Raw genomic sequence first — 502721 nt, 5'->3', positions numbered from 1 at the left:
AACGGGCACGCTGTTTCTGTATCGGCGATTGATTCTTTGCATCATGGTCATGGAAGCAACGTTTGTCCAATGTTTGTCAATTATTCAGTGATTCCAAATAGCTACTTCTATCTCTGTGATGGGCAGATATTTGTTTTTATTTAACCTTACAGACAACTAAATACATTTTATCCAACAAATCTTTAAACCTAACACTTTGATATAGGATCATATAGTCACTAATTTGCAGTTCATACATAGGTATGTTTGCTAATTAGGCATTTATTCAGTGTGTGAATAAGAAAAAGCTGATACATTGTCAATAATACCTAATAACTTAGCTATGAATATAAAATTAGCATATACAATGTGATTCCTACTAAAGAGTTAGCAATTGCTACCTTTATTTTCAGTGGTGGGAGATGTAGAGGGTAAAGCAAAGGAAGTACATTTGAAAGTAACATTGAAGAGACATGAACTTTGGGGTGTGGTCACTGGTTCGTCAGTTTGTCCTAATGCACTGCAACACTAAGTGACTTCCATCTTCCATTCTATATTTTCCAAATAGTTTGATTCTAGAAAACGTTATATTAAATACGATTAGCATTAAAACATTACTCAAACTAGTGTTTAGCAATGTTGTCTACACTAGTGATAACTAAGGTCCTTTGGCCAGTAAGACCAAACTCAACCCAGCAGCGCCCAATGATACATGTCTATTTTACAATCTTTGTCAATACTATTTAACGACATGAAAACGTGTTAAAAATGCTACTCGATATGACGAGTCGTAATACGTCCGTGCAGTTTATGCTATTCCATCACCCTCCCCAATCTCATAAAACTGAAGGAGATCTCGAGCTAGCAGACATAACTTCTATGACCTGAACCATGCTCCTCAGGCCCCCACGGGTCTAGTGAGGCCAACCGATAGTGCATCATCTGCTCTTTTGCTAACACCAGATCTGAGCACCAGGCCCCCGTCCCCCAGCTTCAGCTCTATAGAAGTAGCTCCAGCCTCAGCTCTATAGAAGTAGCTCCAGCCTTAGCTCTATAGAAGTAGCTTTAGCCTCAGCTTAATAGAAGTAGCTCCAGCCTCAGCTCTATAGAAGTAGCTCCAGCCTCAGCTCTATAGAAGTAGCTCCAGCCTTAGCTCTATAGAAGTAGCTCCAGCCTCAGCTTAATAGAAGTAGCTCCAGCCTCAGCTCTATAGAAGTAGCTCTAGCCTCAGCTCTATAGAAGTAGCTCCACCTTCAGCTTAATAGAAGTAGCTCCAGCCTCAGCTCTATAGAAGTAGCTCCAGCCTCAGCTCTATAGATGTAGCTCCAGCCTCAGCTTAATAGAAGTAGCTCCAGCCTCAGCTCTATAGAAGTAGCTCCAGCCTCAGCTTAATAGAAGTAGCTCCAGCCTCAACTCTATTGACGTAGCTCCAGCCTCAGCTCTATAGAAGTAGCTCCAGCCTCAGCTCTATAGAAGTAGCTCCAGCCTCAGCTCTATAGAAGTAGCTCCAGCCTCAGCTCTATAGAAGTAGCTCCAGCCTCAGCTTAATAGAAGTAGCTCCAGCCTCAACTCTATTGACGTAGCTCCAGCCTCAGCTCTATAGAAGTAGCTCCAGCCTTAGCTCTATAGAAGTAGCTCCAGCCTCAGTTTAATAGAAGTAGCTCCAGCCTCAGCTCTATAGATGTAGCTCCAGCCTTAGCTCTATTGACGTAGCTCCAGCCTCGGCTCTATAGAAGTAGCTCCAGCCTCAGCTCTATATAAGTAGCTCCAGCCTTAGCTCTATAGAAGTAGCTCCAGCCTCAGCTTAATAGAAGTAGCTCCAGCCTCAGCTCTATAGATGTAGCTCCAGCCTTAGCTCTATAGAAGTAGCTCCACCTTCAGCTTAATAGCAAGTAGCTCCAGCCTCAGCTCTATAGAAGTAGCTCTAGTCTCAGCTCTATAGAAGTAGCTCCAGCCTCAGCTCTATAAAAGTAGCTCCAGCCTCAGCTCTATAGATGTAGCTCCATCCTCAGCTTAATAGAAGTAGCTCCAGCCTCAGCTCTATAGAAGTAGCTACAGCCTCAGCTCTATAGAAGTAGCTACAGCCTCAGCTCTATAGAAGTAGCTCCAGCCTTAGCTCTATAGAAGTAGCTCCAGCCACAGCTCTGTAAAAGTAGCTCTCAGCCCCATGAGCTATATTCCTATCCACTGCCTCTTCATCCCACCCCAATAGCCTCATCCCTAGTCCTAGCCCCAAACCCAGCTCCAACCTGTGTCATCCCAGCACAACCCGGGTGGAGCTGAGGGGAAGGAAGGAGGGAAGAGGGGTAACGGAGGGGAATAGACTGAGACACTGAGGTTTTACAGCAGATTCCTCAGGTTTGGGGTTGAATTCAGTGGAGGGTGGATGGAACCTCCACTAGCGAATGCTAGGCTGGTTGATCTAATGCACGCTGGGGGACACTAAAACTATCTTCCCCTGGTGGTGTCTTCCCTATTTTTGGAGGGTCACATACAGACATGCCTGTTTTATATTACTCCATTGGGCCTCCAATGGGCCCGCAACGTCTCCCAGAAGTTAATTTGTTGTCTCTCTGTCTAGCCAAAGGGAGAGCGGGTGGAGGGAAGAGGGAACACAATGAACTTGGCAGAAGAAGGGCAAGGGTCTGAATTCAAGACAGTGTGGAATTCTCTGTCTGTGTCTGAAGTCAGCCTGGCTAGCTGACCTTTAGCCAGTTTTTTTCCAGACTCCTCTCTCTTTCTCTAAGTAGGAAGGAAAAGGTTAACCCTTTCTGAAGCACATAGTTCATAAATGTTTCATACTGTTTTAACTTCGCTGTACAAGGGTCAATATTTTAGAAGCAATATTCTATAAGATGTGCTGGTACTCAAGCATTAGAACATTTGAGGTGCCAGTAATCAGTACCAGTGTGCACCAGCTAATTTCAAACTCTGGATAGATGTATCATGTATGTGCTTGTCTGTATGTTTCTGAGTACAAAATGTATTTAAGAGAACAAGGAAAGCTGAGAGGTGTGCTGCAATCTGTATTAAATGTCTTCAACCGTTTATAAATACCACCACAGCAGGAAACCAGGGACAACAGCCAGCCTGTTAAATGGCTGTCACACACACACACACACACACACACACACACACACACACACACACACACACACACACACACACACACACACACACACACACACACACACACACACACACACACACACACACACACACACACACACACACACACACACACACACACACACACACACACACACACACACACACACACTGGAATCAAGACGAAGGTGCAAGTGATCCTACACAATCCTGCTCTTTACTGGGGACATCTCACCTCCAGAAAACGCTGCACTGACAGACAGTTCCACAGCCCTGGTCTCGGATCAGCTTTCCCTTCCCGATCCCTAACCTTACTCATTAGGATTAAACAAACACAACTGACCCCAGATCAGCACTCAGGGGCTACAATGTCCATTTACACAAAACTGACCCTGGCCCGAGCCAACCCGGGGAGTGTGCCATGTATTTGCCACAGGGGAGTTTGACCGGGCAGACACCGAACAGAACTGCCAGAACTTCTGGCGGTGTGGAAAGGCTTCTCACCTCACCTTAGGCCTTGTCATTCTAAGGTCGACATGACAGCGAACCACAGACCCACTGGCTGCTGTGTTCAGCCCCACACCGGTCGCTCTACGCTACACAACAGCTGTTTACATTTCACTTTTAGCACAGAGCTGTCATCAACCTTTTGAGGGACACCATTATAAAATTAGATATTTAAAGTAAGTGGCGGGGGAGGGGGGTGGCTGAAGTCAAGTGGAAGACGGAGGACAGGGGTTCACTATTAGGTGACATAGTCTGGTGTTCTCCGGTGTACAGTGCTGTGCCTTTTGTGAACCCACTGTGGCTCGTTATAGGTGTCCTGTTTCAACTCTGACCTCGGGGAAGCAGGTTGGTTTGTTGGTCAATAGTCACTGTCTTTAGAATGGTATGGTGGTGGAGACAGACGGTTATGTGGTTATGACTCTGGTAAGCTCGCTGGATCAGCCACAGGCATTAAACCTGTTAACGTTCTGACATGACTAGTCTCTTGTAAATTTGGTTCTGGGTGTCCAGATGATGCCATGACAGGCCCGTCCAAACCACCCAATGAAATATGATGAAACTAGACAAGTCTATTGTTACTATGAGTTAGTGGTGGAGCAGGTTGCAGGGAAGTTATAAACAATTTGCAGTGGGGTTTTATAAATGGATATAAACAGTATATGTGGTCTTTTATGGCCATTGAAAAGGCATGTAGTTGTTCATCAAAGCATCTGGAGAAAACCTCCATGTTCATAGGCTGGTTATCAGTGTTTTGTGTGTTATGAATTGGGGAAAATCAGGGTTTGGGTCAATTCGAATTTAAGGCAGTCAGTTCTGGAAGTGATTTGAATAAAACATTTAGAAATTGAAAAGCTTAAAAAATAAATAGCTTTGACGTTTCATTTATTTATTCAGAAGTCATTGAAAAAAATGTCATTTTTTTTAGAATGGAAGAAGAGTTTATATTCAAAATGCTATATCCACCAATTTTTCACATTTCAGTTTTTTTCATCAGAAATGATTGCTTATGGATACCTTCATACTGTACTGTATGTGTGTAAAATATGTTCTCAGACGTTTATTTAAAATATTTTAGATGTGTATTAAAATGTGTTTTTCCGATAAATGCTATATATCTGTTTTTTAGCTGGAATGGAATGGTTCGCATCCTGTATATTTGACTGTGATATGTGGTTGTCTCACCTAGCTTTCTTAAAATGAATGCACTCACTGTAAGTCGTTCTGGCTGAGAGCATCGGCTAAAACCTAGCAGGACTACTTATTTCTCTGAGAGTGAGGCGGATATAACATTTAGTAAAATGATTTGTCTCTCTGAAATGAAACCATCAAGAGATAGATTTGAAACAAATACATGTCTGTCATTGAACAACCCCATGCCTTGATTAGACAGTGAAAAGTCACACAAATCTCTTTAGGAATTTCTTTAAACAATAAAAGCTCATTTACCAACATTTCTGAAAATAGATATATAGTGTTTTGGAATTAAACTATTTTCAGTTTACTCCCTTCAATTTGAATTGACCCCACCATGGGAAAAATCTAATATTTACCACAAGAGGGGGAAAAGAGGATTTAAAATCCCTATTTTCTGGACTCTGATTATTCTGGACTATATATTATTCATCCAGTCATTAATGACAAGATGAGTACAGTGCAGAGTGCAGAAAATAGAAAACATTAGCTTAAATTCTGTTGACAAAAGCTGATGTACAAATTAGCTCAACCAACCTGTACCCCCACACACTGACTCGGTACCGGTACCCCCTGTATATAGCCTCCACACTGACTCGGTACCGGTACCCCCTGTATATAGCCTCGTTACTGTATTTTATTGTGTTACTTTTTATTATTTTTTACTTCGGTTTATTTGGTAAATATTTTCTTAACTCTTCTTGAACTGCACTGTTGGTTAAGGGCATGTGAGTAAGCATTTCACGGAAAGGTCTACACATGTGACAAATACAGTTTGATTTGATTTGTTATCAGCAGGCCCAAAATCCCCACGTCATTTTGTCTGTTAGACCTCTACAGAGAACTGTACTCTTCCTAAAACCCTTAACATGTCTGCCAAGAAACAGCCAAAAGTGATCATTCTAAAAGTCAGTTTAGTGTTAAGCCACTGGGCCTTAACTTGCCAATAAGTTCCAAACCTGTATGAAAACCATGCAGTTCAATGCATTGCAAATTCCACAGACCAGAGTGGAGCTATCAACACATAAAATGTCAAAGGACTCTTTCTTTGTGAATAGACTCTAGCACATCTGTGATTTAAATCGACTTATATCTATCTACCAGAAACCAGAATCAAATCATGCCTATCGCTCTCTGTAATATTTCTTTAGTATCTTTTTCTACTTGCTGGAGCATCCAAGAAGAGCAAAGTATAGGGAAAGAAAACGGTATGCTGAAATACGTTGCTTATTCAACCGTGCCAAATTTGTATCAGTAACTCACACTTTTTCAGAGACAGGAGGAACAATAGGGTCGTTAGAAAAGCAAAGCTCATATCGGGGCACATATCCTAACATACTAATTACCTGGCACACAGTTGAATCTGTTTATTATGCATGAAATAATCTAATGTGATGACTGCAATAATGATGCGCACACAGATAATAAGATAAAAGAGTGGTAACCAATTATGGACAGGAGTCACAAATGTCTTTGTAGTGGAGAAAAGCTCAGTGATAGACTAGGTTGAAAATGAGTACTGTCTCTACATACTACTCTACATAATATACTGCCAAGCTTGAATTAACATCTATAAAATGTCTGTACGACAATACATTTAGACATTTTATTACAATTCATGTTCTTTATTTACTGCCATAAAGCAACCCTGGTAAGATTAGGTTAGTCACGTAATTTAAAGACAATGGTAAATGTCTAAATGTTTTACTATATGGAAAGTGTCCATTCTATTGTGTTGATAGTTGGATAATTGGAAAATAGGAACTAGGGCCATTGTTTTAAGACACATAGTCTGAGTAAAATACATAGGTGTTCTCTCAATCGCTTGGTACAATGGGTATAAGGAAGACAGGGGAACTCTAACATGGACAAGAAAACTACGACCATTCTTTTGTCGCCAACTGTTCTGTGTGCAGATTCCTTTAGAGTTTGTGTCTGTTATGATAATATTTCCCAGAGCCGCTGCATCCACTTTATGCATCTGCCATCTTCTTGTTTACATTCTGACTTGAAAGTCGACAACTTGATGCCTTGGGTCCAATAAAACGTAACACATGTGAAAGAACATAAAATAAGGATTGGCGTGTGTGGTGTGGAACAGCCAGTGGGAAGTAAGATGAATGTTGAGTCATAAAAATGCAACCACTTCTTAAATCAGAACTGGCATTAGCCTAAAAAGTCTTACAAACACACAGCTTTCATTCACGTGGTGTGTGTGCCATTAAAAATCAAGGCATAAGAGTAGACACATTCATACACAGTCGTTTCATTTATGTTTCACTGTTTTAAAGGTTTAGACTTCATATTAACTCCCTTTTTTCAAGTCTGAATGAAATTCCTGGACACAAAGGTCAATGGGATATCCATAAACATGTCACTGAGCATTTCCTGTTGAGGAGTTAAAACCTGTAACCTGTAGTCGTCCTTAGATTGCACAGATCTCAGATCAGCTTACCCTACCCAAAACCTTAATCATTAGAGGTTAGGGATGCAAAACGGACCTTAGTTCAGTGTCTCGGGCCTACTCTATACTATTTCTAAGAAACCTTGTCCTTGCTCACAAACCACCCTGGCCCCCTTGGGCTCTAGCCCTCCAGCAATACAGGAGCATGCTCTCTTGTAGGGAGGCTAAAGTAACACAGGCTAGGGCTAAACATGATCTGCTTGCAAAGGAACTGAAAGAGCAGTGAGCTATTCAGACATTTCTAACCTATCCTGCAGGGCAACCGGCCACAACTTTACATTCTCACATTAACTGTGAGTGATGTCACAACAAGTCTACTTCCCTTCTCTATACAAGAATGAGAATGTGCAGAGGAATTGTGCAAGCATACTCTGTGACTGAGCAAGGGAAGCAGCTGTTGAAATTCCAAACAAAATCTAAAAACTTGAACGAGGAAAACAGCAAAACAATCCAGTCTAACTGACTAAAAGCGAAGTGCAAAGGGACTGATTCTCAACGCAATCCTGTAGCTTTGACATTAACGTCAGTGTTTTTCTTACCCACTTATTGTTTTCTCAAACACCCTCACTGAGTGCCAGAGTGCCAGACTCATAATTTTCTGAAACTAATGGGGTGAGAACAAGAGAGGGGAAAGCAATGATTGAATGATCTGAATATGGCAGACATGGCCTTCTGTGCACTTTGCGAGTTGACGTTTTCTCAATTTTGGTTTCAATAAAAGTTGTCAAAGACCATTAAAGTAACTTGAGGAAGCATGTGTATGAATCGCCCACAGTTATCTGAGGCTCATCAATTAGGAAGGAGATTATTTTCTTAATTAACTTCTCTATTTAAGGATTAGGGAACAGAATGGGAAAACGTCCACAAACTTTACTTTGAACAAAAGTGTATTTCAGATTCTTAAAGTTTGGACAACGTGAAATAAGTACAGTATCAACTATCAAGTACATCTTAACATGTGGACAAGCTGAATGTAAAAAATGCTCACTTCCATCCCCAAAATAGACTGAAGAGGTATCTTTAGAGGGACCTATGTTTTTCAAAGACCTACATTGCCTAGAACCCCTAAATCATCTAATATGTCAAAGCCGAGAGAAGCTGGGAGCTTTACAGTCTCCCTACGGCCAAAATGCATCAATGCACTATATTGCGGAGATGAAACGGTACTCCTTAAAGTATTTTGGAGAGTAAAAGTCTAGTAAAACATAAGACATAACATTACCAGGGAGAAATAAAATGCACTCCCACTAGTCAATGTCAGCATAAAATCATGGTGCTTTTTACAAGGAATTGGACCACATTGAGGAAGTCATTTGTAGTTAATAAGTGAAATTTCCACTAAAACGCAATACAATAAATTATTCTGTCATTGCCGCTTAAGCGATGCTTTCAGTCCTTTGATCCACTGCTTCTGCTATAACAAAGCCCATCAGGAAAATGTCCTTGATTTCCTATGTCAGACGTTGCATCTGGCTTTTGATAATAAACCTCTATGGACATCATAGGGAGAACAAAAACAAGATGTACAGATGGATTTGCAGGGAAGGAAACTCAATTATAGACTAATGTTAAAAAGCCATGAGGTGAGAGTACAGAGGGAAAATATTGTCCTCCAAACCAGAGATGTCCTGTAATACAATACAATGAGAAATACACAGGAAGTATACAGTAAGGCAGAACGGGCTGAGTGATGTCATTCCAGCAAATTGTGAGAGATGGCACTTCTTAGGACAAAATGGCACTTAGGAGATTGCATCCATTCAATGGACCTGTGTACTGTGTACTAAGTACAGTCTACTACTGTCTAGTGCCAATCATCAACATAAGGAAATGGCCAACCAGATTCCATTAAGACAACTGTAGGCACATGGTTACCACCAAGGAGTAGTACTCTCTCCACGCCCTCTGTGTCTCGGCCAATGCTTTGTAACACAGCCAGTCAAAATGTCTAGGAAACTCGAGAATGACATTTCACACCTCAAAACTAATTGTGGGAATATGAATGGTAGCTCTAGCTGTAGTTTTAACCTACGTTCCAAGAGTCTCCCACTAAGGGTGTATGTTTTTTAACCAACTGTTATCATATTGCTGCCCATTCATGTAAAGTGAGGGAAAGAAGTATTTGATCCCCTGCTGAGTTTGTACGTTTGCCCACTGACAAAGAAATTATCAGTCTATAATTTTAATGGTAGGTTTATTTGAACAGTGAGAGACAGAATAACAACAAAAATGCATGTCAAAAACACATGTCAAAAATGTTATTAATTGATTTGTATTTTAATGAGGGAAATAAGTATTTGACTCACTCTCAATCAGAAAGATTTCTGGCTCCCAGGTGTCTTTTATACAGGTAATGAGCTGAGATTAGGAGCACACTCTAAAAGGGAGTGCTCCTGATCTCAGCTTGTTACCTGTATAAAAGACACCTGTCCACAGAAGCAATCAATCAATCAGATTCCAAACTCTCCACCATGGCCAAGACCAAAGAGCTCTCCAAGGAAGTCAGCGACAAGATTGTAGACCTACACAAGGCTGGAATGGGCTACAAGACCATCGCCAAGCAGCTTGGTGAGAAGGTGACAACAGTTGGTGCGATTATTCGCAAATGGAAGAAACACAAAAGACTTGTCAATCTCCCTCGGCCTGAGGCTCCATGCAAGATCTCACCTCGTGGAGTTACAATGATCATGAGAGCGGTGAGGAATCAGCCCAGAACTACACGGGAGGATCTTGTCAATGATCTCAAGGCAGCTGGGACCATAGTCACCAAGAAAACAATTGGTAACACGCTACGCCGTGAAGAACTGAAAACCTGCAGCGCCCGCAAGGTCCCCCTGCTCAAGAAAGCACATATACATGCCCGTCTGAAGTTTGCCAATGAACATCTGAATGATTCAGAGGACAACTGGGTGGAAGTGTTGTGGTCAGATGAGACCAAAATTGAGCTTTTTGGCATCAACTCAACTCGCTGTGTTTGGAGGAGGAATGCTGCCTATGACCCCAAGAACACCATCCCCACCGGCAGGGTAGCCTAGTGGTTAGAGCGTTGGACTAGTAACCGGAAGGTTGCAAGTTCAAACCCCCGAGCTGACAATGTACAAATCAGTCATTCTGCCCCTGAACAGGCAGTTAACCCACTGTTCCTAGGCTGTCATTGAAAATAAGAATTTGTTCTTAACTGACTTGCCTAGTTAAATAAAGGTAAAAATGTAATAAAAAACATGGTGGAAACATTATGCTTTATAGGTGTTTTTCTGCTAAGGGGACAGGACAACTTCACTGCATCAAAGGGACGATGGACGGGGCCATGTACCGTCAAATCTTGGGTGAGAACCTCCTTCCCTCAGCCAGGGTATTGAAAATTGGTCGTGGATGGGTATTCCAGCATGACAATGACCCAAAACACACGGCCAAGGCAAGTAGAAGAAAAGTCTGACCTCTGTGATTGCCAACAAGGGTTTTGCCACCAAGTACTAAATCATGTATTGCAGAGGGGTCAAATACTTATTTCCCTCATTAAAATGCAAATCAATTTATAACATTTTTGACATGGGTTTTTCTGGATTTTTTTTGTTGTTATTCTGTCTCTCACTGTTCAAATAAACCTACCATTAAAGTTATAGACTGATAATTTCTTTATCAGTGGGCAAACATACAAAACCAGCAGGGGATCAAATATTTTTTTTCCCTCACTGTATGTATTTTTGGAGAAGGGAGTTCACAAATATGTGGCATCCATAACGGTTGGTGTGATTTTCTCTGCTTTGATCTGCTGTTGAATCAAAATCAAATATTTCTAACCTCACCCTGCTCAGCTGTTACCAGGGCTCTTGAATATAATACATTCAGGATTTACTGGCAGGCTTCATATTTCTCTCTGTGAGGCTGTATTAACTTATTAGGATTATCTGCATTCCACCAGAGATAAAAAGCAAAAGCACAAAGAGGTTTGCAGTCTTGTTAAAGGTCTTTAAATGCAGAATTAATAATAAGCTGCTGCTAATTTGATTTAGCTTTTGATCCTTGAATAATCATTTTTACAGTAAAAAAACAACTTGATTTTGGTGTGAATAATAATCATCATCATCACCATCATATTGTAAAGAAGTTTAAATGTACTTTCAATAAACGTTATTGTCATTATTGCCAATAAATAGCTGTATTCACAGCTTGACTATGATCTATCACACTATAATTACATCCACTTCAACAAAACACAATTAAAAACATCAGCCTTTTGTTTAGTGAGTTTTGCTTAGTTTCAGGAATGTCTCCCTGCTGTTACTTCATTTCCTCATTCTAAAAAAGGGCAATACGATCAAAGTGTTGATGCTAAAATCATTAGCAAATGACTAAATATTTTATTCAATGCTATGACATGCTGTGCTCTTTCATAGTTATAGACTCATATCCAGATCTCCAACCATGAGGGTTGTTTGGACAACCTCTACAGAAGCATAAAGATCTTGCCTAGTATACTTGGTGATTTTATGATTTTGGAAAGCATATTGTTAAAGTAATAGGAACTAAATCCATTCACTTCTGTTGGTTGCTATTCAAAGGTAGTGGCTTTGGAAAAATCCTTGAAAACATCTCAGAGAGTTCTAATGCATTTTCATGACCCTATCTATTTTCAGTCCTTCTGCAGACTGAGCAAGCAGCAGCGAAGGATCAGCCAATTGCACATGACACAAACAACATGGCAGATCGTTAAATACATCCACTGCTCCTCCAGAGCATAAATCAAGCAAATTTGTTTCCTCTCCATGTCGCTCCCCGGTGACGGACTTAGAGTTAGAGCGATGCCAACGCAGCAGTAGTGGAATAATGGGGCGAGGGATAAGGTATAAAAGCATCCAGGGTCGTCCTTACACTGAGCCCTCCGATGGTTGAAGCAGGCCTCGTCCTTCCTCAAGAGAGCAATAGGGATCAAGCAAGCTTAGTGGACCTGGCCGGTGAGGGCCCCTGATGTGGGGGCCACAACATGCATCCCAATCATCTCGAGGTCTGCTGGTGTGCTGCACTATGGAGGCCTGTACAGCAGAGAAAAAGGCCCAAATGTTCCCAGGGATAGAACAAGACTTTGGTGCACTCCAACGCGATACACCCAGCAGACTAAGGCCTCATGAATGATTTCAAACAAAACAACTTTCTCTCTCTCTCCCACCATCTGACTGCTAAGACGAAGATTAAGAAATGGGGAATTAGTTAGAATGACACCTGAAAAACCTTGATGGTTTTCTCAGAGAAAATTATGTATTTGTTACTTTGGCACAGTGAAGGAGGTGGTATTAGGGGCTAAGGCAAGGAAATAGCAGGCATTTGTACATCGCTTAAATTTTCTCAATTGCTTTATGGCAACACATAAATGCACAAATTGGTTTATAACATATGCTTTTCTCGCTCTGCTTATTTCCTTCATTTATGCGACTGAATTACTTTATTAGTGATTATCCCCAAAAAGCTGCAGGAGAGCACAGCATTGCACGTAATAATGTAATTGACCCATAAACTGGGGAATGGGAATATGCAAATAATGTCTGGGTGTTTTGTATCTGCAGTTTTGCCCCTGGGCTGCTTGTCCCATGACACAAATCAGCAATTAGGATCCCAGCAGGGTTTTGGAGCATCTAAATTGTCAATACCCCGATCTACCAACATTTGGAATCATATGGGGTACACAACAACATGGCACAAGCACTAAGTGTGAGTAGTTTGTGACAAAATGAAGATTGTGTGTGTGTGTGTGTGTGTGTGTGTGTGTGTGTGTGTGTGTGTGTGTGTGTGTGTGTGTGTGTGTGTGTGTGTGTGTGTGTGTGTGTGTGTGTGTGTGTGTGTGTGTGTGTGTGTGTGTGTGTGTGTGTGTGTGTGTGTGTGTGTGTGTGTGTGTGTGTGTGTGTGTGTGTGTGTGTTATTTGACTCTCTTATTTTCCACAACTAACTTTTGAATTATTTGCTTGGATCATGAGTCTGATATTTATTTTACAGACACAAAAGTTACATGAATTCTTTCACTCATATTCTTCTGTCAACACAAATAAAGACACATTAAGAAAATGCATTGTTTATGTTCATAGTCAAAGTTCAAACAAATCTGGTCCATTGAAGTGTTTACGACTGTCCCATATGTGGTAGATACCTAAGGGGACTATATGCCTGAGTCACTAGCTTTTGTTATGTGACTTGTGAATACATTGCCGCAGCAATTTTATTACCATTGCTTGCTTAGTAATGTGAGTACAACATGCAAAGACATCAGATGTTGTATTTATAAAGGGATAAGGGTCACTGTGCACAATACTGACCCTGCATCATGTTCAACACTATGCCACAAGAACTTTCAGCCTTCTTAAAAGTTGATTGAACAGGGCCCTTTAGTTGAATGAGGCCTAAAGATTAGCTTTCAATATTACATGTTTTACATATTATGTTTCTTTACAGTAGTTTTACACGTTTCATGTTTACAATTACTTCATGTACATGGCTTTTTTTGCAATTTCCAAATAAGATGCAGATTCTGATTTTGCTCTAAATATGATCTACTTTGAATTATGCTCTCTGAATATAACTATCATCCGAATCTGAGAGGTTGTATGGAATACTCCTTCAAAGGGAGTTTATATCATCATTTTGGTGGTAATACCTTGTATGTATATATCAGTTTAGTTTAAATATAAATAAACAAAAGTGAGTTAATATCAGATGCTGGGTTATACCCAATAATGCCTCAACTACTGCGACTAAATAAAACCATAATGGAAGACCAAACATTGCAAATGGGCACATAATGAATGCATGAATTGTGAATCAGAACTCACTATAATGTTCGACAAATTTGAAGCTTAGAGGGAGAAAGACAAAATAGCTCAATTCTTTATAATCTATGAGTGGCAATAAATTGTGAATACATGACGGCAGTCAATTCCAAATTATGTGACATTTTGAGAGTGTTCATGTCAAATGCCCAGCCCACTAAAAGCCCAGTCCTGGAATAGACAAGTAATCCAAAATAGAAAGTATATATAGCGACTAGGCATTGAGTCGTGCCACACAAAGAGCGCTAATGTTCAGTCTGGAGAGGTCTTGCAAGGTATGCCCCAGAAATGAAAAGCAAACATTGTAGTCACTGAGTTGATGACAGCCACAAGCCATTCACTTATAATGATAGAAAGATAGAAATACAGTAGCTAAGAAAGTGTCAAACTGAATTTATTTTGATACATGGATTAAAGTCATCCGACTTGTTGACTAGGGCAATTAAAAATCTATAACAATATTTTACATGATGCTATTTCAGATTAACTCAAACTAAAACACTGACTATAATGCATAAAAATAGGGCAGTGGGTTGGATTGCTTTGTTGGAGCGCCAAGTGCCAAGACTTCAAATGATCTAATCCAAACCACATAGCGAGCGCTACAATCAAATCTTTAAAACTCTTTGCCATGCTCAGGCTATTGCAAGATTTGACTGACAAGCCATAACCTACGTAAAATTTGTAGTTTAGACACATTGGCAATGATTAGGCTACAATGACTAGCATAACGCATAACCCATGTGCCATAAACGCAAAATAATGCGCCTCAATTGCCTATACGTGAATAGATTATTAATGTAGCCCATGTGTCACTTATAAACAATTTTGTTGACTTTCATACTCTTATATTTATGTTACATACATTAGCAGTTATTTACAGTTAATTTGGGGTAGTTTATTGATGCCAAACGGGACTATTTGTAGCCTAAAATTAGTCCTATACTATTACTTATTTTACCAGCCAGGTCTGACTGCAAAACGTGTTTTTTTCCATAGAGAAAATGATATATTTCTTCCACCTATAGCCCGTCTATAACAATAAACTTATGAAAATGATCAGATCGAATACAATGAAGTTTAAAGATAATCATCCAGCTGAAAATGTATGAAAATGATAGACGACTCGATTCTAAATATAAATAAAATCCATATCCAATAAATAGGTCTATCATGTAGGCTATGCCAGTCAAAACATATATGCAAATACAATTCATATATATACATGCATATTCATTCATTAATAAATAATTATTCAATGAGCATGAATCCACCGTCGGAAAGCACGTTCAGGTGCAGTGTCTAAAAATGTCTAGTACAGTCTTCGATTATTCTCTCTTCTCCATATCCCTTGAAAACTAAAGTGTCCACGCAAAACGCAAACGCCTAATGCCATTATCTGAAACATATACATAGGCTATTTTATTAATCCAAACGCTGCATCAAGCAAAAATCCTCGTCTTTCCATCCAGTACAAAAATGTATCACCCTTCTCTGTTCTCTCTTTCCGCTCCTCTTCCCTCCCTTTCGCACATGCACTCTCTCCCTCCTCCCCTCTCTCCCTGTCTATCTTGTTCTCTTCCCCTCGCTCTCTCTCTCTCTCTCTCTCTCTCTCTCTCTCTCTCTCTCTCTCTCTCTCTCTCTCTCTCTCTCTCTCTCACTTCCTCCCTCTCTCTCTCACTTCCTCCCTCTCGCTCTCTCTCTCTTTCCCTAGCATGGCCATGTCTGTATGAATAATGTGCTGCCTTTTGTAATGACGCTGGAGTGTTAGCCTGCTCCATGCTCTGACATTGAAAATGAATGACAGCTTACCTGAATGCCAATCTTCATCAGACTGACACTAGGCTGACAACACAGCCTATACTCCCCTGCACAAGCAGTGACGTGTACCATGTAAGACCCCTCCCACCCCCAACCCACCACCACCCCCGCCTCCTCGTAGCCCCCTCCCATCACCTCCACTGGTCTCCCACAACACAAACCCCGGCCCTGCGCATCTCCATATATTCAAACCGCGGAGTCTGCTGGCCCCCTGTCGGCGCAAATTAAAAATTACATATTGACGGTGAGACAAGCAAGTGATGGGCTACATTAATTGGAAACATTGTAGCAGACATCCTAGTATGAGGATGGATACATTGCATAACTTCACAATGATGACACACCAGTGAAAAAAAAGAGCTAGGCTATAGGTCTGGGTCTGCGCTATTCATTATTCATAATGATATATTATTCAATATTACAGTGGCAATAGGCTACAAATAAAATTTTGACCATCATTTCGAAGATGTATCATGTTCAGTACGTGTACTTTAGTCCCCTCCTTTATTCCCTGTTCACCCACGACTGTGTGGCCAAACACGACTCCAACACCATCATTAAGTTTGCTGACGACACAACACAACAGCCTGATCACCGACAACGATGAGAGGGTCTATAAGGAGGTCAGAGAACTGGCAGTGTGGTGCCAGGACAACAACCTCTCCCTCAATGTGAGCAAGACAAAGGAGCTGATGGTGGACTACAGGAAAAGGCGGCCGAACAGGCCCGCATTTACATCAACAGGGCTGTAGTGGAGCGGGTCGAGACTTTCAAGTTCCTCGGTGTCCACATCACCAACAAACTATCATGGTCCAAACATCCCAAGACAGTCGTGAAGAGGGCACGAGAATACCTTTTCCTCATCAGGCGACTGAAACGATTTGGCATCGAGAGCATCTTGACCGGTTGCATCACCGCATTGCATGGCAACTGCTCCGCATCTGACCGTCAGGAGCTACAGAGGATAGTGCGTACAGCCCAGTACATCACTAGGGCCAAGCTTCCTGCCTTCCAGGACCTATGTAATAGGCGGTGTCAGAGGAAAATCCATAAAATTGTCAGAGACTCCAGTCACCCAAGTTATAGACTGTTTTCTCTGCTACTGCACGGCAAGTGGTACCGGAGCGCAAAGTCTAGGACCAAAAGTCTTCTCAACAGCTTCTACCTCCAAGCCATTAGACTGCTGAACAATTAATAAAAATCGCCACTGGACAATTTACATTGACCCCCCTCTTGTACACATTTTTACATTTACATTTAAGTCATTTACCAGACGCTCTTATCCAGAGCGACTTACAAATTGGTGCATTCACCTTATGACATCCACTGCTGCTACTCACTGTTTGTTTGTTACCTATGCATAGTCACTTCGTCCCCACCTGCATGTACATTCCCTCACGAGCCTGTACAAATGCACACTGGCTCGGTACCCGTGCCCCCTGTTTATATGCTCGTTATTGTTGTTATTATTGTGTTCCTTTAATTAATTACTTTTTATTTTAGCCTACTTGGTAATAAAATATATATTCTTCTTGAACTGCACAGTTGGTTCAGGGCTTGTAAGTAAGCATTTCACGTAAAGTGTACACTTGTTGTATTCGGCGCATGTGCCAAATAAAGTTAGATTTGATTTAGTATACCAATTTAAGATTTTGTCATAGCCTGACCTTGGTGTCAATGCTCATGAAATTGGAGTCCGGATATTGTCTGAAAAGCATTTTGCGGCAGCCTGTGATTGAAATGACCCATGTTGAATCATCAACATAAACATCACCACATTAGTTATGGTTATACTATTGTAAAAATAAAAAATAAAAAGCATCCGAAGTTAAAGCCTAGGTACTTCATGGCAAATAAACACAAGCGAGCCTACCCAATTTCAGATGCAACTTCAGCTAGGACTAGAATACACTACACTTCCCAACATTCTATTCGGTATTTAGTAACAACCACTCTGTATGGCTCTTTGCCCTAGTGGTCTATCCTATGAAATTGAAGGTTATTTGTAACCAAGAGAGCCAGGTGGTTACGTTAGTTGCTCAACAGTTCGCATACAAGCGGTTGGTAGGCGACAGTTGGAATGTTTGCGTTCGCACGCCATTATCATGAGCAGTGATTAAATTATTTGGGAAGGAAGTTCGTTAGTAACAGTACGCACGCACAAGTTAGCCGTTTAGCTAGCTAACAAACTATTTTAAAAAAAAAATCAAATTTGACTGTCAACAGCGAGTGCAAAATGCCAGTTCAAACGATGCAATTGGCATTATACGATGCAACTCGTTTTGTAGAAACACAATTTCACGCAAATAGCTTTGCTTGATCAACAGCACTAGCTAACTAACATAGTTAGCTAGCTCATTTGAATATCCTCAAGGCCAACGTGAGTAGTTGGCTAGCTAACGCGTTAGTCTAGCCCTTTGATTTAGTGAAGAATGGCTGGTACGGCATTGGGCGTGGGAACTGTTTTTTTCTTCCCATTGCTCTTATCTGGATGGTAGTTTTCGTGCTGGGGATGATCCTCTTGAGAGCTACTGGACCAACTAAGTAAGTTGTGAATACATACACACATGCAGGCCTAACTTAGCTAGATACCTAAACACATTTTAGTATTTTGAACACATTATCTTGTGCTGATATGATACCAGTGACACAACTTTCTCATTTGCATTACCCTGAATAGCCTACTTCTACCTCTGCCAAGAGGTCTGGACTTTAATGTCGATTGCCAACCTGGTCTTTTTGTTATTTTATTATGATCCCCATTAGCTGTTGCAAAAGCAGCAGCGGCTACTCTTCCTGGGGTCCACATGAAACATGACATAATACAGAACATTAATAGACAATAGCAGCTCAAGGATAGAACTACATACTTAAAACAAAAAGACAAACTATAGTATTTGTATTATTCTGTACTCTCCATTTAGTATATGTGTCGTATGGTACACTACATAACCAAAAGTATGTAGACATCTACTCGTCGACTCATTCAAAAATTATAGGCATTAATAGAGTTGGTCCCCCTTTGCTGTTATAACGGCCCGTAATCTTCTGTGAAGGCTTTTCCACTTGTTATTGGAACGTTGCTTCGGGGACTTGCTTCCATTCAGCCACGAGCATTAGTGAGGTTGGGCAATGATTTTGGGCGATTAGACCTGGCTCGCAGTCAGCGTTCCAATTCATCCCAAAGGTGTTCAACGGGGTCGAGGTCAGGGCTCTGTGCAGTCAAGTTCTTCCACACTGAACTCGACAAGTCATTTCTGTATGGACCTCGCTTTGTGCACGGGGGCATTGTCATGCTGAAACAGGAAAGGGCCTTCCCCAAACTGTTGCCACAAAGTTAGAAGCACAGAATGGTCAAGAATGCCATTGTATGCTGTAGCTTTAAGATTTCCCTTTACTGAAACTAAGGGCTTATCCTGAACCATGAAAGACAGGCCCAGACCATTATTTCTCCTCCAGCAAACTTTACAGTTACATTGTAGCAGCTAGTGTTCTCCTGGCATCCGCCAAACCCAGATTCATCCGTTGGACTGCCAGATGGTGATGTGTGATTCATCACTGCAGAGAACGCATTTCAACTGCTCCAAAGTCCAATGGCGGTGCGCTTTACACCACTCCAGCTGATGCTTGATGTTGAGTGTGGTGATCTTAGACTTGTGTGATGCTGTTCGGCCATAGAAGCCCATTTCATGAAGCTCTCGACAAATAATTATTGTGCTGACGTATCTTCCAGAGGCAGGTTGGAACTCGGTTGTGAGTCTTGCAACCGAGGACAGGCAATTTTTTTTTTTTTACTCACTTCAGCACTCGGCGGTCACGTTCTATGAGCTTGTGTGGCCTACCACTTCGTGGTTGAGCCATTGTTGCTCCTAGATGTTTCCACTTCATAATAACAACACTTACAGTTGAGCGGGGAATCTCTAGTAATTCAGAAATGTAAAGAACTGACTTGTTGGAAAGGTGGCATCCTATGAAGTTGAAAGTCACTGAGCTCTTCACCAAGGGTTAGCTAACATGCTAAGTAGTTGCAAATTAGCTAAAAAGTTGTAAGTAGTCAGTTTATACATTTCTGAAGTTATGATGAGATTTGAACTCGCAACCTTTGGGTTGCTAGATGTTTGTGTTCTATGCCCAACCCGACAAACGACCCTACTTTAATTTTTGCATTAAGTAACCATCTGTTTTATGTAACAATACCAAACATAACATATCATACTAATTTGAGTGTCCCGGACTAAACTATGTTACATCTAGTCTATGAGACCAGGCTGTCATGTCACAGGTGGTGTTGTGGCATGTCCTGTAATCATAGGGTCATAGTTGAATGCCCCACTGGCTCTTCCACCTCAATCCCTTGGCCTACACTTTTGAGGATTATCCTGTACACATTTATAATTTATTTGAGATGATTTTAAATAGTTAGGCCCTACATCCTTAGTGTCATTTGACTTTAGACTAACTGTCATTTCCACTGATACCAGCTAGGCTACATGTTTTTCACTACTGCTGAAATGTTTCTGTCATGATTTTACTGAGAAAATGAATCGTTTCACTAAGGCTGCCTTTAGACAGCCAGACGAATTCTGATTTTTTTTCTACAACTAATTTATTTGACCAATCCATGCGATTTTTATTTTTTTCCTTTCACATCAGATATTTTTCTTTGCTGATCTGATTGGTCAAAACACCAATTAGTGAAAACTATGATCAAAATTGGGCTGCCTGTCTAAAGAAAGCATGAAAATGAGTGAAAAGGGGTTAGTTTACTGGATACAGATTTGATTGGGTTGATTGAAGTGCCCTTGGCCAAATTTGCATTAGTCCTACAGAACACCCAATCAAGTGATGACTAGGAAAATGATTTAATGAAGAATAAAACATTTTCCCTTTGTACTGTTTACAGTACAACTCACATTATGGTGCGAATACCACATCTAAGACTATCAATTAGTCAGTTTGAGAAGGTTTGAATCCTAAGCAACCTGCCTACATGTTGTTTGAAGTACAATAGACTAACATAGCTACTGTAGTAGATCAAAGCTGTGTGCTGGAATACCTTGGTAGAGAATTGGCCACTGACCAATCTCTATTTCACACTTAGTTTTTGTGTTTCATTTAAATTATATTTCTGGATTGTTTTTGTTGACTAACAGCTTAGGGGTCATCCCTGTCTTCCTGCTGGCCCTCATTTCCACTCTTATCCTGGTGTTCTTCCCCTGTAGCTCAGAGACCCTGTCACCATTCAAAGATTTTGAGGTAAGCTACACTACTGTAATCACACACACACACACACACACACACACACACACACACACACACACACACACACACACACACACACACACACACACACACACACACACACACACACACACACACACACACACACACACTTGAAAGTGAACTGCAGCTGGCTATCTCAATAGTTGCCTTGTCAGAGCAGAAAGTTGTTGTTGTCACACTTGGGCTTCAAAGGCTCTCTTCAGAAGTGTGAGCCACTGGTGTCATGTGTTTTCTAATATTGATACTCAAGTTGAACAGGGTACTAACAGCAGCATCAAAAATTCTCTTGGTCACACAGCACTTTACTGTGCACTGGCTGAACGTCACTCAGGATTACACATACACTGTTATGTTGAAATTGTAGTGTTGAGGGCTACCCTGAAAAAATAAAAGTGAATAAAAAACATTTTATATTTATGTCTGCTAAATCACTGCAGTGCGGTGTTGGCTGATTTTTAATGGAGTATGAAGATCTATTGAATTTGAATAGAGTAGTTGAGCTCATCAAATGATTCCCCTGAACAACACGGAGGGTTTTGTCCCAAACAAGTAATCTGCAACATTTTTTAAATAATCGTGGCTTTTGTTTTGTGGTCCATGTATGTAGGCCTAGCAGAGTGGCCTGATGGCCCTGGCTGCAGAGCTGCATTCAGAACATGGCAGTGTGTTTGTCGTAAAGACCTGGTCTGATTTATCTCTCCCCAACAGCAGCACAAACAGACTGCAGTGCTTTCCTCCTGCACCGCCTGCCAAATAATGCAGCCAGATCCGCCAAGCTGCCACCCCACAGAGGGCACCGCCAGCCTGGCCAGTTTGTGTTAGGTTTGTGTTTGGGGAAAACCAGAACTACAGGGAGACATGAACTGCGTCTCAAATGACACCCTTTTCTCTATTTGGTGCAGTACTGCACTAAATAGGGGATATGGTGCCATTTGGGATGCATTCCTAGTGCTGTAGGCCTAGTGTCCTGTTAGTTTAGGCCAATGGGCAAGATCACCTCACACATGGACCTGAGGAATCAGATTCAGGCAATCTATTTTTAACTGCATGCATTCATAATTTTATTTCTTTAAATGTTTAATTCACCTTTATTTAACCAGGTAGGCAAGTTGAGAACAAGTTCTCATTTACAATTGTGACCTGGCCAAGATAAAGCAAAGCAGTTCGACACATACAACGACACAGAGTTACATAATCATGTGAATACATTCAGGATTTGCTGTTCTGCCATGATACTTTTTAAGGTTTTCTATGTTCCCACATCGAAGTGTTAATGTAGTTAAGTTTATGTAGTGAAATATTAATTGACTTGTGGATGAGTTTCAAGTCTTTGGAATGTGTAAAAAAAAAATATATATATATATATTTTATTGATTTACTGGTAGGGGAAATCATTTCTAGGCCATACTGAAATAAAAAATAAACAAGCCTAGCTAAGATCGCTTTAATTCTGCTGCCTATTGCACATTGTAAATAGTTGTCTCAATGGTCTACAACTGGAGTACTAGCTATCATTCCATCAAAATTAATGCCAGTAGGTCTATTGAAATACGGGGGTATAACAGGCAACTTGTCTGTTATACCTGTCTTAGAAGAGGCTCATCCAGATATTCCTTACCACAGAGATCCTGTTAAATTACATTCTATGTTTTTGTGACTTACCTCCTAATAACTAGCTATTGTGTGTGTGCTAAAATAATAATATGCACCGTTTAAAAAGCTAACAAAATGGCCACATGGATGGTCTGCATTGACCCTCTATACACACTCACTCTATGCACATTCTACACACTCACACTCTCACTTAATTCGCTCACACACACAACGTGCACACACATTGATACTGTACACCGGTGGAAGCTGCTGAGGGAAGGATGGCTCATAATAATGGCTGGAATGGAGCGAATAACATCAAACACATGGAAACCATGTATTTGATACCATTCTGCTCCAGCCACTACCACGAGCCCGTCCTCCCCAATTAAGTTGCAACCAACCTCCTGTGCTGTACACACACACTCAATCATCATATATGCGGCTGCTCGTCTATCATAAATCCTAGTCACCTTACCCCTATACATGTCTACCTCTTGTTAATCCAGTGCCTTAGGGGTAAGGTGACTAGGATATATGATAAACAGACTAGAAGCAGTATATATGATGATTGAGAGTGTGTGTACAGCACAGGAGGTTGGTGGCACCTTAATTGGGGAGGACGGGCTCGTGGTAATGGCCGGAGCGGAATAGGTGGAATTGTATCACATACATCAAACACATGGTTTCCGCTTGTACGTGACAGAGAGTGTGTGTGTGAACACGAGTGTAAGAAACAGCTAACCTCTCTCTGTTAAACAAAAGCAAAATAACACAGTGCCAATTAGGTTCTGCCCTAGACAGGGCCCCAGTACCGAGCAGTCCGATGCCACATTAATAAAACATGGCCCCCAGCTCTGGGCTCTGCTCGCTGGCTAATTGGCAAATAAGAAAGTGAGATGCATTAAATGAGAGAACACTGCATTCGCCAGAGACGATGCCCCCCCCCCCCCTTGCCTCACACTAAGGCCCTAATAAGTATCCTATGTTTTGAGGAATATTGGTCTTAATGTATTCAAAACCATTTTTTTTGTCATGAATCATTTGTGTTTTTGCTCTCATCAAGTTTCAACATGCCAAAATGATTTTTAGTTGAAAAGACATTTCAAGTGGATGATGCAACATGTGATCATATTGCAGACAGAGTGATTATTAGCTTTAAGGAAAGCCTTGAATGACTCGCATCGCTATTATCAAGTCTCTTGCACTATCATGTCAATTTCCTGAATGAGGCCATGTTTGCTTGAGTACAATATAATAACTACGAAGTCAAGTCAGACACTGATACGTTTACCGAAGTCTATGTTAAAAGCCCAATGCAGTTGTTTTTATCTCAATCAAATCCTTTCTGGGTAACAATTAGTGCTAACTTAGCAAGAGCAATTTCTCAAGTATGAATTTTACTAGGACAGTCTGAGTGGGGAGGGGAAAACTAGCTGTTTAATGGCAGAGGGGTTTGGACCGCTGTTTGTTATTGGTCTAACTAATTGACCTCCTGATGATGTCGAGGCAGGCCAAAACTCTATCCCACCAAAACAAGCTGACATTTCAGGCAGTCTTTTCAAACACCTCTTACACTAAAAGGGCATTATCATAATTTTCACATGTTCACAATTTTATTGCACACTTATAGTGTGCGCCTATATAACACACATAGGGAAATCACGTTTTTGACTGCACTGGGCCTTTAACATTTGGCTTATAATGAAATGTAAGGGGTAACCTGCCTTGCCTTGCCTTCCATTTTCTCCCTCCAGAACTGATTGCAGTGGCTCACTTGTGACATCTGTTGGAAGAAAGAGGAATTACACCGACCATTTAAACACAAGATACCCACTTATCAAACATACAGAAACCATCTATCCTAAACTAACCCACTTATCAAACATACAGAAACCATCTATCCTAAACTAACCCACTTATCAAACATACAGAAACCATCTATCCTAAACTAACCCACTTATCAAACATACAGAAACCATCTATCCTAAACTAACCCACTTATCATTAGTTTGTACTGATGATAACTGTCTGAACATCTCTTTCCTCCTGCAGACCGTAGACACTTTCTTCATCAGCCGATACGTCCTGCTGTCGGTGGCCAGCGTAGGCTTCTTGGTTGCTCTGTTCGGCCTGCTGCCCCTCCATTTCCTGGAAGCTGTCTATGCCAAGCCCTTGAACACACTAGAGCTGAGTGGCCAGGCCAAGTTGGCATGCTAGACTGGTGGCCAGGGCCCAATGTGCAGCGCTGGAGATGAGAAGAGACCAACTAAGAGGGGCCCTAGTGAAATCGAGCGCAGGACAGGTTGGCAACCGAGCCCAAAAACAGACAGGGCCAATGTTTTCCCCGTGATCGACTGTTTGTTGTTGGGGGTGAATTTTGGGCCAACTGAAATTAAAGAGGCTACTATGTTCTTTGGTATAGGCCACTGTAAACATAAACAATGTGTTTTGTGTTTATGGATAGCAATTAGGCTACTTTGAATTGTGGTGGTGGAGTAGCACTTATATGCATAGCGCTTAATATAATGCATTTATCTCTATTGCCTGATTTAGAAGTTCAGAGGATAAGACTGATAACTGTATGTATATTTTTGACATTCACTTTTTTTTCTCCACTTGTATTTATAAAATGGTTGTATTGTGATTTTTAGGAGAACTTTATTAAACATTTCAATATTGTTAATCTTGCCTACTGAAATCTTTCCTGCTACTCGAAGTGTTTGAAATATAGAACTACGTCATCATACTAATTCTTTCACACAAAATCGCCAGGCATCAAAATGCCGCTAAAGAACTGAGGCCTAGTCCTGTATTAGACCCTGTAATGAATATGCATAGCGCTTGTTGTCTACATTGTTCAGATGCAGCCGGGTGGCATTTTGATTGAATCTGGCTAACTAAGTAAGATCTCTTCTGTGATTACACTTCTCATAACTGTCTGATTCCTGAAGTTTCTCAAGTCAGTTGAGCTAATTGAATGAAGAGAGAACCGTCAGTAGCAATGCTGTGATATACTGTGATGTGAAGTAGTAGCCCTCTCACGTAGTTTAAATGGCGTGAGTGTGTTCATTAACTCCGGATGCATTCTGTGTTCTCTCACATTTGCCAGCATTTAAACCAGATTGCATCTGCACTCGACTACATTGAAATGTTAATTTTTCGACTGACTGATGCCTTCCTTCTTTGAAAGACTGTCTCATACTCCCAAAGAATACAACAAAGCAGGAAAGCACACATTCTGGGGGGGTTTCCTCAAACAATGTGTGCTACTGTTTTGAAGTTATATAATTTCGGTCTCAGATAAAACTGCATGCAATGCATTGTACAACTTGCACTCCTTATCTTCACTAATCCTAAAAGGAGATGTCATACTCTGTCTGGACATGTAAGGGAGGCCAGTTTTGTAGAAGATCCTTGAAATTCAAGAAAAACTACAATAAATGGCCAAAATAGTGGATTCGGCTATTTCAGCGACACCCGTTGATGACGGGTGTGTAAAATCAAGCACACGGCCATGCAATCTCCACAGACAAATATTGGCAGTAGAATGGCTTTACTGAACAACTCGGTGACTTTCAACGTGGCACCTTCATAGGATGCCACCTTTCCAACAGGTCAGTTCATCAAATTTTGGGCTTGCTAGAGCTGCCCAGCTCAACTGTAAGTGCTGTTATTGTGAAGTGGAAACGTCCTGGAGCAACAATGGCTCAACCACGAAGTGGTAGGTCACAGATCGGGACTGCCGTATGGCTAAGTGTGGTAAAATCACCTGTCCTTGGTTGCAACGCTCACTACTGAGTTCCAGACTTCCTCTGGAACATATTTCAGCACAAGAATTGTTTGTTGGGAGCTTCATGAAATTAGTTTTCACTTGACTGGCCTGCACAGAGCCCTGACCTCAACTCCATCGAACACCTTTGGAATGAATTGGAACGCAGTCTACGAGCCAGGCCTAATCGTCCAACATCAGTGCCTGACTTCACTAATGCTCTTGTTGCTCTATGGAAGCAAGTCCCTGCAGCAATGTTCCAACATCTAGTGAAAAGCCTTACCAGAAGAGTGTGCAGGCTGTTATAGCAGCAAAGAGGGCACCAGAACTTGATGATTAATTAATTATTTGAATCATTTAGGGCAAAACCAAAACGTTCACCTCTTGGGGTTCTGAGGATCGAGTTTGGTAAACCATGCAGTAGGGTTACACCAGGGGTCTATTATTGCTAACATAACACAATGAAACAAACATGCTTCCTTTGCCCTTTAGGGTATAGCTAGTAACCCACAGATGTAAGGATGCCAGCTCTCCTGTTGTCATTGATCATTTGTTTATCATACCGTACTGTTGCACATTGACATTATTATAGCACTGCTAATGATTCCACATAATATGAAGCTTTTTGCAATGTAGGGGCTCAATTACAAGTGCTCAGCCCCCCTTTTGGAACCTTGCAGCCCCCCATTTAAAGTGTGAAGCCCGACGAGACGTGCAGTGAAATTCCAACCAGGATGATGAAAGTGAATCTAATGAATCAAAACCAATCCTATTAGTTCCGGCCCATGTTTCCCCACACAGGCTTTTTTTTTTTTACATGGTCAGGCCCATCTACTACGAACGGTCCCTCTCACACAGGCTGGGAAACGGGTGCTCGTTGAGCCTGGCCTGGGATGGATCTGAGGCCAACCCAAGGGGGGGGCTCCTTGCCTGTACTTGAGTGTGTGATTTCGACAAAACATGATCTTAGCCATAGAGGGGTAGAAGAACGGGTAACACTTTACTTGACACCCAGCGACATAACACGTTATGACACGGTCATAACCATGTCATATGTCATAACAGCTGTCATAATATGGTCATGACACATATATTTAGACCTGTTGTGACATATCTATATTGCATTATTTTAAGGCAGGTTATCACACCTACAAGGCAAAACATTCCATTCCACCACAGCCTACTTGTCAACAGTATGTTGATGTTATATAACATTTTCTTAAATGGACAGTATTCAATTATCATTGTTATTGCGCACACATTGATGTCAGACATGCACCTACCACCTCTGTTTCTGATGACTGAGTTGAATGCAGGAGCAAATATCAGGAGGAGGGAATGTACGTGTAAGGCTTATCTGGTTTATATGATTATGATGGTCATAATGCTTCTTGACAGTGTATTTTTACAAGTTATTTAAAATATAATGGTGAAAAATAAGTGACTGTAAAGAATTCCTTCCAGCATCAACAATGGACTTTTACATTTTTTTATTGAACCTTTATTTAACTAGGACTTTCAAACGAAAGCAGGGAAAAAAATAAATTTGATAAAATGTGGGTTTTGGCACTCTCTAGGTGTCATAACCAGACATAAAATAACCAAATATGTCACAACAGGTGTAAATATAAGGGTCATGACAGGTTATGACAAGTTAAGCTGTTATGACACTTATGACCGTGTCATAACGTGTTATGACGCTGGGTGTCAAGTAAAGTGTTACCGAAGAATGTTATAGAGAGGTAGAATGTTTTGAAGCATAGTGACACTTGTTGTGTAGGATTTACCTCTTAGTGTAGTCAACAAATGTGGCATACGCGATGAAATGTAATCAGAGACTCATTTATTTTCAGATGTGTGGGACTTGTCGTGGAAATGGTCCTTTTTGAAAGGTTTTTCCTGCAACAGCAGTTGGTATTTCAAGGTCGCGATGCAGCAGATGCCACTGATTACCACCATATCTTTCAGATGCCTCAGGCTCTAAATCTGACAGTTACAAGGCCTGTGCAAAATGCCAAGCCCAAACTTCTTTGCTCCAGCCGATCCCAGTGCATTTCCATGCTTTACCTTTTAAAAAACATAACTCTTTCTCACTCTTTCTTTTTGCTTTATCCCTCCTTCATTTTCAATTTTGTTTACAAATTCCGAATAGGGAGTGGGAAAATGGGCAGAACAAAGTGTCTGGGGGTTTGAGGTTCATTTGGATCCTCGATCCAGAGCCTTTGTGTAGCAGCCAGCTGGACATACAAAGAGATGGGGAGACTGGAGAGAGAGAAAAAAAGAGGGAGAGAGATGTGGGGGCAAAGAGGTGTGTGCAAAGCTCAGGATGTGGGAGTGGGTGCTTGGTTTTGAAGCAGGGGAGGGTGCTCCTCCTCACTAGATCCTCATTGAGATCCACTCAAGCAGAACTCCTGCCTTTCACACCCCCACTCTCTTCCTTGTGCGATATGGCCAGTTTCACCAAGCCTTTCTGCTCTCACTCAAGCTAACCCTGAAGACCCTCTATCAGTACTCCAATATCCTGACCCAAGGTTAGAGCATCCCATCCATGCTGTTTCATAGGAGACAAGAGCCCATTGTTTAGCAGTGGCAGTATTGACGATAGATCTTAGATCCACTCAGCTAGCAAGTTTTCAGCAGGCCTCCATTGCTAATTTGTTATAGGTTTCAAAACGTAAGACATTTTTTGACGAGGGCTTATACAGGGGAACGTCAAAAAATGTGTGAGCTGCTTCTTTAATCTTTAATTTGAACTAGGACTCCCTGCCCAACGAGTGGAACTGTGGGAACATCCGAACCTCCAGTGAGTCCTCTCACTACCCTGGCTTGACTGGCTGCTTCATCAGAGCTGGGAAATGTGTGGGGGGTAGAAATTAGCTTGATGCCGGGTTGCCCCGGTAACAGCTGATGTATTTTTGGGGCCGAGGAGTGTGGATTTTCTCACTGCCGCCCTGGTCTCGCTCCATTACCCCCTTTGTGCGAGGCCAGAGGGTGCTGTCAGTGCCCCACACACCCGGAGACAAATCTCGAGTCCCAGGACCAGGCGTCGCCTCTGCCTCTTACTCCTTTCTCAGGAGGGGATTACCCCAAAGCCGCTCCTCCCGGGGGGAAGATGAAGGCCCAATTTAGAGGTCAGAGTGCTCTCCAATTGCCCACTGGCAGCTAGGACCCGACGCCCCATCGCGGGCGAAGCGTGGCTCTTTGGGCGTCCCTGTGGGGGAAAGATGTCCGAACATGGGCCACTTCCCGGGGAAGGGGCTACAGTGTCAGGCTTTAGAAAGATTGTGGTCAAAATTATGGAGATAGAGATGGGTTGTCTGTAGTGGGTGGTCACTGGACCCCAAAAAATATCTGATACATAGGATAAAATGTTTGCGTGGTGGTCTGTTTTTAGTTGTGTCCTGTGACAGGGAGGACTGTCACAGGACACACCTGTTGGTCTTGCTCTTTGTATCAATCAGAGTCAAAGAGTGATTTTAATTTAAATAGTATCACATGCTCAATGAATGTGTTGAAGAAATGGCTAATGATGAACGAGGTGTTTGTACTATTGACTTGGCATAGAAATGCTCCTGAAATAGAATAGTGATAGCTCATTCAACTCAATAATATGACTTTGGAGCTGAATTCACACTAGGGAGATGTTGTAGCCAACCAGATATTAAAATCTAATTTGATTTTACCCGGTAAGTTGACTGAGAACACATTCACATTTACAGCAATGACCTGGGGAATAGTTACAGATGGGAGGAAGGAGACAATTGGAAGCTGGGGATGATTAGGTGGCCACGATGATTGGGAATTTAGATAAGACACCAGGGTTAACACCCCTACTCGTATGATGTGCCATGGGATCTTTAGTGACCACAGAGAGTGAGGACACCCGTTTCAAAATCCCATCTAAAAGATCAAATCAAATCAAATCAAATTTATTTATATAGCCCTTCGTACATCAGCTGATATCTCAAAGTGCTGTACAGAAACCCAGCCTAAAACCCCAAACAGCAAACAATGCAGGTGTAAAAGCACGGTGGCTAGGAAAAACTCCCTAGAAAGGCCAAAACCTAGGAAGAAACCTAGAGAGGAACCGGGCTATGTGGGGTGGCCAGTCCTCTTCTGGCTGTGCCGGGTAGAGATTATAACAGAAAATGACCAAGATGTTCAAATGTTCATAAATGACCAGCATGGTCAAATAATAATAAGGCAGAACAGTTGAAACTGGAGCAGCAGCACAGTCAGGTGGACTGGGGACAGCAAGGAGCCATCATGTCAGGTAGTCCTGGGGCACGGTCCTAGGGCTCAGGTCCTCCGAGAGAGAGAAAGAAAGAGAGAATTAGAGAGAGCATATGTGGGGTGGCCAGTCCTCTTCTGGCTGTGCCGGGTGGAGATTATAACAGAAAATGACCAAGATGTTCAAATGTTCATAAATGACCAGCATGGTCAAATAATAATAAGGCAGAACAGTTGAAACTGGAGCAGCAGCACAGTCAGGTGGACTGGGGACAGCAAGGAGTCATCATGTCAGGTAGTCCTGGGGCATGGTTCTAGGGCTCAGGTCCTCCGAGAGAGAGAAAGAAGGAGAGAAGGAGAGAATTAGAGAACGCACACTTAGATTTACACAGGACACCGAATAGGACAGGAGAAGTACTCCAGATAAACAAACTGACCCTAGCCCCCCGACACATAAACTACTGCAGCATAAATACTGGAGGCTGAGACAGGAGGGGTCAGGAGACACTGTGGCCCCATCCGAGGACACCCCGGACAGGGCCAAACAGGAAGGATATAACCCCACCCACTTTGCCAAAGCACAGCCCCCACACCACTAGAGGGAAATCTTCAACCACCAACTTACCATCCTGAGACAAGGCCGAGTATAGCCCACAAAGATCTCCGACACGGTACAACCCAAGGGGGGAAACCCAGACAGGCCGACCACAACAGTGAATCAACCCACCCAGGTGACGCACCCCCCCCAGGGACGGCACGAGAGAGCCCCAGCAAGCCAGTGACTCAGCCCCCGTAACAGGGTTAGAGGCAGAGAATCCCAGTGGAAAAAGGGGAACCGGCCAGGCAGAGACAGCAAGGGCGGTTCGTTGCTCCAGAGCCTTTCCGTTCACCTTCCCACTCCTGGGCCAGACTACACTCAATCATATGACCCACTGAAGAGATGAGTCTTCAGTAAAGACTTAAAGGTTGAGACCGAGTTTGCGTCTCTGACATGGGTAGGCAGACCGTTCCATAAAAATGGAGCTCTATAGGAGAAAGCCCTGCCTCCAGCTGTTTGCTTAGAAATTCTAGGGACAATTAGGAGGCCTGCGTCTTGTGACCGTAGCGTACGTATAGGTATGTACGGCAGGACCAAATCAGAGAGGTAGGTAGGAGCAAGCCCATGTAATGCTTTGTAGGTTAGCAGTAAAACCTTGAAATCAGCCCTTGCTTTGACAGGAAGCCAGTGTAGAGAGGCTAGCACTGGAGTAATATGATCAAATTTTTTGGTTCTAGTCAGGATTCTAGCAGCCGTATTTAGCACTAACTGAAGTTTATTTAGTGCTTTATCCGGGTAGCCGGAAAATAGAGCATTGCAGTAGTCTAACCTAGAAGTGACAAAAGCATGGATTAATTTTTCTGCATCATTTTTGGACAGAAAGTTTCTGATTTTTGCAATGTTACGTAGATGGAAAAAAGCTGTCCTCGAAATGGTCTTGATATGTTCTTCAAAAGAGAGATCAGGGTCCAGAGTAACGCCGAGGTCCTTCACAGTTTTATTTGAGACGACTGTACAACCATTAAGATTAATTGTCAGATTCAACAGAAGATCTCTTTGTTTCTTGGGACCTAGAACAAGCATCTCTGTTTTGTCCGAGTTTAATAGTAGAAAGTTTGCAGCCATCCACTTCCTTATGTCTGAAACACATGCTTCTAGCGAGGGCAATTTTGGTGCTTCACCATGTTTCATTGAAATGTACAGCTGTGTGTCATCCGCATAGCAGTGAAAGTTTACATTATGTTTTCGAATAACATCCCCAAGAGGTAAAATATATAGTGAAAACAATAGTGGTCCTAAAACAGAACCTTGAGGAACACCGAAATGTACAGTTGATTTGTCAGAGGACAAACCATTCACAGAGACAAACTGATATCTTTCCGACAGATAAGACCTAAACCAGGCCAGAACATGTCCGTGTAGACCAATTTGGGTTTCCAATCTCTCCAAAAGAATGTGGTGATCGATGGTATCAAAAGCAGCCCTAAGGTCTAGGAGCACGAGGACAGATGCAGAGCCTCGGTCCGATGCCATCAAAATGTCATTTACCACCTTCACAAGTGCCGTCTCAGTGCTATGATGGGGTCTAAAACCAGACTGAAGCATTTCGTATACATTGTTTGTCTTCAGGAAGGCAGTGAGTTGCTGCGCAACAGCCTTCTCTAAAATCTTTGAGAGGAATGGAAGATTCGATATAGGCCGATAGTTTTTTATATTTTCTGGGTCAAGGTTTGGCTTTTTCAAGAGAGGCTTTATTACTGCCACTTTTAGTGAGTTTGGTACACATCCAGTGGATAGAGAGCCGTTTATTATGTTCAACATAGGAGGGCCAAGCACAGGAAGCAGCTCTTTCAGTAGTTTAGTTGGAATAGGGTCCAGTATACAGCTTGAAGGTTTAGAGGCCATGATTATTTTCATCATTGTGTCAAGAGATATAGTACTAAAACACTTGAGCGTCTCTCTTGATCCTAGGTCCTGGCAGAGTTGTGCAGACTCAGGACAACTGAGGTTTGGAGGAATACGCAGGTTTAAAGAGGAGTCCGTAATTTGCTTTCTAATAATCATAATCTTTTCCTCAAAGAAGTTCATGAATTTATCACTGCTAAAGTGCAAGTCATCCTCTCTTGGGGAATGCTGCTTTTTAGTTAGCTTTGCCACAGTATCAAAAAGGAAAAAAAGGAGATGACACTCTACACAGGGCAATGTCCCTAATCACTGCCCTGGGGCATTGGGATATTATTTTTTGAGTTCCTCCAACACCACTTCCAGCAGCATCTGGTCTCCTATCCAGCTAGCTATGTGTTCTAATGTGTACTGCTCACTGCTGGAAGAGATGCATACAGCAGAAGAGACCAGTCATAGTGACTTTTAGTTCATCAAAGTCAAGTCTGTCATTGTCCATTAGCAGTTACAGGGCACAAAGTGAAAAACAGTCGAGGTTGTTGGGTTAAACCCAAGATCAGGTCTGATGTGTTAGCCCAGCACGGTACCTCTGTTACCTATTTCCCCCCAAGGCCTCTCTAGTATCCAACCAGCTAGACTGAATAGTGAAACATCGGACTAGAATGTTTCGACAAGGTCGTTGTAAAAAACTTTTGTCTGATTGTGATTGCTGAGCCAAGATGATGTATGAGGGCTCATACTGTGTGTGCAGGCAGCTACAAATTTGCCTGGCTAGTTGCGCTAGTGGGGGGTGGCAATGGGGGTTTGAGTTGCCTTGTTAAAGGAAGACCGAGAGGCGAAAAAAAACAACCTTTGTGGTCCTTTTTCCCTTTTACGTATTCCTCATCAAAGGGAACTGGCTGTCTTGCAGCCAGATAATTGATACATGAGCTCCGAAAATGTAAATTGTCACCAGTGAAAATGAATTATCTCCACCTCAACAAATGAAAATGCTGCAGGCTTGATGTCTAGTTTTTTTAAATCTTGCATTTGACTTTTCGTGGCATATTGTAATATTCCTTGTCGGAAAAGCTTGAATATCCTCCAACAAAGGCTTTCCCTTTCTTGGCATTAATGCATTTAGAGTTATCAGAGAGGGTCAGACTTGTTTGGAAACACTCCCTCTCCAGTATTCGGTCTAAAACACTATGGGCAAGAAAGGGGGGCACACAGTAACAGATACCGCCTGCCTACTTCAGTGAGTCACCCTTGAAGAAATAATCTCAGAACACAAACCAATGGGTGTGGGGAAGCAATGCATATCAAATTCCTTTGATGGAGTGGAGAAAGTGGTATTGTCTGGTATTGTGCTGGACGTGATCAGTCAGCTGGTAGACACTTTATTAATGGAACTGATCTACACTGAACAAAAATATAAACGACATGTTAAATGTTGGTGCCATGTTTCATGAGATGAAATAAATGTTGTGCACAAATGTGTTTATATCCCTGTTAGTGAGCATTCCTCCTTTGCCAAGATAATCCATCCACCTGACAGGTGTGGCATATCAAGAAGTGAATTAAACAGCATGATCAGGTGCACCTTGTGCTGTGGACAATAAAAAGTCAATCTAAAATGTGCAGTTTTATCACACACCACAATGCCACCAATGTCTCAAGTTTTGCGAGAGTGTGCAATTGGCATGCAGACTGCAGGAATGTTCACAAGAGCCGTTGCCAGAGAATTGAATGTTAATTTCTCTACCATAAGCCGCCTCCAACAACGTTTTAGAGAATGTGGCAGTACGTCCAAACAACCTCACAACTGCAGACCATGTGTATGGCATTGTGTGGGTGAGGGGTTTGCTGATGTCAACGTTGTGAACAGAGTGCCCCATGGTGGCGACGGGGTTATGGTATGGGCAGGCATACGCTACGGACAACGAACACAATTGCATTTTATCGATGGCAATTTGAATGCACAGAAATACAGTGCTGAGAACCTGAGGCCCATTGTCGTGCCATTCATCTGCCACCATCACTTCATGCTTCAGCATGATAATACACGGCCCAATATCGCAAGGATCTGTACGCAATTCCTGGAAGCTGAAAATGTCTCAGCTCTTCCATTGGCCTGCATACTCACGAGACATGGCACCCATTGAGCATGTTTGGCATGATCCGGATTGACGTGTATGACGGCGTGTTCAGTTCCACAGGCCACAATCATCAGCCTGGACAACTCCATGAGAATGAGATGTGTCACGCTGCATGAGGCAAATGGTGGTCCCACCAGATACTGACTGGTTTTCTGATCCACGGCCCTACCTTTTTCTAAGGTATCTGTGACAAACAGATGTATATCTGTATTCCCAGTCATGTGAAATTCATAGATAAGGGCCTAATGAATTTATTTAAATTGACTGATTTCTTTATATGAACTGTAACTCAGTAAAATCTTTGAAATAGTTATATGTTGCGTATGTTTTTGTTCAGTATAGCTTAGGTGAAACAGGCTTCTCTGTATCTCCCCACTCCCTGCCCAAACTCGTTTCCCCTCTTCCTCCCCCTCCAGGCCTTGTTTTCGGTCTCCCCGCTCCGTGCAGAACGAATGGCACAGATGTTGTTGGAGAAGACAGGACCCATTTGGTCCCCTTCCGTGCCCTCCTCTCCCAGCATGGGGCCTGAAACTTGTTTTTCAATCATTGTTTCCCCCCCAACTTCTTTTACCCCCCAAAGAAAAAAGAAGCACAGAGAAAGAGGAGGGTGAGAGTGAGAGAGCAAGGAGAGAGGCAAAAAAGAAAGAGGGAGGGAGGGAAGGGCATCACAAAGCTGGGGTGGAAGGAATATAAAGAAAAAACATTCTTTATAACAATCTCCAATAATTTAACGCAGGGAGGTCCAAGAGTTGTCAGGGGAGAGACTAGTTGAGTTGTGCCTGTTTGGGCTTAAAGTCTATCATGGTAAGGCATGGTGCCTTAGGCTAGGAGCTTCAGTGTAGCGCTGTGTCATCCAGATAGGGAAGACACGGAGGCTAGAAGATGCAAGTTGGCAGGTGGCTGCTCTGGGTGACCTGGCTCTATATCTGGGCGGAAGGGTCACGCCAGTGTCAATGCCAATGCACCTGTATACCTGAGCCGGGACTGGCCGAGGGGTCAAAGACACCGGTCAAGGTGCATGTCCGTCATCGATTGGAACACCGGCAGCATCGGCCACACAGGGACAAGTCACACCGGAGAAAAGGTAAGCACCCCCCTTCCTTCCCCCTGACCTACCTCAGACATCTTTTGAGGGAAACCTGTACCATAGCAAAGAATGATTGATGAGTTCATTGGAGTTGTGGAGTGCTGATGCTAATAGCCTAGACAGTTCTCCATGTTCTCCATGTGCAGGATAGAAGTTGTGGAGTTAGGCTACATAATTAATTAATAATGCAATTTGGTGTCTTAATTTATAATGCATTACTGATTAAGTAATATATTTGATATTTTATAATCTATTTACTAATTATATAACAGTACAGAAAGACATCAAGTTTGCATACAAAGTCAAATTAATGTTGGTCAATATGCATACATATTTTCTATCCAATTACTAATGAAAATGTAAATACATATGAAAAATGATCAGTTATATATGAATTATTTAAGGTTGTCATTTGCATGTTTGGTGTATTATTTAATCGTAGCCTGATACCGCTATGCCTGCGCCAAGCTGTTATGAGAAACATTGCACTCAGCATGTGTCCCAGATGCGTGACATCTTTAAGATGGAAAACACTGAGAAATGTATTGGACGATTGATGGAAAACCAGTATGAGATGACTTGGATCAGATTCACCGGCGTTGACTCTTGTTGCTGTATTTGCATCAATATTGTTGAAAACCTCAAACTGCAGCCAAAAAGTTTGGAATGTCGTTCTTCTTTCAACTTGTTTTAAGGAACAATTGTTGCTCAAACAGATGACTTGGAATCTCTTCATGTTTAGAAATGAATCTACTCACGTGTTATTAGCAGCAGCGTGAAAATAAACATTTATTTATGTTTGTGTAACAAAATATATTGATTTACAAAATATTTTTATTAACAATTTCTTAACACATCTGTTTAGCATTCAATACACTTAGTTTAACATGTAATTAACAATGAGCTTAAAGATCAATGTACTTCAAACATTTCTTGACTTACTCAAAATGTTTAACCTGACACAACTCAAATCTGGACCCCCTACAAAATCAACTGTAACTGTACTCTGCTATGGTAGTGCAACGGGTTTCCACAAAGGTTTTGAGTAATAACAGCACATTGGGATTTACAGTGTACCTTTGATGAAACAATAATATATCCTCAATCAAATTACTTTTTGTGATCATTGACCTGATTTTCAGTGTATAACTATAAAAATGATGTAGCACTGGATTGCTTCTGTTTTAAGATACATTTGTGTAGTGGTCCTTCAAAAGAGATTGCAAGTCAGTGGGGGCTCCTCAGAGGAGGGAGGGGAGGACCAACAACTCAGAGAATTTCAGAAAAATAGTGAAACATTAAAGTTATCCTTTTTAGATAAAACTATAGTAAATATATTCACATGTCACCAAATAATTGATTAAAACACACTGTGTTGCAATGAAGGTCTACTGAAGCCTCAACAGCACTGGGTAGGGTAGCACCATTGTGTATCAGGAGAACAGCTAGTTTCCGTCCTCCTTTGGTTACGTTGACTTCAATACAAAACCTAGGGGTCTCATGGTTCTCATCCCCTTCCATAGACTTACACAGTAATTATGACAGCTTCCGGAGGATGTCCTCCAAACATATCAGAGCTCTTGCAGCATGAACTGACATGTTGTCCACCCAATCAAAGGATCAGAGAAATAATCTAGTACTGAAAGCATAAGCTACAACTATCTAGCACTGCAGTGCATAAAATGTAGTGAGTAGTTGACTCAAACAGAGAGAAAGACAATAGTTGAACCATTTAGAACAAATTCATTTCTTTAAAAATTAAGGAGAAGCAAGAAAGAGAGGGAGTTAGAGCTAGCTATATTTTGTTGTATTCTTTTCACGTTTCACTAGCTGGCTATGGCTACCCAACACTGGAACTCTTCCAAGTCAAGGTAAGCTTTTGGTTTTATTAATTTATTGCCACCAGGGCCTGCCGGTGTAACTGCTAAGCTGCTTGTTGAATGTACACTGTACTGCATGATTGTAGCGGGTTTACTAACGCGTTATTTTAGTAGCTAGGTTGACTATGACGTTACTAACGTTGTTTTTTTAAACATTTTTATTTCACCTTTATTTAACCAGGTAGGCTAGTTGAGAACAAGTTCTCATTTGCAACTGCGACCTGGCCAAGATAAAGCATAGCAGTGTGAACAGACAACACAGAGTTACACATGGAATAAACAATTAACAAGTCAATAACACAGTAGAAAAAAATGGGCAGTCTATATACAATGTGTGCAAAACGCATGAGGAGGTAGGCGAATAATACAGTTTTGCAGATTAACACTGGAGTGATAAATGATCAGATGGTCATGTACAGGTAGAGATATTGGTGTGCAAAAGAGCAGAAAAATAAATAAATAAAAACAGTATAAAAAACAGTATGGGAATGAGGTAGGTGAAAATGGGTGGGCTATTTTCCTATAGACTATGTACAGCTGCAGCGATCGGTTAGCTGCTCGGATAGCTGATGTTTGAAGTTGGTGAGGGAGATAAAAGTCTCCAACTTCAGCGATTTTTGCAATTTGTTCCAGTCACAGGCAGCAGAGTACTGGAACGAAAGGCGGCCAAATGATGTGTTGGCTTTAGGGATGATCAGTGAGATACACCTGCTGGAGCGCGTGCTACGGATGGGTGTTGCCATCGTGACCAGTGAACTGAGATAAGGCGGAGCTTTACCTAGCATGGACTTGTAGATGACCTGGAGCCAGTGGGTCTGGCGACGAATATGTAGTGAGGGCCAGCCGACTAGAGCATACAAGTCACAGTGGTGGGTGGTATAAGGTGCTTTAGTGACAAAACGGATGGCACTGTGATAGACTGCATCCAGTTTGCTGAGTAGAGTGTTGGAAGCCATTTTGTAGATGACATCGCCGAAGTCGAGGATCGGTAGGATAGTCAGTTTTACTAGGGTAAGCTTGGCAGCGTGAGTGAAGGAGGCTTTGTTGCGGAATAGAAAGCCGACTCTTGATTTGATTTTCGATTGGAGATGTTTGATGTGGGTCTGGAAGGAGAGTTTGCAGTCTAGCCAGACACCTAGGTACTTATAGATGTCCACATATTCAAGGTCGGAACCATCCAGGGTGGTGATGCTAGTCGGGCATGCGGGTGCAGGCAGCGATCGGTTGAAAAGCATGCATTTGGTTTTACTCGCGTTTAAGAGCAGTTGGAGGCCACGGAAGGGGTGCTGTATGGCATTGAAGCTCGTTTGGAGGTTAGATAGCACAGTGTCCAATGACGGGCCGAAAGTATATAGAATGGTGTCGTCTGCGTAGAGGTGGATCAGGGAATCGCCCGCAGCAAGAGCAACATCATTGATATACACAGAGAAAAGAGTCGGCCCGAGAATTGAACCCTGTGGCACCCCCATAGAGACTGCCAGAGGACCGGACAGCATGCCCTCCGATTTGACACACTGAACTCTGTCTGCAAAGTAATTGGTGAACCAGGCAAGGCAGTCATCCGAAAAACCGAGGCTGTTGAGTCTGCCGATAAGAATATGGTGATTGACAGAGTCGAAAGCCTTGGCGAGGTCGATGAAGACGGCTGCACAGTACTGTCTTTTATCGATGGCTGTTATGATATCGTTTAGTACCTTGAGTGTGGCTGAGGTGCACCCGTGACCGGCTCGGAAACCAGATTGCACAGCGGAGAAGGTACGGTGGGATTCGAGATGGTCAGTGACCTGTTTGTTGACTTGGCTTTCGAAGACCTTAGATAGGCAGGGCAGGATGGATATAGGTCTGTAACAGTTTGGGTCCAGGGTGTCTCCCCCTTTGAAGAGGGGGATGACTGCGGCAGCTTTCCAATCCTTGGGGATCTCAGACGATATGAAAGAGAGGTTGAACAGGCTGGTAATAGGGGTTGCCACAATGGCGGCAGATAGTTTCAGAAATAGCGGGTCCAGATTGTCAAGCCCAGCTGATTTGTACGGGTCCAGGTTTTGCAGCTCTTTCAGAACATCTGCTATCTGGATTTGGGTAAAGGAGAACCTGGAGAGGCTTGGGTGAGGAGCTACGGGGGGGGCGGAGCTGTTGGTCGAGGTTGGAGTAGCCAGGCGGAAGGCATGGCCAGCCGTTGAGAAGTGCTTATTGAAGTTTTCGATAATCATGGATTTATCGGTGGAGACCGTGTTTCCTAGCCTCAGTGCAGTGGGCAGCTGGGAGGAGGTGCTCTTGTTCTCCATGGACTTCACAGTGTCCCAGAACTTTGGAGTTGGAGCTACAGGATGCAAACTTCTGCCTGAAGAAGCTGTATGGTGACAACGATGTCTAGCGGCTATGATGTGAAGGTTTGGCTTGGAAAGGTTTTTTCGTCTGGTCAAAGAGAGCTGATGTGTTGTCACTGAAGAGTGCATAGATGCGGATAGGAATTATACAACGAGCCAAATGTTCATGCTGTTTGTATGTGGCTACTATGAAAGTGACCTGTCTTTACCGTGTGATCAGGGGTGTATTCATTCCGCCGATTCTGTTGAAAAACATTTCTTAAATTAAATGAAACTGGGAAAAACGTACATGGATTTGTCCAATAGAAACTCTTGTTTGCAACGGTTGGACTAATGATACACCCTAGATCAGCTAGACGCAGGCAAAAGTGTGCAAGGCAGTATTGAATGTGTCACTGTCTGTCACCTTGATTTCTCCAATTCTTCTTTCAATCTGTGCATCTACATTGTAAACTTTTATTCAAAGGCTAGGTTGGAGCAACGTCATGAGTATAGGGAAATGTTAGTGTCATGTAGTAGCCTAAACCTATTGATGTTACATTTGAGCTCTGTGAATGGAATATGAATGACAGTCATCCAATATGCTGTAATATAAATAAGGCCATGCTCATGAAAAAATGATCATCCTCATCTTAAAAGGCACCTGTTGCAAGTATATATATTTCTAGCTTGCTTGAAATAAAATAAAAAAACACTTCAAAAGCTTTTAGCATTAAGTCCCTCTTTTTAAACACATTAGTTTTCTCATTCCATTCATCTCTCTCACCCATTCCAACACCTCCTTGACCTTTGAGACTTCATAAAATTAAAAGAGGTCAATTTTAAAGCCATCCCTCAGCACATCTTTAACCCACCACCATTTTCATGCATTGTGTTTAGGGCTAGCCATCTTCCTTCAGCCTCTCCAAACCTTTTGTTCATGGCTGAAATCTGGCCAATGCCACGGCCATCTGGCCAATGCCACAGCCATCTAGCCCGAGTTCTTGGATCAATATAAGCGTCCATCACCTCGACTGGGCCTTTCTCGACCGACACAATGGCAGGTTCACTAAACAACACTTTATCTATGTGGTATTTGGGAGGGAATTAACTACCAGTGGCAGTTTCCCCCTTTTAACTCTCTTTTCTCCCTCCGAGAGCCCTGTTTGCACAGGGGATCTTGGGTAATTGGGATAAGTAACTATTAGCTCCTGAAGTTGTTTTTCTTTTCTCTTCACAGCTATGCTCTAGCAGGACCTCCTTGTTGTTTCTGCTGTAATGTATCACTTGGTGATGACATCTGAGTGGATTTGTAGCAGGATGGAAAAAAGAGAGATCCATTTTGTCTCAATTAAAACTCTAAATACTAAAATAACATTTGAATGCATATGCTATTCTTTAGAGCTACTCTGTGTGAATCTGTAGGCTAGAGCAAGTCAAACCTCTCCATAAGTAATTTAAATTCAGTTGAAAAATAAGGCTGTCGATATTAGCAGATATTATTGTGATTGCATCTCTCTACAAAACAACTTGCATTTCCAATTCCTTGTTGTGCAACATCTTTTCGGTTTAGATGAAATAATGTGATGATAAACCATGAGATATGACATGATTGCAAGAACTGCAAAATCTCTTCAGTTCATTAGAGATGAGATCATATCATTTACATCTATTGTTAAGAAACATGGGAGCCTCCACATTTCCTGCCTCACCATGTAGGGTTGACAGAACTGCTGCTACAAATAAGAAACCGTGGAAGAAAACATGGAAATTGAAGACCAGTCCACATGGCTGTTTGTATTATAAGCTTCTAAGAATGCTGGAAACCAAACATACAGGCAACCAATATAGCTTATGAATGATCAATATTGCTGTAGGGTACCAGAATTTATAACCCTGAAATTGGCACTTCAAATAAGGGAACATGTAAATAAATGTAAACGAATAAGGTAGGCTTTAAAGTGCCCCAGAAGCAAATTATCTTATTATTGCGTTTCAGGAAACAATTTATGTTCAAAGAGGACCACAATATATCCTGTTTAGCCTATGTATGCAGTGGCAGTCCTTTTTATTTCTTGCCATTTATGTTTGTAATGCTTAGCAGGTGTTAAAACGGTGGCAAAAGCCCCTCGTGCGATTAAAGTCATTTCCAGCAAGGGAGTTAACGTGGGAGTGTCGCTTTTTTAAAGCGGTGACTTGTTGCGGCTTCGCCTACCTCAATTCTGTCCGTATCATAGTCACGAGGGACTATTCCTAATTGCGTTGGCGCTTTGTTGGATCTAGATAAAGCGGTCGTCATTGTGTGACGGAATGGCAAACGAAACAAACATTGAAATATCTGAACAATTTTATTCAATCTTGATATGAAATTTCTCAAATTGAAATTTGGTTCGTGCGTAAAAGTTGAAAGGAAACGAACGTCCTCAAGTTAAATAATATGCACCAGATAGGTCAACGATGCACTAAGAATTTGTTTACATGCTGTGTTTTGGTGACCTAACATTTAAAATGACGGAACAGGTGTTTACAAGACTGTTGGTATTTTTCGCAACTCTTGGCATTCTTGCAGGTAAGGCTTTTATTTTGATATGATATATGTAATGTAGGCCTATCTATGGTAAACATCGATTGTATGCCATATCTGATAATGCATTTAGTGTTAATTTAATTATCATTATTGCTATCAATGAAATAAATAAAGTTTGTAATACCGTAGTTGTAGCCTATATTTGCTAGGTTATTGTTGCCTGGTTTGTGAGCTATTGAATGAATTGAACTCATTCTCAACAGAAGTTTCTCTCTCAACAAAATAACTTTATCTCAACAACAGTTTACAAACAGAGACTCCAGTGGTATCAGAGCCCCCATTTGTTTATTGACAGGCGTAGCTTTTTAAAGCCAGACTTTAGGCTTAACTGTATGATCAATAGTTAATATAGTTATCTCCTGTTACTGATTTCTTTTTTAATCCCCTCCTTTTTTCAACAAGAGAGGAACAAATGTATTTTTACATTTAATTGTCCTACTTTTCAATGGCACTTTGTTGTTTAGTAAATAATCAACACTTGATCTAACCTACAGCACCTGCCTAGTCAGCCCATCTGTGTGACACACTATTGTTATTCCAATCAATATGGAAGTGACAATTTAGGAAAGATTTATTAGACTAATCTAGAGATTTTGAAAATAATAAACATGTAAAAATATAATATTCGATTTCAAAAAATAGTTGTAGGATTTTGAGATGTTTCTTCCTCACGAAATAGCTCTGTCCGAAAGAATATAGACTTTACATGGCAAGCCACAGACAAGATTATCTTATCCTATGATCAGGAGTAGGCCTATGGCTAGCCTAGTGTTGCAAATTACATCTGAAAACCTATGAAAAAGATCTTGACAGTCTTTGAAAGCATGTCATCTCATGCATGATGAAAGCATCCATCAGATAGCTGTTCTAGTTGCAATATTTTAATATAAAAATCAACACAGGCACATATAGCCCATCGCAGCTCAATGGCCAAAGTTTGTGATTTTTATCCAATAGTACATATCTGCAATTAAGCCTTAGAATCAATAGGGTATCATCCTCCCAAGTCCCTCCCATTGGCCCATGTGATTGACATGTTTTGACATTGCCATTCAATAAGGGCATTGTTGACAGGCCAGTAATAGCATGGGTACACTGCCACTGCTCAGCGCACAGGTGACGGATTTCCCTTTGAGCCCTCTTGATTTTGTTTGTGTGAATGCGCTTTTGTTGCATCATTTAATGGGGGAGGGGGGCGGCCTTTCGACTGGTTTAGCTTAGCCGGAGTCTCTGCTTGTTTGTGTTGGGTGTTCTTACTTAAGTGTGTGAGCTGACCCTGGACTAGGGGCACCCTCTGGGTGTGGTGTCTCTGTACTGTAAAAGTTCACTATTACTGACTCTTGCTCCACTTTGAGTTTGTTCATCTCTTCATCTACCATTAGCCTCTGAGTCATACTGTACCACAATGTAGTCTCCATCACAGTAAAACTCATTTTTGAAGGTGGGAGTTGCTTATGGTATGAAAAGCATTGGGGAGCCTCCCAATGGAGGCTCTTGTTGTATCTAGCCTTCAAAACTGACCCAAGATCGGGAGCGCTAGTGCTCATGCGTATGGAGTAGAAGCGTTCCTTCAAATCTCCTCTCCACTTATTTTAAAATCTTTAATTGTTACCATTTTAGTTTCAAGTTTGCAAAAAAAATATATACACATTGTTTAGTATGTTTCCCAGGCACTAACTAGCAGCAAAAAAAGTTAAATATTGTGACGAAAACCAACAGAACAGCTAACACAAAATCTACACAGGCCCAACAAGCAGCAGCTAGCTCCATTTGAGTACTGAAGGTGACAACTCTCCAAATACCCAGCAACAAGATTCAATGTGTCAACAAATGAAAGAGGCTGTAATAAATCTATCAACGATCATTTTGACAGGCTCGAAACAAAGTTTGAGTCTCTAAAGACAGCACAGGCCGAACTGAAGAGCCGCATGGACACAGCCAATTAGGAATTGTCTGACCATGACACCCGGATCGGAGGCCTGGAAACCACCTGCACACATCTTAGAAAGAACAACAAGGCGCTCCAAGCCAAGGTTCTCAATTTAGAAGGCAGCAGTTGCAGGCTGAACATCAAACTTGTGGGGATTTTGGAGGAAGAAGAACAAGGTTAACCCACAGAATTCATGTCCTAGCTCATTCCTAAGCTGCTGGGTGACGACAACTTCCCAAAGCCTCTCATCATTGACCGTGCACACTGGTCTCTACAGGCGAATCCCTCACCCGGTGCCAAGCCACGCACCATAATTGCAAGGGTACATCGCTTTCAGGAAAAGGAGCTCATTCTACGACTTGGACGACAACGAGCTATGGAATACAAAGGCCAAAAGGTTCTCATCTTCCCCGACTAAACCCTGGAGGCTCTAATCTATGGATTTCACATGACCTAGGAATTGGTTATGACACTGAACTGCAGTCAGATCAAAATCCTGAGGTTCCCTCAGACGGTTTCTGTTAGTTTGTGCAGAAATTCCTCGTTTGTGAACCCACAGTTTCATCAGCTGTCCGGTTTGCTGGTCTCTGACGATCCCGCAAGTGAAGCCAGATGTGGAGGTCCCGGGCTTGCGTGGTTACACTTGGTCTGCGGTTATGAGTCCAGTTGGAAATATTTCCAAATTCTCTAAAACAACATTGGAGGCAGCTTATGGTAGATAAATTAACATTAATTTCTCTGCCAACAGGTCTGGTGGATATTCCTGCAGTCAGCATGCCAGTTACACACTTACTCAACTTGAGACATCTGTGGCATTTAGTTGTATGTCAAAACTGCACATTTTAGAGTGGCCTTTTATTTTCCCCAGCACAAGGTGCACCTGTATAATGGTCATGCTGTTTAATCCGCTTCTTAATATGCCACACCTATCAGGTCGATGGATTATCTTGGCAATGGAAAAATGCTCACTAATGCTCATTGCATTTATATTTTTGTTCAGTGTACATGTGGGTAGGGGTAAAAGTAAGGCAGGCAGTTTGGATGCGGGAGGGGTTCACCGACACAGCTGATATAGGGAGAAGGGGGGAGAAAGATGAAGTGAGGGAGGGAGACTGTTATTGACAAAATAAGGTTGTTAAACACAGTGTTCAACAGGAATCTCTGTGTGTCAGTGTCCCCACCTGGGGTCCACAGTGTCCACACTAAGTGGCTACAGAGTACTTTATACTGAAAAACGGACACACACACTCACATCAGTGGCGGTCGGTGCCATTTAAGATTAGGGAGGACAATTGTTATTGTTATGAACATGGCCTTATTTCTATTACAGCATATTGGATGACTGTCATTCATATTCCATTCACCCAGCTCAACGTAACATCAATAGGTTTAGGCTTCTACATGACACTCATTTTCCCTATACCTATCATGAGGTTGCTACAACCTAGCCTATGAATGAAAGTTTAAAACGTAGGTGCACAGGTCGAGAGAAATTTGAGTAATCAAGGTGACGGTCATTGACACATTCAATACTGCCTTGCACAATCTTGCCTGTATCTAGCTGATCTAGGCTGTAATCATTCGTCAGTTGCAAACAAGAGTTTCTATTGGACAAATTCAGGTATGTTTATATTTTTATTTTATTTAACCGTTATTTTACTAGGCAAGTCAGTTAAGAACAAATGATCATTTACAATGACGGCCTACCAAAAGGAAAAAGGCCTCCTGCGGGGATGGGGGCCTGGAATTAAAAATTAATACAATCCAAATATAGGACAAAACACACATCACAACAAGAGAGACAAGACTCCACTCCATAAAGAGAGACCGAAGAAGACAACATAGCAAGGCAGCAACACATGACAACACAGCATGGTAGCAACATAACAACAACAACATGGTAGCAACAAAACATCATAGCAGCACAAAATATGGTACAAACATTATTGGGAACAGACAACAGCACAAAGGGCAATAAGGTAGATACAACAATACATAACACAAAGCAGCCACAACTGTTTTTTATTTTTTATTTCACCTTTATTTAACCAGGTAGGCTAGTTGAGAACAAGTTCTCATTTGCAACTGCGACCTGGCCATGATAAAGCATAGCAGTGTGAACAGACAACACAGAGTTACACATGGAATAAACAATTAACAAGTCAATAACACAGTAGAAAAAATGGGCAGTCTATATACAATGTGTGCAAAAGGCATGAGGAGGTAGGCGAATAATACAGTTTTGCAGATTAACACTGTCAGTGAGAGTGTCCATGATTGAGTCTTTGAGATTGAGATAAAACTGTCCAGTTTGAGTGTTTGTTGCAGCTCATTCCAGTCACTAGCTGCTGAAAAGAGGGAGTGACCCAGGGATGTGTGTGCTTTGGGGACCTTTAACAGAATGTGACTGGCAGAACGGGTGTTGTATGTGGAGGATGAGGGCTGCAGTAGATATCTCAGATAGGAGTGATGCCTAAGAGGGTTTTATAAATGCGCATCAACCAGTGGGTCTTGCGACAGGTATACAGAGATGACCAGTTAACAGAGGAGTATAGAGTGCAGTGATGTGTCCTATAAGGAGCATTGGGGGTAAATCTGATGGCCAAATGGTTAAGAACATCTAGCTGCTCGAGACCACCCTTACCTGCCGATCTATAAATTATGTCTCCGTAATCTAGCATGGGTAGGATGGTCATCTGAATCAGGGTTAGTTTGGCAGCTAGGATGAAAGAGGAGCGATTACGATAGAGGAAACCAAGTCTAGATTCAACTTTAGCCTGCAGCTTTGATATGTGCTGAGAGAAGAACAGTGCACCGTCGAGCCATACTCCCAAGTACTTGTATGAGGTGACTACCTCAAGCTCTAAACCCTCAGAGGTAGTAATAATACCTGTGGAAATAGGGACATTCTTCTTACCAAGCCACATTACCTTTGTTTTGGAGGTGTTCAGAACAAGGTTAAGGGTAGAGAAAGCTTGTTGGACACTAAGACAGCTTTGTTGTATATCATTTAACACAAAATCCAGGGAGGGGCCAGTTGAGTGTAAGACTGTATCATCTGCATATAAATGGATGAGAGCTTCCTACTGCCTGAGCTATGTTGTTGATGTAAATTGAGAAGAGTGTGGGGCCTAGGATCGAGCCTTGGGGTACTCCCTTGGGTACAGGCAGTGGCTGAGATGGCAGATTTTCTGACTTAATACACTGCACACCCCTCAGAGACACCAATACTCCTTAGCCGGCCCACAATAATGGGATGGTCTACCGTATCAAAAGCTTTGGCCAAGTCAATAAAAAAGCAGCACAATATTGCTTAGAATCAAGGGCAATGGTGACCTCATTGAGGACCTTTAAGGTTGCAGTGACACATCCCTAACCTGAGTGGAAACCAGATTGCATATCCGAGATAATACTATAGACATCAAGAAAGCCAGTCAGTTGATTATTGACAAGTTTTTCCAACACTTTTGATAAACAGGGCAAAATAGAAATAGGCCTATAACATTTAGAATCAGCTGGAACTCCCCCTTTAAATAAAGGACAAACTGTGGCTGCCTTCCAAGCAATGGGAACCTCCCCAGAAAGGAGATACAGGCTTGGTGATGATAGGGGCAGCAAACTTAAAGAAGAAAGGGTCTAAACCATCTGACCCAGATGTTTTTTGGGGTTCAAGTTTAAGGAGCTCCTTTAGCACTTCGGACTCAGTCACTGCCTGCAGGGAGAAACTTTGTAGCGGGGCAGGTGAAAACTAGGGAGAAGCATCGGGGATAGTCGCATTAGAAAGGGTGGGAGATGAGGAAATGTTGGATGGGCAAGGAGGGATGGCTGAGTCAAATAGGAATCCTGACTCAATGAAGTGGTGATTAAAGAGCTTAGTCATGTGCTTCTTGTCAGTAACAACCACATCATCAACATTAAGGGACATGAGCAGCTGTGACACGGGGAGGCTTTATTATCCAGGTCTTTAACCGTTTTACATAACTTCTTGGGGTTACAGAGAGAGAACTGCTCCTTAAAGTAATTAACTTTGGCCTTCTGGATAGCCTGAGTGCACTTATTTCTCAATTGCCTGAATGATAGCCAGTCAACCTGAGTATGCGTGTGCTGAGCCTTTCTCCAAATGTAATTCTTAAGGTGGAGTAACTCGGCAAGATCACGGTCGAACCAGGGGCTGAACCAGTTTTGAATTCACATTTTCCTTATGGGGGTGTGTTTGTTAGCAATACCACTGAAAATATAAAAAAGAAGGTCCAAGCATCATCGACAGAGCTGATCAAACTGATTCTATACCATTTTACAGAGGCCAGTTCATGAAGGAAGGCTTGCTCATTAAAGTTTTTTTAGCAAGCGTCTATGACAAATCAGGACAGGTCCTTTCACTGAGCAGCCATTGCGAACACATACTGTAAAGCAGTGATCACTAAGGTCATTACAGAAAACACCAGACTGATACCTATCAGGATTATTTGTGAGGATAACTTCGAGGAGACTAGCCTTTTTTTGGGGTGTTTGGAGTCATACCTTGTGGGATTGGTAATAATGTGAGAACTATTTAGGGAGTCCCATTGCTTTAGGACTTGGTCAGATGGTTTAAGCATGTCCAGGTTTAAGTCACCTAGCAGGACAAATTCAGACTTAGTGTAAGGGGTCAGGAGAGAGCTTAGGGAAGGTAAGGTATGAGCTGGTTCTGATGGAGGATGATAAGCACCCAGCAACAGTCAACAAAGAGCTATTTGAAAGTTTAATGATTAAAACCAGCAAATCAAATTATTTGGAGACAAACTTGGTGGAGACAACTGAGCACTGAAGGGGATCCTTGGTAAAGATTGCCACTCCCCCACCTTTGGATGATCTGTTTTCCAGAAAGGTTAACATCAGTATTCAAAACACTCTTCCTTAAAATCTCTTGAAGCTAGGGGGCACTATTTTTATTTTTGGAAAAATAACGCTCTCAAAGTAAACAGCCTATTTCTCAGGACCAGATGTTAGATTATGCATATAATTGACTGCTTAGGATAGAAAACACTCTAATGTTTCCAAAACTGTAAAAAATATTGTCTGTGAGTATAACAGAACTGATATTGCAGGCGAAAGCCTGAGAAAAATCCAATCAGGAAGTGACTCTTATTTTGAAACCCCTGTCTTTCTATGCATCCCTATTGCCCATTGAAAGGGATATCAACCAGATTCCTTTGTCTGTGGCTTCCCTAAGGTGTCTACAGCCTTTAGATGTAGTTTCAGGCCTTTATTTTGAAGAATGAGCGTAAACGTCCACATTGCATAAGTGGTCAGTTGTTGGCTCTGTGTGATTTTTGCGCAAAACAGAGAGGTAGCTATTTTTCCTCCCGGTCCTAGTGAAAAGCCAACTGACCCGGTTGATATATTATCGAATAGATATTTGAAAAACACCTTGAGGATTGATGATAGAAAACGTTTGCCATGTTTCTGTCGATATTATGGACATAATTAGGAATTTTTGTCTGTTGTCGTGACCGCTATTTCTGGGCATAATGCATCAAACTAACGGAGGTATTTGGATTTTAAAAATATCTTTATGAAACAAAAGGAACATTTGCTGTCTAACTGGGAGTCTCGTGAGTGAAAACATCCGAAGATCACCAAAGGTAAACTATTAATTTGATTGCTTTTCAAAAATACGTTTGACATGTTTCCTCGATCATTACGGATACTATTTGGAATTTTCGTCTGCGATGTTGTGACCGCTTGAGCCTGTTGATTTCTGAACATACCTCCATTTGTTTGGTGTGTTATTTTGGATATAAAAATAATCTTTATGGAACAAAAGGAACATTTATTGTGTAACTGGGAGTCTTGTGAGTGCAAATATCTGAAGATCATCAAATGGAAGTGATTTAATTTAATGCTTTTGGTCACAAAAGTCAGAATCTACTTGGCTGCTAGCTGTTTGTAATATTTTGCTGCCTGAGAGAGATGTGCTCACATAAACGCTTGGATAGCTTTCGCCGAAAAGCTTTATTGAAATCTGACATGCTAGGTGGATTAACAACAAGCTTAGCAGTGTTTTGCTATATTGCACTTGTGATTTCATGAAAATTAAATATTTTTAGTGAATTAATTTTAAATTTGGCCCTCTGCAATTCAGCGGTGGTGGATGAAAATGATCCCCCTAACGGGATGGGTGCATCAAGAAGTTTTAACACTGCTGCACCTGCAGAGTGGTTGTTGTCATATAATAACCAGATATTGTTATCCCATTTATTTTTCCAAAAAGCTAGATCGAAGGAACAAGCATGAGTCTCTTATAGAAAGTAAAAGTCTGCATCAAACTGTTTGCAATACAGGAAAATAGCCTTATGTTTAAGTAAATAACGAATAGCCCCGACATGAATTGATCAAAGAGATAAAGACATAAACTTCAACCAACAACCTTGTTATGCTAATATAAGCTTTTCCTAAGTATAAGTATCTCAAAAGGATTTCCATCCCATTATTAACGTCCAACAAAAAACAAACACATACTGGTCATACAGTTACCAAAGTATTCTTACTCCCACAAGGGGGAGACACTGTACATATTTTACAATAGGTAGATATTCACCCATAGTCAGTGTTTAGTTTACCAGTTCTCAGATCAGCCTTTTCTCATTCAAGTGTTTGTGTACATTTTGTATAATAAACGGGTGTTTGTGTAGGCTAAACCAGCTAGCTGCAGTCGCTAGCTAATTAAGTGAAAATGAATGTGAAAAAAATATGGCTAGCTCTCTCTATTGCTCTCTCGCTTTTTCGCTTAATTTTTGGAGAAATGAATTTGTTCAAAACTGTTAAACTATTGTCTTTCTCTTTGTGGCAAACATTTTATGCACTGCAGTACTAGCTAGCTGTACCTTATGCTTTCAGTGCTTGGTTAATTCTCTGATCTTTTGATTGGGTGTCCCCTGTGGCTCAGTTGGTAGAGCAAGGTACTTGCAATGCCAGGGTTGTGGGTTTGATTCCCACAGGGGACCAGAAAGAAAATGTATGTACTCACTATTGTAAGGTGTTCTGGATAAGAGCATCTGCTAAATAACTAAAATGGAAGGAGCCACAGCCCACACAGTTATACACCTGAGCCTTCTTACTGCAGAACACAATCAATTCATCAGATTGATGCAGGTATGGGTTGTAGGGCGTCTTAGTGTTCTACATTTTTTCAATATTGGTAACTCGTAAAATAGCCTGTTTTGAACTGTATGCTAACCTGAGAAGTAGAAATCAAAAGGAGGGAAACTGGGAATTGCTAAGTAAATGGAAGAATACTCTTATTGCAATGTGTGTTGCTCTTAAAAGAGCCTTTGGTTGTGCAATGTGTAGTCTATCGCAAAAGATGTTGCCTGGGAAACGGCACCCTCCTCGTAGAAGTAGGAGGTGACGGTCTCCCGCACAGGGATTGCCTCCCGTGCTGCGTTGTAGGCCCCCATCCTTTGCATCATCCTGCAGAGTAGCAGACATCTCCTCTCGCACACAGCACTGAGTCCTCGTGGCCATCCTCATGAAGTTACAGGATGCAGGACACTTGTAGCCTTCACACGCCTCTGCATTAGTAGGGTGGACCCCGATGACTCGTTGGTACCTCCGCCACTGGGACGCAAGAATGCCGAAGGTGCACTCGACTGTCAGCCTGGCTCGGGAAAGGCGGTAGTTGAAGACCATGTTCCTCCTGAAAAGGAGCCTCATCTCCCATGAAGACATGGGGCTGGGGTCCCGGGTGATCTGCTCCTAGAATCAGGCTGTCTTCGGGAAGGTCCAGGGTGCCATCTGAGGCCCTGCTGACCATGGAGGAATTCATGCCTGTCCCTCGGTTGGGAAATATCTCTCATTACAAATGATAACATTGGATAGATAGATAGATGCATGTGCGTGCATGTGACAACAGAAGGATCATATCAAGGATGGCATCGCAAATTAATACATAAATATCACTTGAAGCTTGATGGTGAGTTTGAATCAGATGTGTGGTGCTATGGCAAAAACTAAAATGTGCACCTCTTTGGGTCTCCAGGACCAGGTTTGAGAACCACTGCTCTTGGGACATTCATTGGGACCTCTTCATCCGCAGACAGGTTTTCACAGCTCTCTGTATCTGAGGATAGAAAACATCACAAAAAAACATGCTTCAGTATACTGAAATTAGAAAGCACTGAATATTATTTTGCTATTATCTCTGTCCTCAGTTTTTCTCTCGAAGGACTGAAACTACACAAAAGTACCTGCCCTATCCAGAGTAGCCTACCCTTCTTTGACAGCTTGAGCTGCTAATCCTTTCACCCTCTTCCATTGCTGTTAGCTAACTAGCTAGCTACCTACCTACAAATATATTTGGAGTGTGGGTTTTACATTTATTTAAAAGATAGCTACCTAACTTCATATTAGCTAGCTATCTGGTGATTTATTTAATTCACATAGCTAGCTAGCTATACAGTATGTAAAGGTGGCTAGATAGCTAGCTATGTTAGCAGGAACCAAAAATCTCAAATTTGTAGTCATCAGACCAAAGGACAGATTTCCACTGGTCTAATCAAATCAAATGAAATGTTATTTGTCACATGCACTGATTACAACAGGTTACTTGGTCATCACATCTTGCGTACAATCTGTAGCAACATTGGCCAAATAGTATTCTATTGAAGTGAAAAAAAGGCAAGTTTTACATGTCTTAAGATTTTATGGCACATTTGGTCCATGTTGCTACTTTCATATTTCAAATCACTTTAAAACATGTATTAAGAAAAAAAAAGAAAGTTACATGTATTGCAAATGTTTATCAGCACAGCATTATGACAGCATTTTCTAAACTGCAGAGGGGGTTCTTGCTATTATTTTGTAGACCTTACAGTGAAATGCTAACTTACAAGCCCTTAACCAACAATGAATGCAGTTTTAAGAAAAATACCTAAAAAAGAATCATGTTTATTGCTCCTGTTTTTTGGCCCAATCAAGTTTTTTCTTCTTATTGGTGTCCTTTAGTAGTGGTTTCTTTGCAGCAATTCGACCATGAAGGTTTGATTCAAGCAGTCTCCTCTGAACAGTTGATGTTGAGATGTATCTGTTACTTGAACTCTGTGAAGTGTTTATTTGGGCTGCTATTTCTGAGGCTGGTAACTCTAATGAACGTATCCTCTGCAGCAGAGGTAACTCTGGGTCTTCCTTTCCTGTGGTGGTCCTCATGAGAGCCAGTTTCATTGGGCTGACTCTTCTCTGTATATATCAATGATGTCGCTCTTGCTGCAGGTGATTCTTTGATCCACCTCTTTGCAGATGACACCGTTCTTTATACATCTGGCCTGTCTTTGGACACGGTGATAACAAACCTCCAAACGAGCTTCAATGCCATACAACACTCCTTCCGTGGCCTCCATCTGCTCTTAAATGCTATTAAAACTAAATGCATGCTCTTCAACCGATCACTGCCTGCACCAGCATCACTACTCTGGACGGTTCTGACTTAGAATATGCGGACAACTATAAATACCTAGGTGTCTGGCTAGACTGTAAACTCTCCTTCCAGACACATATTAAGGATATTCAATCCAAAATAAAATCTAAAATCAGCTACCTATTTCGCAACAAAGCCTCATTCACTCATGCTGCCAAACATACCCTTGTAAAACGGACTATCCTACCGATCCTTGACTTTGGCGATGCCATTTACAAAATAGCCTCCAACACTCTGCTCAGCAAATTGAATGCAGTCTATCACAGTGCCATCCATTTTGTCAACAAAGCCCCATATACTACCCACCACTGCGACCTGTATGCTCTCGATGGCTGGTCATCGCTACATATTCGTCGCCAGACCCACTGGCTAAAGGTCATCTATAAGTCTTTGCTAGGCAAAGCTCTGCCTTAACTCAGCTCATTGGTCACCATAATAACACCCACCCATAGCACGCACTCCAGCAGGTATATTTCTCTGGTCATCCCCAAACCTAACACCTCCTTTGGACGCCTTTTCTTCCAGTTCTCTGCTGCCAATGACTGGAACGGATTGCAAAAATCACTGAAGTTGGAGAATTATATCTCCCTCACTAACTGTCAGAGCAGCTTACCGAACGCTGTACATAGCCCATCTGCAAAAATAAACATCCAACCAACCACCTACTTCATCCCCAAATTTGTGTTTGTTTTTCTGCTCTTTTGCACACCAGTATTTCTACTTGCACATCCTCATCTGCACAACTATCACTCCAATGTTAATTGCTAAATTGTAATTACTTCACCACTATGGACTATGAATTGCCTTACCTCCTTACTTCATTTGCACACACTGTACACATGTTTTTATATTGTGTTATTGACTGTACATTTGTTTATCCCATGTGTAACTCTGTGTTGTTGATTTTGTCTCACTGCTTTGCTATATCTTGGTTTGCTCGCAGTTGTAAATGAGAACTTGTTCTCAACTGGCCTAGCTGGTTAAGGTGAGAAGAAAATAAATCTGATTTCTGATTTGTTTAACACTTTTTTGGTTACTACATGATTCCATATGTGTTTTTTCATAGTTTTGATGTCTTTACTATTATTCTACAAACTACAAAATAGTAAAAATAAAGAAAAACCATGAAATGAGTAGGTGTCCAAACTGAGTAGGTGTCCATACTTTGACTGGTATTGTATGTCACCAGTAGGCCAAGTAATTGTACCGTTAATACCTGTCACTTGGTTACATTGATTTCTGTTAATGCATGTATCATTTAATATCATTTAATAATTTACTGTTCTCATTCTTAGAGGTGAAACATAGTTTGCAGAATTCAAAACCTGCTACACTTGTGAGAAACCAGTAGTTTTTTTTTCATAACCATCATTTATGAGTTTTCTAAATTTTGCAATTGTCTTTTGTTTGGCCTGAGCAATGAGCATGTCTCTGTCTGGTTTCTCTGTCCTGATAATGTTCAGGCAACGTGCACGTCTGAGCATGCATCGAAGTACCTGGACTGCTGCAAGCAAAGCAAATTTAGGAAAGTGCTCACTCTACAAATGTCTTGTTAACAAACGATAGTTTTGGCAAGTCGATTAGGACATCTACTTTGTGCATGACACAAGTAATTGTTCCAACAATTATCACAATTCCAGTGGGTCAGAAGTGTAAATACACTAAGTTGACTGTGCCTTAAAAACATCTTGGAAAATTCCAGAAAATTATGTCATGGCTTTAAAAGCTTCTGACAGGCTAATTTACATCATTTGAGTCAATTGGAGGTGTACATGTGGATATATTTCAAGGCCTACCTTCAAACTCAGTGCCTCTTTACTTGACATCATGGGAAAATCAAAAGAAATCAGCCAAGACCCCAGAAAACAATTGTAGACCTCCACAAGTCTTGTTCATCCTTGGGAGCAATTTCCAAACGCCTGAAGGGAGCACGTTCATCTGTACAAACAATAGTACGGAAGTATAAACACCATGGGACCACGCAGGAAGGAGATGCGTTCTGTCTCCTAGAGATGAACGTACTTTGGTGCGAAAAGTGCAAGTCAATCCCAGAACAACAGCAAAGGACCTTGTGAAGATGCTAGAGGAAATCGTACAAAAGTATCTATATCCATAGTAAAATGAGACCTATATCGACATAACCTGAAAAGCCGCTCTGCAAGGAAGAAGCCACTGCTCCAAAGCTGCCATAAAAAAGCCAGACTACGGTTTGCAACTACACATGGGGATAAAGATTGTACTTTTTGGAGAAATGTCCTATGGTCCAATGAAACAAAAATAGAACTGTTTGACCATAATGACCATCGTTATGTTTGGAGGAAAAATGGGGACGCTTGCAAGCTGAAGAACACCATCCCAACCGTGAAGCACAGGGGTGGCAGCGTCATGTTGTGGGGGTGCTTTGCTGCAGGATGGTCTGGTGCACTTCACAAAATAGATGGCATCATGAGGTAGGAAATTATGTGTGTGAAGCTCCAGTTCAATTGCTTGTATTCAGAGTCTTTCTTATTACATAAATAAGTACTAAGTGTTAAGACACTACAATGGCGACGAGGATGATTACCTGCAGTGTGCATCACGAATACAGATGGAGTTCATAGGAAGAGAGGAAGATTTTGACCCTGTAGCACAACAGCTAGCAAGCAGTGAAGACGAGGGGAGAGCTGACGAGAACGAGGCGGCAGATCAAAGACCCGTGGAGCCGGAGGTAAAGAGAATGGCTAGCATCGGGAAAATAGATGTGTTTGATGACACGCAAGAAAACTGGGCAACTTACTTTGAACGACTGGAACAGTACTTCATTGCAAACGACATTGCTGATAACAAAAGAGTACCAGCGTTGTTGAGTTTAATTGGCCCAAAAACATACAGTTTGCTAAGAGATCTGACTGCCCCTCTGAAGCCCTCGAATAAAACATTCACAGAGATTGTGGAGATATTGCAAAATCACCTATCACCTAAACCACTCCTCATCGCGGAACGTTTTCGTTTCCACAAGAGAGATCAGAATGAGGGGGAGGGTGTTAGTACATATGTAGCAGTGTTGAAGAAACTGTCTGAACATTGCCAGTTGGGAGAGAACCTAAATGACACATTAAGGGATAGATTTGTTTGTGGACTGAAACATGAACACGTTCAAAAACGTTTGCTCACAGAATCAGAGCTCACGTTTGCAAAGGCTGTTGAAATTGCTGTGGCTATGGAAATCGCGACCAAAGATGCATTTGAGTTGCAAAGTAAAAGAAGTACTAACCTGTCACAAATTTCCCTGCACAAGTTTTCACGCAGTCCACAGCGCCCCGTGTAGCCGAAAAATGCAACAGGTGTGACAGAGATGGTCACAGAGCAGAGGACTGCCGTTTCAAAGACGAAATTTGTCACAAATGCAGTAGAAGGGGGCACATTCAAAGAGCATGCAAAGCAACATTCAGTCACAACAGGAAAACTGAGACAATTAAAGGGTCTGTGAATGCACTAGCAGATAACAGTGGCAGTGATTCAGATGAACGATTAATTGGTACAATGGAGTTAAACACAGTGACTTCTCACAGCAGTAGCATAATATGGGTGACACCAGATATCGAAGGCAAACCCCTCAAAATGGAGCTGGACACAGGATCTGCAGTGTCTATAATTTCCACTACTGTCTACAATGAGCACTTTAAGGCTATCAAGCTGAAGAACACAAATGTGTTGCTGAAGACATACTCAGGAGAGAGATTGAGCCCAATGGGGGCGTTGCAGGTCAGAGTGCATTATGGGGGGCAAACACATCAGTTACAGCTGTATGTGGTGCCTGGAACTGGCCCCCCATTATTTGGCAGGGAATGGCTTTCAAAAATAAAGCTGAATTGGTGTGACTTGAAAATGCTCCACACGTTCCAGTCCAAAGAGAAAGGCACAGACCAAACACTGGAACACTTGCGGAAGAAATACAACACAGTTTTCAGTGATCAGATGGGAACAGTAAAAGGTTTCACAGCAAAACTTGTACTAAGAGATGACGCAACCCCAAAATTCTGCAAAGCCAGATCTGTTCCATACTCCCTGAGACCAAAGTTGGAAGCGGAAATCGATCGCTTGCAGGATACAGGGATCCTGACGAAAGTGGACAGAAGCGAATGGGCCACACCCATAGTTCCTATTGTGAAGAAAGACGGGTCTGTTAGAATGTGTGGGGACTTCAAGGTAACTGTGAATCCAATGTTGCATGTGGACCAATACCCCCTACCACGTCTGGATGACATCTTTGCTGCACTAGCTGGTGGGAAACACTTCAGTAAAATCAATCTGAAACAGGCTTACCTGCAGCTACCGGTTGAAGAGAGTTCCAAACAGTACCTGACAATAAACACACACAAAGGTCTATACAGGTATAACCGCCTGGTTTTTGGTATTGCATCAGCCCCAGCCATTTGGCAACGAACTATTGACCAGATTTTGCAAGGAATCCCAAGAACCCAGTGTATCCTGGATGACATGATCATAACAGGACGCACCGACAAAGAGCACCTGGCTAACCTGGAAGAGGTCCTGAAAAGACTGAAAGAGTATGGTCTACAGACAAACTTAAAGAAGTGTGAGTTCTTCAAAGACAATATTGTCTTCTGTGGACATGAGATTGACTGTAATGGATTGCACAAAACACAGGACAAAATCGAGGCAGTGGTACAGGCACCACAACCACAAAATATCACAGAAGTGAGATCTTTCACGGGACTGATCAATTACTACAGAAGATTCCTCCCAAACCTTTCAGCAGTCCTCCAGCCTCTAAATCAGCTCCTGGAAAAGAATAGGACATGGCGGTGGACAGAGCAGTGTGAAAATGCATTTCTTGAGGCAAAACGGCTCATAAAATCTGAACACGTCCTGATGCATTACTACCCTGAAATGCCAGTGAAGTTGGCTTGTGATGCGTCCCCTTATGGATTAGGGGCAGTCCTTTCACACACACTGAAAGATGGGTCAGAGAGGCCATTTGCATTTGCGTCACGAACATTGAATGATACAGAGAAAAACTACTCACAAATCGACAAAGAAGCACTGGCACTAGTGTGGGGCGTCAAGAAATTCCACCCATACCTATATGGCAAGCGTTTCACACTGGTTACAGATCAGTTGCTTTCCATTTTCAGTCCAAAGAAAGGCATTCCGGCAATGACAGCAGCCAGGTTACAGCGATATGCCCTGTTCCTTGCCAGTCATATGTATGACATTGAGTTTAAGCCGTCATCCCTCCACACAAATGCAGATGGATTATCCAGACTGCCGTGTACAAGAGAAAGACAAAGGCGTGTGGATGCAGTGGACATGTTCCATACCGCTCAGCTTGAGGCACTACCGGTCACAAGCACAGTTATCAAACAGGAGACAAGGAAAGATGTGACCTTGTCAAAAGTGTACACCTACACCATGTCAGGATGGCCAGCTACTGGCAGAAAGGAGCTGACTCCGTATTTCCAGCGGAGAAACGAAATTACAACGTACCAGGGATGTTTGATGTGGGGAATGAGAGTCATGATACCCCAGAAATGCCAACATCTAGTCTTGCAGCAACTACATGAATGTCATGTTGGAATTGTCAAAATGAAGCTGCTCGCAAGGAGCCACTTCTGGTGGCCTGGTCTGGACCAACAGATAGAAAATATGGCAAAGAACTGTAGTGGATGTTTGGAAACCCTTCACATGCCTGCTCCTGTCCCAGTCCACCCATGGGAATGGCCCGCAGAGCCATGGCAGAGAATTCATGTGGACTACGCTGGTCCCTTTGAAAAGCGTGTTTCTGGTTATAGTTGATGCCCATTCCAAATGGCCAGCGGTGTTTTGCACTGACTCCTCCACCTCAGCTCAGACGATAGAGTGTCTCAGAACAACGTTTGCACGCTTCGGTTTGCCGCTGCAGCTGGTAAGTGACAAAGCGCAAGTTTTTGTAAGTGACGAGTTTACAAGATTCATGTCAGTAAATGGAATCAAACACTCAACCTCAGCTCCGTACCACCCTGCCACCAATGGGCTGGCAGAATGCTTTGTGAAAACCCTAAAGCAAGGACTCTGTGCAGCAAAATGAGACGAAGGGACTTTGCAAACAAAACTGGCCAAGTTCCTGGCCTCCTACCGAAACACCCCACATGCCACGACAAATGAAAGCCCAGCCGCACTGATGTTCGGGAGGCCTCTCCGCACACAGCTGGACATCATGAAGCCAAACAGGCGTAATGAAGTGCTGAACAAACAAGCCAAGATGGCTGGGAGCGCCAAGGTGGCCGGGAGCGGAAGTGATGGTGCGAGGACAGGAAGTGATGGTGCGAGACTACAGAAGAGGGAAATGGACAAGAGGGACCATACACACACAAATGGGACCCAGAACTTACCAGGTTCAAGTGAGCCCAGACATAATGTGGCGGCGTCACATTAACCAAATGCATTCCACGGAAAACAGCACAACAATCGAGAGAGAACAGGCACAGAGAGCTCCTGAGAGTGACACACAGGGAACTGTAGAGGACGGGGGGGCAGTAAAGAGACCCCAGGCTGAAAGAAGGGAACGTGTTGATGAAGGTGCTGCTATAGCAGACGCTATAATTGAACAAGCACACACTGAGAATGTTCAGGAGCCTCCAGACAATCTGAGGCGCTACCCAGAACGAAGGCACCGTCCACCAGACAGACTAGACTTATAAACAAACAAACAAAAACTAACTGTTCAAGTTCAAATTAAAAGATGCAAAATAACTACAACAAGTTCTGGGAAATGTTTCAGTTGTGGTTTGGTAAAAGTAACTCTGATTGTATAAGAGAAGGAATGTTATGTTCTGTTAATTACTGATGTCGCCTTTAAGGTTGGAGCGCCCTTGGTCATGTGCAGCATTGTTCTATGTTATTCTGGTACTAACTAGTTTGAGTAAATGTGAAGCTCCAGTTCAATTGCTTGTATTCAGAGTCTTTCTTATTACATAAATAAGTACTAAGTGTTAAGACACTACAATGTGGATCTATTGAAGCAATCCCGTACATACGACTAATACAACTTGAACTTGAAAGAACCTGCATTTACAGCAGGATATTTTCTACTGGTTTTATTTGTTAGCTTTAGGCCTATCTATTTGACTTTGTTATAGTCCTACTGCTTCTCATGGGAAACAACTATGACTTAATTGTCTTGGATCCCATTCGATGCGAAATGAAATGCATTGTAATAGTAATAAACTATTTTCAGATCTTCTGTGAATTAACAGACGCAATAGCCTACTTTGACAGAACCTGAATTTCTCCATCTTTCCTCCGTCCACTGTTCTTGTTCCCTCCAGGTTCCAGACTGAGGACGGATGTGGTGGAGGTGCGCCCGCGGATTGTCCACCACCCCTCAGATGTGGTGGTCAAGGTAGGCAGCCCCGCCACCCTCTCCTGCCGCGCCGACGGCACACCCGAGCCCTCCATTGAGTGGCTCCGCAATGGCCAGCCCCTGGAGATGGACAAGCTGGACAGCCAATCGCGGCCCATCGTCCTATCGGAGGGCAGCCTTTTTTTCCTCAGCGTCGTGCCAGGGAGGCGGAGTCAGTCACATGAGGGCGTGTATGCCTGCATGGCAAGGAACAGCGCTGGCAAGGCTACCAGCCGCAACGCCTCCCTCTATATCGCAGGTAAGACTGTGGGGATGTCTTTCAAATTAGATGGACATGCGTATCTTGTTATAAATTCCAAGATGCCATGCAGAAATAATTGCACAGTAGGATGGAGAGGTACCATGTTTATAAAGAGGTCCCACTGTTATAGATCATGTGAGTGAAGAGACTATGTATCAGTCTCAGCAGTGGGCAGACTAACTAATAAACCACTCAAGGGCTTGATTGGCTGACTCAGGTGTGCTCATACTGATATGGAACCAAAGCCACACACAGCTGCCTTCTAAGCATTTAAAAACACTATGCCAGATGCATATGAAAATCTGGCCTTAGAATACATTCTGTTGTCTTGGTTGGATGGCCCTCTGTAGCTCCTACATCCTGTCCCATTAACTTCTCTCCCTCCATGCTGATCTTAAATGTGATATCAAGCTGATATATTATCCTTCAGGTCCACAGAAAGCCCGCAGTAACCACAGACCCCTGCTCCAGAGAGAAAGCGAGAGACATTGAGATTGTCCGTGTGATTGCCGAGTAGAATTATTATTATATATATATTTTTTTCAACATTTATTTAACTAGGCAAGTCAGTTAAGAACAAATTCTTATTTACAATGATGGCCGACCAAAAGCCCAAAGGTCTCCTGAAGGGACCGGGGCTGGGATTTAAAAATATATATATTTATATGTATATATGTATAGGTCAAAACACACATCACGACAAGAGACAACACAACTCTACATAAAGAGAGAGCCAAGACAACAACACAGCATGGCAGCAACACATGACAACACAGCATGGTAACAATATGGTAGCAGCACAAAACATGGTATAAACATTATTGGGCACAGACAACCGCACAAAGGACAAGAAGGTAGAGACAACAATACATCACGCAAAGCAGCCACAACTGTCAGTAAGAGTGGCCATGATTGTCTTTGTCTTTGAATGAAGAGATTGAGATAAAACTGTCCAGTTTGAGTGTTTGTTGCAGCTCGTTCCAGTCGCTAGCTGCAGCAAACTGAAATTAAAGGGGGTCCAAAATCAATGTTTACCACATTCCCGGGACAAACACTGCTAATTTACCCCTAACCCCCAGCCTCTGTTTGCACACAAAATAGGGTCACCCACAGAGCACTGAATTCCTGAGCTGACTGGTATAATTAGTGGCTGATTGACTTGTTGGGGGGACTTCCCTGGAGCAGTACGTGGTGGAGGCATGGAGCCATTGGCACTTTACTTTCGATTGAGTTATAGAAGCAGATCGATTGTATTATAGTTTGCGTTTAACCTTTTATTTATCGAGGTTAGTCTCAATAAGATAATTGTGCAATTGTGACCTTTTGTAAGTAATAGTTGAACTGGTTCGGTTAGAAGCCTCTACAGTCATGAACCATGCAGCACTGTTAATTCAAGAGTTGTGCTAAGTTCTCTATCCTAGATAGACAATTATTGAGTTCAAGAATACCCGTAATACATGTTAAAGAAGTCCAGCCTTGGATGAAGAGTGGAGATATTCCAGTAGTAGTTTATGGCACTAGACCATTGTAACCATACATGTGACCAAGTAGACGCCAAATACTTTTTGTCTCATGATTCCATGTGGTGTCATAACATAGGTATTGCATTAGGACATCAGTGAAGATTTAAACAGACATCCTAAACATGTGGTAATGTGCAAGGGGAAAATACCATTGTCTCTGTCCTTTTGGATATAATGGAAGGGAGCTCCTTAGAACCTTCAACTGAAATGGTTCACAGTGACTCTTAACAATTGAGTAAACATGACAAGTCTCTGCAAAGACGTCAGGCTTGTCTGTCATGTACTTGTGTTAATATCAATGTAGACGGGTCACATTTGCTCTATGAATTGTTTGGGACCTCTGGGGTCCCAACAATGAGGTTGTTGATGGGGCAACACTGGACAAAAGCACTGTGTATTCCGTGTATAAAATATATGGATATTTAGAGCTGTGCCATGTGGTCCAAAACGTATAGTGTGATATGGTGTGGTAATGGTACTGTGAAATAAGATAAATCATTAGATTAGTTTATTATAAGCCATGCAAATTTTCGGTGGTCAAAAGTCAAGTCAAGCAGACAGTGGTGCGTGTGGTGCTGGGCACATGTTTCCCAGGCAATGTTTATTAACTACAGGCTTGTAGACTGACTTTGACTTTGTTATCCAATGTAATGTTATGGCCTTGTGCACCAGCTAGTCTCAAACCCACTGTTTATGAATGGACGACCTCTGTGTGTTCTTTCAGCTCTGCGTGAGGACTTCCGGGTGCAGCCCTGTGACGTGGAGGTGGCTGTGGGGGAGGTGGCGGTGATGAACTGCAGCCCGCCGGTAGGCCACCCTGAGCCCAATGCCACCTGGAGAAAAGACGGGGTCCCCATCAACAACACCAATCCGCACTACACTGTGAGACCTCCTTTATAACATAGTTACATGCTTTGTAGGGCTTTCTTTCTATGCTTCTTGAAATTAGAAATTGACAATGGGACAGTTGTCAGTGTGCATTTCTGTGCAGTAAATGTATTTTCAAGACGCTATGGTTTTTCCATAATATGGAACAGATGTTCTATATTATTGTAATTCATTTTTTGAACTAATTTCCAGAGGTGGCAGGAGCTGAAATGCATACTGTTTTGAATACTTATTTCTCGAATCGAATCGGTGGTAACACGGTATTGCCAACAGAGGGCACTGTTGTACAACATTTTGATTAAAACCACTGGCTGCTTCATACATTTTCCTCCATTATTAATAAAGAGGACATGTCACCTTGGATGAAGAACTATCCCCCACAAAATCCTTGTTTATTTGTAACTGTATGTGCATGATCCCCATGTGATCTATAGGAACTGAATGGGAAGTTGATAATCGCCCCAGCCCAGAAAAATGACTCTGGCGTGTACATCTGTGTGGCCTCCAACACTGTGGGAGTAAGAGAGAGCAGGGCCGCCCGCCTGTCTGTCCTAGGTAAGATTAACCCTGACTCCATGTACAGGACCATTTTAGCAATCACCTTTTTTACCATACTGAGCCAAGCTGTACTTTGCTGGCATGGTTATGCATCCACCATAGTTGCTGGAAATGAAAGTCCACACAGTACAGTTTGGGTCGGCACATCAGTGTGAAAAAGGTATGTCAGTGTTTGCTATTGATATAAGGGATAGCATGGAATTGAATGCTTAGAGATATGATATGAATAACCATCATTTGTGTATTTGCCCATGATTTCTCCATTCCCAGCCAAGCCAGTGTTGGTGCTGAAGCCTCAGGATGTGTCGGTGGGGACAGGAGAGTCTGCCCAGTTCTACTGCAAGGCTAGAGGAGACCCCATGCCAGCTGTGGAGTGGAGCCGAGTGCAGGGCCCTCTGCCCAACGGCAGGTCTGATTCTTGATTCAACAAAAAAAACTTTATTGTCCATTAAATCTACACTAGAAACTGTTCTTGACATGAGATTTACAACATGTGGTTTGTATGCATGACTGTAAGTGGCTTTGGATAAATGCGTCTGCTAAATGGCTTATATTATTATATACAGGAGGTCAAAAAGTATTTGGATGGTGACAATATATATATATTATTTTGGCTCTGTACTCCAGCACTTTGGATTTGAATTGATACAATGACTATGAGGTTAAAGTGCAGACTGTCAGCTTTAATTTGAGGGTGAACCGTTTAGAAATTACAGCACTTTTTGTACATAGTCACCCCCGTTTTAAGGAACCAAAATTATTTATACAAATTCACTTGTGTATTAAAGTAGACAAATGTCTTGGGGGTGTAATCTTTTTCTGTCTCTTTGAGCTACTCTTCTGCACAGTCAGTACATGTGTCATAACATGCATTATTAGTATGCAATAATATTAATAATAATAACGAATTCTTTGATTTCTAATCATTTCATACAGTTTCTAAAGTGAATGTTGTGTTGGTTGCTGTGTCATCTCTGGAGGTATCTTGTGAATCCTGACCAGAGCCTCCAGATCCACTACGTGACACCACAGGATTCTGGGAGGTACACCTGCACAGCTGTCAACGATGTGGGGGTGGTCACCGCCAGCGCACAGCTTGTGGTGGAGGGTAAGAGTACTTAGCTTGAGCCTTCACCACTACATTTATGTGTTGTGTATTTGTTGAATGTGTAATGTACCATGTTTATTTTGCATACAGCAGTACTGTTTGTCTAAGACAGTTTCCCCTTGAGGGAAATTAAAGTTGATCCTATCCTATTTCCTTACAGCTAGAATAGAATGCATTTCTTTCTCCCAGGGGAATACAGAAAACTCTACTGGAATGCTAAACAAGGACCATATTATTCACAATATTTGCAGGATGTAACACAAACAAAAACGTTACTTTGTATGATGTTTGTGAGATGGTGAAGGAAATGAGTGTGGTTCAAAGTAAACCGTTTTTAGGAGCACTTATGGGACTTTTTGTTACATGGAGTTTAGTTTGTGTCAATTTCAGTGCCAGTAGGGAATTTCAATTTATGAATAGAAAAGTGTACAACATTATTTTCTATGAAGATTTTTCTCGCTCCTTCACAGGAGCTGCAAGCACCAGACAGAGGGACCTTCACAGAGAGTTGTCGGACCTGCGCATAGCTCTGGAGAATGTGACGGTGCTGACTCCAAACTCCAACATGTCCCAAGTGCAGTGGAAGGTACAGACATCAGACACGTCACATGGAGGTTCATGTATTTCTATGAAAACTGTTTTCACATAACAGATGACTGCATCAAGACGTTGAGAGTGTATCCCCCAGCTAACACTTCAATAGTGAACTCCTAATATAAGGAATTTACCTTTGTGCTAAACTAAGATTCAGGCCTGACATTTTTGTTTGTTTAGAACAATATTTTCATGTCACAAACCACATTTCCATCCTGTTTTTTTTTGCGAGTAAAGGCAAACCGTTTGTAAAAGGAAAAAAATGATGACAGCTGTGATGGAAACAGGGAGTTTCGGTACAATTTTATAAATGACGACAGATCATTTGTTCGTTTGACATGGTGGGATCTTTTTGTGCCTCTAAAATCAGTTATGCGAGAAATGGAAATGTCTTCATGAGCAAATATTAATATACACAAAATCGTCTATGTCATTACGCACTGATTTATATCCGCAACAAGTCCGTTTGGTGGAAACACCACTGGTGGCAAAATGCACATATTTTCTTTATGCGCATTTTAGACTATTCACATGAAAATCTGTCGGCAATTGGATGGAAATCTAGCTACAGATAACATTCAAAGAATTCAAAACTGCCATAATTTTCCGTAATTTTTGTAATTATCAAGTAATCAATGGCAATCTATGTTAACATTGGCAATTTATACCTGAATACATTTTGTAAAATGTATTCATATTTAGTATTCATATTGTATATCTGTGTCCATATTATCCATGAGTTTCAAGTGGATATACCATATGGCTTGCCTGGTTAAATAAAGGTTAATTAAAAAATGCTTTTACATTTAAATGGTTAAAGAGGAAATAGCTTCATTAATGAAAAAATAATATAATCAACAATGGCATTGTTTTCAATTAACTCTGCAACTCCTCTAACTATTTACTTTCTTCACAACTGCCACCAGTTTGGCTGCAAAAGATTTACAACAAAAGACATATTGACATAGTAAAATAAATAAAGTTGTGTAATTTTTAAAATATATATATTTCATGCTGAAACTCACATATTAAACTCCAATGGAATTCACAAAGTCTATGGTTTATATTTAGGCTAATGTTTTACAGCTTTGCCAGTGTATTTGTTATTTTTTTAAATAATCGTATTTGATTATCTTATGTATTCGACATGTGATAAGGCCACACAGAAGGCTATAGATAACAAGACGCCTGTGATAATCTAAAGTTACCAAAATGGCCACTAGATGTCGTGTGATAAAATTCTCCCCAAACCTGAAAGTTACCAAAGTTCTGGTAGTTTACTGGTAAAATTCAAATGTTACCAGTAATATACCCTCCCATTGCAACCCTGGTTTCTACACTCAAAAGCGCAAATCTCATTAATGCTTGATAACTGTCTTTCCTTTTTCTCCTGTTTCTTTCAGCTCCAGTCTTTCCCAACCCAGCCTCAATACCTGGATGGTTTCGAGGTCCTCTGTCGCTCTCTCTTGCCCGCGAGTTCGGACTGGGCTGCTAAGAGAGTGCCACTTCCCAACTTTCAAACACTGGTCGGCCCGCTCAAGAGGGGCTACAAGTATGACTTCAAAGTGCGTCCCTACGGCAGCAGCTTGTATGGCCGGGAGAGCAACACCAGGCACCTGCGTGTACCTGAAACGGGTAAGGAAGGGTTCAAAAAAGTTAGCAGACTGTTATCAACTGTAAACCAAAAAGTATGAAAATATACTGTAGGTGTGTCTTTGGATACTGTGGCTCAGGAGTAGTCTGACTTTATTGAATAAAGGTGGTGCTTTGCACGAATCTGTACTATGAAGATGAAAAAAACTGATTTGAATCAAGATGGGTCATATGTGTGTTTTTTACACATGTATTGTTATTTTCATGACACTCCATCTTCCTGCAGTGCCTAGCGCCCCACCTCAGGCCGTCTCCATAACAAGGTCCCCTGAACACAATGACACGGTCTATGTGACCTGGGAGCCTCCACCCCACAAAGCTCACAACGGCATCATCCAGGGATACCAGGTAAGAATAAGATGGCTACCTACACCTTATTGTATCTATGCCTGAAAAATCTAGCACCTAGCATTCTTGTATGCTCCACAATGTGTTTTATGACATCTTTGAGAGCATGCAAGAAATTGCAAGGTGAGTTTATTTTCTCTATATGCCTGACATTATGCTGTGTGTTGAAAAAAATCCTATTTTTCAATAACATTGTACTGTGTTTACCATATTAAATTCACAATTTAATTACACATTGTATTGATAGGGGTCCTCTGCAACCCTGGTGTGCAAGCTTTTGTTCAAGTGCAAAATAACTGATTCAACTAAGCAGTCCTGATAGAAGACCATGATAAGATTAATCAAAGTTGTGGGCTGGAACAAAAGCATGCTTTCCCTGACCAGAGTTTCATAGTATCCCTGCTGTGGAAGCTGTTACCTGAGTGCACGCACGCACGCACGCACGCACGCACGCACGCACGCACGCACACACACACACACACACACACACACACACACACACACACACACACACACACACACACACACACACACACACACACACACACACACACACACAAAGTTCTCTGTAATGCTTCCTTGGTTCCCTCTTTGAGCTGTGTGTGTGCGTTTGTCCTGTCCAGTTGTGGTGTGTGCAGTTGGAGGAGCAGCAGTACTTGAACTGGACAGTGGACAGTGGGACCCACAGTCTGGAAATAAACCCTCTGTACCCAGACAAAGAGTACTGGGTCCAGGTGGCAGCAGTCAACGGAGCTGGCGTCGGGGTGCAGAGTGACCCCCATAGACTGGTCATAGGTCAGTGACAACACGCCACAGATATCTGTATGGTCAACCAAACACCACAGGGTTACGAAACCTTACATAAAACATGACTACAATAAGTAGTTTTGTGCAATTTGCAGTCCAGTTCATTGAAAGCATCAATGTGGGTTGGAAGGTTTGAAGATGAATGAAACAGATGTGTATAACACTGTATGTGTTAGTGTCAGTAGTGAAAAAACAACCCAATTGTCATACTTGAGTAAAAGTAAAGATACATTTATAGAGATTACTCAAGTGAAAGTCACCCAGCAAAATACTACTTGAGTAAAAATCTAAAAGTATTTGGTTTTAAATATACTTAAGTATTAAATGTCAATGTAATTGATCAAATATACTTAAGTATCAAAAGTAAATGTATAAATCATTTCACAATTAAGTAAACCAGACGGCACGATTTTCTTGTTTTTTAAATTTCCGGATAACCAGGGGCACACTCCTCCACTCAGACATAATTTGCAAACAAAGCATTTGTGTTTAGTCCAACAGATCAGAGGTAGTAGGGAGGACCAGGGATGTTCTCTTGAGAAGTGCATGAATTGGACCATTTTCCTGTCCTGCTAATCATTCGAAATGTAAAGAGTACTTTTGTGTTTCAGGGAAAATGTATGGAGTAAAAAGTACAGTATTTTTTTCAGGAATGTAGTGAAGTAAAAGTTGTCAAAATATAAATACCCCCGAAAACGATTTATTTTTACTTAAGTACTTTATACGACTAGTTAGTGTTTATATAGATAAAGTAGGCACAATTCTGATATTTTGCCTAATTATTGACAAAAGATCTGATCTGATTGGTTAAAACACAACTACATGTAAAAAATATCATAATTAGACTGCTTGTGTAAATGCAGCCTTTGCTGTACAGTGCCGTGAAAAAGTATTTGCATATGGCAGTGTGTGTGTGTGTATATATATATATATATACTGCTCAAAAAAATAAAGGGAACACTTAAACAACACAATGTAACTCCAAGTCAATCACACTTCTGTGAAATCAAACTGTCCACTTAGGAAGCAACACTGATTGACAATAAATTGCACATGCTGTTGTGCAAATGGAATAGACAACAGGTGGAAATTATAGGCAATTAGCAAGACACTCCCAATAAAGGAGTGGTTCTGCAGGTGGGAACCACAGACCACTTCTCAGTTCCTATGCTTCCTGGCTCATGTTTTGGTCACTTTTGAATGCTGGCGGTGCTTTCACTCTAGTGGTAGCATGAGACGGAGTCTACAACCCACACAAGTGGCTCAGGTAGTGCAATTCATCCAGGATGGCACATCAATGCGAGGTGTGGCAAGAAGGTTTGCTGTGTCTGTCAGCGTAGTGTCTAGAGCATGGAGGCGCTACCAGGAGACAGGCGAATACATCAGGAGACGTGGAGGAGGCCGTAGGAGGGCAACAACCCAGCAGCAGGACAGCTACCTCCGCCTTTGTGCAAGGAGGAGCAGGAGGAGCACTGCCAGAGCCCTGCAAAATGACCTCCAGCAGGCCACAAATGTACATGTGTCTGCTCAAACGGTCAGAAACAGACTCCATGAGGGTGGTATGAGGGCCCGACGTCCACAGGTGAGGGTTCTGCTTACAGCCCAACGCCGTGCAGGACGTTTTTCATTTGCCAGAGAACACCAAGATTGGCAAATTCGCCACTGGCGCCCTGTGCTCTTCACAGATGAAAGCAGGTTCACACTGAGCACAAGTGACAGTCTGGAGACGCCGTGGAGAACGTTCTGCTGCCTGCAACATCCTCCAGAATGACCCATTTTGACGGTGGGTCAGTCATGGTGTGGGGTGGCATTTCTTTGGGGGGCCGCACAGCCCTCCATGTGCTCGCCAGAGGTAGCCTGACTGCCATTAGGTACCGAGATGAGATCCTCAGACCCCTTGTGAGACCATATGCTGGTGCGGTTGGCCCTGGGTTCCTCCTAATGCAAGACCATGCTAGACCTCATGTGGCTGGAATGTGCCAGCAGTTCCTGCAAGAGGAAGGCGTTGATGCAATGGACTGGCCCGCCCGTTCCCCAGAGCTGAATCCAATTGAGCACATCTGAGACATCATGTCTCGCTCCATTCACCAAAGCCACGTTGCACCACAGACTGTCCAGGAGTTGGTGGATGCTTTAGTCCAGGTCTGGGAGGAGATCCCTCAGGAGACCATCCGCCACTTCATCAGGAGCATGCCCAGGCGTTGTAGGGAGGTCATACAGGCACGTGGAGGCCACACACACTACTGAGCCTCATTTTGACTTGTTTTAAGGACATTACATCAAAGTTGGATCAGCCTGTAGTGTGGTTATCCACTTTATTTTGAGTGTGACTCCAAATCCAGACCTCCATGGGTTGATAAATTTGATTTCCATTGTTAATTTTTGTGTGATTTTGTTGTCAGCACATTCAACTATGTAAGGAAAAAAAGTATTTAATAAGAATATTTCATTAATTCAGATCTAGGATGTGTTATTTTAGTGTTCCCTTAATTTTTTTGAGCAATATATATATATATATTATATGTGTGTGTGTGTGTGTGTGTGTGTGTGTGTGTGTGTGTGTGTGTGTGTGTGTGTGTGTGTGTGTGTGTGTGTGTGTGTGTGTGTGTGTATGTATGTATATATATACACACACACACTGCCATTCAAAAGTTTGGGGTCACTTAGAAATGTCCTTCTTTTTGAAAGAAAATCACATTTTTTGTCCATTAAAATAACATAAAATTGATCAGAAATATTGTAGACATTGTTAATGTTGTAAATGACTAGTGTAGCTGGAAACAGTAGATAAAAAAAAATGAATATCTACATAGGCATACAGAGGCCCATTATCAGCAACCATCACTCCTGTGTTCCAATGGCACATTGTGTTAGCTAATCCAAGTTTATAATTTTAAAAGGCTAACTGATCATTAGAAAACCCTTTTGCAATTATGTTAGCACAGCTGAAAACTGTTATCCTGTTTAAAGAAGCAATAAAACTATCCTTCTTTAGACTAGTTGAGTATCTGGAGCATCAGAATTTGTGGGTTCGATTACAGGCTCAAAATGGCCAGAAACAAAGAACTTTCTTCTGAAACTCGTCAGTCTATTCTTGTTCTGAGAAATGAAAGCTATTCCAAGCGAGAAATTGGCTATTCCAAGCCAAGAAACTGAAGATCTCGTACAACGCTGTGTACCTTCACAGAACAGTGCAAACTGGCTCTAACCAGAATAGAAAGAGGAGTGGGAAGCCCCGGTGCATAACTGAGCAAGAGGAAAAGTACATTAGTGTCTAGTTTGAGAAACAGATGCCTCACAAATCCTCAACTGGCAGCTTCATTAAATAGTACCCGCAAAACACCAGTCTCAACTTTAACAGTGAAGAGGCGACTCCGGGATGCTGTCCGGGAAGTTCCTCGGTCCAGTGTCTGTGTTCTTTTGCCCATCTTAATCTTTTATTTTTATTGGCCAGTCTGAGATATGGCTTTTTCTTTGCAAAAGAACATAGAGGCGGGGTCCTTCTTGGCTGTGATTGGCAATGCTGGAATAAGAAGAGGACCACTATCTGTTTAACCTCAATGACCTTAAATTCAGATTCATCTGTTGGACTGGCAGATGGTGAAGTGTGATTCATTACTTTAGAGAATGCATTTACACTGCTCCCGAATCCAATGGCAGCGAGCTTTACATGACTCCAGCCGATGCTTAGCATCGCACATGTGGAACTTAGGCTGGTGTGCGTTGCTTTCAGAGGCAGTTTGGAAATCGGTAGCGAGTGTTGCAAACCGAGGACTGACAATTCTACATGCTAAACACTTCAGCACTCGGCGGTCCCATTCTGTGAGCTTGTGTGGCCTACCACTTCGCTGCTTCCCCGTTGTTGCTCCTAAATGTTTCCACTTCACAATAACAGCACTGAAATAGCCAAATCCACTAGTGTGTCTGTGTGTGTCTGTGTGTGTCTGTGTGTGTCTGTGTGTGTCTGTGTGTGTCTGTGTCTGTGTGTGTCTGTGTGTGTCTGTGTGTTTCTGTGTGTGTGTGCGCCCACATTGCCAATCATGTGTGTGATTGTGTTTACCTCTTTCATATTCTCTGTCTTATTTGATTTCGGTCTGTCTCTTTTCCTCTCTCTGTGTTTTAATTATTTTATTTATGTCTTGTTTTTCTTTCCCTTCCCTCCCTATTACAGACTCCCGGAGGTCCGGGGCCCCCCAGTCAGACAGCCCCAGTAGGGACCTGATTCGGGTCCTTTCTGTGCTGAGGAACCCTGTGTTCATCGGAAGCGTTGGCGCCCTCCTGTGTTGCATCCTAATGGTGACGGCCTTCTGCCTGTACCGCCGCCACACACGACCCGGCGACCACCTGGGACGAGGCCACGGCAAGGCTAACGGTCTGTCTGGGCTAGAAGTGGGGGCTAGCTTATGTGTTGTATTTTAGCAACAGCTTAGCAAGGTTATCTTAGCATGGATATGTCATGTTATGCTCGTCAACTAAAACAAGAGAGGTTGTAGCTACAGTGGGGAGAACAAGTATTTGATACACTGCCGATTTTGCAGTTTTTCCTACTTACAAAGCATGTAGAGGTCTGTCATTTTTTATTATAGGTACACTTCAACTGTGAGAGACGGAATCTAAAACAAAAATCCAGAAAATCACATTGTATGATTTTCAAGTAATTAATTTGCATTTTATTGCATGACATAAGTATTTGATCACCTACCAACCAGTAAGAATTCCGGCTCTCACAGACCTGTTAGTTTTTCTTTAAGAATCCCTCCTGTTCTCCACTCATTACCTGTATTAACTGCACCTGTTTGAACAGACTCCAACCTTTCCACAATGGCCAAGACCAGACCGCTGTGTAAGGACATCAGGGATAAAATTGTAGACCTGCACAAGGCTAGGATGGGCTACAGGACAATAGGCAAGCAGCTTGGTGAGAAGGCAACAACTGTTGGCACAATTATTTGAAAATGGAAGAAGTACAAGATGACGGTCAATCACCCTCGGTCTGGGGCTCCATGCAAGATCTCACCTCGTGGTCATCAATGATCATGAGGAAGGTGAGAGATCAGCCCAGAACTACACGGCAGGACATTGTCAATGACCTGAAGAGAGCTGGGACCACAGTCTCAAAGAAAACCATTAGTAACACACTACACCATCATGGATTAAAATCCTGCAGCGCACGCAAGGTCCCCCTGCTCAAGCCAGCGCATGTCCGTATTTTCCAGCGACAGCCCCGAAGCGTGAAGGATCTGGAAGAGGTCTGTATGGAGGAGTGGGCCAAAATCCCAGCTGTAGTGTGTGCAAACCTGATCAAGAACTACAGGGAAACGTATGATCTCTGTAATAGCAAACAAAGGTTTTTGTTCCAAATATTAAGTTCTGCTTTTCTGATGTATCAAATACTTATGTCATGCAATAAATGCAAATGAATTACTTAAAAAATCATACAATGTGATTTTCTGGATTTCTTTTGTGTACCTATGATAAAAATTACAGACCTCTACATGCTTTGTAAGTAGGAAACACTGCTGATTTTTCAGGTTATTAAATACTTGTTTTCCCAACTGTATATGATGTATAACTAGAGGTTTTACACCACAAGGTTGTATAGTAGCAGGCATGCTTTTACTTACTTTGGTTGGTTTTTACGTTTGACTTTCTCATCATTCAAAGAAAATGCTATGTGAGAATTTATATTAAGGACACTTTAGCATCTATATCGTTGTAGTGATGCTATAATGATCTGGAAGCGTGTGCTTCTACATATGTATTGCTTGCTGTTTGGGGTTTTAGGCTGGGTTTCTGTATAGCACTTTATGACACCAGCTGATGTGAAAAGGGCTTTATAAATATGATTGATAGTGTTGAATGACAGGATTACCATTAACATCTCCAATGTTCCTATATAAACTGTGATACCTCATTGTGAAATAAACCAAGTGACTGTTACTCTGGGTTCTGCAGGTTTGTACAGGTTGGGAAGTGAGGACCTAATCATCAAACACCGGTAGGTGGAAGACCGTGTCGCTCATTGAAAAGGATTTCACTACTTTTTTGTTTTGTAATGTTTATAATATGATCTGATCCACTGTATGTGCCTCCTAGGTTTGCCATTTTAACCATACGCAATACATGGGATTGACTGCTTTACTGACTGATTGATTGATAGTCCTGTGTCTCTGCAGAATGGCAGCCCCAGACTCGCCATGGATCTCGGGTGCGTGGAGACCGGCCCAGAGTGGCAAGAAGTACCAGGGCATGTGGGCTCAGAGCCAGGAGAACCCCGGCTTCAGGAAGACCAGTGAGTTTTGCTCTACAGCTTGTCTAGAATCAGTTCATCCTACCACAGTTCTTAATGTAAGCATTATGAGATGGATAAAAAGACTGGCCAGTTGATGTTGATGATACAACTCGGTACTCAGTTAGTTTGCCCTGTGTGCTAAAAGAGTAGGCTTTTAACATATACAGTGCCTTGCGAAAGTATTCGGCCCCCTTGAACTTTGCGACCTTTTGCCAAATTTCAGGCTTCAAACATAAAGATATAAAACTATTTTTTTGTGAAGAATCAACAAGTGGGACACAATCATTAAGTGGAACGACATTTATTGGATATTTCATACTTTTTTAACAAATCAAAAACGGAAAAATTGGGCGTGCAAAATTATTCAGCCCCCTTAAGTTAATTCTTTGTAGCGCCACCTTTTGCTGCGATTACAGCTGTAAGTCGCTTGGGGTATGTCCCTGTCAGTTTTGCACATCGAGAGACTGAAATTTTTTCCCATTCCTCCTTGCAAAACAGCTCGAGCTCAGTGAGGTTGGATGGGGAGCATTTGAACAGCAGTTTTCAGTTCTTTCCACAGATTCTCGATTGGATTCAGGTCTGGACTTTGACTTGGCCATTCTAACACCTGGATATGTTTATTTTTGAACCATTCAATTGTAGATTTTGCTTTATGTTTTGGATCATTGTCTTGTTGGAAGACAAATCTCTGTCACAGTCTCAGGTCTTTTGCAGACTCCATCAGGTTCCATTCTTCCAGAATGGTCCTGTATTTGGCTCCATCCATCTTCCCATCAATTTTAACCATCTTCCCTGTCCCTGCTGAAGAAAAGCAGGCCCAAACCATGATGCTGCCACCACCATGTTTGACAGTGGGGATAGTGTGTTCAGGATGTTGCTTTTACGCCAAACATAACGTTTTGCATTGTTGCCAAAAAGTTCAATTTTGGTTTCATCTGACCAGAGCACCTTCTTCCACATGTTTGGTGTGTCTCCCAGGTGGCTTGTGGCAAACTTTAAACGACACTTTTTATGGATATCTTTAAGAAATGGCTTTCTTCTTGCCACTTCTTGCCACTTGCCATAAAGGCCAGATTTGTGCAATATACGACTGATTGTTGTCCTATGGACAGAGTGTCCCACCTCAGCTGTAGATCTCTGCAGTTCATCCAGAGTGATCGTGGGCCTCTTGGCTGCATCTCTGATCAGTCTTCTCCTTGTATGAGCTGAAAGTTTAGAAGGACGGCCAGTTCTTGGTCGATTTGCAGTGGTCTGATACTCCTTCCATTTCAATATTATCGCTTGCACAGTGCTCCTTAGGATGTTTAAAGCTTGGGAAATCTTTTTGTATCCAAATCCGGCTTTAAACTTCTTCACAACAGTATCTCGGACCTGCCTGGTGTGTTCCTTGTTCTTCATGAAGCACTCTGGGCTTTTAACGGACCTCTGAGACTATCACAGTGCAGGTGCATTTATACGGAGACTTGATTACACACAGGTGGATTGTATTTATCATCATTAGTCATTTAAGTCAACATTGGATCATTCAGAGATCCTCACTGAACTTCTGGAGAGAGTTTGCTGCACTGAAAGTAAAGGGGCTGAATAATTTTGCACGCCCAATTTTTCAGTTTTTGATTTGTTAAAAAAGTTTGAAATATCCAATAAATGTCGTTCCACTTCATGATTGTGTCCCACTTGTTGTTGATTCTTCACAAAAATATACAGTTTTATATCTTTATGTTTGAAGCCTGAAATGGGGCAAAAGGTCGCAAAGTTCAAGGGGGCCGAATACTTTCGCAAGGCACTGTATTTTTAGGTCTGAGGCTATTCATCTGCTACCTCTACTATTCATTATGGAAGCTCAGTGAACCACCTCTGCTATCTAAACAATACACTTGATCCATTCTGCCTCAGAATTTCTCCAATCTTAGATCGATAACTCAAAAATAATTCCAGCCACACAAGTGTATGCACAGCATTTAAAATCCACACAAGTGGATGCACAGCATTTAAGATCATTGAGGATAACAGATAGTGGTCCTCTTCTTATTCCATAATTGCCAATCACAGCCAAGAAGGACCCCGGCTCCCTGGACTCGGCTGTCCCCATCGTGCCCGACAGCTGCGGTGTCTATGGGACGTTCTACGTGGACCTGACGGGAAACGGCCTCAAGACCTTTAACAGCCCCACCCGATGCCCCAAGAGGCCCCACTGCCACACCAACTCCTCCTCCTCACACTACTCCCAGTACGGCACAGAGACGGTGCGTACCGCTGTCAAGACCATGCTGGTCAAGGATGGACAGGCCCTGCCCCCAGCCCAGCCCAAGATGGGCGTGCTCAAGGAGTCATGGGAGAAGAATTATAAACGAGGTGATAGTCAATGCGGCCTTCTTAAATGGTTTTGATGTCCTTGCTCTTGGTTAACATCAATCTGTAATTACTTTTGAATCACAGACTTTGTCTCCTCCCTCAGAGCTCCATGCAGAGAACAGCGCACCCTTGGTGTCATCGAGGAGCCAGGCGCTGGCTGTGAGGGGAGTGCCTTACAAACAGAGGCTCAGCCATCTCCCATCAGGTACTGTACTGTACTGTCATCTTACACCACTCATACCCTAAAGGCTTTTAATGCTCAGGGACAATTGGAACCAGTGTTTTCACTGAACCCCCGTTATGTACGTTTTTGTTTATCCCAGCACTAGCAAACCTGATTCAACTAATCAAGGGCTTGGGAATTAGCTGCTTATCTTAAATCAGGTGTGTTAGTGCAGGGCTAGAACAAATATGTGCACCCCCCAAGGTTCCCCCAGGAATGGATGGTACAGAACCACTGGCCTTGACAGTGTTGTTGTTTTGTTGACCTTGGATCCTGTGTGTATTCTTCCTCCAGGTGGGCGCTCCGAGTGCGTCAAGCCCCTGGCGTCGTCCCGCTTCCTGCACCACTCAGCCTCACTGCACTTGGTGGACATGCTCCCCACCCCACCCCCACTGCCCATGGACGACACCACTGACACACACAGCCTCACCTCAGAGGAAGGGTGAGGAACACACACGCATGCATGTACACACAAACATAACCACACCCACGCACACAGACCCACACAGACACCCACACATCCAAACAGAGACACACAGACATTGGCAAGACTCCCCAATCCTGCTCCCCCTCTCTCTGTGCCACTGTTCATGATGTTGACTAACGCTTACCACACACTTACCACTTACCACACATGACTCATGAGAGAATACTCATCAAACTGAGCTCAATAAATGTACCATCTGTTACATCTTTCATTGGCTGTAGCATTATATTAATAACTCCCCTGTAGTGTGTTGATGATTGGTGCTCTCAGAGACATACTTCTGAACAATAACCAAGAGTCAAAGGGTTCTTCCTTATGGACCTTGTATTTAGCCCCTTGAATCAATAAGACCAGTCATCTACACTACATCTGAGCACATATGAGCATCTATGAGCCGTGTGTTTCTCACGCTCTGCCACAGGGCTCCCTTGTTTACTTCCTTTTAACCTCTTCCTGACACCAATCTATCACAGTTTCTCCCATTCCCCACTCTCTAATGATCCACTGCGCTCCGCTTCCCTCCGTTTCCTCTGCCATTATAGTCAAACCGGATGGCCTGAACTGGTTTCATGTCTCCCGCTGTGGGAAATGATTGTACTTCCTCCCTGTTCTTAACCTCGATGACAGGGCCCTGACATGGCTCATAGAACAGCAACCAACATGCGCCAATTTACATGACCATGAATGACATGTACCCACAGTTTTAACAAAGAAAAAGTTTAAATTCAAGTTTTAGTACGACTATAATTCTCTTGCAAGGAATAGTACTATTATCACAAAATAAATGGGAATTTCTTAACTACAGACGCGGCCAAAAGTTTTGAGAATGACACAAATATTAATTTTCATAAAGTCTGCTGCCTCAGTGTCTTTAGATATTTTTGTCAGATGATACTATGGAATACTGAAGTATAATTACAAGCATTTCATAAGTGTCAAAGGCTTTTATTGACAATTACATGAAGTTGATGCAAAGAGTCAATATTTGCAGTGTTCTTTTTCAAGACCTCTGCAATCCGCCCTGGCATGCTGTCAATTAACTTCTGGGCCACATCCTGACTGATGGCAGCCCATTCTTTTAGAATCAATGCTTGGAGTTTGTCAGAATTTGTAGGTTTTTGTTTGTCCACCTGCCTCTTGAGAATTGACCACAAGTTCTCAATGGGATTAAGGTCTGGGGAGTTTCCTGGCCATGCACCAAAATGTCAATATTTTGTTCCCAAAGCCACTGAGTTATCACTTTTGCCTTATGGCAAGGTACTCCATCATGCTGAAAAAGGCATTGTTGCTCTCGGAGGATGTGTCTTTGCTGCCCTTCTTGATACCAGGCCATCCTCAAAGTCTTCACCTCCCTGTGCATGCAGATGCACTCACACCTGCTTGCTGCCATTCCTGAGCAAGCTCTGTACTGGTGGTTCCCTGATCCCGCAGCTGAATCAACTTTAGGAGATGGTCCTGGCGCTTGCTGAACTTGGGCGCCCTGAAGCCTTCTTCACAACAATTGAACCACTCTCCCTGAAGTTCTTGATGATCTGATAAATGGTTGATTTAGGTACAATCTTACTGGCAGCAATATCCTTGCCCGTGAATCCCTTTTTGTGCAAAGCAATGATGACTGCACGTGTTTCCTTACAGGTAACCATGGTTGACAGAGCAAGTACAAAAATTCAATAATAAGAGGGACTTAATAAGAGGGACTTGGCAATTAATTGCAATTCATCTGATTACTCTTCATAACACTCTGGAGTATATGCAAATTGCAATCATACAAACTGAGGCAGCAGACTTAGTGAAAATGTATATTTGTGTCATTCTCAACTTTTGGCCACGACTGCACAGTACATTTAGGCAACTAAACACAAAGTATAAATACCTGCATGATTTTCTCATACACTAGGGTTTAATCTTTTGCTTATACCTAATATAAATAATTGCTCATATCTGTGATTTAGCCATTTTGTTCATTAATGTATGATTCACAAGTTGATTATTGAAGAATATAACTTATAAATGTCTCATGAATTTAGTCTGAATTATTGGAAATTACCTTCTGAGCTTTATTTGTCACACCTAGGTCCAGCAGGTCCACTAAACTGATGGTGGATGACGGGTCTCACCAGTCTGTGTGTGCTGCGTCCGGTCTCCGTGGCCCCCCATCCAACCCTACGGGCTTACCCTCCTACAGCCGCCTGTCCACTGCCTCTTACTGCCTATCATTAGACCAGGAGCAGGACACGACAATGACATCACAGGAAGTCACCCAGTACCTGGAGCTCAGCCCCAATGCCGAAAGGCGCAGGTAGTTTTGCCATGGAAACCAAGGGGTGGCAAATAGAGGAGGGTGAGAGGGTTACTGTCAGAGTCATTGAGGGGCTGTGCTTTGACGCTATCTATTCTACTACATCGATTGATAAGGGCATTTAAAGACAACAAATTATTGTCAGTAATATTCAATATTTGAATAGCCAGTCTCTATTAGTAAAATAGCGTTGGATATTACAATAATGTTGTTATTTTAGTACAGTATTGCTTTACCGGAATCAGTAGTTTTACTTCATTCACCTCTCATCTTACCTCACATCCTGTTTCCAGCACAATGCCGGAGAATCCTCCTTCCTCCTCCCTGTCCCGCCCTTTCTCCCCCAGTCCCACTTTGGGCTACATCTGTGGGCTCCTCCCCTCCGACCAACTGGAGGACAGGTTGACTGACGACCAGGTGTCCCAGCCAATGGGCTCTCGACGGGCCCGGCTCCAGAGCACACCCTTGTCGCTCTGCAGTGAATGGGAAGGCTCGCTGTGGAATGGCTGTGGGTCGGTGTCAGAGGGCAACATGGCTAACAGTGCCCGCACCAGCTTCATCAGCTCGTCGGACGGCTCATTCATGAACGATTCCAACTTTGCCGGCGTGCTGGCCACTGTGGCCGCAGAGTCCATGAGTGTAGCCTCTTTCTCAGGCAAGACTACTAGAGAAAATGTACTCACACATTAATTATATTTCATACTTTAACAGGTTACTTGAGATTGAGCTGTCTTGTCACTAACTACCACTAGGTGGTGAACTCTTACCATACTGTACGATCCTAAAATGGTGCCTTGGAGTCAGATTTACAACAGATTCCTCTTTTACGTCTAGCCTCTATAGTTTGGTCATGATATACTTATGTAAGAAGATTTTTTTTGGTGGATGCTACATCAGGGTTATGTTTATTCATTAATTGAAAATTGTCTATAGTATTTAACAATGACTTTACAACTCATAAATGGAATTGTAGTTTATTCCCCCGGGTAAAGGAATTGAAAAGCAATTGACCACACGATCAGGTGTCACCAGTTTTCCTTTGTGCAGCTTATCGGCAGGCTCTGTTTCCACTGGGGATGTAGCCTAGACTAGAGTTAAGCAGTGGTCATGTATTCTGGGAGGACTACATGTGGGAAATGTCAGTACTTGTGTGGCAACTGAAACTGACCTATGGGACAGATCGATGTGATTTAGGTGAGAGTGTATCTCACAGACACACACAGTGGAGACTGTGCGTGTGCGTGTGCGTGTGCGTGTGTGCGCGCACGCACGTGTAGGGGGTAAACTCAGGATTCAGGGGTGGCAACTACTTAGGAGCTCTCAGCAAATTGAAAGCGCTGTGATCTTTCTCAGACTGTCATTTAATTAATCACTCTGTCCTTTCTCCCAAATGTGTATACGGCAGATTCAACTTTATTCCATTTGCCCCAATTGTTATTTTTAATACAGGAGTGTTGCCACAGTGAAAAAGAGTCCTGATTGTGCACTGTGCATTATACAAATTGGATTGCTAAGTGTGTGTGTCACCTTTCTGTTATCATATCTATTTTATCATGATGTCTGTTGTCATGTAATATCTCTCTGTATCATGGTATCAGTTGTCATATAGAGTACAGTCAAGTTTGGACACAACTATTCATTCAAGGTTTTTTCTTTATTTGTACTATTTTCTACATTGTAGAATAATAGTGAAGACATCAAAACTATGAAATAACACATATGGAATCATGTGGTAACCAAAAAAGTGTTAAACAAATATAAAGATTTTTCAAAGTAGCCACCCTTTGCCATTACAACCTTGCAGACTTTTGGCATTCTCTCAACCAGCTTCATGATGTAGTCTCCTGGAATGCATTCAATTAACAGATATGCCTTGTTAAAAGTTATTTTGTGGAATTTCTTTCTTTCTTAATGTGTTTCAGCATATCAGTTGTGTTGTGACAAGGTAGGGGTGGTATACAGAAGATAGCCCTATTTGGTAAAAAACCAAGTCCATATTATGGCAAGAACTGCTCAAATAAGCAAAGAGAAACAATAGTCCATCATTACTTTAAGCCATGAAGGTCAGTCAATAGTGAAAATGTCAAGAACTTTGAAAGATTCTTCAAGTGCAGTCGCAAAAACCATCAAGCACTATGATGAAACTGGCTCTCATGAGGACAGCCACAGGAAAGGAAGACTCAGAGTTACCTCTGCTGAAGTTCATTAGAGTTACCAGCCTCAGAAATTGCAGCCCAAATAAATGCTTCACACAGTTCAAGTAACAGACACATCTCAACATCAACTGTTCAGAGGAAACTGCGTGAATAAGTTCTTCATGGTCGAATTGCTGCAAAGATCCCACCACTAAAGGACACCAATAAGAAGAAGACACTTGTTTGGGCCAAGAAACACAAGACTAGTAGATTTTTTTTGTTTCCAACCACTGTCTTTGTGAGATACATAGTAGGTGAACGGATGATATCCACATGTGTGGTTCCCATCGTGAAGCATGGCGGAGGAAGTGTGATGGTGTGGGGGTGCTTTGCTGGTGACACTGTCAGTGATTTATTTAGAGTTCAAGGCACACTTAACCAGCATGGCTACCACAGTATTCTGCAGCGATACACCATCCCGTCTGGTTTGCGCTTAGTGGGACTATCATTTGTTTTTCAGCAGGACAATGACCCAAAACACACCTCCAGGCTGTGTAAGGGCTATTTGACCAAGAATGAGGGTGATGGAGGGCTGCATCAGACGACCTGGCCTCCACAATCACCTGACCTCAACTCAAATGAGATGGTTTGGGATAAGTTGGACCACCGAGTAAAGGAAAAGCAGCCAACAAGTTCTCATGATATGTGGGAACTCCTTCAAGATTGTTGGAAAAGCATTCCTCATGAAGCTGCTTGAGAGAATGCCAAGAGTGTGCGAAGCTGTCATCGAGGCAAAGGGTGGCTACTTTGAAGAATCTCAACTATAACATTTAATTTATTGAACACTTTTTTTGGTTACTACATGATTCCTTATGTGTTATTTCATAGTTTTCATGTCTTCACTATTTTTCTACAAAATAGTGAAAATAAAGAAAACCCTGGAATGAGTAGGTGTGTCCAAACTATCAGTTTTCATATCTGTCTTTATCATGGTATCAGTTGTCATGTATCTCTTTATCATGTTATCATATATTTATTTGTATTATGGTATCATATATATCTCTCCACATGGTGTCTGCTGGTGCGTCATGGTATCATGCATCTGTGTGTGTGATAACTCTAGTTTGGTTCTCCTCTCCAGACTTCTCTCCCCCGGCGTCACCCCTCAGTGCCCTGTTCCCTCCGGCTCCAGATGAAGGAGCGGAGTGTTTCGGGGAGCTGGATCCCATGCCCGTTTGGGACTGGAGTACAACCTGGGTGGAGGAGATGGAGGCGCAGTACCGCGCCCAGTACACCTCCCAGGCATATGCACCCCCCGCCTGCAACACCTGGGGGCATTGTCGTGCTGACCGTCACTGTGAGGACCGCCGAGCCACCGGAGGGGGTAGGGTTTGAGGACGAGGACGAGGGGGTGGGTCAAGGACAACCTCACAGCGATGATTGGATTGATGATACGTTTTTTGTGAAGTCCATTTCAATGCCAAGACATGCATTTAATTTACTCATGATTTGTAAAGTACTCATAGAAAATCAGGAGAAAAACAAAAGTAATTTTATGTTTCATCCATGAATTAGGAAGTGGCCTTTGTTTTCCTGTGAGTGGTTTACAACAAGTCATGAGTAGAAGATATAATTGGGAATGAAATGAAGTTGACCATTCAACCTCTCCCATCCAGACCACTATTGGTTACCTGAACTATGTTTCCCACAATACCTCAGGGCAGTCTCTCCCATGAAAATAGAATTCCTAGAATAGGCATCTTCTATTTCTATGGATCCTCCTCCAATTTGTGTTCTCCATTTGTCCTAACCTGGGATGGTCTTTCCAAGAGTTTAACCGCAGCCAGCCCCAAAAACAACTTTAAAAAAGTTTGGAGTGTTATGATTTTAGTGGCACTATTACTGTAATGTAGTGCATTTAGTTTCTTCCAGAATCTTCCATGGGCCGTGATCTTGCTGGTTAAAAAAGACTGAACTGAAAGCACAATGATGGGCGTAGCATTCAGTCTGGTTTAACCAGGCTATGATCCTACCATATTAGAGTGTATTGAAAACAACACGAGAGAATTTATACAGAACATTCACTGATCATTCATTTGCAATAGAATGTAAATATACGCGACTGATTTTATTTAATGAACCATGAACACTGTGACTTTCCAACCCATTTCTGCCTCTTCTTTTTATCATCCTTTGTTCACAAAAGACGGTCTAAAATTGTATCATGTTTTTCATTATTATTAAATGTGCTTTTGTCTCTATTGGTTTTATAATGAGTTGTTACACTAGAATTTGGACGATGTAGTTGTTCTGTTTCAGATTTAGTTTAATTTCTCTTCCCTTTGACTTCAAGCTAAACATTAAGGGCTGAGTCATGACTTCAGATGTGTGTGCAATTCTCCCTTTGACTTCAAGCTAAACATTAAGGGCTGAGTCATGACTTCAGATGTGTGTGCAATTCTCCCTTTGACTTCAAGCTAAACATTAAGGGCTGAGTCATGACTTCAGATGTGTGTGCAATTCTCCCTTTGACTTCAAGCTAAAGATTAAGGGCTGAGTCATGACTGCAGATGTGTGTGCAATTCTCCCTTTGACTTCAAGCTAAACATTAAGGGCTGAGTCATGACTTCAGATTCTCCCTTTGACATTAATACATGACTACATGACAAACACACTCCCATGTCAGGAGTTAGGATTTATCCCTATGTACTTGTGTACCTAAATGAAATGTGTATACATTTAGCAATAAGTAGAATGTTTTTCTCATGATGTATCTTCTGTAAGAATAGGTTCAGTAGGACTGGACTAATGTGTATTATTGGAGAGGAGGAATAATTATTCATTTGATATAAATGTTTATGCATGACTTAATAATACTATTTGAAGCATAACTAACTAAGTGTCTTCTACTGTGGCCTTATTGAGAATAAAAACGTATACATTTCAGTCTGATAACTTCTTTTTAGTAATTCATACTTAATCCAGGAAGTCTTTCTCAAGTAGCAGTGGATATTAGTGTTTCATCCTTGCCTTTCTAAATTTGCCAGTTTTTTGGTAAGACAACCACAAGTTGGCTTAAGCAAAAACAGACCAGCCAACCAAGACAAATGAATTATATTTTGAGACTACCAATCGCATTCAAATATTTTGATACCAACTGGTATCCAACTCCAAATTACATCCAGTTCAATCCTAATGTGACACTAAACCTTTAAATAAAATGTAATATTCAGTGGCATTTTACAAAGGATTCTGTCCTTGTAATGTAGAGGATCAGCAGTGATCAACAGGAGGGTGATATAATCATTTAAAAAATATGATTAAAACGAAAGGAAAAGCTCATTTGTCAATGTCTAACATTTTGGCCTATCTGGTCTCAGATCACTGCTGATCGCTCTGTATTGCCTCTCCTCACATTTGGTTAAGTGTGTGTGTGTGTGTGTTACGCTTTGGTCAATAGCTTCTTTGGCAAGGAAAGAGTTTGCTGCTTTAGTCTGTATTGAGTTGTTACTTAGTGTTAATCCCCATTTCCCACAACCACAAACAAACAAATGACATTACACAACAGTGTCTTCATCTTTCCTCGTATGTGTAGGCTACACATCCAGAGGGATTAGCCTTCATATCACCGTGCTCACTACCCCACGGCCATATGCTCAGCACAAAAAGCTACCAGTCCCCACTCCACCCACACACACACACAAGCGTATGCACACACTTAATTCATGCACATTTGCACACACACACACACACTCTTCCTCCCCCTACACACAAACACATGGTGCCGCTGGGTTAGGTCTGTGCCAAAATGGCAGCTTTTTATAGCCTGTAGGTAATCCATTGGCCCGGACAGAGAACACAGAAACTGTGCTCCAATGTCTGCCGCAAAGCAGACCTGGGTTCAAATATAATGTGTAATCTTTTAAATACTTTGAGTGTTTGCTTTAGCCTGCCTCGAGTGTCAAATGTGCGAGATGTATACATTTGGGAGTATTCTTTTGATTCCATTTCGCCATGCTTGCTCAAACACAGCTGCAGTATTCAGCCCAGGTCTGCTTTGATGCTTGTTTTGTACTTTTTATCTCACGTTCTGTCTGTTTTTATTTACATATCAATTTGTATGTCATAACTGCCATTTCACCAGAGGGATTAGGCATTTTTGGAGAAAATTTATATTTTGCCATCTGTGTTTGGTCACTGCTTTCTCTAGAGAGTATAACTTTGAATGAGAGAGAATCCAATGCTTCCTCGTGTATTTGGACTTGGATGTCCAGTTCAATTTGACTGGATCGTTGGACAATAATACTCAGTGGCTCTGCTTGTACAGAATTTATGACAAGTCATTTTCTTACATCCCACCTCTCTGGGCAGAGAATGCTGCGTATTAACTGAATATCATTTCTGTGTGTGTTTTTGTGGGATTCCTTGCTTTCAAAGCACACCCACAACCATCTGGGCAGAGGGAAAATTGCAATTAAAAGTTGTACATTGAACTGTGACAAATGTATTTACAGTTGCGTGTTAAAGTGACAATGATTTAACTAACTGGAAATCAATGTGGCACACATGGGCAATCCATATCCGCTCTGCATGTCTGTCAATACTATGGAACCAGCTCACCTCCATCACACAAACCCACATTCAGTTGAAGTCGGAAGTTTACCTACAGGTTAACCAAATACATGTAAACTCAGTTTTTCACAATTTCTGACATTTAATCACAGTAACAATTCCATTTCTTAGGTCAGTTAAGATCACCACTTTATTTTAAGAATGTGAAATGTCTGAATAATAGTAGAGAATTATTTATTTCAGCATTTATTTCTTTCATCACATTCCCAGTGGGTCAGAAGTTTACATTCACTCAATTAGTATTTGGAAGCATTGCCTTTAAATTGTTTAACTTAGGTCAAACGTTTCGGGTAGCCTTCCACAAGCTTCCCATAATAAATTGGGTGAATTTTGGCCCATGCCTCTTGACAGAGCTGGTGTAACTGAGTCAGGTTTGTAGGCCTCCTTGCTCACACACGCTTTTTCAGTTCTGCACACAAATTTTCAATGGGATTGAGGTCAGGGCTGTGTGATGGCCACTCCAATACCTTGACTTTGTTATACTTAAGCCATTTTGTCACAACTAATGCTTGGGATCATTGTCCCATTTTCCCATGGGAAGACCCATTTGCGACCAAGCTTTAACTTTCTGACTGATGTCTTGATGTTGCTTCAATATATCCACATAATTTTCCTTCCGCACAATGCCATCTATTTTGTGAAGTGCACCAGTCCCTGCTGCTGCAAAGCACCCCAACAACATGATGCTGCCAACCCCGTGCTTCACGGTTGGGACGGTGTTCTTCAGCTTGCAAGCCTCACCCTTTTTGCTCCAAACATAATGATTGTCATTATGGCCAAACAGTTCTATTTTTGTATCATCCGACCAGAGAACAATTCTCCAAAAAGTACAATCTTTGTTCCCGTGTGCAGTTGCAAACCGTATTCTGGCTTTAAAATGGCAGTATTGAAGCAATGACTTCTTCCTTGCTGAGCAGCCTTTCAGGGTTATGTCGATATAGGACTTGTTTTACTGTGGATATAGATACTTTTGTACCTGTTTCCTCCAGCATCTTCACAAGGTCCTTTGCTGTTGTTCTGGGATTGATTTGCACTTTTCGTACCAAAGTACGTTAATCTCTAGGAGACAGAACATATCTCCTTCCTGAGGGGTATGACAGCTGCGTAGTCCCATGGTGTTTATACTTGCATACTATTGTTTGTACAGATGAACGTGGTACCTTCAGACATTTGGAAATTGCTCCCAAGGATCAACCAGACTTGTGGAGGTCTACAATTTGTTTTCTGAGGTATTGGCTGATTTCTTTTGACTTTCCCATGATCTCAAGCAAAGAGGCACTGCGTTTGAAGGTAGGCCTTGAAATACATCCACAGGTGCACCTCCAATTGACTCAAATTATGTCAATTAGCCTATCAGAAGCTTCTAAAGCCATGACATAATTTTCGGGAATTTTCTAAGCTGTTTAAAGGGACAGTCAACTTAGTGTATGTTCACATCTGACCCACTGGAATTGTGATATAGTGAATTATAAGTGAAATAATTTGTCTCTAAACAATTGTTGTAAAAATTAATTGTGTTATGCACAAGTAGATGTCCTAACCGACTTGCCAGAACTATAGTTTGTAAACAAGAAATTTGTGGAGTGGTTGAAACACTTAGGTTGGAGTCATTAAAACTTGTTTATGTTATTTTCCAATTTCCGTCAACTGTAAATGTTTTTCATTTGACCTTCATTTAACTTGGCAAGCCAGTTAAGAACAAATTCTTCTTTTCAATCACAGCCTAGGAACAGTGGGTTAACTTCCTTGTTCAGGTACAGAACGACAGATTTTTACCTTGTCATCTTGGGGATTTGATCTTGCAACCTTTCGGTTACTAGTCCAACGCTCTAATCACTAGGCTACCTGCTGCCCCCAACACTCAGTGCTGTGTGGTGGTGTCATATTGGGGTGTTTGGTTGGCCCTGGTTGGTGGTGTTTCCTGTGCATTGTGTGATCAGAGTCTATGGTGAATTGGTCAGACCCCATGGGAGCCTGCCTTCTGTGACCCAGATCTGGTCTGGACCAGATTAGACAGAAGGGTCCCTCCAGCTTCCTCTCGTCTCTTCTCCTTTCTCCACTCTTCTCTTGAAACATGACATATATTATTATTATTATATATTATACTAACTCAACCAACTAATGTTCAATCCCCAAAAATTTACATTCATACATAAATATTATTTTCTTCTGCTCACATTTCCTCTTGACTGCATACGGCTTTATTTGTTACCCATTTTGCATACAGACGCCTGCCTAAAAGTCAAAAGCATCCATTTCTTCTCTGCATTGCAATTAACATGGAAATTGGAATGTGACATGTTGGATGGGACAGGGTTATAATGACCCACCCAATCCCCAACTCCTCATCCTTCCATCTTGCTCTTTCTTTCTCAGGCTATTCTCTCATTCTCTAGTGGGCGTTTCTGGCTTGACACTGGCCTAATGAATGAGCTGGATGATTAATGGCAACAGGGGAGAAATGGGGGGGGTTGATGGCGGGAAAGGGGCCTTCCAGGATGCCATGAAGGTGGGAGATAAGTGGGGGTGAGGTTTGAGGGCGAGTCCTAGAGGCTCTTCCCTGTCTACAGTGCGTTGAGAGGACCTGTGAGCTAGTCTGTCAGCGATAGCTCAGTATATTTTGTTCTCAAGAGTCGATTCAGCGTTTAGGGATACATAAAGGTAGAAGTGCTTTATAGCAGTCGTACATCATTGTTTAGGGTAGTCTCTGTCGAGCTGAGCTATAATAGGTATATGAGTTGGTCTGAATATGTTAATTCGGAGACCTGTGTGTCTCCTGTCTTTGTCTGTGTTCCTTGTGACCTGACTTGCATAGTAGTGCATCCCAATTAACTACACAGAGAGCAGTCCCATTCCCACTCCCATTTGAATTACTCCTTGATCCAGCTCCTTGATCTGCAACATGCCTTGTTTTTCCAGGGCACAACAGTAGGCTACAGTACAGTACAAAGACAACACATCGTGCCCTTTTTCAGTTCACTGCTGGGGCACAATGAGAGTACTCCCAGGACACTATCTGTTGTGTGTGTCTGTGTGTGTGTGGAACCTCATGGTTGTGTGTGATGTCTCAGGTGGGCAGAGGAGAGGGTGCGTGTTATTTATTGCTCTGGGTTAATGCCCCTCACACTGGGAATTGCATTCTTCTACATGCAGATCCAACCAGGTGGAATGTACTGTGAATAGTCAGAGGCCTCAGGAAGAAAACATGACTTCAGCTAAGCTTTTACATTTTCATTTAACTTGGAAAGAAGTGGTGGTGGGGGGGGGGGAGTTCGTACACAGTAAACTTATTTCAAGACATTCTTATGAAACATGACTTGTAAAGTCCAAAAACGTTCCCAATTATTGTTCAACAAATGTATTTTATTGTATTATTACAAAACAACAAGACTACCAAAAAGTTAGTTGACAGAACAGATTATTTTGGTTCTTTTAACAGAATATGCAAGTCGTCGCACAATCGCAGCAACAGTCCATCAAAAGTGATGGTTACAATCTTTTCACAACGTTGTCGGTCTGTCGGTTCACAACTAGCTTCCTCTGTAAAAATAAATAAATAAAACAAAACTTTGAAAATAATATTCTCATTGGACCACGGGCGATAGGTATCCAGAGAAGATAGGCAGAGTCGTCCTGAGTGGACGAAGACCCCTGCAGGTTCATCTGTCCGGCCGGCTGCCTGACATGAACACACTTTGTGCTTCATATTTGTTGTTTCTCCACCACAACAAGAGTGCAATAGTCTTTATGCTTTCCGAACGGTATACAGTTCTACAAAATGACGTTGGCACATTCAAGACATTACCTTTTTATACATGTGTTTTTCCTTATAAATACAATATACTTTTTCTTTCCCTTTATCCAGAGTCCACGTAAAAACAGTACAGCAATGGCTATTTGCAAATGAATATGGGCCGAGCCCGAGAGTCATAAATAATCATAATAATATAAAACAATTTATGAAAATCTGTTCTTATTCCATTGTTCTTCAGAAAGTGATCTTCATTTATTTCTGTTTGCTTTGATCGAAGAAAGAAAATGGGAGGCATCAAAGGAACGTCGAATGACAAAGGTGTTTTGTTTTCTGCGAGTCTTCCGGTATCCACTTATCTCATTTCCTGCAACAGACAGACAGATGTGTCAAAATAGGAATAAAAGGGGGGAAACGCAGAAATGATTATCTGCACATAACATTAAGGAGCTCTCACAAAGCATGTCTCATAAATCAAAATGGTAGTCTACATCGCTAGTTTTGAATATAACAACATGTATTTATTTGTCCATTTATTTTCAAAACAGAACCCATAACCAGATACAAAACTAAATGACAGGACCTTAAAAACCCCAAGGAGGTGGCTTTTAAGCAGACATGGAAAAAGTACCCAACTGTCATACTTGAGTGAAAGTAAAGATTCTTTAATATAAAAAATAATATTTGGTTTTAAATATACTTAAGTATCAAAAGTAAATGTAATTGCTAAAATATACTTAAGTATCAAAAGTAAAAGTATGAATCATTTCAAATTCCTTATAATAAGCAAACCAGACACCACGATTATCTTATTTTAATTTACAGATAGGCAGGTACACAGTCAGTCATAATTTACAAACGAAGCATGTGGTGTTTTGTGAGTCTGCCAGATCAGAGGCAGTAATTTGACCAGGGATGTTCTCTTGATAAGTGTGTAAATTGGATAATTTTCCTGTCCCATTAAGTGTTTAAAAAAAGAGTACTTTTGGGAGTCAGAGAAAATGTAGCACAAATGTTCTTTAAAATGTTGTAAAGTAAAAGCAAAAGTTGTAAAAAATATAAATGATAAAATAAAGTACAGATACCCTGAAAAGCAGCTTAGGTAGTATGTTAAAGTATTTTTATTTAAGTACTTTACACAGCTGCTTTTAAGCATCCACTTTTGGGAGAAAAGTGACCCACATTTTTACTAATAACCATCATAAAATGTTTCTAAACCAGGGCAAAACCCCTATTCAGCTCTATCTATCTCACTGTAACCCAAACTCTAGTCTACCGCCCTATGGGAGCAGCTCTGGTTCGTCCTTCATGGATTACTTGACTCTGTAATCACCCGAGGGATTGGCCGTTAATCGAGGAAGTCAAGATCTGAGGGAGTCACACAGAAAGTGTCCCCCACTGGAGGGATAAAGAACAACTCCCTCCCCAATCACACAGATACCCTATTCAACCGATCTGTCCAAGTGGAAACATAAGGCTCAGCACAATGACAGAAAGAGGGGTAACCCGCAATGGGCTCCTCAGTCACCCCTCTATTAACCACTGAACTCCAGTAGACATTGTAGCTCCCAATAACTAGAACCAATCATGGTCCCCTTGTATTACCACTATTCCTAAACTAAATGCCAGAGAGAAGAAAAAAACAACAGATATTGTGGCTCCCAAAAACCAGAACCCTTGTCTCACCTCGTTGCGTTTCCTGCCTGAGCCGGGACCCCCTCGTGACCCCGTGGAGCCCCTCGACGAGGAGCTTCCTGTAGTGGAGCAGTTACTGGACATCTGACACCCCCGCCCCGCCAGGTAGCTGGGCTTGCTGTACGGGATCAGGTCCTCATCTGTGGAGGAGATGGGATTGGAGGAAAGGGGAGAATTGGGGTCAGGGATTTCCATATTGGGAATGGAGAGTGAGACAAATGGCTATTCTACTGATGAAAGAGGATCTTGAAGGAAAGAGGAAGTGATAAGAGTTTTAATGGATGGATTTGTGAAATTAAATGTATTCATATGTTATTGTGTGTGTGTGTGAGAACGGGTTTATGAGCATAATTGATTTATGTATTATTATTTGTGTGAATTAGTATTTTCTGGGTGAAAGAGTGACTGTTTGGGAGTCAGTGCTAATAGGCAACTGCAAAGGCTCTGGCTGTGTTTGTGTGTGTGTTGTGAATATGAGACTGTGCATGTGTGTGAGTTTGCACACCACACTTCAGTATCTGCACCACTCACCATCTCGGCGTCTCTGTCCTGATCCCTTCCTGGAAGGGGTGCTCCTTTCTCCCTCTCTGTCCAGGGATGCTTGGCCACAGTCTACAGCCCTTGCTGGGCACCGCACTGCTCCATTCTCTGGAGGTGGCTCTGGTGGAGGAGGGAGGTCTTGAGGAGAAGACACATGAACAACAGGTAAGGGTTGGACTGCACTGGAAGACCAGTAAATATATAAACCTATAGGCAATAATGTAGGCTTTACGCACACAGAGACATGCTCATGCCCAACATATATTCATTGATTGTTTGTTCACTCACACACACACGCACATCTGTGCATGCGTGTGTGTGAACAAACAAATCAAGGAATATACAGTATGCTCACACACACACACTCACCTCCTTGGTTAAGCACCTCTCTTCTGTAAGCTCCGCTTTTGGAAGTCTTCTTTTTCACTCGAGACTTCAGGCCGGGGGGGAGTGTGTGTGTTGTCAGCTGGGGAGGACTGAGCTCTCACTGTAGGTCAGCCAGAAAGACAGAAAACATTACTAGAAGGTAATTGGACATTGGTCCTTTGAAGCACTATACATGGATAAATAACAACATTGCAATGCTTTATGTAATTTCAGCTGATTGTTTAGGTGTTACGAATAACATTAATTACATACTGGATATAAATGTAATACATTTGCTGTGTGTGTACATGCATGTGCGTGCACTTCTGACTTGAATGTATGTGTTTATGCACATCCGTATGTGGTGCATTCACTCGTGTGTGTTTGCACAGAGCGGTAAGCATCACTGACCAGGTGTGCTGGAGCTGACATTGTCGACACTCAGTGCTGCCCCTTGGCTGAGGTCACTGCGGTGGGCCAAGCTGTTGCGGAGCGGTGTGCCCACCTCAGAGCCCTCACCGTGTTGCTGGGCTGAGAGGTTGGGGTTGGACTGCGTGAGGGGCGGGCTGGGCGCCCGGGGCACTGGGATAGGACCGCAAGGTAACCTACTGTATAACGGCAAAGAAAGAGTGGGTGGTTAGCAATAGCAATGACATACTTCTGATATTTTACGACGATGAAAGTGTTACACAATTGAATTATTGTTTTGTTTATTTGAGTGGGGATTTTACTGCTCATATCATGAGCATTGTGTTATCTGCTGTTAATGACATTGGGTAATTACCTTACCAAAGCAATGATTATACCTATGTTATTACCATCTTATTAATGTGAACAGGAGATATTCACTGCCATCCCCATTAGTATCAGTCGAGGCTGCTGAGTGGAGCATGGCTCATAATACTGGCTGGTATGGAGCAAATGGAATGGCATCAAACCATGTGTTTGTACATAAATTATGTGACTTTTAGAATTTGACTGTTTTTGTCATACCATGCTAGCTGCTGCCCATCAAGGTGGTGAAGGCGTGCTGTGTTGTGGGGTGGATGGCGGCTCTCCTCTCTGGGCGACGGCGTGAGGGTGGCGGTGGACTGGTGACTATAGGAGGTGGCGGGGGACGAGGCGTCACCCCTGAGGGGAGGGGCGGGACCTGCCTCGCAGCCCTCGATCAGATAGGTTCTTTCCGGAAGGGGCGGGCACCACTCTTCCTCATCAGACCTGCGATTAAATGTAATTATTCCATAGGTTCACTTTAGACAGAGGAGGATGACGTGGACCTTAGAGAAAATGATTAATGGTCAGTTTTTACATTTTCCTTATTAATGGTCATGATTGGGTAGGATAAACTGTTCTTAGATCTGTGTCTGAGGGCAATTTCAATCTGGACCATTATAAAACAGTCACGATGGAGGCTCCAATAAGATCCTATTCAATTATTAATTATTCTAATTCCTAATTCTATGGGTGGCCCTCCCTCTCTAATGCCTACAGTATTTGTCTGCACCGTATTGATTTCCACTGCTCTACAGCATTATTAGACAGTCTTCCCTGTGGGCAACACTATACCTGCTACAAGTCTGCTGAGGGCCATGTCTGATCAAGAGACTTCACCTGGGTGAAAAGAATCACATTCCATGTCCTTGTATGCCCAAGGCATTTCCATTAAACTGAACTGGCTTCTTCACAACATGGGAAATGTTTTTCAGCTATGTTTTTCATACGTGTGCATGGAATCAGTTTTTATACATTTGTGTTTGGCAGAGAAGTATGTGTGTGCGCGTGTGTGAGTGCCAAGTGCGTTCATGTGTGTGTACATCATGGAGGAAATGGCCGAGGCCAGGGAGTAAGCTAGTTAATGTCATAATGCCAGGCCAACGTTCCTCTCAGCTAGCCACAGGGGCTAACTCATAGGTTAACGCTGTTATCGTAGGTTCATCACCAATCTCTGCTAACTGCTAACGGCTAACCACAGGGAAGGTGGTGCATGAGAAGGCTGCTGAATGATTACTTTGTTCTGGTGACCAGGAGAAAAGAACATGAGAAGGGGAACGGGCTAACGTAGGCTAATGTCATTAGCTAACGGGGTCAATGTGTAAGAGGGTTGGGACTTGGGAATGGTGGCTAAATTTCTAACTGCCTGCTAGATTCTTGGATAGCGCCAATGTAATCTAGCTGTCTAGAAATGCTTAGAGGTAGAAGTTTCTAAGCCTCATGGCTGCTTTAGTTATAATAATAATAATATTATATGCCATTTAGCAGACGCTTTTATCCAAAGCGACTTACAGTCATGTGTGCATACATTCTACGTATGGGTGGTCCCGGGGATCGAACCCACTACCCTGGCGTTACAAGCGCCATGCTCTACCAACTGAGCTACAGTTGAGCTGCTAACCTATTCTAGAGGAGTGAGTGGCATTTAGGAGCGATAAGTGAATGGTTCCCTTTGCCAGAATGTTATGAATACTGACTTGCTGGCCTTGACAATACTGTGTTATATGAAGTGTGTGTGTGCATGCATGTGTGACTATGTGTGTAGGCGAATGCGTGTGTATCCATTTTGCAGTGTGACAGTAATGTGGTTCAGCGGGGACCTGGAATAAAAGGTCATTGAGGTCCAGAGCTAGCAACGGGTTAACAGAGAGAGACTGTCCTGTCAGACAGAAAGGCAACGTAAGGCTAACGTCATTAACCTCCATACAAAGCCCTGGCCCACCACTATGTGTCAGTGGGTGCCTGAGAGTGCAAGGACATGGGCCAAGAGAAACACAGTGTGAGCGAGTCAAAGGTCCATAGGACAGTATACAGACCTATTAAAGATTGTGAACAGAGGTTACATGAGAGAGCTACCATACCTCAATCAGTCTGACCTCAAAGTTAGCAAGAAGATGGTGTAACTGATGTGTAAGTGTATGTTTCGTTGGTGTGTGTTATGCCAGACATCGTAAGAGTGTGCGTGTGCACATGTGTTCACGCTTATGTGTAGTCATGTGTGTCTGTGTGCTTACCCTAGCTCCATGTCCTCATGGTCATCCATGGGCATATCCTCTACCACACACTGCTCCAGCTCCCCAGATGAGGGGGGCGGGGGGAGGGCTTCAGTCCATTTTAGAGAGGGGGTCTTCACCGCCTTCCCCATGGACTTCTGTTTGGGTTTACCTAGACATAGACACACAAAGAGCTGGTTTAGTGCTGTTCAATGGAGGTCCTAAGGTCTCTAAATTCATTTTAATATTCTTGAAAAGGGTATTTTTCACAAACCACAAAATGGAAACATAACTGGAGATCCCTTGTCATTTTTGGAGACATGAATCAGTGTTACACAGTAGGTTAGCTACCGCTACCCCTCTTGTTGCTAGCTAGTAGGTACCATAATACAGTTTCATGGCTCCAAAAATGTCAAGGTGCCTCCAGTTATTATGTTTACATTTTGTGAATGTTGCTTTGGGATCTTGGTGCCCCACCCTGAACCATTTACCAATGGAAACACTGTCTTAAACACTGTCTTACCGCAGTCCGTCCTGCAGCGCTCGGGCTGGGCGTACTGGGAAGAGGGTCCAGCGGGCTGGGTGATCCAGTGGCTGCCATCTTGCTCTGTGGGGCTGTGAGAGCCCTGGAGCGCCTGGTTGGTGAAAGGCATGATGGGAGTGCTGGCGTAGGGCGTGGTGGAGGAGTAGGGGCTGTTGAAGCTACGCAGGTCCTCGGCGTTGGGGTCGATGGTGCTGTAGATAGGACCTTCATTGGAGCTGCCCGTGCTGTACTTCTCCGTCTGGTTCAAGTAGTTAGAGATGCCCGCTTCTGGTGGTGAGAGCGGTCAGAAGAAGTGAGAAGTCAGATTCAGGTGACAGGTGGTAACTTATGTGGTAACTGACTTATGGTAATGAGAATTCATTTGTTATTCGACTGCAGAGTTAGTATTGTTATGTGAGTTAAGCGATTCTTGTATTACCCAAAACAGTTACCATGACATACAATGTATTCAGAGAGAATTCAGACACCTTGACTTTTTCAACATTTTGTTATGTTACAGCCTTATTCTAAAATGGATTCAAATGTGTTTTTCCCCTCATCAATCTACACACAATACAAAGCAAAGCCAGACGGAAGCCACTCCTCTGGTTTTGAGAAATAAAAAACTTAAATATCACATTTACATAAGAATTCATACCCTTTACTCAGTACTTTGTTGAAGCACCTTTGGCAACGATTACAGCCTTGACTCTTCTTGAGTATGATGCTATAAGCTTGGCACACCTGTATTTGGGGAGTTTCCCCAATTCTTCTCTGCATATCCTCTTAAATTCTGTCAGGTTGGATGGGGAGCATTGCTGCAAGGCTATTTTTTCAGGTCTCTCCAGAGATGTTCGATCCGGTTCAAGTCCGGGCTCTGGCATGGGCCACTGAAGGACAATCAGAAACTTGGCCCAAAGCCACTTCTGCATTGTCTTGGCTGTGTGCTTAGGGTTGTCGCCCTGTTGGAAGGCGAACCTTCGCCCCAGTCTGAGGTCCTGAGCACTCTGGAGCATGTTTTCAACAAGAATCTTTTAAGTACACTCCGTTCATCTTTCCCTCGATCCTGACTAGTCTCCCAGTCCCTGCCGCTGAAAAACACCCCCACAGTATGATGCTGCCACCACCATGCTTCACCATAGGGATGATGCCAGGAGGTTTCCTCCAGATGTGACACTTGGCATTCAGGCCAAAGAGTTCAATCTTGATTTCATCAGACCATCATCAGTCTGAGAGTCCTTTAGGTGCCTTTTGGTAAACTCCAAGCGGGCTGTCCTGTGCCTTTTACTGAGGAGTGGCTTCCGTCTGGCCACTCTACCATAAAGGCCTGAATGGTGGAGTGCTGCAGAGATGGTTGTCTTTCTGGAAAGTTCTCTCATCTCCAGAGAGGAACTCTAGACCTCTGTCAGAGTGACCATCGGGGACCTGACCAAGGCCCTTCTCCCAGAATGCTCAGTTTGGCTGTGTGGCCAGCTCTAGGGAGAGTCTTGGTGGTTCCAAACTTCTTCCATTTAAGAACGATGGAGGCCACTGTGTTCTTGGGGACATTCAATGCTGAAAACAAAATGCTACTCTTCCCCAGATCTGTGCCTCGACACAATCCTGTCTCGGAGCTCTACAGACAATTCCTTTTACCTCATGGCTTGGTTTTTGCTCCGACATGCACTGTCAACTGTGTATATAGACAGGTGTGTGCCTTTCTAAATCATTTTCAATCAATAGAATTTACCACAAGTGGACTCCAATCAAGTTGTAGAGGATAAAATGATTTAATCCATGTTAGAATAAGGCTGTAACATAACAAAATGTGGAAAAAGGGAAGGGGTCTGTTTCCGAATGACCTGTATACAGGATACAGTAGTTAGTTAAGCACAAGAAAATATAAAAGTATAACAATTCGACCTGTTTGGTTTTGCAGAAGATATTCAGACCTGCCAACCCTGTCCATCATTTTACCAGACGCACGCAGGAAATTGAAGAATCAACTCACGCGTGTAGCACGCTCGTTTGTTTGGAATACTTTCTTTCTTGACAGCATTCCATTTACACATATGGTAAAAGTCACTAACAATATATTTTACTAGGCAAGTCACTTAAGAACAAATTCTTGTTCAGGGGCAGAATGACAGATTTTTAACTTGTCAGCTGGGGGATCAATCCAGCAACCTTTCGGTTACTGGTCCAACACTCTAATCACTAGGTTACCTGCCACCCCATCTAATTTGAACGAACACACAAAGGGCCTTTATTCTTCTTTTTTATTTGATCAAACAAACAATAATAAGTTATTTATTTACGTACAAAACAAACATCTTTTTTTAACTCATAAGAATAACAAATGTCTGAAGCAGTGCATCAGTGTCAAATAAACACGGTATCCATAATAAAAACAAAAAAGCTATGATAGGAAACAGTGGGTGAGAACAAATCTTCTGGAGACCTTCAAATGTTCAGGAAATCATTTCCTAGACAGCTTTACCTGGTAGCTAGCAGATTTAGCCTTACGCAGCAGGGCATCAGGGTAGACTTCTCTGTGGCAAACAGTTCCTCTGGCAATCATTGAAACCTTCTTGGTAACGAGGGCACTCAGCATGTCTGTACTGAGGGAGGCTGTACTAGGTTTTGTTCTTGGAAACAAGACTGAAAATTCGTTTGAATATGACCAATATCCCCAGCATCACAGCCAAAAGGTTGCCCCCCCTAATCATTGTGCTGATTTCTCTTCAGGCCTGATTCTTGAGTATGTTGACCAGACTCTGCTCAAATGTTGTTGACTGATAGAGTCTAAACTCATCTTCCAACAGATGAACAGTGGCTCCCTCAGGAATAATGCAGGGAAAGCTTGCCATGACAAAGTTGAGGGATGAGAACTTGGCAGTCAGCCTGTTGGCAATGTCAGCGACCACTGCATGCTGGAGGAGCACATCTCCAAATGGAAATTTCAGCAACATGTAGTCTACTGCAGAAGAAAATAAGTTTCTGACATCTGCATAGATCTTCAGATCCAGCTTGCCTTGGCTTCCTATGTAGTTGCGGGTGTCCTGGCCAATGGACAGCTCCTCCTCATATGAAGCTGGTTTTGTCTCGCCAGGTAGAGTGTAGGCTTGACTCCACTACTCGTTTCTGCCATCATGGTAGTGACAGTGTCTGGCTTGCAGTAGGACATTAGTTTCTGCAGTTGCATCTCTAAAGTTGACAGTAAAATGTGAATGCACTGCACCTCTCGTTGTAGAATCAGATTTCCGGCATCAAAAATTGGTATGGCTTGGTCATGTAGTGTTTTTAAATCCTTGAGGTTCTTTGGGCCCATTTTAAACTAGATAGATAACTATGAGGTTCAGAGATATATTTGTGTATACTCTGTAAAAAGTGTGCATGGATTTTTGATACCGGATCTGTGAGACATTTTAGGACTTTCTCAATTTTTGTAAGATCTTTTGTTCCTTCTTTTTCCTTCTTTTCGGTCTTGTGTTTTGCCCCGATGTCCCTTTGCTTGAACAGATACTGAGTCAAGTTGAAGGTTTTGTCAGTAGGTCCACATTTGATGGAGGATGGTGTGACTTTGCTTCAAGAGGAGCCAGGTGAGGGCTTATCTATAATATTTTTCTTAGCACATGCCCCCAAGTTTAGTCTCTATAGTAGAGGAACGCTTGTCGCCGTATTGGCTTTTTAGACACGGTTCCTAATCAACACCAAAAGCAAAATCATTTTGGAAAACATTAAAACAAAAACAAATGATTGCATCGACACAGACTGCCAACTGGCTACACAAAGCTTAAGTAGGCTTCCGCAAAGGGAATCTGAACGCTGTACGCCAAGAAAAGTCTGCTGTTTCAGACTATATAAGGGTGTAAGATTTTCAAAATGAATAAAATCTCAAATCTAGGCCAAAGCCATTTTAGAAGCATTGCCTCTATAGCTAATACAGTCATCCATTCTTCATCAGGCAGTCTTCTATACTCCCGACTCCATTTAATGGCAAGATGTTTATATTTATTTTTGATTGTACTTTTGTAATGCTTTTTGTGGCGTGGATCATAATTACAGTTACAGTTAGGGGTGAAACGGTCCATGTATTTGTATTGAACAGTTCGGTACAGGGGTGCACGGTTCGGTACGTACTGCGAACCGAACAATACATTAATCATATATTATAGCTAGGAAAATATATGTATATATATTTCATTGTAAAAATAATATTATTGCATAAACCAATGAAGTATAAATTAGCGTGGGAAAAATATTCACATAGTAATAAAGTTGCTGATAGTTGTCTGCAGCTCATTAGTTATTTCACTCCAGCGGGAACAGAGCTGAGACCGTCGTAGCAGCAATTATCTTATGAAGGAATTAGCAGTTAGCTAAATGCAAAGGAGCAACATGGCAAGCATTGGCAAGCCAGAACTAGAAAACGCCCCAGTATCATTCAGGTCTGCCGTCTGGGAACATTTCAGTTTCCCTGTAAACTATAACGGGGATTGCCAACGAATGGTGGATAAACTTCTACAACATGTAGGCTCTGTTCATTGCTGATAGCCTGTTAGAGTGGTGGATATAACATCTACAACATGTAGGCTCTGTTCATTACTGATAGGTTGGATATAACATCTACAACATCTAGGCTCTGTTCATTGCTGATAGCCTGTTAGAGTGGTGGATATAACATCTACAACATCTAGGCTCTGTTCATTACTGATAGCCTGTTAGAGTGGTGGATATAACATCTACAACATGTAGGCTCTGTTCATTACTGATAGCCTGTTAGAGTGGTGGATATAACATCTACAACATGTAGGCTCTGTTCATTACTGATAGCCTGTTAGAGTGGTGGATATAACATCTACAACATGTAGGCTCTGTTCATTACTGATAGCCTGTTAGAGTGGTGATATAACATCTATATAGCATTAGACAACATCTAGGCTCTGTTCATTACTGATAGCCTGTTAGAGTGGTGGATATAACATCTACAACATCTAGGCTCTGTTCATTACCTGATAGCCTGTTAGAGTGGTGGATATAACATCTACAACATGTAGGCTCTGTTCATTACTGATAGCCTGTTAGAGTGGTGGATATAACATCTACAACATAGCCTATTAGGCTACAACATGTAGGCTCTGTTCATTACTGATAGCCTGATATAACATCTACAACATGTAGGCTCTGTTCATGATAGCCTGTTAGAGTGGTGGATATAACATCTACAACATAGCCTGTTAGAGTGGTGGATATAACATCTACAACATGTGGATATAGGCTCTGTTCATTACTGATAGCCTGTTAGAGTGGTGGATATAACATCTACAACATGTAGGCTCTGTTCATTACTGATAGCCTGTTAGAGTGGTGGATATAACATCTACAACATGTAGGCTCTGTTCATTGCTGATAGCCTGTTAGAGTGGTGGATATAACATCTACAACAAGGCATGATAGGCTCTGTTCATTACATGATAGCCTGTTAGAGTGGTGGATATAACATCTATAACATGTAGGCTCTGTTCACTGATAGCCTGTTAGAGTGGTGGATATAACATCTACAACATGTCTGTTCATTACTGATAGCCTGTTAGAGTGGTGGATATAACATCTACAACATGTAGGCTCTGTTCATTGCTGATAGCCTGTTAGAGTGGTGGATATAACATCTACAACATGTAGGCTCTGTTCATTACTGATAGCCTGTTAGAGTGGTGGATATAACATCTACAACATGTAGGCTCTGTTCATTGCTGATAGCCTGTTATGTAGGCTCTGAGTGGTGGAGTGGTGGATATAACATCTACAACATGTAGGCTCTGTTCATTACTGATAGCCTATTAGAGTGGTGGATATAACATCTACAACATCTAGGCTCTGTTCATTGCTGATAGCCTGTTAGAGTGGTGGATATAACATCTACAACATGTAGGCTCTGTTCATTTATTAGCTGGATATAACATCTACAACATGTAGGCTCTGTTCATTGCTGATAGCCTGTTGAGTGGTGGATATAACATCTACAACATGTAGGCTCTGTTCATTGCTGATAGCCTGTTAGAGTGGTGGATATAACATCTACAACATGTAGGCTCTGTTCATTACTGATAGCCTGTTAGAGTGGTGGATATAACATCTACAACATGTAGGCTCTGTTCATTACTGATAGCCTATTAGAGTGGTGGATATAACATCTACAACATGTAGGCTCTGTTCATTACTGATAGCATATTAGAGTGGTGGATATAACATCTAGCCTGATAGTTAGAGTGGTGATATAACATCTACAACATGTAGGCTCTGTTCATATAGCCTGTTAGAGTGGTGGATATCATCTACAACATCTAGGCTCTGTTCATTGCTGATAGCCTGTTAGAGTGGTGGATATAACATCTACAACATGTAGGCTCTGTTCATTGCTGATAGCCTGTTAGAGTGGTGGATATAACATCTACAACATGTAGGCTGTTCTGTGATCTGTTAGAGTGGTGGATATAACATCTGATAGGCTCTGTTCATTACTGATAGCTTATTAGAGTGGTGGATATATTACTGATCATATTAGAGTGGTGGATATAACATCTACAACATGTAGGCTCTGTTCATTGCTGATAGCCTGTTAGAGTGGTGGATATAACATCTACAACATCTAGGCTCTGTTCATTGCTGATAGCCTGTTAGGAGTGGTGGATTAACATCTACAACATCTAGGCTCTGTTATTGCTGATAGCCTGTTAGAGTGGTGGATATAACATCTACAACATGTAGGCTCTGTTCATTGCTGATAGCCTGTTAGAGTGGTGGATATACAACATCTGTTCACAACAGTGGTGGATATAACATCTACAACATGTAGGCTCTGTTCATTGCTGATAGCCTGTTAGAGTGGTGGATATACAACATCTACAACAGTGGTGGATATAACATCTACAACATGGCTCTGTTCATTACTGATAGCCTGTTAGAGTGGTGGATATAACATCTACAACATGTAGGCTCTGTTCATTACTGATAGCCTGTTAGAGTGGTGGATATAACATCTACAACATGTAGGCTCTGTTCATTACTGATAGCCTGTTAGAGTGGTGGATATAACATCTACAACATGTAGGCTCTGTTCATTGCTGATAGCCTGTTAGAGTGGTGGATATAACATCTACAACATGTAGGCTCTGTTCATTGCTGATAGCCTGTTAGAGTGGTGGATATAACATCTACAACATGTAGGCTCTGTTCATTACTGATAGCATATTAGAGTGGTGGATATAACATCTACAACATGTAGGCTCTGTTCATTGCTGATAGCCTGTTAGAGTGGTGGATATAACATCTACAACATCTAGGCTCTGTTCATTGCTGATAGCCTGTTAGAGTGGTGGATATAACATCTACAACATGTAGGCTCTGTTCATTGCTGATAGCCTGTTAGAGTGGTGGATATAACATCTACAACATGTAGGCTCTGTTCATTGCTGATAGCCTGTTAGAGTGGTGGATATAACATCTACAACATGTAGGCTCTGTTCATTACTGATAGCTTATTAGAGTGGTGGATAGGCTCTGTTCATTGCTGATAGCCTGTTAGCGTGGTGGATATAACATCTACCCATGTAGGCTCTGTTCATTGCTGATAGCCTGTTAGAGTGGTGGCATCTACAACATGTAGGCTCTGTTCATTACTGATAGCTTATTAGAGTGGTGGATATAACATCTACAACATGTAGGCTCTGTTCATTGCTGATAGCCTGGCAAGTGGTTCATCCCACAGAAATCATCAACGGAGCGAAGGCAAAATTCATAGCGGCAGATATGAGACCCTTCTCTGTGGTATAGAATGCAGGGTTCAGAAACATGTTTAAAGTGGTCGAGCCGCGCTTCACTCTTCCTTCCTGTACACATCTTGCCCAGACATTAATGCCTGCCTTATTCAAACCCCAAAAACTACTTGAGAGCAAGTTGTCAGGAATGAGGTCTGTTGCTCTAACAACAGACAGTTGGACATCTAGAGCTACCATACTGTAACGGCTCATTTCATTACGGCAGAATGGGAGATAAAAAGCCATCTCCTTCAAACACGTCCCCTTGAGAGTCACGTAGTTGCCGTGTAGAAGTTGGAGGGAGATAACGTCACGATTCCTGTGAACACTGACAATGCTAGAAATATTGTAAATGCCGTTGCACTAACTGGATTGGAGCCACAGATAGGATGTTTTGCTCACGTTATTCATCTAGCATCTCAAAAAGCAATGTCAGTGAATCCAATCTCTTGCCTCCTAGTAAAGATCAGGACGGTGGCATCCCTCTTTCATAAAAGCACAACTGCTGCACATGTTTAAGACAAATCAGAAGATGCTGGAGCTGCCAAACCACAAATTAATCCAAGATGTCCCTACTAGATGGAATTCAAGCCATGACATGGTTGAGAGACACCTTGAGCAGAAAGTTACTGTGCATTCTACACTGACTGATCAAGCTGTGAGGAAGAATGTGAAAGATATTGTGACTGTCTGAAAATAACATGAGACTAGCAGAGGAAGTTATCAAAGTGTGCAAACCTCTCAATACAGTCGCAACACTGATCTGCACTGAAAGCCTTCCATCAGTTTCCATGGTCCTATGTAAACAATGATCCTGAAATCAATGGTGGCATCTGATGAAAATGAACCCGCAGTAAGGGATGTCAAGACTGCTATCAGAGTTAACCTGGAGCCTAGATATGCTGACTCTGGTCCAAGAGTTCTTACACAAGAGCACCGCTTCGGACCCCGGTTCAAGTCCCTGCTGTACCTGGATGCTGCTGCTCGTCTGAGAGTCTACAATGAACTCACAGCAGAGATTGTGACCAATATACAACAGGTATTGTAATTATTTTGTTCATGTGACATTTATTATTTTATTAATTAGTGATTTAACAATTCATTATAAGGTAATAATTGTAATGGTCATAATAGTGTCTGATATATATTTCTAACAACAAATCATATTTTTAAAGCCACTTCAGAGATAGTATTTTCATCTAATTTAATTCTGCAGGGTCAAGCCACAGATACCACAGGAGCTAACCCCTCTCCAGAGACGGCAGGTGACAGGGGTTCTCCTCCAGAAAAGAAGTCTGCCATGACTGAGTTTTTTGGAGAGTTGTTCACAACCCAGAAGCAGGGACCCAAGTCAAAGGTCAAGGTCATAGAGGAGGAGGTGACCTCATACAGGGAAGTGGACTGAAGACCAAAGAGTTAATATACCCTCATGTTGCCATGTTAGCAAGGCACTACCTGGCTCTGCCTGGGACTTCTGTCCCTAGCAAGAGGGTATTCTTTCTTTCACTAGCAAATGCGAGTGAACTGCTGTTAGAGTTACTCAGTGGATTTATTTTTTATTAAAATGTAAAAACAAAAAACAAAAAATCAGACCCTATTAATTTCTGCATACTTTTAACCCGGAACTCATACCTGCGTACATGAACAGAGAATTGCGTAGTTGGTACGCAAAATGTGTGCATGTTGGCAGCCCCGTAGTATACCATTCATGTTTATACAAAACAAAATGGCCATTGTGAGCAGAATCATGCCATGTCTCATACCATTGTAGTATCTCTCTGCCGTGTCATGTTTGGAGGTGCAACATTTGACAGCCTCCTTGCCACTGTGGACCAGGTTGGTGGTGGGCCAAGAGTCTGCCAGCCATGGGTAGTTGCCCATGTTGCCACCCAGCATGCCAGGCCTAAAACACAATTAATCAAATCAAATCAATTTTTATTTGTCACATGCGCCGAATACAACAGGTGTAGTAGACCTTACAGTGAAACGCTTACAATGCAGTTTTAAGAAAAATACCTACAAGAAATAAGAAATTAAGGTACCAAATAATTAAAGAGCAGCAGTAAAATAACAATAGTGAGGCTATACACAGGGGGTACCGGTACAGAGTCAATGTGCGGGGTTAGACAAGTTAGACAAGGTAATTGAGGTAATATGTACATGTAGGTAGTCACACACTATGATCATATCTGATGTCAATCCACAACTTTGTTCTCATCACATTACAAAATAATGACTAATATAAGAATGTGAAAATCAACTTGAAATGACATAAACAGGGATCCTTACCTTCCACTAAGTCCAGATGTCTCTCCATGTGGAAAGCCAACTGCAGAAAAAATGTAATGTGTGAATGGCAAGGTAAAATACAGTAAGGTTTCCACAGTGCAGTATGGTACAGTTCGCTGTAATATATTGGCAACCCTAAAGCAGGAATCAGCATTTAAAAAAAATAAAGCACATTCATATTCTGTTTCAATAAAAAGCTGAGAGATGGGGCTGGAGAAATGTAACCACTCAAATTTATAGACAAAGCTATGGATGCAAGGACTGACCGTCCATGATATCAAAATTATAGTTCTAACCATGTTTTCAGGCTGTATAGTCTTTGTTTACATTTGCTTTGTTCCAAACATTTGAGTAAAGCAACCTTATATTTTGGGTTCTGATGAGGTATGACAGTTGAACAAAGCTCGCGAGGCATTTACTGTATATGTTATATTCGTCAAGAATCAATGGGTACATATCATTAAGTTATAAGCCCGAAAATGGATGTAGCAACTGCAGATGGCCCCTTTAATGCATTGAAAGACTATTTTGGTGTTCACGCAAGGATATGTTTGATTTACAACTGCACAAAGTAAAACATCTAAACTGAAATGTAGATTTAAAAAAAAAAGTATTACGAATTCAGAAGAATTCAAATGAATTTGGTTGGAGGCAGGTGATTCTCGTTTACTATGTCACTTTGGGTAAGTTTCAGGTGCCTACAGGGTAAAAATAGTCATTCAACCAGTTTTGAAAAGAGAAAACAGAAGTTTCTACTCTATTGCACTCCATTGTAAAGCGCAAGTTTGCAATTATATTAGAATGCAATAAGTAAATATTTTGTTAGGTAACTTATAGTAGCCTAATAGTAGCCTTTTGTAAAGTGCAGTGGAATACTTGATATGGTAAGGTGGGTTACAACATACTTCTTTGATATTGTGGTAAAGTAACATTTGGTGGTGTGTAAAGATTGCATCATATAAAGTGTAAAGTACCAGCAGGCGTGTAGTTGAACGATGCAGTGTAGTGACTAAGCTCCTTCCTCTTCTTGCGGCGGCAGTAGATCCACACGCTGAAACCCATGAGGATGACCCAGCAGGCCCCGCCGATCCCAGCGATGAATGCCGGCTGCTTCACCACATCAGTAATCTGCTCGGCCAGGCTCACGCTGCTCTCATCACCCTCCGCGCCCCCTCCGGTACCAGGCACTGACGGTGCCTCCACTGGCAGCTCTGAAGGAGAGCGGCAAGTAGTTAGTGGAGGGATATTTAACTTTTACCTGTTAAGTATTATAACCAACCTCGAATCCCTTAGCCGAATAGGTGAACAATCTGTCAATATGCCCTTGAGCAAGGAACTTAATCCTAATTGCTCCTGTAAATCGCTCTAGATAAGAGCGTCTGCTAAATGACCAAACATTTAAATGTAATAAAAGAAATGCTGAGTAATAATTTCAGTAATTTTAGCTACCCCCACTATGTCCTTGATATCGCAGAACTGAAATGTCTAATTCTGCTAGCTTGTGGTTCTGGGGGGACTCACTGATGAGGACGGACACAGGCTGGCTGTGGATGCCCACTCTGGCGCTGGTCACCGCTGCCACCTCCACCTGGTACAGGATGCCTGGCAGCAGCCCCTTGAGTACGGTGGAGAGGACAGTGCCATCTACGGTGGTGTTGATGTGGTAGCGGGTCTGGGTGTCATTGCCTACACACCACACCTGTTGATGGTTGGAGGACGGTGAGTTGGTGTGAGATGGAAGAGGTCAAATTTGCAGTGTCCAAATTAGAATGCAGGTTGCCGTTTTTTCCGTCATGAATCTTGTTCTGAAGGCAGCTCTGCACAGCCACAAAGTCATAAAATCTGATTTTAAACCTAACCTAACACTAACCTTAACCACACTGCTAACCCTAACACCTAATCCTAACCTTAAATGAAGATTTAAAAAAATGAATTTGAGTTTTTATATATTTTTTTACAATATAGCCAATTTTGACATTGTAGCTGGCCTATCAAAGAAGAAATCACTCAGTTCTGCCTCCAGGACAAGACTCATGACAGTAAACGTCAACATGCCTTTAGGACTGCCTGTTGTCTCTGAGGAAGTCATTATATAGACACAATTTATTTTACAGTCCTGTTTGAGCTGGTGTTTACATTATATTTTGTTATTTAGAAAATAACTTATTTGGTAACTGGGTACTTTCTGATACTTGCTTCAAATAATTCAAAACAATTCATAGCTACTCCTTTGTTTCCCATTACTTGTTTTAATGAATCCCAAATAAACTATGTCGTAATTATGTAACTATTATTATGTAATTTCCATTTTGTTTATACGAAAATTCCAAAAAACGTGCATGCCATTTTCTCTGTCAGCATACCTTGTACTCCTGGATAATTCCATTCTGCATGTCGGCGGGAGGAGGCTCCCAGGACACACTAATACTGGAGCTGTTGCTCAGCTTCACTGTAACCACGTTGACTGCTCTGGGAGGGGCGCTCGGGACTGCAGGAGAAGAGATACGAGCAAGGTGTGAAAAAAAACTACTGATATGAAAAAATGAAATAGGGGCATTTGGCAAAATAGCGAAAATATGATTTGAGAATGATGAAAATGGCCGACTCCATCAAATGCCATCAAATGGTTATTGAACTATAAACAGTGCTTCGTCTTCATAACAGGATGTAAAGGTCACACAGGTGTTGGGAATTGCAATCCAATTGCTTCGACTGTGATGTGACTCCTAGAGGCTCCTGAACAGCTAGCTATTTTCAAAAAGACAGAGTCCTCAAAATGTTTCAAGACAAGTACTAAAAGGTTTTATTTAAAAACCACTTCTAGAATGTATTTTGTATTTCACCCTTATTTTGCTGGGTGAATTGACTGAGGGCACATTTCCTTTGACAGCAACGTCTGAGTATGACCAATCAATCACCACTTTAAAAGCCTTTATTTCAACCTGGAAGTCCCATTGAGAAAAACCTATTTTAAAACCCTTGTTACCCACCATTCCCTCCATTATGGACATAGGCGATCTCAAGTGTACCATGTCCATATTAGGAGAGCCTCGGTCTCAAAAGGGCTTGCGTCAGTCTCATTGTGAGTATCACAAGCTTCAAGCCATTCTTACCCTCCGCTGCTGTTCTGATCAGCAGCAGCCGACTGTCCTTGCCCTGGAACTCATCGAAGTAGGGCCGGATCTTGATCTCATACTCTGTGCCTGTGAGCAGGTTGGCGACCACGGCCAGGCGCTCTGACGGGGCCTTGATATCCTGCAGCTGCCAGGTGCCACCGCTGGGCCGGTAGAGGAGCCGGTAGCCCTGGATGTACTGGGACTGACGGTCTACCTGGGGAGGGACAGAAGAAAGGGGTGGAAAGAGAGAAAAAAAGAGACATTTATGAATTACAGTTTTACTGCCCTTGGAAATGGATATACAGTAATATGGATATACAGTAATATACAGGCTTCTCGTTATGGCGCACACCTGTCACCGTCGTTACGCTCACCTGCAGGTCATCAGACTCACCTAGACTCATCACTTCCCTGATTACCTTCCTATATATGTCACTCCCTTTGGTTCCTTCCCCAGGCGTCATTGTTTCTGTTTCAGTTTCCTGTCTGTGCTGTTTGTGTTTCTTGTTTTGTATTATGTTCCGTTAATTTTTTTTAAACACTCACTACCTAAACTTTCTTCCCGACTCTCAGCGCACATCGTTACAGATGGTATTTCTCCTGTGAAAGAATATGTAAAAACTCAGGTCAGGGTACTCACCATCCATGATACTTGAACACTGGAGGCAGTGAGTGTGACAGGCTCCTGAAGATGAACACCCACCTCTCCCAACTCTCTCTGGACCTGCCTGTGGTCCACTCCCTGACCTGTAGGACTCCCATCTGCAAACACAACATTAACAAACATCAGACAGACAACAACAGTAAAACTATAGTAGATGCTTACTGTAGCTCATATACACTTGATTGAAATAATCTAAATCGTTTTTATGAAGCCTTCAAACCGCCATGCTTTTATGATGAAATGCTTCAAAATTTGAGAAAAAAAGTTTACTTTCAAACTTTTCACTCTCTCTCTACACTAACACCCACCTTGTAATGCTTACATTTTTTTCAATTGTCTTTCATAGTAAATGTCCAGTAAAGCTGTTATATCCCCTCCCAGGTACTGACCTTGTGTGCGGACGGGCTCAGAGATGGGGCTGGGGTCACTCAGCCCGTAGGCGTTGACCGCTCGGACGATGAACAGGTAGATGGTGTTGGGAAAGAGACCGCTGACAGTGTGTTTCTCCAACTTTACCAGGTCAGCCACCGTTTGCCACGTACTGCCTGCTGATTGGCTAGAGTAAGAGACCACAGACAATGATGTCGTGTCATTTCCACTTATGTTAGTAGAGTTACTGTGCAAGGCAAGCCTTCCTTATACCCTGTAGTGACAACGATGTCATTCCTCTAAAGTGATAAACTATTATTCTATTATTCTAGTCTTCATTCTGATTACAATAACAATAATGCCAGCTGTGTTTCTGTCAAGTCTTATGTTTTTTTTTGTCCTTTTAAAATTGCTTGTTTTGATGAAAATGTGTGAGATCACTTGCATAATGATACTATTTCGCTCTGTGATGAATCTTGTGAACAACGCATCTGTTGAAGGTAGAGGGAAACATGTTGAGCTTCTTTGGCTTTGACGGTCCCGCATTTTCCTCTCCTGACTCTTCTTATTTAGATGAAATGTCACCTCCTATTATTTAGTGGCATGGTCACATGACAACCTCCTCCACTTTTTTTTTTTCTCATTTCTCTCCATTCGTTCACTTTTTATTTTCTTCATCTTGCCAGAGACAGCAGCAGACTAGTGACTTTACAGCTAACCTGCGCAATTAGGCGACAGAGATATAAAAGCTGTGCGAGCCATGAATATTCCTCTAGCAGACCACCCAATACTGGTAGTGATAAATCTAAGGTCACTTTGAGGGAGGAGAGGCTGAAGCGTGGGACGCACACACACACACACAGGAAAACACAGATACACACGTAAACATACACTCTTTCCCAATAAACATGCATGTCCTTTAGAATGGTATATCTGCCATTCTTCATACAGTAACAATGTGTCAGGATTCCATCTCCCCATTGTCACACACACACTCATCCCCACTTCTCTCTCCCTGGACACTCCCACCCCCACAGCCCCCAGCACAATTTTGCCCACTTGGCACGGTGCTAACTACTGCCCAGGGGGCAAGGTGAGAGAAGAGGGATGAGGGGGCTAGTGAGTCAGGTTGGGAGGGGGCAAAATTCCTCTCAGCGTACAATAGCCCAAGGACTTGTCTGTCTGTGCCATCCGCATTTAAATTCATTAACATTTTAGATTACCCCACTAATTTCCATGAAGGTGCGCTAAATTGATCACGGTGTGTTTATGTGTGTGTCATTACAAACCACTTGATGGTTTTTGCAACTGCATTCAAGGAAACTTTAAAAGTTCTTGAAATATTCCGAAATGACTGACCTTCATGCCTTAAAGTAATGATGGACTGTTGTTTCTCTTTGCTTTTTTGAGCTGTTCTTGCCATAATATGGACTTGGTCTTTTACCAAATAGGGCTATCTTCTGTATACCAATGCTATCTTGTTACAACACAACTGATTGCCTCAAATGCAATAAGAAGGAAATAAATTCTACAACTTAACTTTTTACAAGGCTCACCTGTTAATTGAAATGCATTCCTTCCAGGTGACTACCTCATGAAGCTGGTTGAGAGAATGCCAAGAGTATGCAAAGCTGTCATCAAGGCAAACGGTGGCTACTTTGAAGAATCTCAAATATAAAATATATTTTGATTTGTTTAACACTTTCTTAGTTACTTCATGATTCCATATGTGTTATTTCATAGTTTTGATGTCTTGACTACTATTCTACAATGTAGAAAATAGTCCAAATAAAGAAAAACCCTTGAATGAGTAGGTGTGTCCAAAATTTTGACTGGTACTGTATATATTTATTTTATTTTTGCCTTTATTTAACTAGGCATGTCAGTTAAGAACAAATTATTATTTTCAATGATGGCCTAGGAACAGTGGGTTAACTGCCTTGTTCAGGGGGAGAACGACAGATTTTTACCTTGTCAGCTCGGGGATTAAGTCCAATGCTCTAACCACTAGGCTACCTGCCGCATGCACATGCACATACACTGACATTGCTCGTCCTAATATTTGAAATGATATATATCCAGTATTAATTATTTCTTAATTCCTTTATTTTACTTTTAGATTGTTGTGAATTGTTAGATATTACTGAACTGTTGGAGTTAGGAACACAAGCATTTCGCTACATCCGCTGTCACACCCTGACCTCTGAGAGCCTTTTTATTTCTCTATTTGGTTCGGTCGGGGTGTGATTTGGGTGTGCATTCTAGTTTTTCTATTTCTTTGTTGGCCGGGTAGGGTTCCCAATCAGAGGCAGCTGTCTATTGTTGTCTCTGATTGGGGATCATACTTAGGCAGCCCTTTTTCACAGCTTAGATAGTGGGATCTTGTTTTTGCATTGTTGCTGTCGAGCGCTGCAGAACTTTATGTTCCGTTTTGTATTTTGTTGTTTTGTCGGAGTTCAGTTTCAAAAATCATGAACACTTTCCACGCTGTGCTTTGGTCTCATTCATCTAACGACGGACGTAAAACCCGCAATAACATCTGCTAAATATGTGTTTGCGACCAATAAAATGTGATTTGATTTTGATTTGTTTGATGTGGAATAAAAGCAAAGTGGGGGCAGCTGGGAGATTTGGGGAGTGGCTTAGCATGGGCCAGCTGCCAACCTAGCTAGGGTTGATTAGAATGTGAAAGGTGTCAGAGTCTGTGTGTCTGCAGGGAGGGGGGTGGGGGTGTGAGCCCTCCTGCCTGTCTTGCCCGGCGAACACGGCTCATGTGCTTACACACCATTAAGAAACGATGAGGGATGGCTGCACACAGCAACCTCTGGCTAGAGAGAGGGCAGTGGGCTGGAGGATAGAACATGTGTGTTCGGGAAAGTGTGTCTTCAGATGATTCGTGTTACTTCTAAGAAAAAACTTTTTTCAAATCTGTCTTTCTGTCTGTTCTACAGAATGTACCACAAGGTTGAGCCCTACAGAACACAGCCCAGGTCTATCTTCTACTGTCGACTCCACCCACCTGAAGGCCTCAATGATGTAGGAGGTGACGGCAGCCCCCCCCTCATGGGCGTTGGGCTGCCAGGTGAGGGTGACACTGTTGCGGGTCACGTCGGTCACCACAGGTTTCTGGGGAGGTCCCGGTAGCTGGAAGGGTTCTGATGCCTGGGGCACAGACGAACCTCCACTCTCTGAAAATCACAATCAAATCAAACTTTATTTAAAATGCATTTAAAAAGAGACAATAGAGACAGAGGATGAGAGGGTAGCTGGATGGTAGTGAATATCCTATATTTAGTAGTACCATTCTCAATATAACTGTTGTTGGAAGCCTTTTTGTGGTCTAAAGAGTTACGAATAAATAATTCATGCAATAAGGTCAATTCCATTTAAATTCTGTAATTATGAATTGAAAAGCAACATTATTGTCAATAAGGAGTTGAAATGGAACCGACACCCCAGCCCTGATCACAGTAACTGACTGACGGACTGGCTGAATAACAGTTTAGTTGTGAATTATCAGAGTTTCTGTTTGGTTGGTTTACGATGCATTAGTAGGCACTAAATACCATCTTATCAATTTTCATCAAACATTAGCATTTCATAACAGCGATAAGACACTACTTATTCCAACTCATCATCCCTCTGCTTCGCCATGGGCCAAGCAACGCCCCTAGGTGTGATTTCAACCACAATATCACAAGACCTCTGCCTTATTTCTTGATTCAATGATCTTATATGGGCATGACTGTCACGGATCTTTCTGGAACACACCTGGCCCCTATTCCCACTGATTGTATTTGTATATATTTGCCCTTTGGTTTCCATTTGGGGGTTGATTATTGTTCCAATGTCAGTTGGTGCGTGTGAGTACCTGTGCTGTGTGTTTTGGGCTTTCGTGCCCTTGTGGATTGCGCAGATGATTACAGGTCTCGTCCCATGTGGGAATCATTGTGCGCATGTTTTATTTATTCAAGGTACTCCTAGTTTTTTTGTTTGGGTTTCTACCCTATGTTTCTGTTACATGTTTGTTTGGTCTTCGTCCCCATGCCTTTACATGGCACGCCGGAATTTGTGCTTAATTTTTTTTTTATATTACGCATTCCTGCGTCTGTCTCCCAAATCATTGTTACCTATGTGAGAGAATAATCGACCATTATGGGAGACAGCGGGAATGGCCCATCCGACAATGCTGCGACTGGTCCATCTGGCATTGCTGCAACTTTGGCAGCTACAACTGGCCCGTCCGACGATGCTGCAACTAGTTTGTCCGGCGCCACTGCTACTGGTCCGTCCAATGCCGCCGCAACTTTGGCAGCAGCAACTGGCCCATCCGACGCAACTTCAGCAGCTGCATCGGGTCCTGATCGACCTGCAATGCATTCCTGTGATTGTCCTCGAGGCTGGTGTCGTTGCTCTGCTGTCACGGATCCCCCCATGCCTTTACACGGCACGCAGTAATTTGTGCTTAATAATAAAAACTATTACGCATTCCTGCGTCTGTCTCCCGATCCTTCATGCCAATGTGACAATGACATGGCAGAGGCAATCTAAAACTGTAGGGAGGAGTTTATTACAGTAGATTTACCATTCACTGTGTCCGTGTGCATGTGTGTGTGTGCGCGCGTGTCTACGTGTGTGGGCATTTACCTTTAACAGTGAGTACACCGCTCCACATCGTTTCTCCGCTGGAGCTGGAAGCCACGCAGGTATAGGCCCCAGAATCGGTTTCCTGGCAACAAGAGAGAGGGCCTAGTTAACATCGGTGTATATGCACAGAAGCACAATGCCTTTGCCTTTTCACATTCAGGTGTTCTGGAGCAAATCTTTCCAGATAAGTCAACATGAACATCTACCTCGAATCTATGGGCTATCTGTAGTCTCCAAAGACTGTTAACTATGTATAACAATTCTGTGTATCTCCCCAAAGATACCCATATATTTTATTGCTCTGATCTAATAAGTACTATTCTCATAATGGTTAATGGGGAACTATTCTATTTACAGTATGGTCTATTGGAACATAGTTGTTGGATATGTACATGTGCACTCATATGGTCCCATGAACATTAATAAAGAGTAACATTACGCTTTGCTGTCAATGAAGTCTCACATGTAGCTGTAACACTGGTAGCTAGTCCCTTAATAGAGAAACCACAGTTCCTCAAAAAGGGTTTGGAGCATATGTGCTGTTATTTTAGTTTTCTTTACTATAGCACCTCTGGGCCTGTGCACATAAAGCGTCTCGGGTTAGAGTTTCTGATCTAGGATCAGGTCCCCACTGTCCATGTAATTGTATTCATTAAGATCTAAAAGGCAAAACTGATAATAGATCAGCATTCCTACTATGAAAGACTTTATAAATATGGGCCCTGATCCTTTGGTACCAATGTGAGAGTTTTAAGGGGCAATCTGCCATTGCTAGATACATTTTTGGACTTATAAATGTATTATATCTACCAATTGATTTTTAAAGAACACTAACTTATAAATGCCTCATAAGCTTAGTTCAACTGTTGTACCCCAAAGTTTAAAAGAGGTTAAAGGACTGTTCACATTATGTAGACAATGGTATTGTGCTGGGCATAATGAACATGACATTGAAAAGAGGTGGAATATGTAACCAGAGCGGTCTGCTAACTTCTGCGGCTCATACAGCACTTCATATTTCTGTGGCTCTGACTGTGCTGCATACTGAGCACTCAACAGTAAGCAGCAATACGGGCTGATGATCCATGGCCATGCTTCTAGCAAGGGAAACGGTGTGTGTGTGTGTGTGTGTGTGTGTGTGTGTGTGTGTGTGTGTGTGTGTGTGTGTGTGTGTGTGTGTGTGTGTGTGTGTGTGTGTGTGTGTGTGTGTGTGTGTGTGTGTGTGTGTGTGTGTGTGTGTGTGTGTGTGTGTGTGTGTGTGTGTGAGAGAGACTAAGTGTAGGTCATTAAAAATTCATTGGGAAGCTCAGAGCTAGACAGGGGCTAGAAATTGCTCACAACAGTGGAAGATGTAGAGACTTTAATTTGCAGACAAGGATCTAATGATGGTGACAGCTCACGGCCACCCGCTTGCAGGTTAGTGGGCTACACAATCACACAAACACAGATTTCAAACTAACAACTTGGTTTTCAGACCTTTTGGTTAATTTAAAACCACTATTATTCAAAACAAAGCGAATTAATTATGCAAAGCACACTACAAAAACACAAAGCGAGACAACACAATGCAATCAATATAATGCAATGTGGTTGGTGCTTGGATGCCAATCCACTAGTGTGTGTGTGTGTGTGTGTGTGTGTGTGTGTGTGTGTGTGTGTGTGTGTGTGTGTGTGTGTGTGTGTGTGTGGCTGGCCAGTTGCAGTGGCGATGGCATTACACAAGTCTAAGTGCCCTGTCTAAAAGCCCCAAGAGAGACAGGAGAGGTGACTCCAAGTCGAACAGTACATCACTCTTCCTTCTCTCTTCCTATAGGCCGGCTGACCCTGAACGGACCTGTATGGCAGCCAAGGATGTGGCTGTCTGTGGCGGCAGGTCCATGTTGGTGACTGGTGATTGGAGGAGAGGAGTGGGAAGGGGTAAATGGACGGGCATCTAACTATTAATCATGGTTGGCAGCTTTGGGTGCTGCCCTAAACAGATAGTTAAAAATGCATGAAGGAGGCAAGAGTTTTTTATTTTCTCCACATCCTCGATGTTCTGATATCATCTCAAGTGCACTCTTTATCTATATTGTAGCATCTTCCTTGACTTCTTCTGTTTCTCTCTCATCTCAATATCCTGTCTTTCTTTCTCATCTAGTTTCTTTCCATCCCCCTCGTTCTTGCTCTGGTCCCGGGGTAATGGGCATCTCTTCAGTCACAGAGAGGAACAAACTGACCATCTGTCGGGTCCCCTGCCCTCTCTTCTCCACCCCACCCTCCTCTCTCACCTCTCCTACTCAACTTCCTGTGCCCCACTCTGCTTTAGTTAAAAGATGAGCGCCCTGATAAAAGGGAAGGAGAGCAAATTAAAAACAAACAGGGACAGTGTCCAAGTTTCAAAAAGATAGAATTGGATGTGAGATGTGAGAAATTCTCTAATACAGTCATTAGGGAAGTACCAAAGAGTGTTTTCTACATATTGAGTGCATGAAAAATGTTTTGGTTGTCACACCTTGGTTATAGTGTTTTGTGTTTCGTTATATATTTGGTCAGGCCAGGGTGTGACATGGGTTTATATGTTGTGTTTCGTATTGGGGTTTTGTAGGCATTGGGATTGCGGCTGAGTAGGGGTGTAGCTTAGGTTGGCTGACTGAGGCGGTTCTCAATCAGAGTCAGGTGATTCTCATTGTCTCTGATTGGGAACCATATTTAGGTAGCCGGGGATTCGCTGTGTATTTCGTGGGTGATTGTTCCTGTCTCTGTGTAGTGTTCACCAGATAAGCTGTAATTAGGTTTCACGTTCCGTTTGTTGTTTTGTATTTATTAAGTTATTTCATGTATCGCGATTCATTCATTAAAGAACATGAGTAACAACCACGCTGCATTTCGGTCCGACTCTCTTTCGACAAACGAAGAACGACGTTACATTGGTACATTGAGATGCTTGACTTAATCTTTTTTCTCTCTTGGTCTCTCCTTCTTGGCCTCTCTCAAAACCCCTACAAGGATTTAATTAAAGTCATGGCGATCGTTAATCACTCTGGGCCCAACAATTAATTAATTAACGCGTCAGCTGGTCCCGAAGCTCGCCACACACACACACAACCTGCGGGTTGCAGGTGCAGCCCGCAACCCCAGAGAGCTCTTGGTAGAATGTATATCATTATCCATGCATATACTACCACTAAAGATTGCACTCGTTCATTACCTTGGCGAGTATGCATCACCGCCAAGCTTTATGACGCCACAGAAACTCGACCACCAATCACTAAATCACTGACTCACCCATAAACCATAAAAAAGCCACTCTGCCAGTACTCCAATATTAATATCTGCCTCTCAATTAGATTGCATTAGATTGCTGAGTTGTGTTTTAGAATGGATGGCTACTATGACCTGTATGACGCTCAATGAGTAAATATCAATATATCAAATGGACAGGTTGCTTTGCCGTGGCATCTCAACACTGCTATGCCTATTGCTGTGACTGGCAGTGAGTCATAATAGTACAATGAATGAATTTAAGCTAAATACCATTAAGGCTGGGAAGTTGATTGGATTGCATTGGAAACAGCACTCAGTTGTGACTGCATGCGGTTGCTTAGTATCACCTAGGAGAATTAGCTCAGAAGATTGGCCATGATGAGACTTGGAGTGCATTGAGAGGAAATGTGAAGCGTTTAATTTCATTTACTAATATCCAGGGAGTGATGGCATTTACGAAGGAGGATGGAAAGAGAATCAATGGGAACATTCTTGCAGCGTTCATGAGCATTATTGGGAACATTCTTTCTATGTTCATAAGAATTATTGGGAACGTTCTATTTAAGTTATTTCCAGGTACCTGCAGGTTTGTGATCTGGAACATTCCGTTCTCCATAAGGCTGACACGCTCATCTCCCAGGATCCTCTGGCCATCCTTCTCCCATTGAATGCTGGGCAGAGGGTTGCCCATCACGTGGCACTGTAAATGGGCCGTGGAGCCCGGCTCCAGCGTTTGATTGGCCGGTCCTTGGCGGATGATGGGTGGGACTCGGTCGGAGGATGCTGTGTGGGGGAGGAAAGGAGAGAGAGATACGTTACGAGAGAAGGTAGTTGAGTGTGTTCTCTTGGAGGACCATCCTCCACCAACCAGCTACAGAATACAAACACATTGCTATATATTCATGAGATAGCTGTTTTAGAGATCATAGAAAAACTAATATACATAAATGAATCGTTATAGTTCATTAACGTAACAGTTATGGCATGTTACGTTAATGTATCCTAAACATTTGCAGCATGGAGAAACCTTGAAGCCGCCAGTCACTTAGCCTTGTTAAAATACTCCAATCCGGTGGCCTCCCGAGTGGCGCAGCGGTCTAAGGCACTGCATCGCGTCACTTTGGTGCATCACTTCGATCCCAGGCTGTGTCACAGCCGGCCATACCCATGAGGGCGCACAATTGTCAGTGTTAGGGGAGGGTTTGGCTGGCTGGGATTTCCTTGTTCCATTGCACTCTAGCGACTCCTTGTGGTGGGCCGGGCGCCTGTAAGGTTACTTCGGTCGTCAGCTGGTCTGTGATTTTTAAACTTTTTTTATTATTATTTTATTTTATTGAATATCCAAAACATACAATATACTGTTTCCAAAATAACCGTTTTTTTTACTACAATAATTTTGCAGTTGAACTGCAGTTACAGTGCAGTATAACTGCAGGACCCGCTAACGGTGAATGATGAACTGGAAACTTGAAAGAGTCATGGTTCTATGAGCCTCTCGTTCACATGTCGTTCACCATAGGGGGCTTATTGGAGCTGTCATTGTGACTGAGACTTGTAAATGTGTGATTAAACAATGTACATTTGATAATTGCTAGGCAAACAAATATGAGGTCTAATTGTGGCTGCAACCGGACTAGATTGTGAACGACTCTTGGCGGAATGCATTGCTTGACTGCTGTGAGGCTGATAAGTAGCCTGATGACTCACACTAGCTAATGGTAATAACTAACCCTGCTTTTATAGTTAAAATGCCGAAAAGCGGTTGGGTTCCGTTTTGTTTGAACAATGGTAGGAGAAAACCACCAAATCAAGTTTCCTCAACTGGCCAAGGACCAGGTTAGACATAGTTTCAGGCTATATGCCGCAATGATGATGTAAATCTGTGGGTTCCGGTTACTCGATACATTTGTGTGTTCAAATCACTTTATTCACAGTAAGTCGATGATTGGCTGAGATAATGAGTGGGCTGGACATGCAGAGAGATGAGTTCGGATTGGTCTGCCATGTAGCACGCTTCTGTGTTTTTGAACTGGTCAGTATGTGTAGGTAATCCTGTCTAACCTGGCTAATTTTTGTATATATATCGTGTAATAGAACTGCATACGTGTTGTTGCTCTCCACTTTCTGGAGGACCGAGTTTTGAAATCAGTGGAATTAGAGTATGATAGTTAAGGAGCCCAGTCTCCGTATTACATCTTCAAATTAAGGGCAACCATGGCATCCGTGACAGAGGGAGAAGCGTCCATCCATGTATACGGGTAAGATAGTCTGGCTAGCTACATTTTCAGATATTACACGTTTCTAAATTTGTCAGAAAGTTGTTTTCATATCAAGTTAGTGTACTGTTAGCTCACTAGCTATTGTTACTTGGCTAGCTCGCTAGCTAACATTACAATAACAATAACCGTCAAATTTAAGAACGCTCAACACCCGTTGAATATGGCCGTTGTCAGTAAACGTTGGCAAAAAAAGCGTAATTAAATTGTTGCCAGCAGCACAGTTGCAATCACCAACGCTCTGGATAACATAAAAACAGCCTAACCAGCTCTGCTAGGGCGAGTAAAATGGTCAGAGTGAGCTGTTCTCTCATTTGTATCTGGAAATAGTTAGAAAGCTAGCCAACGTTGGCCAGTTAGCTTGGATGCTTGACTGCTGTTGTTAGGTCAACTAGCTAACATTACATGTATGATCTGTGTTGTAATATTATTCATTTCTCAGAGCCATTTAATTTGCTAGTTATAGCCTAATGTTAGCTAACTGACATTGAGACTGTTGGTTAGCTACCTGCAGATTCATGCAAAGTAGTAATGTCATAAATTGGGATTATGGTTCATTGTTTAGCTAGCTAGCTAGCTACATGTCTTAGCGAAAGATTCCACTATGCAGGTAACCATTACAATAGAATGTTAATGATGTCATTGTGACAACTGTTGATAGATATAGCTGGTAAATTTGCTCTGGCTTTTTACTCCGATTTCAGAGCACTCTCGTCTGAGTGTGCAGAATAACTGATGAATTTACGAACGCTCCACACCCGTTGAATATGGCCGGTGTCAGTAAACGTGTGCAAAAACCGTAAATTGTTGCCAGCAGTCACCAGCGCTCTGGATAACATAAAAACAGCCTAATCAGCTCTACCAGGGCAAAGAATATGGTCAGAGTGAGCTGTTCTCTCATTTGTGTCTGGAAGTAGCTAGCAAGCTAGCCAACGTTAGCCAGTTAGCCTGGGTGCTTGACTGCTGTTGTTAGGACAGAACGCTCGGATTAAAGAGATGGTTGGGGTTAAATCTTAAGAGGGCGTGAACGATGCTGAATGGGTGTAGACAAAGAGGAGCTCTCCAATAGGTGTACCAAAACATTCAAAGGCCATTTTCTCAAAAGTGAGGTTTTCCAAGCAGAATTACTTTCCCATTGTTCCTCAACTGTAGTGTGTGATATACCATTTTCTAGCTCTGAGTCGCTACATTTATTCAATGTGAAAAACACCATTTCAAATGTTGCTACATAAGACCGAATCGAGGCGATCGGTTACATTTACAAAAAAATCTTCATATTGCTTTCTCCCATTAGACAGCAATGTTATGGCTTAACATGCCAAAGTAGCACTGAATAGACCTGGAAAACTATTTTTGTGTCGAGCGGCGTGAGGGAGGCGGAGGACCATGAATAAGTCATTGACGAGTCATTTACTTTGGCATTTACCATTCCTCCTCCAATGCATCTAAAAGTCCTAATGGTAAAACCAAGGACGTTGGACTGTTGGGATTGTGTACAGTACATGCTGAAATTGGGTTTGAGATATTGGACTCCATTCCAAGAGGCCAATGGGATACTTTTATGAAATAACATATTGGAAAGGAAACATAATAATTCACAACATACCACCAGGATTGTGGACACAATTCCTGCATTTGCCACATCACATATTATTTATTTTATTTATTTATTTAACCTTTATTTAACTAGGCAAGTCAGTTAAGAACAAATTATAGGAGGGTTTTATAAATAAGCATCAATCAGTGGGTCTTGTGACGGGTATACAGAGATGACCAGTTCACAGACGAGTTGGTACTGGTGTGGCATTGGTACTATGTGGCTTTTTTTGTGTGCTAAATAGCCGTATGGCGTAAGTGGATATATGTCAATCTACCTTCATAGAGGCTGAAATATGGGAAGGAGGAGCGGAGTGTTTGTGTGCATGATTGTTTATATGTGTGGGCCTGTGCCTGAATAGTGAACAGTGTCCACAGATGAACAGTATAATTATCGTTTTAATTGCATTGGCACTCTCTGCATTGACTCTTATTGAGTAATATAGAACACAAGTAGTACAGTATGCAGTTTACATCAATAGTGTACGCCTTGCCCCTTGGCACTAAATCCCATCCCTCCATAGACTGTCCATCCTGTAGTGAGGCACAGGCCCTGGCTATAGGCTCACTAAACCACCATTGCCCTGCAAACAGAAGCAAGCCAATGGACATGTATGTGTCTGTCTATGCCAACTCTGTACGTCTGTGTGTACACCATCACGTAAATTACTGTGTGTGTGCTGACATCTTACAGAACAACATACAGTTTCAACGTCACCTAAGTACCACTGTACCTCACTTTCAGTGTGTAGTCTATTGACATGAAGTCTGCTCAATGACATTTAGTCATATATCATTTTTAAAAGTTTTTTAAATTGTGTGTTTTGATTGTACCCCAGCCAATGTCGCCAAAACAAATCATTAATACAAAATGTACCTCAAAATGTATAACAAAACTACAGACTTATTGTATCATCATGAGACAAATGTCTTTCTACGGGACCCAGAAATACATTTTTTATGCTGAAGCCATAGCTAGTGATATTGTTGGTTTATGAACTCAAACACCATGGCTGAACTATGACAAGGGGAAAATGTGAAAAAAATATTTACCATTGAGCTGTAAGCATAATGTACATTTAGGTTGTTGTCTGTATGCTAAGCTACGATATTCTAGCTAAGGTACAGTGCTTTGAGGCAAACACGGAGCACAAATGCATCTAAACAACAGTTTATCCCCTTCCCTATTTGGCACGGCAGGACGATGGGAGCATGTGTTCCCGGCGAAGTTCATTTGCATAGCGCCATTCTGACTTGTGCTTTTTGACTACGTCTCGTGTTACCTCCTGCTGTTTGTTCATTTGGGGGACTGTGGGGGGGCGACAATGTTTTATGTTTGATGGCTTTGAAGAATCTTTAATTGATTTGGGTTTAAACAATTGTGAAGGAAGTGATGGAGGGGGGGGGGGTACTGGGGGTCTAGTCCATTGGCTAAAACAGCAGTCCATGACATATATCAGCATAAAAAATTATAATTAGGTAGTCGGAAATAGACTAATCCCAAATGGCACCCTTTTCCCTTTATAGTGCACTACATTTGACCTAGGGCTCTGCTCAAATGTAGTGCACTATAAAACAATTACAGTGCCATTTTGGATGCATCCAAAGTGTTAGATGGTAATGGGATATGAATGTGGGTTTGTACGAGGAAGGGCCTGGGTTGGGTTTAGGATATTGGTTATTGGCTGTGTGTGTGATAGTTGGATCGGGCCTGTGTCTCCTGACCCCTCCTGTCCCAGCCTCCAGTATTTATGCTGCAGTATTTTATGTGTCGGGGGGCTAGGGTCAGTTCGTTATAATTGGAATACTTCTCCTGTCCTATTCGGTGTCCTGTGTGAATTTAAAGTGTGCTCTCTCTAATTCTCTCTTTCTTTCTCTCTTTCTTTCTCTCGGAGGACCTGAGCCCTAGGACCATGCCTCAGGACTACCTGACATGATGACTCCTTGCTGTCCCCAGTCCACCTGGCCGTGCTGCTGCTCCAGTTTCAACAGTTCTGCCTTATTATTATTGGACCATGCTGGTAATTTATGAACATTTGAACATCTTGGCCATGTTCTGTTATAATCTCCACCCGGCACAGCCAGAAGAGGACTGGCCACCCCACATAGCCTGGTTCCTCTCTAGGTTTCTTCCTAGGTTTTGGCCTTTCTAGAGAGTTTTTCCTAGCCACCATGCTTCTACACCTGCATTGCTTGCTGTTTTGGGTTTTAGGCTGGGTTTCTGTACAGCACTTTGAGATGTCAGCTGATGTACGAAGGGCTATATAAATTAATTTGATTTGATTTGATAACCCCCTAGGGATCACTAACTCCAGGGAAACTCACGCTAGGTTTCTATCCTTACAGATTAGCTTTCATACACACACAAACTGGCACACACTCACTCACACAGGAATGCACAAGCACACACACACCAGTGGAGGCTGGTGGGAGGAGCTATAGGAGGATGGGCTAATTGTAATGGCTGGAATGGAATAAATGTAATGGTATCAAACACAAACATGTGGAAACCACGTTTGACTCGGTTCCATTAATTCCATTCCAGCCATTACAAGGAGCCCTCCAATAGCTCCTCCCATCAGCTCCTCCCATCTCTGACAACAAATACATATTGACATGTAATAATAAAGGATTTTTCATGCTGGGAAACTCATATTAAACACCAAAGGTATTCACTAAATTGATGGTTTATAATTAGGATAATGCTTTTTTTAGTTTATTTTAAAATCATCTTATTTAATTATTTTATATATTTTACATTGATAAGGCCACACAGAGGGCCAGAGCTAATTACAGACACCTGTAATAATCTAAAGTACCCAAAAGGGCCACTAGATGTCTTGTGATAGATTATAGAAAATCCTTGAAATATACCAAAATTTTGGCAGTTTACTGGTAAACTTAGAAAGTTTGCAAACCTATATCTCCCTTTGCAACCATATACAGTATCTGACATGTTGCATGTTAATATGCCCTGATTTTGTCAAATTTGTCCTGAAAATGCTCTGACGAGGGAAAACATTTTTTTGGCTTGGTTGAACCATACAATGCTGTAAATGTGCAGTGATTGGTTGAAATTGTGAGCCCTCTTTTTGTACTGTGGTGATGCGTCAGTTTTATGTGATAATATTGATATGATTTGCCAACTATGGTCTCTTGGCCCTCCCATCCCTACGGGAGGGCACCTCCCACTCGGCCCAGTCAAAGCTCTTCTCTGTCCTGGGACCCCAATGGAATCAGCTTCCCTCTGAAGCTAGGACAGCAGAGTCCCTGCCCATCTTCCAAAAAACACAACCCTAGCTCTTCAAAGAGTATCTTAAATAATCTCACAGTACCCACTCCTAACACTTGCACTTGACTCCCCGCCACTAGCACTGACTTTGCTGATAGCTACTTTGAGGAAAATTGTACTTACTATGACTGAGACATTTGGTTGTCCCACCTAGCTATCTTAAGATGAATGCACTTACTGAAAGTTGCCCTGGATAAGAGTTTCTGCTAAATTACAAAAATATAAAATGTAAATGTAATGATTTGACTGCTTTATGCGGAAATAGTGCATTGATTGGTAAAATTTGCAAGGCCTTGCATAATATGCATGGATTTGTTGATTTGACCAAAAAACATGCGATTGCGGAATCCTGGATGGACTGATATACAATAAGCTCCAAAAGTAGTGGGACAGTGACAAATGTTTTGTTATTTTGGCTCTGTACTCCAGCGCTTTGGATTTGAAATTATACAATAACAATAAGGTTATAGTGCGGACTGTCCGCTTTAATTTGAGGGTATTTTCATTCATATCGGGTGAACCGTTTAGAAATTACAGCACTTTTTGTACATAGTCCCCCCTATATTAATGGACCAAAGGTATTGGAACAAACTCACTTATGTGTATTAAAATAGTAGAAAGTTTATTATTTGGTCCAATATTCCTAACACGCAATGATTATATCAAGCTTGTGACTCTACAAACTTGTTGGATGCATTTGCTTTTTGTTTAAGGATGTGTTTCAGATTATTTTGTACCCAATAGATATGTATGGAAAGTTATCCATTGTGTCATTTTGAGGACACTTTTATGGTGAAAAATAATATAATGTGTTTTTAAACATGTCTATAGTAATACATGCTAACCTCTCACCATTACTATAACAGGGGAGGTTAGAATTTTTTATAAAGGGTAGGATATTTGTGCGTCTGTCACGGCTGTTGAAGGAAGTGGAGCAAGGTGCAGAGTGGTGAGCGTAAATGTTATTTTATTATAAAAAATAAAGCCAACAAAACAACAAATGAGAAAACAACCGTGGCAGAACTTCCCACCACCACAAACTGACCAAGCAGCGTGTTCAGGAGGACTGGACATGGGAGGACATCCTAAATGGCAAGGGATCCTGGACATGGGAGGACATCCTAAATGGCAAGGGATCCTGGACATGGGAGGAGATCCTGGCGGGAAATGATCGCCTGCCGTGGGAGCAGCTAGAAGCAGAGAGGAAGGCGGAGGCAGTGAGAAAGAGGGCCCAGGATTACACAGGGTCACAGCTGGCACTAAAGACCGGGAGGCCACTCCCCAAATGTTTTTTTGGGGGGGCACACGAGGAGATTGGCTGAGTCAGGTTGGAGACGTGAACCAACTCCTCGTGCTTACCGTGGCGAACATCGTACTGGTCAGGCACTGTGTTATGCGGTGGAGCGCACGGTGTCTCCAGTACTCATTCTTAACCCGGTGCGCTACATTCCAGCTCCCTGCATCTGCTGGGCTAGGGTGAGCATCCAGCCAGAATGGGTTGTGCCAGCACTGCGCTCAAGACCGCCAGTGCGCCTCCACAGCCCAGTGTATCCGGTGCCTCTGCCAAGAACTAAGCCTCCTGTATGTCTCCCCAGCCTGGTGAGTCATTTGCCTGCTCCCAGAGCCAGGCCTCCTGTGTGTCTCTCCACTCCAGTGATCCATGGCAAGAAGCCTCCAGTGATGATCCATGTCAAGAAGCCTCCATTGATGATCCATGGCTCGAAGCCTCCAGTGATGATCCATGGCACGAAGCCTCCAGTGATGATCCATGGCACGAAGCCTCCAGTGATGATCCATGGCAAGAAGCCTCCAGTGATGAACCATGGCACGACGCCTCCAGTGATGATCCATGGCAAGAAGCCTCCAGTGATGATCCATGGCACGAAGCCTCCAGTGATGATCCATGGCGCGAAGCCTCCAGTGATGATCCATGGCAAGAAGCCTCCAGTGATGATCCATGGCCCGAAGCCTCCAGTGATGATCCATGGCACGAAGCCTCCAGTGATGATCCATGGCAAGAAGCTTCCAGTGATGATCCATGGCACGAAGCCTCCAGTGATGATCCATGGCACGAAGCCTCCAGTGATGATCCATGGCAAGAAGCCTCCAGTGATGATCCATGGCAAGAAGCCTCCAGTGATGATCCATGGCACAAAGCCTCCAGTGATGATCCATGGCAAGAAGCCTCCAGTGATGATCCATGGCACGAAGCCTCCAGGGATGATCCATAGCACGAAGCCTCCAGTGATGATCCATGGCAAGAAGCCTCCAGTGATGATCCATGGCACGAAGCCCTGACCTGAGAGATCCTTTTTATGTCTCTCTTTGGTTTGGTTGGGGTGTGATTTGGGGTGGGTAAATGCTATGTTCTATTATTTGTATTTCTATGTTTTGGCCGGTTAGGGTTCTCAATCAGGGACAGCTGTCTATCGTTGTCTCTGATTGAGAACCATACTTAGGTAGCCCTTTTCCCACCTGTCTTTGTGGGAAGTTGACTTTGTTTATGGCACATAGCCTTTTGCTTCACGGTTGGTTTTGTAGTGTTTCTTGTTTTGTGTCTTTTCTAAATAAAATAATATGTACGCTCACCACGCTGCACCTTGGTCCAGTTCTTTCAACGGCCGTGACAGCGTCTGTAACTTTCTCACTCATCATTATTCCTTGATTCATTAAGGATTCATGGTAGCATCCACATCTGCACTTTTACCTCATAGTCATTGTATCATTTCAAATCTAAAGTGCTGGAGTACTGTACAGACCCCCCCCACACACCCTTCCGGACCCGATAGGCATACATTTTTTAATTATAGAGACCTGTTCTGAATGGACCCGAGGACAACTAGACCCTTTCCGTATAGACCTGGTTGGATCCAGACCCGGTCCGAGTGAGGAAAGCAACAGAAAGGAACATTTTTCAGCTACTTTATTGACCAGAGCTGATAAAACTCGAGAGGAGGGAGAGATGTGCCGTTCTAGAAGGCAGGGGAGAAGGGCCATACTGTGAGCGAGTGGCATGGGGAGGAGGGTGGGAGAGAAGCAGCAACTAACCAACTCGACTTGCTGCCATAGTTGCCAAAGTTTTTTATCATCAAAAATGATTATGCAGTACATGTCTTGACTGCTTCAAACCAGGAGAAGCTAGTTAAGCTAGCTAAAGTTAGCTAGCTAGGCTAACTGAGGCTGCAGTGCATGCACTTTCTCATCCTACTGTTAGAAACAACAACAACTCCATTCAGAATATTAAGTAGCAGCCTGACTCCCATTTTGGCTATTGGTCATTGTAGACTATCCTTTTCCTTTAACTTTTAATTCTGTCATTTTAATTCCATCTTCCATTGATTAGATACAGTATCTCCTAACTTTTGCCACACATGGAGTGAGGCTCTATTTCTGTAGCCGATTGCCACTGATTATTTACAGTGCCTTTGGAAAGTATTCAGACCCTTTGACTTCCACCTGTGATATGATTTGGAAAGGCACACACCTATCTATATAGGTCCCACAGTTGACAGTGCATGTCAGAGCATAAACCAAGCCATGAGGTCGAAGGAATTGTCCGAAGAGCTCCGAGACAGGATTATGTCGAGGCACAGATCTGGAGAAGGGTACCAAATAAATTCTGCAGCATTGAAGGTCCCCAGGAACACAGTGGCCTCCATCATTCTTAAATGGAAGAAGTTTGGAACCACCAAGACTCTTACTAGAGCTGGCCGCTCAGCCAAACCGAGCAATCGGGGGCTAAGGGCTTGGTCAGGGAGGTGACTAAGAACCCGATGGTCACTCTGACAGAGCTCTAGAGTTCCTCTGTGGAGATGGAAGGAATCCCTGCATCACTCCACCAAAACCTGTCTCAGAGCGCTCAGAACTTCAGACTGGGGTGAAGGTTCCCCTTCCAACAGGACAATGACCCTAAGCATACAGCCAAGACAATGCAGGAGTGGCATCGGGACAAGTCTCTGATTGTCCTTGAGCAGCCCAGCCAGAGCCTGGTCTTGAACCCAATCGAACATCTCTGGAGAGACCTGAAAATAGCTGTGCAGCAACGCTCCCCATCCAACCTGAGAGAGCTTGAGAGGATCTGCAGAGAAGAATGGGAGAAACTTCCCAAATACAGGTGTGCAAAACTTGTAGCATCATACCCAAAAAGACTCAATTATGTAATCGCTGCCAAAGGTGCTTCAACAAAGTACTGAGTAAAGGGTCTGAGTACTTGTGTACATGTGAAATATCGGTTTTAAATTAGCAAAAAATTTCAAAAAAACTGTTTTTGCTTTGTCATTATAGGGTTAGGGTTAGGGCTAGAATATGGCTATGACAAAATGTGGAAAATTCAAGGCATCAGAATACTTCCCGAAGGAAGTCTATGATTGGCCAACAACAAGCTACACACGCCACGCTCTTCTCTCTTGAAAAGCAAGAGCAGCTGCATAAATTATAAAATGTCTCACTCTGTCTCTACTGCAGTAATCGCATTCAGACCTGTACATTCCAGGCAAGTCAGTTAAAATCACACATACCCGAGACAATCATATCAGATCCAACTGAGACCCGTGACATTATTTAGAGACTTTTATTTAACCTTTATTTAACTAGTCAAGTCAGTTAAGAACATATTCTTAACTGGAACTGTGGGTTAACTGCCTTGTTCAGGGGCAGAATGACAGATTTTTACCTTGTCAGCTCTGGGATTCAATCCAGCAACTTTTGGTTATTGGCCCAACGCTTTAACCACTAGGCTACTTGCCACCCCACGGGAATATGTGGATTCGGACCCACTTGTGTCCCAGATCAGGTCTTGGGTATATGTGGATCTGTGAAGCCCTCTAGAGTTTGTGTTCCTCCCACAGACACTCACCACTCTCGACCTCCAGCAGGGCCTTGGTGAGGATGCTCCCAGCTACAGAGATAGCCTGACAGATGTAGTATCCCGAGTCCTCACTGTGGACGTCTGTGATGGTCAGCTCCCCGCTCAGAGACACAGAGAACCGTCCTGACTGGGCAGCTTCCTGGATGGGGAACAGCAGGATCTGGGGGGGCAGGAAATGACACAACACACTGTCACATAACAAGTAGGCTGAAACCAGTCAGCACAGGGGGACAAAACTTTACATCAACTGTTGTCACACAATAGGTAAAGCATATCACAACACCACATTATTATGAATGTAATTTGGTTGTCAATTAACCACCCTGATAGAAATTGGCTGTGTAAAACTGACTAGTATTTTGCGAGTGGATTTTTGAAAGTGTAAAGCAGTGGATACACTTAAGATAATTCAGCCACATGAGAGAGAGAGAGAGAGAGAGAGAGAGAGAGAGAGAGAGAGAGAGAGAGAGAGAGAGAGAGAGAGAGAGAGAGAGAGAGAGAGAGAGAGAGAGAGAGAGAGAGAGAGAGAGAGAGAGAGAGAGAGAGAGAGAGAGAGAGAGAGAATGCCTGTGTGTGCATGCATGGCTGTTCGCTAAATGCATGCAGTGTATGTATGTGTGTGTGGTGTTCGTCACCTCTAATGTGTATATTTTGGGGGGTTGCAGGGGTGCGGTGCTCTTTGACTCTGTCCTCTAAGAGGCTTAAAGCTGGTTGGTGGACAGCTCATGGCTAGAGGTAAAAGATGAAGGGATAATCATGTGTGCGTGAGAGGCAGAGAAAGAGTGAAAAAGGGAGAGGGCCACAGTCGCGCTTAGTGATAGAGAGAGGGAGGACACAGGCACAGAGGGATTGAGGGAGGGATAGAGGGAGAAAATGGGCACAGAGGGACAGTGGGAGGGAAAAATAGAGGGAAAGGGCAAAGAAGGAAAAAGAGAGGGCCACAGGGGCACAGAGGGAGGGAAAGAGGGAGGAGAGGGGCGTAGAGGGATAGAGGGAGGTATAGTGGGAATAGTTAGTTAAACCAAAGAGAAGCCCTCTGTTGTGCTATTTAGAGCCAGGCAGTTTGGTGTTATCTAACAGCCATGGCAGGGCTACAAATGGGTTCTCTCTCTCTCTGCACCTCCTACTCTCACATACAATCCTTTGCTCTCTACATCAACTTCTCATTCCTCTCCCCTCTTTTACATTAGCATCTATCCATTTCTATCTTCCCTTTTCGGTTTCTACCTCTCCCTCTACCCACTATACCAACCACTCTCTCCCTCTATCCACCTTCTCTTCATGTCTCTCTCTCCATCACCCCCCCCCTCCTTCTGTCCCTGAGAGTGGTGCTACAGGCTCCCACGCACACACTCCCATCAAGCCTTACAGCATGTTGCCGCAGACTGTGATGCATCACAGAGTTCTCTGTATTCTCACAGTGACTCGCAGACACATACACACACTTATTTTCTATCTTGCTTAAAGAGCCTGTGTACTCCTGGTGAGATCTGCTCTAAAATGAGAAGTATATTGCACATTTACACCATAGACTAACACCAGGGTTCACCTCCCACTGCCTCAAAATGTGTGTGTGCACTTGAGCGCATGTGCGTGTGAGGACAAATTACTAAAGAGGGAGCCAGAGATCGATATAACCTAACCAGAAGAAAAAAATCTGTTTCCGATCCTCCTCCTGCTGCCCGCTGCTGCTGGACTTTGCAGATTCTGCCTTTAAACTCCTGAAGTTCCAGTAATAGGCTACACCAATGGTCGGCATCCTTTTCCATTTGGAGTGCCAAGTTATCGTACCATTTCTACTGATCTGCATGACAGTTATGATTTTCATATGCACGGTTTCATTTTATTTATAAAAAGGTCTTCCTATCTCAAAGTCAATGTCATGTGGTTAATCAAAACTATCTAGATGAAAATTATACAAATCTAAAAGTAATTTCTATTGCCATTGCCAATGGGTAAAAATCGCTTACATAAAGCCAATAAATATAAACATTGCAGCCCACAGGTAGAAAATACCCTGATAAAAATAAAAATACTATAAACCACATTGGCTATGCATGGCCTGTCTGTAAGTAACTTGAAACATTGTATCAACCATTAACTTGGTCAGCCAGAAGCTGGTGCTAACAAACTTGCAACATTGTATCAAATATTCTGGGCCCTCAGAGTTTCCTGTGCCAATGAGCGACGTTGAGGATCTATTGACAATCTCAATGGATGTGAAAAAATACTGTTTACTTACTGTTTGAGTCAAAGAAAAATGAGTTTGAGAATCTCCACAGTGATGGCGAGTTAAGACAATGAGAAATGGTATCAGATCCCCAAGTGGGCACATTTATAAGCCTACATTTCCGAGCAGGCCAGGTAGCCTAGGCCTAGTTCTATACGTAATTAAGTGTGTGTCCTTACTCAAGATTGACAGGAGCTCTCCAAACAAAAGACAATGAATAAATTGACAACTTGTAAATAGAATGAAATAAACACGTGTAGCCTAGGTTGTTCACTCTACAAACAATGTGTCCACTACTACATTGACAACAGTAAGACTGTAATGCATTCAATATATTATTATTATTAATGGAAAATACCGTAACCAAACAAATGTAGATTAGAAGTTATTGGAATTAAAGGTAAATGTACTGCTGGTGATACTGGTGTTGTAAAGGGCTTATTACAGTTGTATTCCAGCCACTAGGGAGTACTCAGGTGAATCCCATGGGAAATAAAGCAAAACAGTTTATGTTAACTGGGGGAGAGGAATAAAAAACTTTTTTTTTTAAATAAATGCTGTTACATCGTGTTGACATGATCAAGTAAACAGTACCTTTCGCGCTGGAGTTTACATTATAAGCACATAGAAAGCTAGCCAACAGCTAGCCGACAGCTAGCCGACAGCTAGCCAACAGCTAGCCAACGTCTACCGAATAGGACTCAACAACCCGGTCGCATTCACAGGTAGTATCACATTTTCATTTCATTTCATTACAGTACAACGGTTTGATTTGTTTGATCGTAGCTAGCTACATAGCTAGCTACATAGCTGTCTTTGTATCAAAGATAATTGTGTAGTCTAGAGCGATTTTCTAGGTTAGCTAGCCAGCTATTGTTGTTCTTTTAACGCAACGTAACGTAAACAACACTGCTAGCTAGCCAGCTAGCCCCCGAATAGCAGCACTGCAGAAACTATTACACTCAACGGAACGACTTGATTAGTGTAGTGTCAACAACGCAGCCACTGCCAGCTAGCCTACAAAGTCAACAACGCAGCCACTGCCAGCTAGCCTACTTCAGCAGTACTGTATCATTTTAATCATTTTAGTCAATAAGATTCTTGCTACGTAAGCTTAACTTTCTGAACATTCGAGACGTGTAGTCCACTTGTCATTCCAATCTCCTTTGCATTAGCGTAGCCTCTTCTGTAGCCTGTCAACTATGTGTCTGTCTATCCCTGTTCTCTCCTCTCTGCACAGACCATACAAACGCTCCCACACCGCGTGGCCGCGGCCACCCTAATCTGGTGGTCCCAGCGCGCACGACCCACGTGGAGTTCCAGGTCTCCGGTAGCCTCTGGAACTGCCGATCTGCGGCCAACAAGGCAGAGTTCATCTCAGCCTATGCCTCCCTCCAGTCCCTCGACTTCTTGGCACTGACGGAAACATGGATCACCACAGACAACACTGCTACTCCTACTGCTCTCTCTTCGTCCGCCCACGTGTTCTCGCACACCCCGAGAGCTTCTGGTCAGCGGGGTGGTGGCACCGGGATCCTCATCTCTCCCAAGTGGTCATTCTCTCTTTCTCCCCTTACCCATCTGTCTATCGCCTCCTTTGAATTCCATGCTGTCACAGTTACCAGCCCTTTCAAGCTTAACATCCTTATCATTTATCGCCCTCCAGGTTCCCTCGGAGAGTTCATCAATGAGCTTGATGCCTTGATAAGCTCCTTTCCTGAGGACGGCTCACCTCTCACAGTGCTGGGCGACTTTAACCTCCCCACGTCTACCTTTGACTCATTCCTCTCTGCCTCCTTCTTTCCACTCCTCTCCTCTTTTGACCTCACCCTCTCACCTTCCCCCTACTCACAAGGCAGGCAATACGCTCGACCTCATCTTTACTAGATGCTGTTCTTCCACTAACCTCATTGCAACTCCCCTCCAAGTCTCCGACCACTACCTTGTATCCTTTTCCCTCTCGCTCTCATCCAACACCTCCCACACTGCCCCTACTCGGATGGTATCGTGCCGTCCCAACCTTCGCTCTCTCTCCCCCGCTACTCTCTCCTCTTCCATCCTATCATCTCTTCCCTCTGCTCAAACCTTCTCCAACCTATCTCCTGATTCTGCCTCCTCAACCCTCCTCTCCTCCCTTTCTGCATCCTTTGACTCTCTATGTCCCCTATCCTCCAGGCCGGCTCGGTCCTCCCCTCCCGCCCCGTGGCTCGACGACTCATTGCGAGCTCACAGAACTGGGCTCCGGGCAGCCGAGCGGAAATGGAGGAAAACTCGCCTCCCTGCGGACCTGGCATCCTTTCACTCCCTCCTCTCTACATTTTCCTCCTCTGTCTCTGCTGCTAAAGCCATTTTCTACCACTCTAAATTCCAAGCATCTGCCTCTAACCCTAGGAAGCTCTTTGCCACCTTCTCCTCCCTCCTGAATCCTCCCCCCCTCCTCCCTCTCTGCAGATGACTTCGTCAACCATTTTGAAAAGAAGGTCGACGACATCCGATCCTCGTTTGCTAAGTCAAACGGCACCGCTAGTTCTGCTCACACTGCCCTACCCTGTGCTCTGACCTCTTTCTCCCCTCTCTCTCCAGATGAAATCTCGCGTCTTGTGATGGCCGGCCGCCCAACAACCTGCCCGCTTGACCCTATCCCCTCCTCTCTTCTCCAGACCATTTCCGGAGACCTTCTCCCTTACCTCACCTCGCTCATCAACTCATCCCTGACCGCTGGCTACGTCCCTTCCGTCTTCAAGAGAGCGAGAGTTGCACCCCTTCTGAAAAAACCTACACTCAATCCCTCCGATGTCAACAACTACAGACCATTATCCCTTCTTTCTTTTCTCTCCAAAACTCTTGAACGTGCCGTCCTTGGCCAGCTCTCCCGCTATCTCTCTCTGAATGACCTTCTTGATCCAAATCAGTCAGGTTTCAAGACTAGTCATTCAACAGAGACTGCTCTTCTCTGTATCACGGAGGCGCTCCGCACTGCTAAAGCTAACTCTCTCTCCTCTGCTCTCATCCTTCTAGACCTATCGGCTGCCTTCGATACTGTGAACCATCAGATCCTCCTCTCCACCCTCTCCGAGTTGGGCATCTCCGGCGCGGCCCACGCTTGGATTGCATCCTACCTGACAGGTCGCTCCTACCAGGTGGCGTGGCGAGAATCTGTCTCCTCACCACGCGCTCTCACCACTGGTGTCCCCCAGGGCTCTGTTCTAGGCCCTCTCCTATTCTCGCTATACACCAAGTCACTTGGCTCTGTCATAACCTCACATGGTCTCTCCTATCATTGCTATGCAGACGACACACAATTAATCTTCTCCTTTCCCCCTTCTGATGACCAGGTGGCGAATCGCATCTCTGCATGTCTGGCAGACATATCAGTGTGGATGACGGATCACCACCTCAAGCTGAACCTCAGCAAGACGGAGCTGCTCTTCCTCCCGGGGAAGGACTGCCCGTTCCATGATCTCGCCATCACGGTTGACAACTCCATTGTGTCCTCCTCCCAGAGCGCTAAGAACCTTGGCGTGATCCTGGACAACACCCTGTCGTTCTCAACTAACATCAAGGCGGTGGCCCGTTCCTGTAGGTTCATGCTCTACAACATCCACAGAGTACGACCCTGCCTCACACAGCAAGCGGCGCAGGTCCTAATCCAGGCACTTGTCATCTCCCGTCTGGATTACTGCAACTCGCTGTTGGCTGGGCTCCCTGCCTGTGCCATTAAACCCCTACAACTCATCCAGAACGCCGCAGCCCGTCTGGTGTTCAACCTTCCCAAGTTCTCTCATGTCACCCCGCTCCTCCGCTCTCTCCACTGGCTTCCAGTTGAAGCTCGCATCCGCTACAAGACCATGGTGCTTGCCTACGGAGCTGTGAGGGGGACGGCACCTCAGTACCTCCAGGCTCTGATCAGGCCCTACACCCAAACAAGGGCACTGCGTTCATCCACATCTGGCCTGCTCACCTCCCTACCACTGAGGAAGTACAGTTCCCGCTCAGGCCAGTCAAAACTGTTCGCTGCTCTGGCCCCCCAATGGTGGAACAAACTCCCTCACGACGCCAGGACAGCGGAGTCAATCACCATCTTCCGGAGACACCTGAAACCCCACCTCTTTAAGGAATACCTAGGATAGGATAAGTAATCCTTCTCACCCCCCCTTTAAGATTTAGATGCACTATTGTAAAGTGACTGTTCTACTGGATGTCATAAGGTGAATGCACCAATTTGTAAGTCGCTCTGGATAAGAGTGTCTGCTAAATGACTTAAATGTAATGTAAATGTAAATGAAAGGATAACACATGTTACTTTCTATGAGCTTATAATATACACTACCGTTCAAAAGTTTGGGCTCACTTAGACATTTCCTTGTTTTTGAAAGAAAAGCACATTTGGTCAACATTCAATTGATTAGAAATACCGTGTAGACATTGTTAATGTTGTAAATGACTATTGTAGCTGGAAACGGGCTGATTTTTCATGGAATATCTACATAGGCGTACAGAGGCCCATTATCAGCAACCATCACTCCTGTGTTCCAATGGCATGTTGTGTTAGTTAATCCAAGTTTATCATTTTAAAAGGCTAATTGATCATTAGAAAACCCTTTTGAAATTATGTTAGCACAGCTGAAAACTGTTGTTCTGATTAAAGAAGCAATAAAACAGGCCTTCTTTAGACTAATAGAGTATCTGGAGAATCAGCATTTGTAGGTTCGATTACAGGCTCAAAATGGCCAAAAACAAAGCACTTTCTTCTGAAACTCGTCAGTCTATTCTTGTTCTGAGAAATGAACGCTATTCCATGTGCGCAATTGCCAAGAAACTGAAGATCTGGTACAATGCCGTGTACTACTCCCTTCACAGAACAGAGCAAACGGGCTCTAACCAGAATAGAAAGAGGAGTGGGAGGCCCTAGTGCACAACTGATTAGGAGGACAAGTACATTAGAGTGTCTAGTTTGAGAAACAGACACCTCACAATGTCATGTATTGTCATATATTGTCATGTCTTGTCCCTGTGCTTTCTCTTCTATTCGTTTCCCCCTGCTGGTCTTATTAGGTTTCTTTCCCTCTCTCTCTCTATCATTCCGTTCCTGCTCCCAGCTGTTCCTCATTCTCCTAACGACCTCGTTTACTCTCTCACACCTGTCCCCTATGATGCCCTCTGATTAGGTCTCTATTTCTCTCTCGGTTTCTGCCTCTGTCCTTGTCGGATTCTTGTTTGCTGTTTGCTGTGTTCTTGTTCCGTCCTGTCGTGTTTTGCCTTATCATCAGATGCTGTGTGTGAGCAGGTGTCTTTGTCCGCTACGGCCCGCGCCTACCCGAAGGGATCTGCAGTCTGTTGCCGCTTATCCTGCAATTCCCCTCAACAACTAGAGGATTTCTGTTTTCCCCGTTTTGGACATTTCCTGTAAAGGATTGAGGATTATGTTATCTCTGTTCGGACTTTAATAAACTCAGTTTCTGTTAAGTCGCTTTTGGGTCCTCACTCACCTGCATAACACACAAGTCCTCAACTGGCAGCTTCATTAAATAGTACCCGCAAAACATCAGTCTCAACGTCAGTGAACAGTGAAGAAGCGACTATGGGATACTGGCCTTCTAGGCAGAGTTCCTCTGTCCAATGCCTGTGTTCTTTTGCCCATCTTAATCTTTCTTTTTTTACTTTTTCTTTGCAACTGCCTAGAAGGCCAGCCTTCCGGAATCGTCTCTTCACTGTTGACGTTGAGACTGGTGTTTTGTGGGTACTATTTACAAATTTAATAATGTCTACACTGTATTTCTGATCAATTTGATGTTATTTTAATGGACAATTTTACTTATTTTTATTTTAAAAACAAGGACATTTTAAGTGACCCCAAACTTTTGAATGGTAGTGTAAACTCCAATTCTTTAATTGGTCACCAATGTTGTATTGTACTGTTAGTTGACTAACTGTAGCCCGTCTGATGCTCTGCACAATTCATGTCAGCCTCCTCTGTCCTCTTTCATCAATGACCCATTTTCGACCAATGGCCTGCCATTGACATGGCAGCCATTTTGTGCCAGAACCACACTGACTGAACATCAGTTTCCACAGTGAAGTGGTCATATTGGTGTATACAGAACAACTGTGTTGACCTGATACAGTATTCTATGGTGGGTGCCTTACCTGGCTGCCTTCTTTCTGCCAGAACACGGCAGGTGGAGGGTTGCCCTTGGTTCCACAGAGGAAGTTTACTGTGCGACCCTGGGCTGTGATCTGGTCCCGGGGCCGAACCACAATCTGAGGGGGCACTGCAGAGAGAGGGAAGAGTATGTTAGGACATCCAGAATATGTTCATGCTGTGTTTCTTTGTGTGTGCACGTGTGTGTGTGCATGCCTGTGTTTGGTGTGCACTTGCTATCCTGTCTTCTTGTGAGTGTGTCTGCAAGCGGTGTGTGTGTCCACCAAGCTGTCACCATTGACACTGTGCATGTGTGGAATGCTTAGAGGCCCACCAGAGCACGTTGTGCTCACACACACACACACCTCTGTTTAGAGTGAATAAAATACAGACCACAACTTTGACAACTCTACCAATCTAGCACTTACATAATTTAGGGTTCTTTGGCTTTCTACATGCTCAGTGGTGCATATAGAGGAGCCCACCCTCCCTCTCTATCCTACCCAGTCATGTACACCTTAAACTGGGGCACACATCTGGAGATTTGGAGGTCACTTCTTGATCTAGAACCTTGTATTCAGATGTCTTTGAAGGAGGAAAATAATACAATGGGGGTGAGGAGAATGAGACTTCATCCTCATAATCTCTCTCTCTCACACACACACACACACACACACACACACACACACACACACACACACACACACACACACACACACACACACACACACACACACACACACACACACACACACACACACACACACACACACACACACACCTTCTTGATTGCTATTGATCACACAACCAGCTATTGTCTATTATTGCAGAGGGACTGATTGTGTAATGATGTCACCTTCATCCTCATAATCTCTCACACACACACACACACACACACACACACACACACACACACACACACACACACACACACACACACACACACACACACACACACACACACACACACACACACACACACACACACACACACACACACACACACACACACACACACACACAGCTTCTTGATTGCTATTGATCACACAACCAGCTATTTATTGTCTATTATTGCAGAGGGACTGATTGTGTAATGATGTCACCTTTGGCCTTGCAGTGCCTAATTGATTTCTCATCTCTCTGGCTGATCCACCTCTCTTATTTCACTCTCAATTAGAGCGCAGACAGAGATGAAGGCCAGGGGGTAAAGAGAAGGAGGGGTAGAGAGGAATATGGGTAGAGAGAAGGAGAGGGGGTAGAGCGAGTGAGTTGCAGTGAGAGGCAGAAAGAGAGAAAGGAAAAGAGAGTTAGAGACAGGTCCTGACAGAGCACATTAATAGTGCCTTTGGGTTGCATCCTATTTATCTCCTCTTTCATTTCCTTTCAATTCATCAAACCAATAGTGGAGCCAGACCCCAGCAATCATTATCGACCCACCTAGAGCAGTTAGTCTAACAGAAAAGCTACCACCTTCAGCTAACTGCCCTGTGAGTATTTTCACATTGGAGGTGTGTTTATTTCAGGATGGTTGCTCTATTTCTGAAGTGTGTCGGCATGTCAACAACCGGATAAATCACCCGCAAAATAGACCCCGGGTAGAGGTCGCTGAGTGTCGTGTTCAGGGGTCAAATGAGGCTCCACATGCTGACCCCAAAGGTCAACAAGTTAAAATCTGAAACACATCCCCTACTGTCTGTCATTTGAGCTAGGGGCTGTGGGGCAGAAGAGCTAGCTAGCTAGCAAACTAAATTAACACCAGAGAACAACAATCTATGTATCCCTCTTTTCTGTCTACGTAGCTATCTCTGGAGCATGCGCTCCTATTGATTAAATCCCATTGTCACGGTTGATGAAAGCACTGAAGTAGCGCAGAAATGCAGCGTAATAACCACATCTTATGCTACCTCACCCTAGGCTTGTGCGCACACACACAAAGACAACACACTTGTATGTGGCGGCAGCGTAGCCTAGTGGTTAGAGTGTTGTACTAGTAACCGAAAGGTTGCAAGATCCAATCCCCGAGCTGACAAGATACAAATCTGTCGTTCTGCCCCTGAACAAGGCAGTTAACCCAGTGTTCCTAGACCGTCATTGAAAATAATAATTTGTTCTTAACGGACTTGCCTAGTTAATAAATAAAATAAAAAATATATATATCGACAACAATACCAACAAAACAAATCCAGTCCACACTAGACAAGGGGTTTGATTAAGACAACTTGACTAAGCACAAACCCAGCTAGTTGTAGTGTTTTTTTTTAACTGGGTCTTTTTCCCCGCCAAAGCTCCATCTTGAGAATAACAATGGCGATGCTTGATTTGAAGAGACATTCACTCACACATCGCCTATGGCTACAATAAATAATTAGCCATAAAGGGCACAGCGCTACCGCACTGAGCTTCAGAGGCAGGAAAAATTGAGAAGATTTAATGTTCTCACATGGGATAGCACATTGGGGAACACACTGTAATGGTGGATCTAAAATATACATAACACCAGAATTGACAAAACGTATAAGATGTGTCATAAGGAAGAAATAAGAAATGCCTTCCGCCGACTACACGTTTTAAGAAACTAATGCTTACATTAGTTTCTTCATACAATGTGATTTTCTGGAGAAAAAAAATCTCATTTTGTCTGTCATAGTTGAAGTGTACCTATGATGAAAATTACAGGCCTCTCTCATATTTTTAAGAGGGAGAACTTGCACAATTGGTGGCTGACTAAATACTTTTTTGCCCCACTGTATGTAAGAATGCTGTTCATTGACTACAGCTCAGCCTTCAACACCATAGTGAAGCTCATCATTATGTTCGGGGCAGTAGGGCTGAACCCCGCCCTGTGCAACTGGGTCCTGGACCTAGGCCGGGCCGCCCCGAGGTAGTGAAGGTAGAAAAAAATCCAATCACACATATACAGTTACTGGCATAATGCTCTAACCACTGGGCTACCTGCCGCCCCTATCTACTCTGTTTAGAGTACATGTACAGTTGAAGTCGGAAGTTAACATACACCTTAGCCAACTACATTTGAACTCAGTTTTTCCACAATTCCTGACATTTAATCCTAGAAAAATTCTCTGTCTTAGGCCAGTTATGATCACCACTTTATTTTAAGAATGTGAAATGTCAGAATAATAGTAGAGAGAATTATTTCTTTCAGCATTTATTTCTTTCATCACATTCCCAGTGGGTCAGAAGATTACATACACTCTCTTAGTATTTGGTAGCATTGCCTTTAAATTGTTTAACTTGGGTCAAATGTTTCGGGTAGCCTTCCACAAATTTCCCACAATAAGTTGGGTGAATTTTATCCCATTCCTCCTGACAGAGCTCGTGTAACTGAGTCAGGTTTGTAAGCCTCCTTGCTCGCACACGCTTTTTCAGTTCTGCACACACATTTTTTATAGGATTGAGGTTAGGGCTTTGTGATGGCCACTCCAATACCTTGGCATTCGTGTCTTTAAGCCGTTTTGCCACAACTTTGGAAGTATGCTTGGGGTCATTGTCCATTTGGAAGACCAATTTGCGACCAAACTTTAACTTCCTGACTGATGTCTTGAGATGTTGCTTCAATATATCCACAAAACTTCCCTCCTCATGATGCAATCTATTTTGTAAAGTGCACAAGTCCCTCCTGCAGCAACGCACCCCAACAACATGATGCTGCCACCCCTGTGCTTCACGGTTGGGATGGTGTTCTTCTGCTTGCAAGCCTTCCCCTTTTTCCTCCAAAGATAACGATGGTCATTATGACCAAACAGTTATATTTTTGTTTCATCAGACCGAGGACATTTCTCCAAAAACTACGATCTTTCTCCCCATGTGCAGTTGCAAACCGTAGTCTGGCTTTTTTATGGCCGTTTTGGAGCAGTGGCTTCTTCCTTGCTGAGTGGCCTTTCAGGTTATGTCAATATAGGACTCGTTTTACTATGGATATAGATACTTTTGTACCAGTTTCCTCCAGCATCTTCACAAGGTTCTTTGCTGTTGTTAGGGAATTTATTTGCACTTTTCGCACCAAAGTATGTTCATCTCTAGGAGACAGAACGCGTCTCCTTCCTGAGGGGTATGACGGCTGCGTGGTCCCATGGTGTTAATATTTGCATACTATTGTTTGTACAGATGAACGTTGTACCGTCAGGCGTTTGGAAATTGCTCCCAAGGATGAACCAGACTTGTGGAGGTCTACAATTTATTTTCTGAGGTCTTGGTCTTGGATTTTCCCATGATGTCAAGCAAAGAGGCACTGAGTTTGAAGGTAGGCCTTGAAATACATCCACAGGTACACCTCCAATTGACTCAAATTCTGTCAATTAGCCTGTCAGAAGCTTCTAAAGCCATGCTGTTTAATGGGACAGTCAACTTAGTGTATGTAAACTTCTGTCCAACTGGAATTGAGATACAGTGAATTATAAGTGAAATAATCTGTCTGTTAACAATTGTTGGAAAAAATATTTGTTTCATGCAAAAAGTAGATATCCCTAACCGACTTGCCAAAACTATAGTTTGTTAAAAATACATTTGTGGAGTGGTTGAAATACTAGTTTTAATGACTCTAACCTAAGTGTATGTAAACTTCCGACTTCAATATACTGTATATACAGTGTCTTGCGAAAGTATTCGGCCCCCTTGAACTTTGCGACCTTTTGCCACATTTCAGGCTTCAAACATAAAGATATAAAATTGTATTTTTTTTGTGAAGAATCAACAACAAGTGGGACACAATCATGAAGTGGAACAACATTTATTGGATATTTCAAACTTTTTTAACAAATCAAAAACTGAAAAATTGGGCGTGCAAAATTATTCAGCCCCTTTACTTTCAGTGCAGCAAACTCTCTCCAGAAGTTCAGTGAGGATCTCTGAATGATCCAATGTTGACCTAAATGACTAATGATGATAAATACAATCCACCTGTGTGTAATTAAGTCTCCGTATCAATGCACCTGCACTGTGATAGTCTCAGAGGTCCGTTAAAAGCGCAGAGGGCATCATGAAGAACAAGGAACACACCAGGCAGGTCCGAGATACTGTTGTGAAGAAGTTTAAAGCCGGATTTGGATACAAAAAGATTTCCCAAGCTTTAAACATCCCAAGGAGCACTGTGCAAGCGATAATATTGAAATGGAAGGAGTATCAGACCACTGCAAATCTACCAAGACCTGGCCGTCCCTCTAAACTTTCAGCTCATACAAGGAGAAGACTGATCAGAGACGCAGCCAAGAGGCCCATGATCACTCTGGATGAACTGCAGAGATCTACAGCTGAGGTGGGAGACTGTCCATAGGACAACAATCAGTTGTATATTGCACAAATCTGGCCTTTATGGAAGAGTGGCAAGAAGAAAGCCATTTCTTGAAGATATCCATAAAAAGTGTAGTTTAAAGTTTGCCACAAGCCATGGGGAGACACACCAAACATGTGGAAGAAGGTGCTCTGGTCAGATGAAACCAAAATGTAACTTTTTGGCAACAATATTAAAACGTTATTGACACGTTCTGACCTTTATTTCCTGTGTTTTGTATTTAGTTAGTATGGTCAGAGCGTGAGTTGGGTGGGCAGTCTATGTTTGTTTTTCTAGGTTTTGGGAATTTCTATGTTTCGGCCTAGTATGGTTCTCAATCAGAGGCAGGTGTCATTAGTTGTCTCTGATTGAGAATCATACTTAGGTAGCCTGGGTTTCACTGTGTGTTTGTGGGTGATTGTTCCTATCTCTGTGATTGCACCAGATAGGACTGTTTTGAGTTTTCACATTTATTGTTTTTTTGTAGTCAGTTGTTCATGTGTACCTTAACGTAGTAAAAAGAACCATGGACACTTACCACGCCGCGTATTGGTCCTCTGATCCGTTTCGCCTCTCCTCTTCAGAAGAAGAGGAGGAAATTCATTACAGTTATGTTTGGCATAAAAGCAACACAGCTCATCACCCTGAACACACCATCCCCACTGTCAAACATGGTGGTGGCAGCATCATGGTTTGGGCCTGCTTTTCTTCAGCAGGGACAGGGAAGATGGTTAAAATTGATGGGTTGATGGATGGAGCCAAATACAGGACCATTCTGGAAGAAAACCTGATGGAGTCTGCAAAAGACCTGAGACTGGGACGGAGATTTGTATTCCAACAAGACATTGATCTAAAATATAAAGCAAAATCTACAATGGAATGGTTAAAAAATAAACATATCCAGGTGTTAGAATGGCCAAGTCAAAATCCAGACCTGAATCCAATCGAGAATCTGTGGAAAGAACTGAATACTGCTGTTCACAAATGCTCTCCATCCAACCTCACTGAGCTCGAGCTGTTTTGCAAGGAGGAATGGGAAACAATTTCAGTCTCTCGATGTGCAAAATTGATAGAGACATACCCCAAGCGACTTACAGCTGTAATCACAGCAAAAGGTGGCACTACAAAGTATTAACTTAAGGGGGCTGAATCATTTTGCACGCCCAATTTTTCAGTTTTTGATGTTTGTTGTGTCCCACTTGTTGTTGATTCTTCACAAAAAAAATACAATTTTATATCTTTATGTTTGAAGCCTGAAATGTGGCAAAAGGTTGCAAAGTTCAAGGGGGCCGAATACTTTCGCAAGGCACTGTATACTCCAGACTCCAACATTGCTCATCCTAATATTGATATATTTCTGAAAATCCATTCTTTACCTTTTATCTTATAATTTTATATTTAAAATTCTTAAAAGTAGCCACCCTTTGCCTTGATGATAGCTTTGCACCCTTGGCATTCTCTCAGCCAGCTTCATGAGGAATGCTTTTCCAAAGGTCTTGAAGGAGTTCCCACATTTGCTGAGCACTTGTTGGCTGCTTTTCCTTCACTCTGCGGTCCAACTCATCCCGGACCATCTCAGTTGGGTTGAGGTCGGGTGATTGTGGAGGCCAGGTCATCTGATACAGCACTCCATCACTCTCCTTGGTCAAATAGCCCTTTACGCAGCCTGGAGGTGTGTTTTGGGTCATTGTCCTGTTGAAAATCAAATGATAGTTCCACTAAGTGCAAACCAGATGCAATGGCGTATCACTGCGGAATGCTGTGGTAGCCAAGCTGGTTAAGTGTGCCTTTAATTCTAAATAAATCACAGACAGTGTCACCAGCAATACACCATCAAACTTCCTCCTCCATACTTCCTGGTGGAAACTACACATGCAGAGATCATCTGTTCACCTACTCTGCGTCTCACAAAGACAAGGTGGTTGGAACAAAAAATGTCTAATTTGGACTCAGGACAGATTTCCACCAGTCTAATGTTCATTGTTCTTGATTCTTTCTTATTGGTGTCCTTTAGTAGTAGCTTCTTTGCAGCAATTCGACCATGAAGGCTTGATTCATGCAGTCTCCTCTGAACAGTTGATGTTGAGATGTGTCTGTTACTTGAACTTTGTGAAGTATTTATTTGGGATGCAATCTGGGCTGCAGTTAACCAGTTATGCATTAGGGGGCGCTATTACATTTTTTGGATGAAAAACGTTCCCGTTTTAAACAAGATATTTTGTCACGAAAAGATGCTTGACTATGCATATAATTGACAGCTTTGGAAAGACAACACTCTGACGTTTCCAAATCTGCGAGGAAATTATCTGTGAGTGCCACAGAACTGATGCTACAGGCGAAACCAAGATGAAATTTCAAACAGGAAATGCCCCAGATTTTGGAGGCGCTTTGTTCCAATGTCTCCTTATATGGCTTTGAATACGCAAGGAATGGGCCTACACTTTCTGTCGTTTCCCCAAGGCGTCTGCAGCATTGTGACGTATTTGTAGGCATATTATTGGAAGATTGACCATAAGAGACTACATTTACCAGGTGTCCGCTCGGTGTCCTCCGTCGAAACTATTGCGTAATCTCCAGGTCCGTGCATGTTTCCATTTTGAAGAGAGGAGAAACTAAACTGCCACGAGTGACTTATCATCGAATAGATATGTGAAAAACACCTTGAGGATTGATTCTAAACAACGTTTGCCATGTTTCTGTCGATATTATGGAGTTAATTTGGAAAAAAGTTCATGTTTTAATGACTGAATTTTCGTTTTTTTCTCAGCCAAACGTGATGGACAAAACGGAGAGATTTCTCCTACACAAATAATCTTTTTGGAAAAACTGAACATTAGCTATCTAACTGAGAGTCTCTTTATTGAAAACATCCCAAGTTCTTCAAAGGTAAATGATTTTATTTTAATGCTTTTCTTGTTTTTGTGAAAATGTTGCCTGCTAAATGCTAAGCTTAATGCTATGCTAGCTATCAATACTCTTACACAAATGCTTGTTTTGCTATGGTTGAAAAGCATATTTTGAAAATCTGAGATAAGTGTTGTTAACAAAAGTCTAAGCTTGAGAGCCAATATATTCATTTCATTTGCGATTTTCATGAATAGTTAACGTTGCGTTATGGTAATGAGCTTGAGGCTATAATTACACTCCCGGATACGTTTTTTTTTCTTAGCCAAACGTGATGAACAAAACGGAGCGATTTCTCCTACACAAATAATATTTTTGGAAAAACTGAACATTTGCTATCTAACTGCGAGTCTCCTCATTGAAAACATCCAATACATTTATTTCATTTAATTTGCGATTTTCATGAATAGTTAACGTTGCGTTATGCTAATGAGCTTGAGGCTATACTTAAGATCCCGATTACGGGATTGCTCGTCGCAACAGGTTAACTCTAATGTACTTATCCTCTGCAGCAGAGATACCTCTGGATCTTTCTTTCCTGTGGCGGTCCTAATGAGAGCCAGTGTCATCAGAGCGCTTGATGGTTTTTGCGACTACACTTGAAGAAATTTAAAAGTTCTTGAAATGTTCCGCATTGACTGACCATGTTCTAAAGTAATGATGGACTGTCGTTTCTCTTTGCTTATTTGAGCTGTTCTTTCCATAATATGGATTTGGTCTTTTACCAAATAGGGCTATCTTCTGTATACCAACCCTTCCTTCACAACACAACTGATTGGCTAAAATGCATTAAAAAGGAAAGAAATGGTTGAGAGAATGCTAAGAGTTAGCAAAGGTGTCATCAAGTCAAAGGGTGGCTACTTTGAAGAATTTCAAATATAAAATACATTTTTATTTGTTTAACACTTTTTTGGTTACTACATGATTTCATATGTGTTATGTCATAGCTTTGATGTCTTCACTATTATTCTACAATGTAGCAAATAGTCAAAATAAAGAAATACCCTTGAATGAGTAGGTGTTTCCAAACTTTTGACTGGTACGGTATGTATTCCTTCAGGGTTTCTTGGCTTTGTTGTTCCTCCTCTTCCTGATGGCATCTTTCACCTCCTGCAGGCTAGGTGGTTCTCCCATGTATTTATCCTTTGTTGGTCGCTGAGGGACGTGATCATTGACCTCTATCTCAACTGTTGTACTTCTGTTGAGGAGCTCCTCAAAGTGTCTGGATTTCTTCAGTGTCTGCCAGCTGCTGGATCTCCAGGGCCTTTTCTGTCCATCATTTGTTTTTTAGTTCCTTCACCTGGTGTTAGACAACTGCCTTCGCTCTGGCATGAGCTTCTCTTGTGGCCCTGCAGTTGATATCGTTCTGCCAGGCACAGAAGTTTCTCAATGAGCTGTTCAATTTCAGAGTCATTCTCATCAAACCAGTCCTTCTGCTTTTTGGTCTTATAGCCGAGGGTGTCCTTGCGTTAAGGATGGTGGACTTGAGCATGCTCCAGAGTGTTCTGCACTTAGAACAGTCTGCAGGTGTTGTCATTTGCTGGCATCACCCAGACTTTTGATGTCAAACCTTGGCCGATTCATCTTTTTCTGCACCCTCCTTTTCCGCATTAGTCAGATGGACATAGTGGAGCGAATTAGACAATAGTCTGTCGAGCAGTCATCTGCGCTTGTCATTGCTCTTGTGATGTTCATACACAAACTCAAATAGACAAATGCAAACAAGCTATCTTACACACACACACATACACACAAGAACAGTCAGTTCTCCTTCTCAAGCTGTCTTACATATGCACACACACAGACACACAGACACAGTAACAAAGCACAGCCGTGTCCTCGGAGAGAGCCTCCTCAGGGGAAGAGAGTGACAGGCAGCTGTCACAGTCACACAGTGACGCAGACAGACAACAGACACATACACATGCGCTGGAGTAGACCCACTTGTAATTAAAAACGCACCCAAACGCTGTTAATATATTTCCCAAAAGAAAACAATTGAAACAGATGTTTATACGAAAACCCTTGCATGTTGAAGTCCACAACATGTTTTATCCACATTTTATTTGGAAGATGAAAGTGGACTTATCATTGCATACTGATGTTTTGCTTTTACATTTATAAAAATGTTTTTTTTTAATTATGTTAATAGATGCTGATAGAACAGACCAAATCGCTACTGGTCCATCCGCCCACTCACTCACTCACTCACTCACTCACTCACTCACTCACTCACTCACTCACTCACTCACTCACTCACTCACTCACTCACTCACTCACTCACTCACTCACTCACTCACTCACCGGCATATTTATCCCTCTATTGTCATGCTAATACACAGGGCAGTTTAGGAAATAGCACATTGAGATTATGTCATGATTTTATTCGTGCTGCGGGCATGATAAAAAAAATATCATTTGAGATTGTTTGTCTATCCCAGATAGGGCCCCTATAACTGAACTCACCTGTATCATTTCAACAAGTAAACTGAGGTAATATGCAAGTAGCTGATTTACTCCGCTGCAACTCCCCTACAGACTTGGGAGCGGGGAGGTCGAGACAATCCATCCTCCAAAACACCACCCTGCCAAGCCGCACTGCTCGCTTAATCCAGAAGCACCAATGTGTCGGAGGAGACACCGTCCAGCTGGCAAACGAGGTCAGCTGCAGGCACCCAGCCCACCACAAGGAGTCGCTGGAGAGCGATGGAAATCCCAGCTGGCCAACTCCTCCCCAAACCCAGATGACGCTGGGCCAATTGTGCGCCGCCTCATGGGTCTACCGGTCACGTCCGGCTGTGGGATCGAGCCCGGGTCTGTAGTGACGCCTCAAACAGTACAATGCCTTAGACGGTTGCGCCACTCGGGATGCCCCCCAATGACCAACCTTGGCTGAGATGGAAGAACAACAGAAGGAAAACAGTCTCTACAGCACTTCACCAATTAGGGCTTTATTGGAGAGTGGCCAGAAAAAAGCCACTCCTGAGAAAAAGGTGCATGAAACACTCCTGGAGTTTGCAAAAGATTCTGATGGGACAAATATGTAACCCTTTGGCCTGAATGCTAAGTGCTATGCCTGGAGAAAACCATGCACAGTTCATCACCCGTCTAACACCATCCCTAGCGTGAAGCATGGCGGTGGCCTCATCATGTTATGGGGATGTTTTTCAGTGGCAGGGACTGGGAGACTGGTAAGGATAGAGGTAACAATGAATGGAGCAAAAACAGGCTAATCTTTGATAGCCTGCTTCAGAGTGCAAACTACCTTTGACTCGGGTGGAGATTTACGTTCCAATAGGACAATAACCCCAAGCTTACAGCCAAAGCAATGCTGGAATGCCTTCAGAACAAGAATGTGAAAGTCGTGGCTCAATGTCAGCAATCCAATCAGCTTCGAGTTCATCTACAAAATGGTCTGTACTATAGATAGTCTGCACTATAAATACAGCAACAGCCATTGACACCTCAACCATAAACATTAAAATGCCAAAAAATGCAATTGGATCAAACTGGTCCATGATATTGATGCACGTAAAGCTAGCCTTTTCTGTACACCTACAACAACATACAGTACATATGGTATTGTCAGAGTATGATTTGACAGGTCTGCCAGGGGGACTTAATGAATATTGACTTTTCCCCCAATCATACAGTAGAAAAGCAAACGAGGGGTTTAACTGGCTCAAATTAAGATCCTACATCTGTATGACAACCACATGGAATCAGATAATTCCTTGCCCTCCTCCCGACACGCACGCACACGCACACGCACACGCACACACACACACACACACACACACACACACACACACAAGATGAAATGGTGTACTTACTGAATGGACCCACTGGAATGGAGAGATGGAGAAAAATTGAGCAGTGAGAAAAAACAAAGAGATGAATGAAAATGAGATGGGTTGAGTTGAGACTTGATTTAATGGGCAGTGCAGTCCAGTGAACCAAGATTTAGTGTATCATCATTAGATTATGCTTTATGTAGTATGGCTCAGGTTGGAGGGTTGTAGTAAGGTTCCGGTTGGAGTCAATTTAGTCAATTCAGGAAGTGATAAATAAATAAATGCCATTTTAAAATTTCGAACAGAATTTCTATTCATCTTCTGAATTGAGTGAATTTAAATTAAATTGAACTCAACCGCTGCTATGGCTAGGTATTACGGTTTGATGGCTATACTTTAAAAAATAACACACACACACACACACACACTAGCATACCCCATTAATATTGCAGCTGCACTCTCCAAACTAAATAATGTTGCCATAATTCACACAGAACAATCTCCATGCAATTCCATGCCATAAACTCCTATTGGTACGTGTGTGTGCACCTGTGTCTTTACTTGTGTGGGTGTATGCGCACACGCATGTGTGTGTGTGGAGGGTTCCAAAAGTAAATTGTCAAAAAGTGCAGGAGACCTATGTCATTACTGATAGAGTCAAATACTGCTGAAATTGAAATTGCCTGTCAGCTTTACATAAGAAACTGTGTGTCACTCATGCCCATATTCATGTGTGTTGTGCCTGGTCTTACCATGGACCTGCAGGCTGCCCGATGCCTCTGCCTTGCCCACGCTATTCTCAGACACACAGGTGTAGGTGCCCTCGTCCTCAGCCCGAACCTGGGTCAGACGCAGGCTGTGGTCACTGCGGATATCTGACCTGCAACAACAGACCAGGGTGATTATATAGAATGATATCCTACTGTACATGATGTCTGGTGACTCTCTCTCTCTCTCTCTCTCTCTTCACCTGCCACGGGGCAGCTCTCCTTCCTCTCTCCTCCAGCGGATGGTGGGGGCGGGGTCTCCATGGGCCTCACACAGGAAGTCCACCGTGTCATCAGCCAACACCACCTGGTTCACAGGACGCTTAACGAACATGGGTCGCTCTGACAGACCGAGAGTTAGAGAGTGATATGGTCAGAGAGAAAACAACGTACAGTGAGAGAGATAGAGAGGAAAAGAAAAGGAGGACAAGATTGGAGAGTGACAGAAGTTGGGAAAATATGATAAATACACAGTAGAAAATAGAGAGGACCAGAGAAAACACAGAACCAGCAAAGCAAGGTCATCTGAATGTAAACTCCACTCACCAAACACCACTAGTTCTGCTGGGTCGCTGTCCCTTTCCCCCACCATATTGGTGCCCACACACACAAACATGCCTGCGTCGCTCTTCCTTGTGTTCGAAATCATCAGCTTGCCTCCTCGAATCTAAGAGAGAGAGAGAGAGAGAGAGAGAGAGAGACTAAATAATTAAGTCCCCTTAAAAGACACAGCAGGGTGGAAGGAAGCATGGTGATGTGCTTGTCATGTCCCCAAGCCTATTCACTCTATCATGTTGTTTATTAAGCAACCAACACATTTAGGCATCTGTGTCTGTTCATCTCTCTTTCTCCATACCCCTAGCATCAAATTGTCACTATCTCTTTCTGTTTCTGTCCCTCTCTCTTTCTCCAACCTCACCCCACTCCACTCTCTCTCTGTCTCTCTCCCATCCCCCCTCTGACTATTCCTCTTATTCATGTGGTTGTATTTGACATTGCGAGAACCTCCACATAGACAGATGTGGAATACATATACCCAAAGCCTTCTATACAGATAAGTGACTGTAGTTTGTGTTATGTGTGTAGTGTATCTGAGTGCTTTAGGCCTCAGAGAGAGCAGAGAGGTGGTCTATTGTACTGGTGGGTTCAGTTTTTGGTCATTACACCTTCAAATAGATTCAATTAAATGTGTTTTTTGTCCGTCCGTCTGTCTATCTGCATATACAGTACCAGTCAAAAGTTTGGACACACCTACTCATTCAAGGGGTTTTCTTTACTTTGACTATTTTCTACATTGTAGAATAATAGTGAAGACATAAAACTATGAAATAACACATATGGAATCAACCAAAAAAGTGTTAAACAAATCAAAATATATTTTATATTTGAGATTCTTCAGTGGCCACCCTTTGCTAAATATTGGCATTCTCTCAACCAGCTTCATGAGGTAGTCACCTGGAATGCAAGTTAATTTGTGGAATTTCATTTGTTTTTAATGCGTTTGAGCCAATCAGTTGTGTTGTGACAAGGCAGAGGTGGTATACAGAAGATAGCCCTATTTGATAAAAAACCAAGTCCATATTATGGCAAGAACAGCTCATTACTTTAAGACATCAAGGTCAGTCAATGCAGAAAATTTCAACCATGATGATGAAACTGGCTCTCATGAGGACCGCCACAGGAAGGGAAGACCCAGAGTTACCTCTGCTGCAGACGGTATGTTCATTAGAGTTACCAGCCTCAGAAATTGCAGCCCAAATAAATTCTTCACAGAGTTCAAGTAGACATCTCAACATCAACTGTTCAGAGGACACTACATGAATCAAGCCTTCATGGTTGAATTGCTGCAAAGAAACCACTACTAAAGCACAACAATAAGAAGAAGATGCTTGATTGGGCCAAAAAAACAGTTTGAGCAAAGAAACACGAGCAATGAACATTACACTGGTGGAAATCTGTCCTTTGGTCTGATGAGTCCAAATGCGCGATTTTTGGTTCCAACCGCCGTGTTTTTGTGAGACGCAGAGTAGGTGAACGGATGATCTCCACATATGTGGTTCCCACTGAAGCATGGAGGAGGTGGTGTGGGGGTGCTTTGCTGGTGACACTCTTGGTGATTTATTTAGAATTCAAGGGACACTTAACCAGCATGGCTTCCACAGAATTCTGCAGCGGACAATGACCCAACACACATCCAGGCTGTGTAAGGGCTATTTGACCAAGAAGGAGAGTGATGGAGTTCGGTATCAGATCACCTGGCCTCCACAATCACCCGACTTCAACCCAATTGAGATGGTTCGGGATGAGTTGGACTGCAGAGTGAAGGAAAAGCAGTCAACAAGTGCTTAGCATATGTGGGAACTCATTCAAGACTTTTGGAAAAGCATTTCAGGTCATTTCAGGTGAAGCTGGTTGAGAGAATGCCAGGAGTGTGCAAAGCTGTCATCAAGGCAAAGGGTGGCTACTTTGAAGAATCTAAAATCTAAAATATATTTTTTTTATTTAACACTTTTTTGTTACTACATGATGCCATATGTGACATTTCATAGTTTTGGTGTCTTCACTATTATTCTGCATTGTAGAAAATAGTCAAAATAAAGAAAAATCCAATAAGTAGGTGTGTCCAAACTTTTGAGTGGTACTGCAGGTATAGATAGACAAATATGCAGGCCTGCAGGTCTTTTTTGGATAGCCACAACAATACAATTATTGAAGGATGCAACAGAGGCATATTTCTATTGACAGACAGAAAGGACTCACGGTGATTCTCTCGTCGTGGTCGTTGACCTTCATGTTGTTCCTCTTCCAAGAGATGGTGGGCTCCGGGTGGCCCCGCGGGGGGATGCACTCCATGACAGCTGGCTCCCCTGCCGCCACCACAACGTCACTGGGTGTCTGCCTGAAGTCATCCCTCAGGACTGGAGGTAAGAGAGAGGGAGGTGAAGGGGGGTTATTATACAGCAATGATTCCTCAATATCATTTGCTAGGTCATTTTACACATGTATTTCTTGCCAAAAAAGCACTATCACAGATGGAATTGAATAGAGAGGGGGAGATACAGAGCACTACGCCTACTGCCCAATTCCAAATCAACCCCTAACCCCCTAAGCATTTTGTTGATGTAATATGATTTGATAGGTAATAGCCTGTTCCTCTGTAAGGGAGAGATAGATGCCGTGGAAGTCCACATCAAAATTCTAAAGTAAGGGTAGTCTAGCACATCTTTCACTGTGCAGGGTAGCTTATAATGTAGGCTAAGTTTAATTTGTAAGTAGGAACTGTATACCACAAAGTTTTGTGCTGCCTCCACTATCAAGTCTCAAGTCTAAATAAGAGATGTATGCAAAACAGATGAAATTCAGAAAGCAAGAGCAACTCTCAATGTGTGATTTAATGTTATAACCCAAAGCCCTTCAATACTGGGATAATGAAATGACTGTGTTTGCTTGCGCGTGCGTGTGCGTCTGGTTCCTCCCTATGGTCTTCATTGACACAGTGTGCGTGTGTTCTTGCGTGTGTTCGTGTGTGTGTTATTGCGGCTCCTTTCTGGCACAAAGTGGATTAATTCTTCAATCAGACGAACACACACACACACACACACGATATAGACATGCTGTACATAAGACAGATATACAAACACTTGAAAATACTAAAGAGACATACACTAAAACACATAGTTGCGCACAGAACATGAGACAAAAGCCTACTGATATACGATCATGCACAAACACACTTACACTCTCACCCCCCTCTTTATTTCACTCTCTCTGCCACTCTGCAATTGGTGCCTGGATATGGCCTTACGTTTATGAGCAGAAGGGCTTTGTGATATTGCTTTGCACTCGATTCAATATACTGCAGTGCTTAATTTGAGCTGGAACTCCTGTTTTGGACTCCTGTACCTCTTGTGGCATGAAAAATAATTAACTTTTTTCAATGTAAAAATTATTATAAAAGAGATCAAAGTTCATTCTAGTTGCCTTTTCAATAATGATCCTGTCCCCACAAAAAAATATTGTTATGTGAAAAAAAAATTTGGGCCAGGGTCCAATATTCTAAGAGCTGATTCGGTTTGAGCCAGGCTCGGATTTATGGTCTGCTCAACATTGTAATTTACTGTATGTTCGAGATCAACGCAAGGCTGTGGCTGTGTGAGAAGTGCACCAGTATCTCTCACATAACTAGAATGAATTCAACTTGTATGAGCTCTCTGCTCTGATAGACATGAGCCTGCAACTGTCATCTATCCAGTGTTGCACTTCATCATTCATTTCATTATAGAATCATAGCCGCGCAGCACCCCTGATCAATTGAAATACATTTGCCTGAATAATAGAATTCCTGCTGTCTGTTAATGAAATCGTTCAGAATAGCCTACTACATCATGTGAAGGCCTATAACTTAGCCCCAGAGGATCATTTGCTTATTTAAAAAAAATAGCCCAGCTGTTGATGGTAGCCCAATAATAAGGAATAGGCTACAGCCGGGAACGTGTGGCAAATCTGTCAGTGAAAGAATATAATGTAGACAACACAGGCCATTCTCCAAATTTCAAATACAATCAAGGGAAAACACAGGTTGGAAAGCAAATGGCTCCTGCTGAAAAGCAGAGACTCTTTACTGTAGGCTACCAAAATATTTGATCAACTTCCAAATATTGTTTTACAAAAGAAAGAGAGATACTTTGGCACGAGCACATTTGCCATTATCAGTTAGTGTGCTGCGCATCATTGGGCGAGTCAAAGAAACTGGAAAGCATTTTTAGGACTATAATTTCCTCCTCACATTGTAGCCTACAATATATGTCTCCACACACCTAGGCCTATGCTATTGATGGATTCAAGACGAGGTCGTTTTCATTGAGCTCAGATTTTCAGTTTGTCAATGTCAAAGCCTGTCATTTTAATAATTTGTGATGTATTAAAAAAGTCTCCAGTCATGTAAAATGACAGAATTGCATGTAATGCATTTATAAAAGACCCTAGGTTAATAGAATGTTCCCAATGTGTGCAACTTCTTTTAATGGCCTCTGTTCTACTGCTCTATGTCACTACACAAATGTGATGCTGTGCATGCAATGCTTTATTGTGAAGGGGATTTTCTTCCGGTACCTTAGAACTCCCCAGGTCACCCCCCTCTCCTGCTCACTTTTTGTTCCGGAACCTCCCGATTTACAAATTAAGCACTGATCTACTGTAATACCAGACTGCTGTTAAACTGAATGGAGTCAGTTGGAAAATGGCAGTAGCTTGTATCATTGCGTGAGAAATAACTATGAGAATAGTGGAGTTGGTATTTGAGAGGGATCACTGTCCAACCCCAGGATCCTATCCTCAAATAACGGCCCATATTTGTACCCTCCCAAAATTCCCTTTCACATCAGCTTCTGTCCCACGGTTAGCCAATGGGAAACTTGTGAAAATGTTGGGTGTCTTCGGCTTCTAAAATTACTCAACTTTCTACACAAAATCGGCCACTCATCTTTGAAGTTTAGAGTGAATTGAGATTCGGACATCAATGATGGTGGATGATTTATTGATGTGTGAGAGTGTTATGGGGGTGGATGTGTTGCATATATTATGATGACCTGATTAGTAATATCCATGCTTGGACGTTCTCACTACATTCTCAATGAACATTCTTTCATGAGTATGGAAAGTGTGAAACTCTCAAATCTTCCAGTCAAATGTTAAGAGGAAAGATTTCCCTCAAAGGTTTTCCTCCAAAAAAAGGAAGTCCTTAACCTATATTAATTGCAACAGCACTGATTCACTATATTGTCTATTATTCAGATATTCCAATGAAAAGCTTTGTCACACTCCAAAAAGCACCACTATCCCATAACTGGGCATTAGGGGCTGAATTACAGTGCTAATGTCCTCACAATGTCAACCGAGCAGGGTGGTTCTGAGCTTAGTCTATCTGGTTAATGACAACTCACTCCTATAATGAAGGTTGAGAAAAGCCAACAAAACCTGAGGACATTACCATAACCATCCTTTATGGAACTTATGAAGGCACTTCCTATCTCTGTCAATGGCTAACATCCATTATGAGGACACCTTATCTCTACTGATGGGTTACGTTCCTTATGAGGACTCACTCTCCCTATCTCTGTCAATGGGGCCCCCTCATCCCGCTTATGTTTGTAATCATTTCTCCAAATGTCAAGATAGCGTGGCGTTCAGTGTGTGTGTGTGTGTGTGTGTGTGTGTGTCTGTGTCTCCATACATCAGCCTGTTTAGTTTATAAGCAAGGTCATGCCAGATCGAAGTGTCTGATTGAGAAAGAATTTTTATTTCCTTCAACAGTAGCAGTATCACGGAGATACAGTATATGCTGGAAGATATGTTTTTTGGGATGAATGAACAGTAAATGAACTGTTGAGATTGATGTTAAAACGCTCCACATCTCAGTTTCCTTGAGGATAGTAAATTGTAGTGCCTTTGTTATGAGTATATCATTGCTATTTCTAAGCCCTTGCCTAGGGCATGTGTGTGCTTACTTGCCCGTATGGTATATGTTAGATCCCATACTACCACCCCTTTCCCTAGACTCCAATCATTGGAGTGGACCACACAGCCTTTGGGACCCACACTCTCCCATCGGCACATCAACTGAGGGCCTGAAACACACACACACACACACACACACACACACACACACACACACACACACACACACACACACACACACACACACACACACACACACACACACACACACACACACACACACACACACACACACACACACACACACACACACACACACACACACACACACACACACCTTGACCTTATATAAACCTCATTCAAACCTTACCCCAACCACCATTAATCAAGAACAAAACAGTGTACTACCAAAATCACTCAGGGACCTGTCCAGTCATGGCATGTGGATTCAGGGAACCGATTTAGCTTGCTACATCATGGGTCCGGATTGGAGTGCCACAAGGTTAAGGAAAGCTTGTGTTGACCTGTCACACCCGATGCAAGGGGCCCTTGATCCTAGTTCCCTGGATCCCTCTCCTCACTTGCCTCTGCTTCATTGGATGCATCACAAATGGTACCCTATTGCCTATTTAGTGCACTACATTTGATAGGGGCCCATAGAGATCTGAACAAAAGTAGTACACTATATAAGGAATAGGGTGCCCTTTGGGACCCAGCCACTGACTGGCCAGCATCTTTGAGAAAAGGGGCTCCACAGAAACTTGATTAGGCGCTGGCAATTACCCATAAAGCCCTTGGGGGACCAGATTAAGCAGGTGAACCTTGACCCGCCAGTGCTGATGCCCCTCGGGGGAAGCTCCTCAAAAAAGCCAGGCATAATCCCTACCACCAGGCCTGCATGGTCCACTTCAAATAAGAGGGGGAGACACACACACACACACACAGAAACTAAATACACACACACACACACACACACACACACACACACACACACACACACACACACACACACACACACACACACACACACACACACACACACACACACACACACACACACACACACACACACACACACACACACACACACACACACACACACACACACAGATATTTTTTATTTACATACACACACACATAAACACACACAGATCCACACGAACACATCTCATGAGACAGGTAGACCCTAATGAAGGCAACCCTATTCCATCTATCAGCTACCATAAATCAATTTCTCATCTCAGAAGACTTTTCTGTTTTTAAGTGAGCTCTTTTACAGAGTCAACAATCACGCAGCACGTCTGTTTGAGTTAGCTGTCAATGCGCGTCTCTCATCCAACGTAGCTGTTTGTCTACACCAATGACAAATATACTAGTCACACAAAATGACAAATAGCAAGTCTAAGCTTACCACTCTGTCATCTACATGCAAACATGTCCATTACATTGAATCTAACAAAAATAATAAGCCACGCATATAAACATAATCAACAATATCAGCTGTGTATTTACGGAATCAAACTTTTCCCCAGTGACCAGCGAATTACTCTTGCAATGTCATGCTTCTAATATGTCCCCACTACAACAACACTTTTCAATGTCAGGACCTCACTAATATATATGTGCATCGTTTGTGCTCCTGATTTGAAGTAAACGCTTGAGGCAGGCAGGTGGCTCACTTTTAATTAAAAGTCCACTTTATTGTCATCATCAAATGCTCATCAAACGTTCATCACATTCATCAGATGTTCAGGAAGAGGCTAGTGTGTGTTCTTTCCACCTGACAAGTGTCAGTAATTTACAGCAGCTCTATTCATGAATACATTTTCATATAGATGACAGAGAGTTAGAGAGAAAGAGAGACAGAGAATGACAGATAATCTCAGACTGGTAAAAAGAGAGCGAGAAAAGGAGAGAGATGAAGAGGGAGAGGGAAGAGAAGTGAACGGGAAAGATAGGGACAGAGTAAGGGGGAGGGAAGAGAGAAAGAGACGTAGGTCTCCATTTCAGGCTCTATTGTGTGGGGGTTTGCGGCGGTCATCTGTCAATCTTGCATCTCAAGCTGATGTGAGGCAATCTGTCGCACACACGTGTGCACACACGCACAGGTCATCTACGCCTCCACACACTAATCGCTGCGTTTTATCAACCTCAAACATTGATCTGATTTTGAACCAACAAAACATAACACACACATTTACAAGCCCCCCAGACGCCTGTGAAATGATTCCAAACAGAGATTCAAATTCTAATACGTTATACGACTGTGGATTTACCTAAAGTAAAACAGTCTTAGGGGCCAAGCAGAGTTTCATCAGCTCCTGAAGTTGAAGAGGTGCTGTTGCGCCTTCTTCACCACACTGTCTGTGTGGATGAACCATTTCCAATTATCAATGAGGTGCCCGCCGAGGAACTAAAAGCTTTTCACCCTCTCCACTGCGACCCTGTCGATGTTGATGGGGTCGTGCTTTCTCTGGAAGTCCACGATCAGCTCCTTCATTTTGTTGACGTTGATGGAGAGGTTATTTTCCTGGTACCACTTCCAGGGCCCTCACCTCCTCCCTGTAGGATGTCTTGTCATTGTTGGTCTCACCTCCTCCCTGTAGGATGTCTCGTCATTGTTGGTCTCACCTCCTCCCTGTAGGATGTCTCGTCATTGTTGGTCTCACCTCCTCCCTGTAGGATGTCTTGTCATTGTTGGTCTCACCTCCTCCCTGTAGGATGTCTCGTCATTGTTGGTCCCACCTCCTCCCTGTAGGATGTCTCGTCATTGTTGGTCTCACCTCCTCCCTGTAGGATGTCTCGTCATTGTTGGTCTCACCTCCTCCCTGTAGGATGTCTCGTCATTGTTGGTCTCACCTCGTCCCTGTAGGATGTCTTGTCATTGTTGGTCTCACCTCCTCCCTGTAGGATGTCTCGTCATTGTTGGTCTCACCTCCTCCCTGTAGGATGTCTCGTCATTGTTGGTCTCACCTCCTCCCTGTAGGATGTCTCGTCATTGTTGGTCTCACCTCCTCCCTGTAGGATGTCTTGTCATTGTTGGTCTCACCTCGTCCCTGTAGGATGTCTTGTCATTGTTGGTCTCACCTCCTCCCTGTAGGATGTCTTGTCATTGTTGGTCTCACCTCGTCCCTGTAGGATGTCTTGTCATTGTTGGTCTCACCTCCTCCCTGTAGGATGTCTCGTCATTGTTGGTCTCACCTCCTCCCTGTAGGATGTCTCGTCATTGTTGGTCTCACCTCCTCCCTGTAGGATGTCTCGTCATTGTTGGTCCCACCTCCTCCCTGTAGGATGTCTCGTCATTGTTGGTCCCACCTCGTCCCTGTAGGATGTCTCGTCATTGTTGGTCTCACCTCCTCCCTGTAGGATGTCTCGTCATTGTTGGTCTCACCTCCTCCCTGTAGGATGTCTCGTCATTGTTGGTCCCACCTCCTCCCTGTAGGATGTCTCGTCATTGTTGGTCCCACCTCCTCCCTGTAGGATGTCTCGTCATTGTTGGTCTCACCTCCTCCCTGTAGGATGTCTCGTCATTGTTGGTCTCACCTCCTCCCTGTAGGATGTCTCGTCATTGTTGGTCTCACCTCCTCCCTGTAGGATGTCTCGTCATTGTTGGTCTCACCTCCTCCCTGTAGGATGTCTCGTCATTGTTGGTCCCACCTCCTCCCTGTAGGATGTCTCGTCATTGTTGGTCTCACCTCCTCCCTGTAGGATGTCTCGTCATTGTTGGTAATCAGGCCTACCACTGTTGTGTCATCAGCAAACTTGATGACTTGAGTTGTAGACATGTATGGCCACACAGTCATTGGCCTCCGCCCCGAACCCAACCCTGAACTTAGGTCACTGTTACTAGCCAGCTACCACCCAATACTCTACCCTGCACCTTAGTGACTGCTGCCCTATGTACAGTGCCTTCAGAATGTATTCACACCTCTTGATGTTTTCCACATTCTGTTGTGTAATATTTTGCCAATGAGCAAAAACATTATTTAAGGAAAATAAAGCACAAATATATCTTGATTAGATGAGTATTCAACCCCCTGAGTCAACATATTTTACAATCACCTTTGGCAGCGATTACAGCTGTAATTTTTTGGGGGGTGGTAAGTCTCTAAAAGCTTTGCACACATGGACCTTGACATTTTCCCATTAAGCTCTGTCAAGTTGTTTATTGATCAGTGCTAGACAGACATTTTCAAGTCTTGCCAGAGACTTCGAAGACGATTTACGTCAAAACTTTAACTATGACATTCAGGAACATTCAACGTCATCTTGGTAAGCAACTCCAGTGTATCTTTGGCCTTGTGTTTTAGGCAATTGTGCTGCTCACAGGTGCATTTGTCTCTCAGTGTCTGTTGGAAAGCAGACTGAACCAAGTTTTCCTCTAGGATTTTGCCTGTGCCTAGCTTTATTCCGTTTATTTTCATTTTAAAAACTCTGTAGTCCTTGACGATGACAAGCATAGCCATAACATGATGCAGCCACCACCATGCTTGAAAACATCCGTTACATGGGCAGGATTTAAACAAACCCAACCTTCATTTACATTGTGATGCAGTCACAAACACAAGTCTAACAAAACTCAGTTTAGCACGAGATTGATTTTATGACCAAAATGATCTTATTTGACAGTAGAATAAATGTGTCTGACTCAAAATCGATGCCACATAGGTTGTTTTCTACAGAAGTTGTTTTTAGGGTCAGTTGCTCTTTAAAGTTATTGTAAACTGACTCGACCAGGTCAACTCCACTGTAAAGAAAAATGCAGGTGTCTGCACAACACAACTCCAAATGTAACACATGTGAATGTATAACTTACTACTCAGCCTGAACTGTCCCTACTTGCTCCAGCAAATAGGTAGCTTTTTGTGTGGAGCCAACTGGTAAGATGCTTCAGGAGGGCGGTCACGTGTGCTAGCAAGGCAGAGGTCCCGAGTTTGCGCCAGGTATGGGAGAAATTGGGAGGAAAAGGTCCTCACAAAGCAAGCAGCGTGATGTCCTTTACACAAACATGACAGATAAGAAGCTACACTATACAGTATATAGAAAAGTTACACTATATATAGAAAAGTATGTGGACACCCCTTCAAATGAGCGGATTCGGCTACTTCAGCCACACCTGTTTCTGACAGGTGTATAAAATTGAGCAGACAGCCATGCAATCTCCATAGACAAACATTGGCAGTAGAATGGCCTTACTGAAGAGTGCAGTGACTTTCAAGTGGGCACCGTCATAGGATGCCACCTTTCCAACAAGTCATTGGTCAAGTTTCTGTCCTGCTAGAGCTGCCCTGGTCAACTGCAGGTGCTGTATTGTGAAGTGGAAATGTTTAGGAGCACCAATGGCTCCACCGCAAAGTGGCAGGACAGAAACTAACAGAACGGGACAGCAGAGTGCTGAAGAGCGTAGCATGTAAAAATCATCTGTCCTCGGTTAAAACACTCACTACAGAGTTCCAAACTGCCTTTGGAAGTAACTTCAATACATTATATGTTCGTATGGAGCTTTATGAAATGGGATTCCATGGCCAATCAGCCGCACACAAGCCTAAAATCACCATGTGCCATGCCAAGCATGGCTGGAGTGGTGTAAAGCTCGCCGCCATTGGACTCTGGAGCAGTGGAAACGTTCTCTGGAGTGATGAACCATGCTTCAACATCTGGCAGTCCGATGGACCAATCTGGGTTTAGCGGATGCCAGGAGAACACTACCTGCCAACTGTAAAGTTTGGTAGAGGAGGAGTATTGGTCTGCGGCTGTTTTTTTATGGTTCGGGATAGGCCCCTTAGTTCCAGTGAAGGGAAATCTTAATGCTACAGCATACAATGACATTGTATATGATTCTGTGCTTTGTGGCAACAGTTTGGAGAAGGCCCTCGTGCACAAAGCGAGGTCCATACAGAAATGGTTTTGTCGAGATCGGTGTGGCCTGCACAGATCCCTGACCACAACACCATCGAACACCTTTGGGATGAATTGGAACGCAGACTGCGAGCCAGGCCTAATTGCCCAACATCAGCGCCCAATCTAACTAATGCTCACGTGACTGAAAGGAAGCAAGTCCTCGCAGCAATGTTCCAATACCTAGTGGAAAGCTTTCCCAGAAGAGTGGAGGCTGTTATAGCAGCTAAGGGGGGACCAACTCCATATTAATGTCCATGATTTCGACGAGCAGGTGTCCACATACTTTAATAAAACTGAAAGCATACCTTGACTTGGAAGAGTTCCAATGTTAGATAGCCTTAGCCAACTAGCTAACATAAATAGCATTCCTCTCTGTTTGAGTCAGGTTGTTGATTAAGCTAAATTAGCTAAATCAAACACCTTTGGGATTACAGGCAACATCCGTACTGAGCTAAAGGGTAGAGCTGCCGCTTTCAAGGAGCGGGACTTTAAAACGGAAGCTTATAAGAAATCCCTCTATGCCCTCCTACGAACCATCAAACAGGCAAAGCTTCAATACAGGACTAAGATCGAATCTTACTGCACCGGCTCCGACGCTTGTCGGATGTGGCAGGGCTTGCAAACTAAAAAATGTATTAAGTTATAAGACCTTTATGATTCATTTTGTCAGTGAATGTTAGGTTTTTAGATTACATAACACTTGAGGAAACATTACTTATTACGTATTTTCTATGTTTTGTTCACCAACAGTCTAACCACAAAGCTGGCAATTCTTTCCCCTCTCTTTCTGGCTGCCCTCAACCCTTCCGTTCAAAGTTCAAGTTTGTTTATTTGTCATTATACACATGATTTGCATGGAGTACACAGTGCAATTAAATGCTTACTTGCAGGTTAACCTCTTGACAATGCAGCAACAATAAGAACGGTATGTAGCTAAATAAATAAAAACAGTAATATAAAAGCTTAATTCAGTAATTTCACCAATTTAATAATGAGCAGTTCATTTATTTATATATAAATATTTTTTAATACAAATTGTTACATAGTCTATATGGAAATAACAAACATAAACCAAGTATGGAATAGCTTAGAAGACTGTCAGTTCTACCACCTCAACATTGCTAATTTTAAATAGGGTTAAATATAATGTTGTTAAGTTCAGCTTCAGTCCACAGGGGGGCACTGTGTCACTTGGCTGTGCTTCAGTCAGAAAAACATTCTCTTATCTCTAAAGTCCCGTTTGTCGTAACGATGAGACCAAGGCGCAGCGTGATTTGAATATATTCTTCTTTATTTACGAAGAACACTAAAACAAAATGACCGTGCCGCTAATAATAACGAGTGCTGACATGCAACTACACAGAAAATAACCCACAAAACCAAAATGGAAAATGGCAACCTAAATAGGATCCCCAATCAGAGACAACGATAAACAGCTGTCTCTCATTGGGAACCAATTCAGGCCACCATAGACCTACATTTACCTAGACAATACCTAAACCCCATAGATATACAAAAAACCCTAGACAGGACAAACACACATACCACCCTCGTCACACCCTGACCTAACCAAAATAATAAAGAAAACAAAGATAACTAAGGTCAGGGCGTGACACCCATTTAGTCAACTGGTCGATTGTTTAGTCGATAGGCTGTTGGTCGACTGAGATTTCTTTAGTCGAGCAGTAGCCCCCCCCAAAAAATATATTTATATTGTGGTGTACACGACACAGTCTGATTCGCGTTGAGTGGACTGATCAATTCTGTAGGCCGTAGGGATGGCACAGTCCATCAGTATAAGACGTGATACTGAACTTGTATATGGTGGTATTACATAAACAATAGTGCAAAACTAAACTAATACAAATTATATTATTTAATAACAAATGCACTTTCTCCCTCTTTCGATAGTGGCTGCTGTCCACGGTTCTAAAACACATCAGCGCGCTGTTGAATTGGCACCTTTTCCTAGACCATGTTGATATGTGCACATTAGGAATGTTAACCAGCTGTTGAGAGCAAAGCACTAGCAGAATGAGGAGATGAGAAAACAGCTCTTGCCTTATTGTCTAAGAAAAGTGAGGAGAAAGGAAACCCAAACTTAATTAGGTCTATAATCAATAGCCTAACTGTTAAATGTCCCTGGCTTTATAAATCATCGGTATATTTACAGAAATAAGACAGATCCTGCCTCTGTTGCCAGTTTGTAGTTGTATTTGCATTTATTATGGATCCCCAATTGTGACCCAATTCAGGAAACTAGGCGTATGTCGCAAGTCACCACTTCACAGGAGAGCCGTATGAACGTAAAAAAATATTTTTTTTACAAAATGCATTTCTTTTGGCAGAAATGCCTTCTCGACCATGTGAACCTTCATGTTTCTTAATAACAAATTTGTATGCCATCTGTAAATATGAATACAATTGTTAATTAAGCCACAGAGAAGACAGCAACCTTCCCACTAGCCATGATTGGCTGAGATGAGTGGGCTGGACATGCCGAGAGAGGAGTTCGGATTGGTCTGCCATTTTGAAGGCATCTGTCTATTTGAGCTCGTCAGTCTGTTGGTAATCCTATCGAATGTGGCTTTAAAAATTGTTTTATTGTGTAGTGGAGCTGCATAATTGTTGCTCTCCATTTTCTGGAGGATCAAGTTTTGAAATCAGTGGAATTAGAGTATGATAGCTAAAGTCTCTGAATTACATCTTCAAACTAAGGGCAACTGTGGTATGGCATTCCTGACAGGGAGATACGTCCATGATGCATGTTGATGTATGCAGGTGAGATAGTCTAGCGTTAGCTAGCTACTGTACATTTTTATATATTACACATTTCACATTTTGACAGAAAGTGGTTTCATTTCAAGCTAAAGTGCACTCTTAGCTAGCTAGCTAACGTTAGCTGGCTGGCTCCCTCGCTGATATTATTTATTTGCCAGAGCCGTTTGCTTTTCTAGTTAGTCTAATGTTAACTAGCTAACATTGGACCTGGTTGGTTATCTCCCAGCACTGTGGCATTGTTGCCACTTTGTTCATTGTTGTTTAACTAGCTAATGTTAGCTGGCTGTGTACAACACCCGTTGAATATGGCCGGTGTCAGTAAATATCTGCAAAAAAATGTACCCTCAGGCCCCTACCCTACTCTACTACCACATATCCTCAACACAAAATCCATGCATACATGTTTTGTATGCATGTTTTCTAAATCTAATTTTACTTCTTGCATGATTTACTTAATGTGGAATAGAGTTCCATGTAGTCATGGCTATATGTATTACTGTGTGCCTCCATAGTCTGTTCTGGACTTGGAGACTGTGAAGAGGCCTCTGGTGGCATGTCTTGCGGGGTATGCATGGGTGTCCGAGCTGTGTGCCAGTAGTTCAAACAGCCAGCTTGGTGCAATGAACATGTGATGAAGTCAATCTCTCCTCCACTTTGAGCCAGGAGAGATTGACATATATTTTCAATCTTAGCTCTCTGTGTACATCCAAGGGCCAGCCGTGCTGCCCTGTTCTGAGCCAATTGCAATATTCATAAGTCCCTCTTTGTGGCACCTAACCATAAGACAGAACAGTAGTCCAGGTGCGACAAACCTAGGGCCTGTAGGACCTGCCTTGTTGATCGTGCTGTTAAGAATGCAGAACAGCTCTTTATTATGGACAGACTTCTCCCCATCCTAGCTACTGTTGTATCAATTTTTTGGACAACGACAGTTTCAATCCAGGGTTACTCCAAGCAGTTTAGTCTCCTCAACTTGCTCAATTACCTGTCACGATCGTCATAGTGAGGAGACCAAAGCACAGCGTAATGTGAATACATATTTTTAGTGAAAGATGAAAAAACACGAAGTACACCAAACAAACAAAATAATAAGACAAACGTGACCGCTATCAAAACTGAGTGCAAACATGCAACATCACATAGACAATAACCCACGAAATATCCAAAGAAGATGGCTGCCTAAATATGGTTCCCAAATCAGAGACAACGATAAACAGCTGCCTCTAATTGAGAACCAATCTAGGCAACCATAGACATACATAAACACCTAGATGGAGACAACACCATAAACCTACAAAACCCCTAGACAGTCCAAAAACACAAACATCACCCATGTCACACCCTGACCTAACCAAAATATATAAAGAAAACAAAGAATACTCAGGTTAGGGCGTGACAGTACCCCCCCACAAAGGTGCGGACTCCAGCCGCAAAACCTAATCTAAAGGGGAGGGTCCTGGTCGGCCTCTTTCACGGCAGCGGCTCGGGTGCGGGACATGGACCCCGCTCTACCTCAGTCTTGGCCCACTTAGGTGGCGCCTCAAGAGCGGGCACCCTCGCAGCAGGATCTGGACTGAAGATCATCGTAAAGAGCACCACTGGACAGGAGGGAGACTCTGGCGGCTCCAGACAGGAGGGTGACTCCGGCATCGCCGGCATGACAGGCGGCTCTGGCAGGTCCTGGCTGGGTGACGGCTCTGGCAGGTCCTGGCTGGGTGACGGCTCTGGCAGGTCCTGGCTGGGTGACGGCTCTGGCAGGTCCTGGCTGGGTGACGGCTCTGGCAGGTCCTGGCTGGTTGACGGCTCTGGCGGGTCCTGGCTGGGTGACGGCTCTGGCGGGTCCTGGCTGGCTGACGGCTCTGCCGGGTCCTGGCTGGCTGACGGCTCTGGCAGGTCCTGGCTGGCTGACGGCTCTGGCGGCTCCTGGCTGGCTGACGGCTCTGGCGGCTCCTGGCTGGCTGACGGCTCTGGCGGCTCCTGGCAGGCTGACGGCTCTGGCGGGTCCTGGCAGGCTGACGGCTCTGGCGGGTCCTGGCTGGTCCCTCTCTCTCTCCGGTAAGCCTGGGAAGTTGGCGCAGGTCTCCTACCTGGCTTCACCACACTCCCCGTGTGCCCCTTCCCAATAAATTTTTGTGGCTGCCTCTCGGGCTTCCAGCTTTCGCTGTCTCCAGCTCTGCTTTGGGGCGGCGATATTCCCCTGGCTGTGCCCAGGGTCCTTCGCTGTCCAGAATCTCCTCCCAAGTCCATGAGTCCTTTGCCGCTCCGCTCCTGCTGCTGGCCGTTACCACACTGCTTGGTCCATTGTTGGTGGGTTATTCTGTCACGATTGTTGTAGTGAGGAGACCAAAGCGCAGCGTGAAATGAATACATATTTTTAATGAAAGACGAAAAAACACGAAGTACACTAAACAAACAAACAAAATAACAAGACGAACATGACCGCTATCAAAACTGAGTTCAAACATGCAACATCGAGGGGGCGCTAGAGCGCGTGCTATGGAGTAGACGTGCTTTGCTAGAGCTCCGCTCCATTTTGAAACAAATTAGTATATATCTTAACCTCTCACGACTTCAAACAAATATGACAAAGGGAAAAGGCGACAAAAAAGGGAGCGCTAAACAAGATCATTTGAATGAGATAGACAACGAACCAATTTCAATGTCGCCAACCCACGAGGAGTTAGCTGAAGAGGCTAGCTTCCAAGAGATCCCCACAGAGCCTACGCAAAGTGACATACTGGCTGCCATAAATTCGCTAAGCAAGAAGGTGGACACAAGGCTGGCTGATATCTCAAAGAGTATTGGGACTTTGGCCGAAACTGTGAAAGCAACTCAGAGAAGGGTCCATGAGGTTGAGCAGACGACAGTCGATCACGAGGCCAGGCTACAGGACATAGAGAAACAGTGCGCAACATTCAAAAATGACAACAAAACCCTGAAAGCCCGACTGGAAATGCTCGAGTTGCATTCAAGACGCCAGAACATTCGAATATGTGGGATCCAGGAGGACACTGAGAAAGGGACACCCACTGAGTTTGTCTCAGAGCTGATAGAGGCATTGCTGGGGAGTGAACACTTCAAAACGGCCATCCTGATCGACCGGCACACAGATCTCAGGCAACCAAGGCCATTCATTGTACGGCTGCACTATCCCCAGACCAGGGATCTCATCCTCAAGCTGGCTAGTCAAAAGTTCCCCCTTAACTTCAACGGAGCCAGGGTGGCTTTCTACCCAGATCTTACCTTGGAGGTGAGGAACCAATGGAAAGAGTATGATGAGGTACGCAACAAATGCAGGGCGGCCAACATCCGATATGGATTCCTCTTCCCAGTCCGGTTTAAGGTGACAGTCGAAGGATCAACACGTACGATTGACAACCCAAAAGAGGCCGAACTGTTCTTGACAAGCAAGTTACCTGGCTGAGGATACAGAACGGCTGTGTCAGTCGGCTAAATGACCAAATACAGGCCAGGAATGTGTTTGGATTTCCGGCCAATGTCTTTTCGATTAGAAGATCAGAAATTGGGACTTATATGATAGGTGAGATGTTGTGGCTAATATAGCATTGTTTAGCACATCATGTTTTAGCGCCACTCACCCCCTAACGGGAGAGTTAAGTGTTAAGTGTTATCTAATATTATCGTATATGCGGAGCATCTATAGACGAGTTAGTTCAAGCTGTATGTCTAGACACCCTAAGGTTTGTGTGTTAGCCAAGGAGTGCTTCGTTTGGGGAAGTCACTCAGTAAAGGGACGGGAGGGGGGATGGGTTCTGTGCTTTATGTTCACGTTTATTATTAGTACAGATGGCATGACAAGCTCCCGCATGGCGGGACGTTTTTCTTCTGAGTTTTGTATGACAGCAACAATTTGCTCTAAAATAAGAAATGCCACATAGTAACAGAGCACAGAGTAGACCAGGTGGAATAAAGATAGTCAGCTGGAACTGTAATGGCTTAGGGCATGTGGTGAAACGAACTAAGGTTTTTTTCTCATCTTAAATCACTGGGTGCTGACATAGTGCTTCTTCAAGAAACTCATATTAAACGCTCCGCTCAGGCCAAGCTACGAATCGTCTGGATCGGTCAGATATACCAGTCTAACGTTGATGCAAAAGCGAGAAGGGTAGCAATCCTGATAATGAAAAACATTCCTTTTGTTTACTCATCCTCGATTTCAGATCCTAATGGTCGGTATATTTTTGTGGCTGGTACACTGAATTCGAAACCAGTAACCTTAGTCAATTTATATGGACCCAACTTCGATGATCCATTATTTTTTCTTAGGGTATTTAAGGACATACCAAATATCTCAGATACAAGTGTTATTGTTGGAGGGGACTTTAACTGTACGTTAGATCCTCTTTTAGATCAACAGTTATCAAGGTCACTTCAACAATCAAATGCCAGTGTCTGTCTAAATACATTGATGACAAACCTTAACATTGTCGATATCTGGAGACTGACGCACCCAACAGACAGGGATTATTCTTTCTTTTCATCAGTTCATAAATCATATTCCAGAATTGACTATTTTTTGTTGGACTCCAAACTAATTTCAGCAGCTGAGTCGGTTACCTATCACCCTATTCTAATTACGGACTACTCTCCTCTGTCCATGGTGCTGAAACTCGACAATATGTCGACAGGTTGGCGACCGTGGCGCTTAGACACATACCTGCTGAAAGATGAGGCTTTGTGTCAGTATTTGAAGGAGCAGATTGCCTTTTTCCTCAGAACTAAAGACACGGGGGATGTTGACGACTCCACTCTTTGGGAATCTCTAAAGGCTGTGATTAGAGGTTACATTATTTCTTATACATCAGAGAGGAAGAAACATGCCAATACTAGGCTGAGAGAAATTGAAAGAGAGTTAGGGGAACAGGAAAACGTTTTTAGGACGAATTCCTCGTATACAGTCCTTGAGAAGATCACCAAGTTAAAATATGAATTCAATAGCGGAGTCAATCGCCACCTTCCGGAGACACCTGAAACCCCACCTCTTTAAGGAATACCTAGGATAGGATAAGTATCCCCCCCCCCCTTTAAGATTTAGATGCACTATTGTAAAGTGACTGTTCCACTGGATGTCATAAGGTGAATGCACCAATTTGTAAGTCGCTCTGGATAAGAGCGTCTGCTAAATGACTTAAATGTAAATGTAAAAAATGTAATACCATCCTTTCGAAACGGGTGGGCTCTTTACTTGCTAGAACGCAACAAAGTTATTTTGAACTGGGTGACAAACCACAAATTATTAGCAAGACAGCTAAGGCAGGTACAGGCATCTAGAGCTTTCCACAAAATAAAAGACAAGAATGTTAAAATAGTCACAGATCCGCAGGATATTAATAAATGCTTTGCACAGTTTTACTCAGAGCTATACCAATCAAAATGCGATGCTACTGATCCACAAACTATGGAACGCTTTCTCACTGAATGTGAACTTCCTAAACTAGACAGGGGGGCAGCTTCTGCACTCAGTGCAGGGATAACTTTAGAGGAAATTAACGCAGCGATAGCACAATTTCCAAACAGCAAGGCCCCTGGGCCCGATGGATATGTAATAGAATTCTATAAGAAGTACTGTGCCAGTCTATCTACACTTATGTTGCGAATGTTTAAACACTCCAAAGAAAATGCCAAACTCCCTCAAACACTGTATGGCATTTCCTTAACATATCCACTGTATACATTGACAGCCCGATTTGCCTGAATCATGCTTTCCACCACGCATTGGATGATGTGGTATTTTCACAGTGGAGGGAGAAGGGGCTCACAACAATTGGTAATCTATACATAGATGGTCAGTTAGCTTCATTTCAACAATTACAGGGAAAGTTCAACATGCCAACAACACATTTTTTCAGATACCTCCAAATCAGGTATTTCGTAAGGACACATATCCCACAGTATGGCATGAAGCCAAATAGTCCTACATTAGATAGCTTGATCCTTGTCAAACCCCATTCAAAAGGGTCGGTCTCTAGACTGTATGATGTGCTACAGGCCCACATAGAGGTATCCACAGACACCATTAAAAGGGCTTGGGAACAAGAACTTGGGTCAGAAATCTCTGATGAGGACTGGGTAGAAGCTTTCAGGAATATAAACCACAGTTCAGTGAATGCCAGACACAACCTTGTACAGTTTAAGGTGATACACAGGTTACATTACTCAAAAGTGAAACTGCATAAAATATTCCTGGACACCTCATCACTGTGTGTGAGGTGCAAGCAGGATGAGGGGATGTTGACCCACTTATTCTGGACATGTCCTAAGTTGCATGTTTACTGGGCTCTCATTTTTGATTACTTATCTAGAGCCTTTGATAGAGTTCTAGCCCCACAGCCATTGACCGCTCTGTTTGGTACAGTTGATGGGAATAACCATGAAGGGAAATCTGTCTCTCTTTGTACTCTATTAGCCAAAAGGCTCATATTGCAATTTTGGAAATTGGAGACTGTACCTACCTTTGAAATGTGGTTATGGGATTTAGGGAATGTAATACATATGGAAAAGATTCAATACAATACCTCCAATAGAAGTTCAATGTTTTACAAAATACGGCAGCCGATACTGGATAAATGGTCTAGTCCCACTTCATAACTGGGTTGACGATCTGCTGCTACTCTGTGTTGTACTCCACTCAATATTTATTTTTGGCTTAACTACACTGCTTGTAATGACTATATGCTGTCTTCTTATACATGCACCACCTAATAGGATTTTGTTTTATTTTGTGTATTTGTGAGTTAAGTTTTGTTTTGTCCTCTAAATTGGCCATCCCATTCAACAGTACAATGAATGTCATTGTTAGTATTGCTGTCTTTTTTATTTGATTTTTTATTGTAAAATAATAAACATATTATAAAATTTAAAAAACATACAACATCACATAGACAATGACCCACGAAATACCCAAATAAGATGGCTGCCTAAATATGGTTCCCAATCAGAGACAACGATATACAGCTGCCTCTAATTGAGAACCAATCTAAGTAACCATAGACATACATAAACACCTAGATGGTAAACAACCCCATAAACCTAGACAGTACAAAAACACATACATCACCCATGTCACACACTTACCTAACCAAAATATATAAAGAAAACCAAAAATACTCAGGTCAGGGCATGACATTACTGCATTATTCATTAAGTTTTAGTTGAGGTTTAGGATTTAGTGAATGATCTGTCCCAAATACAATGCTTTTAGCTTTTGAAATATTTAGGACTAACTTATTCCTTGCCACCCATTCTGAAACTAACTGCAGCTGTTTGTTAAGTGTTGCAGTCATTTCAGTCTGTCACGCCCTGGCCATAGAGAGGCTTTTATTCTCTATTTTGGTTAGGCCAGGGTGTGACTTGGGTGGGCATTCTAGTTTCTTTATTCCTATGTTTTCTGTTTCTATGTTTTGGCTGGGTATGGTTCTCAATCAGGGACAGCTGTCTATGGTTGTCTCTGATTGGGAATCATACTTAGGTAGCCTGTTTTTTTTTCACCTTAGTTGTGGGTAGTTGACTTTGTTGGTGGCCTGTATAGCCCTAGTAAGCATCATGGTCGTCGTGGTGGTTGTTTCTGTTGGCAAAATTCTTAATAAAAAGAAATGTACGCTCACCACGTTGCACCTTGGTCCGGTCATTTCATTTCCCTGACGAAGTTCGTGACACAGTTGCTGTGGTAGCTGACGTGTATAGTGTTGAGTCATCCGCATACATAGACACTCTAGCTTTACTCAAAGCCAGTGGCATGTTGTTAGTAAAGATAAAAATTGTAAGGGGACAGCTACCCTGGGGATTTCCTAATTCTACCGGGATTTTGTTGGAGAGGCTTCCATTAAATAACACCCCCTGTGTCCTGTTAGACAGGTAACTCTTTATCCATAATATAGCAGAGGGTGTAAAGGTATGACACATGTTTTCCAGCAACAGACTATGATCGATAATGTCAAAATCCGCCCTGAACAAAATAATCACCCACATCTTTTTATCATCAATTCCTCTCAGCCAATCATCTGTCATTTGTGTGCTGTGCTTGTAGAATGTCCTTCTCTATAAGTGTGCTGAAAGTCTGTTGTCAATTAGTTTACTGTAAAATAGCATTATATCTGGTCAAACACAATTTTTCCAAACGTTTACAAAGGGTTGGTTACAGGCTGATTGGTCGGCTATTTGAGCCAGTAAAGGGGGCTTTACGTATCCTTAGGTAGGGGAATAACTTTAGCTTCCCTCCAGGCCAGAGGGCACACACTTTCTAGTAGGCTTAAATTGAAGATATGGCAAACAATATCATCCGCTATTATCCTCAGTAATTTTACATCCAAGTCATCAGACCCCGGTGGCTTGTCATTGTTGATGGACAACAATCATTTTTTTCACCTTTCCCAAACTTACTTTACGGAATTCAAAATTACAATGCTTATCTTTCATAATTTGGTCAGACATACTTGGAGGTGTAGTGTCAGTGTTTTTTGCAGGCATATCATGCCTAAGTTAGCTTATCTTGCCAATGAAAGTTGACAATATCAGTAGGTTTGGTGATGAATGAGCCATCTGATTCAATGAACGATGGACAGGACATTTCCTTTTTGCCCAAAATTAAATTTAAGGTGCTCCATTTGTCAAAGGCAGGGCTGCAAAATATTTTGCTTGTCCATTCCCAGCGTTCCTCTCCAGGGTGCTGTTGGAAAGATGCATTTCTGCAGTGCTCCACCAACATTCAGTCCCCAAAAAATATCTAACATAAATCATGTAACAGATATAGGATATTGTAGAAAGAGTATGTGACCTTTTATGATGCCTACAGGCTGGAGATAAAATGGATGACAATGTAATGAGATGGACACTTTTTACATCATGCCGGTTTCTCCGATCAAATAGCCCAACCCAAATGCCACTCAATCAAATAAAAAAGGAGCTGTCATGTTAGAAAAGCAACATATCCTTCAAACAGGACAGGTCAAAGTAAGATGGACAATCACAACTGCTATCCAGGAGTTTCAACCCATTGTCATGATCAGTGGTTTCAACCCTTGCGATAAAGATTGCAGTCAGAATGCAGTATAACTGCAGTATAACTCCAGTTAGGGTGCTATATAACTGCAGTATCCTGAAAATACTTCATCCAAAATAACATTGTTTTTTTCACAGGAGTAATTTATCAGTGTAACTGCAGTTAAAGTGCAATACAACTACAGTACATTGCAGTTATTCCGCAATTACTGCATCCAAATAAAGGCCTGTCCGGAACTGCACCAAAAAAAAGACATCTGAAAGGTGCTGGCATCGGTCAACTGCAGTTACTGCACCTTTACTGCATCTTTTTTCTTAAGGAAAGTTTGTATCCTACCATTTTTTCACAAGCTGATCATATAGAGCGAAAAAGTTAATACTTCTGGATTTCCCACTGTGTAAACACATACTCTCGCAATAGCTCCTGATAAAGTTGGGTAACTGATATTCAGAGCATAAATAGCCAAACTGATTAGTCACAGGAATCAGGGCTAATAAAGACAATGCAATGGCCTGTTTTACAAATGGTGGGCCTACCACATACTGTACAGGGGCATTCATAAAATCCCATTGCAGGCGCACATGGTAGGCTACACCCTAGTAAGCACGAGCTAATGTCTTTTGGACGTGTTTTTTGGTCCTGTCCTGGCGTAGTTTTTTGGTGTTTTACAAATGGTAGGCCTACCACATAGATGGGCTTTCATAAAATTAAATTTAAGGCAACACTGTAGGCTACACCTCAGTAAGCATGGACCGACGCCAAAGCCTTTTAGATGTCTTTTTTTGGTGCAGATCCGGACTTGATTTCCACATCCACGGACATTGGTTTTTGGTCCGATCCGGACTGGACCAGCCTTAATCTGGTAAAAACATTTGGTAAAAACATAAATGTCTATATATGACTTCTTTCCAACTTTTATTCAGAACACAAAATGAGCCCGATTTCAACATCCAGAAAATACGTATTTTTCAACGTCCGGAAAATATGCATGTTCAGTGTCCTGGAAAATATATATATTAAACATACGGAAAATACCTTTTCACCTTTCATTCAGAACCTAAATTGAACCGAACTTAAATGTCTGGAAAATACGTATTTTAGACGTCTTTCCAATGTAATTTTACTTACTGGGACTATTCTAGTTTTGCTGGGGGCAGCATTTTTGGTCTCGTCTATGGCAGCAGAACGGCAAAGAGCGACCCTGACTATAGGTCAAGCCCTATTGTGTCCTATTCAGACGGGATCAGTTTTACATCTGTCATTTTTGTCCCGTCCAAACATGCCATTTCAGTAATTTTTTAAATGGCAGGAGTGTAACAATTTCAACCAGAATAACCTACTGTTTTTTGGCAAACTGCAAAGTCATCTGATAATACTAGTCCCGTGCGAATCGACATCCTGTTTTAAGAGAAATGTCTGAGTTTGACAGGTGTTGCTCTCGGTTTGCGTATAAAAACAATAACTCATTCGAGAAATTTAACTAATTTAACTAAGTGCTGTGAATAAGCTATATATGAACGCCTACATGTAGCCTATCAACTATCACAGTGAATGCTTTTGTTTACAGTACCAGTGAAGAGTTTGGACACACCTACTCATTCAAGGGGTTTTCTTTATTTTGACTATTTTCTACATTGTAGAGTAATAGTGAAGACATGAAAACTATGAAATAACACATATGGAATCATGTAGTAACCAAAAAGTGTCAAACAAATCATATTTGAGATTCTTCACAGCTTTGCACAATCTTGGCATTCTCTCAACCAGCTTCATGGGGTAGTCACCTGGAATGCATTTCAATTAACAGATGTACCTTGTTAAAAGTTAATTTGTGGAATTTCTCTCCTTAATGCGAGCCAATCAGATGTGTTGTGACAAGGTAGGGGTGGTCTACAGAAGATAGCCCTATTTGGTAAAAGACTAAGTCCATATTATGGAAGAACAGCTCAAATAAGCAAAGGGAAATGACTGTCCATCAATACTTTAAGACATGAAGGTCAGTCAATCCAGAAAATGTCAAGAACATTGAAAAGTTTCTTCAAGTGCAGTCGTAAATCAAATTAAATTGTATTTGTCACATGCGCCAAATGCAACAGGTGTAGACCTTACAGTGAAATGCTTACTTACAAGCCCTTAACAAACAATGTAGTTTTAAGAAAATACCTTTAAAAAAGTAAGAGATAAGAATAACAAATAATTAAAGAGCAGGAGTAAATAACAATAGCGGGGCTATATACAGGGGGTACCGGTACAGAGTCAACGTGGGGGCTATATACAGGGGTACCGGTACAGAGTCAATGTGGGGGCTATATACAGGGGTACCGGTACAGAGTCAATGTGGGGGCTATATACAGGGGGTACCGGTACAGAGTCAATGTGGGGGCTATATACAGGGGGTACCGGTACAGAGTCAATGTGGGGGCTATATACAGGGGGTACCGGTACAGAGTCAATGTGGGGGCTATATACAGGGGGTACCGGTACAGAGTCAATGTGGGGGCTATATACAGGGGGTACCGGTACAGAGTCAATGTGGGGGCTATATACAGGGGTACCGGTACAGAGTCAATGTGGAGGCTATATACAGGGGTACCGGTACAGAGTCAATGTGGAGGCTATATACAGGGGGTACCGGTACAGAGTCAATGTGGGGGCTATATACAGGGGGTACCGGTACAGAGTCAATGTGGGGGCTATATACAGGGGGTACCGGTACAGAGTCAATGTGGGAGCTATATACAGGGGGTACCGGTACAGAGTCAATGTGGAGGCTATATACAGGGGGTACCGGTACAGAGTCAATGTGCGGGGGCACCGGTGTTGAGATAATAGAGGTAATATGTACCTGTGGGTAGAATTATTAAAGGGACTATGCATAGATAATAACAACAGAGAGTAGCAACTTGGCGCTCCGGAACCGCTTGCCGTGCAGTAGCAGAGAGAACAGTCTATGACTAGGGTGGCACATGCATCTGCCTATTATTCACTCAGGCTTACAGGCTTACATAGTGGCTTACATAGTGCACTAGTTGACAAAACGAGTCCAAGTTAAGTCACGAGTCATAGATGGTCAAGTCGAGTCGCAAGTGTTTTTTCTTTTTGCCAAGTGAAGTCTCAAGTTGCACAATTTGCATCCAAGACACATGATTTGAGTCCACATCTCTGTAAAGCATGACATATGGTCATAGATGCTTTGTAACACATTTATGTAGTGCTTATGAAGGCATTATGAAGCCTTTATGAAGCCTTTATAAGCTGAACATAATTTAAAGCAGGACCATTATCGTTCTGGTCCCTAAGTCGAGCAGGGAATTTCAAACACAGATTCAATCACAATGACCACAGAGGTTTCCCAATGCCTCAGAAGAGCACTTATTGGTAGATGGTAAAAACAGACATTGCATATCTCTTTGAGCATGGTGTAGTTATTAATTACACATTGGATGGTGTATCAATACACCCAGTCACTACAAACATACAGGCGTCCTTCCTAACTCAGTTGCCAGAGAGGAAGGAAACTGCTTAGGGATTTCACCATGAGGTTTTAAAACAGTTACATAGTTAAATGGCTGTGATAGGAGAAAACTGAGGATCGATCAACAACGTTGTAGTTACTCCTAAATAACAGAGTGAAAAGAAGGAAGCTTGTACGGAATAAAAAATATGGTGGTGGTGGCTGCATCATGTTATGGGTTTGCTTGTCATCAGCAAGGACTAGGGATATTTTCTAGGATAAAAGAGAAACAGAAAAGTGCATGTAAAATCATAGAGGAAAACCTGGTTCAGTTCGCTTTCCAACAGACACTGGGAGACAAATATACCTTTCATCAGGGCAATAACCGAATATACACAAGGCCACATATACACTGGAGTTGCTTACCAAGGTGACATTGAATGTTCCTAAGTGGCGTAGTTACAGTTTTGACTTAAATTTGCATGAAAATCTATGACAAGACTTGAAAATGGCTGTCTAGCAATGACCAACCACCAATATAACAGAGCTTGAATAATTGTATTAATAATAAGGGTAAAATATTGTACAATCCAGATGTGCAAAGCTTTTAGACTTACCCCCAAAAGACTCACAGCTGTAATCACTTCCAACGGTGATTCTAACATGTATTGACTCAGAGGTGTGAATACTTATGTAAATAGAATTTAATTTGAATTTATTCATAGCTGAATATGAATGTGTGCTGTATTGATGGCGTGTGTTTGACATTCAATGAAAGTGGCCAGTGCCTATGATGATAAGGTCAATGTATGCAATCTATGCCTCATCTCCTGTGTGTTGTATTAAGTAGGACTAGCCCCCCCTTATGGTTTTGCATATCCGTTTTCTGTATGAGGAAGTTGTACAGTCGTGGCCAAAAGTTTTGCCAAATATTAATTTCCACAAAGTTTGCTGCTTCAGTGTCTTCAGATATTTTTGTAGAATGTTACTATGGAATACTGAAGTATTATTACAAGCATTTCATAAGTGTCAAAGGCTTTATTTGACAATTACATGAAGTTGATGCAAAGAGTCAATATTTGCAGTGTTGACCTTTTCTTTTTCAAGACCTCTGCAATCCACCCTGGCATGCCGTCAATTTACTTCTGGGCCACATCCTGACTGATGTCAGCCCATTCTCGCATAATCAATGCTTGGAGTTTGTCAGAATTTGTGGGTTTTTGTTTGTCCACCCGCCACTTGATGATTGAACACAAGTCCTCAATGGGATTAAGGTCTGGGGAGTTTCCTGGCCATGGACCCAAAATATCGATGTTTTGTTCCCCGAGCCACTTAGTTATCATTTTTGCCTTATGGCAAGGTGCTCCATCATGCTGGAAAAGGCATTGTTCGTCACCAAGCTGTTCCTGGATGGTTGGGAGAAGTTGCTCTCGGAGGATGTGTTGGTACCATTCTTTATTCATGGCTGTGTTCTTAGGCAAAATTGTGAGTGACCCTTGGCTGAGACGCAACCCCACACATGAATGGTCTCAGGATGCTTTACTGTTGGCATGACACAGGACTGATGGTAGCACTCACCTTGTCTTCTCCGGACAAGCTTTTTTCCGGATGCCCAAACAATCGGAAAGGGGATTCATCAGAGAAAATGACTTTACCCCAAGTCCTCAGAAGTCCAATCCCTGTACGTTTTACAGAATATCAGTCTGTCCCTGATGTTTTTCCTGGAGAGAAGTGGCTTCTTTGCTGCCCTTCTTGACACCAGGCCATTCTCCAAAAGTCTTTGCCTCAATATGCGTGCAGATGCACTCACACCTGCCTGCTGCCATTCCTGAGCAAGCTCTGTACTGGTGGTGCCCCGATCCCGCAGCTGAATCAACTTTAGGAGACGGTCCTGGCGCTGGCTGGACTTTCTTGGGCGCCCTAAAGCCTTCTTCACCACAATTGAACCGCTCTCCTTGAAGTTCTTGATGATCTGATAAATGGTTGATTTAGGTGCAATCTTACTGGCAGCAATATCCTTGCCTGTGAAGCCCTTTTTGTGCAAAGCAATGATGACAGCACGTGTTTTCTTGCTGGTAACCATGGTAGACAGAGGAAGAAGAATGATTCCAAGCACCACCCTTCTTTGAAGCTTTCAGTCTGTTATTCGACCTCTATCAGCATGACAGAGTGATCTCCAGCCTTATCCTCGTCAACACGGGAGAATCACTGACATGATGTCAGCTGGTCCTTTTGTGGCAGGGCTGAAATGCAGTGGACATATTTTTGGGTGATTCAGTTAATTTGAATGGCAAAGAGGGACTTTTCAATTAATTGCAAATTCATCTGATCACTCTTCATAACATTCTGGAGTATATGCAAATTGCCATCATACAAACTGAGGCAGCAGAATTTGTGAAAATGAATATTTGTGTCATTCTCAAAAATTTTGGCCATGACTGTATATTTATTTTGCATTGGACACCAGATGTATAGGCAGATGTATAGGGGGTGGGGGATTGAGTGTCTTGGTGGGTCCCCAAATTGGTGATCAATAAAAGTTAATTTTTGGCAGAGGGAAGGGGAGGTAGTGGGATGGAGGAGGTATGCCTTTGGGGCCTCTCCATGGGGGCCCCATACTTTCCCCAGGATAAGACTAGGATAAGAAAATTGTAGTTTGGCCTATAAATTCTCGCTTAAAACACAAACACACATGTGGCCACACATACACACATTGTGTGACATTGACAAAAACACACACGCATGTGTGTTAGAATGTGTACCTGAGGGGCAGATGATCTCTAGTTACCCCTCATACTCATAATGTAGAGGGTATTAGTGTTGGGACTCAGACAGACAGCACTGTCTGTCCTACTGCTGGAACCACAGCTGTCATGGAGGGTGTGTGTGTTGTGTTTGGTGTTGGGGGGGTTGGTGGCATGAGCTGGACGGGTGGTTTAAGGGGAGGTTTGTGTGTGAGTGTGTGTGTACGAAGAGAGGAGGGAGTTGTTTGGTGCTTAGAGACACCTGCGGCCAGGACATCTGTCCCACCCAGAGCCCCCTCACACACACACCCACCCCTCCCTCTACGCTCTCTCCTTGACGTTTCATCATCTCCAAACTCCCGATAGGGATCAAAGAAAGGCCCACTCTGGATAATGAGACTGGTTGATGGTGGTAGGGAAGACTGAGACTGGTATGGTGAGGCAACCACTGACGGACCCAGACAGATATTGCCTTGGGGATGATAGGGAAATGAGAAGGGGGGAGCAGGGGAGGTTGAGGGGAGGAGGGTACAGTCCAGGAGGGTTCCACCCCCCCAGCCATATGACCCTGATGGTGTGTTTTCTCCTCTCCTTTCTCCCCTTCCCTCATTTCTCCTAATTTTCTCCCCCTCTTTTGTTTATGATGCGTGTTTGTCCTTGTCGCACCATTCATTTAGAAGCCGTCTCCCCTGGTTAGGCCCGTCACCTGAGTCCTGTTAACACACAACAGCTGGGGGTTCCTCCCCTTCGCCTCACAGACCCCCATCCCTAGGCCAACCTCTCTGGCCTTTGGGCGACTGATGGGTGAAAGGCAGCTGGCCCCACCGTGGTGGTGAGAGGGCATTAAACATTATTTCCTTTTTGACAAAGAAAATGCATAGGACTCTCCAGGTTGATTGGAGTTCTGATACACCACCATGTATTATAATACTGCTTTTTAAGCATTCTTCCTTTTTTCTTTGTTGCGTTGCATTAAATGTATTTTTTTATGAAACAATAAAACAAACAATGTTTGCATGTCTGCTAAAGTAGTGGGTCAGTTTGGGCAACTATATGAGGTAATATTGTTTACAAATAAGGTTTCACTTCCATTTTCCAACTCTACCCAGGGATGCATGACAGAAAACATACACTTATTTAAAGCTTCTCAAAACTCATCATCTTCGGTCGAAGCACCTCATAAAAACTCATAGCACGACTCATAACAACGCAATGTAGAAATACTGTAACGTTCGTAATTCAACCTTATATGACATACAAATCTCAGACAGCCATGAAAATAGTTGGGGGAGGCCAGCATAGACGGGGAGGGACAGATAGACGAGGTGAGCTGTCAAGGTGCAACATTTCAGGCCTTTTTAAGTGGTCATAAATGGCCATGCCTGGCCCTCCTCAGCAGCCTTTCACAGACAGAAGTGCCAGGGTACAAATTGGAGTAATAAATGAGTGTGTGACAACCGTACTACTAAATGTGGAGGGTGACTGTGACCTGCAGGGCCTCATATGAGAGCGAGCGAAACCTTGCCTGTGTGTGTTCATATTTGTACATGTATAGGTGTGTGTATACAGTGGGGAGAACAAGTATTTGATACACTGCCGATTTTGCAGGTTTTCCTACTTACAAAGCATGTAGAGGTCTGTAATTTTGATCAGAGGTACACTTCAACTGTGAGAGACAGAATCTAAAACAAAAATCCAGAAAATCACATTGTATGATTTTTAAGTAATTCATTTGCATTTTATTGCATGACATACATGTACGTATTTGATCACCTACCAACCAGTAATAATTCCAGCTCTCACAGACCTGTTAGTTTTTATTTAAGAAGCCCACCTGTTCTCCACTCATTACCTGTATTAACTGCACCTGTTTGAACTCGTTACCTGTATAAAAGACACCTGTCCACACACTCAATCAAACAGACTCCAACCTCTCCACAATGGCCAAGACCAGAGAGCTGTGTACGGGATAAAATTGTAGACCTGCGCAAGGCTGGGATGGGCTACAGGACAATAGGCAAGCATCTTGGTGAGAAGGCAACAACTGTTGGCGCAATTATTAGAAAATGGAAGAAGTTCAAGTTGACGGTCAATCACCCTTGGTCTGGGGCTCCATGCAAGATCTCACCTCGTGGGGCATCAATGATCATGAGGAAGGTGAGGGATCAGCCGAGAACTACACGGCAGGACCTGGTCAATGACCTGAAGAGAGCTGGGAACACAGTCTCAAAGAAAACCATTAGTAAAACATTACGCCGTCATGGATTAAAATCCTGCAGCGCACGCAAGGTCCCCCCCTGCTCAAGCAAGCGCATGTCCAGGCCCGTCTGAAGTTTGCCAATGACCATCTGGATGATCCAGAGGAGGAATGGGAGAAGGTCATGTGGTCTGATGAGACAAAGAGCTTTTTGGTCTAAACTCCACTCGCCGTGTTTGGAGGAAGAAGAAGGATGAGTACAACCCCAAGAACACCATCCCAACCGTGAAGCATGGAGTTGGAAACATCATTCTTTGGGGATGCTTTTCTGCAAAGTGGACAGGACGACTGCGCCGTATTGAGGGGAGGATGGATGGAGCCATGTATCGCGAGATCTTGCCCAACAACCTCCTTCCCTCAGTAAGAGCATTGAAGATAGGTCGTTGCTGGGTCTTCCAGCATGACAACGACCCACAACACACAGCCAAGGCAACTAAGGAGTGGCTCAGTAAGAAGCATCTCAAGGTCCTGGAGTGGCCTAGCCAGTCTCCAGACCTGAACCCAATAGAACATCTTTGGAGGGAGCTGAAAGTCCGTATTGCCCAGCGACAGCCCTGAAACCTGAAGGATCAGGAGAAGGTCTGTATGGAGGAGTGGGCCAAAATCCCTGCTGCAGTGTGTGCAAACCTGGTCAAGAACTTCAGGAAACGTATGATCTCTGTAATTGCAAACAAAGGTTTCTGTACCAAATATTAAGTTCTGCTTTTCTGATGTATCAAATACTTATGTCATGCAATATAATGCAAATTAATTACTTAAATATCATACAATGTGATTTTCTGGATTTTTGTTTTAGATGACTTCTCTCACAGTTGAAGTGTACCCATGATAAGAATTACAGACCTCTACATGCTTTATAAGTAGGAAAACCTGCAAAATCGGCAGTGTATCAAATACTTGTTCTCCCCGCTGTATGTGTAGCCTACAGTATATGTGTGTGGGGAAGGCCAGTAAACTCCTTTGTAACAGTGAGTTGGAGGAAGGGAGGTTAGTTTATGTGGTAGTTGGCTTGGTCCTCACCCTCTCCTCCATGCACCTCCGCCCCCCAAAGGTCTGCCCCATGTCTCAGGCCTACTGGGCCAGTTTGATTGAAACACAGAGATATTTCAAGTCAAGAGGGGCGTTATTAAAATACTGGACAGCTGGAATGTTCTGACACCAGTCCGACCCACTACTTCTAACCATCACACTATCACACTCCCCTCTGCCTTTTCAAGCTTTCTTTTCCCCTCTCCCCTTCTCCTTAGCCCTCTTCCCACAAAAGCATCACTGGTCTCTTTCAGCCTTGGGAAGCAGCCTGTGGACACACACACACACACCTCATTGGGGTGTAAATCCTTCCAATCCCCCATACCATGGGAAGTGTTCACCTAGTGTCTCGCTTCATGGCCCATTCCCATCTCCTATAACGGTGGTCCTGCTCTGGCTGTGCTCATCCGAGCAGGGGCAAGAGGTTAATCCCCCCCACACACCTTTCCTGTATGTGTCTTTTTTTGGGGGGGGGGGTGCCTGTGTGCATATGTATGTATTTGGGCTACAGTCCCCCAGGCAGCTAGGCTTAGCTGAGCACCATAATTTAAGGAGAGTACGATAGGGAAACATGTCTGCTGCCAGCCAAGAAGCCCTCTCCAACATCTCTGCCGTCACACTGGAGCATTCTGACTGAAGCCAGTTTTGAAGCCATGTTCCAAATGGGCCCTAATAAAAAGTAGTGCACTATAAAGGAAAAAGGGTGCCATTTGGGATGCATACTATGTCTCTGTCTGAGAATGTGAAAACAGCACCAACGGAGGGCTAGATGTTACCTAAATAACTAATAGGTCCAAGAAAAGTATCTTAACTTATATAATATATTTTCTTTCCACAATGAATAACAATGAACACACTTTGTTTCATAACAGCTCCTTATGAGTGACTATGTTATATAAAGGCCAGCAAAGAGTGGAAAATGAATACAATTCCTAACGTGCAGCCTACAGTATATGTGTGTAGAGAAAGCCAGTAAACTCCTTCATAACAGTGAGTTGGAGGGAGGAAGGGGAGGGTCGTTTATACAGGGGCTGGCTTGGCCTCCACCCTCTTTTGCGTGCATCTCCACCCCACCCCAACAGTCATAGTGGGCCAGTTTGATTGAAACACAGCCAATACCACTTGATGTTTGCGAGCGGTGTATACACCCCTTCGCCACTGGAATAAAGGTCTGACCCAAAACAACTGAATGGTGAAAACAAAGAGAGGAAGCATGGTGAGAGGGAGGAGGGACAAGAAGAACGAGGGGACTGGGCAGTATTGATGGCAGGGCTGACGGGGGGAGAGTCCTGCCATTCTCCCAAATTCCCCCCCACTGACCCTCTCTATTCTGTCTACTGTACGCCAGCCATCTGGAGAAACTGTTATGTCCCCATACTATCACAATGAGATGAGAATGGAAGATTAGAATGGGTAGTTCTGGTTCCACCTCCCCCAACCCCTCTCTTTAAGGTACCGTATCTCAGTACGATAATGAAGATCTCTGAATACTAAGCGAAGTCTGATGAATAATTGAAAATTAGGTTTCAAAAGGTGCTTAAGAGTTAGATTCCCAACTGATCTCTTGAAGAGTGTTTTATGGCTTTCTAAAAAAACGACCAACCATCCAATCAACCAACCATCACAGCCTGGGGATAGATATGGTGTAAAATAGGTATAGGGGGGCTAGGGTTCAGCCGGTGTGATGTTTAGTTTGAGAATGCAGCCCGGAGGCATTGTCGTTCCACACAAACAAGGAGTTGATGAGTGGTCAAACATAAAATTATCTCAGCCTTTTCTCTAAAAGCTGTATGACAATAAAATGACCATAAAATGGACAATAACAAAACATAAAAAGCTTAATTGAACAAAGATTGAATTATGCAGCAGCATTGCAAAAAAACAAAATGGTAGATATAGTATCTAGTATCCTGAAGAGAAATATTATATTTTGCACCTCGAAAGCTTTATTGGTGCCCACCTTACAATGTGGGACAGCTTGCCAAATCCCATACGCCTCTTTATCCACCTTCCCTCAGGAGCCAATGCGGGGTTAGTTCTGAACATAGTGGAAATGACTCATGCACACACAACAGCAGAGAGACATGACTGAAATGCAGAAATCTGGACTGGGACTGGGCAATGAGCAAGAGCGAGAGTTGTATTGGGTGCACACATCGGTGATAAAAACCAGGCCCGTTTTCAATCTGTTTATTGGTGCTCATTTCCAGGTCCATGTCCCTTGGACATGTAGGACAGATTTTTACTTGTCCAAAAGCTCAAATCACTATGATTATGTCTTTGGCTGCTGGACAATAAAATAATGTTGATTTGAAAACCAATAGAACATGAGAAGAATTCTGGTTTCAATGGCCTATTAAGTGTTTATATGGTCATATATAGGCTAGGCTACTTTGAAACAAGGTAAGACATGCTTTATAAAATGTCCAGGTTTTAAACAATTACGTTTATGGTTAAATAGTTTCAAAATACTGACCGCCTCCGCTCAGATTCAAAGTGGGTGATGTGCGGTGCGCTACAGGCACGGCCCTTCACTCTCCGGTCTTGTGACCAGTTGATCTGGGTGAACGTTGCCTCAGTAGGCTATGTCAACAGAATCAAGTCTTTAGATGCTAATTATCAATTTGTCAAACATGACTGGCGTTTTGCCTATATTTATGAAATTAAAAGTCTCATTTAAGTTTGGCTACATTTTCTGGCGTCTCTCTCATGTCAGGATCGGTCTGGACATGAGGCTGTAGACAATATGCATATCATCTACACTTTGACACGTGTTTTTTAAATTGATGTACATGGAAAAATATATATATATTTTTAAGCACTTTTCTCCCCAATTTCGTGACATCTAATTGGTAGTTACGATCTTGTCTCATCGCTGCAACTCCCCAACAGTCTTGCTTGCTCTGAAACATGACCTGCGCTGTTTCTTGACACACTGCTTGACACACTGCTCGCTATACCAACATCACCAACATCCAATTCTGATCGGAATAGTCCTTAATTGTTTGATATTGTGATTTGTCCGATTTTGTAAAAATTGTCAATTCGGACAGCTTATTAAATCTATATTCTTCTTGTCTGACATTTTTTTTTACTTGTCTTGGACAAGAGGAGAAAAGTCGGGAGATTTAGAATAGATGCTTACTCAAACACGGCAAGGCCGGAGACAATGCCAGGCACCACATTGTGCTAGCATCTACTGGCATGCGCCAACTATTACACTGTTGGTTCCTTCTCACTTTTGTGCTATTGCTGTAATCGAGGTACATGTCATGTTATCAGCTCTTTATATTGGATAGAGATAGGATAGGAGGCCAATTGAATAGGAGGCGGTTTGTGTGTGTTCGGTGTCAGCAATCTCCACAGAGAACACACACATACACGCCTCGGTCACTTCTGTCTCATTCCTGCTGGGGACGGTGAGTTTGACAGGGTACGATTGCATGTGTCCTCACTGGCCCCCTGGCGGTCAGTCAGTTTGGCAATGTCAACTTTCCTGATTTTTGTGCATTGTGTGGTTGTTGTCGGTTGCTGACACTTCTGTGTCATCTCGGAGACGGTCAAGACTGTGTGTTTAAGCGGACAAGTGTCCAACTGTGTCTGTCCATTCATGACGTAGGGGCAGTGTGGGAGCTCCCGATGAACAATTGGTCCAGGAACAGATGGTGAGGTTTTTTTTTTACTGACTTTCTGCAAACCGCGGTGCCCAGTGCTCTGTCAAATATCTTGAGTGTCGTTTATCCAGTGCCCATTCATGTGCCCTGCTCATGAAAACTCCTAAACAACTCCCTCAAGCATGGCAGATAAAGGAGGGTGTGGAGTTCAAATGCACCCATTTTCCCCACGTCAACAAACTCCAAAGAAAATGGATCTGAGATTAAATCCATTTAGATCCAGTCGAATGACTTAAGCTCTTCTCTGACCTTTCCAACTCTGAAGCGGTGGTCATCTTAAGGTGAATTTCAGCTTAGAGAGTTTAAACGGTCATTTACCATTTGTGGTGGGTTAAAAACAGAGTCAATTAAGCGAAAACTTGACTTTGAATCAGCCTCTCGTCTGGCAGGCAGAAGGCTCCAGGGGAAGAGGACGATGCAACAAAATGAACGGAATAATAAAGCAGCCGTTGGTAGAACCTAAAAACAGCAATATATTCACAGAGCCTGACCACACAGGAGTCACCTTGGGGACAAGAATGGGAGTTTATCTATTTTTGAACCGCATCTTATTCCCGAACAACATGCTTTTGAAATATATCCGAACTCATTTTAGGAAGTCTGTGATCACAGTATAACAAGGTTACAGGACTCCAATTAGCACTCCTACTATTGCATAACAGTTTGGGAACTAACAGAATCTGACAGACGGTGGAGGTCAGTGGGAGGGTCTGGTGGATTTGACAGTGTGGCGGTGTAGCCGACGGTGCTAGTGATCTGTAGCCATTATGTAGTGTGATTAGTCACAACGGTCGGAGCGGGCTTTTATTGTTCTCCACGATGGTCTGCGTGGTTCTGCCATAACCCAGGGCACACAATGGCCCTGCAGATGCCCCACTGCTCATTAGCATGAGAGAGAGAGAGAGAGAGAGAGAGAGAGAGAGAGAGAGAGAGAGAGAGAGAGAGAGAGAGAGAGAGAGAGAGAGAGAGAGAGAGAGAGAGAGAGAGAGAGAGAGAGAGAGAGAGAGAGAGAGAGAGAGAGAGAGAGAGAGAGAGAGAGAGAGAGAGAAGGTCTTGGTCTCGTTAGCCCCTAACTGGTCTAATTAATTCATGATCCTATGAGGAGGTCAGATTTAGCCGTTGGGGCCGGCTCGATGACCACCAGAGGGAAGGGGGACAAGAGTGGCCAGCCAGAGTCCCAGCCTCACCTTGGGCCATCTGACCCCTCCTTTTTTGTTTAGCCCCCTTGGTCCTGTCCTCTGCCCCGTCCTCAGCCTGCACAAGCCTGGCCGCCAACCCACTGATCTCATTAGTGAAGCCTGGACACACAGGAGGGCTCAGAGAGAGTCCAACTCTGAGACAGGTCAACTCAGAGAGATCAACTCAGAGAGGTCAACTCAGAGAGGTCAACTCAGGTCAACTCAGAGATCAACTCAGAGACTGACCAACTCAGAGACTGACCAACTCAGAGACTGACCAACTCAGAGAGAGATCAACTCAGAGAGATCAACTCAGAGAGATCAACTCAGAGACTGACCAACTCAGAGACTGACCAACTCAGAGACTGACCAACTCAGAGACTGACCAACTCAGAGACTGACCAACTCAGAGACTTGAGGTTGAGGTTGGAAAAAGCTCAGTCAGGAGTGTGAAGCAGTTATGGAGAAACGTACCCCATATTGGCCCTGACCAGGGTTAATAACAAAGGGAAACCATCCTGGAGCTGCCTGAGGAGAGCGTGCCCTGTAGCAGCTTGGCCATTTCAAAATGGAGGGAGGCAACTCAGACACCCTTTTCTGCCAAGTCCTTCCTCCCAGTTCCTAATCCCCTAAAACCTCAATATTTTTTCTGGAGGATGGGTGGGGGTGTGTGTTTGTGTGCTTCAGCTGCTTCTCAGACACTGCCATCCTGGATTAGGACGGGTGATAAAGTTGGCCCTGCTCCTGCCACACACATACAAACACAGACACTCACACAAACATAAAAAACAGAGACACACACACACACCGAACCACACACACACCAGATAGAGGAGAGAGGACAGTGTCGTCAGATCCTGCCCTCACCTGTGGAATCCCAGAATTCCCCCGGCAGCTTCCATCCTGCCCCCACCAGTTCCCCTGGAAACCACAGCTGACCTCCACATGACCTTCAGGCTCTTTTTTGGACCCCCTCTCTCCCAAGTTACCCCAGGCAATCCTATTTGAAATGTATCTCAGGGACTGACCCTGTCCCCCTCTGGTACACCTCCATGCCTCGTCTCCTCAAACATATTCATGAACCATAAAAGCAGCGGTAGAGACAGAGACAGGGTCATAAAACCTTCAGAGCAATATAAAACCCCAAACAATGGACTGGCGACCTGGGGAAAGGCAGTCTGAATTTCAAACAGCTTCTTTTCAGTTGGGTCTATTGTACAGCGATGGCTATTACGTTGCATTTTTAGCCGTAAAATGTGATATGGTCTTTGATGTGGATGCCATCCACGGAACACACACACAGGCGAACACATTCAACACAGACACACTAATGTACTATATATACAATGACACATACACACACACACACTCACAGTATGAACAGTGCCTGTCTGGTCTCTAGACCACCGCTCATCTGTGCTGCTCAGTGCCTCTCCGCTGGTAGCAGATGGAGCAACTAGAGGTTAAACCCCCTGAACCTGTGAGTGAGCCGTCCCACCGAGCAATCTGGCTCCTACCCCCAGCTCACTAACTAGCAAAGAGCCATTGAAAGGCTACTGCCATGCCTGCCCCATACCCGCGCCACACCGATGCCATGCTGTGCCCCTGGCATGGGCAAAGCGGCACAGAGGGTCATCATCATGCAGGCACCATTGGCACACACCCACTGATGGAGATGAGCAGTTCCTCTCTAGGCGACCCCAGCCATGAGCCAGCCCTGAGGCCAATGATCCAAAAGTCAGATGTGTGCGCACACACACTCATATAACCATGAGGTTGCAGACTGAGAGAAAAAGGAAACATAGGATCCTTATCTTCTGGGGAGAGGAGATGGGAGGTATGAGCAGAGCGACTGATCCACAATGGGCAGTGTGTGGGGGTGTGTGTTGTAGTAAGGGATGTGTGTGTTGGTGAGGGGATCCACAATGGGCAGTGTGTGGGGGTGTGTTTCTCAGTCGAAAGCCAGCTGCAGTGTGCATTGGTCTCAGAGATACTAGCTTCAGAGACCAGCGGAGACACTGAGCTCCAGAGACTAGGTCAGGATGCCAGTACCTCAGGGCCATTGGATTAGGAGTGACTCAGTGAAGCAAGAGAGAAACCTGTATAGCACTTACTTAGTGAAACCAGACCAGCATCAAATAGAGACGAGAGAAGTTGAGAGCCATCTGTGGCTCAGTCAACCACTTTCCATTGCAACTCTTCCTTAGACCATACAGTGTAAATGAGAATGTCTTCTCAATCAACTTACCCTGGTAAAAGAAGGGTATGTCTTCTGTAAAACCAGCACCAGTCTTAGAGCTAACATAAGCAGCCCGCCTCAAAAATACCATCATGGCATATAAGGCTGAAAATACTAGTCAGACAAATCATAATTCCAACAAAAAACATTTCCACTACACATTGCCTTATTCCTCAGCTCCCAAAGTGTCCTGTGTTCTGCAGCCTACTCCATTTCCCCTAGCTCAAACGATTACCTCCTCGGGCTTTACTGCTGAAAGTACACCCTTCTGAACGGCCAAGAACACAACTCCAATCTGCTTGCTCACAGCTAATCCCATAAAACATGTAGCTATTTGAGGCATCGGGATATGAGAGCAAGACAAAGTAAAAAGATAATCCTTGGAGCTATGCTCTCAGTTCAGGTGACCGACGTAAGCCTTAATGACCCCGCCAAAGAACAAGCATTGGACTAATTTATGTTAGTGTTTCCGTGGAAGCAGTCAGGGTGAAATTAGGCTTGAAGATTAGGTTATAGGGCTGGAGCCTTCCAAAACAGGACGCAGGACCTGAGGTGTTGTAAGAGGGTCTAGAGTTTCATCGACTCTTCTCTTCAGCTGTTTCTTATTACTGCATCGGGAGGTGAGTTTCATGTTATGGGGGGTTTGAGCAAAGGGCAGAAGAATTTAGAAATTCCTGAGATGTTTGCAAGTTTTAAGGTGAGCAATATTGGCTCCAATATACACTCCACAAAAGGATGGATGAAAGCGTTGGACATTCACTGCTACCTTAGTAAAAACAGTTTATGTGTTTCAGGGCTAATTTAAGGGGGGACAGTTAGTCATGGGGTAAAGACAGCCTTCACAAGAATTAGGCTCTAATAGATATGTGTATGTTGCTATCAATACTGTATACAACCAACTGCTTACATCATCCTATAACAGATTCTGAGGAATTGGGTAACTGTAGCCTCACAGGCAACAATACATACGAAGAAACCATCCTCAACTCATATCAGGAAAAATGTAATAAAAGTACTGAAGTACGTAATAAAAGTGCTTAAGTACTGAAATACTCAAATGACCCGTGTTGTTGTAGAACGGAATTACATAATGAAATCCTAATGCAATAGCGCATTGGCTTATCTAATAGTGAAATCAAATTGGCCCGTCCACATTTCATTACAGCAGAACAGATATCAGCAGTGTCCTATTGTGAAAAGTTGCTAGGTGCCAACTTCCATTGCTTTCCATTCTTACAGGGTTTTCTATAGTGGGTGCGTGTGTGTGAGATGATTTCGGGGGCTAACACCTGGAAACAGGAACCATTGGCTGTTCTTGCTACACTTTCCCTTTCCAATGGCACTTATTCGCTTGAGCTGTCACTTATTCGCAATAATGAACCCAGTCCAGGAAGATTGCCTCTATTTTCTATCAGTGCTATACAGTGCTATTCTCCAGCCATCTCCTCCATCTTGGCTGACACCAAGAGCCAAAATGGCAGACAAAAGCAAAGGCACTTACTTGCCACCTCCAGCGATGCATTGCGACTGACGGCCTCGCCTAGGTAGTTGCGTGCCACGCACACATAGACCCCCTCGTCAGGCTTGCTCCGTCGACCGTGGACAATACGCAGGAAGAAGAGGGAGCCGCTGGGCAGCAGCATACGGTGGGAGCGCGGGTCTTCCCTGTCTGTCTCCACTCGTTCGCCATCTTTGTACCACTCCACCATGGGGCTGGGACGCCCCTCGGCCTTGCAGTTGAGGGTGGCTGGTTCGCCCTTGGACACGATCAGGTCAGAGGGGTGCTCCACAATCCGCGGGGGGGCATCCTCTAACCTGGGCCGGGATCCTGGAACAGAGAGAGAGGGGGTAACGGGTTAAAAGTGTATAGTGTTGTGTGACTTGTTGTCAGTAAGTAGGAAAAAGCAGGAGAGAGAGTGAAGAGGGTGAATACTCTTCTATGTTGTGAATATGCACTAACTTTCTGGAGGGGAGAGGGGATAGGGCTCCTTGAGTATGCACTAACTTTCTGGAGGGAGAGGGATAGGGGATAGTACTAACTTTCTGGAGGGGAGAGGGATAGGGCTCCTTGAGTATGCACTAACTTTCTGGAGGGGGGAGAGGGGATAGGGCTCCTTGAGTATGTACTAACTTTCTGGAGGGAGAGGGATAGGGCTCCTTGAGTATGTACTAACTTTCTGGAGGGAGAGGGATAGAGTATGATAGGGATAGGGCTCCTTGAGTATGCACTAACTTTCTGGAGGGGAGAGGGGATAGGGCTCCTTGAGTATGTACTAACTTTCTGGAGGGGAGAGGGATAGGGCTCCTTGAGTATGTACTAACTTTCTGGAGGGGAGAGGGATAGGGCTCCTTGAGTATGCACTAACTTTCTGGGGGGAGGGGATAGGGCTCCTTGAGTATGTACTAACTTTCTGGAGGGGAGAGGGATAGGGCTCCTTGAGTATGTACTAACTTTCTGGAGGGGAGAGGGATAGGGCTCCTTGAGTATGTACTAACTTTCTGGGGGAGAGGGGATAGGGCTCCTTGAGTATGCACTAACTTTCTGGGGGAGAGGGGATAGCACTAACTTTCTAGAGGAGATAGGGCTCCTTGAGTATGTACTAACTTTCTGGAGGGGAGAGGGGATAGGGCTCCTTGAGTATGTACTAACTTTCTGGAGGGGAGAGGGATAGGGTTCCTTGAGTATGTACTAACTTTCTGGAGGGGAGAGGGATAGGGCTCCTTGAGTATGCACTAACTTTCTGGAGGGGAGAGAAGATAGGGTTCCTTGAGTAAGCACTAACTTTCTAGAGGGGATAGGGCTCCTTGAGTATGCACTAACTTTCTGGAGGGGAGAGGGGATAGGGCTCCTTGAGTATGCACTAACTTTCTGGAGGGGAGAGGGGATAGTATGACTAACTTTCTGGGGAGGGGATAAGTATGCACTAACTTTCTAGAGGGGATAGGGCTCCTTGAGTATGCACTAACTTTCTGGGGGGAGGGATAGGGTGATCCTTAAGTATGCACTAACTTTCTAGAGGGGATAGGGCTCCTTGAGTATGCACTAACTTTCTGGAGGGGAGAGGGGATAGGGCTCCTTGAGTATGCACTAACCTTCTGGAGGGGAGAGGGGATAGTGATCCTTAAGTATGCACTAACTTTCTGGAGGGGAGAGGGGATAGGGCTTCTTGAGTATGTACTAACTTTCTGGAGGGGAGAGGGATAGGGCTCCTTGAGTAAGCACTAACTTTCTGGAGTGGAGAGAGGATAGTGATCCTTAAGTATGTACTAACTTTCTAGAGGGGATAGGGCTCCTTAATTAAGCACTAACTTTCTGGAGGGGAGAGGGGATAGTGATCCTTAAGTATGTACTAACTTTCTAGAGGGGATAGGGCTCCTTAAGTAAGCACTAACTTTCTGGAGGGGAGAGGGGATAGTGATCCTTAAGTATGTACTAACTTTCTAGAGGGGATAGGGCTCCTTAAAGTAAGCACTAACTTTCTGGAGGGGAGAGGGGATAGTGATCCTTAAGTATGTACTAACTTTCTAGAGGGGATAGGGCTCCTTGAGTATGCACTAACCTTCTGGAGGGGAGAGGGGATAGTGATCCTTAAGTATGCACTAACTTTCTGGAGGGGAGAGGGAATAGGGCTCCTTGATTATGCACTAATGTCCTGGAGGAGAGAGGGGATAGGGGATAGGGCTCCTTGAGTATGCACTAACTTCCTGGAGGGGAGAGGGGATAGAGCTCCTTGACTATGCACTAACTTTCTCTAGGGGAGAGGGGATAGGCCTCCTTGAGTATGCACTAACTTTCTGGAGGGGAGAGAAGATAGGGCTCCTTGAGTAAGCACTAACTTTCTAGAGGGGATAGGGCTCCTTGAGTATTTACTAACTTTCTACAGGGGATAGGGCTCCTTGAGTATGCACTAACCTTCTGGAGGGGAGAGGGGATAGTGATCCTTAAGTATGCACTAACTTTCTAGAGGGGATAGGGCTCCTTGAGTATGCACTAACCTTCTGGAGGGGAGAGTGATCCTTAAGTATGTACTAACTTTCTAGAGGGGATAGGGCTCCTTGAGTATGCACTAACCTTCTGGAGGGGAGAGGGGATAGTGATCCTTAAGTATGCACTAACTTTCTGGAGGGGAGAGGGAATAGGGCTCCTTGATTATGCACTAATGTCCTGGAGAGGGGATAGGGCTCCTTGAGTATGCACTAACTTTCTGTAGGGGAGAGGGGATAGGCCTCCTTGAGTATGCACTAACTTTCTGGAGGGGAGAGGGGATAGGGCTCCTTGAGTAAGCACTAACTTTCTAGAGGGGATAGGGCTCTTTGAGTATGCACTAATGTCCTGGAGAGGGGATAGGGCTCCTTGAGTATGCACTAACTTTCTGTAGGGGAGAGGGGATAGGCCTCCTTGAGTATGCACTAACTTTTTGGAGGGGACAGAAGATAGGGCTCCTTGAGTAAGCACTAACTTTCTAGAGGGGATAGGGCTCCTTGAGTATGCACTAACCTTCTGGAGGGGAGAGGGGATAGTGATCCTTAAGTATGCACTAACTTTCTGGAGGGGAGAGGGGATAGGACTCCTTGAGTATGTACTAACTTTCTGGAGGGGAGAGGGATAGGGCTCCTTGAGTAAGCACTAACTTTCTGGAGGGGAGAGGGGATAGTGATCCTTAAGTATGCACTAACTTTCTAGAGGGGAGAGGGATAGGGCTCCTTGAGTATGCACTAACCTTCTGGAGGGGAGAGGGGATAGTGATCCTTAAGTATGCACTAACTTTCTGGAGGGGAGAGGGAATAGGGCTCCTTGATTATGCACTAATGTCCTGGAGGGGAGAGGGGATAGGGCTCCTTGAGTATGCACTAACCTTCTGGAGGGGAGAGGGGATAGTGATCCTTAAGTATGCACTAACTTTCTGGAGGGGAGAGGGAATAGGGCTCCTTGATTATGCACTAATGTCCTGGAGGGGAGAGGGGATAGGGCTCCTTGAGTATGCACTAACTTTCTGGAGGGGAGAGGGGATAGGGCTCCTTCAGTATGCACACACCTACAGGAGAGGATGGAAGAGGGTTGCAAACAACAGAATAAACAAGTCAACATAAACATTCAATTCTGGCTCAAACAAATGTCAACAACATTTGGAAAAAAAAACACAAAAAAAACATAGGTCCTGAGGAAACTGGACATGTCGAGTTATTGTTCTCGTGATACTATTCCGTAATCATATCAACTTGATGGCTGAGAAATTACATGCCCTATATTTAGAATTTACCGCCAAGGGTTTTTGAGAGAGAGAGAGAGAGAGAGAGAGAGAGAGAGAGAGAGAGAGAGAGAGAGAGAGAGAGAGAGAGAGAGAGAGAGACTCCAGCAGGTTTTGATGCTGTAGTGCTTAGAAATGGCTTCCTTGTCATTCCCCCAAGTTTTAATAACATTGTGTTGATGGGACAATTATGGATGAATAGCAACAGGAGCAGAAACACTAGCACGAGAGTGTTTCTTTTTTATTTTTAGTGTTTTTCTCACGGTATTTGTCAGAATAATTACGGAGATGCATCCCGATGCCGATTTTTGATGAAGCCCCAAGTTTTTTGAGCCGAGTTGACTTGTCAGCAAACCAAGATGGAGGAGGAGGCTCTCAAGACCTCTCCGCAGAGCTAGGTGTGAGAATGTAGGCTCAAATTATGTCTGATAACAACTGATAAGAGGGCGGCTTCGTATCCACTGGACGAATGCCTTTCCCTCCACGGTCGAATCCTCCAGGGTTATAGGATTAACAAGTCAAAGGTAGATAGATGGCTTTTAGTTGATGGAGGAGATACATGATGATTGTGTTGAGTGATGGACCCTCGCTCAAACCTATTACTTTCTTATGGAAGCAATGTGTGGAATCTTGATGTAAAGGAAATGGTGGTAGATGGAATTTCAAATCATATGTTAAACAGCAAATGTGATAGCTTGACCTTATTTAGTGGCTAATATCTTAGAGTATCATGCATCGTTATCATAGAGAATGATAGGCCTTTCTAAGCAAATCCTTGAACTGGTTGCTAAATCATAACTTGAATACTGTCTCTTGAAGAGCACAAATAACCTGTATTCCAGCAGAGCTTGGTCTACTCATGCCTATAACCAAGTATAACACAGAATCTGACGGTCTACTAAACAATAAACTACTCTCCATTTGTTTGTGGAGAGTAGTTGTCTTCCCTCTAGGGCAGACTATGCAGAAGAACAGTATAGGACCAACTGATACTCAGCTAATAGCTTTTAGGGTGTAGAAAAGCTGGACAGATTTACGTTGAGGGGGTTGGGGGGAAGGTTGTCGGGAAACCCAGCATGACCGGGCTTTAAGAGCTCCTTCATAAATATTACAGGCCGGGCCTGTCAGAGCAGCCCATGTGGGAACGTTAAGCAAAGGTTTTTAAAGGGGAAGGGACTGTGGTCTGAGACTGAGCTAATGTTATGTGGGCATTTTTAAAGCAACCAAGCACCTAACAGGAAATGGAGCAAAATGTTATGCAAAGGTTTTTAAAGGAGAAGAATACATTATTTTGCTCAACTTGAAATTAGCTAAATATTAGGCAAATGTGATACAACCTGGATTCGAACCAGGGTGTCTGTAGTGCTTTAGTCCACTGAACCACTTAAGAAACCTTTTCCAACAGAATCGGAATCAGAATGAACACACACCTGATCACCCGCACACACAGTTCACTTTCATAGCAGCCACATACAAACAGCATCATCACATTGCTCGTTGTATAATTCCTTCTTGCATCTACGCGTCCTCCTCCTCTCACCTCTTCCCTTTGCTTGTGGACTTCAGTGCAGTCTGTGACCAGGTGAAAAAACCTCTCCAAACCTTCCTAAGTAGCCTTCCCTTGTGCAATCCGGAACTAATCATAGGGCAGGAGCCTATCTTTTGTTTCTGTAGCGTGAGGCAGCTTGACATAGAAATACACACCCTGGACAGGACGCTAGTCTATCGCAGGGTCTTACCCCCAATCTATCTCCTAAATGTTGAGTGCCAAGCAGAGACACATCAGGTCCCATCTTTACAGGCTTCCAATCTCAGAGTGGATACTCTAACTGCTGAGGCCACTGAGTTGGTAACCCAAACCTTCATACCATAACCACGAACCGCTACACACAGCCTACATTGTTGTTACCATCATAGTGAACATAGCTACACCATATATAGTATATATACACCCCTTTGGCTAATTCAGCTACACTCGTTGCTGACAGGTGTATAAAATGGAGCACACTTCCATGCTATCTCCATAGACAAACATTGGCAGTAGAATGAAGAGCTCAGTGACTTTCAACGTGGCACCGTCATAAGATGCCACCTTTCCAACAAGTTAGTTAGTCAAACTTCTGCCCTGCTAAAGCTGCCCCAGTCAACTGTAAGTGCTGTTTTTGTGAGGTGGAAATGTGCTGAAGTGTGTAGCACGTAAAGATTGTCTGTCTCGAGTACAAAACTCACTACCAAGTTCCAAACTGCCTCTGGAAACTTCAGCACAATAACTGTTCTTCGGGAGCTTCATGAAATGGGTTTCCATGGCCAAGCAGCCGCACACAAGCCTAAGATCACCATGCGCAATACCAATCGTTGGCTTGAGTGGTGTAAAGCTCACCTCCATTGGCAGTGGAAATGTGTTTTCTGGAGTGATGAATCACCCTTCACCATCTGGCAGTCCGACGGATGAATCTGGGTTTGACAACTACCTGCCTCAATGCATAGTGCCAACTGTAATGTTTGGTGGAGGAGGAATAGTGGTATTGGGCTGTTGTTCATGGTTCGGGCGAGGCCCCTTAGTTCCAGTGAAGGGAAATCTTAAAACTACAGCATACAATGACATTCTACATGATTATGTGCTTCCAACTTTGTGGCAACAGTTTGGGGAATGTCTTTTCCTGTTTCAGCATGACAATGCCCGTATACAAAGCGAGATCCATACAGATATCATTAGTCGAGATGGGTGTGAAAAAACTTGACTGGCCTACACAGAGCCCTGACCTCAACCCCATCGAACACCTTTGGAATGATTTGGAACACCAACTGCAAGCCAGCCCTAATTGCACAACGTCAGCGCCCGACCTAACTAATGCTCATGTGGCTGAAAGGAAGCAAGTCCTCGCAGCAATGTTCCAACACCTAATGGAAAGCTTTCCCAGAAGAGTGGAGGCTGTTATAGCAGCTAAGGGGGGACCAACTCCATATTAATGTCCATGATTTCGACGAGCAGGTGTCCACATACTTTAATAAAACTGAAAGCATACCTTGACTTGGAAGAGTTCCAATGTTGGATAGCCTTAGCCAACTAGCTATCATAAATAGCATTCCTCTGTTTGAGTCAGGTTGTTGATTAAGCTAAATTAGCTACAGTGAGGGGAAAAAAGTATTTGATCCCCTGCTGATTTTGTACATTTTCCCACTGACAAAGAAATAATCAGTCTATAATTGTAATGGTAGATTTATTTGAACAGTGAGAGACAGAATAAAAACAAAAAAATCCAGAAAAACGCATGTCAAAAAATGTTATAAATTGATTAGCATTTTTATGAGGGAACTAAGTATTTGACCCCCTCTCAATCAGAAAGATTTCTGGCTCCCAGGTGTCTTTTATACAGGTAATGAGCTGAGATTAGGAGCACACTCTTAAAGGAGCACATCTCAAGACATCAGTCAGGAAGTTAAAGCTTGGTCGCAAATGGTTCTTCCAAATGGACAATGACCCCAAGCATACTTCCAAAGTTGTGGCAAAATGGCTTAAGGACAACAAAGTCAAGGTATTGGAGTGGCCATCACAAAGCCCTGACCTCAATCCTATAGACATTTTGTGGGCAGAACTGAAAAAGTGTGTGCAAGCAAGGAGGCCTACAAACCTGACTCAGTTACAGCTCTGTCAGGAGGAATGGGTCAAAATTGACCCAAATTATTGTAGGAAGGTTGTGGAAGGCTACCCAAAACTTTTTACCCAAGTTAAACAATTTAAAGGCAATGCTACCAAATACTAATTGAGTGTATGTAAACCTCTGACCCACTGGGAATGTGATGAAAGAAAGAAAAGCTGAAATAAATAATTCGCTCTACTATTATTATGACATTTCACATTCTTAAAGTAAAGTGGTGATCCTAACTGACCTAAAACAGGGAATTTTTACTTGGATTAAATGTCAGGATTTGGGAAAAACTGAGTTTAAAATGCATTTGGCTAAGGTGTATGTAAACTTCTAACTTCAACTGTAGATAGGAAGGACTGTGTGTGTAAAAAAGCCAGTTCAAATTCTGACCCTACCCATGTAAACAGGGTTGGATAGTATCTAGATAGTGTTTGTGTGGCTGAACGTTATGCTGGCATTGTATTTGTGTAGTAGTGCTGTAATTGACTGTTAATTAGCATAAACATGTTTAGCATCTCCAGGCCTCTTCACATACAAGTTGATGATGCTCTCCTTTGGAATATCTCCATTTAAAAAGTCTACTAAATCACTAACTAAAAAAAATTACACCATCACAATGAATCCATCATTTATTTTAGGCAGGTATAAAGAGACCTTACGAGAAATACACTTTTCTGGGATCTTTAATTTCAGCTCATGAAACATGGGACCAAGACTATACATGTTGCGTTATATTTTAGTTCAGTATATATTACAGTATATATTATTTGATTTTATAGTAAGAAAAACAATTTAACATTGCTGAATAAAACAGAAAGGATATTTTTCACATTCCAGAGTGAGTGCGCATGTGATGTGGCTATGTTGACCATAAAAGTGATAAGTTGAAATAGGTCCTATACACTAGATTTAGAGTTATCTGGCAACCTTAGTTTTGAATGATACGAATCTTAGAATGTCAAAAAAATCTAAACATACAGTGCATTCAAAAAGTACTCAGACCCCTTGACTTTATCCACATTTAGTTACGTTACAACCTTACTCAACATTTTATTTTTAATTGTCCTCATCAATCTACACACAATACCCCATAATGGAAAAAGAAAAAACTAGTTTTTAGAAATGTTTGACAATTTATTAAAAATAATAAACTGAAATATACGTTTACATAAGTAATGAGACCCTTTTGCCAGTACACACCTGTATTTGGGGTGTTTCTGCCATTCTTCTCAGTAGATCCTCTCAAGCTCTGTGAGGTCAGATAGGGAGAGTCGCTGCACAGCTATTTTCAGGTCTCTCCAGAGATGTTCAATCGGGTTCAAGTCTAGGCTCTGGCTGGACCACTCAAGGACATTCAGAGACGTGTCCCAATTGTCTTGGCTGTGTGTTTAAGGTTGTTGTCCTGTTGGAAGGTGAACCTTCGCCCCAGTCTGAGGTCCTGAGCGCTCTGGTGAAAATGTTCATCAAGGATTTCTCTGTACTTTGCTCCATTCATCTTTCCCTTGATCCTGAATAGTCTTCCAGTCCCTGCCGCTGACAAACATCACCACAGCATGATGCTGCCACCACCATGCTTCACTGTAGGCATGGTGCCAGATTTCCTCCAGACGTGGCACTTGGCATTCATGCCAAAGAGTTTAATCAGATCAGAGAATCTTGTTTCTCATGGTCTGGTAGTCCTTTAGGTGCCTTTTGGCAAACTCCAAGCAGGCTGTCATGCGCCTTTTATTTAGGAGTGGCTTCCATCTGGCCACTCTACCACGAAGGCCTAATTGATGTAGTGCTGCAGAGATGGTTGTTCTTCTGGAAGGTTCTCCCATCTCCCCAGAGGAACTCTGGAGCTCTGTCAGAGTGACCATCAGGTTCTTGGTCACCTCCCTGATCAAGGCCAGCTCTAGGAAGAGTCTTGTGGTTACAAACTTCTTCCATTTACGAACAATGGAGGCCACTGTGTTAATGGGGACCTTCAATGTTGCAGCGTTTTTCTTGGTACCCTTCCACAGATCTGTGCCTCGACACAATCCTGTCTGAGAGCTCTACGGACAATTCCTTCAACCTCATGTCTTGGTTTTTGCTCTGACATGCACTGTCAACTGTGGGACCTTATATAGACAGGTGTGTACCTTTCCAAATCATGTCCAATCAATTGAATTTACCATGGGTGGACTCCAATCAAGTTGTAGAAACATCTCAAGGATGATCAATGGAAAGGGGTGGAAACTGAATGCCTTCAACTGAAATGTGTCTTCTGCATTTTTCCCAACCACTCTAAATCAGAGAAGTGCTGGGCGCTGCCTTAATCAACATCCATGTGTTCGGCGCCCGGGGAATAGTGGGTTAACTGCCTTCCTCAGGGGCAGAACATATTTTTACCTTGTCAGCTCGGGGATTCGAACCAGCAACATTTCGGTTAACCCAATGCTCTAACCACTAGTCTACCTGCCGCCAACGGGATGCACCTGATCTCAATTTTGAGTCTCATAGCAAAGGGTCTAAATACTTCCGTAAATAAGGTTTCTATAAACCTGTTTTTGCTTTATGGGGTATTGTGTGTAGATTGATGAGAATACAAATAAAAAATGTAATCCAATTTCAAATACGTCTGTAATGTAACAAAATATGGAAAAGGGGTCTGAATACTTTCCGAATGCACTGTATACAGTATGGGCTGCATGATGTGACTATAGGCTGAGATTATTTGAAAAAGTTGCAAATAAATCTTGCGCTCTGTTCCTTGCCTCAGGCTGCACACTCTGTTCTCTCATCAAGTGATCATATTTCCACCAATCAGACTATCCTCAATTTAATCTTGTCTTTACTAATATGTAACATTTATTTTGATTTAGAATGGCCCATTATCAAATGGGTGTAACGGCCATCGTCGGTGGAAGAAGGTGAGGACCAAGGTGCAGCGTGGTAAGGGTTCATGATTTTTAATATAATCAAAACTGAACACTAAACAAAATAACAACTAGGAAGAACGAACAAACGAAACAATCCTGTCTAGTGAATACACACAAAAACAGAAAATAAACACCCACGAAACACAGGCAAAAAAAAGCTACCTAAGTATGATTCTCAATCAGAGACAACTAACGACACCTGCCTCTGATTGAGAACCATACCAGGCCAAACTCAAAAACCAACCTAGAAAAACAGACTGCCCACCCCAACTCACGCCCTGACCATACTAAAACGAAGACAAAACAAATGAACTAAGGTCAGAACATGACAATGGGCAGGAAAAGGGTCAAGGGAAAAAGGCATGTCATTCGTATGTACTTTCTTTATTTGGATTGTTTCTGGATTATATGTGTATCGTTTTTTAATGATTATTATTGCAAGGTATTACTGCACTGTTGGAGATAGAAACACAAGCATTTTGCTGCACCTGCAATAACATCTGCAAATCTGTGTACGCGACCAATAAACTTGATCATAATTTGAATATTTCACCCCATGAAACAACCACTGTTTGAGGAACATGCAGCCTCTCTCTGCGCGGCAGGTGATATTCCATCCAAACTCTGTATGACATGGGCTCGCCAAACCTATTCCTGCAGCTAACTGTGCTTAATTTGGGAAACCAAGTGAAATCTGTTCAGGAACATCAAAAGTAACATGTTGTCACAACACATTAAACATATTTCATTAAACTGTTGACAGCCCCTCTCTCAAGAAAGGAATGAGAGGAGAGAGAAGAGAAGCGAAGGAAACACACAGTGGTGAGATATTCTGTAGCTAACGGTAATATGACAGCCTATTCATTATGAAAATATAAAAAGGCCCTATTACTAGGCTATTCAAAATCAAGTACAAACTCACTATAATGATAGGCTAACTCTGTGAGCCGCCTTGCACAATCAATGAACCAACAGCATCACCTAGGCTTATACATTCTCCCCCAGACTCAAGGAAAGAAAGTTTGGAGCGTAGCACAAGGTAACAGTCCATCCCGTATGCCTAATAATACAGTCCACACTCAAAGGCTACTACTAGAATTTGTTACATTTTTGATTATATACGAGTTGTGTACCAAAGACATCTTAAATCAGTTGTTTGTTTGTTTTTCTGCCATGCATTATATGCTGTAGGCCACATATGTCAGAGTCAAGGCCCGCGGGCCACATCCGGCCCGCGAGAAGGTTTTTTACGGCCCCTGGGATGATCTTGATTTATTATTAGAACCGGCCCGCAGACCGCAGCAAGCCGGCAGCCCGCAGATCTTTTACACGCACCAATACTACATTTCCCACAATGCAATGGTGACGCACCGAGCAGTAGGCTGCTTCATTTCAATATTTATTGGCACAGCAGTTGTCAGCATCACAGTAAAATTAACTTTCAGATACCCATCAAAAATGGCAAAACGGAAGGTGGACACTGAGAACCGGGGGTTTCAAACAAGGTGGGAGTCGGAGTATTTGTTCACGGAGGTAGCTGGAAAACCTGTGTGTCTTCTGTGTGGAGAAAGTGTGGCGGTACTGAAAGAGTATAATCTGAGACGACATTATGAAACGAAACACGCGGACAAAAACAAGAATATGGACATGGAACAAAGGCTACAAAAGGCAGAGGAATTAAAACGAGGCCTCAAATCTCGACAGGCTCTGTTCAAAAAAGCCAAATCACAAGGCCAGGCTGCTGTCAAGGCCAGTTTTATTTTGGCAGAAGAGATCGCTAAATCAGCCCGGCCATTTACGGAGGGGGATTTCATCAAAAACTGCATGATTAAAGTTTGTGACGAAGTTTGCCCAGAAAAAAGGCAACTCTTTTTAAATGTGAGTCTGAGCAGAAACACCATTGCCGAGAGAGTAGACCAGTTGTCCATCAATCTAAAAGAGCAGCTTGTGAAAAAGGGAAAAGATTTCATTGCATATTCCTTGGCTGTGGATGAGAGCACCGACATTTCTGACATTGCCCAGTTGTCAATTTTCATCCGCGGAGTGGACTCCAGCCTAAGCGTGACAGAGGAGTTTTTGGCTTTACGTCCTATGCATGGCACAACTACGGGGCATGATTTGTATGAAGAGGTGTCAAGATGTGTAAATGAGATGGAGCTGCCTTGGGAAAAACTCGTGGGTTTGACAACCGACGGAGCACCTGCGATGTGTGGACACAGGAGCGGACTGGTGGCAAAGATACGGGAAAAGATGCAAGAGGAAAACGCGACAGGTGAGCTGACAGCTTATCATTGTATCATACACCAGGAAGCGTTGTGCGGTAAAGCCTTGAAAATGGAGCATGTAATGAGCATCATCACGCGCACAGTTAACTTTATCAGAGCCAAAGGTTTGAATCACCGCCAGTTCAAGGCATTTCTGACGGAGTTAGAAACGGAGCATGGTGATTTGCCTTATCACACAGAGGTGCGATGGCTAAGCCAGGGAAAGGTGCTTCAAAGATGTTTCGAGCTTCGTGAGGAGATTTGTCTGTTCTTGGACAGCAAAGGGAAAGACACAACACAACTCCGAGACGAAATGTTTCTGTGTGAAATGGCTTTTCTGTGTGACATTACGAGTCATCTGAATGCAATGAACTTGCAGCTGCAGGGTCGGGATCGTGTCATCTCTGATATGTACAGTACAGTGAAGGCATTTAAAACCAAACTGACTCTGTGGGAGACGCAGATGCGGAAAGAAAATTTGAGCCACTTTCCCAGCTGCCAGACCATGAAAGAGAAGCTCTCTACCAGTGCGTTCCCGAGCGCACAGTTGGCTGATAAAATAGGTATGCTTGCCGCTGACTTTCGACGCCGATTTGCTGACTTTGAAGCACAAAAAAGCAGGTTGGAACTGCTCGGTAACCCATTTGCTGTTGACGTGGAAAGCTCACCACCAAACCTCCAAATGGAGTTGATTGACCTCCAATGCAATGATGCACTGAGGGCAAAATATGCGGCAGTGGGTGCTGCGGAGTTCGCCCGTTTCCTCCCCGACACAATGCCCCAGCTGCGCATCCAGGCTGCTCAAACGTTGTCTATGTTTGGCAGCACATACCTGTGTGAACAACTGTTTTCTTTGATGAACTTGAACAAAACATCACACAGAAGTCGACTTACTGCTGAACACCTCCACTCAATTCTGAGGATTTCCTCAGCTCAGAGCCTTACCCCGAACATTGATGAACTTGTGGAAAAGATGGGACACCACCAAGTATCACCCTCAACCTCAAACAAGTGAACATTACTGTGCAATCACATATTTAGAGTTTTTACTCAGTTCAAGTTTAAAAGTTAAAGTTTAATATTTGTTTTCACTGCATGTTACTTCTCCTTAAACAAAGTGTTGTTTTTGATTAATAGATTTTTGCACTTTATTTTATTGTATTTCAATCCAATTATATTTTTAAAATATTTCAGTTGAGTGGATGATAGAAAATTGCTATTATTGTTTTTTTCTTTGAAGTAAATTTAGCCCACTTTTGCTAAAATAGAAAATAAAGGCTACTGATGGTGCCTTGAATACCGGTTTCTTTCATTTAATGTTCATGTTATGGGGATTTTTATATAAAGGAAATTTGTCTTTTGTGTCTGTTGAAAATTAAAGATTACTGACAGAGCCATAAGAAAATATTGCTTTATTTATCTGATCATATTGGAATATATTTGTTAGGTTTTCAGTAGGTTCAATTAGGTTCACTAGACTATATGCGTCATTTAAAAAAATTTCAATGAACATTCGAACAGTCCGGCCCTCGGCTTGTAGCTAAATTTTTTATTTGGCCCTCCGTCCATTTGACTTTGACACCCCTGCTGTAGGCTATTAGGCTATGTATTGATAACAACACAATCATTATTTCACTTCTGTTTTGGGGGAGCTTGGGCTCATATAGTCCTATGCTTATTCCACTCAGTTTTAACCTGGTGTTGAACTTCTTTCTTCAAATTGATCATCACAGTGAGGTGAGTTTTAAAAGCATGATTCTGTTTTGATGATAAGTGTTTGATGTGATTTTTGATCGCATTTGCATTGATGTCAGAGTGGTTAGAGGGACATTAGAGTGCTTAGTACCAGGCCATTAGCAACGTCATTAGCAAGTTGCGTACTACCAACGCATGTCCAGAGTGTATAAGAGGATATTACGGTGACTCAACTGTCACATTGAATTTGACTGCGGTCATGACTCATGACTGCTGGTGTGGCGTAATACGGTCACCACTACAGCCCTAGTCCAAAGGCAGAAAGATGTGCAATGGTTTGGGTTTCCTTAACTAACCTGAGGAGCATTTGAAGTGCAATGTAGGCTACTGCAAAGTGGGCTATGTGTATCGTTTTTTAAAAACTTTTATTTTAAAACATACAAATAGCCTCATGAGAAGAACATGCTATACAATATTGTCATACCCACTAAGACTCCACAGCAAGCTATCGTGACTGATTAACAGCAAAGGATGAGAGTAAATTTGAGTATTACATGTTCGTCAGGTAAGCCTCAAAATGACAGGGACAAATGCTAAACTAATAAACTGATGCACGATCAGCATCAGCACGAAACATTAGGACTGTGTCAATGTTATTAGAGTGAATAGGCATAAATGCACAGTCACAAGAAAAAAAGACTTTATTCCAAATCTTAGACAGACCTTTCTTAGCTGGAGAGTAGATCTAAGTCTAAGTCTAAGTCTAAGTGAGTGAGAGTGAGAGTTAGAGAGAATTTTCCCATCACTACAACAATGTATATAGACATAATACGACATTTGAAATGTCTTTATTCTTTTGGAACTTGTGTGAGTGTAATATTTACTTGTAACTTTTTATTGTTTATTTCACTTTTGTTTATCCATTTCACATCCATTTCATGTTTCCCATGCCAATAAAGTGAATTGAGAGAGAGAGAAAGAAACACAATGGCCTTAGTACGGGAACATAGTCTTGTTCAGACTTCAAATATCATTCTATACTGGAGAATGAAAAACTGCTGTGGCTGTGCGTTTTTCTCTTCTTCAAGTTAGCGAGTGGATTGGTTTGACCTTGTCATCTGAAAAAAGAGACAGTACCAGCATCCATAGTGGATTCCGTCTCCATGCCATCTCCCCCCACTATTTATTTCACAATGTCTATCCTGGTGGGCTTTTACCCGCTAAGCAGATTGATCAACTTCTCTGGGGAAGTTAACTCAATCTGCACGTCACCCAACTCCCACAAATCACTTAAGTACTAACTTGACTGACATTCTGATGAAAGACGGGGCCGATGGGGACAAATAATTTGCACAGGGCTAACATTGTTCAAGATTTAAAAGAGACACTAGCAATTTAGCGCAACTTCTCACAAATGGAACGAAGATCATATTAAACCTTTTCTTTGTGTTTTCTAGTAGTCAAAATATAACTAAATAATGGATAAACACTATTTTTACCACACAAATTCACCACATCAACTAACATGTGGTCCCTGGAGGCATTTGGCAATTCTATCTTGGTTTGACCTGGGAAAAAAGTTCAATTTCAAATCTTCATTTCAACAGGCTCAACCCCCCTAAGACATTAGAGGTCAATTGAATAATTGTCTTCTTCATTCAAGCACATGAGAAAGCCTTGAGGTCAACACTCACCAACGTACAGAAGACTAATTGATACAGCTAGCTTGCTAAACATCCCCCCACACAACTAGCTAGCTTGCTAGCTTGCACCCCCCCCCCCCCACATACTTCCAAAGTACTCTCATGGCAGTTATGACACGAGGTAAAGTATGTGAGAAGACCCTGCTTTCATCTCCCTGCGGGGCAAACCTGAGCATAAAACACTGATGACATCTTAGCTGAGTCGGAGTCAGACATTTTGACACCGTGAAAAATCTCTTTAATTTCCACCTGAGGAACTTGAGATTTAATCAGGCATGGGCTGCCTATCAGAACATAGCACCTCAAATCCTTATCACACTGTGAGTCTAAAAAGAGAAGATTAATCCATGCACTAGCTTACCATTTGAAATCACAGCTAAGTCAACCCCCTGCTTCAACTCAGCCCCGCTTCCCCGCAACTCTCTCAAATAAAACTTCTGACTTCAAGTCTCCATGGCTGGAAGGAGCCATTCACATTGTAATTCCAGTACAGTGGCTACTATAGAAGTGACCGCCATATGAGAGTTTAAAGGGGGTTATCAACCAGAGGTATTAGGACAAGAGGAGAGGCATGAGGGGAAAGAGAAAGAGAAAACCACCAACATTCTTATTCCTCCCTCATCTGCAATTCTTTTTACCAGACTGCCCTCCCCTCCCTCTACACTGAAGTGTGTTGTTTTACAGCAGCCCTCCTCCACCTCCTCCTCTTCTCTTTCGCCAAAGCCTGGGAATTTATTTGCAAATGGGCAATCCTTTCCCTATGTTAAATTGGGAGAGGGAAGGGGCGGAGAGTGGGTGCTTTCTCTCCAACCACCTACTCTTTGACCCGGGGTACAACAAAAAGTGGTCTTCAAAATTGAGCTTCTGTTGGTTGTGAGTGACTAAATAAGCCAGGGTCAACTCTGGAAAGGAAATTGCTCTGGTGTTTCCTTCTCCCTTCTCGCTCTTGGGGCTAGAGGGATCATGACCGGAAGCTCTCTCTCTGTCTTTGAGAGGGGACTTCTCAAGGCATCTGCATGCTTCCCATCCGAAACAGTTCCAAACAGTTTGTGCATATTATTATCAACAAAATTGTGAAGTTATGTTTGTTTTGGTCTTCAGCAAGGGTTGTTCGTGCACACATTTTTTCGAGGCAAGCCGAAGTCGGTAGCCGAAGTATACTCCCCTTTGTTGGTCATTGGTCAACAGTAGGGTTTCTTCAATGATGTGTTTGTTTTCATTCAACGATAGACAACTCAGTTTTCATGCCAAAATTTGCACTTGAGAAATACTGCACCAAACATCTTACTTAGATGTAAAATTGTGTGACTAAGATCTCTTCAGGAAAAATTAACTGAGATTTCTTGAGTTATCCTAGATTACTTCTGACTATTTTGAGGAAGTGTACACCTTGATTCGGTCTTAATATAATAATAATAATATATGTAGAACATTTTGAAAAAGTGTTTTTTACATTGGATAAAAGCAGAGACACAAAATGGCATATCATACACTGCATTTGAGGAACACATTTTGAGAAAATGGACCCATTCGTTCACACCCTCTTAAGCTTTACCCCCCACCCATCTCTTTAAGGGTTGATCTGAGCTTTCTGTCCTAACAACAGCAGTCAAGTACCAAAGCTAACTGGCCAATGTTGGATAGCTTGCTATCTACTTCCAGACACAAATGAGAGAACAGATCAATTCACATTTTACTCACACTAGCAGAGCTGGTTAGGCTGTTTTTATGTTATCCAGCGCGTTGTTGACTGCAACTGTGCTGCTGGCAACAATTTACAGGGCGAATTTACTAGCTACGTCTATCAACAGCTGTCCCAGTGACATTCTATTGAAATGGTTACTTGCATAGTGGAGTCTTTCGTCAAGACATAGGTAAACAATGATCCATAACCTGCATGAATCTGCAGGTAGCTAACCAACCAGGTTCAATATTAGCTAGCTAACATTAGGCTATAACTAGCCAAGAAAATGGCTCTGAGATACGAATAATAAGATCATACACGTAATGTTAGCTAATGAGCTAACAGTACACTTGAAATGAAAACAACTTTCTGTCAAAATTAGAAATGTGTAATATCTGAAAATGTAGCTAGCAAGACTAGTTTACCGTATGCATAATTTGACCTCACGTCTTGCTGACAGTGCATATTGGTGGTTGGGGTATTTATTTTATTTTGTCATTATAAAAAATAAGCTGTTACCATGTTCTAACATATGCTTTCTGTTTCAAAGTTGTACCAAATGCACTCCATGGATACAATTGATTGAACACTTGAACTTATATATTTTTTGTTTTGTTTTTGTTTTTACATATAGCCTACAGTAACATAAACTAAGGCAAATACTATTGTGTTATTTGAACAACATAAAAAATCGTATTCTAAACATGACCAAATTATATTTTTTTGCGATAGCAAATATTACATGTATTAATTACATTGTTAGAATGTTGCAGTAAGAAGGACTGCTCACTAGCTTGAATTGGGGTCCCTCGAGGCTCAGCGGTTCTAGTATTAAGGAGAAAACACATTGCACCTAATGACGGTCTACCGTTCATCTGCTGTTCGTTCACAGCGACATGTAGAATCGGTTTGTACTTGGTTTGCAAATTACCTGCACTCTGTTCAGAGGTGCTAAGTACTCTCGGCCGGCAAACACTACCAGCATGTCCGTACCTTTAGAAGCCTCAAATGCAGAGAGCTTGCCTACGAATCGGAGTGGGTAAGTGATATTGAACAGCAAGAATATGATTGTAGGCATACATTTAAGATGTACAATATACCACAACCCCATCCATGAATTAAACTCATCATCCTTTTTTTAGGGCTTTATTGGTTCAAGTTTTTCAAGAAACAGCAACATCTATCATGTTGGACACCAGAGGCCACATCCTTGGCAAGGGTCACTGCCTAAAAGCCAAAAATGTTATTGTGATTGTGTTTGTGAAATAAACACAATTCAGTACAGAAATCAGTAGAAGTATAACATGTTACCCCAAGGGGGCTCAACTTACCCTATCCTTATTCTCAATTTACCCCATACCTGGGGTAAGTTGTGGGACCACTTTGTTTTCAGTAATGTTTACATGAATTCTGATTATATCCTGAAATATACGTAGACAGCTTTGTTAGAAATAATACTATATTTTCCTTGAAGTAGTGATGCTGAATGTTAAAAAGAAATGGGTCAACATGCCCCACTCTCCCCTACTAACACTGTCAATTGTACATGAGAGAGGGAAAGGAGGAGGAGGATGGGGAGAATAGAGAGTGGAATCATAAGCGAGATATTGATGCTTCATGTGCTGAGTTTTCCAGGGGTTGTCAATTTGCATGAAGGCTACAGCGATGCACAAGCCACCCTCAAGTTTTACCTCTGCTTAACTCTTTCTACATTTGATCCCACTGAAAACTAATTCAGAGAGATGCTAACAAGTATTTTCTTATTTCTTTATAATCATTAACCAAACAACAGCGACATCTGGAAAACAACTTTGCAACCGATCACGTTTCACCAAGGGTGGTCGGTTTCAGAATACAGGCAGTAATTTTACTTAGCGTAGAGGCAGGGGTGTAAAAGGCAGATCACTAATAAATTGTCAGTGAGTGCAACAGTGGAGCCCCTGCTTAGCTGTATCATATCACTGGGGCGTGTGAGACTGTATCCCAGAATGATTCCTGGTTTGGGGGTTCCACTGAGGCCAGCCCACCACCACAGCTGGGGGAGATAGCAGCAGTTTACACACAGTGGCACAGTCTCAGCATTCTTCTGGATTAGAGACCCCACCGGAACTGAAGACACAGACATACACGTGTCTGACCCACAGACCCCACATATCACCACAGAAGAGGAAAGGGGCCCAAAGTGAACTTGGTGGATATTATCAAGGCATATGTTGAATGGTGTAGTAGGGGGATATCAAATGTCTGGCTGCAGAGCCTGTTCCTGCTATCCGTAGCAGATGAAGTCAGGCTAACATCCCTATGCTCAGTCAGAGGCCTCTCTTTGTGCATTTGGCGCTTAACGCCTGCCTGAACAACAAAAGAAAATGTAACAAGGCAAAGTATGCAACATAGCTAGTTTTAAACTCATGAGATGTACTCCTTAGAGTTTCTTATAAACTGGCAATACTGCTTTACAAAACAAAGGCAATACAAGGCACTAGGGATGTGTCCTAGTGATAAGGGATGGACACAACAGGAAATGGAGCAAACAACCAGCGGAGGAATTCTATGTGGAGAAAGATCTTCCCTTCTAGTCTGTACCTACTTCTCACTACCTCTCCCATATTGACATTCCTATTTGAGACGACAGGAATATTCAGTGGAAATCTGACAGGAACTTATCCTAATGACAGATGCCAAAGTCAAGAAATCGATGACAGCAGCTGACAAATTATCCCCTACACTGACAGGAAACCAGTCACCTTGAGAAACAGAGGACGGTAAATTATGAATCATCAAACGATTGCCTGAGCCTTTCGAAGTGCTCAAGTCTGCAATATCTGGCACCTGAGAAATACCAAATGGTCTCCCTGCCAATTTGTAGAATTCTGCCAGCTGCTTCGGGTGACAATTAGACTTTGGGAGGGCGCACACTTTTACTACGCATATCATTTTGGTTGTTGACAGTCAATTTGAAAATTTAGCTGCACTTTTGTGGAACCACTACCTGAGCTGCTTCAAAGCTGCGTGACAGGCAGACAAGTCCGTCAATGAATAGACACTTTTTCGCAAGTAAATTGTCTCATCTAATGAAAACCAAATCTCTGTTGTCAGACTTCAGAGGATGGCTAAGGGGGAAGAGAGAAACAGAAGCTTGATAACTTCACTCCATCTCCAATCCTCTTTACCACATGCCATATATGTATTGTTTATTTGTAACATTTTCATCTGACCTTCACCAGAATGCTGAGCAATTATAACTGTCCACTGAATACTATGCTGTTAATGGAAATGGAACTAAGATAAAGCTACTACCAGTACAACATACAGACTACTGTTCTTGGCAAGTAAGACTAGCTAGGAGTCTATTCCCTAATAATAGTAGTAGTAGTAGTAGTAGTAGTAATAGAGTGACAGGAGATAGAAAGTATGAGTTTAGTTAAATGACAAAGTCAACAGTGGAGGTGAGGAAGTGTGTCTGTGCTCAAAGTCATTAGACTGAGATCTCTTGATGGGAGTGTACACATGGCAGTGGGCCAATGCTTTGCACTTTTGAAGTGTCATTCAGAGGGGTCTAAGTTGGCAACTAGTTTACTTAGCGGGGAACTATCCAAATACAACACCATATAAGAAGGCCATGATTAGGTTGTATGTATTTGCACCAAAGAAAACAAATGTAAGACAAAACAGAACAGATTAAAAAAAAATTTTTAAACAGTCTGCAGGTGAGGTTGAAACCCAAAAGGGCTTATATTTATTTATTTATTTTTCACAATTTATTTAATAATATCCTCTTGGAACTCTAGGGGCAGTATTGTCATTTTTGGAGAAAAAAAACGTTCCCGTTTTAAAAGGGATATTTTGTCAGGAAAAGATGCATATAATTGACAGCTGTCGATAGAAAACACTCTAACGTTTCAAAAACTGTAAAGATATTGTCTGTGAGTATAAGAGAACTGATGTTGCAAGCGAAAGCCTGAGAAAAATCCAATCCGGAGGTGCCCCAGGTTTTGAAAGCACTGCGTTCCAATGACGCCCTATATGGCTGTGAATGTACCATCAATGAGCTTACGCTTTCTACGTATTCCCCAAGGTGTCTACAGCACTGTGACGTCGTTTTATGCATTTCTGTTGAAGAATAGCCGTATGGGGGCACATTGCGTAAGTGGTCACATGGTGGCTCCGAGAGAGATTCTCGCGTAAAGTACAGAGGTAGCCATTATTCCAATCGGTCCTAGAGAAAAAAGGAATTGTCCCGACGGATATATTACCGAATGGATATTAGAAAAACACATTGAGGATGGATTCTAAACAACGTTTGCCATGTTTCTGTCGATATTATTGAGCTAATTTGGAATATTTTTTGGCGTTGTGGTGACCGCAATTTCCGGGAGGTTTCTCATCCAAAGCATATTTTGAAAATCTGAGATGACAGGGTGATTAACAAAAGGCTAAGCTGTGTTCCAATATATTTCACTTGTGATTTTCATGAATAGGAAGATTTTCTAGGAAGATTTATGTCCGTTGCGTTATGCTAATTAGTGTCAGATGATGATAACGGTCCCGTTCACGGGCTGAGGGTCACTACAGGTTAAGGCATATTGAGCAAGGCTAGAGGCTGTACAGTGAAATAAGACAACAATCACTAACCAGGACAGTAATGGACAAGGCATATTGATATTAGGGAGAGGCATGCGTAGCCGAGTGATCATAGGGGTCCAGTGAGTGGTTGGGCTGGTTGGAGACACGGCGATTCAGACAGCTAGCAGACCGGGGCTAGCAAGCTACTTATTTTCCACCATAATTTGAAAATAAATTCATTAAAAATCCTACAATGTGATTTTCTGGATTTTTTTTCTCATTTTGTCTGTCATAGTTGAAGTGTACCTATGATGAAAATTATAGGCCTCACTCATCTTTTTAAGTGGGAGAACTTGCACAATTGGTGGCAGACTAAATACTTTTTTGCCCCACTGTACATGGGACATGACAAGACGAAGGACAAAGACGTCTGACTGCTACGCCATCTTGGAATAATAATATGAAAACTATGACACGAAAACCAATATACAAATATACTGTAAGTTTTAAAAAAGTTTGTTCAAACTACTTTTGTAATACAACTTTAGGTATTTATAAACGTTAATAATCGATCAAATTGTAGACGGGTCTTTCTGTGTTCAATACAGGAATGAAAACAAACCAGCGCCACTTTTCACGTCTTGCGCAACTCACTAAAGTGTACCCAGTTCCTAGTTGGCCTACTTCTTCATTGCACAAAGGAATAACCTCAACCAAATTCCAAAGACTGGTGACATCCAGTGGAAGCGGTAGGAACAGAAAACAGGTCCCTAAGAAATATCCCTTGGCAATGACAAGCCAGGGAACAGAGAGAGGCAAAAAAAATCTGAATAGTTAGTCCTCTGGGTTTTGCCTGCTACATAAATTCTGTTATACTACAGACATGATTCAAACCGTTTTAGATACTTCAGAGTGTTTTCAATCCAAATCTACGAATAATATGCATATCTTATATTCTTGGCATGAGTAGCAGGAAGTTGAAATTGGGCATGCTATTTATCCAAAAGTGAAAATTCTGCCCCCTAGCCCCAAGAGGTTAAATATTCCCCAGAACAGTTGAGCCAGTCACATATTTGTTTATAAATAGCACAACCGGAGAAAGCGGGAGCAGGTGAGTCCAGCTGTGTATTGACAGTGGTCGCGGTTTATATTGAAAGTCAACCATGCTTTTTTCCTTCAATAGAGTTATCAGAGACGTGCAAATACAGTTGAAGTTGGAAGTTTAAATACACCTTAGTCAAATACAGTTTTTCACAATTCCTGACATCCTAGTAAAAATTCCCTTTCTTAGGTTAGTTAGGATCACCACTTTATTTTAACAATGTGAAATGTCCAAATAATAGTAGAGAGAAAGATTTATTTCAGCTTTTATTTCTTTCATCACATTCCCAGTGGGTCAGAAGTTTACATACACTCAATTAGTATTTGGCAGCATTGCCTTTAAATTGTTTAACTTGGGTCAAATGTTTTGGGTAGGCTTCCACAAGCTTCCCACAATAAGTTGAGTGAATTTTGACCCATTCCTCCTGGCAGAGCTGGTGTAACTGAGTCAGGTTTGTAGGCCTCCGTGCTTACACATTAATTTTCAGTTCTGCCCACAAATGTTCTATAGGATTGAGGTCAGGGCTTTGTGATGGCCACTCCAATACCTTGACTTTGTGGTCCTTCAGCTATTTTAACCACAACTTTGGAAGTATGCTTGGGGTCATTGTCCATTTGGAAGATCCATTTGCGACCAAGCTTTAACTTCCTGACTTGAGATGTTGCTTCAATATATCCATGCTTTACAGTTGGGTTGGTGTTCTTTGGCTTGCAAGCCTTCCCCTTTTTCCTCCAAACATAACGATGGTCATTACTGCCAAACAGTTCTATTTTTGTTTCATCAGACCAGAGGACATTTCTCAAAAAAGTATGATCTTTATCCCCATGTGCAGTTGCAAACGGTAATCTGGCATTTTTATGGCAATTTTGGAGCAGTGGCTTCTTCCTTGCTGAGCGGCCTTTCAGGTTATGTCGATATAGGACTCATTTTACTATGGATAAAGATACTTTTGTACCGGTTTCGTCCAGCATCTTCACAAGGTCCTTTGCTGTTGTTCTGGGATTGATTTGCACTTTTCACACAAACGTACATTCATCTCTAGGAGACAGAACGTGTCTCCTTCCTGAGCGGTTTGACGACTGTGTGGTCCCATGGTGTTTAAACTTGCGTACTATTGTTTGTACAGATGAACGTGGTACCTTCAGGCGTTTGGAAATTGCTCCCAAGGATGAACCAGAATTGTGGAGGTCTACAATATTTCTTTTGATTTTCCCATGATGTCAAGCAGAGGCACTGAGTTAATCAATTGGCCTGTCAGAAGCTTCTAAAGCCATGACATAATTTTCTGGAATTTTCCAAGTTGTTTAAAGGCACAGTCAACTTAGTGTATGTACACTTCTGGCCCACTGGAATTGTGATACAGTGAATTATAAGTGAAATAATCTGTCTGTAAACATATGTTGGAAAAATGACTTGGGTCATGCACAAAGGAGATGTCCTAACTGACTTGCCAAAACTATAGTTTGTTAACAAGAAATGTGTGGAGTGGTTGAAAAACGAGTTCCAATGACTCCAACCTAAGTGTATGTAAACTTCCGACTTCAACTGTAGCTAGCAGCCTCTATGGACATTTGCTCATACTTGCGCTACTTTTGTTAGCATTCTGATAATAGATGCCCAATGGTCTTTTTTGTGTTTTCTGGCGCCCTTATGTACTAAGTAGGTAATACCGTAAATTCCAGGGTGAGACGGACAGTATGACGATATGAAAATCTGAATGCCGAAAACATGTGTTTTTATATGTGTGTGTGCGCATGTTGTGTGTGAGTGTAAGAGTTAGGTTACATGGAGGAGACTACTGGGTTGTTTGGTTCATCAGGCCCTAGTCTACGCTTGAAGTTATTGAGGGATGATCATGTTTTGGCAATATGAAGGTAGGAATTCCAGAGTATAGATCCTCTGTATCTGATAGAGAATTGACTATGTGAGGTGTGGCAGTGGGAAGATTAGGAATAACAAAGGTCCAATGATTTAACCCTGTGGAACTCCACAGGATATCTTAGTAGATGGTAGATGCACTGGTAGATGCAGGACCATTTGCGTATACAAATTGTTCTCAATCATAAACATAATTACGTAGCCATTTATATGTATAATCATAATAATAATGCAATTTAAGCAAGTAATATTTCATGATCAACAATGTCGAACACTTTGGATGCATCGAGAAAGGTCTATTTACAAGTTGTAAAAGAGCCATATCAGTGTAGTTTTTTTTACAAACACCAGTTTCTTAAAAACATGGTAGTACAGATATTAGTCAGTCATTTGTAAAAGATCTTGGATCCCCAGATGTATAGTGAGGTTAACTTTGTCATTTTTTTTCATCTTGAGAAACGATATCAGTTTGCATTGATTTGGTGAAGATATTCTGTACTTTAATCGAGGAAGACACTGAATTCACCAAAGAGGTACCAGTCTCATCATGACCTGCCTCTTTAAATGATCAATTACCTCCATCACCTCCATTACAATAGGTGGATCAAACTGAAGCAGAAGGGAAATGTCCCTTAACGTGATCACAGGGATTTCCATATATTCTTCTGATTTTCTTTGTCAGAGTGGAACCCACATTCACAAAGTTATTCAATTCACGAGATAACATCAGGATGATATCGGGCTGAAGTGGTGGACAACACAACCCCACACACACAAACACATAAGACTGATAAATAGCTTATAGAATGGCTACACGGACTATCTGAGTTCACCCTTGTATTTTATTTTTGCACTTTGTCTTTGCACACTCAGAAGGCTCTACACACTTATGCATGCTGACACTCCAGCACACACATAACATGCACACACATTTATACTGACTCTACACACAGTCACATACAATCATCATTCACGTTACTGGTACGCTGTTTATCATATATCCTAATGCCTAGTCACCTTATCCCAAAACATATCTACCTCTATCACTCCAGTATCCCTACACATTGTAAATATGGTATTGGAAATGGCTTCTTACTTCTCGTGTTCTTCTTATTTCTATTTATTGTGTGTTTTTGTTCTACCTTATGTTATTGTTAGTGCTACATTGATATTGATTACCACATTGTTGGGTTTGGAGCTTGCAAGAAAGGAATTTTACTGTACTTGTGCAAGTGACATTAAAACTTGAAACACACCAAGAGTATTGATTGAATTTGAAAACACACAATGCCACATAAAATTGGCATACATACACTCATGGACAAACACATACAGAGCAAACACACAGTGCATTCAGACACATCTACACCAAACAAACTGTCTTCCATTTGACTACCCTAGACATGCTGCCTCTTTGCGTGACAGACAGACAGACAGACAAGACAGACAGACAGACAGGGGGACCTTGTGAGGTCTGGGCAGGGCAATGGGGGGGGGGTCTGTGTGAACAGGATGCCTGAGAGGAGCAGGATAGCTCCTCTACTATGTTCCAGTGCCCACACTGTCTTCATCAACATAGCGCCGCGCAGCCACACGTCACTCCCCCTGTGTCACATATGCTCACACACACACACACACACACACACACACACACACACACACACACACACACACACACACACACACACACACACACACACACACACACACACACACACACACACTTATAAAAGGGCATTTTCAAAACACTTGGTGTTACATGCCAGTGCATTAAGGATGTGGCAACAAGGGCACAGAGAAGTCAACTCCTATGGGGAAAAATTGCATTGGTTATGGGCATATGGTATAGGTTAGGGGTTATAGGTGTAGGTTTAGTGTTTCAAAATTCCAGTAAAATTCCCTGGTTTTCCAGAAATAGATGAATGTGTATTCACAAACACATAACAGAAGGATCGCAGATATTGCTTTAATGTTGGATTAACACAGCAATAGCAGGGAAAACATCCTATTTACTTTGCCATTTCATGCAAAGAAAACTATTAATTTGTAGTTCAATCATTTCAACCGGTATCTATGAAATTGAAAACACTTTGAGAGCCTCCGCAGACAAAACGTGGAGGGGTGAGACTTCCAGAGTTTGAAATGTCTTCTTCCTCAGCCCACATCACGCTGTTCTGCATATAACTAACTACACAGTCCTCAAGTAGCAGAAGTTTAACGGAATATGCAGAAAATGTTGTTGACAGCTTGTGTTGACAGTGACAGGATAAAAATACATTCTATTAATTATATTCCTATGCCGACAGCAACAGGACATAGAAATACAATGCATAGAATATATTTTATGGTAAAACTGGAAAAAAAACACAGAGAAACACAAAGCCGTAACAGTCATACATTGTCACTTTTGCTCTCTTTTTTTCCCTCTCTTTCTCTGTTCATTTTAGTGCGTGACCAGCGCTAGGGGTCAGCGTCCACGCAACGTTTTATCAACGTCTATACAACCACTGGACAACTGGAACTAATGCCCCCGGCCATTAAGCCGTCTGCGACTTGGGGCCCAGGGGCCCGTCAGATTTATGCCACGCTGGTATTGTTGAGGGCCCTGTGGCCCCTTTTCACTTCGGACGGCCGCGCTGGAACTCTTCAAAGTCTGGAGAGAGGTGTTGTCAGCAGTCACTGTTAAAAAAATGTCCCCTGTGCTTTGGTTTGTTTCTTTTGATGACCGGATGAACTGGATACCTCAGCCCTATCTGGCAGTGGCAAACAGGTTAGGGTGCCTCTTTTTAGCCCTCGGAATAAGAATGTGTCCGACCTTCAAATTACTTTGTGCCTCTTCATGGGTATTTTAGTGTGCAATAAGGAGGCTATATGCAAGGGGTCCCGGTACCAAGGCAATGGGTTGGGGTACAGATTAGTCAAGGTAATTGAGGTAATATGTGCAGTACATGTAGGTAGGGATAAAGTGACTATGAATAGATAATTAACAGCGAGTAGCAGCAGCGTAAAGAAAAGCAGGGTCATTGCAAATAATCCAGGTAGCCATTTGATGAACTGTTCAGCAGTCTAATGGCTTGGGGGTAGAAGCTGTAAAGGAGCCTTTTGGACTTGAAGCTCCGGTACCACTTGCCGTGCGGGATCAGAGAGAACAGTCTATGACTAGGGTGGCTGGAGACAATTTTTGGGGCCTTCCTCTGACACTGCCTGGTATAGACGTCCTGGATGGAAGGAAGCTTGGCCCCAGTGATGACCTGGGCCGTACGCACTACCTTCTCGCACTACCCTGTGTGTGTGTGTGTGTGTGTGTGTGTGTGTGTGTGTGTGTGTGTGTGTGTGTGTGTGTGTGTGTGTGTGTGTGTGTGTGTGTGTGTGTGTGTGTGTGTGTGTGTGTGTGTGTGTGTTATCTGAGAGGCAACAGAGAGCAAGGGCGCCATTCACCGCAAAATCTAACGGGGCACAAAGTATGTGAGGATGGCTGGGGGGCGGTCCTAGTTGGAGAATGTTGCATTTTTCAAACACCTGAAACAGCTTTTCTTTTTCCTGCAATCTACAGCCTTAATCATTATACTTATTTCTATGTAAGAAAAAGAAGGGAAAAAATGTGTATTTGTCTGCATATCTAAGCATACATCTTGAGCTGTCTGTTTACTCCTGACTTGGGTAAAAGATTGAAACGATTGCAAGTTTTATTCAGTACATTTAGTCATGTCTTGCTTTTCTAAAGTCTACCAACCTTGCCAGCAGGCATGCCAGCTAAGATGCCAGCTAGTTATGAGGTTGGGAGATTGAGAACCCATCTGGGCTAGCTAAAGCTAACTTAATAAAATTGCTAAGTGGCTAGTACTATTACAGAGAAACAACAAAAGAAAAAAGAAAATATAATATTAATAATCTGAGGGGCACGTGCCCTGCCCTATGGGCATGACGCCTCTGACAGAGAGGGTTCTGACTGTGTCTTACCTAACATTCTCCCTCTGTCTTCTCTCTGCCTGTTTGTCTGTCTGTCTCTCTGGTGTGTCTCGCTGTCTGTACATTTTTTTTAGATCTTATCAAAGTGACGATTTTAGATCAGAACCGAGATGATTAAGGTGTCTGGTGTCCTCACTTGGGGATGCAGCTCTCTGTCTACTGTATGTTTTATGGGCTGGTGGCAGTCAGACGTCTTAGACAGTGTTTACAACAGACAAACAAGAAAAGCCTGGTCTATGGTAGCCTAGTGAGGGATCCCTGTTACCCATCAAACGTCTCCATTATTCACGTCACTGTTTAGAAAATTACTCACTGAGTAATGGTGATGACAGAGAGATGCATAGCTTAGCTAGTGGTTTCTATTGTAGCTGCACGCACTTTAGACCAATAACATAAGCCATTCTCCACCCAGGCCTGTTCTGGGATGTGTGTACTGTAATTACGTCAAAGGTTTCATCCTGGCATTTTGGCCTCATTAAAGGCCTGTTTGGGGACAGTCGTGAGAAAACTGACAGCTGTTCTGAGGCCATTTTCCAGTGACTTTAAAAGGAGCTGAGCAAACATGGCCCTCTCCCATTCGGTCATTCAGGAGACTGAAAACAGGGTGGACAAACTAGCAACTGGGTTGATTGAACATCACCTTACTGACAAACTGAAGCCAGACCTTGAAACTCAACCCTGGCCCCCATTTAAGGCTCTTATCAGGTGTGAAAAGGTAATGGGCGATAGCAGGATGGACCTTTACCGCAGGAATGGTTGGTGGAGACTTTTTGTTGAAAGGTGATATGTACAGTGGAAAACAGCTTGCATCTTAACATGGACACATAGGATAAAATTTATATTTGGACTTAGAGAGGAAAATCTGGTGGAAAATGACATTGATTCGATTTGAGGTTATGGGAACATTGAATTAGGAAGATTTGACAAAGCTGTGAACGAGTGTGCATTCAATGTAGCCTTGTGGCCGCATTGGAGCATCTAGAGTCATTGAAGGAGTGCTTTCGCAGATGCTGTCACGGTCTGGGTTCATAGCCTATGTTTACAGCCTCGTAAAAGCCAGCTCAGCAGTATAGGGCAGGGTCCCAGACACCATGCTGCCGGAAAATGACAAAATCCCAGTAATTCCTGTTAAATTGGCACCAGCATACGACCGGAAATCCTCCCTGTGGCCATAGGACATGCAATGGGGATAGCAAGTTATGGTAACTTAGTTGTATTAATCAACAGGCTGAGTTCCCTTGAGAACAATCCACCTTCTGTTACAAAACTCAGTGAAACTTTGAATAAGAAATTATACTGTGATTGGGACACACTGTTACTATCTGTATTACTTACAACTGCAACATTCAGCTGTTCGAATTCTGGCCCTATCTCCTCTCATTAGTTATTCAAGAAGACACAGTCACAGCAGAGGTCAACATGTTGCCAAGGTCCCCATGCCATCCATTTTTCCTCTCTTAAACTCGTTTGCATAATTTAAGTGGTGTCGAACCCAGTGGCATCACTGAATAGTTATTTCTGTGATTGCTCAAGCATTGTCAAGGTGGCCTCAGAGACCTAAACATTTTTCCCCTCACGGATATCTTTTCCTCATTTAAAAAGGTACACTGATATATTTTCTTCATTTATAGGTACAGCCAGTAGTCTGCGTTTAGCTGAGAAACGGATGCGCATCAAAGGACATTGTTTATAATGTCTTAATCAACTTTCTCAATTGTCAATGTTTTGAGCAAAATACATCAATTTGTCATATTATCTTCGTATTCAAGATCACTACATAATATTGTTTTACTTGGCCTATACCGAGAGGAGTGTAAGTGAATGCGCGTCTGTCACAGAAGGCTTGCGCGCAAAAATAAACCCCACATTTCATTTAATTGGTTAATGGACCGAGAGTGTCACCAAAAACAAATGCGTCACAATGGATAACAAATTTATAGTCAAACACATTGAGCATAACATATAAGAAATAGTAGAATTGTATCATGCATTGAACTTACCAAAAACCAAACCAATAAGCACAATAAAAACCAATAGGGTATCCAACGTGAGGCGAAACTCCATTACCCTCTGGTGTATGATAAAGTTGTCTTCAAAGGTATCCCACCAAAAATCTAAATTATCCAAATGTGGGTATGGTCGGTCAAGTCTACAGAAGTGGCATCCGACAACTTTGGAAAGTCAGCCCCACATTTTCGGACAATTTCCACCACCTAACCACTCGCAGCATTACAACTGATTAAAAAAACCTACATAATACATTCTGAAGAATTCGTTCCTTTCGGCTTCTACTTATATCATGTATTCCTCTGATAATGTCCTGCAACAGGCGCGGAAGGATGGCAAAATTACGCGTTTGGATATGGTCGGCGCTATTTTCTTAGTTCTCTGCCACTGTCACCGTATTGTTGATGGGAATTTTTCACAACTCCGTCCCTCTGTATTGAGAGTCAACTTCCTCATCAAAAAGGTATTCTTCTGATAGAGTATGTGCAGCTTAATTCTTGATAGAGACTTTCATCCTTTCTCTGTGTCTCCCATTTCCTCCTCACTCTTGAATGAACAGAAGTCCTGTTTTCTGCAAAACGCTCTCGTGGCTAAAGCCCACCCCCTAGCTCCTGTGTATAGTAGTCGAAACAGTGAACACTTAAAGAGACAGTGAATAAATATTTTTTGTATAACTTTTTTTTAGAACTGACCAAAATTACACACAAATTGTACACACCATGTTGCGCATTTCGAGACTGTAGGTATAATTACGCCAATGCCTTTACTTCAATCTACATTTATATAAAAATGTTTCAATAAATAGACCAACTAGTTGTATAAGACAATTCAGTGTATACAAATCAATCAGGTATGGGAAATAAAAACCTTAAAACTTTTTAATTTTACCTTTATTTAACCAGGCAAGTCAGTTAAGAACACATTCTTATTTTCAATGACGGCCTGGGAACAGTGGGTTTAACTGCCTGTTCAGGGGCAGAACGACAGATTTGTACCTTGTCAGCTCGGGGGTTTGAACTCGCAACCTTGCGGTTCCTAATCCGACGCTCTATCCACTAGGCTACATTGCCAGCCGACAAACTTTTTCATGACCCAACCAGACTTGAAAGCAAGTCTAAGAAGCTGTATATCTGTTCTATGTGCACTATTTCTATGCTTCCCGGTCTACATTTGACTTTCTTTTACTTTCAGTTTTGTATACCAGCTTCAAACAGCTAAAAATACAGCGATTTAGATGGTGCAATGATTCTCTACACAATGACTGCTTGTTTTGTCACATAAACTGAAATCAGATGAACTATTAACATTTTAGCAACCAAGAAATGGCAGAGTTATTTCTGCATATTGCACCTTTAAAATATGGTCTACAGATCAGTAGAGTGTACTGGTCTCAACTAATTTCACGAAAATAGATCAGCTCGTGTCAGGATAATATTTTCACTTGAAATTTTATGAATGTCATATATCGGTCAAACAATTTGTGTTAATTAATAAGGTTGTAGGGAGATTTTGTATTGCCAGTTAGAGTGTTCAAATAAGATGCTTTCAGAATGCTAGGCCTATAATCATAGTTTTCTATCTATATGGGGTATGTTGATTGAAAATATTCCCATGAAAATTCATACATTATTCAACATGTGCATTTCATTTAGCCTGCCATAACATACACCTTGAGATACTGGCATCAATCACTTGATCATGGAATGAATTCAAATGTAAACGTATCATATGCCTTATATGAAAAGACACACACCAGGCTTCACAATCACATTGAGTAGGCATTAGGCCGATGTGATGTTATTTACACAGAGCAGGGAATAAAATAGACCATTCTAGAATCTTAACAAACCCCACCGTGCTGAGAAAATGTCACTATACCTATCTGAACGAGGGCTGTGTCTTGACTTGATGGAATGCGAAAGGCAATATTACATGTGCTTGAACAGGGGGAAACTGCAGAGTATAAGACTCAACAGAGCAGGACATAGTAGGACCCATCAAGTGCCGCAGTGGGCAATAATACAGAGTGATTTGATAGAGTGCCGCTTGGCCAAATAAATATGACTTATTGCAAAATACCCAAGTAAACGCGGTGCTTGACATTCATAGAAATGCTTCTGGAGATGGCATTTACTGATCTGCCTGTGCATAGGTTCTGCGATGTTATCAGGATTCCTTGCTATTCTGGTGTAGGCCACCATTGTAGATTTCTCAAAAAAAGTGTTTCTGTTGTAAATTCCTAACTTACAAATCCATGCATTCAAACACAATCTAAACAATCTAACAACATTTAGCTTGAAATGCATCCTTCACATAAAGCACAACAAAACCAAGGAAAGCAACCCTAACTTTGAATACCCTTGATATCGCCCTCATGTTTCATGCATGTGCATGTTTAACTTAATTGCAAAAACTGATTCATTGAGCTCCAGTGCGTAATTGAATAAAACATGATGATGCAGTCCCTAAATACATTTCAGCTCATCTGTGACGGATGCCGCTAGTTTGGGGCCCCCATCAAACATTTGGCCAAGCTGTCAGCGAAATAGTGCAGTCAATGAATTTAGATGAATTATCCGGCATTAGATGTCGTATTATGGCTGACAGCTTATCAACATGGTTGGATGCTGTGTCTCGGCCCTAGAGGTACTTCAGTTTTTAGCGGGTGATCTTTCTATTGCTGTGCCTCTGCTTCATTTGTCACGCCTTGCTGTTTGAAGTAAATGATCATTGTGGATTACAAATGCTAAAACGGATGAGCATGACCTTTTTACAATATTTGACGAGACGCCTTTGGGGGTTCTCTCTCTCTCCCCTCCTTTCTTTTCGCCATTAGCATCCTTTTTACGGAAATTCTCCTAACATTTTACGGAAATTCTCCTAACCTTTTGCGGAAATTCTCCTAACCTTTTATGGAAATTCTCCTAACCTTTGTCGTTAGTTCTCCTAACCACCAATTCTCCCAGTAATTCTCTCTTGTTGGTAACAGAGAAAGACGCAACAGAGTTAGACGAATAATACTATACATTCTCCAAGATGAATGATACGTTACGTCATCCAATTCGTATGATATTGTCCAACCACTATTCCATTCATAATGTATCCTAACCTAACATATATGTCATAAATACCAAATCCTACAAATTGCCCTGAGATCTGGTTGAAAGTTCATTCTAGTCTTGAAAGTGTAAACTGGAAAAGATCTTCTCAGAATATTGTCAACTGTGATCAGAATGCAAATAGCTTAACTAACGTTAATTACTTTGCGCAACACGGTTAGCCATACATAATGATTGCTGGAAAGACAGACATCGTCAACAAGAACTTGGAGCCGTATACATGAACCATCCATACAACCCCCAGGACATCACACAACACACATGACCATCACATGGCCCGGCTCAGAAGTGACAATATGGCTAATATGGCTAATTAATCCAATGACTGTGGACAGGGTTTCAACATGTGCCCGTGTATCATGATTTATTGCCCCAGATCAACCACTCACCATTAAAGCTGACAGCTCCAATTGGACTTTGGCCAAGCAAGTCTTTCGAGGCATATAGCCCCTTGGTTGTGGCACGCCAAAGCAAGATCACATGCTATGTGGAATGTGGAAAATAGTTGTTTTGCATGACACAGCAATAATACAGAATTATTCAAATTATTGAAGTTCTGTTGCACAATCTATTTCATCTTCATTTAAGCTGTGTCTTTTTAGCTTGCAAATGTTCACCCTTTCACAAAGTGTCAAGACTTCCGCCGAAGTCGCTCCTCTCCTTGTTCGGGCAGGGTTCGGTGATGACGTCACCGGCTTTCTAGCCATCGCCGCTCCGTTTTTCATATATTCATTTTCCTTGTCTTGTTTCCATACACACCTGGTTTTCATTTCCCCAATCAATCTACTTGTATTTAACCCTCTGTTTCTCATCATTTTTTGTGTGTAATTGTTTCATGTTATTGTGGTGTCTTATTACGCGCTTTACTTTTGTTATGTTCCGTGTTTTGAGCGCATTTGATTTATGTAATGCTCTCGTTTTGGAACTAAAATAAAAGTGTGCCTGTTTACCTCACGCTACTCTCCTGCACCTGCCTTCGCCTCTTATACACCCGTTGACACAATGGGCCTCATTGTTGTATATACTGCATATCTGCCTCTGTCAAGCCTTGCCATTTCATTATTTTTTCACTACTATCCAACAACTCAAGTGTCCACACATATTGCAGAGAAATCAAACTGTGATTGCCATGGAGACTGATCAAAAACGCTGCCTCTGAATAGTACTTGACTGCATTTCACAAACTGCTCTAAACGTTTGCTGGAAATTCTGTTAAGGCCATTGAGTTAAGTATATTATATGCAAATGTCATGAGCCACTCTTCAGTGTTTCATTTTCCAAATGACCTGCCATTTTATTTATGTGTTTACTACATGACTCTGCAAGGGTAACATGTATAAAACAAATGTTTTGTTTACACCATCGCTTCATGCTAGCTACCTGTCATATATTGAAAACTGGAAGCTTTTGCATGTGAGGGGATTCTTCCAGCTGTTTTTATAGCACCAAAAAACTGTTCATTGATTTTATGTTACTTCTGGGAAAAGGTATGTCCAAATGCTACTGCTACTGCATAAATACTACAATACAAGTTTTAATTGAGCCTACATTGGTGTGGTTTAGGACAAAAGCACACATACACTTAATAACCTGTATTTTAGGTGGTAACTGTTCAACATTTCTGAGGTAAAGTTAGCATCTCTTTGTGAAGTGTAGTTATTTTTGAACTGTGGTTCCTCAGAGAGAACACAGTGCCTTTAAGGTACAGATCCCTGGTCGGAAGTCGACACTCGCCCAGCTGTTGCCTTGATTTATCCATTCTTCCTCACAAACACACATTTTATTGTGTGAGTGAGTTGTCGCTTTATGACTCTTATTTTAAAGTATCTTTAAACTACTGGCATTCCAGATCATAATGGGAAGTCTATTATGTGGTTCTTTTAGCCACCGCACTACTCTAAATGGCTTGGAAACACAAAATTGCAAGTGCATTAAGATAACGTCATCAACATATAGTAAGTACATCAAGCCTCTACTGTATGTTGCCATTAACCAATCCCAGTCATTTTTCTTAAGTGCATTATCTGATTGACCGGACATTGTAAAAGACGAAAATAACTCACAAAGCGTATTGTTTTGTAAGTCACATATTTCCATGTAATTTATGGAAATTTCTTGAAATGAATCCCGTGAAAATCTCTTACTCTCTGTTTCTCACTATTCCATCTCTAATAATCAAGCCCATATCTGTCAGCACCTGTTAATGGAGCCGCTGGCCCTTTAAGGGGCTCCTCGGATTCTATTATAGATTAATTGATTAAGAGGGTGGTGCTGGAAAATGACAATATATCTCTTCATTGATCTGCCTTTCAATTAGATTGGCTGCTACCCAACCACCCTAAGGGAGGGAGAGAAAAGGAGAGGTAGAGAATAAGAAAGCAATGGATGCTGTTCTGGGTACGACCAATTTCCTGTTTCTCTTGATTTGGTCTCTCTGTCTCTCTCTCTCTTTCTCTCTCTCTCCTTCTCTCGCTCTCTTTTTCAGCCTTTTTTGTGAGGCGGCAATGTTAATTGTTGGGCTGTGAAGCGAGAACATCCCTCTGTCCTCCCATGCTCTCTGTGAATAGGAAGGAAATTGGTGTATAGAAAAGGTGCTGAGACCCCAGCCTTCTGTTTGACACCCAAATGATGATATGGCAGACGACCTGAGAGCCAAAGGCGACATTAACTCTTTGTCTTTCAATGGGATCCAATGGGATTTAACCATTAAAAGGGCAGAAATTAAACTGGTTTCAACCGCTAATTGTATAATGAAGGATTCATTTTGGCATGCAAACACAGCGTTGGTTAATTTGTGATTGTACATGACTGAGCAGACTATTCAAGATGTGCATATCCCTCAGAAAGTATTTGAGGGTTACAGGAAGTACATGTGTTGTTGATTATATTGAGGTTGACGTCAGTGATGGTCAAGCCTGAATGTCAATCTATCTCAAGATGGACGCCTTGCCTGGTTCCACAGTCACAGAGGGTAATAGGACCAAAGCAAGCGCCTGCATGCTCAGTAATTTGGCCCCAGACTGTGTGCAGGTCCTAGGCTCTAATGACGCGCTCCACATCCCTTCTTTCCCTCCTTCAACTTCTGCTGGCCAAATTGGAGCTCCCATCATTTTGTTTCCCTGGTGATTAAATGACTCTTCCAATTCCCACAGTCTGTGCCTGGGCTCCGAAAGGCGAGATGACAGCAATTATAGCCCCACACTATCCTAACAGTGATGGGGGAAAGTTTCTCCCACAAAGCTGCCTATGTTTTGTCTGACTGCTACACTGAGGCCCTGACTTGATTTTGATTATCTCCTAGTGTTAACAGGCTGCCCTGGTTTCCTAGGCTTCTGATTATGGGATGTCGGATGCGATTCGGGCACAGCCATTCAAGATGGTTGGCCCTTTCAAGACCTTTAACGGGGCTATAGGCTATAGGAAAGCATGCTGGTGCTCAACGTAGCCTTTTTTTAAAAGCAGTGATATGGAGTATTCTTCTATATCTAACCCACTCTGTCACCACAACACATATGTAATGTGTACATGTAGCACTAATGTCAATGTTCCATAATATTATGTATATATGAGTATCACTAAAGAATAACATACAACACCTATTTATCTAATGTCTGCACCTAATACTAGTATTTCCAATCATTTATACAGCAATGCTTCCTATGGATAACTTTGAGTAAAAGTACATCTCTGACCATTTTCAGGTCCAGGTCAAGCAGTATGAAATATGCAAACAGAGGCTGCAAATGGCACCCTATTCCCTACATACTGTAGTGCACTACTTTTGACCAGAGCGCTAATAGCCCTGATCAAAAGTAGTGCACTAAATAGGGAACAGAGTGCAATTTGGGACGTAGACAGTCAGGAAGAGGCTGAAATCGGAGTGGAAATTACATATAGCCATGACTCATCCCCACACACTGGTGTTCATCACAATCACTTGGCGAGTAATTATCTGCACGTGGATCTGGCAATTGAATGTTTTGGGCTCTGATTGTTGGAAGCGAGCAACCGAGGCTGCATTCTCCCACATTTAATTTAGCCCCTTTCATTTCTTAACGCACTGCAGAAAGAGAGCTAATGTTGGTTATTCCGGTTATTACTTCAGCCACGCTCAATAATGCAAATTGTCCATTGATATTTCTTATGAAAATCTACCATAAACAAAAACAAGTTATGCTTGGGAATTTTGTGAAAGAATAATGAGTGTTTTCGTGAATTCATTCATCGAGTTTGCCAGGAGAATTTGAAAGGTTATTGAAAACAGTATATAGAAACCAAACTATTGCACTCTCAGTAGTAAACCACTGCAAAGCTGTTCTCTGCATGATTCTTAGATACTGCTTGTATAAAAGTGTTTCTTAAATGAATCAGGCACATAACCCTGGCCTTTGTGATTAAGCATTCAATTAAAACTTACCCAGTTTTTTTCCTTTCAATACAAAAAAAAGGCAATAGGAGTTAATGAGTGCTTTTATCAACTGGAATAGCTGTTAATTTATCTCCAATTTCCTCTAAACTTTTGTCATTTAAACACTTCCAAAAAGATGGCAAGGTTAATGATTAATGATAGGCTATACAGTATAGCCATTGATTCTGGAAGAATTCACATTGTGAAATGCCTTATGAACTTAGTTCAACTGTTGTACCCTGTCAAAATCCAAAATATAAGCTGGTTTTATTCCATGGTTTGTAAATAATGTCATTGTGAACCAACACTGTATAACTTCAAATCATGTTTGAAACTATAATTTTGGTCTCATGGGTGGAAAGTTCTTGCATCCATAACTCTACATACAGTATCTATGCATCTAAAAGCGGGTACATTTCTACAGCACCATCCCTCAGCTGTTTACCAAAACAAGTGGATGGGAGCCTTGCTTTGTCCAATCTCAGATGGTCCCTTTAAAGTGTCTTTCTTTTGGCATTGGCTTTAATACTGGCAATTTCAAACCATAGTTTGAAACCGTTGCTTTCGCAATACATTGCTTTTGTAAATTACCCTTATGGAGGCTATGGTGAACACAGTGATGGTTCTATCAGGCTATTCATGAATGTTGAGATTGTCAAATCTTTAACAGGACACTGAAAAGGGTGGGTTCGGCACAAACAGGGAAATCCCTTTCATTCAAGGTTTATGTATTGAATTGAATATCATTTCTAGCCAACTATTCTACTATATTCTTCAAAGGTATCTCAGTGCATTCCCTCTACTTGAATGTCAGGTGTAGGAATGTGGCAAGTCTTCAGAAAGCAACACTACAATTTCTCCTCCTTACCTCTTTTTGAGGCTGTCAACATTCCCCTTCAACTGCTCAGGGGGAAAATGTGAGATGATGAGTGAGATGATGGGTGAGCGAGTTCCGGGGTGGAGGACAAAACATAGCAAAAGCTTGTTTAGTGGTGTGTGAGACCATCATAGAGACGGTAAACAATGTCACAGAGAGAGAGCGAGAGCAAAGTAAGCTACTACTAAGTCAAACTGCCATGGCAGAATGGATTAATAACGTGAGAGGAGAGGTTAGGCTATATACAGTGCCTTCGGAAAGTATTCAGACCCCTTGACTTTTTTCACATTTTGTTACGTTACAGATTTATTCTAAAATGTATTAAATTGTTATTTTTCCTCTCATCAACCTACACACAATACCCTATAGTCATAAAGCAAGAACAGGTTTTTTAGAATTTTTGCTAATTTATGTTTAAAACAAACTTAAATATCACATTTACATAAGTTTTCAGACCCTTTACTCAGTACTTTGTTGAACACCTTTGGCAGCGATTACAGGATCGAGATTTCTTGGGTATGACGCTGGAAACGTGGCACACCTGTATTTGGGGAGTTTCTTCCATTCTTCTCTGCAGATCCTCTCAAGCTCTGTAAGGTTGGATGGGGAGCATTGCTGCACAGCTATTTTCAGGTCTCTCCAGAGATGTTCGATCGGGTTCAAGTTCAGGCTCTGGCTGGGCAACTCAAGGACATTCAGAGACTTGTCCCGAAGCCACTACTGCATTGTCTTGTATGCTTAGGGTCATTTTCCTGTTGGAAGGTGATACTTCTCCACAGTCTGAGGTCCTGAGCACTCTGGTGCAGGTTTTCATCAAGGATCTCTCTATGCTTGGCTCTGTTCATCTTTCCCTTGATCCTGACTAGCCTCCCAGTTCCTGCTGCTGAAAAACATCCCACAGCATGATGCTGCCACCACCATGCTTCACCGCAGGGATGGTGCCAGGTTTCCTCCAGACGTCAGTCTTTAGGTGTGTGTGTTCAATCTTTGTTTCATTAGACCAGAGAGTTGTGATGTGCCTTTTGGCAAACTCTGGCCACTCTATGATAAAGGGCTGATTGGTGGAGTGCTGTAGAGATGGTTGTCCTTCTGGAAGGTTCTCCCATCTCAACAAAGGAACAATAGAGCTCTGTCAGAGTGACCATGAGGTTATTGGTCAGCTACCTGATCAAGGCCCTTCCCCCCTGATTGGTCAGTTTGGCCGGGCGGCCAGCTCTAGGAAGAGTCTTGTGGTTCCAAACGTCACTGTGTTTTTGGGGACCTTTACTGCTGCAGAACAGTTTTGGTACCCTTCCACAGATCTGTGCCTCGACACAATCCTGTCTCGGAGTTCTACGGACAATTCCTTCGACCTCATGGCTTTGTTTTTGCTCCGACATGCACTTTCAACTGTGGGACCTTATATAGACAGGTGTGTGACAGGTGTGTGAAACATTTCAAAGATGGTCAATGGAAACAGGATGCACCTGAGCTTAATTTTGAGTCTCATAGCGAAGGGTCTGAATAATTATGTAAATAAGATATTTCTGTTTTGAAGTTTTAATATATTTGCAATAATTTCTAAAAACCTGTTTCCGCTTTGCAAATGTTTTATTTTCTATGCAGATTGCTGAGGATTTTAATGAAATCCATTTTAGAATAAGGCTGTAATGTAACAAAATGTGGAAAAAGTCAAGAGGTCTGAATACTTTCCAAAGGCACTGTATATATACTGTACCAGTCCAACAGGGTTTTAGGATAACAGCGTACCAGGGGACACCTCGGTACGGTTGAGCCAATTATGTTGCAGGCTGGTGTTTTTACACACACACACACACACACACACACACACACACACACACACACACACACACACACACACACACACACACACACACACACACACACACACACACACACACACACACACACACACACACACACACACACACACACACACACACACACACACACACACATGCAGTAGTCTTGTGTGTAACTGCTAATTGTGCATGGAGGGTATGACAATCCCTTAGCGAGGGACAGGGAGAGTCCAATAAGTCACACATGCACACACACAGAAGAATAGCAAAGCATTCCTCATCACTGTTTCACCTCACATATCACCTCTCGTATACATTTTTCTGTCATTGTACTGCAGGAGAGTGAGGGGCCTTTATTCCTGTGAATACAAGGATGTTGGTGGGTGGGGGTAGGTACAGTAAGGGGTTGCTATGAAATGGCACATAGTCAGAAAGTCCCTGCAAATAACTTTGTGTTTCCTCTGCAACAGGGGGAAATGAAAAAGATCACCTGTTCATTAGCCTTTCTCCCCAAATTTTTGTGCTAGTGTTGTCATAGCTAAACCTACCCCCAGCTGAGACTGTCAGGCCTGTGTGCGTGCACATGTATGTATCCCTTTCTCTCTCCCTCTTAATCATTGTCCTTTCCTGCCTTTGTCTCCCACACTCCCCATGTCCTTGCCCCTGTCCTTTTAATCATTACATCAGGTCTTGGTCTGGTTCCCACTTTAATGTCGCTTTGCCTTTCTTTTCCCCTCGGCTCGGGTTTGTCCCTGATTTACAATGGCCCCAGTGGCCTATGGGGAGGAATGGAAACGAGGGGGGGAGATGGGGGAAGTATTTATGATACCTTCAGCTCAGCCAGGGATGTGTGGTGCCCGAGGGAACAGTCTTGGCTTGGGAGACAGAGGGAAAGTCTCTCCCTGGAGGGAACCCAAGGCAGAGTTAGCGGATAGCGGTTAGCGCGTCGCGGCTTCGGCTGCTCAGGAGACAATGGCCCCTGCCTATCACTCTGAGGGAGTCAGCTGGGTTGAACCTAGGGTGAATGGGTCTATCATGAGAAAGCACACAAGGTCTTTCAGGACTTTCAACTGAATAATGGCTACATTCTGGGCTGGGGGCATGAGGGTTGGCCCACTGAGCATGACAATGAGCGTTGCTAGCTTGTCTGACACAGTTCCTCAGGGATGCGTCAAATGTTGGGTATTGTTGTTCTGTGGTGTTGTTGTGATATATACCACTAATGGTTCCTCAAAGCAGGATGTCTGTACTCCTGATTGAGTTAGAGGATAGAGGGATTAACTTCTGATCAAACATGATGTGAGAAATAAATGCTTGTTAAAAAATTTGCGCCATCTGTTGAGTTGAATGAATGGTCAACAGGGTGGATAATGGGATATATATCAAAAACAAACACCAGACATATTTACAATATTATGATAGAGCAACTGCGAGTAAAAAAATGTATATGTTAGTAAGTTTGGATATGTACCTAGCAAAGGTCTAACAGGTAATAGGGTATTGGAGTTGTAACCCAGACAGACTGTCAGTGGCTGCAACACTAACTGGCCCCCACACCTGTTTTGCTGTGTTTTAGAGCAGGTGTACAACCTTGAGGTCAAAGGTCAGCGTCTATCAGACCAGAGTTCATAGAGCTCAATCGCTAGGGAGTAGTTGTGTGGAGTACTGGGCAAATCCAGTGGGGCCCAGAACAGAACCCTGTGGAACACCAATGGCCTTGTCATAGATGTAAATGAACTTTTCAGCTGCCCTGTTCTATCAACTGTTGTGCAGACCACCCCATCAACTCCCCCCTAAACTCCAGAATTGTTGCGGTCATTTCATCATTATGAGAATGTGCACATAGGGGAATTTTGCTCAAGTGATGAAGGTCATGGAATGAACCACTAGACATGGGTTATGTTTTCTGGAGAGCCTGACCTGCATTGACAAATGAGGGACACACTGTGTATTTTATTTCAATCAATTATTCTCATTGACAAGACACAATTAAATGGTCAAAATCTGTTTGAACAAATCTGCTAAAGATAAATCTGCTAAAGATATAGTAAGCATCTGTGTGTGCATCTGATCTGATATGTAGATATGTACATATGACTAGGAATAAAGTGACTAGGCAACAGGATAGATAATAAACAGTAGCAGTAGCGTATGTGATGAGTCCAAAAAGTTAGTGCAAAAAGGGTCATTGCAGATAGTTAAATAGTTAACCAAATAGCTAACCAGACCTACTATTTAGCAATCTTATGGCTTGGGGGTAAAAGCTGTTCAGGGTGCTGTTGGTTCCAGACTTGCATCAGTAGCACTTGCCTTATGGTAGCAGAGAGAACAGTCAATGACTTGGGTGGCTGGAGTCTTTGACAGTTTTTAGGGCCTTCCTCTGACACGGCCTGGTATAGAGGTCCTGGATGGCAAGGAGCTCGGCCCCTGTGATGTACTGGGCCGTACGCACTATCCTCTGTTGTGCCTTGCGGTCGGATGCCAAGCAGTTACCATACCAAGTGGTGATGCAGCCAGTCAATGGTGTAGCTGTAGAACTTCTTAAGGGTCTGAGGGCCTTTTGTCCAAATCTTTTCAGCCTCCTGAGGGGGAAAAGGCATTGTCGTGCCCTCTTCACGACTGTGTTGATGTATGTGGACCATGATTGATCTTTAGTGATGTGGACACTAAGGAACATGAAGCTGTCGACCCAATCCACTACAGCCCGGTCAATGTGAATGGGGGCGTGCTTGGCCCTCTGTGTCCTGTAGTCCACGATCAGCTCCTTTGTCTTGCTGACGTTGAGGGAGAGAGGTTATTGTCCTGGTACCACACTGCCAGGTTTCTGACCTCCTCCCTATAGGCCTCCACACAAGGAAAAGCGTCAAATCCCATGTTCCCTCCTCATGTCCTGGGCCAAAAGTCAGCTCTGCACTTTGGTAGAGAGCTACTTCGGTCCTGAATCTTTAATTACTGCTAATAAATCATAAATCAGCATGTTAAACATCTTGGTCTTGCAGTCCAGTCCACAAGGCAATTAAAAGTGTTTTGATGACACAGCAATATTCATCTCAGCCTAGGCTTGTACATGGTTTCCCTATGAACTCTGATTGTTTATTAATGCTGATGAATTCACCTTCATTGTAAAAAACAAAAATTAAGGAATGAATCGAGAGATATTTTAATTTCGAACCATGTGATGTTTTAATACTAAGTAACTAAGTAATCAACTAAGTAATCAAGTAATACTAAGTAACTAAGTAATCAAACCACAATGAGCCCAAAAATAACCATACCCAGTCCACATCTAACATTAATAAGTAAACATAAAGTAAGTAACATAAATAAAAAATTATACCAGTTCCATTTATGGACCTAAAAATTGACAGCTGCGCCATAACGGTTGTAAAATAGTTGGGAAGAGTTTTTCGATGTGCCGATTCCATGGCACATGGTTTATGAACGGATACAGAAAACAACACCTGATTCAAAACTTAGTTTTTCAATTAGAATGTTATGGGGGATAAAATCATCCCAGCTCTGCAGATTTTGCTGTGAAGAGGCAGAATCATTAGATATTTTGGTACTGCCATACGTAGATTTTTTGGTTGAAGGTTCAGGAATGGCTGAAAAATCACAACATTTACCTTAAACTAACCTCAAATAGCACTGCTAGGTGATTTGAAAAGCAATAGTCAAGTAGAAACTATACTGAACAAAAATATGAACACAACATGTAAAGTGTTGGTCCCATGTTTTATGAGCTGAAATAAAAGATCCCAGAATTGTTCCATCAGCACAAAAAGCTTATTTCTCTCAAATTTTGCCATGATAATCCTGACAGGTGTGGCACATCAAGAAGCCGATTAAATAGCATGATCATTACACAGGTGAACCTTGTGCTGGGGACAATAAAAGGCCACTCTAAAATGTGCAGTTTTTCCACACAGCACAATGCCACAGATGCCTCAAGTCCCTCAGACCGTGCAATTAGCTTGCTGACTGCAGGAATGTCCACCAGAGCTGTTCTGCGGAGAATTGAATGTTAATTTCTCTACTATAATCCATTTTAGAGAAGTACGTCCAACCGGCCTCACAAGCACAGACCACGTGTAATCATGCCAGCCCAGGACCCCCACATCCGTCTTTTTCCCCTGCGGGATCATCTGAAACCAGCCACCCAGAAGCTGATGAAACTATGGGTTTGCACAACCAAATAATTTCTGCACAAACTGTCAGAAACCGTCTCAGGGAAGCTCATCTGCGTGTTCGTTGTCCTCACCAGTCATGACCTGACTGCAGTTTGGCGTCGTCACCAACTCCAGTGGGCAAATACTCCCCTTCGATGGCCACAGGAGTTTTTTGAGCAGAAATAAGATGACTTTTGACTAGTAAGACATGTATAAAAGCAACAGATACCAAGAGGGCAGCATTTTCACTTTGGATGAATTGCGTGCCCATAGTGAACTGCCTCCTACTCTGCCCCAGATGCTAATATATGCATATTATTATTACTATTGGATAGAAAACACTCTGAAGTTTCTAAAACTGTTTGAATTATGTCTGTATAACAGAACTCATAGGGCAGGCAAACTTCCAAACAGGAAGTGGAAATTCTGGGGCTGGTTGATTTTCAACTCATTGCCTATTCACATCCAAATAAGATATGGATCTGTTCGCACTTCCTACGCCTTCCACTAGATGTCAACAGTCAGTAGAACGTGGAATGAAGCCTCTAGTTTGATGTGGGACCGGATGGCAGCTATTTGAGTGACTGGTCTGGCAGAATGCCAGTTCCTGGTTACACACCGTACTTATTATACCGCCTTGCGTTCCATTACTCTAGACAAAAATGAATGCTCCGGTTAGAACGTTATTGGATATATATGATAATAACATCCTGAAGATTGATTCTCTACTTAGTTTGACCAGTTTATTCAACCTGGAATATAACTTTTTTAAGTTTTCGTCCGAGTTCGCCTGGACCGGCGCCAGCTTTTGGACATGTGAGCTAAACGTGCTAGCAAAAGTAGCTAATTGGACACTAGTAATGGACATTATCGAACAAAACAACGATTTATTGTGGAACTAGGATTCCTTGCACTGCATTCTGATGAAAGATCATCAAAGGTAAGGGAATATTTATGACGTAATTTCGTATTTCTGTTGACTCCAACATGGTGGAGAAATATATTTACGTCTGAGCGCCGTCTCAGATTATTGCATGGTATGCTTTTTTCGTAAAGTTTAAAAAAAATCTGAAACAGTGGTTGCATTAAGAACCAGTGTATCTTTAATTATATGTAAAACATGTATCTTTCGTCAAAGTTTATGATGACTATTTCTGTTATCTGACGTAGCTCTCTGTAATTACTCCGGATATATTGGAGGCATTTCTGAACATGGAGCCAATGTAAACCGAGATTTGTGGATATAAATATGCATTTTATCAAACAAAACATAAATGTATTGTGTAACATGATGTCATATGAGTATCATCTGATGAAGATTATCAAAGGTTAGTGATTCATTTTATCTCTAATTCACCTTTTGTGACTCTATCTTTGGCTGGGAAACATGGCTGTGTGTTTTTTTGGATTTGGTGGTGATCTAACATAAATATACTGTATGTTGTGTTTTCTATGTATAACATTTTAAAAATTGGACACGATGGGTAGATTAACAAGATGTTTATTTATCATTTGCTTTATTGGACTTGTTAATGTGTGAAAGTAAAATATTTCAAAAAAATATTTTTGAATTTCCCGCGCTGCCGTTTCAGCGGAATGTTGGGGGGGGGGGTTTCCGTTACCGGAATCTGTGTCCTAGACAGGTTAATTAATAGGAACAAGCTAGAAGCGTCTTATATGGTGAGCTACCGAGTGGCGAGGACAGGCAAGCCCCACACTATTGTGGAGGACTTAATTATTCCTGCTGCCCCAGATATGGCTGGGACAATGCTGGGGGAAAAGGCCAAAATAACTATACAGACAATGTCTTCATCAAACAACATTGTTTCACGACGCATCAGTGACATGGCAGGAGATGTTTTGAAATAATTACTGCTTCGCATACCTGCCAGTGAATTCCATGCGTTATAGCTGGATCAGTCAACAGACATGGTGGGCCTGGCACAGCTCCTGGTATATGTCCATTACGTTTATGGGGGGTCAATTAAAAAAGACATCCTCTTCTGCAAACCACTGGAAACCAGGACAACGGGAGAGGATATTTTTAAACTACTGGACAGCTTTTTGATATAAAATGGACTTTGGCAGTCAAGATGTGTTGGTATCTGTACTGATGGTGCAAAAGCCACGACAGGGAGATATAGTGGAGTGGTAACACATGTGCAAGCAGTTTCTCCCGACGCCACTTGGGTACACTGCAGCATCCACCGAGAGTCTCTTACTGCCAAGGGAATGCCTGACAGCTTGAATTACATTTTGGACACAACTGTACAGTGAAAATGGTTCACTTTGTTGGAGCAAGGCCCCTGAACTAGGGTATATTTTCTGCATTATGCAATGATATGGTCAATGACCATGTAACGCTTTGGTTATCAAGGGGCAAAGTATTGACACGTTGTTTTTAATTGAGAGACGAGATTAACCTTTTCTTTAATGACAATAATTTTCTGACCGCTTGCATGATGATGAGTTTCCCACACGACTGGCCTATCTGGGTGATGTTTTTTCTCGCCTGAATGAACTGAATCTAGGACTACAGGGACTCTCTGCAACTACACTGCTCAAAAAAATAAAGGGAACACTTAAACAACACAATGTAACTCCAAGTCAATCACACTTCTGTGAAATCAAACTGTCCAATTAGGAATCAACACTGATTGACAATACATTTCACATACTGTTGTGCAAATGGAATAGACACCAGATGGAAATTATAGGCAATTAGCAAGACACCCACAATAAAGGAGTGGTTCTGCAGGTGGTGACCACAGACCACTTCTCAGTTCCTATGCTTCCTGGCTGATGTTTTCATCACTTTTGAATGCTGGCAGTGCTTTCACTCTAGTGGTAGCATGAGACAGAGTCTACAACCCACACAAGTGGCTCAGGTAGTGCAGCTCATCCAGGATGGCACATCAATGCGAGCTGTGGCAAGAAGGTTTGCTGTGTCTGTCAGCGTAGTGTCCAGAGCATGGAGGCACTACCAAGAGACAGGCCAGTACATCAGGAGACGTGGAGGAGGCCGTAGGAGGGAAACAACCCAGCATCAGTACCGCTACCTCCGCCTTTGTGCAAGGAGGAGCAGGAGGAGCACTGCCAGAGCCCTGCAAATATGTGCATGTGTCTGCTCAAACGGTCAGAAACAGACTCCAGAAACAGACTCCATGAGGGTGGTATGAGGGTGGGGACGTCCACAGAGAACACCAAGATTGGCAAATTTGCCACTGGCGCCCTGTGCTCTTCACAGATTAAAGCAGGTTCACACTGAGCACGTGCCAGACGTGACAGAGTCTGGAGAAGCCGTGGAGAACGTTCTGCTGCCTGCAACATCCTCCAGCATGACCGGTTTGGCGGTGGGTCAGTCATGGTGTGGGGTGGCATTTATTTCGGGGGCCGCACAGTCCTCCATGTGCTTGCCAGAGGTAGCCTGACTGCCATTAGGTACCGAGATGAGATCCTCAGACCCCTTGTGAGACCATATGCTGGTGCGGTTGGCCCTGGGTTCCTCCTAATGCAAGACAATGCTAGACCTCATGTGGCTGGAGTGTGTCAGCAGTTCCTGCAAGAGGAAGGCATTGATGCTATGGACTGGCCTGCCCGTTCCCCAGACCTGAATCCAATTGAGCACATCTGGGACATCATGTCTCGCTCCATTGCACCACAGACTGTCCAGGAGTTGGCGGATGCTTTAGTCCAGGTCTGGAAGGAGATCCCTCAGGAGACCATCCGACACCTCATCAGGAGCATGCCCAGGCGTTGTAGGGAGGTCATGCAGGCACGTGGAGGCCATACACACTACTGAGCCTCATTTTGACTTGTTTTAAGGACATTACATCAAAGTTGGATCAGCCTATAGTGTGGTTTTCCACATTAATTTTGAGTGTGATTCCAAATCCAGACCTCCATGGGTTGATAAATTTGATTTCCATTGATCATTTTTGTGTGATTTTGTTGTCAGCACATTCAACTATGTAAAGAAAAAAGAATTTAACAATATTTCATTCATTCAGATCTAGGATGTGTTATTTTAGTGTTCCCTTTATTTTTTTGAGCAGTGTATATATATATATATATATATATATATAATAAAATGTGAAAAAAAGTCAAGGGGTCTGAATACTTTCTCAATGCACTGTGTGTGTATATATATATATATATATATATATATATATATATATATATATATATATATATATATATATATATATATATATATATATATACACATATATATACTAAGTAATCCGCTTCTCCTGGTTGGAAGCAGTCAAGACAGGAACTAAGTTATCCGCTTCTCCTGGTTTGATGCAGTTAAGACGGGTACTGCATAATCATATTTGATGATAAATAACCTAGATTTGGCAGCTATGGCAGCAAGTCGGCTTTGTTAGTTGCTGTCTCTCCCTCTCTCCTCCCCATGTCTCTCCCTCCTCTCGCACTTTATCAGCTCTGGTTAATGTTGCTTTCCTCACTCGGATCGGACCAGGTCCGGATCCAACCAGGTCTATACAGAAAGGGTCTAGTTGTCCTCGGTTCCATATTATAGACAGGCGTGTGCCTTTCCAAATAGTGTCCAATCAACTGAATTTATGACAGGTGGACTCCAATCAAGTTGTAGAAACATCTCAAGGATGATCAATGGAAACCTGATCTCAATTTCGAGTCTCATAGTAACTGGTCTGAGTACTTGAGTAAATAAGATATTTCTGTTTTTTATTTGTAATACATTTGAAACAATTCTAAAAACGTGTTTTTCGCTTTTTCATTGTGGGGTATTGTGTGTCGTTTGATGAGGTGAAAAAAGTACTTAATCCATTTTAGAATAAATCTGTAACATAATGAAAAAGTGGAAAAAGTCAAGGGGTTTGAATACTTTCCGAATGCATTGTATATACCTTTAACCGTTGTTCTACACCCTGCCCAGCAACTTCACTCCCACTTGTCTCCTGTTCCACCTTCCAACCCTCAGTTTACCTCAGCCCATTCCACCTATCTTTGCTGGCCACCCTCTTCAGATTTCTATCAACGATCAAATAAAATAAATTACAATTTTATTTGTCACATGTGCCGTGAAATGCTTACTTACAAGCTCTTAACCAACAATGCAGTTTTAAGAAAATACCAAAAAAAGTAAGAGATAAGAATAACAAGTAATTAAAGAGCAGCAGTAAATAACAATAGCGGGGCTATATAGAGGGGGTACCGGTGTCGAGGTAATTGAGGTAATATGTACATGTACAGTGGGTATTTGATACACTGCCGATTTTGCAGGTTTTCCTACTTCCAAAGCATCAAGAGGTCTCAAATGTTGTATCATAGGTACACTTCAACTGTGAGAGACGGAATCTAAAACAAAAATCCAGAAAATCACATTGTATGATTTTTAAGTAATTCATTTGCATTTTATTGCATGACATAAGTATATTGATCACCTACGAACCAGTAAGAATTCTGGCTCTCACAGACCTGTTAGTTTTTCTTTAACAAGCCCTCCTGTTCTCCACTCATTACCTGTATTAACTGCACCTGTTTGAACTCGTTACCTGTTGGGTCATCTCCTCTTCACGACTGGGTTGGTGTGCTTGGACCATGTTAGTTTGTTGGTGATGTGGAAACCAAGGAACTTGAAGCTCCCAACCTGCTCCACTACAGCCCTGTCTATGAGAATGGGGACGTGCTCGGTCCTCCTTTTCCTGTAGTACACTATCATCGCCTTTGTCTTGATCACATTGAGGGAGAGGTTGTTGTCCTTGCACCACAAGGTCAGGTCTCTGACCTCCTCCCTATACGCTGTCTCGTCTTTATCAATGATCAGGACTACCACTGTTGTGTCATTGGCAAACTTAATGATGGTGTTGGAGTCGTGCCTGGCCGTGCAGTCATGAGTGAACAGGGAGTATACATCTCATTGAGTGCGGTTTTAGTGCCAGCATCGGTCTGTGGTGGTATGTAGACAGCTCCGAAAAATACAGATGATATCTCTCTAGGTAGATAATGATGCTGTGATGTTTACCATACAATTTGAATCTATCTAATTTAATAGAACCCACAGATTGAGAGTTGAAGATAAGTACTTTTACTAAGAGTATTAGTATATTAGTAATTGACTGACCAGGTCTCTCCAAATCTCCCAACAATGCTATTTCTAGGGCAATACCAGAACTTTTAAACAAAGGATGAGCATTTCTTAGTAATCTACCTGAGAACCATAATGGTAATAATTTATTTGACTGGTAAATCTCTTGATCAACTGGTTAAATCAAGTTGGCATAAGCCTATTCACAATACAGGTGAATTCATATTCAATAGGACTATGTGCATGCATTGAGTTATTGAGCTCCTTTTGTCTGATTTCAGTGGTCTATGGAGCGACAGATGACAAAGAATCTGGTTCCCTTTCATTTGGGAACATGTTCGGACTACTGATTAACAACATTTTCATAGGAGTAGGCTTTTGTCTTCTATCATAAAAATGTGTGCTGTCTCTTTAAGAGAAAATACACCACTTGTATGTCATATAGCCAGACAGTTTGGCTCAGCAGTTCAGCTCGGCAAGGGAAAGACAAGTAATTTAGCTTAATCAGTGAAATATATATATATATATATATAAATAATAATAAAAAATATATATATATATTATTATTATTTTTTTTTTTTTTTTTTGTGACAATTACCTTTGAAATTAGCCACTTTTGCTTTTAGGTTTGGGGGCCCGACCGCTTATGTGTATGTCGTTTATGCCTGGAACCAGAACTGCACTCAACAGTTTACTGGGTATCAGTCAGCACAACACTACCTCGTGAAGAGGCAGCTGGGTGTGGGTCAACATTGATGGAGAGAAACCTGACAACAAAAAAGCGAAAGTTAGCAGGGCGGGGGGAAAGTGAGAAATGAACAAGAGAGAGGGAAAAATATTTAAAATGCCAGGGCTTGGGGAAGCACAAAACCTAATCACCCCATCACCAAGCGAGAAACAGACAGCCACATCTTTGAATAAGTCATGAGTTTAGTTCAACCTTGGCGGCAAGGACAAGTTGTGTGGGTGCGGATGTATTCAAACGAACAACTTGCACAATCTCATCTTATCTGACGGTCCTTGTGAAAAGAGAGGTGCATCTTGAGAGGTGTGAATGTAAGCTAAACACATGGCATGTTTTTACCTGAAAGGTATTGTGGGAGTTTGAATGGCTGGGATAGTGGAGGGCAGTGGGGGCCTAGATAACAGAGGATGTTCCTCGAATTGCTACCCAGTAGAATTCTCAGTGGGTCACGATCAAGCATTATATGGCATTCAATACCTGGAAATACATCAGGAAAATTTCAGCAAATGTGAGCTTTGTGACACATATATTGGAGGACAGGGAACATTGTGTAAAGTAAATATGAATATTGTTCTTAAGTTTCAATTTGATGGCAACAGCCCAGCTCATAGGTACTATGTCCTTGAAGGCCACAAAAAAAAAGAAAACAGACATACTGTATGTTCTCAATGCTTGTGTATACTAGCTACTATACAAATACAAAGTTATTTCTCAGGAAACTGTGGTCTGCACTGTGGTCTGCACTGCTTCTATGCTGTCTGCTAGAACAAAATAAATGGCCTGTAGTGCAGAAGGACATAGCGGTTAGGTCGGGGTACTAGGAGGTCTTGAAGACAGCGTCTTGGGGGATTTGCTATGTTCGTCAGTGCAGGTCAGTGAGTGGTTGAGATGTTCAGCTGTCTGGCCTGTGTGTCTCCAGACTTCCCCTCATGTTGTCCCTCTTAAAGCCTTAGTCCACTTACACAGACAGGGCCCTGGGAGCCAGCTGTCCACTGCCCATCAATGACCCACATGTTTACACTTGGCTACACATCAGTCAAACAGATACACTAAACACACACACACACACACGCACGCACGCACGCACGCACGCACGCACACACACACACACACACACACACACACACACACACACACACACACACACACACACACACAAGTTTCAAGTTTTATTAGTCTTATGTATTGGATATGCATGGCACACATCCACGTCCAATAAAATGTTTACTTGCAGGTTCCGTCTCGACAATGTAACAACAATAAAAAAGAATAACAAAAATACAAATACGAACATAAAGGAATTGGCAATGGCAATAGCCATAAAAAAGCAAAGTCGAGCAGGAGCCGGAACACATTGCTTCTCTGCTTGTGTGTCATCTGTCCCTGGTCTGGTCAGTCATCAGTGCTTCCTCATTGAAACCTCGCCAAAAGAAGAACAAATGCTAGGTCTTTTACCCACAGCTAAAGTGACCATGTTAGGTACTGACAGCTCTCCCTTTGAGTCCTATGGCCTATGGTTAGAATGGATTAAATACAGTAAACTCAAGCATTTGTTAGCCAGATATACTTCCATTATGTGACAAAAGTATAGAATCTCCATAGTTCAAACCATTCTGGATCATTAGAATTGCACTATGTGAGAACATATTGAGTTGGGTTTCAATGACTGTACAGTTCTTTTAATAACAATTTTGTTGCTGAGTAGACTTTAGAATACCAAAAACAGAATTCTAGTGTCTTTCAAACAGCCCCAGAACCTGTCTGCTCTTTCATGCCAGTTGAACTCTGACATAGACAAGACAATTGAACACAGCCGGGCAGCTAGCCCTAAAATGACCACAGAGTCTGTTTGAGGTCAATTGAACATTGAGTTGGGATGAAGTGACTCTAATGCGTCACCCTAAGGGACATCTGCCTTAGGAACTCGGAACCAATATTGAGTTCAGTACCGGCCTCTTCACTCAAGAGAAGGACTGCACTGTCATATCGAATCACATTGATCTGTTCATCGCTAACGGCTAGCTCCTCTAACTCCATTGAGTCTCACTAGCTTCCGGCTTCTTCTCAGAATATAACATCACAAATACATGCTGGCATCTGGCTCGTTTGTTCAACACACTTCACAGAGTTTCTTCTTCACCGGACAGAATACATCCCAGCTATGAAATTAGCCAGTTTCTGTTTTGGATGGTGAAAAGCGAGGGGCTGGTGAGTTGTCTAGTCATAAACAAAGGTCTTTCGGTTGTCTCCAGAGCAAGTTCTATTGGAGGGGTGGGGAGAGAAGAAATGGAGGAGAGGTGCTGATTGGAGGGCCGGAACTGTCTGACAGGCTTCCAGATGGAAAATTGCTTGTCCATCTGCACGAGCTTAACTCTTAGCGTAGCCACCGGTTGACCTGCAAACAGTGGGGGGTTGGGTCTCAGTTACCATTAGTTGGCACTAATGCTAAACCCCCCAACAGTCAGGGATTTGATGACCGTGAAAGGGTTGGTGTGTGCCAACCGTTTAGAGGAGTGACAGCAATGACAAGGGTCGACATCTGTCTGGGCATCAGTAACTAAGCTAATGCGAACAATAGCTGTTATCTCTGCTCGCCAGTCTGGCTTTAGCGCTATGCTAGCTACAACACACTGAGCCCCTATCAAGAGGTTAGAGCCAGAGGAGGGAATTAATAGATATACCTAAGAGGGATTTATTCAACACTGATCCAGGGGAAAGTAATTAAAGGAAATTATTTTAACAGATAGAACATTGCTTCCAGCAAAGAAGTGTTGTTTGCCTCACTGTTGGGGTGCTGGCTCTGGGAGTTGATTGTCAATATTGATCTCAGAAAGATATGATGATGTGAGTGACTGAACTTAGTTGCTCTCATATTTTCATGTTCTTACACTACTGGTCAAACATTTGCCTGCTCGCCTCCCTACCACTGAGGAAGTACAGCTCCCGCTCAGCCCAGTCAAAACTGTTCGCTGCGCTGGCCCCCCCAATGGTGGAACAAACTCCCTCACGACGCCAGGACAGCGGAGTCAATCACCACCTTCCGGAGACACCTGAAACCCCACCTCTTTAAGGAATACCTAGGATAGGATAAGTAATCCCTCTCACCCCCCCTTTAAGATTTAGATGCACTATTGTAAAGTGACTGTTCCACTGGATGTCATAAGGTGAATGCACCAATTTGTAAGTCGCTCTGGATAAGAGCGTCTGCTAAATGACTTAAATGTAAATGTAAATGTACATTTTAGAACACCTACTCATTCAAAGGTTTTTCTTATTTTCACTATTTTCTACATTGTAGAATAATAGTGAAGACATCAAAACTATGAAATAACACATATGGAATCATGTAGTAACCAAAAAAGTGTTAAAGAAATCAAAATATATTTTACATTTTAGATTCTACAAATTGCCACCCTTTGCCTTGATGACAGCTTTGCACACTCTTGGCATTCTCTCAACCAGCTGCATGAGGTAGTCACCTGGAATGCATTTCAATTAAAAGGTTAACATTTGTGGAATTTCTTTCCTTCTTAATGTGTTTGAGCCAATCAGTTGTTGTCACGTGTGCTCCCTCTCCGACCTCTAGGTCACCAGGCTGCTCGTTAGGGTACACACCTGTCACCAGTGTTACGCGCATAATGACACTCACCTGGACTCCATCACCTCCTTGATTACCTGCCCTTTATATGTCACAGCCAACAAGTGATCAGCATATGTGGGAACTCCTTCAAGACTGTTGGAAAAGCACTGCAGGTGAAGCTGGTTGAGAGAATTCCAAGAGTTTGCAAAGCTGTCATTAAGGCAAAGAGTGGCTATTTGAAGAATCTCAAATATAAATATTTCTTTAACTTCTTTGGGATAAGGGGCAGCATTTTCACTTTTGGGTGAAAAGCGTACCCAGAGTAAACTACCTCCTACTCAGTCCCAGATGCTAATATATGCATATTATTAGTAGATTTGGATGGAAAACACTCTAAGTTTCTCAAACTGTTTGAATGATATCTGTGAGTATAACAGAACTCATATGGCAGGCAAAAACCTGAGAAAAATCCATCCAGGAAGTGGGAAATCTGAGGTTTGTAGTTTTGCAAAGCTTGGCCTATTGAATACACAGTGTCTATTGGGTCAAATTGCACTTACTCGGGCAGAGTGCCACAAACTCTGACACATGAGAGGTAGCTCTCGTTCCATGGCTTTTCTACAGACAATGGATTTCTCTGGTTGGAACATTACTGAACATTTATGATAAAAACATCCTAAAGATTGACTCTATAAAACATTTGATATGTTTCTACGATCAGTAATCTAACTTTTTGGAATTTTCTTCCGACCTTTCCGCTGGAAGTTGCATGCGCGTTTCAATTTGTTTACCAAACACCCTAACAAAAGGAGGTATATGGACATAGATTATGAACTTTATCGAAAAAATCAAACATTTATTGTGGAACTGGGATTCCTGGGAGTGCATTCTGATGAAGATCATCAAAGGTAAGTGAATATTTATAATACTATTTCTGACTAATGTTGACTGTGCAACATGACAGATATTTATTTTGGCTGGTTCTGGCTCTGAGCCCAGCACTCAGATTATTGCATGGTATGTTTTTTCCGTAAAGTTTTATTGAAATCTGACACAGCGGTTGCATTAAGGAGAAGTATATCTAAAGTTCCATGCATAACAGTTGTATTGTTATCAACATTTATAATGAGTATTTCTGTAAATTGATGTGGCTCCATGAAAAATCACTGCATATTTTGGAAGCAAAACATTACTGAACATAACACGCCAATGTAAAATGAGATTTTTGTATATAAATATGCACTCTATCAAACAAAACATACATGTGTTGTGTAACATGAAGTCCTATGAGTGTCATCTGATGAAGATCATCAAAGGTTAGTGATTCATTTAATCTCTATTTGTGCTTTTTGTGACTCCTCTCTTTGGCTGGAAAAATGGCTGTGCTTTTCTGTGACCTAACATAATCGTTTGTGGAGCTTTCACTGTAAAGTATTTTTTAAATCAGACACTGTGGCTGGATTAACACAAATGTTATCTTTAAATTGGTGCCTAATACTTGTATGTTTGAAAAATTTGATTTCTGAGATTTCTGTTGATTTGTATTTGGCGCCCTGCAATTTCATTGGCTGTTGGCGAGGGGTTCCGCTAGCAGAACGGTAAGCGGAACCCTGTTCCCAGACAGGTTAACACTTTTTTGGTTACTACATGATTCCATATGTATTATATCGTAGGTTTTGATGTCTTCACTATTATTCTACAATGTAGAAAATAGTAAAAATAATGGAAAATCCTAAAACATTTGACCGGTAGTGTTAATCTCTTTTTCTGCCCATAGTGAGACCCGATATTTCTATTTGTAAATAGGTAGGTCTCACTGACCATCCCTAAAGCCAATACCTCATTTGGCCGCCTTTCCTTCCAGTTCTCTGCTGCCTGTGACTGGAACGAATTGCAAAAATCGCTGAAGTTGCAGACTTTTATCTCCCTCGCCAACTTTAAACATCTGCTATCTGAGCAGCTAACCGATCGCTGCAGCTGTACATAGTCCATCGGTAAATAGCCCACCCAATTTACCTACCTCATCCCCATACTATTTTTATTTATTTACTTTTCTGCTCTTTTGCACACCAGTATCTCTACCTGCACATGACCATTTGATCATTTATCACTCCAGTGTTAATCTGCTAAATTGTAATTATTCGCCTACCTCCTCATGCCTTTTGCACACAATGTATATAGACTATTTTTTTCATTTTTTTACTGTGTTATTGACTTGTTTATTGTTTACTCCATGTGTAACTTTGTGTTGTTGTCTGTTCACACTGCTATGCTTTATCTTGGCCAGGTCGCAGTTGTAAATGAGAACTTGTTCTCAACTAGCCTACCTGGTTAAATAAAGGTGGAATAAAAAAATAAAAAAAAATAAAAGGTCTGTATTGGTCATGTAATTGCCACTGAGTTATTTGAATTCTAACTAGCGCTAATGCAATTGCTAACTAGCGTTAGCACAATGACTATGGAATTCCATGGGTATCTGCTAGCATGCTAGTAAATACCCTTATACCTGCAGTCATTGCAATAACGCTAGTTAACATTGTATCACAAACCAACTTCTAACTTCCTTCTTCATACTGGACACAGAAATATAAAAATGGTGTACATGAGTTCATCTAACTCTGGGGAAGTAGATAAAGGGTCTCATTGCGCGAACCACTGCTTTTAAGCAGGGCAAGGTGACTGGTAACATGACCGAATACAAACAGTGCAGCTATTCCCTCCGCAAAGCTATCAAACAAGCTAAGCGTCAGTATAGAGATAAAGTAGAATCTCAAATCAACGGCTCAGACACAAGAGGTATGTGGCAGGGTCTACAGTCAATCACGGACTACAAGAAGAAAACCAGCCCAGTCACGGACCAGGATGTCTTGCTCCCAGACAGACTAAATAACTTTTTTGCCCGCTTTGAGGACAATACAGTGCCACTGACACGGCCTGCAACGAAAACATGCGGACTCTCCTTCACTGCAGCCGAGGTGAGTAAGACATTTAAACGTGTTAACCCTCGCAAGGCTGCAGGCCTGGATGGCATCCCCAGCCGCGGCCTCAGAGCATACGCAGACCAGCTGGCCGGTGTGTTTACGGACATATTCAATCAATCCCTATACCAGTCTGCTGTTCCCACATGCTTCAAGAGGGCCACCATTGTTCCTGTTCCCAAGAAAGCTAAGGTAACTGAGCTAAACGACTACCGCCCCGTAGCACTCACTTCCGTCATCATGAAGTGCTTTGAGAGACTAGTCAAGGACCATATCACCTCCACCCTACCTGACACCCTAGACCCACTCCAATTTGCTTACCGCCCAAATAGGTCCACAGACGATGCAATCTCAACCACACTGCACACTGCCCTAACCCATCTGGACAAGAGGAATACCTATGTGAGAATGCTGTTCATCGACTACAGCTCAGCATTCAACACCATAGTACCCTCCAAGCTCGTCATCAAGCTCGAGACACTGGGTCTCGACCCCGCCCTGTGCAACCGGGTACTGGACTTCCTGATGGGCCGCCCCCAGGTGGTGAGGGTAGGCAACAACATCTCCACCCCGCTGATCCTCAACACTGGGGTCCCACAAGGGTGCGTTCTGAGCCCTCTCCTGTACTCCCTGTTCACACACGACTGCGTGGCCACGCACGCCTCCAACTCAATCATCAAGTTTGCGGACGACACAACAGTGGTAGGCTTGATTACCAACAACTACGAGACGGCCTACAGGGAGGAGGTGAGGGCCCTCGGAGTGTGGTGTCAGGAAAATAACCTCACACTCAACGTCAACAAAACTAAGGAGATGATTGTGGACTTCAGGAAACAGCAGAGGGAACACCCCCCTATCCACATCGATGGAACAGTAGTGGAGAGGGTAGTAAGTTTTAAGTTCCTCGGCATACACATCACAGACAAACTGAATTGGTCCACTCACACAGACAGCATCGTGAAGAAGGCGCAGCAGCGCCTCTTCAACCTCAGGAGGCTGAAGAAATTTGGCTTGTCACCATAAGCACTCACAAACTTCTACAGATGCACAATCGAGAGCATCCTGGCGGGCTGTATCACCGCCTGGTACGGCAACTGCTCCGCCCACAACCGTAAGGCTCTCCAGAGGGTAGTGAGGTCTGCACAATGCATCACCAGGGGCAAACTACCTGCCCTCCAGGACACCTACACCACCCGATGTTACAGGAAGGCCATAAAGATCTTCAAGGACAACAACCACCCGAGCCACTGCCTGTTCACCCCGCTATCATCCAGAAGGCGAGGTCAGTACAGGTGCATCAAAGCTGGGACCGAAAGACTGAAAAACAGCTTCTATCTCAAGGCCATCAGACTGTTAACCACTTGCTCCTACCTGGCACGCAGTCGTCCCATCTAGAGCTCTGGAAATGCAAATGCGCTACGCTAAATGCTAATAGTATTAGTTAAAACTCAAACGTTCATTAAAATACACATGCAGGGTATTGAATTAAAGCTACACTCGTTGTGAATCCAGGCAACGAGTCAGATTTTTAAAATGCTTTTCGGCGAAAGCATGAGAAGCTATTATCTGATAGCATGTAACACCACAAAAGACCCGCAGGGGACGTAAACAAAATAATTAGCATATTCGGCGCTACACAAACCGCACAATAAAATATAAAACATTCATTACCTTTGACCATCTTCTTTGTTGGCACTCCTAGATGTCCCATAATCACTATTGGGTCTTTTTTTCGATTAAATCGGTCCATATATAGCCTAGATATCGTTCTATGTAGACTGTATGATAAACGGAAAAAAAGAGCATTTCATAACGTAACGTCATTTTTTTAAATTCAAAAAGTCGACGATAAACTTTCACAAAACACTTCGAAAAACTTTTGTAATGCAACTTTAGGTATTAGTACACGTTAATAAGCGATAAAATTCATCAGGAGGCGATGTAACTTCTATAGGTGTCGTCTGAAAAAAACATGGCCGAGAGAGCTCGACCAAAACATCCGGTCGGAGAACGGAGGGAAGGAGTTCCCTTGAACCGGTTAGACCAAGAATCAATTGCGAATCAAATGACAAGACTCTAGACAACGTGTGGTAGCTGTAGGCGCTGAAACCTCGGTCTCATGTAATTCGGTTCACTTTGAACAATTCCTGGAAGTAAGCGCAAGGATATTTATTTCCATTTTCAGTGATCAGGTTTTCCTGTGCTATTCGATGAAACTCACGCTCTGTTAAAGTCACAGCCGTGATTTAACCAGTTTTAGAAACGTCAGAGTGTTTGCTATCCACACATACTAATAATATGCATATACTATATTCCTGGCATGAGTAGCAGGGCGCTGAAATGTTGCGTGATTTTTAACAGAATGTTCGAAAAAGTAGAGGGTCGACTTAACAGGTTAAACAGCCACCACTTACATTGAGTGGCTGCTGCCAACACACTGACACTGACTCAACTCCAGCCACTTTAATAATGGGAATTGATGGGAAATTATGTAAAATATATCACTAGCCACTTTAAACAATGCTACCTAATATAATGTTACATACCCTACATTATTCATCTCATATGCATACGTATATACTGTACTCTATATCATCTACTGCATCCTTACGTAATACATGTATCACTAGCCACTTTAACTATGCCACTTTGTTTACATACTCATCTCATATGTATATACCGTACTCGATACTATCTACTGTATCTTGCCTATGCGGTTCTGTACCATCACTCATTCATATATCTTTATATACATATTCTTTATCCCCTTACACTGTGTATAAGACAGTAGTTTTGGAATTGTTAGTTAGATTACTTGTTGGTTATTACTGCATTGTCGGAACTAGAAGCACAAGCATTTGGCTACACTCGCATTAACATCTGCTAACCATGTGTATGTGACAAATAAAATTTGATTTGATTTGAGCTCAGGGGATTGTCCTTAATTTTGGAGAAATATAAAAAACACAATGTCAACCAATAATATTTGTCCCTCCATATCCAAAGGGCATTGATAAACGGTTCAAAGACTTGAATGTCTTCCAGTGAGGTGCCAATGGGATCTTTTGAATCTTTTGAAATTCCACCACCTACTGTGAGGCTTAAGGTGACACATTGAAATTAATTTTATTAATTGCTCACCTTTGGCCATCTCCTCCGGTGCCTCCAGACTACAGTAGCTAAGAGGAGGAACACGCCCTGGCCATGCACCCTGCTCTCAGTCCAATTAAACTTTGCTCATTAAATAACCCACATGATAGCACTCTACCTCCAGGCGGTGGGGTAATCAGTCTAAAGAGGCTGCACCATCAGTTGTGTAGGCTACCCACACACACTTATGTTCTCATGTAAATACAGGATAAAATACTGATGGTGAAACACATGAATATGACCATAATAATACTTACCCTGAGACACACTTGTTCACAGATTGTCTGCATGGAAGATATTCATGCATGTACACACATACACACACTATCTCGCTCTCAGTGGTGGCAGGTAGCCTAGTGGTTTGAGTGTTGGACCAGAAACCGAAAGGTTGCTAGATTGAATCCCCGAGCTGACAAGGTAAAAATCTGCCGTTAACCCACTATTCACCAGTAGGCTGTCAATGTAAATAAGAATTTGTTCTTAACTTACCTTTCTCTAGGACACTACAACAATTGAACCACGCAGGTCATGAACCAACAAAGCCACAAGGTCATCAGCTTGATAACCCCTGACCCCTCATTTGACAGCAGCTGTAAAACATAAGTTACCGATAAGATAGCATGGTGTCACTTTAGCCGATCAATGCTAGCTCTTTGTCTTACACCTGGTACTAAACAAGAGTGCTCTTTCCACTGTCTTCTCGTTATTTCATTGGTCCGTTATTTCCGTGTCTCCCAGGCATTCAGATGACTTTATGCTGCTCGACCGAGAACCAGGGAGATAAGAAACTAATACACCATTGTATGCGTGTTTCTGTGTGTATGTCTGTCCTCACCGTGAAGTGGGGTGTGTTTGTCGAGTACAAATGGAAGCAAGTATGTGTGTACACAGCCTTGTTGTCCCCTAGGTGGACTGTCTACATGCCACCCCCTTGGCTCCAACTCCTCCATACACACACACACACACACACACACACACACACACACACACACACACACACACACACACACACACACACACACACACACACACACACACACACACACACACACACACACACACACACACACACACACACACACAAACACACACACACACTGGCTGGGCTGCTCCCTCTCCCGAGAGGAAGGCCTATTGATCAGGAAGGCATCTCCCTAATTAGGCCGAACCAAGAGAGAGAGGGAGAGGAGAGGAAGGGGGAGGGGGAGGGGGGAACACAAAGACAGAGAGAGAGAAAAACAGAGGGAGAGGGGAAACAGCAGATGTAGGGCACAGCGGGCTGGTCAATGAATGTGTTGTCCAAAAGAAATGGAGGTGTGTGGGGAATAAAGTTGTGCTACACAAGCAAAAGAGAAAGAGAGAGGAGGAATGGTGGGAGGAAGGTAGGAATGACAAGGCTGTGATGAAGAGAAAGAGAGTGGAGAGACGGTGGGAGGAAGGTAGGAATGACAAGGCTGTGATGAAGAGAAAGAGAGTGGAGAGACGGTGGGAGGGAGGTAGGAACGACAAGGCTTTGATGAAGAGAGAGAGAGAGAGAGAGAGAGAGAGAGAGAGAGAGAGAGAGAGAGAGAGAGAGAGAGAGAGAGAGAGAGAGAGAGAGAGAGAGAGAGAGAGAGAGAGAGAGAGAGAGAGAGGATGAGCAAAGTGGATTGCATGGAGGACAGTAAGAGAAGGAGAGATATACAGATAGTGATGGATAGAGGTAGAGAGGGCTGGAGCAAAATAGAAATAGGTTCATAGAGCTGGAAGGTGGTGGAGGGTGCTGTGACTTTGTTACACAACCTCATAACTGATTGAATCCTTCGCTCCAGCCGTTGGTTTTCTGAAGCATTTAGGAGAATGGAAAAACACAGGCAACTCTGCTATTTGATTCCAATCACCTTCGGGCCTCAAAATGCTCCTGGGATTGAATTAAAAGATGCAATTAACTTGTTCACAGTTTTTTCTCCTCCTTTCTTTCCCCCTCCAGCTAAATAGGAGGAGTGGTTGAGAGAGAGAGAGAGAGAGAGAGAGAGAGAGAGAGAGAGAGAGAGAGAGAGAGAGAGAGAGAGAGAGAGAGAGAATTACCCTTAATTCTGTGACATAATAATTTTTTCCTATCATCTTATAAATCTCAGTTTTATCCTATTTACAATTTTGACACGATAATATACATTTCTGACTCATATCGATGCCATTTAAGCCAAAACAAGAAGTTGTTTTTTAGGGGCAGTTGCTGTTTAAATCTAATTAAAGGGAATGGATCCATCCCAGTCACTTTAAATGGGTGATTAAAAAAATAGACACCTGGGAGAACTTACATCAACATACCATCCCCACTGCTCACTATGCACAGTCTTATCTCTAAAGGGAAATATGCTGTACATTGGGAAATACAGTGCATTCGGAAAGTATTCAGACCCCTTCCCTTTTTCCACATTTTGTTACATTACAGCCTCATATCTAAAATTGATTACATTATTTTCCCTCCTCATCAATTGACACACAATATCCCATAATGACAAAGTGAAAACAGGTTATTTGAATTTTTTGCAAATGTATTAAAAATTTAAAACAGAAATACCGTATTTACATAAGTATTCAGACACTTTGCTATGAGACTCGAAAATTGAGCTCTCTTGCATTCTGTTTCCATTGATCATCCTTGAAAGGTTTCTGCAACTTGATTGGAGTCGAACTGTCGTAAGTTAAATTGATTGGATATGATTTGGAAAGGCACACACCTGTCTATACTAGGTCCCACAGTTGACAGGGCTCCGGGCAGCCGAGCGGAAATGGAGGAAAACTCGCCTCCCTGCGGACCTGGCATCCTTTCACTCCCTCATCTCTACATTTTCCTCCTCTGTCTCTGCTGCTAAAGCCACTTTCTACCACTCTAAATTCCAAGCATCTGCCTCTAAACCTAGGAAGCTCTTTGCCACCTTCTCCTCCCTCCTGAATCCTCCTCCCCCTCCCCCCCTCCTCCCTCTCTGCAGATGACTTCGTCAACCATTTTGAAAAGAAGGTCGACGACATCCGATCCTCGTTTGCTAAGTCAAACGACACCGCTGGTTCTGCTCACACTGCCCTACCCTGTGCTCTGACCTCCTTCTTCCCTCTCTCTCCAGATGAAATCTCGCGTCTTGTGACGGCCGGCCGCCCAACAACCTGCCCGCTTGACCCTATCCCCTCCTCTCTTCTCCAGACCATTTCCGGAGACCTTCTCCCTTACCTCACCTCGCTCATCAACTCATCCCTGACCACTGGCTACGTCCCTTCCGTCTTCAAGAGAGCGAGAGTTGCACCCCTTCTGAAAAAACCTACACTCGATCCCTCCGATGTCAACAATTACAGACCAGTATCCCTTCTTTCTTTTCTCTCCAAAACTCTTGAACGTGCCGTCCTTGGCCAGTTCTCCCGCTATCTCTCTCTGAATGACCTTCTTGATCCAAATCAGTCAGGTTTCAAGACTAGTCATTCAACTGAGACTGCTCTCCTCTGTATCACGGAGGCGCACCGCACTGCTAAAGCTAACTCTCTCTCCTCTGCTCTCATCCTTCTAGATCTATCGGCTGCCTTCGATACTGTGAACCATCAGATCCTCCTCTCCACCCTCTCCGAGTTGGGCATCTCCGGCGCGGCCCACGCTTGGATTGCGTCCTACCTGACAGGTCGCTCCTACCAGGTGGCGTGGCGAGAATCTGTCTCCTCACCACGCGCTCTCACCACTGGTGTCCCCCAGGGCTCTGTTCTAGGCCCTCTCCTACACCAAGTCACTTGGCTCTGTCATAACCTCACATGGTCTCTCCTATCATTGCTATGCAGACGACACACAATTAATCTTCTCCTTTCCCCCTTCTGATGACCAGGTGGCGAATCGCATCTCTGCATGTCTGGCAGACATATCAGTGTGGATGACGGATCACCACCTCAAGCTGAACCTCGGCAAGACGGAGCTGCTCTTCCTCCCGGGGAAGGACTGCCCGTTCCATGATCTCGCCATCACGGTTGACAACTCCATTGTGTCCTCCTCCCAGAGCGCTAAGAACCTTGGCGTGATCCTGGACAACACCCTGTCGTTCTCAACCAACATCAAGGCGGTGGCCCGTTCCTGTAGGTTCATGCTCTACAACATCCGCAGAGTACGACCCTGCCTCACACAGGAAGTGGCGCAGGTCCTAATCCAGGCACTTGTCATCTCCCGTCTGGATTACTGCAACTCGCTGTTGGCTGGGCTCCCTGCCTGTGCCATTAAACCCCTTCAACTCATCCAGAACGCCGCAGCCCGTCTGGTGTTCAACCTTCCCAAGTTCTCTCACGTCACCCCGCTCCTCCGTTCTCTCCACTGGCTTCCAGTTGAAGCCCGCATCCGCTACAAGACCATGGTGCTTGCCTACGGAGCTGTGAGGGGAACGGCACCTCAGTACCTCCAGGCTCTGATCAGGCCCTACACCCAAACAAGGGCACTGCGTTCATCCACCTCTGGCCTGCTCGCCTCCCTACCACTGAGGAAGTACAGCTCCCGCTCAGCCCAGTCAAAACTGTTTGCTGCTCTGGCCCCCCAATGGTGGAACAAACTCCCTCACGACGCCAGGACAGCGGAGTCAATCACCACCTTCCGGAGACACCTGAAACCCCACCTCTTTAAGGAATACCTAGGATAGGATAAGTAATCCCTCTCACCCCCCCCTTTAAGATTGAGATGCACTATTGTAAAGTGACTGTTCCACTGGATGTCATAAGGTGAATGCACCAATTTGTAAGTCGCTCTGGATAAGAGCGTCTGCTAAATGACTTAAATGTAAATGTAAATATCAGAGTCAAAACCAAGCCATGAGGTTGATGGAATTGATTGTGTCGCACAGATCTGTGGAAGGGTACCATAACATTTCTGCAGCATTGAAGGTCCCCAAGAACACAATGGCCTCCATCATTCTTAAATGGAAGAAGTTTGGAACCACCAAAACTCTTCCTAAAGCTGCCTGCCCGGCCATCCAGGTTCTTGGTCAGGGAGGTGACCAAGAACCCAATGGTTACTCTGACAGAGATCCAGAGTGCCTCTGTAGAGATGGGAGAACCTTCCAGAAGGACAACCATTTCTGCAGGACAACATCAATCAGGCCTTTATGGTAGAGTAGCCAGACAGAAGCCACTCTCCAGTAAAAGGCGCATGACAGCCCACTTGGAATTTGCCAAAAGGCACCTAAAGGACTCTCAGACAATGAAAAACATGATTCTCTGGTCGGGTGAAACCAAGACTAAACCTTTTGGCCTGAATGCCAAGTATCATGCCTGGAGGAAACCTGGCACCATCCTAAGGTGAAGCATGGTGGTGGCAGCATCATTTTGTGGCGATGTTTTTCAGCGCCAGGGACTGGGAGACTAGTCAGGATCGAGGGAAAGATGAACGGTGCTAAATACAGAGAGACACTTGATGAAAGCCTGATCCAGAGTGCTCAGGACCTCAGACTGGAGGTTCACATTCCAACAGGACAACGACCCTAAGCACACAGCCAAGACAATGCAGGAGTGGTTTCAGGACAAGTCTCTGAATGTCCTTGAGTGGCCCAGCCAGTGCCCAGACTTGAACCCGATCTAAAATCTCTGGAGTAGACCTGAAAACAACTGTTCAGCGATGCTCCCCATCCAACCTGACAGAGCGTGAGAGTATCTGCAGAGAAGAATTGGAGAAACTCCCCAAATACAGGTGTGCCAAGCTTGTAGTGTTATACCCAAGAAGACTCGAGGCTGTAATTGCTGCCAAAGGTGCTTCAACAAAGTAATGAGTGAAAGGTTGAATAGTTATATATTTTTATACATTTGCAAATGTATAAAAACTGTTATTGATTTGTCATTATGTGGTATTGTGTGTAGATTGATGAGAATATACATATACAGTGGGGAGAACAAGTATTTGATACACTGCCGATTTTGCAGGTTTTCCTACTTACAAAGCATGTAGAGGTCTGTAATTTTTAGTATAGGTACACTTCAACTGTGAGAGACGGAATCCAAAAAAATCCAGAAAATCACATTGTATGATTTTTTAAGTAATGCATTTGCATTTTATTTGCCTGACAAAAGTATTTGATCACCTACCAACCAGTAAGAATTCCGACTCTCACAGTTTTTCTTTAATTAAGAAGCCCTCCTGTCCTTCTCTCATTACACTCATTACCTGTATTAACTGCACCTGTTTGAACTCGTTATCTGTATAAAAGACACCTGTCCACACACTCAATCACACAGACTCCAACTTCTCTACAATGGCCAAGACCAGACAGCTGTGTAAGGACATCAGGGATAAAATTGTAGACCTGCACAAGGCTGGGATGGGCTACAGGACAATAGGCAAGCAGCTTGGTGAGAAGGCAACAACTGTCTCACCTCGTGGGGCATCAATGATCATGAGGAAGGTGAGAGATCAGCCCAGAACTACACGCAAGGACCTGGTCAATGACCTGAAGAGAGCTGGGACCACAGTCTCAAAGAAAACCATTAGTAACACACTACGCCGTCATGGATTAAAATCCTGCAGGTCACGCATGGTCCCCCTGTTCAAGCCAGCGCATGTCCAGGTCCGTCTGAAGTTTGCCAATGACCATCTGGATGATCCAGAGGAGGAATGGGAGAAGGTCATGTGGTCTGATGAGACAGAAATATAGCTTTTTGGTCTAAACTCCACTCGCTGTGTTTGGAGGAAGAAGAAGGATGTGTACAACCCCAAGAACACCATCTCAACTGTGAAGCATGGAGGTGGAAACATCATTCTTTGGGGATGCTTTTCTGCAAAGGGGATAGGACGACTGCACCGTATTGAGGGGTGGATGGATGGGGCCATGTATCGCTAGATCTTGGCCAAATACCTCCTTCCCACAGTAAGAACATTGAAGATGGGTCATGGCTGGGTCTTCCAGCATGACAACGACCCGAAACACACAGCCAGGGCAACTAAGGAGTGGCTCCATAAGAAGCATCTCAAGGTCCTGGAATGGCCTAGCCAGTCTCCAGACCTGAACCCAATAGAAAATCTTTGGAGGGAGCTGAAAGTCCGTATTGCCCAGCGACAGCCCCGAAACCTGAAGGATTTGGAGAAGGTCTGTATGGAGGAGTGGGCCAAAATCCCTGCTGCAGTGTGTGCAAACCTGGTCAAGCACTACAGGAAACGTATGATCTCTGTAATTGCAAACAAAGTTTTCTGTAGCAAATATTAATATACTTATGTCATGCAATAAAAGAAGGTGAGGACCAAAGCTCAGCGTGGTACGTGTTCATGTTTTTTAATAAAGATATGAACACTGAACAAAACAATAAACGTGTGTAATCAAACCGAAACAGTCCCGTGTGGCACCAACACTAACATGGAAAATAAACACCCATGAAACACAAGTGGGAAAAGGCTACCTAAGTATGATTCTCAATCAGAGACAACTAACGACACCTGCCTCTGATTGAGAACCATACCAGGCCAAATGCAAAAACACAACATAGAAAACGGAACATAGACAACCCACCCAACTCACGCCCTGACCATACTAAAACAAAGACATAACAAAGGAACTAAGGTCAGAACGTGACATGAGCATATACTTATTTTTCACATTTGTACTGTAGCATGCTTTTATTCTACAAAGCTGTGTATACAAAGTCTGTCTCCTCGGTCAAATATATTGCTCGCTCAATTATACCATTGCTACAGAGTAGTCTAGACCCAGTGATCTTTTTCATTAACCTGCTCAATATGTCAGCTCTTAGACAATCCCTTTAATGAGTCCAACAGGCAAGTCTATCAAAAGACAGGTCAGTGTGAGGGAAAAGGGAAGAGAGAAAAAAGAGCGGTATGGTTCAAAATGACTGCAGCTTGACAAACCGCTGCGATGGAAGACGCTGGTGACCTTGTGCTATTGGCCAATGACCAGGGGATCCTCTTTCAGTATGTGCACACAGGTACTACAGATGAAAGACATTATTGGAGAGGGGGACAGGGAGAGAGGGAGGGAGAAGGGGTTGTTCGCTCAGAAGAGTTCACTGAGAGGAGTAGGGAGTACACACTGACTGGGGAATATAAAAATAATAATTTGGGTTGAGCGCTGTGTGTGTGTGTGTGTGTGTGTGTGTGTGTGTGTGTGTGTGTGTGTGTGTGTGTGTGTGTGTGTGTGTGTGTGTGTGTGTGTGTGTGTGTGTGTGTGTGTGTGTGTGTGTGTGTGTGTGTGTGTGTGTGTGTGTGTGTGTGTGTGTGTGTGTGTGTGTGTGTGTGTGTGTGTGTGTGTGAGCGAGCGAGCGTGCATCTGTCTGACTCTATTTGCATGTAGCCTAGGAATGTACACTGTATGTCTCTGTGGTCTTTGTCTGTCTGACATGATTAGTCTGATTGAGTTGGTTTTGTTGTATGTTGTGTTTGTAGTGTGTGTTTGCTGACTTGTGTAGGCATCATGTATGCTTTTATGTGTGCGCATGGGTGTGTGTTTTCAGTGTGAGTTTCCCCTTTGGGTTAAATCTCCAATTCCACCCAGAGACACACATTTTCCCTCTGTCTCTCTCTCCCTCTCTTCCCCTCTCTCTTTCGTGTCAGTGCTACTCTTCAATCACGCCAATTGCTTGTGAGTCTAATGTGAGATGTTCAGCTCATCATGCGCGCTGCCCCACTTTCAAGCAGCCAGTAAGCAACAAACCTCTAAATAAATCCAATAAGTGTCAGCTTCACAACACGGAACTAAACATCAGAGCTCACAGTCTCCCAGTAGCATTTCCCATGTGTGACTCCACCAAGGACTCCATTCAGCCTCCCTCCGCCCTGCCTGCCTGAATTGGCAAGGAATAGAAATAGCTGTCCGTGCACATTGCCTGAAGTGGAACAGGCTTGCTATGAAACGTGTTAAGATGGAGAAAAACGATGCTTTTCTACACTGCATTGTTGGCTGGTAGAGCGGGAAATGTGAGACAGACAGATCAAAGGATACTAAGCACGATCGTAAAGACGTTTCGTAAACACGTCGTCTTCGAAACAGGGCCCCTGATAAAGAGGATCTTAAGAAGTCGTTATTTTAGAAATGTGGGTTGAGTTTGATTGTGTCCCAAATGAAATCCTATTGCCTATGATCTACTTTTGACCAGGGCCCACAGGGCAAAATACACTATATAAGGAATATGGTTCCATTTGGGACACAATCAAACTCAACCCAATTTTTTTTAAATAACAACTATTTTGTGTGTGTGTGTGTGCGTGGGTGTGCGTGGGTGTGTGTGGGTGTAAGGAGGAGGGACCTCGGTGACTGCCTCTTCTCCAGCTATCATGCAATATTAATGGCCTTTATTGATTATGTCTATCCTTCACTGGGGAGATGGGACACGCAGACATGTCTGCAGTCACTCACACCTCCACTCACGCACACACACACACCACACATACACACACACACACATCTCAAGACACTGAAAACTCATGTGGATCCCTCCAGACCCAAATAAATAACGTAAAAACCTATCTTCTGTCTTTCCTCCATCCATACCTCCCTACCTCCATCCCCCATCCAATATTGCGTACCAGGTCCATGTAACAAAGTGCCATGACGTCCCCAGTTTCATTTGTAGGAGGACAAGAGACAAACTCTTCAGTTTAAATTGCTGGAGCTGTCGGTCGAATGTAAAGGCGTGTTGGACGGTCTTGTAAGGTCACCGACCGAGGGGAAAACGTAATATTTTTTATTAATTATTACTACTGCATCCTTATGTAACACATGTATCACTAGCCACTTTAACTATGCCACTTTGTTTACTTTTTCTCATCTCATATGTATATTGTCTCTCCAAGATGGAATCATTCATTCTAAGTACCAAGACAGTAGTTTTGATAAGTTGACTGGCTGCATTGTCGGAACTAGAAGCACGCAGGGTAACCATGTGTATGTGACAAATAAAATTTGATTTGATTTACTCGTTTCTCACTCTTGTCTCTCCAAGATGGAATACATTCTAAGTCCAAGGATTGATAAGTTGACTGGCTGCCGTCCTCCGAGGGTAGTGTGTGTGTGCGTGCATGCTTGTGTTTGTATGTAAGGCTAGATTTGTCTGAATGTGTAGGTTCTTTCTGGCCCATTGACCGCTTGATCATATAATTAGTTAAGCCCAAACTTAAAAGTTACTACCCACTGGGCACGAACTGTTTCAATGTGTCAACATATTGTGACGTGGAATCTACGTGGAAAATACATTGGGTTTGAAAAAAGTCAACGTAAACTGTTGTTTTGAGGGTGAAATTTCAACTACAGGATTATTCCATCATGGTAATCATCCGTTCAACCACACCGCGTCTCACAACGACACGGTGGTTGGAACCAAAAATATCACATTTGGACTCCAGACCAAAGGACACATTTCCACCAGTCTAATATCCATCTAATGTCTCATCTTTTCACACAGTCTGCTCTGAACAGTTGATGTTGAGATGTGTCTGTTACTTTTAAAGCATTTATTTGGGCTGGAATTTCTGAGGCTGGTAACTCTAATGAACTTAACCTCTGCAGAAAAGGTATCTCTGGGTCTTCCATTCCTGAGGCGGTCCTCATGAGAACAGTTTCATCACAGCGCTTGAAGGTTTTTGTGAATGCACTTGAAGAAACTTCCATGTTCTTGAAATGTTCCATATTGACTGACCTTCATGTCTTAAAATAACTATGGACTGTTGTTTCTCTTCGCTTATTTGAGCTGTTTTTGTGATAACAACCAAACACAATTCAACATCACTTTTAAATTATAATAAATAGTCTATTAACTTGTTGACAGATTAAGAAAGTATATGTTGGATTCACATCTCCAACTCAACCAAAAATAAAAGTTAAAGAATGTGATTAAGTCAGTGGCTCAATCTAAGCAGTAGATACAAATCATTTGAATGTTGATATTTGGTTGCATTGTCATATAGAGTGTGCATGTTCAAGATAGCATACCTAGGTCATCACAGGTCTGTGGAGATCTTTACAATTGCTGTAATAATCTCTGCAGAATCTCAAACGGTTTTGATCACTTGCACCATGTACTTTTAATGTAATTTCAACTGCAATCCAGGCCGTTTGGTTCTACTATTAGATGACGCACAGTCATAATACATTAATCTGTTGCATAAATAAACAAAATCTCTGACATTGTTTAGAATTTTTATTTATTTAACCTTTATTTAACCAGGTAAGCTACTTGAGAACAAGTTCTCATTTACAACTGCGACCTGGCCAAGATAAAGCAAAGCAGTGCGACACAAACAACAACACAGAGTTACACATGGAATAAACCGGCGTACAGTCAATAACACAATAGAGAAAAAGAAAGTCTATATACAGTGTGTGCAAATGGCGTGAGGGTAGGCAATAAATAGGCCATAGTAGCAAAGTAATTACTATTAAGCAGATTAACACTGGAGTGATAAATGAGCAGATGATGATGTGCGAGTAGAGATACTGGTGTGCAAAATAGCAGAAAGGTAATTAAATTATATGGGGATGAGGAGGTAGATTGGGTGGGCTATTTACAGATAGACTATGTACAGCTGCAGCGATCGGTTAGCTGCTCAGATAGCTGATGTTTAAAGTTAGTGAGGGAAATATAAGTATCCAGCTTCAGCGATTTTTGCAATTCGTTCCAGTCACTGGCAGCAGAGAACTGGAAGGAAAGGTGGCCAAAGAGGTGTTGGCTTTGGGCATGACCAGTGAGATATACCTGCTGGAGAGCATGCTGCGGGTGGGTGTTGTTGTCGTGACCAGTGAGCTGAGATAAGGTGGAGCTTTACCTAGCATAGACTTATAGATTACCTGGAGCATTCCCTTCTGGAGGGAAATGCTGTAGGAATGCTCAACCGGTGTCGCTCATTCAGCCGACAGAAACTTTCAACCGGTTCTCCCCATTAAGCAGTGAGTCGGAGTCAGAGGCCGAGCCATCTCTGGTCTCTACTCCTCCCGTTACGGGATCTGATACGCTGAAGATTCCCAACATTAGCTCTGATAAATTGAAAACCCTAGTCATTGGCGACTCCATTACCCCCAGTATTAGACTTAAAACAAATCATCCAGCGATCATTTACCAGGGGACAGGGCTACCGACGTTATGGCTAATCTGAAGATGGTGCTGGCTAAAGCTAAAATTGGTGAGTGTAGAGAGTATATCTTTACCTTTATTTACAGTGCCTTGCGAAAGTATTCGGCCCCCTTGAACTTTGCGACCTTTTGCCACATTTCAGGCTTCAAACATAAAGATATAAAACTGTATTTTTTTTGTGAAGAATCTACAACAAGTGGGACACAATCATGAAGTGGAACAACATTTATTTGATATTTCAAACTTTTTTAACAAATCAAAAACTGATAAATTGGGCGTGCAAAATTATTCAGCCCCCTTAAGTTAATACTTTGCTGCGATTACAGCTGTAAGTCGCTTGGGGTATGTCTCTATCAGTTTTGCACATCGAGAGACTGAAATTTTTCCCATTCCTCCTTGCAAAACAGCTCGAGCTCAGTGAGGTTGGATGGAGAGCATTTGTGAACAGCAGTTTTCAGTTCTTCCACAGATTCTCTTCTTCCGAAGAGGAGAGGCGAAACGGATCAGAGGACCAATACGCGGCGTGGTAAGTGTCCATGGTTCTTTTTACTACGTTAAGGTACACATGAACAACTGACTACAAAAAAACAATAAATGTGAAAACTCAAAACAGTCCTATCTGGTGCAATCACAGAGATAGGAACAATCACCCACAAACACACAGTGAAACCCAGGCTACCTAAGTATGATTCTCAATCAGAGACAACTAATGACACCTGCCTCTGATTGAGAACCATACTAGGCCGAAACATAGAAATTCCCAAAACCTAGAAAAACAAACATAGACTGCCCACCCAACTCACGCTCTGACCATACTAACTAAATACAAAACACAGGAAATAAAGGTCAGAACGTGTCAATAACGTTTTGCATTGTTGCCAAAAAGTTAAATTTTGGTTTCATCTGACCAGAGCACCTTCTTCCACATGTTTGGTGTGTCTCCCAGATGGCTTGTGGCAAACTTTAAACTACACTTTTTATGGATATCTTCAAGAAATGGCTTTCTTCTTGCCACTCTTCCATAAAGGCCAGATTTGTGCAATATACGACTGATTGTTGTCCTATGGACAGAGTGTCCCACCTCAGCTGTAGATCTCTGCAGTTCATCCAGAGTGATCATGGGCCTCTTGGCTGCATCTCTGATCAGTCTTCTCCTTGTATGAGCTGAAAGTTTAGAGGGACGGCCAGGTCTTGGTAGATTTGCAGTGGTCTGATACTCCTTCCATTTCAATATTATCGCTTGCACAGTGCTCCTTGGGATGTTTAAAGCTTGGGAAATCTTTTTGTATCCAAATCCGGCTTTAAACTTCTTCACAACAGTATCTCGGACCTGCCTGGTGTGTTCCTTGTTCTTCATGATGCTCTCTGCGCTTTTAACGGACCTCTGAGACTATCACAGTGCAGGTGCATTGATACGGAGACTTGATTACACACAGGTGGATTGTATTTATCATCATTAGTCATTTAGGTCAACATTGGATCATTCAGAGATCCTCACTGAACTTCTGGAGAGAGTTTGCTGCACTGAAAGTAAAGGGGCTGAATAATTTTGAGCTGTGTTGCTTTTACGCCAAATATAATGTTTTGCATTGTTGCCAAAATGTTCAATTTTGGTTTCATCTGAGCAGAGCACCTTCTTCCACATGTTTGGTGTGTCTCCCAGGTGGCTTGTAGCAAACTTTAAACAACACTTTTTATGGATATCTTTAAGAAATGGCTTTCTTCTTGCCACTCTTCCATAAAGGCTAGATTTGTGCAATATACAACTGATTGTCTGGAGAGAGTTTGCTGCACTGAAAGTAAAGGGGCTGAATAATTTTGCACACCCAATTTTTCAGTTTTTGATTTGTTAAAAAAGTTTAACAAATCATGTCGTTCCACTTCATGATTGTGTCCCACTTGTTGTTGATTCTTCACAAAAAAATACAGTTTTATATCTCTATGTTTGAAGCCTGAAATGTGGCAAAAGGTCGCAAAGTTCAAGGGGACCGAATACTTTCGCAAGGCACTGTAACTAGGCAAGTCAGTTAAGAACAAATTCTTATTTTCAATGACAGCCTAGGAACAGTGGGTTAACTGCCTGTTCAGGGGCAGAACGACAGATTTGTACCTTGTCAGCTCAGGGGTTTGAACTTGCAACCTTCCGCTTACTAGTCCAACTCTTCAGCGTGTAAATCAGCTAGAAAGATGTGTCGGCATCGAGTAATTGTCTCTGGCCCCTTCCCAGTTAGGGGGAGTGATGAGCTCTACAGCAAGTTCTCACAACTTAATCGCTGGTTGAAAACTGTTTTCTGCCCGTCCCAAAATATAGAATTTGTAAATAATTGTCCCTCTTTCTGGGACTCACCCACAAACAGGACCAAGCCTGGACTGTTGAGGAGTGATGGACTCCATCCTAGCTGGAGGGGTGCTCTCATCTTATCTATGAACATAGACATAACTCCTCCAGATCCACAATGAAATAGGGTGCAGGCCAGGCAGCAGGTTTAGTGGAGTCTGCCACTAGCACAGTCAGTGTAGTCAGCTCAGCTATCCCCAAAAGAGTCTGTGCCTCGACCTAGGCTGGGAAAAACTAAACATAGCGGTGTTCGCCTTAGCAATCTCACTAGAATAAAGACCTCCTCCATTCCTGCCATTATTGATAGAGATCGTGATACCTCACATCTCAAAATAGGGCTACTTAATGTTAGATCCCTCACTTCAAAAGCAGTTATAATCACTGATCATAATCTTGATGTGATTGGTCTGACTGAAACATGGCTTAAGCCTGATGAATTTACTGTGTTAAATGAGGCCTCACCTCCTGGTTACACTAGTGACCATATCCCCCGTGCATCCCGCAATGGCAGAGGTGTTGCTAACATTTATGATAGCAAATTTCAATTTACAAAAACAAAAACCGACATTTTCGTCTTTTGAGCTTCTAGTCATGAAATCTATGCAGCCTACTCAATCACTTTTTATAGCTGCTGTTTACAGGCCTCCTGGGCCATATACAGCATTCCTCACTGAGTTCCCTGAATTCCTATCGGACCTTGTAGTCATAGCAGATAATATTCACATTTTTGGTGACTTTAATATTCACATGGAAAAGTCCACAGACCCACTCCAAAAGGCTTTCGGAGCCATCACCTACTCACTGCCACAGTCATACTCTGGACCTAGTTTTGTCCCATGGAATAAATGTTGTGGATCTTCATGTTTTTCCTCATAATCCTGGACTATCGGACCACCATTTTTATTACGTTTGCAATCACAACAACCCGAAGATTCCTTGATGTCCTTCCAGACTCCCTCTGCCTACCCAAGGACATCAGAGGACAAAAATCACATAACTGAGGAACTCAATTTAACCTTGCACAATACCCTAAATGCAGTTGCACCCCTAAAAACGAAAAACATTTGTCATAAGAAACTAGCTCCCTGGTATACAGAAAATACCCAAGCTCTGAAGCAAGCTTCCAGAAAATTGGAATGGAAATGGCACCACACCAAACTGGAAGTCTTCCGACTAGCTTGGAAAGACAGTACAGTGCAGTATCGAAGAGCCCTCACTGCTGCTCAATCATCCTATTTTTCCAACTTAATTGAGGAAAATAAGAACAATCCGAAATGTATTTTTTTATACTGTCGCAAAGCTAACTAAAAAGCAGCATTCCCCAAGAGAGGACGGCTTTCACTTCCGCAGTAATAAATTCATGAACATCTTTGAGGAAAAGATCATGATCATTAGAAATAAAATTACAGACTCCTCTTTAAATCTGAGTATTCCTCCAAAGCTCAGTTGTCCTGAGTCTACACAACTCTGCCAGGACCTAGGATCAAGGGAGACACTCAAGTGTTTTAGTAGTATATCTCTTGACACGATGATGAAAGTAATCATGGCCTCTAAACCTTCAAGCTGCATACTGGACCCTATTCCAACTAAACTACTGAAAGAGCTGCTTCCTGTGCTTGGCCCTCCTATGTTGAACATAATAAACGGCTCTCTATCCACCGGATGTGTACCGAACTCACTAAAAGTGGCAGTAATAAAGCCTCTCTTGAAAAAGCCAAACCTTGACCCAGAAAATATAAAAAACTATTGGCCTATATCGAATCTTCCATTCCTCTCAAAAGTTTTAGAAAAGGTTGTTGCGCAGCAACTCACTGCCTTCCTGAAGACAAACAATGTATACGAAATGCTTCGGTCTGGTTTTTGACGCCATCATAGAACTGAGACTGCACTTGTGAAGGTAGTAAATTACCGTTTAATAGCGTCAGACCGAGGCTATGCATCTGTCCTCATACTCCTAGACCTTAGTGCTGCTTTTGATACCATCGATCACATTCTTTCGGAGAGATTGGAAACCCAAATTGGTCTGCACGGACAAGTTCTGGCCTAGTTTAGATCTTATCTGTCGGAAAGATATCAGTTTGTCTCTGTGAATGGTTTGTCCTCTGACAAATCAACTGTAAATGTTGGTGATCCTCAAGGTTTCGTTTTAGGACCACTATTGTTTTCACAACATATTTTACCTCTTGGTGATGTCATTCGGAAACATAATGTTAACTTTCACTGCTATGCGGATGACACACAGCTGTACATTTCAATGAAACATGGTGAAGCCCCAAAATTGCCCTCGCTTGAAGCCTGTGTTTCAGACATAAGGAAGTAGATGGCTGCAAATTTTCAACTTTTAAACTTGGAAAAAACAGAGATTCTTGTTCTAGGTCCCAAGAAACAAAAGAATCTGACAATTAATCTGGATGGTTGTACAGTCGTCTCAAATTAAACTGTGAAGGACCTCGGCATTATTCTGGACCCTGATCTCTCTTTTGACAAACATATCAAGACTGTGTCAAGCACAGCTTTTTTTCCATCTACGTAACATTGCAAAAATCAGAAATGTTCGGTCCAAAAATAATACAGAAAAATTATTCCATGCTTTTGTTACTTCTGGGTTAGACTACTGCAATGCTCTACTTTCCGGGCACACCCGGATATAGCACTAAATAAACTTCAGTTGGTGATAAATACTGCTGCTAGAATCCTGACTAGAACCAAGAAATGTGATCATATTACTCCAGTGCTAGCCCCCCTACACTTGCTTCCTGTTAAGGCAAGGGCTGATTTCAAGGTTTTACTGCTAACCTACAAAGCATTACATGGCTAGCTCCTACCTATCTTTCCGATTTGGTCCTGCCGTACATACCTACACGTACGCTACGGTCACAAGACGCAGGCCTCCTAATTGTCCCTAGAATTTCTAAGCAAACAGCTGAAGGCAGGACCTTCTCCTGTAGAGCTCCATTTTTATGGAATGGTCTGCCTACCCATGTGAGAGACGCAGACTCGGAGACTCAACCTTTAAGTCTTTATTGAAGACTATAATTGAGTGTAGTCTGGCCCAGGAGTGTGAAGGTAAACGGAAAGGTTCTGGAGCAACGAACCGCCCTTGCTGTCTCTGCCTGGCCGGTTCCCCTCTCTCCACTTTGATTCTCTGCCTCTAACCCTATTACAGGGGCTGAGTCACTGGCTTACTGGTGCTCTTCCATGCCGTCTGTAGGAGGGGTGCGTCACTTGAGTGGGTTGAGTCACTGACGTGTTCCTCCTGTCTGGGTTGGCGCTGTTCAACTGTTCTGCCTGTGGCTATGGAACCCTGACCTGTTCACTGGACGTGCTACCTGTCCCAGACCTGCTGTTTTCAACTCTCTAGAGACAGTAGGAGTGGTAGAGATACTCTCAATGATCGGCTATGAAAAGCCAACTGACATTTACTCCTGAGGTGCTGACTTGTTGCACCCTCGACAACTACTGTGATTGAAGCTCGTTTGGAGGTTTGTTACAACAGTGTCCAAAGAAGGGCCAGATCTATACAGAATGGTGTTGTCTGCATAGAGGTGGGTCAGGGGAACACCCGCAGCAAGAGCTACATCATTGACATATACAGGGAAAAGAGTCGGCCCGAGAATTGAACCCTGTAGCACCCCCATAGAGAATGCCAGAGGTCAGGACAACAGGCCCTCCGATTTGACACAATGAACTCTGTCTGCGAAGGCGAGGCAGTCATTTGAGAAACCAAGGCTATTGAGTCTGCCGATAAGAATAAGATGATTTACAGAGTCGAAAGCCTTGGCCAGGTTGATGAAGACTGCTGCACAGTATTGTGTTTTATCGATGGCGTTTATGATATCGTCTCGTTAAACCCTGATGAAGACAGCTTGGCTGTCGAAACTTTGGTAATTCAATTTTTGCATCTGAGCTCCTAGAGTGTGCGGCTCTCTTTTATTTTTAAGATATCGTTTACTACCTTGAGCGTGGCTGAGGTGCACCCGTGACCGGCTCGGAAATATTAACTTGACTTTCGAAGACTTTAGAGAGGCAGGGCAGGATGGATATAGGTCTATAACAGTTTGGGTCTAGAGTGTCACCCCCTTTGAAGAGGGGGATGACCGCGGCAGCTTTCCGATCTTTAGCAATCTCGGACGATACGAAAGAGAGGTTGAACAGGCTGGCAATAGGGGTTGCAACAATGGCGGTGGATAGTTTTAGAAATAGAGGGTCCAGATTGTCTAGCCCAGCTGATTTGTACTGGTCCAGGTTTTGCAGCTCTTTCAAAACATCTGCAATCTGGATTTGGGTGAAGGAGAAGCTGGGGAAGTAGCTGCGAGGGGGACGGAGCTGTTGGCTGGGGTAGCCAGGAGTAAAGCATGGCCAGCCGTAGAGAAATGCTTATTTAATTTTTTGATTATCATGGATTTATCAGAGGTGACCGTGTTTCCTACTCTCAGAGCATTTGGTAGCTGGGAGGAGGTGCTCTTGTTTTCCATGGACTTTACAGTGTCCCAAAACCTTTTGGAGTTAGAGCTATAGGATGCAAATTTCTGTTTGAAAAAGCTAGCCTTTGGTTTCCTGACTGACTGCTTGTATTGGTTCCTGACTTCCCTGAACAGTTGCATTGTATTCTCATTTGAACTTTCCTGTGCTTTTAAATGGTTCAAAGTGCAGTGATAGTCATTTGGGTGTATACTTAACCAAAATTCTTTAAATTCTATTTCCATTGTAATTTGGTTGTGCTTTTAGATTGTTGAAAGCATCGTGACAACACATTGGAAGTTCAACTAAGTTTTTTCTCTTTTTTGAGTGGGTGAACATAGGTTGTCTCATTGATCAATCTCATTGATCAACGTCTCATCCAAATATTACCCAATTATCCACGTTGAAATTACGTGTTGTGCCCAGTCGGTAGTAAACATTAAAATGACTTACCTTTAGAAAGACACAGAATACCAAGAAAACAGCATTCATCAAGACACCAGAGGATGCGGAGGAGAGGAGAGAAAGAGAGAACAACAAACACTGAATTAGTAATTGGTTTATAATTTTATTGATAACAAGTTGTATACCACATATGCAAAACTGTTTCGGATGAGAGAGAAAGAGATGTCATAGGCTTTGACTGCTGCAGTCCTTAATACTTATATACTCACAACTCTCATTATGGAGAGGGTAGCATATTATGACAGAGTCAAGAGAGATGTCATCAGTTTATGTTGAGTGTTAAAAAAGTTTCTGGCAGTATTATAGGTATTCTGATAGTCGTCTACACACTCACTAGTGCTGGTGCTCATATTAACGTCCAACCGATGACGCCCAATGAATGGTAATGATATGTTAGCAGGAATCCTCATGCTTCGAGTTGGCAAAGTAGGTTGGAATGGTGGATCTGATGATAGGAAATGACAATGAGATCTGCAAACACAATAACTACTTGTGTGAGGTTCCAACGTGCATCACCTAGAATTTATCTGAAAACATATGGTTCCAACACCAAACTCCCCACTCATGCATAACAGGCTGACTACACCATTCGCGTCGTGTGCGCGAGCGTTGCAAAACACATTTTGAAATCTATGTTTTTCAATTATTGCACCCACACTGCTCGCACTCGCCAATGAGCGTCTGTGTTGCCAAGGGCTAAAATAGAAGTCAGTCTATTTGTGACACAGATCGCGCTGCAACTCCTGCCTCTCCCATCTCCTCATTGGTTTATAGAAGCAGGTACCCACGTGATATCTCCTCATTAGTTATACTCACGTGGGTGACTGAAAGACGAACAAGGTCAATGGTGGTAATGCACCTCATTTATAAAGTTGCCAATCGCAATATAATGTCAAAAGAAGAAAAGGCCTGGAAGGAGGAGAAATGACTAGAAATGATTTGGTTGACCGTTTTAAGTATTAATTGGCGGAGTAGAGGTCCTTGTGCATTTCAGGTAAAATAACAACTCAATGTTTATATCCCAGGACAAATTAGTTAGCAAGAGCAAGCTAGCTAAATAGGACATTTAGCACGTAAGTGCAAGCAAGCTAGCTACATTTCCATAAATGTTTAATGCTTTTCGACCTGTTCCCCAAATGAATATAATTGGTTCAGAGTTTGTTTTGATATTTTAACTTGTGTGTCGTGATCGTGTTCGGTGTGGGGGGACAAAATACATTTATGCACAATGGCACACGCACGCAGCCGGTTTGGGTTCCGTGTAAGTCTCGTGCTATTACTCGCCTGAGGTAGAGTATCTCATGATAAGCTGTAGACCAAACTATCTAACTAGAGAGTTTTCATCTGTATTTTTCGTAGCTGATTACATACCACCACAGTCAGAGATTGGCACCAAGGCAGCATTGAATGAGCTGAATAAACAAGAAAATGTTCAGAGGCGGTGCTCCTAGTAGCCGGGGACATTAATGCAGGGAAACTTATATCCATTTTACCAAATGTCTATCAGCATGTCAACTGTGCAACCAGGGAGGAAAAAAACTCTGGACCACCAATACTGTACAAAGAGATGCATACAAAGCTCTCTGACCATAATTCTATCCTCCTTATTCCTGCTTACAAGCAAAAATTAAAGCAGGAAGCACCAGTAGACTAGATAAATACAAAAAGTGGTCAGATGAAGCAAATGCTAAGCTACAGGACTGTTTTGCTAGCACAGACTTGAATATGTTCCGGGATCCTGTCAATACAGGACGAAGATTGAATCGTACTACACCAGCTCTGACACTCATCGGATGTGGCAGGGCTTGCAAACCATTACAGACTACAAAGGGGAGCACAGCCGAGAGCTGCCCAGTGACATGAGCATACCAGATGCGCTAAACTACTTCAATGTTCGCTTCGAGGCAAATAACACGGAAACATGCATGAGAGCACCAGCTGTTCCGGAAGAGTGTGTGATCACGCTCTCCGCAGCTGATGTAAGCAAGACCTTTAAACGGGTCAACATTCACAAGGCTGCAGGGCCAGACTGATTACCAGGATGTGTACTGCGAGCATGTGTTGACCAACTGGCATGTGTCTTCACTGACATTTTCAACCTCTCCCTGTCCGAGTCTGTAATACCAACATGTTTTTAAAAAACCACCATACTGCCTGTGCCCAAGAACACTAAGGTAACCTGCCTAAATGACTGCCGACCCATAGCACTCACGTCTGTAGCCATAAAGTGCTTTGAAAGTCTGGTCATGGCTCACATCAACACCATTACCCCAGAAACCCTAGACCCACTCAATTTGCATACCACCCCAACAGATCCACAGATGATGCAATCTCTATTGCACTCCACATTGCCCTTTCCCACCTGGACAAAAAATAACACCTATTTGAGAATGCTATTCATTGACTACAGCTCAGCGTTCAACACCATAGTGCCCTCAAAGCTCATCAATAAGCTAAGGACCCTGGGACTAAACAACTCCCTCTACAACTGGATCCTGAACTTCCTGATGGGCCGCCCCCAGGTGGTAAGGGTAGGTAACAACACATCCGCATGCTGATCCTCAACACAGGGGCCCCTCAGGGGTGCTGCTCAGTCCCCTCCTGTACTCCCTGTTCACTCATGACTGCACGGCCAGGCACGACTCCAACACCATCATTAAATTTGCTAATTACAACAGTGGTAGGCCTGAGCACCGACAATGATGAGACAGCCTATAGGGAGGAGGTCAGAGACCTGGCCGTGTGGTGCCTGGACAACAACCTCTCCCTCAACGTGATCAAGACAAAGGAGATTGTGGACTACAGGAAAAAGAGGCCCGAGCACGCCCCCATTCTCATCGATGGGACTGCAGTGGAGCAGGTTGAGAGCTTGGTGTCCCTATCACCAACCAACTAACATGGTCCAAGCACACAAGACAGTGGTGAAGAGGGCACGACAAAACCTATTCCCACTCAGGACTGAAAAGATTTGGCATGGGTCCTCAGATCCTTAAAAGCTTCTACAGCTGCATCATCGAGAGCATCCTGACTGGTTGCATCTCTGCCTGGTATGGCAACTGCTCGGCCTCCGACCGCAAGGCACTACAGAGGGTAGTGCGAATGGCCCAGTACATCACTGGGGTCAAGCTTCCTGCCATCCAGGACCTCTATACCAGGCATTATCAGAGGAAGGCCCTAAAAATTGTCAATGACTCCAGCCACCCTAGTCATAGATTGTTCTCGCTGCTACTGCGCGACAAGTGGTACGGGAGCGCCATGTCTAGGTCCAATAGGCTTCTAAACAGCTTCTACCCCCCTAGCCATAAGACTCCTGAACATATAATCAAATGGCTACCCAGACTATTTGCATTGACCCTCCCTCTCCCCCTCTTTACACCGCTATTACTCTATGTTGTTGTTATCTATGCATAGTCACTTCAATAACTCCCTGCTGTTGTTTTACTGCTGCTCATTAATTACTTGTTACTTTTATCTCTTATTCTTGTCTGAATTTTTGGGAAACTGCATTGTTGGTTGGGGGCTCCTAAGTAAGCATTTCACTGTAAGGTGAACCTGTTGTATTCGGCGCATGTGACTAATAAAATTAGATTTAATTTGAAAAAAAAAATGATCAAGTGCATTATTTGCATACCATTACATTTACACAGAAAGCGTCAAATTCAATCTCCTATTTCTGTTGTCGTTTTCTTGTCACCACAGACACACGTACTTGGTATAGAAAAGCATAAGCTGCCATATGTGTCAGTCCATCAAATTAAACCAGGTTGTGAGGATATATAATTGAAACGCAGCCAATAAAACTCGTAGGCATGCTAAATTAGCTTCCATACAGCCCTGGGGGCCACTGTTGCTGTGTATTGGAACATGCTACCGTCATGTCAAAAATGACCTTTGGGGGGGGGAAGAATTTGCCTCCTGCAACGTGATTACCAATTTCCATATCCAGTTGTAGCACTATAGCCACGTTGATTTGATTTCATTGGGTTAATAGGATTTGATCGACCATGCACTGCCACCAATATCCATAAAACAGGTCCCCAGAATGTAGGCTTGAGTGTGTGCATGTTATTGGCTGGCGCACCCCTCCGGAGCCCTCACAGAACATTTCCGACAACGTTGTGAGTGTTACTGAAGAGTTGTCAAGCTTTCATGCACAGTGGCCGCCAGACTGGTAGAGGCAATTATGGGGGTGTAATGCTAGTAGTGGTGGCGATATAACTCTGAATTATAATGCCCATATTTATGGGAGTTGGGAGGTTGCTGTGTGGCAGGTTGTGTGTGTATGTATGTAGGCTGCATGTTAGATAGAGGATAGCTAGATGGATGGTAAAAGGATGACTTCTAGTCCTCCAATGCACAGATCTGTCAGAGAGAGGGCTTCAAACACATGTACACCCACACAAACATCACATATCGCAACCTCCACATATTCATGTATTCACACAATACTTCCACTTATCTTTTTGTATACAGACATACACAAACACACACACGCACGCACGCACGCACGCACGCACGCACGCACGCACGCACACACACACACACACACACACACACACACACACACACACACACACACACATTTGCAAGCACGCACGCACACACACTCAGACACAATGTCAATCTGGTAATGGAGAAGTGGATACACAGCTTTTCACTTCAAGGCTCAGCAGGTAGCTTTTCATTTGCTTCCCTGACCATGGCAAAAAAACAGTGGCCCCAGCATCGATCCCTGCCTCCCTCCCTTCATTACCATGTTAATATCTGCAAAACGCTACTCTTTCAGAAAAGCACAGGCTTACTCCACAGCAAGAGATGGAGGGAATGAGGGGAGGAAGACTGCTTTCCTTTCGTTCCAGCCATGAAAAAATGTGAAGAGTAGAGGGAAAACTCAAACACACAAAGCTCTGGGGTGTCCAAGCGAGTGCCTGTTTTAGTTCCGGGTGATTTCCTCACTCTCTGCGAGTCTGACTGGGGGCCTCCAGGAATGGGGGTAGTGGAGGAAACACACCCAGGAGAAGAAGTCTCTGCCCTGGGTAAGTAGGGGGGATGGAGCCCTGTGTAGCTAGCCTAGCATCATTAACCATCTCCAGCTGCCTGGGTAATGTGCACACTTCATTTCCCCCCTGTGGGCCCCCAAACCACTGCATCTCCCAGTGCCTCCAAACTACCAGCAATTTAGGCCAATCTTGGATCCTTAGCTTCTGAAGTCTAATGGTAGCCCCCTGAACAGAAACATCAGTGGAGTTTGCTTTTTAGAAACCTTTGTTGGTGTGTGTTTGGATAGCTTTGTTTCTTTTCCGAAGTCTTTCTTGACAACACAGTATGGCTACCATGAACAAAGAGGAAGATATCCAGTAGAGATTGGTTGTAATTTTGAGCACTGGTGTAATTTACCGTCGTAAGGTGAGGTGACATTCATAGAAATGTTCATGGAAGTCAAATCAAACCTATATCTTATATTTAGAACTGGTTATCTTTTTAGGCTTGTCCTTGCATGATCAAACTCATATTGAAAATGCAATTATTTTGGAATCCCTATACAGTTCAGTGTTGATGTTTTTGTTTATTTTTACATTGGGTTTAGCCACTGTAATTCTTAAGACAAGGCTGTATAATTAAATGTAGAATGGTCAAATGTGTCTTTTAGTTCGGCCCACCCATTATTCACCCTGTTGCATCCCCTCCCCCTCGATGTGTGATGCATGCTGGGTAATCAACAGCGCTCCAACCCCTCACCATCTTCTCTGCTCAACCCAAGTACACAGGTCTGTTTAGGAGCTATGGCCACAGCCAGACAAATTTGTCCATTACATTACCTGACCCTTTGTCCGACCCTCTGCCTTCTTTGCTAATGCTAATTTAGTACTGTCACGTAGTCTACAGTGGAGTGCGTGGGGGGGGTTGGACAGAGGAGACGTCCTCATTTGTGCCCACTGATTAAGTGTCACCAGAGAGCAATGACCTCCCCCCACCTCACTCTCCTACTGGAGAGGTACAGGTACAAAAGGCTTTAACCCTTTCATTACTATTACCCTGCCAGGCAAAGCTAGATATAGCGATAGCTTGCTCTAGTGTTTATGGCTGTTGTGGTGGAGAGGGAGGGAGGGAGGGTACAGGAAAGGCAGGAGAGAAAGAGAGGGGGAGGAAGGGAGAGAGAGGCAGAGAAGTAGCTAGCTCAGTGTTTATGGTTGTTGTGGTAGGGAGAGAGGGAAAGAGAGAGAGAGGGAGGAAAGGTACCTCAGTGTTTATGGCCGATGTGGTGAGGATGAAGACAGAGGAAGGGAGGGAAGCGAAGGAGAGAGAGAGGGACAGTGGCTCATTTAAATTCAATGCAGCGCTGAGGTGGGAGATAAGCAACAGATGACAGTAGTGCCGGGCCACTCTATCTCTGCCTGGGAGAGGCCAATCAGAGAGAAAGATAACAAAATACACTCCTAAATACTGAATTTATGGGGATGATGGGGGTGTAGCGTAGGGAGAGGGGATAGGGGGTGATTGAAAATGTCGAAGGGTGAAATAAAATGGCGATGGCTCTTGAAATTCTCCTTGAACCTTTGTCTACTAATACAGTTCATAGTTTGCTCTTCCTCTCTTTTTTTTTTATCCAGAGCCATACTGATATACTATATCCATTCATTCTTTTTAGATCAATAATAACGAAAGAAATGAGGAGATGATGATATTCAAGACTAATAGTGATGGAGTATGGTGGTGGGTGCACTAAGGAGGGTCTAGGCTGCATAAGGAGACCCCCTAAGAAACAAAAGGTGACCTTGCCAATGCCCAATGCCTCCTTGCTTCCACCATTGCCTTCACATGGTTTACTATGTCTTAATTACTACACACCACCAAAACCCCGACTGGACTGAATGAGAGAAAAGAGGAGAAAGGTGGAAGGGAAAACAAGATGCTTTGATAGATTTGGTACGAACATGGAAAAGAAAGTGGATTTGAGGAACCCAAATGAAGACTTGCCAGGGTAACTTCCCAAATCAATCTCCATCATCACTCCCCGCGTAATCAATTAGTCTTCATTTAGAATGGAGTGTTACAGATGGAACACCAAGAACCCACTAGACTGCGATAACATTTTTCTAATTGGAACCATAATAGGTGATTATAACACTGCTTGGATTGAATTAATTCAATAATACTTCAATAGTATTGCCTAGTCAAACAAGGGATTTACTCTAAATTAGTTTAAGTGTTAAGAAGTCTTATTTTTCAGTTCACTTTCTATACGATAAATGCTGAACGGCTTCCAAATTAAAATCCCTCAGTTTGTGAAAAAGTTCATCTGGACCATAGCCGACTACGCAACAAACATATTGAGCAGAGCATCAGACGCTTCCCTGCGGCACTCTCAATGTGGCATTTGTCATGCTCTTATTGCTGGTAAGCCATTTCGCTAAGCTCCATGGGTGAGAAGCAATCCAGTCTCCTTTGGTTCTTCCAAAGTCTATAAGCTGGTGCATTATCTCCGAGCCACGCTACAGACTGTCACAGGTCAGACCACCAACCTACAGCAGGCTACTCACCACCAGGGTTGGGCTCAATGCCAGACTCTGCTCAATGCCACATGAATTAGATTACCATCAATGACTTCAGACATTCTCATGGCAAAATGAATGCCCGGATCAATGAATTCATGAAAATGAAAAATCACATTTTTGTTAGGTAAGACCCTGTTTCAAGAATCTGTTTACAGGAGGGGCAATACTATTTCATTGCATTTCCTGATTTGACAGGAAATAGAATTGACCCAAACCCCCCTGTTTCTCTCAGACGTCGCCTACTAGACACAGAGTAATAAAGAAAAGAGGATGGCTAATAGAGTGACCTGGTGTGTGTGTTATGTGTGACCAGGGTTATGTGTGGGGTGACCTCCAGTTGCACTGACCCATATTAATAATGACTTGTGTCAAATGAGGCTCGTGATTTCCTTTATAATAAGCCCCCGCCAGATGGATGCACACATGGCCGTGGATCATGGTATTGTCATTCAGATGATGTGTGTGTCACTGCCATTTTCTTAATAAATGAGGAGGATATGGTTTCGTGCCTAACCTTCTCTTTGCATCTTTGTGTTCTTTGTGTTCACACAGATGCATGTTTCAGTAATAGGCCTAGGGATTTTTTAACTTAGGCACAATATCTCTGTCGTAGCAAAACACCTTTTCAATAGATTATGATGGCTTATGTTGCAGGCTTTTGTGTCCGTTCACCATCTATTCTGCATTGATGCAATGGAGATGTTAGGGATACCTCGATCCGTTTTGTCCAAGAATGTTTCTACTAGGCCATGTCGAATATTCAAGCTGCCTTGTAAACAAAACTACACACTTCTTATAGTATTCTCATCCCAGCTTCTGAAATGTAGCTATACGTTTTGCTTCCACACTCAACAGCCCTCTTTATCTAAATCTCTATACCACAGACAGTATGCTGAACACGCAATCCTATTTCTGATAGCTATCCACCACAGCCAAGGCAGTGGAGCAGCAGTGTTGTTGTAGTTAAGCCTCCAGACCTAGGGCGACAGACCAGCACACAGCACACATAGCACATCTCTTTGACTGAAGTGTTTGGACTGAAGTGTGCCCTCGCACACAAATACAATACTACTCTGATCTGACTTCCTCTACCATAGGGAATATGCTGGGAGGCATCCTTCTCCTCTTTACCCAAAGCTACATTGTACATCGGTGTATGTGTTTGATGTACAGTATCTCAGCTGCAGAGAAAGACTTATTATATAATGCAAAGACAATACTTCATATGCCAATTGTCAATGAGTACTTCAAAATGGAGGTTGAGAATTTTGAAAACCTTCTGTTGGGTCATACAGTACATACCTGTATAATGCAGAAGGCTACCATAGCACTCCTATCAATTTTTTGAATGTCAGTATTTTTGCTACAAGTGTGTGACACATGCTTACGGCTGGTTTTCTCGACAGCCAATTTGACGTAATCACACATTCTTTTGACTTCAACCACGGCACACAGCATTCAGAGTGCTCCTCCACGGCCCAGTGTATCCGGTGACTGCTCCACACACCAGGCTTCCAGTGCATCTCCCCAGTCCGGTGAGACCTGTTCCTGTTCCACATACCAGACCTCCGGTATGTCTCCCCAGCCTGGTAAGCCCTGTGGCAGCTCCACGCACCAGGCCTCCAGTACGTCTCCTCGGTCCGGTGAGACCTGTTCCGGGCTCCACGTACGAAGCCTCTAGTGATGATCCATAGCACAAAGCCTCCAGTGATGATCCATGGCCCAGAGCCTGTAGTGATGATCCACGGCACGGAGCCTCCAGCGACGGTCCCCAGTCCGGAGCCTCCAGTGACGGTTTCCAGTCCGGAGCCTGCAGTGACAGTCCCCAGTCCGGAGCCTCCAGCGACGGTCTGCAGTTCGGAGCCTCCAGCGGCGGTCTGCAGTCCGGAGCCTCCAGCGGCGGTCTGCAGTCCGCAGTCTCCAGCTGCAGTCTGCAGTCCGGAGCCTCGAGTGGGGGTTCCCAATCCAGAGCCTCTGGCGATGACCCACGGTCCGGTTCCTCCGGGAAAGATCCACGGCCCGGAGTCTCGGCGGCGATCCATGGTCCGGTTCCATGGAAGCGGAGGGATCAGCGTGCGGAGCGGGGACTACGTCCCGAACCGGCGCCGTCACCAAGGATAAATGCCCGGACCCTCCCCTATCGAGTCAGGTTTTACGTCAGGAGACCGCACCTTTGGAGATCCGTTTTATTTTTCTATTTGGTTAGGTCAGGGTGTGATTTGGGTGGGCATTCTATGTTTTCTATTTCTTTGTTTTTGGCCGAGTGTGGTTCCCAATCAGAGGCAGCTGTCTATCGTTGTCTCTGATTGGGGATCATACGTAGGCAGCCTTTTTCCCACCTATGTTGTGGGTAATTATTTATTTTCTGTGTGTGTTTGTGTGCGTTTTTTTGTGAAGGTTTCACTTTATTCATGTGGAATTACATGCACGCTGCGCCTTGGCTCATCTATGACAGGGAGTTTGAAGACAGTGACCGTGCAATATTAACTTCTTTTGATATGATATTCTTGTCATTTGTTAACAATACATTTAACCATCATTCAATAACTGCTCAAAACTGATAACTACTCAACCAAAATTATGTAAACTCAGCAAAAAAAGCAACGTCCCTTTTTCAGTACCCTGTCTTTCAAAGTAAATTCGTAAAAATCCAAATAACTTCACAGATCTTCATTGTAAAGGGTTTAAACACTGTTTCCCATGCTTGTTCAATGAACCATAAACAATGAAAGAACATGCACCTGTGGAACGGTCGTTAAGACACTAACAGCTTACAGACGGTAGGCAATTAAGGTCACAGTTATGAAAATTTAGGAAGATGGTCAGTCAATCCGGAAATTTTCAAAAACATTGAGTTTCTTCAAATGCAGTCGCAAAAAGAAGAAGAGAAACCACTATTCAAGGGCACCAATAAGAAGAAACTTGCTTGTGCCAAGAAACACAAGCAGTGCACATTAGACCAGTGGAAATCTGTCCTTTGGTCTGATGAGTCCAAATTTGAGATTTTTGGTTCCAACCGCTGTGACTTTGTAAGATACAGAGTAGGTGAACGGATGATCTCCACATGTGTAGTTCCCACCGTGAAGCATGGAGGAAGAGGTGTGATGGTGTGGGGGTTCTTTGCTGGTGACACTATCGCTGATCTATTTAGAATTCAAGGGATACTTAACCAGCATGGCTACCACAGCATTCTGCAGCGATATGCCATCCCATCTGGTTTGCTCTTAGTGGGACCATCATTTGTTTTTCAACAAGACATTGACCCAACACACCTCCAGGCTGTGTAAGGGCTATTTGACCAAGAAGTAGAGTGATGGAGTGCTGCATCAGATTACCTGGGCTCTATAATCACCCGACCCCAATTGAGATGGTTTGGGATGAGTTGGAATGCAGAGTGAAAGAAAAGCAGCCAAGAAGTGCTCAGCATATGTGGGAACTCCTTCAGGATATCTCATGAAGCTGGTTGAGAGAATGCCAAGAGTGTGCAAAGCTGTCATCAAGGCAAAGGGTGGATACTTTTGATAATCTAAAATATATTTCAATTTGTTACGTTACAGCCTTATTCTAAAATGTGACCCGATCAGGAAGCTAGGCTTATGTCTCAAGTCCCGACTTCACAGGATAACCTTTTGAATGTAAAAAATAGAGTTTTATCAAAATGAGTTTTTGGGCAGAAATGCCTTCTCGAACATGTGAACTTTCATGTGGCTTAATATCAAACTTGTATGTCATCTGTAAATACGAATAAAATAGTTAAATTACGAGCCTAGTTGGTTTAGCCACAGAGAAAGGCAGCAACCTTGCCGCTAACCATGATTGGCTGAGATATTGAGTGGGCTGAACATGCCGAGAGATGAGTTTGGATTGGTCTGCAGTGTTTCATCTTGTGTCTATGGAATGAGTTGCTCATAATGCTCAAGATAATCCCTTTTACTGCAGTTTCATTTAAAGATATAACGTTACCCATGGAAAACTGCAAATATGTTGCTACTGCTCTCAATAACATTGCTGCCTTGAATTTATCAGGTGTATCGACAAAGGTCAGTGGGGAAAAGTTGTGATGGACTACTTTCTGGACGACGTATGCTGACCCTCTCTCACTCTGAAAATAACTTGTTTTGAAGTCAGTGGAACACAACGGGCCAAACAAGCTGTGCAAACTAAACAGAAACTTACCTGACCAAGAATTATTTGGAAAACATTATTGACCATTTATTTAGGAGTTAATCTGAGGTGCAGTTAACTCTCCATTTTTTTGATTGGTAAGTTAGTCTTGCCAGCTATCTACACTTATAGTAATCATAAATTAATACCGAACGGGCACACAGAGAGTCACCCTCAAAAACACCATCATTGGAGAGCGATTCTGAGGTAATACCTTTGCGTGGACTGAGCGAACGCTTGTAAAATAGATTCAAGCAACCAGCATAGCAAAGGATGCTTTGGTTCATTACGGGGGCCGGTCAGAATCTTGTAAGACCTAGCAACAGCCCTAGCAATGGAAGCTAGAACTCATTGAATCCCATTGTGATGTGGTGGGGGGACACTATTAGGCATTACAGCCCCCCCCCCTCCTTGATTTTGTTAGTCACACTCACTAAAATATTACACACATTTTTCCCAGATAAGTTGACTGAGAACATATTCTCATTCACAGCAAAGACCTGGAGAATAGTTACAGGGGGTGAATTGGCCAATTGGAAACTGGGGATGATTAGAGAGCCATGGTATGAGGGCCAGATTGGGAATTTAGCCAGGACACCAGAGTTAACAACCCTTCTCTAACAACAAGTGCCATGGGATCTTTAGTGACCACAGAGAGTCAGGACACCCATTTAACGTCCCACCTGAAAGATGGCACCCTACACATGGCAATTTCTCTAATCACTGCCCTGGGGCATTGGGATATAATATAATAATAATATATGCCATTTAGCAGACACTTTTATCCAAAGCGACTTACAGTCATGTGTGCATACATTCTACGTATGGGTGGTCCCGGGGATCGAACCCACTACCCTGGCGTTACAAGCGCCATGCTCTACCAACTGAGCTACAGAAGGACCGTAGACCAGTGGAAAGAGGACTTCCTACTGACCCTCCAACACCACTTCCAGCAGCATCTGGTCTCCCATCCAGAGACTGACCAGGACCAACGCTGCTTAGCTTCAGAGGCAATCGAGCAGTGGGATGCAGGGTGGTACAGTGCCAGCATAAGTCATGGCAAAATGTGTAGAATTACAGGGAATTATCTTTAGAAATGCAACAATGACTCTCCACCCCATGGCAAAATGGTTATAATTGCAGGAAATTACCTTTAAAACTGAAAAATGATCCTTGCCCCATGGCAAAATCTGTAGAATTGAAGGGCCCAACCAAATGTCGCTTATAGGGCATGTTTTCATGATCTTGGGGCCCAGGAAATGTCACGACCCTGACCATAGTTTGCTTTGTATGTTTATATGTTTTGTTGGGTCAGGGTGTGATCTGAGTGGGCATTCTATGTTGTATGTCTAGTTTGTCTGTTTCTGTGTTTGGCCTGATATGGATCTCAATCAGAGGCAGGTGTTAGTCATTGTCTCTGATTGGGAACCATATTTAGGTAGCCTGTTTTGTCATTGTGGGTTGTGGGTGATTGTCTATGTTATGTTGCTTGTATGCACAGTGGTTCATTAGTGTCCCGTTGTTGTTTTGTAGTGTTCAGTTTTCCCATTAAAATGACGAACACTTACCACGCTGCATCTTGGTCCGATTCTTACTCCTCTTCAGACGAAGAGGAGGAAATCTGCTGTGACAGGAAAACACAGAATTTCTCATTTGGATCCCAGGCTGAAAAAGTTTAAGAAACCCTGGTTTATAGTTTTGTACTTAAAGTTTTGAAAATATACCACTTACATCTGAAAAATGTGCCAAAGTGATTGAAAGAAATGAACAGCCTCACCAGATCAGAGTGTGTGTGTGTGTGTGTGTGTGTGTGTGTGTGTGTGTGTGTGTGTGTGTGTGTGCGTGCGTGCGTGCGTGCGTGCGTGCGTGCGTGCGTGCGTGCGTGCGTGCGTGCGTGCGTGCGTGTGCCCTGTGTTAGTGATGTACAGGTTGACTCATAACCCACAGTCCCCAAGGTTATATCCACGGGGCAGGCGGGTTTAGGGTCATGAAATATTGTGTGGACGAAGGGCGGGTTAGTGGGTGGCAGGTTTAATAAATAGAAAACAATGCATGAAAAAATCCCTAAATGTATAATTATTTAGCAATTCATATCTATAGGCAATATTGAGTTTTTTCTTGCATTAATTGTATCTGGCGTTAGTGCATAGGGCCTAACTGTAGAGCACCAAATACAGTGCCTTGCGAAAGTATTCGCCCCCCTTGAACTTTGCGACCTTGTACCACATTTCAGGCTTCAAACATAAAGATATAAAATTGTATTTTTTTGTGAAGAATCAACAACAAGTGGGACACAATCATGAAGTGGAACGACATTTATTGGATATTTCAAACTTTTTTAACAAATCAAAAACTGATAAATTGGGCGTGCAAAATTATTCAGCCCCCTTAAGTTAATACTTTGTAGCGCCGCCACCTTTTGCTGCAATTACAGCTGTAAGTCGCTTGGGGTATGTCTCTATCAGTTTTGCACATCGAGTGACTGAAATTTTTTCCCATTCCTCCTTGCAAAACAGCTCGAGCTCAGTGAGGTTGGATGGGGAGCATTTGTGAACAGCAGTTTTCAGTTCTTTCCACAGATTCTCGATTGGATTCAGGTCTGGACTTTGACTTTCTAACACCTTTCTAACACCTGGATATGTTTATTTTTGAACCATTCCATTGTAGATTTTGCTTTATGTTTTGGATCATTGTCTTGTTGGAAGACAAATCTCCGTCCCAGTCTCAGGTCTTTTGCAGACTCCATCAGGTTTTCTTCCAGAATGGTCCTGTATTTGGCTCTATCCATCTTCCCATCAATTTTAACCATCTTCCCTGTCTCTGCTGAAGAAAAGCAGGCCCAAACCATGATGCTGCCACCACCATGTTTGACAGTGGGGATAGTGTGTTCAGGGTGATGAGCTGTGTTGCTTTTACGCCAAACATAACGTTTTGCATTGTTGCCAAAAAGTTCAATTTTGGTTTCATCTAACCAGAGCACCTTCTTCCACATGTTTGGTGTGTCTCCCAGGTGGCTTGTGGCAAACTTTAAACGACACTTTTTATGGATATCTTTAAGAAATGGCTTTCTTCTTGACACTCTTCCATAAAGGCCAGATTTGTGCAATATACGACTGATTGTTGTCCTATGGAGTTCATCCAGAGTGATCATGGGCCTCTTGGCTGCATCTCTGATCAGTCTTCTCCTTGTATGAGCTGAAAGTTTAGAGGGACGGCCAGGTCTTGGTAGATTTGCAGTGGTCTGATACTCCTTCCATTTCAATATTATCGCTTGCTCAGTGCTCCTTGGGATGTTTAAAGCTTGGGAAAACTTTTTGTATCCAAATCCGGCTTTAAACTTCTTCACAACAGTATCTCGGACCTGCCTGGTGTGTTCCTTGTTCTTCATGATGCTCTCTGAGCTTTTAACGGACCTCTGAGACTATCACAGTGCAGATGCATTTATACAGAGACTTGATTACACACAGGTGGATTGTGTTTATCATCATTAGTCATTTAGGTCAACATTGGATCATTCAGAGATCCTCATTGAACTTCTGGAGGGAGTTTGCTGCACTGAAAGTAAAGGGGCTGAATAATTTTGCACGCCCAATTTTTCAGTTTTTGATTTGTCAAAAAAGTTTGAAATATCCAATAAATGTCGTTCCACTTCATGATTGTGTCCCACTTGTTGTTGATTCTTCACAAAAAAATACAGTTTTATATCTTTGTTTGAAGCCTGAAATGTGGCAAAAGGTCGCAAAGTTCAAGGGGGCCGAATACTTTCGCAAGGCACTGTATACGCCAATTGTCAAATGCTTTTGGGAACATGGGCAGAAAAAGTTAACATCGATCCACTGAGGCAAAAAAGACAATGTCGAGTTTAATTTTAGCGTGTTGAAAATTAATAGAAGGGAGGGCAGCAACAGGAAATGTCAATTATAATTATGTGGATTATAATTCATGGACATTATTTGTAGGGGTTGATATATGTTTCGTTAGGACATATCAAATTTTACATTTTAAAGTGGAAATTAGAACCTAAAAAAGACTTTTAAAGGCACTACAGAGGGTAGCGCGTATGGCCCAGTACATCACCGGGGCAAAGCTTCCTGCCATCCAGGACCTCTATACCAGGAGGTGTCAGAGGAAGGCCCTAAAAATTGTCAAAGACTCCCGCCACCCTAGTCATAGACTGCTGTTTCTGTGGTACCAGAGCGCCAAGTCTAGGTCCAAGAGACTCAAATAGCTTCTACCCCCAAGCCATAAGACTCCTGATAAGTTGCATTGCCCCCCTGCATTGTTGTTTAAGGGCTTGTAAGTAAGCATTTCACTGCATGGTGTACACCTGTTGTATTTGGCACATGTGACAAATAACATTTGTCTTTGAAAATTCTCAGCAACAAAAGAGTGATCAAATTAAAATCTTACATCTGTAGGTCAATAACCTCTCACATAGCCTAATATAATATTAACTCCAGAAGAATTAAGCATTTTTGCTGTAAATTATACACCAAATGTACATTTTGACTTGGGAATAGGAATGGAGAACTATTTATTTATTTTGTTCAGAATCTTTCCATTTAAAAAAAAAGATTCTTGCATTTTCTCCATGGTCTCTAAACGTCTTTGCTGCTAGAGTAAAGCAGAAATAAAAGAGGAGAGAGAAAACAAACCGATGTCAACTAAATTGAAGCATTCATTCTATTGATTTATGACATTATTCAGGTGAACAAGGGCTTATTTAATATTCTAAGGCAATAAGTAATGACAGAAGAGAAGCTGTATCTAATTTTAGACAAGTTGACTAACAAATAGCCTACCAACATGTAAATTATAAACAGAAACACAGGCCTATCTAAGAAGGCCTTCAGATAGGCCATTTTCTATATCAGCGGGTTATGGTTGGGTGAAGGTCTCAGATTTTCACTTTATCACATATAGTCAGGCAGTTGTGGATGTGTTATGAGCAATTGTGGGTGGGTGAACAGCTAACCTGCGCATCATTAGCGTGTGTGTTCATGCATGCGTATGCATGTGTGTGTACATGTGTGTCTGCAAGAAGACAGTATGTACTGTATGAGAGTATAGTGTCAGTATATGTGTGTGTTTTTGTCTGTGTTTCTACACCTAACTGTTTGTATCTGGATATATCTAGTAGGAGATAACACCTGACCTCAGTGCTGCACTAATCCTCCTTCTACAAATCCCCAAACTTCTCTCTCCCTTGCCAGAGCTGCAATCTAGCTCTAAAGACAGGCTCCACAACTCACAAGCCCTGCAGAAAAGCTGTGTCTGCACTACCTGTGGCTGGGGATTTCCAAAGTCATTACAGGAGAAACAGAGGAACGGGGAAGGGGGGAGAAGGGTGGAAGTAGGGGCAGAGGGATGGGAGGGAAGGAAGAAACATGTTAGAAAGAGGAAAGAAGTAGATAGAGTGGTGGAACGGGTGAATAGTGATAGGGGAGCAATTCACATTGGCATTTTCCCTGTTGTACGTCCAATTGATTAAAGTGCTTTTCAATTTCGCTGCCATGAGTTCTAATACATGCCTCAAATTAGTAACCCCTCTGTTCTTGTTATTGGATTCAATTCCATAGACAACTGCAACAGAGGGTGCTCACCAGATAATGGATGTTCTCCTTCATAGGCTTTGGCTTGTGTTCCTATAGAGCAGGGGTTGGCAATCTAAGGCAGCACTGAAGATGAGAGAATCGTTTTCACATGGCTAGCAGCTAGCAAGCCTTCTTTTGTTCTTTGAAAAAAGTTTAGGGCGTAAAATGTCATGAGCAAAGAAAAATAGGGCAGATGTCAGCTCATTTGTTGCCTCTTGGACAGATGAAAATGGATTAGTTTTACTGAAGGACTGGTCTGTTTGCGCTCCTGTTGTAAAACTGTTGTTTGTCGGACATTAAGTGTACGGCGTCATTATGTAACGAGACATGAGAAAAACCAAGGATGAAGCGGACAAGGCTGACGGAATCAAGAGGAACATGTCCAGGTATGAATAGCAAAGCAGTGTGTTTACACATCTACATGCAGTCAAAACTCCAGCTATAGAGGGGAGCTACAAAGATGCGCAATGCATAGCTAAACATGGAAAACCATTTACTAATGGGGAAAATATTAAGGAAGCTTTCCTTAGTAGTTTGCAGGCTTAATTTGTTTTCCTAACAAAGACACACTCATTTCAAAGATAAAAGACATGCCTGTGTCTGCCAGAACTGTTGAAAGGCGCAATACCGAGATGGTTGAAAATGTTAAGGAGCAGCAAACTGTAGCTTTAAAAGACGCACCTGTGTTTAGTGTGGCTCTTGATGAGAGTGTGGATGTGAATGAAATTCCACGCCTGGCAGCTGTTGCAAGATACTGTGTCTCAGAGCAGGTATGTGAGGAGCTGCTTTGTCTGAATCCCATGCATGGTACTACTAAAGGGGAATATGTAGCAAAAGCCTTCACAGATCATTTTGAAGAGGTGTTATTTAAAACATATTCGCTATTACAACTGATGGTGCCCCGCTATGGTGAGGGGAAATAAAGAAAAGCTGATTGAAGATAAGATTGGCCACCCCATGGTTAAATATCACTATCATTCAACAAGATAATCTGTGTTCCAAGATCAAGCCTGTGGTGCTAATGGACAGCACCTCTTTTTAGCGAGCTATGGAATTCTTCAGTTTGTGGGCAATTAGATATTCAATAGACACAAATAGTTGTAATGCACATATGAAAATCAGAACTAGCATACAGATTGTTAGAAATGGTAGGATAAATTATAAATTGGCACTCCACACAAAAAAGGTTGCCAACCCCTGCTATAGAGCTTGGTTAATATTTCAGCCAACCTGTCTTTTCCTACCCAACCCCAATTTACTTTATTTAATTATTTGAGGTTTCCCCCGATACCATACTACATCCGTGGTGGGAAGAAGATATATGATACAATTTAGTACCTTTCAAGGAACTCATTCATTTATTTCTGAATGACCAACCAAACACTTTCGAACTCTGTCATAGAATCCGGGGTTATTCTGGTGTTCCTCTCGGGAGACGACTCAGAGATAGGAAGCGTATCCCAATCCGAAGGAGGGAGGAAGCAGCTTGACTTGAGAAAAGCTTGGGACGACTGGAGACAGTGATGTCATTTCTCTCCCTATACAGTAGATTACGCACTCCCAACAAACAAACAGGAACAGGATGTCATGGCACTTCCTGGTGGTGTGCTGTCAAATAGATACCCCCCCCTGCTATTTGGAGTCAGACAGGCCAGATTTGGTGGTGGTGTAGTTGTCACGCTGGTTGTTTTGGAGGTGTTTAGAAAAGAGGGCTGACATTTCCTGACTCGTTGCCTCATGGGACCCATTGAGGATGGGGGGTGATGGGGGGTGTAGTGCACAGGAGGCTGCTGAGGGGAGGACAGCTCATAATAATGTCTGGAACGGAGGGAATAGAATGGCATGTGTTTGATGTATTTCATACCATTCCACTGATTCCGCTCCAGCCATTACCACGAGCCCGTCCTCCGCAATTAAGGTTCCACCAACCTCCTGTTGTGTAGTGAGGGATTGTGATCCTGAAACTGGTAAAGTTCAGGATGCCTGGAGTGCAGGTGCGGTGACTTGAATGGAGCCCAAAATATCCCCCGTCACCCAGAATGCAAATGTCCTTCCTGCATCCTGCCCCACACACAGCACTGCTAAACACTTCAGCCTCTCTTTCTATCTTTATCTTTACCTGACATTTACTGTACATTTTACCCCCACTATAGGTCTGACTAAAGTCCTTGCACAGTAAATGTTGGTTAATATAATGGTAGATTGCAAATTATATTACCAAACATTTAAGCCTGATTTGCATGAATTTGCCCTTAAATCATGGAGTGACACTATAAATACTTTTTAATGACTATTATTATCTTGTTTACAGTCACTGTAAGAACACTTGAGGTTGGATCCCCACCTGAAAACAGTTGATACAGCGATGGCGTCATTCAAAATCAAATACAAAGTATTGGATAGCAAGTTCTCGAAATGTGATTAACATACCACTGTGCTAGAGAATAGGCACAATCCATGACTCAAATCTGGTTGCCCACAGTGGTCATTAGTAATTAAATTAGTGTTTGGACAGCCAGCAGGTAAGTGGAACAGCTTCATGTAGGCAACGAACACATTAACATAATGGTAGTTAATTACACTTTGGGCTTGGCTGGAGACTTATTATTGAGATGTAAGGAGTAAAGCTGACCTTTTGGGAAAGTTTTTACTTTGGTATTGTGATAGATCTCCATTGTTTTGAGGTACAAGTGAGGTGTGGCCTTTCTAAAAGTATTATACTGTATGTTTTAATGTTAGAGTTTATATGCTGGTGCATTTTGTTAGGATTTACATTATAGAACATGTATTGATACATATTTGTGTTTCAGCCAGCCTGTCTTCTCCTACCCAACCCTGGATTAATGTATTGATTAATCTGTGGCATCTCCTTATACCATACCACCTCTGTGGTGAGAAGACAATATATTATGGAATGTAATACTTTTCAAGGATCGCATTCATTTTTTTTCTGAACGGCCAACAAAATATTTTCACTTCCCCGCGTCTACAGAATCTATCATAGAATCCCGGTGTTCACCTCAGGAGATGACTTGGAGATAGGGAGCGTATCCAGATCCAAAGGAGGGAAGAAGCAGCTTGACTTAAGAAAAGAGAAAAAGAGAAAAGCTTGAGACGACTGGAGACGGTGATGTCATTTCTCTCCCTATACAGTAGGTTACACACTCCCAACAAACAACCAGAAACAGGATGTCACGGCACTTCCTGGTGGTGTGCTGTCAAAACGAGACCCAATCCCCCCGCCTGCCATATATGGAGTCTGATGGGCCAAATTTGGTGGTGGTGTAGTGGTGTCACACCAGTTGTTTTGGAAGGTGATTAGGAAAGAGGGCTGCCATTTCCTGACTCGCGGCCTCACGGAACCCAATGAGGATGAGACATGATTGGGGATGTAGTGAGGGATTGGGCTCCCAGAACGGATAGAGTGCAGGTCAAGGATGCCTGGAGTGCAGGTGTGATGAATTGAATGGAGCCCAAAATATTTCCCGTCACCCAGAATGCAACTGTCCTTCCTGCATCCTGCCCCACACACAGCACTGTTAAACACATCAGCCTCCTCTCTCTCTCCCTCTCTCTCTCCCTCTCTGTCTCTTTCTCTCTTTCCCTCTCTCTCTCGATACACACAAACAGTAGAAGCATCTCTATCTTTAGCCAACATTTACTGTACATTTTACCCCCAAAATGTACTATCGGTCACAACTAGATCTCGCAGTCACTTCAGAAATAGATGTGCATCTATGGTTCTCAAAAGGCACATTTACAAGTTGTTGCAAAAGTCAACTTTCAAAGTGTTTAAGGTTAAGTTTAGGCAATAAAACTCCAAAAACGTAAAGCTAGGCATTAACTCTGAATGTCTAAGGTTAGGCATTAACTCTGAATGGTTAAGGTTAGGCATTAACTCTGAATGGTTAAGGTATGGGTTAAAGTTTGGATAGGCTAAAAAAACACACAACAACAAAAAACACTTTCTATCTCTGGATTCGAACTGGTAATCGTTGGCCGGCGCCTGTGCCACGTCGAATCATAGGCAGATACTTACGCCCATCCACCATCCTCGTCCACAGCATCCAAAACCAAACACCTCACTATTGCCCAGCAGCCCAGCAGCCCTCACTGTTGCCCCTAGTGGCAGGTTTCCAGATCTCAGGATATCCTCAAAAATGGACTTGTATCACGAGTGACCTGGCTGCTGACTGAAGTCCTTGGCTCAAATCAAATCAAATCAAATTTTATTTGTCACATACACATGGTTAGCAGATGTTAATGCGAGTGTAGCGAAATGCTTGTGCTTCTAGTTCCGACAATGCAGTGATAACCAACAAGAAATCTAACTAACAATTCCAAAACTACTGTCTTATACACAGTGTAAGGGGATAAGGAACATGTACATAAGGATATATGAATGAGTGATGGTACAGAGCAGCATACAGTAGATGGTATCGAGTACAGTATATACATATGAGATGAGTATGTAGACAAAGTAAACAAAGTGGCATAGTTAAAGTGGCTAGTGATACATGTATTACATAAGGATGCAGTCGATGATGCCTGGACAGTATATACGTATGCATATGAGATGAATAATGTAGGGTAAGTAACATTATATAAGGTAGCATTGTTTAAAGTGGCTATTGATATATTTACATCATTTCCCATCAATTCCCATTATTAGAGTGGCTAGAGTTGGGTCAGTGTCAATGACAGTGTGTTGGCAGCAGCCACTCAATGTTAGTGGTGGCTGTTTAACAGTCTGATGGCCTTGAGATAGAAGCTGTTTTTCAGTCTCTCGGTCCCAGCTTTGATGCACCTGTACTGACCTCTCCTTCTGGATGATAGCGGGGTGAACAGGCAGTGGCTCGGGTGGTTGATGTCCTTGATGATCTTTATGGCCTTCCTGTAACATCGGGTGGTGTAGGTGTCCTGTAGGTGTCCTGGAGGGCAGGTAGTTTGCCCCCGGTGATGCATTGTGCAGACCTCACTACCCTCTGGAGAGCTTTATGGTTGAGGGCGGAGCAGTTGCCGTACCAGGCAGTGATACAGCCCGCCAGGATGCTCTCGATTGTGCATCTGTAGAAGTTTGTGAGTGCTTTTGGTGACAAGCCAAATTTCTTCAGCCTCCTGAGGTTGAAGAGGCGCTGCTGCGCCTTCTTCACGATGCTGTCTGTGTGAGTGGACCAATTCAGTTTGTCTGTGATGTGTATGCCGAGGAACTTAAAACTTGCTACCCTCTCCACTACTGTTCCATCGATGTGGATAGGGGGGTGTTCCCTCTGCTGTTTCCTGAAGTCCACAATCATCTCCTTAGTTTTGTTGACGTTGAGTGTGAGGTTATTTTCCTGACACCACACTCCGAGGGCCCTCACCTCCTCCCTGTAGGCCGTCTCGTCGTTGTTGGTAATCAAGCCTACCACTGTTGTGTCGTCCGCAAACTTGATGATTGAGTTGGAGGCGTGCGTGGCCACGCAGTCGTGGGTGAACAGGGAGTACAGGAGAGGGCTCAGAACGCACCCTTGTGGGGCCTCCGTGTTGAGGATCAGCGGGGAGGAGATGTTGTTGCCTACCCTCACCACCTGGGGGCAGCCCGTCAGGAAGTCCATTACCCAGTTGCACAGTGCGGGGTCGAGACCCAGGGTCTCGAGCTTGATGACGAGCTTGGAGCTGACTGCTGACTGAAGTCCTTGGCTACCCCCTGACTGCTGACTGAAGTCCTTGGCTACACCCTGACTGCTGACTGAAGTCCTTGGCTACCCCCTGACTGCTGACTGAAGTCCTTGGCTACACCCTGACTGCTGACTGAAGTCCTTGGCTACACCCTGACTGCTGACTGAAGTCCTTGGCTACACCCTGACTGCTGACTGAAGTCCTTGGCTACACCCTGACTGCTGACTGAAGTCCTTGGCTACACCCTGACTGCTGACTGAAGTCCTTGGCTATCCCCTGACTGCTGACTGAAGTCCTTGGCTACACCCTGACTGCTGACTGAAGTCCTTGGCTACACCCTGACTGCTGACTGAAGTCCTTGGCTACACCCTGACTGCTGACTGAAGTCCTTGGCTACACCCTGACTGCTGACTGAAGTCCTTGGCTACACCCTGACTGCTGACTGAAGTCCTTGGCTACCCCCTGACTGCTGACTGAAGTCCTTGGCTACACCCTGACTGCTGACTGAATTCCTTGGCTACACCCTGACTGCTGACTGAAGTCCTTGGCTACCCCCTGATTGCTGACTGAAGTCCTTGGCTACCCCCTGACTGCTGACTGAATTCCTTGGCTACACCCTGACTGCTGACTGAAGTCCTTGGCTACACCCTGACTGCTGACTGAAGTCCTTGGCTACACCCTGACTGCTGACTGAAGTCCTTGGCTACACCCTGACTGCTGACTGAAGACCTTGGCTACACCCTGACTGCTGACTGAAGTCCTTGGCTACACCCTGACTGCTGACTGAAGTCCTTGGCTACACCCTGACTGCTGACTGAAGTCCTTGGCTATCCCCTGACTGCTGACTGAAGTCCTTGGCTACACCCTGACTGCTGACTGAAGTCCTTGGCTCCACATTGTATAGTAAATGTTGGTTAATACAATGTTAGATGGCAAATTATATTAACCAACATTTATAGTATATTTTTATTCCCAACAAACGATAGGACTGATTTCCATGAAGTTGTCCACATATATTATGGAGTGACGCTATAAATACTTTTTCATGACTATTATTATCTTGTGTGCGTACAGTCACTGTAAGAACACTTGAGGTTGGCTCCCCAACTGAAAACAGTTGATATGGCAACAGCATCATTGAAAATCAAATACGTGTTGGAGAACAACTTCTTAAAATGTGATTAACCTCTCATTACATTTGCGCAAATAACAAATTAAATCAATTAATGCAACTAACGTATTCTGATAGTCACCATTTAAACCACCCGCTGTGTTAGAGAATAGCTGCAATCCATGACTCAAATCTGGTTGCCCACAGCGGTCATTAGTAATTAAATTAGTGTTTGGACAGCCAGCAGGTAAGTGGAACAGCTTCATGTGGGCAAAGAGTACATTAACATAATGGTAGTTAATTACACTTTGGGCTTGGCTGGAGACTTATTATTGAGATGTAAGGAGTAAAGCTGACCTTTTGGGAAAGTTTTTACTTTGGTATTGTGATAGATCTCCATTGTTTTGAGGTACAAGTGAGGTGTGGCCTTTCTAAAAGTATTATACTGTATGTTTTAATGTTAGAGTTTATATGCTGGTGCATTTAGTTAAGATTTACATTATAGAACATGTATCAAGTGGTTTGTCACAGGTTTTGTATGGTGGCGCTCTGGACAGGTGGTTTGACAATATCATGACAAAAATGCGCAAACAAAAGGCTGTCACTGATTGGTCAGTGAATTATAGAAGGCTTGTTTCAGCTTGCTGCATTTTGTTGTATATCTTGTTTTGATGCTTGTCACGTCTATGCTAATATGGCTAGGGTTGGCTAGCTGGCCAACCAACAACTGTAACAATAGCAAGTTTTTGTTGAGTAAATTGAGGCAAATATATTGATAAAACACATTTAATTTGATTTTTGAATAAAATTCACGGTGTGAAAAATGTATGACTGAAAAACCATTGGAACCATTTGTGTGTTTTTGTGGGTATTATGACGGGTCCACTGTGCCGGACTATGACTGTAGCCTATTGCCGCTTTGATGACTTATGATTGGCCAACAACAAGCTACACACGCCAAGCTTCATCCTCATGAAAAGCAAGAGCAGCAGCATAAATTATAACATTTCTCTCTCTACTGCATTGGTCGTGTTCAGATCTGTATGGGTCAGGTAAATTATACATACCCGAGACCCATGCCAATCATATCAGATCCGAATGCAGTGAATGCTCCAACCAGGATTTCAGTAAAACCAGGGAATTTCATGTAAAGTTCCTGGAATTTTGCAACTCTAATTCAATTTAACTTTAACTATTGTTTGTGTGCTAAAACAATTATGTCAGTGTCGATGAGTGTTGTTGTTCTGTATGTTTGACTGAAGCACAAACATGTTTTCCTCGTTCAGTCAGAAAACCCATATTCTGCTCAATTTCTGTTTCCTCTCATGAATCTTTCTGCATCATCTTATTGATCGATAGACCGGAACAAACCTCCAATTTGTGCAAATCTTTCCTCACTGAACGTGAGTGTGTGGTAGGGAATGGAGAGGAGAATTGGTGTGTGTGCATTCGTGCATTAAGGTATGTGTGCTTTGAATTACAGTTATTTGCCACAGAGAACCCCTACCCTACCCTACCCCCAAAATAAGCAATGATTCAGGAAGAGCAACAGGAAAGAGATAAGCCATCTGAGTGGAATGCAAATGGCTTATTGGATATAACAGCTCTTTTCCTGTACCAGAACAAGACCCTCTGTGTTTTATGTTTTGGGGACTTTTTTATTTTCTCCTAATGACTCAATGCTTTGACAATGCTAAACAATCCAAAATCCTGATGCTATGTCAGTGTGCTGTTCTGTGAATGGGAGATTGGGTGTCTTTATTGAAATGTGTGGTTTTAGTGAGGGTGATTTCTCTGAAGATTTCTAGAAGTTTGGGGATCTGATGGGAAATGTAGCTGTACATACATGAACACACACATACAAATACACTCACACACAAACATAAAACACACACACACAATCCAGTACTCGCACAAACATGTTAACAAGTACGCACATGCGTTTGCTCATGCTCTGACACACACACAAATACACAGGGGAACCCGAGCTTTAGATCAATGCTTCAACATAATCAATATACAGCGATGAGGAAGGGGAGGAGAGGAGGTAGAGCAGAGATATATTTCAAAGGCAACCTACTCATTAGTCAAAAGAAATGTGGGAGTGAAAGGAAAACATAAAATAGAGATTTGGGTTCAATACAACATTTACATATTAATTTGTTCAATTACATTTCTCCAGAGGAGAAATCATGGTGTTTTCAATATATACGATGAGCAAATTAATTAAAAATGAAAAACTGAAATGTCGTGAGTCAATAAGTATTTAACCCCTTTGTTATGGCAAGCCTAAAAAGTTCAGGAGAAAGAATTTGCTTAGCAGGTCACATAATAAGTTTATTGGACTCGTAGGTCCCTCAGTGGAGTACTGAATTCCAAACACAGATGGGTTAACATTTTAAAAAGCAGACATTGCAAATCCCTTTAAGCATGGTGAATATATGAAATACACTTTGGATCAATACACCCAGTCACTACAAAGATACAGGCGTCCTTCCTAACTCAGATGCCAGGGAGGAAGGAAAGAGCGCAGGGTTTCCACAATGAGGCCAATAGTGACTTTAAAACAGTTACAGAGTTTAATGGCTGTGATAGGAGAAAACTGAGGATTGATCAACAACATTGTAGTTACTCTACAATACTAACCTAAATGAAGAGTGGAAAGAAGGAAGCCTGTAGGGAATAGAAATATTCCAAAACATGCATCCTGTTTGCAAAAAGTCACTACAGTAAAACTGCAAAAAATGTGCCAAAGAAATTAACTTTATGTCCTGAATAGAAACCGTTATGTTTGTGGCAAATCCAACAACACATTACTCTTCATATTTTCAATCATGGTGGTGGCGGCATTATGTTATGGGTATGCTTGTCATCGGCAAGGATTAGGGGATATTTTAGGATAAAAAGAAATGGAATAGAGCTAAGCACGTTTGTAATTTTGTATATTTTATATTGTATTTTATTTTTTTAATCCCTTGAGACCAAGTTCCCTGGCAAAGCTCAATATTAAGGTAAAATAAATTGATGTATAAGTCAACTCAGAGGAAAGCTAAATAAACATAATGATGAGAGAGAAGGGGAAATAGTCCAACCCTGATGAATGGTAGTTATCACTAGCAATACAAGTGGTACCATGTGCACTTCTTTGAGCTGCCCTATGTGGATCTGGATCCAAATACTCTGCTGAGCCCAGTCTAAACACTACCTGGTAGCCTACTCCTTCCTCTTTTGGTCCTAATGCCTTATGTGTCTGTGTTTAGGTCCATGTCAGGTTAGGTCGACATGGGCTATGTTTATGTCATATGGCCACCCCCCAGGCGCACTAATCTCGTTAACCCATAATTAAAATCTTGTGTAATTTGGACACAGCTGTGTGATTAAATCTGGGTCCATACGTGATAGAAATGTGAAGTTGACGTAGTCTCCACCCTCAAAAAGGAAACTCTCAGCTTCTAATTTTACCACGTGCTGTCATGACATCTGCCAATGTCGTTGCCTCTTCTTGTTCGGGCGGTGCTCGGCGGTCGACGTCACCGGCCTTCTAGCCGTCATTGATCCATTTTTCATTTTCCATTGGTTTTGTCTTGTCTTCCCACATACCTGTTTTCAATCCCATTCATTACCTGTTGTGTATTTAACCCTCTGTTTCCCCTCATGTCTTTGTCAGAGATTGTTTTATGTCAAGTGTTGTTTTATGTTGTATAGGTGCGCGATGGGTCCTCGTACCCATGTTCGTTTATGTATGTAGGTATGTAGTGTTTGGAGCATGTTAAGTGGACTTATATTAAAAGACTCCATTTACACTCCGTTTGACTCTCCTGTGCCTGACTTCCCTGACACCTATACATACGACTCTGACACGTGCGAAACAGCCAAAGTTTAAGTACAGCCTTTGCCCAATCCTGATATGTCCAAATAATTAGCTACTGATGCTCGTCATCCTATGCATTCCATCCCGTTGCAACACACACACACACACACACACACACACACACACACACACACACACACACACACACACACACACACACACACACACACACACACACACACACACACACACACACACACACACACACACACAGAGAGATGGAGAAACAGTGAGAGAGAGAGACAGAGGGAGAAAGACATGGACAGAAAAAGAAAGAGAGGAAGATAGTCCATTCACTTGACTAGGGTTGGGGCTATACGAGGGCCAGGGGTGGGATCAGATTTGCATAGAGAGGGTGTGAGAGGACGCTGTCCCAGGGACCCCCAGAGACAGGGGGCAGAGTGGGGTGACACACACACACACTACTCCAAGACAGCAGGGTGACAGAGTGACAGAGTGGGGTATGCCTGAAGAGGTGGACAGAGGGTACAGATGAGAATTACTGGGGTTTGGGCTGGAGATGCCCCCTCACCTGCCACCATGGCGCACCCGAATAGAGACACATACATACATACATGCACACACACACACACACACTCTGCACATATACTAACACACTTTAACATGATGAAAGGAAAAGGGAAAGGGGGATACCTAGTCAATTGTACAACTGAATGCATTCAAATGAAATATGACAATGCATGGTAATATACTGTGTGTATGTCAAGTGATTGTCTATAATAACATCTGCTTCTTGAATTGATTTGTTCATTCAGTTTGATGGATTTCTATATATCGCTTATCCGTTTGCATAGACTTAATAGGTCTATGACACAGTCTGACCGCTTGCTCATGGATATACCCAAATAGACGTATATATCCCTCTAGTAGCTAGTGTAAGCTAGTGTTGACATCAACTTGAATAGAATGGTTGGGCATGCTATTATATAATGTATTTAAATTCCATCTACTGGTCATTCTAAGGTGTTTACATAAGGGGAATGGCTCATCATGAGAAGAGCAGTATTCTCGGGGGAATGCATTTCCCACTGCTTTACGGTGTAGGTTTAAGGTAATATCCATATTACAACAACACATTAAAATGATACGTCATTTACAAATATCTTCTATAATTTACAATGAGTTGGAAATATGAAGTATAATGTTACAATTCGACTTAAATGTATATGAATTCTATTTCGGTATGATTTTGTTCGGTCTCATCTGAGAGAAAAACTTGAGAACACAGGGTTCTAGCACCATCGTGTGTCCATTTGGTAATATTGCAGGGGCATTCATCAGTGTGTATCAATAGGCAGTTTATCACACCCCAAATCATATTACTGTACTAGTCGCTGTAGGCTACATGTACATGTATATAGAGGATATTCTGGGTAGGGTATATTACTTTAGGACAAAATATTCTATGTGCTTTGGTAATATAGTTTAGCAATTTGCAACAAGGGTTTGCTAACCATGAAAAGCCTATACAAAGCAGGACTAGGTTCACTAAAATCCAAATAGTTGTTACTACATAGCCACAAGAGGGAGACCTTATCTCAGATTTAAGACACATTCACCCGCAAATGCATGTTAAGACATTACCAATGTATAAAACACTAAGTCACTGCACTACAGACTCTGCACAACTGGTAAGTCTGCTGAATACTTTGAGGAGCAGGTGCAATGGCAGGTTGTTACAATTACTCGTATCTCTTTTGCAGTGTGTTAGCAGTAGTGCACTGCCACTGCCTAACTTTTATGTTCCTATTCTTCGTTCGGAAAGGAGTGGAACATTTCACATGACTCGCCTGATAAAACAAAGGTGAGGACAGGATGAATTACAAAAAACATAGTGTAAACTGGCCCACAGGCTATAGCTTCATTGACCTCCTTTAGAAAGACCCCAAGACTCCATACGTCACATCAAATGTATTGGTCACATACACGTGTTCAGCAGATGTTATTGCGGGTGTAGCGAAATACTTGTGCTTCTAGCTCCGACAGTGCAGTAATATCTAACAAGTAATATCTAACAGTTTCACAACATGTACCCAAAATACATGTTAATCTAAGTAAGGAATGGATTCAGAATATATACATATATGTCAGAGCAGCATTGGACGAAGATACATTGGCATAGTATAGAATATAGTATATACATTTATACATATGAGATGGGTGATTCAATATTAACACACAATTCGTGACTAAGATACAATAGAATAGTATAGAGTACAGTTTATACATATGAGATGAGTAATGCAAGATAAGGAGACATTATTAAAGTGGTTAGTGTTTTATTTTCTTGAAGTGGCCAGTGAGTCCTAATATATGTCTATAGGCAGCAGCCTCTAATGTGCTGGAGATGGTAGTTTAACAGTCAGTGGTGTAGTATAGAATACTATACAGCATATACATATGAAATGGGTGATGCAATATCTAAACACAATTTAAAAGTGATTAAGATACCGTAGAATAGTGTGGAGTGCAGTTTATTCATATGAGATGAGTAATGCTAGATGCGGAACATTATTAAAGTGGCTACTGATCCATTTCTAAAAGCGTCAAGTGATTCCAAATCTATGTCTCTGATGTGCTAGTGATGGCTGTTTAGCAGTCTGATGGCCTTGAGATAAAAGCTGTTTTTCAGTCTCTCGGTCCCAGCTTTGATGCACATGTACTAACCCCGCCTTCTGAGGACAAACCTGATGGGAGGGGTTTGTCCTGCTCTCCACCACCTTGCCTCTTTTTCACTCCAATTCCCCACCCCGCCTTCTGTCCCACACTGGAGGAAAGAAAAGGGAGGTGGTCGTGGAGGAGAATCTCTGAAATGTCATCCAGGGATTGGCCAGCTTTGATAAGCAGCTATCAGAGCTACCCCTTGCCCCTGACATTTCCTTTTAATGTGTGGGGCTCCTGGCTGGCAGCAGGGTATTTTAAATGCAAAGCTCCAGGCCCAAGGGGGAGCAGAGCTGGGGGAGAGAGAGAGGGAGAACTCCTTCCGTTCACCCCTCCCCTTTTCCTCTCTGTGGGCACCATGTAGTTCTTAATTGGCAGGGTAAATGGTTTGGCACACACATGCTAATTAAGGTTGCCTAAGTCAATACCCCCCCCCCCCCCCCCCCACACACACACACACACATACACACACCCTCTCCCCTCCTGCCTCCCCACCAACACCAATGCTGCCTGATTTCTGATTCCACTCTTCTATTCAAAAGAAGAAAGGATGGGGTATAGGTTTCAAATGAGATACTCATTAGGTTAGGAAACAGGCGTGAGATTGTTTCCATAGTGAATTAAATCTAAAGGGTTGTTTTACTTTGAATGGTTGAAAAAAAAATAATTAAGTTCTTTCAGTGTGGGCATTTCAACTGTCAATGTATGAGTATCACTTTAGTTATGACAACACACGCACGCACACACACACACACACACACACACACACACACACACACACACACACACACACACACACACACACACACACACACACACACACACACACACACACACACACACACACACACACACACACACACACACACACACACTTTTTATTCTACAGCTTAAGACCTATTTAATGATTGGTTTCACACATACATACACATAAACACGCACACATACCAGTGGATTCATGGGATGACTGTCACATTTAATCACAGCATGTCTCAAACAATTAGATTAGAATATTAATGTTATTCTCCCAATTAACCTTCTGCCATTGTATGTAGTGCCTACCCTTCTAGCAGTCATCATGTTGACTGTTACAGGCTACATGAAAACTTGACCATTTAATTGAATACGGTTACATCAAGGGGAGAGTAAAATAGGATGGACAAAAGAATCAGGATAAGATTTATTCCTGTCGTAACAGCTTTTATATGTTATTTGAACATGTATTTAAAACATGAATCCATAACAAAAATCTAAATTGATCCACCAAGGAAAAGCCTCTCTCTTGTGGCGAAGGAGTAGAATTGCAAGAAGGCCACTCAGTGCCATGATTCCAGTCAGTCAACTGAGTCAAATTTCAGATACTGAACAGGAAGTAGACATGAATCTCCTCATCAGACATAACTGAAATCAAGCCAAGCTCTCCATACTGTAACAGTATACCAATGCAGCTGTCACTTTATTTAAGTCATTTTACGCAGTTTATCATAGCGCATTTCACTTTATTACAAGTCACACATCATTGTATTTTGTAGCGGAAAGTAGGCTGGCCCTCCTTGAAGTCTCGTAGACTGATGCATTGCGCTCTTTTTGTCTATACACCCTCTTGCATAAACTTCCACCATACTCACATACCTCATTGTTAACCTTCAGACATATAAGTTACCAGACCCCAACTCAGGGATGGAAAACCCTGGAGATCCCTTCACTCTCCACCCAGTTAGATAAATCTGCTTTTAGGTTTTTTTGCGCCTCTCATGTGGAATGATCTTCAAAAGTCCTTAACGTTGGTGGACTTGGTGGCTCTAGGGCGATTCAGGCGGATGGTAGAGGGCCTTTTTACTGAAGAATGTGCTTTGCTTTTAGTGTTTTGTGTTCGCTTTTCATGTATTGTGTGATTGATTTGTACATAGATATGTGTGGTGTAATTATTGTTTATGAATGTGTTCATGCAGAGCTCATCTGAGAAAAAGACAGTGGTCTCAACATGACTCCCTGCCTAAATAAAGGTTAAATAAAAACAATTATATCGTTATCACCTATTTGCACCTTACCTACTCCTGAAGAGTTGGCTAATGACCTTTTCATTCATCTTTTCTTTTCACACACACACGCACACGCACACACACGCACGCACCATTAATACAACACAGGGTTGAGGGTTTCTGTCCCAATCCCAAGTCAAACCCTGACCACTGGTCTTAGACACTTTGTGATGGTCCCTACATCTGACAGGGATGGGGAAACAGTTTCCACCATAATGCTGACACCCATTCAGTCTTTTCAGGCTGTCTGGTAGTTGCTCACTCCTGATCTAATGGGGGGTTGATTGCAGTCAAGCTGACTCTCTTTTCATAGAAAGAAAGGGTGCCCTCTACTGGCCCATCTACGCATATGCAGAGAGAACTTTAAAGCCAGTGAGCCAAGAAGTGAGGATAACCAAGACCCATGTAGCACTCTGCCCACCCATTCTGGCCCTGGTCTGACCACTTTCTTCCATGTGCCAGGCTCAGTGGCCCAGCCTGCTCCTGGTTGGCGTTTTACTCCCTGGTAGCATGCCTGGTATTGGCATAACATGAGGAGTTGGTCAACAGCAGGGGTTCTCTCTCACTCTCACACTCACTCACTCACTCACACCTGGCATCTCTAGGCCCCCTTCAGTACACTTTAAAGGGTTTGCTGTGAATTTGAAAGTAACTTACAGGCAGCTCTGTGGCAACTAAAATTCAGTATTTCATATTACAGCATTATACACCTACTGTAATATAAGTACAGTATCAAAGCAAGTACTGTGTAATGACACACAGTACAATACCATAAAATGAACTGTATTATACTGTAAAAAAGGTTAATGCTACCGTAATCAGAAATGAATGAATGAATGAATGAATGGCTGGATGAATTAAATTCATTGAGGGAGGGAGGGGTTTGTTTTTAACAGTATTTTACAAGTGATTGGTAAAGCAGGTTGGCTGCTAGGTAAAGTGTTACATTACAGCATATTAATGAACATTTTGTGTTTTATAACAAAGGCTTCCAAACGGGCAGCAACTACAGGGCAAAACGGACCAAAAGGACATTGCAAAATGTTCAACTGTTTAAGGTTTAAAACTTGCTCCCACTCCAATCTGTCCCCTATACATTTTACATTGATGGGGCACTATAATCACATATGAGTTAAATTGGTACAGCATTTTCACTCACAGGTTGAACAAATATAGCCTATTACAAGGCACACCTCAATGATGTTAATGAGTCAAAACAATACCATACACTCACTAGTGGTCAAAAGGTTTTTGGTGCTCCTAAGGTACGCTACTATTTTCTGTGGGGTGGAATTAAAGTACCATTAGAAATACAGCATTTATTTCCCGCCCACAACAAGTGACCTACTTCTCATACATGCCAGGTTATGTAGTATGTGGGATAATTGATAAGGTTGATAGGCGCACACCTGTGTGAATTGGCAGAGTCTATTAACTTGACTGTGCTTGCCTGCATGTATGTGTGTGCTTGCCTGCATCTACTGCCAACTCAGACCTAATGTAAGCTGGTGTGTATGTGTGTTAAAGGAAGGAAAGGTATGCACCTAAATGAAGCTGACCAGAGACCTGACCTGTATGTCTTTTATTTGATTCATTCACAAGGGTTTTGTAACATGTCTATTAACAAGTCATTTTCCAGTAAGACAGATTTTTTATTTTTTTTATTTGAGCTTTATTTAACTAGGCAAGTCAGTTAAGAACAAATTCTTATTTTCAATGACAGCCTTTGAACAGTGGTTTAACTGCCTGTTCAGGGGCAGAACGACAGATTTGTACCTTGTCAGCTCGGGGGTTTGAACTTGCAACCTTCCGGTTACTAGTCCAACGCTCTAACCACTAGGCTACCCTGCCGATTCAAATCCTTCTAAAAAATTCAAATCCTTCTAAACCACATGAGATGCATATGAACTATGGTGTTAGAAACAGAACATCTGAAAGGCAAATGCTACAGTGTGTCTCATTACAAAACTCCCCACACTGTCTATACTGCAGCTGGAGCTTGGTGGAGGAGAAGGGAGATCAATCCCCTGGTCTCATCACCCAACCCTTCTACCTGCAAATGGCCAGCGAGCATTCTCCCTCACGCCTCTGCCCCCCACACTTCCTCTGGCGCAACCATGGCAACATGCCCCTAACCCCAGCTTTTCTGTCATTTCCGTTGGCAGGGCGAAGGTGCACTCAGCCTGGGAAATCAGCCTAATAAATAGCTTTATGCTAATGAGGCTGGCGAGCGGCAGACAGAGCTGCCAATCTTAATACACTTATTACATTTCTATCAGGCGCACCAGAGACAGAGGGGGGCACTTGGTGCTTCCGTCTCTTTCTCTCTCTCTCGTTTTGTTTCTTCCTCTCTCGTTTTGTTTCTTTCTCTTGCTCTCACTTTCCCCATATCTATTTGACACTCTCTGCCTCTGGCGTCATCCACACTCTCTTTTTCTTTCTCCCTCACGCCAACAAGCATGCGCGATCTCAGTATATTGGAGTTTATTCTCTTGTGCTCTACAGAGAATAGATACAGGGTCTATCCAGGATGACTGGGCTGGCCAGCTGTTCTCTCAGCACCTCCATCTATGCTCTCTCTTTGGTTCATGCCCCCTACAGCACTCTCTCTTTGGTTCATGCCCCCTACAACACTCTTTCTTTGGTTCATACCCCCTACAACACTCTCTCTTTGGTTCATGCCCCCTACAACACTCTCTCTTTGGTTCATGCCCCCTAAAAACACTCTCTCTTTGGTTCATACCCCCTACAACACTCTCTCTTTAGTTCATAACCCCTACAACACTCTCTCTTTGGTTCATACCCCCTACAACACTCTCTCTTTGGTTCATACCCCCTACAACACTCTCTCTTTGGTTCATGCCCCCTACAACACTCTTTCTTTGGTTCATGCCCCCTACAACACTCTCTCTTTGGTTCATACCCCCTACAACACTCTCTCTTTGGTTCATACCCCCTACAACACTCTTACTTTGGTTCATGCCCCCTACAACACTCTCTCTTTGGTTCATACCCCCTACAACACTCTCTCTTTAGTTCATAACCCCTACAACACTCTCTCTTTGGTTCATGCCCCCTACAACACTCTCTCTTTGGTTCATGCCCCCTACAACACTCTCTCTTTCTCCTATGTACTTTTCTCTTTTGTATTCCTTTCACTTTGCCACCCCTTTCTTTCTTTCTTTCTTTCATGTCCCCATTCCCCTCTCTACTCTGCAATAATAATAGAAGTGCAACACCTTACTGTGAATCAGTGTTTCACAAATATTTTCCCCCTCTCCCAGCGCTTCCCCCTCTCCCTGCTCTTCCCCCTCTCCCTCCTCTTCCCCCTCTCCCAGCTCTTCCCCCTCTCCCTGCTCTTCCCCCTCTCCCTCCTCTTCCCCATCTCCCAGCTCTTCCCCCTCTCCCTGCTCTTCCCCCTCTCCCAGCTCTTCCCCCTCTCCCTGCTCATCCCCCTCTCTCTCCTCTTCCCCCTCTCCCTGCTCTTCCCCCTCTGCCTCCACTTCCCCCTCTCCCAGCTCTTCCCCCTCTCCCTGCTCTGCCACCTCTCCCTCCTCTTCCCCCTCTCCCAGCTCTTCCCCCTCTCCCTGCTCTTCCCCTCTCCCTCCTCTTCCCCCTCTCCCAGCTCTTCCCCCTCTCCCTGCTCTTCCACCTCTCCCTCCTCTTCCCCCTCTCCCTGCTCTTCCCCCTCTCCCTCCTCTTCCCCCTCTCCCAGCTCTTCCCCCTCTCCCAGCTCTTCCCCTCTCCCAGCTCTTCCCCCTCTCCCAGCTCTTCCCCCTCTCCCTCCTCTTCCCCCTCTCCCAGCTCTTCCCCCTCTCCCTGCTCTTCCACCTCTCCCTCCTCTTCCCCCTCTCCCAGCTCTTCCCCCTCTCCCTGCTCTTCCCCCTCTCCCTGCTCTTCCCCCTCTCCCTCCTCTTCCCCCTCTCCCAGCTCTTCCCCCTCTCCCAGCTCTTCCCCCTCTCCCTGCTCTTCCACCTCTCCCTCCTCTTCCCCCTCTCCCAGCTCTTCCCCCTCTCCCTGCTCTTCCCCCTCTCCCTGCTCTTCCCCCTCTCCCTCCTCTTCCCCCTCTCCCTCCTCTTCCCCCTCTCCCAGCTCTTCCCCCTCTCCCAGCTCTTCCCCCTCTCCCAGCTCTTCCCCCTCTCCCAGCTCTTCCCCCTCTCCCTGCTCTTCCCCCTCTCCCTCCTCTTCCCCCTCTCCCAGCTCTTCCCCCTCTCCCAGCTCTTCCCCCTCTCCCAGCTCTTCCCCCTCTCCCAGCTCTTCCCCCTCTCCCTGCTCTTCCCCCTCTCCCTCCTCTTCCCCCTCTCCCAGCTCTTCCCCCTCTCCCAGCTCTTCCCCCTCTCCCCCTCTTCCCCTGTACTCCCTACAACGCTGTCTGAGGACCTCTCTGTATTGTCTCTCCATCTGCTCTCCTCCTCCTCTTCCTCCAGCACAGATGCCACAGGTCCTCACCCTACCCCACCACCAAACCGCCAAAGTGCGGGCATGAGGAAGTAGCAGCAGTGGTGACAGCCTGGCACTAAATACCCAATCAGTCGTAACACCCTGAGAGTGAGCACACTGCAGCCCCACTCGTATCAGCGCTGCCAGGGGTTAAGACAAGGTATGAATACAAAATTTAGACTGCACGGCTGCCTATCTTATCTCCAAGCTATGAAAAGCAGCCATTTTCTTATTATATGTCTGAAACAGAGTTGTATGTTATGAAGTAGAGCTTAAATCTTATCTCTTTTGTACATGCTGATAGTTTTCATGTGTATTTTTATTCATATCATTATTCACAGCTAACTGTAACATTGCACCAGAGGCAAAGATGAGTGATATATCCATGAACTGAATCGGATGTATGTTTCACAGGACTCTTATGTACTATATCACAAACCATTACCGCCGGGGTGGTCACTCTCTTCCCGAGGATATAGGTCATGAGCTGGGGATGGGATGTGTACTTACAGTATCTTCTCTGTGTCCATATTAGGACAGCCTTAGTCTCTACAGAACTTGTGTCAGCCTGAGACCAAGGCTGTCCTAATATGGACACCGTACTTAGGGGGCATTAGATACCACTTTACATAAAAGACCTGTTGTCATGCCTCCATATTCCCAACCAACAACCATACGTCAACATCCACTCATTACTGTTCATTAGTTATTTGCTTAATAAGAGGAACTTTATGTCCCCAAACCTGGTTCCATACAGTGTCTAATTATATTCTGTAACAACACAATGGCAATAATAACTTCAATCAAAACTAAATGTTTCCCTGACAAATCTAGTGTTATGTTAATCATATTAGCATTTAAGTCACTAACACAAGCATTCCAAAAAGTAGCATAATATCTTTAGTCTAGTGGGCTAATAATTTGCACTGCAGAGTGTGTGTGTGTGTGTGTGTGTGTGTGTGTGTGTGTGTGTGTGTGTGTGTGTGTGTGTGTGTGTGTGTGTGTGTGTGTGTGTGTGTGTGTGTGTGTGTGTGTGTGTGTGTGTGTGTGTGTGTGTGTGTGTGTGTGTGTGTGTGTGTGTGTGTGTGTGTGTGTGTGTGTGTGTGTGTGTGTGTGTGTGTGTGTGTGTGTGTGTGTGTGTGTGTGTGTGTGTGTGTGTGTGTGTGTGTGTGGGCATAATACTGACAGTACTGCTCTGTAACGACTTAATTAGTGTTTAACTGGGAAATGCCTATTGATTGGCAATATGGCTCTTCTCCCCAAGGTAGCCACCCCCTACACACACACACACACACACACACACACACACACACACACACACACACACACACACACACACACACACACACACACACACACACACACACACACACACACACACACACACACACACACACACAGAGAGAGAGAGCTCTCCATGTGGTGTGATGAAGTGATTTATCATTTCCACACACCCCGTCCTCTCGCCAGGCACACACTATGCAAACCAACCAGCCATTAACAGTGTTGGCTAATGAATCAATAGCCGCATGCAGCCGCATGCAGCCACAGCAGCGTGACGAAGACAGTGATCATATGCAGCCCATAATAATGCTAAAAAAATCATCGGTGCTCAGTGGGTGAGGATTAGGGTGACCACATTCAAAATACCCAAATGTAGGCCTCCCGAGTGGTGCATTGGTCTAAGGCACTGCATCGCAGTGCTGAGGTGTACTACAGTCTCGGGTTCGATCCCAGTCTGTATCACCTTGATTGGGAGTACCATAGGGCGGCGCACAATTGGCCCAGTTTTGTCCGGGTTTGGCCAGGATAGTCCGTCATTGTAAATAAGAATTTGTTCTTAACTGACTTGCCTAGTTAAATAAAGGTACAAAAATTACTACATTTAAAAAAAAAAGATATATACAATTGGCATAGAGTCAACCGGGTCAGGGGAGAGTTTGGCTGGGATTTCCTTGTCTCATCGTGTTCTAGCAACTCCTTGTGGCGGGCCGGGCGCCTGCAAGCTGACTTCGGTCGTGAGTTGGACAGTGTTTCCTCTGACACATTGGTGTGGCCGGCTTCCGGGTTAAGCGAGCAGTATGTCAAAAAGCAGTGTGGCTTGGCAGGGTCATGTTTTGGAGGACACACAGCTCTAGAACTTCACCTCTCCCGAGTCCATAGGGTAGTTGCAGCGATGGAACAAGACTGCAACTATCAATTTGATACTACGAAAAAGGGGGGGGGGCATTTTTTAATAAAATGCGGGACAATGGGATAATTTTGAAGGACATTCGCCAGACAGTGTAAGCAGCCCCCCACCTACGTCTCGTCTTGCACTGTGCAAAATATCAGATCTCAATTTGAGAAGTGTTCAACATCACCAGTAGCCTACTTTATGATATATATCTTGTCATAAGCGCAACCTGACTGCAAGATAGAGGTTGGAATGTGAATTCTCATCAAATGAATAGGAAGTCTGACTGAAATATGCAACAAATCAACTTTTTTTTATTTGTGTTGTTTTAATTAATTGATCAAATGCGGTACATGATTGTTTTGTTGTGGGACAAGGGACAAAGGAACAAAATGCAGTACTGTCCCGCACAATTCGGGATCTGTGGTCACCCTAGTGATGATGCTGGTTACAATACAGTGGGGCAAAAAAAGTATTTAGTCAGCCACCATTCCCCTAATCATCATTTAGTCTTTCCACACCTGTTCTCGATCCTTTCCCCTGATTTCATCCGTTCCTGTTCCGTCGGTTCCTTGTTTTGTATTCCATTGTGCAAGTTCTCCCACTTAAAAAGATGAGAGAAGCCTGTAATTTTCATCAAGTATTGCTGGGAGAGAGAGAGAGAGAGAGAGAGAGAGAGAGAGAGAGAGAGAGAGAGAGAGAGAGAGAGAGAGAGAGAGAGAGAGAGAGAGAGAGAGAGAGAGAGAGAGAGAGAGCTGAACATAACAGTGGAATGGAGGACGGTAGCAGGTAGAGGTCTTCACAGATCCACCTGTACCCAGATATCAGAGATAAGATCTGGGACCCAAGCAGGTCCGGATCCAGAATTCTAAACAATGTCACAAGTCTGGGCTTGATCTGATATGATTGTCACGGGTCTTGGGTGTGTGTAATTTTAAATGTCTTGTCCGTAACGGCTGTACAGATTCGAAAGACACTGCTGCAGTAAAAAGAGAGACATGTTATAATTTATGCTGCTGCTCTTGCTTTTAACGAGAGTGGAGAGTGGCACGTGTAGCTTGTTGTTGTTGTTGTTGGACAATCATAAGTCATCAAAGCAGCAATAGGCTAAAGTCATGCAGTCTTCTCATTTCAATTCTGCATTAACTTGATTCTAGCACTGTACATGCTGGAATTCAGCATGTGGTGCTGTTTTGTGTATGAGTGAGTATGAACAAGCATGCATAACCAATTCCCTTGACATTGTGAGTGTATCAGTGCTCCTTCTCAAGTGTGGAATTCCAAAAATAATTGGTGACGATATTGTGGTGTGACTGTAAAATATGAATAGGTATCTTGGCAGCATAAGTGTGCCTGAATATGGAAGTTTTTATGTGTTTTTCTACATAAAGGTCAAGGTCTCTGAGTATACTGTATGTATTGCTATGTGAAAGTGTTGGACTGTGTGTGTCCATGCACATAATGTCAGGCAAGGTGCATGCTTTGAAGCCCCACACATTGCATCTGCACTGTGTACACTGGCCTGGTGGTGCAATCACAAGCCCACATCCACTGGGGGATTGTAGCCATTAGAATAACAATAGTGGAGGCAGATGTCACAGACAAAAGACTGGGCTCCTTTTCAAAGCCCTGCGGTGTACTGTATGACCAAACTGTCACGGGTTCTGAGGTTTGGGGGGGCTCTGTGGAACTGAGATGGAGGGAGAGTCATTAGCTTATGTCAACGAATGGAAAATAAATGAACCCCCGTGTTCTGTGTTATGGGATCAGGGAGGGTCAAGGGGCACGACCCCCTCTGGCGTCATCAGCACACTTAACCCCCTTACTTACATTGACATCCTGCTTGTTGGTGAGCTCCCAAGTGGATACTGGGACAAGATAGCCCCAATAGGCCAGACCAGAGGAACATACAAGTCAATCTGGTTAGTTTTTACATATCATTTGATTAAATACAAAAGGTTAGTCTTTTACGACAGCAGAGGATATTTGTAGTAGATAGTGACATACTGTGATCATGTATAAGAGAGAGGAGGGAGGGGGGAATGGTGTTTATAGTATTGATGAGATGATTGACAGGAGCTCAAAAACTGCAGCAAGACAAATAGCCTGATACAGTCACCATCTGCTACTATGGGTCTGGCTAGCATGCATGAATACAGCGTATGTGCGTACACACACTGTCACGATTGTCTGAATGAATGGACCAAGGCGCAGCGTGCGTAGAGTTCCACGTTTTAATAAATTAAACTCACCGAAACCAATACCGAACAAACGAAACGTGAAGTAAATGCAGTGTTCACAGGCACTACACAAAAACAAGATCCCACAACCAACAGGTGGGAAAAGGCTGCCTAAATATGATCCCCAATCAGAGACAACGATAGACAACTGCCTCTGATTGGGAAGCATACCAGGCCAACAAAGAAATAGAAAACATAGATTGCCCACCCTAGTCACACCCTGACCTAACCAAATAGAGAATTAAAAGGATCTCTAAGGTCAGGGTGTGACACACACACACACACACACACACACACACACACACACACACACACACACACACACACACACACACACACACACACACACACACACACACACACACACACACACACACACACACACACACACACACACACACACACACACACACACACACACACACACACTCTGGGTCTTCCAATATCTGAAGGGCACTTAGCTACCACTGCCCCCATTTCTATTCAACCCAACACATTCTGTAAAATCCCACCACTTCACATCTCAATAACACACCACACAAATTATTTCCATCCCCCTATGCACATAACATCACAGTCCTTTTAATACCTGGACGGAGTGGCACTTCCTTCCTGACAATTACTATGGCTGTCATGCTGGTGAAAGAGGACCCAAAAGCGACTTGGCGAAAACAGAGTCTTTAATCCAGTAAAGTAAATACAAACAAAAAAACACAACTTTCACTCGAAATGACGAGGACAAACTGGAGACTCGATCTTGAACAGCAGGTGAACAGCAGGTTGCCTCGGGAAGGCACTTGAACCAGACAGACTCAGACACCTGCTCACCACGCAGCATCTGAGGAAAACACGACACGACAGGGCGATACACAAACACAGCACGGTGAATTCTAGACAAGGAACCGACAGGACAGGAACGGAACACAAAGGAAGAAATAGGGACTCTAATCAGGGGAAAGGATCGGGAACAGGTGTGGGAAGACTAAATGATTGATTAGGGGAATAGGAACAGCTGGGAGCAGGAACGGAACGATAGAGAGAAGAGAGAGCGAGAGAGTGAGAGAGGGAGGGGAGAGAGAGGGATAGAAAGAGGGAAAGAACCTAATAAGACCAGCAGAGGGAAACGAATAGAATGGGAAGCACAGGGACAAGACAAGATAATAAATGACAAAACATGACAGTACCCCCCACTCACCGAGCGCCTCCTGGCGCACTCGAGGAGGAATCCTGGCGGCAACGGAGGAAATCATCAATGAGTGAACGGTCCAGCACGTCCCGAGACGGAACCCAACTCCTCTCCTCAGGACCGTAACCCTCCCAATCCACTAAGTATTGGTGACCCCGTCCCCGAGAACGCATGTCCATGATCTTATGTACCTTGTAAATAGGTGCGCTCTCGACAAGGACGGGAGGGGGAGGGAAGACGAACGGGGGTGCGAAGAAAGGGCTTAACACAGGAGACATGGAAGACAGGATGGACGCGACGAAGATGTCGCGGAAGAAGCAGTCGCACAGCGACAGGATTGACGACCTGGGAGACACGGAACGGACCAATGAACCGTGGAGTCAACTTACGAGAAGCTGTCGTAAGAGGAAGGTTGCGAGTGGAAAGCCACACTCTCTGGCCGCAACAATACCTTGGACTCTTAATCCTGCGTTTATTGGCGGCTCTCACAGTCTGTGCCCTGTAACGGCAAAGTGCAGACCTCACCCTCCTCCAGGTGCGCTCACAACGTTGGACAAACGCTTGAGCGGAGGGAACGCTGGACTCGGCAAGCTGGGATGAGAACAGAGGAGGCTGGTAACCCAGACTACTCTGAAACGGAGATAACCCGGTAGCAGACGAAGGAAGCGAATTGTGAGCGTATTCTGCCCAGGGGAGCTGTTCTGCCCAAGACGCAGGGTTTCTGAAAGAAAGGCTGCGTAGTATGCGACCAATCGTCTGATTGGCCCTCTCTGCTTGACCGTTAGACTGGGGATGAAACCCGGAAGAGAGACTGACGGACGCACCAATCAAACGACAGAACTCCCTCCAAAACTGTGACGTGAATTGCGGGCCTCTGTCTGAAACGGCGTCTAACGGGAGGCCATGAATTCTGAATACATTCTCGATAATGATTTGTGCCGTCTCCTTAGCGGAAGGAAGTTTAGCGAGGGGAATGAAATGTGCCGCCTTAGAGAACCTATCGACAACCGTAAGAATCACAGTCTTCCCCGCAGACAAAGGCAGACCGGTAATGAAGTCTAGGGCGATGTGAGACCATGGTCGAGAAGGAATGGGGAGCGGTCTGAGACGACCGGCAGGAGGAGAGTTACCCGACTTAGTCTGCGCGCAGTCCGAACAAGCAGCCACGAAACGGCGCGTGTCACGCTCCTGAGTCGGCCACCAAAAGCGCTGGCGAATAGACGCAAGAGTGCCTCGAACACCGGGATGACCAGCTAACTTGGCAGAGTGAGCCCACTGAAGAACAGCCAGACGAGTGGAAACAGGAACGAAAAGGAGGTTACTAGGACAAGCGCGCGGCGACGCAGTGTGCGTGAGTGCTTGCTTAACCTGTCTTTCAATTCCCCAGACTGTTAACCCGACAACACGCCCATAAGGAAGAATCCCCTCGGGATCAGTAGAAGCCACAGAAGAACTAAACAGACGGGATAAGGCATCAGGCTTGGTGTTCTTGCTACCCGGACGGTAAGAAATCACAAACTCGAAACGAGCGAAAAACAACGCCCAACGAGCTTGACGGGCATTAAGTCGTTTGGCAGAACGGATGTACTCAAGGTTCTTATGGTCTGTCCAAACGACAAAAGGAACGGTCGCCCCCTCCAACCACTGTCGCCATTCGCCTAGGGCTAAGCGGATGGCGAGCAGTTCACGGTTACCCACATCATAGTTGCGCTCAGATGGCGACAGGCGATGAGAAAAATAAGCGCAAGGATGAACCTTATCGTCAGACTGGAAGCGCTGGGATAGAATGGCTCCCACGCCTACCTCTGAAGCGTCAACCTCGACAATGAATTGTCTAGTGACGTCAGGAGTAACGAGGATAGGAGCGGACGTAAAACGTTCTTTTAGAAGATCAAAAGCTCCCTGGGCGGAACCGGACCACTTAAAACACGTCTTGACAGAAGTAAGAGCTGTGAGAGGGGCAGCAACTTGACCGAAATTACGAATGAAACGCCGATAGAAATTAGCGAAACCTAAAAAGCGCTGCAACTCGACACGTGACCTTGGAACGGGCCAATCACTGACAGCTTGGACCTTAGCGGAATCCATCTGAATGCCTTCAGCGGAAATAACGGAACCGAGAAAAGTAACGGAGGAGACATGAAAAGAGCACTTCTCAGACTTTACGTAGAGACAATTCTCTAAAAGGCGCTGTAGAACACGTCGAACGTGCTGAACATGAATCTCGAGTGACGGAGAAAAAATCAGGATATCGTCAAGATAGACAAAAACAAAGATGTTCAGCATGTCTCTCAGAACATCATTAACTAATGCCTGAAAAACAGCTGGCGCATTGGCGAGACCAAACGGCAGAACCCGGTACTCAAAATGCCCTAACGGAGTGTTAAACGCCGTTTTCCACTCGTCCCCCTCTCTGATGCGCACGAGATGGTAAGCGTTACGAAGGTCCAACTTAGTAAAGCACCTGGCTCCCTGCAGAATCTCGAAGGCTGATGACATAAGGGGAAGCGGATAACGATTCTTAACCGTTATGTCATTCAGCCCTCGATAATCCACGCAGGGACGCAGAGTACCGTCCTTCTTCTTAACAAAAAGAACCCCGCCCCGGCCGGAGAGGAAGAAGGCACTATGGTACCGGCGTCAAGAGACACAGACAAATAATCCTCGAGAGCCTTACGTTCGGGAGCCGACAGAGAGTATAGTCTACCCCGAGGAGGAGTGGTCCCCGGAAGGAGATCAATACTACAATCATACGACCGGTGAGGAGGAAGGGAGTTGGCTCGGGACCGACTGAAGACCGTGCGCAGATCATGATATTCCTCCGGCACTCCTGTCAAATCGCCAGGTTCCTCCTGAGAAGTAGGGACAGAAGAAACGGGAGGGATGGCAGACATTAAACACTTCACATGACAAGAAACGTTCCAGGATAGGATAGAATTACTAGACCAATTAATAGAAGGATTATGACATACTAGCCAGGGATGACCCAAAACAACAGGTGTAAACGGTGAACGAAAAATCAAAAAAGAAATAGTCTCACTGTGGTTACCAGATACTGTGAGGGTTAAAGGTAGTGTCTCAAATCTGATACTGGGAAGATGACTACCATCTAAGGCGAACATGGGCGTAGGCTTCTCTAACTCTCTGAAAGGAATGTCATGTTTCCGAACCCATGCTTCGTCCATGAAACAACCCTCAGCCCCAGAGTCTATCAAGGCACTACATGTAGCACCCGAACCGGTCCAGCGTAGATGGACCGACAAAGTAGTACAGGATCTTGATGGAGAGACTTGAGTAGTTGCGCTCACCTGTAGCCCTCCGCTTACAGATGAGCTCTGGCTTTACTGGACATGAATTAACAAAATGTCCAGCAACTCCGCAATAGAGGCACAGGCGGTTGGTGATCCTCCGTTCCCTCTCCTTAGTCGAGATGCGAATCCCTCCCAGCTGCATGGGCTCAGACTCTGAGCCAGAGGAGGGAGATGGTTGCGATGCGGAGCAGGGAAACACCGTTGATGCGAGCTCTCTTCCACGAGCCCGGTGACGAAGATCTACCCGTCGTTCTATGCGGATGGCGAGAGCAATCAAAGAGTCCACATCTGAAGGAACCTCCCGGGAGAGAATCTCATCCTTAACCACTGCGTGGAGTCCCTCCAGAAAACGAGCGAGCAGCGCCGGCTCGTTCCACTCACTAGAGGCAGCAAGAGTGCGAAACTCAATAGAATAATCCGTTATGGACCGTTCACCTTGGCATAAGGAAGCCAGGGCCCTAGAAGCCTCCCTACCAAAAACTGAACGGTCAAAAACCCGAATCATCTCCTCTTTAAAGTTCTGGAACTTGTTAGAGCAATCAGCCCTTGCCTCCCAGATAGCTGTGCCCCATTCTCGAGCCCGGCCAGTAAGGAGTGAAATGACGTAAGCAACCCGAGCTCTCTCTCTAGAGTATGTGTTGGGTTGGAGAGAGAACACAATCTCACACTGCGTGAGAAAGGAGCGGCACTCAGTGGGCTGCCCGGAGTAGCAAGGTGGGTTATTAACCCTAGGTTCTGGAGGCTCGGCAGGCCAGGAAGTCACAGGTGGCACGAGACGTAGACTCTGGAACAGTCCAGAGAGGTCGGAAACCTGAGCGGCCAGGTTCTCCACGGCATGGCGAGCAGCAGACAATTCCTGCTCGTGTCTGCCGAGCATGGCTCCTTGGATCTCGACGGCAGTGTAACGAGCGTCTGAAGTCGCTGGGTCCATTCCTTGGTCGGTTCCTTCTGTCATGCTGGTGAAAGAGGACCCAAAAGCGACTTGGCGAAAACAGAGTCTTTAATCCAGTAAAGTAAATACAAACAAAAAAACACAACTTTCACTCGAAATGACGAGGACAAACTGGAGACTCGATCTTGAACAGCAGGTGAACAGCAGGTTGCCTCGGGAAGGCACTTGAACCAGACAGACTCAGACACCTGCTCACCACGCAGCATCTGAGGAAAACACGACACGACAGGGCGATACACAAACACAGCACGGTGAATTCTAGACAAGGAACCGACAGGACAGGAACGGAACACAAAGGAAGAAATAGGGACTCTAATCAGGGGAAAGGATCGGGAACAGGTGTGGGAAGACTAAATGATTGATTAGGGGAATAGGAACAGCTGGGAGCAGGAACGGAACGATAGAGAGAAGAGAGAGCGAGAGAGTGAGAGAGGGAGGGGGAGAGAGAGGGATAGAAAGAGGGAAAGAACCTAATAAGACCAGCAGAGGGAAACGAATAGAATGGGAAGCACAGGGACAAGACAAGATAATAAATGACAAAACATGACAATGGCAGCACCAATACAACTCCCTGATACGCGCTTGTCACAATATGACACTAATACCTATAACAGCCATGAATAAATCCTACCGCAGTCTCCACTATATCACTTTTCAATCTTATCTGCATCCCTAAGGGCCCTGGTCAAGAGTAGTGCACTACATGGAGAATAGAGTATAATTTGGGACGCAATCTACTCTGCCCCCTCACCTCCTAAAAATATCCTCAGCGTAATTGAGTAAGTTTCTGAAATGTGCATTAGTATATCAATAACAATTGTGACGCCCAAGTTCTGTCTCATCTCGCCCGACGCTAGCTCGCTACCCCTTAACGCCCATCACCTTCACACATGCAGATACAGATTGCAGCGGTAGAGCTGCCTCATTTCCATTCCCATTAGGTTATGTACATAATTCTGCATATCATCACAGGTAGGGGTTAAGACCCTGGGATTAGCTTGGCAGGGTTAGCGGAACGGTGGCGATGGCAGTGGTGATTGCCTGGCTCATGGAGGCAGATGAGGAGGCTCACCCACCCTCAGATAGAGAGACAGATAGAGAAAGGGTCTGCTCCTCAAATTGCACCCTATTCCCTACATAGTTTACAAATTTTGACCAGGGCCCTAGTCAAAAGTAGTGCACTAACTAGGGAATAGGGTGGCATTTGGGAAGCAGCCAGGGATGATACAACAGTCATTTTCCGGATTCCTGGACAGATGGCTCTATTGCCACAATGTTATTCATAGCCTGCCCAGTTGGAGGAGATTGACGCCGTGGAGGGGATATTGAGATAATGCGAAGACAGGCTGGAGGAGATGGAGAGAGATAGGGAGGGAGAGAAATAAGGAAGGAGGGGGAGAGATAATGAGGGAGGGAGAGAGATAGGGAGGGGGGAGAGAGATAGGGAGGAGATAACTAGGGAGGGAGGAGAGAGATAGGGAGGGAGGGAGAGAAATAAGGAGGGAGGGAGAAAGATAGGGAGGGGGGAGATAGGGAGGAGAGAACTAGGGAGGGAGAAGAGAGATAGGGAGGGGGAGAGGAGACAATGGATAGAGGGAAGAGATAGAGATGGAGGGGAGTGATAGTGATGGAAGCACAAGGAGGAAGATAACACGTGCTGTTATGGCCCTGCATTCTGCTTAACCCCAGTCTCCCATGATATTACCCAGAGTAGACATGAGACAACCTTGCTTTCTATGGTGATAGCATCACATGTCAAATGAATGGTAATGCCCTTCTCTGTCAGGCCAGAGCCTTCCCAGACCAGAGTGCATGAATGAAAAGAAGCAACAGGTCCGCCCCAACAGAGAACCACTGTCACAGCCTCTGCCTTTAGATCCTACAGTATATCGGAATGGAGGGAGAAAGACAGTAGTTACAGGTATGTAGCCTTCTGTACAGGTTTGATTTGGATGCCACAATATTAATTTGAAATAATTTGACTAAATTCTGTGGCTATTGAATCTGTCTGGCATTGGAGATGACAAAACGGTGATATTTGAACCTGAACCTTACTATGGAATATCAGGTGCTGTTTCTTCAGCTTAACCATGATAATAGGTCTCTATTGAAATGGCACAGGGAAGAATAAATAGCTCTCTGTTGGTCTATGGGCCTGGGCCTGCCAGTCTAGGTAGCCAGCAGCCACTTGGTCTTCCTATTAATCAGTCATTCTCTTTCTCTCTTACTACAAAGTCCCAAAGCCTAGCCCTGTGCCGAGTATCATGACTGGCAACAGAAGACTGGAAAAGGTCAGATTTAATGACGGTGGTCATGATTTATCTGGTGCATGCTGTCTATGAAAAATGCATGTGTGTAGGTATAAGAGCATATGTGCATCTCTGTGTGTGTGCCCGCGCGTGTGCATGCCTTTGTGTGCGCGTGGATCCGTATGTGTGTGTGTGGGTCCATGTGTGTGTGCCACTGTGGCTGCTAATGGCAGTCTTTGGGAGAGTGGGGAGATGAGGCAAAGAGAAGGGGAGGACACCTGGCGTTCCCAGTCCTTGGCTGCAGTATGAATAAACATGTTTGGCTTCAGAAAAGCTCTCCAGCATTCCATTAATAATGCATTCCTGACCACCCATTCCAAGTGAATAAATGAGGAATACCGGAGTGGGGAAGTGCCAGTGAGGCGCCACTACTGCGCTAACATTCTTTCACTGTTTGTCTCTCTAACTATGTCTTTCTCTCTCTCTCTCCCTCTGACTCCCTGTCGTTCTCTTGTCTCATACTAGTAAAAGTGCATCAGTTCATGTAGTCCACAACTTTGTATCCAGTATGGACCCAATTAAGACACAATTTATGCAGCTCACCTCTCTCTTCTTCCCTTCTTCTTCTCCTCCCTCTCTCCCTGGGCCAGAGCCAGGTAAATGCAGGGGGTCGACAGTTAGTCAGTGTAGCACAATATACACACCCTGTCAGATTGACAGTGTGCTCTCACACCTCGTATCTGACAGACACCACGGAGTGCTCTGGCACAGGAAGTGTGTGCACTTACTCAGCACTCCTCCTTCAGGACACATCACAACCATGCCACGCTGATTGCTCTCCCCAGTAGTGTCAGGGCACAGCAGGTTTGGATCCAACTTATACGTTTTAAATTCAGTGTTTTCTAAAGCTGCAAATTGAACCCGTCGAGTTAAAACAAAACAAGAAAGTTGATGTACAGAACACCTTATAAAATAAGATATTTATTTCTGTCATGACTATTTAAGGATAAAAACAGATTGGACACAGTCAGAGCTTTCACACTCTGGATTTGCATATTGAGAGATAATTGCCACATACACACACAAACACACACACGCGCACACACACACACTCTCTCTCACATGGTGAACATGTTGAATGAATGACCTGGGTTGGTTGATATGGCTTGGTGAAAGAGCGCAAAGGGGAGCTTGATCTCGATGAGCAGACAAATGGCCACATTAACACAGAGGGATTAGCACACACACACGCATGCTGGCCACCTCGCCCCAACACCCACATCCCTAATTAGAGCACAGGGATTACACTCCCATAGAGTCAAGGTTTTAATACGGATACCATTTCCTCCACAATCTATAGGCTTTTATGGGATCCATTTGCTAAAAACCTGAAGATATCTCTGAACAGGAAGTATTAACATTTAGGACTAGGGCTGTCTGTTAGTTAGATCACCAATCTGGCCTACAAACCATCACGGTCACCTAATAATCCACAGTTTACAATTGGCTCATTCATCCCCCTCCTTTCCCCTGTAGCTATTCCCCAGGTCGTTGCTGTAAATGAGAACGTGGTCTCAGTCAACTTACTTAAAGGATAAATAAATTAAATTAAAAACATAAGCATAGGAGTTTAGCTGACATGTTGTAATTATGATGTGTACAATCAAACCTGTCAATTCGCCTACACATGTACACTCACACACAGACTAACATGGCAAAGCTCAAACTATTTCAGATACTCCAAATCAAAGTCAAATCAAATTGTACCAATTTGTAAGTCGCTCTGGATAAGAGCGTCTGCTAAATGACTTAAATGTAAATGTAAATGTATTGGTCACATACACATAATTAGCAGATGCTATAGCGGGTCTAGCAAAATGTTTGTGTTCCTAGATCCAACAGTGCAGGGGTGTCAAACACAACAATACAATACACTACAATACAATACACAACAATACACAACCATCTAAAAGTGAAAGAATGGAATTAAGAAATGTATAGATATTAGGACGAGCAATATTGGAGTGGCACTGACTAAAATACAGTAGAGTATGGTATATACATATTAAACATTAAAGTGACTAGTGTTCCATTATTAGAGTTACCAGTGATTCCATGTCTATGTACATAGTGCAGCAACCTCAACCCTACTTTCCGAAGGTCATAAGAACAACCTCAAAAGGAATACAGAATGAGCTTGAACGATAATAGAAAAAAGCAGTCACCAGAAACAGTCTAAAGCCTGACAAAAGTCTATATTTATTGTGAGCCTCCTCAAACACAGCTATCTCTGCCCACAAAAGTCATTCCATGCCTCCAAATACGATCCTCCCATCACCCCTAGAAAAACATCAATCAACAATACTGCTGAATGCGCAAACCCAACAAAGCCCATTGAATCGCAATAGTCTATGTGCGATAAAGAGACTGGAACTACGCAGACAACATTGTCAAACAAAGAGAATAGAGAGAGAGGAATAGTGAGAGAGAGGAATAGTGAGAGAGGAACAGTGAGAGAGAGGAACAGTGAGAGAGAGGAATAGTGAAAGAGTGAAAGAGAGGAATAGTGAGAGAGAGGAATAGTGAGAGAGAGGAATAGTGAGAGAGAGGATGAGTGAGAGAGAAACAGTGAAAGAGAGGAATAGTGAGAGAGAGGAATAGTGAGAGAGAAATAGTGAGAGAGAGGAATAGTAAGAGAGAGGAATAGTGAGAGAGAGGAATAGTGAGAGAGAGGAATAGTGAGAGAGGGAAAGCGAGGGAGGGAAAGTCAGAGAGGGAGAGATAGATAAAATAATGGATAAACTATTGCCAATCCGCTGTGGTCCAATATAGACTGTGTTTGAACAAATTCACCATTATTTCCAGGATTGGTTATTGGGCCACGTCAATTTTCTCCATTACAGTCGATGAGGCTCCAGGGAACCCTAGCAGACCGTCCACTCTCTGCCCCGCTGTCGAACTTCTCGCCTGGGCACCCTTAGGTTGACTGCCCCCTGGTCCTCTAGTCCTGGCTTGGAGAACCAGCAGGAAGAAAAAACAAAAAGAGATATAGCGGGAGAGCGAGGGTGTCTTTAACAGCAGGGCTCACGATAAGTCCCTTCTTTACATTCCTGGGATGAAGCCCAATACACCAGACAACAGTTATGCTGCTGAGGTCCATAAAGATTTTCTGACACCTCCTAACCTTCAGGGCTCCTCTACCTGTCCTTGTCTTCCTGTGGCTCTATTACTCTCTAGCTTGTCTAGTTCCCCTACTCTTGGCAGGTTTAGTAGAGCAAGGACTATACCATTGTTACTGTGTGATGCTTCTCTCAGTAATGTAGGCAAACATGGCAACATTGCTCTGTAAAGTTATAGTTATCTTGGAGACAACATTGCTCTGTAAAGTTATAGTTATCTTGGAGACAACATTGGTCATTTACACTCTAAACGTATCTTATTGGAGCCTGTCGAATGATCGTTAGAACTCGACCGGCTCTCGGCTCTCGAGCTCAAACGAATCACCCCATTGAATATCAGCTCATCTAAACAAGAGTCACATCTAATAAAGGCTTCAGATAGCATCTGCAGTGCTGACATCAGTCAATCCCTCTGCAATAGATTGTTGGCCTCGGCAGTCGGCACACTCCTCCCTCATTGTGCTCCTATAGATCTGAGGAGTGGACTGCCGCTCCATCTCTATCTGCACTCCATTAGGGCTCTGTGATGAGACCGATGGACAGAGGGAAGAAAGAAAAGGTGAGAGGGAAAAAGAGAGGTTGTTGTAGACTCAGCATTATCAATGCGCCCACCGCTGAGATAAGCAGCTTATCGGGAGGCTGCATTTACTTCCCACACGTACACCTTTAAAATACAGCCCCCCTCCAACAATACACCCCCTTCACACACACACACACACACACACACACACACACACACACACACACACACACACACACACACACACACACACACACACACACACACACACACACACACACACACACACACACACACACACACACACACACACACACACACACACACACACACACTCTCTCTCTAACCTTCCCCACACCACTTTCTAACTCACAAACATCAATCTGCAGTGACAAGCTGTATATTTATCAAACAAAAATACTATTAGTCAAGATGTCAGACGTGTTCTGAGAAGAAAGGGGGGAGAAGGGATACAAAAGATTGTGTTAGTAAAAAGATTGTGACATGGTGAAATATAGACTGAAGAAAGAAAATGCAAAAAAAATGAAAATAAAGAAAAAAACATGTCAGATCAATCATAACATTAATTGCCATGATAAAACTGCTTTAGTCAACATCTATCAACAGCAATTTCTCAACTCTCCAGTGTAATCCTCAGAATACAGCAGACTGCAACTTAAACCAACCATAACATATGATATAGCCTATACACCTGACCATGGGAAGCCCATAACCTTGAGTGCCAAGGCATTAGAGGAAGTGTGTGTTTGTGTGTTGGCCAGTATTACAATATTGATTGGTGCACCCAGAGCAGGGGAGCTCATTAGAGAAACATCAAGGTGAACACGCCCTTCCCTCCACTTAACTCCTCCCCAACTCTCCCCTCCCCATTTCCTATCCCTACTCCCTCATTATAGCCAGAGGAGCAGGGCACAGCAGGAGCTTCCCATTACACCGTTTGCCTAGCTGCCTGTTGGTCGATTCCACGCCAGCGGGAGAGGTTTTTATTTATTTTATATTCATATAAATATTTTTTATGTCGAATAAATTAACGTGAAAAAATCAGTGGTGGGAAAAGTTCTCAATTGTCATACTTGAGTAGAAGTAAAGGTACTATAGAAAATGACTCAAGTAAAAGTGAAAGTCACCCAGTAAAATACTGCTTGAGTAAAAGTCTAAAAGTATTTGGTTTAAAATATACTTAAGTATCAAAAGTAAATGGAATTGCTAGAATGTATCAAAAGTAAAAGTATGAACCCCTTTCAAATTCCTTATATTAAGCAAACCAGACTGCACATTTTTCTAGTTTTTTTTTATTGACGGATAGCCAGGGGCACACTCCAACACTCAGACATCATGTACAGATAGCCAGGGGCACACTCCAACACTCAGACATCATGTACAGATAGCCAGGGGCACACTCCAACACTCAGACATCATGTACAGATAGCCAGGGGCACACTCCAACACTCAGACATCATGTACAGATAGCCAGGGGCACACTCCAACACTCAGACATCATGTACAGATAGCCAGGGGCACACTCCAACACTCAGACATCATGTACAGATAGCCAGGGGCACACTCCAACACTCAGACATCATGTACAGATAGCCAGGGGCACACTCCAACACTCAGACATCATGTACAGATAGCCAGGGGCACACTCCAACACTCAGACATCATGTACAGATAGCCAGGGGCACACTCCAACACTCAGACATCATGTACAGATAGCCAGGGGCACACTCCAACACTCAGACATCATGTACAGATAGCCAGGGGCACACTCCAACACTCAGACATCATGTACAGATAGCCAGGGGCACACTCCAACACTCAGACATCATGTACAGATAGCCAGGGGCACACTCCAACACTCAGACATCATGTACAGATAGCCAGGGGCACACTCCAACACTCAGACATCATGTACAGATAGCCAGGGGCACACTCCAACACTCAGACATCATGTACAGATAGCCAGGGGCACACTCCAACACTCAGACATCATGTACAGATAGCCAGGGGGACATCATGTACAGATAGCCAGGGGCACACTCCAACACTCAGACATCATGTACAGATAGCCAGGGGCACACTCCAACACTCAGACATCATGTACAGATAGCCAGGGGCACACTCCAACACTCAGACATCATGTACAGATAGCCAGGGGCACACTCCAACACTCAGACATCATGTACAGATAGCCAGGGGCACACTCCAACACTCAGACATCATGTACAGATAGCCAGGGGCACACTCCAACACTCAGACATCATGTACAGATAGCCAGGGGCACACTCCAACACTCAGACATCATGTACAGATAGCCAGGGGCACACTCCAACACTCAGACATCATGTACAGATAGCCAGGGGCACACTCCAACACTCAGACATCATGTACAGATAGCCAGGGGCACACTCCAACACTCAGACATCATGTACAGATAGCCAGGGGCACACTCCAACACTCAGACATCATGTACAGATAGCCAGGGGCACACTCCAACACTCAGACATCATGTACAGATAGCCAGGGGCACACTCCAACACTCAGACATCATGTACAGATAGCCAGGGGCACACTCCAACACTCAGACATCATGTACAGATAGCCAGGGGCAAACTCCAACACTCAGACATCATGTACAGATAGCCAGGGGCACACTCCAACACTCAGACATCATGTACAGATAGCCAGGGGCACACTCCAACACTCAGACATCATGTACAGATAGCCAGGGGCACACTCCAACACTCAGACATCATGTACAGATAGCCAGGGGCACACTCCAACACTCAGACATCATGTACAGATAGCCAGGGGCACACTCCAACACTCAGACATCATGTACAGATAGCCAGGGGCTCACTCCAACACTCAGACATCATGTACAGATAGCCAGGGGCACACTCCAACACTCAGACATCATGTACAGATAGCCAGGGGCACACTCCAACACTCAGACATCATGTACAGATAGCCAGGGGCACACTCCAACACTCAGACATCATGTACAGATAGCCAGGGGCACACTCCAACACTCAGACATCATGTACAGATAGCCAGGGGCACACTCCAACACTCAGACATCATGTACAGATAGCCAGGGGCACACTCCAACACTCAGACATCATGTACAGATAGCCAGGGGCACACTCCAACACTCAGACATCATGTACAGATAGCCAGGGGCACACTCCAACACTCAGACATCATGTACAGATAGCCAGGGGCACACTCCAACACTCAGACATAATTTACAAACAAAGCATTTGTGTTTAGTGAGTCCACCAGATCAGAGGCGGTAGGGATGACTCGGGAAGTTCTATTGATAAGTGTGTGAATTGGGCCATTTTCCTGTCAACATGTAATGAGTACTTTTGGGTGTCAGGGAAAATGTATGAAGTAAAAAGTATATTATTTTCTTTAGGAATGTAGTGAAGTAAAAGTTGTCAAATTTATAAATAGTAAAGTACAGATACCCCAAAAAACTACTTAAGTAGTACTTTAAAGTATTTTTACTTTAGTATCTTACACCGCTGGACAATGTGTATTTCAGAATCTAGACATACTCCACATGTTAGAGCACAGTGCACACTATAATGAGTATAATAATGACACCAAGATGTTGTCTGTGTCATGTACGGTTCACAAATCATAGGGTCTTACAGGAGGCATGTGGGTCTAAAAAGGACCTAAAATGGCCACTTTCATCGTGATTTTCCCAAAAACATCTGTGATACAAATGTAAAAAGCATGTCAAACATTTGTCCTTCCAATTAAGTTTCTATGTGAGAATTGCCAGAATAGATTCCAAAAATATGATGTTAAATTGTGAATAAGTCTACTAAAGACAATGCATCATCTTTCTTTGCTGTAGGCAGAGAAACTCTCTCATTCAATCTTGTCTCACCCCAATTTAAACAAGTTACAAGACCACACATACAGCACCTCACAACCTACAATAATACACTTTGTGACAGTCAGTGAGTCATTATTTGTAATAAGACAATGGAGACACACCATTGTGAAGTGTCAGACAGTGGTCCACTCTCCACTGAAGCTGGCTTAACATTTGCTTTCATGACAACACATTACTTGTTCTTAGTTCTTTTTTTTACCACTCAACAAAACCCCACACATACAGTAGCTTTAACACACATACAGTAGCTTTAACACACATACAGTAGCTTTAACACACATACAGTAGCTTTAACACACATACAGTAGCTTTAACACACATACAGTAGCTTTAACACACATACAGTAGCTTTAACACACATACAGTAGCTTTAACACACATACAGTAGCTTTAACACACATACAGTAGCTTTAACACACATACACTGACAAATCTTATAACAGTCAGTCATTCTTAGCAGTAAGACAACAGAGAGAAACACCAGATAAGGGAAGTGTTAGAGGTCCACATTCTTTATTATTACCACTCAACAAAGCCCCACACCTACAGCACCTTATACAATGACAAAACATATATCATCCAGTCATTTTTGGAAGCCGATAGAGGCACCATTAAGAAGTGACAGACCGCTGTCTACTCACCATTGAAGCTGGCTTTACATTTGCTTTTATGATATCATTAAAATTACTTCTTCTTTCACCCACTCACTCAACAAAGCCCCAGACATATATCACCATACATACAATGTAAGCTAGCAGAAAGAAACACCCTTCACAAATGTCAGTGTTCCACTCACCGTTGATGCTGGCGGTGAAGTTGCCCCAGTCCAGCAGTAGGGAGGTGTTGAACGAGGGGATGGAGGAGAGGTTGAAGAGCAGCTCGCTGCTGTTAGACGGGTCTCTCAGGGTGTCTGTGAATAGGTTCATCTGGAGCAGGGTCTTGATCAGGTAACGCAGCATCTTGCCTCTATAGCGGTCAAAGAGGGGGAACACTGTCCCTCTCTTCTATCACTCCTTTCAGATCTATATCTCTCCTTTCAGCTCTATGAGAGACTAAATGAGCAGCTCTCTGGCTCCCACTCTCTCGTTGTGTGAAAAGTGTTAAATGAGGGTCCTCAATGTAATATGAATGTCCACTTATTCCCAAAGTCTTACACTTTTAAAATCAGTCTTTTGTAGGTAAAAGTCTAGGGGTTGGAATGCAGAAAGCGGATAAAAAAACTTTTGTCATTAACTGTCAGGCTCCGAGGGTTGTCACATTGGGGGGTACCCCTCTTTCTATTCTTCCCTTTCTTTTCTTCTCCTCCTCTGAGTGCATCAGATTGTTTCCCCTGCTCTCCTTTTGTTCTGCAATCACATAACTTCACACGGCGTCTGCCGCCGCACAAAAACACCTTGCCAGTGTGAAAGAATCTAGCTTCTATCTGATTACCCTTTGGATTGCCTCCTCTTTTTTCACCCCTCCCTCTTGCAGCCTGTGTCCCTCCTTCCCTCTCTCTCTCTCCCTCTCTCTCTAACCCTCTCTCTCTCTCTCTCTCTCTCTCTCTCTCTCTCTCTCTCTCTCTCTCTCTCTCTCTCTCTCTCTCTCTCTCTCCTCCCTCCCCCTCTCTCTCTCTCTATCCCTCCCTCCCTCCCCCCTCTCTCTCTCTCTCTCTCTCTAACCCTCCCTCCCTCCCACCCCCCTCTCTCTCTCTCTCTCTCTCTCTCTCTCTCTCTCTCTCTCTCTCTCTCTCTCTCTCTCTCTCTCTCTCTCTCTCTCTCTCTCTCTCTCTCTCCCTCCCTCCCTCCCTCCCTCCCTCCCTCTCTCTCTCTCTTTCTCTCTCTCTCTCCTCAAGCTTCCTGGAATGGTGTGATGGCGTCCCCAGGGGTCCGAGAGAGAGAGAGAGAGCAGGTGCTGTCAGCAATAAATGTTTAATTATTGGATTAATAATCATCCCTGGAGGCACGATGGAAGAGGGAGAATACACTGTCACTGTCTTAACAGAGCGGGACGTGCACACACACACACACACAGAGGCATAGACACGCACAGACATGTACGGTCACCCATAAATGAATGCACACACACACAAATGCAGTGAACTAAACGAACATGAACTGATAGTAACTTGTGCTATACCATACTGTTAGTATGTTGAATTTTCAATGACTGTACAACTTGAGAATGAGCTGGTACCCAACAACCACTCCTATCTGTGACTATTAATGAGCATTTATATATATTAGATTCCAAACAATGTTTTCAGAACAGTATTTCCATAATAGTGGGAGCAGTTTTAGGTCAGACGACTAAATCACAGCTAGCTCAATTGATACATGTATATATTGTGATTTATGACTATGCTGTGTTGCGTTTATGAAATATGTATGAGGAATCATTGTCAAACACAATTTCAATAATCCCAAACTGATGTTGAGCTCTTCATTGGGCATGCAGTGCGGTAATTGCTATTACGCTGCAAATCTAATTTCATAAGTATAACATTTATATACAGCAGCAGCATTTTGGGGATAAAACATGTTTCATGATACTTTTGTCATTATGTCATCACTTTTTATGTTATTTAAAACCTCTACAACAAAAGGAAGACATCAGCTGGTGGTTGGTCAACAACAGAAGATGGTGTGGCATCAAGTCTCATTTCATCTCGCTATGAAAGACGAGCTGATGTCTTCTCCTTTATAAAAACTAAACCAAAAATAAGAGAGCGTGATTTAGATAGCCGTCACATTTGAGCTGCTACAGAACTGTTTCTATAAGACAGAAAGATATGATTTCATGTTCCATTTCCGATCAAGTAAAGCAATGTCTAAGACTAGTAGTGAAAAGGAAGTGGTCTGATTGTGAATAATTATGTGACTCAAAACTGTAGGTAAAATAGTGTCCAAGATTATTAGTGAAGTCTAAAGGGTGTAGTGATGCTCAGCAAAGTGGAGGATCACTGAATATACAGTCTATCCTAAGCAATAAATGCAAGTGCATGCATGAACGTAGACCTATGTGTGTGCATGTGTATGCATGAATGTGGGCTTGAGGATGTATGTTCATGTGGATATCTACAAATGCATGCTGTGTGTGTCTGTGTATTTGTATGCTTGTGAGAAATATTGAATATATACGTGTGTGTTGGCCAACACATTTGTGATGTATGTGTCTGAATGTGTGCATGTGTATATGTTAGTGAATTTTTTTGTCCCTAAATTAGTGTTTGTGCATGTCTCTTAATACGCTAAACCTGGCGCGTGTGTGTTGGGGTGGTCCGGGTGGTCACGTGTGGTTCAGCCCCCTGCTGACAGTGTCAGTGTGACTCCTATTAGCAGAGCCTTTCCCCCATCGGGCCCCTGTCCTCCCGCTCCGTCTGTGGGACAATGGGAGCCATCCCCTCTACAAAGTTGGCGTGACGACCCCCATCCTGCACCCTTTCCAGGGGAACTTTCCGGAACCCTCATTTTAAGGGGTCTTCCATTCATGGGGCAGCTGTGCCAGAAGATTCCACATCGGCTTCTCATCAGCGTTCAATATGGGGATGGTATGGACCCCATGCAGTAGATCGATAGCCTCTCAGGCTATGTGCGTAAAGCTGTTGCGTCATCTCATCCCTCAACCCCACTCTCAGACCTCACACCAATTCGCCAGTGTAGATGTTTGAGTGCCTCGGTAGTAGCTGGTGAGGTGAAAGAAATGCATAGATTATCTCTATAGGTGATAGTCGACATGGCAGCATCAACATGTAGATGTGGTCTACCAGTAAAGACGTGTAATTGCAGTGCAAAGATAGAATGAGTGTCTTCGTCTCTCTCTCTCTCTCTCTCTCTCTCTCTCTCTCTCTGGCACATTCTATAGTAGTAGAACCTCCACAGCCATGTCTTATTTTCTAGCAGGCACAATGAACACCCACTGGGAGACACATCCACACCATAATCTTCCCATTTGGAATCATATTACATTGTCTGAGGTGGATTATTGCCTTCAATATATCGCCTCACAAAGACGATCATTTGTCTGTCAAACCATTGAATAATAGTCCTGGAAATGAACCAGTAAATAGTATTCCAACAAAATGAATTCACTTAAAATGATGCCGCTGCTGCATCCCTAATCTCAGAAGAGATGCATTGACGTAACCTGGCACGATTAAAGCTTGATTTAAAATTGAAACGACTTTGACAAATGTCTATTACATGGCCGCAATTATCTTTGGCGCCAAACCAACGGTTTTATCGCAACCATAAATCAACCATAATAAGCTGGTAATAAAATACCATAGCAAAGATGAGTGTAATTACGTTGTAACGATTGCATGCTCCCTGGTTTCTCCCTTCAGCCATACATATCATGTATTTATTGTTCTCTGTTGCAATAGCATCATGCTTGGTGAATACATTCTCTTTCCTTCTCTATTACGCATGCAAAGTGAACCCCATATTCACTTTTTACTGCCTTCTGCATTTCATCGCTACACCGCCACTGTGTTTTGGCTACCAAACAGTGTTGAGTATGTACTCTAACGCTATTAAGGGAGATCAGTTTTGGTTGTATTGTTTGGAGCATGTTTGCCTCTAGTAAAAGACAGGCCATCAGCGTTCTGGCTGGAAGTGGCGAGCCAGCGAATGGAGGGCCCGTGGTGTCAAATGACTGTTTAGGATTCAGCCCGTACTCTCTGTACTCTGGCTGGTAAATGCAGGGTGCAGTGTGATGAGAAATAAAAGCACAGCCAGGTCAGAACACACAGGAAAAACATATTATATCAGGACATGGTCCACACTCACAGCCACTGCATGCAAATGGCTTTATTCTTCCAAATGCATTTATTTTAAGACGTGTGCAGCTGATACTGCTCATAACTTTGGCCTGGGGTTTTCCCTGGTCAGGTCTTGAGGTCCCCTTCTCGCGTCTTACGCTTCATCATAATGTTGCGTCAGATGTCATAACTCAATGTGGCTTGTCATTAATGTAATGTAATGGCAGTCATTTGGTAATTCCTATGACAGGTCAAAAGGCCATTATGGCAGTACAAGCTTATTGCTACCAGGTCATCTTGATCATATTGTAATTTGTACTGTCTGGATCCTCTATCTATAGTTACCACTGATGGTCACTCTTGGAAGTGATAGAAAGGGACAGTTTTTCCTTCCCAGACTCTCCTCCTGAGTGGCAGTGTTTAAAAAGTGGCCTCTAACTGAAGTGTTCCATTCAGCGCTCAGATTGGAGATCGATAGCAGAGCCAGCGTCGTGGCATCCACTGTTTTTTCTTCCCCTGCTTGAGAACATCATCAAAATCGAACTCTCATTACCATTCGATCCTCCATCCTCTCCCCAAGAGCCTCCAACAATTAGTCTGATTCAATTAAGTGAGAAGGAACACAGCGCAATCGTTTATTGACTAACCTTTGCAATCTCGGAAACCTCCCAGACAAGGAGTGAGAAGTCAGTTTCGTTGTTCGTTGGTCTTCTATGAGACTATTTTTACCTGTTCTCTATACTATATTGAAGCCGCCAAGGCCGAGAGATGGGGTTTTGTCTAGGGAATCGATTGCATTGAACTCTTCTACATATTGACCTCTGTGACGACTTCAGTCTCTTTTGCTCAAGCACAGGGGCTGTGAAAATCCGTATATTACCGCACTGTTGGAGCAAGAAACACAAGCATTTTGCTGCACCTGCGATAAATCTGCAAATTTGTGTACGCAACCAATAAACTTTGATTACATGTTTTTTTTAAATTGCAAATGTATTGAAAATGAAATTCGGAAATATCTCATTTACATAATTTTTCACATCCCTGAGTCAATACTTTGTAGAAGCACCTTTGAAGGCGATTGGGGTAAGTCTATAAGAGCTTTGCACACCTGGATTGTACAATATTTGCCCATTATTTTTTTTTTATGTATTCAAGCCATATCAAGTTGGGTACTGGGCGGAGGCTGGCTAGAGGTGAATGTTTAACAGTCTGATGGCCTGGAGATAGAAGCTGTTTGTCAGTCTCTCAGTCCCAGCTTGTATGCACCTGTACTGTCTCCACCTTTAGATCATAGCAGGGTGAATGGGCCGGGGCTAGGGAGGCTGAGGTCCTTGATCCTCTAGGCCAGGTCGCAGTTGTAAATGAGAACTTGTTCTCAACTAGCCTACCTGGTTAAATAAAGGTGAAATAAATAAATACAATTATCTTCTTGGCCTTCCTGTGACACCAGGTGCTGTAGATATCCTGCCTCCTGGTGATGCATTGGTCTGACTGCACCACCCTTTGGAAGGACCTGTGGTTGTGAACGGTGCAATTGTCATACAGTACCAGGCAGTGGTACTGCCTGACAAGATGCTCTCATTGGTGATTCTGTATAAGTTCGTGAGGGTCTTAGGGGCCAAACCAAATTCTTAATTTGAATGGCACAAACAGTACTGGAGTCAATGACGAAACAAGGCATATGTCTATCGACACACAATGTACATATACCCTAGTCTGCCAGCATATCAAGTGGCAACCCGTGAGCCAACACATGTCAACTCATTGTTGTTGGCTTTGTGATAGCCATGGAAGCTTGTTCCCCCAGAGATCTGCCTGTCTGCTGAGAAGGGGTGTGGTTGATCATTGAGCTCTTTCGAACAGCGAGACGAGACTTCTGCTGTTCACACCTGCAGTTGAATGTGTAGAATCAGTGGAGATGTGGTCCCACACTGTTTAGTGGAACCAGGGGTGGGCAGAACATCTGTGCCCAGGTCTGGCTGTGCCCTGCTGAGAAGCTCCAGGGCCAGGGTATAGGACAGCCAGCTGAAGCCCCCTCCTCCCGGTCCCAGCCGGATGAAGATGGTGACAGACAGCCAGTCCCGTTTAGGATGCAGGTGTGCCATACCCGCGAGTCCTCTGCCCTCCTACAGCTGGATCCACAACTCCCATCAGGGAAGGAGGTGCCTCGTAATTGGGTGACTTTTTGGCAACAACACCGAGCGCCGCTGACCCTCGGCTGGCGAGCAGTTGGCATGCTCCGTCATTAGAATGGCGCTCCTGCAGTGCCCATATGCCAGGGTGGCATAATTGGTGCTTCCGTACGTTCAGCTGGGAGACCAGAGGGAGAACCCCCAGAGCAAGCTGGCCACTGTCTCCTGAGGGGGTTGTGTCCAATCACGCCTCACAAACTAACTCTCCAGGAAACGCATGGCTGATTTCACCCTTTCCGCACGATCACGTCACGAATCAGTCAACTTGACTGATAACCCATCAGTCAACTTGAAACTTTCAGGATCGATGCAGTTTAAAAGCACAGGTATGTTCTGATAACACCGAAGTCCTTTTTTTCTAATATGTAATTGTAGGAAAGCCAGCAGAAGATGGGTTAACAGGACCTACAGGACCTATATTATGTTGTTCTGGGCATTAGCCATGGCCCCAATGTACACTTGGAGCCAGGAGGGGAGGAAGTTAAACAAAGCGTTGGCTCCAGCCCATAGCGTTGACTCTAAACCCTGAGAAATCTCGGCGTAATCACATAACAAAGACACAATTGGCTACGACCCCATGGATATTGACTTGGAAAACACACCCCTGCCATTTGTACCCTTCTGACATTTGCATTTCATAAATTCTACCCCCTACCTTTCCCTATCCATTTATCTTTATTCATAAAAAGTTAATTTGCTGAAAAATGCAAAATATTCATTCATATATGCATTAGAACACCACCCCTCCTCCCAAATCAAAAGTGCTAATTTAGTAAAACTGCAGACCATATCTGTCTCACTTAGGTTAGTATCCTCGAATCTGAATGTCTCTTAGCAATTGTCTCCTATTCTCAAGTGCTCCTCCAGACTGGCCCTTTGCACCCATTGCAGCAACACTTTGATATGACCAGTCTGAAACAACCTTACCCACTCACTGGGATGGGTCGCAAGCAATCAATGCATCGAATGCTTGAGTTCATTCCAATCAGTACTATAAAGAGAAAACAGTGGTGTGTAAGAGTGAGAGTGTGGCATATTGATTGTTACAAATATGAATTATTTGTCAGCCCTGATATTTCAAGGGGAGACATCTTTGGTTTGATTGCTTTCCCACTGTGCTGTCTGCTGTTTGGCAAATAGGCCAAGCATTTTAGGTGAGCAAACCTTGTGAAAATCAATTGTGTCTGCAAAAATCAAATAAAAATGTATATTTAAAAATCAATTGGAATATCGCTAGCAACAACAGAATCAAATGAATAAAGTAGAAAAGAGTAGAATATCTTTCTAATGATCTACTTTATTTCTCAACTCCTAATATTAAACCAATTACACTAATTGGAGCCAATTACACTCTGTATCTGACATACAGTAGGTTTTGAAAAACCACCCATGAATAGGCTACCAGTATGGCAGGTGCCGCTGGCTGCTGGTAAGCTTTCTTAACTTGGACATACAGTACATTTTGTCAATACATGGCTAACCTTTGTTTAACCATCTAAACAGCTGTTCTTGTGTTTGGAGTTCCCTTTCTATATAAAAAGGCTATGTTAGAGTTTACACCTCCTCTTCCAACTATAATGTGGGGAGGTCAAAATAATGAAAAACTATCTACCGAATCTATTTATTTCAAATGTTCATTACTTCTCCTTGTCATTATCATTCACCTGATGATAAGACAAGACATGTGAATGTCTTTTTGCTTGTTGCTAATGTGTGATGGGGATCCCTGGGGTGCCGGTTTGCCTGCGAGGGGTCCCTGGGGTGCCGGTTTGCCTGGGAGGGGTCCCTGGGGTGCCGGTTTGCCTGGGAAGGATACCTGGGGTGCCGGTTTGCCTGGGAGACCCCTGATCTAGACAGCTTTTTATGTTTTCATGTTTTGGATACAAACTGGAAAATCCACTGCAAATTCAATGATTGACAAGTTGGAAATATGTAAATATTAAGTTTTACTATTCCTTGCCCTGACCATTGCCTTAGTTGAGTCTGGAGCCTGGTTGTGGCAATTCAATACTTATCACTGTGTAGACGATATACACTATATATACAAAAGTATGTGGACACCCCTTCAAATGAGTGGATTTTGCTATTTCAGTCACACCCATTGCTGACAGGTGTATAAAATTGAGCACACAGCCATGCAATTTCCATAGACAAACATTAGCAGTAGAATGGCCTCACTGAAGTGCTCAGTGACTTTCAATGTGGCACCGACATAGGAAGTCACCTTTCCAACAAGTCAGTTCTTAAAATTTCTGCCCTGCTAGATCTGCCCCGGTCAACTGTATTGTGACGTGGAAACATCTAGGAGCATCAATGGCTCAGCCACGAAGTAGCAGGCCACACAAGCTCACAGAACGAATCTGTTGAGTGCTGAAGTGCGCAGCGCATACAAATCGTCTGTCCTCGGTCGCAACACTCTCTACCGAGTTCCAAATCTGGATCAATGTCAGCACAATAACTGTTTGTCGGTAGCTTCATGAAATGGGTTTCCAAGCCTAAGATCACCATGCACAACGCCAAGCGTCAGCTGGAGTGGTGTAAAGCTCACCGCCAGCTCGAATGCATATTGCCAACTGTAAAGTTTGGTGCAGGAGGAATAATGGTCTGGGGCTGTTTTAGTTCCTTAGTTCCAGTGAAGGGAAGTTGTAATGCTACAGCATACAATGACACTCTAGACGATTCTATGCTTCCAACTTTGTGGCAACAGTTTGGGGAAGGCCCTTTCCTGTTTCAGCATGACAATGCCCCTGTACACAAAGCAAGGTCCATACAGAAATGGTTTGTCAAAATCAGTTTTGAAAGAACTTGACTGGCCTGCACAGAGCCCTGACCTCAACCTCATTGAACACCTTTGGGATGAATTGGAACGCCGACTGCGAGCCAGGCCTAATCACCCAAAATCAGTGCCCGACCTCACTAATGCTCTTGTGGCTGAATGGAAGCAGGTCCCCGAAACAATGTTCCAACATCTAGTGGAAAGCCTTCCCAGAAGAGTTGAGGCTGTAATAGCAGCAAAGGGGAGACGAACTCCATATTAATGCCCATGATTTTAGAATGAGATGTTCGACGATCAGTTGTCTACATACTTTTGGTAATGTAGTGTATTTAATGTTTGAATGCTAAATAAATGTAATCTCACAATGAGTTAAACCAATTCTGAAACAAAACAAAATAAAGAAAACTATTACTTTTATAACCAAGGAAGAATGGCCAGCTAACTAAAAGCCTGGTGACAAGGCAGGTACAGGTGAACTAATAACAGAAAATCTGTGTATGTAGCCTAAGTGAGTGTAAGTGTCTCTATGCAAGTGTGTGGTATTTGTGCTGCGAGGTGTGACTTCCCTAAGACAACATATAACGGCCCACAGACGGCCATAAAACAACTCCATACACAGCCACCATGCTTCACCAGCCACGGACCCGCCCCACCCCTAACTCAGGGCATCCTGGCCGGCTGGCTGGTTGGCCAGCTGGGGCTCTCTCCTCAGGGCTGATGAGCTGGGCTGAGTAACAGGTAGCATCCCCAGGTGCAGGGGCCTCCTCCCAGGTTGGTAAGCTATTGCGCACAGGGCCTGCAAGGCTGCGCTTAATTAGGCAAGAAGGGGGCTCCCATTGGTCTGTAATGGGGTCTTATAAGATCCATGTTGGAGCATGGGCGAACTAGGGGGGTTCACTCTTTGCCCTGCATTATGGATTTACCCATCTGGCCATTGAAGGGGGTGGAGGGCAAGGTGATGTGCTGTTGGCTGACTTAAACAAAGACACAGGGAGAGAGGGGCGTGTCCATGATCACACGCCAAATTACTCTGGCCTCTACAGGGCTATTGTGTTCGTGATGGGTTGGCTTTTCACAGCTGGGGCAGCCCAAATTGTTCTTTTATATTCTGTTATACTCCCTTATTGGAGCCAGAGGGGATCTGGGAATGATTAACAGACACCACAATGAAGTGGACATATTGCCAACCTTACCTTCTCAATTTACTTTTCCCATTTATTTCTCCCTCCCCAATTGCAAATGCCTGGACCTCGCTTGGTTAACTATGCTGACCAGTGGATGCTCATCATAGGAGGAAGGGGAGGACCATCCTCCTTAGTGAATTTCATAAAAATAAAATGGTAAAATATTGAGAAATGTGTCCTTTTTACATAAAACTATACTAAATATATTCACGTCACCAAATAATTTATTAAAACACACTGTTTTGCAATGAAGGTCTACAGTAGCCTCAACAGCACTCTGTAGCGTAGCATCATGGTGTAGCCGGAGGAAAGTCAGCTTCCACCCTCTTCTTGATACATTGACTTCAATACAAATCCTCGGAGGCTCTTGGTTCTCACCCACTTCCATAGACTTACACAGTAATTATGACAACTTCCGGAGGACATCCTTCAACCTATCAGAGCTCTTGCAGCATTAACTGACATGTTGTCCACCCAATTAAAGCAACAGAGAATGAAGCTACTGTAGTACCGAAAGCATAAGCTACAGCTAGCTAGCACTGCAGTGCATAACATGTGGTGAGTAGTTGAATCAAAGAGAGAGAAAGACAATTGTTGACCAGTTTTCAATAAATTAATTTCTTCAAAAATGAAGGAGAAGCAAGAGAGAGAGAGAGATTTTGACATTTTTCCCCCCACTTAGTTACTCAAACGTAGTTCCTCAAACACCCGGCTCAAACAGAGGGTTAGCTGGCTATGACTATCCAACACAACACTGGAACTCTTCCAAGTAAAGGTAAGCTTTTGGTTATATTAATGGTTATATTAATGTATTGCCACCGGGCCCGCCGGTTTAACTGACTATACACTGTAATGTTACTGCATGATTGTAGTGAGTTTACTAACGCATTAGTTCTATTAGCTATGTTGACTAAGACGTTACTTTAGCTAATATGGGGACAACAATGTAGGCTGTGTATAGTAGTTATGACATAGTTTGGCTTGGAAAGTTTTATTTGCCTGTTCACATAGCTGATGTGTTGTTCATTGAAGTCACAAACAAAGGGAAAAGGTGAAAGGAGGAGAGTGCATAGCAGTGAGAAGGAATACACCGTGGTTGCTATGAAAGTGAACTGTGTTTATGCGTGATCAGGGGTGTATTCATTCCACCAATTCTGTTGATAAACGATTCTTAAATGGAAGCAGACGAAACAGGGATAAAATACCTGAATTTGTCCAATATAAACTCTTGTTTGCAACTATTGGACTAATGATTACACCCTATAGTAGATAAGCTAGATGCAGGCAAGAGTGTGCAAGGCGGTATTAAATGTGTCACTGTCTGTCCATGTGTCACTGTCTGTCATCTCAAATATCTGTATTTGATTGTTTGCCCAAACTTTGAAAAACTTCTGGTAAACTATAAAGACTACTCATTAAAAGTCTTTGGACTACTTGTTCAAAGTCTATCAGTTTCCAAAGTTTGGTCATTCCATCTGTGAAATTACCACAGACTTTTCTAGTTTTGTCCTCTTCACACTCCTGACACAGTTACCCAGACAGTGCAGGGACACGAAGGTGAGTGCCGAGTGGAGACAGTCAAATCTCCTTGTGCTCCATACCCCTCCCTCCTGTGTTGTGCTTCCTGCATCTGATCTGATGTCCATTTTGCAGCCTGCCGCTGGTCCTCAGGGGAAAGGAAGTGAAATAGAGGCTCGTCAAATGAGGCCAGTCCCCCACCTCCCTCCCCAATAAGCCCAGCTTGATAGAGTTTACGTTGCAATTAGGAGAGAGACGAGTGGCCCTTTCATGAGTTGGATAAATGAAAGGCTTGGCTGGTCGGGCTCCGGCCCCCGCTGGTCCTCTCTTGGTACGAGCTGAGCCCTGCCACCGGTTCCCCCTCTTAGATCTCTCTGTCACACTGAAGCCATTAGTCCAGTGGCCCGGTTGATGCTCAGACTAATAATTGTGCCCTTCCAGGAAATGAAAACAACGTAATGAAGATGCTTTTATTTTGGGTCTGAGGTTTTCACTTTATGGTGGATTGAGGTGTTAAGATTTGCTGTGGGGAGAGCAATGCACAAAACCTTTATTTGAGATGTTCTCTCTGGAATTTCTTGTCTTTTGTCTTTGTAAGACACATTTGATGCTGTAAAGAAATAGAGCATTGTCACTGAGTGTGACATAACTAATCATTGATTCCTTTGACCCTGTTCAGTCTAAAACTGGAACATCATTTTACTGAGACAGTACAGATCAAATCAAATCAAATCAAATTTATTTATATAGCCCTTTGTACATCAGCTGATATCTCAAAGTGCTGTACAGAAACCCAGCCTAAAACCCCAAACAGCAAACAATGCAGGTGTAAAAGCACGGTGGCTAGGAAAAACTCCCTAGAAAGGCCAAAACCTAGGAAGAAACCTAGAGAGGAACCGGGCTATGTGGGGTGGCCAGTCCTCTTCTGGCTGTGCCGGGTAGAGATTATAACAGAACATGACCAAGATGTTCAAATGTTCATAAATGACCAGCATGGTCAAATAATAATAAGGCAGAACAGTTGAAACTGGAGCAGCAGCACAGTCAGGTGGACTGGGGACAGCAAGGAGCCATCATGTCAGGTAGTCCTGGGGCACGGTCCTAGGGCTCAGGTCCTCCGAGAGAGAGAAAGAAAGAGAGAATTAGAGAGAGCATATGTGGGGTGGCCAGTCCTCTTCTGGCTGTGCCGGGTGGAGATTATAACAGAACGTGGCCAAGATGTTCAAATGTTCATAAATGACCAGCATGGTTGAATAATAGTAAGGCAGAACAGTTGAAACTGGAGCAGGAGCATGGCCAGGTGGACTGGGGACAGCAAGGAGTCCTCGTGTCAGGTAGTCCTGGGACATGGTCCTAGGGCCCAGGCCAGTTGAAACTGGAGCAGCAGCATGGCCAGGTGGACTGGGGACAGCAAGGAGTCATCATGTCAGGTAGTCCTGGGGCATGGTCCTAGGGCTCAGGTCCTCCGAGAGAGAGAAAGAAAGAGAGAAGGAGAGAATTAGAGAACGCACACTTAGAGATTCACACAGGACACCTGAATAGGACAGGAGAAGTACTCCAGATAAACAAACTGACCCTAGCCCCCCGACACATAAACTACTGCAGCATAAATACTGGAGGCTGAGACAGGAGGGGTCAGGAGACACTGTGGCCCCATCCGAGGACACCCCCGGACAGGGCCAAACAGGAAGGATATAACCCCACCCACTTTGCCAAAGCACAGCCCCCACACCACTAGAGGGAAATCTTCAACCACCAACTTACCATCCTGAGACAAGGCCGAGTATAGCCCACAAAGATCTCCGACACGGTACAACCCAAGGGGGGGAACCCAGACAGGCCGACCACAACAGTGAATCAACCCACCCAGGTGACGCACCCCCCCCAGGGACGGCACGAGAGAGCCCCAGCAAGCCAGTGACTCAGCCCCCGTAACAGGGTGCTGAGATCTGTCCCAAATTGCTCCAGCTAGATCTATGGGTCTCCAAGTTGACTACCATTGTATCATTCTTGTGGCATCGTGTTACTTGTTTTGCAGTTACAATACCAAGTTGACTTGTCTTGAGTGTATCAAAACTAATGATTATCAAAGTGTTATCGCCATAAGGACCAACTCTATCCAATATACAGTAGATTTTCCAAAGTCAGTATATACAATGCAGAGCCATGCTGTAGTGTTATATTAAACCATGATTTCTATGATTTTGGCTGTAATCGTTTAGTATGCATTATGGGGATGATGGCAAACACAATGGGGTATGTAGCTTGGCTTGCTTATGCTTGTATTGACATTCTTGGACAGTGACAGTGTTTTTGAAACAGCAGGGGTTCTGTCTGGAGACATAGCTGAGGATGGGATAGGGCTCTACTGCCAGCTGAGCACACGCACACACACACATCCACAAAGAGAGGCGTTTGACAGGCTGATTATCGCACAAAGAGATGGACAGGGTGGGTTCCGTTCCTTCAGTGGGATCCCCCAAGGACCCCCACACACACTTTAAACAAAAAGCTAACTCACACTCCAGCACAATGGGAAAACCTTGTAATTAGAACATGGAGTATTTCATTGAGCTCATTATGACACCCATGTAAAGATTTGATGCTCCATCAACCCTCAGAGTAGCGTATAGTAGAGTCATAACTATAATGATGGCTTCCCTCTGTGTATAGATACGTACAGTAGACACAGCTAGGAGTAATATATCTCTAGTCTACACTATAGTCCCATAGTTGCAATCCTGTTTTGACCTTCTGTCATGAAAGGTTTTCAGAGCACAGGCCCAAACATGATCGAGCTGAAATGACTTTTTTCTGGTGATTTGTTTTTTACTTGACCCTTGTTTTTGTCACTATGAATATGTTTCCACACGACAACAATTGACCAATACAACAGAAAACAGACACCGACGTACAAGGAAAGCTCATTTCCTTCTGTTAATTACATAGGCTCGTCCTAAGCAGACCGAGATCACTTCATAACATATTGAGATTACGCCACTCATCTAGGAAACGCGAGAGACAAATCCATGGTCGTTTCCCCCCGACATTGGTTTGTATTGTGGAAAACCATAGTCTGATCAAAACCTATCCAGTAGCCCAACGAGGTTGTGATAGTATGTAGTGATTGCTATCTCAGGTATAGCAAGAGGAAGGCAGGAAATCAATACAGTGTGGAACTAGAATAGATGTACAGTATAGATATCAGATACTACTACAAAGGCCGAATTGTAATTTGACTTTGCACTAATTCAAACTTCTACATACTGAAAATGATAGGCTACATTGATGTTAATGGTAGATTTGCAAAAATATTCACATGATGTGCATCGTATCTCAAATCAAGACCCTTAAAAATGACCACAATAGACAAAGGGATGGGGAGCCCACTTCACACCAAATCATTTTCTCTGGGTGTACTCCAGCTCATGCTTCTGTGGTGTTGAAAGAAAACATGGGGTGTGGAGGTGCTAACTAACAGCGAATAAACTGTAAGCTATTCAGATAAAGAGAGGAGCACACTCTATACAGTGCCTTCGGGAAGTATTCAGACCCCTTGAATTTTTCCACATGTTGTTACATTACAGCCTTGTTCTAAAATTGAGTAAATCTGGGTTTTTTCCCTCATCAAATTATACACAATACGGCATAATGACAAAGCAAAAACGGGTTTTTAGAAATGTTTGCAAATTTATTAAACACACAAATATCAGATTTATATAAGTATTCAGACCCTTTACTCAGTACTTTGTTGAAGCACCTTTGGCAGCGATTACAGCCTTGAGTCTTCTTGGGTATAACACTACAAGCTTGGCACACTTGTATTTGAGGAGTTTCCCGTATTCTTCTCTGTAGATCCTCTCAAGCTCTGTCAGGTTGGACAGGGAGCGTCGCTGCACAGCTATTTTCAGGTCTCTCAAGAGATGTTCGATCGGGTTCAAGTCTGGACTCTGGCTGAGCCACTCAAGGACATTCAAAGACTTGTCATTAAGCCACTCCTGCGTTGTCTTGGCTGTATGCTTTGGGTCATTGTCCTGATGGAAGGTGAACCATCACCCCAGTCTGAGGTCCTGAGCGCTCTGGAGCAAGTTTTCATCAAGGATCTCTCTGTACTTTGAGCCGTTCATCTTTCCCTTTATCCTGACTAGGATCCCAGTTCCTGCCGCAGAGAAACTTCCCCCCAGTATGTTGCTGCCACCACCATGCTTCACCGTAGGGATGATGGCAGGTTTCCTCCAGATGTGAAGCTCGGCATTCAGGCCAAATAGTTCCATGTTGGTTTCCTCAGACCAGAGAATCATTTTACTCATGGTCTGAGTCCTTTAGGTGCCTTTTGGCAAACTCCAAGCAGGCTGTCATGTGCCTTTTTACTGAGTAGTGGTTCCGTCTGGCCACTCTACCATAAAGGCCTGATTGGCAAAGTACTGCAGAGATGGTTGTCCTTCTGGAAGGTTCTCCCATCTCCACATAGGAACTCTGGAGCTCTATCAGAGTGACCATTGTGTTCTTGGTCACCTCCCTGACCAAGAACCCTTCTCCACCGATTGCTCAGTTTGGCCAGGCGGCCAGCTCTAGGAAGAGTCTTGGTGGTTACAAACTTCTTCCATTTAAGAATGATGTAGGTCACTGTCTTCTTGGGGACCTTCAAAGCAGCAGACATTTTTTGGTACTGTTCCCCAGATCTGTGCCTCGACACAATTCCTTTGAACTCATGGCTTGGATTTTGCTCTGACATGCACTGTTAACTGTGGGACCTTACATAGACAGGTGTGTGCCTTTCCAAATCATGTCCAATCAATTGAATGTACCACAGGTGGACTCCAATCAAGTTGAAGAAACATTTCAAGGATGATCAATGGAAACAGGATGCACCTGAGCAAAATTTAGAGTCTCACAGCAAAGGGTCTGAATTCTTATGTAAGTAAATAAATTAGCAAACATTTCTACAAACCTGTTTTCACTTTGTCATTATGTGGTATTGCGTGTATATTAGCAAAACAAACGGTATAATTTTAGAATGAGACCATAACATAACAAAATGTGAAAAAAGTGAAGGGGTCTGAATACTTCCGGAATGCACTGTATAAACTCCCAGTACTTTATTGGGTAAAACACCAACATTTCGGCATCACTGTGCCTAAACTGGGAGTTTATATACACACACATATATACATACATATACATATACATATACATATACATATATATATAGAAGATCTGGTTAACAGTAGAGCCCTATATATATGGATCTGGTTAACAGAAGGGCCCTATATATATGGACCCTGGTTAACAGAAGGGCCCTATATATATGGATCTGGTTAACAGAAGGGCCCTATATATATGGATCTGGTTAACAGAAGGGCCCTATATATATGGATTTGGTTAACAGAAGGGCCCTATATATGGACCCTGGTCAACAGAAGGGCCCTATATATATGGATCTGGTTAACAGAAGGGCCCTATATATGGATCTGGTTAACAGAAGGGCCCTATATATATGGATCTGGTTAACAGAAGGGCCCTATATATATGGATTTGGTTAACAGAAGGGCCCTATATATGGACCCTGGTCAACAGAAGGGCCCTATATATATATGGATCTGGTTAACAGAAGGGCCCTATATATGAACCCTGGTTAACAGAAGGGCCCTATATATATGGATCTGGTTAACAGAAGGGCCCTATATATATGGATCTGGTTAACAGAAGGGCCCTATATATGGACCCTGGTTAACAGAAGGGCCCTATATATGAACCCTGGTTAACAGAAGGGTGCCATCTATGGACCCTGGTTAACAGAAGGGCCCTATATATGGACCCTGGTTAACAGAAGGGCCCTATATATGAACCCTGGTTAACAGAAGGGCCCTATATATGGACCCTGGTTAACAGAAGGGTGCGTGTGACAAAAACCCCACCTCTTTAAGGAATACCTAGGATAGGTAGTCCTGTGTAGCTCAGTTGGTAGAGCATGGCGCTTGTAACGCCAGGGTAGTGGGTTCGATCCCCGGGACCACCCATACGTAGAATGTATGCACACATGACTGTAAGTCGCTTTGGATAAAAGCGTCTGCTAAATGGCATATAAGTAAGATAAGTAAGGATAAGTAATCCCTCTCAACCCCCCCCCCCCTTTAAGATTTAGATGCACTATTGTAAAGTGACTGTTCCACTGGATGTCATAAGGTGAATGCACCAATTTGTAAGTCGCTCTGGATAAGAGTGTCTGCTAAATGACGTAAATGTAAATATATATATATACACACATATATACAGAATGTGCTACTTTCTTTCAACACAACGCCATAACCGACAGTATCAACCATGATAAGCATTAGTATCCTTATGTGTCCATTCATACAAATATACATTACCTACATATGTCTCCTTTCTGGCCGTGAGTGATTACTATTCACATAAAGAGGCAGCCCTTTAATTACCCAGTCTGGCCTTGGGGGGCCATTACAGCAGAGAATCTTTCCACTCTTTATTAGTACATTTTAATATGGGCTTAGAAAAGAGCAATGGGTTGGGCAGCAATTTCCCTCACCCTGGGCACATGTATCCTGCTTTAGGGTTTTAGTGGAGCTACTACTGAACCTTCCACTTGAATATATGCATGGTGGGCTGTGGACCGGTGGGCTGGTCCCAGGGCACAGGACCATGTTACAGGACCATGTTACACGGGTGATGGACGATGCAGTCGGGCCTCATCTGAGGGTTCTCCCTAACAAAGGGAAGACAGGGAGAGAGGGAGAGCAGTGAAGGGTGGAGGGTTGAGGAATGGCATCACATCATGCTCTTTCAGAGGAGTAGTCAAATGCAGTATTGGTGGATAGAGTAAGAGGGACCTATGACTTGAGCAGGAATAACTCTGTGCCCAAATTATAGCTCTATTTACTATCCCAAAAAGTGTTGTTCTGTAGGACCCCCATGAATGCAGGCGTGTCACTACAAAGATCAGGATTGGACCATGTGAACTATGTGAATGCATTTTTTAAAATTACAATATCAGTTTGATTTCCCATCAACAGTATCAAAAGTATGAACTAAAGTACATACAGTCAATGATAAACTCAATCTCAATCTCTATGATTCAAAGTCCCTCAAAGGGAATAGGCAAATTGCTCACTTTAGTGCCCGAGTCAACATCTCAAAATGTGGAGACAAATGTAACATAAAATATGCCATGACAGAACTCTGTAACATAACAGAATGCTGGGAACTGGGGAACTGAGGAAATGAGTTGTCAAACATCTGGCTCCAGTGGCATGCATTGAAACACATATCTTTCAGGTGGCTTTCAGGTGGCTTATTTATTCACCATTATATTAAGGTGTAGAACATTCAACGTATTACAGGGTTCAATAGCAGGTCTATTTTGCATCAACTAATAAAATTATGGATGATCTGACCAGAGGCGTCCAGGACCTTGTCACGAATCTCGCCGAAGATGGTGCCTCTTCCCGTTCGGGCGGCGCTCGGCGGTCGTCGTCGCCGGCCTATTAGTTGCCATCGATTCCCTTTCCATTTGTTTCTGTTTATTGGATTTAATTGGGTACACCTGTTTTGAGTTAGTGTTTGTTTGTAGGCTATTTAAGGGCACTAGGCCCGCTGGGTATTTGTGCGGGCTTGTTCTCTGTTATTTTGGTGTTGGTGTAGAAGTGTATTCCTCATTATTTTCCAGACAGTTTTAGTCCGGTGTATTTTGGTCGGGGGGTTTCTTCCGCCCGAGTGTTGGCACGTCCATGTCTCCGCTGCCGTTGGAATAAATAGATTCACGTACGACATTACCTGCTCTCTGCGTTTGACTCCACCGCACCATTTGTAGAAGTCATAACAGACCTGAAGAACAGTTTGGTGAGTTTAAACAAAACAATATGACAGCAATATGTAAGGCATTGCGAGAGGACCATGATGAATCCATGATAACAAATCAGATTACCTCGAGGGACAATCAAGGCAGAACAACATTGTTGTGGACAAAATTGGAATGAGTCTGAGGACAAAGTGAAGGAAATGATCTCTGACTAACTGAAGATGGACCACAGAAATATTGAGGTGGAGTGAACTCACAGGACTTCAAAAACCCACACCCAGCACAGGTGACAGGCCCAGGCTGATAGGGGTCAAGTTCCTGAGGCTCAAGGACAAGGCAGCTGTTCTGAAAAGAGCCAATAACATTAGAGGAACGTACAGCTTCCTCAATGAGGACTATCATGAAGCTGTGAGCCAGAAGAGGAAAGAACTTATCCCAGCCATGAAAGCTGCCAGGGTACGTAGGGATATTGCTTACAAATGGCCCAAATTAATACATTCTCTTCAGAAAGTATTTACACACCTTGACTTTTTCCACATTTTGTTGTGCTACAGCCTATATTTAAAATTGATTACATGTATATGTTGTGTCACTGGTCTACACACAATACACCCATAATATCAATGTGGAATTATGTTCTTAGAAATGTTTACAAATTCATTGAAAATGAAAAGCTGAAATGTCTTGAGTCAATAAGTATTCAACCACTATGTTGTTGTTAAGCCTATTTCAGGTATAACAATGGCTTAATAAGTTGCATGGACTCTGTATGCAATAATATTGCACAACATGATTTTTGAATGACTACCTCATCTCTGTACACCACACATACAATTATCTTCCCAACTCAAAGGAAGGAAACCACTCAGGGATTTGACCATGAGGCCAACAGTTACAGAGTTTAATGGCTGTGATAGCAGAAAACTGAGGATGGATCAACAACATTGTAGTTACTCCACAATACTTACCTAAATAAGAGTGAATTGAAGGAAGTATGTACATAGTAAAAATATTCCAAAACATGCATCCTGTCTGCAGGAACTAAAGTATAACTGCAAAATATTTGGCAAAGAAATTAACTTAATATCCTGAATACAAAGTGTTATGTTTGGGGCAAATCCAACACAACCACTGTTCATATTTTTCCAAAATTGGTGGTGGCTCCATCATGTTTTGGGTATGCTTGTCATCAACAAAGACTATGGAGTTTAACAAATGTTTTTTTTTTAAATACAAATGGAATAGAGCACAGGCAAAATCCTTGAGGAAAATCAGGTTCAGTCTGCTTTCCAACAGACATTGGGAGACAAATTCACCTTTCAGCAGGACACTAACCAAAAACACAAGGACAAATATACACTGGAGTTGCTTACAAAGATGACATTGAATGTTCCTGTGTGGCCTAGATACAGTTCGGCTTAAATCAGCTTGAAAATCTATGGCAAGCCTTGAAAATAGCTGTCTAGCAATGATCAACAAACAACTTGACAGAGCTTGAAGAATTCGAATATAATAATGTGCAAATATTGTACAATCCAGGTGTGCAAAGCTCTTAGACTTACCCAGAAAGACTCACAGCTGTAATCATGTATTGTAAGGGTTGCGTGTTGGTGGCAGGGAAGTCAGGCGCAGGAGAACAAACTTGGTATAAACGGAGTTGTTTAATAAATGCTGACCAAACTCCAAAACAACCAAAATGTACAAAGTGGGTACAAACCCGTCGAACACCAACACTAAATAGCACATCACATACGTATAAACAAAACAATCTCCGACAAGGACATGAGGGGAAGGAGAGGGTTAAATACACAACATGTAATTGATGGGATTGGAACCAGGTGTGAAGGAAGACGAGACAAAACCAATGGAAAATGAAAAATGGATCGGTGATGGCTTGAAGGCTGGTGAAGTCGACCGCCGATCACCACCCGAACAAGGAGAGGGACCGACTTCGGCGGAAGTCGTGACATGTATGGACTCAGGGGAGTAAATACTTATGTAAATGAGATATTTCTGTATTTCATTTTCAAGAAACTGGCTAAATGTAATACATTTTGAATACAGGCCGTAACCCAACAACATGTGGAGTAATTCAAGAGGTATGAATACTTTCTGATGACACTGTATATGTAGCCTTAGAAATAAGGTTAATGAAATCAATAAATTGCAAACATCAGATAAAATGTATATATTAGCCATTTCTGAGACTCACTTAGCTAATTCCCTTGATGATACAGCAGTAACAATACCAGAATATACCATCTACAGAAGAGACAGGAATGCCTATGGGGGAGTTGTTGCTGTGTATGTTCAGAGGCATATCCCTGTAATGCTTAGAGAAGATCTCATGTCAAGTGTTATTGAAGTGTTGTGGTTGCAGGTTCACCTGCCTTATCTAAATCAGACAGAAATGACTGATGGCACTTTGAAGATTTATTTTAAACTGCAAAACCCTTACGCACCACTGTACTTTGTATACCAGGGTTGGCTGGCCTTCTCTCGTAGGCTCAGTCATGCCACAAGGGGTCTTTTCACAGTCCCCAGGTCCAGAACAAATTCAAGAGAAGTACAGAACTATACAGAGCCATGATTGCATCGAATAGTGCAAATTAACAGAGAACCTGGTTTAAAAAAATAAATAAAGCAACTCCTCATGACACAACGCCTCTACCCCCATGTGACCTACTTTTTGTGTGTATGTACTGACATGTACACTGAGTGTACAAAACACCTTCCTAATACTGAGTTGCACCTCCTTTGCCCTCAGAAACGCCTCAATTCATCAGGGCATGGACTCTACAAGGTGTCAAAAGCATTCCACAGGAATTTTATAGATTGGTAAATTAGTCCAGCAATCAAGGTCGAAATAGAACCTGGGGAGCCCCATTGATTTAGTTAGACAGTCTCACTCAGATATCATATTAAAAACTGAAAAATGTCTCATTACCCTACAGCAAAATGTGTAGAATTGCAGGAAATTAGCTGTGAAACTGCTCATTTTACCCTCCGCCCCATGGCAAAATGAGTCAAATTGTAGGGAATTAACTCAAAAACGTAAACATTTGCATGGAATTAGTTATTACATTTTAAAAATCTTCTCTCCACCCCATGGCAAAATGTGTAAGGGGGGGTGCACGTGCGTTTGTATTCTGGAGACGCACCACGTTAATCAAAGGCAGAGGAGAGACCGGGAGGGGAGATGAGGGGAGGGGAGGGGAGAGACATAGGGCCCCACTGGGCGCAAAAGTAACCCCTCTGCTCCCAGCCCCTTTTAATTAGACTCACAGCAGGGGCACATTACCGACACATGTGCCACTCACTCATGCACACACACAAACTTTTTTCTCTCTAGTGTGTGGGTCATCCTCTTGTCTCTAATTCTCTGCTAGTGAGCTGCTATCCAGGGGCCAACAGGGTCACAACCCTGACCAGAGAAAATAAGACGTCCTGAGACCCTCCCCGGTCCCCAACGCCCAGTCTGTTAAAGCAGTGTGAAACAAAAGGATAGACTGCGTCATATCGCCTAATTAGGGAACCATGGACAATTAGTGTTTCATATGGCAAGGGCCTTTTCAGAAAAACATGTGAGAGGAAGCTACAAATTTCACTGATCAGAGAAACAACTAAACAATGTTGCTTTGAAATTTATCAGTTGCAGATACTTTTTCAAGTGCTCATTTTAAGACATGTTTGGGCAGTGGACATAGAGGTTGCTAGCCATCTGCCCACCTAAAGCCCTACGGAAGCATTGACATTTGGTCAGAGACCTTTCACCTCAATGTAAAATGTCATGACATCAAAAGTCACCCTGACACAAAGAGCCCTAAACCCCAAAGGAGGGAAATGTAGCTAACCTGACAGAACAGGGTCCTGCCCGTAATCAAGAATGATTCATTAGTTCAAACGTTTACTATCTACTCCTCGCAGAATGAGTGACACAATTGACTCAAGTCTAACTTCAGGTGAAATAGAGCCATTAAAACAATGCTGGATCGAACTGTGCTGTCATAGCACAATAGACACCCTCAACCCCAGACCCTGCAGGAAGTTATATTAATTGGGGACACTCAGCGTGCAAGGATAAGACCGGGCTGGAATACACTCGTTCTAGAGAAGCTTCAGTCTTTATTGCAGTTATCAATCACTGGCACACAAAGTGAGGAGACAGCAAATAGGCCAATTTCCCACGCCAGTCGCAGTCATTATGACACAGTTGAAGGGTGCCGGCAGTGAATTACCATGTGAAGATTCGGGAAGGTGATGCTGAAAATGGCTTACGATCTCATCCGTTTCATAGATTTCAATCCCATTAGGGACCCAGTATGAATTCTCCTAGGAACTTTGAACTGGTACTTTGGCCATCAAATAGAGCACGTGTACACTTTTAAAACCTGAGTGGTAAGTCGCTCTGGCTAAGAGCGTCTGCTAAATGACTTAAATGTGAATGTAAATGTAAATGGTACAAGTGGAAATAAACACGTCTGTCATAGTCTAGGTAGATCCATTGAAGTTTTCAAAAGGTTTTTTCTGAAGTGTGTTTTCTTAACGTTTTCCTAGCTATACAATGACAACTCAATGCCATAGTTCAGAAGCCACAGTGGACACTTGATTCACATGTTCAATGAAAACGTTCATAAGTAGTTTTTACTTTCCTATACAAGCCATTTTCACGCAATGCAATAACTTATCTGCAGTTAATTAAGGTGAAGAGTTCTGTCTTTCACTTTGAGTGAAAGTGACAAAGGCTCTGCAGCCACTTACCCGAACATTCTCTCCCAGAGTTAGCCCATGCAACCAGTGAGAGTGGTGGTGAGCTCTAAGGGCAGAGCAGGGGATAAGGCTTAGGGCAGCTGCTGTGGGTAATGGCATAATGAGCTGTGGACAGGCCTGAGGTCAGGGGGCAAGGGTCCAGCTGCCCCACACCTGGGTCCACTTTGGGGTGAAAAGCCTGCCCACTCAGGGCCATTGCCTCTCCTCCCACCACCCACGCTGTGGAGTGGTCCCTTCATCACTCAGGTCCCACTCTCACACATTGGCAGCCCGTCTTGGGCCCTTAAGTGGGACCATACATCAAAGACGATGACCATTAGTGATCCTTCATTCATTCCTCTCCGTTTTTCCCCTTTCTTCTCTCTAACTTTGACATCTCTGGATTAATTGCATTTGAATGAAGCACACAGAGTGAAAGATGATTTGTCTCAAATGGGAATTTATTGAAAATTGCTGACTAAGGGAACTGCATGTATATTTGGTAAGTAAAACATGTACAGTATGGGTTAGAGCTACCTGATTCATCACAGATATAAGAATATCTAACCCTCTGTCCAATTCCTTCATGCAATGCTCAAAACCTACATCACAACCCAAGCACTCAGTTCTGCTGGTCTCTTAGCCGTCCCACCCCTATGGGAGGTCAGCTCCCACTCAGCCCAGTCAAAGGTCTTCTCTGTCTTGGCACCCCAATGGTGTTACCAGCTTACAATCATGCTAGAACAGCAGAGATCCTGCGCATCTTCTGAAAACGTCTCAAACCCTACCTCTTCTTCAAGAGTTATTTTTTTATATAAAGTCAGCAAAAAAAGAACCGTCCCTTTTTCAGGACCCTGTCTTTCAAAGATAATTCATAAAAATCCAAATAACTTCACAGATCTCCATTGTAAAGGGTTTAAACAATGTTTCCCATTCTTGTTCAATGAACCATAAACAATTAACGAACATGCACCTGTGGAACAGTCGTTAAGCTTACAGACGGTAGGCAATTAAGGTCAACGTTATGAAAACTTGGGACACTAAAGAGGCCTTTCTACTGACTCTGAAAAACACAAAGGAAGGGTCCCTGCTCATCTGCGTGAACGTGCCTTAGGCATGATGCAAAGGGCATGAAGACTGCAGATGTGGCCAGGGCAATACATTGCAATGTCCGTACTGTGAGACGCCTAAGACAGCACTACAGGGAGACAGGATGGACAGCTGATCATCCTCGCAGTGGCAGAGCAAGTGTAACAACAGCTGCACAGGATCGGTACATTCGACCATCACACCTGCGGAACAGATACAGGATGGCAACAACAACTGCCCGAGTTACACCAGGAACGCACAATCCCTCCATCAGTGCTTAGACTGTCCGCAATAGGCTGAAAGAGGCTGGACTGAGGGTTTGTAGGCCTGTTGTAAGGCAGGCATCATCAGCAACAACGTTGCCTATGGGCACAAACCCATCGTCGCTGGACCAGACAGGACTGGCAAAAAGTGCTCTTCACTGACGAGTCGCGGTTTTGTCTCACCGAGGGTGATGGTCGGGTACGTGTTTATCGTCGAAGAAATGAGCATTACACCGAGGTCTGTATTCTGGAGCTGAAAATCTATCCACAACTACCAAAAAGGGGTTGAAACCAGCAGAGGGGAGATCAGTAACAAAGTCAATGGATAGATGGGACCAGGCACGCTGAGGCACGGGAAGAAGTCGCCCTGCTGGAGCTTTCAGGGAGGATTTGGTTTGGGCACATACACAACAGATGATGTCCTGCGCCAAGGTGGGCCACCGGTACTTCTCAGAGATGGATTGGGTAACGAGAGAAATACCTGGATATCCAGCGACGACAGCTGTGTGTGCCCAGGTCAGCAGCAATCCCTTATCCCCATGGGAACATAGATGCGCTCAGGAGGACAGTTAGTGGGTGCGGGCTCCACAGCAACGTACGGGGACCACCCTTGAGGAGAGAGGTGAGGCTACGGAGCTGACGTTCCTGATGAAATGGTGGTAGAAGTTGGAAAACCCCAAAAACCGTCGTAACCCCTTTATGGTGGTTGGGATTGGCCATGACCTGACTGCATCTACCTTCTTGTCTTCCATCCTCACTCCCTGCGGGCTGATTTGGTAGCCTAAGGAGGAGACCGCCTTGTGATGAAATTGGCACATCTTAGCCTTGACGAACAGGTGGTTAGCCAGGAAGCATTCCAGGACTGCTCGAAAGTGAGTGATGTGATCCTCCAGGGTAGCCGAGTAGACCATGATGTCATTGATATACACAACCACCTGGCGTCTGAGCATGTCCCTGAACACCTCGTTGAAGAACGCCTGGAACACTGACGGAGCATTGGCTAAACCAAATGGCATCACCAAGTACTTGCAGTGACCAGTCTTCCATTCATCCCCCTCCTGGATGCAGATGAGATTGTATGCGCTCCGCAGGTCCGCAGGCACCAACGGGAGAGGGTAACAGTGCTTTGTGGTGATTTCATTGAGTCCTCTGTAATCTATATATGGACATAACCTTCCATCCATCTTGGCCACGAAGAAGAAACAAGCCGATGCGGGAGAAGTGGACATGCGGATGAAGGAGAAGTGGACATGCGGATGAAATCTTGTTGGAGCACCTCTTGGATGTAATCCTCCATGGCCTGGGTCTCAGCCACTGACAGAGGTTAGATGTGTCTGCGCAGAGGCGTAGACCCTGCCAGCAGATTGTTGGCTCAGTCCCAGGAACGATGAGGAGAAAGACGGGTGGCGTGGGTCTTGGAGAATAGCTCCCGCAGGTCCTGGTATACCTCAGGGATGTTTGGCTGAAGGGCAACCAAAGGACGCTCAACCGACGTGGAGCCACAGGGGATGGAGAAGCAGGTCCTCTGGCATTCAGGTGACTACAGGTGATCTGTGATTCTCTTCCTCAACCATGAGATGGTGGGGTTATGGCATTGAAACCAAGGGTGACCGAGGATGATCTTGTTAACTGGTGCACTGAGCCAGTTTGTAGCGTGGTTCATTCTGCGTTGTGTACTTTTAATTAGGACTCTGCCACAACTGAAGGTATGCTAGTTGAATTATTTTTATTTGCCTTGCACACGAAGAGACAACACACATTATGTTAACCCTTGGCGCAGTCCTAGCTCTCAGGCACCTTGCTAGCCGAAGGTCAGGCAAAAGAGCGCCAAAGGGAAATAATAGGTGCTGCGTGCACACATTCAATGCACAACAGCACAACATACAATACAAGTAAAATGATACAGAACATAATTCGGACAAAATAAAAGACATACCTGCACACGAAGAGACAACACACATTATGTTAACCCTTGGCCCAGTCCTAGCTCTCAGGCACCTGCGCAAGCACATGGACACTCACTCAAACACTGTCCCATGTACTCACAAGTTACAATAGATACCCTAGTTAGTGAGCTTTGTGAAACTTGTTAACATAAATCTTTATATTATCCACATTGTAACAAATTTATGGTAGCATAACAGTACATTGTGAAATATTATGACGGTTTTATATTAAACCATTTCGGAGCCAAGGACAACAAAATACACTTTATTTTGAAAATTATTATTATTATCAAATGATTAACATCCCCTCTTGACCTGGCTTATTTGAATTGGTCCTTGTGTGCAACTTGGTGCATAATCTAGGGGAACAACATCACACTGCAACATTCACCCCCACTGTTTTACACTAGATTATAGGCACAAAACCCATTACCTCGAAGGTAACAAAGCAAAGAAAGAAAGAAAACATTTCACACCCCCAGGGCGACAGAGTAACCCAGTGTAGTCCCTTAATTCTAGACCCAGAAATGGTCGATCAGCTGAAAAGCTATCCCGCGAAGGATTAGGAAAAATAAAGGGTAGCTAATCCCTTATTCAACCGTATATGATGAAGGGGAAGTTCTCCTGATGAATGACTCCATGGTGAGGGTGATGTATGTAATGTTCCGGATCCTAATGGCCGACTATCGAGGGCTTGAAACAGGAAAAGAGAGGAGAGCGAGTATAAGATGTTCAGAGAGGCGGAAAGGGTCTGGTCAATAAAGTTCCCAGCGGAATCCACTAACGCTGTAGACACAGTACATGAGGGACAGTCAAATAGTGTGATGGACACAAAAGAGCTTAGCAGAAAGGGATGAAGATGGAATAGTCACTCCTGCCCCAGGAGGTGGAAGATCAAGTGATGATCTCTGCTCTTGTGGATCCTGTATTGGGAAGTGCTGGACACTGCTGGAGCTGGTGCTCTCCTTGACCACAATACAGACAGAGCCCCAGCTGTCTCCATCTGCGTCATGGAGAGGCATGTGACCCCTACCTCCATGGGTTCAGGCTCTGATCCAGAGTGTTCACTGAGGGAGGGAGAGAAGCGATGAGTACCGACGCTCCCAAAGAAGGTTATCCAGACGGATGGACATCGCAATGAGTGAGTCCAAGGAGGGGTTGTCGGGCCAGTCCAGTTCTGCCTGGACCGCCTAGCACAGACCTCTTCTGAATAGCGTGCGAAGCACCAGCTCATTCCATCCACTGGATTCTGCTACTGTCTGGAAGGTGAGTGCATACTCAACAGCCATCCTGTCCACCTGCCGTAATTAAAGTAAGTGCTCACCCCCCTCTCTGCCCTCCGGGGGATGATTGAAGATGCACTTCAACAGAGCCATGAACCCCTCATATGAATCTAGCTCCTCCTCTCTCCCAGACGTCCATGGCCCATTCCATCGCCAGCCCAGTCAGCAGAGAAATAACCGTGGCAACCTTGGACCTCTCGGTATTGGGGGCTCCCATCTGGTGTGTAAAGTAGAGGGAGCACTGAAGTAGGAATCCAAGGCATTTAGTGTGGTACCATCATATTTATCCAGGAGGGACACACGAGCGTCGCTGAACAGGTTCCTGAATGGGCTGTTGTGCTGGCTCGCAGGGTCGAGTGATTGTAGAGTAACCTCCACTAGTTGACGACAACACCTCCCGGGCATGTTTGAGACATTGCGAAGAGCCTCCTCCATAGCCGTCCCCAGTTGTGCCAGCAGGTCATGATGTTAACTTAGAAGGTATCCCTGCTCATCAACTGTCTGAGAGATATTGTTTTCCTGCTGCTTCCATTGTTGGAGTTAGTATTCTGTAACGTATACACTGGGAGTCGGAAAGCAAGTGCAGGTGGTGGGTTTAATAATAAACGAAACAGCGAACAATATAAAAACCACGAGTAGCCTATAGAAATTAAACACAAACAATACTGACTGGGGAAAGAACCTAAGGGAGTGCCAGATGTCGTGTCTTTACTATCGTTAAATGAAGACTTTTAGTTTTTATCAAAGATTCTCTGTAATTAGTATTACGTGATTAAACTGATTAATCATATAATTGTAATTAACTAGGAAGTCGGGGCACCAAGGAAAATATTCAGATTACGAAGTTATAATTTTCCTAATATAACTTTTCAGATATTTTCATATCTGATCAATAGTCTTCTGAATTAATGAATTATTTATTTTACCTCACGTTAGTCTCATTCCAAATGTTGTAAATTGTTGGTTATCTGCACGAACCCAGTCTTCACTATGAGTCATCCATACATCAATTCTCCCAAATCATTTATTTATTAACTAACTAAACAATCACAGAAGTGCACACACAAACAAACAAAGTAAATATAGTTACAAGAAATGTTAGGGGAATGTGCCCTAGTGGGCTAAACCGGCATGGCGGCTTGTTAGACAAAAGGGGAGTGGGGGTCAGCTGAGATAAGACAACACGTGGTATGGTTAAAAGATTCAGCCATCTACTCAAACCTTGGCCCTCTCGTTAGGGAAACATGGTCTGTTGAGAAATTCTCAAAGTGGGTTCTGTAGCTCAGTTGGTAGAGCATGGCGCTTGTAACGCCAGGGTAGTGGGTTTGATCCCCGGGACCACCCATACGTAGAATGTATGCACACATGACTGTAAGTCGCTTTGGATAAAAGCGTCTGCTAAATGGCATATATTATTATTATTATTATTATTATTATTATTATTTATATATATTTATTTATATATTTGATTTGATTTGATTTGATTTTTTGATTTATATTATTCGGGAGTTGCAGAAAAGGGCCTGTCCCAGGATTCCCGACCCTAACCGGGCTCATGGGCGATCCTCTGATTTAGTTAAACTGAAAAGGGAATTGTAGTTTCCTTCATTAAACAGTCCAAAATGACATTACACAATTTTAGAAACAGTATTATCTTCACTCGTTCATCTTATACAACAATTAGATGTAAACCTCATATCTGAGGATCTTATATAAACAGCATTATGGTAATGTGGCCATATTGTCTCCCATGAGTTTCACCAAATTGTACCAAACTGGATTCTTCACCGATCTTTTATACCTTCTCCAGAACATAAATGTTGTTCGGACCTCAAGTTCTGTGAGATGGAAGAAATTCCTTTGTTCTCTATGAAAACTCACTCTGTCTCTATACTGTGGCCATGAGGAGATAATCTCCTCCAGGAATTTACGATCTCTCTCTGACCACAGCAGCCTGGGTGTAGGAGACAGGAGAGGGGGATGGGGCTTGCTGTACCCAAAGAGGGCAACGTCATGACACAGATATAAGGGAGGTAATACGTGAGGTAATGGAGTCCAGGTGTGTCTGATGATGACGTGCAGGTGCACGTAATGATTGATGCCAAATGTGCATAATGATGGATCCCAGCACCGGTGGCTAGTGTTCCCACAAAGTTGAACGCCGGAGGGGAGGAGCAGGAGTAGATGTGACAGCTCTGGATAAAAGCATCTGATAAATGACTAAAATGTTAATTCTATAGACATAGCATTTGAGAGCCTGATTGTCAAATATTTTCTATAAAAGGCAAGGACCATGACTCTACAACATTAATCTTTGAGACAAACATTCTCAAACATTTATTGTTTTAAAAAGTCTTGCTTTGCCGTGTTTGATTGATTGATCGTACTTCCTAATAACTCATATTGCTGCATGATCGAGGTTCTCTGTTTCCAATGCTAGCTACAAGAGTTGCTAACGGTTGAATTTCACAACAAAGTTGTAGCATTGACATCTGATGTGAGTATGTCATCACCCACGTGACCTGAATTTTCTACATACAATTTGCTGACTCATACCTGAGACAATGGTTGAATTAAGTCCAACTGAGACTGAGGTTATCCTAATATGGACACAGTACAGTGGCTTACTTCAGCGACATGACTTACGCTTGATCTATCTCCTCATATTCACTAAATGTATCGATCTATTACAATGACGACGTGGGCAAAAGTATTCCCTTTCAGCTCTATGAAATATCAAAGAAATACTGTATGCTTGGCTCTGAAACAATGCGGTCTAGGACTTGGTTCATGCTGATATAATATCACTACCAACCAATTACCCACCCCTTAACTTGTCATTCATGAGATGTTAATGAACTGTAAAATAACCCTAATTTGAAACAGTGTCTATAAAATGGTGCCCAGCTGGTGTTTAAATACAGACCCTTTTGGCTGATAAATAAATAATTGTTTATCATTGTCCTATTTTCCCTCTAATGAAATAGACAGAAATGTGTGGGTGTTTAAGTTACTTCCAATATCTAGAGATAAAAAAATAACATTTGATAAGCATATTCAGTATAAATTCATCAAAAGCACTTTCTTAACTTCTTCATCCCCGACACAGCCTCAAACCCACCCTGCTTCACCAAGACTTGGATTCCCTCACTGCTCAGCCTGCCTCCATCTCTCCGTCCTTCCCTCTCTCCATCCCTCCCTCCTTCCTAAGCACAAAGGCATGACATGACTTTGGCCCTGAACCTGGGCTACCTGACTGTTTTGTTATGAGCCGGTGGAGATCAGATGTTTTTAGTCATTACACCGCCTCTCATTAGGTTCTGGCCTCGTCCACATCAAGCTAATGAGACAGTGTTTAATGTGGAGCCCGAGCTCCCTGATGAGGGAGTCGCGTGTGTTTGGGCGCGCTGGGCTGAATTATCCCCACGTCTGACTAGGGGCTGGCACCTGGGCCTCTGTCGCTCTGGGGAAGGTTAGCCTAGGGCTTGGAGCTCCCTGGGGGGAGAGAGGGTTGGACTCAGCTGGGGAAATCTGCCAAGGTAAATTTTCATTGGGACGGTGTGGATTAAGGGATGAGGGCTTTTGTTTTTTTGGGGGGGGTGGGATTTGACAGGGTTAGAGGGGGTCTTTTGTTTAAAAACATGCGGGAGAATTCAGTGCAACTGTCTGACTTAATTGGGAAGTGGGAGGCGAATTAATTCATTTGGCGTGTGCTGTCATTTTAATGTATCTGTTTAAATATTCATATAGCACATTGAGTCTACCAGTCTGACATTTTGATGCATGCGTTCTAAAAGGAGTATACAATGCTCATACAATATCATTACCTTTCTCAAACTAAAAAGCTTTTCCAGAAGCTTATTCAATGACAAATACAACACTGTTATATTGTTCCCCTTTGTATCACTATAATAAAATAAACTGTTGTGGCACCAAGAACAAACATTGGCTACCAAGAGGCAATGCAAGTACTAGTTACGACAGTGCATGCTTAGTTTAAAGTTTAATTGAAGGAATTAAAAGTAGCCTTACACAACTAGCTTCTACGTATGTAAAGAAAATCAAGTGATGATCACAATGTATTATTAGCCTTAAAGGGATAGTTTGGGATTTTGGCAATAAAGCTCTTTATTTACTTCCCCAGAGTCAGATGAACTCGTGGTTACCATTTTTATGTCTCTGTGTCCAGTACAAAGGACAATTGCTAACTAGTGTTAGCGCAATGACTGGAAGTCTACAGGAACAGCTAGCATGCTGTTCCCATATACTTCCAGTCATTGTGCTAATGCTACTTAGCAATTGTGCAAACGCTAGCTAGCAACTTCCTTCAAACTGTGGCACTGGCCACATTGCCAAGGCTTTGGGACACAAAGTTTGTGTTCAAACACCTTTCAAATGAGCCCACATCCCAATTTCCAGTAATTTACTATGAATGTATGGATATTTATTTTTCCATATTTGTTTTTGTAGAATCTTAGGGCATTATGCTAATAATAGCTGTCTATTTACAGAAGCGTTATCCTTTGTCTGGTCAGACAGAAGTGGATTGAGTAGGCAACGGAAATGGACAAGCCATCCGAAATGTAATCATAAGCAAGAAAACTGTATCTGAAACAAATCCACCCTAACACCTGCACTACTGTACACATGTTATAAACCGAAAATGGTGTCTGATTGAAAATAAACATTATAATACTCACAAGTATAATATCATCCCTCCCTCTCAATCAAGTCTCATCTCTCATGAATACCTTACCATTTTAATAAAACCACACTCATGACTAGACCATGCTAAACTTAAAATTCAAATGGCACCACAAGGCTTATAATACCAGACAGCTTATAATTAGAAAGATAGTCAGTCTTCAAACCTCAGTAAATAAAACACTAGGTAAATGCCTCCAGTATAAACCTCATAGCCAATCATTTTGTCCTGAACGAGTACAAATACAGCAATCACCTCATTAATCTTAAATTATGTCTGCACATATATGGAGCGTAATGGAGATGTCATAATGGCATATAGACACAGATCCCAGTCTTTAGGACATATTTGCAATCAAGAATATCCAATCACCCATGAAGCTTTTAGGGTTGTCTTTACCTCTTGAAAATATGCATTTGAGCTGCTAAACAGAAGTCCATGGTTGCGTCCCAAAAAGTCAGCCTATTTCCTTTGTAGTGCATTACTTTTGTCCAGGGCTGCCTTGTCAAAATAATGCACTATAACAGCAATTGTGTGTGGTTTGGGATGCAGACCATATGTAATAAGTCATAATGAAAAAGTATTATTCTATTGACATAAAGCACTCTCTCTCTGAATTTATAGCCTCTCCTCACAACTGGATGTGCAACCTGTCTTTAAAGGTTAGTCTGTCCACCTTCTTTCCTGTATCTGACCTTTACTACATATAAAACAGAGTGGAGAGTGTCAAAAACCATTCCTACTGAGAGAAAAGTGTGGACAGGAGGATTTTTCTCCCCTCTGGCCAGGTCATGACCCCTAGCCACAGAAAGGGCAAATGCCCACTTCTGGATGACAGCTGGCAAAGCAGTTTCTGAATTGGGTCGAGATGCCTGAAGGAAGTCCAATCAAACATTGTCACAAAGAAGATGTGCTCTTAACAAAGGCACACTCCACCAGGCCCATCAAAAGGCCAATTATACACACTATTTAGATGAACCGTATCTTCCTTATTTCATTTATAGAAATACTGTCCCTTCATAGAAACATAGAATGTTACATCAAAGACGATTCAGTGAAAGACTGCCATCTTGTTAGTGTTAGCCGTAATGCCAATGCAATGGTAACCAGTCATGTGCTGCTTAGTACATTCTGGGTCACAATATGAGTGGGACAATTGGGTGTAAGGTCAACAACACATTAGCATGAATTATGTGAACTAAAGCACAACATTACAAAACCATTCAGTAGTACCGCATTTGCCTCATTTCATTTGAAGAAATACTATAACTTCATAGGAAGATACTCACGACCTGTGTCTATGAACTGCGTAAACTCTGTGGTCTGGCAGAAGTCATTGTTTTCTAATGGAGGCCCTCAGGACTGTTGTGGGACACTAGCATTTCAATTGAACACTTGGACTGGTAGAGATCTGAGACATGTTAATTACTTGTTTTATAGAAAGGGTGATTAGTGTCTTGAAGAGCAGGTTCTGTTTGACAAAATACTTCACCTCTGGAAGTGTTGTGTACAATAGGAATAAGATCGGAGATAGTCATTGCAATTTGTCAAATGTTATTTGACACAAGCAATTACACTCATTTGAATGCACGCGTCATGCACTGATCCTCACATAATATGGTCATGGAAAATTGTGTGAGTAGAGAAGTAATAAGTGTAAGACATGTCAAGAATGCGATTACGGGGGGGGGGTGCTGAAGTGAAATCCATAGATTAGCGCCCAATACATTTATTTCAATTGACTGGTTTCCTTAAATTAACTGTAACTCAGTAAAATATTTGAAATTGTTGCATATTGCATGTTGCGTTTATATGTTTGTTCAGTAAAAAATCTGTGTAAAACAAATCCTAAACTCACATGGACACCAACGGCACTTGAAGCTGCCTCAAATTCCGAAATTATATTTTCAATGTCATTGCCTGGACGACAGGTATGACAACAGACCATTCTCCTGACAAAGTATGTGTGAGAGGGAGAAAGTCTGAACTTGCCAGGATGTTATGAACCTCATAATGAAAAGGATATGGCTCATGCCCAAGCATTCTTCATTAGCCATGGCTGTTCGAAAAAAACATGACAGGATCAGCTCAGCTTTATTGAAAGGTCTTGGGTAGTGTTCCTCCCACTCACAGGTACTTAAACACGCATGACACAGCTCTAGCTGAGCTGCAAATAGAAAGAGGTAACATTTACATCCACCCAAACATTCAAGTGAAAGTTCAAACAACTCTTGTTCGAGACAATAATGATTTTCGGGAAGAAATATTGTCTGGGAAGGGGGCTACACACAAAAGTAATGGCAATGGCATATTCATTCAGAAGATGATTCCCTGTTAATCATCTTTACATACACCTAGGTTGGAGTCATTAAAACTCGTTTTTATAATTCACTGTATCACAATTCCAGTGGGTCAGAAGATTACATGCACTAAGTTGACTGTGCCTTTTAAACAGCTTGGAAAATTCCAGAAAATGAGGTCATGGCTTTAGAAGTTTCTGATTGACTCAAATGGTATTAATTAGCCTATTGGAGGTGTACCTGTGGATGTATTTCAAGGCCTACCTTCAAACTCAGTGCCTCTTTGCTTGACATCGTGGGAAAATCAAAAGAAATCAGCCAAGACCTCCACAAAGTTGTAGACCTCCACAAGTCTGGTTCATCCTTGGTACCTTCAGGCAATTTCCAAACGCCTGAAAGTACCACGTTCATCTGTACAAACAATAGTGCACAAGTATAAACACCATGGGACCACGCAGCCGTCATAACGTTGAGGAAGGAGATGCGTTCTGTCTCCGAGAGATGAATGTACTTTGGTGCAAATCAATCTCAGAACAACAGCAAAGGACCTTATGAAGATGCAGGAGGAAACAGGAACAAAAAGTATCTATATCCACAGTAAAACGAGTCCTATATCGGCAGTGTGGTGCCAGGAAAGCAACCTCCTCCTCAATGTGAGCACGACACAGGAGCTGATCGTGGATTATAGGAAACTGAAGGCAGAACAGGCCCCCATTAACTTCTTGGTGACTGGGGGCAGTATTGTGTAGCTTGGATGAATAAGGTGCCCAGAGTAAACTACCTGCTACTAATATGCATATAATTAGTATATTTGGATAGAAAACACTCTGAAGTTTCCAAAACTGTTGAAATGATGTCTGTGAGTATAACAGAACTCATATGGCAGGCAAAACCCTGAGAAAAATCCAACCAGGAAGTGGGAGGTTTGTAGGTTTTCAACTCATATCTTGCATTCCATTGCTTTTCTACAGACAAAGGAATTATCCGGTTGGAACATTATTGAAGATTTATGAAAAAACAACCTATAGATTGATTCTACACTTCGTTTGACACATTTCTATGACCTGTAATATAACTTTTTGTACTTTTCGTCTGACCTTTTCTGCTGGACTTGCACGCGCGTCCAGGATATTTTTGGATATAAATGATGAACATTATCGAACAAATCAAACGTTTATTGTGGAACTGGGATTCCTGAGAGTGCATTCTGATGAAGATCATCAAAGGTAAGTGATTATTTGTAATCTTATTACTGACTTCTGTTGACTGCATAATATGGCAGATATCTTTTTGGCTTGTTTCATCTCTGAGTGCCGTACTCAGATTATTGCATGGTATGCTTTTTCCGTAAAGTTCTTTAAATTTCTGACACAGCGATTGCATTAAGGAGAAGTTTATCTAAAGTTCCATGTCTCATAGTTGTATCTTTTATCAATGTTTATCTGTAAATTGATGTGGCTCTCTGCAAAATCAACAAATGTTTTGGAATTACTGAACATAACACGCCAATGTAAAATGAGATTTTTGGATATAAATATGCGTGTAACATGAAGTCCTATGAGTGTCATCTGATGAAGATCATCAAAGGTAAGTGATTAATTTTATCTATATTCTGCTTTTTGTGACTCCTCTCTTTGGCTGGAAAAATGGCTGTGATTTTCTGTGACTTGGTGGTGACTTAACATAATCGTTTGTGGTGCTTTCGCTGTAAAGCCTTTTTGAAATCAGACACTGTGAGTGGATTACTGAGAATTGTATCTTTAACCTGTTGCGAAGAGCAATCCCGTATCCGGGATCGTAATTATAGCCTCAAACTCATTACCATAACGCAACATTAACTATTCATGAAAATCGCAAATGAAATGAAATAAATATATTTGCTCTCAAGCTTAGCCTTTTGTTAACAACACTGTAATCTCAGATTTTCAAAATATGCTTTTCAACCATAGCAAAACAAGCATTTGTGTAAGAGTATTGATAGCTAGCAGAGCATTAAGCCTAGCATTCAGCAGGCAACATTTTCACAAAAACAAGAAAAACATTAAAATAAAATAATTTACCTTTGAAGAACTTCGGATGTTTTCCATGAGGAGACTCTCAGTTAGATAGCAAATGTTCAGTTTTTCCAAAAATATTATTTGTGTAGGAGAAATCGCTCCCTTTTGTTCATCACAAAAAAAAAACGAAAATTCAGTCATCAAAACTTTTTTACAAATTAACTCCATAATATCGACAGAAACATGGCAAACGTTGTTTAGAATCAATCCTCCCCCAGAGGTTCAAGAGGTTAAAATGGTGTAAAATACTTGTATGCTTGAGTTTTGCTGTTTTGAATTTGGCGCCCTGCACTTTCACTGGCAGTTGTTGAGGTGGGACGCTACCGTCCCGAATATCCCAGAGAGGTTAACTTGTTGGAACTACCCATCCCGAATCCGGGAGAATTGTCATCAACTGACACTAAGTAGCATAACGCAACGGACAAAAAATCTTACTAGAAAATATTCATATTCATGAAATCACAAGTGAAATATATTCAAACACAGCTTAGCCTTTTGTTAATCACCCTCAGATTTTGAAAATATGCTTTACAGCCAAAGCAAGACAAGCATTTGTGTAAGTTTATTGATAGCCTAGCATAGCATTATGCCTAGCTAGCAGCAAGCAATCTGGTCATGAAAATCAGAAAAGCAATCAAATTAAATTGTTTACCTTTGATGAGCTTCGGATGTTTTCACTCACGAGACTCTAAGTTCGATAGCAGATGTTCCTTTTTTCCAGATTTTTTTTTTGTGGCCAAAAATAGTTCCGTTAGTTCTTTACGTTTGACTGAGAAATATTCCAAATTAGCTCCATAATATCGACATAAACATGGCAAACGTTGTTTATCATCAATTCTCAAAGTGTTTTTCAAATATCTATTCAGTAATATATCAACCGGGACAGAGCTTTTTTTAGTAAGACCGGGTGGAAAAATGGCTACCTCTGTCTTTTGCTCTAGAAATACACAAAGAGCCATCAGGTGGACACTGACGCAATGTTGTTGTACACACTCATTTAAAAAAATAAAAGCCTGAAACTGTTTCTTGTGATACTAGACACATTAAGGAAGCCATAGAAAAAGGAATATCGTTGATATCCCATTCACTGCTCAATAGGAAAGCATAGGAAGGGACTCTTATTTAGAAACAGCTGCATTCCTGATTGGAATTTTCTCATTATTTTGCCTGCAATATCAGTTCTGTTATACTCACAGACAATATCTTTACAGTTTTGGAAACGTTAGAGTGTTTTCTATCGTAGCTGTCAATTATATGCATATTTTATTTTCTGGTCCTGAAAAATAGCCCGTTTACTTTGGGAATATTATTTTTCCAAAAATAAACAAATGACCCCTAGATTCAACAGGTTTAATCAAGCAATTATTAACTCATTAACCTGGGGCACTATGGCAAAATTAGTTTTATTGAGTTTCTATTTCCCAAATTAACTCAAAGAATATCAGATTATCGATTTTACAACAGCCGCTAATTAACCAGTTACCTCTACAGTCTCTTTCTGAACGTTACATAATCTGGGAATCTGCACGGACCTGGGTCTCACCAATGAGTTCGTACCACACCAATCTTAGTTGAGTATTTATTTACTAGAAAGCTAAAATGATGATAAAAGATATACATACACAAAAACACATTATAGGCTATTGATAAGAATTTAGTATAACGGGCCAATACACTATGGCGCGTGTTACCCAAAATGGGGATTTAAAAGAGAGAGAAAAAGAGAAAGTGCACGAGTGAAATATACATTTGGGTGAATTTGTCAGCTATGCTTATTCTAACCCTAGCCTTGCCCCAAACTGCCGCTCTTATGGGTCAGAATATAATGATGTAATTACGTGGGGAAGGTCTCCGTGGGTTCTCCACATGGACCGTTCAGGCTGCTCAATGACGCACTTCTCCGGCGCAACTCTTTGGTTGTCCTCACGATGTCAGTGTCCTTTTGGCTTAGGATTCTGTTCCCTCGCCTTTGATCTGAAGTGCTCTTCTGAGGACAGACAGCTCTATAGCTCAGAGCTCACAGCATAGGAATGAAACAGTGTAGATACCCCGATTCGATGAGGAGTGGAGGCTAGGTGGTTCGACTTGAATTCACCCGCTTAGACACTCATCCTTAGCTTGGGTAGAAAAATATTTATTTGTCTTCAAACTTGTGTTGCGTTTTGGGTTTGTTTACTTTTTTAGACCTCGGTTGCAGCTTGGGTCACGTAATCTTATCTGTAAATTCTTTACTCACAGGTTTTATAGTGGGTGTAACCACTATGGGCGTACCAAGTTATGGGCAAGGTCTAGATTTTACTCAAATCCAATTTTAGACAACTAACTTCACATTTCATATTTACCAAAACATTCTCTTTGATTTGGACATTTTCCATACAACGTACAATGTATAAACATTAAACATATACTAGGTAAACTGTTGACGTTACAATGTTTTCGTAATAACGTCATCTATTAACAATTAATAACAAAACAAAAATGACATACATTTTCATATTCCATCTATCGTCATGACCACCATTGTGGCTGACGGAAACCATTGTTCCAAAGTCCCTTTATTTCATACTTAAAGTTCTGAGGCTGGTTCTCCATAGTAACAGGACAAAAGGAATTTGTCTGTGGCCTAAGATTTACCATGGGCGTGAGGGGTCATGAAACCCCAACATCTTCATGACACTATTGAACATGCCATACTAATGAAGGCATTTTAATTAATTATATGAAGAGTGCCTTGGTCCTCCTTTCTTTTTGATGACCAATTCAACCCTTTTACCAAAGAGCATTTTCTGTCTACTAAAATGTACTATTGTGTACCTTAGTAGCGCTTCCCTTCCTCCTCTTTCTACTAATGCTTCAAAGAGTTCAAGTAACAGACACATCTCAACATCAATTGTTCAGAGGAGACTGCGTGAATCAGGCCTTCGTGATCGAATAGCTGCAAAGAAACCACTACTAAAGGACACCAATAATAATTAGGATAAGTAATCCCTCTCACCCCCCCCCCCTTTAAGATTTAGATGCACTATTGTAAAGTGACTGTTCCACTGGATGTCATAAGGTGAATGCACCAATTTGTAAGTCGCTCTGGATAAGAGCGTCTGCTAAATGACTTAAATGTAATGTAAATGTAAATAATAAGAGACTTACTTGGGCCAAGAAACACGAGCAATGGACATTAGACTGGTGGAAATCTGTCCTTTGGTCTGATAAGTCCAAATTTGAGATTTTTGGTTCCTACCGCCATGTCTTTGTGAGACACGGAGTAGGTGAACAGATGGTTCCCACCGTGAAGCATGGAGGAGGATGTGTGATGGTGTGGGGGCGCTTTGCTTCTGACACTGTCTGTGATTTATTTAGATTTCAAGGCACACTTAACCAGCATGGCAACCACAGCATTCCGCAGCGATACGCCATCCCAACTGATTTGCGCTTCGTGGGACTATCATTTGTTTTTCAACAGGACAATGACCCAACACACCTCCAGGCTGTGTAAGGGCTATTTGACCAATAAGGAGAGTGATGGAGTGCTGCACCAGATGACCTGGACCTCCACAATCACCCAACCTCAACCCAATTGAGATGGTTTGGGATGAGTTGGACAGAAAGTGAAGGAAAAGCAGCCAACGAGTGCTCAGCATATGTGGGAACTCCTTCAAGACTGTTAGAAGAGCATTCCAGGTGAAGCTGGTCGAGGGAATGTCAAGAGTGTGCAAAGCTGTCATCGAGGCAAAGGGTGGCTACTTTGAATAATCTAATGTAATATTTTGTTCAATGCTTTTTTGGTTACTACATGACTCCATATGTGTTTTTTCATGTAGAAAATAGTCAAAATAAAGAAAATGTCTTTAATGAGTAGGTGTGTCCAAACTTTTGACTGGTACTGTAAGTGTTTAGGCAAATCATTAGTTACCTCGCTACCTGTCACATGAATTGTGAAAAAAATACAATAGCTTATGTTAGGTAACTAAGCGCTAGCCAGTCAGTCAGGGGGGCTGACAGAAGTAAACTGGTATCAACAAAATGTGTTTCACCTTATCCCATAAAACATGACATTGCTGACTAAGCATTATTTAGCTAATAAATGGAAACATTTATAAGGAAATCGAATTAATAAGTTAGACACTCACCGGACATCTTTGGTAGGTACTGTGGCTAGCTAGATAGCTTGGTTTCCATTTTCCAACAGATGTTTCTAATCCCCTTGATTGGTCATCAATGGTTGCTGGTCTTGGAATTTATGTGTTCACCACGAGTGGCAATAGATTGTTACGAAAAACTAAGAGTGGTGGATGGAATCAGGCGCAGAGAGCAGGGTTCTGTCATTTATCAAATTTGTTACACCGGTGCAACCGAAAAATGATCACGCCAACACACAGGGCGTATATAGGTTGCCAGTCCAAAACAACAGGACAAAATAGACCAGAGCATAAAGATAAGAAAACAAATCACACCATCAAACACAGAGTAACAAAAAACAAGCCCGCACAAAATACCCAGCGGGCCTAGTGCCCTTAAATACCCTACAAACAAACCCTAATACAAAACAGGTGTACCCAATTAACCACTAACCAACACAAACGGAAAAGGAATCGATGGCAGCTAATAGGCCGGTGACGACGACCGCCGAGCCCCGCCCGAACAGGAAGAGGCACCCTCTTCAGCGAGGTTCGTGACCGTGCCACTCCCAGTCCACAAGGTACTGCAGACCCCTCACCCGGCGTCTCGAGTCCAGAATAGCTCGTACTGTGTACGCCGGGGACCCCTCGATGTCCAGAGGGGTTGGAGGGACCTCCGGTACCTCATTGTCTTGTAGGGGACCAGCTACCGCCGGCCTGAGGAGAGAAAAATGAAACGAGGGGTTAATGCGATAATAAGAGGGAAGTTGCAATCTATAACAAACCTCGTTTATCCTCCTCAGGACTTTAAATGGCCTCACACACTGCGGCCCCAGCTTCCGGCAGGGCAGGCGGAGGGGCAGGTTTCGGGTCGAGAGCCAGACCCTGTCCCCTGGTGCGAACAGCGGGGCCTCACTGCGGTGGCGGTCAGCGTTTCTCTTCAGCCGTTCACTGGCCTGCCTGAGAGAATCCTGGACTGCCCGCCAGGTCTCTCTAGAGTGCTGTACCCACTCCTCCACCGCAGGAGCCTCGGTCTGACTCTGATGCCACGGAGCCAGGACCGGCTGGTAGCCCAGTACGCATTCGAATGGCGACATATTCGTAGACGAATGCCGAAGAGAGTTCTGGGCCAATTCTGCCCACGGAACGTACCTTGCCCATTCCCCTGGCCGGTCCTGGCAATACGACCTCAGAAACCTACCCACTTCCTGGTTTACTCTCTCCACCTGCCCATTACTTTCGGGGTGATAACCAGAGGTAAGGCTGACCGAAATCCCCAGACGCTCCATAAACGCCTTCCAAACCCAGGACGTGAACTGGGGACCCCGATCGGAGACTATATCCTCTGGAACCCCATAGTGCCGGAAGACGTGGGTAAATAGAGCCTCTGCAGTCTGTAGGGCCGTAGGAAGACCAGGCAATGGGAGGAGATGGCAGGACTTAGAGAACCGATCCACAACGACCAGAACGGTAGTGTTCCCCCGAGATGGGGGAAGATCAGTAAGGAAATCTACCGAGAGATGGGACCATGGCCGTTGTGGAAACGGGAGGGGCTGTAACTTCCCTCTAGGAAGGTGCCTAGGAGCCTTACTCTGGGTGCATACCGAACAGGAGGAGACATAGAGCCTCACATCCCTAGCTAAAGTGGGCCACCAGTATTTCCCCCTAAGACCCCGCACTGTCCTATCAATCCCCGGATGACCCGCAGACGGTAGTGTGTGAGTCCACCGAATCAATTTATCACGGACACCAAGCGGTATGTAACTTCGACCAGTTGGACACTGTATATGCGCAGGTTCAACCCTCAACGCCCGCTCAATGTCTGTGTCCACCTCCCATACCACTGGGGCCACCAGCCGAGGGGCTGGAAGGATGGGAGTGGGTTCGATGGACCGGTCCTCAGTGTCATAGAGACGGGACAGCGCGTCGGCCTTAGTGTTGAGGGAACCTGGTCTGTAAGAGATCGTAAATCTAAAACGTGTAAAGAACATGGCCCACCTAGCCTGACGTGGATTCAGTCTCCTCGCTTCCCGAATATACTCCAGATTACAGTGGTCAGTCCAGATGAGAAAGGGGTGTTTAGCTCCCTCAAGCCAGTGTCTCCACACCTTCAGGGCCTTTACCATAGCTTGTAACTCCCGATCCCCCACATCATAGTTCCGCTCCGCCGGACCCAGCTTCTTAGAAAAGAAAGCGCAGGGACGGAGCTTCGGTGGCGTGCCCGAGCGCTGAGACAGCACGGCTCCAACTCCAGCCTCGGACGCATCCACCTCCACTATAAATGCTAACGAAGGGTCCGGATGCGCCAACACAGGAGCTCCGGTGAACAGTACCTTCAACTGGTTGAAGGCTCCATCAGCCTCTGCTGACCACCGCAGACGCACCGGTCCCCCTTCAGTGAGGTAATGGGCACCGCTACTTGACCAAAACCCCGGATAAACCTCCGGTAGTAATGGGCAAACCCTAAAAACCGCTGCACCTCCTTTACCGTGGTCGGAGTCGGCCAATTACGCACGGCGTTAACGCGGTCACACTCCATCAACATCCCCGAGCTGGAAATGCGATAACCCAGGAAGGAAACGGCTGGTTTAGAGAACACACATTTCTCATCCTTGACGTATAGATAAAGCAGTCACCCAGCAGTCACCCAAGAACCCTGCGCACCAAGGAAACATGCGCGGCGCGTGTGGTAGAATAAATCAAGATGTCATCAATATAGACTACCACACCCTGCCCGTGCAAGTCCCTAAGAATCTCATCTACAAAGGATTGGAAGACGGCTGGAGCATTCTTCAACCCATACGGCATGACGAGGTACTCATAGTGGCCTGATGTGGTACTAAACGCTGTTTTCCACTCGTCTCCTCCCCGAATACGCACCAGATTATACGCGCTCCTGAGGTCCAGTTTTGTGAAGAAACGTGCTCTGTGGAATGATTCCACCGCCGTAGCGATGAGAGGTAGCGGATATCTAAAACCCACAGTGATCGAATTGAGACCTCGTTAATCAATGCACGGACGCAGACCTCCCTCCTTTTTCCTCACAAAAAAGAAACTCGAGGAGACGGGTGACATGGAGGGCCGAATGTACCCCTGTCTCAGAGCTTCCGTGACATATGTCTCCATAGCCAACGTCTCCTCCTGTGACAGTGGGTACCCATGACTCCGGGGAAGTGCAGCGTTCTCCTGGAGGTTTATCACGCAATCCCACCGTCGATGAGGTGGTAATTTGGTCGCTTTCTTCTTACTAAAAGCAATAGCCAAATCGGCATATTCTGGGGGAATGCGCACGGTGGAAACCTGGTCTGGACTCTCCACCGTCGTGGCACCAATGGAAACTCCTATACACCTCTCTGAACACTCGTCTGAGCACCCCTTAAGAGCCCCCTGTTTCTAGGAAATAACGGGATTGTGAATAGCCAGCCAGGGAACCCCCAACACCACCGGGAACCCAGGTGAATCAACACCGGTCCGAAGTGTGTCCTCTCCGTCCACAATAGGAGCAGGAGGAGCCCCCTCTGGTCCCCCTAGATGTAGCTCCTCCCAACTCCATCTGAGTGGGAGTGGGAGAGCTGGAAGGTGGAATTAACAGGACCCCTTCTGAACGCCCGCGGGCAGCTAGCAGGTTGTCCAATTGAATAGACATGTCTATAAGTTCATCCAGGGAGAGAGTTGTGTCTCTGCAAGCTAGCTAGCTGCGGACATCCTCCCGGAGACTAGACCGGTAATGGTCCATCAGGGCCCTGTCATTCCACCCAGCACCAGCAGCTAGGGTCCTAAACTCCAACGCGAAGTCCTGCGCGCTCCTCATCTCCTGTCTGAGGTGGAACAGTCGCTCACCCGCTGCTTTACCCTCTGGTGGATGATCGAACACAGCTCGGAAACGGCTGGTGAACTCCAGGTAGTTGTCCCGAGCCTAGTCTGGACTGCTCCAGACCGCGTTAGCCCAGTCCAGGGCCTTGCCCGTTAAACAGGAGACGAGGAGGCCCACACTCTCCTCACCCGAGAGAGCCGGACGCACGGTAGCCAGGTATAGCTCTAGCTGGAGCAAAAATCCCAAGGCACCCAGCCGCTGCTCCATCGTACCCCCTCGGGGGGGAGAGACGCAGTGCGTTGGACCCAGAGGACGACGTAGGTGGAGTAGGTGTTGAAGGTGGTGTCGGCAGTGGGAGAGCTGAGATAGACGTCGGTAGACCACTCCTCTCCCATCGTTCCATCCTCTCCATCATCTGATCCATCGCCGTACCAATCTGATGGAGGACAGCTGTGTGGTGATGGACGCGCTCCTCCATAGTGGGGAGAGGGGTGTTCGCTGCTCCTGCTGACTCAATTTCTTCCTTGCGGCTTCTGGCATCATCTGGCATCACCATCATCAACCATCAACTCAGTTTAGGAGCCTGAGATCACTGATCTACTGAGGGTGTCCTGCTCTAGGGCCTAGGCTATGACAATGTCGTCCTTTTTTTGTTATGTGTTATATGTGTAACTGAAGTATGCCTAGTAAGCTATGTCACCAGAATAAGACCCTCAATATTTATTGGAAAGGTGCATGGAGCTCATCACTGTGCACTGTCACCACCCTGTGAAGTTCATCATAAGTTATTTAATCTGTAGCCTAATAAATTGCATTCTTTGTGTGTGGGAGGACCACACACCATATAATTGCGTGACTCCAAGTTTACTTCGAGATGACGGTTATTATATAAATTAATTTGCACATAAAGTTACTTCCACTGCCTTTTCTCACATTATTAATTTTACACACACAAAAAGATCCAACCTAGTGAATGTTGTTTACAGAATAATGTGATGTTTCTTTCAGGCCTGTCATGAAATGTTTTATAAATACTTTACTCGCATAAAAAGGTTGGATGGAAACCTGGTTATTGTCACCAATCAACTGCATTACAGTTAAAAATGACTTCGACTACCACCACTGATTTCTGTATGCTAGCTACGCTACCATATTATACGAACTGGAGTTACAATTTAGCAGTCACTTCTTCTAAACCTGAAAAGGGACAACTTCTACATATTATGAAAATAGCCAAATATATCAAAATCAGGCATTAGTAACCACGTTGTGGGCCTGTTATAATACATCAATCATAATGTATTGACTAATATTTGTTGTTTGTTGAATATGCACCAATCCGGCAACCTCCTCCTATCCCCCACAGTGTATGTTACCATTTTAAATCAATGAAATGTATTTTATAAAGCCGTTTTTCTTCAGCAGTTGTCACAAAGTGCTTTACAGATACAGCCTAAAACACCAAAGCACAGTGGCTAGCAAAAACTCCCTACAGGGCAGGAACCTAGAAGGAAACCTAAAGAGGCTGCGAATGGATAACATGCAAATCTGTGAAGCTCTCCAAATTTTGAGCTTTTGTGCAGAATCCACTAAGTTGTTTCAGATGCCAAGCTTATGGTAATGTTTAAGCAGTGTGTAGGAGGTGATTGCTTGATGTGAGAAGTGTGTAGGAGGGCATGGGACAAAGGAATGTGTAGTATTGGTGGAAAGAAACTGTGTGTGTCAATTGTGGGGGTACCCACGTTGCTGGGGATAAGAAGTATCCGGTGCGAGAGAGACCGGTTGAGATTGCCAGGGCAGAACAGAAGGTGTCATATGCAGAGGCAGTGAAGAGAGTAGAGGATTATGGGTCAATGGTGAGTAGTATGCCTAGACCAATACAGAGGAATACAAGTTTGTGCTTCAGTAAGGTTGGCTTCTTAGCATTCATTGCCATGGTTATCACTGTACCGCATAAATGGAGTGGTGTAGGGTTAGTTGGTGGTGCAATGTTTTCCTTTTACTTCCCCTTTCTTTTTAAATATTGTATCACAAAATGTAACATGATTAACACACACTACCGCACAGTCGGTGGCAGCATGCACAAACAAAACGTGCTAATGCCATGATACCAAAGAAGGAGAAAATGATGAAACCTATAGAACAGTGGTTCCCAAACTTTTTATAGTCCCGTACAAACATTCAAACTCTGCATACCCCTTCTAGCACCAGGGTTAGCACACTCTCAAATGTTGTTGCCATCATTGTAAGCCTGCACAGGCTTCTGACCACAGCCCTATCCAAAAATCTGGCAGTGGCTTCTGATTAAATTAAATTTTCAAAGAATTTCAATGAGGCTCTCTTGTTCAAATATCGGTAAGTGGACTGAAAGCAGGGCATGAAAGGGATAACGAATCAAATTGTTTGTGTCGTCTGTTTGGTGAATGTACCTGCGTAATTGTGCACTCAGCTCAATCAGATGTTTCGCTATATCACATTTGACATTGTCCGTAAGCTTCAGTTAATTTGCAAACAAAAAATCATACAATGACAAAAAGACCTGTGTGTTGTTCTTGGTAATGCAGACAGAGAAGAGCTCCAACTTCTTAATCATAGCCTCAATTTTGTCCCGCACATTGAATATAGTTGCAGAGAGTCCCTGTAATCCTAGATTCAGATAATTCAGGCGAGAAAAAACATCACCCAGATAGGCCAGTCGTGTGAGAAACCTGTCATCATGCAAGCGGTCAGACAAGTGAAAATTATGGTCAGTAAAGAAAACTTTAAGCTCGTCTCTCAATTTAAAAAAATGTGTCAATACTTTGCCCCTTCATAACCAGGGCACTTCTGTATGTTGTAAAAGAGTTACATGATCGCTGCCCTTATCATTGCATAATGCAGGAAATACACAAGAGTTCAGGGGCCTTGCTTTAACAAAGTTAACCCTTTTCACTATAGTGTCCAAAACGTAATGCAAGCTGTCAGGCATTCACTTGGCAGCAAGAGCCTCTCGGGTGGATGCTGTAGTGTACCCATGTGGCGTCGGGAGCAGCTGCTTACACGCGCGTTACCACTCCACTATGTCTAACTGTCATTGCTTTGGCGCCATCAGTACAGACACGAACACATCTTGACCACCAGTCCATTTGATGTCACAAAGCTTTACAAAGCTGTACTTTAAAAATGTCTACCGCTGTTGTCCTGGTTTTCAGTGGTTTGCAGAAGAGGATGTCTTCCTTAATTGACCCCCCATAAACATAATGGACATATACCAGGAGCTGTGCCAGGCCCGCTACGTCTGTTGACTCATAGAGCAGTAAAGCATTGAATTCACTGGCTTAGATGCGAAACAGTAATTGTTTCAAAACATCTACTGACATGTCACTGATGCATCGTGAAACAGTGATGTTTGATGAAGACATTGTCTGTATAGTTTTTGGCATTTTCCCACAGAATTGTCCCAGCCATATCCGCAACAGGAAGAATTAAGTCCTCCACAATAGTATGGGACTTGCCTGTCCTAGCCACTCGGTAGCTCACTATATAAGACACTTCTATACCCTTCTTATTAATGGTATCTGTTGCTTTTATACTACTCTAACACTGTCTTAATTCTTGCTCAAAAAACTCCTTTGGCCTATTTTTCTAATTGGCATATTTTGTTTCTAAATGTCTGCGCAAGAGTGAAGGTTTCATCAAGTTATGAGATAGTACTTTTGCACATTTAACATACTGTGGCTGAAGAAAGGCACTACTTCCAAAATAAGTGAACCCCAAATCAATGTAGTTCTCATATTTGTGCCTCTTTGATGGTCCAAAGTCCCTGCCTATTATTCGGTGCTTTCCCGGGTAAGGGAGCAGTAGCTCTTCGGCTGCATCAGATTCACAACTGTCAGTGTCCATGCCAGCTGGGCTAGCAACAAATGTAGAATTACTGATGCTAGCATTGGATATGCTTGTGGAAGCAGAACAACTTGTGTTGTCCACCGGTGCAGGTGTCGACAACTGGGAACTGAAAAAAACGAGCTCAGAATGGGAAATGTTTTTGTTTTGAAAGGTCAACTCAGAATTCCAATTCAGAAACTCTGGCACCTGAAAATCACTGATGTCATGGTTTGACCTTGTTTTTTCCCCAGAGTTCCCAGTTTACCGGTTTAACAGACACAATCACTTTCATCATGCAAACCTGAGGCTATGCAATTCTGTGGATATGTCTTATGGTTAAAAGTAGAGCTCGAATTGAAGGGGTATGTGAGGATATAGGCCTAACTCTTGTTAGAGATGGGAAAAACCATATGCTACCCCTTGTTTGCTTAGACTTAGAAAAAACAAAGCTCCCGATTATATAAAGTGATCTAGGCTATAACAATGATTATCTCCACGATTATTATTATCTCCACGATAGTCTACTAGCCTATCAAATGTCTTGCTGAACCTCACAGGAAAATTGAGTTGGTTTATTAAATGCTCCACAATTTATTGTACAAAAGACCAAAAAGAATCAGTATGGGTCTATGCATAGACCAAATATCTTAACAGATCAAAATAGTTTTATTCTGGAGAATCCCATTGAATCAGGCTATTCATTTCAGTGCAGTTGCATTCTTACACATAATCTTAGCCTAAAAGTAACCGAAAACACCCCAGCCTGTTTTGATCATAGATCATGATGAAGCCTGAACATTTCAGCAGTTTGTCATTGATTTTGCCCACAATCGTCTACAGATTTCATACACATGAATACCTGTATTTAATCTGGATTTGACAAATAGCCTGACAATTATCCTGACTTTTCATGTCATATTTGTTACCAATTAGGTGAAATGTATTCCTATTATTAAGCTTTTGTTTTCCTATTAATTTGCATAGATCCATTGAGATTAATGTTATTTACCATCTTCTGCTTTTTATGAATAAACAAGCACTGGGGTAAAACATAATATCATTTTGATGCCCCCCCACACATTAATGTTACTTACCTTACAGATCACAAAGTCAGCTAATTTCCACTTCATTCATATGCAAATACATTTTATTCATACACTGGCTTGTCTGGCTGGCATGTTTTCATTTTAAACAGGCCTTCACTTATCTACACTGAAATATTATTTCAGTAATCCTCTATTATGATTTTTTTAAATCATAGCTCATTAGTACACCCTTGTGGTTGAATATATATCTATTGTATGTTCTATGATATAAAAATTAATAATGTTGAACTAACAAATACCATCAATGGATACATTATCATTTACAATAATGAACACCTTATGAAACAGCTGTGAAAACTAATCTGCCCCCCCCCAAAAAAAAATGTAATATATAAATTGCTATTTGATATTTTTTAATTGACTTTAACAGATTTTTTGTACCCTCACATGGCAATCATACACTGAAATACTACATTCTGGTGTGGAATAGAGAGGAGTGTTATGTGGATGGGAGTTTCTGCCTGTCACTTGTATTCAACAGGCAGTCAGTCTCGGAAGGGGAACTCGAAGAAGGAGAGTGCAAAGTCCAGGCGCTGGTTCTTACTTTGCTCTGAGTGTTTACAGTGCTAATGTTTTTAGCTAATCTGTGCATCTCACATTATGTGCCCAGTATGATAGTTTTCTTGCTCTTTCTTAGCAGATAATGACAACATGACAATAACAGTAGCTGAAGCAATGAAAAGTTGGAGGGTGGTTAGTAATGGAGGACATCAGGTGGATCCATGTCTGTGTGTTAGGCAGAACCCCTAGGTCCTAGAGAACAGGAGCAGAGTAAAGGGAACAGGGTAGGAGACAGACGTAAACAAGCAAACACACAGGTTACAGGTTTATCAGGTATGTAAAAATACAGTCATTAAATTATTTAATTGAAATGTTTGATTAGACATGCAATAATGTTAATGGCAGATGGAAAATAAAGGATACATCTCTGTAATGTTTTATGTCAGTGGGGTTGATGAGGGAGGGATGATCCCTGGAAAAGATAACGAGATGAGTTGTAAGAAAAACTCCAGGGTGGTGTCATGACCGCTGGAGTCATACACCTTAATAACAGTACCTATATGAAAGCGGCACCCACCACGAGGAGGCAGATGTAAATAGTTATCATCTGATCTTTTTAAATTCACCTTAATTCTTGCGGATCAGTGGGACGACAACTTCCGGTGAAATTGCAGAGCGCCAATTTCAAATTAAATTACTATAAATATTAAACTTTCATGAAATCACAAGTGCAATACATCAAAATTAAGCTTAACTTGTTGTTCACTCAGCCACCATGTCAGATTTCAAAATGGCTTTATGGCAAAAGCAAACCATGCGATTATCTGAGGACAGCGCCCAGCACACAAATGCATAACAAATCATTTTCAACCAGGGAGTTGCGACACAAAAGTCAGAAATAGTGATATAATATATGCCTTACCTTTGATGATCTTCTTCTGTTGGCACTCCAAAAGGTCCCAGTTACATTACAAATGGTCCTTTTGTTTGAAAATGTCCTTCTTTATATCCATAAAAACTTAGTTTAGCTGGAGATAAACTTTTGTTTTTGACCAAATACTTATTTTCCACCATAATTTGCAAATAAATTCATTAAAAATCCTACAATGTGATTTTCTGGATTTTTTTTCTCATTTTGTCTGTCTGTTGAAGTGTACCTATGATGAACATTGCAGGCCTCTCTCATATTTTTAAGTGGGAGAACTTGCACAATTGGTGGCTGACTAAATATGTTTTCTTGTTTACATTTCTCACATTTTAGACATCCAGCTTTGGCCTTGGATGGATCATGTTGCAATGAGATGGGCACAGAGGTATGTATGTACACTGTTTTCAGTGTGGCGGCAAATTATTTGAACAAGAGAAGAGGATGTGGTTGCTTGTGGAAGGAGATTAGTGTGGGTGGTAGGTAGAACAGCTACAGTGACAATGATTAGTTGCTCTGGCTCATTACTTCTTGACTAAAAGAAAGATAGATTTATAAATTAGTTTGACAGCTGAAAAGCCTTCATTAACATACTCCCAGAGATAGCAAAACATTCAGTATTCACTGAATGAAGTAGCCTTCCCATCTCCACTTACAATTTCCCTTATATAAGCACATTCAATTACATTATTATTATAGATGATAGGCTACTGCTTTATCTAACTTGTAAAATACCGTAATCATTGAATGAAGTAGCATACCCAACCACATTTACCATTTCATTTATCAATTAGATAAATAATACTAGCACATACAGTTACATTATTGTAGAATAGGCTACTCCTGCATCCACACTATATTAGGATACCGTTATGATTTAATTGTTCTTGACAGGCATGATTTTAAGGTCTTCGACCAAAGTTGTATGTCGTACCTCATTCCCTTCTTCAGTGAAAAGTAGTTATGTATCCCACTTCAATTCAGTTTGAGTGTGAATGTGTAGGTCTAGTGACAGTGGACAAATAAACCCATAGCTCCAGCACACAATGGCATGTAAGGTTAGTGTATTACAATGTAAAATATGTATATATCCTATAGCACCATGTGTGTACACTTTCATTTACAATTTAATTCATCCATTAAATAAATAATACTAGCACATCAAATTACATTATTATTGTGCAATAGTCTACTCCCCTATCGACAGTAAATAATATTGCCTAAGTGCTTTCGACAATGCCTTACAAACTCAAATAAACCAAATTTGCCTTATCAACACAGTAGGCCTAAATATTTAATAACGATATCACAACTTAAATATAGCCTACTTACTCCTCAATCGGATCAAGGACATCTTGGTAATTTTTTTCATAGTCTCTAAGGCAACTATCTGGGCTAGACACTCAAAAATCGAGTTCCGTGCTTGTAAAAAAAAACAAGTGAATGTCTGTGTAGTCTCCGAGCTCTCAAATACTGTGCCGCCTCTCACTTTATGAACGGTCACTGCTATCCGGACTCCTTGGGACGTCCCTACCCTTAACCCTAAATTATAACACTAAACTTAACCATTTTACATTTATACTTGATTGAGGTAGGGACAGCCCAAGGACTCCGAATGGCACGGGTCCTCTGGGAAAGCCTATGACCTCCTCTATTTGACTGAAAGCCGTGGAGAAAACTCTTATTGGTTGTCTGATGTAGGCTGCTGAGAACTAGTAACAACATAGTCTGTGATTAGCTAACAACATTTAGATCTGTATTCAGAAAGATAAGGTCATCTTTTCTAGGCAATTAGCGATAACAGAAAATACACAAGCCATATGCTACACTATAGCTCAAGGTGGCTACTTCGGAATGTCGGCTTCCACAAAAAATGGTAAGTTTCTAACATTTATGGCTGAGATTTAATTAAAACCTCTTAAGGAAGCTGCGAATTTTCAGCAGCTTTTTGTTAAAAATCGCGCAACATTTCAGCGCCCTGCTACTCATGCCAGGAATATAGTATATGCATATGATTAGTATGTGTGGATAGAAAACACTCAGACGTTTATAAAACTGGTTAAATCACGGCTGTGACTATAACAGAACGTGCGTTTCATCAAAAAGTGCAGGAAAATCTGATCACTGAAAATGGAAAAATATATCCATGCGCAACTTCAACCAATTGTTAAAAGTGACCCCCATTAAATGGAGCCGAGGTTGCAATACCTACAGCTTCCACACGATGTCAACAGTCTTGTCATTTGCCTACTATTTTTTTCTTGGTCAGACAGACACAGGGCAGAGCAGTTCTTCAGGTCTCTGACCGGATATTTTGGTTGAGATTTACCCGGACATTATTTCCAGACGCACAGCTATAGAATATAATTTGCCTCTTGATCAATTTGATCGCTTATTAACGTTTACTAATACCTAAAGTTGCATTACAAAAGTATTTCGAAGTGTTTTGTGAAAGTTTATCGTCAACTTTTTTAATTAAAAAATGACGTTACGTTAAAAATTCCATTGTGTCCTCCTTCCAGAGCGCTAAGAACCTTGGCGTGATCCTGGACAACACCCTGTCGTTCTCAACTAACATCAAGGCGGTGGCCCGTTCCTGTAGGTTCATGCTCTACAACATCCGCAGAGTACGACCCTGCCTCACACAGGAAGCGGCGCAGGTCCTAATCCAGGCACTTGTCATCTCCCGTCTGGATTACTGCAACTCGCTGTTGGCTGGGCTCCCTGCCTGTGCCATTAAACCCCTACAACTCATCCAGAACGCCGCAGCCCGTCTAGTGTTCAACCTTCCCAAGTTCTCTCACGTCACCCCGCTCCTCCGCTCTCTCCACTGGCTTCCAGTTGAAGCTCGCATCCGCTACAAGACCATGGTGCTTGCCTACGGAGCTGTGAGGGGAACGGCACCTCAGTACCTCCAGGCTCTGATCAGGCCCTACACCCAAATAAGGGCACTGCGTTCATCCACCTCTGGCCTGCTCGCCTCCCTACCACTGAGGAAGTACAGTTCCCGCTCAGCCCAGTCAAAACTGTTCGCTGCTCTGGCTCCCCAATGGTGGAACAAACTCCCTCACGACGCCAGGACAGCGGAGTCAATCACCACCTTCCGGAGACACCTGAAACCCCACCTCTTTAAGGAATACCTAGGATAGGATAAAGTAATCCTTCTCACCCCCTCTCCCCCCCTTAAAATATTTAGATGCACTATTGTAAAGTGGTTGTTCCACTGGATGTCATAAGGTGAATGCACCAATTTGTAAGTCACTCTGGATAAGAGTAAATGTAAAATGTAAATGTAAAAAACACTATTTTTTTCGTTGATCACACACTCTTCATAGATCGATATCTAGGCTATATATGGACCGATTTAATCGGAAAAAAAGACCCAATAGTGATTATGGGTCATCTAGGAGTGCCAACAAAGAAGATGGTCAAAGGTAATGAATGTTTTATATTTTATTTGTGCGGTTTGTGTAGCGCCGACTATGCTAATTTTTTTGTTTACGTCCCCAGCGGGTCTTTTGGGGTGTTACATGCTATCAGATAATAGCTTCTCATGCTTTCGCCGAAAAGCATTTTACAAATCTGACTTGGTGGATAGATTCACAACCTAGTGTAGCTTTAAATCACTACCTTGAATGTGTATTTTAATGAACGTTTGAGTTTTAACTAATAGTATTAGCATTTAGCGTAGCGCATTTGCATTTCCAGAGCTCTAGATGGGACGCCTGCGTGCCAGGTAGAAGCAAGAGGTTAAAGTGGCTAGTGATATATTTTATATTAATTCCCATTATTAAAGTGGCTGGAGTTGAGTCAGTGTTTTGGCAGCAGCCACTCAATGTTAGTGGTGGCTGTTTAACAGTCGTATGGCCTTGAGATAGAAGCTGTTTTTCAGTCTCTCTCCCAGCTTTGATGCACCTGTACTGACCTCGCCTTCTGGATGATAGCGTGGTGAACAGGCAGTGGCTCGGGTGGTTGTTGTCCTTGATGATTTTTATGGCCTTCCTGTGACATCGGGTGGTGTAGGTGTCCTGGAGGGCAGGTAGTTTGCCCCCGGTGATGCGTTGTGCAGACCTCACTACCCTCTGGAGAGCCTTACGGTTGTGGGCGGAGCAGTTGCCGTACCAGGCAGTGATACAGCCCGACAGGATGCTCTCGATTGTGCATCTGTAGATGTTTGTGAGTGCTTTTGGTGACAAGCCAAATTTCTTCAGCCTCCTGAGGTTGAAGAGGCGCTGCTGCACCTTCTTCACGATGCTGGACCAATTCAGTTTGTCTGTGATGTGTTCGCCGAGGAACTTAAAACTAACTACCTTCTCCACTACTGTTCCATCGATGTGGATAGGGGGGTGTTCCCTCTGCTGTTTCCTGAAGTCCACAATCATCTCCTTAGTTTTGTTGACGTTGAGTGTGAAAGTCATATGATGCGGCGGATGGATATATTTTTCCACTTTCAGTGATCAGATTTTCCTGCACTTTTCAATGAAACGCACGTTATGTTAAAGCCAGTTTAACCAGTTTTATAAACGTCTGAGTGTTTTCTATCCACACATACTAAGCATATGCATATACTATATTCCTGGCATGAGTAGCAGGGCGCTGAAATGTTGTGCGATTTTTAACAGAATGTTCAAAAAAGTAGAGGGTAGACTGAAGAGGTTAAACAATGCTACTTAATATAATGTTTACATAGCCTACATTATTTATCTCATATGTATACGTATATACTGTACTCTATATCATCTACTGCATCTTTATGTAATACATGTATCACTCGCCACTTTAAACTATGCCACTTTGTTTACATACTCATCTCATATGTATATACTGTACTCGATACCATCTACTGCATCTTGCCTATGCCGCTCTGTACCATCACTCATTCATATATCTTTATGTACATATTCTTTATCCCTTTACACTTGTGTGTATAAGGTAGTAGTTTTGGAATTGTTAGTTAGTTACTCGTTGGTTATTACTGCATTGTCGGAACTAGAAGCACAAGCATTTCGCTACACTCGCATTAACATCTGCTAACCATGTGTATGTGACAAATAACATTTGATTTGATTAACACGCAGGCGTCACGCAGACATTAGTAAGGTATTGGTATCATGTCCTGTCAGTCAGACGTTCAATGGTAAGCGACAGTCACAAGGAGGTACGGTTGCCTAAGCTTAATTCTGGCACATATCACCCCCCATACATACAGAAGATGTATATCACATCCCCTTCCCTTTTGACGCCTGCTACGTTAGGCTACCCTCCCCTTAGCAACAGAAGAAAGATGGCGGCGCCCTGTACCTCTAATCATTCTCCCGAGATATCGACGCCGTTAAAGATGCCAAAAACAGAAGTTCCATCACCAGAATCAGAGGATTTGAGTGACAGCAACCAATATCATTCCAATCCATCCACACCTAATCGATTCTCGCCTCTCAACGTAGGTATGACGATTTCTGGGAGCGCAGGCCGAAGTGGATCGGCCTTTGCCTCAAATAGCTTCACAGCTTGCCGAGGGATGTCGTGGACCCCATCCGAAACAAACGCCCTTATTGCGGTGTGGGGCAATGAAAGACTAACGGAGGCACGAATGCAGCAATTGGAGGTTGCAGGCACCGTTTTTTCTGGAAAGGCCCCTGGTCCCGCAATGTACGAGCGGGTCTCACGAGCCCTAGCAGAGCTCGGCTACGAAAGGACCCCATCCCAATGCAGGGAGAGGATGAAGGTAATGGGGGACAGAGTAAGCATGTTCATCTATCACATAGGTAGTCATCTGTCAGATGCTTGCCACTCTTCTTAGGCAGTAACTGCGTGCTATGTTAAATCATGTAATGTTAACCAGGGATGTTGTCAGTGTTACAGTAGCTTCCTAGCTTATGCCCATTGACTAACTAACGTTAGCTAGCAAGCTAGCTAGTCATATGTAGCTTGCTAATGTAACGATTCAAACCGTAGGTACGTTTTAAAAAATTCAGTAAATTGTTAAGCTAGTAGGTCACTTTCAGTTGTATTGGGTTGCACTACAACAGTCCGTGGGAAGCCTTACTGTGCCTGTGTTGTGGGCAGGATGGTTGTTCCTTGTGACGGGCGAATATGTAATGTAAATATGTAATAGATCTTATTATTAAACCGACTTTCCAAACGTGGGTCTGTTGTAGACAGTGCAGCACTTTTGTTTTGACATCAGGTAAGCAGACAGGAAGTGTGCCTGCAACAGACTAAAGGCAGCGATTTTTATAACTAACCCAAGATAGACCAGAGTCTGTCTTTTCCAAGGGGAGAAAATGAATCATAGTGGGCAGAGCCAAGCACGAGCTAGGGAGGTCCTATTGGCACATTCTATCATTTATTTATTTGCATATTTCCTTTAGGGAACTAACGGAAATATGCACTACTTCTAAACAACAACATTTTGGGGAGAAACTTTGGCAAAGGGTAAATTCTACAAAACACAGTCCACTCCTTTTGTTACAGATTTTAGTTTTGGACACAGAAAACTATGGATATGAAATGGTTCATCAATGAGAAAATTAGCAGAATGTCAATCTTGCTCCATCTTCTCCCACTGCCGGCCACGGGGCTTCTTCTCGTCGCTTTGTAGTGAGTGGAAACACCAACCTAAACAGACCCAAGAACAATCAGCCCTGAACCCGAATGAACCCTACAACAGCCAGACCTAGACCCGACCCATACCCTAACGGGTTCGACCCAAGTGGCAACATTTTTTTATCAGCCAACTTTCTCTTCTGGTTAAAGAATATGTTGGCTAGTCCATAAATCAGTCAATAAATTCACCTTATTAGCGTAAAATAAATATGCTATAGGCTATGCAGAGATACGGTCGGGTCCACTCGGATCTATCAGACTTGGGCCCAAGGGAAAAGTTAGAATTTTAGACCCGGACTCGCTCAGGTCCCGGGTTGAGCCTCTGGTATTCAGGATTGGGTGGACCTGTGAAGACCTCTACAACAGACCCACGTTTGGAATGTCTGTTTAAGTGATAATGACCTCGAAGCCGGTGTTTGGAGGATATATTGGCAGTGGGTTTTATTCGGCCTGAGACGAAGTCGAAACACCAGCTTCGAGGGCATTATCACTTTCATATATATATACACATGTTCAAATAATGATTGACATATTTTCATAAACTTTTTATTTTAATGAATTTATACATACTATTTCATCCTTCCACGAGATATAGTCCCAACACAAATCTAGGGTTTCTATTGATGCTGGCTGGTCATTCATTTTAGTCTTTTTGTTTCATATCTATGGACACAAACCTACGGAGGTCCAGAGAGGACATATGAATTAAAAAAGTATTCCCTTGTTATGTCAATCACAACTTATTTATCTCATGATCACTACATAAAGTTGTTTTGTCAAGATCGTAGGATCATTTTCTCGTGATCACGGCGTAATAAAAATAAGAGTTATATATAGAAAAGACACCAAGAGACACCAAAAATACTATTTACACACTTCATATATACAGTGCCAGTTAAAAGTTTGGACACACCTACTCTTTCCAGGGTTTTTCTTTATTTTTACTATTCTACTACATCGTAGAATATTAGTGAAGACATCAAAACAATGAAATAACACATGGAATCATGTAGTAACCAAAAGTGTTAAACAAATTCTTCAAAGTAGCCATCTTTTGCCTTGACGACAGCTTTGCACACTCTTGGCATTCTCTCAACCAGCTTCATGAGGTAGTCACCTGGAATGCATTTCAATTACCAGGTTTGCCTTGTCAAAAGCTAATTTGTGGAATTTTTTTCCTTTAATATGTTTGAGCCAATTAGTTGTGTTGTGGTGGTATACAGAAGATAGCCCTATTTGGTTAAACTTCATATTATGGTAAGAACAGCTCAAATAAGCAAAGAGAAAGCACAGTCCATCATTATTTTAAGACATGAAGGTCAGTCAATCCAGAAAATTAAGAACTTTGAAAATTTCTTCAAGTGCAGTCGCAAAAACCATCAAGCGCTATGATGGAACTAGGTCTCATGAGAACCACCACAGGAAAGGAAGACCCAGAGTTACCTCTGCGCCAGAGGATACATTCATTAGAGTTACCGGCCTCAGAAATTGCAGCCCAAACAAATGCATCAGAGTTCAAGTAACAGACACATCTCAACATCAACTGTCAGAGGAGACTGCATGAATCAGGCTTTCATGATCGAATTGCTGCAAAGAAACCATTACTAAAGGACACCAATAAGAAGAAGAGACATGTTTGAGCCAATGAAACACAAGCAATGGACATTAGATCGGTGGAAATCTGTTCTTTGGTCTGATGAGTCCAAATTTGAGATCTCTGGTTCCAACCACTGTGTCTTTCTTAGACGCAGAGTAGGTGAACGGATCTCTGCATGTGTGGTTCCCATGTGAAGCATAGAGGAGAAGGTGTGGGGGTGCTTTGCTGGTGACACTGTCAGTGATTTATTTAGAATTCAAGGCACATTAAAACAACATGGCTACCACAGCATTTTGCAGTGATATCCCATCTGGTTTGCGCTTTTGTTTTTCAACTTGACAATGACCCAACACACCTCCAGGCTGTGTAAGGGCTATTTGACCAATAAGGAGAGTGATGGAGTGCTGCATCAGATGACCTGGACTCCACAATCACCTGACCTCAACCCAATTGAGATGGTTTGGGATGAGTTGGACCGCAGAGTCAAGGAAAAGCAGTGAACAAGTGCTCTGCATATGTGGGAACTCCTTCAAGACTGTTGGAAAAGCATTCCAGGTGAAGGTGGTTGAGTGAATGCCAAAGCTGTCATCAAGGCAAAGGGTGGCTACTTTGAATAATCTAAAATATGAAATCTATTTTGATTTGTTTAACAATTTTTTGGTTACTACATGATTCCATATGTGTTATTTCATAGTTTCAATGTCTTCACTATTATTCTACAACGTAGAAGATAGTACAAATACAGAAAAACCCAAACTTGACTGGTACATATTCATATATACAGTACAGTTAAATTAATCTTTAGAAAGAGGAGAGGCGCTATGATTAAATAAAACATTCTGTTTTTAAAGCTAAACTTGCTTTTTGCCACCAGTAACTTCTAGCATTCCACGATGTCATGTATATAAATGAGCAATGCATTAAATCTATTTTGGGTTTGGGTACAGTGAAGAAACCAATAGTGGTGGTGGTGGATAGTGGTGGTGGTGGATGTACAGTGCATTCGGAAAGTATTCAGACCTCTTCACGTTAAAAAAATAATAATAAATACATATGATTCCAAGAACATCATATGTATTTATTTAAAAAATACTAAAAAATACATTGGCCTTATTCTAAAATGTATTAAATTAATTGTTTTCATCACTCTACACACAATACCCCATAATGACAGAGCGAAAACAGGTTTGTAGCAATTTTTGCAAAACAACAACTGATATCAAATCTAAATGTATTTGTCATATGCACCGAATACAACAGGTGTACAGTGGAATGCTTACTTACGGGCCCCTAACCAACAATGCAGCTTCAAAAAAATATGGATAAGAATAAGCGATACAAGAAATTAAAGAGCAGCAGTAAAATAACAGTAGCGAGACTATTTACAGGGGGGTGTACAGATACAGAGTCAATGTGCGGGGGCACCAGTTAGTTGAGGTAGTATGTACATGTAGGTAGAGTTATTAAAGTGACTATGCATAGATGACAACAGAGTAGCAGTGGTGTAAAGACGGCGGGGGGGGGCACTGTAAATAGCCATTTGACTAGCAGTATATCCTTCGCGTTGGGCTCGTCAGTGTCGTGAAAGGAAAAAAAGGATTCTGTTAGTCCGTGGTGAGTAATCGCAGTCCTGATGTCTACAAGTTATTTTCGGTAATAAGAGACAGTAGCAGCAACATTATGTACAAAATAACGGAACAAAAAACACAATCGGCTGGGGGGCATGTAAAACGTCTGCCTTCTTCTCCGGCGCTATCTTACAATAATCCATCCTAACTTATTTACATGACTCAAAATTTAACTGAGGTGAATCCTGTTTCCATTGAAAATCCTTGATGATTCTACAGCTTGTGGATAAATGCAATTTGTTGAACATGATTTGGAAAGGCACAGAACTGTCTATATAAAATGTCCCACAGTTGCCAGTGCATGTCAGAGCAAAAACCAAGCCATGAGGTCAAAGTAATTGTCTATAGTGCTCCGAGACATGATTGTGTCGAGGTACAGATCTGGGGAAGGGTACCAAAACATTTCTGCAGCATTGAAGGTACCCAAGAACACAATGGCCTCCATCATTCTTAAATGGAAGAAGTTTGGAACCACCAAGACTCTTCCTGAAGCTGGCCACCCTTCCAAACTGAGCAATCGGAGGAGAAGGGTCGTGGTCAGGGAGGTGACCAAGAAATCGATGGTCACTGGCAGAGGTCCAGTTCCTCTGTTGAGATGGACAACCATCTCTGCAGCACTCCACCAATCTGGCCTTTATTGTAGAGTGGCTAGACGGAAGCCACTCCTCAGTAAAAGGCACATGGAGTTTGCCAAAAGGCACCTAAAGGACTCAGACCATGAGAAACAAGATTCTTTGGTCTGAGGAGACCAAGATTAAACTATTTGGCCTGAATGCCAAGTTTCACGACTGGAGGAAACCTAGCACCATAATAATTATAATATAATAATAATAATATAATAATAATAATAATATATGCCATTTAGCAGACGCTTTTATCCAAAGCGACTTACAGTCATGTGTGCATACATTCTACGTATGGGTGATCCCGGGAATCGAATCCACTACCCTGGCGTTACAAGCGCCATGCTCTACCAACTGAGCTACAGAAGGACCACCATCCCTACTAGAGGTCGACCGATTATGATTTTTCATACCATTTGTATTTCATTAACCTTTGACTATTGGATGTTCTTATAGGCACTTTAGTATTGCCAGTGTAACAGTATAGCTTCCGTCCCTCTCCTCGCTCCTCCCTGGGCTCGAACCAGGAACACAACGACAACAGCCACCCTCGAAGTTAGCGCGAGCTAACTAGCTAGCCATTTCACTTCGGTTACACCAGCCTCGTATCGGGAGTTGATAGGCTTGAAGTCATAAACAGCACAATGCTTGACGCACAACGAAGAGCTGCTGGCAAAACACACGAAAGTACTGTTTGAATGAATGTTTACGCGCCTGCTTCTGCCTACCACCGCTCAGGCAGATACTTAGATGCTCAGTCAGATTATATGCAATGCAGGACACGCTAGATAATATCTGATAATATCATCAATCATGTGTAGTTAACTAGTGATTATGATTGATTGTTTTTTATAAGATAGGTTTAATGCTAGCTAGCAACTTACCTTGGCTTACTGTATTCGCGTAACAGGCAGTCTCCTTGTGGAGTGCAACGAGAGAGAGAGGCAGGTCGTTATTGCGTTGGACTAGTTAACTGTAAGGTTGCAAGTTTGAGTCCCCCGAGCTGACAAGATGAAAATCTGTCGTTCTGCCCCTGAACAAGGCAGTTAACCCACTGTTCATAGGCCGTCATTGAAAATAAGAATATGTTCTTAACTGGCTTGCCTAGTTAAATAAAATTATTAATATATATAATTATTTATTTATTTTGAATCGGCGCCCTAAAATACCGATTTCTGATTGTTATGAAAACTTGAAATCGGCCCTAATTAATCGGCCATTACGATTAATCGGTCGACCTCTAATCCCTACGGTGAAGCATGGTGGTGGTAGCATCATACTGTGGGGATGTTTTTCAGCAGCAGGGACTGGGAGACCTGTCAGAATTGAGGGAAAGATGAACAGAGCAAAGACAGATTGTTGATGAAAACCTGCTCCAGAGCGCTCAGGACCTCAGACTGGGGTGAAGGTTCACCTTCCAACAGGACAATGACCCTAAGCACACAGCCAAGACAACGCAGGAGTCCTTTAGGACAAGTCTCTGAATGTCCTTGACTGGCCCATCCAGAGCCCGGACTTGAGCCCGATGGAACATCATGGGAGAGACCTGAAAATATCTGTGCAATGACACTCCCCATCCAACTTGAGAGCTTGAGAGGATCTGCAGAGAAGAATGGTAGAAACTCTCTAAATACAGGTGTGCCAAGCTTTCTTTTTTGTGTGTAGATTGATGAGGAAAAAACAATAGTCAATTTTAGAATAAGTCTGTAATGTAACAAAATGTGGAAAAAGTCAAGGGTTCTGAATACTTTTCCAAATGCACTGTAAATTGCTGAGGTAGTCACTTGGAGAAAGCTCAAGTACACAGTACAAATATCGTAAAAAATTATAGATTTCATGATGTAATTACTATTCAACAAAACTTAATTAAGGCTTGATATTACTTATATGCTTTCTAAATATAGCATAATGAAATTATAAAATTAAGATTTCACCTTCCTTATAACTGTTAAATGCATATTTGTATGTTTAGTGTTAGAGGAAAAAGTACTTATTTTCTAAAGGTCTCTCTTGATCAAAACTTCTTCCCCAATTGCTGTGAACGTCTCAGAACCTTAGCTTGGCTTCCTGAACTCGTTAGCAACTTGCCTTTCACCTCATTAATTTGTCCATCAATGACAAACTATTAATTATTTTTGATTGATGGCTATAAATCAATCTCTGAATTGCATTGCTTGGTCAGTGGCTGTGATGTAGGGTTCAGCCAGGAGTTTATGGATAGTTGAAGAGTGAACTAAATGGTAGGAGGGATATCCCATCTTCAAGTGGTTTCAGATCATATGTCACACAGGCTCAAAATACTACTGTGTCCGTTGGAACCATGGCTATCGCTCAATGTAAGCCATTTTGATCTACAGTGTCCACAGCCCTATTTATAAGCGAAAATGTTGGTCGGAACCGGTACCAGAACCACGCAGGTCCCCTTACAAATAAGAGGTGCTCCCAAGTCTGTCATTTATCTTGTTTTGGTAAAATAATTTCTTTTTTTTGTTTAGTTATGGGGGCTCTAACAGTTCTTAACGGGTGAATGTTTGTCAACAGTTGGCAAGAATAATTTTACAAATACTCCAAGTGCTTAATCTGGTTTCTCCTCCATATACACACCAGACCAAAATAAATATTTTACATCTTCAACAAAAGAGTCCTGAGACTGGTACTTTGGCTTTCCTTATTATTACCATAATTTTATGGTCACAACAGCCAATGGGAACTGCTATTGCTTTGGAGCAAAGCTCTGCAAGCATTGGTGAAGATATGATCAATACAAGTGGATGTGACAGCCATCACTATTGGTTTACACTCTAGTTGGCTGAGTGATAACCTGGGTCATGTTACAGACGTTAGTCACAGTAAGAAGCCTCCTCTTGAGAGAACAACTAGATGATAACCAGTCGATGTTGTTGGATTGCGCAGTGAGATGGAACAGTAAATAGGCATTTCAACATCATAGCCTTGTGGAATAGACACCAGGTAGAACGCGGTTTAATCCAATCAGCGTCCAGGATTAGGCCCGCCTGTTGTATATTTAATACCATCCTTTAGATATTTGTTGTCTGTTTCTTCCCGTCATAATGAGCAACTGTCCTGCCCACCGGCACAATAAGTTGAAATGGAACTTCTGGCTTACCATGGGCTGTTTTTGTGCAACCCAATACAGTTGAAAGCAACGCTTGTGTATGTAAATACACCCACATATCTAAAAGCACCCAGATCGCTATCAGGAAAGCCAACTGGAAGTTTGCATAAATATCCTCAGCTATATGCATTTCAAAGCAAATAATTTCTGTAAATGTATGTAGCCATTCATTCATCTTGAGCCCAGTCCTTTTGTGGGTGATTATGCCGTCTCTGGTATATTTGTGGCATTGGACAGGCCTATAGCTAGTCTAATAGCTAACACTAACTTCAAGATCTTCCTCTGAGGTTCACACACCCATTATGACCCGCAGACGCTGCGCCGGTGCTATAGCAGAGTGAAGGAGCATGGCGTCGGCAAGAGGAAAAGTAGCTACTCCATCGAGCAGCTGGAAAAGGTGTTTGGCCAGGGAGGCTGGGACTCCCAGACGTGTGCCCCCGTCCTCATCAACAGTAGTGGCCTGTACCAGGAGATGGAGTCTGACGGCAGCACCATGGAGGACTTCTCCCAAGAAGACTGGTGCAACCAGGTGCTGGCCTCCGCCTTCCAGGAGGGAGAGATGGAAACTGGTGAGTGGTGGTGATGATGATGATTCTGGTGATGACATAGGGAAGGGGTCAGCAGACTTATTTTTTTGTTAAAGTTGTGGGTAGACTATCCAGGGGACTGGTAGTTCTTATTAGAGGTAGCTATGAGAGTGTGAAACATTTGAAAGCACTGCCTTCATTGTTGGTTAAGGGCTTGTAAGTAAGCATTTCACTGTAATACTTGTTGTATTCGGCGCATGTGACAAATAACATTTGATTTAGTATGCAGGCTCTTCCTTCACTGTCAAAATGAATACTATAGGAGTAATGAGCATATATGCCTGTCAGGGTAGCGTTTGATGTGTTATTTTGATGATAACAAATACTGTTCCTTTATTTCTTCAGAGGAAACACAGCCGCCAAAGAATGCAAGTGTCGTGCAGCTTCGACCTGAGCCCTCGGAGCAAGTTCAGTACGTGTTTTTGCCATAGAATTAATGACACCTGATAACAGTACATGTAACATGGATACAAGGTCAAAATAAATACTTTTTACTGCCAAGATGTTATTAAAAACAAATCACTGACAGAGACGTGTCACTGCATTATTCTACGTCCAGTCTTCATAAAAATGTTTCATCTGTTCTCATTACCAACCCTCCACTGGTTCCAACCTAATCTTGACCGTTCATGTATTTCTGTCCCTCTCAGGAAACAGGAAGTGATGCAGAATGTGGTGCGCATCCTGGAGTCGGTACAGGTGAAGTGGGAGCACTTCCAGACATGGACTGACTTCTCCAGATTGCACCTCTCCAACAAGCTGGCCATCTTTGGTGTGGGCTACAACACACGCTGGCACGAGGACGTCTGCTACCACTACGCCGAGATCAGCTCCCAGGTGCCCCTGGGTAAGCGGCTGCGCGAGTACTTCAATCCGGAGAAGGCAGAGGGCCGTGTCATCATGACCAAAGTGCAGAAGATGAACTGGAAGAACGTTTATTATAAGTTCCTGGACATCACCATTAGCGAGGCGCGCTGCCTGGAGCTGCACATGGAGGTAGACTGGATCCCAATAGCACAGTCAAGGGTGACGGGCTGCAGCAACGGGGCCTCCGAGTACCTCCTACCCGGGGGAATCCCTAAGACTTATGGCCTTTATGCCATCGGTTACGAGGAGGTGTCAGCGGAGTCAGACTACACAGGGGAGGATGAGGCCCCAGACTCTCCGCTGCAGCACCAAGACTCTGACCAGAGCTTGCCTCTCTCTGGATCGTCGGGCTCTGGCGGGTCTGGGTTCGAGAGTGTGGTGGGCCCGGGGGGGAGAGTGGGGGAGAAGACGGTGGCCAAAGTGACCTACTGCTACCTGGGCATCGCAGAGGAGAGGACCCTACAGCAGTGCCTTTTCCAGCACTTTCAGAGCTCAGGCAAGCACTACAGCCGCAGGCAGCCTTCGGCCGTCACACGCTTCCTCCAGGGGAACTGCAGGGGCACCGGGCAGCAAGCCAGGGAAGAGGGCCTCTCCATGGGCCCTGAACGCTCGGCCATTTACATCAAATTTATCGAGGTGGAGCTAGATTTCCTCTCTGCTGGCTCCCTGGTGGAATGTCTAGAAATTGCAGTTGGTTACTCCTTAAAGTACAACAAAGCGACATTGTAACGCATGTTGTTTCGATTCCCATTGACTGAAGGATTGAAAGAGGGCCAGAGGGACATGCAGTATCTCTTTCTCCCAATTTAAGTGCAGACCTGAGTTCAAATACTATTTGAAATAATTTTGAGTACTTAATCTGGGCTTGATTGAGCTTGCCTGGGACTATAAAAACAATAGAATAGTCGCAAAACTGCAAACCCCACCCATCTGACACTCCAGGCAGGCTGAAGCAAACATCAAAAAATATTTGAAAGATTTAAAATAGTGTTTGAACCGTGATCTGTATACACGCTATCTAATCAGGGAATGTGAGAGGGAATGGCTAGTGCTGGATGCATTTCCCTACCTCGAGGATATAGCAGGGGATATATATTAAAAGATTGTGTGTGCGCTTGTTTAAAAACTGCCTTTACATTTCTTAGACTTTGGATGTCTATCTTCAGGTCTAAATTGCCACAAAAAGATCCAGGGGTAAAGATCATGTAAGGAATGTGAACCAATTGAAAAGAGGACCTAAAGGGGAAATATGAATGGATATATAAAATATTGAAGATCTCTATATAGAAATATATATTTAAGAATATATATTGATGTTGTCAAGCATTCCAGTATTTGCAAACATATGACATTCAAAGAAGTATGTTAATGTTTTGGTGTTTTATTATATATATTTTTTATTATTGGTTAACAGTCTTTGTGTATTATTGTTTCCAGGTCACAGTCTTGTATGTTTACATGTTTAGAAAAAACAATAAAACGGGGCGCTGACCGTCATTTGCCACTCACAGATTAGTTTTAGGTTCCGGTGTGCTCATTTGTGGGTGTTGGGTGTTTGCTATCTAGTGATGACCTGTAGGTTCTATCCTTCCTTGCAGAAAAGCCCATGCTTCATGCACCACTTTGTCACTAGATGGCAGCAAATAACAGGGTACTGAGAAGCTACAGGCAGAAGGCGAATACCTGGCCTGCTACATTAGGTTAGTGAATCCCTAACTATGGGGGGTGATAAGTTCCAGAATTAAGCCTCATGTGTACACGTCATGTAGACGTAGTGTTCACGTTGTGTAACGTGGCACTGACACATCATGTCAGTTTGCTTGTAAGTTTATTATGAAAGATCGTACCATGAACGCCTTAAAAACATCTACATGTGTAACGCATCACGTGTTACTTTAAGTGTGTTTAGTTTATTATAAAAAATCGGACCATCAACGCCTTAAAAACATCTACATGTGTAACGCATCACGTGTTAGTTTAAGTGTGTTTAGTTTATTATAAAAAATCGGACCATAAACGCCTTACAAATGTCTACATGTATATGATTTTGAAAAAATATTTTTCATTGGCAGCGTAATCTACGGTAATCAATTTAATTTGGCGATTTAGCTAAAATAGGCATATCAGTTCTAGAAAACTTTAGGCTGGTTGATATCGCAGCCAGCCACCATTACTGTGTAGATATGCCTATTTCTCACATCAATACAGACACAAGGGCTTCTTTGTTGGAGGTAGCCCTATTCAGAATTAAGAGGTAGCCTAGGTCTCTAGTGGCGCATTTAAAAGAACTCGGAACTCTGCAATCTCTGGGGGGGGTTCTGGGATTCTTTTTTGTTTTGAACGGTCATCTAACTCGGAACTCTGCAAACTCTGGGGGGGTTCTGGGATTCTTTTTTGTTTTGAACGGTCATCTAACTCGAACTCTGCAATCTCTGGGGGTTCTGGGATTCTTTTTGTTTTGAACGGTCATCTAACTCGGAACTCTGCAATCTCTGGGGGGTTCTGGGATTATTTTTTGTTTTGAACGGTCATCTAACTCGAACTCTGCAATCTCTGGGGGTTCTGGGATTCTTTTTCGTTTTGAACGGTCATCTAACTCGGAACTCTGCAATCTCTGGGGGGGGTTTGGGATTCTTTTTTGTTTTGAACGGTCATCTAACTCAGAATTCTAATTCAGAAACTCTGGCATCTTTCTCTGACCTGAAAATCACTAATGTTATGATTTGACCTCGTTTTTTCCCCGGGGTTTAACAGACACAATCACAGTCATCCTTAGGCTATACATTTCTGTGGAGATGTCTTATGGTTAAAAGCAGGGCTTGAATTGAGGCGATATGTGAGGATAGAGGCCTAACCCTTGTAAGAGAGACAGGCAAAAAGCATGCTACCCCTTGTTTACTTAGCCTAGATCGCTTTTTTCTAAGGCTATAACAATGATTAACTCCATGATTATTTCCGCATTGTTTACTAGCCTATCGAAGGTCTTGCTCAGCCTCAACATTACAGGAAAATTTGCTTATTTTATTAAATGCTCCTCAATTTAGAATATTAGTGGTAGACTATACCAAAAATACCAACAAAAAAAAAGATAAAATCAGTAGGGGTCAATGCACAGACCAAATATCTTAACAGATCAAAATGTTTTTATTCTGGAGAATCCCATTGAATCAGGCTATTCATTTCAGTGCAGTTGCGTTCTTACACATAACCTTAGCCTAAAAGTAATCGAAAACACCCTAAATGTTTTGATCACAGATCATGATGAAGCCTGAACATTTCAGCAGTTTGTCATTGATTTAGTCCACAATCGCCTATAGATTTGATACACCTGAAGACCTGTATTTAATTTGGATTTGACAATCAATAGCCTGACTTTTTCCCATGTCATATTTGTTACCAATTAGGCTAAATGTATTCCTATTAATACGCTTTTATTTTCCTATGATTTTGCATAGACATACAATTGCGATGTAATGTTATTTATCATCTTCTATGTTTTATGAATAAACAGGCATCGGGGGGAAAAAATAGAATTTTGATGATCCATACACATTGTTACTTACCATATAAAAAACTTTGGCTAATTTCCACTCCATTCATATACAAATACATTTGATTCATACACTGGTTTGTCTAGCTGGCATGTTTTCATTTTAAACAGGCCTTCCCTTATCTACACTGCAATAATATGTGGATGTCGATTATGGCAGCCCCCCACACCTCTCTGATTCAGAGGGGTTAGGTTAAATGGGCCGGCAGGTAGCCTAGTGGTTAGAAGGTTGTGCCAGTAACCGAAAGGTTGCTAGATTGAATCCCCAAGCTGACAAGGTAAAAATCTGTTGTTCTGCCCCTGAACAAGGCAGTTAACCCACTGTTCCTAGGCTGTCATTGTAAATAAGAATTTGTTCTTAACTGACTTGCCTACTGAAATAAAGGATAAATAAATAAAAATGCATTAGACATTTTAGTTGAAGGCATTCAGTTCTACAACTGACTAGGTATCCCCCTTTACATTTACATTTAAGTCATTTAGCAGACGCTCTTATCCAGAGCGACTTACATCCCAATAATATTATTTCATTAGTCCTCTATGATTTAAAAGAATGTTACAATGTACAATAATGAACACCTTATGAAACAGCTGTGAAAACCAATCTGGCAATATTTTAGATTTAAATATATAAACGTTGATTTTTTTTGGTATATGTGTGTCAATTTACTTTCAGACTTTTGTACACTCACATGGTAATCAGACTGAAATACTGAATTCTGGTGTGTGGAAAATAGAGAGGTGTGGGTGCTGTGTGGATGAAGGTTCTGCCTGTCACTTGTATTCATCAGGCAGTCAGTCTCGGAAGGGGCTCTGCAAAGTCCAGGTGCTGCTGCTTACTTTGCTCTGAGTGTTTACAGTGCTAGTGTTTTTAGCTAATCTGTGCATCTCACATTATGTGCCCAGTATGATAATTTTCTTGCTCTTTCTTAGCAGATAATGACAACATGACAATAACAGTAGCTGATGCAATGAAAAGTTGGAGGGCGGTTAGTAATGGAGGACATCAGATGGATCCATGTCTGTGTGTTAGGCAGAACCACTAGGTCCTAGAGAACAGGGGCAGAGTAAAGGGAACAGGGTAGTTTTTTATTTTTCCTTTATTTAACTAGGCAAGTCAGCTAAGAACAAATTTTTATTTTCAATGATGGCAGAACGACAGATCTTTACCTTGTCAGCTCAGGGAATCGATCTTGCAACCTTTCGGTTACTAGTCCGACGCTCTAACCACTAGGCTACCTGCCGCCCCACAAGTCATGTAAAAAATACAGTTATTGAATGATTTAATTTAAATGTTTGATTAGACATGCAATAATGTTAATAGCAGACAGAAAGTAAAGGATACTTGTCATATGTTTTATGTCAGTGGGGTTGATGAGGGAGGGATGATCCCTGGAAAAGATAGCGAGATGAGTTGTGAGAGAAACTCCAGGTGGGTGTCATGACCACTGGAGTCATACACCTTAACAGTACCTACCTGGAAGCGGAGGTTACTTAACGTGACCCAGCGGTTAGTCTTGAGATTGACTACTTGGTACTGTTGACAGCATGGCAATGCTGCCCACGATGAGGAGGCAAATGCAAATACTTATTAGATTTTTATATTCACCTTAACGAACGGGGACCCCAGCTAGGAGTTTAGCGAAAGAGGAGCAAGGTTTCCCAGGTCTTGTGTTCCTTTCGTCCTTCTTCCAAGCCAAGTCATTCGCCCGGATGTCGAAGCACTTGGTCCCCTTCATTCTCCTCCGGTGGCACTCTTTCCTTTTCTCCTGCGCATTGTCCATGTTCAGTCTCACCCTGTTTAATAATAGAAATAAATGCAATTAATAGGGTAAAACTATGAGACAGAGAAACGTTTGTTTTTAGTAGTAGTCATTCTCCAAGATTAGAGAAGAAATCTCCAAGACCTCACTAAGGCACTCCATTGTCACAGCTCCCCCTACCAACAGTAATTATATACATACATTAAATGTAAATACCTGGGATGGCTTCATAAAATAAACAAAATAAAACATAAAAGATATGACCATACATATGTGTCACGTATACACGTCATATGGTTGGGTACCACCTTGACATCTCTGATCTGCTTGCCTCAATAAATGAATGCTAGAACATTGGTAGACAGGATTAGCAATTTGTATCTAGTCTCCTAATAATTACATAACGGTTATCTTTGTTTGCATGTGAGCATGTCTTTTTTTGTCAGTCCTGTCAATGTTGAGTGATTACACATGCCTCAGCACATATAGGTTACTTTGCCTACTTGCAAATATGTGTTAAAAGTGGGGATGTTTCATAGAGTATCTTAACTCCCCACCACCAATGGCAAAAAACGTTTTACAGAAAACCACAGAACCACCACTGCAATAGGCCTACACTCAGATAAAAAGGTGCCATCTAAAAACTAAAATGATTATTCCGCTGTCCCCATAGTAGAACCCTTTTTGGTTCCAGGTAGAACCCCTTCTGTGTCTAGGTAGAACCCTTTTAGGCTCCATTCCACAGAGGGTTCTACATGGAAACGAAAATACTTAGTGTTCTCCATTGGTGACAGCCAAAGAACCCAGTTGGAACCCCCTTCTCAAAGAGTGTTCTCAACAAGTTTAGACTGCTAAATTTACACCATTTAATTCTGTACTAAAACATCTGCCTGGTATTCAAGATCACACGCAACATAGCACCACCACCTTTGAAGGTTTTCATCATTCTCTGCTCAGACTTAAATAGCAGTGTTCCAAGAACCCCCATCAGGGGTGACTGTAGGAGTCACAAGAGGGAACCCCACACTCATTTTAAATCCCAAGGGGTCTTTATTTTCATACTGTATGCTCTCACTCTTATCACTATCTCCTTTGCCATCTTCTCAAGTTTTTCTTGGAACTCCACACACACACACACACACACACACACACACACACACACACACACACACACACACACACACACACACACACACACACACACACACACACACACACACACACACACACACACACACACTCACTCACTCACTCACTCACTCACTCACTCACTCACTCACTCACACACACACAGTAGCATATTGTTAACATCTCTCACATTTTAGGCGTCCAGCTTTGGCCTTGGATGGATCATGTTGCAATGAGATGGGCACAGAGGTATGTATGTACACTGTTTTCAGTGTGGCGGCAAATGATTTGAACAAGAGAAGAGGATGTGGTTGCTTGTGGAAGGAGATTAGTGTGGGTGGTAGGTAGAACAGCTACAGTGACGATGATTAGTTGCTCTGGCTCATCACTTCTTGACTAAAAGAAAGATGAATTAATAAATTAGTTTGACCGTGCCATAGTTCAACAGCTGAAAAGCCTTCATTAACATACTCCCAGAGAAAGCAAGACATTCAGTATTCACTGAATGAAGTAGACTACCCATCCCCACTTACAATTTCCTTCAGAAAGCACATTCAATTACATTATTATTATAGATGATAGGCTACTGCTTTATCTACCTTGTACAATACCGTAATCATTGAATGAAGTAGCATACACAACCACATTTACCATTTCATTTATCAATTAGATAAATAATACTAGCACATACAGTTACATTATTGTAGAATAGGCTACTCCCGTATCCACACTATATTAGGATACTGTTATGATTTCATTGTTCTTGACATGCATGATGTAGTGTATTACAATGTAATACACTGTATATACTGTATATATTTCCTTTTTATGTTTATTTTTTGCTGCCTCTTGGGCCCCCCACAGGCCTGGGCACAGGGGCTTTAGCCTCGGGAAGCCACTGCATTAAGCCGGCCCTGGCTGCATTGTCTTTCATGTATTTCCTAGTTAATGTACAGAACATGGGAGTTTATCTCTTACATAATATGTAGGCCTAGGCTATGCAATATGCAATCATGTGTACCAATGTACCACAGTTCTATTTGGGATTATAAACTGGGTCGTTTGAGCCCTGAATGCAGACTGGCTGAAAGCCATGGGTTCTCAGACCATATACCATGGGTATGACAAAAATAACTTTTTACTGTTTTAATTAAGTTGGTTACCAGATAATAGCAATAAGGCACCTATGGAGTTTGTGGTATAGGCTATATATGACCAATATTCCATAGCTAATGGCTGTATCCAGGCACTCAACATTGCGTCGACAGCAAGAACAGCCCTTAGCCTTGGTATACCCTGCTAGGTAAAGTCTCCTCTTATCTCAGCTCGCTGGTCACCATATTATCTCCCACCTGTAGCACACGCTCCAGCAGGTATATCTCTCTAGTCACCCCCAAAACCAATTATTTCTTTGGCCGCCTCTCCTTCCAGTTCTCTGCTGCCAATGACTGGAACGAACTACAAAAATCTCTGAAACTGGAAACACTTATCTCCCTCACTAGCTTTAAGCACCAACTGTCAGAGCAGCTCACAGATTACTGCACCTGTACATAGCTCACATATAATTTAGCCCAAACAACTACCTCTTTCCCTACTGTATTTAATTAATTTATTTATTTTGCTCCTTTTCACCCCATTATTTTTATTTCTACTTTGCACATTCTTCCATTGCAAAACTACCATTCCAGTGTTTTACTTGCTATATTGTATTTACTTTGCCACCATGGCCTTTTTTTACCTTTACCTCCCTTCTCACCTCATTTGCTCACATCGTATATAGACTTGTTTATGCTGTATTATTGACTGTATGTTTGTTTTACTCCATGTGTAACTCTGTGTCGTTGTATCTGTCGAACTGTTTGCTTTATCTTGGCCAGGTCGCAATTGTAAACGAGAACTTGTTCTCAACTTGCCTACCTGGTTAAATAAAGGTGAAATAAAAATATATATATATATTGGTCATACACCTCATCTCCTCGGGCATTAACGCTTTAATAGATAGATACTTTAATAGGTAGTGCGCTGCGAGGAATTCTGAGAGGGTGTTGCTAATGAGCACAGGTGGCGCTCGTTGAGGTGGCAGGGCAGAGCTTTCTCATGAAGACAACCATTTTATCCAAATATTCAATGTTCCAAAGCGTAATAGGGAAAGTTGACGAAGACATTTTTGTAGGCTTGGGTACTTGCCGAAGTTGTTCACTGGAACAATTCCTCGCACCCGATGCTGAACACCAAACGCGAGTCTGTCACGTCAACTGCCGCTGAGGTCACATTTCTCTGGCGGAAGGAAGCAAATTGAAAGACTTCACATTACCCAAAGTGAAATTGCGCACTGATAACGGGAAGACCGTGTACGTTACGACTGGAAACAGAGTTTGTGGGGTGACCGAAGGCGCATACTGGACTATGGAGATGTATACTTTGCGGAAATTTGGAACCTTGCTGTCACTTGCATTTCTCTTGTATTTTCCAGGTAAGAGGATGGTCATTTTGAGTTTGAATTAACGCATTTTCTTCTCTAAAGTGGTAGTTGTTTTTCAATTGCTTATTGTGGATATTTTAAGGTGTTTGTAACCAACCTAAATTGTCGAGCTAACATAGATAGAAACATTTTTCTTGGTGCCTCTGAATGACAGGAACCTACAAGACCGAATAGCCAGTAATACTAAAATGAATCATTGAAATATGGAGAAGTGGACGATTTAATATTCCTCAATATGACATTCTGATTTTAAATCTGAAACATAGGTTTGTTTTCCATGGGATTTGAAACAAGTGTGTTATGCATAATTCTGAGCGCTGAGGCAGGGAAGAACAATTAATTTATTAGATGGACAGACACTGCCTGAACAGTGGGTTTACACTGTTTAGCAAAGTGTTGTTTCGTCACTGTCAAGCTTTCTAACATCATCAGTCTTGGTCATACTAGTGAGATTACTCTTACAATTTAACCCCCCCCCCAAAAAAAATAGATTATAGTACTAGGGTTTCAAAATTTAAGGAATTTTACCCCCATTCTCAGGTTTTCCAGATATCCTGGTTGAAAGAACTGGAATAAAGAGGGAATAACAGGAAATCCAGCAATCCTCCAATCAGGTTTTATAGAAATCCTTGTAATTTTGAGAAAGTTTACTGGAATTTTGCAACCCTAATTATGTTACTAATTTTGTTTATTGACCATGTAAAAAAAAAGTCTGCCATTTGTCTGGTTTTAGAATTGGACACAATTTTCAAAATATTGTACACTTGAACTATTTTAAATCTGTAATGTTTTTGTCAAATTTATCCTTCAGTTTATATCATTTTGTTTCCAAAACAATCACATGTGCTGATGCAGGCAATTTCACCCTTAGCTTATTTCACCTTAACAAGGTGAGGCATTGCCAATAGTATTTCAAATAGTAAGGAGTATTACAAGGACTCATTCCTTGACACATGGTTAATGAAATCTATCCTCACACTCTTGTCTTGAGTATGAAGTGCAGAAAAAAACTGCTAGGTAGCTGAACAATAACCTGTCGGACTTATTGCTATTATAATACAAATTTCTCAACATAAGTTTTCGGCCTTTACTTCAGCTGTTTGACTCTACAGCAGGTGTGTCCCCTGAGGGCCAAAGCATGGGAGGAAATGGTTGTGAATACATCATGCTAACAGGAAGATTGCTCATTCTCTGGGCAAGCTACAGATTGTTACACTAGGGTAATGTGATTCACCAGGTTCATGTATCCATTACTGGGAGTTGCAGGTTAGGTACTGTTTGGTGTAGCACAGATAATGTTCGACCAACCTTGATGGGTAATGTCATATTCATCATCTCCAGCACCACCCCAACATTAACATATGTGAAAATTGTGAGTGTTTTGTTGTAAAGTGTTTCCAATGACTACATTGTTGTGCATTGTGATTTTAACCAATTATGAGTAGGCATTGCCTACTAATTGGTTGTCATTGGAAATACTACTTTATCTGTTCTATTGCAGAACATAGAAATGTGCCATTTTCACATGATGTTGGGGTGGTGCTGGAAAGATGAATATGAAGTTGAACACTTTAGAAATGTCCCTTTTAACATGGCTATACATCTTCATTCTCAATTCGGTTAAACATGTATCTTCTAAAATGTCTGTGTCCAGTTGCAGGTGGTTCGTTTTGAATCTAGAAAATGCTCCGTTACTAAAATGAACTCTCCATTAAGTAATCCAGCAATGTGTACGCCACCATCTTGTCTATTTAAAATCTTCTCTCGTTGACCGAGACCGGTGAGTGTCATCATGACATGCAGCACCACGTGTCTCAATCAATGAGAGATTCTCCATTTAAAATATGGTGGCGCAAGCATTGTTGGACACATACATTTTAGAAGACGTGTGGGTGACTTGGTTGGTCTAAAATTCTGTGCTACACCAAACGGTACTTAAACTGTAACTCCCAGTACTGGATACCAAAACTCTGTGGTAAAATCACATTATCTGGTGTAACAATCTGTAGCCATCTCCTGGCATGCCTTCATCCCTATGGCTATGTTTCATAATTAGTCATGTAAGGAATTTGTGTTCTTGAAAACAGGATATCCTGTTTTTTAAATATTTTTTTTTGCCTTTTCAATCAAATGATTAATGGGTAATGTAAATTAGTTTTGTGTATGAAGTTGGGAAAACTAGTGTCTTGGAACTGAAGTCTGGAGTTAAAGTAGGCTACATTAGACTAATGAGTATTGTTAGTACACTGCTGCACAGCGTGTGTGTGTGGCAGCCCATGCCATTAAAATACTATCAAGCCAGGCGCCAGCATTGTTGTTTTCATGGCAGCTTCTTGCGCAGTTGGTCATTTAGAAGCTAGGTTTGTTTAATTTGGAACTTGAGCATCCTCTCTGTTCTTTCAACACAGCAGGACATGTTGCCATGTCAGGCACTATAAGACATACAGTAATCATATTTCACAGGCCCATCACATGGTGTTAGTTACATTGTCCCGAGATCCATAAATCAATTAGGATTTTCAAGTCAGACCCTAGTCGTTTTGGTTTAGCTCATTTGAATGAGCTCAGTTCAATTGGTTGACTACATAATTATGTTGTAACTGTTTAAATGACCTTGTGGTGTTTCCAGTACTTTACAGAATCTCATTCTGAAAATAAATGAGTTTAATTTTTTTCCCCCACAACTTGATGTCCCTGGACTTGTTTTTGCTAATTACTGAAGTGGGTAAGGTGGGTAAAGGAAAGCTGTACCAGTATTGTTACACTTGAAAGCTTTTTGCTCTTTCAGTCTGATCGCAAGAGTTGGTTCAGGGTTATCTGCATAATTTGGATTAGTTATGTATATGGAGAACATACAGTTGAATTTGGAAGTTTACATAAACTTCTGTTGGAATTGTTAACTCGTTTTTCAACCATTCCACAAATGTCTTAACTATCATTTTGGCAAGTCGGTTAGGACATCTACTTTGAATGACACAAGTAATATTTCCAAAAATTGTTTAGACAGATTAATTCACTATCACAATTCCAGTGGGTCAGAAGTGTAAATACATTAAGTTGACTGTGCCTTCAAACAGCTTGGACAATTCCAGAAAATTATGTCATGGCTTTAGAAGCTTCTGATAGGCTAATTGACATCATTTGAGTCAATTGGTGGTGTACCTGTGGATGTATTTCAAGGCCCATCTTCAAACTCAGTGCTTGAGTTAATTGGAAAATCAAAAGAAATCAGTCAAGACCTCAGAAAGATTATAGACCTCCACAAGTCTGGTTCATCCGTTGGAGCAATTTCCAAATTGCTGAAGGTACCACATTCATCTGTACAAACAATAGCACGCAAGTATAAATACCATGGGACCATGCAGCCGTCATACTGCTCAGGAAGGAGACGTGTTCTGGCTCCTAGAGATGAACGTACTTTGTATGTCAATCCCAGAACAACAGCAAAGGTCCTTGTGAAGATGCTTGAGAAAACCGATACAAAATTATCTTTATCCACAGTAAAACAAGTCCTATATCGACATAACCTGAAAGGCCGCTCGGCAAGGAAGAAGCCTCTGCCCCAAAACCACCATTAAAATAGCCAGACTACGGTTTGCAACTTCACATGGGGACAAGATCATACTTTTGGAGAAATGTCCTCTGGTGTGATGAAACAAAAATAGAACTGTTTGTTGATAATGACCATCATTATGTTTGGAGGGGAAAGGGGGATGCTTGCAAGCCAAAGAACACCATCCCAACCGTGAAGCACAGGTGTGGCAGCATCATGTTGTGGGGGTGCTTTGTTGTAGGAGGGACTGGTGCACTTCACAAAATAGATTAAAACTATGTGGATATATTGAAGCAACATCTCAAGACATGAGTCAGGAAGCTAAAGCTTGGTTGCAAATGGGTCTTCCAAATGGATAACGATCCCAAGCATACTTCCAAAGTTGTTGCAAAATGTCTTTTAAGGATGACAAAGCCCTGACCACAAAGCCCTGACCTCAATCCCATAGACAGTTTGTGGGCAGAACTGAAAAGTGTGTGTGTGAGCAAGGAGGCCTACAAACCTGACTTAGTTACACCAGCTCTGTCAGGAGGAATGGGCCAAAATTCCCCCAACTTATTGCGAGAAGCTTGTGGAAGACTACCAGAAACTTTTGACCCAAGTTAAACATTTTAAAGGCAATGCTCCCAAATACTAATTGAGTGTATGTAAACTTCTGACCCAATGGGAATTTGATGAAAGCAATAAAAGCTGAACTATAATTTCTCTCTTACTATTGACATTTCACATTCTTAAAATTGTGGTAATCCTAACTGACCTAAGACGGGGAATTTGTACTAGGAGTAAATGTCAGGAATTGTGAAACGGCATTAAAATGTATTTGGCTAAGGTGTATGTAAACTCCTGACTTCAACTGCACTTATTGAATAATTAGACCTCAATTTAATTTACTTTTTTACTTCATTAACAAATCATTTCTATTCAAAATGCTATACTTGTTAGACGATGTGATAGGTAGATGGAACAAGCAACACGCTGGTTGATGACACAATACAGTCCTAACATATAAACTGACAGTGCACAAGCAAATGTTAATATTACCCAGCTCGACAATAATGACTAGCCTCATTAATGTTCTGCCAGAACGATTTATCACTCCCCTGTTTCTAGAGACATTGATTGACATAATGTGCAATGAAGTTGGTGCCGGAGGGGATGGCTGCCGTTTTACGATCTCCTAACCAATTGTGCTATTATGCGTTTTTTTTCTGCAATAGTTGTAAATTATTTTGTACATAATGTTTCTGCAACCGTATCTTGCGGCAGAAAAGAGCTTCTGGACATCAGGACAGTGATCACTCACCTCTGATTAGACAAAGATTTCTTCTACAACAGCAGCAGCAAGCAGGACTCACACAATATTCTCCAAACAACCCACAAGGCAGACATCCCAATCATTCGCAAAAGGAAGTGACAGAGGATGAAGAGCCGGATGCCTCGTCCGGACCCGCAGAAGACAACTAGGAATGCTGCCGTTACCGTCAATATTACTCGCCAACGTGCAATCATTGGACAATAAACTAGACGAGGTAAGATCACGAATATCCTACCAACGGGACATAAAAAACTGTAATATCCTATGCTTCATGGAATCGTGGCTGAATGACGACATGGATATTCAGTTAGAAGGATACACTCTGCACCGACAGGATAGAACAGCACACTCTGGTAAGATGAGGGGGGGGCGGTCTGTGCATATTTGTAAACCGCTGGTGTACGAAATCTAAGGAAGTCTCTATATTTTGCTCGCCTGAAGTAGAGTATATTGTGATAAACTGCAGGCCACACTACTTGCCTAGAGTTCTCAGCTATACTTTTCGTGGCTGTTTATTTACCGCCCAAGACAGATGCTGGCACTAAGACCGCACTCAGTCAGCTGTATAAGGAAATAAGCAAACAGGAAACCACTCACCCAGAGGCGGCGCTCCTAGTGGCCTTTAATGCAGGGAAACTTAAATCAGTTCTACCAAATCTCTATCAACATGTTAAATGTGCAACCAGAGGGAAAGAAATTATAGAACACTTCTACTCCACACAGAGACTCGTACAAAGCTCTCCCTCGTCCTCCATTTGGTAAATATGATCACAACTCTGTCCTTCTGATTCCTGCTTACAAGCAAAAATTAAAGCAGGAAGCACCAGTGACTCGGTCTATAAAAAAATGGACTGCTTTTCTATCACAGACTGGAACATGGAACATGACTGGAACATGTTCCGGGATTCTTCTGATGACATTAAGGAATACACCACATGAGTCACTGGCTTTATCAATAAGGGCATTGATGTCGTCCCCACAGTGACTGTACGTATTTAATGGATGTGAAACAGTGAAAAGGTGTCTTCACTGACATTTTCAACATGTCCCTGATTGAGTCTGTAATACCAACATGCTTCAAGCAGACCACCATAAGTCCCTGTGCCCAATAACACAAAGGCAACCTGCCTCAATGACTACAGACCTGTAGCACTCACGTCCGTAGCCATGAAGTGCTTTGAAAGGCTGGTAATGGCTCACATCAACACCATTATCCCAGAAACCCTAGACCCACTCCAATTTGCATACCGCCCAAACAGATCCACAGGTTAATTAATCAATCTCTATTGCACTCCACACTGCCCTTTCCCACCTGGACATTAGGAACACCTATGTGAGAATGCTGTTCTTTGACTACAGCTCAGCGTTCAGCACCATAGTACCCTCAAAGCTCATCACTAAGCTAAGGACCCTGGGACTAAACACCTCCCTCTGCAACTGGACCCTGGACTTCCCGACAGGCCTCCCCAGGTGGTGAGGGTAGGTAGCAACACATCTGCAACGCTGATCCTCAACACTGGAGCTCCCCAGGGGTATGTGCTCAGTCCCCTCCTGTACTCCCTGTTCACCCACGACTGCATGGCCAGGCACGACTCAAACACCATCGTTAAGTTTGCTGATGACACAACAGTGGTAGGCTGATCACCGACAATGACGAGACCGCCTATAGGGAGGAGGTAGAGACCTGGCCGGGTGGTGCCAGAATAACAACCTATCCCTCAATGTAACCAAGACTAAGGAGATGATTGTGGAGTACAGGAAAAGGAGCACTGGGCACTTACCCATTCTCATCGACGGGGCTGTAGTGGAGCAGGTGGAGAGCTTCAAATTCCTTGGTGTCCACATCAACAACAAACTAGATTGGTCCAAACAGTCGTGAAGAGGGCACGACAAAGCCTATTCCCCCTCAGGAAACAAAAACAATTTGGCATGGGTCCTGAGATCCTCAAAAGGTTCTACAGCTGCAACATCGAGAGCATCCTGACTGGTTGCATCACTGCCTGGTACCGCAATTGTTCGGCCTCCGACCGCAAGGCACTACAGAGGGTAGTGTGCACGGCCCAGAACATCACTGGGGCAAAGCTGCCTGCCATCCAGGACCTCTACAGCAGGCGGTGTCGGAGGAAGGCCCTAAAAATTGTCAAAGACCCCAGCTACCCCAGTCATAGACTGTTCTCTCTACTACCGCATGGCAAGCGATACCGGAGTGCCGAGTCTAGGACAAAAATGCTTCTCAAGTGTTTACCCCCAAGCCATAAAACTCCTGAACAGGTAACCAATGGTTACCCGGACTATTTCCATTGTGTGCCTCCCCAACCCCTCTTTTACGCTGCTGCTACTCTCTGTTTATCTTATGCATAGTCACTTTAACTATACAGTATGTACATGAATGTACATGAATATCTCAATTGGCCCGACCAACCAGGGCTCCCGCACATTGGCTAACCGGGCTATCTACATTGTGTTCCACCACCCACCAACCCCTCTTTTTGCGCTTCTCTGTTCGTCATATATGCACAGTCACTTTAATGATACCTACATGTGGCCTTCCGGGTGGTTAAGGGCGATGTACTGCAGCGCCAGCTGTGCCATCAGAGACTCTGGGTTCGCGCCCAGGCTCTGTCGTAAGCGGCCTTGACCGGGAGGTCCATGGGGCGATGCACAATTGGCCTAGCGTCGTTAGGGAGGGCTTGGTCGGTAGGCATGTCCTTGTCTCATTGCGCACCAGTGACTCCTGTGGCGGGCTGGGCGCAGTGTGCGCTAACCAAGGTTGCCAGGTGCACTGTATTTCCTCCGACACATTGGTGCGGCTGGCTTCCGGGTTGGATGCGCACTGTGTTAAGAAGCAGTGCGGCTAGGTTGGGTTGTGTATCAGAGGACTCATGACTTTCAACCTTCGTCTCTCCGGAGCCCGTACGGGAGTTGTAGCGATGAGACAAGATAGTAGTTACTACAACAATTGGACACCATGAAATTGGGGAGAAAAAGTGGTAAAAAAAAGAATAATAATAAAAAACGATACCTACATGTACATACTACCTCAATAAGCCTGAATAACTGGTATATAGCCTTGCTACCCTTTTAGCCTTGCTACCCTTTTTTTCAAATATATTTTTACTGTTTTATTTCTTTACTTCCCTTCACACACCTACACATGCCTGTTTTTGGCACCATTGGTTAGAGCCTGTAAGTAAGCATTTCAATCTAAGGCTTACACCTGTTGTATACGGCGTACGTGACAAACTTTGATTTGATTTTACATGTTCTGTGTGGGACATTGTAGACCATGTGTCGAAACGGAGAACAGGTTGAACACCCGATAAGACCAAATTACAGGTCCCTTATTGAACCTGTTGTTCACAACCATGGTGTATGGAGCCCACTTTATCTGAGAGCCAAGCCAATCTCGGTGCAATTAATCTTCCATTCCAAACACACCATCCCTGGGAAGAGAATATATTTTTTTCTCCAGGTGTTCTCCACAAAGGACTGACTTATTTAACAAGATCATCCCATTGAGCTTGACGATTGGAGACTCGTCCCTGAAGACGCAATTCCCAGTTCTCCTACTTCAGTATTTAAAAAAAAATGTGTGTATGTATGTATATTTCTATAAACATCTTTTGATATATATATACACATTTCTTAAAATAGAAATAAAGATCAAAGATAACTTGTTTTTTGGGGGGTTGTTCTAACTTATCTCTAATTGCTTATTTCTTAAAATAATATGGACTGAAGGCTTGCCAAAGGCCCTGTTTAGAGCCTGGATTACCGGCCCAATTTGAAGTCGCTGGTCCCTAGTGTGGGACTCGAGCAACTGGTATGCTTTTGATTTGTCACGGGATTGTGGATTTATCTGGACTATTGTTAGATGTAATGACTAACAACAACCTGTGGCACTTGTTCTTACAAGGTGAAATGAGGGTTGTCCAATTGGGAGTCCAAGAGAACTGTGGTCAGTTCTGATCCTGTGTATTGCCTCTGGCATATACAGTGCCTTGCGAAAGTATTCGGCCCCCTTGAACTTTGCGACCTTTTGCCACATTTCAGGCTTCAAACATAAAGATATAATACTGTATTTTTTTGTGAAGAATCAACAAGTGGGACACAATCATGAAGTGGAACGACATTTATTGGATATTTCACACTTTTTTAACAAATCAAAAACTGAAAATTTGGGCGTGCAAAATTATTAAAAGCTGCAATATTATATTCTCCTGACACGCTGTCCCTCGTCCTTAAACGCTTGAGGGACTGAGTGGGGTGGGGGAAGGAAGAGAGAGGGAGAGCGAGAACATTATGAAATCCCTCAAATGCACAGTAGGCCTACATGGAGTTACTGTTGTGTGTGTGTGTGTTTTTTTTGCATGATTGATTACACTTTAGGATTAATAATACTGACAATTGTGTACCTCAGATGTTAATTAAACTAGTTTATGGACTCATCACAGTGGTTGTAATTGAACTAAATGTAGGACTCTAGTCTTTTATTTCAAGTGCGCGAACCCCCTCTGAAGACTGTCTATTCTGTCAGATGAGCTGGAATTTCTGTTCACTACAAACCGCTGTAACTTGTTTTTGTGGTTTGTCCCCATTAGTGTTTAAAATAATAGTTGTAGTGTCATTTTGACCTGTGTGTAGGTCTCTCTCTTCCCCCCCCCTCCCTTACAAACACATGTTGTTTTGATGAATGAAGGACAGATACCAGTGTTTATCTTATCCCTTGTCCCCTATTTATCATTCTGGTTGGGACAGGTGATATAGCTAGGAATCTGAGTCAATTTAATAGCAATTGGATAAGTGTGCCTTAAGCCTGGATTTCCTTTATGGGCAAAACCCCACTGTCTCCCCTCTGCTGTATATGACTAATGTCCTCTGAAATCCACTGCAATCACATATGGCAAATCAAGGCCCAGGCGGCATCAGCCAATCCTCCTACTGCAGCATACCGGTAATGTCAGAGAACAATATGCAAATACATGCTAGAACATGCCAATATGATCTCACTAGCTGGTGCTTGGCTCTGCCCACATCCATGCTTGTTCTGCCCACTATGATTAATTTGTGCCCATTGGAAACGAAAGGCTGTCTATATTGGGTTAGTTATTAAAAAAATGGACCTCTATGAAAGCCCCAGCTAGCTAGTCCAGAGCCTTACAGACAGGACGGAATAGCATGGCAATAGTGCTGGTGAATCTCAAACTTAGGGCAGCAATCCCAATATTCGATATGACAACAGCCAGTGAAAGTGCAGGGCGCCAAATTCAAAACAGAAATCTCATAAATAAAATTCCTCAAACATACATGTATCTTATACTGTTTTTAAGTTAGTCTTGTTGTTAATCCCACCACAGTGTCTGATTTCACAGCGAAAGCACCATAAACGATTGTTCGGTCACCACCAATTCACAGAAAAACACAGCTATTTTTCCAGCCAAAGAGATGAGTCACAAAAAGCACGAATGGAGAGAGAATTAATCACTAACATTTGATCTTCATCAGATGACACTCATATGACTTCATGTTACACAATATATGTATGTATAAAGTTCATAGTTATATAACAATCTCTGTATACATTAGCGCTTTACGTTCACTAGTTCCAAAAACATCTGGTGATATTGCAGAGCCACATTTTACAGAAATACTCATAAATGTTGATGAAAATACAATTGTTAGACATGGAAATATAGATATACCTCTCCTTAATGCAACCGCTGTGTTGGACATTTATAAATATTCCCGTACCTTTTTGATCTTCATCAGAATGCACTCCCAGGAATCCTAGTTCCACAAATGTTTGTTTTCTTCGATAATGTCCATTATTTATGTCCAAGTAGCTACTATTGTTACGGCGTTTAATACACAAATCCAAAAGGTCGTGCAGGTCTAGTCGGATGAAAAACTTCAAAAAGTTATATTACAGGTCGTAGAAACATTTCAAACTAGGTATAGAATCAATCTTTAGGATGTTATCATAAATCTTCAATAACGTTCCAACCGGAGAATTCCATTGTCTGTAGAACGCAGGTCGCTATCATGTGAAATGCGCGTGACCAGGACCTGGCTCTCTGCCAGACCACTGACTTTGATCCGGCCCCACAGTAGAAGCCTCATTCAAGTTTCTAAAGATGGTTGACATCTAGTGAAAGCCTTCGGATGTGCAAAATAACCAATATCCGACTGTGTATTCAATAGGGGCTGGGTTGACAATCGACTAACCTCAGATTTCCCACTTCCTGTTTGGATTTCTTCTCAGGTTTTTGCCTGCCATATGAGTTCTGTTTATACTCAGACATCATTCAAACAGTTTTCGAAACTTCAGTGTTTTTTTATCCAATACTAATACTAATATGCATATATTAGCAACTGGGACTGAGGAGCAGGCCGTTTACGATGGGCACCTTTCATCCAAGCTACTCAATACTGCCCCTGCAGCCATAAGAAGTTAAACAAAAAATATAAATTCAGCAAAAATCTTGGAAATTGTTTTTCATTAGGCCCTAATCTATGGATTTCACATGACTGGGAATACAGATACCTTTAAAAATAAAAAAATAGGTAGGGGTGTGGATCAGAAAACCAGTGAGTGTCTGGTGTGACCATTTGCCTCATGCAGCGTGACACCTCTCCTTCGCATAGAGTTGAGCAGGCTGTTGTTTGTGGAATGTTGTCCCACTCCTCTGGCTGTGCGAAGTTGCTGTATATTGGCGGGAACTGGAACACGCTGTCATACACGTCGATCTAGAGCACCCCAAACATGCTGAATGGGCGACATGTCTGAGTATGCAGGCCATGGAAGGACTGGGACATTTTCAGCTTCCAGGAATTGTGTACAGATCCTTACGACATGGGGCCGTGCATTATCATGCTGAAACATTAATTGATAGCGGTGTATGGGAAGAACCATGGGCTTCAGGATCTAGTTACGGTATCTCTGCATTAAAATGCAATTTTGTTCGTAGCTTATGCCTGCCCATACCTTAACCCCACTGCCACCTTGTGGCACCGCTCACCCACACAACCTCATACACGTTGTCTACAGTTGTGAAGCCGCTTGGATATACTGCCAAATTCTCTACAATGAGGAAGCTTAAGGTAGAGAAATGAACATCCAATTATCTGGCAACAGCTCTGGTGGACAATTGCACGCTGCCTCAATTTTAAGACATCTGTGGCATTATGTTGACAACTTCACATTTTAGTGGCATTTTATTGTCCCCAGCACAAGGTGCACCTGTGTAATGATCATGCGGTTTAATCAGCTTATTGATATGCCACACCTGTCAAAGGGATGGATAATCTTGGCAAAATTCTCACTTGCAGGGATGTAAACAAATTAGTGCATCTTGCATGTCTTTCACAGCTGGCCCCTCTGCCTGCTCAGCAGAACTTTACCCCATGGGGGGACAAGTCGGCCTCCCTCCTCTCCCTCCCCAGAGGGCTGGAGCTCAAGCGTCTCATCAGCACCTCGGGTCAGCCATGAGGTTAAAAGTACACCTCAATACACTGAAAACAAGCTGGGATAGGAGGTGAAAGCATGTAGTGTGGGTGTGTTATATAGATCCATAGGCAAGCCTTTACTTTGTAGCTTTTAACTTTTTTTTATTTGCTCTTACCTTCCCTCCAGTCCTCTCAGCCTTCCCATGGTGCTGTGTAATTACAGTATTTCTGTTTTTTTGGTCACACAACAGTCCTCTGGAGCCATAGTGGTGTGTGTGTGTGGTGTGGAGCTCGGAGGTGCAGCTTTCTCTCTTTAAACTGTAATTGTTGTTTATGTAAGGCATCCCCAGAGTGTCAGTGTGCTGTACACACATTTTATAATGTGCTCCTTGTGCAGAAAAGTATGAAAGATATCTCAATTTCACAATTTCTGTCAAATCTCCCACCCTGTCATTGTTGTCTGAGAATTGTCATAATTAAATCATACTCCTTAATTCTACACAGAAGTGACTGCAGCCTTGAGATCAAATGGAATGCTAATTGAATTAGGAACCTCAAGTGTGTTCTCACTAAAATAGTATTGTACAAATGTAATTGCCATGACCCTCGCCAAAGGAAGTGCTTGATAAGCTGTTTTTGGGCCCAGAAGTCACTTTCTGTCATCACTTGTAAGTAGACATTGCCCCACCAGCATTAAATGGCCACTAAAGGCATTGATTTTTGAGGACTATTTGCCTCTGGGGTTGACTTTTCTGTCATTGTCGCCAACTGTTTAGTCAACGTTGCTGTGGCCCCTTACAGTTTTGAATGGCCATGTTTGCTTCAGTAGCTTCCCTTACTGTATTAGGAACTGATGTAAACTAAATGCATACTATGCTATACCTTTTGTAAGATGTTGCATTAGCATAATGCAGTGATTCCAAACCTCTTTGAATGCTTCCTCCTCCCATAGATCTTTCTCTGCCTTTTGGTTTGTCCCCTTCTGCTAGAGATTGAGGAATTTCCTCTCATTTGGTGGTTCCTTGTTTTTTATGAATGCATCTACAATAGCCTACAAAGGCACAGCACCGTACCACACAGAGCCTCCATAATCTCTCTGGATGTCTTTTAAAGAGGTAGAAGTTTTTAAACGGAATGCTAAACAGGATATATCAGGATTAAGTCTGAAGGCAGTCTAGATTAGTGTTACTTCAATGTTTTTCTGGTGAGTGGAAGGAAAATATGTAAATGCTACTGTTAACCAACTGCCGTACAAATAATAAATTTCCTTGAGGGGGAACTATCCACCTTGTTCATTGGGATTCAAAAATATGCACAAGATCTGTAGGTAAATGGGTGTGCTTTGCTACTGTAGGTTTAGACAGCCACAAATGGTGCTTAATGTGTACATTACAAATGCTTTGTACTGAGACAAATGGTTTATGCAAAGACTAAGTGTGATGGTCGGCCATTTGTTAGTCAACGTGGTCATTGATATTTTGAAACTTCATTAGTGACTGTTCATTACAGCTATTGATTTCTCAGGGAGTTACGATCCATGGGAGTCATGTCCATTAACCTAATCATTAAGCACAGTTAGCTAGGTTAGTGGGCCACTCGGTTTAGATCTTGTTTGGGTTTCCACATCTGTTCTTTGCCCTGAAATATATCCATGACACAGTATTTGACCTGGTCTCAGCTTCTACCCAGGACAGACTTATCGTGACCCGTGATGCTGCATAATTGCACTCATTTTGAGATGTGGCTTGACAAAGTAGTAATGCTCGACTCCCTAGAAGATTGTTTGGTTTGACTGTTATCCTGAACTGGGCAGGAGTACGCACACAAGCTCTAACAGTCTCACTGGGCCATGTGATGAAAAGGCACTGTAGAAATGCAATGCAGCAATCATCCAAGTTACATTCAGCGACCAACTTCTAATCAGTGCCCATAACACTCTTTGCATACCCTACCGCTATTTGCTCTTCCAGTGCAACCCGCTCACCACCAGCGACTCTGAGTTTCATCCATTTATCTCAATTGATTTTGCCCATGTCCACTCGGGTGACACGACTGGCTGTCTCATACTTTTCCTTTTAAACTCCTCCTTAATCACATTACATTACATTTAAGTAATTTAGCAGACGCTCTTATCCAGAGCGACTTACAAATTGGTGCATTCACCTTATGACATCGAGTGGAACAGTCACTTTACAATAGTGCATCTAAATCTTAAAGGGGGGTGAGAGGGATTACTTATCCTATCCTAGGTATTCCTTAAAGAGGTGGGGTTTCAGGTGTCTCCGGAAGATGGTGATTGACTCCGCTGTCCTGGCGTCGTGAGGGAGTTTGTTCCACCATTGGGGGGCCAGAGCAGCAAACAGTTTTGACTGGGCTGAGCGGGAGCTGTACTTCCTCAGTGGTAGGGAGGCGAGCAGGCCAGAGGTGGATGAACGCAGTGCCCTTGTTTGGGTGTAGGGCCTGATCAGAGCCTGGAGGTACTGAGGTGCCGTTCCCCTCACAGCTCCGTAGGCAAGCACCATGGTCTTGTAGCGGATGCGAGCTTCAACTGGAAGCCAGTGGAGAGAACGGAGGAGCGGGGTGACGTGAGAGAACTTGGGAAGGTTGAACACCAGACGGGCTGCAGCGTTCTGGATGAATCACTTTGGGTCTCCCAACCTCGGCGGTTGAATTCATCACCGAAAATAATAACCTCCTATTGCTGTTAATAACACACATTTTTGGATTCCCGAAATTACCCCCTAACATTACCTGTCATCAAAGAAGACCTAAGGAAGACACATCGTCTCATTTCTCGAAGAGAAATTATCAGGCCCCTAACAGTGCTAGGAGGCTCATCACCTCATTGGTCTTTACTGCCAGTGTAAAAATAGTCATGTGGGTGTCAAAGACATCCCACAATATTTTTTTTCCCCTTTACAAGCGATCAAAAATTCAGTCCAATTTTCCCTCCACTTGATCAAGTGACCCTACTCCTTCAGATGAACCGTTTCGCCCATTACCTGCCAATCATAGGGAACATGGCTACTATGTCTGTATTTGGACATACTGATTAAAAGCAACACGGATCCAAAGACACAGAATGTTGCTACATTCACGTGATGATAGACAAACCGGTAGTCCAGTGTTATTGTAGAGTCTTATCATTATCGGAAATTGGGATTGTTTTCCCTGACAACTTCAGAGTTGAGTGTACGGTTATACACTGAGTGTACAAAACATTAGAACACCTTCCTAATATTGAGTTGCACCCACTTTTGCCCTCAGAACAGCCTCAATTTGTGAACTCTACAAGGTGTCAAAAGCGTCAAGCGATGCTGGCCCATGTTGATTCCAATGCTTCCCACAGTTGTCAAGTTTGATGGGTGTCCTTTGTGTGGTGGACCATTCTTGATACGCATGGAAAAAATTTGCGTGTGAAAAACCCACCAGCATTGCAGTTCTTGACACACCGAAGCCGGTGTGCCTGGCACCTACTACCATAGGCACTTAAATATTTTCTTGCCTATTCACCCTCTGAAAGGCACTTTTTTATTTTTTTATTTCACCTTTATTTAACCAAGTAGGCCTCCTCCACATCTCCTGATGTACTGGACTGTCTCCTGGTAGCGCCTCCATGCTCTGGACACTACGCTGACAGACACAGCAAACCTTCTTGCCACAACTCGCATTGATGTTCCATCCTGGATGAGCTGCACTACCTGAGCCACTTGTGTGGGTTGTAGACTCCGTCTCATGCTACCACTAGAGTGAAAGCACCGCCAGCATTCAAATGTGACCAAAACATCAGCCAGGAAGCATAGGAACTGAGAAGTGGTCTGTGGTCACCACCTGCAGAACCACTCCTTTATTGGGGGTGTCTTGCTAATTGCCTATAATTTCCACCTGTTGTCTATTCCATTTGCACAATAGCATGCGTGTAAAGGAAAGAATGAATGGGGCCATGTATCGTGAGATTTTGAGTGAAAACCTCCTTCCATCAGCAAGGGCATTGAAGATGAAACGTGGCTGGGTCTTTCAGCATGATAATGATCCCAAACACACCGCCCGGGCAACGAAGGAGTGGCTTCGTAAGAAGCATTTCAAGGTCCTGGAGTGGCCTAGCCGATCTCAACCCCATAGAAAATCTTTGGAGGGAGTTGAAAGTCCGTGTTGCCCAGCAACAGCCCCAAAACATCACTGCTCTAGAGGAGATCTGCATGGAGGAACTGGCCAAAATACCAGCAACAGTGTTTGAAAACCTTGTGAAGACTTACAGAAAACGTTTGACCTCTTGTCATTGCCAACAATGGGTATATGACAAAGTATTGAGAAACTTTTGTTATTGACCAAATACTTATTTTCAAATAAATTCATTAAAAATCCTACAATGTGATTTTCTGGAGAGAGAAAAAAATTATCCTGTCATAGTTGAAGTGTACCTATGATGAAAATTACAGGCCTCATCTTTTTAAGTGGTAGAACTTGCACAATTGGTGGCTGACTAAATACTTTTTTGCCCCATTTTTGAGCGGTGGTCGTTTGACCGCGGACCCATTACAGACACAGACAGCGATTGCTGAGATCCTGTTTGAAGAAAGCAGAGGTGTATTTAGAGGGCAAGTTGGTCAGGATGAGATCTATGAGCGTGCCCATGGTTTTGGATTTAGGGTTGTACCTGGTAGGTTCCTTGATCATTTGTGTGAGGTTGAGGGCCTCTAGCTTAGATTGTATGATGGCCGGGGTGTTAAGCATATCCCAGTTTGTTTCACCTAACGGTACGAAATCTGAAGATGAATGGGGGGGGCAATCAATTCACATATGGTGTCCAGGGCACAGGTGGGGGCTGAGGGGGGGGGGGTTGTTGTGTGTCTATAACAAGCGGCAACGGTAAGAGACTTGTTTCTGGAAAGGTGGATTTTTAAAAGTAGAAGCTTGAATTTGGACACAGACCTGGATTGTATGACAACCTGCAGAGTTCTCTCTCTGCTGTAGATTGCAATGCTGCCCCCATTGGCAGTTCTATCTTGTTGGAAAATGTTGTAGTTGGGGATGGGAATTTTTGGTGGCCTTCCTAAGCTAGGATTCAGACACAATCAATGTCTCAATTGTATCAAGGCTTAGAAATCCTTCTTTAACCTGTCTCCTCCCCTTCATCTACTCTTTTCTTTTTTTTTTTTTTGAAGTGCATTTAATAAGGGACCATAGCTTTCACCTGGTCTTGGAAAGAGTAGGTATTAATGGTTTGTACACTCAGTATATAGTTAATTGCTGGAGCACATGTTATGTGGTCTGCTTTGTTCTTGTGGCAGTCTACTAGTTTAATGTTTAGTTAGCCCAGATCCTGGAGATATATATGCACTTCAACATGGCTTCTGAAGGACCCGCTGAGTGTCCATTATACGGAGTCAACACACACACAGGCAATCCTTCCTGAGCCCTCTCAGTTGAGATCGGTGAGACTAATAATCACGCTTTATTGGTCACATGCACATATTAAGCAGCTGTTATTGTGGGTGTATGGAAATAGTTGTGTTATTACTGCACTGTTGGAGCTAGGATCTTCTAATAAACACCTAATAGTTAAAGAATGGAATTAAGAAATATATAAATATTAGATTGAGACATGTCGGAGTGGCAATGACTAAAATACTGCTTTACTCATCTCATATGTATACTGTATGTAAACATTATTAAAGTGACTATAGTGTTCCATTTATTAACGTGGTGATTCCAAGTCTGTATATAGGGAAGCAGGGTTGAGTAGCCCAGTGGAAGTCTGTGAGTGATGGCTATTTTAATTGCGATTGCCTTGAAATTGACTCTTTGAGGCACCTGTACTCACCTCGCCTTCTGGATGCTAGCGGTGTGAACAGGCCTTGGCTCGGATGATTGTCCTTGATGATATTTTTGGCCTTCCTCTGACATTGGGTGCTGTAGGTGTCCTGGAGGGCAGGTAGTTTGCCCCCGGGGATGCGTTGGGCAGGCCGCACCACCCTCTGGAGAGCCCTGTGGTTGCGGGCGGTGCAGTTGCCATACCAGGCTGTGATACAGTCCGACAGGATGCTCTCCACTGTGCATCTGTAAACATTTCAGGGTGTTAGGGGCCAAGTCAAATTTCTTCAGTCTTCTGAACAGACACCAGGGGGTGTGTGTGTGTGTGTGTGTGCTCACACATTCTTACAGACTTTTACTGGGGTCCTAGATATGTATCGACTTTCCCCTCTCCTGCAGTACTCATCTTAGCCACTTTTGGTGTGTCGGGGGTGTGTATGTGGGTCTTGGTCATAAGAGAAACTACTATGAGGACCCATAGCATTTCCATCTCAACCCAATAGCCTAGATTCCCTTGTGCAGGGGGAAGAGGACTTACAGTGCCCTCAAAGTATTCAGACTCCTTTTTCCACATTTTTGTTAAGTTACAGCCCTATTCTAAAATTTATGAAATATTTTTATATATCTATACACAATACTCTATAATGACAGTGTGAACCAGGTTTTTAGAAATGTTTTCAAAGGTAAAAGAAAAGAAGAAAAGAAAAAACATAACTTTTTGTGTTCAGACCCTTTGCCAGAACACTCGAAATTGAGCTCCGGTGCATCCTGTTTCCATTGATCGTCTTTGTTTCTAAAACTTGATTGGAGTCCACCTGTGGTAAATGTTTCAATAGATTGGACATGATTTGGAAAGGCACACCTGTCTATATGCGGTCCCACAGTTGACCGTGCATGTCAGAGCAAAAACCAAGCCATGAGGTTGAAGGAATTGTCCGTAACGCTCCTAGTATTGTCGGCACAGATCTGGGGAAGGGCACCAAAAACTTTCTGCAGCATTGAAGGTCCACAAGAACACAGTGGCCCCCATCATTCTTAAATGTAAGAAGTTTGGAACCACCAAGACTCTTGGTAGAACTGGCCACCCAGCCAAACTGAGCAGTCATGTGCTAAGGGCCTTGGTCAGGGAGGTGACTAAGAACTTGATGGTCACTCTGACAGAGTTCCTCTGTGGAGATGGTTGTCCTTCTGGATGGTTCTCCCATCTCTGCAGCACTCCACCAATCAGGCCATTACGGTAGTGTCCAGACAACAGCCACTCTTCAGTAAAAGGCACATGACTGCCCACTTGCAGTTTGCCAAAAGGCACGTAAAGACTCTAAGACAATGAGAAACAATTTTCTCTGGTCTGATGTAACCAAGCTTGAACTCTTTGGCCTGAATGCCATGTCTGTAGTCAACCTGGCACCATCCCTACGGTGAAGAATGATGGTGGCAGCATCATGCTGTGGGGATGTTTTTCAGCGGCAGGGACTGGAATACTAGTCAGGGTCAAGGGGAAAGGTAATTGAGCAAAGTATAGAGATCCTTGATGAAAACCTGCTCCAGAGCGCTCAGGTCCTCAGACTGGGGTGAAGGTTCACCACCAGGACAATGACCCTAAGCACACAGCCAAGATGACGCAGGAGTGGCTTCGAGACGAGTCTCAATGTCCTTGAGTGGCCCAGCCAGAGTCCGGACTTGAACCTGATCGAACATCTCAGGAAAGACCAGAAAATAGCTGTGCAGCAATGTTCCCCATCCAAACTGACAACTTGAGAGGATCTGCAGAGAAGAATGGAAGGAACTCTCCAAATACAGGTGTACTAAGCTTATAGCGTCATACCAAAGTAGACGCAGTGCTGTAGTCATTGTCAAAGGTGCTTCAACAAGGTACCTAGTAAAGGGTCTAAATACTTATGGAAATTGTGATAATTTATTAAAAATAACATTTTGCTTTGTAAATATGGTATATTGTGTGTAGATTGGGGGGGGAATGCAATTTATTCAATTTTAGAATAAGGCTGTAACGTAACTGTGGAAAAAGTCAAGGGGCCTGACTACTTTCTGAAGGCACTGTACTTGTGGCAATATGATTCCAGTCATACAGAACTGAGTATATAATTCAGATACACTCTAGTTGGTCTGAATAACCGGTGATTGGGGAAAGTGTTTTTTTTATATTCACCCCCCCCCTTTAATTCATCAATCAAGTAAAAGGGAGGACCCAATACCTGCAGACACTCAGCTAGCCGTGGAATGAGTTTGACATGTGATCTAGAAGCCTGGCACGTTGCATACGATGTCCATACCTGTAAGCTTAGAAAGCATAAGTGGGGAGGAGTCACTCTGGAGTGACTTGTTGAGCCACTTGCTGCTCTTTCCATACAGAAATTGTGGTTGGCCACGTAGCCTCTCAGCTAGCTAACATTTACATCTCTGAAAGCTTCTCATGTCTTTGACGCGACCACAGTCCCCCTGTGTGCATTCAGCAGAGAAAAGACTGGTGGTTATTGGTGCCCAAAAATTCAATTTTCCCCTTGGTTTCTAAGAACTGCACTTAGTTGGGTCAGGGTGTTGTATTCGTATTACTGCAGGTACATTTTGTCTGCAGTTTGGGGAAATTGTTTACCCATCCAAACGTTTACACCTAGATATTTTCTCGTGCTTTTGGTGCCCTTCAGACCGACACTTCACTCTTCTTGTATTCATGTCCAGCGGTTTAAAATGGTAGCTTTATTTTTTTTTATTTTTTTTTAATGTTCACCCTGGAACATAATTGTTACGACAATTCCCAGTTTCTGCACTCCACACAGGGACCAAATGTTCACATATTTGTTCATTGCAGGTCAGAGTGACAGAGTTAAGATGAAGAGAACCTGTGAGGCTGAGCAATACCTAGGGATTTGCTGATCTATCAGTTACATACTGCCTGTCCCATGCTCTTCTCTCTCAACTTTGTTGTGTACAATCACTGAGTGGTGTTTGTTTAGCACCTATCGAGTATAGGCTACTGTACAATGCAGCTCTATTACACTGTAAGCTCTAACTTGTCCCAAAAAATGTTATGCCAGCTGTTTCCACTGCAGAAAATTCATTTCACTCCTGATATTTGTTGGTCTAGATATCACATGATCATGGCACATGTGTGCGCAATGTGCATTGCCTTGTAAGGAGGAAAGTTCAGAAGGCTAAGTGAATTCTAATTAGGGTTAAGGTGCAATCCATTCACTAGAGGATTCATTGACCACTTGTTCACCCCACCCCATGAATAGTTAAAGAGATGGAAACAAACTCTCATATTAGACATTTCATAAACCAGATCCCATTTGGTACTGCATCTACATTGACATAAGTCTCTTCACATCATTTGTTATTCTGATTGCAAGCCAATGGACAACAAATCACACTGACTTTTTGGCTGAATGTATTTTTTAAAGTTAAATTTGGACCCTCAGATACAGAAGGGGGAGGTTAAATGGAATAGTGAAATGCTCTGGAGAAGGGCCGTTTTTTATTTATTTTTTATTTTATTTTTTAAATTTATTTTTATTTATTTTTTCCCCGGTGCTGTTTATCAGCAGGAAAGCTCTGTGTCCTGGCCTTTTCCTCTTCCCTGACACTCCACTTCCTCTCCGGGCAGCCTGGGATTCCCAGATAAACTCCCGGGAACATTCCGCGGCCACGCACAATTCCATCCGCACTGATCCCACCCCCGATAATACAGAATGCCTTTTTTACCCAAATAAATAAATCTCTGGATTCTCAATTTAACGCAATCTCAATACAGGAGACTGCTGGTCTGGACCAGAGTGTAAGCACCAGTGAATCCTCATTGTAAGCTGGAGAAAAGCATCCGGGTGTTTCTATGATGAAATACAGAAAAGCTGGGATCTGAGGGGTAATTGTGTGGATTGTGGTCTGAAGAGCAACAAAGTATTCTATTCCCAGATAGAGGCTACCAATTCAAAGTCATCAGTTTGTGTCCCAGCTTTATCATAGGATGCACAGGAATTAAATATTCACTCTGAACTACATTTCCTACAGCATATCCAAATAAAATGTTATTTGTCACATACACATTGTTAGCATGTGTATGTGAAATGCTTGTGCTTCTAGTTCCGACAATGCAGTAATAACCAACGAGTAATCTAACCTAACAATTCTACAACTACCTTACACTTGTGTGTGTGTACAAAGGGATAAAGAATATGTACATAAAGATATATGAATGAGTGATGGTACAGAACAGCATTAGGCAAGATGCAGTAGATGGTATCGAGTACAGTATATACATATGAGATGAGTAATGTATAGTATGTAAACATATAAAAGTGGCATTGTTTAAAGTGGCTAGTGATACATATATTACATAAAGATGGCAAGATGCAGTAGATGGTATAGAGTACAGTATATGAGATGAGTAATGTATGTAAACATTCTATTAAGTGGCATAGTTTAAAGTGGCTAGTGATACATTTTTTTACATACATTTTCCATTATTAAAGTGGCTGGTGTTGCATCAGTATGTTGGCAGCAGCAACTCAATGTTAGTGGTGGCTGTTTAACAGTCTATTGGCCTTGCGATAGAAGCTATTTTTCAGTCTCTCGGTCCCTGCTTTGATGCACCTGCACTGACCTCGCCTTCTGGATGATAGCGGGGTGAACAGGCAGTTGCTTGGGTGGTTGTTGTCCTTCATGCGCTTTATGGCCTTCCTGTGACATCGGGTGGTGTAGGTGTCCTGGAGGGCAGGTAGGTTGCCTCCGGTGATGCGTTGTGCAGACCTTACGGTTGTGGGCGGAGCAGTTGCCGTACCAGGCGGTGATACCGCCCGACAGGATGCTCTCGATTGCATCTGTAGAAGTTTGTGTGCTTCTGTAGTTTCTCTGCTGTTTCCTGAAGTCCACAATCATCTCCTTAGTTTTGTTGACGTTGAGTGTGAGGTTATTTTCCTGACACCACACTCCGAGGGCCCTCACCTCCTCCCTGTAGGCCGTCTCGTCGTTGTTGGTAATCAAGCCTACCACTGTTGTGTCGTCCGCAAACTTGATGATTGAGTTGGAGGCGTGCATAGCCACGCAGTCATGGGTGAACATGGAGTACAGGAGATGGCTCAGAACGCACCCTTGTGGGGCCCCAGTGTTGAGGATCAGTGGGGTGGAGATGTTACCTACCCTCACCACCTGGGGGCGGCCCGTCAGGAAGTCCAGTACCCAGTTGTACAAGGCAGGGTTGAGACTCAGAGTCTCGAGCTTAATGACAAGTTTGGAGGGTACTATGGTGTTAAATGCTGAGCTGTGGTCGATGAACAGCATTCTCACATAGGTCTTCCTCTTGTCCAGATTTAGGGCAGTGTGCAGTGTGGTTGCGATTGCATGGTATGTGGACCTATTGGGGCGGTAAGCAAATTGGAGTAGGTATAGGGTGTCGGGTAGGCTGGAGGTGATATTGACTAGTCTCTCAAAGCACTTCATGATTACGGAAGTGAGTGCTACGGGGCGGTAGTCGTTTAGCTCAGTTACCTTAGCGTTCTTGGGAACAGGAACAATAGTGGCCCTCTTGAAGCATGTGGGGACAGCAGACTGGGATAAGGATTAATTGAATATGTCCGTAAACACACCCGCCAGCTGGTCTGCGCATGCTCTGAGGACGCAGCTAGGATGCGGCTATTCCTAGTATAGAGAATACCACTAAACCATTGTTGGTAGGTTAGTCATTCCCATGAAGAGATGACATTCCACCGATCGTTTTAGGAAAGGATGACAAACCAGCAAACTCAAGGATGAGAACCATACACAGAGGATGACTTTGTCAGCGATTGCACCGCAAAACCAAACGGCAGTCTTCATTTGATCAGTTATACACTGAACAAAATATAAACACAATATGCAACAATTTCATAGTTTACTAAGTTACAGTTCATATAAGGAAATCAGTCAATTGAAATAAATTAATTAGGCCTTAATCTATGGATTTCACATGACCGGGAATACAGCTGTTGGTCACCGATGCCTTAAAAAATAGGTAGGGGCATGGATCAGAAAAGTGAGTGTCTGGTGTGACCACACGCCTCATGCAGTGTGACACCTCTCCTTTTCATAGAGTTGATCAGGCTCTTGATTGTGGCCTGTGAAATGTTTTCCCAGGCCATGGAAGGATGAACATTTTCAGCTTCCAGGAATTGTGTACAGATCCTTGCGACATGGGGCCTTGCATTATCATGCTGAAACTTGAGCAGTCGCAGAGGGTGTGGAAGATTACCTTCTAAGGCAGGAAAGATGACCCTAGTTTCCGGGAAGTCAGTTCTCTCTCAAGACATGCAATGGGACTAGCAGCCTCCAGGCTTCTGTTTGTTTCTTATGACCACTTTTAATTAGGCCCTTAACTTAAGACACCATGCCTTCATGACAGGAAGAGACTATACCTTTTCAATGACTGTTCCAGATATGGTGTCATTACTCAAGTGTTCCCTCTGATAGGCTTGGTAAACACATTAGAACTGTAAACTCACCATTTCCAATTCCCCTGACAATTATTGTAGCAGCACCACTCCAGCAGCTGGTCACCCCCAAAGTCGATTCTTCCTTTGGCTGCCTCTCCTTCTAGTTCTCTGCTACCAATTTTATTTGACCTTTTATTTAACTAGGCAAGTCTGTTAAGAACAAATTCTTATTTTCAATGACGGCCTAAGAACAGGGGCAGAACAACAGATTTGTACCTTGTTAGCTCGGGGATTTGAACTTGCAACCTTCCGGTTACTAGTCCAATGCTCTAACCACTAGAGCGAACTACAAAAATCACTAAAACTGGAGACTCATATCTCCCTCACTAGCTTTAAGCACCAGCTGTCAGTGCAGCTCACAGATCGCTGCACCTGTACATAGCCCATCTGTAAATAGCCCATCCAACTACCTCATCCCCATACTGTTATTTATCTTGCTCCTTTGCACCCCAGTATCTCTATTTGCACATTCATCTTCTGCACATCTACCATTCTAGTGTTTAAATGCTATATTGTAATTATTTCGCCACCATGGACTATTTATTGCCTTGCCTCCCTTATCCTACCTCATTTGTACATGCTGTATATATACTTTTTCTACTGTATTATTGACTGTTTGTTTATTCCATGTGTAGCTCTGTGTCAAACTGCTTTGCTTTATCTTGGCCAGGTCACAGTTGTAAATGAGAACTTGTTCTCAACTAGCCTACCTGGTAAAATAAATTAAATTGTTAGTTTTATAAGAGCAGTCATTCCTGTGTGTGACAGGTTAAGAGCACGTATCCCACTATAAATCCAGACCAGTATATTTAAAGAAAGTGTCAGTAAACCGATCTGACAGGGTATGGTGGAAAGTCCTCAGAGTAATGTAATCCTGTCCCAGTGATTCGCCTCTTGTATCCGTTGCAGATTGTGGAATTTCTCGTTTTAGTCGCTCGTAACACCATAACCTGTCTATATTTAGCTTCTCAATTTTGAGGCTTTCCCTCTAATTCCTCCCTTACGAAAATAAAATGCAGTCACTGCAGTATGCTGCAAATTCTGCATCCAAAATAAGTATATTTTTTTACTGCAGTAATTTTGCAGTGTTACTGCAGTACACATTTTTGTAAGGGATATGAGAACCTGTTCCAGTGGCATTATGACGTTCTAATCTAGGCCAACCAGGATGTTTCTTCTTTTGTTCGAGAGGGGGTGAAAAAGGTTTACTGAAAGTGACCTCACAGATTGCTTCTATTTGGTGTTATTAGCATGTTGAACAGCCCCAATTAGTATTGCTACACCAGGCCTGTGTTGTCGCTGCCATTTGAGTGAGCTGTTATCTGTGGCCATGTCAAAACAAGATTAATGCCTCACTCTGCCTTATCTTTTGATATTGAATCCCTCCTCTCCCTTCTTCTCAAGGGCGTGTAAGTCAGCATCTTAAATATTTAACACATTGTGATTATTGTTTCTGTAAGATTGGTCTGATGCAAGGTCTGATGCAGCTGTATACCATAATCAGCCTGAAATAGTTTGGAGTGTGCAGTGCTAGCCTCGTTAGCCTAGTTCTGTTCTGTACTGTCTTGTCTTCCTAGGAGCGTGATGGGATGGGCGCTAGGAGTAATAAGCACTTGGCTACATGGACATGACAAGGCCATAGACAACATATGGTGTTTTGGGGTCTGATATTCCCTTAAGTATTAGCCACCTTGGTAAGGTGATTATGCTGATGTCATGCCAGTGGGGCAGTTCTCACACTTGCCACCATGCTTTTAACTGTGTTCTGGCAGCCACAGGACTCACCTGAGTCCCCTCTCTGAGGTCCTCCCTGCCCAAAACATTTTAATCTAACTAGGCAAGTCAGTTAAGAACAAATTCTTAATTGCAATGATGGCCTACCGGGGAGAGTGGGTTAACTGCCTTGTTCAGGGGCAGAAGGACCTTTTTTTTTTACCTTGTCAACTCAGGGATTCAATCCAGCAACCTTTCAGTTACTGGCCCAACGCTCTAACCACTAGGCTACCTGCCGCCCCAAAGCCTAGCCTTTCGCCAACCTTTCACTCCTTCATCAAAGACTCATATTTTTGCTGCTGGCCATTTTTTTTTCACGATAGTCCCTGCGCTCTGAAGACAGTTTGCTTTTCACTGAACCTATATCCACTACTGAACTCTCACTAGAAACTCCTAACCAGAGGTTGTGTTGAGATTTTGGCTGAAAATGGATAGGCTTTCAGTAACCACACTGTTTCATAATCAGCAATGATCATTTTTACTTTTTTCTCTCCCTCAAACTCCATTCTACTGCATCCCTACCTAATGTAACCTTTTCCCCCTCCACCTTAACCCCACTCCTGTCCTCTAGGCCTCTTACTGTCATACACATGTCAAGACACAATCAGATTCCCTAGTGACCACTTTGACACCGACCACCCATACCCGACACCGAACTACAACGGAGAACCATGACAGCCCTGATGACATCAGCCAGATGATCCCAGCCAGAGTTTGATTAGAGTAGAAAAGTTAGCAGACACGTGCACACTCACAGAAACGTACACAGTAGCTCTCTAACTCACACCCACTTGCTCTCACACAGCACACTAGAATCAGATATTGAAGCCAGTGTGTTGATATGTCACAGCTCAGGCTTCGCCATGGCTATAATCCAATGTGTCCTTTTCAGTATTGTGCAGATTGATCTTCCCGTCAGTCTGTCTGATCGGATCCCTGAAGAAATCAGATGGCGTTGTGAAGGCCGGGTAACGTTCCAATCCATTACCTAACAACACCATGTCATTTTATTTTCATCACCATGGACTGAGACATAATGGCTTGTTTCAAGATGAAGCACATGGGTTTCGAAGAGGTTGTCTACCTTGTATGGCGTTATGAATTGATGGATTATGCACTGTAGTGTTCGACACTAAAGTATGCATTGTGTTCTGTTACTTTACATTTTGAGTAAGAAGCAGATTTTTAAATCTATATTGTATTTTTAAACGATCCAATCTAAAAGTAGTAACAGATCATATGGATTAGTGCTATAAGTATTGTACCGAGCTGTCAATTTCATTATTATATTTATGCTGTTACAGATTACATTTGGCCCATCATGATATGACATCACAGGTCACAATTGTAGAACAAATGTGAGGTAAGTTTACCAGAGGTCTTGGGAGGAAGTCGTATCACAGAATGCCTGTTTTTGAAGCCAGGTGTCCACAGCTTTGTGTGACTAGCTGGCTTCCTGGCTGTCATTTCCTTCTTGAACTGTGCTTCTCTGACCGACACTGCTAATTCTGGAGCACGGCCCGATCCTGATCTCGCTGTCAGAAGGCCCAGGTTTTTCCTGTGCGCCTCGATCTGCACAATGTAAAGGAAGAGTCTGAGGGAGGGGTTCTTTAATTTTGCCCTGTGTAGAGGATGCTAACTTCTGAGCTTTGCAGTAGGTCAGCAGCATTCTACTCAAAACACTTTTCTCTCAAATGAGTATTCTTCTTTCAGGACTTAGCAAAACCCATGTTTCTTATAACTCTTACTATTGAGTGACATGATCATGTAAAATTGTGTGTTCTTTGAGGCAACATTCATTCTTTGGAATGGAGACAGAGCTGTTGCTTCCTCATCATACTTACTTATCGTCATCATATGAATATAGCCTATTGGGTATATGAAGGCTTTTTGTTATCTGTCTATATGAAGACCATTAAAGCTTCGGAAGTCTGTACCTGATTTCCCTCTGTTAATACACATGACAAGCGCTCGGTAATACCCACCCTGTCTCTCACTCTGTCCCCCCCAAAAGACCATCCCAATCAGATCCAACTCAAAGCTGTCATTACTGCTTCAATTAACCTCAACGTCTCTGTGCTCAGAGCTCCTCCAAGCACAGCCTTTGTCTTTACCAACCCTGCACATCACCGCTACACATACACTCTACGCTACACATGCACCCAAATATACTCCCACTAAACACAAACACACATTAGCAAATACACTAGCACACATACACAGTAAACATGCATGTGCACACCTGAAACTTTGTCCTCGCCCCTGTAATTAAACTAATGACTAAAATGTTTTTCTTGTCTCTCTTGACTGGAAGGCTGTACAGATAAGCCAAGAAGGGAGCAGTACTCTGGGAGATGGGGTCAGTACTCAAGTCTGCTGTTTCCTTTAGTTATACTAGAAGACTGGGCTGGGAACGAGAGAGCCTTATCAGATTATGAGTAAGTCTTCACTGTCTGTCACTGGGAGGAGTGTGTTTGGACAGACTACAGTAGATTGCCTGCTGGCCTCAATTCTACATGGTTATCGCCTAAAAGTCCAGTGATCTCTCACACACAGTTTAAAAAACAGATAGTTTATCACTCCACCAGTCTGTCACACTCGGTGTATGTGCTGTTAATCTTGTATTTCCTGATCAATACTTAGACCTAGTACTACAGTATAATTAAATTGCTCAAACTGTAGGTACTTACAGGGAATATTTTGTTGTGAGTCTGTTTCAGCCCTTAGCGCCTACTGCTTTGATTTGGAGAACCTGATCCCCAATCTAGGGCATTCAATTGAAAACATTTTGCAATGGAAAACAAGAATGAGTATTTCTTATTGGAAGCCCCTCCCTGTTTGGTGCCTGTTTGGTGACTTTTCCCTGGAGCCCGTTTGGTGCTTTATCTCCATGAGAATTGTGCTACTACGCCCATCCTATTCGATTTGCCTCTCTCTCTCTCTGTAGCATGTCCAATGCTCTTCAGAAGAAGTACTTGGACTGTTTCGCTAAACAGTAATCATCAGATCAACTCAATTTTATCTCTGATGTGCTCGTGGATTCATATTTTGCTTTGATTATTATCGATATTCCCCTAAATTGGGGACAGTCATAATCACCACGATGACGTAAGAAGTTCTTTGAAAGTATATTTCTTCATCAAACCCAATCACTTATGGGACTTTCATACAGGCTCTAAAAGATCTTCCTCCAGTTATCACCACCATCCATCCATCATAATACAGGGATGAGACATTCTTACAAAGTGACTGCCTCTTAACTTTGTGCTGTTCATAAGGTGGGTGAGGAAGTTAAATGGGTGCCTCCCTCCACTTATCTTTTAGCACGATGGGACACTATATAAACCAGCACCTTCATCAAAGAGCTAGCTACAGATTTATCTACTGGTAGGATTCTGGAGGGAGTAAACAGGACCTAGCTACAGCCCTTCCTGTAATTTGGGCCTGCTTACATGAGCCACACACTGCTGCAAACCTGCCCCTAGACTGAGGCTGTCCTAATATGGACACCATTCTACTCCCACTCATTATCCATTAATCCCACACCTCTGTGATCAAGAAGGCAATAGCTTCTCAATGAGTCCTTGTTGGATAAAATTGACTTAATATAAGTTTTAAAGCTGTAATAGTTCATTGAAGCTAACAAAACGTCACCCTCCTGTGTTTTGGTAAAAAGATGAGGGAGGAGCCTGGAGAAATGTAACCAAATTCAAAGTGAGTGCTATGTATGCAAGGACTGACTATCCATGATATCCAAAGTATAGTTTTGTGGCTATACAGTGTTTTAGTATACTTTTACTTTGTTTACAAACATTGGAGGAAAGCTACCCGTATGCTTATATTTTGGCTTCTGATTGGGTATCAGTGGAACTAAGCACATTGAACATTTATATGTTGTATCATAAGTTATCTATCATGACTCTTAATCGCAGCAGGAAGCCTAGTGGCTAAGGGCATTGGGCCAGTAACCGGAAGGTCACTGGTTCGAATCCCAGAGCTGGCAAGGTGAAAAAATAAAATAATAATCTGCTGTTCTGCCCTTGAGCAAGGCAGTTAGCCCTCAATGACAACTGCTTCCCGGGTGTTGATGATGTTAAGGCAGCCCCCTGCACCTCTGATTCAGAGAGGTTGGTTTGAATGCACTGTTGTGCAACTCACTAGGTATCCCCTTTTCCTCCCTCTCGACACCTGTCACTCCAAATGCAGGTGCTCTCTCATTACCTACTGACTAGATACTGATGTTGTCAAGGGCCTCCCCTCCAGTGAGGTTCTCAACCTGATATTTCAGTCGGCTCTCATTTGAGGCCCACATTAGGAGTATTACCGAAGTGTTTCCATTTGCGGAACATTGCCAGGTTAAGACATTTGCGATCACGACCTGCAGCTCAGCGACTCATCCATGTCTTTATCCCTGTCTGGACTATTGTAACAATCTTTTTGTTTGGCGCAGCTGCCAAGTCCCTAAACAAGCTACAATATGTCCAACTGTGCTGCACGTGTCCTCACCCATAACTCCCCCCACGAGCACATCACTCCAGTGCTGTTCAACCTCCACTGGCTCCCCATGTGCTCACGCATCAACTACAAATTCCTGGTTCACACCAAGCTATCCACAACTCTGTGCCCAAGTACCTGTCTGACCTCATTCTGTCATCCTGTCCCACACGCACCCTTTGTTCCTCTATGTCCATCTCCCTTCAGCAGCCCCGCAGCACATACAAAAAATATTGGTGACGGGGCTTTCAGTTGTGCGGCTCCGCTGCTGTGAAACGCACTTCCAGACACTATTAGAGCTGCAGAGACTGTCCTCCATTTAAGGCACAGCTCAAGACCATGCTGTTCAGAAATGCTTTCAAGGACCTCTGGTAATTCTGTTCTCATGTCTTCTGGGTCTGACAACCACCTGTATATGGCTTTCATTGTCTGTTTTGGGTTGTTGGTGTTATTTTAAAATTTATTTATTATTATTGTCTTTACCATAGCTATACTGAACAACATTCTTTAACACATGATTCATGAGCTGAAATAAAAGGTCCCAGAAATTTACCATATACACATTGATTTGTTTACATAAATTTATAAAGCCCTTATAAAATGCTATACAGAAACCCAGCCTAAAACCCCAAACAGCAAGCAATGCAGATGTAGCAGCACGTGGCTAGGAAAAACTCCCTAGAAAGGCAGAAACCTAGAAAGAAACCTAAAGTGGAACCAGGCTCTGAGGGGTGGCCAAGTCCTCTTTTGGCTGTGCTGGGTTGAGATTATAACAGTACATGGCCAAGATGTTCAAACGTTGATAGATGACCAGCAATTAGTAAGCATTTCTCTTTTGCCAAGATAATCCATCCACTTGACAGATGTGGCATGTCAATAAGCTGATTAAACAGCATGATCATTACACAGGCGCACCATGTTCTGGAGACAATAAAAGGACACACTAAAATCTGCAGTTTTGACACACAACACCATGCCACAGATGTTTCAGGTTGAGAGGGAGCTTGAAATTGGCATGCTGACTGCATGAATGTCCACCAGAGCTATTGCCAGATAATTTAATGTTCATTTTCGCTACCATAAACTGCCGTCCAACATCGTTATAGAGAATTTGGCCGTATGTCCTGCAGACCAAGTGTGGGCGAGAGGTTCGCTGATGTCAACGTTCTGAACAGTGACCCGTGGTGGCGGGGTTAAGGTGTGGGCAGGCATGAGCTACAGACAATGAACACAATTGCATTTTATTGATGGCAATTTGAAGGCACAGAGATACCGTGACGGGATCCTGAGTCCCATTGTCTTGACATTCATCTGCCGCCATCACCTCATGTTTCAGCATGATAATGCACGACCCCATGTCGAAAGGACTTGTACACCTATCATGGAAGCTGAAAATGTCCCAGTTCTTCCTTGGCCTGCATATTCACCAGACATGTCACCCATTGACCATGTTTGGGATGCTCTGGATCGATGTGTACGACAGCGTGTTCCAGTTCCCGCCAATATCAGTAACTTCGCACAGCCCCTGAAGAAGAGTGGGACAATATTCCACAGGCCACAGTCATCAGCCTGATCAACTCTGTGAAGGAGATATTGTGCTGCATGAAATGGTGGTCACACCAGAAACTGACTGGTTTTCTGATCCACGCCTCTACCTTTTTTTTTTAAAAGGTATTTGTGACCAACAGATGTATGTCTGTATTCCTAGTCATGTGAAATCCATAGATTAGGGCCTAAATTAATTTATTTCACTTGACTGATTTCATTATGAACTGTAAAATCATTAAATTGTTGCATCTTGTGTTTTTATAGTTTTATTCACATACATCCAATGGTTTCTGTGTTTTTATAAGAGAACAAGGTTCACACCAAATGCTAGAAAATGTATCAACCGAGGGACTACCTGAACTTGTACAATAAGACACGCTTGTTTTCATATCCATTGTACAATGTGTGTGTGGGGGGGGGTGCTGTGGTTTGTGGATGCAGCTGTGTGTGTGTGGGGGGATGGGATGCGGGGGATCCGGTGGTGTGTGTGTGGGGATGCGGGGGATCCTGGTGTGTGGTGGGGTTTGTATGTGTTGGGGAATATGTGGGGGGGGATGCGAGGGGATCCAGTGTGTGTGTGTGTGTGTGTGGGAGGGGAGGGGGGGGCTGTGTGTGTGTGTGTTTGGTTCCAATAGCCCTGGAAGAGAGCATCAACTAAGTTTTTTTTTTTTTTTTTTTTTTGTCTTTGTAAATTGTGTCCCTACTAAGTAAGCATTGTCATGTTTTGTTTTAATAGCTGTTTTTTTACAGTATGAGGAATCTCGTGAAGTAGATTTCTTGAAGGATGACACATTTTGCGCTGACAATCAAATGAAATGTGGCTTGTCAACATTTTGACTTGGCAAGTGTCAGTCTTTTTGTTTTGATATGAAAGTGGACTGAAATGTGATTGATTGCCTCTGTGTCCACCTATAATAGGTCTGAGAGAAGATGTTTTGATATGACATGTTTTAAGTGCTTGTCAACAAGCCACAACCACTACAGCTTTTCCTTATCAAAACTTGTATCTTGAGAAACTACAAAAATAAACATGCTTGCAGTGTGTGAAACAACAAAAACTTAGCAGGTTATCATTTCTAACACAGCTTGGGAAAAGCATATCTAATTGTTTTTTCCATTCTGACAGAAACAATTGCAAAACGCAGGGGCTTTATTCAACCTATTAAGCCAGATAGTCACAACCACACTCGGACAGGTTTCTTAAGTAAGTACTCTGTTTTTCCCCTCCCCCTCTCTGTCCTCCAGGTGTGCTGGCCCAGATCCAGATGCCCCAGAGTATCATGAAGGTGATCGAAGGTCAGAAGGTGGTGCTGCAGGCCTGGTACAGCACCAGCTACAGCATCGGCAAGAACACCATCCTCTGGAACTTTGTAGCCAATAACTCTCAACTGGTGAGTGTTTGGGCTCTGTTATGTTCTGTGTTTGGTGCCTTTAGCATCTGTGCTGATAGTCTGACAATTTAGGGCCATTCTTACTTGAGACGTGTACAGTAACTTGAACTTTTGCACCAAACATTAAGGCAATGGCATATTTGTGCGTCTCAAATTGGGATGTGTGAAGATCCCTTTGATCATGCAGTGGTCATGATTAGTCTGTGACATCTTAAGGCTACAATATAATGTCCCAGAGGCCTGTAAGGTACCTGTATTAGCTCTGCATACCAGTTAAATACTTTTTATTGAACCTTTATTGAAGTAGGCAAGTCCTATAAGAACAAATTCTTATTTACAATGACGGCCTACTCCGGCCAAACCCCGATGACATTTGGCCAATTGTGCGCCACCCTATGGGACTCCCAATCACGGCCGGATGTGATACAGCCTGGATTGGAACCAGGCACCTCTTGCACTGAGATGCAGTGTCTTAGACCGCTGCTCCACTCGGGAGCCCAGAAGTACTTTATACATTGGAGGTTTATTTTTTGTAAAAATTGATCTAATCTGTAATATGACTGTTGTAAGTTCATTTGAAATGATGGATGTATTTAATTTTGTTAGGGTTTGTTTTAATGTTTAACTCAGACTTCAGTGATTAATTATCATTTGTCTGTTGATTTATTATTATTGTGTAATTTTTGCTCAAAACCTCCCAACTACCAGAGCGCCAAGTCTAAGACCAAAAGGCTCCTCAACAGCTTCTACCCCCAAGCCATAAGACTGCCCCCGGAAAATTGATATCCCCCCTCCATTTTGTACACTTGCTACTCGCTGTTTTTTTTATTATCTATGACTTACAGTCATGTGTCATACATTTCACCTACATGTACAAATGCTCTACCTCAAGCTACACAACCATCTATGCCCCCACACACTGACTCAGTACCCCCACACACTGACTCAGTACCGGTGCCCCCTGTATATAGCCTCGTTATTCTTATTGTGTTACTTTTTATTTTAGTCTACTTGGTGAATATTTTCAAAACTCTTCTTGAACTGCACTGTTCAAGAAGAGCTTTTAAGTAAGCATTTCACTGTAAAGTCTACCCTTGTTGTATTTGGTGCATGTGACAAATTTAAGTTTTATTTGAACTACAACTGAAAATCTTTCTTGCTTGGCCATCTGTGGGGGAATAGTATCATGAAGGATGTTGACTGCTGTTAATCTGGCAAAACTGTGTGTGTGTGTGTGTGTGTGTGTGTGTGTGTGTGGTGGTTGTGGATGCAGCTTTAACCCTTTAAACAAAAACAAATCAAGCTGGTAAAAGTGGGCAGTTGGCCATAAGGCTCTAATCTGGCTTGGATTTTCAAACTTGCATCCACAGACAGTACTATCTAGGGATGTGCATGGGCTTATATTTGCTAATCACAGATTTGTTTTACAGTAGTATACAGATGGACCAAGTCCCAAAGGGGAAAAACAAAGACAAAAAAAATCCAGTTTGAGTCTAGTATTTACCATTCCACTACAGTAGCACTCACCAACAGTAGATTGGGAGGTTGCAGTTGCTGTCTTGAACAGAACAAGCTGCTTTGGCTAAGGCCCAGTCATGGAGCGGTACTCAGATTTAACTACAGAATGTCTGAGCTGTGCGCTTTTATCTCAACTCTGAATCAGACTGTTCGTCTTTAGCTCCAAATGATAATTCTGTCTTGCTTGTTTGCATAATGATCTATATGACATTTTAAAGTACTTTACTTCTATTCATACTCCAATGTACTCAATTGAGCCATGACAAGGCAAAATATTAAGAAGATAACATTATCTTTGTGTAAAATAAAGAAAAAGGATATTCTAGGGACCTTTTCAACAATCTTCATGGCTCTTGTCTCTTCCATCCAACCCACACAGATCATCTCCTACACCCTAGGCTCAATTAGTTTAGGCAGCCCGCAGTTTGAGGAGCGAGTGGGCTTCACCGCCACCATGCCCTCTGCCAACCTGTCTCTGTACATCAACAACACGAAGGAGTCAGACTCGGGACGCTACTTCTGCCAGGTCATCATCCCCGGGGCCCAGGGCTTGACCGGGGAACTTATCCTCGACGTCATTGGTAAGGACGAGGAGACCCCTTATGTAGTTCTTGTAGTCATGCAGTACGCCTTCTGTGTATTCTTATGAGCTGTACATGTAGAATGAGGCATGCATGTACGTAATCAGTGCCATCAAAGTATTCATACCCCTTGACTTATTCAAAATGTTACAGCCTGAATTCAAAATGAATTAAATTGACTGACTGCTTTCGCTCACCCATCTACACACAATACCCCATAATGGCAAAGTGAAAACATATTTTTAGGAAAGTTTGCTAATTTATTGAAAGTGAAATACAGCAATTGAATTTCCATAAGTATTCACATACCTTTGCTATGACACTCCATATTGAGCTCGGCTGCATCCCATTTCCTTTGATCATCTTTGACGTCACTAGAACTTGATTGGAGTGCATCTGTGGCCAATTCAATTGTTTGGACATGATTTAGAAAATACATACCTTTCTACGGTGTATATGAGGTCCCACAGTTGACAGTGTATGTCAGAGCAGAAACTATACCATGAAGTCCAAGGAACTGTCCACAGATCTCCAAGATTGGTACTGTATGCCTCATCACAATTCTGTCAAAGTTTGGACACAAACTCATTCAATGGTTTTTCATAATTTTTTACATTGTAGAATAGTGTGAAGATATCAAACTATGAAATAACACACATGGAATCATGTAGTAAGTAAAAAAAAAAAGAGTTAAATCAAAATATTTTATATTTGAGTTTCTTCAAAGTAGCCTTGATGACCGCTTTGCACTTTTGGCATGAACTCAACCTGCTTCACCTGGAATGCTTTCCAAACGTTTTTGAAGGAGTTTCCACAAATGCTGAGCACTTGTCGGCTGCTTTTCCTTTATTCCGAGGTCCAACTCAGCCTAATTGAGATGGTTTGGGATGAGGTCGGGTGATTGTGGATGCCAGGTCATCTGATACAGCGCATCAATCTACTTGGTCAAATAGTCCTTACACAGCCTGGAGGGGTGTTTCAGGTCATTGTCCTGTTGAAAAACAAATGATAGTTCTGCTAAGCGCAACCAGATAGAATGCTGTGATAGACATGCTGGTTAAGTGTGCCTTGAATTCTAAATAAAATCGCAGACTGTCACCAGCAAAGCACTATCACACCTCCTCCATGCATCACGATGGGAACCACACGTGGAGATCATCCATTCACCTACTCTGCGTCTCACAAAGACACGGCGGTTGGAACCAGAAATGTGAACTCATCAGACCAAAGGACAGATTTCCACCGGTCTAATGTTCATTGCTTGTGTTTCTTGGCACAAGTATGTGTCCTTTTAGTAGTGGTTTCTTTGCAGCAATTAATCTATGAAGGCCTGATTTTATGCAGTCTCTGAATTGTTGATGTCTTTTACTTGAACTCTGTGGTGCAATCTGAGGTGCAGTTAATTGCCGATTTCTGAGACTGGTAACTCTAATGAACTTATTCTCTGCAGCAGAGGTAACTCTGGGTCTTACTGTCCTGTGGTGGTCCTCATGAGAGCCAGTTGCATCATAGTACTTGACGGTTTTTGACACTGCACTTAACTTTTTAAAGTTCTTGAATTTTTCTGGATTGACTGACATGTTTTAAAGTAATGATGGACAGTCATTTCTCTTTGCCTGTTTAAGCTGTTCTTGCTATAATATGGACTTGCTCTTTTACCAAATATGGCTGTTCTGTATACCCCCTGACTGGTACTGTATATCCGGGGAAGAATATGAAACAATTTCTTGAGTGTTGAAAGTTTAAAAGGGCACAGTGGTCTCCTTAATTGGGGGGGGTGTTCTGCAGCACTTCACCAATCTGGGCTTTATGGGAGAGTGGCCAGACGGAAGCCACTCCTGAGAAAATGGCATATCGCGCGCGGCACGCCTGGAGTTTGCAAAAAAGACAAGTGAAAGACACTGTGAGCGCAAGGCAAAATGATTGTCTGAAGAGACAAAAATGTAAATATTTGGCCTGAATGCAAAGGGTTATGTCTTGAACTAGGCACAGCTCATCACCTGTCAAACACAATCCCTTCCGTGAAGCATGGAAAGTCTTTTCATCAGAGGCAGGAATTGGGAGACTGGATAGAGGGAACAATGAATGGAGACAAATATAGGCAAATCCTTGATGAAAACCTGCTTCAGAGTGCAAACTACCTTAGACTGGGGTGAATATTTACATTCCAGCAGGACAATGACTCCAAGCATAGAGCCAAAGCAATGCTGGAATGGCTTCAGAACAAGAATTTGAAAGTCCTTGAGTGACCCAGACAATGCACAGTCTTGAATCCCATTGACAATCTGTGGAAGACTTGAATATTGTTGTTCACCACCACACCCCATCTAATCCTTAACTTACCTCATTTGCACTCTGTGTTGTTGTATGTGTCGAATTGCTACGCTTTATCTTGGCCAGGTCACAGTTGCAAATGAGAACTTGTTCTCAACTAGCCTACCTGGTTAAATAAAGGTTAAATAAATGAATAATAAATAAATTATTTACAGATTTTCTCAAGCTCTGTTAAGGAACAATGGGAGAAAATGGCAAAATACAGATGTGAAAAGATGATAGACATAGCCAAGATGATTCAAAGTTGTAAGAACCTTGGCGTGATCCTGGACAACACCCTGTTGTTCTCAACCAACATCAAGGCGGTGGCCCGTTCCTGTAGGTTCATGCTCTACAACATCCGCAGAGTACGACCCTGCCTCACACAGGAAGCGGCGCAGGTCCTAATCCAGGCACTTGTCATCTCCCGTCTGGATTACTGCAACTCGCTGTTGGCTGGGCTCCCTGCCTGTGCCATTAAACCCCTTCAACTCATCCAGAACGCCACAGCCCGTCTGGTGTTCAACCTTCCCAAGTTCTCTCACGTCACCCCGCTCCTCCGTTCTCTCCACTGGCTTCCAGTTGAAGCTCGCATCCGCTACAAGACCATGGTGCTTGCCTACGGAGCTGCGAGGGGAACGGCACCTCAGTACCTCCAGGCTCTGATCAGGCCCTACACCCAAACAAGGGCACTGCGTTCATCCACCTCTGGCCTGCTCGCCTCCCTACCACTGAGGAAGTACAGCTCCCGCTCAGCCCAGTCAAAACTGTTCGCTGCCCTGGCCCCCCAATGGTGGAACAAACTCCCTCACGACGCCAGGACAGCGGAGTCAATCACCACCTTCCGGAGACACCTGAAACCCCACCTCTTTAAGGAATACCTAGGATAGGATAAGTAATCCCTCTCACCCCCCCCCCTAAGTTTTAGATGCACTATTGTTAAGTGACTGTCCCACTGGATGTCATAAGGTGAATGCACCAATTTGTAAGTCGCTCTGGATAAGAGCGTCTGCTAAATGACTTAAATGTAATGTAAATGTAATCGGCGCCAAAGGTGCTTCTACAAAGTATTTACTCGGGTGTGAATACTTATCTAAAATTAGATTTCTCTCATTAATTTTCAATACATTTGCTAAATTGCATCCATTTGGAATTCTGGCTATAACCTAACAAAAAGTGGAATAAGTCGAGGGGTATGAATACTTTCACTGTATATGATCAAATGCTGATAAGAGACACACACTTACAGATGTGCTCTACTTGCACATATACCCGCATACAGTACATGCGCACCCGCATACCTGTACATACGTTCCTGTATGTATCTTCACACAATAGTTTCACTGTTTGCCACTATCCTAAATCCTTAGCATTCTTTTATCTATCATTATTCAAATACTGTAACTTAGCATCTCATCACAAATGTTCAACCTCTCTCCTATATCTCAGTCCCTCCTGCTGTACCAGAGTGCGCTCTGTCGGGGAAGCCAGTTCTGAAAGGCAACGTCACGCTGAGCTGCAAGTCCAAGTCAGGCAAGCCCATCCCCATGTACAAGTGGCAGAAGACCAGCCCCACATCTGAAGTCTTCTTCTCTCCCATGCTCAGTGAGTAACTAACTGCAGTCTGACATCTGAAACATGGATTTCTAACTTTATTAACCAACATCATAAGCAAAACCTTTTGTTTACCCAGAAATAGTGTATTCATTATAAATGTACTGTATTTCAGGGAGAGCTTGCTCTCTTTCTGCAGTTTGATAAGACTTTGAGAGTACTGTAATAGTATATTGTTCAGCCAAGTTGTTGTGCGCACGTAATGTGAGTTGCTCTGGATAAAAAATGTTTACAGTATATACCATAAACAAATGTAATGATAAAGCAGAGGGTATAATTTTGCCAATGAAAAGGGGATTTTGAAAAAGTTACATTTGAATTGAGGCAATAAGGTCTCACTTTACGTTGTGTCCTAAAGTTAAAGGTACTATGTATTGTGTAACCACACAACCAACTGGGTATAATGGTTATGAGTGTGTTGTATCAATCTGTACTTTGTAATACACTATACAAACGTGTGTGTGTGTGTGTGTGTGGCAGCCATATACAGTTGAAGTTGGAAGTTTATATACACTTAGGTTGGAGTTTTAATGACTCCAACCTAAGTGGTTTTTCAACCACTCCACAAATTTCTTGTTAACAAACTATAGTTTTGGCAAGTTGCTTAGGACATCTACTTTGTTCATGACATAAGTAATTTTTCCAACAATTTTTTACAGACAGATTATTTCACTTATACCTCACTGTATCACAATTCCAATGGGTCAGAAGTTTACATACACTAAGTTGACTGTGCCTTTTAAAAAGCTTGGAAAATTCCAGAAAATTATGTCTTGGCTTTAGAAGCTTCTGATAGGCTAATTGACATAATCTGAGTCAATTGGAGATGTATTGCAGGGCCTACCTTAAAACTCAGTGCCTCTTTGCATGACTTCATGAGAAAATCTAAAGAAATCAGCCCTCAGAATTTGTTTTAGACCTCCACAAGTCTGGTTCATCCTTGGGAGCAATTTCCAAACGCCTGAAACAATAGTACCCAAGTATATACACCATGGGACCACGCAGCCGTCATACCGCTCAGGAAGGAGACACGTTCCGTCTCCTAGAGATGAATGTACTTTGGTGAGAAAAGTGTAAGTCAATCTCAGAACAACAGCAAAGGACCTTGTGAAGATGCTGGAGGAAATGGCTACAAAAGTATCTATATCCACAGTAAAACAAGTCCTATATCGACATAACTTGAAAGGACGCTCCGCAAGGAAGAAGCCACTGCTCCAAAACCTCCATAAAAAGCCAGACTACGTTTTGCAACTTCACATGGGGACAAAGATCGTATTTTGGGGGGAAATGTCCTCTGGTCTGATGAAACAAAAATAAAACTGATTGGCCATAATGACAATCGTTATGTTTGGAGGAAAAAGGGGGAGGCTTGCAAGCCGAAGAACACCATCCCAACCGTGAAGCACAGGGGTGGCAGCATCCTGTTGTGGGGGTGCTTTGCTGCAGGAGGGACTGTGCACTTCACAAAATAGATGGCATCATGAGGAGGAAAATTATGTGGATATATCGAAGCAACATCAAGACATCAGTCAGGAAGTTAAAGCTTGGTCGCAAATGGGTCTTCCAAATGGACAATGACCCCAAGCATACTTCCAAAGTTGTGAAAAAATGGCTTCGGGACAACAAAGTCAAGGTATTGCAGTGGCCATCACAAAGCCCTGACCTCAGTACTGTTGACAATTTGTGGGCAAAACTGAAAAAGCATGTGCGAGCAAGGAGGCCTACAAACCTGACTTACACCAGCTCTGTCAGGAGGAATGGACCAACACCAGCTCTGTCAGGAGGAATGGACCAAAATTCACCCAATTTATTGTGGGAAGCTTGTGGAAGGCTACGCAAAATGTTTGACCCAAGTTAAACGATTTAAACACAATGCTACCAAATACTAATTGAGTGTATGTAAACTTCTGACCCACTGGGAATGTGATGAAAGCAATAAAAGCTGAAATAAATCCTTCTCTACTATTCTGACATTCTGACATTTCACATTCTTAAAATAAACTGGTGATCCCAACTGATATAAAACAGGGAACTTTTACTAGGGTTAAATGACAGGAATTGTCAGGAATACTTCAACTGTATCTATGTGGATTTAAGGACACTTAATGTGAAATGGAACAGGCAATCAAAAGGATTGTGCATAAACAAATCATAGTTTCAGTAGGCATAACTATGTCATTGTTCTGTTTTTGTTTTGATGCACACAAGGTTGCATCCTAATGTGACTGCTCAAATCCACTTTTTTCCCAAACCCATAGTCAGTGTTCCCATACTTAGATAATGTATTTCCTGTCATTTATGGGGTGCAAGAATTGGATAAATATCCCACATTGTTTGGTACATTTGAATTTTCTGGTTCATGGTGATTTTAATGAGGAAAAAGCGCATATAATTAATGCACAGTTTCCATATAAGGACAGCCGCAGAAGTGGCAGGACTGACGATGCTGTCCTAATATGGACACTATGGGTGTCAGTGGAGGCTCCTCAGAGGAGTAAGGGGAGGACCATCCTCAGTGAATTTCATAAAAATAGTGAAACATTAAGTTACCCTTTTCAGATAACACTATACTACATATATTCACGTCACCAAATAATTTATTAAAACACACTGTTTTGCAATGAAGGTCTATAGTAGCGTCAACATCACTCTGTAGGGTAGCACCATGGTGTAGCCAGAGGACAGCTCCTTTCTGCCCTCTGGGTATATTAACTTCAATACAAAACCTAGGAGGCTCATGGTTCTCACCTCCTTCCATAGACTTACACATGAAATATGGCTACTTCCGGAGGACATCCTTCAACCTATCAGAGCTCTTGCAGCATGAACTGACATGTCCACCCAATTTTAAAGATCAGAGAATTAATGTAGTGCTGAAAGCATAAGCTACAGCTAGCATTGCAATGCATAAAATGTGAGTCGTTGACTCAGAGAAGACAATAATTTAACAGTTTTGAACAAATTGAATTTATTAAAAAATTAAGGAGTAGCGAGAGATTTTGTTTTTACTTTCACTTAGCTAGCGAATTCAGCGAGCTAATTTCGCGTACTCAAAGTCCCGGCTCCCACAGTGAGGGATGCTATGTTAGCTAGCTGGCTATGGCTATCCAACACTGGAACTCTTCCAAGTAAACGTAAGCTTTTGGTTTTATTAATTTATTGCCACGAGACCCACCTGTGTAACTGCTTACTGCTGACTGTACACTGTACTGCATGATTGCATGTGGTTTACTAGAGCATTCGTTTTAGTAGCTATGTTGACTGACGTTAATATGGTGACAACGACATAGGCTGTTTATAGTGGTTATAATATGAAGATTTGGCTTGAAAATGTTTTTTTCCTGGCTGGTCACAGAAAGCTGATGTGTTGTGTACTGAAGTCCACAAGTGAATTGAACAGGTAAGAGAAGGAATAAAACGACCAAAGGGAATTATGCTGTTATGTGACTGCTATGAAAGTGAACTGTGTTTGCGTGTGATCAGGGGTGTTAACATACCTGAATTTGTCCAATAGAAAATCTAGTTTGCACACCCTAGATCAGCTAGATACAGGGAAAAGTGCAAAGTGGTGTTGAATGAGTCAATGGTCTGTCACCTTGATTTCTCAAATGTACCTCGACCTGTGCACCTACCTATGTTGTAAACTTTTTAATTCATAGGCTAGGTTGTAGCAACCTCATAGGCTAGGTTGTAGCAACCTCATGATAGGTATAGGGAAAATGAGTGTCATGTAGAAGCCTAAACCTATCGATGTTACTTTGAGCTGGGTGAATGGAATATGAATGACAGTCATCCAATATGCTGTAATAGAAATAAGGCCATGCTTATACAAATAATCATCCTCCCTGAATGGCACGACCACCACTGATGGGGTTATGTGTGTGTTACAGATGAGAAGACAGGCACCCTGAAGCTGAGCAACCTGAGCAGCAACATGTCGGGGAAGTACGTGTGTTTGGCCAGCAACACGGCCGGCACAAAGAGATGCTACATCAACCTGGAGGTCATCACCTGTACGTACTTTTATAGTGCAACACTGGACACACACGACTCACTATACACTATGTGGGCCAGTCAGAATGTAGAGAAATGTGCTTCCTAAAACAGTTGGCACCTGGTACGTGAAACGGCTTTGATATCCAGAGCAAGTCATTAAGAATGCATTTTAATTGGGACTGATTCACTGCCCTCACTTAAATGGAGTTTTCCTTCATTTAATGTGCACTTTAAAAAAACAAATGATAGTCACACTAAGTGCAAACCAGATGGGATGGCGCATCGCTGCAGAACACTGTGGTAGCCATGCTGGGTAATTGTGCCTTGAATTCTAAATAAATCAGTGTCACCAGCAATGCATCATTACACCACCACTGCCATGCTTCACAGTGGGAACCACACATGCGGAGATCCGGTCACCTACTCTGCGTCTCACAAAGACAAGGCGGTTGGAAAGAATCTCAAATTTGGACTCATCAGACCAAAGGACAGATTTTCACTGGTCTAATGTCCATTGCTTGTGTTTTGTGGCCAAAGCAAGTCTCTTCTTCTTATTGGTGTCCTTTTAGTAGTGGTTTCTTTGCAGCAATTCGAACATGAGGGTCTGATTCACGCAGTCTCTTTTGAACATTTGATGATGTGTCTGTTACTTGAACTCTGTGAAGCATTTATTTGGGCTGCAATTTCTGCGGCTGGCAGCTCTCTAATAAACTTATCCTCTGCAGCAGAAGGAATTCTAGGTCTTCCTTTCCTGTAGCGGTCGTGAGAGCCACTTTCATCATAGTGCTTGATGTTTTTTGACACTGCACTTGAAACTTATAAAGATGTTGAAATTTTATGGATTGATTGACCTTCATGTCTTAAAGTAATGATGGTCTGTCTTTTCTCTTTGCTTATTTGAGCTGTTCTTTCCATAATATGGACTTGCTATTTTACCAAATAGGGCTATTTTACCAAATAGGGCTATCTTCTGTATACCACCCCTAACTTGTCACAACTGATTGGCTCAAATGCATTAAGAAGGAAAGAAATTACACAAATTAACTTTTCACAAGGCACACCTGTTAATTGAAATCCTTTCCTGGTGACTACCTCATAAAGCTGATTGAGAGAATGACAAGTGTGTGCAAAGCTGTCAAGGCAGGGTGGTGTACTTGGCAGAGTCTAAAATATGAAATACATTTTGATTTAAGACTTTTTGGTTACTACATGATTCCATATGTGTTATTACATAGTTTTGATGTCTTCAGTATTATTCCACAATGTAGAAAATAGTACAAATAAACCCTTTAATGAGTATGTGTGTCAACTTTTGACTGGTACTATATCCACACACGCACACGGTGTGTCTGTGTCAATTCCTACACGTGGTAACTATCACTTTCTGTTATCTATTACCACCTAACATGTCTTTCCTTAGTTTGCTGGGAGACTACAGTATAAAATAGGACAAAAAATGCAATTAAGCTTATTTAAAAGGAAACCTCAATTTGGTGGAAAAGGGACATTGGTTGGTGCTACTCTGTTAATTAAATTGACATTTAATTTAGAGGATTGTCTTTTCTGTCTGTACGTTCTTATCTTTACATTGCCACAAAGACAGATCTCTGCCTAGTCATTGAAAAAGACTGAACAGTCACAGGCTGCTGTACATGTACTGTTGGGTTAAGAAAGCTGGGTATTGAGTGAATGTAAGAACAAAACTAATGCAATTAACATGATGCTGCTGTAGTTTTATTATCTTTTGGACCACAAAGGCTAAATTACTACAGCATCTAAACAGTGTATTTATTTAATTTCCCCTGGAGAGTGAAGTACTATACCACAGATCTGTAGTGCAAGTGTGGTTTTAATGTTGTGTGTTTCCCCAGCGACCAACGCAGGGATGATTGCTGGGGCCACGGTGGGCTCGGTGCTGGGCTTAATCTTCATCATCCTCTTCCTCGTTGGTCTCCTGAGGAGAAGGAGAGACTCTGAGGAGGACCTGGCCAATGACATAAAGTTAGATTCACCTTCACCTTCACGTGTGTGTGTGTGTGTGTGTGTGTGTGTGTGTGTGTGTGTGTGTGTGTGTGTGTGTGTGTGTGTGTGTGTGTGTGTGTGTGTGTGTGTGTGTGTGTGTGTGTGTGTGTGTGTGTGTGTGTGTGTGTGTGTGTGTGTGTGTGTGTGTGTGTGTGTGTGTGTGTGTGTGTGTGTGTGTGTGTGGTGATCGATGTGCACATATTAGTATACTATACAAAGAACATACCGTATGTATACTGTTATATACCTGTGACATGAAGGTGTGCGTATGCCAAATGGATGTCAGCCAGTCTCTCACCCCTTCTCTTCCTCCTCTCCACCCCCAGGGAGGACGCTCAGGCTCCCAAGCGCGTCTCGTGGGTCAAGAGCGGTGGCTCTGGCTCGGACGTGGTCTCCAAAAATGGCACACTCTCCTCCATCACTACCGCCAACAGGCCCCACCAGAGGGTGCCCTCTTCCCAGCTATATCCCCACCGCCCTCCCTCTGACACCACCTCCATCATCACTGCCACAGGCAGCGTCTCTGGCTACCGCCTCGGGCTGCGTGATGGAGCTTCCACACCCACCCATAGCCACACCCTGCCGGGCTACAGCTACAACACTGATACAACCCAGACCCGCGGACAACAGTCTAATTCTGCAGCACCCAGTGCCAACGTTAGTCCCAGAACTCAGCACCCACAGAGCTATACCCAGCCCCAGACAGCACGTCCAGCCCCGCGCCCGCCACCTCTGCCCACTGTCGTGACCGCGTCCAACATTTCCCACATGGGAGGGGTTCCCATCATGGTGCCGGCTCAGAACCAGGCCGGCTCGCTGGTGTAGTGCCAGTCTGTCATGGTGCAGTGTCCCTTTACCCTTCAACTGTACTTACTCACGTAAATTTTCAAAAGGAAAAGATTCAAATGCCACAAAGATATAGCTAACTTGAGGATTAAAGCTTGAATTGGCCATCGAAGATGGAGCGTTTGACCTGCTCAAAATGCAGTGAGATCATTGGTAAGACCTTAAGAGATGGACTGTTTTGCTACACAGGGCTAATTTTATTTAATGAAGTATACAGAAGTACATTTTATTCAAATGTTTTTTTATTCTCCATATGTATACAAAATATGTACAGATCTGGATTTCATACATTTGGGAAGTATTTCGTATTTTTTCTATTGCACATTCAATCAGTGTATTTTTTTACAAAGTTTTCCAATGCAACTATTTAAGTCATCGGTCTTTCTCTGACAAGATTGTATTCACTCTATCACGTCCTATCAAGGCCATTGTATGATGTCACTTTCAAAACGGGGACTTGACAAGATGTCATGGCACACTGGTGCTAGATCCCCTGATTTTACTTCTTTGTGCATTCCTGCAGATGGATATGACAATTTAGATTATGAAGGACCAAATTAGTTTGAAGAACAGCATATTATTCATTTTATTCTATCTATTTTAACTTCTCAAATGAGTGTAAAAAAATATGGTGGACTACTGCTGAATACCTGTGTGGCATCATGCAGTTAAGAGAAGAAACTGACTGGGCATACTAGATTGAACATTTGCTACTAGATTTTCTAAATGCAAAGTACACTTTTTGCCTTTTCATGTTCCTTGTTTCAAACATCACGACAATTCTCTTTAGACACAGCTCTTAAAACGTATGTCTTTTACCACATAGGAATAGCTTTTCATATTATGTAAAATACAATTTGACACTTTGTCAATTACATGGAATTTAGCGACTAAAGATTATGGTTACACCATCGAGCTGTAATGATTTTGGGTTGCCCTCTGCAGGGAAATTGTAAATAAGGTTTGTTTTCAATTGTATTTGAGGCTGTTCATTAACACTTGTGACTGACTGGATACAAAAGCAGAGTTTCTACTTGTCAACATCCCAAGCCGACAAGTTAATTGATGGATATAGACCCAAATGTCATCATATCAAATGAGTAAGATGAGGCACTTGTTTGAAATGGAGGAGGTGGTGTGATGGTGTGGGGGTGCTTTGCTGGTGACACCGTCTGTGATTTTATTTTGAATTCAAGGCACACTTAACCAGCATGGCTACCATAGCATTCTGCAGCGGTACACCATCCCATCTGGTTTGTGCTTAGTCCCACTATCATTTGTTTTTCAACAGGACAATGACCCAAAACACGCCTCCAGGCGGTGTAAGGGCTATTTGACAAAGGAGAGTGATGGAGTGCTGCATCAGATGACCTGGCCTCCACAATCAACCGACCTCCACCTAATTGAGATGGTTTAGATGAGTTAGACCACAGAGTGAAGGAAATGCAGCCAACAAGTGCTCAGCATATGTGGTAACTCCTTCAAGACTGTTGGAAAAGCATTCCTCATGAAGCTGGTTGAGAAAATGCCATGAGCGTGCAAAGTGGTCAAGGCAAAGGGTGGCTACTTTGAAGAATCGAAAATACAAGATGTTTAACACTTTTTTTTGGTTAAAGGATTCCATATGTTATTTCATAGTGTTGATATCTTCACTATTATTCTACAATGTAGAAAATAGTAAAAATAAAGAAAAATCCTTGAATGAGTAGGTGTCCAAACTTTTGACTGATACTGTATATTTCCGGATGTTGTGTATCCCTGGGGTAAGTTAAGCTGCGGGACAGGGTACATTAATCCGCATACAAAGTTGTGTACTTAATGAAATATTACCATAACCTTTTAAAAACCATGTCTATCTTTATTACCCAAACTCAATTCAACACAATCACAATAGCGTTGTTTTATTTGAATCTTTTATCACTGACTTAACACCTAACAAACTTTGTACTGTCACCTCATATCCCAGTGATAATGCCTTGCTTTGCGCCTCGGAATGAGACACTTAAACTTTCCATTGGATCAACTTACCCCAATGCAAACATTTTGACTAAATTAGCCCACACTGCTTCAAGGATGCACTTTCATGCTAAATTTAGGATCTCATATTGAAGATTATAGAGACCAGCTGATTTATAGAACAATATAAAAATGACATACTATGGTTTCGATACAAGAATTATGACCCCTCTAACACAATAAATTGGACCTAACTTATCATTTTTTCCATGTGGTTTCTTCAGACTCCATGAAATAATGACCTCTTAAATATTTGGTCAAATGGTATATGTTGTGTATGATCAACGTTGGCTCAACTTACCGTACCCCTTTTCCTGAACATTCTTCCCGCCCTTATTGTTCAACGATGAGTAGGTTCAGCTTTGTAGATATTATTGACTGCTACCAACCTGACCTTGCAATTTGATTTAATAAAGGGATTTGGCTATGTCACTGATCAAACTACCCTCGAGTCAATCTGGTGTTATTTGATACCATTTACTTTTGCAACACTCTACTGTCCAGTTTTTACTCTCTTGATTGATTTATTCAGACATGTTTATGCGTAGCAAGGTAAAGTTGTTCCCCTAGGACCTAGGTTATGAACAAGACTTGTTAGCGATCCAAGAAACTAAATATTGCACTTAAGACTACCATTTTAAATATGAAAAGTTGGAGGTTTGTGTCACTTTAAATTGGTGGACTGGTTCATGTTAATGGCTGGATTGAAATGAATGCAGTTTCAATGAAGCATGTCATTTTTTCTTCTTACCCTCAACATCAACCTCTGTCACTTGAGAGTATACATTGTCAGTAACCTGGAGCAGAGAGAGACACTGTCTTGTGTCTGTTTTTATGAGCACAGAAGGTCAGGCTTGGGGAGAAAAAGACACATGCATAAAAGGATTGAGTGTTTGTGTGTGTGCTGTAACTTTTTGAGTATGGAGACTTGCTCAGACTCAAAATAAGTCTAATCATCAACTGCAAATTATTTTGTATTAAAGGGAAAATATGAATACTGGCCTTTTTTATATTGTAATGTATATGCATTGTAACACAGGAATAGAATTCAAAAAGAGAAATTAATTACATTTACATTTAAGTCATTTAGCAGACGCTCTTATCCAGAGCGACTTACAAATTGGTGCATTCACCTTATGACATCCAGTGGAACAGTCACTTTACAATAGTGCATCTAAATCTTAAAGGTATTCCTTGGAGGAGTTGCAATGAGGTTAGTGGAAGGGGGGGGTGAGAAGGATTACTTATCCTATCCTAGGTATTCCTTAAAGAGGTGGGGTTTCAGGTGTCTCCGGAAGGTGGTGATTAAAGGGGGGTGAGAAGGATTTACTTATCCTATCCTAGGTACAAATAGCGGAAGGTGGTGATTGACTCCGCTGTCCTGGCGTCGTGAGGGAGTTTGTTCCACCATTGGGGGGCCAGAGCAGCGAACAGTTTTGACTGGGCTGAGCGGGATTATATAATTATATAAACATTGAATGTTACAGAATATTTTTAAAATACTAGCTTCGTTTGAACTGATAATGGAACCGACACTGATGGCCAAGATGGTGCATATATGCTCAACCATAGACCACTATGTGCATGAGTTTCTTATACTTATGTATATGGAAAATAATTGTATCAATAGATTGTGTGTAATAAAACATTTGTATAATTGATATTTACCTCCTGGAGAAGCATTACAATTGTATGATCCAATAAAAACATCTCAAACAGGAAGAGTTAACAATATATTGTATGCAGATCCCAGTTGTGTGAAGGCTTACAAAATTATGACCAGAATCTTGACATTGATGCATGGTTTTATTAATCGAAAGTGAGTCACTATGTCACCACCCTGTGGCCTAAATAACTTTGCAGTTTGTGTTCATTGCAGAGGTTTTGAGTCCAGAACTAATCAGTGTCTGGGGAAACAGACCTTCATTGCATTGTGTTGCCTTGATTCAGTCAGCAGGGAGGGGAGGGACAAAAATAGCACTTCTGGCACACAGTTTTAGGGTAGCATGTTTATTTGAACTTGTGATTAGCAATGTAGTATTCTCCTACATGGCTCAAAGGAATTCATAAAATGAGCCCATCTCATTGACAAACTCCATGATATAACTCCATGTGACAGAATGGGGTGACACACTCTATTCATTAAATAAAAGTATAAAATGAACAAAAGAGTATCATGATGACCTATATCAAATATAAGATCACAGTAAAAATAAATTATCAAAAGTGAAAAGAGCACTGGATATTCAAACATTGGCTGTAATAACAAAAACATTCAAATATACAGCACCTGTAATAAACTACAGTGCTACCATGGCTAAGTGGCTTTTTTATTCAAATGAGTTAAGTTTGTCGAATAATGAGAACTGTTCAGTCCAACTTTCCTTCATGTAAGTGAAACCCATCACTCCTCAATCTTTAAAAAAAACATTTTTTAAACTTTACCCCTTTTTCTCCCCAATTTCGTGGTATCCAATTGGTAGTTACAGTCTTGTCTCATCGCTGCAACTCCCGTACGGACTCGGGAGAGGCGAAGGTCGAGAGCCGTGCGTCCTCCGAAACACGACCCGGCTAAGCCGCACTGCTTCTTGACACAATGCCCATTTAACCCGGGAAGCCAGCCTCACCAATGGGTCGGAGGAAACACCGTACACCTGGCGACCGTGTCAGTGTGTACTGCGCCTGGCCCGCCACAGGAGTCACTAGTGCGTGATGGGACAAGGACATCCCTGCCGGCCAAACCCTCCCCCTAACCTGGGCGATGCTGGGCCAATTGTGCGCCGCCCCATGGTTCTCCCAGTCGCAGCCGGCTGCCACAGAGCCTGGACTTGAACCCAGAACTCCTATAATCTTTGCAATGTGACATTTGGGTCTACAGACAAAATGGCATCAGAACCAAACCCCTTTGGGCCTGAGGTGTAGTGAAGTAAAACTTAGCCGTGTGAATATCTCATAACAACATCAAATCATCTCTGTAAAAATTGTTCAACAAAACAAATTCATCCCTGTATAACTGTGTGGTCACTGGACAGTATTTGCTTGTCATGCTCTGAATAGAGATCAGTTTGTCAGTGGGGGTACAGTGGCCCCATACAGTAGTATTCAGGAGACAGCCATTTTGGCTCCGGATGGATCTTAGTGTGCAGGAAGGACAAGGTGAGCTCAGCAAAAAGGAGTAGTTTTATTAGATGAGTAAGGTACAGTGTTTTAGATGGTAACGGTCCATGGCTGACAATGAAAGCGGGGGGAGCTCATGCAGCTTGGACGGGTGGAGGGTTGCCAGATTGGAGTCTCCTCCGAAGTCTCCGTCAGACAGCAGCCCATGGCTTGAATTCTTTAAGTAGGACACAGCACTGGATAATTTTTTGGGGTGGTTAATTAGGGATACTTCAATCATCGTTATAATTATATGCTTTGTCAACTATCATATTAGCCTATTTTAATTTCTTTACAGCCCCCTTTCACGTGACATAAGTTCAGACGAAACTCACGTTCATTTAACCATTTATTAGAAAATAGATGACAACACGTGGTCTTGGCGTTAGGCTCTGCTCCCTCAGGGGAGCTTAGTGCCATTAGAATACAGGCAGTGAGTGAGATATACCAATCCCCCTGACGGGAACAAAAGCAGAACCAAACAGCTGTTGTACTTTCCACTTTTGTTGACCCTTACTTGGACAATATACTGTAAATGCTTTTCAATTAGTTATTCTCTTACACTTAGAGTAATACCTATGCAATGTTAAGTGTTTCTAAACCTAATAAAGAATTAGTTACCTTTCAATATGTAGTCAGTTAGCAGTGTAGGCACCTTCTCACTGTCCTCCTTCATGGCATAAAGAACTGTGGGGAGAAAAGCAAAGCAAGGTGGCTCTTAGCACTGAGTATAGCACTGCAGGGGATTGAGTTCTTTGAACATTGTAGGCATTGACTTACAAGTTGCCTAACAGATGGGACACAGACTAACCAAATAGAAAATTAGGTTTGTACCAGACTATCTGAACAAAACTAACTTTGAGGGTAAATTTGTGTGTTTCAGACAGCGTTTCCCAAACTCGGTCCTGGGGACCCTAATGAGTGCACGTTTTGGTTATTACTCTAGCAATACACAGCTGATTCAAATAATGAACTCTTCATCAAGCTTTGATTATTTGAATCAGATGTGTAGTGCTTGGGCAAAAAACAAACTAGGAAAACGACCCATTAGCTTAGCATTACATTTTATTTCCCTGCCTACTTACTATTAGTGATCATCTGAAGGTCATCCACAGTTGGAGGAGTTGCTTTCTTCTCATATGGAATTACCGTGTTTAGATACTGAACAATGAAGACAAAGAGACTGTTACGGAAGTAGTGTAGCAGTGTTGAACCCACATGCTTCATTGTAGATTTAACACACTGATATAGTTGGTGGCTAAGAGCTGTAAATGCTTAAGTGTCTGACCAGTTTGTCCATCCCTGTGCTGCCAAATGTCTGTCTGATGCCTGTCTGCAGGATGTTGGAGAGACCCTCCATACTGAAACGCTGGAACACAGACAATCACTAGCAGTGAGTAACAACAACCCTCTGTCATCACAACACGGATTTAGTAACACTAAATGAGACAGCTATGAGACATAATTCTATGAGACAGCATTCTAAATACATTATAACCTTTCTCTATGCATTCATACAGCTTATACGGAGTTATTATGAATATACACTGCTCAAAAAAATAAAGGGAACACTAAAATAACACATCCTAGATCTGAAAGAATTAAATATTTGTATTAAATACTTTTTTCTTTACATAGTTGAATGTAATGACAACAAAATCACACAAAAATGATCAATGGAAATCAAATTTATCAACCCATGGAGGTCTGGATTTGGAGTCACACTCAAAATTAAAGTGGAAACCACACTACAGGCTGATCCAACTTTGATGTAATGTCCTTAAAACAAGTCAAAATGAGGCTCAGTAGTGTGTGTGTGGCCTCCACGCGCCTGTATGACCTCCCTACAACGCCTGGGCATGCTCCTGATGAGGTGGCAGATGGTCTCCTGAGGGATCTCCTCCCAGACCTGGACTAAAGCATTCTCCAACTCCTGGACAGCCTGTGGTGCAACGTGGCGTTGGTGGATGGAGCGAGACATGATGTCCCGATGTGCTCAATTGGATTCAGGTCTGGGGAACAGTGGGCCAGTCCATAGCATCAAAGCCTTCCTCTTGCTGGAACTGCTGACACACTCCAGCCACATGAGGTCTAGCATTGTCTTGCATTAGGAGGAACCCAGGGCCAACCGCACCAGCATATGGTTTCACAAGGGGTCTGAGGATCTCATCTCGGTACCTAATGGCAGGCTACCTCTGGCGAGCACATGGAGGGCTGTGCGGCCCCCCAAAGAAATGCCACCCCACACCATGGCTGACCCACCGCCAAACCGGTCATGCTGGAGGATGTTGCAGGCAGCAGAACGTTCTACACGGCGTCTCCAGACTCTGTCACGTCTGTCACATGTGCTCAGTGTGAACCTGCTTTCATCTGTGAAGAGCACAGGTCGCCAGTGGCGAATTTGCCAATCTTGGTGTTCTCTGGCAAATGCCAAACGTCCTGCACGGTGTTGGGCTGTAAGAAACATGCACATTTTTGTAAGGCTCAGGCAGTGCTCCTCCTGCTCCTCCTTGCACAAAGGCGGAGGTAGCGATCCTGCTGCTGGGTTGTTGCCCTCCCACGGCCTCCTCCACGTCTCCTGATGTACTGGCCTGTCTCCTGGTAGCGCCTCCATGCTCTGGACACTACGCTGACAGACACAGCAAACCTTCTTGCCACAACTCGCATTGATGTGCCATCCTGGATGAGCTGCACTACCTGAGCCACTTGTGTGGGTTGTAGACTCCATCTCATCACTAGAGTGACATCAGCCAGGAAGCATAGGAGCTGAGAAGTGGTCTGTAGTCACCACCTGCAGAACCACTCCTTTATTGGGGGTGTCTTGCTAATTGCCTATAATTTCCATCTGTTGTCTATTCCATTTGCACAACAGCATGTGAAATTTATTGTCAATCAGTGTTGCTTCCTAAGTGGACAGTTTTATTTCACAGAAGTGTGATTGACTTGGAGTTACATTGTGTTGTTTAAGTGTTCCCTTAATTCTTTTGAGCAGTGTAGTAGATTAGTGTCACGCCCTGACCATAGAGAGCCCTTGGAGAATGCTGCCATACAGGCGTGCTGAAGAGCGTGACACCAGTTCGGTGCCATCTGCACCGGTTTCACGCATCTGGCCTCCAGTGCGCCTTCCCAGTCTGGTACGTCCTGTGTCAGCTTCCCTCACTCGCCCTGAAGTGCGTGTCACCAGTTCGGTGCCACCTGTGCCAGATCCACGCATCAGGCCTCTAGTGCGTCTCCCCAGTCTGGTACGTCCTCTGCCTGCTCCTCGGACTTGCCCTGAAGTGCGTGTCACCATTCCGGTAAGACGAGGGGGGACGGTCTGTGCATATTTGTAAACAACAGCTTGTGCACGAAATCTAAGGAAGTCTCTAGATTTTGCTCACCTAAAGTAGAGTAAATTGTGATAAATTGCAGGCCACAGTTTTCAGCTATACTTTTCGTGTCTGTTTATTTACCACCACAGACAGATGCTGGCACTAAGACTGCACTCAGTCAGCTGTATAAGGAAATAAGCAAACAGGAAACCACTCACCCAGAGGCGGGGCTCCTAGTGGCCGGAGACTTTAATGCAGGGAAACTTAAATCAGTTCTACCAAATTTCCATCAACATGTTAAATGTGCAACCAGAGGGGAAAGAAATTCTAGATCACCTGTACTCCATACACAGAGACGCGTACAAAGCTCTTCCTCGCCCTCCATTTGGTAAATCTGACCACAACTCTATCCTCCTGATTCCTGCTTACAAGCAAAAATTAAAGCAGGAAGCACCAGTGACTTGGTCTATAAAAAAAGTGGTCAGATGAAGCAGATGCTAAATTGCAGGACTGTTTTGCTATCACAGACTGGAACATGTTCCGGGATTCTTGCGATGGCATTGAGGAGTACACCGCATCAGTCACTGGCTTTATCAATAAGTGCATCGGGGGCGTCGTCCCCACAGTGACTGTACGTACATACCCCAACCAGAAGCCATGGATTACAGGCAACATTTACACTGAGCTAACGGGTATAGCTGCCGCTTTCAAGGTGCGAGACTCTAACCCGGAAGCTTGCAAGAAATCCTGCTATGCCCTGCGACGAATCATCAAACAGGCAAAGCGTCAATACAGGGATAAGATTGAATCATACTACACCGGCTCCGACGCTCGTCGGATGTGGCAGGGTTTGCAAATTATTACATACTACAAAGGGAAGCACAGCTGAGAGCTGTCCAGTGACACGAGCCTACCAGATGAGTTAAATCACTTCTATGCTCACTTCGAGGCAAGAAACACTGAGGCATGCATGAGAGCATCAGCTGTTCCGGACGACTGTGGGATCACGCTCTCCGTAGCTGACATGAGTAAGACCTTTAAACATGCACAAGGCTGCAGGGCCAGACGGATTACCAGGACGTGTGCTCCTGGCATGTGCTGACCAACTGGCAGGTGTCTTCACTGACATTTTCAACATGTCCCTGATTAAGTCTATAATACCAGCATGTTTCAAGCAGACCACCACCATAGTCCCTGTGCCCAAGAACACAAAGGCAACCTGCCTCAATGACTACAGACCCGTAGCACTCACGTCCATAGCCATGAAGTGCTTTGAATGGTTGGTAATGGCTCACATCAACACCAAAAGGAACACTTATGTGAGAATGCTATTCATTGACTACAGCTCAACGTTCAACACCATAGTACACCACAGAAATTTGGACATATTTCCACTGGTCTAAAGTCCATTGCTTGTGTTTCTTGGCCAAGCAAGTCTCTTCTGCTTATTGGTGTCCTTTAATAGTGGTTTCTTTGCAGCAATTCGATAATGAAGACTTGATGCACACGGTCTCCTCTGAACAGATGATGTTGAGTTGTGTCTGTTACTTGAACTTTGTGGAGCATTTATTTGGGCTGCAATTTCTAAGTCTGGTAACTCACTAATGAACTTATCCTCTGCAGTAGAGTTAAGTCTGGGTCATCCTTTCCTGTGGCGGATCTCATTCATTATAGCGCTTTATGGTTTTTGCAACTGCACTTGAAGAAACTTTCAAAGTTGTTGAATTTTTCCGGATTGACTAACCTTCATGTCTTAAAGTAAGAATGTGCTGTCATTTCTCTTTACTTATTTGAGCTGGACTTAGCCCTATTTGGTGAAAGACCATCTTCTGCATACTACCCCTACCTTGTCACAACGCAACTGATTGGCTCAAACGCATTAAGAAGGAAAGAAATTCCACAAATTAACTTAACAAGGCACACTTATTAATTGAAATGCATTCCAGGTGACTACCTCATGAAGCTGGTTGATAGAATACAAAGAGTGTGCAAAGCTGTCATCAAGGCAAAGGGTGGCTACTTTCTGGAATCTAAAATATAAATTATACTTTGATTTGTTTAACCCTTTTTTGGTTACTACATGATTCCAAATGTGTTATTTCATAGTTTTGATGTCTTCACTATTATTCTACAATGTAGAAAATAGTAGGGAATATTGAATGATCCTCAATGATCCATCGCATCTCCCAAAAATGTTTGCAACATACATCTGTAAAATGATAGTCTAGAAACGAAAGCTTTGGTTGTCTTCCTCTCAGGCTTCCATGTCTTCTCCCTGGACCTCCTCAATGTCCACCTCTTGAACATCAGACTCGGAGGCCTCATCTTCACTGTCACTTTTCAATCTTGTTGAGAATAGCTCGTTGTCAGGCTCAAAAAGCCTCAAATTTGCCCGGATAGCCACCAATTTTTAAACCCTTGTATTGGTTAGCCTGTTGCCTGCTTTGGTGTGCGTGTTCCCAATCAAGGACCAGTTGCACTCTGAGGCGGCTGATGTTGGTGGGATTTGGAAGATGATGGAGGCAACAGAGGAAAGGGCCTCAGATCCACAAAGTCCCTTCCACCAGGTGGCTGTGAGATATGTTTGCATGACTGCCATCCCAAAGCCCTTGCTTGGAAGTGTACTTCGCCAGACTGCCAAGAACCTTGCCCTCATCCAGGCCAAGGTGGAGATACACAGTAGTGATGACATAATAGGCCTTGTTGATCTCTGCACCAGACAGGATGCTCTTGCCAGCATACTTGGGGTCCAACATGTATGCTTGCGGCATGTTTGAGCTTCAGGCAGAAGTCGCTTTTTGATGTATTTCAGAACTGCAATTTCCTCTGCTTGGAGCAACAGTGGAGTGGGCAGGGCAGTACGAATTTATTCTCTTACATCTGCAAGCAGAGTCTGAACATCAGACCGGATGGCATTGTCTCCCTCAATCCTTGCAATGGCTACTGCTATAGGTTTCAGGAGTTTCAGACTGCTTACCACTCTCTCCCAAAATACATAATCCAGGAGGATCCTCTTGATGGGGCTGTCCATATCAGCACAGGGCCATTTCCTGGAGAGCCTCCTTATCCCCCAGGAGACTGTCAAACATGATGACAACACCACCCCAATGGGTGTTGCTGGGCAGCTTCAGTGTGGTGCTCTTCCCACTTTTCTTGGTGAGGTAGATTGCTGCTATATCTTGCAAGATCTTGAGCATCAGCTGTACATGTGAGGGAAGAGTGCACTCCACATGTGATGGAAGAATGCACTGTGCATGCAGAGGGTTGTAATTCCATTGAATGTGGATATTTTAACCAAAATATGCCACAAGACCTAGAACTGCCTTGTGTATCCTACAAAAAAAGGTTCACTGTTATAAGCTAACTTTTTGAGGAATTTAAGAAAAATTCCCCAAATTCCTGGGCTCAACTTCCCATGGAAAATTTCAGAGCGTTTGCAACCCTAGCTGCTACTGTAAGTGAACCTATGGTCACTTCCTCTGTGAGTACTCGGTCTGTTCTTCCCGTAAGTTCAGTTAGTTAGGACCTCTCGGTCCATTATCCATGTTGATGTGTTAGGAAGAGAGAGAGCTGTCTGGCTTGGAAATGGATGTGTATGGACATTAAGCCCACATGCATGTGTGTGTGTGCATGCCTGTGTGTTGACAGATACACGCATGCACACACACACAGAAAACTACAGGAAAAGGAGGACCGAACATGCCCCCATTCTCATTGATGGGGCTGTAGTGGAGCAGGTTGAGAGCTTCAAGTTCCTTGGTGTCCACATCACCAACAAACTAACATGGTCCAAACACATCAAGACAGTCGACTCCGGCACTGCTTGCTGTGCGGTAGCAGAGAAAACAGTCTATGACTTGGGTGACTGGAGTCTCTGACAATTTTATGTTTTTTCCTCAGACACCTCCTTTTATATAGGTCCTGGATTGCAGGAAGCTTTGCCCCAGTGATGTACTGGGCCACACGCACTACCCTCTGTAGCAGCTCACTGTCGGATGCCGAGCAGTTGCCATACCAGGTGGTGATGCAACCGGTCAGGATGCTCTCGATGGTGCAGCTGTAGAACTTTGAGGATCTGGGGACCGATGCCAAATCTTTTTGCCATGATCTCTTCACAACTGCCTTGGTGTGTTTGGACCGTGATAGATCATTGGTGATGTGGACACCAAGGCAGTTGAAACTCTCGACCCGCTTCACTACAGCCCTGTTAATGGGGGCCTTTTCGGCCCGCCTTTTCCTGAAGTCCACGATCAGTTCTTTTGTCTTGCTCACATTGAGGGAGAGGTTGTTGTCCTGGCACCACGCTGCCAGTTCTCTGACCTCCTCCCTATAGGCTGTCTCATTGTTGTCGGTGATCAGGCCTACAACTGTTGTGTTTTAAATTTATTTTTTATATTTCACCTTTGTTTAACCAGATAGGCCAGTTGAGTAGAGTGTTGGAGGCTATTTTATAAATAACATAGCCGAAGTCGAGGATCGGTAGGATAGTCAGTTTTACAAGGGTATGTTTGGCAGCGTGAGTGAAAGAGGCTTTGTTGCGAAATAGGAAGCAGACTCTAGATTTAATTTTGGATTGGAGATGTTTAATATGAGTCTGGAAGGAGAGTTTAAAGTCTAGCGAGACACCTAGGTATTTGTTGTTGTCCACATCTAAGTCAGAACCGTTCAGAGTAGTGATGCTAGTCGGGCGGGCAGGTGCGGGCAACGATCGTTTAAAAAGCATTTGGTTTTACTAGCGTTTAACCTCTCTGGGACATGTGATACGGTAGCGTCCCGCCTCGCCAACAGCCAGTGAAAGTGCAGGTCACCAAATTCAAAACAACAAAAATCCCATAATTACAATTCCTCAAGCAGACAAGTATTTTACAGCATTTTAAAGAAAATTCTTGTTAATCCAGCCACAGTATCTGATTTCAAAAAGGCTTTACAGCGAAAGCACCACAACGGATTATGTTAGGTCACCACCAAGTCACAGAAAAACACAGCCATTTTTCAAGCCAAAGAGAGGAGTCACAAAAAGCACAAATAGAGATAAAATTAACCACTAACATTTGATGATCTTCATCAGATGACACTCATAGGACTTCATGTTACACAATACATGTATGTTTTGTTCGCTAAAGTGTATATTTATATAAAAAAATCTCATTTTACATTGGCGCGTTACGTTCAGTCTAAAACATGCAATGATTGTGCAGAGAGCCACATCAATTTACAGAGATACTCATCATAAATGTTGATGAAAATACAAGTGTTATACATGGAATTAGAGATATTTACATTACATTTAAGTCATTTAGCAGACGCTCTTATCCAGAGCGACTTACAAATTGGTGCATTCACCATACTTCTCCTTAATGCAACCGCTGTCAGATTTTTAAAAAACGTTACTGAAAAAGCAAACCATGCAATAATCTGAGTACAGCATTCAGACAACAAAACAGCCAAAAAGATATCCGACATAATGTGTAGTCAAAATTAGTCAGAAATAGCATTATAAATATTCACTTACCTTTGATGATCTTCATCAGAATGCACTCCCAGGAATCCCAGTTCCACAATAAATGTTTGATTTGTTCGATAAAGTTCATAATTTATGTCCAAATAGCTTATTTTGTTAGGGCGTTTGGTAAACAAATCCAAACGCTCGTTCAGGTCCAGCCGAACGTCGGACGTAAAGTTTGAAAAGTTATATTACAGGTCGTAGAAAATTGTCAAACTAAGGATAGAATCAATCTTTAGGATGTTTTTATCATAAATCTTCAATAATGTTCCAACTGGAGAATCCCATTGTCTGTAGAAAAGCAATGGAACGAGAGCTAACACTCTCGTGAACAATCCCCTCTCATTCTCTCCCCCTTCATAGTAAAATACTGTTGACATCTAGTGGAAGCCTTAGGAAGTGCAATATGACCCCATTTACACTGCATATTGGAATATGGCAAAGAGTTGAAAAACGACAAATCTCAGATTACCCACTTCCTGGTTGGATTTTTCTCAGGTTTTCGCCTGCCATATGGGTTCTGTTATACTCACAGATATAATTCAAACAGTTTTAGAAATTTCAGAGTGTTTTCTATCCAATATTCCAAATAATATGCATATATTAGCGTCGGGGACAGAGTAGCAGGCAGTTTACTCTGGGCACCTTATTCATCCAAGCTACTCAATACTGCCTCCCTGTCACCAAGAAGTTAAGAGCAGTTGGAGGCCACGGATGGAGTGTTTTATGGCATTGAAGCTCATTTGTTAACAATCTCCAAAGAAGGGCCAGAAGTATATAGAATGGTGTTGTCTGCGTAAAGGTGGATTGAAGAATCACCCGCAGCAAGAGCAACATCGCTGATATTTTCACAGAAAAGAATCGGCCCGAGAATTAAACACTGTGGTACCCCCATAGAGACTGCCAGAGGTCCGGACAACAGGCCTTCCGATTTGACACACGGAACTCTATCTTAGACGTAGTTGGCAAACCAGGCAAGGCAGTCATTTGAGAAACCAAGGCTGTTGAGTCTGCCGATAAGAATACAGTGATTGACAGAGTCGAAAGCCTTGGCCAGGTCGATGAAGACGGCTGCACAGTACTGTCTTTAATCAATGGCAGTTATGATATTGTTTCGTACCTTGAGCGTGGCTGAGGTACACCTGTGACCAGCTCGGAAACTGGATTGCACAGCGGAGAAGGTACGGTGGAATTCGAAATGGTCGGTGATCTGTTTGTTAACTTGGCTTTCGAAGACTTTAGTAAGGCATGGCAGGATGGATATAGGTCTATAACAGTCTGGGTCGAGAGTGTCACCCCCTTTGAAGAGGGGGTTGACCGCGGCAGCTTTGCAATCTTTAGGGATCTTGGGTGATACGAAAGAGAGATGGAACAGACTGGTAATAGGGGTTGCAACAATGGCGGCGGATAATTTTAGAAAGAGAGGGTCCAGATTGTCTAGCCCAGCTGATTTGTACATGACCTGATTTTACAGCTCTTTCAGAATATCTGCTATCTGTATTTGGGTGAAGGAGAAGCTGGGGAGGCTTGGCCAAGTAGCTGCAGGGGGTGCGGAGCTGTTGGCTGGGTTTGGGGTAGCCAGGAGGAAAGCATGGCCTATAAGCCTAGCATGCTTATTGAAATTCTCAATTATCGTGGATTTATTGGTGGTGACTGTGTTTCCTAGCCTCAGTGCAGTGGACAGCTGGGAGGAGGTGCTCTTGTTCCCCATGGACTTTACAGTGTCCCAAAACCTTTTGGAGTTAGAGCTACAAGATGCAAATTTATGTTTGAAAAAGCTAGCCTTTGCTTTCCTGACTGACTGTGTGTATTGGTTCCTGACTTCCCTGAAACGTTGCATATTGCGGGTACTATTCGATGCTAGTGCAGTCCGCCACAGGATGTTTTTGTGCTGGTCGGGGGCCTTCAGGTCTGAAGTGAACCAAGGACCTTATTTGTTTTTAGTTCTACATTTTTTTGAAAGGGGTAAGCTTATCTAAGATGGTGAGGAAATTACTTTTAAAGTACAACCAGGCATCCTCTACTGACGAGGATCCTCTACGGAACTTAATGATGGTGTTGGAGACGTGCTTGACCATGCAGCTGTGGGTGAACAGGGAGTACAGGAGGGGACTAAGTACACACCCCTGAGGGGCCCCAGTGTTGAGGATCAGCGTGGCAGACATGTTGCTACATACCCTTACCAACTGGGGCCGGCCCGTCAGGAAGTCCAGGATCCAGTTGCAGAGGGAGGTGTTTAGTCCCAGGATCCTAAGCTTAGTGATGAGCTTCGTGGGCACTTTGGTGTTGAACGCTGAGCTGTAGTCAATGAATAGCATTTTCACATAGGTGTTCCTTTTGTCCAGGTGGGAAAGGGCAGTGTGCAGTGCGTCATCTATGGATCTGTTGGGGCAGTATGTGAATTGGAGTGGGTCTAGAGTATCCGGGAGCATGCTGTTGATGTGAGCCATGACCAGCCTTTCTAAGCACTTCATGGCTACAGTTTTGAGTGCTACAGTGCGGTAATCTTTGAGGCAGGTTACCTTCGCTTCCTTGTGCACAGGGACTATGGTGGTCTGCTTGAAAGATGTAGGTATTAGACTCAGTCAGGGAGGTTGAAAATGTCAGTGAAGACACTTGCCAGTTGGTCCGTGCACGCTTCGAGTACACGTCCTGGTAATCCATCTGGCACCGGGGCTTTGTTAATGTTTAAAGGTCTTGCTCACATCGGCTACCGAGAGCGTCATCCAGAACAGCTGGTGCTCTCGTGCATGCTACAGTGTTGCTTGCCTGGAAGCGAGCATAAAAGGCATTTAGCTCGTCTGGTAGGCTCATGTCACTCGGCAGCTTGCGTCTGGGTTTCCCTTTGTAGTCCGTAATAGTTTTCAAGCTCTGCCACATCCGACGAGCGTCAGAGCCAGTGTAGTAAGATTCAATCTTAATCCTGTATTGATGCTTTGCTTGTTTGATGGTTCGTCTAAGGGCACTAACCACTAACCCACACATTGACTCTGTACCGATACCCCCTGTATATAGTCTTGCTATTGTTATTTTATTGCTGCTCTTTAATTACTTGTTCTTTTTATTTCTTATTCTTATTTGTATTTTTTTTAACTGCATTGTTACTTAGGGGCATGTGACTCAAATTTGATTTGATTTGGATACAAACACCATCATCATCATCATACAACATTGGTATGTGTCGATTCCTCAGTGCTAACCTTCGTAGGCATGGAGGCGGGCTTGGAGTCTGTGCAGGCGTTGATCATAGTAGGTGTTCCACCAATCACAGTCGTGGTTATCGCGTTACCCTGCAGACTGAGGCCCTTGTCGACCCGGCGCCTGCGCTTGCCCGTGTCCCGCTGTTCCTTCTGGCGGTTTTGCACCTCCATGAGGGCCGTGATGAACGTGTTCTTCACCTCCTTCTCAAACTCCAGCTCGTCACGACGCGCCAGCTGGGTGACCAGCTCCTCGGAGTACTCTCTGATGGCCGCCTCCACCCGGCACAGCAGCTCCACCAGGGCCGAGCTGGGCATCACACTCAAGCCTGGAGGGAGAGAGAGGCATGGAGGTCAGGTATAGAGCTACATTAGCCTGGAGCCCCGCTCTGCATGAGCTGAATAGCCAAATCCTATGGTCATTGTCACAAACAGACAGATCTGAACCCAGGCAAACTGACATAGGTCTGGAGGGAGAAGGGAGGAGACAATGGTTGTAATCAGGTATGAAGCTATGCTACATTAGCCTGTTGATTCCAAATGCTGTATTGTCAACTCTTACGGTCATTGTTACTAATAGATCTAGGACCAGGCTAACTGTACATAGAGGTGAACAGAGATTCAATATGCATAATGTTATATACTGTAGAAGGGATATCAAATTGCTTTCCTTGAGGGACAAAGCACAATGACATAAACTGCTTGGGAAAAAGGAAACCTGGGCCTGTATTCATAAAACATCTCAGCGTAGGAGTGCTAATTTAGGATTAGGTTCCCCCTGTCAATATTATCATATTCATTGTGATATAAAAGGCAATACTGATTCTAGATCAGCATACTTTGAGACACATACTTTGAGACACTTTATGAATATGAGCCCAGTACCACTTCAGGCCTCAAGGGCAGGAATTGAATTGATGTGTATTCATGGATTGAGCGAGCTAAACTGAGCGAGCTCAACTGTGAATGGTCCTGGCGCACCAGAAAAAGTGTCAAGGGAAGCCAGCTTGGATTTGGCGTCACTCCTATCAAATCCCATTGAGAGCATACTTGAACTGTTGCACCTCGTTGTGTTGTTGTCCTCCGGTGGCTAGCTAGCCAGCTAGCTAAAATCGGCCTATTCCTAAATTAGCCATGGATAGAAATAGAGATTTGGACTTGTGGTTTTACTTCATTCTCCGTACTGGCCAATGACTTTAATTAACAGTGATTCTGATCCAACCATTAATTCATACATTGTTGTGCCCCTGACCTGGGAGGATGTAAGTTCAATATGTAGCTAGATGTAGAACGCTAATGTTAACTAGCTAACATTTCCCATGAATGAAAGTTAGGGTAGCGAGCTAGCATTTTAGCCAGGTAGCCTAGGACAATAAACAATAAAAGCGTGTATAGGTATGACAGACTGTGATTGACTGTTTCCTCAACATGAAAGAGAGGAGGATGACATTGGAATTTCTCTACGAGTTAAAATGTTTTTCTGCATTCACGAACACGCACGCACACACACATATAAATCAGAACCATGGACAGCCACATCACATTTAGCTTACGTGGATTGAACAAAACATTTTTGGGTATCTTTTAGTTGTTACTCTATTAGACTAAGTAGATGTGATTTGATGATGTTGAAGTTAAAATGGTGCTGGAATAGTGGAGGCAGCTGCTGTTTTCTTTGCGACTTGCAGTAACTCTCTGAGGTTCTAAATCAATACTTGTTTAGTGGTCTGAAAATGTCGGAAACATTAACTTGCTTGTAGGTCATGTAACTGTCTGTTACTCTACATGCAATATCCTTTGTGGCCTTTTGTTTTATTTTTAATTTAACCTTTATTTAAGTAGGCAAGTCAGTTAAGAACAAATTCTTATTTACAATGATGGCCTACACAGGCCAAACCCAGACGACGCTGGGCCTATGGTGCGCCGCCCTATGGGACTCCCAATCATGGCCGGTTGTGATACAGCCTGGTTTGGAACCACTTCACTGGACAGAGATTGCTATCTGGTTTTGTGATAAAATAAAGGTGTGGTTGTATTTATTCTGGCCACTGTGTCTTCTTATTTCTCGGCCATAAGGCCTATATATCACGGTTGCAAGGCATATGAATTAACAGGTTATAGAGAAAATTATCACAACAAATAGATTGTAATGTCTTTATTGGGGGGGTGGGCTTGGCTTCCCCAGTGATGTTACCCACGCACCGCTACTGCATACAGTATATGTAAATGGGATGATATCACCCATATGTCACCTATGACGTTTTTCATTAGTCTTGACATTAAATTCTGAGGAGAGGAACTGGCCTTTGACTGTTTCTGTGACTGTGGGTGATACTGTCCAATATTACTACTATTTTTGGAAGTAAACACACACAAACACACACCAAGCAGGACAAATAAAAATGTGTCTCATGCAGGAGAGCCACATGGTCACACAATGTCTTTCCACAGGGAACCATATTGAATGTGTGACATGGCCCTCTGAAATGATTGACTCATACGAAAAATGCCTGCTGCAGGTTTGTCCAGTTATTCATCCTATATTCACCATAGAGGCTGAAGACTGATGAAAGTTCCAGATATTTACTCAGGGAAACTGATAAGACAACCACATTGTCTGAACTAGGAACCCTCACCCAATCAAAGTCCAATAAGCAGGGCGTTAGCCTACTGAGCTAAACCCTAGCCATTAACTCAAACAACTTTACATATTTTTGTCTCAGACAAGGTTACTCAGTGATACAGTCACAGCTCATAGAGCACATCTTTAACCACTACAAGATCGGTCAAAGGTCACTTTCTTTTTACACACTGTTGTATAAACAGGAAATAGAATTAGGAAAAAGAGTCTGTCCACAACTCCAATGAAAATCTCAATTGGACCTTGAATTGCTAAAATGTTCATTTAACTCCTTGGTAAATGTGACTTGGTGTTTAACCCTTCAGTCAACCTTAGTTTTTGTACACTTACCTTCATAAGAAGGCGTGTTGTTATTGGCGGCCTGGGATAGCTGTCTGATCTCTTCCAGAAGAGATGGGTTGGTCTTGGGTGAGGAGTGTCCACTCTCTTCCTCGTCATCCTCCTCTGTCTCACCAGGGTCCGGAGAGTTCTCCATCATCTCAACAATCTCCTCAATGACCTTGGAGAGAGAGAGATGGAGGTAAGGTAGATGAATGTACAGTAGCCTATGCTATAATGCAGAAGGGAGCTACTTGAAATAAATAGTCATGCTATACATTTAGCCTTGGCCTAAATTGACTTGGCCTTTCTAACCACTATTATTATAGTATATGGGGGAGTTAATGTATTCTTCTTTTGTATTTTTTAAATTAGTCTAAATTAGATTAAAGTAACTGTCCAGAGAGAATCTCACATTTAAAAGTTAATATTCTGTTAACTCATACCAAAATAATGTTGTTGACTCATCTTTTATTCGTATTTGTGGCCAAAGCATAAATTGGAGAAAAACCCACATCTCAAACAGACCATTTAAAAAATGTTTGCTACTTCCCCATAGAGGATGATTGTCAATAAGCGGTCTACTTAGATTAATATTTTGAATGACCGGTATACTCCTACACCATTCTGTTGTTGGGTACGCCCACACCATTCCAGCACAGAAAAGCTGCTTTTTAACATACTTATTACCATTTTCTTTTAAGGAAAACTTTTTAACTTGTGTTGTAAATAATTATAGGTCATATTTCATAGAAATCTGGAAACACTGGACAGCTACTTTAACTAAACCCAGTAATATTCAGTACTTAACTGGAAGTCCTACCAAGTCCTTTGGATAACAGGAAGTATATGTGTCTGTAGTCACCTGATCAGCAGTGAGGAGAGGCTCCTCGCTCAGGCAGTTGGCATTGTCGTTCTTCTCGTTCATCTCCTCCTCCTCTTTTTCATGAATCTGTAGAATACAAGAGAGAACGAATGAAACCATGGAAACCCATTCAGCCACATTAGTGCTAAAGTAGCTTAACTTCTTAGTATTGGAAACAGAAACCATGGAAACAAGGTTTATAAATAAGAGTACAGAAAAGCCATTCACCTATATTGGATTTATCTTTAGATTATTAGCATTGGCATTTAGGGAGCTAGTGAACATGGCCCAAATATGACCCCATTATCCCCCTCTCTGCTCTCTGCTCTTCATCTCAAAATACAATTTACTACCCTCGAGTTTAGAAGCCAATTTGAAAGTGTTTGGGTTGTGCTTAGTCAGACTCAAATTGCCCCAAATATATCTATTGTCCATTGACTGTCTGTTTTCTACTTGATTGATTTTGATGCGCATTGTTTTTATGCCATTTTCCTCAATCAGTAATAAACTAAACCGGGGGCATGGAAGGGTAAATGCTGATGGAATGCTTTCCACTGTTTGGAGAGTCGCTTATACAGTAGCTTCCTGCTGGGGACTGTCTGTCTGCGTATTGGCCATGACCCAGTGCCTGCAGTTGCATGTGAGAGCAGACCAGAGGAGGAGAGGGAGAGAAGGTGTAGGAGGATGGGGGTTGATTGACAGATACTAAGTAGCATGCAATCAAGGCAGCTCAGCCTTGATTTTTGGTGTCAGGTCAGGTGACGTTAGCACCACAAGCACGACAGACTCTAGCTTGCACGTTTGCTAAAACATTGATCTCTTACAGCATGTTCTCCCACATTGCCTCACTAAAGAACACACTGCAGTCAGTCAAACATATCCATTCAAATAAAAGTCTAAAGATCTAATGAAAAAATGTACTTCCAAGATGTTGTCTCAGAATGTTGTCTTTCCAGTTGAGAAGAAAGGGGGTTGGAAAATGGAGAAACATGATTCTTCCGATGACCTTAAAGTATTTTGGAGTATATTGGAGGGCGTTACCTCCTGGTCGGAGAGGTTGCCGTTGAATCCCTCTGAGTTGGGGTTGTCCCAGCTGGAGACAGAGGAAGGGACGTAGTTATCCATCAGCGCATCCCACACACTGAAACATGGACATAAACAAACACACATTCAGTCACCAACACTGCAACACAACAAAAATACACTGTAAAAATGCACACAAAAAAAAGGAGATGCAAACACACTTAGCCACCAACATTGCAACAGGGCATCTCATATAATCCGGCACAAGACAAACACTCAGTCACCAATGCTGAAACAGTCAGGACATCCCACACACAACACAGCACAAAACACTATCAGTCCTCAAGGCTGTAATTATCAGGAAACAGACCATTTTTGGGGGGGCATAGAATGGTAATTCAATAATAATCCCAAATTCAGTGGTGGTTTGTGATTAAAACAAATTGAGGAGGAGGATGGATTACATCGAAGAGGACCTAGATGACCCTCCTCTACCCAAATCACATTTGATAGAAATTGTCAATTGTATATCTGCAGCCATTTTCTTCTATCAGTGTTCCGTTGAACATTTGCAGACAGTGAATGCAGAGGAAGAGATGTTCACATCACATTATTGTGCTCTATTCTCTTTTGTTGCTCTTTTATTTCACTCTGTTTTGGGCGGTCTCTCAAAAATGATGTCCCTGAACCTGTCACCATAATTAATCAAATCGAAATGCACATCAAAATCCTCCCCATTGCAGTCCAGGCTGCAATGCACACAGTCAACTAACAATAAAATCTAAACTCACAGTTTACACATTTTTTACAGGTGTACAATTTGAATAAGTATAGATAAAAACAGCCCCTTACAGCATTGTGCAAGTTCTCTTCGAACTATAAGATCCTCGGTCCAATCAAGGCTTTAGCCTTGTGAAAATGACCAGAGTAGAACTCTCCCTTTCCGTGTTCCCAGCTTGGCATGGCATCCACACCCTACCATCCTTTTAGTGGCACTGCCCAGCCATTCACCAAGCAGGAAACAAGCAGCCATTCGTCAGGACTCATGACCTTAGAGGGTCATGCCTGTTGTGTTGTCCCACACACACACACAAACACCCACACACCAGACATCTCTCCATCTGCCAAACAGGAACTAGCTGGTACAGGACTGTCCCATATGTTTGCAAACCTAGAGCTAATCTGGCCTTTAGATTGAACCGGTCATTCCATCAACTGTGTTGCATAACATAAATAATCTATAAACTATCACATTTGGCTAGATAAAATAATGCTTGGATAAATGTGTGTATATATTCATTGCATCACTACAAGGATAGGGGAACCAATTTCAAAACATTCAAATCAGAAACATCATATGATGCAGTTTCTAACTCTGCAGTGTAATGTAGAATACAGTAGATCATCAAATGCAAAACAAGGTCATTATTCATTCATTACAGTTTAGATAGCTGTGATGACTTGTGGTATTCTATTGAACCATATTCAGAGTACATAGGACCGAAGGACAAAGTATTGATGATATACAATGATATACACGTTTGTATGTTGGGGATGCTGTTGTTAGCATGTAGGGGTGCTAACAGCATTCCCAACATACAAATTTGTATATCATTGTATATCATCAATACTTTGTCCTTCGGTCCTATGTACTCTGAATATGGTTCAATAGGCATACCCAAGGGCACCTACAACCAAGCTATTTTTAGCAAGAGGGTTTATTTCCACCCAATGCGAGAATGTCTGTGTTTCTGCTTCAGAGGCTGTTGGCGAATGGGAGTGCTAGCTGCCTGCTGGTAGAGGCAGCGACAGACCAAAAGAGCATTCAAAAATACATTTAATAATTCAAGGCCTATACCGGCTGTGGACTGCTGGAGTGGGCAGGGTCACACGGGTGGTTTGTGTTTTTGTGTTTTTCTGCTGTTGGGTGATTTGGTCGCTGTGAGGTGGGCTGAGTATCAGGATCTGAGTGCTGGGTCATGAGCTATCCAGTGGTATTTTTATAACAGTAGTGGTATATCAGCCAATGCACTGTTTAGCTGATAGCTGTGATGACTTGTGGTATTCTATCTAAACTGTAATGAATGAATACGTGTAGTGTTCATAGCTGCTCCTTTCACACCATACCCAGACTTTACATGCTCTGTTTGCAGTAAATAGTGTGCCTTATGAATAGGATTGTACAGTCACAAAAGTATGCAGTATGAAGTCAGAAGAGGAAGACATCATCAGACATGATGGACTCCCTAAACAAGTAAGTTTTGACCAATGCTTTGTTCAAAAGATTGCTGCAAAGAATGTGCCATATTATCAAAAAGATTACTGGGGTGCATTGTACAACTCAAAAGGTAAGCAGATGAAGTGAAAAATCACTTCCCCTGTGATACACCATTTGTATCTTAAACTCTTATCACAAAAGCACAGACCCTTTATGCTGAGGTCAGACTTAAGCTTAAAAACCACAAAGGTGGTGGCCGACACTTACTCTTCATCCTGCAGCCGCTCCTCGTCCTCCTCGGTGTGAGACTGGTTGCGCACGGGGGCCAGGCCCTCCGTCTTGGTGTTGTAGTTATGGAAACAGACATTCAGCTTCTCGTCAAACTCGTTGACCAGGTCCTCCATGGACTTGAAACTCATCATCTCAGAGAAGTTCTCCAGTTCAGAGAAGTCCTCACGGGTGATGGGGGTCAGGGAGACGGTGCTGTAAGGGGGTCGGCTGAGGGGCATGTCCTCTACCCGGCAGGGCCTGAGGTCCTCGAACTCCTCATCCAGGCACACAAGCGGGGCCTCCATGGTTGGTGTCCCCAATCACAAGTCAATGACAGAGAAAGAAGCCCTAGCATTGGGAAGGAAGAGACCAACATTTGAAAACAACATGGAATTTACAGGGGATTGCTTTTTAAAAATTTGAGTCATTAGATCATACTCCAGAAACACTGTCAATACCACTGACCCAGAAAAGACAAAGAATTTCTGGGTCCTAGCACCGCACCAGTACTTCAGGAAGACAGTAGTGATAATTCGGACATCCGCTACATCAGCAGTAGCACATCTGATTCAACAAACAAAGGCTTGGTGGTTAGTTGAATCAGGTGTGTTAGTGCTGGGCTGGAGTAAAAATACCTGATTATATGATAAATTCACACATCAGTTATCTAGAGTAATTTCAATTGGATATTTACCAATAAAATACACATAGACATTTTGTAGCACGTCTGAAATGGCAAAGTCACTCCCAGACAAAGAGGAAGGGACTCAGCTGGACCAGGAAAGACCCAGTCCCCTAGGGAACCAAAATGGTTAATTAAGCAATACTGGTGGGATTTCATTGATGAAGAAAGGGATTCAGGGACTGACAGTCATTATAAAGACACTACAGTGTCCACCAGTTATGTTGTCTTAAGAGCGATACTCAACAAAAGAAAGGGCATAGCTAGCCCTAAATTTAGACAATGTGCTAATTATAGATTTTATCGCTGTGGTAAATTCTGTTTCACAGCAAGATTGTACTAAGCACCATGAAATTTGGGAAACATTGTTCAAGATGGACACTAACCAACTTAAGTGAAAATCCTAAACACTTAAATCATGAGGTCATATAGCTATAATTATCAGACATCCTCAATGATGAATTACTCTGTATGTAATTCTTGTTATTACTATCCTGGTAAGTATGGAGTGATCTGTACAAAATTAACAACACAGTTGATTCTTGTGGAAGACTGTTTGATGAAAGTTGTGTGTCAGTCCAAGTTCTGATGCAGTGCAATTACAGGAGTGAGAGCTAAATGTACTAAGGTTTTTCCTGGATCTTTGCATATAGCCAGGGAGTGTCGTGGAAAGGAATCCATTTAAAACAAGATTGTGTAAGTCTCTTCCTTTCTCTCATCACATTATTTAGCAAAGTGCCACTTCATCAAAAGACAGACATTAATCTTTAGTCCTTCCTCTCTCTCTTTGTCTCTCTGTCTCCCATCATACCCACCCTTATTTTCTGCAGGGAAGCCTCTGAGTACAGTGGGGCAAAAAAAGTATTTAGTCAGCCACCAATTGTGCAAGTTCTCCCACTTAAAAAGATGAGAGAGGCCTGTAATTTTCATCATAGGTACACTTCAACTATGACAGACAAAATGAGGAAAAAAATCCAGAAAATCACATTGTAGGATTTTTAATGAATTTATTTGCAAATTATGGTGGAAAATAAGTATTTGGTCACCTTCAAACAAGCAAGATGTCTGGCTCTCACAGACCTGTAACTTCTTCTTTAAGGGGCTCCTCTGTCCTCCACTCATTACCTGTATTAATGGCACCTGTTTGAACTTGTTATCAGTATAAAAGACACCTGTCCACAACCTCAAACAGTCACACTCCAAACTCCACTATGACCAAGACCAAAGAGCTGTCAAAGGACACCAGAAACAAAATTGTAGACCTGCACCAGGCTGGGAAGACTGAATCTGCAATAGGTAAGCAGCTTAGTTTGAAGAAATAAACTGTGGGAGCAATTATTAGGAAATGGAAGACATACAAGACCACTGATAATCTCCCTCGATCTGGGGCTCCACGCAAGATCTCACCCCGTGGGGTCAAAATGATCACAAGAACGGTTAGCAAAAATCCCAGAACCACATGGGGGGACCTAGTGGATGACCTGCAGAGAGCTGGGACCAAAGCGACAAAGCCTACCATCAGTAACACACTACGCCGCCAGGGACTCAAATGCAGTGCCAGACGTGTCCCCCTGCTTAAGCCAGTACATGTCCAGGCCAGTCTGAAGTTTGCTAGAGAGCATTTGGATGATCCAGAAGAAGATTGGGAGAATGTCATATGGTCAGATGAAACCAAAATAGAACTTTTTGGTAAAAACTCAACTCGTCGTGTTTGGAGGACAAAGAATGCTGAGTTGCATCCAAAGAACACCATACCTACTGTGAAGCATGGGGGTGGAAACATCATGCTTTGGGGCTGTTTTTCTGCAAAGGGACCAGGACGACTGATTCGTGTAAAGGAAAGAATGAATGGGGCCATGTATCGTGAGATTGAGTGAAAACCTCCTTCCATCAGCAAGGGCATTGAAGATTAAATGTGGCTGGGTCTTTCAGCATGACAATGATCCCAAACACACCGCCCGGGCAACGAAGGAGTGGCTTCGTAAGAAGCATTTCAAGGTCCTGGAGTGGCCTAGCCAGTCTCCAGATCTCAACCCCATAGAAAATCCTTGGAGGGAGTTGAAAGTCCGTGTTGCCCAGCAACAGCCCCAAAACATCACTGCTCTAGAGGAGATCTGCATGGAGGAATGGGCCAAAATACCAGCAACAGTGTGTGAAAACCTTGTGAAGACATACAGAAAACGTTTAACTTCTGTCATTGCCAACAAAGGGTATATAACAAAGTATTGAGATAAACTTTTGTTATTGACCAAATACTTATTTTCCACCATAATTTGCAAAAAAATTCATTAAAAATCCTACAATGTGATTTTCTGGATTTTTTTTCTCATTTTGTCTGTCATAGTTGAAGTGTACCTATGATGAAAATTACAGGCCTCTCATATTTTTAAGTGGGAGAACTTGCACAATTGGTGGCTGACTAAATACTTTTTTGCCCCACTATATGTATTCATATAGCATCTCGAAGTTGGAATGTTTGGCCTTTAGGATAAGTTTGGCCTTTTCATACACGTCGACCTAGATTATTCAAAACATGCTCAGTGGATGACGTCTGGTACGTATGCAGGCTGGAAGAACTGGGACATGTTCAGCTTCCAGGAATTTTGAACATATCCTTGCAACATGGGGCTGTGCATTAACAATGAGCCTAAGGATCTCGTCATGGTATTTATGTGCATTCAAATTGCCATCAATAAAATACAATTGTGTTCGTTGTGCATGCACATAGCATAATCCCACTGGTTGAAACCGGGATTCATCCGTCAAGAGCACACTTCTCCAGTGTGCCAGTGGCCATCGAAGGTGAGTGTTTGCCCACTGAAGTCGGTTACATCTCTGACGATGAGCATGCAGATCAGCTTCCCTGAGACGGTTTCTGACAGTTTGTGCAGAAATTCTTTAGTTGTGCAAACCCACAATTTAATTAGCTGTCCGGGTGTCTGGACTCAGACCATCCCGCAGATAAAGAAGCCGGATGTGGGGGTCCAGGCTTGGTGTGGTTACACGTGGTCTGCGGTTGTGTAGGCCAGTTTGGATGTACTACCAAATTCTCTAAAATGACATTGGAGCCGGCTTATGGGAGATATATTAAATATAGTAAGAGATATTTGCAGCTTTTCATGGCTACTTTTGTTAGTTCTTAATCCATGTGCTAATGAACATCTTGCAGGAAGATACAAAGGAAAAGACTGAAAATAGCAGAACATTATTTTGTTCTGGTAGACTGCCGTGAAATCATGGCTGAGAGTGACAATATGAGTTTGTTTGCGTGTTTGTTTATGTTTGTATGTGTATGCCCATGTGAATGTATATGCAGTGAGTGTAATGGTGTGCATGCATGTGTGTGTGAATGGGACATTTGACCTTCACCAATGGACCCAGGTGATGGTGGTGTTAACCTACCACTGTTTTGCTCCTTGCCTAGGGCCAAAACACCCACAAACCACCAAAACAATCGCAGAATCTCATCAGATGTCCTTTAATACAATGTAACCAAATAGCTGTCCCCATTTTACACTGGCAAAAACAAACGCTAGCACACTGACTGGAGAATAAATCAATATTTGTTGTTATGCCAAATCCATTGCCATAATTTCATTCCATAAGATCTTATGGCTATAAAATAACAAATATATAATCTTTTTTTTTTTTACATATTTGGGACAATTCAATCGATATAGCGATGGGTGGATCATATTTATCTCAGAACAATACAAACACGTCTCCTGCTATTCATATTCATATGGCTGTGTGGCTGTCTGCCGTAGCCTCTCTCTGTGGTAAACATGAATATTAATATGAATATGTTTACATATATTACTTTCATTGGCTACATGAGAACATGCTTGTCAGGTCCCATAGCCATTATGGAAGAAAATGGATTTGGGGTAGGAAGAGAAGAGAGAGGATGAGGGGACGAAGAGATGGAAGACAAGACCATGGTTACATAAGAGGGAGGGAGATGATGGAAAACAATGATGGAGGGAGAGGTGGATGTAGAGAAGGATAGATAGAATGATAGATTACCTGTGCCTCCTGTAATATGGCTTAGAAACAGAGAGACGGTCCCTCCTTGTCCTAGGCAAGGCAGATCTGCACTACGGCACCTTCCTCTGCAAATCCCAACACTGACCAACCAACAGCAATTACAGTCATTCCAGAGACTGGGGAGAAAGAGAAAGGAAGAACCATGACAATGTCCGGTGCTGTTCTGTCCGTCCGTTCTACTCCACTAACACACAGCCCCCTCGCTTATCTCTTTCTGCTGCTAGCAGCGTGTTGTTTTCGAATTAGTAATCAGCCTCAGAGAGAGTAAGAGAGAGCGCCTGTGCATTGCTTGCTAGCTACATCACCTGCCTGCCTAACGGAATCATCATCCCCCTCTCCCCTCCTCCTTCTCTCCCTTTGTCCATAACTCCCTCCTCCCCCTCCCTTCCTCCCTCCTTCCAAGGCTCAAAGCCCTCAATATTAATGAGGGAAAGGGCAGGGGGAAGGTGAGGAGGTGAAGGGAGAAGCAGCTGCACCATGTGTGTACTGTAGAGACCAGGCTAACTGTGTCCGCAATGGCTACATTATTAGGTTGTCCTGGAACCTGCTACTTATCATTCTATGTGTAGAATGGCAGGAAAACTAGCTGCATTGACCAGAGCCTGTGAATACGTTAGCTTGGTTGATTAGCATTTTGACAGGGTCAGAATGATGCTGGAACGGAACAGAGCAGAAAGGAGGGACACTGAGATTGGTGGTGGTGTTTAGCTTGCTTGCTAGCCTGTGAAGGAAGGTTATTTTTAACCTTATTGATGTCACTTGTTAAATACACTTTTTAATCAGTGTAGATGAAGGGGAGGAGACAGGTTAAAGAAGGCTTTTTGAGACCATTTAAAAAAAAACTTTATTTAACTAGGCAAGTCAGTTAAGAACAAATTCTTATTTTCAATGACGGCCTAGGAACAGTGAGTGGGGTTAACTGCCTGTTCGGGGGCAGAACAACAGATTGTACCTTGTCAGCTGGGGGATTTGAACTTGCAACCTTTTGGTTACTAGTCCAATGCTCTAACCACTAGGTTACCCTGCCACCCCAATTGAAAAATGGATTGTATGTGTGCCATTCAGAGGGTGAATGGGCAAGACAAAAGATGTGTGTCTTTGAACAGGGTATTTAATTTGTATTTTATTTACCTAGGCAAGTCAGTTAAGAACAAATTCTTATTTTCAATGATGGCCTAGGAACAGTGGGTTAACTGCCTTGTTCAGGGGGAGAATGACAGATTTTTTTTTACCTTGTTTACCTTGTTTACCCCAATGGTTAAGGTGCTATGGTGGTAGGTGCCAGGCGCACCGGTTTGTGTCAAGAACTGCAACGTTGCTGAGTTTTTCACGCTCAACAGTTTCCCGTGTGTATCAAGAATAGTCTACCACCCAAAGGATATCCAGCCAAATTGACACAACTGTGGGAAGCAATTGAATCAACATGGGCCAGCATCCCTGTGTTACGCTTTTGATACCTTGTAGAGTCCATGCCCTGGGGGGAGTGCAACTCAATATTAGGACGGTGTTCTTAATATTTTGTACACTTAGTGTATATCTGTATTTATCATAGGTCCCGTGATAGAAATACTGAGAGAGAGGGAGATAGAGACTGAAAGGCAGTGACAGATTGAGAGAATGACAAACAGGCAGCAATACACCTCTATTCCACCATGTCAGAAGACGGTTGTAGAGGGATTGCTGCCAACTTGGTTTTTGTCACCCTGTGAGCTACAGATGGCTTTACACACACCCACACAACGTAAACCCACTCAGCTCCTCGTCAGTCCCTGGCCTGTTCCCTTTCCCTAATCCCTGACTGGGTTTAATCTGATTCTGTAGTGGAGGTGAAATCCCCTTTGGAAGGCTCATAGCCGACATAGGAATAGAAACACGTGCTCATGTAACGGCTTCACGCACTATTATAACACCATGGCAGCACAGATAGTGATACAGACACAAGTCTTGAATTTCAACGTGTTTCAAGCTGATCACCATTGTCTCTGTTCCCATGAACTCCATGGTAACCTGTCTAAATGACTATCGTCCCACAGCACTCACATATGTGATCATGAAATGCTTTGAAAGGCTGGTTATGACACACATTTACACCATTATCCTAGAGACCCTGGACCCACTCCAATTTGCATACCGCAGCACCAGTTAGCCTCGAGCCAGGCCCATCTCCCGGCTGGCAAACTAAATTACTCCAGCTATAATATCTCTTTTGCCAATTGGCCTGGACACTTGTCGACACGGAGCCCCGCCGAACCATCACGACTGGTCTGCCGATGTAATTCCATCCGTTGTGCCCTCAACCGTTCTTTGTCGGACGTAGGTAAAGATGACACCATTCTATATACTTCTGGCCCTTTGGACACTGTTAACAAACCTCCAAACGAGCTTCAATGCCATACAACACTCCTTCTGTGGCCTCCAACTGCTCTTAAATGCAAGTAAAACTAAATGCATGCTCTTCAACCGATCGCTACCCGCACCTGCCCGCCCGACTAGCATCACTACTCTGGACGGTTCTTAGAATATGTGGACAACTGCAAATATCTAGGTGTCTGGCTAGACTGTAAACTCTCCTTCCAGACTGATATTAAGCATCTCCAATCCAAAATTAAATCTAGAATCGGCTTCCTATTTCGCAACAAAGCCTCCTTCACTCACACTGCCAACCATTCCCTCGTAAAACTGACTATCCTACCGATCCTCGACTTTGGCGATGTCATTTACAATATAGCCTCCAACACTCTACTCAGCAAACTGGATGCAGTCTATCACAGTGCCTTCCATTTTGTCACCAAAGCCCCATATACCACCCACCACTGCGACCTGTATGCTCTCGTCGGCTGGCCCTCGTTACATATTTGTCGCCAGACCCACTGGCACCAGGTCATCTATAAGTCTTTGCTAGGTAAAGCTCCGTCTTATCTCAGCTCACTGGTCACCATAACAACACCCACCCGTAGCAAGCGCCCAAGCAGGTATGTCTCACTGGTCAAACCCAAAGCCAACACCTCATTTGGCCGCCTTTCCTTCCAGTTCTCTGCTGCCAATGACTGGAACGAATTGCAAAAATTGCTGAAGTTGGAGACTTATATCTCCCTCACTAACTTTAAGCATCAGCTATCGGAGCAGCTAACCGATTGCTGTAACTGTACACAGCCCATCTGTAAATAGCCGATCCATATACCTGCCTCATCCCCATACTGTTTTTATTAACTCTTTTTGCTTTTTTGCACACCGGTATTTGTACTTGTACATCATCATCTGCACATCTATCACTCCAGTGTTAATTTGATCAATTATAATTACATCGCTACTATTGGCCTATTTATTGCCTTACCTCATTACTCCATTTGCACACACTGGATATAGATTTTTCTATTGTGTTATTGACTGTACTTTTGTTTATCCAATGTGTAACTCTGTGTTGTTGTTTTTTGTCTTACTGCTTTGCTTTATCTTGGCCAGGTCGCAGTTGTAAATAAGAACTTGTTCTTAACTGGCCTGCCTGGTTAAATAAAGGTGAAATATATATATATTTTTAAAGGATGACAGAAGTGAGTGCTACGGGGTGATATTAATTTAGTTCAGTTACCTGTCAAATTGGTTGTTGATCATTGCTAGACAACCATTTTCAGGTCTTGCCATTAATTTACAAGTAGATTTAAGTCAAAACGTTCACTGCATTCTTGGTAAGCACAGTGTAGATTTGGCCTTGTGGTTTAGGTAATTGTCCTGCTTAAAGATCAATTCTTCTCTCAGTGTCTGGTGGAAATCAGACTGAACCAGGTTTTTCTCTTGGATTTTGCCTGTGCTCGATTCTTTTTATCCTAAAAAAACTCCCTAGTCCTTGCCGATGACAAGCATATCCTGGATGCAGTCACCATCATGCTTAAAAATATGAGGAGTGGAACTCAGTGATGTGTTGAATTTTCCCCAAACATAACACTTTGTATTCAAGACATAAAGTTAATGTCTTTGCCACATTTTAGTGCAGTTTTACTTTAGTGCCTTATTGCAAACGGGAAGCATGTTTTGGAATATTTTATTCTGTACAGGCTTCCTTCTTTTCACTTTGTAATTTAGGCTAGTATTGTGGAGTAGCTACAATGTTGTTGATCCATCTTCAGTTTTCTCCTATTACAGCCATTGAAGTCTGTACCTGTTTTAAAGTCACCATTGGCCTCATGGTGAAATCCCTGAGGTTTCCTTCCTCTCCGGCAACTGAGTTAGGGAAGATGCCTGTATCTTTGTAGTGACTGGGTGTGTTGACACACATCCAAAGTGTAATTAATAACTTCACCATGCTCAAAGGGATATTCAATGTCTGCTTTTATTTATTGTTTACCGATCTACCAACAGATAACTGTAGAGATAAGGTAGTCACTCAAAAATCATGTTAAACAATATTATTGCAGATAGAGAGTCTATGCAATTTATTATGTGACTTGTTAGCCCTTTCCTGCAGTCGAATGACCTAATGGCCTCATGGGTGGAAAGTTTATTAATATTTTTCATAATTTCATACTAAAAAAACATTACTTATTTCTGAACACCGAAACTCCCGTGTTTCTATGTCAAACGGTTTTGATATTTTTCAGTCTTCTGTGATACAGTTGAAGTCGGAAGTTTACATACATCTTAGCCAAATATATTTAAACTAAGTTTTTCACAAATCTTGACATTTACTCCTAGTAAAACTTCCCTATCTTAGGTCAGTTAGGATCACCACTTTATTTTAAGAACATGAAATGTCAGATTAATAGTAGAGAGAATTATTTATTTCAGATTTTATTTCTTGAATCACATTCCCCAGTGGGTCAGAAGATTACATCCACTCAATTAGTGTTTGGTAGCATTGCCTTCAAAAAGTTTAACTTGAGTCAAATGTTTCAGGTAGCCATCCACAAGCTTCCCACAATAAGTTGGGTGAATTTTGGCCCATTCCTCTTGACAGAGCTGGTGTAACTGAGTCAGGTTTGTAGGCCTCCTTGCTCACACACGCTTTTTCAGTTCTGCCCACACATTTTCTATAAGATTGAGGTCAGGGCTTTGTGATGTCCACTCCAATACCTTGACTTTGTTGTCCTGAAGCCATTTTGTATGCTTGGGGTCATTGTCCATTTGGAAGACCCATTTGCGACCAAGCTTTAACTTCCTGACTGATGTTGCTTCAATATATCCAATATATCCACATAATTGTCCCTCCTCATGAAGCCATCTATTTTGTGAAGTGCACCAGTCCCTCCGGCAGCAAAGCACCCCCAGAACATGATGCTGCCACCCCCATGCTTCACGGTTGGGATGGTGTTCTTCGGCTTGCAAGCCTCCCCCTTCTTCCTCCTAACATAAAGATGGTCAGTATTTCTCCAAAAAGTACGATCTTTGTCCCCATGTGCTGTTGCAAACCGTAGTCTGGCTTTTTTATTGCAGTTGTGGAGCAGTGGCTTCTTCCTTGCTGAGCGGCCTTTCAGGTTACATTGATATTGGACTCATTTTACTGTGGATATAGATACTTTTGTACCTGTGTTGTACCTGCATATTCACAAGGTCCTTTGGGATTGATTTGCACTTTTCACACCAAAGTACATTCATCTCTAAGAGACAGAACGCGTCTCCTTCCTGAGCGGTATGACGGCTGCGTGGTCCCGTGGTGTTAATACTTTCGTACTATTGTTTGTATAGATGAACGTGGTGCCTTCTGTCACGTTTTGACCTTAGTTCCTTTTTTATGTCTTTGTGTTAGTTTGGTCAGGGCGTGAGTTGGGATGGGTAGTCTATGTACTTTTTCTATGTTGTATTTCTGCGTTTGGCCTGGTATGGTTCTCAATCAGAGGCAGCTGTCGATCGTTGTCTCTGATTGAGAATCATACTAGGTAGCCTGTTTTCCACATTTTGGTTGTGGGTAATTGTTTTCTGTTTAGTGTATGTCACCTTACAGAACTGTTTAGTTTCTTCCATTTCACTTTGTTATTTTGCTTTTGTGCGTTCAGTCAATAAATTATGATGAACACTTACCACGCTGCATATTGGTCCGATCCTACTTACTCTTCCTCAGATGAAGAAGAGATTCGTTACACCTTCAGGAGTCTGGAAATTGCTCCCAAGGGTGAACTAGACTTGTAGAGGTCTACAATTGTTTATCTGAGGTCTTGGCAGATTTATTTAGATTTTACCACGATGTCAAGCAAAGAGGCACTGAGTTTGAAGGTAGACCTTGAAATACATCCACAGGTACACCTGCAATTGACTGAAATTATGTCAATTAGCCTATCAGAAGCTTCTAAAGCCATGACCTAATTTTCTGAAAATTTCCAAGCTGTTTAAAGGCACAGTCAACTTGGTGTTTGTAAACTTCTGACCCACTGGATTTGTGATACAGTGAATTATAATTGAAAATATCTGTCTGTCAACAATTGTTGGAAAAATGACTTGTGTCATGCACAACGTAGATGTCCTAACTGACTTGCCAAAACTATAGTTTGTTAACACAGAAATTTGTGGATTGATTGAAAAACAAGTTTTAATGTCTCCAACCTAAGTGTATGTAAACTTCCGAATTCAACTGTATTTCTAGAGGGCTCTATTTTCGACTGGTGTTAAGCTGGCGCTAGTGTCAAACACAGGTTAGTTTGTAATTTCATTATGTAAAAACTACCTGTCTTATATCAGCTAATTTCAGGCAGTGCTGATGGGGATTTACAGTAAGATGGTTTTAGTGGTAATGTAGTTGGTTACGGAAACGCCCCTATCCAACCGTGACGCACACTGTCCATATGCACATGAAATAAGAGTAGCTCAATGTGCTTTTGTGGCCTGAATACTAGAATATTTAGAAACATACATATAAAATATATTTAGAAACATAAAAAAAGTGTGCTTTTTCCCATTTTATTTGATTAAAGACCAAGCATAGCCTCCCCTCCTCTCAGTTAAGGCTTTTTGTGTCTGCCCAATGCTACCGCAAAGTAGTCAGGACTATCGATGAAGGGTTTTGCAAAGCTTTATTCAAATATTACATTTGTAGGCAGGTCCACATTATTTTAGCCATGCAGGTCCTGTTTTGGATTTGCATAAAACTCCCTCCATGCTCATCATGAAACGAGAGATGCGTACCTCTGTGAATACCGGTGAACCTCGTATTTAAAAGTTATCTGTAACCTGTAAAAATAGCTTATTTTCTGTTTCATATATTATTCAAAACCCAAGCCCTCCCTTAGGCCTATTCTTTTTTATTTCACCTTTATTTAACCAGGTAGGCTAGTTGAGAACAAGTTCTCATTTACAACTGCGACCTGGCCAAGATAAAGCATAGCTGTGTGAACAGACAACAGAGTTACACATGGAGTAAACAATAAACAAGTCAATAACACAGTAGAAAAAAAGAAAAAAAAGAGTCTATATACATTGCGTGCAAAAGGCATGAGGAGGTAGGTGAATAATTACAATTTTGCAGATTAACACTGGAGTGATAAATTATTAGATGGTCATGTGCAGGTAGAGATGCTGGTGTGCAAAAGAGCAGAAAAGTAAATAAATAAAAACAGTATGGGGATGAGGTAGGTAAATTGGGTGGGTTATTTACCGATGGACTATGTACAGCTGCAGTGATCGGTTAGCTGCTCAGATAGCAGATGTTTAAAGTTGGTGAGGGAGATAAAAGTCTCCAACTTCAGTGATTTTTGCAATTCGTTTCAGTCACAGGCAGCAGAGAACTGGAAGGAAAGGCGGCCAAATGAGGTGTTGGCTTTAGGGATGATCAGTGAGATACATTTGCTGGAGTGCGTGCTACAGGTGGGTGTTGCCATCGTAACCAGTGAAATGAGATAAGGCGCAGCTTTACCTAGCATGGACTTGTAGATGACCTGGAGCCAGTGGGTCTGGCGACGAATATGTAGAGGACCAGTCGACTAGAGCATACAGTGGTGGGTGGTATAAGGTGCTTTAGTAACAAAACGGATGGCACTGTGATAAACTGCATCCGGTTTGCTGAGTAGAGTATTGGAAGCTGTTTTGTAGATGACATCACCGAAGTCAAGGATCGGTAGCGTAGTCAGTTTTACTAGGGTAAGTTTGGCAGCGTGAGTGAAGGAGGCTTTGTCGCGGAATAGAAAGCCTACTCTAGATTTGATTTTAGATTGGAGATGTTTGATATGAGTCTGGAAGGAGAGTTTACAGTCTAGCCAGACACCTAGGTACTTATATATCGAAGGTTTGTTCAAAAGCAAAGTGTGTCTTTTTCTCCTGGTGATTGTAAGATATCATTGCATTTTACATGTATTTTTATTTATTTTAAACTGCTTGTTTTTCATTACATTTTATTACAACCAAACTTATTAGAATGTTTCATCTTCCTGGTTTTATGGAGACATCGTCCGCTTGCAATGCAACTTCTGGAAATGCGTGAATACGATCTGATCTGTAAAATTGTTCTGATTATGGTAATAAAACATAGGCCTATTTAGGAGCAGTATAACGGTGAGTGGACATTATCCCTTTCTCTTTATATTGGATCTTTGTCTAGCTACTGTGAAAAGTGTGGATGTGCGTAAAACTCCATATTCTGCATTGTTTTAATATTATATGCCCACGGGAAGAAATAATGGTGCCTGTAAGTGTGACATATCCTATTTTGTTTAGAATTTGATTAGAATTATTCATTATCTTTTTAGGCCTTATCAATATTGAACTTAATCTTGCTTATTGACAATGTTTGGTGTGTCCATGCACAGCCATAATGCAATTTACAGTAGGCCTAGCACCTATATCAGTGTGAATACTAGCCATGCAATTACTTAGAACAATGTGGACTGCAAATGGGATCAAGTTTATGTATTTTGTGAAGATAGCTCTACATTTTGTTATTTCATTTCTGTAAGCCATTTAATAAACTATAACTGACTAACATTGGAATTGGAGTTGATTCCAAGGCAATACATAAAAGACCAAAAACATGAAGCAACCACATATTTCGCAATGGAGCACAGCGCCAGCAGGTGTGGCAATAATTGTGATAGTGAAATTAGCAAAAATATTTCTGACACAACCCCGAACATATTTCTTCATCAATCTACACACAACACCCCATAATGACAAAGCGAAAACAGGTTTTTAGAATTTTTTGCAAATGTATTACAAATACAAAACAGAATTACCTTATTTATATAACTATTCAGACACTTTGCTATGAGACTCTAAATTGAGCTTAGGTGCATCCTGTTTCCATCCTTGAGATGTTTCTACAACTTGATTGGTGTCCACCTGTGGTAAATTCAATTTATTGGAAGGCACACACCTGTCTATATAATGTCCCACAGTTGACAGTGCATGTCAGAGCAAAAACCAAGCCATTAGGTCGAAGGAATTGTCCGTAGACACAGGATTGTGTCAAGGCACAGATCTTGGGAAGGGTACCAAAACAATTCTGCAGCATTGAAGGTCCCCAATAACTCAGTGGCCTCCATCTTTCTTAACTGGAAGAAGTTTGGAACCACCAAGACTCTTCCTGGAGCTGGCCGCCCGGCCAAACTGAGCAATTGGGGGAGAAGGGCCTTGATCAGGGAGGTTACCAGGAACCTGATGGTCACTCTGACATGGCTGCAGAGTTCCTCTATGAAGATGGGAGAATCTCTCAGAAGGACAACCATCTCTGCAGCACTCCACCAATTATGCCTTTATGGTAGCGTGGCCAGACGGAAGCCACTCCTCAGTAAAAGACATGACCGCCCGCTTGGAGTTTGCCAAAAGGCACCTAAAGAATATCAGACCTTGAGAAACAAGATTATCTGGTCTTATGAAACCAAAATTGAACTCTTTGGCCTGAATACTAAGCATCATGTCTGGCGGAAACATGGCACCATCCCTACGGTGAAGCATGGTGGTAGCAGCATCATGCTATGGGGATGTTTTTCAGCGGCATGGACTGGGAGACTAGTCAGGATAGAGTGAAAGATGAACGGCGCAAAGTACAGAGAGACCCTTGATGAAAACCTGCTCCAGCGCGCTCATGACCTCAGACTGGGGCGAAGGTTCAACTTCTAACAGGACAACAACCCTAAGCACAGCCAAGAAAACTCAGGAGTGGCTTCGGAACAAGTCTCTGAATGTCCTTGAGTGGCCCAGTCAGAACTTGAACCTGATCGAACATCTCTGGAGAGACCTGAAAATAGCCTTGCAGCAACACTCCCCATCCAAACTGACAGAGCTTGAGAGGATCTGCAGAGAAGAATGAGAGAAACTCCACAAATACAGGTGTGCTAAGCTTGTAGCGTCATACCCAAGACTCAAGGTTGTAATCACTTCCAAAGGTGCGTAAAGGGTCTGAATACTTAAGGAAATGTGATATTTTAGTCGTTTTTTAAATTATAAATGTGCAAACATTTATTTAAAAAAAAGTTTTTCCTTTGTAATTATGAGTTATTGTGTGTAGATTGATTATTTTAGAATAAGGCTGTAATGTAACAAAATGTGGAAAAAGTCAAGGGGTCTGAATACTTTCCGAATGCACTGTAACCCAAACTAAGCTATCAGTGTTATTAAAAGTCTTATTGAAACATTCAGTGAATGTTTTAAGGAAGTTATTAAAAAACTTAACATATAATTTCTGTTCTCAGAACAATTATAACACCTTCCAGGCAAACTTTCAGAAAGTTCTCAGAACTTCCCTGCAGCCGAAAAAAATGTACGTTCACAGAACAGACATTTTCACTTCCGTTCTCAGAACATTTAAAAAGCTCTGTTTACCGGTCAGGATACTTATGGCTTCGTTCCCAGAATCAATGGGAAACCAAACATGTACATTCCCACAACTTCCAAGGAACCAAATGTGTTAGCTGGGTTGCACTAGAGGTGGTTAGAATTGTGAGAGGACAAGCCAATCCCTCAACCCCCCACCCGCCTCACAGTTCCTCTCAGATGTGACAGCTACACAGTGGCGACCCGTCATTCAGGGCAGGTTTTGAGCCCCACCTGTTTAGCTTAAAAAAAACATTTTTTTTTACATTGTTGTTGCCTGTTTTGTATGTTATTTTGGAATTAATACATGTCACATATCAGTTTGCAAATAATGTTTATAAAAAAGCTTTCTTGAGTAAGGCAGATGTTTCAGCCTAGCTCAGTGCTTTCAGTTGTGGTGGGGCAGCCAGTGGAAAATACAGAGCGTAGGGGTTGGAAATGTTTCTAGTTGCGCCGTGATTGGCGTGATCAGTGTTCTCTCACTCATGGGGACACCGAAAATTCAAGCCCTCTGTGGGTGCTGCCATAGATTTACATTAGAAGTGCCCATCCAAGAAGATTAAAGGTCATTGGCCACATATAAAATTACGTCAAATCACGTTATATCTACCGTAGCTTTGATTGGACTGATCATGTCAACATCATACTTTCGAAATCTTAGCTAGCAAGCTAGACAAGCAGTCATCATCATGAATCAAGTGGACCATCTACTGGCAAATCCTTTTCAAATCTTGTCATATGAAGAGAAATTATAAATAAAACATTTCGGTGCTCACCGGCCATTGGACATAAACAATACACAACCAGTTGGAAATCGCAAATTCAACAATGAGTGGCTTGAAAGGAATCCGTGCCTAACTGCAAGCGTTGCAAAGCAATCACTAGCCTGCTATTCACTGGAGAGGGTGTGTTGTCCAAGTCTGGGTTTAAGGGTCTATTTTCTAAGCTTAAAAGGATACACATTCACATGTAACACAATAGGCCGGAAAAGGTTGAATACATTTGCCATGCTTTCAATCCAGTATGACTTCTGCCGCATTCAAAACAACTCGAAACTCGGAACTGGGAAAACTCAGACTTCAGTGAGTTCAAGACAACTGGGAACTCTGAAAAAAACTAGCTCCGACTGGGAAAATACGTTTGAACAATCATCCAACTCAGAATTCCAAGTCGGGAACTCTGGCCTTTTTTCTAGAGCTCCGGCCTGAAGATCACTGTCGTCATGATTCAACCTAGTTTTTTTTTAACGAGTTCCCAGTTGTCTTGAAAGCACCATAAAAATGTGCCCACAAGAAGGATCGCCGTGCCACCTTCTGTTCAAGTGAGCACACAAGGCTCTGCTGATAGCCAGGTGTAGCGGTGGTAAGGATTCACTCCCTGGTGCTGAAAAGAAAGCTCTGTTGTTGGGATGGCTTCATTTTTGTGCTCACTGTTTGTCACCATTATAGTGCAATTCATGTATTGTTTAGTGCTGTGTTGTGTAGTGGCTTTTGTTTGCCACACCAAGAATTTACATGCTAAAATCGCCACTGCATAACATCTAATCAAACAAACCATAAAACTCAAGGATACATTACCCTTAATGTGACCACAATAGGTGATGCAAGGTCACATATGTAAAGGAAATCATGTTTAAACAAATAGGAATAGCTTTGGGCCTTTAAACGGTTATCTTTTCTAGTAGAGCAAATATTTTTTTCTACATTATCAGCAACACCTGGATACCAGTTCCGATTGAATAAGGAGAACCCCAACGTGCAATTGGATCCGGGGAAGACCATACACCTCCACTGTTGGTTTTCACGGTTAACAATTTGTTAATATGTCTGCAGTTCAAGTTTCTGGGCTGGAGCCTAATACTGTATGAAAAGGCTTTAGCTCTTCAGGCCCATAAGTGGAAATTGCCTGAAAATAATCAACACTGAAGAACACAGCACACATTTTCCTGATGGCTTCATTCCTCAACTGAAAAAAAATACATTGGTCAGCAGGTTCTGCTCAATCAATACCAATAACCTTAGCATGGATGAGTTACTGTAGAAGGCTGCCACTGACTGACTGCTCTTCCATCAGTAACCTTTTAGACAACATCTACTAAACTGTTCATCTCATCTGGCAACCAGCCTCTGCCAAGACACTCACTTACATTACAATGTAGTAATGTTCATGCACTTTAGGGTGCATCTTAATAGTCTAAAGTGACATCCATTCCTTACTTTACACTCCTTTGGAGTCACAGGATAGGTAGAAATATTTCAGGAAATTCATTTCACTTGATTTTCATTTTACCATTACAGATGATGGAAATGAAATGGAGCCACTTGCACCCTCAGTGTTTGAATGGTTGAATATATATTATCCCAGACCCTCACAGAGAGATGGGAATAAGGTCTTCAAAGACATTGAAGGTCTAACCAGGTGTACATGCAAGCCTGCCCCCTAGTGATCATGTTTGTGTGTCACATCATGTGAGGTTCAAGCCAGGCATTGAATAAAAACATATTTCAAAAACACAAAATACAACAATTAAAATGTAAAAGTTAACAGTGTGTACTTGTATCCTGTATGAGCATTTAGCCTACAGTGTCACACCCTGATCTGTTTCACCTGTATTTGTGCTTGTCTCCACCCCCCTCCAGGTGTCACCCATTTCCCCATTATTAACCAAATCAAATCAAAATTGATTTGTCACGTGCGTACAGTGAATCGCTTACTTACAGGCTCTAACCAAAAGTGCAAAAAAGGTATTAGGTGAACAATAGGTAAGTAAAGAAATAAAACAACAGTAAAAAGACAGGCTATATACAGTAGAGAGGCTATAAAAGTAGCGGCGCTACATACAGACACCAGTTAATTAGGCAGAATGTACATGTAGATATGGTTAAAGTGACTATGCATATATGATGACAAGAGAGTAGCAGTAGCGTAAAAGAGGGGTTGGTGGGTGGTGGGACACAATGCAGATAGCCCGGTTAGCCAATGTGCGGGAGCACTGGTTGCTCGGTCCAATTGAGGTAGTATGTACATGAATGTATAGTTAAAGTGAATATGCATATATGGTAGAAAGAGAGTAGCAGCAGCGTAAAAAGAGGGGTTGGGGGGCACACAATGCAAATAGTCAGGGTAGCCATTTGATTACCTGTTCAGGAGTTATAGCTTGGGGGTAAAAATGTTGAGAAGCCTTTTTGTCCTAGACTTGGCACTCTGTTACCGCTTCCCATGCGGTAGTATAGAGAACAGTCTATGACTGGGGTGGCTGGGGTCTTTGACAATTTTTAGTGTCTTCCTCTAACACCGCCTGGTGTAGAGGTCCTGGATGGCAGGCAGCTTAGCCACAGTGATGTACTGGGCCGTACGCACTACCCTCTGTAGTGCCTTGTGGTCAGAGGCCAAGCAATGATACAACCAGTCAGGATGCTCTCGATGGTGCAGCTGTAGAACCTTTTGAGGAGCTCAGGATCCATGCCAAATCTTTTTAGTTTCCTGAGGGGGAATAGGCTTTGTCGTGCCCTCTTCACGACTGTCTTGGTGTGTTTGGACCATTCTAGTTTGTTGTTGATGTGGACGCTAAGGAACTTGAAGCTCTCAACCTGCTCCACTACAGCCCCGTCGATGAGAATGGGGGCGTGCTCAGTCCTCCTTTTCCTGTACTCCACAATCATCTCCTTAGTCTTGGTTACGTTGAGGGATAAGTTGTTATTCTGGCACCAACCGGCCAGGTCTATGACCTCCCTATAGGCTGTCCCGTCGTTGTCAGTGATCAGGCCTACCACTGTTGTGTCGTCTTCAAATGTATTGATGGTGTTGGAGTCATGCATGGCCATGCAGTCGTGGGTGAACAGGGAGTACAGGAGGGGGCTGAGCACGCACCCCTGGGGAGCTCCAGTGTTGAGGATCAGCGTGGCAGATGTGTTGCTACCTACCCTCACCACCTGGGGGCGGCCCGTCAGGAAATCCAGGATCCAGTTGCAGAGGGAGGTGTTTAGTCCCAGAATCCTTAGCTTAGTGATGAGCTTTGAGGGTACTATGGTGTTGAACGCTGAGCTGTAGTCAATGAATAGCATTCTCACATAAGTGTTCCTTTTGTCCAGGTGAGAAAGGGCAGTGTGGAGTGCAATAGAGATTGCATCATCTGTGGATCTGTTTGGGCGGTATGCAAATTGGAGTGGGTCTAGGGTTTCTGGGATAATGGTGTTGATGTGAGCCATTACCAACATTTCAAAGGACTTCATGGCTAAGGACGTGAGTGCTACGGGTCTGTAGTGTACTTGTACCTGTGTTCTCTGTTGCCAGTTCATTTTGTTTCGTCAAGCTTACAAGTGGTTTTCCCGTGCTTCTGTCTTGCTCTAGATCCTGTTTTCTAGCTTTCCTGGTTTTTGACCATTCTGCCTGCCCGCCGTTCTGAACCTTTCGGACTCTGCTCTGGACAACTGACCTCTGCCTGCCCTTGACCTTTCATTTGCCTGCTCCCCTGTTTCTGTAATAAACTTTTGCTACTTCGAAACTGTCTGCATCTGGGTCTTCTCCTGAGCCTTGATATACAGCTTTGTCTGAATACTAACATTCCCTTTCACAACTGGGATAGTACCTTATAGCTTGCTATGAAAGATTAATTACATTTATGTTAGGTCAAAATACACATACATTTCTGTGAATACACTTAAGGCTACAGTGTAGGATTGGGACATCCATTTGTCTCTCATAAATATATAGTCATACATTTTTGAAAAATACAAATCATGAGCTTGTTTTACTCAATTGATTGTAAACAATACCATTGCAAACAATATACAGTCGTGGCCAAAAGTTTTGAGAATGACAAATATACATTTTCAAAGTCTGCTGCCTCAGTTTGCATGATGGCAATTTGCATATACTCCAGAATGTTATGAAGAGTGATCAGATGAATTGCAATTCATTGCAAAGTCCCTCTTTGCCATACAAATGAACTGAATCCCCCAAAAACATTTCCACTGCATTTCAGCCCTGCCACAAAAGGACCAGCTGACATCATGTCAGTGATTCTCTCGTTAACAGAGGTGTGAGTGTTGACGAGGACAAGGCTTGAGATCACTCTGTCATACTGATTGAGTTCGAATAACAGACTGGAAGCTTCAAAAGGAAGGTGGTGCTTGGAATCATTGTTTTACACAAAAAAGGCTTCACAGGGCAAGGATATTGCTGCCAGTAAGATTGCACCTAAATCAACCATTTATCAGATCAAGAACTTCAAGGAGAGCGGTTCAATTGTTGCGAAGAAGGCTTCAGGGCGCCCAAGAAAGTCCAGCAAGTGCCAGAACCGTCTCCTAAAGTTGATTCAGCTGTGGAATCGGGGCACCACCAGTACAGAG

General features: G+C 42.9%; 6 protein-coding genes and 1 non-coding gene across 26 annotated transcripts; 5 read left to right on the top strand and 2 right to left on the bottom strand.

Annotated features, from left to right (window-relative positions):
* The first annotated feature begins 17908 nt into the window (after window positions 1–17908).
* Window positions 17909–25447, top strand: LOC124012237 (transmembrane protein 218-like). 9 transcript variants are annotated; one of them, XR_006834689.1, is made up of 4 exons: window positions 17909–18429; window positions 21108–21141; window positions 21880–21990; window positions 24519–25447. XR_006834689.1 is itself a non-coding variant. In XM_046325721.1 (3 exons), exons 1-3 carry the CDS (start codon window positions 18377–18379, stop codon window positions 24979–24981), a joined length of 252 nt encoding a protein of 83 aa, XP_046181677.1. In that variant the 5' UTR covers window positions 17909–18376; the 3' UTR covers window positions 24982–25447. The 9 variants fall into 9 exon arrangements, 2 of the variants coding, with proteins under 2 accessions (XP_046181677.1, XP_046181670.1); XR_006834687.1 differs by having other exon boundaries at window positions 21877–21990; XR_006834683.1 differs by having other exon boundaries at window positions 21039–21141; window positions 24817–25447.
* A 10591-nt stretch (window positions 25448–36038) lies between these two features.
* Window positions 36039–86447, top strand: LOC124012213 (roundabout homolog 1-like). Of its 3 annotated transcripts, none has more exons than XM_046325692.1 (19): window positions 36039–36425; window positions 61896–62228; window positions 64479–64636; window positions 65077–65197; window positions 65471–65609; window positions 66181–66308; window positions 66779–66894; window positions 68306–68537; window positions 68782–68903; window positions 69527–69698; window positions 73882–74082; window positions 75666–75708; window positions 75887–76002; window positions 78055–78357; window positions 78461–78562; window positions 78875–79022; window positions 81142–81366; window positions 81660–82041; window positions 84643–86447. In XM_046325692.1, the coding sequence occupies exons 1-19, from the start codon at window positions 36224–36226 to the stop codon at window positions 85069–85071; spliced, it is 3672 nt and encodes a 1223-aa protein (XP_046181648.1). In that variant the 5' UTR covers window positions 36039–36223; the 3' UTR covers window positions 85072–86447. The 3 variants fall into 3 exon arrangements, with proteins under 3 accessions (XP_046181648.1, XP_046181661.1, XP_046181654.1); XM_046325705.1 differs by having other exon boundaries at window positions 36041–36425; window positions 81660–82021; window positions 84643–85037; XM_046325698.1 differs by lacking the exon at window positions 36039–36425 and adding an exon at window positions 42768–43183.
* trnaa-ugc lies at window positions 52044–52117 on the top strand. The gene has a single exon. It is a non-coding gene; the product is annotated as a tRNA-Ala (tRNA).
* Window positions 86448–91475: 5028 nt separating the features above from the next.
* Window positions 91476–334734, bottom strand: LOC124012193 (roundabout homolog 3-like). Of its 4 annotated transcripts, none has more exons than XR_006834681.1 (28): window positions 226670–227211; window positions 195511–195837; window positions 156038–156195; window positions 153824–153944; window positions 153481–153619; window positions 153263–153390; window positions 152550–152561; window positions 140531–140655; window positions 132142–132313; window positions 120703–120905; window positions 116877–116958; window positions 115249–115417; window positions 112250–112416; window positions 111837–111958; window positions 111194–111410; window positions 110444–110568; window positions 109602–109779; window positions 109055–109291; window positions 108081–108120; window positions 107555–107694; window positions 97993–98280; window positions 97491–97641; window positions 95479–95703; window positions 94897–95093; window positions 94489–94606; window positions 94111–94257; window positions 93571–93719; window positions 91476–92251 (listed from the first exon to the last, which is right to left on the bottom strand). XR_006834681.1 is itself a non-coding variant. In XM_046325684.1 (27 exons), exons 1-27 carry the CDS (start codon window positions 334732–334734, stop codon window positions 92240–92242), a joined length of 4293 nt encoding a protein of 1430 aa, XP_046181640.1. In that variant the 3' UTR covers window positions 91476–92239. The 4 variants fall into 4 exon arrangements, 1 of the variants encoding a protein (XP_046181640.1); XR_006834682.1 differs by having other exon boundaries at window positions 97993–98277; XR_006834680.1 differs by lacking the exons at window positions 152550–152561; window positions 226670–227211 and adding an exon at window positions 334572–334734.
* Window positions 334735–391961: 57227 nt separating this feature from the next.
* On the top strand, window positions 391962–403287 carry LOC123994689 (myb/SANT-like DNA-binding domain-containing protein 2). 2 transcript variants are annotated; one of them, XM_046297603.1, is made up of 4 exons: window positions 391962–392447; window positions 400626–400881; window positions 401245–401311; window positions 401550–403287. In XM_046297603.1, exons 1-4 carry the CDS (start codon window positions 392007–392009, stop codon window positions 402493–402495), a joined length of 1710 nt encoding a protein of 569 aa, XP_046153559.1. In that variant the 5' UTR covers window positions 391962–392006; the 3' UTR covers window positions 402496–403287. The 2 variants fall into 2 exon arrangements, with proteins under 2 accessions (XP_046153559.1, XP_046153550.1); XM_046297594.1 differs by having other exon boundaries at window positions 391962–392462.
* Window positions 403288–410262: 6975 nt separating this feature from the next.
* Window positions 410263–458738, top strand: LOC124012174 (endothelial cell-selective adhesion molecule-like). Of its 3 annotated transcripts, none has more exons than XM_046325666.1 (8): window positions 410263–410680; window positions 411230–411303; window positions 444360–444505; window positions 446403–446604; window positions 450367–450522; window positions 454422–454544; window positions 456399–456528; window positions 456876–458645. In XM_046325666.1, the coding sequence occupies exons 3-8, from the start codon at window positions 444380–444382 to the stop codon at window positions 457372–457374; spliced, it is 1236 nt and encodes a 411-aa protein (XP_046181622.1). In that variant the 5' UTR covers window positions 410263–410680; window positions 411230–411303; window positions 444360–444379; the 3' UTR covers window positions 457375–458645. The 3 variants fall into 3 exon arrangements, 2 of the variants coding, with proteins under 2 accessions (XP_046181622.1, XP_046181615.1); XR_006834679.1 differs by lacking the exon at window positions 411230–411303 and adding an exon at window positions 458687–458738 and having other exon boundaries at window positions 410264–410680; window positions 456876–457548; XM_046325659.1 differs by lacking the exon at window positions 411230–411303 and having other exon boundaries at window positions 410264–410680.
* Window positions 458739–462575: 3837 nt separating this feature from the next.
* On the bottom strand, window positions 462576–486983 carry LOC124012150 (fasciculation and elongation protein zeta-1-like). Of its 4 annotated transcripts, none has more exons than XM_046325639.1 (10): window positions 486622–486983; window positions 481911–482261; window positions 479444–479543; window positions 478403–478489; window positions 477550–477718; window positions 474582–474907; window positions 463856–463936; window positions 463653–463728; window positions 463189–463254; window positions 462576–462764 (listed from the first exon to the last, which is right to left on the bottom strand). In XM_046325639.1, exons 2-10 carry the CDS (start codon window positions 482216–482218, stop codon window positions 462748–462750), a joined length of 1230 nt encoding a protein of 409 aa, XP_046181595.1. In that variant the 5' UTR covers window positions 482219–482261; window positions 486622–486983; the 3' UTR covers window positions 462576–462747. The 4 variants fall into 4 exon arrangements, with proteins under 4 accessions (XP_046181595.1, XP_046181588.1, XP_046181602.1 ...); XM_046325632.1 differs by having other exon boundaries at window positions 462576–462745; XM_046325646.1 differs by lacking the exon at window positions 462576–462764 and adding an exon at window positions 462771–463023 and having other exon boundaries at window positions 479444–479495.
* Between the last annotated feature and the right edge of the window lie 15738 nt (window positions 486984–502721).

The sequence above is a fragment of the Oncorhynchus gorbuscha genome, linkage group LG02 (assembly GCF_021184085.1).
Source record: "Oncorhynchus gorbuscha isolate QuinsamMale2020 ecotype Even-year linkage group LG02, OgorEven_v1.0, whole genome shotgun sequence".
NCBI classification, from domain to species: domain Eukaryota; kingdom Metazoa; phylum Chordata; class Actinopteri; order Salmoniformes; family Salmonidae; genus Oncorhynchus; species Oncorhynchus gorbuscha.
The sequence above is the reverse complement of the archived record's forward strand: the minus strand, read 5'-3'. Positions and strand labels throughout refer to the sequence as shown.

Bases quoted from the DNA above. Each gene is read 5' to 3' on its own strand.
- LOC124012237 (XM_046325714.1), top strand. From the start codon at position 18,377: ATGGTAGTTTTCGTGCTGGGGATGATCCTCTTGAGAGCTACTGGACCA. The intron at 18,430-21,038 runs GTAAGTTGTGAA...GTTGACTAACAG, and splicing joins AGAGCTACTGGACCAACTAA to CTTAGGGGTCATCCCTGTCT. The intron at 21,142-24,816 runs GTAAGCTACACT...TTCCTCCTGCAG, and splicing joins CACCATTCAAAGATTTTGAG to ACCGTAGACACTTTCTTCAT.
- LOC124012213 (XM_046325692.1), top strand. From the start codon at position 36,224: ATGCAAGTTGGCAGGTGGCTGCTCTGGGTGACCTGGCTCTATATCTGG. The intron at 78,358-78,460 runs GTGATAGTCAAT...CTCCTCCCTCAG, and splicing joins GGAGAAGAATTATAAACGAG to AGCTCCATGCAGAGAACAGC. The intron at 82,042-84,642 runs GTACTCACACAT...TCTCCTCTCCAG, and splicing joins GCAAGACTACTAGAGAAAAT to ACTTCTCTCCCCCGGCGTCA.
- LOC124012193 (XM_046325684.1), bottom strand. From the start codon at position 334,734: ATGCTGCGTTACCTGATCAAGACCCTGCTCCAGATGAACCTATTCACA. The intron at 153,391-153,480 runs GTGAAGAGAGAG...CTGTTGTTGCAG, and splicing joins GGAGAGCTGCCCCGTGGCAG to GTCAGATATCCGCAGTGACC. The intron at 115,418-116,876 runs GTAAATGCCCAC...TGTGATTTTCAG, and splicing joins CGGTGTACTCACTGTTAAAG to AGAGTGGAGGTTCGTCTGTG.
- LOC123994689 (XM_046297594.1), top strand. From the start codon at position 392,007: ATGGCGGCGCCCTGTACCTCTAATCATTCTCCCGAGATATCGACGCCG. The intron at 392,463-400,625 runs GTAAGCATGTTC...TATGACCCGCAG, and splicing joins TGAAGGTAATGGGGGACAGA to ACGCTGCGCCGGTGCTATAG. The intron at 400,882-401,244 runs GTGAGTGGTGGT...TTATTTCTTCAG, and splicing joins GGAGGGAGAGATGGAAACTG to AGGAAACACAGCCGCCAAAG.
- LOC124012174 (XM_046325659.1), top strand. From the start codon at position 410,614: ATGGAGATGTATACTTTGCGGAAATTTGGAACCTTGCTGTCACTTGCA. The intron at 410,681-444,359 runs GTAAGAGGATGG...TCTGTCCTCCAG, and splicing joins ATTTCTCTTGTATTTTCCAG to GTGTGCTGGCCCAGATCCAG. The intron at 454,545-456,398 runs GTACGTACTTTT...GTGTTTCCCCAG, and splicing joins CAACCTGGAGGTCATCACCT to CGACCAACGCAGGGATGATT.
- LOC124012150 (XM_046325624.1), bottom strand. From the start codon at position 482,218: ATGGAGGCCCCGCTTGTGTGCCTGGATGAGGAGTTCGAGGACCTCAGG. The intron at 479,544-481,910 runs GTAAGTGTCGGC...TCCATGTTTCAG, and splicing joins GAGCGGCTGCAGGATGAAGA to TGTGTGGGATGCGCTGATGG. The intron at 474,908-477,549 runs GTAAGTGTACAA...CTCTCCCTCCAG, and splicing joins CAACACGCCTTCTTATGAAG to GCTTGAGTGTGATGCCCAGC.